We start from the raw sequence: 534,677 nt of genomic DNA on the forward strand, positions 1-534,677 counted from the left end.
AAGAGAACACTCCAAGAGAGTTTGCAATTGCTTGCAAGACAGAACCAAGGGATGAGAGGCTTTCAGGTCAATGTGCAGAATTGCAGCCCCTCTCTAATGTATTTCAATAATGACCATTTGAAGATGGGTGCATTACTTGGCTATACAGTGGTACCTCAGGTTAAGTACTTAATTCGTTCCGGAGGTCCGTTCTTAACCTGAAACTGTTCTTAACCTGAAGCACCACTTTAGCTAATAGGGCCTCCCGCTGCCGCCGCACCGCCAGAGTACGATTTCTGTTCTCATCCTGAAGCAAAGTTCTTAACCCGAGGTACTATTTCTGGGTTAGCGGAGTCTGTAACCTGAAGCGTCTGTAACCCGAGGTACCACTGTATTGCAAAACATGTAGGCTAGGGAACTGAATCCCAACCCATTTCAATTATTCTCCAATACTACTCCAATACTACTATTCTCTCAAGACTACCTTGTGTGTTTTCAGGTGAGGATAAGAAAAAGCATTGGGTCAGGCCTGTGGCCCATCTAGTCCAATATCCAGGTGCTTGTGGGAAAACTGTGATTTCCATTGACTGGTGTTCAGAAGCATACTGCCTCCACCACCGCTAGTAGACATTGTTAGACAGATTCATGGCGGTCTAATTGTATATGAAAGCCATTATAGCTCCATAGTTTAACTATGCACTGCATGAAATATTTTCTTTCAGCTGTCCTTAATCTCCCGACATTCAATTTCATTGGCTGTACACAATATTATGAAAGAGGAAGAAAAACCTTTCTGTATCCATGCCATGCATAAATTTCTATCATGTCACCTCTTCATTTTTTCTCTAAACTAAAAAGTCCCAAAGGCTGCAAACTTTCCTTATAGGGGAGTTCTTCCACCCCCTTGATAATTTTGGTTGCCCTTTTTTGAAACTTTTTGAACTCCAGAATATCCTTTCTGAGGACAGCTTTAGTTTTCATTAGTTGCATTTTGCTGGTTAACTAACCTGTGAAAATGATTATCACTAGTAACAATTCTGCTTCCCTACTTGTATATTTATTTATTGGTAAGTTTGTCAGATGTGTACTCCTAAGGGTTTCATCGGGTAGCATTAAGAGTGAAAGGGAAGCGATGTTTGCTTCCATACAATGATGCAAATATTATTTTGCAGCTGTTAAAGAAAAAGCAGATACGTCACATTAGAAAGGCAAGACTATGCTTACTAAAACAAGCAATGTGCTTCAATTTGTAGAATACCAAAAAAGTTTATTAAGTGCTTTGCTGAGACTCCCAGAAATATTAAGTAAGTCTGTTGGAATTCCAGTGTAGGGAAAGGTAACTTAGCTAGGCTGATGTGTACACAGTTAAATGGTGAGTATTAAGGAACCTTGTTGTTCCCTTTACTGTCTGGTTTGCATTTAGTACTTAAGATCTTGGACAGATATTAAAAAGGACAGAAAAATATGGTTACTTTTTACACAGCCACCTAAACATTACCATAAAAAACACCCACTGTGTTTTTTATCAGTCATGCAACAGTTTGCTTTAAAATATATTATTTTATTTATTAAACTCTTAAATATTCAACAAAATAAAAACTGGGGTTAGGAAGAGAACATAAGAGAAAATGCAAGGATCTTTCAACATGATTATGGAGTTATATCAGCATATCCACAACACTCAAAGAGGAGCAGTCATGCAAGGACTATTATATTTCCCCCCACCATAGCCTTGACAACAAACGCAAGCAAGCAAGCAAAAAGAAAATCCCACAGCAAGCTTGGACACTAGACACATTTCTTAACACATATCTAAACATCCATAGTGTCTAAAAATTAAAATGCACAGAGATGGTGGATGCTTTTCAAGCTAAACATGGACATAGTGTTTTGTTTTTAAAGGCAGGTGTTTAAGAGGTACAAAGGCACCAAAACTGGCAGTTATTTCTGTAGTATATATTATCACAGTTGAATCCTCCACACCCCAAGTTTGCACCTTGATCCTTGTGCTGTTTTAAACAGCAAAATAAAAATTATCATTCTGCATTATTTCAGGTTGGCAATGACATTCACACTTGTGCTTATATGTATACTGGCAGCCCATTCTAGTCACCTCAACACATCCCACCTTCATAATTAATCAGGGTGGATGTGTTTTACCTTTAGCTGGTAGCAGGGGAAATTTATTTCCAGAATCAGCCTGCTTTGTTACTTAATCCATTACCTTTATATCCATGTTTTGTAGGAAGATCCCTTACCAGCATAAGAAGAATATATAATTTTAAATGATTTTGACTAAGAGATCAATGATTAACGGGTTCCATAGAAACATCCTGGGACAGGTAACAATTTTGTATAAAATGAGGGTAATGACACTACTCCTTGTGGCAGCTATAGTTGCACCAGCTCTCAGTTTTGTAAATAAAAGATCACACATTGGTACAATTCATCTCTGCTCAGGAGTTCTTAATAGGCAGGTCTTTTAAAAAAACAGACCTATATTTTTCCTTACTTTATCTTCGTAAAAAGAAAATCCATTGGCTGTTCTCTATCTATGCAGTAAAGAGGTAGTTATGACCAGATGCTTATCACTACACACCTTCCAGATAAAAGGAGGAAATAAATACAATTACTAAAAATGTAAGCAGTGTGCTATCAACATTTCCAAGTTAAAATCACAAATCACTATATCTAGCGCAGGTGTGGTGCGATAGAGCTGCTCCCATCAGTGCCATTTAGCTGGAGAGCAATGCTTTCAGCTGTGAAAAGAAACACTCATGCAAATTGTAGGTGGCATCACCTGTGGTTCATAATACTGAAAGGAAAAAAGGAAGAAAGAAAGCTCCAGAGGCAATCAATTTGGAAATACACAGTTCTGTGCAAAAGCTGTAAAAGGACCAGCTACAAGGAACTGGGGAGGGGATTCCTGGATTCTCTTCCAAAGGTCTTTTCTAAGAATCCCCTGTAGCAACCAATGTTGTTGGACTACAACTCCCATCATCCCCTGCTCGCATGTCCAAAGCTTGGAGATAATGGGAACTGTAGTCCAACAACGTATGAACTACATTGGCTACTCCCTAAGAGTATGTAGCCAGAACATGGACCCAATTGAGGTGGACCACAAACTAAGGTGAGAAAATATCTGAACAGGTAGTGTACCTACTATAAACCCACTGAGCCCAGAACAGCTGGTTATCCAGAATACCTTGGGTGGCAATTCAAACAGAGGTTAGCCTGCATTCTCATAAGAGGACATCAATTTTGGCACAAGATTGTATCATTAAATGTGTTCAAGTTTGTACAAATAAAACAATTCTAGCTAGAATAATCAGCATTTCCTCCTTTAGAGGAGCATTCACATTATGAGGTCTTATATGTCATGGAAGGAAAGCTTGGTTCTGTTCCAGTTAGAAGATTAGTCAGAGGGTAGTGGCTTCTTCTCTGATTAAATGGAGAGCAAAACTGGGTTTCTCAAGCCTTGTTGACATAGGTTGCTTTAGTCTTCATCATTTGGTGCATAAGAAAATCCCAAAAAAGCATCTGTTGCACTGCAACTACTGGTAGCAAAGTCGGGGGTACGGATGATGGAGCTGGAGACCGCTTCCTGAGTAAATTCTGGGTCAAAATGCCGTAGATCAGCAGGACCAGCCTTGAAGAGGAACAGGAAATTATTTTTTCTCTATTCTGCAAGCCTCCGCTTATGACAGCAATACTAATACTGTTTTTTATTATTAATGAGAGAGGAGATGGTAACATAGGAAGATCCCTGCTGGATCTTCTGTCAAGTCCAGCATTGTATTTTCCACTTTGGCCAACCAGATACCTGCTGAAAGCCCACAGACAGGACACAAGGGCAATTGTTATGTAATGTTATGTCAAGCCTGAGCAAACTATGGCTCTTCTAAACCAGAACTGGATACCATTTCCAACCCTGGTTGAGAGGCAAATGATATTATGCAACCCCAATGACCAACACATTGCTATGATGCTTGGACTTGGCCAGCATATTGCAAGCTTAGCTCCGATTCCTTCATCACAAGCGGTTGGACTAGATGACTATCAGAATCCCCTCCAAATCTACAATCCTATGAAGTCAGGAAGCTCCGTGACCAGTTATATCAGGCATGAGGAACCTGTGGCATTCCAGATGTTGTTGCATGCCGGCTCCCCCTGGCTCCAATGAGCATGGCCAATGGACAAAGATGGTGGGATTTAGAGTCCAGCAACATCTGAAGGACCACAAGTTACCTTGACTTGGATTGTATGATCTTGCCCCAGAAATCCTAAAAGAAGATGGAGCAGGTGATCTCTTTAAGCATTTCTTAACGTTCCATCAGGATCCTTCCCCAACTGCGGAATTCCATTAGGCTCTAGGAAAGGGGAAGATGGGACTACAAGGGCTCTCCATTGGCTCCACTGAAAATACTAGCAACTCTTGGCTCATCCTATCCAAATTGATCCATTCCAGCTGGTTATTACAATAAGAAGCAGTGCCTGAACCTTGCTACCCCATCCATTTTCCTCTTGTGTCTTTTTAGACTGCAGGCTTGATGGCAGGGACTGTCTTACCCCTTGCTATCTGTAAGCTGCTCTAGAAGCATTTTCTCCTGAAAAGTGGGATAAAACAGTTCAAAATAAATAATGCCCAGTCTCTATTCATCGTTACGAAATAGAAAACTTTCCACTTACCACTTTAGGGTCAAATGGAGGTGTGATCCTCTTACTGTACAAGTCGTCCCAGTTTATTGGACTGAAGAACACGTGGTTCTTTATCTCAAGCTGTGAAGAAAATGAATGTCACTCCAGAGTAAGCCATAAATTCTTAGAACTTAAATGTTGGGCACATTCACTCACAAAAACCTGTACGTTTAAATTTCCATGCACCCCCCCCCACCTCAAATAAACAGCACCATCATGGCCATCTCTCAGCTCATCTGAGATCTCTTAAGCACTTCCCTCCTGCAGAGCGCAGGTGAACACAGCTTTCTGTAAACACAGTCAGCAATATGTATTTGCATGCATATAATTTCCAAAAACAGTACATTAATTAAAAGAAAGCAGCAGCACCAACGTACAAAATCAAGCTGCATGGTGGGCAAAGCAACTATGCCAAGAAATGAATACGAAAATGTCGACATATTTTCAAGTATCATAGTATGCAATGAAAGCGATCACTCGCAGCCAATTAAATACTGTACTGAAAGCCTCTGTACTGAATGTGTAAAGCCCTCTGTACTGAATGTGTTGCCTGTTCTGATCTTATCCCCATACTGCTTCTACTCGTCCTTGGGTTTCCCCAGACATCCTTTTTATGGTGCATTCATGATGATTTGTGCTCATGATGGTATCAGGGCAGTTATACGTGGTCCTGCTTTCAAAAGCTTTGGTGTGTACATACTGGGTGGTATTCAGCTATTTCAGATTTTACTCAGAGTAAACCCATTGAAATTACTGGGCATAACTTAGCCATGTTCACTCATTTCAGTGAGTCTGCTGTAAGTAAAACTCAGTTGAATACCACTCATTGCTTCATTTTCAATCAGTGCATATCTCATAAATACCTGCTGTGGTATAAAATGTCCCCATGTTTTTGGTCCCACTTTTGTTGCACCAAAGTGCAATAGTGCCCTTCCAGATAGCAATAATAGGATAACATTGGAGGAACACTGCGAAACAACTAATATAGCAGAATGATATGTGAACGAGTCTGTATAAATCCACCACTAAAGTACTGTTATTGTGCCCATGGCATGTTGCAGAATACATCCACATTTAAAAAAAAATACCAGTCTGGAAGAGTTATTATCCTTGGAGTTATTATCACCGCTGCTAACAGGAATGGGAAAAGGAATGGGAAAAGAATTTCAGTTCAGTTCACATTTAAAGGTGAACCTATTTCATTCACCCTTTCCAATGCACCCAAAGAATTCGCACTTCTACAAATTTTGCAGTGCAGTTCTCCAGTCAAAGAATGTGTGCAAAATATGCATATACTAGGGCAAAGCGTGCATAAAAATGCATATATTAAGGAAAACAAGATACAAAATGCATTTTGGTTTGCAAAAATATTAGGAGAAATTCCATACAAATGTGTTGGGAGAAATTCATGCTAAAATGCCAATTAATTTTCATGATGCCTTTTTTTTATGTAAACTGATGTGAAAGACTGAATTTAATGACGGAAAATGAGAAATTGAGAGAAACCAAGACTGACAGATTCACCCAGTGCTAGCTGCTAATATGAAACATTGATTACACAGCCGCAGCAGAGTCTCTAGTCCCCTACAACATAGAAATGACATGGTCACATCTTAGGGGTTTTGCAATCAATGCAAGGCAGAAGGATAAAAATGAAGGATGTGGAGACAACCTGACAAGAGAGCAGCAAAGATGACAGGGGACAGTGCAGATCAGCCAATAACTGACACAGAAAATGGGAGGCTGCAGGTGTTTCAACAGGTGTTAAAATATTGCTCTCTCGGGGAAGGATTAAATTCTTAGTGAAAACAAGGAATGAGTAATGGTGACTAGCGCTCTAAACGTACGAAGTCTGTCTTGGCTCCCAGCCTCTTCTTCTGATCTTTATGGAGAAGTCCTTGCAGGATATCGCAAGCTGCTATGGTCTTGGTTCCTTGAATCTGAAGTGGCTTGTGCAGAATATTATCATACATCTGAGACACATCCCGGCTGTAAAACGGAGGCTGATAGGAGAGAAGTGGGAGGGGAGAAGGAGAAGGAGAAAAGTCAAGTTGCAGAAGCATGCATTGCAATATTGCAGAGACATCAAATTCATGCTGGTTGTTTTTTTCTACAGTTCAACAGGAGAGCTAGGAAACGGAGGGGATAGTGCTTCTTAAAATTTTGCTTTATATACTACTGTGGAATGTTTCAGATAAATCATCAGTTGCTTAGCAATGACTAAGCATGCAGTGCACAGCTTGCTCTGTTTTATTAACGCAACCTCAGTCTAACCTACACTCAAGCAAAAGGTAGCCAACACAGCTGGGAATCAAATACTTATGGTTCATATATGGTGCACCAATTTGTGACACTGTTTGCAACAGGTTGCTACAAACACAAATCAACAGTCAGATCCAGTTACAGATAGGTAGCCGTGTTGGTCTGCCATAGTCAAAACAAAACAAATTCCTTCCAGTAGCACCTTAAAGACCAACTAAGTCAGTTCTTGGTATGAGCTTTCGTGTGCATGCACACTGTGTATCTGAAGAAGTGTGCATGCACACGAAAGCTCATACCAAGAACTGACTTAGTTGGTCTTTAAGGTGCTACTGGAAGGAATTAGTCAGATACAGGACAATGTTAGCAGCTGCTGAACGATCAACTTTTGTACCCAAAACATAGCTATGCCTGGGCTATGCTTGTACTAAGCTAATTCCACTGGCACAGAGGAGTAAGGAGGAGCCAGGCTCATGTCAATAGTGTAAGACTAGTGTGAGTTAGCATATGACAAACTTCTGCTGAATCAAAGTCCAGTGTTCTGTTCCCACAAGTGCCTAAGGGAAGCTTGCAAGGATGACATGATTGCAATAGCCCTCTCTCACGTGTGATTCACAGCAAATAGTATTTAGAGGCAGGCATATTGCACCTATGGGGTCATGAAGAGTCGGACATGACCAAAAAACAACATATTGCATCTGATACTGGAGGCAATGTAGCCACCATAACCAGTAGCCTTATTGCCTGTGAATTTGTCTAAGTCCCTTTTCAAGCTGTCCAAGTTGGTGACCATCGCCACACCTTGTGGTAGCAAATTCCATTTTCAAACTTTGTTGTTTCTGTGCTTCCTGTGTCTCCCCAACATTCAGCTTCATTGAATGCTTCTGGATTATATCACTATTAAAGTGGCTGGGGTGGGGTGGGGTGGGACTTCTTTCCAAGAGCTGAAAGTGGCTTGAATGAGGAATCATTGTAAATGGGTATAAACGCCTCTGCTTTTTGCATCTGGTTAAACAGGATGGCAGCTTTTTCTATTGCTCCAAACACCTGTAAAAACCATTTGTCCCACTGTTGCCTGTGGTCTAAATCAGCTTGCCCACAGTTTAGGATTCTCTTTCAAACCACTTTCAGCACTTGAACTGTTGCCTGCAAAAGCAACGTCAGTTTTTGAAAGCTCACCAAACCAAACAACATTTCGTAGAGAACAGCTCCAAGGCACCACCAGTCTACAGTTCTGTCATAGGGCTGTTTCTTCAGCACTTCTGGAGCCAAATACTGTGAAAGGACAAGAAGATTTAAAAACAGAGCACACCACCACGAAGTGTCCCTGTAACTTTGCAGAAGCCACATAGGTAAGGTGAAAAAGGTAGAGGACCCCTGGATGGTTAAGCTGAGTCAAAGGTGATTATGGGGTTGTGGCGCTCATCTCGCTTTCAGGCCAAGGGAGCCAGTGTTTATCCACAGACAGCTTTCCGGGTCATGTGGCCAGTAGGACTAAACTGCTTCTGGAGCAATGGAACACCGTGACAGAAGCCAGAGCACACAGAAATGCCATTTACCTTCCCGCCACAGCGGTACCTATTTATCAACTTGCACTGATGTGCTTTCAAACTGCTAGGTTGGCAGGAGCTGGGAGAGAGCAACGGGAGCTCACCCCATCACAGGGATTTGAACCGCCGACCTTCCGATCAGCAAGCCCAAGAGGCTCAGTGCTTTAGACCACAGCATCACATAGGTATCCTTGATTGGTAGTCCAGCAACATCTGGAGGATTCAAGCTTCTTTATGTGACAGACTGTTGCCCTGTGTTGTCGTATGAAAACATATGACTCCCACCATCCCTGTCCATTGGCCACGCTGGCTGGGGTTGATGGGAGTCCAATAACATTTGTAGGGCCACAAGTTCCCTACTCCTGTCATAAAGTATAATGCTTCTAAATTCTCACTGGAGTACGGGGTGGGGAGGAAAAAGGATAGGAGAAATTCAACCCATCCAGTTTCAAGTTAAGTTTAACAACCCTTTTTTGTTTTTACCGTGGCTTGTTAACAGATTACTCAGCATGTTTTAAATAGGAGCATAGCCTCACACCTCCAATTCAGGCCTAAATTCATAATTTTGACACTTTCAGCTCCTCGTAACAGAATTATAAGTTACTTCAGCTCATGATGTCCACTGTCCCTACAGAGTTCACACAACTGGCAGAGAAGAGAAGGGGACCAATTTGCAGCTTCAGATTCAGTAGAATCATAGAATCATAGAATCATAGAGTTGGAAGAGACCACAAGGGCCATCGAGTCCAACCCCCTGCCAAGCAGGAAACACCATCAGAGCACTCCTGACATATGGTTGTCAAGCCTCTGCTTCAAGACCTCCAAAGAAGGAGACTCCACCACACTCCTTGGCAGCAAATTCCACTGTCGAACAGCTCTTACTGTCAGGAAGTTCTTCCTAATGTTTAGGTGGAATATTTTTTCTTGTAGTTTGGAACCATTGCTCCGTGTCCGCTTCTCTGGAGCAGCAGAAAACAACCTTTCTCCCTCCTCTATGTGACATCCTTTTATATATTTGAACATGGCTATCATATCACCCCTTAACCTCCTCTTCTCCAGGCTAAACATGCCCAGCTCCCTTAGCCGTTCTTCATAAGGCATCGTTTCCAGGCCTTTGACCATTTTGGTTGCCAAAACAGTACTTTGACTATTGTTTGTTTTAGATTTAGAGCAGATGTCCTCAACTTTTGGGGGCCAGGTAGCACATTCAGAAATGTAAGTAAGTGTCATGGGCACCACAGAATACCCATTTCACATATGGAAAAAGGGCAAACAATAAGCAAAACATCCACCCACACTCCAAAACAAACACAGATTTAAAAACAACAACGAGGCAGCAACCCCCAAACAAAAAGCACCTTCCAACAAATAGCCAACCCCCAAAAACCAAAGCAGTCAAAACAGCCTGCAACACCCCCCACAAAAAAATCAGGCAAAACAAATGGGCAAGCAGAAAACAGGCAATGCATCTCCATATGGGTCCCATAAGAGCATGGGTATCTGGCTGTTACTTGCATTTCATTTTCCATCAATCCAACTGTCACTTATTCTAAAAAAGAAAAAAGAACGAACACCTAACCTGAATTAAAAATAAATAAATCACAACTTGAGAGGGGCAGAGGGCTTTGGCAGGCACCAAGGGGTGTCTGATAGTACCACAATGCCCATGACCACTAGTTTCATGATCCCAGATATAGAGAATGGCAATGTGTGCCATGGTACAACGACATTAGTAGGGACTACTCCGCGTAAGCCTACAGGACTAAAACGCCTACCCAGCTGGCACAGTCCATTTTCAGTGGTGGTGCTCAGTTCCTTGGAAAAGTCAAAGCAGAGACAAAATCACCTATTGAAACACATAGACGTGTTTTCATAATCATACCTCTGGGGTGCCGCAGAAAGTAGATGTTGTTTCCTCTGGCTCCATTCCTTCTTTGCAAAGTCCAAAATCAGTCAGTACAACATGGCCCTAAAAGAAAAAGGAGAAATACTGAGCTCCTTAGGACGCTGTATTCCATATTTTGCCACTTTTGCATTCCTATTTGACTTGGTTGTCCCAGTATGATTACAAAACTTTTCCTACCAACAAATAACAACTGAAGTAGATCACACAGTGATGTGCAAGAATCCATAAATACATACCTGACAATCCAAGAGAATATTTTCAGGTTTCAAGTCCCTAAAGAAAGGAGGAAAGAGAATAAGGGAGGTGGGAATATGGTGATTAAAATCTGGTGGGATTTCAGGGAATCCTCCTCTCCAGCTTCAAGTGCTTAGATGTATCTGTTAAAAGAATTACATCTTGCAGATTCCAAAAAGTCTCTAGAGTTACCTTTCACATACCAATGAAATCAGTTCTCTTATACACTTGCTTTATTTTCTAGCGTTTCTAGATCATCTGTTCATTGGCACAATGTTTGGTCATTATGCCACACTTTTTAGTGCAGACATCCTGCCACTTTTCTAACCTTGAAGGATCCGATAAAAAAAGTGATGGAAAATTGCACTGCTGGGTAAGACTCCAGCTCCCATCAGCCCATGCCAACATGGCCAGTTGCCAGGAATAATGGGAGCTGTAGTCCAACAACAGGAGGGGTATAGGTTTCCCACCCCCCTGTTAAGTGGCTCTGGGGTGGGAAAGAAACACATTAGGACAAACAGGGAATGGTTAGTGATATGGAGGATTGCCTCTTGACCGCTACTAATCTAGTTCATCAACTCTTTAGTGGCCGGGGTGGCGGGGGGAGGTTGACATTCCAAACTCTATTTTTTTTATAAAAAAAAGAAGAGTTACATTTTTATCTTCTTTAAAGGCAATACTATTCTGAAACAAAAACACTCCAAACTTAATGTATGACAGCATCAGCATCATTATTGAAACTGCTTCCTATGAAACATGTTTTACTAAAGCTACCTGCTGTTATTGCAAAAATACTGTACCGGTAGATGATGTTCAGTGAATGGAGGTAGCCCACCGCACTGGCCATTTCGGCTGCATAGAATCGGGCTCGAGGTTCACAGAAGCAACGTTCTCTTTGCAAATGGAAGAAGAGCTATGAACCAAGATGGGAGAATTTGAGGCTGGAGAAAACTTATTCTGTAAGTATTTCTATGCCTGAATCAAGAGACTTAACAGGTTGCTTATAACAGGGTCATCTGGATTTGACACACTTTCCTCAGAAAACAGCTTCATTATTCCACACTCATGGAATGCCGAGTATTCAGTATTCAACCCGATGCCCTATTCCTCGGCTATTTCAGGTACCTGGTGCCCTCCAGATGTTTTGAACCTCAACTCTTCCCATCAGAGATACAGTACAAGACATCTGGAAGCACTGGGCTGGGGGAATTATGTAGCTTATATAAATTATGTAATTAATTACGTACATTATGTTGTCATTATGTTGTTCTACACCATTCATTTCAATGCAAATAGGGGGGGGGAGAGAGAATGCAATCAGTGATGTATCATTTGCAAGAACAACAATAAATATTGATCACATTCAGTAGACCAATTTCCATTCCTGATACAGGATGAATAAGTGACCACAAGCAATTTCTTTACCTGTTTCCATTTTCGTTGGAATTCTCTAACATCCCTCACTGTCCCTTTTCCCTTGTCTGTCATGTTTTGTTAAGATTGTAAGCCTGCAGGCAGGGACTGCCTTGTTTTGATTGTTTGTAAGATGCTTTGGGAGTTTTTTTTTTTGCTGAAGAGTGGTGTACAAATGGTCTAAATGGATGAATAAATAAGTAGTCCTAAGTTTGAAAAAGTTGAAGACCACAGGGGTACAGCGTATTAAATATGATAACTAGAACTGAACATATGCCAAATCATTCAGAAGACTTTTAATATTGCACCTATTCACTTGGAAGGTAAAGCCCAGAATGATAGCACTGACAGAACCCAATGCTCTGCGTGATGCAAAAAACGGACACTCACTCACCTCTCCTCCGTTTACATAGTCCAGTACAAAGTATAGTTTCTCTTTGGTCTGGAAGGAATAGTGGAGCCCCACAAGGAAAGGATGTTTCACATTCTTCAGGAGCACATTGCGTTCTGCCATTATGTGATTTTGCTACGAAGAACCGAGACCGGGGGGGGGGGGGGTGAGGAGGAAGGGCTAAGTTCACAGATCAAGCTTTGTTTCGCTTTAAAATTAAATTCACTACAGTCACACACATATACATAAATGTTTTTAGCAAAGGTCAACAGCAACTTCAAGGGAAGGAGGAATTTTAAATGGATCTCTGGCATGGGAGGAATGGTTACACCCCCTCCCTCTCCTCGAGCGAGAGCTGGGGTCCTAATTGGAGCCATGGATGGGATTTTCTGAAAATCTTGATGTTTAGCTTCTATACACCAGTTTTAATTTTCTAATCCCCACCTTACTCTTTGATCTCAACAAGAAGAGAGGGGGTTGTTGTACTGGCTCCAACAAAAATGCAAAATATTCTCGTATATTATTTGCATTGTTATACATACATACAACAATGCATACAACTGTATGAAAATGCTTATTATTCTACAAGGGCTGACTCTCATGCATATTACAAGTATAATGTATGTATAATTTTACATATAATTACTCAGGCTTTAAAAAGAAAAATAAATGCATGGGTGCTCAGACATAAGCGGAAGCTCAATGAAGCACAGTCAGGTTGTGACTGCCAAATTTCTGTGTATAAACCCATTTGAAATGGATTCTTTTTTCCATCCCTGAGACCCCCACAAGTGCAATTTATAGAGTAAAAGAAAGAAAGAAGAACGATTCATTCATCTACAAGGGACACATTTAGCGTTGTGTGCAGTTTGGCCTTCAGACCAATGTGATGCAGTTCACCAATGGCATGTTTTTTTTTTTGGTTAGGACAGAGGCTGGATCTAGACACAAGCAAAAAACATTTCAGGAAAATGTGTTGTAAACCTCATACTGTAATGGGAAATAACGTTGCTGAAAGACAGAACTCCACAGCGCCATCTAGTGTCACAGTGTTATAATGCATTTTAAACACTTTTTTTTTAAAACTAATGTAGCTGACTCCAGGGAGATGGCAAGTACAAAATAGCTTTCAAAACTGAGAAATTATTCCCTTGAAGAGCTATTAAGAGTTGTGCTCCTGCAGATATAGACACAGATAGAATCTCTCACGCACACACAGAGAGGGGGGCACGTTATACAGAGCATGGGGAGAGAGTAATAAAACTCATTTGCTGAAAGTGAAACTAGATTCCTTTGAAATGATACCTCTTTTTTCTTGAGAATAGATTTCTTCTGCAGAACTTTCACAGCATAGAACCTCCCGTCAGATTTGCGTTTCGCCAAAAGGACCTGAAGCGGGATTGAAAGACAGAGGGGGTAAAAGAAGTGTCCAGCTTTCACGTCCTTAACTAATTGGTCAGTGTTTTATGTTCACATTACAGTGGCATGCCAAGTTGGCAGCTGCACAATGTACAGGGCAGGGAGACTTTGCTTCCTCCATTGTGCCAATCAGCAGGTCCCATTCCTAGGAACAATTTGGTGTTAGTGTTGGGGTGAATCAATGCATAACTGAACATATTTTGGATTTCCAATAATCAAGAGCAGCAGCAGCTTATCACTAATTAATCCATTGCACACAGTAACTGCTCCCTACCTTAGGCACAAAAGTAAAATTGAAAAGAGAATGGTATTTAAACTTCTTAATACGACTTTCATTATTAAAACGGGCCCTTTAAAGGTACCACTGAGATGCTGTGAGAGAGCATATCAGGCTAAGACGTAGGGAGTTCCAGTTCAAATGCCTGCTAAGCCATGATGGTCACTTAACAGGATGGTTGAGAAGATAAAAATGGGGACTAGGTTCAACACCCTGAGTCCCTTGAAGGAACCATTCTCCAGATTGCGTTCTAGCTCCTTACTTTAAGATGGCAAAAGGAAGCGGCAGACTAAAGAGCAGGAATAGCAATAACAAATGGGGAGCGGAAGAATCACATTGTGGGTACAAATGCTAGAATTTAGGGCACCATTTCAAAAGCACCAGAAGCCATGCGTATGAAAGCAAAGTGGGAAAAGAAATGGGATAATAGTTGCCAAGTGTCATTGACACAGTAATAAAAGTAAATAAATAGAATTCTTCCAAACTAGGCCACTTACTTTTCCAAAGCTACCTTTGCCAATTATCTTTAGGAAGTCAAAATCTGTTGGCTTGGCACTGTTAGAAAAAGGAAACAGAGTAAAACACACAAAGCTCTTTTCTTCAGTCAGCTAGATTCTCTCCACCACAACCAATGAAGAACATCAGAAGGACACACAGCTGTATTTTATTCTTTCCTCAATTCCATCATTCTGTCCTGGCAGATAAAGACACGGGATGGTAGTCAGCTAAGGTTTATTCAGAGTGGAGATTAATGGACCCAACTTAGTCATGATCATTAATTTCAATAGGTCTATTCTGAGTAAACATCAGCTGACTACCACTACCGTTCTTACAGACATTCAACTCTTCATAACCAGATAACCTGCTATTCTCTTGGGTGATTACTTGGCTAAGAGTTCAACTAGTGCATTGTTGTAGCTTAAGGTACATATTTTGGAAAACCAAGCAGAAAATAGGAGCTTCTCACATGGAAGCTCTCACATAGGACTTCTCACATGGAAGTGATAGAAAGGACATTTGGGTTAATGGCTATTGTATCAGGGATTATCTGTATACACAAACCTGAAGCCCTCTTTACTTCCAAACTTGAGTACCAGGGCTGAGGAATCTGTGACCCTCCAGATGTGGTTGGACTCCAACTCCCATCAACCCTGAAAATTTGCCAGGCTGGCTGGCAGCTGGTGGGAGCTGGGACCTAAACAACAGCTGAAGGGCTGCAGCTACCCTCCCCTGCTGGAAATGCTAATTATTAGGAGTAGATGAGCATGAGGGATTGTAACATGGACTCCAAAGCTGTCCTACTCCACACAAATCTGTTTCAGAGCTCCTAGAACTGTATCAACAACAACAACAACAACATTTCTATCTGGCTCTTCCTTCCAAACAAATCCAAAACAACACCAGGGATGGGCAGAATATAGATCTCTGGGTGATCCATAGTAGATCACCAAAGATTTTGGATTCCCAATTCTTTTAACAATAGGAGCTTTCCCCTAAATTAGTCCACGATAACAAAGAAATCTGAGGCTGGAGGGGATACCCAGAATGTGTGTGAAAGGCCCATCAGCTCAGCACTGCAAACAAATGTCTAGCCTAAAGTGCACCCAGATGTGCCCTCTTCCTCAATTCTATATGCATCTCTGTCCCTTGTCTCTAAGCCACTGTTTTGTATTTCGGTCCAGCTAGTGGATCTTTGGGTTCTAGGGGAAAAGCAAAGCAGATGTTCTCAAACTTGATGCCCACCCACCTTTGTAGGAGACAACTCGCAGCCAGAGAACGAAGGAGCGACTGGGGATTTCACAAACCCAGGTTTCCCAAAGTATTAAAGCTGATCCACAATCTCTGATCAAGAGTGTAGTTAGAGCTCTTCGTCTCTCCCCAGTAAAAGAAGATTGGCTTGTCTTGATACTAAGGCTTTATCTTTCATTGTTTGAGAGATGTATGTGCTGGGGTTACACAGCTTGTGGGGGTGGGCAACAGGAGGACAAATGCATTTTTAGGAGGATAAATAGATCACACAATTGTTGGGATAAGTGGGGATGTTTCCCTTGAGGCTGTGCTTTTGTTGCAGGAATGTCGTTGCAATAACCAATTGCATTTTCTTCACAGAAACACAGATTTTTTTCCTTCACAGTTAGTACATCCATTGCTGTTGTGTGACTGCAATATAGTATGTCCCAAGCACCTACTGAGATAAGGGTTGTGACAAGAATAGTGAGAACAAGCAACATAGCTATACCCCATTCGATGCTGTTATGCAACCTTTATGAACAATATTGATTTGTTGCACACAATACAAATGTCTTAATTTGAGGAAGCACTTTTGTTTTAGTGACATTGCATTTTCCCAGCTCTCAAACCGCAATATGTCATTGCTGGAAATACATGATTCCCCCCCCCCCACACACACACAGCTAACAGTGGCACAGCTACCTGGAGTGCTGGTAGGAGTGGGGTTGCATGTATTTTGACCATATACTGGCTAGTGTCTGTGACGTCACCAACAAGGTACGATAAAACTCCCACCTACCCTGCCTTGCCTACAATCCAACACTTCGCTTTTGCAAACAGAACATGTGTTCAGGAGCTCCAGACACCTCAGAAGAGCAAATTAAGGAAAGTGAAGTAGAGTTTCATTGCATTTCTTAACCTTGCAAAATGTGTTGACTTTTGCATGCACTCACTTGGGGTTAGCAGAAGGTCCAAGGTTGATGTTGTCCGTTGGTGATGAAGGCTAAAAAATGACAGAAGTACAGAGCTGACATTAGCTAAGACCGCCAGGGTTGAGCAACAGTGTGAGAGAAGGTGGAGCTTTCTGGTACAGTAAATGCATACCAGCAAAACCTACTGCAATGAATGAGGCTTTCCAGTCCCCCTCCCCACAGACACCCTTGGACGGGTAAGGAACTGAGCTTCTTAAAATTCTCCACCTTCATATTTGAACCCATCTAAATACATTTAAGAAAGAAGGTACCAGGACCTTACCTGGCTTTCATCGTGGCTTTTGGAACGGTCCATTAAGGTGGCAACCCTTTCAGCACTGTGAAAAACAAGACAACAGTCAGTTTCGGAGATGTGGAGAGCAGGGCAACTCTAGCCTCTGCCTCAACAGGGAGAGCCCTCAAGTCGCAGATGTTATTCTAACTTAGAGGGATAAGTTGTCAGCCATAGGTGGAAAAATAACACCTGAGGGAGCTGTTTATTAAGTGTGTATTCTATCAAGCCCAGAACTGAGATTTTATTATTAGTGAATACAGATGATGTAACCGGCCCATCTGACTGGCAAGACAGTGCGCAGGCAGGTAGGGTCTCAGCCGCATACCAGATGGGCACAGAATTAACCCCTCTCCTGTCTCCATGCAAGACAGTAAGAAACTAAACCCTCAGCAGCAAAATAGTTATATGTCCTCTTTCCTGCTTTTAGCACACAGTGGCTGGTACTAGAGATGCAATGTTTATGCATGCTTGCTATTTCTGATGCCATATCCCTATTCTAGGTGCCTTAATTAGGGGCCAAAGTCCACACAATGCCAGTGTCATTTTCAAAGTTTAAAAGCAGCCCCTGGGAGCTGGCAAAATTGAATCAAGGGAAAGGTCCAACCCTTCTCCATCCTGTAGCATTTTGCTGATCAAAGGCAACCTCCAAGTGGCAATTAGACCCCCTTATTAGTGGGTGGGAGACAGACATTCATATTGTACATTCCTTCCCCCTGCCCCCAAATAAGGAATATCAGCCAACAAAACCAGGTGACACAAACTGTAGCACATGAATATAAACAACGTGAATATTCATCCCCCTTACTGATATGCTGATAGGAAGAACACTCTTGCTCTTAAAGCCCCAGGGGAAATCCTGACCATCAAGCTTCCCCTTCTACCTAGCAGGAAAGTTACAAGACAAAACCTTTTGACATTTAATACTCTCCACCCCCTCTCCACAAGAGATTGCGAGGCAGCCCAAACCCCTTCCCTTATTTTGTAAGTCCTACAGTTCCACAGAAGCCCCTTATTTCAAAGCAAGCCGTGAATAGACACCACTGCTCAAAAGGATCTCATTTTGAAACGTCTCATTTAGCAGCGTTACCTACATCTGCATGAGTAAAAGCCTTCATCAGAAGCAGAGTTGAGCAACAAAGCCATACTGAGCAACAAGTCCCAGTTTGTGCAAGAGATGCTTCCCTCTGCAACACACCCCGTGCCAGCCAGCTCAATTCACTGCTTATTGCTTGTGGGAGATTATGATCAGGCTCAGCTTTAAAGCGACAGTGACCCCCTAATAGAAAGAGCATTATACTCACTAGGAACACAGTCTGGAACTGGAGGTCTTGACCGTCTGTTCTAACCTCTCTCGCCCGTGCTTTATGAGATCTACAGGAAAGGGAGGAGGAAAAAGTTAGCAAACTGTTCCACTGGCAGCAATCACAAGAAATACACACAGAGATACATTTGTTCTGAAGTGACCTTGCCCTTCTCATGCATCCACCCACAAAACAAAATAAGCAAACTTTATTGGAGCTAGGGAAGAAACTCGGTTGCTGCAAAAGGAAGCTTCTAACCTTATTCGGACAGGAGTGCAGAAGCAAAATTCGGAAACCAGCGAGTGATGTCCTGTAAACGACAGCCTCCCTTTCCAAGGATACTACCCGGGATTGTCCTGCCTTTCTGTGAGACACAGATCACAAGGCAGAGGAGCTGCCCCTTTGATACATCATACTTGGCACAAGCTCAGTCCCTCTCATTCAAAGCTTTCCAAGCATTTTACGAACATGCATTGCGCATCACAGCACAAGCACTATCCTCCTTTCTCAAAGGAGAATGCTGAAATGATTTGCCCAGGTCAGTGAGACATTCAGTAGACTTGTATAGATTTTGCTGCAATTGTTGTGGTTGTCTATTAAAGAGTGATGAACAGAACTGGGCTGGCTTGTTTCATTTTAGTGCATTAACACAACCTATTCACAGAAGCAAGGAAAATTCCTACGCACGTTAAATTTACCTTAAGAGTGAAATTGACTGGACCAGAAGTTTCTTCCAGTCCAATCAAGAAGCTTCACCATGATAACCTAAAGGAAGCCATATAGTTAAGAAAACTCGCCTTTCCTTCTACAATCACAGTTCCTCCTGCCCTGCCATGATAGCTGCAGTTATATTGACAATGCTGGATCAAGGCCAATGTCACAGAAGGAGGAAGAGAGAGAGAAACATAAAAGCAGGCTTTTAAAAATCCCTCCCCTCCTATGTGCAAATATGCAATGGACAATGAAGAACCTGAATGGTCACCAAACTGGAGGACTTTAAAAGTGAATTAGACAAATTCATGGAAAATAAGGCTACTATTACTGGCCACTAGCCATTTCTTCCAGTATCAAAGGAGCATGCCTCTGGATTCCAGCTGCTGAGAAAAATGAGTTAATGAGCGCTACTGCCCTTCTTTATTTTATAAAGTCCTCCCATGTGATATTTGCCTGGTCTTTTATTTTGTCTCTCCCAATAAAAGGACAGAACAGCACCTCCGAATATTTAACTAGTGAAACCTACTGTGGAATTTGTTTTGCCCACATTTTGTCATAATAAAGACAGCAATAAAATAAGACTGCTGGCCTGATGCCCTGAGAAAGGAGCATGAAAACAAACTTATTCAGAAGACAGTTTTGCTATGGGAAAAACACAAAGAAACCCATTGCACTTTGACTCAAGAGCTTGAAGAATTAAAAAAAGGGTTCTTCTACTCCAGCATTCTGCTTGTAGCAATAACCAGCAACATGCCCTGGAACTTCAGGCAAGGCATGATATAGTACCACACTATATTTGCTCTCAGCATACATACACTGCAGCTAACCATGGAGGCCCCATTTGTCATTGACCATATTCAATGACAGAACTACCTTGAACCTGAAGTGCGAGAACTTGAAGATATGTCTCCCAACAAATGGAGATAGGGAGATATGGCAGAGGGCCTTCTCAGTAGTGGCACCCGCCCTGTGGACATCCCACTAGATGTCAAAGAGAACAACAACTACCAGACTTTTAGAAGACATCTGAAGGCAGCCCTGTTTAGGGAAGCTTTTAATGTTTAATGCATTACTGTCTTTTAATATTTTGTTGGAAGCTGTCCAGAGTGGCTGGGGAAGCCCAGCCAGATGGGCAGGGTATCAATAATAAATAAAATTATTATTATTATTATTTAAAATTGTTTGTGCATCAATTCTCTGATCAATGAAAACTTATGGCACACAACGTATTCATGTTCTCTATCCATATATGCAGGTTGAGCATAACTGAAGACAGGGGTGCCAACTTGAATAAAATATGAGGGGGGGGGGGAGGTAAGCCCTGCTATCCATCGGCTGGGTGAGGACTGCAGGGCCTGCTCCCTTCCAGGGCCTTTTCCAGCTGGCCCAGGGGGCGTGGCCCAGGCCCTCTCTCCTGGCTATAAAGGGACTCCTGCTGCAGTGAGGCCTCGGACCATCGGCTGGGTGAGGACTGCAGGGCCTGCTCCCTTCCAGGGCCTTTTCCAGCTGGCCCAGGGGGCGTGGCCCAGGCCCTCTCTCCTGGCTATAAAGGGACTCCTGCTGCAGTGAGGCCTTGGACCATCGGCTGGGTGAGGACTACAGGGCCTGCTCCCTCCCAGGGCCTTTTCCAACTGGCCCAGGGGGCGTGGCCCAGGCCCTCTCTCCTGGCTATAAAGGGACTCCTGCTGCAGTGAGGCCTCGGACCATCGGCTGGGTGAGGACTGCAGGGCCTGCTCCCTTCCAGGGCCTTTTCCAGCTGGCCCAGGGGGCGTGGCCCAGGCCCTCTCTCCTGGCTATAAAGGGACTCCTGCTGCAGTGAGGCCTTGGACCATCGGCTGGGTGAGGACTACAGGGCCTGCTCCCTCCCAGGGCCTTTTCCAACTGGCCCAGGGGGCGTGGCCCAGGCCCTCTCTCCTGGCTATAAAGGGACTCCTGCTGCAGTGAGGCCTCGGACCATCGGCTGGGTGAGGACTGCAGGGCCTGCTCCCTTCCAGGGCCTTTTCCAACTGGCCCAGGGGGCGTGGCCCAGACCCTCTCTCCTGGCTATAAAGGGACTCCTGCTGCAGGGAAGCCTTGGACCATCGGCTGGGTGAGAACTGCAGGGCCTGCTCCCTTCCAGGGCCTTTTCCAGCTGGCCCAGGGGGCGTGGCCCAGGCCCTCTCTCCTGGCTATAAAGGGACTCCTGCTGCAGTGAGGCCTCGGACCATCGGCTGGGTGAGAACTGCAGGGCCTGCTCCCTTCCAGGGCCTTTTCCAGCTGGCCCAGGGGGCGTGGCCCAGACCCTCTCTCCTGGCTATAAAGGGACTCCTGCTGCAGGGAAGCCTTGGACCATCGGCTGGGTGAGAACTGCAGGGCCTGCTCCCTCCCAGGGCCTTTTCCAACTGGCCCAGGGGGCGTGGCCCAGGCCCTCTCTCCTGGCTATAAAGGGACTCCTGCTGCGGGGAAGCCTTGGACCATCGGCTGGGTGAGGACTGCAGGGCCTGCTCCCTCCCAGGGCCTTTTCCAACTGGCCCAGGGGGCGTGGCCCAGGCCCTCTCTCCTGGCTATAAAGGGACTCCTGCTGCGGGGAAGCCTTGGACCATCGGCTGGGTGAGGACTGCAGGGCCTGCTCCCTTCCAGGGCCTTTTCCAACTGGCCCAGGGGGCGTGGCCCAGGCCCTCTCTCCTGGCTATAAAGGGACTCCTGCTGCGGGGAAGCCTTGGACCATCGGCTGGGTGAGGACTGCAGGGCCTGCTCCCTTCCAGGGCCTTTTCCAACTGGCCCAGGGGGCGTGGCCCATGAACAAACTTTTGGAACAAACTCTTGGGAAGGGTGGGAAGTGTTTTGCCATTGCTTCCCTGTTCCAGGGGGTTAATGTGCTTTAAAATGTCCTCAAGCAGTCGGTGGCAATTTAAATTTTTATTTCTTTTTTTCCATTGCTGGGGGTGGGTGGGATGGATATTTGGTTGGGGATTAATTTTAGCATAATTGTTCTGTTCCTTTTTGTTGTTGTTGTTGTTGTTTTATTGGTTCTGTATAGTTTATGTTTTGTTTTGAAGGGGCTAGATCAGGGCTGCCTGGGAGTGGGGCCCCAGCCATCACGATGGCTGGGACAAGTTCCACAGGGGGGGAAGCACTGGGACATCCGATCTCGGTGATCATGGGCAGGAGGCGGAGTTACGCTAAGACCAGACCATGTCATTACCGAGGAGGCAGGTTTAGTCGTTGTTTGAAGACTATCCCTGCCTCCGGGTCTGGCCTTGACCGGATGGATACTGGAATCAATAGGGGAAACCTACATGACCTGAAGGTGTTGCTGTGTAATGCCAGGTCAATGATGAATAAAACCACTGCCATCCACGACCTGATTGTGGATGGAGGACTTGACCTGGCATGTGTGACAGAGACCTGGTTGGAGGAAGCAGATGGGCCTGTCCTTGCCGCTGCTTGCCCACCAGGTTTCTCTTACGCACAGCAACCCAGGTCATGTGGGCGGGGAGGGGGGGTTGCAGTGATTTTTAGGAAGTCACTAGCTTGCACCAGGCGTCCTACTGGGAAGATCCAGTTTTCTGAGTGCATGTTCTGGAAGTTGGGCAATAGGGGCAGTACAGGATTCCTTTTGGTGTACCGACCTCCCCGCTGCACCAAGGATTCCCTGTCTGAGCTGCTTCAGGTCGTGGCGGATTTTCTCCTGGAGACACCTAGTTTGGTTGTCCTAGGGGATTTTAACATCCATGCCGACACGACCTTACAAGGGGCTGCTCGGGACTTCGTGGAAAGCATGGCCTCCATGGGGCTGTCCCTGAATAAGTTTGGCCCAACTCATAGTCATGGACATGCCTTAGACCTGGTGTTCACCTCTAGTGACGTGGGTGATCTGACACTAAGTAAAAGTGAAACAAAAGAAGTGCCATGGTCAGATCACTTCCTGGTGCAACTGGACTTCTCCGCGACCCTTCCCCTCTGCAGGGAGGTGGGACCAATTCGGATGGTCCGCCCCCGCCACTTAATGGATCCAAATGGTTTCCAGAGAGTGGTAGGGGATGCCTTATCCCATGTTGATGGCCTTTCAGCTGATTCCCTGGTGGCCTGCTGGAATGCGGAGTTAACCAGGGCTATCGACTGTCTGGCTCCGAAGCACCCTCTCCGATTGCATGGAGCCCGGACAGCTCCGTGGTTTTCTTCGGAGCTGAGGGCGATGAAACAATCGCTGAGACGGCTAGAGCGTCGGTGGCAAAAAACTCACTCCGAATCTGACCGGACACAGGTTAGAGCTCAACGTCGAGCCTACCAAGTGGCGATAGCGACGGCGAAGAAGACTTTCTTCACCGCCTCTATTGCATCTGCAGAAAATAGTAGCAGGAGACTTTTTCAGGTGGTTCGTAATTTAACGGAACCACCTTTACCACCGGGGCTTTGTAAAGACCCCAAGATCTCCTGCAACGATTTTGCAAAGTTTTTTGCAGATAAAATCACTCATATTCGGAAGGAGCTAGACACCACCGTGGGAGCAGGGCTGGGGCAGGAGAGTGCTAGAGCTCTGTCTGGTCAAGTTGCATGGAATCAATTTCAATCCATTACCCCCGAGGATGTGGACAGGCTGCTTGGACGCGTGAAACCAACCACCTGTCTCCTGGATCCTTGCCCATCCTGGCTAATAAAAGCAAGCAGGGAAGGGCTGGGCGATGGGCTCTGCGGGGTGGTGAATGCTTCTCTCTGTGAGGGAGCATTCCCAGATCCGCTGAAAGAGGCGGTCATCAAACCGCTTCTTAAAAAACCATCTTTAGACCCGGCCAGTATGGCCAACTATCGCCCAGTCTCAAATCTTCCATTCTTGGGCAAGGTGATTGAGCGCGTGGTTGCTGAACAACTCCAGGCACGCCTGGAGGATGCGGACCATTTGGATCCCTTCCAATCGGGATTCAGGCCTCATCATGGGACTGAAACTGCCTTGGTCGCGCTGGTTGATGATCTCCGGCGAGCTAGGGACAAAGGTGAGAGCTGTTTCCTAGTTCTGCTGGATCTCTCAGCGGCCTTTGATACAATCGACCATAACATCCTTCTGGACCGTCTAGAGGGGCTGGGAGCTGGGGGCACTGTTATACAGTGGTTTCGCTCCTTCCTCCTGGGCCGTGTTCAGAAAGTGGTGGTGGGGGATGAGTGTTCAGACCCCTGGGCCCTCACTTGTGGGGTGCCTCAGGGTTCCGTCCTCTCCCCCATGCTTTTTAACATCTATATGAAGCCGCTGGGAGAGATCATCAGGGGGTTTGGGCTGGGTGTCCATCAGTATGCGGATGATACCCAGCTCTACCTCTCTTTCAAATCAGAACCAGTGAAGGCGGTGAAGGTCCTGTGTGAGTGCCTGGAGGCGGTTGGAGGATGGATGGCGGCTAATGGATTGAGGTTGAATCCTGACAAGACAGAAGTACTGTTTTTGGGGGACAGGGGGCGGGCGGGTGTGGAGGACTCCCTGGTCCTGAATGGGGTAACTGTGCCCCTGAAGGACCAGGTGCGCAGCCTGGGAGTCATTTTGGACTCACAGCTGTCCATGGAGGCGCAGGTCAATTCTGTATCCAGGGCAGCTGTCTACCAACTCCACCTGGTACGCAGGCTGAGACCCTACCTGCCCGCGGACTGTCTCGCCAGAGTGGTGCATGCTCTAGTTATCTCCCGCTTGGACTACTGCAATGCGCTCTACGTGGGGCTACCTTTGAAGGTGACTCGGAAACTACAACTAATCCAGAATGCGGCAGCTAGACTGGTGACTGGGGGCAGCCGCCGAGACCACATAACACCGGTCTTGAAAGACCTACATTGGCTCCCAGTACGTTTCCGAGCACAATTCAAAGTGCTGGTGTTGACCTTTAAAGCCCTAAACGGCCTCGGCCCAGTATACCTGAAGGAGCGTCTCCACCCCCATCGTTCTGCCCGGACGCTGAGGTCCAGCGCTGAGGGCCTTCTGGCGGTTCCCTCATTACGAGAAGCAAAGCTACAGGGAACCAGGCAGAGGGCCTTCTCGGTAGTGGCACCCGCCTTGTGGAACGCCCTCCCATCAGATGTCAAAGCGATAAATAACTACCTGACATTCAGAAGACATCTTAAGGCAGCCCTGTTCAGGGAAGTTTTTAATCTGTGATATTTTAATGTATTTCTGGTTTTTATGGAAGCCGCCCAGAGTGGCTGGGGAAACCCAGCCAGATGGGCGGGGTACAAATAATAAATTATTATTATTATTATTATTATGCTATCCATAATCAATCACAAGATGTGGTGCACACACAGCATTTGAATGGCAATGTCCATCAACTTGGGGGGATGGCCCCCTCAAATATTTTATTGGGGGCCTCAAAGGGACTTTGGCCCCTAGGAGTTGGCTCCTATGGGTTAAGATATAACTTAACTCCGAAAAAGGTCCCAAATGCATAGCTCCTCATCAGATTTCTAGGGGAACTGCCAACACTATCAAATTCCTTACAAAAAAGCCCCTCCCCCTTCTTTTTAATGCAGACTGACATGGAAATGTGAAAATCTGAATTTAAGATTGGAAATGAGAAGCTGAGAGAAAGAAAAACTGACATATCCATACATCCCTACTTATCTTCAAGAAAGTATTTCAGTAGGAACAGAACATAATCGAGACCGGTTACTTTCATAACTTTAGCTTTTCACTCTTCAGCTTAAAAATTCATGTTTTGGGCATGGAGCCTGGGATTGCCTCAACCACAACATATCTACTCTAGAATTTCTACCAGCAAAACTGAAGTTCTATCTAAATCTTAGGCACAGCTCATACATAAGAAAGCAGCTGATCCATCTTCGTTTATTCAAGGCCAGGCTAACTCTACCACCGAGTATGTGCTGTAAATAATAAGCCTCTTCCTCTGCAAGGAAGTGCTGGGTCAAGTGCAGAGAGATTGTTTAGAGAATCAGGATGAGATGTTTTGGAGGTGAAGAGGACAGCTTGACCCAAAGCTGCGTCGATCTCTTAAGTTTCACTCCAGCTGCAACTTTACGGTGAAAAATTTCACATGGAGTCCCCTAAAGCCTCACTTTCCCAGACTGCTCTGGTCCACATCCATCTTTATTAGGATTCCATCCTGACTTGGATAAACTTCACGTTCATCACCAACTGTCTTCCTACAATGTAGCTGGGATCTAGCCTAGGGACAGGCAAATAAGTCATTTTCAGTTTCTCTCAACATCTCGTTTCTCTAATCTTAAACTCAGTTATGTACAGTTTCCACAGAAATTTGCCACGGTTAAAAGAAAATCACAAGAATGTCAACTTTTTTTTTTTACTGTGAATCTCCCCTAATAAACACATTTTCACTAATATTACTGCATACTTTTCCATCTTGATCACTGAGATCCTTTCATGGGGCACTACTTGCATTTCCCCACTCTTAATATTGGTGGAAAGAACCTCAGGGGAGTAAGCGATAGGCAGGAATCATTCTTTCATTGTTTTAGACATCTCCAGAAAATTGCTGTCATTCAGACAGGACTCTTTCTTTTCGCCAACCAATATTTACTGATGTTTTTATTGTGCTTATTGCAATTTTGTAAGATGCACACCGCCTTGCTGTATCCTCTATCCAGGCAAGCTGGAGGCATTATCGGAGTTCAAGGATACATTCCAGTTAGGAAAAAAACCACTCAAGGAGGGTGCATCTCAGGGCCCGTGTGAGAGCTGTGATTTGGGGAGAGTGGGAGTGAGTGAGGAGTGAGAAAGAAGAGTAGCCAAGGGTGAGTCTCCAGGGCAAAAGTGCACTAGAGGGATGTATTTGGCCCCTGGGCTCAAATCTCCCCACCCCTGTTCCCCACTGACTCTCACCATGGTTTGAGAGTCCTACTTGGAGATTCTGGGAATCAAACCAAGAATCATTTGCAAGCAACACATGTGCTCTATCCTGAACCGCAGAGCCCAGCCTTAGTGATCACGTGGAGTCCCCCAAACATTTTCAATTGGAAAATCTTTCTATGCAAATCACAGTAATCTCCACTGGAAATTTTACATTAGAGTGGTCTAATGTTGCAGGTTCGTTTCACGTGCATTCAGTAAACCAAGCTGACAACTTTGAAATTGCCAAGCTTGCCTAATACAGTGGTACCTCGGGTTACAGACACTTCAGGTTACAGACGCTTCAGGTTACAGACTCCACTAACCCAGAAATAGTAGCTCAGGTTAAGAACTTTGTTTCAGGGTGAGAACAGAAATTGTGCTCCGGCGGCAGCAGGAGGCCCAATTAGCTAAAGTGGTGCTTCAGGTTAAGAACAGTTTCAGGTTAAGAACGGACCTCCAGAACGAATTAAGTTCTTAACCAGAGGTACCACTGTATTGCATTTGCAAATGGCATCTGTTCATTGTTCCTAAGAAGAGAAGAAGACTTTAGATTTGATATTCCGCTTTATCACTATCCAAAGGAGTCTCAAAGCGGCTAACATTATCCTTTCCCTTCCTCCCCCACAACAATAAAATTGTTAATAAATTAATGAAACACAAACTTCATAGAATCATATTAAATAAACACTGGGGGGGGGGTAGATTCCATTTGGGGAATTTTTTCTACCCCCAAATCCCTGAGCCTTCCTGTAAGTCAGCTAAAGTGCCCCAACATATTACCTTTTCATCATATGGAAAGTGCTCCCACCTCTTGATGTTGTTTGTCTTTTTCAATTCTACAGCCAAATGCAGCCACCAGATATTTTTCTGCAGACATTACAATACTGGCTGTTTAATTTTCATTCCCCTCCTTACTCATCCCTAGCATGGAATGTATCTTTCCTTTGCTGCCAAACACCTTCTTGACATTTCCTTACTAACCAACATGATGACCCCAACAGCAATTTCCCAAGCAGTTACAGTTCAGATCCTATCAGTGTATACCTAAAGTTGGAAACATTGGTCCCAATAAGCATCACTTTGCAGTTCAAACGCCCATGCCATTGTGCTGCCCTTTTCATTGACTAAAAAAAGGGAAGAAATCCCCCCAAGGATCAAGATACAGCTTAATTTTTGTCTATCAACATACACAGATCCCATTTTAACAGCTAGTGTTTTCTCAAACCACGCTTAAAAGCAGCCCATTGATTCCAAGCTTATAATAAATCAATTGAAAAAAGAATCAGTTTGCAATACAATTCCTACCTTACAAGAAAAAGGCAGCCTCAAAGTCTCATTCTGCAAGCTTCCCCGAACCCCCACCCCTCTCTTGCCCGATTATCATCCGCCTTACTGCATCATCTAACCTAGATTGTAAACTTCAAACACAGATCTCATCTGCAGCTTACCCAAGAAGCACTAACTTTCACTTCAAGATGACAAGCACTGAGCTATTTTCTACTGCTACTCCAGAGGGAGAGCCGTGCCTAGTCTGTTACAGCAGATGCAAAAGGGTCTCAAAAGTGTGGGCATTAATATATTTAAAAGTCAGAGTTAACGATTATGTCCAAAGCTCATGTTCTTGGAAAGGCATTTTTAAATATTAAGGGGTTGCCCACTGGCACCTAGATGCACACAACCAATGATCTTGCTAGTGCTGTTGCCCAGTTTTCAGTAGGAGGATTCACAGCAGATTTTCTTTTCTTTTTTTACACCAAGGTCACCTTCATAACTTCTAGGCACATATGTAGCCCAATTTCACCCTGGACTTTGTCTTCGCATAAACTAATACTGTACAAGCCTGCAGCTTAAGTGAGTCAGAACTGCTTGGTCCCTATATTTTTATTTATATTTTTTATACCCTGCCCATCTGGCTGGGTTTCCGCAGCCACTATGGGCGGCTCCCAACAGAATATTAAAAACATGATAAAACATTAAACATTAAAAACTTCCCTAAACAGGGATGCCTTCAGATGTCTTCTAAAAGTCAGATAGTTGTTTATTTCCTTGACATCTGATGGGAAGGCATTCCACAGGGTGGGCTCCACTACTGAGAAGGCTCTCTGTTGGAAAGAATTATTATTAAATTTGTATATCACCCTTCATCCAAAGATGAGTGGTTCACAACAGAAAAATACAAAACGAGAAGACAAGCAGACCAAGGCAAACCAGTACTAGAATTATCACACTTTTTTCCTAGCCATGGGCTCCCAAAGCACTTAATAGTTAAAATCTACTACAGCACAATGTAATGTGTTTGTGGGTGCCAGACACCCTAAATTCCTGGGTCCAGTAGTTGGTTAGAATTTAATCAAGCCAAAATTTAAAATAGAAGCCAAGACAGTTGGTGATGGGACATTAGGAAGACAAAGGTAATGAGCTGTTAGGAGAGCCAGATGGCAAGCAGGTGAGACCTTGGCTCAGATGTAGTGTTGAAGACAAAGCAGAGTTGGAAAGAGAGTTTTAGAGTTCGCTGTGATATGACCTGGAGGGAAAAGGTTACACTCTGGTAAAGGCAGCAAGCTGAAAAAAGGGTCAGAGCACAATGGCTGATGTTTTGAATCCATGGCTGCAGCTATGGGAAAAGAAAGACCTTCTTGGATTGTTGTTGCTGTGAACACCTCCATCGTAGGCTCAGGTTGTATATAAGTGTAAATAAACTATATATCATATATCACTGTGCCTCATTTCCAAAAGAAAACACAGACCCTAGGTAAGAAGAAGAGTTTGGATTTGATATCCCGCTTTATCACTACCCTAAGGAGTCTCAAAGCGGCTAACATTCTCCTTTCCCTTCCTCCCCCACAACAAACACTCTGTGAGGTGAGTGGGGCTGAGAGACTTCAGAGAAGTGTGACTAGCCCAAGGTCACCCAGCAGCTGCTTGTGGAGGAGCAGGGACGCGAACCCGGTTCACCAAATTATGAGTCCACCGCTCTTAACCACTACACCACGCTGGTAAGCGCCTGAAACCCCAGGGTCTTGTTTCTCCTATAGCCACAGTCCTAGATTCAACAGAAGTTAACCATTGTGCTTTGATCCTCTCTGCAGCTTGCTATCGTTACCAGCCTGCAACCTCTTCTACCTATAAGCCACATCACGGCCAACTCTTAACTCTGCAACCACACCAACCTGCTCAACCCCTGATGTCATATAGAATATGAGATCTGGGGCAGGTACAGTCAGCTGTAAAGAAACAATTGGAAGCTTAACGTATGCCCTAGATTGGTTTTTGAGGAGCAGGGTTTTCTGACAGAGCTGACAGTGAGCACCTTTGAAGTTGTCCCTTTGCAGATATGGTTCAAATTTAAACCACACTGGCAAATGCACAAAGTGGGGCTAAAGACAGTTCTACACCCCTGCAGAAAATCATGAACCGTCTGTTTCTACACTCCAACATTTGACTCACTATTCGCCTTATCTTGAGCAAACTGGGATACAGTTAGAAATCCAGCAGTGGCATATTTCCTATCACAATTTCAGTGCCATGCCTTGTTCCACTTGTCGAGGTTCCTTTGCCACTTGAAGTAGTTCATAAGCACTACTTATCCTCACCACAGAATTAAGCAAGCTTACTTAGCTTGCGTGTAAATCTTGCATGTAATATCTCCCACATCTCAATGCATCCTACATCACAGTCCTGTGGACCCTCCTGTCTGAATTATGGAAATAAATGGAATTAAATCTGTGCAGATGGCAACATTGCCAAATTGTAAATTAAATGTAAGAGTAAGGAACAGAGAAATAAGCACACACCTGTCAACCTGTCACAGCTTCTGTCAGGTGAGTGGACATCCTGGGTGAGTAAAGAAAACAAGCAAGTTGCTAGCTGCATTCAAGTAACCTACAAGCCATTCTCTGTCATGCTACCCAAAGCAGCTTTTCTAAAGCCACCAGTTGAGATTCCTGCATTGCAAGGGACTGGACTTGATGACCCTCAGGTGCTTTCCCAACACTGCAGTTCTATGAAATAGTAAACAAGGGGATTATTTCACTCCACTTTGATGTGTTTTATCCTCTGGAAGTTTTTCTTTCAAGCTTTTCTCCTTAGCCACAAGGGTGTGAGATATGTTGAATATTCGCTTTGATGAAGTAAAATCAATGCAAATATTAATTTCCATTTTGCCTCACTGGAATTCTGCCTGGGCCTCAGCATGCTCAGAGAAACTTGCAGCCTGTGTTGTTCTGCACAGCTCAAGGTCATGGCCTGGGGTGGGGTGAGTGGCAGAACCTGATTAACAACTGCTTCCTGTAGCCCCAGGTGTAGAACTCGGCACTCACATCCTCTCTAGTCCCACCACACTGTTCAGCACAGTTGTGTCCATGTTCTGCACAGTATGGGATATAAATCCAATACATGCTCCTTGAAACTACTGGGAGAGGGCAGAAAAGGATTTTCTCATTGCCAGATTTGCACACAAGCTAAGTAAGCTACGGCTTATTCGGATTATGAAGGGCCTCTAAATAATAATGGAAGGCGGCTAAATTTCAAGATTTCCACAAAAGAAAGTGTTTTCTGTTATGTGCAAAATACACACAGTGCTTGTTGCATTTCCTCTTCCGTTTAGTAGGCGCTAAACTGGGTATGTGTAACTGCTACTGCACGGTTGCACATTAAAATTTTAATATATGCAAGGTAAAATAAATAAATCACAGTGTCTTTTCTTTTAAAGGGGATTTGTATGCAAATAGGTAATTGGGGGGGGGGGGTGATGCTGTTGTGATGGTGCTGTGTTGAGGCAGAGGTGTATGCCAAACCATCTAACATGACAATGCCCAAATCCAGGACACCTTCTCCCGGGTTTGAAATCCTGCACAAGTCATGTGACCTGCATGAGATTGTGGACCTGGAAAAAGCACTTTTCCAAAATGGTCGCTGTGCTCTTGTGGGGAAAATGGGGTGTCCCAATTTTTCTGGGGCAGTTGATGGGTGTGGTATGTTAGAGGAAGGGATGGGTTTTTAAAATTTGTTTCTGTTCTTGTTTTTATTACATATTTTGTCTTCTCATTTTGTATTTTTATGTTATGAACCACCCTGTGATCTTCAGATGAAGGGCAGTATACAAATTTAATAAAAAAAATAATAATAATAAAATAAGTATTCCCACCATTGTGAAATCATTGGCTTCCTCCATGTGTGAGTGGTACATAAAACCAGTTAAAAAGCAACTGCACTGGTTGCCAGCTTGCTTCTGGGCCCAATTCAAGGTACTCACATTAGGAGTTGAAGCCCTAAACAACTTAGGTCCCAAATATCTGAAAGGCTACCTATGAACCCACACACATTATAATAATGACAAAGCTGAGCTGTGTCAGAAGTGGTAGAGTAGGAACTGATTTGTGACTTCTTCTGATAATAGACAAAATTAGTAAGGTATTTGGGGAAATGGGCACTCCTATACAATGCAAGAAATTCATGGGGGTGGGAAACAAGGCTCCACCACTAAGTAGCAGGAAGATGGGACACCTCAAACTAGGTCAATTATGCAATATTTTTGTGTAACAAACTGAGAAAGTTACAGAGTGAGGGATGCTGTGCAAATTGCTCCCTCTCTGCATGAATATGAGGAAAATTGCTTGTCTGGACCTACCTTATGTGCCTCCTTTCATATATTTTAAGAGCTGCTTGCCACTTAAAGAGGTATTACACATTATAGCACCAGTCACCCCCTCCCACTCAAGTCAAGAGTGGACACTGAGGTCCAGCCCCAAGGGCCTTCTGGTGGTTCCCTCCCTGCGAGATGTGAGATTAGGGAACCAGGCAGAGGGCCTTCTTGGTAGTGGCATCCGCCCTGTGGAACACCCTCTCATCAGATGTCAAGGAAATAAACAACTATCTGACTTTTAGAAGATATCTGAAGGCAGCCCTGTTTAGGGAAGTTTTTAATGTCTGATGTTTTATTCTGTTCTTAATCTGTTCGGAGCCACCCAGAGTGGTTGGGGAAACCCAGCCAGATGGGTGGGGTACAAATAAATTATTATTATTATTAACCTGTTATCTGAAATTACTGCACTCAGAGTGGCCTTGCATCAGACACAATAAAACAATTAAATTTGTTACATGAATCGTCAAAGCCAACAACCACAGATGAATACAATACTCAGTTCCTAACTATTATACCAGAACAACTAACACTACTATGATGACAGCATTCACTAGACAAAACAAAACAAATTCCTTCCAGTAGCACCTTAAAGACCAACTAAGTCAGTTCTTGGTATGAGCTTTCGTGTGCATGCACACTTCTTCAGATACACTGAAACAGAAGTTTCCAGACCCTTCTATATAAGGGTTTCCAGACCCTTCTTTAAAACCATGGAGAAACCTGGTCTGAACAAAGACCTTGGATTCTTATCTCATTATACATGACAAAGCCATTTTTCACCTTTTCACCCCTTGCTTTTTCCTGTAAGACCTATTGCAGTCGTTAAGAGTCGTCAACAGGCTCATCACAGCTATCTGCCAATCACCCATTCCCACCACCCTTCTGAGTAATACCCCTCCCCACCTTCTCACTATATAGAAGGGTCTGGAAACTTCTGTTTCAGTGTATCTGAAGAAGTGTGCATGCACACGAAAGCTCATACCAAGAACTGACTTAGTAATCTTTAAGGTGCTACTGGAAGGAATTTGTTTTGTTTTGACTATGGCAGACCAACACGGCTACCTATCTGTAACTAGCATTCACTAGAGTTACAGAGAGTTACCCAAGCAATTAAAAAAAAAACATTCAAGAGAATCCAGCAATAAAAATACAATTAAGCTGAGATAAAAACGTAACAGGTGCAATGAGGGTATTAAAATAGACTGCAAAAAAACCAAACAAGCCCTAAAAACGCACAGAGTAGACAGATATTTTTCAAATGAAAAGGGGTGTGGCAGAGAGGCTGGTTTAGGGCTGCTAACATTTTTAACAGCAGCACAATCTGAAAACATCAGCAGGTGATAATGCCCATCTCCATGCCATAAAAACCTTCTCCTACTGATTTCCTTAATGCTGCTAAAGGCAAAAGAGCTGGCCAGACTGGATTTCTTTTAGTCAGTTGGCAACCTTGCAGATGCCACACACAAACAACACAATTTGCATGCAATGATAATTACCACTCAAACCCCTAAATGTTTATTGTGGCTCCATTTCACCCATAAAAATGAGCTGGAATTGGTGGGAAGGAATCTATATATTTTTTTACCACTTTGAAACCATACTGGGCCAGGGCAATGTTATTTAAAGGATGTTAAAAGGCAAGCAATCCATGCTAGTTCTATTAAGAGTACATGCTGTAAGTCTTAGAGTCCAAGAGTTTACCTGACATTAGAGATCAGCTCCTTCGTCTTTTTTGACAGGTGTGCAATAAGCTGGACTTTACCTTTTGCCTTTCCCAGTGTTTCAAAGACGGTCTCTATCCCAGGTGGGTGCATCAAGTCAGCCTGGAAATGTATATGCTGTTTTGTTTTGTTTTTTGAGAAATTCTGGGTCAGCTTTCTTGTCCAATTGACCTTATCCAAGCAGTCTAGGCAGCAAGGAATACAGAGAGGTAATTTGAAGGTCTCTGATCTTATGTCCTTCTCCTGCAAACGTTAAGGTCAGCTCTCCTACAGGTAGGAAGTAAAAAGCAAGACGTGATTATGCATTGGCTGGACGCCAGCAATTGAGCCTGAACACAGGTGGAAACTCATTATCATGCTAAGGCCACATTCACACCATACATTTAAAGTGGTATGATACCATTTTAAATAGTCATAGCTTTCCCACAAAGAATTATGGGTGCTGTAGAAGAAGAAGAAGAAGAAGAAGAAGAAGAAGAAGAAGAAGAAGAGGAGGAGGAGGAGGAAGAAGGAGGAGGAAGAAGGAGGAGGAGGAGGGGGGGGTTGGATTTGATATCCTGCTTTATCACTACCCTAAGGAGTCTCAAAGCGGTTAACATTCTCCTTTCCCTTCCTCCCCCACAACAAACACTCTGTGAGGTAAGTGGGGCTGAGAGACTTCAGAGAAGTGTGACTAGCCCAAGGTCTCCCAGCAGCTGCATGTGGAGGAGCGGAGGCGCGAACCCGGTTCACCAGATTACGAGTCCACTGCTCTTAACCACTACACCACACTGGCTCTCTGTAGTTTGTTAAGGGTGCTAAGAGTTGTTAGGAAACTCCTATTCCCCTTGCATAGCTACAGTTTCCAGATTCACTTAAGAATCCATTCCTCTTCACAGGGAACTCTAGGCATTCGTGATTATTCCCATTTCACCTTCGGCAGCAGAACAGGATTCACAGCCCCTGTGGCAGAGGGACACTACTGAATCCAAGGCCTCCCCAGCCAAGAAGAAGGGGGGAGAGGTTGGGCTGCTCAGTTCTTCTCTTAATTTTTTTTCTGAAAGAGATCTCAAAGTCTCAGAACACAGCACCATTATGACCTCAGTAGGTGCTTCTCCCCCTTTGGCAGGGCAGCAGTGGTGATGGACCCAAAATTTTTGGCACTCCACCCACCTAACTTACTTAGGCACTACCATACAAATTCAGCAGTATTTTAAATGCTGAAAGATCAGAACCAGGGCAGCAAGGAACACAAAGTAAAATGAAATCAAATGAAATGTGACAAGAGTGCTGGTCTGGATGCACCATGGCTTGGAATAATTCCCAAGATGCTGTTGACCCTTAGGCTAGTTTCCTGTTGGTCTCTCAAGCTTTTGGGAACAGCTGTTCCAAGAAGACGGCTGAAAATGTCTTTGACAGCTCATTGGGGAATCTATAAAGCATCCTTTGAGACAACTAATTTTTTTAAATAAAAAAACAGAAAAATGGTACAGGTCAATATAATACACAAGAAATGCAACCCAATTGGAGCATGAGCTATTCAGAATTTCTCTTGACCCACAGTGCCTCTCTGCTAGTGCTGCCTGGGATGGTGAAGTCGTTTGAAATCCAAAGAGAGATGGGAGAGACAAATGCATTTCAGATAAGCCAAAGTCCTAGAGAGGTTCATAGTGATACTTGGTTGTGTCCAACACTACTGTTCTGCTTGTGCAGTGGATGTCTGCTTGCTCTCTTCTCCCCGGCAACTTCCCTATGCACCCTCAGAATCTGTTCCAGAAGATTGGGGGACTTTGCTTGCACAACATTAGACCCAACGCATTAATCCATCCCCCCAACCACCAATGCTTGAACATAAGTTTTGTGAAGGGTCCTGAACCCTGAGTGTATGTAGTCCAAAAAGGAAGCTTTTAAAAGGTACAAACTTAACCAAAACATTACATGGAATCTACCCCATCTTCTGCCAGCATAGGTCTCAAGTAGCTATGATATTATATACCAAAACCAATTTATTTTCTTTTTGCAATAGTTTAAGAACTGCAGTCATATGGTGCACTGTGGAAAGTTTTCCACGCTTGGAGGTGCTCGCATGTCAGGAGCAAAGTCCTGTACTCAAGTAAAGTGTTACTGTATTATTGTGCTGTGTTATTAACTCTGACTAAGCAAAGGAGCATATCCAATAGCAGAGCTTCTGCTTATCACATGTGGTTGCTGTTGTGCGTCACATGAAGTCACCATTCCCTGGATTTATTCCAGAAGGATACATACAAGCGGCTAAGCATAAACAGAACTGGTGCTGCTCTTCTTTGCCACCCATAGCATTTGGCCTTGAAACAATGAATGAATTGATTAACAGAGAATGGGAAACCTGTGGCCCTCCAGGTCTGTCTGGACTCCAGTTCCCATCAGCCTCAGCCAGCAGGACCAACGGTCAAGAATGATGGTAGTTGTGGTGCAGCAACATCTGTTCCCTATTCCTGCTTTTAAAGGATTGGTTGACAAGCATAGCAAGAACAGTATTTATGCATGCCTTGGATGTTCAACCTTGAAATCTTGTTGTGGTCTCGTTTTGTCCGAGTGTACAGTACTGTGGGCAATTCACAGCTAAGAGCTGCTGCTGCTGTGGGAACCGAAGCATCAGAAATCTTCAGCTAATTGCCGTCTTATGTTTGGACAAATGCCAGCCTTGTATGCACTGTTTTCTTCTTCTCCTTTTACTAAGAATCCCTGTGGTCCACTGATATGTCTTAAATGTGCAAAGTAAGGGTGCGCCTTCAGGATCCCTTAGCAGCTGAGGCGTAACTAAATGTGCTAAGTGACCTTAAGCATTCGCTCTTGTGTAAGAACACAAGATGTGTCTTGCTGAATTAGACTATGGTTGATCCTTCTAGTCCAACATTGTTTCCAGGAATCCTAGCAACTAGGAGGCTGTAGGAAGCTCAACAGAAATGGGTCACTGTTTCACCAGCCTACCTCCCCCCCCCCCCGAAATGGCAGAATGGAGGAGGAAAGAGGGGCAGGAGGGAACAGGAGGACAAACATGTGTCAACCAAAGGGAGCCGGTATGGTGTAGCACGGTGATTTTTCTTTCTTTTCCTTCCTTTGGCAGAGGGACACCAATGCCATGGCTATTGTTAGCGCAATAAAAGTTTATGAATGGTGAGTAACAACAGGCTTGAGGCAGTGGTGGTGGGAGAAAGACGTGTTCAAGTCCTAACTCAGCCATGAATCTGAAAGGTGACTTGGGTCAGTTTTTGTTTCTCTATTTAGCATGCTGTTTGGCAGTGGAATGGACTGCCTTAGAAGGTGGTGGACTCTCTTTCACTGGAGATTTTCAAATAGAGGTTGGGTGGCCATATGCCAGGGATTCTTTAGCTATGGTTCCAGCATTGCTGGGGGTTGGACTAGATGACCCTTAGGGTACTTTACAACTCTACAATCCTATGATTTTATGCTACAGGCATAGGGACCCAGCATGGCTATTGAGGTGTTCAACAAGTGTACAACCCACATACACAATAGCTGAGCTGTGCAAATCAGCAAATGCACATTATTTCATAAACACTTGGACACGTGCAGAGACAGCTTGTACCTGCATTCAGTGGAACTTGTGAACAAGCCTATTAAGCCCTGCTTTACCAAGGACAGTCATCTATTTGAAGCGCCATCTGTTCCCAGTTCAGTTCAGAGATAAAGAACCATAAGTAGAGCACACACACACTACATTATATTTCTAAAATAATTACAAGGATGGAGTCGGGGCAGTCGATGGAGACAGAGACTAGGTTTGGCACGCTCTCTGCCCAGACTGCTCCCATTTGTTATTCTGGTATCAAGACAGTTCTCAGGGTAGTAAAATGCTTAATCAACAGGCGCAAGCTGTAAATTATCCTACCTGCACATTTTGTCCTCTGTGCTGATAAACCACAGCGCATGAGACGTGGCAGCAACTGTGGGAGTCCCCATTTGCCATGCCTTCTTCTCTCTTGAGATCAACTTCAAGTCAAAAGAAGAACTAGGCTGCTTAATAATTAAACGCAGAAATTAAATATTAAGCAGCCAAGATTGTTTCAATGCTGATGGAACTCCAGAGACAAAAGGCCAAAATTACAGCTTTGTATGCCTAATATAATTTGGCCCACCCTCAAAATAATAATAATAATAATAATTTATTATTTATACCCCGCCCATCTGGCTGGGCCTCCCCAGCCACTCTGGGCGGCTTCCATAGAAACCAAAAATACAGTAAAATATCACACGTTAAAAACTTCCCTGAACAGGGCTGCCTTAAGATGTCTTCTGAATGTCAGGTAGTTGTTTGCTCGGGGGTCGCATAACTGATCTAAGGCCTGCTTGCACATTTTTATTTTATTGTTTTTAGATCCCACCTTTTCCTTTGAGGAGCTCAAGGTTCCTCATTTCATTCCCACAACAACCCTGTGAGGTAGGCTAGATTGAGAGGCAGTGACTGGCTCAAGGTCACCCAGAGAGCTTCTAAGTAAGGATTTGAACCCTGGTTTCCCAGGCCCTAGTCCAATGCTCTAGCCATTGTACCACATTAGCATTAGGGGTGAGAACCCTATGGGCGCCATGCTCTATCTATGTATCATTTACCAGCATTGAATATATTTTGACTGGACAACACCCCTAGATGTGTGTTGCTGAGAATGGATGAATAAATTTGGGCTGGGTCCAGTGGTTTGGAGAATGCCTCCTTTCAGTGCCCTTGGCTGCTGCCAGCACTGTTATCTATTATCATCATGTTTACTCTCTCTTTTTGTACATGAAAGGCGGGGAGATCAAATGGTGGCGTGCAATAAGCAACACAGGTCAGCAGCAGGGTAGGGGAACCTCATGCATCATCTGCACCATCAACTTACTTTGCAATCAGGGTCAGATGCTTAGCCTGGAGGTCCAAATCAGTCACATCGAAACAAGGCCCACGGCTTAAACCATGCACATAGGCCACTGGTGCATACTTCTACACAAAGGGTAACACATGGACTCTCACGGGCCCCTGAATCGAAATGCATGAGCTGTTAGCACTAAAAATGAATTGCCGTACATGGATTAATATATTTGGGTTCCTTGCAGTTTGGAGATACTGGATGCTGCCTCCTGTACCCGCCGCTGTTAAGGATGGGTAGATGTGTCAATGTCACTTTCTCTCAAGTTTCTTATTTGTCTGCTCTTAAAGTTCCATTCTCCTCATTTCCACCTCAGTTTGCAATTTAAAAACAAAACAAGTCATTGTGAAAATTCAGCAGCATTTCAGAGTGCATGTCTTTAAAAAAAACACCCACATCTCTGAAAGAAATTTTGCCTAGTATATGCATTTTTGCAACGTAATTTCCCCTTATATAATGGATTTCTGCATGCTATTTCCACTAATATATGCATTTTCATACAAATGACTTGGCTGGAGAACTGCGTTGCAAAATTCAGAGAATTTCAATGGACGGCTGTGTTTAAGTTGGTGTATTGTTTCAGAAAGTATGGATTAGGTAGGTTCCCCTTTAAATGCAAGCTAAATTGAATTTCACCTTCATCCCTAACCTCAATGCAACGATCTTCCTTGCAGTCGTCATGATTATCTATTGCCCTCATGTTTGCTTTTTTTGAACATGCAATGAGCAATAGGGGTCAGCATCAGGGAAGGATGTACAGAACACCATGCAGTTCTCCATCATCAGCTTACTTTGTTATCAGGTGTTGCTTCCAGACTGTCACGAATTTCAGGTAGGATTCAGTCACAAAGCAGAAAATTCAAGTTTGTGCAGTTAAAGCTGATTTGGAGCTCTTGTGCAACAAACCTGCTTCCTGCCCAAAACTGGACTTATGCAATAGGAAAAGGGGTGGGGAAATGCACTGAAAAGTGTGGGATAGCATTTGCTTGACCCAACATCATCAAAACTTCCCACAAACAAATCAGAATGAATGCTCACTGAACAGCTGACATCATCTAACCTAATGTTTGGGCAACAGAATGTACCTCAAATTAATGGAAGAATAACTGAAGGAGACTCTACAGAGGCTAAACATTTTTCATTTTCATTTTCTGAGTAATTAAAAAAATTATTATGAAATCAACAGTTTCCTCCTTTTTCTTACTGACAGTTTTACTATGTGGCCCACTCCAGAGAGGCAATCTCTTCCTTTCCACAGTCTAGTTCCCAGAGAAATAACAATAAGTGAAGAGAGATTTCCTCAGTTCTCATGCCCCAGATGTTCTCAAACATGCTACTAAGGAAGCCTTTGCCCACCTAGTGATGTTCAGGTGTTCTGGACTACATCAGCCCCAGTCAGCACAGCGATCATTGGTCTAAATTACAGTCTGGAAGCCCTGCTTTGCTCTTGCATGGTCTGCCTATATCACTGCCTACCTGAAACCATGGGGTCTGTTCTTCCTAATGATTCTGCAACTCCTCCTGTACACAACCACACAACCACACACAGAGAGAAGTTGCACCCTTCATCTGAAAGCAAGAGCTTTCAGGAGCATAAAATGGAGAAGCCTGTTCCCCACAAAACCTCAAACCCAGTGTGGAAGAATGCAATTGTCCTACTTCAACTGCCTTTTAAGGCATAGCACTCTTTTTGAGCCAGGATTTATGCTTGCACGATGGAACCTGTCTCCCCTCTCCTCCCCTCATTCCTCTTAAATCTCTTATGGGTCACCCCCCCCCCCCCCGCAATCCCCCTGAGCAGATCTGGGGAGGACACAGGACACGTACAAGTGGGGAGAAGAGGGGAGAGGCCTGTTCCAGAATTATAAATCCTTGCACTGATGGGACTGTTACTTAACACTCTGTTGGATACAAGCCCAAGTCTTTGGGGCAGAAGTTCAGGGCTTCAGTTCAACAGAATGAGCAGCAGAGCCCCAAACACAGCAGAGCTGTCTTACCATTGCAAATGAAATCACATACAGGTGACAAGCACCCCAGAAGACCATGACAGCTGGAGTTTAAAATTACCTAACTGTCCCACTGCCCAAGCAGATCCATCCACCTATATTCTGCATGGTTTTAGGATCAGTTTATTCCCGAAGCACTTCCTTGGTGAGTCTTCAGAAATACCTGAGTAAGTGTGCAGATCCAAAGTTTGCTTATTCGGGGATGGAATTCGAGAAGGCAGGGGTCTCAAGGCCTCTCAGGAAGCTGAAGAATGCCAACCCGTAACTACAGTAGTCCTGCTTGCAAGACTCCCTCTCCCCGGCTCTGACTGTTGTTTTCATTTTTATGAATTAGCATGAAGGTCACAAGTATATTTTCGAGGAGTGGCTTATGCCAGGAAGTAAATTATTACCCTGCTATTGGCTTGGAGGGGTGGAAATGCTGCTGGTGGTGTTGGTGGAGGAGAGCAGCTTTCCTCACCAGAAGATTAGAGGCCAGCTCAGCCCCTCAGATGAAAATGAAAACTGCTTAAACAAAGTGCACCGTTGTCTGGAAGCAAGTCACATGCTGGGGCCAAACGGAGGTAATTAAAGCTTGCAGTTGCTTTTTAAATGCCGGCAGCAGTGACAGTTTGGGAACTGTGAGTGCTACTTCACCCTGAATACCTTTGACTGTGCCAGCCATGTCTATGATCTCAGGAGTTCCACCATCAGCCACGCAGCATAACCCAACCAGATTTTTATGTAGTGTGGCTCCTCTTTGTGTTCCATGCACCGTACAGCTCTCTTTTTGGTCACCTCCTGTTGCTTCCATTTCCTCAGGCTTGTTTTTCACATTACACTGAACACAGGGACAAGCCATTTCTGCGCCATGTACAAGCGTTTTGGTGAAGGAATGAGCACTTGTTGATTTGTGCAGCTCAGCTATTGTATTTACTGACTGTGCACTTGTTGAACATCGAGCACGAATAACTGTATGAGTGTGCAGCTGAACTATTGTGTGTACAAGTATACAGACTGTGCATTTGTTGAACGTAATGTACGAGTACCACTCTTGCTAAATGTACATCCTCTGTGAGCATCATATAACGGGTATTCTGCAGAAACTGGGCTACCACAATCCTCACAGTTTAGCTGCTATTAATGCTCTTTGACTTCAACCTTCCCATATGTGTGTTTGGTTATCTGGCCTCCCCCAGACAGCCTCCTCATTGAGCATTCATCCTGATCTGCTTACACAAAGCTGACCCAGAGGTTATATTATTTCTGATCTTTATTTGACCATTCATTTTAATGTGTTTGCAGAGAGGTTATACAACAATGAACATTCCTCCTGATATGCCACGCTTTTTTCAGAGCACTTCCTTGTAACTTTCCTAACAACAAGAAGTTAATTTCTTTTTAAAAACTGCCATAGAGCACTTCCATCCACTGGTATATGCTTGAATCTTTCCTGCAAAATACTGACAGTTATAGATCAGATAAATCAACAAGCAATTTGATCAAACTGCTTGTTGATTTATCTGATCTATGACATCATGTGGATTTAGCAAAAAATAATTATTCCACAATGAACGCCCACCCGGAAATATCCTTAGAAGCTTGCTCAGTGTCTCATTCATCCCATTTAGCCAGTCCTGCCTTTCCAATGCCATTAAACTGTGCCTATTTACTTGGAAGTAAGCCCCACTGTCTTCACGTAAATCCCTTTGTAGCAAGGGTATTTAGAATTGCAGCCTAAGCGTCTCGGAATCTCAATCCTCCATTGCCTAATTTCCTTGATGCTTAAAAGAAGGAAGGATTGGTCTACCAAAAAAATATTATAAGCCTGTCACACAAACCCAGTCCCCGTATCATTTGGGAGCCTGAGCTGTGGATTATGGCAAGCCTCTTGTCCAGAAGGAATTGCCATTGTTTTTGTTTTCTGTAAGTGGCTAACTGTAAGCCTGCCTGTCTTACCAGACAAGTCTGAGTATGTTGACTCAGAAGAAATGCTGCAATCCTCACCACACTTTCCTAGGAGTATGTCCTAAATTGTGTTTTAATTTATAACTTTATTTCTTTAGAGCGGTGTTTAAAAAAGTGGCCAACATCAGCACCATTTACTTCCTCCTCCCCAGCCTTGTCTCCTAAACCGACCTTTCTTCAGTTTAATTGGACACTATGCATTTCCTATTTCAGGATGTAAAGAGCTCATTATCTCCTGATGTTCTTTTTTAAAAAATATTTTTCATAGGTACATTTATCCCCTCTTTTTATGTATGGCAGGACATCACATGACTGACACCAGATTGCCATCAATGCAATAATTGGACTAATTAACAAAGGCAGGGTTTTTTAAAAAAAAAAATGTCTGGAAAGGCCAGTTAAATAACAGCAGAGAACATTCACCACAAGAACACACATCTAGTCATCAAATCCAGCTCACTTTTCTCAATAAAAAAACAGCATACCTGGCCATTGCCTGTAGCCATGGGCACAAGCACTTCCAAAATGGCGGCTTGTGTCCTTGCATATATTGTTAAGCAACCCAGATCAGTCGCTAGCCACATATACAAGCAAGGGTTAACAAGTGGAATCTTTTATTATCTCGCTCTGTTGTCTCGCCTTAGTGAAAACAGAGACTGCCCTTTTTCTCATAGTTGCTACAAGTTCACATAAACAGTTCTTAATATCAGAAACAAAGAGAAGGGAGGTTTTCTCAAGACTAGCCAGAGCAGGCTATGTCTCACACAACTGGTGTGTGAAAACATGGTTTTGTGTTTAGGACAACAGCAGGGGTATCAGCTCTTATGAGCAAACCATCACCACTGCTTAATTACTATAATTACATCGGTATACCTACTTCCTTCCAAGAAGCTTGTGGTGGTGTCCATTTATCCCTCGGCACGTCCATTATCCTTGCAACCCCCCTGTGAGGTAGATTTGGCAGAGAGATGATGGGGGACCCAAGAGAAGTTTGTGTTTGAGCAAAGCTCTGAATCTGGTTGAAGACCAAGGTGTCATACTACATTGGCTCTAGTGACTAGAATTGTGGGTCAGTAAACTGAGTTCAGCATACTGATGCAGGCATTTCATGCTCTTTTTTTAACAGCTAGCTACAGATGACTGGAGGGACGCGGGTGGCGCTGTGGGTTAAACCACAGAGCCTAGGACTTGCCGATCAGAAGGTCAGCGGGTTCGAATCCCCGTGACGGGATGAGCTCCCGTTGCTCGGTCCCTGCTCCTGCCAACCTAGCAATTCCAAAGCACGTCAAAGTGCAAGTAGATAAATAGGTACCGCTCCGGCAGGAAGGTAAACAGCGTTTCCGTGTGCTGCTCTGGTTCACCAGAAGCTGCTTAATCATGCTGGCCAAAAATGAAGGGGAAATGCGTGTGCGTCCTATGGGGCGAATGCAGGCTTTCGCTGAAGCCTGGAGAGCGAGAGGGGTCGGTGCGCACCGACCCCTCTCGCTCTCCAGGCTTCAGGAGAGCCGCAGTGCCAGTCCCACAAGGTCGGGGGACAGCGGGGAGGCGGAACGCCACCATCCAGCTGTCTCCCGATGTGGTTTGGAGGCGGGCGGCGGGGAGAAGAGTGCTTCTCCCCACTGCCTGCCCCGCAAGCTCCGGGGACAGCTGGGAGGCGCAGCGTGTCCTCCCGCTGTCCCCGGACCTGATCTGCAGGCGGGCGGCGGGGAGAAGAGCGCTTCTCCCCGCTGCCTGCCCCGCAAGCTCCGGGGACAGTTGGGAGGCGCCGGCTCCCTCAGCCAATAAAGTGAGATGAGCGCCGCAACCCCAGAGTTGGCCACGACTGGACCTCATGGTCAGGGGTCCCTTTACCTTTACAGATGACCGGAGGAGGATGTGCAAGGAACTGGAAAGAGGGACAAAGGAGTCGTATTAACTTGGTAGAGATGTGAAGAAGTTAGGTACTTTTACAGAAGAAAATGATGAGTGCAAGGTGTGCACAGAGAAAATATCCAGGTTGTGTGCATCCACTATCTATTTCAGAGGGTATTTCTGCTTGTAAAAAGATTACACCAGGCATAGGCAAACTCTGCCCTCCAGATGTTTTGGGACTACAACTCTCATCATCCGTAGCCAACAGGACCAGTGGTCAAGGATGATGGGAATTGTAGTCCCAAAACATCTGGAGGGCCAAATTTGACTATGCCTGGATTACACTAACAGTAAGCAGCAATTGCCTCCTGGTTCTTGCTTACGTCTATTTATACTTAGAGGAAAGCATAGTAGTCACACTCTATAGCATAGAAATGAGTGGTGAAGTATAGTGCAATCATAAACTGACAGAATATATTGACACTTTGGGATTTCCATAGGCCTCCAAATGTTTCTAAGAGCAGGCGCAGAAGCATTTTCAAAGATTTTGTGTGTGTGTGGGTGGGGGTCCATTACAAAAGGAGACACAGAGAAGATTACCACAGCTGCTTTGGCAGTTAAAGTTCATCTCACAATATTTCCATCCCTAGGTGTAACCCATGCAATCTTCCAAGTGCCTCCATTGCAGATGTTACATTGCTCACACAAGGCCACTTGTGTGAATTATGGTGATTCGATGGTGTTTATGTTTGTAACTGTATGTTGAAAACATTCCCACCAACCAAACAGTACAAAGAATAATAAAGGATAAAAAAAACACAAGGGAGAAATATCAGACTGGGATGCCTCTCCCTTGCATTAGTTTTACTCATGGGAAAGCGCTTCAACTTGCAGTTAGCTAAAAAGAATGTTTATTGAGATGTCTCCTGAGACTCCGTAGGGAAACTGAGGGACTGCCAACGTATGACTGTTACCGCTTCTTTCCCTGCCAGCTGGAAGGTTGAGGGGCCCCCGAGGCTTCCCTTACCACCTCAACACTCAAGAGATTGGTACACTGGTTATGACCCTAGTGTGTCCTAAGAAGGTAGAAGTAGCAGAACCACTGGGCATGTTACTTTCCTAGCCCCATAGCCTTGAGAAAGGTCCCGTACCTATGGGACCGCCTCTCCTGGTATGTCCCACAGAGAAACTTACGGTCTTCAAATAAAAACATCTTGAAGGTCCCAGGCCACAGAGAGGTTAGGCTGGCCTCAACTAGAGCCAGGGCTTTTTCGGCTGTGGCTCCGATCTGGTGGAATGCTCTGTCACAAGAGACTAGGGCCCTGCGGGACTTGACATCTTTCCGCAGGGCCTGCAAGACAGAGCTGTTCCACCAGGCCTTTGGCCAGGGCACAGCCTGACTCCCTCCCTCGGCAATCTTCGCGGAGCTCTGGCCCAATGGTTGCCAGTGGCTTTATTTGAATTAATTTTATAATGAATGATTTTAGAGTGTTGTTTGTGTTGTACTTTTGTACAGTGGTGCCTCGCAAGACGAAATTAATCCGTTCCGCAAGTCTCTTCGTCTTGCGAGTTTTTCGTCTTGCGATGCACGGTTTTCCATAGGAATGCATTGAAAATCAATTAATGCATTCCTATGGAAACCGCCTTCCCCCGACCTCTTCTGGCGGGCGGCATTTTAAAATCGCCCGGGACAGCGGAGGACTTCTCCGCTGTCCGGGCGATTTAAAAGCCCCTGGGAAGGCAAGCAGGGGGGACAAAGACTTTTGCCCCCCCCCCGCCTTCAGAAGAGGTCCAGGACAGGCTTCGCTGACCTCTCCGCAAGCAGCGGGAGCGCTCCTTGCGGAGAGTTGCCAGCGCGCCCAGGCTTCGCGGCCCCGCCGCCCGGCTTCGGGACATCGTTCCGATGCCAGGCGGCGCGGGGAGGCTTTCTCGCCCCGCCGCCCGGCATCGGGACGATGCCCCGAAGCCGGGCGGCGGGGGGAGGCTTTCTCGCCCCGCCGCCCGGCATTGGGACGATGCCCCGAAGCCGGGCGGCGGGGGGAGGCGTTCCTGCCCCGCCGCCCGGCACCGGGACGATGCCCCGAAGCCGGGCGGCGGGGGGAGGCTTTCCCGCCCCGAAGCCGGGCGGCGGGGGGAGGCGTTCCTGCCCCGCCGCCCGGCACCGGGACGATGCCCCGAAGCCGGGCGGCGGGGGGAGGCTTTCCCGCCCCGAAGCTGGGCGGCGGGGGGAGGCTTTCTGTGATGGCCTGGGATTCCGAGTCTGAGAGTGATCCGGAGGAATCCCAGCCGGCGCAGGAGTCCCCGCCTCCAGGGCCGGCTGAACTGGGGCAAGGCCTAGTTGCTGAGGAAACTCAAGAGCAGGCACCAGGTGAAATCATTCAGGCCCCAGAGGTGCTGGAAGACTCAGTGGCTACAGGTGAGCCTCCCCCGGGGCCCAGTAACCCTTCGGCCTCTCCTGATCTGCAGAGGCTTAGGGCAGAGAGGCGAAGGGAACTGGTGTCTCCCAGGAGGAGTGCTCGCCTTAAGGCCAAGAGAGGCGGGGCTTCTGGGGGCCGGGACCGCCCCCGGCCTTAGAAGAAGATAAAGGTCAGGCAGCCCGGTCCCAGGTTGCGGGAGCAACGTCGTTGTGAAGTATCTGCTTTACCCAGTCCTTGTTCGGCACTCCCAGTGTGCCTGTTCCTCGCCCGGCTTCCTGCTTCTGCCTTACCAGTGTTCCTGTTCCCCGCCTGGACTCCTGCTTCTGCCTTACCAGTGTTTCTGTTCCCCGCCTGGACTCCTACTTCTGCCTTACCAGTGTTCCTGTTCCCCGCCTGGACTCCTGCTTCTACCCTACCAGTGTTCCGGTTCCTCGCCTGGCTTCCTGCTTCTGCCCTACCATCGTTCCTGCTACCCCGCCCGGCTCCCTGTTGATCTTGGCCTACGGTAATAGTACCTCATCCCCCCTGGGACCAGCACAGTTTGCTCCCGCCATACCCGCACTCCCCCTTCGTAGGGGTGCGTTCGGGAAGAGCCAGAGGCCATGGCTGACCAGGCGGCTGCACTGGTGGATGTGGCCCAGAGGAACCAGACCTTGACTCACACCGTGCAGCAGCTCAGTGACGCGGTTGTGGCACTTCAGCAACGCTTGGAAGCCCTACCGGCTCCTGGGGCCGACGCCCCGGCTCCTGGCAAGTACCCAGTGGCTTTGCCTGAGAAATTTGATGGAGCCCCGGCCAGCTTTCCCATGTTCCTGGCCCAGGCCAAGCTGTATATTCAGGGGCGAGCCCGGAACTTTCCTGACGACCGCACCAAGGTGCACTTTTTGATTAGTTTGTTAAAGGACCAGGCGGCCAAGTGGGCGTTGCCGCTACTCAGGCAAGACTCCCCCTTGCTGGCAGACTATACGGGGTTTTGCAATCAGTTGGAGGCCGCGTTCGGCAATCCCCACAAAGGGAGTCAAGCCAACCGGGCGATTCGGCGTTTGAAACAGGGCAAGTCCACGGTGGCCGCATATACCACGGAGTTTCGGCTGCTGGCACAGGACTTGACCTGGAATGATTCGGCACTGCGGGACCAGTATCTCGAGGGGCTTTCAGACGAGGTACTGGACCAGTTGGCCACAATGGAACGCCCCACCACGCTAGACACTCTCATTCAACGGTGTCTACAAATAGACGATCGGTTGGAGGATCGTCGTCAGGCCCGGGGTCGCCGACACTTCCAGTTCACGGCACCAGCTTTTTCCAGCAGCCCCACGGTCACAACTGATTTAACGGAGGAGCCTATGCAGCTCGGGGCAGTGCGGCCACGCCTTTCCCCTGCAGAGAAGGCGCGGCGTCGGGAGGGAAATCTCTGTCTTTACTGTGGCGGAAGTGGACACTTCGCTCGGTCTTGTCCAGAGAAAACGCCAGCCGCAGGGAAACCGCCAACCCCAGTAGCTGATGGCCCTAGCTACCGGGGGTCCCAAACAGCACAGAATGGGGCCGCACCAATTGAATTACAACACCTTATGGTTCCGGTACATCTATACCCTCCAGGAGGGCCATGGATTCTTACCCATGCTCTGGTGGATTCAGGGGCAACCCGCTCTTATATGGACGCTGCTTTTGCTGCCCAGCATCGGGTGCCACTTCAGAACAAGCCAGAACCGGTACAGGTGGAGGCTATCGACGGACGGCCACTGCGTTCGGGCGCCGTCACTCAAGAGACCCAGCCCCTGGTCCTGTGCCTCCAGCAGCACCGTGAGATGCGAACTCTGGATATTGCTTCCATGCCCCGGTTCCCCCTGGTGCTTGGGATGGACTGGCTAGAGGCTCACAATGTGCAGATTGACTGGGTCAAACGGACTGTACACTTCCCAGACCCCAATTCTCCTGCTGAGACTGAGATGCTAGCAGCTGCGCCCACTGAGGAGGCGGCTGCGACGCTCCCCGCTGAGTACCGGGACTATCACGACGTGTTCGAGGAACGGGGGGCAGACCAGCTGCCGCCGCATCGGTCCTTTGACTGCGGCATAGACCTCCAGCCCGGAGCGCCTCTACCGGTGAGTCACTTATACTCGTTAACAGAGCCAGAGCGCGAGGCTTTGCAGGACTTCTTGCGCAAGAACCTGGAGCGTGGGTTCATTAGACCCTCTACCTCGCCCACTGCTGCACCAGTGCTCTTTGTTAAAAAGAAATGTGGGGAGCTCCGCCTTTGCCATGATTACCGGGCCCTGAACAAAATTACCATCCCGGACCGGTACCCCTTGCCCCTTATTTCGGAGTTACTGGAGCGGGTGCAAGGGGCGCAGGTGTTCACCAAGCTAGACCTCCGGGGAGCCTACAATTTGATTCGGATCCGCGCCGGGGATGAGTGGAAGACAGCATTCGGGACCCGGTACGGACAGTTTGAATACCTGGTTATGCCCTTTGGTTTGTGCAACGCGCCTGCTGTGTTCCAGCGGTACATCAACCACGTGTTCCAGGACTTGCTAGACAAGTACGTGGTGGTGTACTTGGATGACATTCTGGTTTACTCCCGTGACCCGGCGTGCCACGAGGGCCATGTCCGGACCGTGCTGCAGCGCTTGCGCGAGCATCGTCTGTATGCAAAGTTCAGCAAGTGCGAGTTCCATCAGCAGTCAGTGGACTTCCTGGGTCATCGACTCTCACCAGGTGGGGTGCAAATGGATCCTGGGAAGGTGGCAGCGGTTCGAGAATGGGCGGCACCTCGGAACCGCAAGGACCTACAGCGTTTCCTGGGGTTCGCCAACTATTACCGGACCTTCATTGCGGATTATGCTCACCGCACCACCCCGTTGACCCGGCTTCTGCGCCCCAAGACGCCGTTTTCCTGGGACAAGGAGGCGGAGGAGGCATTTCAAGGGTTGAAGGCCTGTTTCCAGAGAGCGCCAATCTTGCAACATCCGGATCCTTCTCGACCCTTTGTGGTAGAGACTGACGCCTCCAGTACGGCTCTCGGTGCCGTCTTGTCTCAGCAGCACGGACCGGAAGCGCCACTCTTACCCTGCGCCTTCTATTCCCGCCAGCTCCTTCCAGCGGAGCGTAACTATACCGTGTGGGAGCGGGAACTGCTGGCCATCAAGGTGGCCTTTGAGGTTTGGCGCCACCATCTTGAAGGAGCAAGACACCCGGTGGAGGTGAGAACCGACCACCGGAACCTGGAATACCTCCAGACCCGGTTCCAGTTCCGGATCCGCTACATCCCTAGCTCCCAAAACCAGAAGGCGGATGCCCTGTCCCGGAAACCTGAAGACAACGCAGACACGGTTCAGCAAGCAGCACCCACCACGATCCTACCACCAGCTGCGTTCCTGGCCACCCAGGAGGTCGAGCCACTGCAGGCTCGGGTGCGGGAACAGCAGCGGGTCGACGCTTGGGCCCAGGAACGACTCCGGGAACTGGCCGAAGGATCATGCCCTCAGTATCCAGGGCTGGTCTCACATCAGGGTCTTCTGCTGCACGACGGGCGCCTGTACATCCCACCAGGGCCGCTGCGGGCTGAGGTTCTCCGGATGACCCATGACGCTCCAGCGGCGGGGCACTTTGGGCGGTATCGGACCACCCATCTGGTAAGCCGTGAGTTTTGGTGGCCCCGTTTGAAGGCTGACGTGGCTCGCTACGTCGCTGGTTGTGACGTCTGCAGGCGGGCCAAGGGGCCTACCGGGCGACCCCCCGGCCTCCTTCAGCCGTTGCCGGTTCCACCACGTCCTTGGCACACAGTTTCTCTAGACTTTGTAGTGGAGTTACCCCCGTCTCGTGGCTGCACCTGCCTTCTAGTTTTCTCCGACCACTTCACGAAGATGGTGCACTGTGCCCCCTGCCCATCCATACCCTCAGCTAAGGAAACCGCGCAGCTGTACCTTCAGCATGTCTTCCGCCTGCATGGCCTACCTGAGCGTGTAGTATCCGACCGCGGCGTTCAGTTCACGTCCCGGTTTTGGCGTGCTTTGCACCAGGCCCTCGGAACAGAGGTCTGTCTCTCATCTGCTTACCACCCACAGACTGATGGCCAGACGGAACGGGCGAACGCGGTACTGGAACAGTACCTCCGGTGTTACTGCAGCTACCAGCAGGACGACTGGGTCGACCACCTAGCATTGGCGGAGTTCGCTTATAACAACGCGGTGAATGCGTCCACCCAGCAGACCCCGTTCCAAGCCAGTTATGGCCTTCATCCACGGTTGTTTCCGGATGTGCTGCCGGCATCTACGGTCCCTGCGGTGACAGAGTGGCTTCAGGAGCTCCAGTCCCAGCAACAGCTGTTGATGGAGCAGCTGCACCAGGCCAAGGAGGCGTACAAGGTCCAGGCCGACCGCCACCGCCAGGTGGGGCCGGAACTTCACGTCGGTGACTTGGTATGGCTTTCCACTCGCCACCTCCACCCTTCTCGACCTTCGCGGAAGCTGGACGCCCGGTTCACCGGCCCGTTCCCTATCGTGGACCAGGTCTCGCCTGTGGCATTCCGTCTCTGGTTGCCAGCAAACCTGAAGGTTCACCCGGTATTCCACAGGTCCCTTCTGAGTCCGGTGGCCCCACCCGACGAGTTCCACCCGGACCGTCCCCGACCGCAGCCAGTCTTGGTGCAGGGAGAGCCTGAGTACGAGGTGGAACGCATTCTGGACTCCCGATACCGCAGGGGAAGGCTGCAGTATCTCATTGACTGGAAGGGGTATGGGCCAGAGGACCGTTCCTGGGAACCAGCGGTCAACGTCCACGCACCTGCCTGCATCCGGGAGTTTCATGCAGCGTACCCCAGCAAGCCGGGGCCGGGCCCTCAAGTGAGGGGGGGGCCTGGGAGGGGGGATGGTGTGATGGCCTGGGATTCCGAGTCTGAGAGTGATCCGGAGGAATCCCAGCCGGCGCAGGAGTCCCCGCCTCCAGGGCCGGCTGAACTGGGGCAAGGCCTAGTTGCTGAGGAAACTCAAGAGCAGGCACCAGGTGAAATCATTCAGGCCCCAGAGGTGCTGGAAGACTCAGTGGCTACAGGTGAGCCTCCCCCGGGGCCCAGTAACCCTTCGGCCTCTCCTGATCTGCAGAGGCTTAGGGCAGAGAGGCGAAGGGAACTGGTGTCTCCCAGGAGGAGTGCTCGCCTTAAGGCCAAGAGAGGCGGGGCTTCTGGGGGCCGGGACCGCCCCCGGCCTTAGAAGAAGATAAAGGTCAGGCAGCCCGGTCCCAGGTTGCGGGAGCAACGTCGTTATGAAGTATCTGCTTTACCCAGTCCTTTCCCACCCCGAAGCCGGGCGGCGGGGGGAGGCGTTCCCGCCCCGCTGCCCGGCTTCGGGACATCATTCCGATGCCGGGCGGCGGGGGGAGACTTTCCCGCCCCGCCGCCCGGCTTCGGGACATCGTTCCGATGCCGGGCGGCGGTGGGAGACTTTCCCGCCTCGCCGCCCGGCATCGAGGCATCGTTCCGATGCCGGGCGGCGGGGGGAGACTTTCCCGCCTCGCCGCCCGGCATCGGGGCATCGCTCCGATGCCGGGCGGCGGGGGGAGACTTTCCCGCCTCGCCGCTCGGCTTCGGGACATCGTTCCGATGCCGGGCGGCGGGGGGAGGCGTTCCCTCCTCGCCGCCCGGCATCGGGGCATCCTTCCAAAGCCCGGCGGCGGGAGGAGGTGTCCCCGCCCCGCCGCCAGGCTTCGGAGGAGGTCCGAGGACAGCAGGGAAGACGAGCTGCGCTTCCCCGCTGTCCCGGAGATTTCCCTATGGGCTGTCGTCTTGCAAAGCAAGCCCATAGGGAAATTCGTCTTGCGAAGCGCCTCCAAAACGGAAAACCCTTTCGTCTAGCGGGTTTTCCGTCTTGCGAGGTGTTCGTCTTGCGGGGCACCACTGTATTGTTTTATTGTTCCAGTTACAGATAGGTAGCCGTGTTGGTCTGCCATAGTCAAAACAAAATAAAAAAATTCCTTCCAGTAGCACCTTAAAGACCAACTAAGTTAGTTCTTGGTATGAGCTTAGGGTTATACCCCTCCCCACCTTCTCACTATATAGAAGGGTCTGGTGACTTCTGTTTCAGTGTATCTGAAGAAGTGTGCATGCACACGAAAGCTCATACCAAGAACTAACTTAGTTGGTCTTTAAGGTGCTACTGGAAGGATTTTTTTTATTTTGTTTTATTGTTGTTAGCCGCCCTGAGCCCAGCTTCGGCTGGGGATGGCGGGATATAAATAAAATTATTTATTATTATTATTATTATTATTATTATTATTATTATTATTATTATTACTGGGTTGCCATAGAAGCTGGGGAGACCCTGTTATCAACCAGCCCAGCACACTGGGATCAGACTGAATTGTAAGGCTTATGGCCAATGTAGCAACAAATACCGGTCCCACCAGTGCAGGGATTTACACTTGTGCAACAGGAATTTTCCCCCTTCTCCCTCTCCACGTGTGTGCCTGACACCCTCCCCCAAATCTTCTCTGGAGAGGTAAATCCCCAGAACAGATTTAGGGTTAAGAAAGGGGGGAAAGTTTTGTTGCATGAGGGTAAATCCTTGCACTGATGGGAGGGTTACTTATTGCTAAACTGGATATATGCCTCTGGTGAAGACCCCAACATGGAGAAAGGCATGGTGGACATCATTAAGGACAGGCTATTACGCTTGTATTTTGTTGAGGTTCTGGCCTGTATTACAGTGGTGCCTCGCAAGACGAAATTAATTCGTTCCGCAAGTTTTTTCGTCTTGCGAGTTTTTCGTCTTGCGAAGCACGGTTTCCCATAGGAATGCATTGAAAATCAATTAATGCGTTCCTAGGGAGACCGCCTTCAGACCAGGTCCGGGGACAGTCTTTCCCCGGACCTCTTCTGAAGGCTGGTGGGGGGGGGAGGACTTTTCTCCCCACCGCCAGGCTTCAGAACAGCCTTCTGAAGGCTGGCGGTGGGAAGAAAAGCCCTTCTCCCGCCGCCAGCCTTCAGAAGAGTTCCTGCAGGGCTGCCTAGGCTGCGAATAGCAGCCTGCTGCCGGGTGCGAGGGACGCTCTGAAGCAGAGCGCCCCTCGCCCGGGGCAGACATCTGCAGCTTGGGGAGCCCTGCCGGACTTCCCCACAGGACTCTCCAAGCTGCGGATAGCAGCCTGCTGCCCCGCACGAGGGGCGCTCTTAAGCAGAGCGCCCCTCGGGCGGGGCAGACATCTGCAGCTTGGGGAGCCCTGCCGGACTTCCCCACAGGGCTCTCCAAGCTGCAGATAGCAGCCTGCTGCCCCGCACGAGGGGCGCTCTTAAGCAGAGCGCCCCTCGCGCGCGGCAGACATTCACAGCTTGGGGAGCCCTGCGGGGAACTCTTCTGAAGGCTGGAGGCGGGAGAAGGGCTTTTCTTCCCACCGCCAGCCTTCAGAACAGCCTTCTGAATGTTGGCGGTGGGGAGGAAAAACCCTCCTCCCACCGCAAGCCCCGGGAAGAGAGGAGAAGCTGCACGCCTTCTCCTCTGTTCCCGGACCTCCCACCGCAAGCCTTCAGGACAGGTCCGGGAACAGAGGGGAAGGCGCGCAGCTTCTCCTCTCTTCCCGGGGCTTGCGGTGGGAGGAGGGTTCCCCGCTGTCCCCGGAGATTTCCCTATGGGCTTTCGTTTTGCGAAGCAAGCCCATAGGGAAATTCGTCTTGCGAAGCCGCTAAAAAATCGGAAAACCCTTTCGTCTTGCGGGTTTTTCGTTTAGCGAGGCATTCGTCTTGCGGGGCACCACTGTACTTGAAGGAAGTGAGTGTACTATGTGACAAAGTCTCAATAGAGTTACTACACTCAGGTGTATGTCGTCAGCAGTTTGGGCTCATGGTGGGCATACAGTGGTGCCCCACAAGACGAACGCCTCGCAAGACGGAAAACCCGCTAGACGAAAGGGTTTTACGTTTTGGAGGCGCTTCGCAAAACGAATTTCCCCATGGGCTTGCTTCGCAAGACGAAAATGTCTTGCGAGTTCCTGCGGGGGTTTTTCCCTCTCCCCCCTTTTCCTAAGCCCTAAGCCGCTTATCAGCTGATCCGCTGAAAGCCGCTTATCAGCTGATCCGCTGAAAGCCGCTAAACCGCTAATAGCGTTAATCCGCTAAGCTGTCAATGGGCTTGCTTCGCAAGACGAAAAACCGCTACTCACGGAACGGATTAATTTAGTCTTGCGAGGCACCACTGTATTCCCCCATTCAATGTGCCATTCCCCCATGATAAGCACTCTCACACACGCCTTTAAAAACGCAATGAATTCCAGGTTTTGTTTACTTTGAATATTCATTTCAACTTTATTTTACATACATCATCATAACCATTATTAAATGATTCATAATAAAATCCCTGAAAACAACAAAAACATCAACTCTATATCATTTGTATAATTCCATAATTCACATTTATTGTTATTGTAAAACACTGACGAAACATATCACATCTTGCTTTTTTTTTATATTAACCTTCTGTATACTCAGGACACAAAGTTCCAGAATAGCTGCACTGGATACAATTATAGTATTTCCATCATGAAAACACAAAGGTGCAAATATCAAAAGACAAATTAAACAAGTGCAAATGAATGAAAGTGCAAAAAAGCTTCGGTTCCATGAAAATGCTTCTTCTGAAAACTCCGCCTCTGCCCTCTGCGAAAGCTGGTCCCTAAAACAAAGGGCATTTGGGCAGGATTTGTCACACCTACCTGACTTTTCCCTCCCTCCCCATTTAGGGTGAACCCAGCAGTCCCAGGGACCATGGGGAAAGGAAGAAGAAAAGATGGAGATTGATCAAGGGTTTTTGAAGACTTCCTGTCTTCCATTGCACTCAAGCCCCAAATAAGCCCTAAACAGTAAACCTGCCTTATCATTTTGATTTGGACTTTTGCATTTCAAAAGTGCTTGAAGTTGATGTCGAAACTGGATTTCTAGGGTGGGAGTAATCAAGGGTAATCAAGGGTGCAGAGGAAGGAATGCACATTCCTGTTCTGGCTGCCACTCAGCAACAGGAACATCCATCTTTGAGCAACATTATGTCATTTCTGCAGCGTGAAAGGGATCCTTAGCTGGCCCACACATCTGCAATGAGTACCGGATCTCCTGATAAAAGATTTCCTAAAGGAGTATGAGTCTTGGGCTAGCAGTTAAGAAGGCCTTTTAAAGTGAAGAGTTTTCTAGGCAGTAAATTCACATTTGTCCCACGCAGCCTACCCAGATTTCAAGCTAACACAATGACATTTTCTGAGCAATCAAACCAAACTATTTTGTAGCGAAGAAGAAAATGCACCCCCCCCCCAGATAATACACTCACTGCTAGAGGTCCTGATCCATTTAGGGAGAAATTCATGTGCAGCTGCACAAGGAACTGTGCAAGCAAAAGTTCTCTTGCTTTTTTTTGCTTGCTAGCCTAATACTGCAGTGAGGGCTACTCATGAATAAACCCAATCAGTAACTGAACTATAGCACCAACCAGCTTGGGGTAGTAAACATAGCACCTGTCAAATCCTGACTACAACTCACATCATCCCTTATCATTGGGCAATGCTGTCTGGGGTGATGGGGGTTGTAGTCCAACAATAGGTAACTGTTTGCTGCATATATACATGACTGGATTGTGGCAATTGTGAGCAATGATACTGCTTGCGACTGGGGATAGCTTGCATCTTAATTACAGATGAGTAACAACTCTCACACACCCCTCCTGCCATACACACTAGCCTTCACCATATTGTGAACTGATTCTTTATAATGTAATGTGTTTTTAACAAAAATAAAAATGAAAAACCTTTAGAGGTTATGTGGTCCCTGCTCTATACCCCTCTACGGTACAATTCAGCCATGATTCAGTGTAAGATTAGGTGCGCTTCAACCCATGGATTTTCACGGGTTAAAAAGCTAGTGTCCTCAACACAAGAATCCCGCTGCAAACAAGTAATTCTAATGCCTTTCCCCCAGATTTTCTGGCTTGATCTTTTATGAAATCTGATGTTCCATATCACAGAGTGACTCCAGAATTAGGGTCAGGGTTTTACTGATTCCCATCAGTTCTTAACAAGAACAGGGATCTAAATCTCTTAATGGGCTACATAAATCATTCCAGCAACAGCAATGCAAAGAATAATTAGAAGAACTCTCTGTGCAGCACCCTTGTGAAGTCATTGTAACCTTTACTCTGTATAAGCATCACTCAGTATATTGCCATTAGCAAATCTTGGGGGGGGGGCTTGCTCCTCAGCCCCTGGGATTGGTGCCTGGCTGATTGTCTCGCTTGGTCTTAGAAGAAATGACCTCAAGCCTACTAAGGAGGAATTGACTAGGATACAAGTACAGAACCTGAGGACTGATGGGAGTATTCTGCTCAGGAGACATTTTAGCTGCCATTAGCTCCCCGCAAAAAGGAGCTATTATTTAGATGCTTGAGACAAAATAACTCCTATGGTGTTTCAGCTAATACATAATTCTACTGACAACAGTAGTGCCAGAGCGGGAAATGGCCTACTGAGGTGAGGTTCTGAGAACCAGTCTGGTGCTTCTCTTAGTTCTCCAGTATTCCTAAACATAAGGAAAACAAGAGCGGTAAATGGAACTGGACATACAAGCAGTATAAAATGGGCTGCCTTATATATTGCAAGATCTATCTAGGGTTCTGCCATCTGTTCAGATTGGCAGAAGCTCTCTAGGGCCTCTGGCCGAGGTCTTCATCAGCCCTGCCACTTGGAGGTGCCCAAGGTTTCAAGACAGAATCTGGTGAGGCCCAGGCTGCCTCCTCTCTGACACTCGCTGCCTTTCTGAGCAAATGTTTGGCAGCAACATGTGCAGAAATAGCAATGAGCAAACACAGGAAAGGTAGTTTCATTTTAACCCTCCCTCACATACATGCACACATGTAAGATTGGGGTTTAACTTTGGTTTCTTTATACCAGGGGAAGCCAATATGATGCCCTCCAGATGTTCTGGACTCCAGCTCCCATCTCCCCTGATGGTTGGCCATGCTGTCTAGGACTGATGGGAGTTTGAGTCCAAAACATCTGGAGGCCATCATATGGGCTACCCCTGCTTTACACCAAATATAAGGTTCCAACCATATTATAGCAGGAAATATCCCTTAGCCACCTGTGCAATTGCCTCAGAAGAACAAGAAGTATGAGGTTGCACACCTACGACAGTAGATGAATGGGAATGGGTGGTGAGGGCTGGAGTTACTTAAAAGTGTGCATATTCCTAACAACTAAAATAATTGTTTCTGTCTCCCACACATACATACATACACAAAAACACAAGCACACAATATTAGATCACGCATTTTACACACTTCCAATTGAGGATAATTTTCTTCTCTGAAGGAACTTGGGGTCAACTTGGAGTCAATCTAGACTCCATTCCTGGTGCAAATCGAGTTCAGCTTGCTCAGTAGCCAGCATGACAGAGTGGGGAAGAGGGATTTGGTGTGAAATCTAGGACAGATTATGTGCCCAAGTCCAAAAGCCTACATGAATAACCATTTGGCACCGAGGACCTCAAGGGGCCACCTGTTGCAGTTCAGCGTACAAGACCCATCAGAAAATTACATTTCACCTGAGCCAAACAACAGAGGCTCAAACCTTTGAAGAGGCAGAGAGGCGAACTGGCCCATCACTGTCTCAAAATGGCACAAAGGAAGCCATTTTCTTCATGGCTATAGTTCCAGTAGGACAATAGCAAAGATAGCCTCAACACCATTAAACACTTCCTGTTTCTTTCAAGTGGTCTTAACAGCACCCAAACACCTCTGCTTAGCAGAGTATGTCCCAAACCAGCCATATTCCTCATCTAGTTTCAAATTCAGAGACAAACGCCTTGCAACTCCCAGCAATCCATCCACTGAGTTGGCAAAGTCCCTGTCTCAAATACAAGAGGAATGTATACATAATTGGAAATTTAAAATTAATGTTAATAAGAAAATTCATAATAAGAATGTTAATGATACAAAATCTTGCTTTGTAGGGTTGGTTCCTACAAATATGCTGACTGATCTTTATATAAGCAGCTAAAACAGCAAACTGGACATTTTTTAAAAGAAAAGGGGGGAAGTTTTCCTTTTAAAACCCGCCAAGAATCACCTGGGCATGTCAAGTGGTTCTTTCCTTCTTCATCTTTCCTGGCTGACTAAAAAGAGCATCTCTTTGGATATGGGGATAGTTTGGCACCATCCAGCAGCATCTGTTAGAAGGATTTGATTCAAAAATGAAAAATGTCCTTCTTCCCAGTAATCTGCCTCCTAACAAATAAACAGAAGGGAGAGTCAAACGAAAGATATTTCACAATCAGCAGGAAACTTGCTAAAAAAAGAAATGCTTGCCATGACCATGAGAGAGAGAAATCAATATATAAATTTATCTTGGAACAGCAAGCAGCCAGCAGTTAAAAAAGAGACCTAAATAGTGACCAAGTATTCAGTAATATCAGAGTCAAATTGTTGCATTTCCATGGGAAGCTTAGCGTGAATTTGACCCAAACATTAGAAAGTAGACTTCACAGACCACACTGCTATGAGACAGGTTGCTGGTGTATGTATGGTTAAAAAACTTTAGACTTTCCTTCACAGACTTAAGGGGGACAAAAAACAACAACTTTAAGTTGGTTTTAAGGAGGCTCATACACTAAGAAATACACTTAGAATGCTTTGTAGCAAATGGGAAGAGGGTTGGATTTGGGTCTAAGAAACCTAGATCCAAATCAGTGCTTGCGTATGGAAGCCTTCAATCATAATTTATTACATGGGACCACCGTCAAGCGAGATGATTGATGGAGAATGGAGTGGAAAACGTCCAGAATTAAATCTAGGACTGCTGAAATTAGAAGGGATTCCCCAACTTCATAGGACCATTCCAAGATATTTTGGCACTGGAGGTGGAAAATTCATATGGCATTCCAACCTCCATCAAACAAACAATAATACATTAACAGGATAGTAGTTGTCCTTTAACGGCATTCAGAAATATGCTGCCTGAGGCCAGTTCCTCACTATCTAAGGGTAGAACTGATGTTGCAACCTGAGCCTTTTAGTCACATGGCTACACTATAGGGAAAGTAGCTCATCAGAACAGCCTCTGTCATTGCTTCATTAGTCAACATCAAGGGGGCACAGGAAAAAACCCCTTGTAGTCAACAGCAGAATTATTTTCAAAAGCTTGAAAGCTTAGGCTCACATTGTATCCATATGGTAAAAAACTTCTTTTTTTTTTTAAGCCAGCTTCTCCTTTTCAAGGGACACTGTCAAGCAGCTGAATGTAAACATTTGGCACACACTGAACTAAATATGGTTTGATGGGGCACAGCTGATGCGTCCAGAAAAAAAAAATTAAGAACTGCTGCATTGTACAGAATCTGTTTTCTTTTTCTCATACAATACAGCACCTGCCAGGCCAGAACGACGTTAGCTGGCTATCCCTAAGAGCAGTCACTCCTCCCATGGATCAGAAGAATGATTTTGCTTAAAGTACAAATGTTGCTAGTTTGCTTGTTTTCTGTGACACTCTGCTCCACACATTTTTTTTTTATATTAAAAAGAAAAATTGCTTGAAGTGTGATTTGCAGAAGGAACAGAAGTTAAACCAAGGAACATTATTACATGATCTTCTTTGTTTCTCTCATCCTCCACAAGTAGCATGGCAATATTACAAGTCTATAAATTCTGAGCACCAATTTTTTTTTTTTTTTTTGCAACAGCAGAAATGACTCCAGAATTGTTAGGATGGATTCCTTCATCAATAATGTACTTAGTCCTGTAGTCTGTCTTGGAAGGACCAACACTTACTTAGTGCTTCAGCCAGTCCCTGGATATATTGTAGATACTCTGCCCTTTGTGAAGTTCATGATCGAATCCCTGATTATTAGAGACTGACATTTGCCCTGAAACATCAGAGGTGCTTCCCAGTGCATGCTGCCATTTGGTGATCACGCCGGTGGTCTATTTGTAGATATTTTCCTCTTCTGCATCATGTGAATCCAGGCACGCTTTATAATGTAAGAACCTGGGCAGCTGAGTAAGTTAAATTCAAGGCAGGTTAAACCCGATAGCAAACCAAATCTCCAAATTCCTGTTGCGTGTGCCTTTAAAACCATCAGAATAGGGTCTGTGAGATTGGGCAGGTCAGTGCTGGAGCTCCACTGCTAGACAGGAATCAGGGCAGTATTTGGAAAGGCTGGCTGGAGGAAGACAGACAGGGAATGGATTTGGCATGTAAACAAAGACGAAGACTCAAAAGAGAGAGCAAGTTGGCAGGATTTTACAGCTGCAGCAGCCGGGAAGGTCTCTACTCTGCCGAGACAGAGAGTTTGGCAGCTCCCACATGGGAGAAAAGTCAAAGGGTGGTTCACTTCAAGGTATCATCAGCGTTCTTGAACATGAGGATGGCGTTGTAGATTTTAAGCGCTGGGCCAAGTTTGACGCTCATGATCTTCACGATGTCAGTCTGAGTCAGCAGAAGGAATGCCTCACCATCAATCATCTGGGGAGGAAAAGAGAGATGGTTGAAGGTGCCTGTTTCTCATGCAAGGGTACACAAAGCAAAAATGTTATACAACAGTGTTTTCATTGCTGGATTTTGCTGAGTGATTTTATTGTACTGAACCTTTCAGAATTCTGTCAATATGCCAATAAAATGTTTGAGATTGAGATTGCAAGCTATCTGCACTCAATGCTTCCTCTGGAATAAAATGCAGTTTTTGTAGCAGCGCATCACATCCCAACATCTGACCAGGAAGCTTTATCCCAATCTGATCCACCAGGCCATGTATATAGCTAATGACTCCAGGACATGCCTTGGTTGTTTGATAGTTATGGCTGGCATCCAAAACTTGAGAATGGAATATTGTGGGCAAAGTGTTATCTGTTTTTCCAAGAACTGGCCAGTCTATGTTTGCATGCTGGATTTCCCCAAAAAGAGCAGATGTGTGCCAGGAGTCAATGGATACTTTTGAAGCACCAACACTGAGCTAAATTCAATGGGTACATTTGAAAATATTGTCAATGACCTGGAATGGGGAAGAAATTTGATTCAGCTCACATTTAAAGCAGATGCACCTAATGTGCACTGCCAATACAATACACAAACTGAAACACAGATGCCCTTCAAAATCTACACCTCTCCAAATTTTGCAATGCAGTTCTCCAGCCACATAACTTGAACAGAAACACATATACTAGGGTAGAGTGTGCACAAAAATGCATATGTTCGTGAAAATAACATAAAAATGCATGATATTCGGGGAAAGCGCTTTGCAAAAATTCGTACATGAGGCTGGAACTGTGGACAGTGGATTTTCATGAAGCTGCCTTTTTTAAAAGAAAAATATTGTGAATTGATGTGGGAATGTGTAATGAAAGATTAGAAAAAATGAGAAAATGAAGCTGACAAATTCACCCATCCCTATTGATGGCCTTTCAGTATTTGAAAACAGGACTTTGCAGACCTATGCATAATGTGGCTAAGCAACTGCTGATCCCCGATAATGAGCCCCTCTTGCTGGGTTTTTGCCAGGTGTCAACCCAATGATGGTACCACTCTTTTTGAAAGCTGAGCCCCAATTCCATTGCCATTCAACCTCTTTTTCCCACTCAGCCAGTTGTACAATGTATAATGATACAGTGGAATCTTGGGCTGCAGACGTAATCCGTGATGGAGGCACGTCCGCAACCTGTAGCGTTCATAACCTGCAGCACCGCGTCTGTGCACACTTGTGATGTGGTTTGGTGCTTTTGCACATGCACAAGTGGTGAAACCCAGAAGTAACCCTTTCCAGTACTTCCGGGTTTCCCGTGGTACACAACCTGAAAACATGTAACCCGAAGCATCTGTAAACTGAGGTACCACTGTACTCTGGATCATGTAAAAATACTTTTATAAATAATTTAGCCCCTTGCAGTCAGAAATGAGGTGATCATGTGGCCACATTTTCTTGCATGCAGCATCTTTTGCTCTCTAGTTCTAAAAGGCCAGGGATACTGCAGTCATTCTGTTTAGTTTGTTGTAAATTTATGAAGATAAGTAAGATCAATAAGAATTAAATTCATAAAACTCATTGCTTTGTAGCTATACAGTTGTACCTTGTTTTGCGATTGGGATCCAGCCCCAGTTGTACCTTGTTTTGCGACTGGGATCTGTTCCGGAGCCCCAGTACGCAGAGCAAAACACCGCGTCTGCGCATGCATGGAGCGGTTTGTAAACCCAGAAGTAACCCGTTCCGGTACTTCTGGGTTTGCCGCAGACGTTTGACGGAATGGATGCTAAACGAGGCGGACATTCGCAGAAGTATTGCTGTATAGTAGAAGGAGCCACTGGGCCTCTGCTATCCTCTCTCTGGACCAGCTCTCCTCTCCTGCTTGCTGTGGGCCAAAACTAAATCATGTTTAATACAAAAGGTAGGGAAGCGGCCTTGTCTCCAGGAAGGTGGTTGCCATGTAACTCTCAGCCAGACCAACAGAAAAAGGCTCCTGGTGGTTTTGCCTTTTTGTACAACTCCTGAGTGTGATCTTCATGGTGCTATTATATATGTTTGCACATGAAAATATGGAATTCACTTCACAGACATCAAATTTTTAAAATGTTAGCCACACTGTATTAATCCCATCTCTTTCAGTTTTGTCTCTGAGAAAACGGAACAGAGGGGAAACTATATACCAAACAGGATGCGTTGTTGCCAAGATGGGCTTTTAGGACCAGCCTGCAATTGATGGTTCTACTACTGCATTGTTCTCCAAATACCAATGGAATTTCCACTCCAAGAGACTATGTCCCATATCTTTACCTCGTCCTTGAAGAGTTTCGCTTGGTCCTCACAACCTGTCAGTGTCTGTACGAAGCTGAAGACCTTTGCAGAAAAGACACAACAGGAAATAACTGAGGGAATGGAAACAAGCACTTCCCTTTCTCTCTCTCTCTCTCTCTCTCTCTCTCTCTCTCTCTCTCTGCCTCCTCTGCCTTTCAGAGAAAACCTATGTATTATTATTATTACCATCTATTGAATTTGTTAATCATTTTTTTTGCCCAGGGCAACCTAAAACAACCTAACCAACAGCAAACCCAAATGCCCAAATATTCCAGATGGTTTTATTTAATCTGGCCTTTGTATAAAATTCATGTTATTGTGTGTTCTGGTGTTGCTTAAAATTCCTGTTCCGTTTTGTTTATTTTTTTTGGGGGGGTGCACCTGCATGTTTTACTTTGCTTTGTACTATATACTGATGTGAACTAAGGCATCTTGTATGTGTTTTGTTTACAAAGTGGGGTCCAAATCAATCAACAGTAATGATAACAACAAGAGGAATGGCTCACCTCATCAATGGTCCACTTGGCTACAGTAGATGCTGTGATCCCAGCTACTCCAGGCAGGAGCTTACAGTGCTGTTCCCAGCAGAGGGAGAGGGAACGGTCTGGGTGCGCTGACAAGGCTGACATAAAGAGAGACTGGTGCATATTGTCTGAAGAAATAGCTGGCAATGACATTCAAAGCATCAAGTCAGGCTAACGTGCAAAGAAAGAGGCCCCTTTTCTTCTTCTCTTAGACCTTAAGGTCTGAATGATTTGTGAAGCCTGGAGAGATTCAGGGCCAAGCAGGACCTAACAGCACAGCAGCAAACCCATGTGTTAAAAGCTAGGCTTGCTGCAAAATAAATCCATGGAAGCGGTACATGAGTGAAGCTAAACTCTTCCAGTGCCTGTGCACACAGAATCACTGCACCCCAGCTGGGCTATCTTTCTTCTTTTCCTCCTGGTTCTGCTCCATCCATCCAGGCGATTTGCAACCCGTCAGGGATGTGCATAGGCACTTATTTAAACTGCAACCTAAATGTGCATGTGGCTGGCTAGAAATGGTTTAACTTTTGCTCCCATAATCCCCAGCCAGCTCTGCTAATGGGCAGGGATGAGGGAAGTCATCCACCATCACATCTGAAGGGCCACAAGTTCCCCAACCCCGGTATAGACAGTCGTAGGACTTAATGAACCTATCAGGAATCACCAGCTGGTTGTTGGGAGAAGCTTTCCTGGAAACTGCCTAGGCTGACAGCTGTTAGCGCTGAAAAGGATGCAGTGCAAAAGGCTAAGGGAGAGGTGACTTGCAGACATGTGGGTGCAAGCTTCTGGCTTACAGAAGTCCAAGAAGCATCTCAATAGTATCTTAACCCTTTTCACATTCCATTTTAGGAAGATTTTAGTCACTGGTGATACGCACAGTAATCTAAACAGCATAAACATGCATTTATGCGGGAAGCATCAGTCCGTATCTTAACAAACATACTGCTTAAAATATAAAATAAAAATCATATTTAAAATGCATGTCTTAGGTGTGTTGTTTCTAATTTAAACTGCAATTTTTATATATTTTTTACTAAAAAGTGCATTTTGTCCATTTGTTAAGGATCTAAAAAGAGTCCCTGTTGTATTGTCTGTCCACCTTTTAACACACTCTTATAGGAGGAGCTCTTACTTTGGAAGTCTTCCTGCTGGATTTTCCGGTATTTCGGAGGTCGTCCCCTAGAGAAATAAAACAAGCTTCATCTTCAAAATCCACAGTGCATGGATTGAAAGATGACAAGTTCTGGTAAATCCCATTTACTGAAGCCTGGTTCACACATCTTTTTAAGGTCAGGGGAGAATTGTCTGAACCAGGTCTCCGTATGTCCAGGCCAGGCATAGGCAAACTCAGCCCTCCAGATGTTTTGGGACTACAACTCCCATGATCCCTAGCTAACAGGACCAGTGATCAGGGATTATGGGAATTGTAGTGCCTGGTCTAGGCATTTGCTTAACGCATCTGGTTCACATTGAGGATTATCACTGTAACGGAGGGGAATAGGGGCAAACTTGCTCCTTCAACATGCAAGGACAGTGCGTCTCGCTGCAGAAATAGGGCTGGATTCAGTTCCATTAGCAGAAGCTATAGCAATGGGGCTCCACCCCATCTTTCCTCCCCAAGACCTCCCCCAAATCCACTCTGAAGGGTTGAAAGAACCCACAGAACAGCATGGGGGGGGCAGAAATCTTGTGTGGATGGGAACAAGCCTTTTAGCACTAGGTTGAGTTCCACCCTGAAGCAGGGCAGTAGGCTAGTTTTTACACACAATTGCACACCCATCTCTAGCCTCCCAGCAAGCAAGCAACAAGCGTTATAAGAGTTCAAGGACACATCCTACCTGGGGGGGGGGACGACACAAGGAGGGTGTAAAACAGGGCTAGTAGGGGGCATGGCCTGGGGAACAACATGGTCCAGACAGGGAAGTGTGGAGTGGGGGCTTGCCTTCGGTTTGTGCACCAGAGGTTCCCCAAACTTGCTATAGATATGGAGGGATAATATAAAATGGCTAAGCTCTATGGAGCATCCACAGAGCAAAGAAGAGAAAAACTGTAGGAATGATCGCTGGGTCCAGAGCACACTCCCCACCCGCAGGCAGCCTCAGCCTGCCTGCACGCGTGACCTTGGGGTGCGGGGCGCACTCCCCCTCACAGACAAAGCCACAGCTGTCTGAACATCGTGTCCTCTGTCTAACCTTTTGCTGTCTCAGTAGTCTGCGGTGCCCTGTCTGTAACCTTTGTCTCTCAAGACCTTTTATCTCCTTCATCATACACTGTGCAAGGGGAAAATGACGCGGTGGAAACAGGTGCCGAAATAACTTTGTACCACCCCACAATCTCGGGACTGGAAGATGTGTAAAGGTCACAGCCCAAAATGTATCTGCCTGGGTTTGCATATTTGTGTGAATAAAAGGAGGCTCCACAGAGCTGGCCGGCAGCTTGCTTGAAGCTCACCTGTGCGCAGCTCACCTGCATTATCAACTCCTTCCTCATGTCCTTCACTTCAAAAAACATTTCACTTGGGTGTGATAATATACTAATCTCAGTGTGGAAGTCCAAGTGTATCACCAGGGCCAGCTGCCTTCTTACCTTCCATGGTGCCGTGATTTCTTCCGCTGAGAGAAGCCAATCAAGTTCCTCTTTCGGACGGAGTTTTCTGTGTCTGAGAGATCTGCCTTCATTCTTCCCTGGTTCTTCTCTGCCAGGGGGCACCCTGAGATGCAGTAATGTGCTGTAAATCTCCCGGTCACATGACCTGAGCCATCGCAACCGGGGGTTGGACACTTCCTGGAGAACAGGGGAAGCAGAAAGGAGTGCTTAGTTCTGAGTATTACTGACAGCTGTCACATATAGGGGCAGTTGCCACATAAGGCACAACCGCGTCCAACCTCTGATCTATCAAGCCAAATGCAACCCAACCACCATGTACTGTATCTTGCCAGGGCTTGATAGCCCCACATGCTTTTCCAATCTGTGACAGCCCAACGACGACAGAAGCTTGTTGATCCATGTATGGCTGGTGGATACAGTCTTGGTGAGCCACAAGTTGTGCAGATACAGCACAATTAACTTACATTGACAACCCATATTCCAGGTAAGCTGCATGGGCCACCATAGTACTTGCTTCCTTGGCTATGGTTAGTGGGAACCTGGGGGGATGTAGCCTACAGCAGTAGACTCACCAACGAGTTCCCTCTGTACCTTATGGCAAGAGCTCACCTGTGAAAGCTGTATTTGGAACTCTTGGTGGTGGGGAGGGTCTTACAGGCCAAAGTTGGGCAGCTCCCATTGGCAGAAGAGACAGGTTCCTTTGGCCCTGCACAAGAAGGGGAGGAAAATTATCCAGATTAAGATTTCTAGGGGAAGGGCATGTGCTTTGCATTCAGAAAGGTCCCTGGTTCAATCCGCAGCACCTCCACATAGAATTAGGAATGTCCCCTGTCTGAAACCCTGGACAACCACCAAGATGGTCATAGGCATCCTTCAAACACCACTTTAAGCCACAGCTCAGTTGTGGCTTAAAGGTGAATGCATGCTATGGATTGCATGAAAGAGGAAATGTGCAGTTCGAAAATTACCTCCCACTTTCCCTGCTCCTTACCTACTGCTGGAGCTAAACCATTGGTTTAGCATTATGTTCAAAACTGGGTGCATGCTTTGCTTCTCTCCAAACCAAGAGCTATAACCATGGTCTGTTATCGGCTTACCACTCATAGCTTGTTGGGGAGAAACAAACCAAAAGTCTGCCTTTGGATGTAACGCTAAGCCAAACCATGGCTTAACTCCCAACAGTGCGGCAGCAGTGAGACCAGAGGAGAAGTGCCCACTATTTTTAACTGAAAAATACACACACTATAAAATGTGGTTAAAAACTGATGTGTGAACTAGGCCTTGGGGACCTGAGTTTGCTACTGCTGCTATATGCTAAAGAGAGCTGCAGCGAACGCTTGCACCATGCACAATATTTGTCCTTACTGAGAGGAGGCTGCAGTGGATGCCCCGTTTTTGAGCACCACCCCACTGGGTGAATGTCTGGGTGGTCCGAGTCTATCCAGAAATCGTAGATATGGCTCCAGCCATCAAAATGGATCTGTAGGGCACAAATCAACAGGTTGCCATTAGACTTAGAAATCCATCTCCTGAGCATTAAACCAGCATGGAGGAAGGCAACAAGCATGTTCTGAGACACACATGCATCCAGGGCTGCTTCTTCAATGTTTTATCAGAAGATTTGCTCTTGCTTCCAATGTAGGCCAACCACCCCTATTAACAACTGGCCTATATTTCAGTGATTCACCAATAAGGTATAAGTACTGAGCAAGGAAGAAACCCACCTTTACCCTGTAGTCTTCTACATCCTCCACACAGGCTGCTCGGATCAGGGAGGGAGTTCTTCGGTCCACTGCCTCCAACCTCATGTTGATCAGGAAGCCGTGGGGCTGCCTCTGAAGAGGGAAGAGAATGGGGTGGTTAGAACAGTTATCTATCCATCCATATCTGCAGAATGATGGACTTGGAGAGTTTACTAGTTTGGCAAGTGTGAAGCCTTGCAGATTGCTAAAATTCAACCTGAATTCAACCCAGCTGGATTAGACTCCCACACTAGCCAATCAAATGCTTATTGGAAACTCACAGGCAAGACATGAGCCCAATAGCACTCTCCTGCTTGGGATCCTTAGCAACTGATATTGAGAGGCATACTGCTTCCAATACGGGAGGTAACAGACCCATCATGAGTCATAGCCACTGATAACCCTATCCTTCATGTAAAGTTGCATTGTGAGCATTTGCACAGGACATGCATCAAGGTCATAGAATCATAGAATCATAGAGTTGGAAGAGACCACAAGGGCCATCGAGTCCAACCCCCTGCCAAGCAGGAAACACCATCAGAGCACTCCTGACACATGGTTGTCAAGCCTCTGCTTAAAGACCTCCAAAGAAGGAGACTCCACCACACTCCTTAGCAGCAAATTCCACTGTCGAACAGCTCTTACTGTCAGGAAGTTCTTCCTAATGTTTAGGTGGAATCTTCTTTCTTGTAGTTTGGAACCATTGCTCCGTGTCCGCTTCTCTGGAGCAGCAGAAAACAACCTTTCTCCCTCCTCTATGTGACATCCTTTTATATATTTGAACATGGCTATCATATCACCCCTTAACCTCCTCTTCTCCAGGCTAAACATGCCCAGCTCCCTTAGCCGTTCCTCATAAGGCATCGTTTCCAGGCCTTTGACCATTTTGGTTGCCCTCCTCTGGACACGTTCCAGTTTGTCAGTGTCCTTCTTGAACTGTGGTGCCCAGAACTGGACACAGTACTCCAGGTGAGGTCTGATTCCTCGCCTGTACCCAATTCACCACCATTGCCACAACCCTTCCTGGAAATGTTTGCTTATATATGGTAGAGACTACTCACCACCTTAAAGGCCCAGGTTGGCACCGCAGAAGCACCTGTTTCTGCCAAGTATTTTTCCCAGCTGAAGTTCTCAGGATCAGGGTAGTCTGGAAATGAAAGGGTCTGCCAGATGACAGGCTTTTGCTAGAGAGAATCCTTCACTAGTTGCAATAAGCTCTCAGGAACTCAAGATGGTCAGCAGCAGCTATGTGAAAATCACTGACCTATAAAGTGGATTCCCCCGCAATGTTTGTCCACCCTGTGACCGTCAACCCATGCTATACAAAGGTAGGCTTTACAATTGATTTATGGCTGTTCAGCTCTATTTCTAATTGAAATTTAAGAAATAAGCAATACACTGATGGGAATGCAGGCACCAGCTTTAAAATCTGCCATGAACTGAATAATCATAGGATTTTTGAGAGATTATTCTGACTCTGCTCCAGCAAATTCTGCACTGATATCCATTTCAACAAAGACTTTCAGCTGCTTCACTTTTTCTGATGTGGAGATCATGTCCACATGGATGTGTAGTTTGTGTGAATGCTACTGTGAGTTTCTAGGTGGTCAAAAACTAAAAACTTGCAATTGATAACAGTACCAAGCAATATGGCCCAATGGGCATGTCTTGTGTGGTGTGGAAGCAGCTGCAGTAAGAAGCAGAACAGACAACAATTGTATATTCACCTTGTGGAGGAGTGAGGGGCTTCCCATGTTCCTGACACCAACCAACCGGGTGGATGTAGGGACTGCTGGGGTCACACCTGCAATACAAATAGTGGCGGGGAGAAATTTGATTAAATCTGCATTTAAAGGCAAAGCTACCAAATGTACACTTTCCAAAAGTATATGCAGACTGAAACACAGTCATCCTTCAAAATGCACACTCTTCCAAATTTTGATATGCAGTTCTCAAGCCAAGTAGTGTGTACATAAATGTATCTACTAGGGTAAAGCGTGCATATTGGTGACAATAAGATACAAGAACACATTATACTAGGGAAATTGCTTTGCAAAATTACACGTGTTAGGCAAAACACAGAAAAGAGTCGATTCAGAGAAATCTTACTGAAATGGCAGGGAATTTTCATTGTCTTTTTTAAAAAATTGCAAATTGATACAGAAATACGGAGAAATGAACTTAAGGTGGGAAAAAGGAGAAAGCGAGAAAGCTGAGAATGACCGATCCATCCATCCAAAAATGCAAATTAGATTAGTTATGTAGCATGAGCACAACACACACTTGCTACCATGGCAATATATTTGGAAAGATGGCAGCTGTTAAAAAAGAGGCCCAAAATATTGACCCCAATGTGGAACATTTTAAAAGCCCACTCCCTCACCACCTGGAACAAAACAAGTATAAAGGGTATATGTTAAAGGAGGTTTATTTGCTGATGTTGATTTAACTTGCACTCTTCATAACCTTTAATATACATTTTATTATACTTTCTAGTCATTGGCTGTGTGGCGGGGTGGAATCACAGATCTGCCCTCCCAACTCTGGTACAGCACTCATTTCACTTCAGACCAAGGGAGCCGGTGTTTGTCCGCAGACAGCTTTCCAGGTCATGTGGCCAGCATGACTAAACTGCTTCTGGCGCAACGGGACACCGTGACGAGTGCCAGAGTACACAGAAACCCCATTTCCCTTCCTGTCGCAGCAGCACCTATTTATCTACCTGCACTGATATGCTTTTGAACTGCTAGGTTGGCAGAAGCTGGAACAGAGCAAAGGGAGCTCATCCCGCTGGGCAGATTCAAACCACCGACCTTCAAATTGGCAAACCCAAGAGGCTCAGTGGTTTAGACCACAGCACCACTCACTCCCTACCGGTGTTACTACACTTACCTGGATTGGGCTTAGGCAGGGTGGCAGTAGGTGACCTCACCTCCATGCCACCGTGACCTCACCTCCATCCACCAAATCTACAGTAAAGCTGGGGGCAGAGGGGCAGCTCCATGTCTCTGCCCCACAACCCAGATTGCATGAATTTGACCAAACTGCGGGAGGCAGTGGAAGACAGGAGTGCCTGGCGTGCTCTGGTCCATGGGGTCACGAAGAGTCGGACACGACTAAACGATTAAACAACAACAGACCACCTCTTTTAAAAGAGTTCATCAGATGCTTCCAAACCATCTTTAATGCCCCCCCCCTCCTTAATCAACTAACTAATGCCCAAATACCCTAACACAGGATCAATAATGTTTGGGACAGGGAAGTTGCACAGAAATTGAGTAGGTACAATAAGGCTTGCAAACAGTAACTTTGTACAAGTTACCATGTAACAGCTGAGTGGAAAAAAATGTGACTAATATTTGTAAATGATAATACTAATAAACTTGGTTCCATTTCTGAAGTGTTACAACCAAGAGTCCAGCAAAATACAAAATGATGCCCCAAGACAGTAGACTTGATGGAACAGAGAGCGTGGCTCAAGGAGAGGTTTGCAATTGTAATTCTCATGACAATTTCATGTTAACGTTCCTCGAAATTTTGAAAGGCTTTTCTCAAGCAAGATACACCTACAGCTCTGCCTAAGACTGCTTTTCCTATGCAATCTTTCTACTCCTCTCTCACCTACCAGTAGTCATATGTGTCATCCCAGTTGTCAAAGTGCACCAAAAAGCGATTGTCCACCACATCTGTCACTGTGGCAACGCATATCAAAGAAGGATTCATGCGGTCCACTGCTTCAAGCTTCATACCCACTTGGAACCCTGTAGGAGCAGCGTTCTGAGGAAACAGAAGAAAGAAAAAAAATGGGCCCTTTTCATACATGCACCCATGTGCTACAATCCTGAGGTTTTGCAGTGATGTGTGAATCGCAAGAACATGTAGGTGGAGCTGACGGTGCACCAACTACAAAAACAACAAACAGCTATAATGCAGTATCGGTAATTTATTTAAATTCCATCAAGTAATCAATCTGTGGAAGGCCACAGTATGAATCCAATTCAATTCTTTATTATGTTGACAGACTTATTTTTACGATGGGCTCCTCCAGATAACCTGTTTACTGAGCAGTTCTTCTGGTTTCCTTACACAAAACTTTTGTGGAGATCAGATGATATCTAGTGTTTATTGAGCATTTGCTCTGATTTGTTTGTGGGATGCTTATGACGATGATGAGAATTCATCCTCCATTCATCCTGATCTGCTTGAGGAGTGTTGACACGTCTTCCTGTTACTCATTCCTGCATTCCACACTTTTCAAGGCATATCCTCGTCACTTTCCAAGAGTTGTTGTTTTAAAAGGAGGGGGAACTTGCTGCAATAGGGCCTTAATCTACTTTAACTGCAGAAACCTTAATTTGCAGTATGCCGGAAATACTGACAGTCTGGTGGGGTTCTGCATGTGCATCAATACTAAACTTACTCCTCTGAACCTTTCCAATCCTGGGGCCACACAAATGGTGCAGGCTAGGTTCTTTTGTGTGTCGTCGCATGCAGAAATATTTCTATTGCCACAATTTCCAGAGCACAGAGAATGGGGCTAGTTTGTAGGCAAACAGGTCAGCTACTGTCATGGTATTGCCAGAGAATGCAGGGGAGGAGCAGGAACAGGCAGAGGGAGAGGGACAGGAAGTGGCGATTGAGGAAGGAGGGGAGAGCCAGGAGGCGGGATGGCTCTCAGATGTTGAACCAGAGCCTCAGCACCGCACAGGAAGTTCTGGCACAGACACTGAGACAATGCCTATTCTGTCTGCCAGGGAAAGGAGAGAGTTAAAGAGGAGGGGGGAGAGGCATCACGTGAAACTTCCCTGCTTTTTCTGTTGGAGAAGAAGCCGGTGTAAGCCACTCCCAGAATCTGAGCTGGAGGATTCAGATGCATGATTGTAATGCGCTGCTTGTACATATGTAAAATAAAGACTGTATACAGTGGTACCTCGGGTTAAGTACTTAATTCATTCTGGAGGTCCGTTCTTAACCTGAAACTGTTCTTAACCTGAAGCACCACTTTAGCTAATGGGGCTTCCTGCTGCTGCCACGCCGCTGGAACACAATTTCTGTTCTCATCCTGAAGCAAAGTTCTTAACCTGAAGCACTATTTCTGGGTTAGCGGAGTATGTAACCTGAAGCGTATGTAACCTGAGGTACCACTGTATATATATATATATATATCTCTGAGTGAGCAGAGGTACTTCTTGCGAAGAGCATTCACAAGCCATCACAGCTACTCACACTGTCTGGAGTGAAAAAGAGGTGCTTTGGAGCAGCCTGAGCTTTGGTTATCCTCAGATAGTTGGCCCAGTTGAAATCTTCTTCCTTGTAGCCTAGACACCCTAAAATTAAAAAAACGAGGGGAAAAGAAGCATTTCAGTGGGCGGCCACACCTCCCTCTCTGACCTACGGAAACAAGTGAACAGAGGTGGTGCTTCTCAGCTTCCTCAAATGCCAGCTTCTTTTGCGATGGCACTGAGATTCCTTTAAGGCCACATTCACACCATACATTTAAAGCGCTGTGGTACCACTTTAAGCAGTCATGATTCCCACCCCCCCCAAAAAAATTATGGGAGCTGTAGTTTATTGAGGGTGCCAAGGGTTGTGGGAAGACTCCACGTCACCTCCCAGAGCTACAATTCCCAGAGCAGTTTAACGATCAATCCCTTTTCATTCTGCGAATTGTAGCTCTGTGAGGGAAACAGCACCCTTAACAAACTATAGTTCCCAGGATTTTTTAGGGGGAGCCATGCCTGTTTAAATTGCTACCATGGTGCTTTAGATGGGGAACCTGTGCCCCATAAACATTAATGGACTCTAATCCGCATCAGGCCCAGCCATTAATGTTTAACTGGTTTTTTCCCCTCTATGTTTCCAGCTGTTCCTATTTTAGTTTTAAGCCACCTTGAGTCCCTATCAGGGAAAAAGGCTGGATAGAAAGAGCAACCACCACCTTGAAAGCTACTGAGACCCCTCTCTCAATCCAATTTACCTATGGTGCAATTTACACAACTCAGTTATGCAAACAGGGCTGTGATTCAGGTTCCCACATGCTGGCAGCCACTCTTGCTTGGCTATCTTCACACTTGGGGAGATGCTGAGATTTCTCCTGCAGCAAGGATGGAAGCTGTGCCTGCAAATGCACCACCCTAATTCACTCACCTTTTGGGGGCTGGAGTTTGTGTCCTGTTTTTTCAAACCAGCCAGCAGGATGAATGTTGGGGGAGTCAGCGTTCAGCCAGAAATCATGGCATTCAGAGTAGCCATCAAAATGAAGGCGCATCCTGTATCCACATACCTGCATGAAGGAAAAGCAACAGAAAGGGACATGCCATCTCAATGAATGGGTTTTCATTCTGCAACTCTTTCTGGATAGGATAAGCCAAACTTACTGGATGTTCCCATCTCTTACTGGGCTGGTGCATCAAAATTCTGACATGTGGTGTCCAGCAACCAGTTATTTTTCTACCTCCGGAGAGGTAGGAATCTGGCACAGGTAAATGATGCTTACATCATAGTTCATACATTTCCCAGTCTGCGTGTAAAATCTACAATAGTGTGAGCATTTACATTTGATTTCTAACTGGGTCATATCTGCTTTGTATCTCAAATTAACAATGTCTAATGAAATGGGTCCTGCAACACAGGGATGGATCCGAAGTTCAGTGGATCTAGTCTAACCCCTGGCAGACAGCAATGGGGCTTAACAAAGAAAAGCATTCAAATATATAACAGCGAGACTGTTATATGCACAAAGATGGAAAGATACAGCCTTACCTACTATGGTGGAATGGTTGATAGCATTATTGAACTTAGCTAAGATGGCAAAGTTAACATGTTTAATTAAAGACAAATCATTGCTAACATTTATTAAAGATTGGAAACTTTTCATGGACTTTTTGAGGAAAAGAGAAAATGAACTTGTAATATCTGAATTTGAGGATTGAAAAAATATTTTACTTTATTTTCCATTTTATTTTCTCTCTCTTTTTTCTTTTCTATTTTCCTTCTTTTTCCTCCTGTTTTCTTCTTCTTCTTTTTAAGATTAGATTTTAAACGTGGTTTTTTTTATTCTGGTGTATTATACAAAGATACTTTGTATTGGGCATGAACCTTTGTATAAGTATCAATAAAAATAGATATGTCAAAATAAAAAACAGAGCAGAAGAGCTATTGTCACATTCAGAGCCCTGCCAGCTACAGTTGGCAGGTGGGAATTAAACTCCAGTATTTTTTACTATATAGGCTCGCGGGTGGCACTGTGGGTAAAACCTCAGCGCCTAGGACTTGCATGGTCGGCAGTTCGAATCCCCGCAGCGGGGTGCGCTCCCGTCGTTTGGTCCCAGCGCCTGCCAACCTAGCAGTTTGAAAGCACCCCCGGGTGCAAGTAGATAAATAGGGACCATTTACTTGCAGGAAGATAAACAGCATTCCGTGTGCTGTGCTGGCTCGCCAGATGCAGCTTGTCACGCTGGCCACGTGACCCGGAAGTGTCTGCGGACAGCGCTGGCTCCCAGCCTATAGAGTGAGATAAGCGCACAACCCTAGAGTCTGGCAAGACTGGCCCGTATGGGCAGGGGTACCTTTACCTTTACCTTTTTATTTTTTGCTATGTCAGCTCCAGGCAGGTGCAGCAGAGGTCAGGATCAGACCTGTTGCATCAACCTTCTGGTAGCTGGACCAGCTCAGAATACAGTGGATCCTTGGCTAGCCCAGCTTGAGCCTGTTTCAAGGAAATATTCCAAACACCAGCAACCAGTTTACCACTGGCAGTAGCTTTTGCCTACCTGTGGTAGGTGCTCTTGGGAGATCCACAGTGGCCAAAGCCCCAACCAACAGATCCCAACCCAGCCCAGCAGAATTTGACGCAGGGCACCTCTGCCTCATCCTAACCCCCTACAATACAGCGGTTTGGGATTCTGGATTGCGCTGCAAGTTTAGCTTGAACCCAGAGCCTTGGAGTGCTCCATGAAGTGAGATTCTACAAAACCCTTAGCAAAGATCTGATAACTCCATTTCAGGGAATCTGTGACTTATTTAAGTCTTGTACTTCAGCAAACGCTCATAAAACAGATCTGATGGTGCTGTGCTCCAGAAAGAAACCCAGAGGGAGGCAATGTGTGGTATCCTACTAACACGTCCTGTCAGCACAAGGATTTCAGCATGTGCAATGCCCCCTGCCCCCCCCCATATGCAGGTCCTCTTAGAACAAATTTAGGGCATATGCAGGGGAAGGAGATGGGAGGGAAGTCCCATTACACAAGCGGAAATCCATGCGCTGGTGGGACGCATTACTCAGTGCTACTTTAGATCCAACCTATCATAGCCTTCAGCAGCTCAGAATCAAGAGAACGCAAATGGACAGACCCATCTCACCTCGGCCACAGTCAGAATGAAGTACATAGAAGGGTGCTGAGGATCGATCCCCTCCAGTTTCATCCCCACCTTGAAACCATTCTTGTGCTGGGGGGTTGACTGGTGCTAAAAGGAACGAACCACAGGAAAAGGTGAAAAATTTTTTATTGCCATTGCTGGGCTGCTTGTCTTTTACACCGTTCACCCAATTGAATTCTGCATTATATCGGGGGGGAAATGGTTTGCAAAAAAATGTGTGTATTGGGGAAAAAATGTGTATATTAGGAGAAATTATCATTAAAATGCTGTTGGTTTTCATGAGAACTTAAAAACAATAACTTGCAAACTGATGAAGACATGTGGAGAATTGAACTTAAGATTTAAAAAATGAGGAACTGAGAGAAACCAAGGCTGGCATATCCATAATAAAGAATTGGCTTGCCAATCATGGTTTGTTGGAGTGAAACAAAGCATGAACCCTGGGTTTGAACACAACACTAAGTCAAGGATCATAGTTAGTTTTCCCCCTGCAGGAATAAGAAGGCCCAAACCAAGCACACACTATTTGCCTAATGCTCCATGCTTTATGTATGAACACAGCCTTTATTAAAACATGTGCAAAGCAGCTCCAGAGAGGTGTATGCCTTGAGTGCTGTCACAGGTACTAGTCAATAGACCCCTGCAGCAGCCATACACACAGCTTTTGTTCTCCATCTGGGAAGAGGAATCAGATTCTCTCAGGCTTAGCATGAAATGTGCTACAAATGTGGAAAACTGGTTTATCTAGAACACCCAGCAGGATGGGGAAAGTGTGTATGAAAATGGGAAGTAAGTGATGCAGCCTCTTCACTAATCCAAAAATACTGCCTACACGGTCAAGTCGAGTTAATCTCAAACAGAGTGCTTCCAATGGATATGTTAAACTACTATGGATCACTTAAAAACATATAATACTTTCAAAAGAATACACTGTAGATTCATTTTATTCCCTCAACACCTTTTTAGAATTACTCTCCCATGTGATTTTCCACTGACAGAAAAGCAAAACACACACATACACACAAAAAAAACCACCAATTGTAAATAAATGGAAGTGAGAAGAATCACATAAAAGAATGATTAGACTTTTAAGGAAAATAAAGCAGAATCCATGATTAAATTGTTGAGTTGGAAACAAGGACACACGGGTGGAAGGCAGCAGAAGATAGAGACTGACTCCTAACGGAATAAGAGGTTTCCTCACACTTGGCAATATTTACATTCCTAATTTACCCAATTTTTATTTCAGTCTAACTGCTACAGATTCTCACATAGGGTCCTGCAAACTGTGGTCAGAAGATGGTGCTAAGAATTCTTTGACAGAGATCCCTCTCATGGAACTACAGTTCCTAGAATTTGCTGGGATTAGGTACATCCACAGATGACAGAAACAGGGACACTGTTAACTCACTTTCTGGAACAGATTTAGAGGGGCAGCAATGGCTTTCTGTTCTTCAAGGTAAGATGCCCAGGTCCAACCTTCTGTCTTCTCCTCGCTGGAAACTGAGAACAGCAAGACGCAGACCAAATTAATAATAATAACAATAATTTATTATTTATACCCCACCCATCTGGCTGGGCTTCCCCATCCACTCTGGGCGGCTTCTAAAAAAATATTAAAAATATTAAATGGTAAAAGCAATAATAGCTTCATTGGCATTTAGACATTTTGGGGTTCCCCTGTCTTGTACTCTCTTGGTGCTGCCCTTCTGCCACACATACAGTGGTACCTCGGGTTAAGAACTTAATTCATTCTGGAGATCCGTTCTTAACCTGAAACTGTTCTTAACCTGAGGTACCACTTTAGCTAATGGGGCCTCCCACCGCCGCCCCGCTGCTGCCGTGTGATTTCTGTTCTCATCCTGAAGCAAAGTTCTTAACCCGAGGTACTATTTCTGGGTTAGCGGAGTCTGTAACCTGAAGCATCTGTAACCCGAGGTACCACTGTACTGCCATTTATGACCCTCAACTACTTCCGCCTTTTGAAGACACAGTAATTGAGGGCAGGACAAGTGATGTATGTTACCCAAAAGCATGGTGTTCTGACTCTGATTCAGCAGTTGCCCTCTTGCTGGTCAGACACTGGGAATATAAGAAAAACAGCTGCTGGATTAGACCAAAGGCCCATCTAGTCCAGCATCTTTTTTTTACCATAGGAAGCCCACAAGCAGGGCAGGTGAACTGTAATGTTCTCCCCCTGCCCCATGTTTACCAACAGCTGTTATTCAGAGGCATACAAGTGGCCATTGATAGCCTTAACTTTCATGAATTTGTCTAGTCCCCTTTTAAAGCTGTCCAGCTTGGTGACCATCACTACATCTTGTGGTAGCAAATTTCATAATTAATAATCATAATCATAATTTTATTATTTGTACCCCACCTGCCCCAGCCACTCTGGGCAGCTTCCAGCATATACAGAAACATAATAAAACATCAAACATTATCTTAGTGCATAATTTAACCATGCACTGTGTGTAATAATAATAAAAAACCCTTCCTTTTCTCTGCCTTGAATATCCTAGCATCCATCTTCACTGGATGACACCAGGATTCTAGCATTAGGAGAGATTGGAGGGGGGAGACTTCTATCTAGTTTCCCTCCACATTATGCATAATGTTACTCCATCATGTGACAACTCAGTTAATGGGATGCTGGCCAACCCTTTATAATCATGAGTGGATTGCATTTCTGATGTAGTATATAAGGAAAGCACTTCCTATATTGAGCTTCCCCTTTTCCCCAAGGCGGCAGACAGAGGGCAGATGGGTGGACCCCTCCTAGAACGTTTAGTTTTCATTATGTTAATTAAGACTTTGGTCCTCTCTCTACTGAAGCATCCGCAAAAGCACGCAGGCCGTATTCTCCCCACTTGCGCAGTATGAAGTAAACCTCTTCCTGCCTCCCTGTGCGCTAACAATGTAACTGCATTACACTGTTGCTTTATTGAAACGATTCAATCGATTAAATAACTTTAAATGTAATAGACTTAAGTATTTCATTTTTGCTCTTTTACATTGACTTACAATAGCCTCCAACAGCATCACCACCATCTCTCCTCTGCACCCAAACTACTAATACTTTCTAGCTAAATGCCTCCCGCCTCCAGTTGTAAGCTAATGGCAGGGACTACCATACAAAAATATTATATGAAGCAAAAAATCCAAGTTGTGTAGACAGATACATGCACTTGCTTGAATGGTTTAACTGCTAGATATAAATGTAGGAAATAACAACGACTGCTTCTAATAATGTCTATTTTATGGTTTCAGGTGTTTCTCTGTGTTATGTAATCTCTGCAGAGTTCTGAAATGAACCACTGGATTATTAGACTCTAGAAGAACTCTTGATTGACTAGCCTAACAGGAACTTTTAAACCCACTCCATCCCAATACAGTTTAGCCTCCACCTTCCAGAGAACAGGAGTAAATAAGGAGTGCCACACTTTATTTACGCAAGGAATCATCTTAGTAAACAGAAAATCTGAATGGCTTGAGCAAGAGATCTATGCCATGAGCTTACCAGGCTGGCTTGTGTTCCATTCTTCATGCCCTATGCTGCCAGCAGGAAGTTCTCCTCCAGAGCCATTGGTCTCCTCTTGCTTCACTTCCTACATCATACAAACAAAAATCAAACCTTCCTACTCTGAATTAATTTACTGCTAACTTCAGGCTCCCCTATTTATCCACGTGAAAGGAAGTCCTAAGGTAGTTGCTGTAAGATCAGTTTCCCCATGATGAAACAATACTGAAATTCTGCATCATTATGCTATCTGTGGACTCCTCTAGACACCTTGTTTATTGACCATTCATCTTGATTCGCTTGCACTGAACTTATGCAGAGCTTAGACTAGGTCTGGTCTTTATTGAGCATTCCTCCTGTAGGGCATTTATATGCCTTCTATTCAGCATTCATTCTCCCCACACTTTTCAGTGAATTTCCCCATCACTTTCCAAACTGCAAAAAACCCAGCTATCGTCAAGAGTAGATTTGTTGCACTAGGACAGGAGAGAGCTCTAATCCACTTTAAAGGTGCACGTACATTTGAATCCCTCACACAAGTTTTGACAAAGTATTTATATATATAAAAAATCAGTTAGAAACAGGTCAGTCAGGTCAATGAAATGAGGAATAGTATATATGAAAACAAAATGTTGCTTAGGGACCTCTTGCACATATATGGAAGAACACCCCAACTGTACCATTTGCTCTGATTCTTCCTCTTCCTCCTCGGAGGGGCTTTGGTAATCTTTCCTCTTCCGCTTCTTCACTGGCTTGAGGATTTCAGTGGAGTTGGTGCTGCCAGCAGAATTCTCCACGATGACAGACCTACAAAGCAAAGCAAACCTTTGCAGACTCAGGACTTCTACCGCCAACCGTGTTTTCCAAGCAATGGGAACCGCTTGGCCTTGAGCACAAGAATCGGCTCCTGCAACAATATTGTGATCGCTGTAGAAACTGAACGGAGGAGGCAAAGCCTCACTTTGGAGGGGATTGACTTCTTAGGGAAGCAAGACCCATTTGTACCAACCAGATAATATTGTGTTGAGCTAAGAAGAAGAGAGGTTCAAGTCCCTGCACAGCTGTGAAGCTGACAGGGAAGCCCATAGTATGTCAGCATATGCTCCGGCCTACCTCACTGGCCTGTTTTAAGGATAAAATGTGATACCCCAGCCCTGTCCCAACAGGCAGCCCTGTTTAGGGAAGCTTTTAATGTTTAACAGGTTATTGTATTTTAGTGTTCTGTTGGAAGCCGCCCAGAGTGGCTGGGGAAACCCAGCCAGATGGGCGGGGTATAAATAATATATTATTATTATTATTATTATTATTATTATTATTATTATTATTATTACCACTCTGGTCTCCCTGGAATCAGAAGAATTAGGAATATGCAGAGCTGCAAAATTCCTCCCCTCCTTCTGCCTGTCATGCAAGGACAGCATCTCTCCCCCCCTTTTTTTTTACCTTTCTTTGAATTGCCGGTGGCAGTTCTCACTGCAAAACCCTCTTCCTTCCTGGGCTGACCCTGAAACGTTTCTTCGGCCACAGGTGCTGCAATGGCACAGGCTGTCCACGGTTGGCAGCTTGGGAGCCTCTGGGATATCAGAGTCTAGGGAAACCGAAAGAGAAGAAAAAACTCAAATGGGCCACATTGGTCACAAGCGAACTCAACAGTAGTAGGCTGGCCAGCCGGCTGAAATTCTGGCGTAGTTGTTTGAGCACTCGTGTCAGAAGCACAATGCTAAGAACCAGCTTTAGGTTGTCTGCACAGTGACACAAAAGCTCAAAATTTTGCCTTGTAACAAAGCACTCAGAGACTAGATAGAAAATAAACTGAGGTAACCCGAATAACTAAGATTGCATAGATTAGTGGGTCCCAAACTTTTCCACCCCCACACGGACCACCTGAACCTTGCTAGGGGTGAACAACTGAATGATTTTTCCGCCTCTTGCAGCTCCTGTAATGCTATCATTTATATTTATATTTTTATTGCTTGTGTTATTTCTTATGAATTGGATTTGTACTGTATTGGAGTCACAGGGCAGTCAGTCCAAAATGTGCATTTTTTCACATTGCCCCTGCCTTTCCCTCTGCCATGCGTGATCTGCCACATTTTATTTCAGACATCATGTGAAGGCATACATATTTGTCCAGGTTTTCCCCAACCCATAAGATTGGATCCTTTCACCTCAGTTTTTATGTTGCTGGCTTAGTGTTTGTGCCCTGCTGAGAGATTTTAACCATTAAGCAATTTAGAAATGTTTTAAAATCAATCAATCAATTATCTTTCATACACACACCGCCGATTGTGCTATCTGACACAGACACCCAGTGTTCTCGAACAACAGTTAGGCCAAATTCACACCATACCTTTAAAGCACTTTAAACCGTCATGGCTTACCCCAAAGAATTCTGGGAGCCGTAGTTTGCTTGCTAAGAGTTATTGAAAGACCCCCTGTTCCCCTTACAGAACTACAACATGCAGAGTAGTATAACAACAAATCTCTCTTCACAAGGAACTTGGAAAAGTAACTCTGTGAAGGGAATAGGGGTCTGCTAACAACTCCCTCCCAGGATTCCTTAGAGGAAGACACGCTGGTCATTATCACTATGGCCCAGCAGGGGCTTCTACAAGTGTAATTCCATGCAAAGTTTTGAACCCTTGCTGAGGAACAATCCTCACCTTGAGTCACGGTGGGATTATCCTTGCTGAGAGGTGCTGCTGCCTCATCCTCTCCCTCTCTTTCTGAGTGGCACTCCTTTAGGGGCTCTGTTGGCAAAAGCTTGTCAGCACTGACCACTTTCAGCGTCCCATATTCATTTATCCGAAACTACATCAATAAGAGAGGGAAGGTAACAAGTTACAGGAGGGGGAAAAACAAGAGAAATCTAGGCGCAATGGCTGTATTGTGCTGGAACGAAATCAAGGCAGTATCATCAATACACCTGTATCCTGCCTTTGTCCCAAGGAGATTAGGGAAAATGAACACGGGGCCACTCTGCTTCATCCTCACAACAATCCTGTAAGGTAGGGTAGATTGGAAAAATAGCTCAAGAGCAAGCAGTGAGTTTCGTGCTGTCACTGAAGATTCCAAAGGGGAAGTTTAAAGTGCCACATTCCAGGGGAAAAAAAAAGCTCAGAATGCAAGGACCTAGCCTTCCACTATGTATAAGCCTTTGTGTAATGTTAAGAAGCCTCTGGTGCTACCATTACTACTTTTAGGGTTGCAGCTTCATCCCTTTGGAATCAGTTACCAACTAAAATTAGACAAGCACCAAGTGCCTTACTATTTCAGCATCTGTTGAAGATATTTTTGTTCAAGAAGGCATTCCTGGAAGTGTGACCCAATGATTTTATGGAATAATAAATTGTACAATACTTTTATTGTTTTTAAAGAGTTTGTAGTGTCTTTTCTTATTTTTTCCTTTATTTTATTGTACACTGTTTGAGCAACGTTTGCTTCTAAAGCGATTAACAAATTTGAAACGAAGCAATAAATAAACCCAATGCTCCCTTAGAAAGCTGAGGAGAAAGGGATTTAGGAACAGCAAAGAGACTTTCATCCGCTTACCCTCAGGTTGCTTCCGGGGAGAGTGGCCACTCCATCCTTCCATTCCAGAACCCGGATGGTGTTGCAGGTCTGAACTCCGCTGATCTGGGGGATGACTGTCGCTGTGATCGGCTCGCTTCCCAGGCCCTCTCTTTGCCTCTCGGACCCCACGCTTTTCTGGGGTTCCCGAGGGAATCGCTGGATTTCTAAGGTGCTTGTTGGAAGGTTTACAGTGGTTGTATTTGCTTGTGAAGAGGGGGAGGAAAGCAGTGTGTCACCACCATCTCCTGGCGCATGCATGTGCAAAACATCTCCCACAGCAGAGACAGTCAGAAGATTTCGACACAAAGGAGGAACACAGCATTACAGTCTGGGCAGAGTAGAGGGCTGGAAGAGAACACGGGTAGGGAGGATATGCCCAAATCCTTTACTATAAGGCAGAGGTGGGTGGGGGACCTGTGGCCCTCCAGATGTTGCTGGAGTCCAACTCTAGTAAGCTGGGTCAGGGATGAAGGGAGTTGTAGTCCAGCAGCAACATCTGGGGACTGCAGAGTTCTCATCCCTGCTATACATGTAGGTGATGTAAGATTAATGACTTCCAGAGGGATAGCTCAGTTGGTAGAGAATCAGACTCTTAATCTCAGGGGCATGGGTTTGAGCCCCACGTCGGGCAAAAGACTCCTGCATTGGATTAGATTGCCCTTGGATTAGGTTGGATTAGATTGCCCTTGGGGTCCCTTCCAACCGTACCACCCTATGAGTCTATGAAGCTTGCCAAGGCTTCCCACTCACTTTGCATAGTTCCACATTACCATTATTTGGTGAGAACAGCTTTAGGTCCCAGCAAAACAAAGACAAACTTGATAGTTAAGCCCACAAGCTTAAATTGCTCTCCTTAGTCTCAACATGTTACAGTCTGGATGCATGAAGGGAAAGTTGTTTCTTCCTTTCCTACCCCAAGAACACCGAGATCAATAGATGCAGAGCAAATCCAAGTCCTAAAGGCACATGTCTACTGCAAGTTAGATCATTACATCTTGGTTCTTGTTGCTTCTCTACGCCATTAGGTTTTCTACAACTTTATCTGCTCTCATACCTGATCCGAGTTTTAAATGAATGGGCTGTATCCACAGCAGCACAGAGTAATGCTACTCGTCAGCGCAAGGATTTCTGCTTGCATAATGAGACTTCCCCCTGCTCCCGCCCTCTATTTGTTCTGGGGGTTCCCCCAACCCTCCAGAGATTTGATGGTGCAGGGTGTGTATGGCTGGAGGAGAGAGAGGGGGAAATCATGTTGCACAAATGGAAATCCATGCATACAGTGGTACCTTGGTTCTCAGACTTAATGCGTTCCAGAAGTCTGTTCCGAAACAAAAGTGTCCCAAAACCAAGGTGAGCTTTCCCATAGAAAATAATGCAAAACGAATTAATTTGTTCCAGACTTTTAAAAACAACCCCTAAAACAGCAATTTAACATGAATTTTACTATCTATAGAGACCACTGATCCATAAAATGAAAGCAATAATCAATGTACTGTACTAGAAAATAAATAAGACAGTATTGTAGATGATAAAAATTAAAATTATTTTTTTTCTTACCTGCACTGATGATAGTCATTGTTTGGATGGGGAGCTTTTATCCATTTCCGCAGTCACACAATCAATCAATCAATCAATCAATCAATGAGCAGCTGTACTGGGTTCCACACAGTCACAAAAACAAATTAACCGAAAAAGCCTCAAAAACAAAAATGCAAAGCAAATAGCAAAAACAAAAGCACCAAACTTAATTTGTTCTGGAAATCTATTTGACTTCCGAAATGTTCGAAAACCAAGGTGCAGCTTCTGATTGGTGCAGGGCCCCTGGAAACAATAGCAGACAGCTGCATCAGACGTTCGGCTTCCGAAAAACGTTCGAAAACCAGAACATTTACTTCTGGGTTTTAGGCGTTTGAGAACCAAGGGGTTTGAGAACCAAGGTACCACTGTAGATGGGATGTGTTAGCTGGATGCCGCCCTCTACTTTGCTCACAAGCTTCAGAGGTATGCCTGAGTACTCGGCAGGGGTCTGTGGGCGGGGGTGGGTCCTCATTCACCACTGCACACAGGCCAGCTTTGAATAACGTACCCTGAAAATACATTCAACTGCAAACTGAATGACCAAACACACAGAACCCAATGGACAGAGCAGGTGGGTATTAGCTTTGCCTTTTGGGCCATAAACATAAGTTGTTGCCTTTTGGACCAGAAAGAATGGAAGCAATGGCAGCAGGAGACTCTGAAAATACAGCAAGATGCTTCAAGTTCCAAGTACCTACCTGGTATGATGAAGGCGGTTGCTGGTAGGTGGGCATTTTGCACAGTATTCTCATTGGCAACCAAATGGACACTGACTTCCCCTGTCGCGTTGCCTTTTGTGCTTCTTATCACTTCCATCTCTGCTCGTCCATCCATCACCTTGCCTAAGCCACACAGAACAGAACTGGAACACAACCAGGAAGAAGAGATCCCATTTAGCATTTGGGAGGAAGTGTAAGTGAATCACAGGCAACAGAGGCTGAACTTAAGATGTATCACCATTATTTTTCTTTAAAGGGACAGATATAGACAGCAGAGTCCCCTCTCATGCAAGATTTTGCATGCACATCTCTCATTTGTTTTTGCACACATGGATGGAATATTGGATGATCAAATTAACTATCCATAATGGTTAATCAATGTCTGTTTTTAACCTTTTTATGGTTTTATTCTTGTAAACTGCTTTGCTATTTTTTATGATATAGCAATATGCAAATACTTTTATAAATAAATAAACTCCTGCGCCAAGGATAACTATGACCATGAAATAGATACTTGTCCTGTTCCTGATGGGGCTGTACTTTCCTAAAGGATCAGGTCCACAACTTGGAGATGCTATTCGATCTGGCTCAATGAATGGATGCATAAAACAATGACCTCGGTTGCAGAAAGTTCCTTCAATCATCTTGTCCGGTGCACCAGCTGCAATCTTCCTGGAAAAACCCTTCCATCTTCTGATAACATACAGATTACATTACTGGAATGCATTTTGTGTAGCACTGCCTTTAAAGACTGGTTGGAAACTTCAGCTGCCTGCTTCCTGGTGCAGCTAGAAATGAACTTTTCTGATCAGTGCTAACAGAGCTTAATTTGCTGCCAGTTCATTTCTAGGCATGAAAGTGTTATTTTTTTTATCTCCGAGGCCCGAATGCCGTGAGCCTTTGCATGTTTAAAGGTAAAGGTAAAGGTACCCCTGCCCGTACGGGCCAGTTGTGACCGACTCTGGGGTTGCGCGCCCATCTCGCTTAAGAGGCCGGGGGCCAGCGCTGTCCGGAGACACTTCCGGGTCACGTGGCCAGCGTGACGAAGCTGCTCTGGCGAGCCTGCACCAGCACAGCACACAGAAACGCTGTTTACCTTTCCGCTATAAAGCGGTACCTATTTATCTACTTGCACTTAAGAGTGCTTTCGAACTGCTAGGTGGGCAGGAGCTGGGACCGACCGACGGGAGCTCACCCCGCCGCGGGGATTTGAACCGCCGACCATACAATCGGCAAGTCCTAGGCGCTGAGGTTTTACCCACAGCGCCACCCGCGTCCCTGTTTACTCCAAAACAAATGATGCTATGTTCAACAGCGCTCGCTCTCAGGTAAGTGTGTACAGGATTGCACCTCAACTATGCAATCCTACACATGTCTACTTGGAAGTTAGTTCCACTGATATGAGTAAGGGAGCTGAGGTTTACTTCTAGGTACTGGGATGAACAGCTTTTTAGTCCTCAAAGGACGTTCATCCCCCATGCACTGTCCTTCCCTTATAAATCACACTGGCCCAGGGCAGGGAAGGCAGCAACATTCAGCAGCGGTTGGAAATTTTGCAGGTGTGGGTGTGTGCAGTTTGGGTAGCTGCACAGGCTTCAATGAAAACCCTTGAAGGCTGAACACGGTACATAGGATTGCAGTCTCCCAATCCTGTGGTAAAGAGGACTGCAGCCCAATCAGTCACCCACTTATCTATGTGGCCCTTGGGGGCTAAAATGTTCTCCATTCCTGTTAGGTAAAGGTAAAGGGACCCCTGACCATTAGGTCCAGTTGTGACCGACTCTGGGGTTGCAGCGCTCATCTCGCTTTATTGGCCGAGGGAGCCAGCATACAGCTTCCAGGTCATGTGGCCAGCATGACTAAGCCACTTCTGGTGAACCAGAGCAGCACACGGAAATGCTGTTTACCTTCCCGCTGGAGCGGTACCTATTTATCTACTTGCACTTTGACGTGCTTTCAACTGCTAGGTTGGCAGGAGCAGGGACCGAGCAACGGGAGCTCACCCCGTCGCGTGGATTTGAACCGCTGAGCTTCTGATCGGCAAGTCCTAGGCTCTGTGGTTTAACCCACAGCACCACCCACATCCCACCCATTCCTGTTACACACCCTCAGATCTCTTACTGAAATCAATGGAACTTACACCTGAGTAGACACGTATAGGAATGCACATATTTGAAGGACCACCTTCTCCCAATACGAACCAGTCTGGTTATTGAGCACCTTCCCAGAGACCCAACTCAGGGCACCTTTACTTCTGAGGTGAGCGGACATCAGAGACAAGAACACATGATGGCACCACACCTGTTGTATGGAGTTTCTTCTCCTTAGCACTTCACCTGACGCTGTCATTTCGGCAGCAGGTAAAAGTGACTGTGTTTTCCGCGGGGGGGGGGGGTGTAGATGAATTTTATTTATTCAGTAATTGATCTTGATGAGTTTATGGCTGCTGGAAAACTCTGCTGTTTTATTTAGTAATGGTTGATTCTAAACCTAAGTTGTGAGCTGCCTTGAAAGTATTCAAATATGGGATAAACATGTTTATATAAAACATAATGAAAGAGGAAAATACTCAAACACGAACTCTCCCAGGCTTCAGTAGCACAAGGGAGTGCTGCCATAATTATAACTTTTTTAAAGTCACAAATGGCATGACATTGGTATGGAGAGGGTTGTGTCACTCATCAATGCTGGCATCATAGCAGTGTCCAATAAGTGCTTGTTCATGCAATCATATTTCACGCAACACTGGTATGAGGGTGGAAAGCTGAGGAATCTCTGCAAGAAAAATGTAGCATGGAGCTCTGGATCCCCTGCAAAAAAAGGGGGAACAATGCTGCATTTATCATTGCTCTGGAAAGCCTCAAAATCCCTTTGGAAGCTTGGAGTCAAAAGCACGCTGATCCTCAGTGTTCTTATGGCCACTGGAGGGCAACAGAAGAATACAAATAGATGGTTATCAACTCTGTGGAGTTAAGAGTCCACATGTGTTATCAGTATGTTCTGATGAACATCCGAGCAGAACAGAAAAGAATACCAGAAACTGAGGTGAGAGGGATGTTGTCAGGGATACTGGACCAAAGTAGTATAGGGCAGTCTGGCCTGGTTATAACTTATCTTATGAAACATTTTAAAGAGTAAATTTGTCTGCATCTTTGCTCACATGTCACTGATACTTGAAATTGAGTATGAGGTTTTCCTTTCCACATGAATGGTGGGCTGTGTCCAAATTGAGAAAATTTGGACGTAGCCCACCATGTTCCTCCAGCAAGTAAATGTTGGCATTATAAGCCTGCACATAATGTTTCGTTTGTTTGTTTTTTAATTTAATGTCTGGTACTCCATAATGGAGTACCATAATGTCTGGTACTCCATGAGTCTGACCAAACTGCGGGAGGCAGTGGAAGACAGGAGTGCCTGGCATGCTCTGGTCCATGGGGTCACAAAGAGTCGGACATGACTAAACGACTAAACAACAACAACTCCATAATTCTAATCTTATGGGAGTACAGGAGATCAGAAGAGAAATCTTTGGGTCTGCCTGAGCTAGAGTGAACCTGGTTCTTGTGATAAAAAATTTGTCTGCAGCTAATGGCTGCTGTTATAGGAAGTACTTTTGACTCAGTACCATTGTCTCTACCTGCATGCCTCTCTTCTGAACTGAGTTTGCAAACTGACAGCTCTCACTGTATCAGATTTTAATGACACCCCTTTATAGATGCTGGCAGGAATTCCACTGAACAGGAATGACCCAGCACCTACTCAGAGGGCTTAGTACTCCTGGGAAACAGGTTTCGTCTCAAGGTCTCAAACCAATTACTTCTGGTAAAACAAAACAAAACAAAACTCACAACTCCTGAAATCTCTCCACAAATTTATTTGCAGCTAGCCTAATAAAAGCAGCTGTTTTCATATAAACAAGCTTGTGTTACGTTTAAAACCCATCTGTCAGCAGCACGCAGAGCGTCAGTCTTCAAACCTTGTTCCTACATCAAAATGCTTTGAAATCCACATACCAGCATTTGTCGGAAAGGCCTGAGAGACACCTCCAACAGCCACAGGCCTGGCTAGCCCCAAATATTATCTATTCAGACAGTCACAACGGGAGGCTACTTGGGGGGGTGGGGAGACTTAAGTTCAATTTAACAAGGAGTTAGGTCTGTCACATCCCCACCAAGCCCTTTCTGCTGTACCTTTACGTCTTCCAAGGCTGAAAGAAATCAATTCAGTATTTCTTTCCCTATGGAGAGGATGCAGAGATCAGAGCTCCTTCTCCTTCACCACATGTTATATGTGTTTGCCGATTCTGGATTACACTTCGCGTGCCAGATAAAGAGAACTGTGATCCACAATACATCTGCTCATCTCTGAGGTGCCACAAGACAACTCTTTGTTGGTTTTGCTACACTGGACCAACATGGCTACCCTTCTGGAAATTAACTCCTAATAATACAGTGAAAACTGCCTTGATGAAGCAGAGCAAGGTCCCATATATACCAGCATTATTGTGCCTCCAGCAGCAAGTCAGATGCATTGCAGGACAGTGATGGGCTAGCCTATCTCTTATTGTTTGTCCCTGCTATTGCACAGCACCATTCTATTTTGTGGTGCCGTTCTCAAGGCACCAGATATAAAAGAAGCACACAGGCAATCATCGCAGCCTTTCAGAAGAGAACGAAATAGTTATTCAGTTGCCCCAGTTACAGAAGACAATACTTTAAAAAAACAACCCTATCTGATACAGTAGTTCAATTGTTGCTAAAATTGTACAAGCACCAAGTTAGTAATTGTAGAATTATATTCCAATCCCTGTGTAATAGATTTGGTAGCTTGCTACTTGGAGACTATCTTTGCTACTCTAAGAATAAACGTGTTTGTGTTTGCGTTTTCTTTTAGTTATTCATCAGGGGAGATGCATAGTGATGGAAGGGGGAATGAGTGTAAAGAACTTTTTTGGGGGGGAGCAAAATGTGTGTGAGGTGTGGCAGAGCACTGTTATGCTGGGAAGGCTGGTGTCTGCCGTTTTTAAGACTTATATCAGCTTTGTAAATAAGCCCACAAGTGTTACTAGCCTGAAAAATGGTTTACCAGGCTACTGGGAAGTGGAACAGAGAGCTCCATCCCTCTTGCAGCTGCCCACTGGGCACAGAGGAGAAACTAAAGAAGTTGTGTTAAACTAGATGCCATGAAACGGGGGGGGGGGGGTCATATTACTGACTTCTTTATTTACATATATTTAGCAATATTTATATATAATCGAATTGGTTTACATGACATAGTATGTAATGTTCATTCAAAAATGGTAAAAAAGCACACTTTTAAAACAGTCAACATAATAGCATTATCAAACTATAGATAAAATCAACAACTTTAAAAACCAATACACATCACAAAATTTAAAATCTGAGCAGGCTTCCCTAAACAAACAAAAAACATGTTTGTCAGGCATCAAAAATAGTACAACAAAGGCATCTCCCTTACAGGCTGTTCCACAGAGTGGCTGCTGACTTGAAATGTATTGGGCCAAATAATTGACTTTCAGTGCCGCTTTGAGGTCTTGCTACCTTTGTCTTCTTCCTAGAGTTGGCCTAATCTGCACACAGCTCAGGTTGCAACCTCAAACATGCTAGCTGAGAAATAAATTTGAACAGAATCACTTTCTAGTGAGGACCAGGCTGTCAGTTTTGCTCCATGTCCAATTGCTTCTCTTCGCCAGAGCCTCAGATCTCTGTGATTTCAGTGACTAGGAGGAGGAAATGTTACACTTTTGGTTCTAAAGATGCTCTATACATATCCCAAATTGCAGAACTCTCAGATCTAGATTGTTTAGTTTTGCTTCTGACAGGAAATAAGCCTGTCTCCTGCTTCTGCTTTTTCTTCTTCAAAAAACGGAGCTGAACGCCATCCCTCCTCTGGCAAATAATTTGTTGTAATCAGTGCTTTTCTTCTAGAAAAAAGGTGCCGGGACTGTGTATCTTTCAGTAGCCCCAGGAAAAAAAACACTGATTGTAACACAAGGTACAAAGGAAGAAAAGTTGCCTTACACTCCACACGTACTGAGCTAAGCATTATGAGCATCGCCATTCTGCCATGGGGCACAGCACACAAAACACTTCAGTACCTTGGCGCAAACTGCCGTGTGCACCAAGCATGGAATATACACTGACCATGGAGCCTACACAAAAGCTTGGACATTATACACAAACGTGCACACACAATGCAGCAATTCTGCACGCACCCACCCGAAAAAAGGGAAAAGAAGCTGCAGGTTTGCATAAAATGTGCATAATGATTTGCTCTAATTTGTGTTGAAATTGTAGCAAGGAGGTCTGTGAGTGGTGACCTGCTAAGTCTCCTGCCTGTTTGCTAAGTGCTGGTGAGCAGCTTCTGAAGAAGCAAAGCAGTTTTTCAGCTGATATACGAACTAACAAATGAAAAGGGGGGGGGCATTCATTCAATGGGGTTGGAAAGAGCTAAAGCCCTAGGGAGAAGAAAAAAACATTTCCTGCATTCCCTTCCCCTCTGGACTTTTGCATCTGAACTTCCCAGTTGTTTTGCCTTCAGCTTCCTGAGATCCCACACATTTGTCTAGCCCTTTTAAGATCCTAAGAAAGCCCTGCTGAGTCAAGGCAGTGACCTATCCAGTCTACGTAGCATCCTGTTCTCACAGTGACAAGCAGACATGCCCCTATGGGAAGCCAGATGCAGGACCTGAATGCAACAGCATTCTCCCCAGCTGTGATTCCCAGCAATAGAGAGGCATACAGCCTCCAACAGGGAGGTAAAACAGAACCATGCTGGCTAGCGGCATTGAGAGCCTTGTCTTCCATAAATATTTTCAACAGATGGAAGTAGTGATGTGTGGAGCAAGGGAGATGGGTGGTGGTGATGGCAGCTCCTGCCTCCAATTTAAATCCATTCAAATCTAATAAAAAGACCCTACATGTGTGCCACTGTATGTCTGAAGTGTTCTTTCCCATGGCACAAGTATAAATTGTGGGTGGCTCTTGCAGCCACAATCCCAGTCCACAAACACATTTGCATGTTACACACTCAGTTTCTCAGCATTGGATGATTAGAAACAGCTTTCGTAGGAGGCTGAGCTCAGCTGTGGAAGCCTGCAATGGTTTTTGTTTTTGTTTTTGTTTTTCTTGAGGGTTTTAGAAAAATCCACACACTCCGATTCAGGTTGTACACGCACCACACAATGCGTTCACAGTAAAGCAATCTGCTGTCATGTGGAATTTAGCAATCCTTCAAAGCACTGCTCAAATATAACTACAGTGGCCGGTAATAAGGAGACCTCAGGAGACCCAGACTACTTGGTTGCTGAAAAAGTGAGTATTCACATTATCTGAAATGGAATTAACAGAACTCACTGTCAAGGCTCCAACACTTCCGATGAAAGATGGAGGTCTCAAACTTCCTATTCTTATTTGCAAAAGAGTGTGTGCCTGCTTTTTCCTTTTTTCCTTTCAGAGATATAATCTGAAACGACACTTCTCTCCTTTTTCATATCTATTGTTTCCAATGGCCTGCATATATCCTTTCTCCCAATACCAAAACCTGATGTCTTCTATCCATATCCATCCTGCTTAATTTCCAAAACAAGAGGTTTTTCAGTTCTCTTCTGATCATGAAAGCCCTCGTAATAATTCCAAATGTGTTGTTCTTGCTGATCAGTAGTAAGGCACAGGTATGCTACTCTGCACATGCTCAAACACTTTCTCATCTTGATTATCCCACTCCTCTCCCGGTATCCCAGTATACACAGGCAGGGGCATCTCTAGGTTTGAGGGGTTCCTGGACAACTTCACTCTTGTGGGTCCCTCACACACCTCTGGCGGGTTCAGGGGGACAGCAGCACTCCAACCAGTATGGGCACTTGGGCCTAACCACCACTTTAATTTCCCACAATACCTAAAAGGAACATCGGGGCATTGCTGGAAATTAAAATGGAGGCTAGCTGGCCCTAGCAGCCAGGGGCTTCTTGGAGTGCAAGGCAAGGAGTAATTTAAGAATGTAGGAATGAATGAATGAATGAATGAGGGGCAGATGCAGGGAGCAGGGGGTCCTGCTGAGGGGCTGGAGCCCTGACAACTGTCAACAATGTCAGCTGCTGACATCAGCTCTGTACAAAGAATTTCCTAATGGTCTCTCATCCAGTCAGTTTACAAAACCAGAACTGCAGCACAGTGGCATTGTACACCTGTTTCAGACCACTCCTGGGAATGATACCAAGCACCAAACTGTGGCTCTGCTGAAATTCTTGCAATAAATTGCCACGACAGTTACCTTCTTACTCCTACCCTCTCCAGCCACTGAACAGCTACCAGTGGTTCCCGCAAAGGATACAGTACTACTGTTTGCAGTCCGTATACAGATAACTTATAAAGCCCTGAATGACTTGGGACCTAAATGCCACTCACTATATAATCCTGCTCAGCAATTAAGCTCTAACAGGTAGGGCCTCCTGAGCACCCTACCATTAAGGAGTGATAAATCTGGTGACGGTGCACGGTCAAGCCTTCTTTGCATGGCATCCTGTCCCCCTAAAGAAGCTTTGGAACTCCCAGCCCCTTGAAATATGGCCAGTGCCCTCCCTTTTGATATTTAAGCACCAGATCAAGGCATGGGTTTTTAAGGGGGCTTTTGATGGGCTATTGTAAGATGGTACATACAGTGCAGTTTTTAAAAGCATTGTTGATCTTACTGAAATGATGAAATATATTTACAAAGTTGTCACGACTCAGCCTGTTATCTATGATACAAGCATGTGATGGAAAAACACTATTAACCCACCACTGGACGCCATGCTATTTTCCAATCTTCACCGCCCCATACAACTTGTGACCCATCAAAACAAAGGCAGCCCTCACAACAACAACAACAACAACAACAACAACACACCATGTACATAGGCTGGTTTGTCAATAGCACAATAAACAGAATGGTTTATGTTTGGTGCTTCCCACTCCCACCCCCCACTTTCTCCTGCAAAAGCCAGGGGGTGAGCGCATGGACATCTCAGAGGCCTCATTACAAGCTGGTCAGTTTTGTTCATTTTGATGGGTCGCAGGCCTGTTAAAGGGCAAAGGCTTCTTTTCTCCTTCCTTCACCCACTCTTGCTCCCAAACAGCATAAACACACAAGACAATACATTACTGGAAAATGAACTACAGTGGTACCTCGGGTTACATACGCTTCAGGTTACAGACTCCGCTAACCCAGAAATAGTGCTTCAGGTTAAGAACTTTGTTTCAGGATGAGAACAGAAATCGTGCTCCGGTGGTGCGGCGGCAGCAGGAGGCCCCATTAGCTAAAGTGGTGCTTCAGGTTAAGAACAGTTTCAGGTTAAGAACGGACCTCCGGAATGAATTAAGTATTTAACCCGAGGTACCACTGTAAAAGCAAAAATAAAAAATCATAAGCAAAAGATCTGACAGGGTGGAATTGTCAAGCTACCACCACTGGTTTTGTCAGAGAAAGTGGGAAAATGAGAAAAATGAACAGAAAGGGAAGAACAATCCTTTTCCCCACCTGCAAGGATGGAGCAGCTGGCATCCTCTAGACGTTGCTGGAATACAACTCCCATCATCCCTAAAAAGTGGCTGAGGCCCTACTGAAATGGAGTCGAAGTATGTGTTAAGTGGTATAAATGCATATTCATCTCCTGATTACCCCAGCTTCAGTTCCCTCCTCATCTTCTGTTGTCTTCCATGAGACAATTTTTAGACTGTAAACTCCAAATGGCAAAGTCCTGTCCTTTTCTACTTTGCACCATGCTAAGTACAGTATATTGATGGCACAACATCAGAAGGAAGGAAGGAAGGAAGGAAGGAAGGAAGGAAGGAAGGAAGGAGGGAGGGAACTCTGTAAGCATAAAGTTGCATACAAAGTTAGAACTGGAACTGCTGTGATAGATTAAAATGGAAAGTGGTTCCCAGATCTAAAATAGGGTGAGGGAAAACCCACTATTTTACTCCACATTTCTACCGGTAGTCTGTAAAAAATGGACAAGGTTTTAGGTTATCAATTTCATACCCAGGTTCTGGACCATAAACCTCTGTACAATGGAATTCTGTTTATATTGCACTACATGGTAATCCACCCTGAGCTGGTGGGCTATGATGGGCTATAAACTGAGATAAACAACCAGCAATTTAAAAGGAATTCAAACAAAAGGAATCAATAAGCGTAGCTCAGTCTTCAGACATCACTGACGTAAGCCACGTCAGTGATGCACTGGAACAGTGGAGCACTGAAATCTCCCTTTACGAACATTGCAAAAGTTGAGGGGGAATTATACATCCTTGCATGTTTATTCAATGAGCAGCAACTCTGAACATCACCAGCCGCATAGATACACATCAAAGCTCTCCACGTGGGGGGAAAGCAAACAAAAACAAATCCAGATACCTCAAGAATATGTAGTGCTTGGAAATACAGTAGTTGTGCAATGCCCATTAATACTTGATTTTCCAAAGACACACCCCACGTTCGAGAATTAGTAGTAAAATAAAAATCCAATAAACGGCAAGAAGGGCATTTACGCCATTTCCCAAGACTGCCTGTAGTGTGTTGTGGGCACATAAAATGCCATTAAATGTCATTGCAATAAAATGGTCCAATCAGGCACTTTATCCACTCTTGTGATTGATGATGGTTTTATTATATAATTTGAAAACACAATTCCCAGCTATTAAACAATCATCACGGCCATTTCCATTTCTAGCGCTCTCCTTAACAGGGGACTCATAAGGAAACAGAAGAGAAAATAACATGATTTTGGAGCGAAAGCGGGAAAATCTTGTTATTTCTAGGTAATGGTCTTTTGTAATACCTAAACTGTGGCAGATCATGTGTTGCATAAGCCATAAACTGACTGCTACAAACGCCTGGCTCCTTATCACATCTATGACATTGCCATCAGAATTATTTTCAGTGTTAAGCATTTTGAGTAAGTTTCAATAACAGGTGCTAATCTTACCTTATCATCTAGCTGCTCAATTCTACAGCCACTGTGGCTGTGATCTCTATTAATAATATAAAGTTCCAACGTTAAGGATTAGCAATTAGCACTACACTATCATTAGTAGCATTCTGCAAGCGTGAGTGGTTAATTAAAAGGAAGCCTCGTCCAAGACCATTCAAACAAGCAACCGAAATCACCGATTCTACACAAAAGCATGCTTCTCCCCCCGACTTTCGCAAACAGCAAGATGATCACACCTCATTGCTATTTAACAAGCAGTTCATAAAAAATTTTCCAGTGTGATGTACTTCACACAAAACCCCAAACCACTTCCTTCAAGATCAAACCAATGGGGAGTAAAACATTGCAGAAGGGGGCAGGATAGGGGTGGGAGAAAGGGACGCAGAAATTCCTGGGACCCTTTATTATTGTTAAGAGATGGATGATGGAGTCAGGTGTGTTAAAACCCACACGTTTAAACTGGCAGGACAAAATGGGCCCATGTGCTGGAGGGAATATGGTAATAGCCCATGCACACTTCCAGAATTAAAACCACAAATGAAACACAGACAAAAAAACCAAAAAACTTGGGCCAATACTTCCAAGGCAGCTCAGACCTCAAGGGAGATGCTATTGGTACTGCCTGTGCGCCCCCATAATAAAGTACCTGGGTTGCAGAAATTGTTCTCAGCAAATATTCACTTTCAGAATCCCAATCTTCCAAGAGGTGAAAATGAAAATGAAAAGGAGAAAGACCTCGCTGCACACACAGGCAAAGCTTGAGTTGGGTCCCTCTCTCTGGTCTCCAGCAAAGGGCGGCTACTACAAACCCGTCAAAGTCTTTACTTTTAAAAAAACATCAAAATGGCGGAATTCTCCCTCTTTTTATTCTGTTGCACAGACAGAGATCCCCTTTATTGGAAAGAGAGGCAAGGCATGAAATTACTCGAAGGAGAAAGTTTGTGAAAACGACCCCTTTTCTCTCCCTACCTTACAAAATCATTGCCCACATCTCATCTCCCCTCCCCTCGTCCCCCCCCCTTTCTGCATAGCTTCATCCCAACTCTTTTATGTCGTATTTATGGGAGAGGGGCTTCAAATTATCATTCCCCGCGTGTAAAACATGGAAACTGCAATATGGAAAAAGCGCCCCAGAATTTTGCACAGCCCAATTTTGCAACAAACCCGGCCACTAAGTCTTGGGGTGCTTTCCCCCCTCTGTTCCCCCTCCCGCCTTCTCTCTCTCTCTGTCTCTGCCAATCTTGCAGATTCCCCCCCCCCTTTAGTTTTAACTACATTGTTCCTTGCAAAAAGCAAATGCAACTGAAATGAATTCGCGGTCCCCACTCGAGTGGGGTGGTGGAAGGAGGAAGAAGGGGAGAAAATCAAAATGCTGGCATATCCACTTGCAAAAAAAAAAAAAAAAAAAAAAAAAGCAGGCAGGCACCACAATTTCGAATCGATGCATTGCATGCAAAGCGGAGCAAAAGGTCTGCAGAGCACGCGGCGGACCTTTACCGAGCTGCATTTTGATGATTTAAAGAGGTTTATAAATTACTTTCTTATCTGATTCCTTACCTACAATCATCAGCCTGTGGTCACTGAATGCTGAGCCTGCGGGAACCTCAGGCTGGCCGCGCCTGCGCGCACAGGGGGCGGGGCTGCCTTCCCTGCAGAAATGCACAGGGCGATGAAATTGACAAGCAAAGCATATTTAATATACAGAAAAAGAGAGACAGAGAGAGAGAGGGAGAGTGGAGGGGGCGGGAGAGAAGGAGCCGAGCATTATCCACGCTGCAATCCCCATTTTCATAGAAATATAATATTAACCCAACTAGTAACCCGTCTTTTCCCCACCCTGTACAGCAAGCAGGCTTTCTATGCTGATGCGACCGTGCTGGGGGGGGGGGGGGTTCCTCCGATGCACATCCACATCCCTCCCCCCTTCGCTATATCTCAAATAAAATGCAAACACCGTTTTTCCTTTTTGAGTGTGTTTACGTGCTTGGGTTTTTTGTTTTTGTTTTTTTAAGCATCCTGTCAACGCATCCAGATTTTAGTGTCATGCATGCACCAAATTATAGGTGTCTCTCTTTCTGCATTGGGGTCGGAGGGAGGCGAAGGGGTTTCTTTATTTATTTTAACTGTATCTAAATGATCCTGGCTTGTCTTCTCTCCCTCCTTCTCCCCCCCCCCTAACTAAGCTTCCCAATTCCACCCTCCCTGGGTTGAAGATGGCCAGCTCCTTACGCTGCGCAAACGTCGCCTGGTTCCTGGAGGATCCCGGTGCCTTGGAGGTGCGCAAGGCACCCCCTCCTCCCCCGTTTTCAGGGCTCAGTCCCTCCGCTTTTTACCGCATCCTGCCCCTGCCTGCCGCCGCCAGCCCACCAAAATCCGGCCCCCCGGATTGTGTTTTAAGGGCTCGTCCGCCCCGGTTGCATCGCAGGAGGAGGCGCATTCTGGAAACCTGTCGAGAGCGAGGGGGTGGGCGCGGAAGCAGCTAGATCCGTTTTCAAGGGCGCTGGTGTAAACGAGAGCGGAGCGAAACCCGTTCCATGGAGCCACGAGCCGGCTGCCCGCTCTGCGAGGAGGACCGTTTCCAGCACAGCAGAGAAACGCAGGGGCGTCTGGTTTTTGGGTCCGTCCGCTGCGTCGGGCAGAGGTGGATTTAAGGGAGCGCGGCCGCTGTGGCTGCACTACGCACGTCTCCGCCAACATGTATCGGATGAAAATAGGGACGTCCAACATTTCACTGATGAAAATAGGGACGCCTTATTTAACAACAACAATTTTGCTATTTACACCCCACCTATCTGACTGGGTTGCTCCAGTCACTCTGGGTGGCTTCCGATAGATATAATAAAACATTAAACGTGTATTATATATATAAACGCCTTTTACCTTCCCGCCAGAGTGGTACCTATATATCTACTTACACTTTGACGTGCTTTCGAACTGCTAGGTTGGCAGGAGATTGGATAAGTCCATACCCTCCAACATTTCTGCAATGAAAGCTGTGGGTTAAACCACAGAGCCTAGGACTTGCCGATAAGAAGGTTGGCGGTTCAAATCCCCGCGACGGGGTGAGCTCCCGTTGCTCGGTCCCTGCTCCTGCCAACCTAGCAGTTCGAAAGCACGTCAAAGTGTAAGTAGATATATAGGTACCACTCTGGCGGGAAGGTAAAAGGCGTTTCTGTGTGCTGCTCTGGTTCGCCAAAGGTGGCTTAGTCCTGCTGGCCCCATGACCCGGAAGCTGTACGCCGGCTCCCTCAGCCAGTAAAGCGAGATGAGCGCCGCAACCCCAGAGTCGGTCATGACTGGACTTAATTGTCAGGGGTCCCTTTATCTTTACTTTAAGGAAAAGCAGGAAATTCCAAGATCAAATCAGAAACCAGGACGGCTTCTCTCCCTGGAACATAGGGACACTTGGAGGGTCTGTGGGCACTACATCAGGGAACACCCCAACTATGGTTTAGAATGGAGTGTGAGAAACAATTGTTGCACCGATTTGGGGCGTCACACAGGCACCACTGAACCTTGAGAAACCCTTGTATATGTAACACGTGTACACGTGTTGGCTGTGAAGATGGAACTTGTATGGCGATCCTTTGTGAAAGTGTCCGGCCAGAAGCACCACTGTGCACACGCTATACCAGGGGTAGGCAACCTAAGTCCTGGGGGCCGGATCAGGCCCAATTACCTTCTCAATCTGGCCCACGGATGGTCCGGGAATCAGTGTGTTTTTACCTGAATAGAATGTGTCCTTTTATTTAAAATGCATCTCTGGGTTATTTGTGTGGCATAGGAATTTGTTCATCCCCCCCCCAAAAAAAATATAGTCTGGCCCACCACATGGTTTGAGGGACAGTGGACCAGCCTATGGCTGAAAAAGATTGCTGACCCCTGCGCTATACCTTTAAAGCCCATTCCTAGCCCATTTTCCCTGCTCAGAGAAGTCTGAGCCTTTTGGCTTGCTAAGGGTTGCTGGGATTCATAAATCTGTGAAGGGTAAACTACAGCACCCATAATTATTTGAGGGAAAGAACATGATTCGAATTGGCTTTAAGGGATTAGTAGTTTGTTTTTCAAGATTTATATACCACTTGATTTACAAAAGGAATAAAACAATATAATTGTCAATTAAAAAAGCAAAAAGAACAATTTAAAACATTCAAAAAATAATCGAAACCAACAATAAGCTAAAAATCAGGTTAAAATATGGCAACGTTCTACATGTCTGGTATAGGCTGCTTCCAGACAATCTCTGTTTTTGAGGTTAGGATTCAATTACATGCCTGCAAATTAGGTTGGGCAATTAAAGTTGGTTTTGGAGGTCTTGCGCAACAAATCCGCTTCTCCAAAAGATTGGACTTTTTGCAAGGAACAGCTGACGTCATCTAATCTCTTTGCAAACAAAGCTCAATATATGGGTTATTCAGAAGCAACCAACAAAATCCAATTTGGGGGAGGGGGGAACCAGGTTTGTTGCGTCAATGAACTGTAAATGTGCAGCCTGAATTTGCAGGTGTGTGACTGATTCCCACCCCAAAATAGTGACAGTCTAGAAGCACCTGCTCTGATACTTCAAAATGATGGAAAGAAGTGTGGGGGCACATTTGCAGGGTGCAACATTGTTTAACCTTATTGCATGCAAGTCAGAATGAATGCTCAACAACAGGGTTGCCATTATGTCCTTCTTTTTCCAGGACGCGAATGCCATATTACACTCGTGTAGGGATGGGGTGTCAATTTTTTTTTCCTCAGTTTCTCATTTTGGATTTAAATACTTTTTGGTAAATATTTTAAAACTATATTTAAATCCAATACAGTTGGATACATCAGCATTTTATTACAGATTTCTCCTATTATGCACATTTTGTATGCAATTCCCCCTGACATAATGCATTTTTGTATGTTATCCTCATATTTCACTCTAACATATAGAGCATGGGTAGGCAAACTAAGTCCCGGGGGGTGGATCTGGCCCAATTGCCTTCTAAATCCAGCCCACGGATGGTCTGGGAATCAGCGTGTTTTTAAATGAGTAGAATGTGTGCTTTTACAGTATTTAAAATGCATATCTGGGTTATTTGTGGGGCATAGGAATTCGTTCATTATTTTTTTCAAAATATAGTCCGGCCCCCCACAAGGTCTGAGGGACAGTGGACCGGCCCCCTAATGAAAAAGTTTGCTGACCCCTGATATAGAGAGCTGCATTGCAAAATTCAGAGAAATGTAAATTTGGAAGGATGTCTCTGTTCCAGTTCACGTATGGTTTCAGAAAGTGCAAATTAGAGAGGTTCACCTAAAATGCGAAATGAATCAAATCTCTCCCCCATCCCTATTAACCAGACACCAAATCTTAAAGCAGCAGGCTAGCTCTGTGGTTCACAAAGCAGACCATGGAAGGACACCAACACCTCGCCACCCTTCCAGCAATTGCTGCCTCAAGCAGTCACTTCATTCTGCCTAATGGTAGGGCCGGCATTGTGTAGCATCATCATCAGGCTGTTAACCTTGTGTGTTTTTTCCACACTTCTACTTTTTTCCAAACTGCAGATACTCCAATTGTTGTTGTTGATGAAAGTGTGGAACTGAAGTGCAAGCTCCCCTTAATAGCCTTCATACTATTCTTCCATTTTGATTATTTTATTTTTAAAGAGGTGTGATTTTTATGCGTGCAGTGACCTGTTTGGGGACAAGAGTGGTGACCCTGTTGTCATGAATCTGTTTCACTGCACCTTCACTATTATTTTTCCAAGTGGCATAATTTTATCAACATGGTTGTTTTCATTTGTGCTAACATATATCCTCACACAATATAGTCACACACAATAAAATATAGTCACACAATAGCACTAAAAGTATTTTAGCCCAAATTTAAAACTGATATAAATAAGCATGCTGCCTTTTCCAGTCTCATCAGTTAGCATAATTTTAGCACCATGTTTATCCCCATATTCTGATTCTGATGTTCCTTAAACCCTTTAAAAAGCTTTAAGTCATAATGTAAAAATGATTAAATCAAAAGGGCACTTTGGCCAAAATGTTGTTTTTTTAAAAAGGTGTATTCAGCAAAATTGTTTGTTCCCTGCCCACATACCAACACACATAAAAATGTGCATCTTGAGAGAAAATACTTTTGGAAATTCATATTTAAAATAAAAATAAAAAAATGATTTAAATACTTTTAAGTAACTATTTTAAAACTGCATTTAAATCAAAATTTTAAACCTATATATATATATCAGATTAATGTGGAATTATGAGTGAACATATGGGAAAGTGACAAGGGCTGAGAATACAGTGATTTATCCATCTCTTTCTAAAACACACTCACACACAGCAGCAACAGCAAATAACCTTCAGGGCGCCAAATTTTGGCCTCGCACAGGGCACCATATTATGAAAGATTACCAAAGTCCACCCCTGCCTAAAATTGTCTGTTATTCAGGATAAACAGATTAACCGGAAGACAGACAGTTTGCTAATCTTGAGTGATTTTTGTTGTTGTTACACCTTCAAAAGAACAGCAGTCCCTATTTCTGATTTTTTGAGAGTCTCTTCTCTCCTTCCCCACCCCTGGATTTTTCAGCTTTAAATGTATGTATGTGTGCATGTGGAGTTTTAGCTGTCCCAGTTTCCATAACGACACAATATACTTGTTCTTCAGGACTGCAGTGTCAATTTTTAATCATATCACATTATTTTGGAATTTGATTGCATTGGTGTGGAACTTGGGTTGCTATAACAACTGTGCAGTTAAATATATATATACAAAATTCTACGTTGTGGTAACATAGTCCTAACACCTAGATAGGTAACAGGTTTTGTGTTTATTTAAATTTGCAGTCTGCTTCATCCCCCAAGGCTTCAGGCAGGTGACTCTTCACAAACTCATAAATGCCTGTATTTTATTTTTAAACATATACGAAACTAATATGGGGCAGAGGAGGGAAGAGAGCAATCACAGTCATCACCCTTTTTAAAAAATAAATAAATTTTTATTCACTTTCTTTTCTATCATTACATACATCTCATATCAATAACATACATATTACACCTCTTCACCCCTTCCCTCCCAGGCTTCCCTCAGCTTCTTATTACATACTGCTGTTTTTAAAAATCCACTATATCATTTCTTCATGATTTTAAATGTTTTATGTTAATAAAGATGTGAGTGTTTATTTAAATCCTGCCATCAAGTCAATGTTCTTTCTTTGTTTCTGCAAATATATTATAAAAGGTTCCAACTCTTTTTCAAAGTCACTGTTGTGCTTTTCCCGTAGTCTATCCGTCTATCCATCAGTTTTGCTAGTTCTGCATAATTCGTCAATTTCTCTTGCCGTTGTTCTTTTGTTGGAATTTCTCCAGTCTTCCAGTTTTGTGCTATCAGAATTGTCACCACTGTAGTAACATACATAAAGAATGTCCTTTTCTCTTTCAGCAGATCTTGACCTAAAATACCTAACAGGAAGGCTTCTGGTTGTTTAACAAATGTCATTTTCAACATTTTCTTCAATTCATTGTGTATCATTTCCCAATATATTTTTACATTTTTACAATCCCACCACATTTGAGAAAAAGTACCTTCAGCCTCACACCTCCAACACTCCTTCTTTTCATTTTTATACATTTTTGCTAATTTGACTGGTGACATATACCATCTATAAATCATCTTCATGCGATTCTCTCTCAGCAATATACAGTCCTTAAATTTCAAATTTACTTTCCATAGTTTTGTCCAGTCTTCAAATTGTCTATTGTGGCCTATATCTTGTGCCCATTTTATCATCACCGACTTTACTTCTTTGTCTTTAGTTTCCCATTCCAAAAGGATATTGTATGCTTTTTTAATAATTTAGAATTTTCTTCTATCACTTCCTTTTGGAATTTGGAAACCGAATATGAAAAACCTTTCATATTATCCTCTTTGAAAATATCCTTTAGCTGTCTATGGTGCAACCAACTTTGAAGATGTTCTTTTATTTCTTCATATTCTTTCAGTTTTAGTTTTCCCTCCTGTTCTACCAATAATTCTCTATATGTTGGCCATTCTCCCTTTCCCCCCAATGTTTTAAGTGACAATGCCTTAATAGCTGATAGCCACCAAGGTGTCTTATATTCTAGTAATTCTTTATATTTTCCCCAAACTTTGAACAATGATCTCCTTATTATGTTATTGTGGAACCCTTTATGTATTTTTGCCTTTCCATACCATAGATAAGCATGCCATCCAAACCTGTTGTCACATCCTTCCAGTTCTGTTATTTCCTCCTTATCTAACCACAGGCATCACCCATGAGCAACTTGGAGGAAAAGCTATGGGAAAAGTGTTCCTCCATTTCCTCCTCTGTGCAGGCTCAGCCACTCAAAGTCAGCTCAAAAGCAAAGATGTCTTGAAATGCTTCTAGAAGGTGCAGATGGTTCAGCTTTGGTGAATCTTCAGGAAGAGGGAACCTAGGATTCCTGCCTTTTCAAGTGGCAAATTATGATGTAGAACAGCGGTAGGCAACCTAAGGCCCGGGAGGCGGATCTGGCCCAATCACCTTCTAAATCCGGCCCGCAGACAGTCCGGGAATCAGTGTGTTTTTACATGAGTAGAATGTGTCCTTTTATTTAAAATGCCTCTCTGGGTTATTTGTGGGGCATAGGAATTTGTTCATCCCCCCCCCTCAAATTACAGTGGTACCTCGGGTTACATACACTTCAAGTTACAAACGCTTCAGGTTACAGACTCTGCTAACCCAGAAATAGTACCTTGGGTTAAGAACTTTGCTTCAGGATGAGAACAGAAATCGCTCGGTGGCAGCAGTGGAAGGCCCCATTAGCTAAAATGGTATTTCAGGTTAAGAACAGTTTCAAGTTAAGAACGGACCTTCGGAACGAATTAAGTACATAACCAGAGGTACCACTGTATAGTTCACCCTACCACATGGTCTGAGGGACGGTGGACTGGCCCACGGCTGAAAAAGGTTGCTGACCCCTGGTGCAGAAGGACTCCAGTTCTATATCCAATACCTCAAAGATCGCCTCTCTCCATATGAACGCACCTGGACCGCTGGGGTGGGTCTCCACCCCCCACTGCTACATAACATGGAGGTTCCCCAGCCATAACCAACACTTGCTTATACAGCAATCATTACTCAGGGTTAGAATAATAGAATTATAGAGCTGGAAGGGACCACAACGGTCATCTATTCCAACCCCTGCAATGTGTGAATCTTTTGTCCTACTTGGGGCTGTAACCAATGTTAGTCCTACTCAGAGTAGACCGATTGAAATTCATTGACATGGACTAACTTAGGTTCATTCATTTCTTTTCTTTTTTAAAATTTTTTTGACAAAGTAATCATCATAAATAAATAAGAATCAAAATGTGCACCCCACCACCGAGACCATTCCATTATAACTATCCAACCTTCCAAAATTTCAATACCTCTTGCGATGGTTTGACCCCTTTCCATTTTAACAGTACAAATTCTACGAACACCCTCCATATCTCCTCAAAATAATTTCTCCTGCATGTTCCCTGTTTTACCTTAATGGTGCATATTGTTGTTGTTGTTTAGTTGTTTAGTTGTGTCTGACTCTTCATGACCCCATGGGCCAGAGCACGCCAGGCAATCCTGTCTTCCACTGCCTCCCACAGTTTGGTCAAACTCATGTTCGTAGCTTCGAGAACACTGTCCAACCATCTCGTCCTCTGTCATCCCCTTCTTGTGCCCTCAATCTTTCCCAACATCAGGGTCTTTTCCAGGGAGTCTTCTCTTCTCATGAGGTGACCAAAGTACTGGAGCCTCAGCTTCACGATCTGTCCTTCCAGTGAGCACTCAGGGCTGATTTCCTTAAGAATGGATAGGTTTGATCTTCTTGCAGTCCATGGGACTCTCAAGAGTCTCCTCCAGCACCATCCCGCACCTCTTTATACCATTCTTCCATTTTATATTCTGCTTGCCCCTTCCACTTCCTAGCTATAATAATTCATGCAGCTGTCAATAATTTTGTGAGCAAGTCCTTCATAGCCTGTGAACCTCCACCCCATCGTAAATTGATAATAATGCTACCTCTGGACTTTTGGTCAGCTTTAACCCAGTGATTTCTGTTATCTCCTTAAACACCCATTGCCATTTTATTTTTTTTACATATTTACACCCCTACTACATGTGAACATAATTCCATTTCCTGGCATCCCCTCCAACATAACACCGAATATTCCTTGTTAGGTTCATTCATTTCAAAGGGAATACACTACCCCCCCAAAATGTAGTTGGATACAACCCTCAGCACTTAAAGTTTGCTATCAATATCAGATGGCTTACTGCAGGAATGAGGCAGCTCAGGGGCCAAATGTGGCCCTCCAGGCCTCTCTACCTGGCCCATGGAACTCTTTATTTTTTATTTTATTGATTAAGTTCCTGTACCACCCTTTATCCACAAATTACAAGGTGGCTTATAGTATAAAAACGCAGAATACATAACAAAATAACAAAAACAAGCCAATAAAAATAATATTCCCTCAGGGACCACACCTCTCACTCACCATGTTTCACACCTTAAACATTTGTACTGGACTGGAATGAGCCCTTGAACTCTTACAATGCCTTTTCCTTGTCTGGATGGATGTAGAAAGGATTCTAGGTAGGTAGACTATAGTATGAAGGTAAAAACTACAATAATCACTCCACTCACCTTTGCTACCTGCCCTGTCTGTCACTGTGGCCTATGACCCTCAGAAAGTAGCCCACAAGGAAATGCAGCTCTCAGGCTCGGAAAGATTCCTCGGAAACATATACAGTGAGGGGGGAAAGTATTTGATCCCCTGCTAAATTTTTCCCGTTTGCCCTCTGACGAAGAAATGACCAGTCCATAATTTAAATGGTAGGTTTATCGTAGCTGTGAGAGACAGAATAACAACACCTCACATTATATTTCTATGCTATCAGTGACATCCTCTAGATGTCAGGCTAACCATCTTGCTCACTGAATTTTGTGGGAACGTGGATCTTTCTTGCTGTCACTGCTCATTGCTTTGTTTTAACTGCTGTTTTATATTGAATCTTGTCCACTGCTTCATTTTTTATTGTTGCCATTTGTTATCTAAGATTATCCACCTTCGTTTCTAGCAGTTTCCAGAGCAGTTAGGTCTGTTCATCAGTTGCAGCAGAAGAGCAAAGAAACTAGTGGTGCCTTAAAGACTAATACAGTTATTAGAAGACTAAAACAGTATACAGTACACTTCTTTGGATGTGGGAAGTATTATTCTGAGTCACAGAAGTGTGTGTTTCTCTCTCTCTCTCTCTCTCTCTCTCTCTCTCTCTCTCTCTCACACACACACACACACACACACACACACACACACAATCACTTACTTACCAGGGATTATGAACCAGTGAGGTCAGAGAGAAAGAAAATGTTTTCTCTCTGGCCTCACTGTTTATAATCCCTCTTTCAACAATTTGTGTGTGTGCATACTTACACCCAAGCACTTGTTATACAAAAATCAACTTATCCAAACACAAGAAATGAGTATCCAAATCTTGATATACACACCACAGATCATAGAATCATAGAATCATAGAGTTGGAAGAGACCACAAGGGCCATCGAGTCCAACCCCCTGCCAAGCAGGAAACACTATCAGAGCACTCCTGACATATGGTTGTCAAGCCTCTGCTTAAAGACCTCCAAAGAAGGAGACTCCACCACACTCCTTGGCAGCAAATTCCACTGTCGAACAGCTCTTACTGTCAGGAAGTTCATCCTAATGTTTAGGTGGAATCTTTTTTCTTGTAGTTTGGAACCATTGCTCCGTGTCCGCTTCTCTGGAGCAGCAGAAAACAACCTTTCTCCCTCCTCTATGTGACATCCTTTTATATATTTGAACATGGCTATCATATCACCCCTTAACCTCCTCTTCTCCAGGCTAAACATGCCCAGCTCCCTTAGCCGTTCTTTATAAGGCATCGTTTCCAGGCCTTTGACCATTTTGGTTGCCCTCCTCTGGACATGTTCCAGTTTGTCAGTGTCCTTCTTGAACTGTGGTGCCCAGAACTGGACACAGTACTCCAGGTGAGGTCTGACCAGAGCAGAATACAGTGGCACTATTACTTCCCTTGATCTAGATGCAATACTCCTATTGATGCAGCCCAGAATTGCATTGGCTTTTTTAGCTGCCGCGTCACACTGTTGGCTCATGTCAAGTTTGTGGTCAACCAAGACTCCTAGATCCTTTTCACATGTACTGCTCTCAAGCCAGGTGTCACCCATCTTGTATTTGTGCCTCTCATTTTTTTTGCCCAAGTGCAATACTTTGCATTTCTCCCTATTAAAATTCATCTTGTTTGTTTTGGCCCAGTTCTCTAATCTGTCAAGGTCGTTTTGAAGTGTGATCCTGTCCTCTGGGGTGTTAGCCACCCCTCCCAGTTTGGTGTCATCTGCAAATTTGATCAGGATGCCCTTGAGTCCATCATCCAAGTCGTTGATAAAGATGTTGAATAAGACCGGGCCCAAGACAGAACCCTGTGGCACCCCACCAGTCACTCTTCTCCAGGATGAAGAGGAACCATTGATGAGCACCCTTTGGGTTCGGTCAGTCAGCCAGTTACAAATCCACTGAGTGGTAGCATAGTCAAGACCGCATTTTACCAGCTTCTTTACAAGAATATCATGGGGCACCTTGTCAAATGCCTTGCTGAAATCAAGGTAGGCTACATCCACTGCGTTCCCTTCATCTACCAGGCTTGTAATTCTGTCAAAAAACGAGATCAGGTTAGTCTGACATGACTTATTTTTCAGAAATCCATGCTGACTATTGGTGATCACAGCATTCCTTTCTAGGTGCTCACAGACTGTTTGCTTAATGATCTGCTCCAGAATCTTCCCTGGTATTGATGTCAGACTGACTGGGCGGTAATTATTTGGGTCCTCTCTTTTCCCCTTTTTGAAAATAGGGACAACATTTGCCCCCCTCCAGTCTGCCGGGACTTCGCCTGTTCTCCAGGAATTCTCGAAGATGACTGCCAGTGGTTCTGAGATCACATCTGCCAGTTCTTTTAATACTCTTGGATGCAGCTCATCTGGCCCTGGAGACTTGAATACATCTAAACTAGCCAAGTATTCTTGTACTATCTCCTTAGTTATTCTGGGCTGTGTTTCCTCTGCTGAATCATTTGCTCCAAATTCTTCAGGTCGGGCATTGTTTTCTTTATCGGAGAAGACTGAGGCAAAGAAGGCATTGAGGAGTTCAGCCCTTTCTGTGTCCCCTGTTTGCATTACACCATCTTCTCCTCTGAGTGACCCCACTGTTTCTTTGTTCTTCCTTTTGCTACGAACATACCCATAAAAGCCTTTTTTGTTGCTTTTAACCTCTCTAGCAAGCCTGAGTTCATTCTGTGCTTTAGCTTTTCTGACTTTGTGTCTACACGTGCTGGCTATTTGTTTGAATTCCTCATTGGTGGTTTCCCCCCTTTTCCATTTTTTGTACACATCCTTTTTCAATCTTAACTCAGTTAAAAGTTCTTTAGATAGCCACCCTGGCTTCTTTAGGCACCTTCCATGTTTCCGTCTCATTGGTATTGCCTGAAGTTGTGCTTTTACTATCTCCCTCTTAACAAACTCCCAGCCATCATGAACTCCCTTTCCTTTTAATATTACTGTCCATGGGATCTCACCCAGCACTTCCCTAAGTTTTATAAAGTCGGCTTTCCTAAAGTCAAGAAATTGAGTCCTAGTATGCTTGGCTGCTCCTTTCCGCTGTATAGTAAACTTCAGAAGAGCATGATCACTCGCGCCTAATGATCCTTCCACTTCTACCCCACTAACCAGGTCATCAACATTGGTTAGGACCAGATCTAAAATGGCTGTTCCTCTTGTTGCTTCTCCCACTTTCTGGACAATGAAGTTGTCTGCAAGGCCAGTGAGGAATCTGTTTGACCTTATGCTCTTGGCCGAGTTTGACATCCAGCAAATATCCGGGTAATTGAAGTCCCCCATTACTACTATCTCCCTTCCTTTTGCATGCTTGGCCATCTGTTCCAGGAAGGCATCATCTATGTACTCCGTTTGGCTTGGGGATCTATAGTAAACTCCCACAATGAGGTCCCTGTTATTCTTTTCTCCCTTAATTTTGACCCAAATGCTCTCACTTTGGCTTTGAGGTTCTAAATCTTGGATCTCTTCACAGGTACACACATCCCTGACATATAACGCCACTCCTCCTCCTTTCTTGTCTGGTCTGCTTCTCTGAAATAGATTGTAACCCTCCATTATTACATTCCAGTTGTGGGACTTATCCCACCAGGTTTCAGTGATGCCTATTATGTCATATTTAGTTTGCTGTACCAAGAGCTCAAGCTCATCTTGTTTATTACCCATGCTTTGCGCATTAGTGTACAGACATTGAAGTCCATTAATCATTCCCCCGTGTCTCTTATTTAAGGATTTTTTCCTCCCACCACTAGGTCTGCGTGCTGTTTGCTCCATTTGGTCTATGACATTTGGATGATCATCTTCATCAATTGATAGACTCCTACCTTCAGGAGCACTGTCTTCCTCCCCCACATTAGTCAGTTTAAAGCCCTCCTGATGAGGTTTCTGAGATTTTTGGCAAAAACATTCCTCCCAACCGTTGTGAGGTGCAGCCCATCTCTTGCCAGAAGTCCATCTTCAAGAAACTGCAGTCCGTGATCTAAGAATCCAAACCGTTCCTGTTTACACCATTTGCGAAGCCAGCTGTTCACTTCCACTATTTTTCTCTCTCTCCCTGGGCCACGTCGTTCAACTGGGAGGACAGATGAGATGACAATTTGTGCATTTAATTGCTTCAATTTCCTGCCCAGAGCCTCATAGTCTCTTTTGATCTTCTGGAGGCTATTGCTTGCAGTGTCATTGGTTCCCACATGAACCAAGAGGAAGGGGTATTTGTCAGTGGGTTTTATGATTCCTTGCAGTCGTTCAGTTACATCTTGGATCTTAGCCCCGGGGAGACAGCACACTTCCCGAGACATCTTGTCAGGCCCACAGATCACTGCTTCTGTTCCCCTCAGTAGGGAATCCCCTATCACCACCACACGCCTCCTCTTAGGTTTGGTCGGGGTTCTTCCGTGATCTGCCCGTTCCAAGGTCGCCTGCACATTCCCTGAGATTCAGATATCCAAACAGCCAGACCTGCTTCTAGTACTGTAAGCAAATAAGCAGCCTAAAACAAGGTTTACTTTTTTGTGCTTTGCTGGTTTACGGTAGCCATTTTGCCAGAAACCATGGTGGGATGGAGGGGGAAAGAGGGAGAGGTCAGACAAATAATTGATTGCCTTTTGCCAGGTTTCAGAGGTTTTCCTGGATTTTCCCTGTGTTCTTTTGTCATTCTGGGGTCAAACTTCTATGGTCAGGAGTGCATTAGAAATTTCTCCATAGGAAAAAAAAAAGGAAATTGCCTCATTTTTATGCAAACGTTTGCCTAAAAGAAGATTTCCTGAAAACGCATTGTGTTTATATAGCAGGATTTGCACTTAATGTAGCTGATGAAGTGGACCATCACCCCCATTCTGAACCATAGTCATTAAGGTGCCATCAGACCCTTTGTTGTTTCTCCAACAACATGGCTGCCTCTGTGGAAATTTACACAGTTCTGATGTTCTGTAAGATTGTGGGTAAAAAAAACACACCTTGTAGTCCCCTGGGATGGGCCCCCTCAACCTTAAAGTCAATCCTGGCTGTGGGAGAGGATGCCTGGGAAATAGAGTGCTTCCACTTGGCAGCTTATTATGGACTCCATATTTCTTTCCAGGCACAATTCAAGGTGCTCATTTTGCTCTATGGGTGCTGCTTCCACATAACAGCTTATTGTGGACTCCTCGATGCTCATCCACACAAGTTTTGCATGACTTCACCCTCATCAAAATGCCATATCCCTGCTCCCCTTCTCACTTTAATCCAGATTTACTTTTCTTGTGAGCCTTTTCCCTCCACCCATACTGGATTTTCTGCAGAAATGGTAAAGCTGAATCAAATGGGAACATAATATAGGATGTCATTTTGATGAGGATGTTGTCACGTGAAATGATGCACAAAAGATGCATGCATGAGCAGCTCCAAGTCCACCACCGGCTGCCATGTGGAAGCAGCACTCACAGATCCAAAGTAGCCTAGAAGACAATAGAAAGCCCATGGAGACCCTGGTTAAATGCACTTTTGTTGGGACTGCTGCTTCCTTCACCATTTGGAGCTTTTATATCAAGCACGTTACAATAACTATGCCCAATGTTTTGAAGTGTAATCTTGTTGAAATACAATTGTTAGTCTGAATCCTACAACAAAATCACAGCTTTCCCCACAAATGGATTTGAAAAGAGCTTCAAGTTGATAACCAACCACTTCAGATATTGCAGCGAGTGCAAAGACAATAGTGCTTCACAATTCCTCTCTCTGCCTCTCATCGAAAGGGAAAAGAAATGCATCCACCCAGTTTCAGAAGAAAATATTCACCTCACAGTAGGGAGCAACTATGTTGTAATAATAATAATAATAATAATAATAATAATAATAATAATAATAATAATTTATTTGTACCCCGCCCATCTGGCTGGGTTTCCCCAGCCACTCTGGGCAGCTTCCAACAAAGATTAAAAATACATTAAAACATCACACATTAAAAACTTCCCTGTATCATTCTCCCCTACCGCCATTGGACTTCAGGAGATGGGAGAGAAACCATAAACCCACTCTCTTTCTCATGGTTTCTTTAGCACGTTCAAAGAGACTCTGATATATCTTGGAGTCTCAGGTATTATTGCAATGGATCCAGGAATATTTCAAATTTAAGAAGCCAGTACTCTGTCACTAACAGGAGTCACTATTTTTCCCAGTTCAAAAGGGCTTCCTTTATTATTGTCCATATTCAGCATTAACTGGATCATCTGTACCCAGTCATTGGGTAGCTGGGTCCAAGCCTTGTTTTGGATAAAAAGGTATAATGAAGTTTTTAGTGCTATCAGAAAACACTAACACTGGACTTCCCCCTTTTTTTGCAGTGTTATCCAACAGCCAGATAATATACAGCCATACCTTGGATCTCAAATGTCTTGGCTCCCAAACAAAATGACTCCCAAATGATCGAATCCTGGAAGTGAGTGTTCCCGTTTTTGAACGATTTTTGGAAGCTGAATGTCTGGTATGGCTTCCGCGGCTTCTGATTGGCTGCAGGAGTTTCTTACAGCCAACTGGAAGCTGCGCTTTGGTTTCTGAATGTTTTGGAAGTCGAATGGACTTCCAGAACAGATTTTGTTTGACTTCCAAGGTACGGCTGTACATTGAATTGTAGAGGGAAGAAGATGGGGTCTTGCAGCACTCCACACTGATCCCAATGTAAAGGAAGGCAGGAAGATAGCAATTGCTTGCTATCATCCTTTCCCTGCTAGGAATGGCTGTAATCATTTGAGTGGTCCTGAAAAACACCCGACCAGGTCTTCTCATCGTATATCCCCAGCCCTCATGATAGTATCAAATCATGCCCAAAAGATCTACTATTATTGATGACATTTATAAAACAAAGCAGGTATGGTTTCAAATTCGATGGGAGACCATGTGTTGAGATTCCTGCATTGCAGGGGGTTGGACTAGATGCCCCCAGAGTTCATTCCCAACTCTATAATTCTATGAGTCAATGATCTTTTGTCAACCAAAGTACATGACTCCTCCTCCCCGTCCTCCCTTTTAACACAATACATTTGTAATGTATTCTAGTGTTCCCTGCTTTGGAATGCATCATTTCAGAATGAAATGGGCTATACAAAGTGAAAGGCTTGTATTTAAATCAACTGCACTTTCTAATTCACAAATGTGAGAAATTAAATACATATATTTAGCATCACCTGTGAAACTCCCTAGCATTATATTTAATTTGAAAGCAGGATTAACACATTTGATAGGAGGCTACAGAGTTCTGAAGAAATGTTTACTGAAAATATATACACCACTCTCTGCTGCTTTGCAACGAGGTGACATGAGAATGAGGCAGAAAACTGGGTGCCTCTTTAGCAGAGGAAGAAAACGATTGAGAAATCAAAGAACAGATTTCAGCACAGCACTATTCTGTAGCAGCTACTTGCTCCCCTCCACACACATCAGTGTCCAGGTTCTTGATACTTGGGCCAGTTAGCACACATGGGAGGTGGAAAGTTGTCACTCTGGACAGCACCTTGAAGCATTAAAAGAGGAAGAGAGTGACTTTCTTTCTTTCAGTCTTCTAGGTAATGTCCAGAGTCACTTCCAGACACAGCATTGAGAGCCCCAAGTTCTCACGTCCTTGAGATTCCACAGCAAGCAGGAGATTGTGCAACTTTGTCTGCAAAATGGTGGACAAGCATAAACTTCAGCAGGTTGTTCATCATCCCCGGCACCTTGACTAGGTTGGCTCTTTACAGATTTAAGGGCAACTACAGCTGCCACAAGGGAAGCGGGTGGCGCCGTGGGTTAAACCACAGAGCCTAGGACTTGCCAATCAGAAGGTTGACGGTTCGAATCCCCGTGACGGGGTGAGCTCCTGTTGCTCGGTCCCTGCTCCTTCCAACCTAGCAGTTTGAAAGCATGTCAAAGTGCAAGTAGATAAATAGGTATTGCTCCTGCAGGAAGGTAAACGGCGTTTCCGTGTGCTGCTCTGGATCGCCAGAAGTAGCTTAGTCATGCTGGTCATGTGACCCGGAAGCTGTACACCGGCTCCCTTGGCCAATAAAGTGAGATGAGCGCCGCAACGCCAGAGTCGGTCACGGGGTCCCTTTACCTTTTTACAGCTGCCACAGCAGTCTATGTAAAGGTAACTCTGTGGCAAGTGGTTGAGCGCTGTGTGTAGTGGAATACAATGTGTGTTTTAATAACTTACCCTCCTGGCTCCATCTGTCTGAGAATGTCACTAAATCAGAAGTACTTGGACTGGAAAGCTGTGGGAGAACATACCTGAGAAAAGCACTGGCCATGGCCAACATATTGTTCCTCAGCTTTTGACATGGCAAGATTTTTAGATGCAAAGGGTGCAGGATGCCATCAATATCAGGGGGTGGGAACTCCTCAGGGAATTCTGGAATCCAATTGACTCAAGGGTCAGACTAAATCAACCAGATACAGTGGTACCTCGGGTTAAGTACTTAATTCGTTCCGGAGGTCCATTCTTAACCTGAAACTGTTCTTAACCTGAAGCGTCACTTTAGGTAATGGGGCCTCCTGCCGCTGCCACGCTGCTGGAGCATGATTTCTGTTCTCATCGTGAAGCAAAGTTCTTAACCTGAGGTGATATTTCTGGGTTAGCGGAGTCTGTAACCTGAAGCGTATGTAACCCAAGGTACCACTGTATAAAATACCGGGATAGCTGGCTCATTGGTTTGACCTTGAAATGCTGTTGTTGCATTATGGAGATGATGATAGCCATACATGATTGGTAAACAAAACTGCATACAATGGAACTCCCATCATCTAAAGTCTAAATATATTGCAGTGCTTTTTGTATTCCGTTCACTGTGTTTCCCTCATGCAGCTTTAGGGCAAAGTGAGGACCCTTCCCATTTATCTAAACCTCACTGGCAAATTACAGCAGATATTGCTGGATATGCATGCAAATAGCTTTAGATACAATAAAACTTAATTATTGCACTGTTGATAAAAACCATTAACATGCTATGTCACTGATAATTAGAGTAATAATGGTTAAACATCTCATCTTGTGCCTGCCATGCATTTACTGAAAAGCCAAATATGTGTAACACAGCCACAAAAGGAAAGGGGGCCGAGGGGAAAGATAACCAGAATGCAATCTCTTTGGGACAAAGGAACAGTTTTCAGGTGTCACAGCTCTTTGGAAACACACAGTGTGATCCACAGCGTTTTTGGGAGGAAAAAGCTATAATCTATACTTTTACAGGTTGCAGCACGACTGGATATTTATTTAATTAACTTGTATTAAAGAGCACATCAATTAGGATATGTGTGCCACCCTGGGCTCCTCTAAGAGAGTGAGATATAACATTTATTAATAAATAAAATGTGTGTGTGTGGGGGGGTGGGTGTATCTGTGCCTTGCCTAAATCAATTGCCTGAAATGCAACCACAGAATTAAAACAGCACCAGATGCAGTGTAGGCTGGCCCATTAGGGCAAATGGAGCAAACAGGGAGCTGCCCAACCCTCTGCCAGCCTTATCTGCTTGCCATCTTCCTTACAACTACTCAGGGTGTGGGTGTAACTGCCTATCATTGCACAGGGCACTGCTGAACTGCGACAACCCCAAGGTCTGCCAATGCTGGTGACACCAACCATAGGATGGAAACCAACATTGAGCAAACAAGACTTCCTTCCTTCCTTTCCTCCTTCTGCAGCTCCTGGCCTGCCGCCCCAATCTTCCAGAGCAGACTTTGGCAGATGTTACCGAGGGCTGCAAGGGGAAGGAGAGGAAGGGGACATTCAGTTGCATGAGCTCATGCACTGAATTCAGCCTGGCGGATTTCAGTTTGGTCGATGAATCAAAACATTTTAAGATTTGCTGCAGCCAAGGTTCAAATGTCTAAGCTTGGATGAATTCAAGATTTTGCTACTAGGCCAGGTTCAAGGTTCCTGCATGAACATTGCTGCAAAGCACCTTCAGGACCATCTGTCTTGATCACGGAGATCCTCTGACGACTTGTGGTTCCTCACACTCCTGAAGGTTTATTGGCCAGTTAGAAACTGATCCCTGTTGCAGGTCCCGTCCTGTGGAACTGCTTGTAGAGATTCCACAGGAACCATTCATGTCTTCTTTTAGACATTTCCTAAAAACTGTGTTACTCAGTTGACGTGCATTTATTCTTTGCAATGAGAATTCATTTTTAACAACCCAAATTTATTGATGTTTCTGTTGCTTTTATTGGAACGTTTATGCTGTGTGCTGTCTTGCTGTGTTTTTATGCGATTGTGGTCTATAGGTTTTTCATAAATTGTAAGAGCATTTTGTGTTGGATTTTGAAGAAAGAGGGGTGTGTGCCTCTTCCTCTTCGCCAGTCTTCAGAAATAGCCATTGCTGCCGCCGCATCTCCTGGGGCCAGTGTGCCATTGTGTCTCCCTGCGAGTACAGGAACAGGGAGGGGATGGCAGTCCTACACCAGCCCATTCCCTTCGCCAGCTGCAGCTATCTTGTTAATGCAGCAGTGCCTCATTTACGCTGGCAGCCGCTGACCTCCCACAATCAGGCAGAGCTCACTGCTGCCAGAGGAAAGGAAGGACAGCTGCTTATAAAGATAGCCGGGCGAGTATGGAGAGGAAGACTGAGTTGGTGTGGTGTGGAAAGCGCTGCTGAGAAGCATGGGGCAAGGAAATGCAATGCAATCCAGCTCTCTCCTCACTCCAGCACTGAACTTCTTTCACCACTGGAGGAAGACAGACTATTCCTCGGTTTTCCAAATAGGCGCACAGGACCCAAGCCTCATACTTCCTGGTTAGGACAGTTCGCGGACTGATCCTAAAGTTTACAAAGCTTGAAACAAAATCCCCTCCAATGCACTCTGAAGAGTTTTGAAGACTGCTAATTAAAAAGATTTCTAATTCTGAACCATAGTTCCGCTTGTCTCTCAAGACAGAGAGAGTAACACCATGGGTCGTAATGCAGAAATGTTGACTTTCTGCATTAGTCAATTTGTTATTTTAATTCTGAATACCATTTTATTAACTTTACATTGATATAACAATCCAGCCTCAAGGGCATCCTTATTAAGCGTTCCTGAATTCTGTTCTTAATGGCAAGCCAAACTGCTATGCTTTTATCCTTTCCTCTTTCATTTATAAAGCAAGCAGTAATTACATGTGCTGGATGCGATGCCAGCTCAATCACAACTGTTCTTCAGAGATGTGAAAGCATTTGATGGGGGGGGGGGAGAGTTTTTCCAACTATTAGTTTCCCATTTGTAGAGTGGGACCATTCATGCTGCATGTGGACATCCTGTGTGCCAGAAGGGACCAAGGAAGAGGAGAAAGACTGTGCACCCCCATGTTCTGCAGGGAAGTACTGAATTTTGAAAAAGACCCTCTAAACTATCAGAAGTGAGGAATGTACAGTGGTACCTCGGGTTACAGATGCTTCAGGTTACAGACTCCGCTAACCCAGAAATATTACCTTGGGTTAAGAACTTTGCTTCAGGATGAGAACAGAAATCGTGCAGCGGCGGCGCAACAGCAGCAGCCGGAGGCCCCATTAGCTAAAGTGGTGCTTCAGGTTAGTTTCAGGTTAAGAACAGACCTCCGGAACGAATTAAGTACTTAACCCGAGGTACCACTGTATATGCACACAGCCAATGTGACACAGTGATTAGATAAATCTTCTGCAACCTGGTGTCCTCCAGATGTTTTGGACTATAACTACTCCTTTAGATGAGTTGTCCAAAACATCTGGAAGAAACCAGGACTGGAAAACTGGGTTAGAAGACTAAGACCAGTAAGATCCAGTTTCTGATCAGCCTCCTTCCAACCTTGAAGCCATTGCGAGGGCTGGATGGATGCCAACCCTGCCTTTCTCCTCAGAAGAGGCACTTCCTAGGTGGAACAGCAAAGGCTGCAGCCATCTGCAGAACTAGTTCCAAACTTAGGGAGACCTTCAAACCTGTGAGCTGGGCAATTCTCAGTTCAAGAGATGCTGCAGCAGCTGAACAGCTTTGACCCAAGTAAACAGAACCAATGCAAAGGTGTGTTTGTATCACCCACTTGATGAGAAAATAGAAGCAAATTGATGTACACCCAAATAAGCAGGATGCTGTTCAGCTGCTTTGCATACTGAATGCTGTACTGAAATCAATGCAGGTCAAATAACCTACACTGAGACTTTGATGCAGATTTAGATGCAATCCACAGTACTGCCCGATCTTAACTAAGCATTAGCAAGCTTGCCCTGGTCAATTCTAAAGCCACCAGCAGCCACCTGACCAGGGTTTCCATGGGACTAGAAGGGTAAGAGGTAGAGTTGTGTGTCACCATCATCAAGTTCACACTTTATACCAAGCCTCTAGGAAATTGGTCTTCAACCTGGAGGACCCAATACCAGGTTAGAGATGGTATTACCATCTAAGATGGGTGGCAACAGCAACAATGTCACCATGATAAAAAAGAAATGGATCCCCAAATGAATGTTTGGCTTAAAGCTGGGCCTCAGGTGGGAAACTATTGAATACTGCTGATTTAGAAGACTTCCCCCAGTAGTTTCTTGTAGATGTTAAAAAGCATGAGGGACAACATGGAACCATGAGTCACTCCAAAGACCAGCAACTATGAGGTGGAATAGAAGACTACTGGAATTGATTACAGCAAGTTATCTGTGGGTTCCACCTTTTTATCTGCTGAGCTCCCATAGAGGCCCTTCACTACTCTAAAGCAATCCATTAGCTCACATTGTACAGGTGCAACATTGACAAAGTAGACAGATAAGGATCTGGTCCTCTGGTTGAGATTCCCCACCCTTGTTTAGCACGTTGTTCTTTTGTTGGTTTGAAACCAGCCAGGTCATGGGACAGCGGCATTAAGAAGTGGGTCTCCAAATGCATGTTTGGGTTAAAGGTTGCTCCCAGGTCTTGAAAAAGCTGAAGACTACTGGCAGTGTTGCATGCAAAGCAGGCCAGTGTGTCCACAATATGCAGCATTCACAAGAGGTGGTGATTGCCTGTTCTGGATTTTTAGACAGTCTGTACAAATTGTATGATCATTAGGCCAATCAATGGCTATTAGCCACAACAGCAAAATTCACACCCCCATATTCAGAGGTTTCCTGGTGTGGAGGAATGAGCCGAATCATGTCCTGCTTGTGATCTTCCAAGGTACTGGGAAATTATCTGAGGCAGCATAAGCAGTTTTATTCTGATATATAGTTCTAGTATAGCTCCCATAATATTAGAACCCTGGGCCACCAATAAAGCTGAATGTTAGAAGATTCAATCAAGACAAAAGGCAATCCTTCACATAACCAACTATGGCATTTGTCCCCCAAGTGGTGATGGCCACCTTGCACAGCTTTAAGAGAGGGTTAGACAAATTCACAAATGTGTCAGACTCAAGCCTATCAACAGAACATGGCCTTGTTTCCATTAACACATGCCCAGGTTGCATCAATACTAGACTGCTATAATGTGATCAGAATGGGTTTGCCTTTAAATAGCATTTAGAAAGGGAAGGGGTGGAACTAAGTCACCTGTAAGCCATCTTGGTTAATGAGTAGGGAAAAACATTTTAAGTAGGATGTAGTAGTACTGCCATTCACTTTTTCCTAAATGGAACAGGAACATGCAACTTGAAATACTGCATCTGCACCCACTTATGCCTTCAGGTTGTTGGCTTCCAAAGCCTGCCTCAAGATTCATCAGACTAGCACCCACTAATCACAGGGCCTTCTCAGTAGCAGTCACGTTCTTTGAAACTCTCTTAAAAGGAGCATGCAGGGCTGTTTTTGCTAGTTTTCAAGCAGCCCTTAAAAACTTATTTGCTTAAATCTGGATTGTATTCATAATATTGTAATCTGGATTTTAATCAACTGCAGATTTTTTTTAAAAAAAAAACTGTTTTGTTTGTATTTTAAAATTTGTTTCAATAGTCAGGAGAGCTTAGCCCTCAAACATGGCCCCTTAATTCCACCAATTACCTGACAGACTTTATGCTGAAAAGTCTGCAATTTCCTAGATTCTCTGTGAGAATGTGAGATAAAAGCTTAATGAAATGGTGAGTATTATACGAAATTCGAGTTTTAACTGTGAAATATTCAGATGTTGCCTGATTTGTTTAAAAGTGTATGAAGTCTTTCAGTGACAGCCATGCTTTGCTCCAACCCCAGGAGAGTAAAATTAGGATGAACACAGGTAGCAAGCTGTGGAGAAAAAAGTATTTTATATGGGGGGTTTTTTGCACTGGAGGTGAACAGATGAGAGCTTCGCCAATGCAAGCTTTTATTGCAACTCACATTTTAAGACTTCACAACTATGAATCTATGGCAGTTGTAAAGGTGTATCTGTAGCTATGATAAGGGTTATTTCCTTACAGGTGCTGATCAGAAAATAATTCCTCCGACTGAAAACATTCAGATGTCCTGGCAAAATACATATAAACTGCTTGAATCTATTCGCTTTTATGTACCCAGTTTTGCTTTTCAGCAAGTAAGGCTTCCTATGTGACAATCCTAACATAGTTGTTGAACAATGATCCACACTAGTTAAAAGTCTATGTATTCTGAACAATTTCAGTCATGGTCTGGAATTGGCACCTTAAACTGAACCTATAAAAACATTAATTACATTAATTCAAGAGAAGGGACAATTAAATTCTAGCTTATGGCCTAATTGGCCCCTTTTTTCCTGCTTGAAGCTTATGCTGAATACTGTATTTCAATAGGTATTTCGTTATGCCATCTAAATGGTATGCTGCATTGCTTCAGTTTCTAATTTTAGGGCTGCATTTTTAATGTATTGTATTCTTTGGCCATGTACACCACCTCTGAACATGCTTACTCCCCGCAAAATACAAAACAACTTCATAAACACAAAGAAAAACAACCTTATGGAGCTCTCATTATAGTGCTCTCATTATAGGTCAGAAAAATACAAATGATTCTAGAGCATAAGGTCCCTGAAAATGTATCAGCTTATCACTAGAGCTGAAGTAAAGAAGAGGGGCTGACCAATTTCTTGCATGATTGTTAAGCATCATCAGGGGAGCTGTGGGGCTACTGAAACTTGCACTAACCTGAACTATTTCAGTTTTCAGGGCTTGGATTTGCTACTAAATGGCAGCTAAAGAGTAGACATTGTTATGAGTTTACCAAAAAAAGCATAAAGTTTGATAAACAATCTAAGTAAAAAGAGGAATCTGTTTCCCATTTCAAATAGTATTAAATCATTTGTGATAACATTTGCAATAGACCAACATTACAGGCCATTTCCAATTTCCTTTACTTGCATACCAAAGCTAAGGTTAGACTACTCTATAACATCATCTAGCAAATAAAGCTATGCTACAAACACTGGAGTCAATGATTTAATTTTATACAAGTCAAACTACACATTGTATAAAGGTTACACGGCTGTGCTAATATTCTGTTATTGTTGCTAACTGGTTTGCTACAAACATTAGGGGAACTGATTTTATTTCTAATCCAGCTGCACAAATCATAATAGGAAATCTAGTTCTTGACTACCCATTAACACTAGAACTTAAGTTCAGTACAAGAAGTTTCATCAAGTGCCATCAATTTCATGGGAAGTTAGCAACCTCTTATAACGGAGATGCAGAATGTGGCAGCAGTTAAAACAACAAAACAACCAACCAAAGAACTTGGCAACTAAAAAGTAATGTGGTACCTTGAATTTCACTTGATGTTAGCTTTATTTTGTTAGGCAAAACTGCAGCATGCAAAGTTAGAGAGGATCATTTTTATTAGGTTGTCAATACTGCCTCAAGATGGTGACAAAGGAGCAAAGAAGTAACTTCTGGCAAGTTTGGGTACAACACAGAAGAAATGTTCCAATTCAAACTCATAGTTGGCTTATCAGCTTTATAAGCATCTCTGACCTGTTCACTAAGGCTCTCATGCACTTTTAGAAGCAAGCCATAGCCTATTAATTCCAGTAATTTTTAAATAACGGAAACATTTATGAATAGTTACCTTTCCAAAAACCTTCTGCACTCAAAAGATTTTATATAAAACTCATTTTCCACTGCCCAGATTTCTGATGGGGCACTATTAAAAAATAATAATCAAGGATTTGCCCTAATTTCTACAAAAAGATAATCTTTTCCTGCTCTTTACCACTTTCATAAAAAGTTTTAGATATTTCAAACTTTTGCGCCTCGTTTATGTGGTTTTCAGATTGCTTGTTTCTGCAACTAAGCAGGCCAACTTCGCCAAAACTAACATAAAAAAGACCTCTGGCCTGGAATACAAATGTTCCATAATCATGTGAAAAGGGAAATGAGTTCCAGTATTAATCTTGTGAACTGGATCGTGAACGTGAGCGGGATTTTGAATGTGATCGTGACCGGGATCGCGATTCATTCCTCTTGGGTGGGGATTCCGACCGTGCCTTTGCTGGTTCATCCTGCATTGGCGAATTGGAACGAGATCTGCTCCTTGACCTTGATTTAGACTTTGCTTCTCCTTTACCATTTTCTTTTGGCGATCCAGACACAGACCTGGATCTGCTGCGAGACTTCTCAGACTTCTCTTTGGATCTGCTGCGGGATTGTGAACCCCTGTCAGATTTCATCTTAGACTTGCTCTTTGATCTCGACTTTCTACTTTTAGATCTGGACCGTGAACGATCTTTGCTTCGAGACCTAGATTTAGAGCTTTTCAAAAGAACAAAAGTTATTTACTTATTGCAAGTCTACACACAGAAGCCCATTTGTTTGGACGCATAGTAATTTAAATACCAATGAACAGTGTGAGCACTTAAGCTAGGAGAATATTTCTATTGGACACACCTCCTAATGCATTGTTGGCAAGACAGACAGATAAATTCAAATTCTCACCGAGATCGGCTTTTTGAGGCACTACGGGATCTACTGCGGCTGCTCCTACGACTTCTACTACGTGATCTCCTTCTGGAACGGGACCTAAAAAAGAAACACAGCAGCTATTTGGGCACCATGCACCACTGGCACAACAGGACTTCTTTTTCTTCTCTCTCTCTCTCCCCCCCCCCCCACCCAATCTGCTGAGAAGGATGTGCTGGGGACAAAAGCGGAATTTAATTGCACATACAGAAGTCCCAATCCAGAGTTCAATATTAGTACAGCCAGCTAACTTTAGTAGTATAACATCTGAAGTGGGGACCCCTGTTACCCAGCACTGCAAGGTGTATTCTTCTCTATTCAGGGAAATAACTGCTGCATATCCCCATTTCCGGATTTAAGTCATACGCAGAAAATCTTACAAACCACATCAGCACCAAAGATACCTTGATCTACTGCCAGAATAAGATCGTCTATGGCTTGACCGTGGCTTGTCTTCAACCAGCCTGATCTTTCGTCCATTTATCTCTGTACCATCCAATTTGTCCAGAGCACGCTTCATGTCAGAGTAAGAACGGAATTCAATTACTCCTTCATTTGTGCGTTCTTTGTGAGCATCCGCATAGGTTACCTCACCAGCTTGCCTCATAAAATCCTGAAAGAGAAAATTGAAGTATTAAGTCTCTCCACAAACATAGGAAGGACACTACACTAGCTTCAGGAAAAAATCTCAGCAAGTTCAGCAAACTCAATACACATACTTTTCAAAGTGAACTGGCATTCTTCAAAGTTTATGGGATTCAAAGAGCTGTTTGATAACTTGCTTTTTTTAAAAAAAAAATTATTGTGTCAACGTACTTTCAAATCCTGCCAACTACAGCGACTGGAAAGGTTTTCAACAATTAATCTGTATTCTGTGCGAACAGGTGGTCCATATTTATCTCTTCCTGATGCTCTTCGACTGCTATATCCTCCTCCACCTTTATCATACAAAGATACAAAGTTAGCAACCTTGTACAAAAGCAATGAAAGTTAGTTTACTTTAGTTCACAAATTGCATTTACAGGAGTAGGACTTTATCTTTCTAATCCTGCAACAAAATTTTTAATTCGCCACATTTTATATATTAAGGGCAAATCAAAGACTAAAATCCTACAAGACTGTGCTCCTAAACTCTGTTAGAGAGTGACTGCTCCTTATTAGATTTACCTTGCTAAGTTTTATTTTACAGAACATTGTAAAATATAAAACTTAACTGATTACATGCATTTCTACATTTTACAAAAACGATTACTAGATTACACTAAGTACTTACATCACAGTATGAGGTATTTGGTGGTGGTTTGGCCACAACACACGCAAGGTAACAGTCACCTAGTTCAGTTTAACCAGTTTTGTCTAACCCTTGGAATCCTCACCATCACCCTGCGTCTAATGGCAAAAGGCTGCTGTCGTCATGGCTTCCGGTAAGGTCAGCCAAAGGGTCATAGGGCAAGGGTCACACAATGTATGGAAAAGCCATGGCCAATCAGGAAAGGCAGTCATCTTAGCCTCAGTGGACACAGCCTCAGCCCCACTGGTCACTTTTAAATTGAAACATCAAGGACTTGTTAAAAAGTTTGAATTGAACATGCAACAACTTTAAAAACAAACATACATATTTGCAAGAAATCCCACCCCCACCAGCAACAACCCATTAGAAAATATATTTGACTGCCTTACTGCTCTTAACCATTATATAAATAAGTCTGACGCGTCCCAGACCCTTTCCAGGAAAAGCTAAACAGAATGGGCTTTGCATCAGCATCTAGTCATTTTATTTCCAATTCGAAATAATCAGTTTCTGTGAAAGTCAGCTATCGCCACCCTCAAAAGTCCCAAGTTACTTATGCTCGGGAAAACGAAGCAAAGTGCTTCTGAAGACAATACTGCTTAAATAGGGCTGTGCCTGTTTTAGGTTAGCGCCTCCACAGCACAAACTTTCTCCGCAGAGTTGCAGTTTTTGCTATGCAATATCTGCACGGAATGCATTCTGATTAAGAGCAGTGAGTTCTTAATACAACCCCCCACACAAACGCCCCCCCCCCGAGAAACCCCAGCCTAATCAATAAGGACCCTAAACTTTTGGAGTGCAGCTTGGCACTGCGGGTGCCTAACCCCCACCAGAAAACTCCCTAGGCTATGTACCCAAAGGGGAAGAAGTGCAGTAAAGCCCCTCCTAATAACCCTGCCCAATCCACCCCCCCCCAACCAGGGGCCTACGATCCCTTCCTCCCCAAGCCCCGCCGTGTTCCCTCCCTCCGCTTTCCCCACATCCCGAGGGGCCAGTCCGACCAAACCCACCCACCCCCCTTCTCTCCCCGCCTAACCTCCCTCCCCGCCTGATCCCTCCCCCTCCGCGTCCCCCCTTCCCGCCTCCGCGCGCCGGCCCGAAGTAGGCCGCGGCGGAGCAACACTCACTGCGGCTGCTGTAGCTGTAGCCGTCCCTGTCCCGGCGGGGGCCGCGGGCGTGCTCCACGATCACCCGCTCCCCGCACAGGTCCTTGCCGTTCAGCTCGTAAACGGCGTCCTCCGCGTCCCGGGAATCCTCGAATTCCACAAACCCATACCTGGGGGGACGGGGGACGGGAAAGTTACCCTATAGGCGCGTCATATACGTCTATTCACAGGCATTCTTATAGGCATAATAAACACGAGCACGTCGGCGTCAGGCACGCGCGAACAACAACGGGCCCGGCCTGGTCGTGAGTCCCTGAGGCGCCGCCGTCAAAGGAGGGCCATTCCGTTCTCCCTCTCCGCCTCACTCGTTCCCTCCGCTGACGGGACAATGGGGGCTGCCGCCATTTTGAACGCGACGCCACGCGGCATGAGAGGAGGGGGAAGAAGCGGCGCCCCAAGCCCCCCCCCCCACCCGCTCCCGCCTCACTCGAGGAAGAAACCTTCCCCGCCCGCCGCCTCACCCGTTTTTCAAGTCGACTTCGAGCAAGCGGCCGTAGCCGCTGAAGAAGCGCTGCAGGTCCTTTTCCCGCACATGGTAGCTCAGGCGGCCGATATAGACGCGCGGCATCTCCCGCGACCTAGAAAGGGAGAAAAAAAAGGGGGAAAGAGAGGGAAGAAGGCGTGAGAGCCGAAAAGCAAGATCGGGCGCCGGCGGGACAAAAAAGGCCTCGGGACACTCGCGGCTGCGGCCTGCTCCGCAGCACAATGGCGCCCCACCCCCGCGCGGGCTTTTATAGGGGTGGGCGGGGCCTGGTCCGGGTCAATGGCGTGCGAAGGCGTCACAAAAGGGAGCCGGTGGAACGAGGGAGTGAGAAGAGCAAGAGGCGATGGGGAGTGCGCGTGCGCGCAGCTCTCCGGACGCTTCCGTCGTGCCGTATCTTAAGTTTGCGCTCCACCTGGAGGGCGGGGGGGGGGGGCAGTTGAAGATCATGTGAGGTGGTAGTAGACTCGCTAGTTTGCGCATGCGCGTTGGCCCACGAGCCTAGAGCCGTTCGATTTGTGCTACGTGCAGGCTTCGCTTTTAGAAAGCGATAGACAGGAAAGGGCGAAAACGCAGAGTGACGCCTAACCCCATTTACCCCGGAGTACGCCAACTGAATTGGACTTTTAGTATATTGTGTTTTCCGTGCCCGCTGAAGATCTTTATTTTATTATTTTTAAATAAATTTACTTTTAAGAATATTAGCTAGGTGCAGAATCGAAGAAATGGCTTCAGCGGTACAGTACAAGGCATTTGCCGTTTTTGAGCCAGTAACAGTTATTGCAAAGCAAGGTTGGTGAATGCAAGACACCAAGCAACAATGGATCCAATAACTGCTCCCCCGCAAGACCCCACCCCTCATAAAAGCCTAATTTGGTAGCAGTGCGCACGCAGCGCACCCTCCACAATAACGCTTCAGCAAAACTGAATTACAAACCGAATTACAAGTAGCAGACAAAGACGATAAGGCCATGAAAACTATTTTACATGGCAATATATAAAAGGATAAAATGATAATCTGTAAGAACAATGGACAAGACGGAAAAACAAAAATGCAGATGTTAGGCGGTCCATTTTTTTTACATAGGATGCTGTGGATTGTCTTGCTTATTGACATAACTGATAAAAGCCTTTTAAGTTGAGATCTTTCCCAGTCTGCACCTCTACTGGAATTATTTTTAATTTTTTTTAATCACTTCTTGTTGGTTTCCCTGGGCTCCATTGGTGGGATATAAATTTAATAAATAGCAAATGTATGTATGTTTGTTTGTTGTTAGAACCCAGTCTAATGCGGCTATCCAGAAAACCTAGCTCTGGACCTGCCCTTCAGCCCCATCATCTGCTGTCCTGTGGCCCTCAGCATCATTATTTTAAGGAAATGTGGCCCCCCAACAGAAGAATGGCTCCCCACCCCGTTCTAGAACATGGTTTGAGTAGCTTGTTGAAGGTCCAGAGCATTGGTAGTGCTGAAGGGCCTAGTGTGAGACATAGCATACAAAAGGGCAGTGATGGTTGAGAGTTCGGGGGCAGGAGAATGTGGAAGAGCCCTAACTTAAAAAAAAATAGTAATTCCAAAATCAAAACTAGTGATTTTGTAGTGAGGGCAGAAGCAACTAACCAGCAGAAGGGGGGCAGAGGGGGAAGGAATGAAGTTGGTGGAGAAGTTGGTGTGGGGCAAATACAATGGTGTAGCCAAACTGGTGTTCCTGCTTGTGTGTTTGCACTGCACCAACCTTCATGCCGCCTCTGGTAAGGAAAAGTGAACCACCTTCCAGGAAGCTTGCATAGCAACTCCATCCCACCTTGCTTCTGGGGGAGGGGATGAAAAAATTGTGGGTGTAGCCCCCTGGTGATTACTGGGTGGTGTGTTTGGCGCTACATAATTTTTGATTTTGATGCCCCTGTGCTAGATAGAGCTTAAAGCTTTTGGCAGATCTCTCAAAGGCCCCCCCTTTAAATATTTAAACTTCTCTAATATTCATTACCTCCTTAGTATTAAAATGCACTTGTCATTGCTGCTCTCAGACACGCTGCTTCATTTTGAAAATATACAGTTCCCTTGGGTTTCTCTGTTTGTGTTTGTGACATTCAACTCTTAAGGCCTTTCCCAGAAAACATTAAAAGATCCTACTTTTTAATACTCTTCAATTTGCAGGTTTCATCCTCATGTTTCATGGGCAAATCACCTATGTCTATTAACTTCACCAAGAAAACCCACCAGAGACTCCTACCTAAATCTCATAATGTGACTCCTGTCTCCTGGTTAATCAGTAAGAGTCTAATTGCTGAGCTTCCTTGGAGGAGGGGGAAAATGTGATTGGATTCTATGATGAAAAATATGCTCATTTTGTGCCACTCATTGTAGGAAATGAGCAATTTACTAGCCTCAGGAGGTTTTACCAATAATCTAGATTGGCTCTGTGTTGTGAATAAGCAACATTTTCATTTAAGAATTTGTATATTTGCTGTTTTACTGCTTTTACTCACCTTTCTTTTTTTAAATATACATTTTTATTAGTTTTTACATATATTTTCCAAACAGAACATATCTCATATCCTCTTATACAACATTTTGGCTATTTTAGCCTGAGACTTCCATCAACCACGTCTAATGATTTTCAAACCTCATCTTTTAATCTTATATTTGCTATCTTAACTATTACTTTTAATAATCCATAACTTAAAATCCATTCTCATAAATCTTTTCTGCAATATTTCATACAGTTCTCCTTACAAAACTTCTTGTAGTCCTACAAGCATAGTGGGTTGGTTACAATTGTCATTCAGATATATACGTATATTTACTCCAATCTTTCAAGAATTTCTGGTCCTGCTGGTTTTGAATTCTCCCCGTCATCTTATCCAATTCTGTGTAGGCCATCAATTTCATCTGCTATTCCTCTTTTGTCGGTAGTTCTTCCTGCTTCCATTTCTGTGCCAATAATACTCTTGCTGCAGTTGTCGCATATAAAAACAGTTTTTTATCTTGTCTTTTAATGTCAGTGCCTACAATACCAAGTAAAAATGTTTCTGGGTTTTTTTTTAAAATAAATGTATATTTCAACATCTTTTTCATCTCATTATAAATCATTTCCCAGAAGCCTTTCACTTTCTTACATTCCCACCACAGATGATAAAAAGTGCCTTCTTTTTCCTTACATTTCCAACATTTATTACTTATTTTATACATTTTAGCTAATTTCACTGGTGTAATATACCATCTATACATACTCACCATTTTATTTTTTTATACATAGCAGTTATCAGTGGCCGTATACAAATCATAAACACGGAAGCCTAGGCAGCGCACTCTGAGGAAGTTTTACAGGGGTTCATCAACCATTTTCCCCAAGTTCTGCCATTTCTATCAGCTTGATGAAGACCAACTTCCTGGGTCAAGATGTTGCCAGCAAGACATCAGCATTGGTGACCACATGCTTGAGGTGGTAGATGATTTTGTATACCTGGACTCCGCCATAGCCAGCAATCTCTCCATCAATGTTGAGCTGGTCAAGGCAGCTACAGCAATGGCTTATCTCTCCAAAACAGGATGGGAGAATGTGATGCGAACAACCAATACCAAGATGAAGGTCTCCTAGGCTTGCATGTGGAGCACACCGCTTTTATGGTAGTGAATTATAGGTATTTGCCTATATTCACCAGGAGCATTGCCTCAACACCTTCCACATGCACCGCGTCAGGAAGACTTTGGGATATCACATGGCAGGACAGAATCGCAAACGAAGATGTGCTCTGCCAAGCCTACGTTTCCAGCATGTTTGCACTTCTGTCTCATGCTGTCTTGGTCACGTCCACAGAATGGGAGTTGATAGGCTCCCCAAGGGAGCTGGCTTCAGGCACCAGGCCCATTGGCAGACCAACTCCACAAAGATGTCTGCAAACATGACATGAAGGATGCCAATATTAACCCCACTGTGTGGGAATCCTTTGTGGGTGACCACAGCACCTAAAGATAGTTCATATATCTTCAGGAGTGACCAGAGGAAGAATAACTACTGGGAGGAGCACCGACAGAAGATATACTTGCATCAGTACAACTGGATGCCTTCATCTGTCACAGCTGCAACAAAACATGTGTCTCCTGTATTGGTGTCCACAGCAGTCACTGTAACTCTCGGTCTGACTTTACCCCACAAGGCTCCCTGTTCCATTGTTCCATTTTGTAGCTGTTGAGATTTAAAATAAGAGATGTAAATAAGTATCTTTTGCATATTGGAGACAACAGGAGTTTGATTAACTGTGTCTAACTGTTTAATTGATTAAGTGTTTACTTCTATACTTCAGTGACACTGGCTTAAGTCTTTGTGGAAACCCTACTGTTATGTACTAAGCTTGGATCCTAGAACAATAGGCAAGTAGGATCCTAGAATGCAACAACTGATTGGCTTGCAGGAAAAGACCAATTAGGCTCTAGGAGGGAAGCAAAATCAGCCAATCAGATGGGACTCATTGTGTAAATAATGTATATAAAAGCCTGAGGTTTGGGGGGCAATTCAATCACTGTTTTACAAGCTGCAATAAAGAGCATGAAAAAACTACAGGACTCAGAGTATCGTATTTTTCGCTCTATAGGACGCACCCGAGCAAAGGACGCACCTAGTTGTTAGAGGAGGAAAACAAGTAAAAAATATTTTGAATCAAATCAGTGTCGGGGCTGAAGGGGGAAGCCCAGGGTTTCCCCATAAAGCCCCGGCATCCCTAAGCTAGAACAGCGAGACGCGGGTGCCTTCACCCCACTGCCCTGCGGAGGCTTTGTGCAGCTAACCCCGAAGCCTTCGGTGCGCAGCGCAAGGTACCGCTGCACTCTAAAGGCTTCAGGCGGCTATCCCTGAAGCCTGGAGAGCGAGAGGGGTTGGTGCGCACTGACCCCTCTCGCTCTCCAGGCTTCAGCGAAAGCAACGCATAGCCTCCGGAGCGCGGAGGCAGCGCTCCCTCTGCGCTTTGGAGGCTTCGCGTTGCTTTTACTGAAGCCAAGGAGCCTGCATTCACTCCATAGGACACACAAACATTTCCCCTTCATTTTTGGAGGGGGAAAAGTACGTCCTATAGAGCGAAAAATACGGTATATTTCACCTATCATGCTGGCAGAACATGAGATTAGCAGCTGGCATGAAAAAGACTCTAGGGTGGTATTGGCTGTGCCTACACAACTGTGCTAGTTTTGTAGCAGCCAAAGTGAAGTTGGACAGGGCAGAAGGCGATTTTGCACAAAATCCTTTACCCAGGGATGAGGAACCTCTGGTTCACAGACCAATCTTTGCCTCCAGGGTGGTCCAATTTGGCCGCTGGGGCTGAAAGTTTTTAGGAGACTCCTATTCCCCTCCTAGGGCTATCATTTCCAGAGTAGATTAACAATCAAACCCTCTTTCCGGGGAACTCTGGGAATTGTAGCTCTGTGAGAGGAATAGTGATCTCCTAACAACTCTGGGCACCCGTAACAAACTACAGCTCCTTTTGAGGGAAGCCATGACTACTTGAAGTGACTTGGCCCTGCTTTAAATGTACAGTGCAGATGGGGTCTGAGTTCTAGAGATCTGTCAGCCACTCAATAACAACTTCTCATCTGCATAATTATGAATTGCAGATCTGCAGTACGGTGTGTTACACTACCATGAGAGAGGAACTGAAAGCAGCAAGAATCTCACAGAATGGAAGCTGTGGCGGGAGGGAGGGGGGTGGCAGTGCAAGTGCCGTAAAAAGAAAATCCAATCATTCTCTCCTTTCCTCCTGAAGGTAGAAGCAAAGCTCTGTCTGATACTCAGATACAAGGCTGTGGAAGTCAGCGATAAATCATAATCTGCTAGGCAGAAATCAGTGGTCTGGTAACCTTTATTGGACTCTTTATTGTCAAACCAATAAAAGATATCTCTTTGCCTAATTTGTCTGTTCTGCCAAGAGCTAATGTTTGGCTATAGCTTATTGCTTATAATCTGTTGTCAAAGAAGGCTTCCTTGTAAAATTGATGGGATTTTTCCTCAGAACTGGCCAGCCGGGAAAATACCCATTCATATTAAGGAGATAGCATAAAATAACTGAATAGCCTTTATCTTCTAAACATCAGCTATTCAGCAACAGATTGCTTTGTCAAAGTATAGATTTTGAAATTCTTTCCACTTTGTGGTTAGAATCGTGAAATGGTATAAAATGTGGTGGCTAGATTTTTGACTGAAATGAGCCCCATGGAATAGCTTCATACTAATTTATTTTAAAAATGTACTGTCCTATTTGCCATTGTGAAACAATATCTGGGCAGACACAGAGAAAATGAACAGAAAATAAAATATAAAATTGCACAGCAAACGAATCACTAAATGAAATTCAGTTTGTACCACCCTCTCCCTCTGAGCTCTTTACGCAAAGGCTTGATGGAAAAGTATTGTTTTCCCTTGGTGATGGTAGTTAGTTAATGCTGGCACTAGTCTAACCTCCGAGGGGAGGGTATTCTGGAATATTCCAAAACTGAGGTATTGCACATCCACACATTATTTCTTTTTTTGTCATGTTGTTTTCCAAGCATGATAGATGTACTCATTTATGACAGAAGTGAACCAACTGACTATTTAAATATAGTCTTGCAGATGCATTAATTTGGCAGGTGTAAGAGGAAGAGATCTTTCTAGAAGGAAAGAATATCCAGGATCTAGGTGCTCAATGCTAAGAAAACTTGATGCTCTTCAAAGCATCTCAGCCTGGAATTGCACACGTGAAACAATAATCTGACTGATGGGTAAAACATTATGTATTTCTGTTAATGATTTGGGGAGTAATTGAAATTTTGAGGTAAAATGTTAATAGCAAAGAAAATATAAAAACAACTTCTTCTGCGAGCTATACAGTAGATTTAACCTTAAAAATGATAATGGTTGTCTCCATACAAATTCTGAGTTATGGCACAAGCATTTGTAACTTTTACACAAATTATCAATCACCTTTCCTTTGATCCCAGTAATTTCATACACATTTTGGATTTATTGGTAGATTAGGAGCTCACATTATTCTGCTGATTGATAAATTGCCAGCAGAGAGCGCTGCAGACAATACATTAAATCCCAAACACTATTTTTGGTTTTGTATTAGACTAATGCTTATTAGTAGGTCATTGATATTTTTCAGTTACGGTACTATGTGTGTTTTGGAGACATGGTAGATGTTGCTAAAACACCTCAGACGTCATTCAGAATACCAATATTTGCACAGAAGCATTCAGGCTTAGATGTGAAGTAGGGGTGTCTATATATGTATGTATGTATGTATGTATTTGCTATCCCACATTTCATCCAAGGAGTTCAACGTGACTTGCATGGTTTTCCCTCTCTCCATGTCATCACAATTCTTGGCTAAAGGCCACCCAGTGAGCTTCATGGCCAAGTGGGGATTTGAACCCTTGTCTCACAGGTCCTAGTCTGACACTCTAACCAATACAGCATACCTCATGGGTAGGCAAACTAAGGTCCAGAGGCTGGATGCGGCCCAATCGCCTTCTCAATCTGGCCCGTGGACGGTCCAGGAATCATCGTGTTTTCACATGAGTAGAATGTGTCCTTTTATTTAAAATGCATCTCTGGGTTATTTGTGGGACATAGGAATTCATTCTTTGTTCCCCCCCCCCAAAAAAAAATATAGTCCAGCCCCCCACAAGGTCTGAGGGACAGTCCCCTGCTGAAAAAGTTTGCTGACCCTTTGCATACTGTTTCCCTTGTTTAGCTTTATCAAACCATTTCTTTAGCAGCTGTGCAGCCCTGACTCCCAGAGAGGCTTACACATTTAAAAACTTTTAAAAGTTTGGCAGGCAGCTAGATGCCCTTAAAAATATTTTTACTGGGAGCTGAAAAGAGACCAGAGGCAGCACCAGACAGGAATGGCTTCCTGGGCTGGATTGGGAGGTCAGGAAATTAGATGGTCTGGTACTGACGCAATTTCAGGCTTTTGCCATCAGATGTCAGTATACTGAAATAAAAGTAGAATAAAATAAAAGCTCCTCTGCTCTTCAGATTTATTAAGGCAGTCGTCTTTTTCTAAGCAAAATTGCTTCCTAATCATTTTGTTTAGCAGCAGTCAGTGAGAACACCTTGCTCTGTCTCCCTTTCACTCTCGTTTCCCTTTTGTGCTGCCTACATAGTTTTCTCCCTTTTGCAGCATTCGTTCCCTTGATTCTTCTTGTCTGTTTCCCATCCACTGCTGCCCTCCCTTAGTAAAGCCAGATCTCTGTAGCCTGTAGATGCCCCTGACAGTCTCACATCCACATTCCACTGACTGTGTTCACACTGGGCAAGGTGGGCGACACACTTCCGTTGGCAACTAGTTTCTGCAGTTTTTTTTTGGGGGGGGGGAGGCTGTTAAAAAAAAAAAAGACACTATCCTCACAATACAAAAGTTCAGTTTTGAAGAAGGATCCCTGAATTATCTACAACCCAAGTTACAAATGAGCTGCACCCAGGTCCAGTAAATCCTGTTGGCATAAACCTGATAAAGTGGCCAACCAATTAGGGGTGAAGAATAAGGCTAAGCCTGTCTAATTTCCAACAATATGTGATCCAAAACACAGCTATCCTTTGAAATTTGCACTTATCCAAATATTGTGATGCAGTTCTCCGGCCTCAAAATGGGAATGAAAATGTGTACAACTCAGGGAAAGGGGCCATAATAATCCCACCTGCCGGCTGCTGGGGAAATGCTCCATAACGGATGCTGACAGGTAGGCAGGACAACCCAGCTGCCAATCACCTGATGTCAAAGTTGCGCTGAGAAAACCCTCCATGCATACATGTACACTAAGGGGTTCTTTCAGACTTTGTAATGACCCAAAGTTTAGTTTGGAGTGCACAATCTCAGCTCCTTATTCATTTACAGCTTTTTTGCTGTTTAATACTGAATATATCTAAGACTCCAAGATGATGCTGATGCTGATAATAATAATAATAATAATAATAATTTATTTATGCCCTGCCCATCTAGCAGGGTTTGCCCAGCCACTCTGGGCGACTCCCAAAAAAATATTAAAAACACTATAGAACATCAAGCATTATGCTGTGACTCTTGTTCCACACCAGGCATAGGCAAACTCAGCCCTCCAGATGTTTTGAGACTACAATTCCCATCATCCCTGGCCACTGGTCCTGTTAGCTAGGGATGGTCAGAGTTGTAGTCCCAAAACATCTGGAGGGCCGAGGTTGCCTGTTCCACACACACACACACACACACACACACACACACGTGGAGCTTGTAAGATCAATTCTGCCCACCTATTCCCAGAAGCTTGTTTTTTCCTTCCCAACCCGGGAAACAAAATACCTACCTTTGATCCAATGGATGGTTAGGCCAAGGCAGCTGCCCAATCGCAACATTTTGTTTGTGGAGCAAAAATTTCTTTCCCCCCAATATCTCAAAATCAGCCCATAGCAAGCCTGACTTTTATGAGGAAGTAAATAAGGCACAGGCCAATTTTGTGGCATCTGAAAGTATCATTAAGGACCAGGCAAACTTGCTGTGGCATGTAATAACTTGCTGTCTCAAAGCCAACCTCAAGATAAGATGACACCTGATACAGGCCTGGATCAGCAAAAGAGAAAAAGAAAAAAAGAGCAAATGTAATATCAGCCAGCAAAATATTAGCCTCGGTGAGATGAAAATGTAAATGTTTCTCCTCCTGCGTCGCTGGTGAGGCTGCAAAGTAACCTTTCTCAAGGCTGCGCTGTCGCTATCATTTATCATGGACCAAGTGTTAACAGCACCTTTCCCCCCTTCTCCTTTTAATAATGCTGGTGTCATCGGAGGAAGCAAATGGAAACCAGATAGTTCGAGACGATAAGGCGTTGTTTGTAAACAAGAAGCGTGCTCCCTGCTGAATCTTCCCGCGGGCATAGAAATGAAATTAGTTTGTCATGATTAAGATCTTTGTCGTCCCCTGTTGGAAGCAGAGTCGCTGTCGCCGTTGCTGCCTCTTGCACACTTTACAGTGTGAAACAGGGACATTACCAATATGGCGCTTGGAAAAGAGAGCCCTTTATATTCATGTATACTTAGAAGTAAGGCCTACTATGTTTAATTAGATTTACTTGTGGCGTAAATGTTGCAAGGGACAGGAGTCTTAGGCAGCATATATTTAACTGGGACGTGGATGGTGCTGTGGTCTAAACCACTGAGCTTCTTGGGCTTTGCTGATCAGAAGGTTGGCGGTTCGAATCCCCACAATGGAGTGAGCTCCCGTTGCTGTGTCCCAGCTCCTGCCAACTTAGCAGTTCAAAAGCACACCAGTGTAAGTAGATAAATAGATACCACTGCAGTGGGAAGGTAAACAATGTTTCTGTGTGCTGTGGTTTCCATCACGGAGTGCCGTTGCGCCAGAAGTGGTTTAGTCCTGCTGGCCACATGACCCGGAAAGCTGTCTGTGGACAAACGCTGGCTCCCTCGGCCTGAAAGCGAGATGAGTGCCGCAACCCCTTAGTTGCCTTTGACTGGACTTAACCGTCCAGGGGTCTTTTACCTTTACCTTATATTTAACTGGGAAGAAGCACCATATTGTCAGGAAAGCACTATTTAATGTCTGGATAAGGTATAAAGACTTATTGGAAAGCAAGACCCCAAGGTGGTTGTCACCCATGGAGGCAAAGGCCTTGAAAAGACTCAATATGGAGGCTAAATGGCCTAAATATTGGGAGATATTAGAACAAGAAGGAGATAAATTGAAATTGCAGAGTTTTGAGAAACTAAAAGACAAAGTGCAAGATTGGCTTCATTATTATCAAATAAGAGAGGCCTATAATGCGGATAGAAAGCTGCGCTTCCAGGTGGAAAAATCGAAATTGGAGACAGAATTGTTAGAACCTAAAGCTAAGATTCTTTCAAGAATGTACAACTTGCTGTTGAAATGGAATACTCAGGATGAAACAGTTAAATCAGCTATGATTAAATGGGCACAGGACATTGGTCATAACATTATGTTTGCTGACTGGGAAAAGTTGTGGACCACCGGCATGAAAGTTATGGCATGTAATGCCTTAAGAGAAAATATTAGGAAAATGATTTATAGGTGGTACATGACCCCAGTCAAGCTCGCTAAAATTTATCACCTGCCTGATAACAAGTGTTGGAAATGTAAAGAAACTGAGGGTACATTCTTTCACCTTTGGTGGACGTGCCCGAAGATTAAGGCTTTCTGGGAGATGATATATAATGAACTGAAAAAGGTATTTAAATATACCTTCCCTAAGAAACCAGAGGCCTTTCTCTTGGGCATAGTCGGCCAATTGGTGTTAAAGAAAGATAGAACGCTTTTTATGTATGCGACAACAGCAGCAAGAATTCTCATTGCAAAGCACTGGAAGACACAAGATTTGCCCACCCTGGAAGAATGGCAGATGCAAGTAATAGACTACATGGAATTGGCAGAAATGACTGGCAGAATCCGTGACCTGGGAGAAGAAGCGGTGGAAGAGGACTGGAAGAAGTTTAAGAACTATCTGCAGAAACACTGTAAAGTGTACGAATGTTAAATGATGCTGGATATGAATTAATGTGGCATCAGTGATACAATGTTAAAAAATATGCAAAAAATGTAATAGAAAAAGGGTGGAAAAATAAGGTTATATTATGTCAAAGTAAATAATATGTTAAAGGTGTTTAACTATTAGGAGGAAAGATTGGAGACATAATAGAAATGATTACAATAATTAGAAATGAGTTCCGAAGGAGGGTAAGGATTTGCTGTATCTGATTGGACAAAGAGGAACACAAAAAAGGGAGGTGTGAGGAGGTCAAGAAAGTAAGCTTTTGTAAGTGTGAGTTTTGAAAACTGGAGTTTTTGTTTTTTTCTAAATTTTCTTATTTTGTATCTGTTGTTTTTGTTGATATGTGTTACTTTGATGTTTTTTTGTTCTTTGGAAAATAAATAAATATATTTAAAATATATATATATATTTAACTGGGAAGAAGCATCCCTTACTTTTTAACTTTTTTGTGGCATGATAGACATAGGTTCAAATTGTTGGACACAATCCATTGGGTCTGTCCTCTACTGATAGCCCTGTTGAAATGAATGGCACTGGGACAAGAGTGGCTTGGGAAGTGGCCCCTTCCATTCCAGCAGTGTTTGCTCAGGAGATATTTCTGTTGGCCTGTGATAGCCACAGTGGTGTCCTTCAAATGTTGTTGGATAATGGCTTCCATGATTGGAGGTTACTACAATGGCTTCTGTTGTCTGTTCTTCTGGTATCGTGCAATAGTATTGTGGGGTTTGACCTTGTGGCACAAGGTACATGGGTTACATCTGTTCATTTCATACTTTGTGATTCTGTGCACTTTCAAAAGTATGTAGGCTCAGTGACTGGAGGAGGGAAAAGGACCATGCCTGCTGTCCCTGGTGTCTGTGGGCTCAGAGGAAGACATGAGTAGTGTCCATCACAACTGCAGTTGTACCCAAGCCCAATCTTCTTGGTGACCAGGAAGCTTAATGGAAGATATGAACAGAACCCTCTGTGGATATATGACCATAAATTCTTCTACATGATCAGAAATCCTGTTAAAGCCCAAGCAGACTAGCGCTTGCATTAGTACAGTTCTATGCAGGGCTCTGTTCGCACCTTCAGCTGAACGTATGGAACGACGGTATGGGATCTTCTTCAACCTAAGGGTTACATGCCTTCATGTGGAACCTTCTGGGATTCTGGGGTTGGTGGACCAGAGACAAAAGCAGGCAGAGCAATTTTGTATGTAGGCTACATTCTGGCCACACAACGTTTACACCCACCTGCACACCTCTCTATCCTGGCAAGAAGAGGCACTTTTATTGTTCAAGAAAATAGTCCATCCACACAAAAGCATATAAGGAGGGTGCAGAGCTGGGCCGGTGAGGGCTGTAGCCTGTGGAAAAGGTATGTACTCCGTGGAAAGGGTGGGTGATCTGTGGAAAGTTGGCTGAAGGACTCCAAGGGGTCAGATAAGGATGCCGCACCTGCTGTTGAGGTAAGATATGGGGACAGTGGGTGCAATCCCACTACTTCCCTCCATGCACTGAGTCTATATATTTTTGGAGAGTAAACAGGGCTAATGAGGACCTTCATGAGAAGGCAGCTTAAATGGAAATCCAGTGACTGGCCTCAGGTCTGCCAATGAGCTTCATTGCTGAGTATGGCTTTGAACCCTAGTGTAATCCTTGAAGTATTCTGTGAGTGATGTAAGATGAATGGCACATCCTTCTGCTCTGTGCAACAAATGCATTTCCTTCCTGACCATTGGCTGGAAGCTCAGTTAATAAAGGGCTTTTGAGCCTGGGAGTCCTCTGGGGAGCAGCATTGCCAGATGCTACATCCAAGGAGCTGTTTCCTCATGGTGTTATCAAGTTATTTATTTTAATAATGTCAGGAATGCCATATCTTTGAATGATCTTCAAGTGTTGGGAAGCTATAGCAACAAACCCCCAAACAAACAAAATGATAAGCTCAATAGCAGAAAGCAGAACAAAGCTGAGATGGAAAATGCGTCTCCCAAAAGGAAGTCCCATATGTTCTTAGAGATCTATTCCATGGGGATGCTTATTCCAGATTTTGCTTGCGACTCGTTTGGCCAGGCTATGCTTTGAATTGGGCAATCTCTCTTTTTATCATCTGTTATTTCACACACATTATTTTATTTTTTTCAGATCAAAGCTCTCGTTATTCTCTTTCTCTCTATGGGTGTTGAACTGTAAAATACCGCTTCTGGGATAAAAAAATTCCCCATGAAAACTTGGCACTGTTGTAAAAAACAGAAAACTCAAGATTGCTGGACTCTTTAGTTTTGGCAGGGAAGGGGGAATCAGACACTCTTTCATACTGAAAGCAAAATATTTTGTTCCCAAAGGTCATTCCATCCCAGCTGCATGAAATACTTTTTTTAAAAAGTTCATCAATTTCTACAAAGGACTTAGCAAACAGGCAACTATCCCTTTAGCCTTAAATAGTTTTAGTTTGAGCCTATTACAAAACAGCATCTGGTGTTCCTAGGGTCAGAATTGTGTAACACTCAACTGTTTTAATTCCAGTTCATAACATGGCCTTATGGTGTAGCGAAACAGATACAGTACTATAACATGGTTAAATGAATGGAAAGGAAGATGTTGACCTGTCAGTACAGTAGTTCTTTTTACCTTTTGGTGTTCTCCTGGGTATTCTGACACCTAAGAGAGACTTATTCATTTCATTTACAGATAGGTAGCCGTGTTGGTCTGCCATGGTCAAAACAAAATGCACACGAAAGCTCATACCTAGAACTAACTCAGTTGGTCTTTAAGGTGCTACTGGAAGGAATTTTTTTATTTTGTTTTATTCATTTCATGCCTTTTCCAGGGTGCACATAGTGTGTGCATCTAATTAAGATTCCTCCTCACAAAAAAGTGGTACTATCAAGATTCTCTGCAAACACAGCCATGAACCAAAGCAAAATACGTATTACTTAATTAATCATAATGAGGCTTTTCTTCTTCAAATACAGCTCAAGAGAGCTTTAACATTCAGACCCTCTTAGAGCCATATCAAATGCAACTTCTTAACATTTTGAATTGATAGTGGCAATCAGGACTTGACTTTTCAAACACCAATAGGGCAAGCAGGTTCCGTTTTAGATAAATTCAGGGATTTGAAGTTTCTGGACAAATTATGCAGGACTGGATTAATCCTCAGGCTAATAAGCCTCAGGAGATGCCACCCTTTTTTTAGGCTCTCAGTTTCCCAGCTCAGTCACAAAACTCGCTGGATGACCTTGGGCTGTTCAGTCTCTCTAGGCCTTGGGATGGGCAGGAAGGGGAATCTAAGTGCTTATGACTTTGCCACAGCTAAAGCCAGCAGAAAAACCCAAGCTAAACCAGAAACAGAATAAATCAGTGTAGTGAATGAATTAGGCTTGAAGATATTGTCAGTGGCGTAGGAAGGGGGGGTGCGGTGGGTGCAACTGCCCCAGGTATCATCATTGGGGGAAGCAGGGGGCAAAATGGCAAAAATATGTGTTATATGTGTTTTTAAAATAAAATATGTGTGTGTTTTTTTAAAAAAATGGGGGGGGGGGCTCATGATACTTTCTTTGAAAATATAATATTATTTAAAATGAGTTTAATAACTTCGTCTGACAATTAATTAACCTCAACAATTCAACATATTTGTAACTTTTAGATGGTTTGTTTAGTGATTTTAGGATTGTTATTATTGCTGTTTATTATAATTAATTGTACCTAGGCCCTTCATACAGGGACACGGATGGCGCTGTGGGTTAAACCACAAAGCCTAGGACTTGCCAATCAGAAGGTCAGCCGTTCGAATCCCTGCGACAGGGTGAGCTCTCATTGCTTGGGTCCCTGCTCCTGCCAACCTAGCAGTTCGAAAGCACATCAAAGTGCAAGTAGATAAATAGCTACCACTCCGATGGGAAGGTAAACGGCGTTTCCGTGCGCCGCTCTGGTTCGCCAGAAGCGTCTTCCTCGGCCAGCTCCCTCAGCCAATAAAGTGAGATTTGTGCCGCAACCCCAGAGTCAGTCACAACTGGACCTAATGGTCAGGGGTCCCTTTACCTTTACCATTACCTTTACGTTTACCTTTACCGGCTGTTCATACCCTTAACCCAGGCCTGAAAATAGGAAGCTGATAAAGGTAATGGAGACTAAACTATTTTTCTAAGGGAAAATATGTGTGCATTTGAGCTATGAAGCCACCAGAATTCAGAGAGCAGATTTTCAGACTTGGTGGATGTGGTGGGGTCCTGACTCAACACTGCCCTCTGGGCTGCAGTGTCACTGTTGCTCACTGGGACTGATAAAGGGCAGGGCATGGGGGCAATAAAGGCAAAAGAAGTACCAGGTGGGAGGTGATGAGCACAGGTGTGTGTGCCCACTTCTGCCACCAATATAGGGCTTTCTTCACTCACTGCTATCCTGCCACGCCCTACTCCAGTCCCAGTGAACGGCAGTGCAGACAGTTGTGCACTGCAGGGACGGTGCCCCTTGTCACATGCCGTGACTGCACATTTTATAACCAGAGCTACTTGTTAGCAGGGCGTTACTATTCAATCAGCTTATATCTTTAGTGTATATATATGGTCATTTTAAGCTCTGTCTCTCGTATCTGTCAGCATGAGCCTGGTGCAATAGTATAACCATACTACAGAAATTATTGGTGCCACAGAATTGAACATATTTTCAGCTGAAGATGCGGCTGAAAATTGAAGAATGTTCATTCATTCATTCATTCATTCGTTGTCCAATCTGGTATCAGCAGAACTGCAGTTTGCACCAAAAGTTACTGGAGATTGTTGGTTGTATTTCTAGGGTTTCATTGTAGGAGGCGAGAAATGAGCTCATACAATCACAATATTGCTATCATTCTCATGTCAGGTTATGGAATCTGAAGCGGGATCCCTGTAATAGAATCCTTGGAAGAAAAAGCCATTGTTTGGGTGAAGTCATAGGCAGCCGAGTTTGTGGAAGCTGCAGAGTAAGGTGAACAGAATACTGGATAAAAATGACAAGAGGCTCAATATGGGGGCAGATATTGCTGCAAGCCAGGGATTGATAATCAACCCAGCTCATTTCCACCAACATAAGAGTCCATAGATTTGGAGCCCCAGGATTGTAAGGAAGACTCCAGGCCCATTGTAGGCATCATAAAATACTCATTTCACAGAAGAAAAACTGGCAAAGCTTAGAACCCTCTCCCCAATAGCAAAATCCACCCCATAACAAACAGACAAAAATAGTAGATAGTCTCTCCCACAAACCAACAGTCCTTCTTTTTTAAAAAATGGGAGGGGCAATGGTGGACACAAAGTGGGATATCTGAGGGTGCCTGGGTGCCCATGGGCAGTCCATCGGGGACTCCAGTGCTTGGAGGACACAACTGCCTAGATCACATGGGGGCTGATGTCAGCATCATCCAGGCAGAAACTGTTAGTTCTTGAAGCAGACTTTACAGTTTCACCATTCCTGGCCCACCTTCAGTGGAGGAGGCCATGATTCCACAAACACTTTGGGTGGTTGTTTTCAACAATTGTACTTCCCAAGAAAAAAGGGAGCTCAAGGCAGCACCCATTAGATAAATGGAACTATTTTAATGTATCAGCAACAATAAACTGAAGCAAGTTTATTGACACCTTCTCCGCAAGAGCAGAATGGCTTATGAACTTCATGCCTTCTAATGGAAACTTCTCTCTGGGCTCACCACCACCTTTACTTCTGGGATATCTGAGGTGATCAGGCTGATAGTGGTCTTATGACATAGGAGGAACTCAAGAACAATACATTGGGCTGCATCTAAGGATCTGGCTTCAATGGGAGTCAAGGCTGGGGCATCCTTAATCCTGCTGGCCTTGAGTCCCCACTAGGGGGAATCTGCTCCTACTTAGTTCAGCGTATGAACTCCCCCCTGCCTGAAGAGGTTCCATTCAACTCAGGCTCCTGGAGCTGGCAGGTCCCAACAGGTACTAGGTAAGAAGTTCCATCTGGTTGACAGGCACAGAGAGAACCAGAGTCAAGGAGAGTCAAAGTCAAGAGTCCATCTAACAAGAAGATAGAAGGAAAGAGGAATTGGAAAGCCCAGGCTGAAAATGCAGAGTAGGCATTTGAGCTCAAGGCCTCGTGGACTGTTGTTCACGCAAAGATCCAGGCCTGGTGTGGAAGTATTTACAACTAAGCCAAGTGAGGGGAGGATTGTTGCGGTTGTAGCTGTGCTGGGAACACAATACCACCCCCTTCGTGGGTGAATTGACCTAAGGACTAGTAAGCCACTGGTTCAACTAGCAGTTAGCTGTCTTTTCTAGACCCCAAAGCCTCCTGAATCCATGCCCAATTGAATAGATAAATTTAAGCCATTTCCCCTTTCCTGCAAAATGTGTGTCATTAGCTTTTCGCACATCATGAGAACCTTGAAGATGCTCTGAGGCAAGACAAGGCAATTAATCATGTTGGAGTGTGCGTCAAAGCTTGATGGGTTGGTTGCGTCTTAGTCTTTCTTTTTTTAAGCACACACACGTGACTCACAGAAGGACTGGTGTTGGACTTTGTCAGAGCACCTATCAGGGTAAGTTTCTGAATACTACCTGAAAGAACACTTGCATACTTGCTACTGGGGATGGTTTAAAATAAGCCCACAGATTTGTCGAATTTTTGGAGGGTTGATAGTCTTTGCAATCCCTTCCACCCAAAGCCTGCCTGCCTGTCTATCTATCTATCTATCTATCTATCTATCTATCTATCTATCTATCTATCTAATCATCTACCTACCTACTGTGCATATATCCCACTCTTTAGCAGAATTCCCAAGATGGCTAACAAAATTTGAATAAGCAATTTACAATGCACAAAATGCAAAAGCATACCATACAACATTATACAGAATGCTCCTAGAATCAATTACCATCAAGGGCTGGCTGATCTGGTAACAAGGAAAGAACAAGGAAAGGATCCTCATCGCAGGATCCATTGCTTTTTGCGCTCCACCTCCCAGGTTCTTTTGCTTCATGCAGAACCTTGTGCCTTGTTAAATGGATCCAAAGCGTTGCATGAGCTGGACGGGTATTTTACAAAGGTCCTTTCCCCAAAATTATTCTGCTTTTGTTTAGGCTTAAAAAAATAAAAGCAATGTGAAAGAACTGCCAGCTTTGGATACAGTATCAGACAGACACAATTTTTTCAGTCTTTTTGGCCCATGTTAGAAGGCAGGTTGGAAAAGGAAAGCCCTCCAGGTGGATCTTTTTATCCTAGTTGGTATCTATAGGCCATGTTTTTTATATATGCAATTGTGTTGATTGTGTTATGTATACAATTGTTTTATAATAGTTTTGTAAAATCACTTTTTGAAATGCTTCATAGGAAGATAATCATAAACAAAACACTGTAGATAATATAACAACAACCGCATAATTGGAAAGGAATGCTAATGTTAAGTTTCCTTTTCATAAAGTATAATGACATATAGTGTGGCCTGCAAGGTAGTGTATCTTTCTGTTTGAGCCCTACTGATGATCAGGGAACTAATTCAAATCTTCAATTACAGCTTTTGTTGATTAATCTACTGATTAAATTAATTAAATCTTGCAACCCAGGTTTCAACAGAGTTGGTGTCACTGTGGTTATTAATCTAATTTGCATTTCATTTCATTACTGTGGAAACTGTCAAACCATGACTTACGGGCAACTTCATTCAGTGATATTCACATTATGAAAGCTGTTGGCTGAAAATGTGCCTCTCATTTGCCCACTTAAGTGTCATGAATCAGCACAGAAAACAGATTTGGGCTCCCCTCTATTTGCCTCCTTAGTTCTGGACCTTTGGCACCTATTGTCATTAGTACCAGCATCAGCATCCTTGGATTTGTCTCCTTCTCCTGTGCTGGGTAGGCTGGATGTATGAGTTGCGTGCCATTTTATTTTATTTTATTACATTTGATTTCCTGCTTTCCTCCAGTGAGCTCAAAGCAGTGTATTTGGTTCACCTTCTCCTCATTTTGTCCTTGCAATGACCTTGTGAGGTTGGTTAGGCTGAGAGATAGCGATAAGTATAATTGGTTTAATTGACACTGAAATGGGGAATGCCTGTGTATTGGTGAAAAGATTTAACATAGGGGTTTTTTCACAGTAGTTTTCTAAGGGACTGTAAGCTCCTAAATGGATTAATGATTCCCTGTTAATTGTTTTCTAATACAGTGGTACTTTGGTTCTCAAACTTAATCCGTTCCGGGAGTCTGTTCGACTCCTGAAACCGTTCAAATCGGAAAACCAAGGCTTCCGGAAGCTGCATCGGACGTTCAGCTTCCAAAAAATGTTCACAAACCGGAACACTTACTTCCAGGTTTGCGGCGTTCAAGATCCAATTTGTTCGGGAGCCAAGCCGTTTGAGAACCAAGGTACCACTGTACTCTAAACTGAATGTAACCTTTGATCATGTAATGAGGCTACTGAGTTGCAAATCTGCCATCTTGAAAGAGTGGTAACTGAGTCTTCTGTCTCAAGACTCTGTGGAGTAAAGATGTAAATGAAGCTCTTTAGGAAAATAACTTCAGGCAAAATGCATGCTGAAGGAGAGAGGCATTTTCTTATAGGTCTGTCTGGATTATTTCATATTTTCTAAGATGCTGAGCCTGTGCAGGACAGCACAAGATATTGTACGGATATTTCTGATATTTTAATTCTGCTTTCAAGAAAGTTCTGCAAGTAAAAATTTGAGTAATATTTTTATGGGTCTGGACAATGATATCTTCCAGAAAAAGTAAGTTCTTATGCTTCCAGTTGCTTCAAACTGCACAATATTAGTTTCTACAATAGATAGTAATTGGCCCAAGAAGACCCAGTGTTATTCATGGCTAAGTGATAATTCAAACTTTGGTCTCCCCAGTCCTAGCCCAGCACTCTAACATTGGGGATCATAAACAACTGAATGTCTCATAGCTGCCTGCCACAGCCACTGACAACAGGGGCAGAAAAGCTTGCTTGGAAGCACAGATGTAGAAAGGGAACACCACAGGCAATTTGTAATGTGGGAGTGGGGCGTGGCTGAAACTGGGAACTGGCTCTGACTGCCATTAAGGTTTCAATCATACCTGCAGTCATGAGGTCTAGAAACATATAAAAAGAAGTGAATGGGAAATCTCAGGATTCTCAGTGATGAGTGACCATACACATAAAAAGTACACAATTGGATATATCATTATGTCTTATCGATTAAACTATGAACTGCTTCTATTGTGTTTAAGACAATGTTATGAAGTTCTGCCTTAATGTTTGATCTGTGATGCCCTCATTAAATTCCTCAGGTGGCAGAAAAGAGGAAAGGACGAGAAGGCAGTGGATATAAACTGTATGTTACCCTTTTTGAAGGTGCTGTGCATTATACCACCAAACAACAAAGGACTATTCAATCATTCATAAATTCCCAGAGATGTTGGTATTGATTCTGCTAGTGGGTAGCCACCAAACTCCAAGCGTAACAAGGAGTAATAGAGGTGTTGCACTCATTATCTCAGGTAGTGTGATAAATTTGCACAGCTCGCTGGGAAGCAGGGGAGAAGCAAAAGAAAAGGCTTAGCCCAGCCACCTGACACATCCATCTCCCACAGCCACCCTCTTCCCCGCATTGTTTTATCAGCACATTATAATGCAGAAGGAGTCCAGATTGCTACCTGATGTCGCGAACAACTTTGCATGTTAATTCCTTTACTTCCTGCCTGATGGATCACTTGAGAATTCAACCTTGTTTGGAACTGAACCAGAAATAGGCTCCTTTCCCAGGGGACTTGGCTTTTTCAATCCAGGATGATTAGGAGGGTTTTCTGGTGCTGGTCGTGGCATGGACTGGATCTGAGTGTAGGTGATTATTTACAACTATACCGTTGTGCATGATCACCTGAAAACAGCTGACATTTTGGATTTAGCATGTGCCTGGACATATTGCTGTCAGTTGGGGATTACATCACTAGTGTCATTTTCCACAATCAGTCCTGAAAAAGGAGGCATGGGTGGGATGTTAATTTTAATTTTTTTAATTTTAGTCCCTCTTGTTACATCTTCGGATGTATATATGTGGCCATCTCTATCTCCCTCTCCCTCGAGAAGTGTGTGTATATGTGTATAAATGCATCAGTGTTGCAGCAGGTGTGATCTGAAAGGGACAAACCGAACTGTTCTTTGTTTGAGAAAGATCATGTCAATTCCCACATTTCTGAAACAGCAGGAGCAAAATGAAGACAGACTTGATGTTCTCAACAGGTGGCTCCTCATCTGTGCCATACATTTAAAGCACCATGATACTGCTTTAAGCATTCATGGCTTCCCCCAAGGCAGTGGTTTCCAACCTTTTTGAGTCCACGACTCCCGTGACGAACTACATTTTTTTCTGTGGCATCCCTGTGGGGAAACATGCTCCAAGCCTCAGAAGTCCAGTTATGTCACCCTTTGCCTGCAGAGCCAGCAGCCCCTCACCCCTTTTCGAACACCCTCCCTTGTGGAGTGTTCCCTCAGCCTCCCCTCCTCTCCTTTCTCCTGGCCAGCCCCAGAGGCACCATTCGCCTGGGGAGCTTGTAGCCAGGGCTGCTGCAACAAACAGCCATGCAAGCTTTAGGGAGGCAGAAACATGAGAGGGCATCAAAGGAGGGAGGGAAGAAAAGAGGGACAGAGGCCAGTGTTGCCTGCGGCACCCATGACCATCATTCAAAGCACCCCAGGGTGCCACAGCACACTGGTTGAAAACCACTGCCCCAAGAAATTATGGGAGCTGCAGGGTGCTGACAGTTGTTAGGAGAAGAAGAAGAAGAGTTTGGATTTGATATCCCGCTTTATCACTACCCGAAAGAGTCTCAAAGCGGCTAACATTCTCCTTTCCCTCCCTCCCCCACAACAAACACTCTGTGAGGTGAGTGGGGCTGAGAGACTTCAAAGAAGGGTGACTAGCCCAAGGTCACCCAGCAGCTGCATGTGGAGGAGCGAAGACGCAAACCCGGTTCACCAGATTATGAGTCTACCACTCTTAACCACTACGCCACACTGGCTCCTTCCTAGAGCTACAATTCCCCGAGCGTCTTAACAATCAATCCCTCTTCTCAGGAAATTGCAGATCTGTAAGGGAACAGTGGTCTCCTAACAACTCTCAGCATCCTGAACAAACTACAGCTCAAAACTACACTCAAAATTAGAAGTGGCATTGTATTGCTTTTAATGTATGGTGTGAATGTGACTTATGCCAGCTGTTGAATCAGCCCTGGGTCTGGCACCAGCACACACAATCATTGTACAGCAGTTGGAGCTCTGAGGGTGCCTGGTCTCACCAGGTCCCAGGCCCTGTTTGGCCAAATGGTTGGATCTGGAAGTAGTTCACAACTGACACTTTCCACAATGCCCTGATGTATCATTGCTCTGGAGCATTGTTGAAAACGGAACAGCAGCTCCAAACTGTTTGGTACTTAGGGAACTTATGGCACCACACTTGAAGCTTGGAATATTCCACACCGCTGACATCACTCCTGTACTTGTGGCTCCCCCCCCCCCGAGCATATTTAGACCCCTCTCACACACTTATATTTCATGGCTGTCTTCACCAGGGATGGGGAGCCAGTGACCCTCCAGAGGTGATTGGACTACAACTCCCATCATCCTTGACCACTGGACATGCTAGCTGGGCTGATGGGAGTTGGAATCCAACAACACCTGAAGAACACCATGTTGGCCACCCTTGTCTTTATCCTAAACTGGAGAATACAACAGTACATTCATTTCTTTTAAATAAAGTAAACACTTGTTCCTTGCTAACATTTGATCATACTGATGAAAGGGTCAAACTTCACATCAGAGTCTCTGACACCCATTCTTGACAATTTTTGAACAGAAATTGATCCCTCCTCCCCCTTAACTGGGAGATGGATTAGATCAGACATTATGCTTTGGGTAGAAACTATATTATTTTCACTACACAATTATTTGGTACTAGAGGTTTTGATTCCATTTAATAGATTGCATGTTATGCGATGAATTAACTAAGAGAAAGGTGCAATCTGCAAATGGACTTATTTGTGCCTTGGTGTATGTCACTAATAACGGTCTCCATGGCAACTAATGCATTTCATCAGGGGGGAATATGAAGACACAAATAATTTTAAAAGGCAGGACCCATAAGATTCAGAGCAAATAAACAAACTAATGTATGATACAGTGTGCTCTCTGTAGCAGATATACTATTTTCATTGCTCAGGGAAATGGATTCAAGGTTAATTCAGTAGGATGCCTATTGCATTTACAAGGCTAGAGGGACTGTGAAGAAGTGGTGTGTGAAAAGAAGCCTAACTGGTAGAGGCTCTGGGGGATAATTCAGAACAAATGTATACAAAAGTAGTGTATAGTGATAAAGAAATATGGAACTGCAGTGTTGGAAGAAATCTGAAAAATCATGCTGTCCACTAATGCAATCCCTATTTCCACCTATTCCCAACACATTATTCAATGAATAGATCAGCAATGGCAGAAATATTGCTTATAATTTTTTCAGTGCCTTTAAACAACATGCTGTATAGTGCATATAAGATTAATAATGAGAAACCCCCCTCGCCCTTCTCTCAGGTTTACAATCTGAGTAAATAGGTGTATGAGAGAAAAGCAAAGAAGAAAGAATAAGGAAAGACAATGAGGAAGGGAGACATTGTTAGCATTCAGAGAATGCTAAACTATGGTTTAGTAATATGTGACTGAGCCACAGGTTTCTCTGTCCCCCTTATTGCTCCTCCTCTGGCATGGCATTGACGAGATCAGAAACCTTTTCCTGCCGTTTTTATCTAACCACACTTCAGTAATGGGCCAAAACCCAGACAAACTGTGATTAGGCTTAACTACAGTTTGCTGGAGCAAGCTCACATCAAACCACGGTTTATGAAGTTGATTTGTTTGAATAAACCAAAGTTAAGATTGGGATTCAGATGTAATGTTAAACTGCTTAACAGAAAACTGAACTGAAAGCTTCTGATCTATCTTCTCTTCACAGCTGCACCAGAGGAGGAGAGAGGAGTAAATAAGCCCGTACACCTAGTGCTAACCATTGTTTACTGTTACATCCAAATCAGGCCACTTAGTTAAAGTCCTACCAACTTAGAGGAGGACTAGGAAAAGAGATAGCCAAGCTTCCATGGAAAGATAGCTTGCCCACCACCACCTAACATCCCCAGCAAGCAGTGGGTGCTTTATGGAATGCACTCTCAGCACATGGAGGGAACTGGTGCTGCTGAAAAGCCAGTGTTCCATGTGAACTGAGTAGAATATGTGCTCCTACAAGGAAAGGTTATGTGACTGAAACATGTTGGTTATGAAAAAGCCTATGCAAGAGATAGACATACTAGATGTTTATATAACAATGCATGCTGTGGAGAAAGTGGCTGCAGATCTTTTAAATAGAAATCCAACTTTACTGATACTGGAACTCAGCATCAACTTTCAAACAGGAGCCTCCAGCATTTCCTTTTCAGGCATGCCAGAATCATGAAATGCGATCACCCCTTGAAAAATATGATAGTAGAGTGCTCTACTCTTCAATTCAAGCAGTTGTGTTAGTCTAGACAGATCTTACCAAAGCAGTCTTGGGAACAAACAACAACCTTCCAACTCTGTCCTTCATATGGATGCAACAGATTGATTATGGAAAAAATAAGGATGGCCTGGAAGCAAAAGCACCAGTACCATCTGTCAGGGAACTGCCATCAGTGCCAGAGGGAGAGAGCAAAATCCAGAGGGATTCCAGAGAGCGTCCCGGGATTGGGAGAGGCAGCCCATCTTCTGGGGAAGAGAATCAGCATAGCACCAGTGGAGAAGGGGGGCAGATGGGGGAAGCGGCGAGGCCGTCCCATGACTCCTTGCCGGGGACCAGCGGGGAGAGTAGGGGTCCTCCGCTGCCTACGCCCTCCTTGCGCAGAAGGCTTTCGCGCAGAGAGAGTAGGAGGAGACTAGGCGTCAAAGAGCTTCTTTGCTGGAAGAAGTTTAAGAAACGCCCACTGACGGATTCTGCCAGCGATTGAGACATCCACGGGTGAGTGGCTGTCCGGACAGAAAAGGTTCACTCAGGCAACCCAGCCAGGTGTTTGCACCGGCTTACGCACGAGCAACCCCTAGAACCATTACACCATCACTAACAGATGTAGTGAGTAGCTGGATGATTTTGGTGGCACATGGAAATAAAAATACAGAATGGATACGGAAAATATGGAAAGAAAACATGCTACTCTGTATGGCCAAAATTCAGGCACTTTGCTTCTGGCTGAATTTGTGGCAAAAGGGTCTGCTGAGTTTTTCGTTTTTCAATGGTCCATCTAAGGAACCACTTTGCATGCTATACAATATATTAAAGGCAGTAATTATGTGTAGGAAAATGCAAGCAGCACACATGTCTATTGTATCCATGGGTATTTTATTGCATGCATGGTCAGCCTGGATAGCTCAGTTGGTTAGAGCATGGGACAGCTGCATATTCCTGCATTGCAGGAGGTTGAACCAGCTGATCCTCAGGGTTCCTTGCAGCTCTAAAATTATATGATTCCATGCAGGAACTACATTTGCATGCTTCTCACACACAACAACCTACATAGGCACCTGTCCACACAAAACTGGCTTCCATGTGGGACATGAATGAAGTACAGTAAGCCCTAGGAGATTCTATACTTTTCAAATTTCAGTTAAATACCTGAGTACAAAACCCTACTAATGAAACTATCCAGAAAACTGGTGCTGACTGTGACTTGAACTAAATCATGTGAGATGCATTGTATCAGGAAAGATGCCCCCTTGCTTGGAGGTCTCATTTGTATATAACGTCATTGCTCCTGACCTGCTTCCATTTTTGTGACTTCCATATTCTAAACAGCTCTGTTTAGGCTTTGACCTCTCTCTGGATTCAGACTCACATCTTATCGCTCTGCAGGTTTTCCACAGGATCGATAATCTTTGTCACAGAGATCCTGGACTTCATTCGTGTTTGTCTCCTGATTCTCCTCAGTGTCCCCTGCTAATTTTGGCCTCTCAGTCTATCCTGTTTCCTCCTTGCCAGTGTGCCCTCATAACCTTGAGTTTGCCCACCATGCCCTCAACTTTCCACTGTCTCAGTTTGTGTTTTGGAATGTGAATAAAAACTCACTGGGCCTTGAATTGGGGACATTATCTTTACTCCATAGGTGGCTTACTGTAGATTTAATAAGGGGGAAACAATATTATATCGGTTCACCCACAACCATTAAAGCACAGATTGCTGATGTGGGGGCTGGGGGGGGGGGCAGCACCTCCTATGGTGCCCATGAAAGGTCTCAGTAAATACTCCCTCAAAAATTCACAATACACAAAAGGCTATTTGCTCTTCCTTCTTAGCTTCTGTTTCCATTGACTCAGCCTCTCCTCCATTAAAGCCATTCCCCTGCAGCAGCCATTTTGTATTACGCCATGCCACAACAGCAGCCATTTTGTGACTGGTGCCCACAGCACTTTCCAAAAGCACTGGTCCCAAAAGGTTGATGGCTCCTGTATTAAAGGCTCCGGAGAAATCAACTGTTCTCCACAGATGTTTTGGAGCTTGTTTCTTCAAGTCAAAGCAATTGCTGGGTATCTACAAAGGCTGAACCAGAGCTCCCGTGTAGGGTGGGTGGTTTTCTTATATGGAAGAGAGGAAGATGTTGTCTCACTACCACATCCAGCTCTCAGCATAGGCAACCTTTTGCCATCACACAGAACCTTAATCCACCCTGAATATCCAGGTTAAAGTGGGATTAACAATCTGTCCAACCAGCAGGTTTGCTGTTTATAAGGCAAACCATGAAACTTTTGTTTACTTACTGTAGATCAGCAAAGGCTCTTGTTTGGTCCTTTCTGTGAAGTATGTTCACTTCCATTATGGACTGGAGGCAATAGATCTTGTTTTACAATCTGTGTTTTCTGTGACAACATGGTTAACATCCCACTAGTACATCAAGTTTACAAAGCTTCACAATCCCTCTCCAGGGTATTGACTTCTGAATATTTGCTGAGGAGCAGATAGTGTTTGGGCACCTATGGAGTGGGCTGGCGTCAGTCTGTAATTGCCATCAGACAATGTGCAACATCAGGGATTCATTCCCCTCTTTTGAAGGGCCTCGTCTTTTCCCCCCTGTGCCGCTTGAAGCTACATTTCCACTTAAGTGCCCAGAATGATAAAGAAGCATTTACAAAAACAGGTGCTGAAAGACCTTTGTTTGTTTCCTATCCTCTCTTTGACAGCTTCTTCAACACTTCCCCACCCCCAAAATGCAGCTGGGTTGTCATACTGATGACCCCCAGCGGATGTCACCAGATTGTCTCAGCTTTTTGTCATGAACGCATCTCATTACCATTTTCTTTAATTCATCCAGGGAGATGCTTTCTCCCTTCCCCCTGATAAACAAGAGAAATGAAATATTGATTTCCATAGCCTGTTTGTAACATTTCTTAGGGGATATTCTTCTCTCTCTCTCTCTCTCCTCCCTCCCTCACACTCCCCTCCGCCCCCCCCGTTCTTTTCAGTTAGCAGAAATAGTCAGCTTTAACTAGCATGGCATGAACATGGGTGGCGCTGTGGGTTAAACCACAGAGCCTAGGGCTTGCCGATCAGAAGGTCGGCGGTTCGAATCCCCGCGATGGGGTGAGCTCCCGTTGCTCGGTCCCTGCTCCTGCCAACCTAGCAGTTCGAAAGCATGTCAAAGTGCAAGTAAATAAATAGGTACCGCTCCGGCGGGAAGGTAAACGGTGTTTCTGTGCGCTGCTCTGGTTCACCAGAAACAGCATAGTCATGCTGGCCACATGACCCAGAAGCTGTACGCCAGCTCCCTCGGCCAATAAAGCGAGATGAGCGCCGCAACCCCAGAGTCGGTCATGACTCGACCTAATGATCAGGGGTCCCTTTACCTTAACTAGCATGGCAGACAACATGCATCTGGTTTAAGGTTTAGACTGAGCGAAACAGTAATTTAGACCATATTACACTTTTCCAAATCAAGTTTTCCAGAGAGAAACTTGTGGCTGGTGTTCTCAAAAGGCTTCTTGGCCATCTGGACCAAGAGTCTTCATGCTAAATTATTCCACCGGGCCTTGAGGAAAATGAACAGAAAGATGTCAAGGTCAGGTAATCTGTCAGAAGTCGCACAGGAAGCAATGTTAAATATTCTGATTCTACTGCAGGAGCCTAAATAATAAAAATATGCAATAGCATTGCCTGCTGGAATCTGAGCTTTCACTTACAAACCATATAATTAAAATAAACAACAGAAAGATGTATATTCACTGACTCTCATGTGCCTTAAGATTGGTGGAAGTCTAGGGTGTCAGGATGAGAGGTTGCAGCCTAAGCTTATCTCTGAAGGGCTAGCTTTCTACATGCAATGAGTTTTCTACTCAGTTATGCCTTGAGCAAGAGTTGGCCTAGATGAGCTCCAGGTTCCCTTCCAACAACTCTAAACTTCTACAATTCTATGTGACTGCCTGCCCACCTTGCTTTGTGCAGTGCTATAAAGTCATCCGAGAGCTGTACCATGTGATCTTTCTGAATGTACAGTTTGGCTCTTAGCCGGACAGAATCCAGACAAGCTTATTCATTATCTCCATCCTTTTGATTCCATCTTGTTGAGCTTTTATATTCAAGCATGCCCTCAGATCTCTGCCGGAAAGAGCCCCTGCTCTGCTTTTAATTTGCTGGTGTGATTATTTGTAATTCCTGCTAAATTCTCTTCATTCCTGCAGTGTAATTAGGCAGAGGAGCAGTCTTTGTTCTGCATTTGAAAAGCAATTAGTCATGCTTTTTGCTTCCTAGTTTGTTCCTCTTTTTTTTTTAATTAGAGCTTTGTTTTTTGGTTTTTTTGTCCTTAAAACAGACTAGAGAATATAATATGTATCACCTGCAGCCATGCCAGGCTTCTTAAGAAAGGAAGCAAAAACTCCACCCTGCCTCACCAACATGGGTGGAAATGGAGCACCCAAACCAAGCCTACAAATACTGCATGACGAATGCATGATGAACTCAAAGCAACAACTAGTTAGTGGATACAGCTTAGCAGAAGGCAGACTAGGCTTGGGGAAGGGCTGTGGCAGAGTTGTGTAGCACATGCTTCGAGTTGCACCCAACATAGTACAATGTGAAGGTTCCATCAGCACAAGGACTTCTGCTTACACAACAGGATGTTCCACCTCCCTGCCCCCACGCACCCCCTAAATCTGGTCAAGGGGTTCCCACAACCCTCTAGAGCAGATCTGGGCAAGGCACAAGGAGAAGAGATGGGGGCAGTTCTACAGTGCATGCAGAAAGCTTTGTTCTTACAGGACAGGGCAGTCCTATCAGCACAAAGATTTCTACTTTCCTCTTCTCCTCCCATCACAATCATCCCACACCTTCCCCAAATCTGCTCCAGAAGACTGGGGGAGAGCCCAGAACAGATGGGGGGCATGTAAGGGAGAAAAGAAGGAGGAATGTCCTATTGCTCAAGCAGAAATGCTTGCATCGATGGGATTGTTGCTTTGACAGGGCCTTTCCAGTGGTGGTTCCACATTTGTTGAATGTTGAATGACCTGCTTACTGAGGTGCATCTGTCTCCATCATTCTTAGCTTTCAGGAGGAATTTGAAAATATTCCTATTTACTCAGGTATTTGGTGGCTAAAGAACATTGCAGCTGGTAACACTGGGATCCCTGGATGAAATAATGTTTTTAACTGAAACTATTTTGAGCTTTTATTTTAATTGAAACTGTTTTTAAATTTCTTTTAACTGTAACTGTTTTTATAATGTTTCAACTGTTTTAGAATGTTGCTTTTTTAAAAAAATGTGGGGGTATTTGATGCCATGGGCTCCTCTGAAAAGGAAAATAGGATGTCTATATAGAGATATATGTTATTTTGTTTTTTTCTTTGTGGCTCTTGTTGGACACTGCTTTGATATTGGGGGAGGACATCTATAAATAATTTTAGAAATAGGTAAATGGCTGCGATGACAAAGCATAGTCCTATGTGCCTAGGCACTTTTTAAACACACTTTTACATGCACAGATATGATTTAAAAATAAGAATAAATAGATTGCATGCTAAAGTGTGTGTGTGTGTGTGTGTGAGAGAGAGAGAGAGAGAGAGAGAAAGAGAGAACGTCTCTTCTCTGATCCTCTCCTGAACTTCACCTGCCTTTTTTTAAAGTCAGATTTCACAGCCAATGTCATGCATCTGGGAAACAGTCATCAGAGGAATCAATTTGTGACATTTTCATCCTCTTCAAATCACTGGATTTTGTATGCATTAGCTGAAGCTCAAGCCCATCTCGCCCATACTTAGCAGGCGGATTCGCACCCCCACCACTAATGACAGTCCAGCCATCTTTTTTCAGAGTAAAAATGGGGGGAGATTGGTACAGATGGATTAGTGGTTCTACAGCCCTGCCCCCTCATCCATAAAATTAGGACAAATCCCATCTCCCCAAAGTGCCTCAAGATTAATTTACTAATGCTCAGAAAGCTTCTGGAAGATGAATATTATTGGTTTAATAGGTAAAATTGCGTCATTACATTCTACCTACCAAATAGGTAGATTATCACCTGCATTATGGTCAAAGACTTGGGTGCTGCATTAATGGAAACTTTGTGTTTAAGGAAGTAAGATTTCACCTTGGCTTTGAGCTGCAGATTTAAGAATCCCTCCCCCCCACCATGTGAATATATACTTGTAACCACAGCATGCAACAAGGCCTGTTGTGGATGAAAGATCGCAGATCACTGGAACTCACCTTGCCTGCGGCAGAGGCTTGAACTACACTTTTTGAGAGAGCAGTCTTGTGTCTCTCCAGTAATGTGATGTGATTCATCTAACTCAAAGGTTTCCTCACTCCCTCACAAGTGCCAAGTGACAGAAGGTGTGGACTAATGGTGACAATGAGTTCCTCAGAATGTATAGGATAGGCCTATCACCCCTTTTCATTACATCTGAATTTTCTTGGAAATGCTCCTATGTTAGATATCTTTCCTAGACAAAGGATTTTGCTATATGTTGAAATGCAGGGTAACAGGTCTTTCCAAAACCTGAAAATAACTGATAGTTGATTTTATACAATCCCAGAAATATGCTTCCCAAGGAAGGAAGGATGCTTTGGGAACTAAAAAGCAGCAAGGCTTTTCCCTGTTCTCCAATTTTCTCTAGCTATGATTCATCCAATATATACAAGGATCCAAAGCCATCCAGTTTGAAGACACTGTTTATAGATGCTTAAGGACCCCTATGGACTATGGGCTAGTGCTTATATAGGGCAGGGAGTATTCTGCAACATGCTATTGACACAATAATAGCGCATTAGTGGAAGACTAGAACATGGGGGAGCAGTGGGTTATTAACCATTTCCCATTGCTCTATTTTCCTGTGGAAAATTGCTCTCTCCAAAGCTGCTTTTTGTTGCACAACGTAAACAATCAGGCCTTTTACAGATATCTGCATCTCCTTTTCAGCTTCAGTATGGTAGAATTTAGACTAGGAAAATAGTTGAGCGGGGCAAGGGGAAGAGTTACCCACAAAATGAAGTTATATTTCCACCAGCCAGCTGGATAATTTTCCTGTCCTGCATAGAAGAAAGGTGTGTTTTAGAAAAGGAAGCTGTTTTTCCATGAACTCTGAAAAATGTTTTGCTTTATATTGATTTTTAAAAACACTGTTAGAGGCTTAGTGGTCCCCTACTGAACCACTCAAGCACAGAAGCACTCTTGCAGACCTTTACTTGTTTTTCTAAAGTGGCATACACCTGCAAGGCTTGGCTGGCTCCTCTTGGAGAAAGAGTGTGCCATTTCATGAATCTTTCACTTCATTTTTTAAAAAAGAAAAGACTGTTCTTTCTTTGCAGACTCCCTGCACTCTCCCTGTCCAGTGATGTCATGTATAGCTGCCCCCCTTTAAAAAAAGAAGTGGCAAAATACACATTTATCCAAGTGCTAGATATAAGATTTGCAGTGCAAAGATGGTCATGACCCCCAGACCAGAAACCCCATCTTCAGGAGATGAGGTTCAGAGTGGGAGCACACATTGCCCTCAAGAGACCTAGAAGCACCTAACCAACTGGAAGCAATTTCACATGAAGAGTCTGTGGTCAGGGGCAATGCAAGGGGTGTGTGGTCCACACCGGGTGTCATGCCTGGGTGTGTGTGTGTGTGTGACAAAACCCCCCCGGGCAGATCAGTGTGGCAGTGCTTGCCGTGAAAATACGCCCGCTGATTGCGCAAATATGCCCAGCAACCAGCCTGGCACGCCCTGGTGGGCAGTGTTCACACACCCTGGCAGGTGGCGCTCACATCTCGGATGCAAACACCTCAGAACAGAACTATACTGAGGTTTTAAACAGGAGCAAGATGGCGCCGAGGCAAGTCACATCTCCGGCAAGTGGTTTTATGCAATCAGCGGTCAGATTTTCACAGTCGGTGGGCAGCACTGGCACCCCTGGCAGGCAGTGCTCGCACTGACATGGTTTTTATGGGATCGTCAGTCAGATTTGCACAATCTGCAAGCGTATCTGTTTTGCAGCCAATCCTCCCTAAAAAAAAGTGCAACTCTGGGCAACGTTCCCAAAAATCGCAATGTGGGGGAGTGACAAAAATTTTACGCACCGGGTACCACCTGATCTTTCTACACCTCTTTCTGTGGTGTCAGTGCCTCTCTGAACCAAGGATGCCCCACCCTCCAGCTTAGAAGTCTGTCTGCCCCTTTGTCGTAGTCAACAACTGCTAAAGTGAGGACAACTTTAAAGGAAGAGGCTTCTCTCAGTGAAAGCAGAGCTAGCTACTCGGACAGTGCTGCAGCTCCTGTTGAAAGCTCAGTCTGAGGATGCCTGCTGCTGAAGCAACATCTGAGCTCTGCTCCCATTAAATCATCAGCCAGAACACTGCATGGAGCTGTCCAGAGTAGTCTCACCTCTGCTGAAGTCAGCGCTAGCAGCAGAACACAATGAGCTGGGGTCTACACATGCATCAGAATGAGGTGGTAGAATCTTTAGAGTGGATTATACCACTGCAGGCTGCAGGTGGGAAATGCAATTTTCGAATGCTCCTTCACAATAATAATAATTTTAAAAACTCATCAAAGGTAAAATGTGGCACATAAGGGAGAAAGCTTCTAGTGCACCCCACTTCCTCCTATTTTCTACCTATGAGGATGTGGTTATTGCTGGTGTTTCACACAAGGCTGCAAAACAAATTTTTGAATCCCCCCCCTGCAGCCTGAAGTGGCGCAGTCCATCCTGCCATTTCAGAAGTCTACCCCTTGGGCCAAATTCACATCATACATTCAAATCACGATGATACCATGGCTTCCCCCAAAGGATTATGGGAGTTGTAGTTTGTTAAGGGTATTGAGAGCTGTTAGGAGACCTCTATCCCCCATCCCCAAGAGCTAAATTCCCCAGGGCAGCTTAACAGTCAGTACCTCTTCCCAGGGAAGCTGGGAAACTGTAGTTCTGTAAGGGGAGCCATAACTGTTAAAAGTAGCATCATGGTGTTTTAAACGTATGGTGTGAATGTGGTCTTTGTATTGTTGCATGTATGCACCAGAAGCCTAAGTGCACATTCAGAGGCCAATCCTGGATGCTCCAGTCCATGAAAGCCCACTTGTCATTAAAGTATGTTGATCGTTAAAGAGCTATACGATACTTTGTTGCTTCTGCTGCAGCAGACTTAACATAGCTATCCCTCTGGAAATTCTTACATAGAAAGTGCATTTATCCTGGCTGAAACAGAGATTTTGCAATCTAATGCCTTCCTTTCCCCTTTCACCCAATCATTTTCATAGTGGTTGACAGTGCCTCTGGTTCCACAATCAAGTTGTCATGGGGAAGCTTGCACATTGGAAAGTAATGCATTTTAAAAAAAACAAAAAATCACCACATGGCATAATCAGCGATAACAAGGTGCAAGACCAGGGTTCTTTTCAGCGCCTCTGCAATTTCAGCAGATTTCTTTCTCTCTAGTCATCATAAGCCAGTGAGGTGATGATTATCTTGATGCTTGTCAGTCTGGTAGGGTCTGACTTGTGACATTCATGTCTTTTTATTCCATACCTAAATGGTATGAAATATTCATCGAGGGAGAGAGAGAGAGAAAGTTTTAGAAGCAAACGTATGGCTTAAAAGGTGTAAAGCCTTGTTGGTGGATTTCTTGTTTGCTTAACGACTTGGCCATTATTAGGCTCTGCTGGACATGGGAAGCTGAGTCCAACTATTAAGAGCGTGCCCCCCAGTTTAACTCTCCAAGTATTGATTACATTCTAACACTTACTAAACCTAGAAATTATGGGTGCCTGACACTCAAATACTCTGGTACCCAAAACTCATTACAGTATATTAGGGCTGCAAAGCAGCTCTACACTCTTCAGTCATTGGTGACTGAAGTGGGAAGACATGGTCTCTGGGAAATTTGTACAGTGGTACCTCAGGTTAAGAACTTAATTTGTTCTGGAGGTCCATTCTTAACCTGAAACTGTTCTTAACCTGAGGTACCACTTTAGCTAATGGGGCCTCCCACTTCCACCACTGCACAATTTCTGTTCTCATCCTGAAGCAAAGTTCTTAACCCGAGGTACTATTTCTGGGTTAGCGAAGTCTGTAACCTGAAGCATATGTAACCTGAAGCATCTGTAACCCGAGGTACCACTGTATATTAGGTCTAACAACCCATCTGTTGTTGTTTTCTCAGTGCCCAAATGATGTCTTTCCATCTGTAGCCTTCAATTCTTCCCTGGCTCCTGTCACCCACTCCAGCCCTTGATTAAAATTGTGCTGCTGTGACTTGACTTCACAGATTTCTCTCTCTCTCTCTCTCTCTCTCTCTCTCTCTCTCTCTCTCTCTCACACACACACACACACACACACACACACAGCATTTCCCTAAAGAACACTAATCAGGAAACTGGATAACAACAGCGGGCTACAATACAGGGTTGTCAGATCCTACTTTAATTTTCCCCTCCCGCATCCCAAATAAGTTTAACAACACTGTACTGCTTTTTAGGGCTGGTATAACTCACCCTATTTCAGCCACAGACATGCCCCCTGCAATATGGGCATAATAACGAGGGGCTATCTACACTAGCAGGATATCTTTTTTAACGTTGACAAACCTGGGGGGGGGTGGGATTTCTTGGCATGAAATAAGACTTGAATTTTAAAAATATTTATCATGAATCTCGGTCTTTGCTGCTACTTTTTGCATATGCACCATTTTATATAAACATCATGCACTTGTACACAATTGTGCTTTCTCTTGGATGATTTCCCTTTGTGCTTTTGTGTTGCTTTCACTAATCTAAGAGTCATTCAGATTTAAAGCCACCCCTCATCTGTGAAATTGTATCGTACTTTTATCCAGGTCCCATTCCCCCGCCCTGCCATGGTTTGCATCAAGAACAGAGGCTGTCATGTGTACCACAATCAATGAAATTGTCATACTAATTCAAATTCGCTTGTCTGAAAACTGGATTAGCCTATATATCTGCCTATAAGGGGAAAGTGTCAGAGCTGCTAGGCAGATCTAAAAATAGGAGATGTCACGGTCCGTATTGATCTGTTTGCAGAGAGCAGCGTTCCAAGTCAGGTGTTTCATAGGCTAGGTTATGTTTGGAGATGCAAAAATAATGACATGTTTACAATCCTTTATGGGAAAGAGCTTAAATATGAGACAGCTGTCAAGGTAGGTCAAAATACAGGGCAAACAATCATAGCTAGGGCCCTTTAATTGCTAGTTTGGGATGTGCAGCTGACAGCTTCAGAATATTAGTGTGGCAATTTAGAACTGCTCAAAACTGCTTTGTAGCTTTTCAAAGGTGTGTTTCTCTTGAAACAGCTGTCTTGGTTACATGGCATTTTAAAAAGCGCACCTTTTCACAGCTACATGAGATCAGATGTGAGTTTCAGGTCCACCACGGCAGAAATACTTAACACAATGCTGTGTTCTGATGGAGTAACCCACGAGCGTTGTTGCTGTGCTCTCTCCATTTGTTTTGGTAGAATCTTGCAACCTGTAATAGAAAAGAATGATGCCGACAGAAGACTGCACTGCAGAAATACTAGGTGAAATGTGCACTGTTGCTACTCAAGCATTGTGGGTAACATAGAAACCCTTGCAATTATAAAAATGTCAGCTAGAATAATAGGGGTTATTAGGGAAAGTGATGGGAAAATATTGGAAAACTCTAATAATATTCCCACATAAATCAATGTTCTTGGACACCTCATTTTGAAAGGAATATCACATAGCTGAAGTGGGTAGGAGGCAGCATGATTCTGAATTGTTGTTGGAAACTGCAGGAGAGAGTTGTTGTGTCCAGTTTCATGAAAATTGGCCTTCTATGCTCACTTGTATTTGAAGTAGTGGCTATCAAGGGGAAATCAAAGGTAACGTCAAACATTTTTCCTATGTGGAATCCACTTCCATCTATGGAAAATGATATGCTGTATGAGTGGAAGCAAAAAAATAAGCTCCCCTCCCCTATAATTAGGCTCCTCCATACCTATAACTGGCTACTGGAAAAGGAGATATGTAGCTGCCTGCTATGTATTATTACATAGGGGCACATTGAGTTTGACGCCCCTGTGTCTGAAGGCTTATTTTGAATTGAAGGAACACGGGTGGCGCTGTGGGTTAAACCACAGAGCCTAGGACTTGCCGATCAGAAGGTCGGTGGTTCGAATCCCCGCGACAGGGTGAACTCCCGTTGCTCGGTCCCTGCTCCTGCCAACCTAGCAGTTCGAAAGCACCTCAAAGTGCAAGTAGATAAATAGGTACCGCTCCGGCGGGAAGGTAAACAGCGTTTCCGTGCACTGCTCTGGTTCACCAGAAGCGGCTTAGTCATGCTGGCCACATGACTAGGAAGCTGTACGCCGGCTCCCTCGGCCAATAAAGCGAGATGAGCGCCGCAACCCCAGAGTCGTCCATGACTGGACCTAATGGTCAGGAGTCCCTTTACCTTTAGCTCACAGCTCAGGCTTTTAACCACTACATGAGTTTTTAAAAGACCACCAAAACCTAAATTCTGTCTTGGCCTAAGAAAAAACAGCAGCTTTGCATAAATCTCGGATGGAAATTATATTACTGCTGCCTCCTTTTCAGCAGCATTTAATCACAGTAAAAGTTTGATTAACTGAGAGGAGCTACTGAAAGGAAGTCTAACCCATCCTATTTATTTTGCTGCTGACTGATGCCAGCTGCAAGGCTGAGTGGGTTGGATATTTAAAAGGTATAATAATAATTTTAATAATTTTGAATGGTGGAGATGGAACCCTATCTGCGTCCCATTTGTAAGCAGTGAATCATGTCAAGGTAGCAAACCATTCCTCAGTCCCGAACAATGAGGAACAGAGGTAGTACGATTGAAAATGTCAGGTTGTGGGAGGGATCCTGGTAATTGCTCAGCTAGAGTACTGCTGTGTTGCTGAGAAGCTATTTGGAGACAGGCCAGCCAAAAACATAGCTTGGAAATAATATGCCAGAGATTTTTATTGTGCTGTAAGGATTTCGTTTGCTTTTTAAATTGTATCTGAATGCCAATGGCTCCCAGGGAGCAGTTACTTCACCAAGTACAAGAAAGGTAAAACTTTGACATGATGCATTGTATGTCAGTTTCACATTGCCATACATCAAGAATTTCAGCATGATAACAACCAACGAATTACAATGCAACAGGGGTGTCAATGCTATCAACTTGTGGACTGAACTGAGACAAAGGATGTTTAGCACATTATCTATGTTAATTGGCTTATCAATGTCAGGTTGTCTGTGTCATCAAAAGCTGTTTTTTGAATTACCACTGTTAAATGCGTAATTATCACTGCCTGTACTTTTCTGCATCTCATTTCCTTCTGACCTCAATTTCTACAACCCCACTCACCCAACACATGCCTGTGTGTGTTTGTGTGTTTGTGTGTGTGTGTGTTCGCACGTACATGCAGCTCTGCATAACACTTCATGCATCTGATGATGTAAAATCCAAGAAAGCCACAGTACATTTGTTAGTCTTTATGGTGCCTCAAGACTCTTAGTTGTTTTTCCTTCAAACAAATAAGAAGCCTGCTTCTTGGGAAATGATAAATTATCTGGTCTCTGTGGGTGCTTCCAGATGGGGACGTCATGCTATAAGTGAATCATTACGATATTTCAAAGGTAAAAAAGGTAAAGGACCCCTGGACGGTTAAGTCCAGTCAAAGGTGACTATGGGGTTATGGTGCTCATCTTGCTTTTCAGGTTGAGGGAGCGGGCGTTTGTCCACAGACAGCTTTCCGGGTCATGTGGCCAGCAGGACTAAACAGCTTCCTGCCACAGTGGTACTTGTTTATCTACATGCACTGGTGTGCTTTCGAACTGCTAGGTTGGCAGGAGCTGAGACAGAGCAATGGGAACTCATTCCATTGCGCAGATTTGAACTGCCAACCTTCTGATCAGCAAGCCCAAGAGGCTCAGTGGTTTAGGCAATGGGTTATTTTAAATGATAACATTTCCCTGAAAGAAGGAAATAGAGAGGCATCGTCTTGTGGAACAAAGAAGGGGTATTTTTTGTGCTGCTGCCATTAGGATCATAGAGTTGGAGGTGGATTGGGGAAGCTCTCTAGGTCTTCTGGTCTGGCTTGCTCGGTTTTGTACAATAAATCCCTAAGTTGAGTATTTTTGGAGAAAGGCTGTAGATGGTAGAGCATCTATCTTGTATGAAGAAGGTCCCAGGTTCAATTCTTGGAACCTCCAGGTAGGGCTGTGAATGTCCCCCATCTGAAACCCTGGTGACCAACTGGCAGTCAGAGTAGGCTAGCTGGACCAACTTAATGGCATCTCCAGTCAAGAGTGTGCCATCTAGTGGGCTTCAGCCTGTGCCTGGCCATGCCAGCCTGGGTGCATGCAAGTGTTCGCAATCAGATCCCAACCTTTCATGAAGACTTGGTTTTTCCTGGTTTTCCTGGAAAATTGTGTCTAACCTTTATAGACTTGGTTAATTACTGTTTGGTACTCAACTCCAGCAGCAGCCCTCCCCTTTCAATTAATTCCTTCATTAACTCCTTTCCGGTCTCTGATGAGGGTGGGGTGGGGTGGAATGGTGTTTTTCCTCTTGCTTTGAGACACGGGGGGGGGGGGTTGTAAAGTGTTTCGCTTTTGCATACAAAACGGTATTGAACTTGCTGTATGACAGGTGCAAAAAGACACAAGCTTGCTGTTCAATGGGGGGGGGGTGTAAGGTTCCCAACTGGGTTTTGGCAGCAGCGATGGTCACAGAACAGCTCTTCTCTTCTAAGCCTGATCGCAGGCAGCCAATGGAATTAAGCACCCCGAGCAAAGAGCCGTTTAAAATTCTATGAGCATCTTAGCAACAACACGGAGTCCTGAAACAGGGTCACGCCGATTGACAGGCACATGGACATTTGCCTGTTTCCCACAATGCTTTTTTCCACACTATTGTATACTTGTGCTACTGCTAGGGGGCAACTGAGGTGAATCACAGAATTCCTCCTCCTTCGTGTGCCTAAAACCATAAGTTCCCCCAAATCACGAACAATTACAGAGGCAAAAAGCTTCTCTCCCACACAAGGTGTTCTGCCAGGCATTTTACTACAGCAATAAGTCAGTTAGGAGAATACTGCCTGCTGTAATTTGTAAGTATCCTCACTTGAAACTCTGTGCTACTTCATCTGTTACAGAACACGATGTGCGTGTAACCATGTTAAATTAAAATGGAAGGTTTTGTCTGTTTAGATCAGAGCTCCCTGGCCTTCTTGAGGGCACCTTTGGAAGTTAAGAAACATGCATACCACAGAAATATGTATTTACACACAAAACAACCAACACCCCCCCAAAAAACCTTAATTTAAAAATAGGGAGGGGCAGGGAACCTTGGTGGATACCAAGGGGTGTGTCTTGGTAGCTACAGACACTATGTTGGAGACATGAGCTTTAGATTTTCACTACACACACTCACAGTCCATAAAGATGTGGGGGGAAATTACATGTAGTTTTGGGTCTAAGGAGGTGGCCGATGTTTGTTGCTCATGCAATGTTATTTGTTGGAAGTTCAAGTTGGAAGTTCCGCCGCACAACCAGAAGTCCTTGCACTGCTGGGAAGTTAGTTGTATATCACCCAAACAGATGCATTACATACAATGTGATGTTGCAATTAACATCACATATCATGCATAAAACATATTGTGGAGGAGAGGCCTATCAATGGCCACTGGACATTACGCCTATGCTCTGCTTCCACAGTTGGAGGCAGCAATGTTTATGAGTACCAGTTGCTGGAAGCCACAGACGGGGAGAGTGCTCTTGTGCTTGGGTGTTGCTTGAGGTTTCCCCACAGACACCTGGTTTTTATTTTATTTATTTATTTGTTGAATTTATATACCGCCTTATACCTGGAGGCCTCAGGGCAGTTCGCAGAACAAAATCAAAATACAGTGGTGCCTCGCAAGACGAAAAGAATCCATTCCTCGAGTCTCTTCATCTAGCGTTTTTTTCGTCTTGCGAAGCAACCCTATTAGCGGCTTAGCGGATTAGCGCTATTAGCGGCTTAGCGGCTTAGCGGCTATTAAAGGCTTAGCGGCTAAAAGGCTATTAGCGGCTTAGCGGCTTAGAAAAAGGGGGGGAAAGCGAAAAAAATCGCAAGACTCGCAAGACGTTTTCGTCTTGCGAAGCAAGCCCATAGGGAAATTCGTCTTGCGAAGCGCATCGAAAAACGGAAAACCCTTTCGTCTAGCGGGTTTTTCGTCTTGCGAGGCATTCGTCTTGCGGGGCACCACTGTATAAAACCACAATACAGTGGTACCTCGGGTTAAGAACTTAATTCGTTCTGGAGGTCTGTTCTTAACCTGAAACTGTTATTAACCTGAGGTACCACTTTAGCTAATGGGGCCTTCCACTGCCGCCGCACAAATTTTGTTCTCATCCTGAGGCAAAGTTCTTAACCCAAGGTACTATTTCTAGGTTAGCGGAGTCTGTAACCTGAAGCGTCTGTAACCCGAGGTGCCACTGTATATATAATCAAAATAAAAACAATAACACCCCCCCAAAAGAATCACATTTTAAAAGGGCATAGGACATAGGTCGTCTACTGTGGACATAGGATTCTGGACTAGATGGGGCATTAGCCCGATCCACCAGGTTGTTCTTATGTTCTATGGTTTGGCCTCACACATAAGGTAGCATGTATTCATCTTTTCCACAGGCAGCTGCTGGCTGAGCTCCAAAGAGAATATGGACTATCCAGAGATGTGGGTTGTCAGTTCTTTCTTGCCTCTTTTATTTTGTCTCTCCCTCTCATTAGTGATGTGGTAGCTTAAGTTAATCCCACCTCTGAGCGGAGCAGGCCAGGCATGGACCCTGACAAAGTGGAAGTTGTGAAATCCACATGCCTGCCACTAGAGAGATTTGGGCAGATGAGCTGAAAATTACTGTTAAGGTGACATGATGGCTGTTGACAACACAAGTGTACTGGAGGCAGTTGCTTCTGAACAGACTCCCGTTTAGTGGTAATACGCTTCTGCTGGGCAACAGGGACTCAGCGGAACACTTAGATTAATGGATGTTGCCTGAGAAAAGTGAATAAGCAAGGCAGCTGAGTCTTGCCAATGTAATAAGGCCTGTCGAGTTTCCCCAGTGCCTTCCAAAGTTTTCTTTCCCAGTCCACAGAAACAGTATTTGGAGAATGGAGGGCTGTCTCTCTCTTAGACTCCCAGGACTATTGTTAGCATGCAAAAAAAAAGGGGGGGGGTGCAATTTGTCTTCCTAAATTGCAAAGGCACGCTCTAAACAGCAGTTTGAGTGTTTCCAAAAGGCGAATAGGCTTACAGAATTCTTCCACCGAGTCTATGTAATCATGTTAAATTTCACATTAGTCCATGAGCTGGGATGCTGCTCCCTCTCCCTGACTCATGACTGCGGTGATAATTAGGAGTGGGTTTCAAAAGGGATTTTGCATCTAGGGGGTCCCATGCTTTGAATGCTTTATGCCCAGTATTGCAATGGGAGACATGTTAATCCTCCTGGTGGTTTCAGTGGAGTTTGGTTCCAGGCTAAATTAGTGAAGAGACCTGCTCAACTGCTGATAGGTGCCATTACTTGCCCCACTCCAAGGAAGCAGCAAAGGCAATGCTACCATTATTCATGTGTCAGGGCAGAAGCTGGCTTGGCTGCCTCCTTCCCCTCCTGATGAGGGCAGCAGCAGAGTGCCAGTTCAAGGCAGTGCAAAATTCTCATCACAGCATCTTCTGTTCTGGCACGTTCCCATCGTTATATATCAGGTGTCCATATGCCATTCACTTGCATGGATGGGGCCAGGATTGCCTAGATAAAACTGCCCTAGCACATTTATAGTGGGCTTGGATTAGTTGTGGACCTACCTTTGATCCTAAGTCTTTTGGGGCAGGTTTGAATCGCATTTAGCTAGTAGAGGGTGGGACTGCTTAAAGATTCACTGCTGCAAAAGAATAAAATACAATGAACTGTGGTGGACCAAATTTTATCTCATGAAGATTTCTTGGGAGACATTCATAGCGGGAGAAAAGCCTCATTCCTCTGTGCCAATCTGCAAAGATTTTTGGGGGGGGTGGGGGTGGGGGGGCAGCAGATTGTGGCTTCAACCTCCTCCTCCTTCACCATATTATTTTAGCATCACTGGTGTTGCTTCCTGGAGTGATGCAAAAAGGGAAAGAAGCAAGCGGAGTAGCCATTCCCTCTTTTGCCACACAGGCATTTTAGGTTGGAATCATAAACTTCAGCAAAATGGAGAATAGGATCGATGGAAGTTAGATCAAAGTTTGCCGAGACTGGAAGCTTGCTCTTTAAAACAATGGGAGATTTCAGAGGTTGTCCACCTATGATTGAGAAGTGGTTAAAGACATTATTCCACCCACACATGCATGGAGAAAAACAAGATGTGAGTCAGCTAAGGATTGTGAGTGATTGTTTACAGTCTGATATGTGCTGCTTGATGTGATGGAGCTAATAAATGTTGGAGGTGTAGGTGATTTTCATGTTATGGAAGCAGCTGTGGGCAATTTCTAGGGAATGAAGTGACTACAAAAGGGCAACAGGTGGCAATTAACTCTTAGACCACCCTCTGGAGTAGGGATGGGGGAAGAAATTCAATTCAGTTTGCATTTAAAGGCAACTCTATCAAATTTCTGAAACAACACGAGAATGAAAACAAGCCATTCTTCAAAATTCACACTTATCTGAATGTTTTGATGCAGTTCTCTAACCAACCAATGTTTACAAAAATGCACATATATTAAAGAAAAGTGTGCACAAATGAATATAATAGTGAACAAAACGTGTAAAAATGCATATTAGGGCAACTGTTGGCAAAAATGCATGCATTTATTTATTATTTTAATTAATTACCTGCCCTTCACCCTTACGTGCCAGGGTGGGTTGCAGCAAATAATGTACAAAGTTAAAAACAACATAAAGTGACTTTCGATTGCAAACATAGGGTGGGTCGTAAATATATGCACCTCAGGTGTCAAAAGCCAGGGTAAAGCAGTGTGTAGTTAAAACAACATACAGAAAAAAAAGTTTTTATTAGGGGAAATTCACACTGAAATGCTGTCAAATTTTCATGAGATTGTCTTTTTTTTTTAAAAAAAGCAAATTAATTGCTGCACAGGTGTGGAGAACTGAATTTAACTTTGGAAAAATGAGAAACTGAGAGACCTTCTATTGACAGATACTTCCATCCTTACTCTGAAGTGTAAACTCAACCCTGTCCATGACAATCTTCATGAAGTATGGTCCACTATAGCTTTGGTCAAGCTAGATGGAATCATTCTTGAGCAAAGTTTGAAATCCCTTCTTCTTATAGGTGACTTCATTAAATGTTTCACAGCCAAAGCAATCCAAAGTGGGAGGAGGAAGGAAAACCCAAAGTTGAGGCACCACAAAACCCAAATCCCTGCTGGGCTTGTGGTGGAAGCAGGGGGCATTTCACCATTTGTTTTCCCTTATTTATGCCTAAATATGACAGGAACTATTAATTTAGCCTTCCTGCGGGGACAGCCCTGATACACAGTGTTGTAATTCCACATTTCACAATAGTTCCTTGACACCTGGGTGGGATGCTGGATCGGACAATGTTGGCACTTCTGCAGCCCAGAAAACCCCAGGATGTCTTAAGCCCTTTTGAAGACTGCCTCTTCAAAATGGATGCTGTTGAGTCCCTGTATATATTGATTGAACTGTAGCTGGAGAAAATGGGGAAGTAGGGGAAGGCGCATTGCTGTTTTTTGAGTTTCCAAAGCTGATCTCTTTTTCTTTTCTTTTCTTTTCCCAGGCCATCTTTTCCATCTCCCCGCCACCCTTTTAATTTTTTTTGCCTGTTATTTCCTTGTAAGTAACAGCACCGCAATCTTCGCCTGCCTTTCCTTTCAGTGCAGTCAGTCCCAGGCAATTAGCTGCTACAATCCCACCAGAGGGCTTGCAGATATCAGCACTCTCAAAGGCGAGGCGGATGCTTTTCAAAGCCGCTGTCGTCGTCAGAGGGGAAGAAAACAGGAGTGAAATTTCTGGCCTACTTGCCTGACAAGTAGAAATATGAAACAAACCTGAATCTTAACAACCTCGTAACTTTTTTTCATCTCTCCTTCGATGTCGGGATGTCAAAGACGACCACGAGGGTCCTGTTAATTGGCGCAGGCTCCACCAGCCGAACCTCCTCCTCTTTCGTCCTAGTTATTAGTGCTGCAGAAAGAAAAATTGCAGTCTTCAATTGCCTCAGCCACATAATACAAACCTGGTTGTGAAATATGAGGCGTTCAAAATCTGTCTTGGTTGTAAGGGCACATGATTTCCATATTAAGATGCCCCCTGTATATTTTAACATCCCTCCTTAAGGCCATCCTGACAGACAGCTCTGCAAACAATCCCGGGGACATTGGCTAATTGTACTAATCCGATTCAAATGAGCTTCTTTCTTTCCCACTTACCTCAGTGTGTTTCATCTACTTTTTAATTGGGTCACTGTTAAGTAGGCAACTTCAGACAAATTCTTCTAACAGACTTGCAGTCCATGTGAGTTTTCACCATCACGTTGGATCAAAGACATCGTCCCTGGAAAAGGGCTGGGGTTTTCTAACCAAGAGGCACTCATTTTGCTTGCCTGCACTGCCCAGCTTCCTGATATATGCTCCGCCACTTAGACTGCAATCTCACATGGATTTACTTGGGAGTGAACTCAATGGGAACATTTCTGAGCAGGCAAGCATAGGGTTGCACTGTTGGTGGCAGAGATAGAGCGAAGCTGTTTTATTAATGCTTTAGGCTGCAGTGGCTCCTTGGCAGGGCTGGACAGGTGAGTCTGCTGCCTCATCCACAGCATGCAAAGTGGCCAGGGCAGAAGGTGGCGGCGGCACAGTGATCAGAGCCAGCTCTGCCAGTCTCTCACTTCCCCATTAAAACATCCCATTTCCATTGCCCCAGCCAGTGGTATAAAACATCTGGAGGGCACAGGGCTAGGGAAGACTGACCTAGCTGGATTCAAGCAATCTTAAGTTTTTCCTGTGCCCATTTGGTGTTTACATCTGAAATGCATAGGACCCCAAACTAATTTCCTATAGGAACTTACTGGCACCAAGCAGCAATATTAGCAAAGGGTAGCAGTGGAGCTATTACAAATTTGCTAGTTAGGCTTTTCCCTTCATTAGGGAGAGAGGCTTATTGAGGCTGCTGGCCTTTAGCAAAGATGCCTGGCATTTCCAGAAGGGGAGTGATCAGCTTTTGTGTGCAATTTGCATGAAACAATTGTTGTTGTTTAGTCATTTAGTCGTGTCCGACTCTTCGTGACCCCCTGGACCAGAGCACGCCAGGCACACCTGTCTTCCACTGCCTCCCACAGTTTGGTCAGACTCATGTTTGTAGCTTTGAGAACAGTGTCCAACCATCTCGTCCTCTGTCGTCCCCTTCTCCTTGTGCCCTCAATCTTTCCCAACATCAGGGTCTTTTCCAGGGAGTCTTCTCTTCTCATGAGGTGGCCAAAGTATTAGAGCCTCAGCTTCACGATCTGTCCTTCCAGTGGGCACTCAGGGCTGATTTCCTTAAGAATGGATACGTTTGATCTTCTTGCAGTCCACGGGACTCTCAAGAGTCTCCTCCAGCACCATAATTCAAAAGCATCAATTCTTCGGCGATCAGCCTTCTTTATGGTCCAGCTCTCACTTCCATATGTCACTACTGGGAAAACCATGGCTTTTACTATACGGACCTTTGTTGGCAAGGTGATGTCTCTGCTTTTTAAGATGTTGTCTAGGTTTGCCATCGCCTTTCTCCCAAGGAGCAGGCATCTTTTAATTTTGTGACTGCTGTCACCATATGCAGTGATCATGGAGCCCAAGAAAGTAAAATCTCTCACTGCCTCCATTTCTTCCCCTTCTATTTGCCAGGAGGTGATGGGACCAGTGGCCATGATCTTCGTTTTTTTGATGTTGAGCTTCAGACCATATTTTGCGCTCTCCTCTTTCACCCTCATTAAAAGGTTCTTTAATTCCTCCTCACTTTCTGCCATCAAGGTTGTATCATCTGCATATCTGAGGTTGTTGATATTTCTTCCGGCGATCTTAATTCCAGCTTGGGATTCATCCAGCCCAGCCTTTCGCATGATGAATTCTGCATATAAGTTAAATAAGCAGGGAGACAATATACAGCCTTGCCATACTCCTTTCCCAATTTTGAACCAATCAGTTGTTCCATATCCAGTTCTAACTGTAGCTTCTTGTCCCACATAGAGATTTCTCAGGAGACAGATGAGGTGATCAGGCACTCCCATTCCTTTAAGAACTTGCCATAGTTTGCTGTGGTCAACACAGTCAAAGGCTTTTGCATACTCAATGAAGCAGAAGTAGATGTCTTTCTGGAACTCTCTAGCTTTCTCCATAATCCAGCGCATGTTTGCAATTTGGTCTCTGGTTCCTCTGCCCCTTCGAAATCTAGCTTGCACTTCTGGGAGTTCTCGGTCCACATACTGCTTAAGCCTGCCTTGTAGAATTTTAAGCATAACCTTGCTAGCGTGTGAAATGAGTGCAATTGTGCGGTAGTTGGAGCATTCTTTGGCACTGCCCTTCTTTGGGATTGGGATGTAGACTGATCTTCTCCAATCCTCTGGCCACTGCTGAGTTTTCCAAATTTGCTGGCATATTGAGTGTAGCACCTTAACAGCATCATCTTTTAAAATTTTAAATAGTTCAGCTGGAATATCATCACTTCCACTGGCCTTGTTATTAGCAGTGCTTTCTAAGGCCCATTTGACTTCACTCTCCAGGATGTCTGGCTCAAGGTCAGCAACCACACTACCTAGGGTATACGAGATATCCATTTCTTTCTGGTATAGTTCCTCTGTGTATTCTTGCCACCTCTTCTTGATGTCTTCTGCTTCTGTTAGGTCCTTTCCACTTTTGTCTTTTATTATGGCAATCTTTGTACGAAAAGTTCCTTTCATATCTCCAATTTTCTTGAACAGATCTCTGGTTTTTCCCATTCTATTGTTTTCCTCTATTTCTTTGCATTGCTCGTTTAAGGCCTTCTTGTCTCTCCTTGCTATTTTTTGGAAATCTGCATTCAATTTCCTGTATCTTTCACTATCTCCCTCGCATTTTGCTTGCCTTCTCTCCCCCGCTATTTGTAAGGCCTCGTTGGACAGCCACTTTGCTTTCTTGCATTTACTTTTCATTGGGATGGTTTTAGTTGCTGCCTCCTGTATAATGTTACGAGCCTCCATCCATAGTTCTTCAGGCACTCTGTCCACCAAATCTAAATCCTTAAACCTGTTCCTCACTTCCACTGCGTATTCATAAGGGATTTGACTTAGATTGTATCTTACCGGCCCAGTGGTTTTTCCTACTTTCTTCAGTTTAAGCTTGAGTTTTGCTATAAGAGAGACTTCCGGAGGCGGCGCGAACGGCAATGGCTGCCCTCTTCTAACTGGGAGAGGGAGCTCCGTTGAGAACGGGTCGTCCGCTACGGCAAAGCGGAGACCCACATCGGAAAACCACAGGCAGCAGAAGCCTGTGGTCTCGGGACCCGGCGGGTGCCAGGAGCAACCCCCGAAACGTTGAAGGAACCCCGTAAGGGGCTCCAGATCGCGGAGGGGGGTAGCGGCGCTGTGGGTCGTTTCGCAATCAACGGAGCGAAGCCGCGCTGCTGCTGCCGGTGAGCGCTGACCTCTCTTCCTGATTTTTGATTCGGAAAGCAACAACCCGTGAGTAACAAGGATTTTACAAAATTTTGGGATCTAAAAACTCTGAATTTGGCTGAAAGCGGAGTGATGAAAAACAGGAAGTCCGTCTTCCGCTGCCATTGAACTTCAAAGTAAAGGGCTGGAGGAGTGGAGGCAAAGAGTGAACTTTTAACTTAACTGATCTGAGCACCCACTGACTTTCTCTTTAAGCAGAATAAGGACTTTAAGCATTGGATTTTATGACTTTTATCTGGACTGTGATACCCTTCTTCTATTGGGATTACAATTTAAGCAAGAAACCCAGGTGCTGGAACTGCCTGAGTAACTGAATAGTCAGCTTGCAGGTTTGGATACTTTGAACTTAAATTTTGAAACAATCTGAGGGAGTTTGGACTTGCTACTTTGAAGCATCATCTGGAATGCCAGTAAGCACTGTCTGAAACATTGTGGGTTTTAAATACTGACTCTGCTAAAACTTATTTTATTGAAGGTTCCTGGACATTAAATTTGATTTCATTAATTTTATTGGAATTGATCTCTTCCCTAAAGACATTTTAAGCTCCCCCTAGAGGATTTGGGATTTATAGCAGTGACATTGTTTTACTTTCCTTTTCCCGGCCTCCTGTTTGACTGCTACCATCTGGGCCATTGATTTCTCATGGGAACAACTCAGCTTGACCTTGACTTTTAGATAACTCTGGAATGAGTGGCGCAAGAAAAAAGGGACCAAAAACCAGACAAACAACTTTAACAACCTTAACCCGCAGCCTCTCAGGCACGTAGATCATCTGTGCCTACTTTGCCTTCTGAGGAAGAAGCTGCTTCTCTGCCAAGGGCAGGGGAGGGAGAAACAGAGGAATTACAATTGGAAGATATGGCCTCAGGAGCAACCGGCTCCATTTTAGAGAAAATCCTTGAAAAATTGGAATCTTTGGATAAAAAAGCTGACCAGCAAACAACCAAAATCGATCAAAACACAGAATGTCTAAATAGATTTAACTGGACAAGTAGCACAGAATGCACAAGCAATTGGAGAACTGAAGGAGGCTGCAGGTGAAAATCGGAAATTGGCTGAGGATACCAGCCAAAGACTTGGAAAGTTAGAAAAAGAGGTAAGACCACTCTGTAAACAAGTAGATGAACATCAGACCTATCTTTCTATGATAGAACTGCGGAACAGGGAGACTAACTTAAGGATAAGGTCGGTACCAGAAGCGGAAGAAGGCAACTTAGCTGAGTTTCTGACTAAAGAATTTTCCAAGTTTTGGAACTTAGAGGAAAAAGACTTTAAAATCGTATCAGCTTTTAGGCTTGGAAGACTTATAAAGAAAGAGAAGCCCAGAGACTGTCTGATAACATTGAGATCAAAGGAGGAAAGGGACAAGATTTTGGGCTTGCATTACGGAAAGTCACTGGACATTTCGGACAAAAGAATTGAAATTTACAAGGACATTCCTAAGCAACTGTTGGACCTTAGATCTGACTATTTGGAACTAGTAAGATTGTTGAGGAGCAATTCAATCATCTTCAGGTGGGATTTCCCCCAAGGATTATCTTTCACTTTTAGAGGGAAGAAGATTAAAATCAGAACACTGGAAGACAGAGACAAGTTTCTGACTGCATACGGAGAGGACCTTCAAAAAGGACTTGAACTACCCTCGGGGCCTGAACCACCAGGGGTACCTGCACCCTCGGACCCTGAAGTCCCGGAGAACAAAGTACCACCACAAGGAAAATAACCAGATTTATTCAGGATGTCTCTGCAACTTTTGAGCTGGAATATAAATGGCTGTAACAGCCCGGAAAAAAGGAGGAAAATTTTTCACATATTAAAAAAGGAACAACTGGACATTATTTGTTTACAAGAAACACATGTGATTAGGCTCCACAGAAAAGTGTTAATAAATAAAAGGCTTGGCCAGGAATTTATATCTTCGGACACAGTAAAGAAGAGAGGCGTGGTGATATATGCAAAAGAGAGCCTTTCACCTAAATTTTTATTCAAAGATGAACATGGAAGAATTTTGGCAATTGAAATACAACATCAAGGAGAGAAAATTCTGATATTAGGAATTTATGCCCCAAATGAAGAGAAATCGGAATTTTACAAGAAGTTGCATGAGATTATGCTGGACTATCTGGACTATAACAACATCATTATGATGGGAGATATGAATGGGGTTGTATCAACTAACAGGGATAAGTCACAAAGCCAAAATGTCACAAAAGACGGAAGACTACCAAAGACCTTTTTTGAAATGACAGACAATATGGATTGGATTGATATCTGGAGAATGAAGAACCCCTTGGGAAGAGAAGGAACATTTTTCTCTGAAGCCCAGCTGACTTGGACAAGAATCGACCAAATATGGATAACTAGAGGTCTGGCACCCAAGGTCAGAAAGGTGGAAATCTGCCCAAAGACCTGCTCCGACCATAATGCACTGAAAATGGACATGACACTATTACCAACCGGCTCCTTTAGATGGAAGATGAATGACAATTTGTTTAGAGATCAGGAGATCATTAAGAAGGCACAAAAAGCTTTGAAGGACTACTTTGAGATAAATATGAACACTACGGTGGAAAAAAGAACTATTTGGGATGCAAGCAAAGCCGTGATGAGGGGGTTCTTGATACAACAGAATGCTGTAAAGAAAAGAACACAAAATGAGAGGAGAGAGAAAAGATCTTGGAGAAAATTAAAGAATTAGAGAAGAAGTTAAGATTAAATCCGAAGTCGCAGCCGATTCTGAGAGAAATCAAACTTCATCAAGCACAATATTCTAAACTGATAAATCAGGAAATAGAGTGGAAGATTAAACTAATGAAACAAAAAACCTTTGAATCGGCAAACAAATGTGGGAAACGGCTAGCTTGGCAGTTGAAGAAGAGACAAAAATTAAATACAGTTACAAATCTGGAAATTGAAGGAAGAAACATTCAGAACCCCGCGGAGATTAGAAAATGTTTTCAGAAATATTTTAAAAAATTATATACTCAAGGGCCGCAGGATGAGGCTGAGATTAAACAATTTTTTGGAAAAAAATGGACTAAAAAAACTGTCACAAGAAAATAGATCACTCCTGAACAGCAAAATAACACGACAAGAGATTGAACAAGCCATTCAGAACATGCAACTGGGCAAATCTCCAGGGCCAGATGGACTGACCTCCAAGTATTATAAGACATTAAAAGACTACTTGATACAACCACTGATGGAGGTCAGCAATGAAATTATGGAGGGGAAGAGGGCGCCGGAATCGTGGAAGGAAGCTTTCATCACATTGATACCCAAATCGGAGTCTGAAAAGACACAACTTAAGAACTATCGTCCCATCTCCCTTTTAAATGTGGATTACAAAATATTTGCAGATGTTTTGGCAAGTAGATTTAAAAAAGTTCTAAATGAAGTAATTCATAAAGACCAGGCAGGCTTTCTCCCAGGTAGACATATGTTTGCTAATATAAGGAACATTACTGACATTTTGGAACTCTTGCAAACAGACATAAACACAAAAGCAGTGCTAATCTTTATAGACGCGGAGAAGGCCTTTGATAATATCTCTTGGAAATTTATGAAGGGAAATTTAAAAGAAATGGGAGTGGGACGGGGTTTTGAAAATGGGATTGAGGCAATATATTCAGAACAAAAGGCCAAATTGATAGTTAACAATGTGGTTACAGAAGAGTTCAAAATTGAAAAAGGAACACGACAAGGCTGCCTGATTATCCCTTTGTTATTTATCTCGGTTCTGGAAGTGCTCTTAAATATGATTAGAGGGGACCAGTTGGTGGAAGGGATTCAGGTCGGAGCGAAACAATACAAACTTAAAGCCTTTGCAGATGACCTAGTTCTGACCCTGCAGGAGCCAGAATCTAGTACAAAAAGAGTATTACAATTGATTCAAGACTTTGGTCGGGTGGCGGGATTTAAACTAAATAAACAGAAAACTAAGGTGTTGGGAAAAAACTTGACGGATACAGAGTCAGAACGGTTTCAGAGAGAAATAGAACTAACTGTGGTTAAAAAAGTAAAGTACCTAGGGGTAAATATAACAGCAAAAAATCTGAGTCTATTTAAGGATAACTATGAAAAATGTTGGTCTGAAATTAAGAGAGACTTGGACAGTTGGACAAAATTGAAGCTTTCTTTGCTAGGCCGAATTGCTGCTATTAAGATGAATGTATTGCCAAAAATGTTGTTTTTGTTTCAAACATTGCAGATTGTGGACAAGACAGAGTGCTTCCGGAAGTGGCAGAGAGATATCTCTAAATTTGTCTGGCAGGGCAAAAAGCCCAGAATTAAGTTTAAGATATTAACTGATGCGAAAGAAAGAGGGGGCTTTGCCCTGCCAGACCTAAAGCTGTACTATGAAGCCGCAGCTTTCTGCTGGCTAAAAGACTGGCTACTTCTGGAGGACACTGATGTACTGGACCTGGAAGGCTTTAACAATGCTTTTGGTTGGCGTGCATACTTATGGTATGACAAGGTTAAGATCAATAAGGCCTTTAAGAACCATATTGTCAGGAAAGCAGTATTTAATGTCTGGACAAAATACAAAGACTTATTGGAAAACAAAACTCCAAGGTGGCTTTCACCTCTGGAAGCTAAGGCCCGAAAAAGACCCAATATGGAGGCCAAATGGCCAAAATATTGGGAAATATTAGAAAAAGATGGAGACAATTGGAAATTGCAGAGTTTGGAGAAAATGAAGGATAAAGTGCGAGACTGGTTACATTATGCTCAGATTAAAGAAGTCTTTAAAAACGACAAAAAGTTAGGGTTCCAGGTGGAGAAATCGAAGTTGGAAACAGAATTGTTAGAACCAAAGAGTAAGGTACTATCAAGAATGTGTAACTTGCTGTTAAAATGGAATACACAAGACGAAATGGTTAAATCGGCTATGATAAAGTGGGCACAGGACATTGGGCATAACATTATGTTTGAGGACTGGGAAAGGTTGTGGACCACTGGGCTGAACTTCACTGCATGTAATGCTCTGAAGGAAAATGTAATGAAAATGATATATAGATGGTACATGACCCCAGTTAAACTTGCCAAAATATACCATTTGTCTGAAAATAAATATTGGAAATGTAAAGAAAATGAAGGAACATTCTTTCACCTCTGGTGGACTTGCCCTAAAGTGAAGGCCTTCTGGGAAATGATATATAATGAGTTGAAAAAGGTATTTAAGTATACCTTCACTAAGAAACCAGAGGCCTTCCTTCTGGGTATTGTCGGTCAGAAGGTGTTAAAGAAGGACCGAACATTTTTTATGTATGCAACAACGGCAGCAAGGATACTCATCGCTAAGAACTGGAAAACGCAAGATCTACCCACACTGGAAGAATGGCAGATGCAGCTGATGGACTATATGCAACTGGCCGAGATGACTGGCAGAATCCGAGACCTGGGAGAAGAGAGGGTTGAAGAAGACTGGAAGAAATTTAAGATTTATTTACAAAAATATTGTAATTTGGTTGAATGTTAAGAAGGATGCTAGATCATAAATAATTGTCCACCACTAAATTAGATTTGAATCCGATGATAAATGAGACTAAGGAAAATATAAACCTTTTGGAGAATTGCTAGATTATACTTAAATGAGCGGATATAAGATTGTAAACAAGATGATAATTTGCTTGAAAAAACTTTTTAACGATGCAAGTGGGAGCGGGAGACGTGAGGGAGTCCAAAGAAGTGATGAAATTATGTTATGATATAAGTAATGTTGTTTATTATTTATGCATTTGTATTCAAAAATTTTAATAAATATTTATAAAAAAAAAAAGAATTTTGCTATAAGAAGCTGATGATCTGAGCCACAGTCAGCTCCAGGTCTTGTTTTTGCTGACTGTCTAGAGCTTCTCCATCTTTGGCTGCAGAGAATATAATCAATCTGATTTTGATGCTGCCCATCTGGTGATGTCCATGTGTAGAGTCGTCTCTTGTGTTGTTGGAAAAGAGTGTTTGTGATGACCAGCTTGTTCTCTTGGCAGAACTCTATTAGACTTTGCCCTGCTTTGTTCTGAACTCGAAGGCCAAACTGAAACATGAAACAATACAGAATGCAATTTGTGTGAGACAAATCGGGGACAGAATAAAAACTAGAAATGAATCCAAGCAGCTTTCGGTTGCAGGTTTTTCTGGGCACATCCAATGTGTGTGCTAGCGAAGCAAGAGAAGCAACGAGCTTAGCTAACAGTCCCTAAGAAAAACTCCTGCGCTGTGCACTGTGCACTCAATGTTTAGATAGCAGAATGCAAATGAAAGCAATTCCAGAATTTGTCATGACCTGACAGCAGTCCTTACATCGAGCTGCAGCAGAGAAGGGCCATCACCCACTGCTAAGAAACTAGGCTCCTTTATCCACCTGCTCTAACCTGGCCAAGCATCCATTATTACGTCAGGCTGCAGAAATGAAGAGATGGAATGCAGGGCTGCTCCTCTGGCGCATCTCAAAGACTAGCAGTGTTTTGTGCCTTAGAACCATAGAATTGTAGAGTTGGAAGCCCCCTGGGGGTCATCTAGTCCAACCCCCTGCAATGCAGGAATCTCAGCTAAAGCATCCATGACAGATGGCCATCCAACCTCTCCAATAAAGGAGGTTTTGACCTTTCCCATCCCAGCTGCCAATGCCATTCAAATAACTTTTAACTAAGAAATTGAGCCTGTGTTTTCTTATTTCCTCCTTCCTCACAACTTATTTTCCTTTTATGTTGTGGCTTTTTATATTGTAATCCTGAGGACAAGGACTATCCTCGCTCTTTTTTTAGTGATTTGTAAGTTGCTCTGGGAGTCTCTTTTTGGCTAACAAGCAGGATACACACACACAATTTAGTTGGTAGCTTTTCAGTTCATAGAAATTAGCTTTTCTAGCAATTCAATTGCGTTCTTTCTCCCTTTCTACAGAAACATTAATGATGATAGAAGGGGCTTAGGATATATAAATCTAGGTTTAAAGAATATAGCTTTGTGGCTAAGTTATTAGTGATGGCTTCAAAAAAACTTCTTTTTCTCTCTCTCTCCCCTCCCCCCCCCCCCTTTTCAATTTTACCACAGGCTCTCAGAGTATTTTCACATGATTGAAGTTGTCCTCAAATTGACGCCACATAGAGACACTCTGGGATTGATTTTGTGCAGTGTATATTCAGTAAACATACCGCAAATGAACAGGAAAATATTGGTTGGATAGTGGGCAAGTGGCAAAGTCTGCTCCATAAAAATTGAATTTCAACCGTGCGCAAATACCCCCCTGTGACCACACACAAATTGCAGCTGCAGGCAGCATCTGTCGATGTAAGGAATGGACAAGCAAAAAAACCACAAAATAAAGCTGTTTCAGTCCACAAAACTTTCAATGTCTCATCATTTCCCCATTTCCTTTGAGAACTGTTTGAGTTTATGTCTGGTCTGATTAAAATTTTTTTAGTATGCTTTCTGCATGATCTGTTAGAGAAGGGTTGAGGAACCTGCAACCCTCCAGATGTTGCTAGATTAAAACTCCCACCATCCCTGAGCCTTGGCAATGCTGGCTGGGGCTGATGGGAGTTGGAATCTGAAAACTTCTGGAGGTCCACAGGTTCATCATTCCTGCGCTAAATGTGGATATCACACAGCAATACAGAGTTAACCAAATGCAATTCCCCTCCCCCATGTATAACTAACCATTGTTAGACCATTGTTAGACTAGAAACTATTTGTGACAATGGCTTAATACATGAACTCATCATAGAATCATAGAATTGTAGAGTTAGAAGGGACCCAGAGGGTCATTAGTCCAGCAGGAATCTCAACTAAAGCATTCATGGCAGATGGCCATCCAACCTCTAATTAAAAACCTCCAAGGAAGGAGAGCCCACCACCTCTTGTGGGAATCCGTTCCACTGTCTAACAGCTCTTACTGTCAGAAAGTTCTTACTGTTGTTTATTCGGAATCTCCTTTCTTGTAACTTGAATCCATTGAATCCATTGACAAACTGGAACGTGTCCAGAGGAGGGCAACCAAAATGGTCAAAGGCCTGGAAACGATGCCTTATGAGGAACGGCTAAGGGAGCTGGGCATGTTTAGCCTGGAGAAGAGGAGGTTAAGGGGTGATATGATAGCCATGTTCAAATATATAAAAGGATGTCACATAGAGGAGGGAGAAAGGTTGTTTTCTGCTGCTCCAGAGAAGCGGACATGGAGCAATGGTTCCAAACTACAAGAAAGAAGATTCCACCTAAACATTAGGAAGAATGTCCTGACAGTAAGAGCTGTTTGACAGTGGAATTTGCTGCCAAGGAGTGTGGTGGAGTCTCCTTCTTTGGAGGTCTTTAAGCAGAGGCTTGACAACCATATGTCAGAAGTGCTCTGATGGCGTTTCCTGCTTGGCAGGGGGTTGGACTCGATGGCACTTGTGGTCTCTTCCAACTCTATGATTCTATGATTCACATCGTACCCTCCAGAGCAGGAGAAATCAAGCTTGCTCTATCTTCCATGTGACAACCAGACCCATTTTCATTTTCCCACTTTTATGTAGTTATTGTTCCAGAACAGGGGTGGTAAACCCCCTAGATATTTGTTGGACGGCACCACTCATTAGGCCAAGCCACCATGAGCAAGGACGTTGGGATCTATGGTCCTGAAACACTGGAAAGTCTACAGTTTCCTCAACTAGAATCATTGATTTCAAGGGTTGTGCTCTGAGTAAAACTGGAATGCTACCTGTCATATTGGGGGGGGGGGGACGACTCTGTCAAATCATACAAAGGAAGGTCCCTTTTAATTCTACTGGATCTGACTTTTACCCAGACCCCACAAAAAGCAGAGTGTGTAAGTGAATACACATGTGTGTTTGTGAATGTGTGCTTTCTCTCTCCATGTGTCAGGCAGAGTGACCCAGGGGAGGGGAAGAGAGGCAGCCAAAGGTGTGGCCCCATTGCACTCTCTCAAATTTCTAAACATGCCCATGGGCCCATAAAGATTAGCAATGTAGATAGTCCCTTTTTTGGTCAAGGATCTTAGACAAATTTCTATCCCTGATTTGCCTTTGAGGTTACTGAAAGTTCATGTGTTGCCATCCCAAGTTAAATAGGCCCAGGCAAGGTTTCAACCTCTAAACCTGTCATATTGGTCAGGTGAACAGCTTTCTCTCCCTATCATACCCACAACCATTTAGTTTAAAGAGTAGATCCTGCTATTTTTGGAAGGGCATCATCCTGATCAGAATGTGCTCTCAGTTCTGTGTTCAGCTCACAGCTGTTATGCAAACCACACTCCCTCTCTGTTCTTGATTAGGATGACTAGATTAGGGGGCACTCGCATATTGCCAGATAAAGAAATGCATCGCCCCAGAGAAACAGGATGGGTGGGACGAAGGAGGATACATATTTGCATGAAATATGCACACGCTGAACAATATTTATAAATGGTCCCTGGGATTTATATAGAAATACAGCACATCTCATCATAGTGGGGAAGTCTGGGACCACATCATCTGTGTGCCTGCTCAGTCTGCTACCCAAGGGCTAATGATGGTTGGGCAACTTCCGCATCTTATGATTCTTCTTTAAACCAGACCTGGGCTGGACAGCCCTTCAAATGGAGGACTACTTCAAATAGAGGACTGCCCTCTGTAAAGGAGGATGCATGGCACCCTAGCTTAAATTTCTGTTGTCCCGTTTTGAAAAAGCCTCACCAAGAACAAATGCACCTAGAAAAAATTGCAGGAAATGGGTCTTTTTTTGCTCCACAAAACTTTTGACACAATTGTCATTCCTCATGTGCATGCAGGAAGTACCCGTGACGTTGATTGGTTGAGTGTGTCAAAACCGTTCCTAATAGGCGTAATTAGCAAGCAACTTGTGATCCTTAATTTAGATTGATGGGGTGCTGTCATGGAATATTAGGATTACAATTGACCTACCTTGACAAGCTGTCCCTTTAACACTGTGCTCACCTGAAAGATTTACTGAACATTTGATTAACAGTTGAATCTTGACATACTTGTTCAGGTAAGCACACCAGAGTCTTTATCTCATCCTCTGTGTAAGGTGGATTTGATTCACAAAAAGGTTCCTCCTATCATGGTGATTTCCCCCCACTATTATATCTCATGGTAGAGATCTTGCTTACTGGTTTTCATTACCCATGAGTCTTGTGCTCCCTGTACTTCTAGACTGAGCCCCTTATTGCTCTCAGCTCTCAACCAAACCCTCTTTGCTGAGTCAGCCCAAATTTACTCTCTAGTCTGAACTCCCTGTGGACTCACTAGCATCTACATGCAAAGCGGAGTGCAAAGCAGAGGTCTCGGTGCCTAACCTCTCTTGTAATTTAATGGCTTTTAGGAAACCGTGCAGTTGGGATGGAGAGACAAAATAAAAATAAAAAATCTGAGTCATCATCTTCTACTCTGCTGTTTTCCCCCTTATATGGTAGCTTCCCATGTCTCTGACTGGTGGACTGCAAGTCTAAGGACACAGAAAACTGCATTGCATTGAGTCAGATCACCGGGTTCATCTAGCTGAGTATTGTCTACACTGAGTGGTAGCACATTGTCCAGGATTACAGACAGAGGTCTCTCCCAGTCCTCCTTGGAGATGCCATGAATTGAACCTGAGACCTTCTACCTGCAAAGCAGATGTTTTACTATAGCCCTTCATCCATCACCTGAGAAGAACAAGTTACTTAAACCAAGGAAGCAGCCAAGAATAACCTATTGGCTTCATGCACCACATGGTCCCAGCTTTTCTTGTAGCTGCAACATTACCCTTGACCTTCTGCAATGTAAGTTCTGAAGCACAGCAGAGAGCAAACAAGTAGCTCTATTCTCTGGTCAAGCTATCATGGCAGTGCAGAGAATACAGCCCCTGAATCCTACTGTTTGAGTTCCTAGACCTAGACTGATCCGTGCAGCTTTACACAAAGAGCAGAAGCTCCTTTTTATCATCTCTTCCCAATATGGCAAAAGATAGCACTCCTCCTCCCATGGAGTGGGAAGGGAATACAACCTTGGAAGAACTTAGGTGTAAAGCCAGGAATAATTAAAAATCATAGCATGGAAGCTAAAATCACTGGAATCTTCCACTAAAATATCTGTGGACAACTTGGCTTATGTATCCTTATGCTAACTATCTACCCATATAGAGGCATTACTACTGTCCTGGCTCCTGCCAGATGCAGATCAACCCCTAAACAGGATGCACAAAGGTGGTCTGTAATTGATTCTGCCCCACTTTCTCACAGCTGCTTTGAAAGTGCCCTTAACCACAGCAGGATCTGGGGCTCTTCCCTTCCATTCTACAACCAACAACCAACAAACACACCTTTCATTCACTAGACCCAGCTGTAAAAGACCTCAAGCCCTGGCATGAGTGAATGAACTCCGAAAGAAGTGGGAAGCCTTCAGCTTGTGAGTACAAATTAGTTCAGTGTTTATTATTAAATAGCATGTTGTGTAGCTGAAGTCTGGGGGTCCCAGTTACTCTCTTATTCTCTTGCCACATGTCTTTTTAAACCGCACACTTTCCTTTCTAAGTGTCATCTTGAAAAACCATCAGGATGCAGCAGATGATGCCAGAAAAAGTCATGCTTTTGTAAATCCAGCAAAGCAAGAGGTGATTTTTTTAAAAAAAGTAAATACTGGCTTTATTGAGTACATTACACAAGCCCTAGCAAAAACTAGCCTCTCTTCTAATGGCTCCATCATTTGTATTCCTTACCCAGCTCCAAATCCTCGTCAGTGTTGCTACAGATTCTGGTAGGAGCCTATTTATTTCCTTGCAATAATCTTAAAACGGTTTAACCCCCTCACGACTATCCCAAAAGCAATCCCTGAAAGCATTTGCATAGGAAGAATGTATATCAGACTGACTTCTTTCAGAGATTCTTCTTACTGCAATTCCTTCGTAGCCTGATTGTCATCTTGACAGTTTTCCCTTTACCATCTGCATGCCTGTCTTTCACTCCCCTTGTCCCTCTGGTCACATAATTCCCCATCCCACCAGTGAATGATGGATGAGACAGGTTCGAGCTCAACTCCAAGCTGCCAGGGGCCTTGAAGTGAAGAAGGAAAAACTATGAAAATGCCTCCCTCAGTCAGAGCCAATGTGCACCTTACATGATAAACCCAAGTGATGTGCTGGCAAACACTGCCGAGTGTGAACAGGAGAGGTCTGTCTTTAGACATAGTAGTGGAACATTCAATGCTCATGTTCTGGGGAGCTGCAATTAGGGATGGGTAGATTTGACAGTTCATGTTTCTCCCCATTTTGTATTTTTCCATGCTTACATCCAGCTTTTCACATTTCCACATCAGTATGCGGAATTTTTGTTTTAAAGTAGCCATTATGAAAATTCAAATTTCTCCTAATATGCACAATTTTGTATGCAATTTTGCCTAACATGCATGGTTTTGTGAAGTATTTTTCTCTGATATATTTTCATGAATATATGCATTTTTATGCACGTTTTGCTGGGGTATATTTCTGTACACATTACTTCGCTGGAGTCCTGCACTACAGAATTCAGAGAATTGTGGATTTCAAAGGATATGTGTTTCAGTTTGCAAAGTGATTTTTTTTTAAAGTGCTCATTGGGTACTTTTGCATTTAAAAGCAAACTGGGGGCTTATCTACAATTACATTTTGCCCTGCTTTTTTCAGGCACAGATCTGGATCCAAGTGCCTCCCCTTTTTTGTCCCGAAGCTTACCCTGCAAAAACCCACTCTTTGAAGTGCAACAAACAACTCTGTTCCTTTGTCTGAATGATGAGTGTCACCTACAGGAAGCCAACTGTGCATTCCTGGTCTCCCGTTTTCTCCATGTTCAAACACCATGTTTTACTGATTTTCTTTTTCTTTTCTTTTCTTTTAAAAAACGTTTTAAAGGTTTTCCTCCATGGCAATGCCTGTGGATTTAAACCATTTATCCCTACGCATGCTCAGATGTTCTGTTGTACTCACACGACCAGCTAGCAAGTATCTTCCACCTTCCTGAAAAGCCGAAAAATGTTTGGGATAGGTATCTGATCATAATACCATGTTTGCACTTTTTTTTTAGTATTTTAAGCAAAATTGGCTGGACAGTACAGGAGGTTAATAAAAAACTATGCTTGAAACCCCCTAAATTCTGTGCCCCTGAAGGACCAGGTGTGCAGCCTGGGTGTCATTTTGGACTCACAGCTGTCCATGGAGGCACAGATCAATTCTGTATCCAGGGCAGCTGTCTACCAGCTCCATCTGGTACGCAGGCTGAGACCCTACCTGCCTGTGGACTGTCTCGCCAGAGTGGTGCATGTTCTGGTTATCTCTCGCTTGGACTACTGCAATGCGCTCTATGTGGGGCTACCTTTGAAGGTGACCCGGAAACTACAACATATCCAGAATGTGGCAGCTAGACTGGTGACTGGGGGCAGCCGCCGAGACTATATAACACCGGTCCTGAGAGACCTACATTGGCTCCCAGTACTTTCCCTTTTTTAAAAATATTTATTTATACAACAAGAAAAAAAAACACACACAAAAAACACAAATACAAATTTACACACAAATTACAAAAATAACCATAGACACATAATTTTCTTGGCAAACAATAAAACATCTATTGGTCTTAACACTAAAGACCCAACTTTTTTCCTCAAAGAAGACAGAGTGCAACCTGGAGGAAGAAGGAACAATTCAACCATGGGCACTTGGTGCTGAAATACAGATAACAAGGATGGGTGTCCGTTCCATGTCACTCCCTACTCCACAGGTTCAAACTCAGTTCCCCACAATCCAGCTACTGTACAGGCAATTAGTGTTGGAACTGGGCAAAAGGTTAGTAAAGCAGAGGCTGGGAAGGGCAAATGGGCAGAATAAATCAGCTCATTGCCCTCGAGGAAAGCTAAAGATCACTCTCATGCTGGATGCAGAATGTTGGCTGTTATTTATGTTGTAAATATATGGAAATGTGTGAAAATCTACTGTTTGATCTGAAAACATGCCCTTTTAACAAATGCATCCCTTGCAGGGAGAAAACAAGTAGTGCTGTTTTGGATAGCACTGTAATAACGACAACACATATACTAATAATACACCCACACATCTAAGCACACACATCCCAAAAATGTGCAGATGCTTTTATGACACTTACCAAGCTCTGACGCACTTGGTTCTCTAACGTTTGAAGATTTAGAATTCACAGATTTGCAGAAGTATTACACCATGGCCAGAAATGGGAGATGGTGCCATGTTAGGAAACATCATGGGATTGGACAAGACAGATGCAACCTTTGTATTTTGTAACTGTTTTAACCAGCCTCCTTGGTCAGAGGGGCATAATGTCTAAAGTGGTTCTTTTGATTTTAAATTTAAACCATCTGTTTATGTTAAGGGTGCTGTTGATCAGGGTCAATTCATATTTTTGTTGTAAATATTATCTATGAGTGAACCTCCAGTGAAAGACAAAAGAATGGTAGATTGTCACACATCTTTTCCCTTGAATGGTATTTGGGACAGAAGAAGGGTGTGGCTCCTGACAGGTCATGGATACAGGCTGTGATCACATTCTCAGTTTTCTGGTTGATACTTCAATTCCTTACCCAGTTCACACACACAAAAATCCAAAACTCAAAACATTGTAGTACAGTAATACCTCGTTAGGTTCATGTTGCGTCTTTTCGGCTTGCGAATGAGGCAAACCCGTAAATGTATACTTCAGGGTTTCACCACATGCGTGTGTGCAGAAGTGTTCTGCGCACTTCGCGCATGCACAGAAGTGTTCTGAGCGCTTTGCACATGAGCAGAACTGCTCTAACCCCTGTGCGCATGCGCAGAAGCAGTGCTCTAGTTACAGACTTTTTAGGGTGCAAATGGCACCCCAGAACGGACTGAGTCCGTAACCATAGGTAACACTGTACTGTCAAGGAGTTGTTCAAGGCAGCCCTGGTTCATCCTTGATTGCATTGGGTCCACAAGTTGGAGTGGTCCAAGGTTATCAAAAAAAAGAGCAGTCCAATGGTGAGGAGAGGAAGAATTAGGCTGCCTGCATCTCCTTCTTCCCCCACCATGTATAATCAGGGGTTGAACCCTAATTAAACATAGTACAAAGCCCCTGATTTGGATTAAGGCCTGGATCCAGGTCAGATTGAGTCAGTCTCAAATTATCTTAGGCTGAATTGGGGCTGTTCTGAAGAACTGGATTGGGCCCTGAATCAGACTGCAAGGGGCATGCAGAGCCCTTTTATTTAGTATTACAGTGGTACCTCAGGTTACAGACGCTTCAGGTTACATACGCTTCAGGTTACAGACTCTGCTAACCCAGAAATAGTACCTCGGGTTAAGAACTTTGCTTCAGGATGAGAACAGAAATTGTGCTCCGGCGGCGCGGCAGCTGCAGGAGGCCCCATTAGCTAAAGTGGTGCTTCAGGTTAAGAACAGTTTCAGGTTAAGAACGGACCTCCGGAACGAATTAAGTACTTAACCCGAATGCTTTAAACGTGCATTTTATATTTGACATCCTTTACATTTTCTTTTGAAAATTTTAATATTTCTTTAAACTTTGCTGTGTCAAACATGCATTCTGTAGTTGACCTCCTTCATAATGTTTTTATTTTGAAATCTTTAAGATAATAGTTTCCTGTTAATTATGTTGCTTTGAATGTATACTTTATATTTGACTTTATTCAGTAATGTTTTATTCTACATGGTTTTATCGGATGTTTTAATGTAGGTTGCTTTGAGATTTTTTTCTTAAAAATATATAGTGGTATAGAAATGAAATGAATAATAATAAAACTAGGAGTGGTGAGTGTTAAAAACAAGCATTTCCTTTCACCATTTCAGAAACCTTCTCTGCTGGCTAATTCAGGACCATTGAAGTCAAGCGAAAAGCAAAGAAATGAAAATCTGTCTCCCTTGAAAAGCAGCCCTGTGTCTGAATGGTGGTAATTGGTCCAAATGTCACCATTGCACAGGCCTAAGGTGACGTGACGTCTCCTGGTTCCATTGTGAGTATGAAAGGCAACACATTATTTCTAGGTAAATGAACAGCTGCATTTATCCATTCACAAAATGGCAGCTCCTCTCCTTTTACCTCCTACTGCTGCCATTTCTAGAGACCTATAGACCAGGGCAATCAGTTGCTGTCATGGACCAGCTGGATGCAGGGGAGAAGCACCAGCTGAGGAACCCCCAAGGGAACCCCAAGAGAAGAAGGCTCAGAGCCAGGAAAGTGGTGGTGGAATGATGATGGATAGTCAGAGGGAGAAGAGGAAGCAGACTGGGAGGAGGAGGTGTTGGAAGCTGAAGAGGTAACAGGGTTTAGTGAGCAGGAAGAGGCTGTGGCAGAGAGCAGTCCAGAATCAGAGACAGAAGTGGAGGCTGGAGAGGAGGGGGCCAAGAGGCAGCAATGAGTCAGGCTGGTGAGGAAACCAGGCATTCTCCCCCTTCTGCTGAGACCAGCTCCTCTCCCACTGGTCTCCCAGGACCAGAAGAGGGTGGAGCAAAAAGGAAGGCAAGAGGAAGGAGCCTCAGATTGCTTGGGAAGGAACCGGGGGAGGAGGAGACTTAGGGAGCCGTGGGAAGGCGGGGGGTCTTCAATCTTCACAGCTGCCTCATTGGGGCAAGAACTACGGGAACGAGTTGCTGTGCTCATTGGCCTGGTTTCCTGAGCTGTTTGTTTCTTTGAATAAAGACTTAACTTCATTTTTTAAAAAATAATATTTATTACTTTTAAACACTGCAAAAAGGGGGGAAAAAGAAAAAAGAAAAAAAGATAATACAATATAAAAAGATTACACAACACTAACGCAGTAAACAAAACAAAAACAAAACAAAACAAAAACAGTTTAACACACATCATACAATTTCAGTATCTTATCTTTCATTCACTTGTTTCAACGACCTCCTCACACCTCAGTTTTGGATTCCACTTCTATTGTTTCAGCAATTCCTTTCCATCTTCCTCTATTTTCTGACCTATAATTATCTTAACATATTCTAACCTTATTTTTCCTTTAATACTCTAATAATCTATTTATACCTAATTCTTTATAACATTTCTACTAAAGCCATATAACTTCATTCCAACATTTTTCTAACATTCATTAATTTTACAATATTTCTATAAATAGTCTTTAAACTTTTTTCCAATCTTCTTCCACCAACTCTTCTCCCTGGTCTCGGATTCTGCCAGTCATTTCCGCCAATTCCATATAGTCCATCAACCTGGTGATCTTCTGTCCGATGCTCTTAGCTCTTTTCCAAGTCCCTTCTGCAGATCTTCTTCGTATTTATACAAAAACTTTACTTTGTCTTCTACTGATCTTATTTTTATTTTCCTTCCTTTAAAGCTGAAGAATAGACCTTGGGGGAACTCCCACCTAAAGATGATTTTATTCCTTCTCAGCAGGGCAACCAAATCTCCGTAGTTAGACCTAAGATCCAAAAGGTATTTCGGGAGGTCTTTAAAAATTTCCACTCTTGGGTGTTGTACTTCTAGGTTCTTCTGGTAGTGCCAACAGTCTCTTATTCTGTTCTTCTCTTTTTTCCCTCCTCTTCCAAATCTGAAGGCCCTCACAGTTTTAAACTCTTCTTGACCCAGATCCAAGTCCCAAAAATCAGCAAATTCCTGTGTGAAGAAGTCTATCAAACTTTCCTTCTCCACTTCAGGTAGGGCTCTGATTCGTCTGTTTTTCTTTAAATTTAATCATAGCAAGCGTCGACTTATGGTCATCAAGTTGCCTCTGTAAGGCTGGGGCTCTCTCTCTCTCACCAATTGTGTTACTTTGCATTCAGCAGCAACAGCTTTCTCCCTAGCTTCCTCCGCAGTCTGCCATATCAAAGTAGATTCCTGTATCAATTTCTGGATTGTTTCTGTATTGATATTCACCTTTTGTCCCAGATTATTTATACTTTCTGTATTTAAGTCAATTTTAATAGTTGCAGCGTCCACTTTCGCCTTTGTCACATCTATTTTCTTGTTAAGCTGTTCCAGTGAATCACTTATCTTACTTAATGCAACCACTAAGGCCTCTTCTGTCGACATTCCTCTTGATTTTGAATACCGTATACTGTTACAAAAGCAATAGCGGAAGAAGCAGGGGGGCCTGATATTGAGGCTCTCCTAGATTGCTGCCAAGTCCTCCCAGACCTTAATGTTTTTTCAGGAATTGACTAGTCCGTTTTTTCCTTTCCATTTGCCATAACACTTAACCGATTCAAGGTCAGTCCCAGAGTCTCACAGCTTTTTATCTTGCAGCTGGAAATTCCCCAGCCCAGCTCTTGTAACAGTTTCAAAAGCTTCCTCTAGGGGGAAACAGTTTCTGTTTATATTAGTCAATAATGTCCTCTTTTAAACACAGCTCAAACAATGAAGTTAGTTTCAATTTTCAGTTACTTTTACTCCTTTTTAAAAGCAGACGGAGACAGTAGAAACAATGTATTTCTCTTATTAGCTAGCTGTCAAGGAGCGTTCTAATCGCTGTCAGTGAGCCTTCCAAAGAACGTCAGTCCTGCTAGCAGCCCGTTTCCAGGGTCTGAGCGGCGGTATTTTAACTCTCTTCGTTCTCTCCCGCAGGCATATTCAGTTCACAACTTCCCCCCTCTTCTCCTGCCTCCAAGGGGGGGGGGGTTTAATGTTCTTTACCGATGGAAATTTAGTCCTTTACAATAGGCTCTCCAAGGCTGCAGCTTGCAGCCTCAATGCTTCAGTCTATTTACAAAAGGGGAAGGCGGACTTCCTGTATTGAACCTCCGCGTTACGATACCAAATTAGACTTTTAGAAATCCAATTCTCCCGCTTCAGCTCTACTCACGGGTAATTACTTTAAAATCAAATTGTCCACAGGAAAAAGTCAGCGCTCTCCGGCAACAGCTATGCGGCTTCGCTCCGTGGAAGAAGCAGACGATTCGAAGCACCGCGCCACTCACCCCACGTTGCTCTGGACCCCCAAAACCGGGTTTCCCCGCGAGTAGGGGAGGCGCAAAGGATGCCCGCCGAATCCCACGCTCACAGGCTTCTCCCACCTGTGATTTTTTGCGGGTCTCTGCCTTTGCCATGACGGCCTGACCCAAATTCCCATGGGGCAAATTCCTCCCGATCAGAGGAATTCAGCCATTACCAGAGGCACCAACCCGGAAGTCCTGAATAAAGACTTAACTTCACTGAAGCCCTGTGAGTTATTGCTAACCTGCTCCTGGCACCTACTCCTAGCAGTTGGTGTTGTTGTTTTTTTTAATAAAAAAATGCATTCAAAATTGCATTTCAGTTGTATGCATTTCCCCCTAAAATACACCTTTTTGTACTCATTATCCCCAATAAATTCTCATTGCAGAACTGCAGAGATGGTCTTATTGCTTTTAGCTTACCGAGTCCATTATGTTTTGTATTTTATTTCATTTTTATCTCATTGTACGCTGCTTTGGTAGCTTATGGCTGTGAAGCAGTTTACAACTCTGCACAAGAAACACATACCTACAAAGACAGCCTCCAAAAAAAACTATAGAAGTGTGAAATCTGGTGGATAACTGCATTCTGGCCTAGGAATTAGTCTGGAAGTTGCAAATCAGGTCAGCTCCCTTGAAAGTGCGGACTGAACAAAAAATCCCAACCCTATGTCCAACAAAGGCATCATTTCTTTTCAGGCACCAGAGGCTGGTGCGAGTAGTAGCTGAGCAAAGTGCAAAGGATTCACAGACGAAGAGCTACTCCTCTGAATAAGCTGATGATCCATCACTGGGTTTGCAAAATAAATAGCTATCTCTTTGTAATTTCCTGTATAAATGCCAGCAGCTGTGGGAATGCTGAACTTTCCTGAGCCCTTTAATCACATTTCCTTTTTAGTCACTGGCGCTGATGTGTGTAGGTGCCATGAATATATTCCCCGCTGTCAGCATGGAGACAGAGCAGAAAGACCCCTTGTTTGTTTGTCCAGATATTCATATGCATCTGAGCCAATGTATGATCTAATTGATGGATTTTCGGTTGAGGGGGCCGGAGGTGGATCACCCCCAACGGCATCTGCACTACTCTTTCTTTCCGAGAAGGAGAGGCATCAAGAAGCTGTGTTGGGTTTGGTGGGTCACAGTTGCGCAGGCAGTGCTACCATCAAGGTTTAGTTACAGATAGGTAGCCGTGTTGGTCTGCCATAGTCAAAACAAAATAAAAAAATTCCTTCCAGTAGCACCTTAAAGACCAACTAAGTTAGTTCTTGGTATGAGCTTTCGTGTGCATGTTTCAGTGTATCTGAAGAAGTGTGCATGCACACAAAAGCTCATACCAAGAACTAACTTAGTTGGTCTTTAAGGTGCTACTGGAAGGAGTTTTTTTATTTTGTTTCATCAAGGTTTAAGCATCCCTGGATATTGTCCCAGTGCAGTAATTGTAGACAGCCTTTTTCTGTCCAAGAGCCACATTCCCTTTGGGCAACCATGGGGTGGGGGGTGGGGAGCCGAGCAATAGCCAGTGTGCAGGGACATCTCCCCCCTTTTGCTGAACATGGTAGGAGCTGGGGTGCTCCTCCAAGTGTTGCTACTCACTAGGCTTTTCTCCCTCTCAGTGGTGAAAGCAGTGCACTTCTGCAACCTGAGGTGGGTGCTTCACCTTGTGTCATGGGTATGCTGGCTCTGATGTCCTCTTCTTTTGCAAGCCAGTACTAATTTCTCCTTCCTTCCTTCCTTCCTTCCTTCCTTCCTTCCTTCCTTCCTTCCTTCCGCTTCCCCTTCCTTCCCTTTTATTCCAGATTTTTGTCCTTCTCCTTTCCAGTGGAACTGTCCACATCTACCCCATTTAATTGTTTCCTGGGGAATATCAGCAAATTCATTACACACACACCAGCAAGCACACACCACCACAGCAAAGTATCTATGCATTGTGTGCTGTTAATATTAGAGCTGTGTGATTTTATTCCTATATTTTCATTGTCTGGAAAGGCTGTAATTTGAAAATACAGATATGATTTTTTGTGGGCGTGGTCCCATGAATGCTTACTCATATACAAAAAAGAAGGTGGTTCAAGATATCAAAATATTTCCTTCTATAGCTATTCCTATGTTATATAATGGGTGTGTGTGTTGTTTTTTTCACTTGAGTATGAATTTCTCCATTGGGAATAACATTAGAATGAGGATGAGGATAAGCAGCCTGCTGCTCTGTGATCAGCTTTGAGCAAACAAAGGTGGGGGGGGGGAGAAAAGATGTTAGCATAATGTGTGTCTTGCCACATTTTTACAGAAAAGTGGTCTTTCATATCCCTTGGAATGAGGCAGCATAAAAACCTAAACAAAAACACATTTTCTCCTTTTGTTTCCTCTTGTTCCTTTCCTTTCTCCAGCCTCCTGACTACTGCCCATCTAGCATCTCTTTGATCATGCTCAGCTTCACTCATATTTCTCTATCTTGCCTCTTTTGCTATAGGGAGAGGCATCTATTCTGTTCATGCATTTTTCAGCTGCTTTATTACCATCAGTTCAGCGACAGGATCACCTTTCTCCTCCTCCTCCTCCTCCTTCCACCACTCTGCCCTCGCCCCCCAGTTCTGGGTTTGTTAGTCACATGAGTGGCACTGGCAATTACGACAAGCCCACTCAGTATTCCGCTGGCCACTTTGCTCCTTGCCTGCTCCCACTGGTCACCCCTTCTGTGCCTGCTTTGCGTTTGCGAAGCAATCGTTACATTAAAAAATGAAGCCCTGCCTGCCAGTTCCTATTCCTGGAAAGCAAGAGTGACAGCTCAAGTGCAGCTTGGTTTGGAGGCAGAGCGGTGAAACACGGTCCCTCTTTCCCCTTGGTGTTACAGCAGATGCGCCAGCTGTCATGTCAGAAATGTCCCGGGTCCTGAGCTGTAAGGTGCATGCTGGGATTCTACATTGCTGAGCATTTAGAAGCGCTGAAGAGGGTCGCTAGAGAACTTTGCTGAGTGGGCCCCCTCCGTTTCATTAAATCCCAAGCATTCTTGAAAATGTGCCGCTTTGACGTGTTCATAAATGCAGGATCCAAATGATAAGCTTCTGCTGCTGTGCCGTGCGTGCGAACACAGCCAGGTATTGTGGCTTGGTGAATGCAGTCCCAGGTCCCCGCTGTCAGTATTTTGTTGGAGGGATTCAGGAGCAAGCCATAACTTTAGCTTTGCACAATTAAAGTGGATTAGGGCTCTCTGTCACCCTGGTGCAACAAATTAAGGTTTGCTTGCTTGCTTGTTTTGTCACATCTTTTTTATTAAGTTTTACATTGCAAATTTAAATTTAATCATTAAACATCAACATCATCATTTAGGATTCCCTGAAACCTTCGACTCTGCTCTTCCATGGTTACCACTATCAATCTTTCTTCAACTGCTTCTCTTATTTTCTCTATTTTTCTTAAATAATCAATTTTTACCATAATTTTTAGTACATTGCAAGCGTTACTCAATGCTTGTAAGTTTATTTTGAAATGGCTTTTTGCAGTCAGGAAAGCGATGGGAGAAAGTACTGAAAAGTGTGAGGTAAATGAATAACGGGGCAGGGAAACTGTGTAAACAACATGGAAGCAAATTAGGATGAATGTTCATTATCATATAATCTCCCCACAAACAATGAACAGATATAGCCTAACCTCCCTGTAAACTTTGTCCAAGCAGATTATGTCAGGGAACTGCTATCAGTGCCGGAGGGAGAGAGCAAAAGCCAGAGGGATTTGAGAGAGCGACCAGGGATCGGGAGAAGCAGCCCATCTTCTGGGGAAGAGAATCAGCGTAGCACCAGTGGAGAAGGGGGACAGATGGGGGAAGCGGCGAGGCAGTCCCATGAATCCTTGCCTGGGACCAGCGGGGAGAGTAGGGGTCCTCTGTTGCCCACGCCCTCCTTGCGCAGAAGGATTTTGCGCAGAGAGGGTAGGCGGAGACTAGGCGTCAAAGAGCTTCTTTGCTGGAAGAAGTTTAAGAAACGCCCACTCACGGATTCTGCCAGCGACTGAGTCAGCCATTGGTGAGTGGCGTCCGGACAGATAAAGTTTACTTTGGCAGCCCAGCCAGGTGTTTGGACCCAGCCAGGGAGATAGTTGCCTGCTTGCGCACGAGCAACCCCTTAGAAACCATTACAGATTATGATGAATGTTCAGTTAAACAGGTTGTCTGGAGGAGCTAACAGGAAGAAGGCTAAGCCTATAGGTTTATCAAACCTTTAAATGTCCAGTCAAATCCTGAATAATGAGCTCTGCTCAGGTTAGTGGATCATGCTGTGGTCAGGCTTATGCTAAAAAAAAATGTATATCTATATTTAATTGGAATGTATGTATATCTATATTTAATTGGAATGTATTTCTAAGCTTTAAGCTGGTTTTGCATCTCACTAGCCTTTGAATTATAAATGAATAAATAAATAAATAACAGATTCAGGTAGGTAGCCGTGTTGGTCTCATGCAGTCGAAATAAATAAATAAAATTGTCCAGTAGCATCTTAGAGACCAACTAAGTTTGTTCTGAGTATTAGCTTTCGTATCTGAAGAGGTGTGCATGCACACGAAAGTTTATACCCAGAACAAACTTAGTTGGTCTCTAAGGTGCTACTGGAGAATTTTTTTTTATTTAAATAAATAACATTAACATTCAGCTACTGGAGACTTAATTCTGATCAAGCACATATTTCTTGGGACAATCATATTCACAGGTTATACCAGGGGATGGGGAGATGAGCCACCGCTATGCCGGCACAATGCTTCCTATACGCAATGCATACCATACCCAGGAGGGGAGCACATATAGCATAGAAATTCCACAACCAATGAAGAATGATACAACTCTGCCAGTGTATTTGGAAACACTGTCAGAAATCACCGAAGAGGGACCATGCTCCTTTTCTGAAAATCTTCCTATTACTTTGCATGCCAGAAACAGAAGATGTTGCAGAAAGCTGCTGCCCAAGTCTCCTATATCCACCACTGTCTCTTCCTCTTGCTCATTGGGATTCTCAGCTTCATGTGGTTCTCTGAATCTCACCCTTACAGTCTATTAGTCGTCCCACCCCCCGCCCCCTGGCCTAATTATGATTTATTACCTGCACTGTGCGACACAGGCAAGGAAAACAACTTCCAGGCTGACACGGCGCTCTGTTTTTTTCCACCCCATATCCCTGCGTTCAGTTATTAATTCTGAGTAATTTATTGTGATGAAACCAAGAGTGACTCCCCCCGCCTTTAACCTTTGGTATAAGTCACCTCCATGAGAACACAATTAGGGGGAAGTATAAGTGGGACCCTGCAAGAAACTAGCAAGTGGGTCCTCACCTCCTAGGAAGCGTGTTCCTATTCAGGGGTCCAGGCAGACAGTCCTGCCCTACTCCAGAACATTATGTGCTGAAAAGTGCTCACACCACTGGTGGAGGAATGGGGGGATGGGGGGAGCGCACCACCCCCAGCACCATTGGGGAGGGGGTACCATTGCATCCACCCCCCTGGACATGTGCCACGCACCCCCACTGCTCCAGGCACCATGCCCACGCAGGCAGCACGCCACGCCCCCACAACAGCGGACCACAGCACCAAGAATGCACACCACGCCCTGGGGCACGTGCCAGCCATGCTCCCGCCTGCTCTCCGCCCCCCAGTGCCGGAGCATGCAGCTTCGCCACTGGCTCACACAGACCATTTTACTCCCCCCACTCCCAGAATATGTTCACATTAGCAGTAAGGCGATTCCCCCCACTGTTTTGCCAAGTCACTTTCCGCTGTCACTGTTCACTCCAGAGCTGGGGCAGAGATGGCTTCACCTGAAGAGTTCTTTTCCTCAGAGCCGTAGCTAGGTGATCTTGCGCCCCCGACAGAACTGTCCAGATTGCAGCCCTTAGCCACAGACAAATTAATTTTCTTTCCGCCTCTCCTCCAACACCCGCCCTCCTCCAAATTCACCATCTATTAAAAACCATTTCTTATGAGGTAATAATTAATATTTATATTTATGGAAATATATTTTAGCCGATTTTGTGCCCCCCCCAATCGCCTGCACCCCTGGCAGGGGCCCACCTCATCACCCCCTAGCTACGACCCTGCTTTTCCTGTGCCAAACTTCAATTCAGTTAAGCTTTTGTTTGTGCATGTGCTGTCTGTGCATGTGCAAAAGCTGCCTGAACTCTTCACACCATAATGGGACAGTGGCTTCCATTTTTGGACAGCATGGAATCTTGCACATCAAAGAGGAAAAAACTACAGGATACAGACAAACCACTTCAGTCTTTTCACACCCTCTATTTCTCCACTCACTCTAATGATAGGACCGGCCCTGGATGCAGATAGATTGCAGCTAACATCATGCGAAGCCAGCTTTAAAAACCAACTGTGGAAGCACTCTGGAGCTGCAGTAAATGGCATGTGAACCTTTAGCATTTTCCAGTTTTAGTTTTCCAACAGATTCTCGTCAATTTATGGCTTTTGGAGAATATTGAGAATACTCAGTCTTCATTGCACTGTTTTTGGGGTGGGAATGCTCCTTTTAGTTATAACCCGCCCCCCAAATAATGTATTTCCTCAAACCTCAGGGTTCCCTTATGCATCTGGATCCTACCTCCCTGTTTCTCAGGGGTCCTGCTTTGGGTCCAGTTCTATCAACACAGGGACACTGAGTCCAGTATTAGAGAGAGTAATTATTACATGATTGTGGTGTTTGCCCGTTATTTTGAAATGTCTGTACAGAAGGAGAGAAAGAGTTAATAGGTAGACCAATAGAAAAGCCAGAGGCGGAGCCTACCTGTTTATAAAAGGGCTTAGCCTGAGGTTTAGTTAGTTGGTTGGTTGGTTGGTTGCGAAAAGGCAGTTGGGAAAGCAGTTGGCAGACAGATGGAAATAGAGAGACAGTTAGTGCAACTGGTTCTTGTGTGAGGGGAGGTAAAAGAGTTAGAGACAGAATAAAATAAGACTAAGAGGGTAAAGGGTAACAGCATTTTGAATGCATTTAAAGTTTATTTGTGCTTGCAATAAACTAAAATCTTCATTGTTAACTTAAGAACCTGACTGAGACTAAGTGATTTACTGGGGAGGACCTGGTTGGTGGCAGTGGATTAGTGGTGTATGGGTCAATAGTCTGTGAGATGACCAGGGGCTCCGTACGAGCGCCACAACAATGTACAGCCATGTGTCTATGCAGTCCAGTTAAGGGTGTCCCTACTGATTCGAGAGAGAAGCAGCAATTGGTCTTGCCAGTGGGGCAAGCTTGGGCCACATCCACACCAGACCTTTAAGGCATATTGCTTCCCTCTGCCACCCCCATCCTGGGAATGGTGGTTTGTGAAGGGTGCTGGGAATTGCAGCTCTCTGAGGGGCAAATTACACTTCCCAGGGGTGGATTTCAAAGTAAAAAAAGGTAAAAGACACCTCGGCGGTTAAGTCCAGTCAAAGGCGACTAAGGGGTTGCGGCGCTCATCTCGTTTTCAGGCCAAGGGAGCCGGCGTTTGTCCACAGAAAGCTTTCCAGGTCATGTGGCCAGCATGACGAAACTACTTCTGGTGCAACGGGACACCGTGATGGAAACCAGAGCGCACGGAAATGCTGTTTACCTTTCCACCGCAGTGGTACCTATTTATTTACTTGCACTGGCATGTTTTGAACTGCCAGGTTGGCAGGAGCAGGGACAGTGCAACGGGAGCTCACTCTGTTGCAGGGATTCAAATCACCAACCTTCTGATCAGCAAGCCCAAGAGGCTAAGTGGATTATTATTATTATTATTATTTAATTTTTTATTAATTTTCACAATTAAACATTATTGTCACGTAAGTATAAAAGAATAAACCACACAAAATAAAAAATAGAAAATAGAAAATAAAACATTTTCTCACCATAATAAATTCATATTTTGGGATTACTTAGATCCCTTGACTTCCTCCCACTCCCTCCTCTGGTTCTTTTGTATTATCTTCATTAATACATGTCAATAATTTCCTTATCTTTAATTGTTTCCGAATTTAAACATTCTCCTTAACATTTCAAGTAGTTTTTTAAAAACCTGCTGCTGTATTAACTTCCTCACAATGTTTTTGTAAATATACAATAACATTTCCCATTCTTCTTTATACAGTGGTACCTCGGGTTAAAGACGCTTCAGGTTACAGACTCCACTAACCCAGAAATAGTACCTCGGGTTAAGAACTTTGCTTCAGGATGAGAACAGAAATTACGTGGTGGCGGCGTGGCGCAGCAGGAGGCCCCATTAGCTAAAGTGGTACCTCAGGTTAAGAACAGTTTCAGGTTAAGAACAGACCTCCAGAACGAATTAAGTTCTTAACCAGAGGTACCACTGCATTTGTTGTCATCTTGATTTCTAAGTCTTCCAGTTAATTTGGCCATTTCGGCATATTCCATTAATTTAAGTACCGATCTTCTTTAGTAGGGACTTGTTCTTCTTTCCAGTGTTGGGCTAACAACATCCGTGCTGCCGTTGTTGCATACATAAGCAAGTTCTTGTATTTTTTCTTTCTTTTTCTTTTTAGAAAATCTTTATTGAACATATTTCACAGATTTATACATCAATATACTATATTACAATTGATATCCCATCCCATACACAAATAAAATAAAAATACGAGAAATTTAAAAAGTTATTGTATTCTTTCAGCACATCCATGTGGATTAGACCACAGCGCCACCCACACTAAGGTGATTGATCTTTCTTTGCCAGTATACCTGCTTGCCTGATGGAACAAGCTCCCCTCTACATGCAACCACACAAGCAAGGTTCATTGCACTGGCAAGCACAATCATTTAGTTTAATCCAGCCCAAGGATTCTTTGGGGGAAGCCATGTGCTTTAAATCTATGACGTGGGTGAGCCCACAGTAATTTGCAGGAGTAATTTGGTCCAAGGCTGAGATTTGAGTTTTCCCCTTGTTAATGATACGGCTGCTGAAATTTTATTTCTATAATAAGCTTAATAACTGTAGTTAATAATGCAGAGCACTGAGACTGTGAAGAGGGCTGTCTAATAAAGGGCACCCGAGTCATCGCACGCAGAGGTGGGAGCTCTGCATGGTGGGGAAACTGTGAGTGAAATTTACAATGGATTTGTCAAGCGAAATAGTGCATCCCCTCATATTAAGAAAGACACTAGGCTTGAGCTCTCAAGCTTTGCCAATGCTCGTCTTCTTTTAACCCTAAGCATAACTGAGGCCTCAGAAACAAGACTGTAGACATGGGTGGGAAATTAGCTGAATGTTGGCATTTCAGTGTTTGGAGCAATGCCTGGATTGTGGTTCACCACGTTCTCAAACAACAAGCGATCCAAGTTCAGTTGTCATGAGCTGTAATTAGGACACACACCAAAGCTTTCATAAAACCTTTTTAACACATTAAAAGCAGCTGAGAAGATGGTTTTGTGTAGCTTTCAAATTCAATATAGTTGTGTGGGAATGGTTGCATGTGAAGTTGTTGGAAGTGCAACAGCAGGGATCATTCAGTTTGTAACTTAAGTGTTAATTATGTTTGTATTAAAGTCAGCCAGCCAAGACCGGGGTGCTTAGCAAACAAGCAGAGTAGTATGATATTCACTGAGGTAGCACGTGCCCTGACTTGCTGTATAGTTTTGAGGGAGTTTATTCTGTGTGTTTTCTTGAATGTCTCCTGCATTGCACAAAGACATGAAGTAAGGAAGACAACTTTTCTGTTTGTTTCAACTCAAATTATACACTCTTTTTGTTCAGCTTGCCCAGCGGGCAAACTTCATTCCGATTAATGGTAGGTGGTCCCTGGGAAGGAGGGTAGAACGATGGGAGGCATAGCTGTCACACCTGAGAACCAGGAAGACATGCTGTTGAAAGAAGAGACAGTCACAGTCAGGGATGAAGGACCTCGAAGGATACAGTGATGCGGCTGGGCTGTCGTACTAGAAGGGAGAATGTCTTGCTGCTGCCTAAGGAACTGAAGTCTGGAGACAGAATATCTCAGCAATTGAAGGCAGCATAAGTTTCTGACTGCGGGTGCTGCTTCTCCCTATTGTTGTGTCAAAGTGGGGAACAAAGGACCTTTCACTTTCTCCTGATTGCCACAATGCTCTCCAACAGCTGCAGGGCACATTTGGAAGAATTCTGGCAGATTCAGGTGCAAAGTGATGGGAATCAAGGGCTTTAAGAAGGGTGAAAAGGAGAAAAGGAGCAGATGTATAAAAATAGACTCGAATCAACAGGTGGTCCTTAAAACCAGGAATAAGTGGGAGGCAGTCGGAGGGAGAATTGGTGGTGTTACCTATGCAAAAGGGAAGTTAGCAGTGTGTTACTCAATCTTATTAAAACATCTCTCTTGTACATTTAATGTACAGTGGTACCTCAGGTTAAGAACTTAATTCGTTCTGGAGGTCCGTTCTTAACCTGAAACTGTTCTGAGGTACCACTTTAGCTAATGGGGCCTCCCACTGCCGCTGCATCGCCGCCACGCGATTTCTGTTCTCATCCTGAAGCAAAGTTCTTAACCCGTGGTACTATTTCTGGGTTAGCGGAGTCTGCAGCCTGAAGCGTCTGTAACCTGAAGCGTCTGTAACCCAAGGTACCACTGTACTCCAGAACATGCTGGAGATTTAAATGTGTGTATTTAAGGGGAATAAAGGGCTCTGTCATCCTAACACTGTACTGGCACCTTCATCACATATCCTTAGGCACCTGGCAATTTCCCCCCCTCTATAAGCAGGCCTTTGGCTGATTAAACATTCTATGGCTTTTTAAATGTGTCTGTGGGAAGGGGGTTATTGGCTTGTTTGGTTTGTTTTTATTATATACGTTGTGTTTCCAGTTTGTATTTCATGTTGTGAACTGCCCTGTGGTTTTCAGATGAAGGGCAGTATACAAATTTAATAAACAAACTAAACATTTTTTCTCTCTTTTTGATAGCTCAGTTGCTTAGAGCATGGTGCTGGTAATGGCAAGGTTGCAGGTTTGATCCCCGTAAGTGAAAGCTGCATCTTCTGGCATTGCAGCAGATTGGACTAGATGATCCTGAAGGTTCCTTCCAACTCTATGATTCTATGTCTTTTTGCAGTTAGGAAAGTGACAGAGAAATGCACCGGATGAATGAATAATTAACAGAAAGATGTATAAACATCCCACAAGCATATCAGGTTGAACTCTCAATAAAGACATGGTGTAGGTCACATCCGCACTGTACATGTAAAGCACTATTGTTACATTTTAACAGCCATAGAGAATCCTGGGAACTCTAGTTCATTAAGGGTGCTGGAAACTTCACAATGCTCTGTTAGGTCAGCCCCCTTAACAAACTACAGTCCCCAGGATTCTCCATGACTGTTAAAGAGATAGAATAGTGCTTTAAATGGTGTGGATGTGACCATAGTCTAACCTCCGTGTGAGCTTTGTGCACGCAAATCAGGATGGATGCTCAATAATCCGGCTGCCTGTAAGGGTCCTCATTGTATCTTATGAAAACAGAGGAATGCCTTACAGTATAGCATTGGACCAGTGGAACTCTGGAGTCCAGTGTGGTTTTAAAGCACTGTCTCTCAAAAGCAGAAGCAACCCTAAATTGAGATTTACCAAGCAAATTAGCATGGCATTTGAAATGCTGAGATTGGCCAGATCGATGGGTTTTATGTACTGTGTTCAGTGGTGGCACAAATGTAGAAAGCAATGCCCAGTTTATTGCCAGGATGTGAATGTGGAGAATTATTACTTCCCCATTTCTCGGTAAGAAATAATGCTTGTCTAAACCCACAACGTCTCTTAGATGTGTTTCTCGAGGTTCTGTCATTTGTTATGTCATTTGCTTTTCTCTGCACATGCCCTTTGCATGCCACTAACATTTGTTGCTACTTGGGCTGCAGCTATAAAAGCCATTTCCCAGTTTGTTTAAAGCAGCCTTGCCAGAAAAATGAAAAAGGGTTGGGGGGCGGGGAGAGAATCTTCTCCATCCATTTGTCTGAAGTAAGTTTGGTGATTTCATTTGCCAAGTACGTTAAAATGTCACCATGGGGGAAATGATATAGCTGCTAAACACTGGTTGCAACCATTTGGGTGAGATTGGTTGACTATGGATTTCTGGCTAATGCCTGTTTCTCATGACTTGGAACAAGTCTGCAGGGTTAAGGACACAACTGGGGTAACTGGCATTCATTTGCTTTATTTGTGTTGCCAAGGCTAAATTAGAAAATGTTTCAGATGGGATCAGGGCTTTATAATAGCTCATCAATATTATCATCTTAATTGCCTTAACAATTTTCTGAGCTCCCCATGCCACCCCAATACAAGCCAATATTTAGTGTTTTTGCATAATACAGGAAGCCAGTTGCCCAGGCTGGCCATCATATTGCTGTCTTGCATGCCCTGAGAAAATACACATTTGTTGTTGCACTACTGGGTTTTCCCAGTTTGATGTGAAGTAGGATGAGACTCTCCCCAGCAGGCAGAGGAAGTGGTTCAGCAAAGTAATGGTGCATTAGGTGAAATCCTGCTTACCGTACATATCCAGTGCCTGCTTTGGTAGTGACCAGTGCCAACTGGAACACCAGCAGAACATATCACTGATACCAGATGAATCAGCTGGAGGTGCATTGTGTATAAGTTGAGAAGGGAACAGAGGGGTTTTGCCTTTCTTACTTTGGACTTGTACATAGCAAAGAGGCATTCAACCAAACATACAGAATAAAACTCCCTCAGAACTAGACAGCCTATCAGGTCACCCCATTCTTGGTTAGCTGACTTACTGGGGAGGAAATTAACTCATAAGTTACCAACTGAATGATCCCTCTTGTTGCACTTCAAACAAGCATTATAGGCCAGTTAGAGTCATATTCCCAGTGCAGGAATCTTTATGGCTAGTGACATCCCAAGAATTGAAATGCTGCCTGGAGGGTAAACATTTGGATCCCCTACCCTGAATTAGCCACAGCTGTGTTCATTGCTCTTATAATGAACATCTGAAAAAGGCCTTTAGGGTATATTGAAACTGCAAAGTTATACTTGCTTTACAGTTGCCTTAGCTTCATCCGAAGAATCCTGGGATCTGTAGTTTGGTGAAGGTGCTTTGTCTAGCCATCTCTAGCTCCACTCAAAGAACTAAAGTTGCCAGAGTTCTCAGGCGAGCGGTACTGGTTACAAAGCCAACTGAAGTCTGTAGTGCAGACACATTGGTTTTTTTGCAGGCTGTATAGCTCAGATAGATGAGCTTTTTAAAGACAGTCATGACAGAATATTTCTGCTTTGTGAAGGCCTGTATTTCCAACAAGGTAGTAGTGCTGCTGCCTTGCTGCTGCCCTTGGTAGGATTTTGCAGAGGCCACCACCAGCTCCACAGCAAGAGGCTTTCAGATCATTGTCTCGAGTGAGTTCAGCAGAGGCCCAGTGACCTCCATGTCAGAGTTTGTCCATTACATGCCACCGCTGGCGCCATTGTGTATACAGAGTAATTGCATGTGTGGTCACAAGTAATCACGTTAATGGTCAAAAAAAATAAAATAGAATTGCCAGGAATGGTCCATTGACAGAATAAATAACAATATTTGCATTTCAGATGGATGGCAAAAAGAACCTGATTGCTGGGGTGCAGCTCTCATCTGCATATCTGAAGTGAAGGGGGGGTGATGGGCTTTCCAGTCTGCCCTGGTATTTTGCAGATTGCAGCACACTGCTGACATCACTGCCCTTGACATTAACATGGCTTGCGGGCTTATTTTCTGCATCCCCAGCCATTAACCTTTCCCCTCTGCCCAAATAGATTAACACTGCCTGCTGGGCCTCAGAGAAGCAGAAAATATACCGTTGTTGGCTTGACCAGGAGGGGGGCTCGGTGGCACAGCCCCAAAGACTATTGTTCTGAATTATCTCCTCCTTCACCCCCTGCACCCCCCAGAAGATGCTAGCAATATGTTAGGCAAGAGGTTCACTCAGGGCTTGAATTTAGAGGCCTGTGTTCTGTCTCCAGGATAGCAAGCCTGTGTATTGTGCCCCTTTCAGAGAAGTGAAACCCAAGCTCTGTCTAAATAGCCTCTTTATTGCTGCAGAGAAAATGAAAGTCATGTGGAAAGCACAAGAACACTAATTGAGGCAATTTCACTGGCATTTGCCAGTGCGGACCTAACCTGCACAGTTCTGTTCCCTGATTCTCCAGCCTCCCTAAGGAAGTGTTGTCTTCCTGAAGGAAGGCACTGTCATATTTTGACAAAGATGAGTGGAGCTGAAGTTTCTGATACAAGCCGGCATGTTCTTTTTCCTTGGGTTTCTTGGAATACAGAACTTTTGGATTCCCAGGGGAGCAAGGTGGGGGGAGAGGATTATTTATTTATTTGCAAAATGTCTTGGGGCAAAGGCAGACATGGTGACACGTTCTCAGTCAATGCAGTAGGAAGCCGCTTGAACAGACTCCGCCCAGAAAGGCAGCTAAGGTGTCTTGAAATGCTCACTTCAGCCACACTGCAAAATGTATGCATAATAATAATAAAATTTTATTTGTACCCCACCCTCCTTGGCCGGAGCTGGGCTCAGAGCGGCTAACATCATATAAATAATACAATATGCATAAAACAAGCAATCAATCAATTAAAATGCATCCCAAAATTAATTCAAATAAAGTCAAATTCAAATTCAAACTGGACAAATGACAATCCTCAGGTTAAAATTGAAAGCGGTTAATATTTGCCATGTGTCTTTGCTCGTGCTTGCCTTTCCTAAAAATAGCCTAAGTTGATTTTAATTAGCCATTATGATGAAAAGTGTTGTTGTTGTTTTGATTTTAATTATGGATGGTGATTGCTATCAATCTCTATGCACGAAGAGATCTCCGGGGTGCCAGCGTATACCTTGGTTTGTGTCTTCTTGGACCGAAGGTCACTCTCAGCAGATGGTGTTTTCTGTAGTCTCGGGTTTACACTGATATACAGGCTGCACATAAGAGGGAAATTCACAGCATTAACAGTCCCACGGATCCTGCCCTCTGATGAGGTTTCTGACTCCCCCTTGTTCTTCTTTTAGCTTCACAACTTTGTGAAGGCGGTTAGGCCCAGAGATGACTAGCCCAAGGTCAACTGGTGAGCTCCATGGCTGAGTGGGGATTGGAACCAACCCCAGTCTCCCAAGTCCAGCACTCTAACCACTACACCACACCGGTCATGAATATGCAGCCGTCATACAGAAGGGATGGGACTGTAATCTGGGTTTGCCAATCCTGAAGTCTCTTGCCAGTGAGTTACCCACACAAATTCTTTATCGCTTTGGTAGCCAGTGCAATCATGCCAAGAATGGTGTGACTTTTTCAGACTGTCTTGCAATTCTGCTGAATTCTGCACCAGCATTTCTGTGACATTTCATGGGTCTTTACTTATTATGTGCCTTCTTCAAACTTGAGCGAGTTCAAGAAATGGCCAACAGAGGGGGACAGAGAACCATTCTGTGGGATAAGATTTCACATAGGCAACTAATTTTTTTATTCTGGAAACATCCCCTGAAAAGATGTATCTAACTGCAGCAGCTGCTGGCTTTCCTCAGCCTCAGGCTATAGCAATTGCCAAATATATGTGTCTTCCGATGAATGTTGTGACAACAGCCAAGTCCTGCAGTCCTAGAGCATTCCATAAGTTCCAGTTTTCATCTTTTCTCATTAGCTAGCGCCAGATTTAGAAAGTGAGCTCATTCAGGCCTGAATCCTCAAGCACACTTGGAGAAGATGAGTTAGTAATAATATTTAAATTAAAGGGAGGGCTGGAGCCAATGATTAAGTCATAGCAGCTTTGCCTCCAAGAAGAAAGTTAGTCAGTCACCTTAGTGATGAATGGAGCTGTGAAACACAGATGGGCTCGTTTCATGACCCCCTAACTCTAGTTCTGAAACTTGTGTTGTGTGTGGCTGAGGATTTCCTAGCTAGGCTTTCATAGCCAGGAAGGAGCTTTGAAACTATGAAAAGCAACATGGCCCAAATCTGCCAAATCATTTGACAAATTCGGGAATTGTTTTGCAGTTGGGTTTAACTTTAGTGTTGCAGCTTGAATTAAAACTACAGTGGTACCTCGGTTTTCGAATGTCTCCGTTTGACGAACATTTCAGTTTTCGAACACTGTAAACCCAGAAGTAAATGCTTTGGTTTTCGAACTCATCTCGGAAGTCGAACATGCCACGCAGCTTCCACATCAATTTTTCCATATTGAGTTTTCTGTTTTGAGGCTTCCGTACTGAATTTAGGAACTTGAACAGTTTTCTGAAACCGGTTATGTTCGAAAACCGAGCTACCACTGTAATTATATTATTTTGGACTACCTATTTCTCTGATTGGTCACACAGTCAAGAAGGCATTATGTATGTGTGTTGAACATTTCCCATATTTCTGAAGCTCCTGGAAGAAAATAGAAATAGTGCATGTATGGTTTGAAATAACGTTCAGAGACTTTATTCTCATGCTTCAACAGCCATCAATAAAATAAGCCATATTAACTAGACATTGGAGAGAAATACTTCCTTCCTCTTCTCAGGTTGCTGAAATCACTGAAAAGAAGGGAAACATTTCTGCCTAACAGGGCAGAATGATGACCTGCCACTACCCTTTCTCACAATGCAAAGTTTAATTATTTGTATTACATTTATATCCTGCTGTTCCTCCAAGGACCTCAGGGTGAAATAAATGGTTCTCCCTGCATTCTTATCTCACAACAACCCAGCAAGGTAGGATAGACTGATGGTTGAGTGGGGATTTGAAACCTTTACCTTCCAGGTCCTAATCTAATACTCTAACCACTACACCACAGTGGCTCTGTAAATGATGGCACTGGTATGGGCCAGGCGTACTGTTGAAAGTGAGAACCGTGCCAAACAGTCTTGTGCAATGTGGAGTGGACAAGGACTTGTGTTGAAAGCGATGAGGCTGCGTCGCAGCCCCCAAAGGTCAGTGCTGGGACAAGTCAGAAGGTGGATTTGAAATGAGTTGCTATGTCCTAACTCTTGGCAGAAGAAAGAAAAGCCTTGAAAGGAAGAAAACGATTGCCAGATCCTTTTAAGAAAAAACCAGAGAGAAGGCGCTGTAGCTCTGCAGGGTCTGTTTTAAGGAATTCAATTGGATGCATGCAGAAATGGGGGGAGGGAAATCCCCTTTGTATTTTTATGAGGTTCTAGTTGTGTGGCTACCTTAAAATTGCCAGAATAACAGAAAGCTCAGTAGTGTACCCTAACCGATGAGCCAAATACTTTGGGAGATGAAGGCATCTTCTTCCTCTATTCTTTGTTAGTAGGTAGAAAATACACATATTCTGTCTTGTGTCATTTGAAAATGGCAGGTGTACATTGCAATTGTCTGCTTTGACAGGAAAGCCCATAGAAACTGGGGCACAGTGCATTCCTGGTGACCATTTATACAGATCTCACCTCCAGACACAGGGATTCAAAAAGGCATATGCCATTCTCAGCTGATATGAGGAGCTGCTATTTTGCATGGCTATGGACCCCTGAACACAACATGTAAGGCAGGCATAGGCAAACTCCGGCCCTCCAGATGTTTGGGACTACAATTCCCATCACCCCTGACCACTGGTCCTGTTAGCTAGGGATGATGGGAATTGTAGTCCCAAACATCTGGAGGGCCGGAGTTTGCCTATGCCTGATATAAAGTGAGAAGTGATCTTAAGTTCCGCATGTCTCTGAGACCCAGGCTTGAAATGATGCTAAATAATACACATCTGCCACCATTGAGGAAGGGAGAGAATTTTGATTCCACTTTAATCAGAAGTCATCTCAGATGCACCCTCATGTAAACTGAAATCTTTCAAAATTCACACTTCTCTGAATTTTTCAATGCAGGTGTCCAACCAAATATACAAAAATACATATAGTTGCTGTCAGGGGTTCAGGGAGAGAGACGCAGAGTGAGGGGGAAGGATTCCAGACTGACGAGGAAGAGGATGACAATGACCCAAGATTGTCCATGAGTCCGTCCAGTGAATCGGAGGACTCCCAAAAGGGAGCCCCTCTGGTCAAGCCAAGGGGAGCTAGAGGGGGAAGCAGTCAGGAGCAGGGAAACGAAGGGGGAACCCCCAGTGGGAGTTGGAGAGCGAGACCGGCTGCTCCGCTGGAACGGAGTGAGGGGGGAGGAGTGACCAGTGTGTCAGAAGGAGCAGAACAGGAAGCAGAGAGGGGAAGGAGATCAGGGCAAGACGTCCTGCCGGAAGGGGAGGAAAGTAGTATCGAGGGCAGTGTAACTGTCGAAAGGAAGGTCAGGAGCAACGTACGCGCGCCAAGTTCAAAATGGGAGGCGCGCGGAAATGAAGAGAGTCCTGGGGAGGAGCCTGGTCCCAAAGCCCGAAGGAGGGGGGAGGAGGCGGTAGAGGATTCAGCCTCTGGAGAGTCCCGAAGGGAGAGAACACAGGGGGGCAGAAAGACCCTGCGGAAAAGGAAAGAGAGAAAGAGGTGGACCAGTACAAGCCTCTTAAACTGGTGTCGGGGCGGGAGTGACTCAGAGGGGACTTCGGCGGTCTAAGTGTAACAGACGTAGAGTCACGGACCTCGGATGTAAAGCTAATAATGTTCTTCAATAAAAGCTTTTGTACATAAGCTGCAGTGGACTTTGGTCTCTTGTGAGCTGGGACCACGGGTGACTCTGACAGTTGCATACCACCCCAATCTCCAAGTGGTGCAAGATTCCAGGATTCATGTTTCCTTTTGGAAGTGAGGCACAGTGAAGACTGTGGTGTCTTTATGATATATAGTTTATTTACCTATATATACAACATGAGCCTATGATGGAGGAGTTCACAGCATGAACAGCCCCGAAAGGTTTTGTTTCTCCCACAGCCACAGCCTTGGATTCAAACAGGCATCAAACATTGCTCTCTGACTCTCTCTCCAGCTTGCTGTTATAGCTCTAGGTCACATCCCTACTGACTCTCCACTCTAAACTCTCTAGTCTACACTCTGACTTTTGTTCTTCTCACTATCTGTGAGTTGAGAAAGGGGCCACACCCATTCGCCATCTCCCACAGAGGCCCTTAATCTCACTTAATGGCTTATCACCCAGGCTATCACCTCTCAGGAAGCTATCTTGGCTTGTTTAGATTTTTAAAAATTGATAGATCCAGTGATTAGAAGGGTCTGGCACCTGCAAACTCTTAATGATACATATGGGGAATCTCTCTTAAAAATAAAACTAACAAAAAAAAGGTGTAATTTAAAATGAATTCACTCTAAAATGCTGCTGAATTTTCATGAGGGTTTAAAAATTATTATTTCAACTAGCTTTGGAAATACGGAGAGCTAAATTTAAGACTGGGAAAATAATCTGAAATTGAAATGGACAGATTCATCTAGCCACCGCCACCGCCATCAAAAAAAGCAGCTAGATTTCTGCTTTTCATATCTACCAACATACTTACCTATGATGTGATGTCACATAGTTTACCTTTCCTTACCCCTCATTGGCTGCTGCTAGTGAGCAGCAATATAGAGGGCTGTGACATCACATCATGGCCAAGGATTATGAGATGTTATGGAGTGAGGGGAACAACATAGAGAGTAGCTGCTTTCATCAATAGGCACACAAGTGGTATCTTGTCTAGCAGAGTCTTGCAGTTTGAGGTTTGTTTAATGCCTGGCTGGATTTATTTTAGTCTTTTCTTTTCCAGATACTTTCTACTGCTCTGCGTGGGATGGAAATAATGATGTGGAATCCTCCTTCCCTAAGCTGCCAGGACTCCTGGGCTGAGCAAATTGGGAGAAGCATAATTTTTTATTTTCCTTTTCTGAAAGCATCTTGTACGAAGAGCAAGATTTCTGTCTCCGCGTTCTCTGCTGCCTTGGATGCTTGTCTTGCTGTGAGGTCATGTGAGCTGCTGCGGCTGATTCAGGGAGTATAATAAGCGCCAGGGGAGGGGGAAGAGAAGACAAAGTAGGATTTGTTTGCAAAACCCACTCCCTTCCCGCAATGTCTTCTAGTTAATTCTCTTGTGTTTATGCTTGGTCAGAGCCCTCCATTCCATTGCCAAGAACATCATAGCAGTTGTTGCCTCCCCTTTTATTTTTTCTTTAATGAGGGCAAGGATGCAAATCTGACCCACAATAAATGAGTGGTGCAGAAATGGAAAGAATGGACGGTGCATTTCTAAAATGCAACTTTCCTAACATCCCACTTCTGAGTGGGAAGAGATGTTTCAGGGGTGCAGTGCTCACCCAGGCTTTGCTTTCCTTTAGAACGAGCTGCTGAAGGCTTATGCAATTTTTTATGATATAATCATAGGTAGGTAAGCCAAGTCTCCAAAAGAAGTTTATTTAACTCATGAAGACCTGTGGGTATATTCTTTGGTTTGCAATATTCTCCAGCTGCAAGAGAGCATTCTCTCTGCTCATTTAGGAGCTAGGAGAAACTCCTGAGGTGGATTTTTGTGACTCTTTCAAATGGACTGCTGCTCAGCTCTCTTCCTGCCCCCCTGGAGATATTCCCCTCAGGCTTCAGCACTGTTCTAATTGCCAGTAAAGATGATAGTCCTGTCACTGGGGGTTTAATTCTAATCCCCCACTGGCCCAGCACTAGAGACAGCCATAATCTCATGGTATTGTCTAAGACTTTTCTTATTAACTTCTTCCTAGACTGCTGCTAGCAGATGTTAGCAACATGTTCAAAGCAAAAGGATAGATAGATCTTTGAAGAAAACTTCATATGAACTTGCACTTGGTTAACCTGAATTCTTGTTTGGGGAGGGAGCACTTGAGGAGAAGAATTTAGGTGAGGGTTTTGGTTTGTTTGGGAGCAGGGTTTTTAAAGGGTTTTTGGGTAGCACTTCCTGAGAAGGACTTTTTTGTGGAAGCCTGTCTTTCACTGCAAAGATTGGGGCCAACAGTGACATCCATAGGTGCAATGGCACCCTTGAAGTCTTCTCCTAGCACCCACAAAGCCTCTGAGCTCCCCATTCATTGCCTACTTCTTCATGAGGTGATGAGGGTGGTTACTTTTCTTCCTCCCTTGAAAAGTACATAGAGCGGAAGGAGGAAGCTGGAAGACTGACACCTGTAGCACTTGTTCAAAAATCCAAATTTGGCTACAGTCCTAAGAAGGTTAATAATAATAATAATAATAATAATAATAATAATACTACAGTGGTGCCCCGAAAGACAAATGCCTCGCAAGACGGAAAACCCGCTAGACGAAAGGGTTTTCCGTTTTGGAGGCGCTTCGCAAAACGAATTTCCTATGGGCTTGCTTTGCAAGACGAAAATGTCTTGCGAGTTCCTGTGGGTTTTTTTCCCCTCCCCCCCTTTTTCTAAGGGCTAAGCCGCTTATCAGCTGATCCGCTAAGCCGCTAAGCTGCTTATCAGCTGATCCGCTAAGCCGCTTATCAGCTGATCCGCTAAGCCGCTAAGCCGCTAATAGCGCTAATCCGCTAATGGGCTTGCTTCGCAAGACGAAAAAACCGCAAGATGAAGAGACTCGCGGAACGGATTCTTTTCGTCTTGTGAGGCACCACTGTAATAATTTATTATTTGTACCCCACCCATCTGGCTGGGTTTCCCCAGCCACTCTGGGCGGCTTCCAACAAAGATAAAAAATACACTAAAATGTCACATATTAAAAACTTCCCCGAACAGGGCTGCCTTCAGATATCTTCTGAATGTCAGGTAGTTGTTTATCTCTTTCACATCTGATGGGAGGGCATTCCACAGGGCGGGTGCTACTACCGAGAAGGCCCTCTGCCTGGTTCCCTGTAACTTGGCCTCTCGCAGTGAGGGAACCGCCAGAAGGCCCTCGGAGCTGGACCTCAGTGTCCAGGCAGAACGATGGGGGAGGAGACGCTTCTTCAGATATACTGGACTGAGGCCGTTTAGGGCTTTAAAGGTCAGCACCAACACTTTGAATTGTGCTTGGAAACGTACAGGGAGCCAATGTAGGTCTTTCAAGACTGGTGTTATATGGTCTCGGCGGCCGCTCCCAGTCACCAGTCTAGCTGCCGCATTCTGGATTAGTTGTAGTTTCCGGGTCACCTTCAAAGGTAGCCCCACGTAGAACGCACTGCAGTAGTCCAAGTGGGAGATAACCAGAGCATGCACCACTCTGGCGAGACAGTCTGCAGGCAGATAGGGTCTCAGCCTACATACCAGATGGAGCTGGTAAACAGCTGCCCTGGATACAGATTTGACCTGTGCCTCCATGGACAGCTGTGAGTCCAAAATGACTCCCAGGCTGCGCACCTGGTCCTTCAGGGGCACAGTTACCCCATTCAGGACCAGGGAATCCTCCACACCTGCCCGCCTCCTGTCCCCCCAAAACAGTACTTCTGTCTTGTCAGGATTCAACCTCAATCTGTTAGCCGCCATCCATCCTCCAACCGCCTCCAGACACTCACACAGGACCTTCACCGCCTTCACTGGTTCTGATTTAAAAGAGAGGTAGAGCTGGGTATCATCCGCATACTGATGAACACCCAGCCCAAACCTCCTGATGATCTCTCCCAGTGGCTGCATGTAAATGTTGAAAAGCATGGGGGAGAGGACAGAACCCTGAGGCACCCCACAAGTGAGAGCCCAGGGGTCTGAACACTCATCCCCCCCCACCACTTTCTGAACACGGCCCAGGAGGAAGGAGCGGAACCACTGTATGACAGTGCCCCCAGCTCCCAGCTCCTCAAGACAGTCCAGAAGGATGTTACGGTCGATGGTATCAAACGCCGCTGAGAGATCCAGCAGAACTAGGAAACAACTCTCACCTTTGTCCCTAGCTCGCCGGAGATCATCAACCAGCACGACCAAGGCAGTTTCAGTCCCATGATGAGGCCTGAATCCCGATTGGAAGGGATCCAAATGGTCCGCATCCTCCAGGCGTGCCTGGAGTTGTTCAGCAACCACGCGCTCAATCACCTTGCCCAAGAATGGAAGATTTGAGACTGGGCGATAATTGGCCATTGTGGCCGCATCTAAAGATGGTTTTTTAAGAAGCGGTTTAATAACCGCCTCTTTCAACGGGTCTGGGAAGGCTCCCTCACAGAGGGAAGCATTCACCACCCCACAAAGCCCATCGCCCAGTCCTTCCCGGCTAGCTTTTATAAGCCAGGATGGGCAAGGATCCAGGAGACAGGTGGTTGGCTTCACTCGTCCAAGCAGCCTGTCCACATCCTCGGAGGTAACAGATTGGAATTGATCCCACACAACTTGACTAGACAGGACTCTAGCACTCTCCCGCCCTGGACCTGCTCCCATGGTGGAGTCTACTTCTTCCCGAATCTGAGCGATTTTATCTGCAAAAAAACTTTGCAAAATCATTGCAGGAGATCATGTGGCCCGTACTGGGCCCCGATGTCGCAGGTGGTTCCGCTAAATTGTGAACCACCTGAAAAAGTCTCCTGCTGCTGTTTTCTGCAGATGCAATAGAGGCGGCGAAGAAAGTCTTCTTCACCGTCGCTATCGCCACTTGGTAGGCTCGACGTTGAGCTCTAACCTGTGTCCAGTCAGATTCAGAATGAGTTATCCGCCACCGGCGCTCTAGCCGTCTCAACGATTGTTTCATTGCCCTCAGATCTGTGGAAAACCACGGGGCTGTCCGGGCTCCATGCAATCGGAGAGGGCGCTTCAGAGCCAAACAGTCAATAGCCCTGGTTAACTCCACATTCCAGCGGGCCACCAGGGAATCGGCTGAAAGGCCATCAACATGGGATAAAGCATCCCCTACCACTATCTGGAAACCATTTGGATCCATTAAGTGGCAGGGGCGGACCATCCGAATCGGTCCCACCTCCCTGCAGAGGGGATGGGTCGCATAGAAGTCCAGTTGCACCAGGAAATGATCTGACCATGGCACTTCTTTCATTTCGCTTTTACTTAGTGTCAGATCACCAATATCCATAGAGGTAAACACCAGGTCCAAGGCATGTCCGCGGCTATGGGTTGGGCCAGACTTATTCAGGGACAGCCCCATGGAGGCCATGCTTTCCACGAAGTCCCGAGCGGCCCCTTGTAAGGTCATGTCGGCATCAATGTTAAAATCCCCTAGGACAACCAAGCTAGGTGTCTCCAGGAGAACATCCGCCACAACCTGAAGCAGCTCGGGCAGGGAATCCTTGGTGCAGCGGGGAGGTCGGTACACCAAAAGGAATCCTGTACTGCCCCTATTGCCCAACTTCCAGAACATGCACTCGGAAAACTGGGTCTTCCCAATAGGACGCCTGGTGCAAACTAATGACTTCCTAAAATTCACTGCAACACCCCCTCCCCGCCCACATGACCTGGGTTGCTGTGCGTAAGAGAAACCTGGTGGACAAGCGGCGGCAAGGACAGGCCCATCTGCTTCATCCAACCAAGTCTCTGTTACACATGCCAGGTCAAGTCCTCCATCCATGATCAAGTCATGGATGGCAGTGGTCTTATGAATCATTGACCTGGCATTGCACAGCAGCACCTTCAGGTCATGTGGGTATCCCTTGCTGATTCTAGTATCCATCCGGTCAGGACCAGACCCGGAGGCAGGGATAGTCCTCAGACAACGACTAAACCTGCCTCCTCTGTAATGACATGGTCTGGTCTTAGTACGCTCCTCCTCCTACCCGTGATCACTGAGATCGGTTGTCCCAGTGCATCCCCCCCTGTGGAACATGCCCCAGCCATTTTGTTGGCTGGGACCTACTCCCCGGCAGCCCTGACCCCTCCCCTTAAGAACAAAATAACACCTTAAAAAAAAACCAATAAAACAATATAAACAAAAAACAGTACAAATTACAAAAACATAAAATCAAACAAATTCCCAGGCCCAATAAACATCCATCCCACCCCCACCCACCCCACATACAAAAAACTCAAAAGAATTTTTAAAAAACATTTTAAAAGCATTCTGCACCCCTCCAGCAGTAACAGCAACTGTCCTAGTGAGGCCCGTCAGGCCCTGCCCTGGGCCAGGTGGTAAGTGGCAGGAAGGAGCAGGGCCCCCAGACACTCACACAGGAGAGTCCTCCTGGGCAGCAGAGCGCAGCAGTCCCTGTGAGGCTTCAGGCCCTGCCCTGGGCCAGATGGTGAGTGGCAGGAAGGAGCAGGGCCCCCAGACACTCACACAGGAGAGTCCTCCTGGGCAGCAGAGCACAGCAGTCCCTGTGAGGCTTCAGGCCCCGCCCTGGGCCAGGTAGATGGTAAGCGGCAAGAGCAGGGCCCTCAGACACTCACACAGGAGGACACTCACACAGCCCACCCCCCGCCCCCAAGAATTCCAGGTGCTTCCCAATTGGTGTCTATTGTGGGAGTGGTGATCCTCATGTGTACATATCAAAAAATAGCGTGCAAAATTGCAATTAAATTATATTTTGGCTCCTGGAGATTTGGAGCTCCTTGCTTGTGTCACAAAGGGCTAACCAATGTGCCTCTCCCTGGTTAGGTCACCACTCCTGTCCAGAATGCAGTAATAAACTCATTATTGTCTGAAATTGCTACAGCTACTACCTCATCTGCCTGGGTTCTCTGTTCCTAGTTAAGTCATCCCGTGTTCCTGTGGGGTGTTCCCTCTCATCAAGTCTATGGTAGTTGGACCCAAGGTCTACAAAAACAAGGTGTTTTCAAGGAATAATATCCAATGTTAGTCATACTCAGAGTAGACCTATTGAAATGAATGAACACAGCTAATTTAGACCCATTAATCTCAGTGAATGTGAGCAGTACTTATGCTGCATATACACTACACCTTTAAAGATCATACATAGCACATGATTTCCCTCAAAGAATTCTGGGGGCTGTAATGTGTTAGAAGGTTTGCTGGAAATTGTAACTCTGTGTGGGATAAACTGCAGTGTCCAGAATTCTTTGAGGGAAATAATGTGCTTTAAAGGTATTGCATGTGCACAGCTTTAGTTGGATACAACCCTTTGTGCCTAAAGAAGAAGGCACCACCCGGTATCATTTTTGAAATGATGCTGTCCATAGGCTAACAATCTAACAATAGATAAATCAAGAAGGAAGGAAGGAAGGAAGGAAGGAAGGAAGGAAGGAAGGAAGGAAGGAAGGAAGGGGGAAATGATGGAGGAGGAATGGTGGTGATTGTTGGCAGGCAGCAGCAGCAGGGGATGAAAAAATAACAATGAACCAAGGCAAAAGGAAGCAAAATGAAACATGCATCATTGATCAGAACAACAAAATCAATACTCAAATATAATACTACTTTGTTGTAATAACAAAAAAGAGCAATTCAGAGCAATGGAGTAACATGTCAAACCAGCCATAAAATATTCATCATGTTTCTATATGCACATGGCTGGGGTTTCTGATGTGCTTACTTTTGAATTAGTGTTGTGAGCATCCCAGACCCTGAGATTTCAGGGTCCAAACCTAAGACTGGGCCCCAGTGAAAACATTAAGCATGACACATTAGAAGATATCAACTGCAGCCACTGAGAGAACATCATTCATTCAAATAAAAAAATATGAAGCCTAACAAATGAGCTAATGTTTCACTTGTTGGATATTATGACAGAAACCTTAGCTAAAGGGGTTGTTCCTATATAGGCCTGTTGTCTACTGCTCCTGCCCACCTGGCGAGTCAAGCCCTCTGCCTGTTCTTTGGAGGGCAACAGGCAAACCTGGAAACTCCAAGTCAGGCCTGGAGATCTGGCAACCCTATGTGTGAGCATCCTTTCTTTCATTCTACACATCACCTCTCCATTGGTCTGCACACTGCTGCCCAGTCTTCAATGAAATCTCAGGGGGAGACATCAGGAGGTAACATTCCCCATACAGCTTTCTCAGATCAGGAAGTGGGGGCAACCAAGGAGGCTGCAGAGTGCTCAAGGAACATTTACTGGAAAGGAAACACACACAAACATATCCTCAACCACGTTGCAACAACAAGGTCAAAACCCCATCCCCACCAGTATTCAAAAGAAATGGCAAAATGTCCTGAGAAAGTGAAGCAGGACAACTGACCAAACACAGAAGACAGAGTGCCTTTAATACCTGTGGAGGAGAAGGGATTTTGGCAAACCAGCCTTGCTGAGAGTCCCTCCTCTACACTAGTATTAAAGGTACAAGAGCCCTGTCCTCTTTTTGCATCTGGCCACGTTACCAAAAAGTCCACTCCTTTTAATCACTAGCTGTCATCTCTTCATAGGTGAAAGCAATATTGCTCTTTTGTTTTACCTGTCTTGCCGCCTCGCGTTCATTTCCTTTTCTCAGTCTGCATCCTGTCTATGTCTACTCCCTTGCATTTTCACATGAAAAAGAGCTCTTGAAAACGAGGAGCCATTTTGCCTCTCCTAGGCCACATTCGCACCATACATTTGAAGCACTATGACACTGCTTTAAATAGATGTGGCTTTCCCCCAAAGAATTATGGGAGCTGTAGTTTGTTAAGGGTCCTGGCAGATGTTAGGAGAACCTCATTCCCTTCCCAGAGTTCCCTGTGAAGAGAGATTGATTGCTAAACCACTGAGAAATTTGCGTACACGCCCCTACATTTACACAGTGAAAATGTCTGGCTTTCTCTAATGTAATCCTATCATTCTAATCTCCCTATCCCTCATCCCTCTGACCTGCTCAACACACTAGTCCTAATCTTCTTATTTTTCTATCCTGTAAAAGACTGTGCTTTGTTGTAGCTGCACTACGGGGACCTGACGTTGGAAAAATCATGGAACTCATTGGGGCATTATTTGGCCATTTGAAACGCATTTTAGCTAGGTTCGTTAGTCAGCGAGGATGTGCTGTGGACTGATCCTCACACCATTCAGTGGGTAGGAGTGATGCTCACAACAAACCCCAAGCTTCTGTTCTACTCTCTAGTTTGCAGAGAGGTGATTGGAGTTGCAGCCCAGCAAAGATGCTTTGGTGCTGTTAATGACCGAGTAGCATTCTTCATCATCTTCTTCCACATTTGTTACCTGCCCTTCCCCCTAAAGTCCCAGGGTGGGTTAAAATTTAAAATACACCATTAAAAAACCCCAAATTAAAATAAAACAAAGAATACAGTCACAAAAAACAGGGTAGGTCCTAAAAACACAACATATCCAGGTGTCAAAGATCAGGGTTAAGTGGTGGATCTTCAGCATTCATCAAAAACTGTATAATGAAGGTGGCTAGATGGCCCTCTGTGGGGAGGGAGTTCCACAGCTTAGGGCAGAGCTTTCCAAACTTTTCATGCTGGTGACAACTTTTTAGACGTGCACCATTTCGCAACACAGTAATTCAGTTTTACTAGTAAACCAGGGGTTAAACTAATCCCTTTCCAGCTCTGGGAGGAGCGCGGGGAGCATTTGCATGACACACCTGCACATTGCAGCCAACACACTAATGTGTTGCCACACACAGTTCGGAAAGCTCTGGCTCAGGGGCTGCCGCAGAGAATGCCCTTTCCTGGACCACCAACTCCTGAGGTTCTGAGTGTGGCAGAACCACCAAGAAGGCCCTCTCTGTCAATCTCAGCACCCAAGGGGGTCTTGTAGAGGAGTTGATGGACTTTCAGATATTTGGAGCCTGAGTTGTTTAGGGCTTCAAACATGGACACAAAGGCCCTGCATTGGGCCCTGTAATGAGCTAGCAGGGAAGGCAGATAATTCCCACAGCTGTCATCCAAATGGTGTATCCTCTTAGTATGATGTTTGTATTTCACAGCTATAGACTTTTGATTTAATTTGGTCAGTTCTCTTTTTCAAGCAACTTCTGTTTTTATCATATTGATGTTAAAATTGTGTTGTAGTAGCAAACCATCAACCTCAAAGGAGATTTCCCCCCCAAGTTATATGAGGAGTTAAGAAGAGAAACGGAGTCTTAAAACGTTACAGGTTGTTTTTCCTTCAATACTTTTTTGTGCCAGCACAGATACATTGTTGGAGGTTCTGTAAGCAGTAGCTGGCCACTATCTCCTGTCCAAAATTATGTTTTGGGTGCTATTAAAAAGTCATTTAAAGTGGTACCTTGGTTCTCAAATGCCTCAGTACGCAAACGCCTTGGTTCCCAAATTCCGAAAACCCGGAAATAAGTGTTCCGGTTTTCAAATGCTTTTCGGAAGCCAAACGTTTGATGCGGTTGTTGGCTATTGTTTCCGAGGCGCCTGCACCAATCAGAAACTGCGCCTTCGTTTTCGAACATTCTGAAAGTCAAATGGACTTCCGGAACGGATTAAGTTTGGTGCTTTTGTTTTTGCTATTTATTTTGTGTGTTTGTTTTTGAGGCTTTTTTGGTTCATTTTTGTGACTGTGTGGGACCCAGTTCAGCTACAGAGTGATTGATTGATTGATTGATTGATTGATTGTGTGACTACAGAAATGGATAAAAGCACCCTCCCCACCCAAACAATGACTATCAGTGAGGGTAAGAAAAAGAATTAATGTTAATTTTTATCATCTACAATACTGTCTTATTTATTTTATAGTACAGTACATTGATTATTGCTTTCATTTTATGGATCAATGGTCTTGTTAGATAGTAAAATTCATGTTGAATTGCTGTTTTAGGGGTTGTTTTTTAAAGTTTGGAATGGATTAATCTGTTTTGCATTACTTTCTATGGGAAAGTGCACCTTGGTTTTGGAACGCTTTGGTTTTGGAATGGACTTCCAGAATGGATTAAGTTTGAGAACCAAGGTACCACTGTAATCCTACAAGGTGGTTTGGACTTCCTTAGTAAGAAATGTATGAGGCACAAAAGCAATCCTCTAAGACTGGATACAGAGAATGGGATACCCACTTTTTAGTTGAATCACCACTGCATTTTTCCGCAGTGGTCCCTTGTCAAATAAAATAAAAATAACAGGTTGATTGTTGCAGCATTGCTTTTATTTAGGCAGGGATTATCAATGACTCTCTTGTTAGTTTATTAAGGCAGGAGTAGTCAGGTGTTTGAACTGGGGCCACCTCAAAAATCATGTGTGATTGCCTGTGAAGACAAGTACTTTCCCCCTTCTTTGCTAGCAAAGTTAGGTGTTCATATGGTACAATCCTCTTGTGTGACTGTACCAGCTCAAAACAAACATGATTAATTTATAGAACTGCCTTATATTGGGTCAAACCATTCGTCCACTTTCTATGTGCCGAAACTAGAATGATCACTTACATGTTGCCCAAAAAGAAAACAAAAGGGAAACATGTTGCTTAGAAGTTGCCTATGTTAATTTATATGTATAGAGGCAACTTTAGGAATATTTTAATCTCAAAATGCTCTCCCCAGGGAAATTCAATGCACTGCCCGCCCCTCCTGCCGTTGCCTCTTCCTCATGACTTTTTAAGTGGGGATGCCAGGGATTCTCTTGGCAATTTGCAATTAGTTCTCCACTAATGTCAGAGCTGGCCCAATACATTTTGGCACCTGAGGTGAACCACAACATGGTGTCCTAACCACTGCCATTTAACTTGAGTAGTAAACTGATCACTTACCAGGCCTGAGAAAAGATGACAACAGGAAAAAGAAGAGTTGATGTTGAACAGTGATGTAGAAGCCGTAAAAAAATAATAATCCTAATTTGAGAGGCAAAAAAAAGGGGGGGACCTTTGTGGGAGAGTGGTTACACCAACACATCAGGTATAACACCTGTAAATTGGTGTGTTTTCACAAATAAAACAAACTCCCCCCCCCCAAAGCTTCACCTGCCAGGTATCCTCCTTTCATGGATGATAAGGCTATCAATGCCTACGTTCAGCCCCTACCGTTGGAGGTTGCATGCCTCTGAACAGAAGTTGCTGGGAAGCACAAGTAGGAAGCCTACTGTTGCACTCAGGTGTAGCTTGCTGGCATCCCATAGGCACCTGGGTGACCATTGTGAGAACAGGATGCTAGATGAGATGGGACATTAGCCCGATCCTGAGGGGCTCTTCTTATGTTCCCTGTTGGGTGGCACAGAATCAGGCAAGAGAAAATAATAATACAATGGTCAGGAGGACTCGGTCTTTAACACTACAGTGGTACCTCGGGTTAAGAACTTAATTCATTCTGGAGGTCCATTTTTAACCTGAAACTGTTCTTAACCTGAGGTACCACTTTAGCTAATGGGGCCTCCCGCTGCCACTGCGCCGCCACCACACAATTTCTGTTCTCATCCTGAAGCAAAGTTCTTAACTTGAGGTACTGTTTCTGGGTTAGCGGAGGAGTCTGTAACCTGAAGCGTCTGTAACCCGAGGTACCACTGTAAACTGTTAATTGCATGGAAACCAAAACAAGACAGGGGTCAAAGCTGATGTGAATTTTGGGAATAGTTAAAATACTAAGGGCATAATCCTGCACACACTTAACCTGCATAAGATCCTGCATAAGATTATTCTGTAGGGCTGCAAGCCTATCCACACACGTTTGAGTAAACATGCTTGAGATTATGCTGTAAGGTTGTTAGTACTCCGTACAGTTTACCTGAGGGTAACTCTAATTGAAGTCTGTGGGATTTGCTTCCAAGTCAAAATGCATCAGCGTCATGACAGTTGCATGAAGGCCAGAATAATTTTAAGTCTTGATATTACAGTAGATTCATATTCAGTGCCCCTGTTTACCAGAGATAATCCCTGTTTTACAGTTTCTGGCAAATCACTGTCTCTATTTTGTCCATATTTTTACCTCTAGGGATGCCTTGTTAAAATTTTGTCCGAGTTGCTAGATTTGCTATTCTTCAGGTTCCAGCTCCCTGCTCGAGGACTCAAGTAATTAAATCTCTGAGCTGGGAGATGGATGAATCTTGTGTTTTATGCACACACAGGAATGTTGAAGCTCTATATAGTCCACAACCTGTTGCCCTCCAGATATTTTGGACTGTATTAGCTCCTACCAGCACAGCTGTGCTCACCTGAGCTGCTAAGAGTGCTAACCCCAAACACCAGGAGGGCGCCAGGTTGAGCAAGGATGATGGAGTGCATTGCCTGCAATTTCATGCGCTGAATGAATTTGTTTTATTTAATAATTATTATTCATTTACAGTATTTATAGCCCACTCTTCAAAGAATGCTTTCAATCCCAGAGTAAGACAAATTAAACAGAGAAAAGCAATATACAAAGAATACAAATTCATATAAAAAGGTTCCAATAAACAACAGCTTAGCAATTCTGTCATGAGGTAAATGAGGAAAACTACAATAATAAATATTAATAATTCCAATTTAACCAAATGCCTAGGTAAAAACAAGCAAGGCATTCAAATGGATTGAAATGAATTAAACAAACAATGGTCTTAGCAACAGTTCCCGCTGGGCCTGTTCACATATAACAGCCCTGTTTCAATAACAGATGATGATTCCTTCTCATCCGCCACAGCAGCACATCTTTAACAGTCAAAAGCCTTGTTGTCTTTGAAATCTGTAGAAGATGGGCTGTTACAGAGGAAATGAGCACAGTCCACACCATATGGATTTCAGCCTTCAGCAGTGTATAATGGAGATTCAAGGTCTCAGACAGCCCTTTTTAGAAAGGGAGCAGGGATACTACAAGCGTATTCCCTGTTGTCAGCTGTGACAAGAGGATATGCAGATTCTAAGCATGAGGTTAGTGCAAGGGGGGCTCTCCAGATGTTGTGTGGCTTCAACACCCATCTCATCAACCACAGGCAGCCTGGCCAATGGTCAGGGATGAGGCAAGTTTTAATCCAGAAACACCTGGAGGGCCACAGGCTCCCCAACCCAACAAGGGCAGGGGGGTTTCTTCTGAATGACAGTGAGTATGCAGAAAGGAGAGGAGGTGATGATTTTGAGGAGGTCAAAGAAGTGAGAGGAAGTTCCGGAATATATGTACAGTACCATAAGGCCCTCCTAGCTCCTAACACTAGACACTGGCGCAGAAGCTAAAAACATAAGGCGCTTAGAAACATCATGGGGCTGTTCAAGCTATCAGTACCTGACACTGGTCATATCAAGACATGCAGTTCAAAAGCTTAGATTATTTTGCATATGGAAAGAAACACCATTATTTTAATTCAATAGGTTCCTGCAAAGAATACAACCTACATAGCAAGACTATTTATTGCATGGGACCCAAAGACTGGCAGACATCTCCTGCCTTCTTTGAAACCACCATGCCCTACAACTGTACTGGCAGCAGCTCACTGTGAAGATTATTAACAATTATACATCATCATCATCATCATCATTATTACAGCTACTAGTATTATGAGTTCTGTTTGTTTGCCTTACAGACCTGGCATTCCTTTTGGGGTAATTGCTCCCAATATCAAACTTTCTATGAAATCCTTATGTCTTCTGTTGTGTCCATTCCACACCCACTTGTGGAACGTAAGATGTTCCTGGTGGGTCAGGCAAGTGCTCATCTAGTCCAGCATCCTGTTCTCACAGTGGTCACCCTGATGTTCATAGGAAGCCCACAAGCAGGACCCAAGTATAAGAGCACTCTCCCCTCCTGTGGTTCCCAGCAACTGGTAATCAGAAGCATACCTCCGAGTCTAGATAGCTAGGTTGGTTTGAGCATGGTGCTGATGATGCCAAGGTTGCAAGTTCGATTCCAGTATGGGACAGCACATTTCTGCTTTGCAGGGGGTTGGCCTAGATGTTCCTCAGAGTCCCTTCCAACTCTACAATTCTGTAACTGTGGAAGCAGAACATAGTCATCATGGCGAGTAGCCGTGGATAACCTTCTCCTTGATGAATTTGTCCACTCCTCTTTTAAAGCTACCCAAGGTAGTCCCCACCCACCCCCGCACTGTAAATAAACAAATGAATGAAACAGACTCATTTAAATTGCAATGCATTGTTGCTGCCCCTCGCCCTAGTCATCCATATCTCATGGACACCAGATATGGTGCTACTGAAATGTTAAGAGGCTTGCCAGAAAACTGTACAAAAAAGGCTTGCAGAGGGCACATTTTTCAGGATCATGTAAATAAGCCTTAAGAACCAAAACTCTTCTAGGTCTCTGGGCCGGTCTTCACCAGTTCTGGCTCTCTGAGCAACTTCTGAGCCTAGAGCCCTGCTGCAAAGCACGGATAATACGTCCACACCAAGCGCCAGTGCAGTCATTCAGTGAGCGCCTCTCTTCTCCCTATTGGCAACCTACTGGAGAAGTGGAACAAAGGGTCTTTTCATACCCTGTGTAAACAACATGAAGCAATGAGAGGCTGTTATTGCATTGCATCATATCTTGAACTAGCAAAGCCAAGGGTTCTCAAAATAAGCCGCTGCCACAGACGGACATGAAATCACCCAATGTGGAGTTTTATTTTTTAGGTATCCCAGAAGTGAGGTGCAGCAAGGAAAGAGAGAGACTTTAGCAGGACTCTTTGTTGGACTCTTGTGACTGTGTCTCTGAATCGGGTAGGATTAAATCGTTCCACTCCTTTCAATGCAGAGACACAGCAGAGTGATCCACACACAGAGGAGTTTGTCCTCCAGACTAGGAAAAGATGAGCCTAGAACATCTCTGGGAACAGGCAACTCTGTCAAGTTAGAAGAAGTTGAATGAGTCAAGTACAACCACCGAAAGGCGGGAAAGAATGATCCATCCACAGCAGAGGGTGTTTGAAAGGTGGAAAGTACCCTGAGCAATGAGTCATGCAGAAATCCTAGGTATTTGGATGCTTTGAACTCACAATGTAACATTTCCTTCTGGGGGACCCACTTGTAAACCCCGAATTCAAAAACTGTGTGTCATGAAGGAACTGTAAGAATGTCATGGGAAATAAACAAATCAAATAACTAACAATCTAATAAAATAATTCAAGATTCCTGTACCGGTAACCCCGAGTGCTGCTGTTCATGTTTTTACCCAGTCTGGAAAATGAACTGTTTATGTTGCTGGTACTTGCAGATGAGTTTATTTATTTCTTCCCCACCCTCCTGAAATCTTCCCCCTGCCTGTAAAAGAAGGACTATCTAACCCTTTGGCCCTCTAAGCAAATTTTTTCTGCCCCTCTTGACCCCATATTGACAGTGGAAGCAGAACAAGTTGATACCCATCTGCCCACACCAGCATGGTAACAAACAAAAAACCCCACTCAGCCCAAATTGATGATGGGGATGCAAATTGGTCCTTCCCAGGTAATGAGATATAGTGGTACCTTGGTTCTCAAACTGAATCCATTCTGGAAGTCCATTCCAAAACCAAAGTGTTCCAAAAGCAAGGCATGCTTTCCCATAGAAAGTAATGCAAAATGGATTAATCTGTTCTAGACTTTTAAAAACAACCCCTAAAACAAAGAATGCAAGACATTACTTAATATGCCTTTAATCAATTTGTTTTTGCACATTTATAGGAATATATAACTGAAAAGTGTCTACTATTTCTTTTTTTAAAAAGACTGATTCTTTTTACAAGCAGCACACTGTTATTTTAGGTGTGTATGTGTGACTGCAGCAAGGATCTGCCTGGGAAGCTGAAACTTCCTCTAGTCCAGTGAGAAAGATACCAATCAAGTCTGGGTTCAATGGACTTGCAGCTAAATTCTAGCTTGCTGCTTTGTTGCTGGAGTCTCTCTTTGAAGCCTTCTTGCAAAGCATGGTGACTTTGAGGTTAACTGTAGAGTGTCCTGCGAGCCTGAAGTGTTCTCCCACTCATTTCTGAATGTTGTCCCTTTAATGTCAGATTTATGTCCATTTAGTCTCTTGAGTAGAGACTGACCTGTTTGTCCTAGATAAACAACAGAAGGGCATTGTTGACAGGTGGTGCTATATATATCACTTTGGAGGGTGTTCAGGTGAATGGTCCATTGGCAGCGGCATGGCTGATGTTATCCGGTCCTGTAGTAATGTTGCCTGAATAAATCTGTACGGCTTGCTATCTGGGCTTCCATAGAAGGGTTTCAATATGCATCTAGTAGGCATAGGCATAACATTGCACTTGAGTCCTAAATATCATGGATTGGCTGGATGCAGAGGATTGGTGGGAAGCAGCAGCTGGAGAACCCTCAAGGGAACCCCTAGGAGAAGAAGGCTCTGATTGGTGGTGGAATGATGATGTGTGGTCAGAGTGAGAAGAGGGGGCAGAAGTGTCGGAAGCTGAAGAGGCAACAGGGTTTAGTGAGCAGGAAGATGCTGCGGCAGAGGGCAATCCAGACTCAAAGGCAGGAGAGGAGAGGCAGGGCAGGAGAAAGAAGTGAGACAGGCTGCTGAAGAATCCAGGGAGTCTCTCCTTCCTGCTGCAACCAGCTCCCCTTCAACCCTGGTCTCCCAGAACATGCAGAAAAATGAAGAAAGTGGACCCATGAAAGACAAGAGAACAGAGCCTCAAGTTGCTGGGGAAAGAACCAGGGGACGAGCCTTAGAGAGTGGTGGGAAGACAGGGATCTTCAGTCCTTGAAACCTCCTGCTCCTCTTTTTTTCTACCTATTCTTTATGTGTTTTTTAAAATTAGTTTGGCTTTTATTGTATTCTATATTGAAAGCTTTCAATGAAAAAATTGATTAGAATAACACTTTTGTAAAGCTGAACTGCTGGCCGGGCGAGGTGGGGAGTATCTGTTGCATGCATGTGAATGGCTGTGGCATGTATGTGTGTGTGCTTACATGCTGTGCTCACAAGCTTATGCAGTTTGCAAATACACCCACAGGCCCCAAAGGTCTGTGGCCCCCTATTCTATATGAGAAGCATATGTTCTGTTTTCTTTCAACTCTGGAGGGTATGTAGACTTTCCACATGAAGGATCCATTGAAGTCTCCCTGGCTCAGCCAGTAGAGCATGAGACTCTTAATCTCAAGGTTGTGTGTTTGAGCCCAATGTTGGGCAAAATATTCCTGCATTGTAGGGGGTTGTACTAGATAAAAAACATGGTCTCTTTCAACTCTACAATTCTGTGATTCTATTACCATATTCTCTTGTTTGGATGAATGTTCTGTAAGCAGAAGGTGCCTAAAAAATCACCTCACCCCTAATATACCAGGTTCAGATACCTTCTTTTACGGAGGTCCATTCTGCACAATGTAGGAAGTGGCTGTTTAGTATGGTAAAGGCAAAGGGACCCCTGACCATTAGGTCCAGTCGTGACCGACTCTGGGGTTGCAGCGCTCATCTCGCTTTACTGGCTGACGGAGCCAGCGTACAGCTTCCGGGTCATGTGGCCAGCATGACTAAGCCGCTTCTGGCGAACCAGAGCAGTGCACAGAAACGCTGTTTACCTTCCCGCCGGAGCGGTACCTATTTATCTACTTGCACTTTGACGTGCTTTCAAACTGCTAGGTTGGCAGGAGCAGGGACCGAGCAACGGGAGCTCACCCCGTAGCGGGGATTCAAACCGCCGACCTTCCGATCGGCAAGTCCTAGGCTCTGTGGTTTAACCCACAGCGCCACCCGCGTCCCAACCGTTTAGTATGGTAGCACCACCCTTTTAGAATGTCCTCCCATAATACATCAGACAGGTGCCATCCCTATTGTCGTTTCCATGCCTGTTGAAGACTTTCCTTTTTCAACAAGGCTTTTAAATGTAGATCTCTATCCCAGATTGTGCCTGTATGGGATTTGAAATTGTTATTACATATGGAATTGTTTTTATTGCGGAATTGCTTCAAGATGTCTTATGGGAAGTGATTCATAAGTGGAATCACATAAGTACATTAAAAAAAAAACCTCAGTGAATGTGTGGCTCAGCCCTGCAGTAGTTTCTGTCCATATATGGTGGATCTTTGCGTATGTGAAAATGCACTGGTTTCAGTGCACGAATCCTTAGGGAGAAGCTGTGTGATAAATTTGTATTGCATTGAATCCTCTTTCTCTTTTTTTGGCTTAGGTCTCCTTGTACTAATAATACTTACACTTAGGTAAAAATGAGTGGAGATTGCTTTTTCAGATTTCTTTGAATTAACAGAGGAGTCAGACAACATTGATTTGTTAACTCACTTTTATGCATTCTCTGTATTGGAGCTAATGACTGTGGCTGTGATTCCAAATACAGCCATGCGTACTTAAGTCTTATTGATTTCAATGGGCGTGAAGTCTAGAAGAAATTGTGAACAGGGTTGTCGTGACTTGGTTTAAAAGAATGTCCAACTTTAAAGATGGCCCTGTCAGAAACACATTGGTACATTTCTCCACTTGAATTCCAATTGGGGTTGTCAGCCAGGAGGTGGTGTTCCTAGAAATTAATTTAACAACAAAACAAGAATTGATACAAATCCATTCATTAGAATTACTGGGGAGATGGCATGGGCAAAATGGATATGCTTTGGATAAAAAACTGATTCAGTATTTACTGTCAGCTGCCAGGCCAGTTATGGCAAGACAGTGGAACTATTTGGAGAGATTAAATAAGGATTTATGGCATAAGCAAATCTGGATCATAGCTACTGCTGAAAAATTAACTCAGAAATTGAGGTACTCTAGAGGACAGACAAGGAAAGAATGATTTTAAACAATGTGGCAAAAAAATATGTTACATATCAGTGATAACAATGTTCAAATGCCTCCTGTGAAATATGATACAATTTGAAATTCTTAGTGACCTTTCAGCTTTAAGCAAGAATATGATAAGGATACTAGGACAATATCCTGATGTTAATAAAGAAAACAAATCTCTCTTTTTAAAAAATGTTACTATATCCTAACGCCAATAATAATAATCCCCCTACAGGGAATGTGAATGAAACAACACACATCTACACTTTGTGTGTGCATAAATTTAATTCAGCTGTATTGCTATCCTTTGTATTCTGTGTTGTTGAAGTATATGTTCTTGTTTAAATAAATATTCTTTTAATATCTTTAGTTGGTTAATTGGTTGGAGCCAGTTCTAATTTTTGAACTATGCAGATGACCATTGAGCCTTCGTCCATGTTGTTGTTTTTATTGTGAAGCATTACTGTAAGAAATCACTTTTCTTCTAACGGTGAATGCTAGTTTTTCCTTAAATGACAAATTACCTTGCACTTCAATGTATGAAAAAAGGAGCCAATCTCGAGAGTTCGGCAACATACAAAATTGCAGTGCTTTTTTTCTGGGGGTATGCAGGGGTACGCATATCCCTAAACATTTTGTGAATCTAAGTTTGGCCTCATTGAGGGGCAGTATTTCAATATGAGTAGGAAAATGAGAGTACCCCTAAACTTTTTTTTTTTTAAGGAAAAAAGCACTGCAAAATTGTTTCTTTAAATCTGACTGGCAGGCAGACTTCACATAGGCAGTTTGGTAATACTTTAGCCAAGGTGCCCATCATATATGTTACATTCAGTGTGCAATAACGAACCCTTCATAAGGCTTTTTAAAAAATGGAATAGTCGCCTGTGAAATGCTTCCCCCTCCCTTTAAGGCTTATTGCCTTTGTAAATCTTTTCCTAGAGTGCTTGGCATGCCTGTCTGAGATTCATTTTATACCACTGGCAAAAAATATCTGGCCATCATTCTCAGGGGCCTAGGAAAGGCCCAAAGCATATATAATGTATGAGACTGTAATGGCTATACTCGGAAAGGCTGCACTTGTCGCTTAGGCCGAGAAACCTGGGGTGGGCGGGTGCGAAGGAAGGAGGCTGAAAATTGGAGAGAGCTTGGAATACAAAAGAGAGAGAAGGACAGAGAGTCAGTTGTTGGAGCTGGGAACAAGCAGAGAATCTTCTTCTTCCTCTTTGGAGATCACTTGTAGCCGAGTAAGATCGTCTTCTTCCACATTTGTTACCTGCCCTTCCCCCTAAGGTCCCAGGGTGGGTTATAATTTAATATACACCATTAAAAAAACAAAATTAAAATACTTACAAAGACTACTGTCATAAAAAACAAGGTGGGTCCTAAAAATACATCTGCTTCTTCTTTGATGATTGTCTTCCATAAACACGGTTTTAACAGTGAGTCCATAAGTGACTGTGGACGCCAGTTCTGGATCCCCATGTCCTTCCACAGTGGGGACATAGGTTTCTGGGCAGGAGTTGATCACAGTGAGGATTTGCCAAGCGTGTCTTCCTCTTAGCATGCATCTCCCTTTTGTCCTGAGTTTGAGTGTCTTCAAAGCCCATGACACCTTTGGTAAGGGCTGTTCTCCAACTGGAGTGCTCACAGATCAGTGTTTCCCAGTTGTCGGTGTTTATACTACATTTTAAAAGATTTGCCTTGAGAGAGTCTTTAAACCTCTTTTGTTGACCACCAGCATTACGCTTTCCATTTTAAAGTTCGGAATAGAGTAGTTGCTCTGGAAGACACACAATATGACCAACGAAGATAGTGTTGAAGAATCACTGCTTCCATACTGGTGATCTTTGCTTCTTCCAGTACACTGGCATTAGTTCACCTGTCTTCCCAAGAGATGTGTAATTTTTTTTGGACACCGTTGATGGAATCTTTCAAGGAGTTGGAGATGGCATTTATAAGTGGTCCATGTTTCACCACTTATGGACAAGCAGAGAATAGAAGAATCATGGAGCTGGAAGAGACTAGGTAGACCACCTAGTCCAAGCCCTGGAAACCCAGGGCCAGTGCATCCTCTTAAGATGAATGTCCAGTCTCTGCTTGAAGGCCTCAAGTGAACAAGAACAAGTATTAAAGCCTGGACCTCTTTCCCAAAGCCAGGAAAGCTTCTGCCCAGCTTAGGGAGGGAGGTACAACGCTCACATGCGGGACGCCAGGACATCACGTCTGCAACGTTCCCCCCCCATTGCACTTGCAAGCTGGTGCCTCTGGCCCTCACTGTTCCCCTATGAAAAAATTCACCACACACAACTGATTCAGTTACAGATAGGTAGCCGTGTTGGTCTGCCATGGTCAAAACAAAATAAAAAAATTCCTTCCAGTAGCACCTTAAAGACCAACTGAGTTAGTTCTAGGTATGAGCTTTCGTGTGCATGCACACTTCTTCAGATACACTGAAACAGAAGTCACCGGACTTTTCCTTCTGTTTCAGTGTATCTGAAGAAGTGTGCATGCACACGAAAGCTCATACCTAGAACTAACTCAGTTGGTCTTTAAGGTGCTACTGGAAGGAATTTTTTTATTTTGTTTTGACAACTGATTCAAAGAGTGTTGTCATGTCCCCAGCCTGCCCACCCCCGTTGCCTTTTCTCCAGGTTAAATACACTGGTCCTCATAGGACTCATTTTCTGTAACCCTGACCATCTTTTTTGCTTTCTCCTGAACACATTCCAATTTATCTACATCCTTATTAAAGTGCTGCGTCCAGAACTGGAGATAGAACTCCAGATAGTAAGAAGGATACAGGAACGGCAGGGCCATAACTCAGTGGCAGAGAACATGCTCCGCATGTGTAAGTTCCCAGCATAGCTTGTTGCAAGGATATGAGGTAGCTGCACTGAGGTTGGGATAGATTCTTTCTCTGAAACTCTGGAGAGTTTCTGCCATTCATTGTAGACAACACTGAGCTAGGCCAATGGTCTGACTCAGTATAAGGTGTATATTGAGTTGAAAGTCATTACAACCATAGGTTGATATAGTTAGCGAAGAAGCTGGTAGACACAGCGAGGAGTATATTTTGTGCAGAGACAGGCTGCAAGATCCCAGCATCTAGAGAATGCCACAGTTTTGGAGAAACATGCTTTGTGGTATCAAGAGCTGCTATTCTGATGGCCACTAATGCATTGCCCAAAGAGGAGCTATGAGCCAAGAAAAAAAGTGGACAAAAGAGGGTGTGGATCTGTGTGAAATTTAGAAGTGATGGGTTGTATTCAACTAACTTTTATTCTGAGCAGACCCATTGAAATTAATTACCATGACTGACCTAGGTCCATTTATTTCAGTGGGTCTAGTAAAAGTTAGTTGAATACAACCTGATTACTGCAATTTAAGTAGAAATACTGTATGATTTTAATTAGGATGTCCCTGCAGACTGTGGTCAATGGGCAGTCTAGAAATGGCGTCCATGAATTATGAATCACAGAATTGCATACATAGTGAAGCCTGACTATATGACCTATGTGCCTGCTGTCCAGGTTCTAACAGTTGATGTCCCTGCTCTCTTGTCATAGAATCATAGAATCATAGAGTTGGAAGAGACCACAAGGGCCATCGAGTCCAACCCCCTGCCAAGCAGGAAACACCATCAGAGCACTCCTGACATATGGTTGTCAAGCCTCTGCTTAAAGACCTCCAAAGAAGGAGACTCCACCACACTCCTTGGCAGCAAATTCCACTGTTGAACAGCTCTTACTGTCAGGAAGTTCTTCCTAATGTTTAGGTGGAATCTTCTTTCTTGTAGTTTGGAACCATTGCTCCGTGTCCGCTTCTCTGGAGCAGCAGAAAACAACCTTTCTCCCTCCTCTATGTGACATCTTTTTATATATTTGAACATGGCTATCATAGAGTTCTTAGAGTTCTTTATCACTAAATTGGACTTGGACCAGACAACTGTTCAAATAGGGGACACCTTCAAAAAGTCCTCTCTAAAGCAGGACACATGACTTCCATATTTGTGTTCTTCCATTTGTTTTGCTTTCATAGATCTTAATTGTTTGGATTCTTGACTTGTCTGGTTTAGGATTGCAAAATGCCAATGCTTAAGCTTTCCTTGCAATCCGGAACATGATTGATTCTCTGCCACTCTTCACATTCAGTACGATTTATGCTGCAATCCTGTACCTGTCTGCTCAGAGGTAAGCCCCCTCAAGTTCATTTTGACTTCTCCCAGATGCATCTCTACTGCTTTGCACCCTTGAAGACCTGAGTTAATTGCATGAGCTTCTGTATTTCAGGGCAGGATCGTGTGCACTTTCCCCCCTTGTGTACATTGTACAATAGTCTGTCTATAGATTAGCATGGCACAAGGAAAAGGCAAAACTGGGCATGGTATACTATGCAAAAATATTTATCAACATGTAAATCAAGTTACAAATTATAGTTCGGCAGCCTAAAATCTTGTCAACCTTTACATGAGTTAACTCAAGATTTGGATTCCCATTTGGAAACCTAATAAAACAATAGTAAACTCAACTTTCCAAGACTAAGTTTTTTTTAAATAAAAAAACCAAAAACAGATTTTGAGTTTGAGTTTGAACATTAGCTGCAGAATCTGTCATACCCTCTTGGGAGGCCCTTGGCAAAGCTTCAGCAGATATAAAGGGACTGACTTGTCAAAGGCAATCTGCTCACATTTTACAGAAGTAGAAAACATGTGTGATAATCTTATGCAATTTTATCAGAAATATTGGACTACGAAGATTGATCCTGCCCTGAATAGTACTGTACCTCACAACCACTGGATGGCATTGACCATTAAAAATAAAAATAGAAGATAATCCAGGCTATGGCTACACATGCCTGACTTGCAAATATGCAGAGATTATATATTATCAATTCTCAACATGTATGATCTAGTTGAGATACCTGCATTGCAGGGGAGTGGACTAGATGACTCTTGAAGTCCAGCTCTACAATTCTATAATTTAACATATTTTTCATTCAAGCTATTTTTATCCTAAATTTGTATACTATTCTTCTGCTTATGCTTTTCTGTGTTATCTTGAACTATGTGGCTGGTTGTTGCAGTGAAAAGCTAAGGGCTGTTGTAGCCAATGCTAGTTGTACGCAAAGTAGACTCACTGAGGTTAATCATAGAATTGTAGAGTTGGAAGGGGTCCCGAGAGTCATCTAGTCCAACCCCTGCGATGAAGGAATCTCAACTAAAGCATCTATAGCAGGTGACCACCCAACCTTTGCTCAAAAACCTCCAAGGAGACATAGTGCACAACCTCCCAAGAGAGTCTATTCCACTGCTGAATAGCTCTTGGACATGACTAAGGGGGTCTACTCTAAAACTTAGCTGGATACCATCCTAAGCTTCTGATATTCCAATCTTCTCTACTGCAGTGGTGAGGCTATGGCACTTAGGCTGTGTCATAACGGCCCTAATGTCACTGTTAAGAGACAACTCATCCATAGTGCAGAGCCAGAGCCATTATACCAGCTAAGGGGCAGAAACTATGCTTGCAGTCTAGTGTAGATGTGCTCCATCTCTTACTGTTGTATACTACTGTTGTGTTGCATAATGCCTCTTGCAATGGGGTAGTTTTCCTATATGCTATCTTTGCCATGCAATAATGGAGGCTGCTGCAAATGTACACGAGTCATAACTGGGGTGTACTATCCTATTAAGAAGAGTGCCAGGGAACTTGCCCTTCCTCGTCAGCCATAGAATCCACAGGTAAAGGTAAAGGTACCCCTGCCCGTCAGGGCCAGTCGTGACCGACTCTAGGGTTGCGTGTCATCTCGCTCAAGAGGCCGGGAGCCGGCGCTGTCTGAAGACACTTCCGGGTCACGTGGCCAGTGTGACGAAGCTGCTCTGGCGAGCCGGCACCAGCGCCGCACACGGAAACGCCATTTACCTTCCCGCTAGAAAGCGGTCCCTATTTATCTACTTGCACTTAAGGGTGCTTTCGAACTGCTAGGTGGGCAGGAGCTGGGACCAAACGACAGGAGCTCACCCCGCCGCGGGGATTCGAACCGCCGACCTTTCGATCAGCAAGTCCTAGGCTCTGTGGTTTAACCCACAGTGCCACCTGCATCCACAGGACCAGGCAGCAAATGTGGTTTTCTGTTAACTCGCTGCCATGTTTATACCTGTGTATATCCATCTCAGTGGGAACTGGCAGAGAAAAAAATCAACACCCACACTTTGCCCCATCTTCACACTAGGTCAGATCGTAGTCTTTGAAGAAACCAGTTTGTTAAAACCCCGTCTGGAAGAAGGCAAGTGCTAAGCTCAGCATTATGACAGCTTAATTGAAAGGTACACATAGATGACGAGAGGAGAAATTTTAAAAAAGCTCTGCAGATCTCAAGGAGACAAAAATTATCTTCTCATCTCTTCTAAATCACTAGTCTGAACAGCATTTGTAGGGTGGTTACATCTTGTAGGAGAGGAAGGAATAAACATTAACATACACCCTTCCCAAATGCATACTTTTCTTAATTGGCGGGTCCTTGGAGAGGGGAAAGGTCTTTTGACTATTATTAAATAATCAACAGCATGTGGCTGGGTGTAATTTCTAAATCATGTGCTAGCAGTGAGAGTTAGGAACACATTCTGTTCCCACATTTTAGGCAGATCCTGCACATGAGGGTGGGATATTTTTGCTTGTCCCTTCAGAAGCAGCTCATAATCTTCCTTCTCTTCTGCTAATGGCAACAAAATCTCCTGCAGATTCTTTCCTACGGGAGATTGGGCTAGCTCAGTAGATAGAGCATGAGACTCAGAGTCATGAATTTGAGCCTCACGTTGGACAAAAGATTCCTGCACTGCAGGGGTTGGACTGATGACCCTTGTGGCCTCTTCCAATTCTACATTGACAGGGTTGGGCCTGCACTGCCTACAACCTGTTTTTAGACATCGGATTACCCCATGTAAACGACATTGAACACATTTAAAATAGTGGGTTATGATTTTGTGCACAGTGCGAATGTGCTATTGAATTCCATTATAATAGGCACTCTGGTACATACTTAGCTTAATGTAGCTGACCCAGTCCTGGAACTGTGATTGATGTCATCTAAGAAGCAAAAACAACCTTTGTAAGTAACCATTGACATGGTCAGAATGAAGGAGATCATAGTCCTATGCTAATCAATGTTCTGAAACCTAGCTTATTTAGCCATTCCTAGAACCCTCATGCATACATTCATACTCATGCCATACAGGAAGTATAGTGTCCCGATCAAGGGAAGTAATATTCTCACTCTATTCTGCCATGGTCAGACCACCCCCAGAGTACTGTGTCCAGTTCTGGGCACCACAATTAAAAAATATATATATTGATAAGCTGGAATGTGTGACCAAGATGAACAAGTGTTTAGAAGCCTAATGAGGAACAGTTGAGGGAATTGAGTATTTTTAGCCTGGGAAAGGGGAGTCTGGAGGAAATAAGATGGCCATCTTCAAATATCTAATGGGCAGCCACATGGAAGATGGAGCAAACTTGTTTTCTCCTGCTCTGAAGCACAGGACCCAAATCTATGTATTCAAGTTACAAGAAAGCAGATTCCGACTAAATATCAGGAAGAACTTTCTTCCTGTTTGAGCTGTTTGACAGTGCAACAAACTCCTATGAGCAGTGGTGGACTCTTCTTCCTTGGAGGTTTTTAAGCAGAGGTTGGATGGTCGCCCATCATATAGTTGAGATTCCTGCATTGCATGGTGGTCCCTTCCAACTCTACAGTTCTATGATTCTATGTTTCTATGAATTGTGTTTACATCAGAGAATGTGGTCATTCTCCACTTGAGTCAGGCTACTAGCAAATTACATTTATCCACTGAGTACGAAGCAACTGTTATCCTCAGAGAGAAATGACCACCATTTTCTGATCTATGAGGAATGCTAGAGAGAGAGAGAGAGAGAGAGAGAGAGAGAGAGAGAGAGAGATGAAAGCTGTGTTAAATCAATTAATCAGAAGGAGGGCTATTATATTCTTTGACATACTCTATGTTTAATCCAGCCCCAAGTTGTGAGGACAGTTTAAGGGTAAGGACTTATGCTAAAACAGCCATATTGTGTATGTTGTGCAATAGAAATCTGCAGTATCCTTCATGAAGTCCTTTCCCAATTTAGCCAAGCACAACTTCATTCAGTGCTTTTGGATGGTGCATGCGGCATGTTTATAGCGCACAGCAATACTGTGCAAGGCTTTTTAGCTCAAAGAGAATAATAACTTATTGAAACTGCAGGGGGAGTTCATGATACTAGTTAACATCTATCGGTTTCCTCCTTAATGCTCTGCCCTAAAGCACAACTTGATTTTTATATGGTGATTCCTGTTATCTTTCCATTTTTGCCATTATGCTTTATTGCCTGTCATAGTAGCAAAGTGACTTGCAAGAGTTTATCCATGGAGCTGATGACTTAGTGAGGAAACTGAATCTCCTTAGCCACCCCATCTAGTCCAGATCTCTGACTTAAGGCTCATTACATGACACCAGAAAGCATCCATCACAGATGCCTTGCAGCCTACCCTTTTATTTCCAGGATTCTCCGTGTGTGCGTGAGCAGGGGCACAGATGAAACTTGGACCTCCCTTAGAGAGAGCCTGTCCACATGCATTTAATGGGTGGTACCGAACAAGGGACACGGGTGGCGCTGTGTGCTAAACCACAGAGCCTAGGACTTGCCGATCAGAAGGTCGGCGGTTCGAATCCCCGCAATGAGGTGAGCTCCCGTTGCTCGGTCCCTGGTCCTGCCAACCTAGCAATTCGAAAGCACATCAAAGTGCAAGCAGATAAATAGGTACCGCTCTGGCGGGAAGGTAAACGGAGTCTCTGTATGCTGCTCTGGTTCACCAGAAGCGGTTTAGTCATGCTGGCCACATGACCCGGAAGCTGTACGCTTAAAAACCCTAACCTTAACCCTAACCCTCCCACACCCATAACATAGTAAGCTTTCTAAAAATGCTTTCATCCTATTGCTAACACAATATGCCATCTAAGAAGTGGCATTGACTTAGCAACACCTGTTACCATCTTGGCAGTTAGTCAGGAGCCTGAGGCCAAAGGCAAAATAGAGACATCAAATTTGCATATCAATTGACAAACATATTACATTCAATTGATGCTGAATTTGCAGGACCATCTCCATTGTTAGCACTCATTCTCCATATGTAGGGAGCTCACAGTCCTGGAATGTTTGCCTGCGCACATTTAAAAATGCATGACTTTATGTTATTTAACTAATGCAAATTATTTCTGTGCAAATATACAGTGGAATTCTAGGCCACTGATGGGCTGTAACATGCACACACGCCACGCCAAGGATGGTTCACATTGAAGGCATTGTTCTTTCAGACATCAAAACATACCAGCAGGACAGCAAAATAAAATATGCCCCCAAAGGTCAGCAAACAAGGAGGTTGCGGGCAGAAACAAACCCATCTGGTAAAAGCACAAAAGAGCAAATAGCTTTCACTGTAACTTGGAAGCCTGAACAGTAACACCTGGTAGAAGTACCAAGAGGCTAATTGCCAAGCCTTTTATTTCTTTATGCAATTAATAACATTGTAGATAAGGAAACAACCAAAGGCCCATTTAGTCCAGCATCCTCTTTTCCAGAGTGGTCAATCAAATGCCTGTGGGAAGCCCACAAGCAGGCATGAGTGGAATACTCCTCTCCTGCTGTCCCCCCCCCCCAGACTAGTATTGTTTTTTAATATAATAATTTTTATTAATTTTAACATACTGATTATCAATCGTACAACAGAACTTCACTTCTTATACAATCTTTTTGGACTTCCATCAGCACCTCTGATGATCCTCCATTCTTATCACTTCTGCATTTCTTAAATTCATATTGCCTTTAATTATCTTAACTAACAGTTCTCCTCTTTACCTCTTTTGCAATATTTCAAATAGTTCGCCTTACAAAACTTCTTGCAAACCTACAAGTGTAATCTGATCGTCACAATTACTTTTCAAGTAGTTCGTAAATTTACACCAGTCTTCTGTGAATCTCTGGTCCCACAGATTTCGAATTCTTCCTGTTAATTTATCTAATTCTGCATAGTCCATCAGTTTCATCCTCCATTCTTCTTTTGACGGTATTTCTTCTTGCTTCCACTTTTGTGCCAATAATATTCTTGCATACAAAAATAATTTGCAATCCTTTCTATTTATATCATCTCCTACAATGCCAAGTAAAAATGCTTCTGGTTTCTTAATAAATGTATATATTTCAACATTTTTTTCATCTCATTATATATCATTTCCCAGAAGTTTTTCACTTTTTTACATTCCTACCACATATGATAAAATGTTCCATCTTTTTCTTTACATTTCCAACATTTATTACTCACTTTGTACATTTTAGCTAATTTAACAGGTGTAATATACCATCTATACATCATTTTCATCACATTTTAAGGCATTGCATGCAGTAAATTTTAAACCTTCTTTCCATAGTTTTCCCCAATCATTTAAATGTATATTATACCCAAAATCTTTAGCCCAATGTATCATAACCGACTTTACCTCCTCATCTTTCAGATGCCATTCAAGCAGCAATTTGTACATTTTAGACAAAAAATTATATTTATTGCTTAATATCTCTACTTCAAACTTTGATTTATTTTCATCAAATCCTTTTCCCTTAAAATCCTGTTTAAACATTTCATTGACTTGGCGATAGTGCAGCTTTAACTTCTTCATATGGCTTCATCTTCCATTTACTCCCTTCCTTTTGTATTAATTTTCCGTAAGTTGCCCAATTCCCACTCATATTTATCTTTTTCAACCCTAACCCTATCCCCCCCCCGACTAGTATTAGTATATAGTGATAACATCCCTAGGTGTAAATTTCTGGTTTAAAATTTGAGTTTTACATTTATTAGCTTTTTAGGATGCAAATCTGTACTGGAGCACTGCTGGCTGAGAGGTTCATCAGAAGTCCTGCTCTGTTGGCAAAATGCCAGTCTCACCATTGCCACAAGATGCGAGTTTCCTCCTTCCCCTCCTCTCTTGGGCTGAGGAACCTCCCACATTTTGATCTAAACAGGTCCACCATTTGGCCTGTGAACCCATTCTGGCCAGGCCCACCTGCCCTGCACCCACAGGCACACCTAGGAGTTGGTCAGTTTGGCTCCTGCCAAAGACACAGGCCCAGGAACACGTGAAAATCTAGCCTCTCTGCTCTGTCTCACCAGCATGCTCCACATGCTGCTGCTCTGGGCAGCCAAATATCCTTGCCGAGGGTGCAAAGGAGCACAGGTACGCCTCTGCCTACACCTGATGTCATATATGGACCAAGTATAGACATGCCTCAGCTGAAAGAAAGTTTACCTGCAAAGCTGTGTGCAAAAGCCCTGTGCTGCCTGGTTTTATACCTTTCCTCAATGTAGGTGGGTGGGGAGGAAGAAAACATCCCAAATGTGTCTACCATTGTTCTAACAGAGAGCACCACAGGGCTGCCTTGGCTGTACAGTTGGTGTTGTGGTCTAAACCACCGAGCCTCTTGGGCTTGCTGATCAGGTCGGTGGTTCAAATCCCTGTGATGGAGTGAGCTCCCGTTGCTCTGTCCTGGCTCCTGCCAACTTAGCAGTTCGAAAGCACACCAGTGCAAGTAGATAAATAGGTACCGCTGCAGCAGGAAGGTAAACAGTGTTTCCATGCACTCTGGTTTCCGTCATGGTGTCACGTTGTGCCAGAAGTGGTTTAGTCATGCTGGCCATGTGACCCAGAAAGCTGTCTGTGGACAAACGCCGGCTCCCTTGGCCTGACACAAGATGAGCAACCCCATAGTCACCTTTGACTGGACTTAACCGTGCAGGGGTCCTTTACCTTACCTTCACCTTACACTTGCTTTACCCCATGGTCCTTGAGTATTGGGGGCATGGCAGTGTGATGGACACACCCCTGGCTTGGCCTGCACAGGTTTGCTCTGGGTCTGGGCTTCTACGCTGACCACAATCCCTAAACAGTGGACTGTGGTGATATCCAGGGTTGCTTTGGGCATGTCTGCCATTTTTACATTGCTTCCGCATTCCCCAGGCTTTATGGTTGTGACCTCCCATACCAGGCAGAATATGCATTAGCTATGTTGCTGCTATACCTGTGGAATGGCGTTATATGAGTATAGGATTATGCAGCCCATCACAAAAGGTGGAATCACGTAGTAATTGATATTTTAGTGTCCCCAGTTTTGCAATTTGTCTTCATGTATGCCAGCTAGTATCGCCTGCACACAATACTGTACACATGGGTGTGGCTGGGCCATACAACCGCAGACACAATAGAAGAGGTGGAAAAGACTGCAGTTGAAAATCCACAAAGCTCACTGGGTGGCCCAGGATTGAGATTTATAAAAATGCATTTCAACTTGTTTTGATTTTGTTCTTATGAGCCACCTTGGAATGGCAGCATGGAAATCATTAGAAATATAACCACTGCTTTCGCCTTAACTTGCTGTAGGTTTCCACACTTAAAAGCTGCTTATTTGGAGGTAAATATTGATGCAAGCAGATGTTTCAAACTGGGATGCCAATTTTCATGCCGGCCAAGGTTTCAAACTGGGATGCAAATTGTTCAGACCCTGCAAGGTACTTAATGCACACAGAAGTACCGTGAAGGAAAATACAGTGTTTTAAAGATATAGTTATACCGCAGCACATCGCCACAGGTAAGGTAGCACATTACAAAACCCACAGATCCATGAGCTCTGGCCTCCTTCCCCGGATATACGACGGTGACCTTAACAGTAACTGAGCCGTGTGTGATTTTTGGGCGTGGTGTGCTTACCTAGGTTTACGGAACAATGAGAAGGGAGTTGCGAGGAGGTGGGGTTAGCTGATTTGCATCTCTCTGACTGGCAGAGAAGAGGGAGCCTGGGAGCAGACCGGGCGGAGCGCGTGCTTAGCCCGGAATTGGCTTGCAGCAACCCGATCAAACCTTGCATTTTTCACACTCGGGACGCGCCAAAGGACTGGAGTGGGTGGGCCGCCCCGGATGCATCCGCACAGGTGCGGAGGGCCACCTACCTGCTCCGAAATCCGATTGCATCTGCCGCGAGCGCCTCGCCGCCGCTTTGAAAGGCTGGGGAAACGCGAAAGGACTCCGGGCTGCAGGCAGCGCAGCCCGTGCAAAGGCTGTTTGGTTGCATAGATGATCTTTCGCCCCCCCCCCTTCCCTCGGAGGCTGGTTCAGTTGCTCATGACGTGCCTCTCTCGCTGAGCTGCCAGCCCTCCTGCTCACTCGCTCCTGCCTCCCGCTGCAGCTGCCTTGCATTATTAGCCCCCCCCCGCCTCCCTCGCCGCCGCTTTGCAAGCCAGCCTGATTCATTTTTCTTGCCGCTCTTGGAGGAAGAAAGCAGCAGGGAGGGGGAAGAGAGAGAGAGAGAAGCGGCTGCTTTTTAAAACCCCAACCCCCCGCATTACTCTTCGGAATCTGCATTTTTTGTCCCTTTAATTAATTGCAAGGAGGCTCGGGAGCCTGTGATTCTCCTCGCCAGATGAACGTTTCCTTGGATCCTTGGACGTCTTGACTCCGGATTACTCGGGGGAAAGGAAAAAAAGAAAAGAAAAAGGTTAGCCATGGCGACGATTCTCCACCCCCATCTTTCCCCTCGCCTTTACCCCGATGCCACCGCTTGAATTCGCCCCCTCGCCCCGCCTGCTGGAGCTACTCGGGGCAACAGGGGCGACCGACGCCCCGGCGGTGTGGCTGGAGCTCTGCGGAGCCAGGCGGGCAGCCGGATCACGTGGAGGTCTCCGGGGAGGCGGCGGTGGGAGTAGGAGTAGGAGGAGGGAGCGACCTGGTCACGCGTGTGCGTTTTCTCACGATACTACAAACTCGCTTCCTTCTTTCCCACCGCGTCTTCGGTAGCGACCGTGTCCAGGTGACATTCCTTCCCCTTCCTTCTCAACTCCCCCCCCCCCCCGCTCGTTTGCATCCCTCGGGATCATCTCCATTCCCCCCCCCATGCCTTTTCGCTTGTGCAGCGCCCCCATCTTCCTTTCCTCCGAGAGGGGCAGAGGGGTGTGTTCCTTTCTTTCCTCTCGACGGCGAATCAGCGCCTCCCCCGCCGCCCTTGGCTGCTTTGCCTGCTGGAAACGGAGGTGGCCGAGTTGGGGGGGGGGGCGCGGAGAGAGAGAAAAGCCTGGCCAGAGACGTTCAGGTGTGCTTGCGCCCTGTTGATCCTCTCTGTGTAAAGGGAAGCAATCCGTCTTTAACTGCCCCCGCCCCTTTGGAAATGTCTCCTTCATGGGACTGAGTGCCCTCCCTTCTTTTTTAATACATGCATGCCTTGCTCGCTTCCGAGGACGGGCAAGCGAAGTGGACATTTATGAAAGGGCGATATGGGGGGCGCGTGCGTGGGGGGGCCGCTGCTCGATTGCTCCCTTGCTCGGCTCCCCCACGCTCGCTCGCAAAGTCGAGCAAAGGGCGAATCTCGGATTCCTGTTACTCTGCAGGCGTGTGTGTGTGTGTATTCCCCCCCCTTTTTTATCTACGGAGAGGCGGAGCTGCGTACAGGTTGCTTTTTAAAAAAAATAAAAAATAAAATGCTGCCGTCTGTTGTGAAAGACAAGCCTGGTAACTAATCCGCGCGGCGAACTCGGAACTGGCAAAAATGTGTTGCCCAGCGTCGATATCAAAGAGTTCGCTTACTCCAGAGGCGCCTTCCTAGATCCAACTCTGGTTCCCTTTCAGTCGAAGGAAAAGGGGCGTTTGTGGGTAGCCTCGGCGGAGAGGGAGCGCTTTCTTGGAAGGGCGTTGCTCTTCCCTTTGCTTATATTTATTTTATTTCAGTCTTACCCCCTTAGGCAGGTGCTCTACCGCTAGGGCATCCCTCGCCCCCGCCAAGGTCAGATGGCACCGGGAACAAATTCCTCTTTTCAGGGGGGACTCGGCTTGGGGGCCACACCCAAATGCCAACTCCAGTCCTAGGTGCGGCCGGAGCCTTGAAGCCCATGCAGGCAGAGTTCCAAAAACACATTCCAGATTAACATCGTGTTTGGGGACACATTCCAGATTAACATCGTGTTTGGGGAAACAAATTTACTACTTTTTTACGTCCCCACCCCCCTTATATGTGTTTGGCTTGAAGGCTTAATAACTTCTCCTGATGAAGTCCTGAGAAATCTTAGGAACTCTTACGGCTTCGCTGATTCAGTAATGATGCTGTTCTAACAGTAGCACCTGTAGTAGATGTGTGTCTGAAACTGTCAACAGTCTTGAAGGAGTTGCTTGTGGTTTGTAAGGGTTTGGGAGAGAAACCGCTGGCCTGGGTAAATCGAGTGTCTGGTTTCAAAGTCCTTACTCGGTTGTAAGTCCCCACTGAGCACAGTGGAGCTTCCTGTCTAATTAATAGGCAACCTAGTTCTAGACATGCTGATATGTCAGTGAAAACGATTAAATACTGTGGGATTTAAATCTGAATTAATATGCATAGGATATGAGTACAAGTTGGCAATGCTTGGGAAGGCTCTAGTCATATTTATAATGAGATATTATCATTTTTGTTATGTTCTGCTTGTAGTTCAAGGTAAAGTTAGTGACTTTAAAACTTCTCGGTGGGGAGCAGGAAAAGTGGCAGTTTGTGCTATTCACCCTTCATTGAAGACGGAAATCGCTGACTCCTGTGCTTCAGATACCGTTCAGTGGTGATGAGACACTGTTTGAATTGTTGCCATATGCTGATCAATGCTCCATAGCTAACTGATAGCTAATCATGAATGCCAACATGTAACATGTCAAGGAATCCATAGCACTGTAGGAAGTTTGCCAGAGGAGACGTTGTAAGTTTACTTGGCAAATTGCAATTTGTGATCCCCGCTTCCTGTTGCATTTTGTCATTTGGAACACCAGGGCCTCCATCTTGTATCTCTGAGCTCATTGAACATTTTTGCTACGGACTTGGGAGGGATCTGCATTTATTTTCTTCAGCAGATTGAGGCTGCATGCCTCTTGTGCAGGAACTGGGTCTCTCTAATGTAGAGTTTCTCCCCTGTAAATGTTTAATTAGTTAGTTGCAGATGATCTGCAAAATAATCCTTAAGAGTATCTCTTCCTGCAATGCTCCTGATTCTCATACCTAGGGATACCTGAGAATTAAGGCTACATATCAGTGAAGGAGTTAAAGGCTGGCATTTGCTGTCTTGCTATATCATTCAAAGTGGCCGTGTGGAGAATGCCTGTGAATCTTGGATCCTGTGCTGCAGACACACTGAAGGAGTGGCCCAGTTAAATAATAGAGATTGGTGTAGAGACCAACCATTGATACTCACATAGAACTGTAGTTGTTCTCCTGCCCTTCATAAACAGTAATAGATCTGTTGATTTCAGGAAGGTAATTTACATTGAAACATGTAATGCTGAAACATGAAACAAGCATGTACAGGAGGATAAGGATGGGTCCTTGCATATTTCTATTTCTTGAATATAATAATATTCAGCATGAAATGCAATCATATGGCAAGAAGTGAACCAGTCATTTTCCTAATTGAGTCATTGGCAATTGATTGATGTGGGTAATAGACATTGAGGTATTTCACTTTTTGCTGTTTGTGCTGTAATCCATTCTGTGTATTGTGGCTTTCATTGTGGCATTATTTAAGGCAGGCACATCCAATCCCCCCCCCCATGATGACCATACCTTTAGTTTTCTGAGCCACACCCCCTCTTTTGTTCTAGACCTCTTACTGGCATGTTTTCCCAAAACTTGCATGATAGCAGGAGTATCTTTAGTCTTGCTGCCAAGAATGTTTGCTCAGTTGTATCTTGCTTTTTTCTTTCACTTTCTGCTGCAACAACCTAGTGGATTTAATTTTTGTTCTGTTAGAAGAGAGGCAAAATAAGTCAGCATTCCATCACTGGACCACTTTAAAAGCTAAGTCTAGCAAATTGGTTTCCCTGCCTCCCATTTTGTTGCAGCTGACTACCATAATATTGTCGGCTTTATGTAGGCTTCAAGCCTGCCATGGTTTCTGTGGCCACCATTCTTTCAGACAAGCAGATTTACCAAAACAGAGCCATGAAGTAGTTGGACCCAATGAAACAATGGGAGCTGTATGGTAGAACCCATGCTTTGCATGTAGAAAAGTCCCTGGCATCTCCTGGGAGAGCTGAGAATGACTCTTGCAGAAAATCTTGGAGAACTGTTGCCTTCAGTTTGCAATACTGAGCTAGATGGGCCAATGGCCTGATTCTGTATAAGGCAGTTTATTGTGTTCCACCATGTGTGGAAGCTTGCCTAGTTGAATTCATTCTGCATTGCATGTTCTGTGTTGTGCAGTCCTATATACGATCACTTGAATATGAGTCTCATTAAGTTCAGTGGGACTTTGTCATTGGTTAGCGTGCAGAGAATAGCAGCCTAAATGAGTTAAGATAGTATTCTGTATCCGTCATGCCTTGATTTTTCCTGTCATCTACTTGAGACATGCAGCAGTTTGAAGCTGCACAACTCCTCTTTGTGTTCATTATGATTGACTGAATCCATTGATGATATTTTGGGTGTGATATGATGTCTTTGTTTCTCATCCTCCCTTTGTGGCTGTTAACTAACTTTGAGTATCAGGAGGAGCTTTTGTAGAGGAAAGGAGAATTGAACAGAAGATGACTTGTTAATGACCATGTGCTCAATTTTAAATATGCAGGCACATTTTGAAGCTGAATAGGATACTGATAGTACTATAGAGATTTAGCACATGGCTTTTCCTCACCCCTCCTTTGTGTTTTGTTTCTCTAAAATCTGCTGAAACGCTCTTTGCCTGTCAAAGATTTTGCTATTTTTTCTCCTGCTGTGGGGGTGTGAGGTGCAATTCTGCAAGCAAGGATTTACTCTTAACAGGCTTTGTGACGTTCCTTTGTGTTGTATTCAGCAAGGTAAGTTTTAAGCAACTTGAGCAGAAGAGAAAAAGCTGGCTATTGAGTGTCTGTGTGGAATCTTCAAAAGTTGGCCTCTTGCAACCTTCCCCTCCTGCCATTGGTGGCCCAGAGCCAGTTTGTTTACACAGGTAATTATTTGATAGGAGCACCAGTTCTTAGATGGTTTATGCTTTGCAGGTTGAACAACACTCTGGACCCTTTGGTAATATGCTTCTGGATTTCAAAGGCAGGTGTAAGAAGGATTGATGGTGCTCCCTCCTTAAATTTGGACAGTCTGCATCCATCAATTTCTATTCTGAAGAAGAAGAAAAAAGGAACCCAGGATAGGTCTGTACAGCTGGCATGCAGTTTAATTTAGAATGACTTGGACCACTATGAGAGTGGAGCCTCGGATCCAATGGCATCCCTGAGTACACTGGTGCAGTGAGGACAAAACCTGCCTTCCTTCTTTGTGCTGGTGTGCTCTGCTGGAAGGGGTTATAATAACTTTTTTGCAAAGTGCAAGTGGGATGTACTGCAGGTATACACCCTCACTTCCCCACCCTGCCCATCAGCACGACAGGTGTTGTGGTAGTAAATATAAGTGTACACACGGAACAAATCTTTTGCCCGGTACAGTATAGCTTTTTTTCAGCCTCAGAGCAGAATGAGAAACGTGAGTTGGCGTGTTAAGCTTTACTGATACTTCTTCTCCTCTCTCCTGCCCATTTATCTTTGTGCCCAGTGTGTACCTCCCTTGTGCCCACCATTGATGGCAGTGAAAAATGTCCCCATTCTGTTTGCAATCACTGGGTTGCGTTTATTGCTTTAACAGCAACTTTGGATGGTAGCAGAGGCATTAAATCAGGCATTTTCCATAAATAGGGATGAAGCATTTGTGATCCCCGCTGCAATGGGAGCACATATACATCTTGAGGATGGTGCAGTTTGACTGCTCTGCTGTGCTGCAGAAATAGGTGGTTGATTAACTCTTAGCTCTGGGAGAGGAGAACCAGTGTGTTTTGTTTCCAAACAACAGTGATGTTTGTACATCTCTTCCTCCAAGTATTTCGATGAGGGGAGTTGCATTCCAAGGGGTTTCCCTAATGAAAGAGGTGGATCTTTGCAGCACTGATTTCATTGGGAATGAATTTGCACTCTTAAAACTAAAATTTGCAAACCATGTCCATTTTGATCCATTGGCAAGACACGTTTTGTTTTTCTTTTGAACTATGGAGATCAGTTGGAGACCTGAATCCCAGTTGCTGCCTTTGGAAAACTTCCCATGATGTCTTACATTTCTTGGGAAACTGGAAGTTCTGATGCCGAAGGTATTGGCTTAAGAGATTTCACTTTCTTTCTCATGGTGTTTGTGGAAACTCACTAGCAAGCTGCATGATTTTGCTTTGACGTTTTGCAAAAGGGGAGAAGTGGAATGCAATGTTAATATTTTGTTACCTGGGGAATCATGTCATTGCCTCATAGAGAAGTGTGTGTATGTGTTTGAATGAAAATACACTCCTTGGTGTGTTGTAATTTTTACAGGACAGGTTTGGCAGCTCTGTATCTGTTAGGCATCATTTCAGCATTTCTCACCCCTTTTTTGAGATTCCTTTCTAACACAGTAGTGTTGTCCTAAATCCAGAGCCCCTTATGTACTCTGAAGCACCCACGTGGACTTCTCCATTCACTTCAATAAAGGAGGCAAGTTTTTGTACACCCACTAGTGCCCCTTTCATTGAAGTGATTGGGTCATTCCCTGCAAGATGAAAAGCTGTGTTTTGGCACTAGAGGCCTTACACACAAATAAACACACACACACATGTCTCTGTTCCAGAGTGATGGTTTGCTGGGAATAGTGAACAGAATAAAGCAGAGAGAATTCCCCCCGCTATTGAATTACATTGTTCAAAACGTATGGCACACATGCACACCTACATACATGTGTAAATTTGCTGTCTCGAAAATTGTATGGAAGTTCCTGTGCACAGTGCATCTGACAGATGTAGCTGAGCAGGCCATTGTTCTCATTGGAGCAGTCAGATGCCTCTGAGTCAGCAGGTTCCCGCTGTATTTTGCAGAATGAAAGAAAATTGCCACCAAAAACATTGCAAGGATTAGTGCAACCATCTAAATAAATGCTTGCTTGCAGGAGCTGGCTGATAGCTATTGAAAGTTATGACAGTTGTGTCAGGGCACCCTGGCAATAAACATCAGGATGTTTATTATGTTAGCCATGCTCTTGTGTTGAAGGCAAAGTTGAAAGACGGCAGGTTCCATCCTTTGGTACAAACACTTCCACACTGGTGCTAACATGACTCCCTTGAGTTTTTTCTCGCTAAGAAGGCTCTGATGCCTCCTTATCCAACATGGTGCCCCCCAGCTGCTCTGGACTATAGTTCCCATTGTCCCTATCCATTGGCCATGCTGGCTGATGCTGATGGCACTTGCGGTTCCAAACACCTGGAGGGCACCAGTTGGGCAAGGCTGCTTTGCAGATTACGTAATCCAGACCTGGATTCCTAGGTGCAAAGGGTTGGTTCGCTTTTTCTTTGTGTATTTCCACCTGGCTTTGAGCAAGATCTCCGTTTGACCACCTGTAAATCTTTTTGCAGGCAACTTTCTATTTCCACAATAACTCAGGCAGTTGAAAATGTCTACCAGCTTGGATTAAGCACCACAGCAAGAGTGTTGCTAGTTTTGGTAATAGTAACAGCTGTGATGCACAGAATTAAATGTAGCGATAAGCTGCTATGCACGTCATTTGTTCTATTCCACCTAGGGTATTTATTTGACTTCTGCAACCCCAGTTCAGTTATTCCAAGAGGAACCTTGGGCTAAGCCTTCTTAGGTGGCCTTTGGGATTCCACCTAAGACATGCTGTATCCCCAGCCACACCCATAAATGGCCCTACTTCCACCCTTCTTGTGTGTTTTTTGCCTGACTGGAGTGTATCCTTGAATTCCGATTAATGCATTTTTGCTTACCTGGGTGGAGGTTAGAGATAGGGGTGTAGCTGCACGTAGACACTAGCCTGTTGTCTAGGTAAGGTTCACACAAGCTGTTCTGTCCACTTTTATCTCCGACCCCATCCGCCACCACTGGCATGTGGCCCCCAGAAGGTTGACAAGAGGAAAGTGTGGCCTTCGGAATGAATAAAAGGTTCCTCTCTCTTGAATTATTTGGAAAGCCTCTACTGTTGCCTCTCCTTGCAATTCATATTTGAAAAAAGAGACCCTTGTTTGTTAAACAGACCCCAAAGTGCTCTGCAGATTCAAATGGGCTCTTAACTCTTTAATCTCATCTCTTTATTGCTGAACATTTTCCTATTCCTCCATTGTATTCAAAGCTGGGGAGACCTGGGATGTATTCTGTAGTGGTATTTACCATGCATCAGATCTGAATGCAAATGCACAGGGTGGAGCAGTCTCCTTCTGCACAAAGGAAATGTTGTTTTCTTTCTGTCTGTCTTCTCTTCTCCCCCTTTCCCCCTAAAATTTGAATAAATGGGGGAGAGATCAAAGGCTGTTTGAAGCTGTGTTAGGGGCTCATAATAAATTCATGGCCCTCCCTATCCCTATGCCTGTCTCTGTAGTGTGGCACCTTTCAGTGGATATTTTTAGCTTTGATTTCTTCCTTGGTGCAGGATCTTGATGGGAGCTGCGTTTTGGTGGAGAGAGAGTCATTTCATTGCTTGTGTGTGTGTGTGTGTGGAGGGGGGGGGAGGGATGGAGACTTGTAAGAAGAAGGCCCAGCAAAACCCCACTGTGCTTTATAATGACACCTCTTTTTGTAATGGACTAATCTTGTTTGTTGCCATTAGTGCTGCTGGAAAGCATGATTGGCTGGGGGCAGCCAGGTATGAGTGCCTGTCAGGGCTGCTTTCTGTAGTGAGGCAGGTGAAGTTGGAGCAATGTCAAGCGTTTGAAGGCAGAGGAGGCAACAGACTGCTGGTTTCAACCGCCCCCCCCTCCACCATTTCTCCCATCAGAGGTCTGGAATCTGGAAAGTGGCTTTCTCGTATTAATGCAAATGTTGAAGAGGCAGAGAGGAGGAGGAGGAAAGAGGCGTTGTTGGATATTTCTGGAACTACAGTGTGGGGATGATGGATCCGAATGAACAATGGAAGCAATTAAAGTGCTCTAATTAGATGCACTATTGATCTGGCGCCGTTTCTGCTGGCAGGAGTTTCTGTCAATATTGGGTAACATGGCACACACTGCTGGGCAGTCCAGGTGTCTGCGGTTTCTCTCTCCTTCTCTGCCCACCTGGGCTTTGGTGCCTTGCAAAAAAAGGGGAGAGCTGATATCTCTTTATTAAAAAGGGGCTTGGCCATATTATATTGGCAGAAATACTGATATTTGCATGCAAAGCGCATGCTCTACCACTAAACTATATCCCTTCATCTGTGAAGTCCCTCTTTTTAGGAATATTAAAAAATAATCTTTCTTAGGTCAGAGCAGTGGTGGCTGTTGCCCACTGAGACTTGTAGCTTTCTCCACGTCCTCCTGAATTCTACAAGGGCAACACTGAGGCTGAGGAGGAAGAAGGTGACAGACTGCACTACTCCCTGGACTGAAGCCAGTCAGGTGCAGGATGGCTGAGGGCAGGATGAGGCTGGTTGGGCAGTGCTACATTTGTTCTAACACAGGGGTTCCCAAAGTGGGTGGTGCCACCCCCTGGGGGGGGATTACCTAGTGGGTGCTAAGAGGCAAGTGGGTGGCATGGGGGTGCTGGAAGTGTCAATGACTATGTGATTTTGAAATGCTGATATCACTGGCTCAAGTTCATCAGTTTTGTTGACTTAATTAAACTAAATCGTTTTAACTGGGTATTGAATAAATGTGCAATTAATTGTTATGGTTCTGAATTTTATTGTGTTATAAACTTTCTTTGTGGGTCATGTGAACCACTATCCTGAATATTACTCTTTATAGGGTAGAGGGCACTGGGGATGAGTTTATGGAACAAAGGCGGAGGAGGCCTACAAAAGTTTGGGAACCACTGGTGTAAGGGACTGGCATCTATTGGATTGGGCAACATTGGTTCTTTTTCCTGTGATGTTTTAATTATTCTTATTAATATCACTTAAATTTAAATACCTTCATCTGAGGACCACAGAACAGTTTACAGTACAGTGTTACCTCGGGTTACAGATGCTTCAGGTTACAGACTCTGTTAACCCAGAAATTGTACCTCGGGTTAAGAACTTTGCTTCAGGATGAGAACAGAAATTACGTGGTGGCGGCGTGGCACAGCGGGAGGCCCCATTAGCTAAAGTGGTACTTCAGGTTAAGAACAGTTTCAGGTTAAGAACGGACCTCCAGAATAAATTAAGTTCTTAACCTGAGGTACCACTGTATTAAAAAACCACAAAATACATAGCAAAACAACAAACAACAAATGCATGTGTGCACACCCAGCTTCTATTTATATATGCAGGCCAAATACATTTTGTTGCCTGAGGCAGACAAGATGGCATTCTCCACCCAATTCCATGTGGAGAACCTGAGCAGTTGCAGTGATGATGGAGCAACATCCCTCACTGTACCTGAGGGCAGAACAGGAGGCTAGTTTAAGAGACCCTGGGGAAATGATGAGGGCTGTTTCCTACAGCAGCCAACGCCTGAGGCACCTGCCTCTTTCTGCCTCATGATAGGGCAAGTCCTATCTATGAGCTACCTTAGTTAAATTCTGAACAAGACAGGAACAAGTCTTTTAAATAAATTATGGTCCGATAAATTATGGCTGCAAGGATGAAGTTGGGCAAGCCATGTCTAGAGGGCATATATTTATTTTATGCTCTACCTCCACGCCCCACCAGCACCACCCAGGAGCTGGTGGTGGCATACATGGTACTCCCTTACTGCATTGTACTCTTGTAACAATTCTCTGTCGTAGGTTAAGTTGAGAGACAGTGACTGGCTCAAGGTCACCAAGTGAGTTTCACCCCTTGTCTCCCAGGTCCCAGTCCAAGACTTTAACCACTACAACCCACTGGCTGTAATGAACATTCCTACCAATTAGGCTCCAAACACAGTTAAGGTATGAGGAACAGGGTATAGACTGGCCTACTTATTAAAAGGCCATATGCTAAAGTATTCCAAATGATCTCATATGTACCAGGGCTGGTCAGGAAATTAGTTTGGTGCTTTCCCCATGAGGGAGACAAAAAATAATAATGTTCTATCAGCATTTCCACTATGGGCAGGATTCACCTAATGAACTTTGTCAGCAGAAGCACTGCCCAAGGCCTTTGACTTGTGCAACGAAGCTTTCTCCCTGCTTCACACCCCACACCCCCAGAAATTGGCTTGAGGGGGGTCAGAAGAACAGCATGCAGGTGGAGGAGAGGGAGGCCATTCTGCCTGGCAAGCTAATACTCTTGCACAGAAGAAATGTTTGTAATAGTGCAATGTTGAATTCCACCTGTTGCCTGCAAGCCTCTCATTGTGGCTAAGGCATCAGTGCAGCAGAGCTAAATGCAGTCATTACTTTGACTGTCCAGACAAATAAAACCTCGGACTTTATGGAACTGCATTCCCCTTCTGATCAGAATGCTTTGATTTCCCACCCTGTCAGTTGATACCGTGGTCAAAATGGGCAACTGCTGTTGTGATGGTGAGTGAAGCAAAAACAGAAAGGGCAACTTGTCTTTGGTGACCTGTTCCTGATGTGGCTGTGTCTTCTTCTGCCTTTTAATCTTCTTGTTCACTTTCTCCATCTCCGTGCTCCAAAAGTTATTTGATCCTCTACTGTGTCCCTTCAGAAATTGCACGTGAGGGAAGGGAGATTCAAGCCGGACAATTAAATACCTGGTTAGCCCTTTGGTGTCTCCCAAGTGAGGTGATAACATTCCCCTCAAACAGTGTGAAGGAGCAGTCACTAAAGGGACATGCCTATTGAACACAGTAGTGTTGGAAGCTATCTGGTGTATTGTTAATTGCAGGTGGATATGTGCAGAAACTGTAGCAAATTCACCTACTCTAATGAGATGGCAAAGGGTGATAGGAAGAGCCTTTAATCTCCTTCACAAACTCCCATGAGCTTTTATAGGTGTTGGTATATTGTGGGAGTATGCCTGAAGGAAAGATGGAGGCCTCCTTTCCACTCAGAGCTATTTAACATATAACATTAAGCTTGCATAGAGTGGAACGATGCATAAATTTCCCCAACACACATTTATGGCAAAAAAACCCCCAAAACAGGTCTGTGTGCACTCTTTATTAGATATGTGCTTGCTTGCCCCCATACAAATATTATGTAGGTGTGGTCACATACCTAAGCTAGCCATAAGTGTAGATCAGAGAAAATGCTCACCCTTGCACATGTCTGGAGTTGGTATCTCATTACTGTAATCGGTTGCCAACCTTTTTGGGCCAGTGGGCACATTCTGTGTTTTGAAAGATTGCTTTGTGTGCCATTGTCACAAAAGGGCTGCCCTGGTGAATAGGCATAATGGCTGCCATATCTAAAAGCGCAGAAGAGAAGGGGCCACAAAACATGGGCATTCTCTCTCCCCTCAGCCCACCATTGGCTGGCAGGCATTCTGACACCACAGGGGCCTTGTTGGCAACACCAAAAGCATTGCTTGGTGATGTATATATTGTTTGAATGGCATATCAGGCAGGATATCCCATGTTCTCCTGTAGGGGAGAATTGGGATCCATCATGTGGGTTGTCTCCACCTCTCTTACCACTAGCAGGAAGTTAAGATTTTGAGGAATACATCAGGAGGCAGGACAACCCCCTAACTATTTCCTGCCTTCGCCACTTATAGGAGGTTTCTTGCCTGCTCTAGGCATGGCAAAAGAAAAAGGCAGGAACGCCATCTTGGAAGGGATTTTCCCTTTTGTTTCCTTCCTTTGTCTTTGTTTCTTGCATCCTCTTTCAGCTCTCTCCCACCGTCTGTACCAGGTTTTCATTCTCTCTCTCCCTCCTCTCAATCCATTTTTTTACCCCTAGGCCTTTTTGGGGGCCTACAGCCCTTTGGAGGCCTCTGGCCTTCTGTGCCTGGGAGGGGAAGCCTAGGAAAAGGCTGAAACACAGTGGAAGGGGCCCATTTCTCAGGAGGAGAGCCTTTTCTGGGACACCTGCACCTCAGTGGAGGCCTCCTTAGGTGCTCCAACAGGTGGTTCATAGTGAGGAGGTAGGGCCCACAGTGGCTCCCCACCTGATCTGGACACTGCTGAGATACATCACACATCATGAACCCCAATTCTCCCTTACGGGAGAAGCGAACATCGGTATTTACTGTGATAAGTTCCTTCTCTGTAGGGAGACTTGGGATCTGGCCCTCCTAGGTACCACTGTGTGCACAGGGGAGACTATTGGACACTGAATCTGGGAAGCTTGCCTGGAGGGGCGTGGGACATCTTCCCTCCAGAGGCCTCCTGTCTTCCTTCTCAGCCTTCTTGCTCTTCAGCCTATATCAGGGTTTTCCTTTCTCCTCTGTACCTGTGCTGGTTCCAGGGGCCAGTAGGGATTCTGCATTCAGTGAATAGAGGGGCATGTCCCATTGAAACAACAGTGTTCCTTTTCCTATCCTTTACTCGCTATGCTGTGATTATGCAGTTACTTGCTTAAGCATGAGTTGAACAGGAGTTAGGGGATTGTCTTGCCTCTTGGTGTATTCCTCAAAATCATAACTTCCTGCCAGTGGTGAGAAGGGCGGGGACAACCCACATAATGGATCCCAATTCTCCCCTACAGAGAATGAACTTATCACGGTAACTACAATGTTTGCATCCCACCTTTTGTTCAGGGATGGGGAATCCCCAGTCACCATTGGCCATGCTGTTGGATTGTTTTAAGTTGGATTGGACAAGATCTGTAGGGAGGCAGGTTCCCCAATCTTGCTTTCAGTTGTCTAGGAGCTCATTCCTACTCAGTTATTTCCTACTGCCCTAGCTCTTAACATATATTCATACATAATTTTATTTGTATGCTGCTTTTCCATAGTCCAAACCATCCTCTAGGCCGCTTACAACATGGAAAAAACACATAGACACAACATAACAAAAGTCGTCATAAATAAAACCTCAAAAATACACAACCAAACTGAATAATTTCCACATAAATCATAAGATCTAAAATGAAGATACAATATATATATATATCAATAGTGGCAACAGCCTCTCCCCGACAAAATCCCCAAAACAACACCTAAGAGTCTGATCAGCAGCCTCAGCTTTCGTAGCTGGAGTCAGTCAGGGCCCTGCCCTCCCAGGCCTGGTGGAAAATGCCTGCAAGACAAGGAGCAGGTCTTCCAGGACTCACAGGCAAGATGGTCTCCAACAATCTAACAGTCTGTTCATAGCCTTCCTTTGCTAGATCAGAACCATGGATCTTGCAGCAACATTTCCTTTGATGTGCCACCTGCCCTTCCTGAGAGGGAAGGCTGGCCTTTCTATTCCCCAACCCACATAGTCTTGAATATAATAGATGCCTCTGCAGATGTCTTGTGTGTCAAGGTCAGCTCCAGGGCTAATTCTAGCTTGTGGAGAAATTCCACCAAGAGAAACCATGTGATCTAGTGCATTTTCCTTCCCTAATAGAAAAGCATTTCAAGGTATTTTTCCAGCCAGGAATGGGGAAGCTGTGGCCCTCCATGGAAACTGCTGGCTGAGGTTGGTGGGAGACATACTTACAACATAGAGGGGGCTACAGGTTCTCCATCTCTGTCTAAACTTAACGCGCTCAAAAGTCTGTCTCCCACTGAGCTTTGTACTTTGCCCTATTACCAGTTAGGCAGGTGGATTCAAGAGTGCAAAAGCAGGAATAGCAGGATTTTGAAGCAGTTCAGTGCAATTTCTAGGAGATCACACCTGTGCAGCTGAGCTGCTTACCCATGTGGTTTCATGGAGACTTGTTTTATCTTTTCCTTAATTCTAAAATAGAATTGAACTGCAGAATCTTTTTTCTTCTTCACCTTTGAGGGGTGAATATATCTCATATAGCTTACACTGGATCAAGATTCTGTCTCCTCTACTAGCTACAAAAGCACTCCTCTACTAGCTACACTTTAAACACTGAGTCATGTTGGATAAGGTATCTCTTTCAACACAATTGCTTTCCAGTGGGATGCTTCATGTTTTATGGGTGCAAGATTGCAAGGCTTTGAACCCACTTGAGCACAGCAAATGCACCCACGAGGACTCGGTTCTCTTCGGTGAATTCACAAATAGGGCAGTGCTTTGGAAAAGGGCTTTCATTGCTCTTCCAAGTAAACTGCCAACTCTGGACAAAGCAGATTAATTAGTTTGGGATCATAAAAAGTCAGTAGAAACAGGTGATATTGAACTTGGGTCATGAATGCCAGTGTGGTGTAGTGGTTAAGAGCAGTAGACTCGTAATCTGGTGAACTGAGTTCGCTTCCCCGCTCCTCCACATGCAGCTGCTGGGTGACCTTGGGCTAGTCACCCTTCTCTGAAGTCTCTCAGACCCACTCACCTCACAGAGTGTTTGTTGTGGGGGAGGAAGGGAAAGGAGAATGTTAGCCACTTTGAGACTCCTTGGGGTAGTGATAAAGTGGGATATCAAATCCAAACTCCACTCCTCCTCCTCCTCCTCCCTGGAATGAAGCCAAAAATAGCACCAGGACTGTTTCTTTGGGGTGTCTCCTTTTCTTAATGGTGACATGGACCATTCATAATGTAACAATATTCTTCACAACTGTGAGCAGGGCAGTGGGGTGGGGTAAGTGAAGACAAGCTGTAACAGTTAGCTATAGCGTTGTTTGCCGCTCTTGCTCAGGTTGCTCACAAAAGCACTTTGCTAACTTAAATTCATTCTGATTGTGTTGATGAAATGCAACTGATAGAATTCAACAGGGTGTCATATTGGTGTGTGAATACAGTCCAGATCCAATGATCCCCAGGCATGCACCTCCAGATGGTGGAGATGTCGGGTGCAAAAGGCGCCTGGCTGATTTTGAACACTGAGTGTCTGTTCATTTATATCCCGCTTTTGTTTTATCAAAAGTGGTTAACATTAACATTTTTTTTTAAAAAAAACAACCCCACGAAAGTACAAACAGCAACAAACCACATTAAAACCAAAGCAGCAATCAAACACAACCCAGATTGAGTGCCACATCGCAATCAAAGCATACCCCATCACACAGTACAAAAACCCTGGCCTGAAGTTGCCTTGTACAGTGGTACCTCGGGTTAAGTACTTAATTCGTTCTGGAGGTCCGTTCTTAACCTGAAACTGTTCTTAACCTGAAGCACCACTTTAGCTAATGGGGCCTCCTGCTGCTGGAGCATGATTTTAACCCGAGGTACCACTGTATTGCTTCTTAGCCAATGACAAAACTTTAACAGTGCTGGGGCTAAGCAAGCCTCTCTCAGGAGGTTGTTCCAGAGCAGTGGTGCTGGAAATGACAAGGTCCTGTCATCATCAGGGCACCACATTGGCGACTCTTGAGCTAGGCTGTTGTATATGTAACACGAAGAATTACCTCGACGAGTGGTTTCATTAATATTACTGTGTATATTTGAGTTTCACTGTATGAGTGCTAGTACAACTTCGCTAGAGGCAGTGTTGTTCAAGGTCTTCATTAGCAGAATACCGTGATGTGATTTTGCCATGTGCCTTTCGCCCCATCCCCCTTTGTTGTTAAGAGGCTTGTTGAAACTGAGATGCTCATGAGGAATAAGGAGTCAAAAAGGGTCAGGTGGAAGGTGACATGCTGGCTGAATTGTAGTCGTTTGTATGGCAAGAGTTCTTGTTTTTGCCTGTGCGTAAAACTGCTGGCCACAATTACAACCAAGACTTGATCGTGTGGATTTCCACTTGGAAGCCATTTATTGCGAGTTAAATAAAAATGTCACAATAAACATATAAGAGGATTCAAGATGTCACAGTAAAATGAGAACAGCAACAAAGCAAAACCAAACCCCAGAAAGAGGTTTCACAAGAAGGAACGTGTTTTCTCCAAGATACTACCTGTTTAACTTGCCATTGCCACTTCCTGAACTTTTATTAAGGTCCTATAGATGGACTGCTGTGTCTGCGGCACTGCATTAATCATTCTTCTGCGGCTGCTGTTGTGTTAAAGAAATGTTGTTACAAGTGTGTTTTGAGGATTTGTCCTTGCAGTGTATGTTGCTATGTTTATTTAGAAAACAGTTGGCAGGCTTTGCTTCTAGAGGTGGAGAACTGGAATATCAAGAATGGCTGGCTTTGCCATTGATCAGATAATTATTTGCACTGCCCCTGCCCCTTTTGCTCTTGTCTGTTCTTGGCTTTGTTTGTTATTTCTTTCTCTGTTGCTTGCTGTTTTAACCGACTGGCATTTATAGGTGGGGTGGAGTTTTAAGAGTATGTGCACATGCAGAACTTGGTGCATTCTGAGAATTGTTTTAGTTTCAAGCATGGGAGTAGCCAGGGGGCTGGAGGGGGCAGGTACCCTCCTAAAACAGGTAAATAAATAAAAATATTTAACTGACCAATTGTGTTCTGCGCCCCCCCCAAGTGTAATGCTTCCCGCACCCAAAATAATGCCTGCCCTCCTCCAAATAAATCCTGGCTATGCCCATGTTTTAAAGCAAATTTCTAGCTATTATGGCAGGTGTAGGGAACCTTTGGCCCTCTGAAGGTTGCTGAACTTCAGTTCCTATAATCCTTGGTCATGCTTGCTGAGGGTGATGGGAGTTCTAGTTCAGCAACATCTGCCGGGCCACAGTTTGCCATACTTGCTCTATGGCTACAAAATAAACTTCAGTGTGTGCAGGCAAAGGCTAGTGCAATTTCAGAAGCCCAAGGTGAGACTGAATAAGATTTCCAGTGCCAAAGTGTTAGGAACATAAATATTTTGGGCCGTTTTTTTAAGATTAGCAAAAGTAGAATAAATTATGCAGAGCAAATATATGTGGAAAGATTGCAGAATGAATTTTGCAGATTTTTGTGTTACTATAGTGCAGGATTTTGACTTGTTTAGGGCTCAGACTACACTGCACTGCCTTTTGTAATTCAAAAGTGTCTCTAATTGACTGGAAAGATGTAGCCACTTGAATTAAATATCATGCTAATAAGGTATTGTGTAGTAGCCAGCAGATAATAAGGTTATTTATGTATTTATTCTCCTGCAGGCGTGTACGGTTTATAAAATAGGTGCAGATAAAGTATACTGGTACAGCTCCTGCGACAGAATTCTTGATTCATAGCTAACCTCAGATAGGGGACCTCATCCAGCCCCCAAGCAAATATTTCTGGTCTTCCAGAGATACACTGACTCTGGTAGCAGCAAACCTATCACTGCAGTAGATGGAGAGGAGTAAGAACGTCTGCCCTGCCCAGTACCCTGACAGGATGCAAATTGCCCCCACCCTGGTCATGAGCTCGATCATTTGATGAGTGAAGAAGGAATGATAGCTACCATTCTCAACATGGATCAGCTGAGGGGGGAGGAAGGCTGTGTGACTGTGCAGTGTAGTAGAGCGAGGGGTGGCCACACCCACTGCCGGCATGTGCCCACAGGAGTGTCGGCCAAGAGTGAATACAGCCCTCGGGCTGAAAGAGGTTAGTCATCCCTGACAGAGAAGATGCCACCCAAAGAACTGCAGTTCTGTCTTGTGGCATTTTGGAAGCAGTAGCCTGAGGTTTCACTCCCTCTGAAGGAGCAGGTACATAGCTTGGGGTATTTCTGGAACCTCAGTGGCACAGAGTGGCTTCCATCAATTTGGGTTGGTGGCCCAGCCACTATCTAGAGAGGGGTAGCCTAACTTCTTTTGTTTACGCTTTGGTAACCTCCAGACTAGCTTACTTCAATGCATTATATGCGACGCGGCCCAACTGCACCTGGTACCAGTTTGGTTACAGGCCCAATTCAAAGTCCTGGTTTTGAGCCAGTGTGGTGTAGTGGTTAAGAGCGGTACAGTCATACCTCATGTTACATCCGCTTCATGTTACGTTCTTTCAGGTTACGTCCCGCGGCGACCCAGAAGTACCGGAAAGGGTTACTTCTGGGTTTTGCAGCTCGCGCATGCACAGAAGCGTAAAATGATGTCACACACATGCGCAGAAGTGGCAAATCACAACCCGCGTGTGTGCAGACGCACCACTGCGGGTTGCGCTCTTTTCATGTTGTGAATGGGCCTGCAACCAGAGGTACCACTGTAGTCTTGTAATCTGGTGAACCGGGTTCGCATCTCCGCTCCTTCACATGCAGCTGCTGGGTGACCTTGGGCCAGTCACACTTCTTTGAAGTCTCTCAGCCCCACTCACCTCACAGAGTGTTTGTTGTGGAGGAGGAAGGGAAAGGAGAATGTTAGCCGCTTTGAGACTCCTTAGGGTAGTGATAAAGCAGGATATCAAATCCAGACTCTTCTTCTCTTCCTTGTGGCTCAGGACACAATACCCCAAAGACTTCCTCTCCCTAAATTAACTGACCCAGGATTTTGCGATGGTAATCTGAGGCCCTTTTTTGTGTGCCTCCCTCCAAGGGGGATCTGGTGGGTGAGAACACAAGAACAGACCTTTTCTGTGGTGGTTCCCTCATTCCTTTTTTTTATCAGGCCTTTGGCTTTTGAATATCTATAGCCTTTTTGCATGAGTGGGATGTTTTAATGTATGCTGTTCATTTTAAAATAGAATTGCCTTTTAGATTTTTTTAATGCTGATTTTAATGTAAGCTTGCTTAAAGCATTGTATGTCACTTTGAGTTGGTGTGGCAAATGAAGACTAATCTAATCAATCAATTAATAATTGTTCCTCTTAGTTTGGGTTGATACCAAAACCTCTCCCTCATTTGCGTAGTCCACAGAAATCCAGAGCTCAGTTTAAATAGCCTTGGATTCCACAGCTAGAACAAAAATACACTCTTTTGACCCAAATAGGGTTCTTATTAGCTTTGCATGAATTTGCACTGATTAAATGATTCTCTGTAAATGGGAGGAGATATGCAGGAAATGTGCAGAGAAAGGTGTACAGGTCATGGTTGCACTTGGGGAGGATGAAAAGATGAAAGCAAGCTTTTCTCCTTTAACAAAGCATTATATCCAAGAGGTCATATCAAATTAACCTTTAAGGCTGAAGACTTCTTGGTGGAAAATCTACACTGCCCTGGTTGTTTGTAAAAACAGTAAGCCACAATTTGCACACATTTAACTAGGGTGCATTCAGCTTGATGCACTTGACAAAATTAAAAAGGGAGCAGGTGTTCAGGAAAAAAAGGCTTTGGCAATCCCACCCGCCATTGCACCTGATGTGTTTTGACTAGACATGATATTGTCAATTCCTGGAATGTAAACCCCCCCCCCCACGTAAGTTGCAGGCTTAGAACAGTGGCTCTTTTAGAGCTGTATTTGCACAGACATTATGTCTGTGCAAAGACACATTGAGTCTTTGCACAGACAGAATGAAGATGTGCAGCCTGGCTAAAGGGGGCAGGTTTTCTTCCTTGCCCTTGTTCAAATGCTCTTCTTTCCTTCTGCAAGAAGCTCACTAATGTGAGAAGCAGGCCATTGTAGCATGCTATTTACACTGTTTCAATCAAGTTGTTGTTAAACTTACACAGGCTGCAGACGGAAGGGTTGACTTCTAAGCTATCCTTCAAGGTCCAAGACCAAACCTTTGTGGCTTTCACATCTGGGTCTGTAATGAACTCCGCAGGCCAAATGTTGCCTTCCAGAACTTTGGTGTCTCTGCTGGAGCAGCAGTGGTGAAGTTAATGTATATAATGAGAAGATAATGGCACGCAGAACAGATGGCTCTAAAATTAGAATGTGTTTAATAATTCCTTGTGCAGGCCAGAAAAAGTATCCATTTCATTTCCTGAGCGGTGGATTGTTTTCCCAAGATTGGATCTAGTAAATACATACTTCTATTATTTTCATAAATAAGTTTGAATGCACAGTGGTTGGCTGACTGAAGAAAATGCTGCTGTTTCATTCATTTTTGTCAGTGAAAAGATGCATATTTATACCCCACAAGGGAATTTTCTTGGTTGTAGTAAATACACAATTGTTCAGGACGTAGTTATAGCATTATTGTGGGTATACTGGTTTCATCAGCGTTTCATGTAACAAATGTCTGAAGGGTGAATGACAGGTGTACTTCCTTAAGTAATTATGTGCTTGGGAGATGAGATTGGCTCATGGCTTCCCAATGTATGTACCTGGATGTTTGATATATTTATTTTTCAGACTCTTCAGGTTTACTACCAGGAATTCAGGGTCTCTATGGTAAATACATAATTGCCACATATTGCACGGAGCTGCTTACAGTTTGAAGCAGGGGTAGGGAACTGGCTCTGGCCATTGGACCAGATCCTTGTCTCCCCTATCACATGTGAGTGAGACTGCCTTCCTGTCAATCACCTGATGCCAAAATGATGTCAGATGACTTCCTTCAAAGGCTGCACTTGGCTCCATGAAAACCCTGACCATCAGCTGATGGTCATTGTTTGCACAAAGTCCTGCTTGTTGCTCTGAAGTCCTGACGATGATGTCAGGTGTGACTTGGCCAAAATGATCTCATGGGTCAAATGGAGAGAAACCTAGAGGGGCTAATTAAGCCCACAGACCAGAGGTTTCCCATCACTGCTTTGCAATGTTCAGATAACATAGGTAATCCCAGATCTTATGAAGAAATGAGAGGCATATTAACAGTGACAACTTTTGCAGGAGACACAATTCTGTTCTTTGCAAAGGCAGCATTACATTTTCTCCTCCCATTTCTCACTCTCATTTTTCTCCTTCTAGTGTCTGAACAGTGCTTGAACGGAGATAAAATAGTCCAACAGCAGCTGGAGACTGGGTGAGTTTTCTATAACCATTTAATTGTCTTTCATCAAACCCTTCACATTTGTTTCTTTAAATGGAAGCTTGCCAGTAAAAAAAAGTGACTGTGGTCTTTCTATCATTTTTTTCAAATACTCTTTTAAAAGTACCATCTTGTAGTTTACTTGTTGCCTCCTCTGCTAGTGCTTAAAAGGTGTTTGCTTTCAAAAACCACAAAGAATCTACCCTGCTCACCTGTAAGCAGCTTCAAGCACTACTGGACCTCCAAACTGAGTTGCTTACAGTTTGGCATCTTAGATAAGTTAAGAGATACATGTGGGAAGAGGCCAAATGCAACCAGGGCGGATCGCAGCGGTACCTATTTACTTGCACTGACATACTTTCAAACTGTAGGGACGCGGGTGGCGCTGTGGTCTAAACCACTGAGCCTCTTGGGCTTGCTGATTGGAAGGTTGACAGTTCAAATCCCCGCTACGGGGTGAGCTCTGTTGCCCTGTCCCAGGTCCGGCCAACCTAGCAGTTCGAAAGCACGCCAGTGCAAGTAGATAAACAGGTACCGCTGCGGCGGGAAGGTAAATGGCGTTTCCATGTGCTCTGGCACTTGTCACGGTCCTCTGTGTGCCAGTAGCAGTTTAGTCATGCTGGCCACATGACCTGGAAAACTGTCTGTGGACAAACGCCAGCTCCCTTGGCCTGAAAGCGAGATGAGTGCCGCAACCCCATAGTCGCCTTTGACTGGACTTAACCATCCAGGGGTCCTTTTACCTTTCTGCCACAGTAGTGCATGTCTGTTGATGACACATCATAGTGGTCTTCCATTATAGTAGCTGCTGGAGCTGTTCTCTACAATTGATTGTAGTAAACAAATTTTTGACGCGTACAGAATAGAGTGAAGGTAGATCAGGATATATTGTAATAATTAAGAACAATGTTTTGAGGTGATAACAATCAAGCAAACAGATGTGTACAAGTTCATGCACTCAGACAGATGTGCACAGAAAGTATTTCCAAGATAAACTAGTTGAAAAAATGATTTCTCACCCCTTACCAGCACACATTTTCAGCCACCGGTGCTTTGAAGGGTTTTCTATGCTTTATATGTTTACTGTAAATAATTTGACACCACAATAACACTTGCTTACACACAGCAAATAGCTTTATAATGTGTGGGATCATGCTAGTGTGTTCTGTGACTAATGTGTATGAATGACGGGGGTTAGATTACTGCAATACGTTAAACATACGGTTGCTGGAGCAGAATTTGGCAGCCAGGATGCTCACCAGGGCAAAATAGTTTGAGCATATTACACTGATCCTGACTTGACTGCCCTGGCAGCCAATTAGTTTCCAGGCACAATTCAAAGCACTGGTTTTGACCTATAAAGCCTTAAATGGCTGAGGACCACAATACTTCAATAACCAACACTCCCTTTATGAACTGACCCAGAACCTGCAGTCATAATCTAAAGTCCTTCTTTGTGTGCCTCCCCCATGAGTAGTCAGGAGGGTGGCAGCACGAGAACGGACCTTTTCTGTAGTAGCTCCCTGCTTGTAGGGTGTTCTCCCTAGTGAGGTTCACCTTCATTACATATCTTTAAGTGCCAGGCGAAAAAAATTCTCTGTAACCGGGCCTTGGACTGATTAACATTCTGTGCCCTTTTAAATGTGTTTGTGAGTTGGTTTTTTATTGGTTTGTTTTTGTTTTTATTATGTATTTTGGGTTCTCATTTTGTATTTTTATGTTGTGAACTGCCCTGTGATCTTCAAATGAAGGGCAGTATACAATTATTTTAATAAATAACAAAGTAAAAATAAATGCACATATCCACCCGCTTGATGTGCATGTTGTAGAGAAGACGAGGACTGTGTAAAGTATGGAGCTTCTTACTGGTACAACTTTTCCTCCATGGATAAACTAGAGGATAGTCCTTAAACATGGGCACTTTCCATTTTTAAAGTGATCTGCAGATTCCTGTCAGATCTGCCTCGGTTCTGACACTTTGATCCTGTGTTGGGAATTCTCATCTGAGGATGCTGTTAGGCGTCCATAGTTACAGCTCAGATGAAATTTGACCTGGGAAAACACTCTTGTTTTTGAATGGGGTTTGTGCATCTATCCAGAGCAGGAGGCAGGTTCCTACTCTCTCTTTCTCTGTCTCTCTGTGTAGCAGTAACTGCAGTCTTGTCAGGGGAAATAAATATCACACTAGTAGCATAAGGGAAATCCATGTCTTTGAGGAGAGCTGTAAATGGGTCAGTGGCATGGATGAAGATAAAATGCATGCACATGCCTCAGGGGCGATAGATTTCTCTCTCTCGAGTGTGTGGCTTGTAAATTTTTATGGGCAATTTCTACTCTGTAATGCCAAGTGCCTTACATTTTATTATTGCAAGAGTTGGGTCAGGGGCATGCCTTAGTTCACATCTTTCCCTCCGCCCACCCCCAGCTCCCTGTTACGGATAATGATTGTGATCATTTTTTTTCCTGGAGGGAAAGGAATACATAACTAAGACAATACTGTAATCTTCCTCCTTTTTAAAAAACTTGTCTCTCTGGGTTGGAACATGATCACTGCAATTCCTAGTCAAACCTTTTCTTGAGATTACGTATTCAGATATTTGGTTGTGGATATTTAGCTCTAAATGCACTTGGAACAGGATATACTTCCAACTGAGCAAGAATAAGAAAGATGAAAGGTAAACCCTGAGATCCCTTCCCTTCATGAAAGAGAAAGAGAAAGAAAGAAAAGAATAGGTATTCTTTCTTAATATCTTCTACATCATTGGTGGCTTATTATTATTTTACCTAAGGGGAGAGGATGATTTGCATCCCTATCAGGGTGCTGGGTTGATGGAGAGGTTTAAATATCTCTGCTGAATCCAGTGCTACTGCCCACTTCACCTTTTATTGTCCCACTGCCAAAAGGGGTTTTGAGTGGAATTTAAATTAGTGCGGGGGGGGGGGCATTAACTGACCCCTGAGCCTAGGGGTTGGCCACCCCTATTCTCTGCTCTGTATTGCTTCAAACAGAAGCCTGCCTTTGCAAAGGGAGAGACTTTATCTCACTAGAGATGGGCCACAAACTCTTTCCCCTCTCTTTTATTACCTCTTTCCAACCTATGCTAGCCCACACTAATTTTTTACCTGTTCTGTTTTGTTTTTTAAGCATTTGGCACTTAGCAGTGTCTTACAAGGATAATCAACACACACACACACACACACACACACACGGAAAACAAACAAGGGAACAGAGACAGACCAGGTCTTAGACAGTCATAGCTCACAGTCAATCTCACATGTTTAAAACCCAGTAACTGCAATTTGTTTTGCTTCTGAACTGTTGTCAGACCTGTTCTACCAAAGGTTAAGAGGGAGATGCAGCACTCTGTGCATCAGTGGTCCTACTGAGACAATGATAAATACCAAACTATTATAGTGGAAGCCCATTTTAATTCATACTTCATATTTCACCTTCACCTCTTGGGTAGTTCAGCATTCCTTCTAGTGCCATGAACCTTATTTTCCTGCTGAACATCTGTTTGCAACATTTCTGGAAAAGGTGAAGGTCAAAATGCCTGTATAGTTTGAAATCTATTGTAGCCCAGTAGGCAAAACAGTACGCAAAGCATTGGCAATCTGAGGATTGCTCTGTGAAAATCTCCTTTTCTCTAAGCCCTGCCTTAATTTTCCCCACACCTGACACTAAATATAATGTCAAGTTGAGGACAGGTGGGTTTGACTTGGCCAAAAAAGCCAAAGAAATTCTCATGGGGACTTGATACACTGACTCTTAACAAGAGCGGTTATTTTCTATCCACCGTGGTGATTTCAAACTAGCCAGGCACAGTTCCCATATCAGAGAAAAATCACCTTGGGGAACAAGTTTCAGGAGGGTAAACCACACGTGGAGGAGAGTTCTGCTATCCTCGCCCGCATGCCCTCTGTTCCTCATAAAACTAGACCCACATAGCTTCTTTATCTGTGCTATCATGACCATTCTGTCCTCATAGAATTTCTGTTTGCTTGCTTATAATCTACCCTTTTGTAAAAGTACAAGGTGGTGTGCTCAAACAGAAATTGCAACAATAGAAACATCAATTTAAAAAAACCCTCCACAAATACTAGTTGGGTAAAAGAAAATGCACATTTCAAAGTACCTCTAAATAAGCGACGTTTCTAAGCGACGTCTAAAAGAAGGTACTGATGCTTGCTGCCCCATCACAGGATCTCAGTGATCCTGGTGGAACATTAGGGTTCAGGTGGTCCTTAGGGCGCTTTAAGTCCAAGTTGTTTAGGGCTTTGTGAATGAACTCATGAACCTTAAACCTTGCCCAATAGCAAATGGTGTAGACCATTGTATGCCATCCATGATGGTTCGGGAATAGTTGCTGTTGGTGTACCAGCCAGAGCTGGTGGAACCCACTCCTAGCTACAATGGTCGCTTGGTCCTCTAGAGATAGATTAATGATCACTCCTAGACTGTAGACCTGCTCCTTCAGAGAGAATGCAACCCCATCCAGAACAGATGACTGATCCATGGCTGAGACTTTGGGACCAACCACCCATAAGGCCTTTGTCTTCCCAGGATTCAAGCTCTGCTGGTCCTATACATGCCTATAGTATTGGCTTATTTGCAAGTTGAGTCCTGCTAGTGATAAAGGTATTTCAGTTATAATGTGCTTATTTAGAAAAAGCTCCTCTTTTGTTCAAAGTTTGATTCTGCAATAACTAATGTCCCTTCGAGTCTGGCTTTAATTTCTCTGTTTCCTGGATTCCAGCATCTTTTCTTCTTGGTACGGCAGAGAGTATCAATTTATTAACAGACCATGTGAAGTTGGTGGAAGAGAAGGGAGGGAGGAGGCCGCCTCTGTCTTCAGGATCTTTGAATAAACCAACAGTGCAGCAAGCCTGAAGAATAGAAACCGAGCCTGTCAGATCTCCTATAATTTGAGCCTGACTACAAGTCCTATGATTGAAGTCCTTTGTTGTTTTTTAGGTTTCCCAATTTGTACAGTACACTTAGTTTCACCTCCAAGGTGTTAGCGTGTCAGCAAGGGAAAGAAAAAGTGCAGCTACAAAGGAACTAATTTGACAGTCGCCCTGTCAGCCTGGGGGAACTCCCAGGAAGTCTGCACCGAATGTACAGCTGTTGCAGGAGAGATGAAGAAACCCAAGGAGCCTGAACTCTGATCTGAGAAGACAGATTTACTTGTGTGCTTGATTTCCATTGGGGTACCTTTGCCGTGGTGAGATGTGTGCATGCTCAAGCAGGCGTTTTGCTTTGGTACATCCTGCCATTGTGGAGTATGATGTCATGCCCCCTCATGCTTGTTTTTTTTTTCTTTTCTATTTTTTCATCTAGCCCATGGATTGCTTGGAAAGAATACCCTGGTTGAGGCATTCTTATCTTGCAACAAGGGAGAGAGGGAGAATACAGTAGCTGGATCTGTCCCCTGCATTACATCCCTGTTCCTCAGCCCCAGCGATCTTCCACATGTTGGAGGGCAAGCTCCTGAAACAGGGAACCTGATGTACTTGTGGAGGCTCCCCATGTGACTTAGAACCCTGCTTGATTGGGGATTTGAATTGCCTGGGGAACTTACATGGGTACAGCAAGTTCCCTACTGCAGATGCATGGATGCTGGTGGAGTGTGGTAATGGGGACATGTGAGGCTGCTAACGGAGACAAAGAGTGTGAATTGAACATTCCGTTCCACTATTTTAAGAAGAGATGGACAACACATTCTTATAGCTGCTGTGGAACTGCTATGCTGACAACAAAGGGTGTGTTATTCATTTAAGTACCTTGCTCAGATTCTATTTAGGGAGCAGGGTTGGGAGGACCATCAATACAGTAGTTGTCAGGACTGTAATGGTATTAGCTCACTATAGTCAGTAACAGAAACTCTATGGTTGAGCTTCATTTTCTTGTAGAGCCCCAGTAACCTCCTTTCCTGATGCAATACCATAGTTCCACCCCCCAGGATCTCATATCAAAGTCTTTCGTTGCTTATTTTTGTCCTTTATTTGCACACAAACTGAAATAGGTACCACATACTGGAGGTTTGCAGCCAAATGACACACTCAGAAATATTGCTGGATAGTTGAAGTGATATTGCGTTGCACCCCTTCAGGCTGCTGGGAGTAATAGCATTTTTAAAAAACCCCAAACCCACAATCCCTTACCTCAAAACTCCTTCTTAGTGGAAAATGGATCTGCCAGGTAGAAAGGTTTTGGCTTAGTTTTCTCTGATATGGTAGATTTCTACATGTCTCCCCCCACCTGCACTCCAAAATGATATACAGTCCAAGAAAGGCTTTAGTGCATTTTTCTGAACATGTATTTCCTTTGCTGTGATCTCATGGCCCACTACATAGTGGAGGACTCTAAGTATGAGGTTCAGATGGCTTCCTTGAATAGCAACCCATTAGTCGCTTATTTGGTGCCCTCCCTGTCAGAGTACAGTGCTGCCACCATCATCTAACTTAGAGGTACTGCAAGAATCTTATGCTCCATCTTCTCAGCCTTGCAGAAGTCAAAGACTACAAAGTGAAGTGAGGACTTTAAAACCATGCAGCCAGTTCCTTCATAGAGCTGGGGCTTATCATGGTTCAGTTCCTGCTGAGACAACATGCTCCCATAGCTGTCTTATGAGCAGAGAGCTTCAGGTAGCTGGGCCCCCTTGGAGCTATCCAAGGTCCTGTTCTTGTCTGCCCTCTATTCCAACCAGTCTTTCACCTGCTGACTTCCTGAACACTGCCTGCTTCCTTGGTAAGCCTCAGGAACACATGGAACTGGGCATTCTCAAGCAAGAGAACATGCAAGAGATAAAATTTGCACTGTCTTCATATTGTATTATTTCTACACTGCTCTTAAACATGTGCAGTTATAAAAATTTAGAGATCCTTTAATGTCAAAAAAGTATTACATGCTCACTGAGCTATTAGTTGCAACAAATATACATAATTGCTTGAATCTAAACCAGCCCTAACTTCAGTGTGAGAATATAGGGTGAAAAATCTCTGCTGTCTATATGACTGCATGTTTTCAGTCTTGATTTTGTTGCAGCTCCCTGATCTAAGGTACTACCTGGTTGATGATTATTCTAAGAAAGCATTTCAAGATCCGTGCAAGGAGTGGGGTGATACGCTTATCATTGTGCATATGAATCCGTTATCTCTCTCAGGCTTCATTCTACAGCTCAAGGACTGCTAGTATATTAATCTGTCTTATGACTATCATGTAGAGCTTGTGACTGTGTCTGTATATCAAACAGGAAAGAGATAAAGAAAAGGCCTGGTCTCTTTGGTGTACTTTTCCCTACGATTGTGTCTTTTTCATGCAAGCTGTTGCTAGTACACATACAGATTATGCATTTTTAATCTTGCAGAGAAACGATAGCTCTGGCCTGTCTGCAGGCCGTTGAATTTCCCAACAAGATAGTTGGTAAGATGGTTTGATACACAACAGTTGCAAGTCTGAAGTTGGTGATGTGTCAAGTTTGTTGGGTTGGTTAAGAAGTCTCCCTAGAAAAAAAGTCTTAAAGGGACTCTACTTTTCAAGCCGCTTTACATTTAAGTACAGATTCAACAGAGCTTCCTTGGTCTGTGGCCTCTAACCTTAAATACCAGAGTGAGATTGGAAAACCCTATTTGGATATGATTTTGATTTGGCCAGATGGAATTCCCATGTGACTTTAAGATGCCCAGTGAATAGCCTGACCTATTAAACTTCCAAGACACAACCAATGTCTTGTATTGAAATGTTCCATGTTTCCTGGAACTCTCATTCCCTTTCTCCCCAACTGACAGACAGACTTAAATATATACAAACTGGCACTAAATACATCTTATATAGGCCCTGTTTCCTGAGCTCTATTTGCAGGAACCATTAGCATTTTCCCAGCACTTCCATCCGGTCTATTACTGCAGTGTTTCCCAGCTGGGGGCCATATGGCCCCTTGTGGGCCCCCAAGATATTCCAAGGGGGCTACAGGATAAGGCTAGGGGGCCACAGAGGGAAGTGAGAAGTGAAGAAAAAAGTTTTTTTAAAAAATCCTGATTGGCTATCCGCTTGGCCAGTCACAAGGGGGCAAGGGCCTAGTGCTCCTTTTTGCCACGTGTGTTTTCTTGGAGCAGTCTTGGTTTGTTTCCAGTAGGAGAGGGTGATCTCTGAGGCTTCCATTTTGACCATTAGAGCCCACAATCCAGAACCCACAGGTTAAGTAAATGTGGTGTTCGGGTGACAATGGGTAGGGCTGGATGAGCTGGAGCTGCTTGTGGCTGCCACCAGTGTCTACTCAGTAGAAAATCTTACTGAGTTCAGTGGGTCTTACTCCCAGGTAAGGGTGTGGTCAAGGAAATAAGCAGCTATCTTATTTTTAAAAAACATCTGAAGGCAGCCCTGTTTAGGAAAGTTTTTAATATTTAATACTATATTGTTTTTAACACTTGATTGGGAGTCGCCCAGAGTGGCTGGGGAAACTCAGCCAGATGGGTGGGGTATAAATAATAAATAATAAATTATTATTAGTAATATTATTATTATTATTACTACTACTACTACCACCACCACCACCACTACTACTACTACTACTACTACTATATTTATCTTGACAGCAAGGGCTCCTCAAGATGACAATATCTTTCTGCATCGGGGGGCAGGGCACAGGAAGGAAACTAGGATGGGGGGAAAAGGTTGGGAAGCACTGTGTTACTGTACCAAACACTGGTTCAGGACAGCCACAAGACCATATGCCTGTCTCCCCCCCCCCCCCCAAGTATTGAATAAGAAGCCAACATCTCAGATTGTTGAGGAGCTATTATCTGTATTTCTGCACATGGCATTTTAATCTATACCTTTGCTTTGGGCTAATAAATGTCGCCAACTGGTTTGTCTGCCCTGCTAAACAAATGGTTTATGAAGCCATATGGTTTATGAACCCATGGAATTCAGGTTCTCTCATGGTAGACCCAAAGCAGGGTGAACTTCTTGTTCTGGTAGGGCAACACAAAGGTTTTAGGAAGACAAAGGAAAGTTTGTTTCAGTTAGTTAGTACCTTGGATAGTTCCACATGGACTTTGGCTGGAGACTCGTACAAGCAGGTTAAAATGTTGCCTCAGCAATGAACAACCCCAAACTTAGACCTAAATAGGATTTCAGCTCAGTGGTTGGTTAACCCGGTCACTACAGTTACAAGCCTCTTCTGGTTAAAATAAAGGAGCCTTGTCTTTTTAAAGGGACTCTGAGTCCAAAAGGTGCAGAGGAGACTCCTGTGATGGAGTCCTCAAACTTGGGTGGCATTATGTAATCTCAGGCTACAGAGGTGCTGGCAAAATGGGCATCACCTTATTTACATCACCTTAAGGAGTCCCCTGTTGTTTGTTTCTGATTCCTTTCTCTCCCTTTTCTTGAATTGTTTGCAGAGATTCCACTGCCTTCACTTTCGGTGTTTGACTTCTTGACTGTCTTGGGATATTTCATTTGTTCTGCATGTTGCCAAGTCAAATAAATCCCCCCCCCCAACCACTCTAGATCATCATATGTCCTGAATCCCACACTGTCTGGTCCCTTATCAGTGAATCTTCAATATCAGATATCTTCAATATCTCTAAAATTGCAACTGACTGATAGTGTCTTTAAGCTGATGCAGTTCTCAATCAATACTGTCTCCTGTTCCTTGATTTTTGGATGGAAAAAGTATTTATCGCCTCTCTTCCATTATTTTTGGGTTGCAGTGAACGTCAAACAGACCATTATCACAGTCAGGCTACACTGAATGTGTGGGATGTCTGTACACAATATTCTACTTATCCTTCTCCAGTTTAATTTTCACTGCTTCCTCTTTATCTGCTTTTTCAATCTCCACATACAAATTAAATTCCTCTTTCTAATTCTTCCATGCCAGGACTACATTCTTGGATTGCAGGTTTAACATCCCTGGCAGCTCCAACTGTACCATTTCCCCCCTGTTCTTCTGCGTCCTCTGCCTCTTCTACTGTAAAATCAGTTTTGTGGGTTTATCATTCTGTGGTGGACTTAGTCACTAGTGCCACTATATTTGAAAAATTGGTGGAATGGCCTGAAATTCTTAAAATGCCACATGTGCTTTGCATTTTTCAAAGCAACTTGTAAGCTTTGCAGGTTCTACAGAACTTCTTCCACCTGTTGCCCCTCTTAAGCCAGACAAACTTGTCACTCTTAGCTGGTTAATCCCAGAAATCCAGATGATTCGGTAGAACTGCCCAGATACCCAAACTTGGGACTATATTTTATTAGTTTCATCAATGCCGTACTTCCCTTCCTCAAATCCATGCACATGCACTTCCTCTCATACTATCCTCATAACAACCTTGAGATGTAGGTCAGGTTCAGAGATGGTGACAGCCCAATAAAAAATAAAGGGGGAAATGGAGCCCAAATGCAGGTGTGTTTTCTTCCCAGCTCCATTCCCATAATGATTCAACGGCCATTTTGTTTGTGTAGGCAAATGACACAAGAACCTGCACAGCATTCAGGTGCCGTTTTATGCTTTGCTTGGTTTAATATGATTCTCATATTTATAGATGCACTGTCTACATCCTGGGACTTTGAGCTTTTCTGAAAATGTTCAGATTTTCGAAAGTGAAATAAATGTGGACTCTCTTAAAGCCTACTAAGTTTGTAATACACATCATTGCTGCATTGATTGCTGTATGCAACCAACTGAGTCAAAAAGAGATCTTGCAGCCCTTACTGGAAATGCATCATGCCTATAAGTAATCTTTGCCTGCTGGCATGGCATTTGAAAAAAAATTGAATTTGTAGGCTTCCAGACCACATCTATTCCTCAGATGCTTCTACAAAGGAGCTGACTTCTCTGGAACTGACTGCTGAAGGACAGTGTCAAAAATACTAACTATTTGGGATGGCGAGAAGTTGCTGAGAAGTTGGCATTATTGCCTGGAGGGAAAGATGAATGGCAGTGTGTTCCTTGTTTAATGAGTTAAAGGTTTGCTTAATAATTTGAGGGTAGAGAGGTGTAGCGTAATGAAAGTTCTGGCTGCATACTCTGAACTTTTGTATGTAAAACATCCTGACTTCTTGGGCACAAAGCTATATTTTTTTATATTGAATTATGAAGAGAATGTAACTGTGAACTTGTCTGTTGCTAGTGGGCAAGCAAGAGAAATTCACTTGAAAAGCATGGTTACGGTTAATTAGAAAAAGGAAGAATGATCTTAGTTCTTGAAATCCCTCCATCACTGCTGATTCTTGTCCCCCGCCAAAGTCTCAGTTCTAGCACATTCTAGATGCTACTTTTTGTGGTGTTTGTCTTCTCCACAGTCGTTTCCTGATGAGAGCCCGCTCCTTACGATGCGGTTCCCTCCAGGACAAAATTAGATAAACTGGTGGTTAGGAGTAATACACACCTGTCAGGCAGGTATGTGTATATTAAATATTCATTTCTGAACTTCTCTGTTACTCACTTTGATGATATTTCTTTCAAAGGAGGTGTAGCACACAGTTGTCTTTTGAGTGCTGGGAAAAGGCTTCAACTTCTTGGTCCAATGGATTCCGACTATTAATTAATTAGTTTTTTTTAAAAAAGTCCCCTTATAGCTGCAGTTGATACGTATATATTTTTATTGATGAAGAACTGCTATATGCTGTTCCTCGGAGTTATATTTCCCTTTTCCTCTGAAGTGTGTAAAATCACTGATAAAGAGGTTTACGTAAAGGGTACTGTCAGTCATGTTCTCGGAGCCAAACTAGATGAGACATTGGAGAGCCTTAACCAGATATTCTGTCTGTCTTAATTTCTTTCAGAAGAGAGTGTGTGAACTGGATTGGAACCATGGTGTTGTGGGGAAAGCAGATTTAACTGTTTTCCTGATCTAATCTCCCACCTGCTATCTGCCTCTTCAATGAAAAAAATATAGATGCATGTTTTCCAAATGGACAAAAAGCGGTGGGCGGGTGGGGCTGCTAGATCAGGAGAGCAATGCAGGGGAAAACATTTTACTTTCCCCACTCATGGCTTTATGGCCCCAGTTCAATTCCCTTCCCTCTGCCCACAGCACCTTTAAAATAAATTTCCAACTCATCCTGTCAAATTTGATGTAGGAGTAGGAAAGGGCAGAGAGTTCCTGTTAACTACCAGCACCACTCTCTGCCTGCGCATAAGAAAATAATTGAGGTGGAGGCAAAATCCTTCACCTACCCTAGACTCTAGGCTCAATAGCTAGAACTCCCTGCTATCCTGTCTTCAATTCCAGATAACTTATTTTCTCCCTTGGAAAGTCTGTGGTCTCTCGTTGAGTTACAGTGGTACTCCGGTGGTGAACTTAATTCGTTCCAGAGGTCCGTTCATAACCTGAAACCGTTCTTAACCTGAGGTACCACTTTAGCTAATGGGGCCTCCCGCTGCTGCCGTGCCGCTGGCACGCGATTTCTGTTCTCATCCTGAGGTAAAGTTCTTAACCCGAGGTACTAATTCCGGGTTAGCGGAGTCTGTAACCCGAGGTGCTTGTAACCCTAGGTACCACTGTATATGGAGCAAATGGCAAAACCTTTGCAGTGTAGACAAAGTGTGTATCTTCCCTCTGTGGGAATGTTCAGGGAGGCAGGAGAGGATATATTGTTTAATAATATCCTTTCTAACTGGTGTTAGCAAGTCCCTTTACTTAGCAGAGTACATTCCCCTTTTAAACACACAGCGGTTAGTTTGTTGCAAGCTTGTTTAAGCTTCTCAATATAGGATTCCTGGTAATTCCCTTATCTCCCCCTTGAAAAGAATAGATACAACACAATCTTGTGTAAAATGTATAAAAGAAGTTTACTCACACATTCAGTTCACAGATGGATCCCTGAAGGCAGACTTAGGTTACAAAGTATATACATGTGGAACTACCCATAAGGGAGTTAGTCCCATTGACTGCAGACTGGCAGTCACTGCTGCTCACACGTCAAAAGCAAGATGGAGAAGCGAGTGTGTGTGCTGCCTGTCTCGCCCCTTTGTTACCTGGGCAGGTAAGGTCACGCCCACCTCTAGTCACATGCAGAGGAAGTTTGTTCTAGCTCAGGAGGAAACAGGAAGTTCCGACTGGCTGGAGCAAACATCCCCTTACATGTCCACTCTGGGAATATTGTATTTGACTGCTATCTATGTGTCACATCTCACACCCTCACCATCATCAGTATCTGGGGTGGTGGGGCAAGTATTGCTTCCTTCCCCCGGTTTCATTGTTTGATTGTTTGCAACCTCTTTTCTTGATTTCATAGAAGTCAGTGGAAGACGTTCACGTTTTGTTGTTTTTTTGACAAGCTACAAGGGGTTTGTGATGAGGAACTACCAATTCCTCCAGTGAGGACTGTGCTTTGACTCCATGGAAATCCAGGATTCTGTTGTGGCACTACAGATCCTCCACTGGGGGCTGCGTGATGACATTCCTACATTTTTATTATATTTAAGAAGAAGTATAGACAGTCATGCTGATGACCCTGTCCCTCATGAATGTGTAATTCTTTTCTTCTTAATTTCCTGTTTTGCTGGGTCCTTGATAAGGCAGAAGTGCTGGTAGACACCAACCTCATTATTACGAGAAATTCTAACCCTCCATTTAAGACTGTCTTAATCAGCTGAAAAGTTTCCTTAGTTCCGCTTCACACTGCTTTTCATTTAGACTGTGGGCATGGAAGGACATTCTCAAATACAGAGGGACTACATATCAAGACTTCACTGTAAAACTCTAGCAGCAGCCACTCTAACCACTTAAACTGTTTGAACAGCTAAATACAAAAGCATAGTGGTTTCCATAGTCCTTTTTATTCATTTCTTTTCAGACCCTACTTTGCTTAGCTCACACGTGTGGACATAACTCACACCTATTTTACAATTATGTGACATGTTAGTGATGAATATGACCCAAGTCATATTTAAATGGTATTTGGTGCTCTGTCTTCAGAATTTAAGCTCTTACTTTGTGCCTGCAGGATGCTAAAAACTGGTCCCCTGTTCTGCTTGAAGTTCCTAGTTGATAGTCTCTAAAGACATTTCTCTGTAGTTCTTTTTGTTAGGATCCCAACTTTGGGCTTATCCAGACTGCCTTTTGTGGCATATTTCTAGGCAAAGATCCAGGCTTTAAAACTCTGTGTCCAAGCAATGTTGGCACCTGTGGGTGCAATGATGACCTTGAAGTTTTCCATGGTGTCCAAGATGTTTCAAAGTCGCTCAGTGCTTTCTTGGTTATGAGGTGGTGGTGGTGATTACTCTTTTCTTCCTTGGATAATATAAAGAGCTGGAATAGGGAGTTAGAAATATAATAGTCTTTCCCACTTCCTCTGAAGGAGCTTCTCTACCCCCATCATTCTACCCGGACACTGAGGTCCAGTGCCGAGGGCCTTCTGATGGTTCCCTCGCTGTGAGAAGCCAAGTTACAGGGAACCAGGCAGAGGGCCTTCTCAGTAGTGGCATCCGCCCTGTGGAACGCTCTCCCACCAGATGTCAAAGAGAACAACTACTACCAGACTTTTAGAAGACATCTGAAGGCAGCCCTGTTTAGGGAAGCTTTTAATGTTTGATGCATTACTGTATTTTAATATTTTGTTGGAAGCTGCCCAGAGTGGCTGGGGAAGCCCAGTCAGATGGGCGGGGTATAAATTATTATTATTGTTGTTGTTGTTGTTGTTGTTGTTGTTTGATGCACTTTTCTAGACTCAGATTAATTCTGCTGCATCCAGCGTTTATCCGGGTACAAACCAAAATTTGTGTTCACACACTTTCTTTCCTGCTGTGTGTTGGAGGGTGGGTTGAACTGGGGGAGTAGAAAGAGAAGTGATCAAATGGTGCGTGAGCCCACAGCACTCACTCAAAAATGCAGGTGTGTTCATTGGCCTTCAAAGGCTGGTGATGCCAAGATTTAAGGCAATAAAATACCCTAAGAACTGAGGCTAAAAAAATAGCAGGGATGTAACCCAACCCCAAAATTAATTGTGTTGCCATGGTGAGCACACCCTATATTTATCTTATCTTGTGCTTCTCTGCTGAATTTTGCATAGAACCACAGAATCTGTGTACTCCAAATGCCTGGGGGGGGGGTCATACGAATTCACTCTTGGTGACTTTTTTTTATACCACTATCTGGAGTTACTTGAGGAATGAGGGGAAGATGTGTGATTTTCAATGTTGATAAGAGAGCTTTCTATAGGAAAGCTAGAGCTGCTTCTGCACAACATCTCTTCTCTGGCTGTGTGTCCTTTTTGGCTGAACAATTCTGGCTGAACAATTCTGGTGGCCAATCAACACTTCTGGCCCACATTGATCAAAGGAGCCAGAATACATCCAAGGCAATCACTTGAGCAACGGAGTCCTCCTTGGTTTTGATGCATGAGTTAACACTGCAGCTGTTTCTTCTGCTTCCTTCATATTGGAAAAATAAGTGAGAGTGCAGGTACATTTGATTGTGCAGAGAGGAGAATAACCCATTCAGTAGCAGTGTGGGGAATGAATAGGAATGTTGCAGAAATTGGAATCTAAAATGAAGAGCAGGGCTTTCGCTTTGCAGGCACACTTCTGTTCTTTTTGCCTGCTAACTACCTTGGACTTTTGCTATGTGTGTGTCCCCATGCCTGCCTCCTTCAGTTCTGTCTATGCATCTCATTCCTTATTTTTTTATCCTTTCCTGCTGCTTTTACTCTGCCTTGGGCTACTGCTCTGGTCATGTACTTCCAGCTTCCCTTAGAATAGAACCTGCTGTTTTTGTCCTCTCAAATAAGCAGCAGCAAACTGTGTGATGATGGTCTGAGATGCAAGGGCACGAAGGAGGATAAGGTGCTAATAAATTGCAGCCGTATTTGAGTACATGACTGCCTGGAGACAGGCTGCATGTTTGTCCTTCTAATCTGAATTTCATTCTCCCTGAGGCACTTTAATCTCTTCCTTGCCCTCTAGATATACCAGCCTGATGCCCATGGAGGCTGGCGCACTGAGGTTATTTTTTTTAGCTAATAGCAAAAATGTAACTCCTTAGCATTATAGATGTTCATTATCTGTCTTCCTCTGTGTGTAATGACTACAGACTTCATAGAAGGTGCAGATGTTTCTGCAGCTGGCCAAGTCCTGCAAGTAATGATCCCCACGTGGCCTACTTGTGTGACTGTTGAAAGCACAAAATTGCAGTTGTGGCTTTTCAAAATCCCTCCTCTTGTTCATAGAAGGGAAGGGGTAATCTTTGCATAGAAGGGAAGGGGTAATCTTTGCAATCTTTGATTGCTCATGCTCACTCTTCTGCCATTACACTGGTGATATAAACAGAACATACACGAGTAGTTACTCACTCTTGGCTGCAGTACCATTTCTTCCTGGTCTTATGGTGCACTTTCACATAGTACCAACATTACCATGCATACTCCATCGGAAAGGCACATCACTAAAAGCTGTAGAAAGCATGCATGTTGGGCTTTTTTTAATTTTTGCATCAAGCAAAATTCTGCACATGGCATGAAGGAATGTGCACAGACAGGCTACCTTATCTCTCCACAGCTGAAGCGCTGGTGCTTCTTTTCACTGTTGTACATGTTGGAGATAAGAGTTGGTAAGTCTCTTCACACTAAATGGATTTCTTGAGTTACAGTCAGAAGCAACCAGGGCTCCTACAGTTCCCAGAATTTTCTGAGGGGCTAGGAAAGAGAATGTGTTTTAAATGTAATATGTGCATGCAATCTGTTTCTCTTTTTTGTCTTTTTCCTCTTCTCTGTTTAGCACACCTTTAGCAGTTTTTTACAAACACTTACAAAAAAGAAAAGAAATTGTGTGTATCAGAGAGCAGAGATTTCTCCTCATCCTTCCCCATTAACTGAGAAACATTGCAGTGGCATCCTTTTTGTTAGCTGTGCCTCAAACTGAAGTTCTATACAGAGAAAGGGACACATGAAATTTAGATATTAGTAAAAGTAGCACTGTTTGGCTGTCCATTTTTATCGGGTCCCAGTGCTAAAGAAGTGCCACACCTCACAATCTTGAGTGAATTTTAACTGAACTCTGCACCCCTGTGAAGGAGGGGAAGTGCCATTTTGCTTCATAATCCAGGAACACAGCTGTAGAAAAATAACAATTTGTAGCAGAATATGTTTCAAGCCTGAGCCAGTGGGGCCACGCCCCTCATCCTTTTTAAATATCCTCAGCAAGTTTGCATTTTGGTCTGCAGATTGGAGGGCCAGTTCACCCAAACAGTTGTTGCTCCTGCATACCTAAAATATTTCAGCTCCTAGTAGCAATGAATGAATCTTTCCCCAAAATATCTAGCTATATATACATTATTTACACAATGGGCCCCATGTGATTGGCTAATTCCGGGCTGCTAGGCCAATCAGGTTGCTGGTTCACTTCCACCTGGAGCTGGATTGGGTGGCTCCTGTGGACCAATCAGACTGCTTCATTCTGGATCCTATTGTTCTAGGATTCAGCTCAGTACATAACAGTAGCCAACCTTCCTTGAGGATGTTCTTGCATGGTGTCCACCCAGTTCACTTTGGTTTTTTAAGAGATTACTAATATTACCCACTACTGGGAAAGCAGCTCAGAGCTAATTTGGTAGTTCATGTGAATTTTGGTAGTTCATGCGAATACTGAACCAAGATTTTCTACTCTATTCCCCTACTCTTTCCTTTCAGAATATTTAGAACTAGGTCAGGAAATGGGGAACTAGCTGGAAAAGCACAACTGAGGGAGGAAGCCACGACTGCTGCCTATGGAATGCACAAAGCCCATAGAAAAGTACTTGTGGAATCCCACCATCTTGCCTTAATTTGGTGGGTATTCGGGCCTCCTTTGTGTTCAGGCCCTTCCATAAATGGCTCGCCCCATACCTTTATAAAACTTCTTAGAACTTTTTTTTAAAAAAACAACAACACACACAACAGGTTGCTTTTGTGCATTCTGTATTTCCTCACCTCTTGTTAAAATGCTGTTTAATTGGGTTTGTAATGTGACTTCATTGCCTTTTGTTGTGTTACATAAGCAGTCACGATTGTCTGGAGTGCCAGTTTGTGAAGATGCTGTTTGCTTGAAATGGCAGTAAGCAGACTATAATTAATTCACTTGGTGATGTGTTTTTAAGAGACCTGTGCCAGGCCATGTGCCCTCTTTTAGAGGACTGTCTTCTGTTTGATGGGTTGTCGGAGCTATTTTAAGGCAAAATCGGCACTGCCAATGTAGGCTGCCATATGTACAGATTTCCCCAGACATTTGGCCAATTCCCACCCAGATGCTGCTGACAACTGAGCTTCTCCAGATATGTCCAGGAAATGGACGTATGGCAACCCTACCTTTACATTAAGGAGTCCTTTGCTTGAAGAGTTGTTGGGTCCAAGCCCAGTTTAAAGATAAAGAACCACCAGAATGGAGGGCAGGAGAGGCCTTGAAGTTGTCCATCAGCTGTTCATACCTGAACAGCTGACTTAGCAGGCAGGTAGGTCACCTGACCAACCTTCCCTGCTGTGAAGAAATGTATTTCTGTTGAAATTATCTATCTCCTTGCTAAATTTGCATAGATACATAACAATTAGAATGTGCAATTTTTATGCAGATTTGTGCCCTTGTCCTTTTTCTTTTTTTAGGAATGCTCTTCCTCTCTCTTTTTTTGATCATGAGTAAGTGGCTTCACTAGCCAGAAAAAAAACCCTGTGTAGGGCTGTTAGAATAAGATAGTGAAATAAGACTGTTTAAATAACCCTGGTAGTTCTTGTAGCTGGGCGCATACTCACTGGTTCTGTGATCTCACAGAAACAGGTTGTTGTTGTTGGTTTCCCAGACAAGTAGGAGTGAATAGAGAGGGTCAACTCAAAACTTAAGTGGTCTATTAAAATTGCCAAGGATTTGCATCAGATCTGCCAGGAAGTTTCATTTGCAAACAATCTCTTGGTCTAAAAAATATTAATTAATTTGTTTGTTTGTTTGGCAGGCTCTCATGTGGGCAAGACCACCATGGCATTAATAAGCTTCAAGACTAGTTCAGGAAAACCCAACACACAGTGGTACCTCGGGTTACATATGCTTCAGGTTACATACGCTTCAGGTTACAGACTCCGCTAACCCAGAAATAGTGCTTCGGCTTAAGAACTTTGCTTCAGGATGAGAACAGAAATCGTGCTCCGGTGGTGCAGCAGCAGCAGCGGGAGGCCCCTTTAGCTAAAGTGGTGCTTCAGGTTAAGAACAGTTTCAGGTTAAGAACGGACCTCCGGAAAGAATTAAGTACTTAACCCAAGGTACCACTGTAATTTCCCTCCCACCTTCAATTTGGGATGCGAAAAAGCCCCACCCCTCTGCAAAGGATTATATATTAATCATGGAATTCGGATGAAAAGGAGAAGGAGTAGTAGAGAAAGGAAGGGACTGCTGTAATCCTATTATGGATTCAGTGCTGCTTATTCTGCACAAGATCATTTTGCTGCTGCTAATAAGGGACCGTTGTGTGAGTTGCCAAGGTAACCAAGGCTTTGGGTCTATTAGGAATCACTACTGGCTTTGCCGTTTATCTCCCCCCTTCTCTCTCTCTCCCTCTCTCTTTCTCTCTCTCTCTTAAAATGAATTAACCCCCCTCTGCTCTGTTTTTGCCAGCATGTGGCGTTAAGTAATGGAATGATCCCAGTTATTGTCACCAGCAGACAATGCGAGTTTTGTAATGATGTGTCCATGACTTGCACATCCAAAGCATCTTTCAGCATGGACCTCTAAAGAGGACTAATGCATCCTTTTGTCACCCTGTTTAGCCGTAGCATATATTTCCATTACTTTCACACCAGTGCTCAACAGTCAGGAGTCACAAAAGTTGCTCAGGCAAGCAGTTGACGGGAGAGCAAACTGCAGCACTGGCTTTTTATTTGGGATTTTAGAAAGTGAGGCTATCATGCGCAACCCAAAAAGCATTTTTGAGGCCTTTGGTGCTTTTCCTTAGCCACTTATGAGTGGAGATTGTTTTTGAAAGTTGTGTGTACCATGTAGACCAGGCACCCCCAAATTTGGCCCTCCAGATGTTTTGGGACTACAATTCCCATCATCCCTGACCACTGGTCCTGTTAGCTAGGGATGATGGGAGTTGTAGTCCCAAAACATCTGGAGGGCTGAGTTTGCGGGTGCCTGATGTAGACATAGGTGACTAGCCTTTCGCTTGCCCCAAAATCATTTGTAGCCTTCCAGAGTTTAAAGTGAATGCTTGGAAAGCGGTGTGTGTGTGTGTGTGTGTGTATTCACTCTCCAGATGTTCAACTTCATGCTCAAGCATCACCTAGGGATAGAGAATCCTAGTAGGTTGCCCATCTGCTGGCAAGTGAGTAGACAGTGCCCTTTCCTGTTGCAGAATCATGATTCCCTGGCAGGAAATAAAAATGTTCAAGACCCTGCAGTCTTGATTGGGGCCCTCTGCTGGTTGCTACCGTAGCTGCCTTTCCCAATGTGATTTTCATTTGTCTTCAGGATAAGAGATCAGAGTAGCAGCGGGAGAAAGGCTAGGCATGTGAGCAGAATTGAGGCAAGGAGCTTACATCTTAAAAATATTGACCTAGTGTCTGGCAGGTGAGCAAAAAGCAAATTCCATGTTAGGGATCATTAGGAAAGGGATTGAAAATACAGCTGCCAGTATAATAATATCTGCCGTGGCCCCAGCGGTCAGCCAGGTTGGGTGCTGGCTAAGGGTTCAAGCCCTTACTGGCCTGACCGGCTGCCTATTTGCTCACAGAGTTGTTCTTTATTATCCAGCTGAAGCATCATCCAAACACTGTGCAAACATATCTGGAAACCTAAAATGAGCTATCAGTTCTGAGATAGCCTCTTCATGCTTAGAGCAATGGCAGTGTCCAAGAATGGCTTGTGAGTTTAACAAATGACAAGACAAATGCACGGTCTTCTGCTTTTTAAAGTATTACCTTCTGTACATGGTAGGTTATTCATTTGATGCTGGCATTTCCTCGTTGCTTTGGTGACAATACATACATAGTTAATTTTATTTGTCTACAGTGGTACCTCAGGATACATATGCTTCAGGTTACAGACTCTGCTAACCCAAAAATAGTGCTTCAGGTTAAGAACTTTGCTTCAGGATGAGAACAGAAATTGTGCTCCAGCGGCGCGGCAGCAGCTAAAGTGGTGCTTCAGAACAGTTTCAGGTTAAGAACGGACCTCCAGAACGAATTAAGTCCTTAATCCGAGGTACCACTGTACTTCCTTTCCATGGTTCAAACTATGCTCAAGACGGCTTACAGCATGAAAAGAATACATAACTAAAACATAGCAGAAGAAGTAATAAACAATAAATAAAACATTAAACCATACGTAACCAAACTGAACAGTTTCCATATACTGTACATCACAAGATACGTAATAAAGATACAAAAAAACCAACAGCAACAACCCCCACCAGGCACCACCAAAACCACCAGTATATTGCACTGTTTCTGTTTCACTTTGTGTGAAAGGCAAATCACCTGCTCACCTTTGTGAAAAACCTGCATATCCCAGTGACAATACGAGTCTTCTTCACATTCATTTCGGGGCCAAGAGATTACAAACGTATCAATCTGTAACTGGTTTTAAAATAGAGCCAAAGGAGGAAACAGGTCTAACTGTGGTTAAGAATGTCAAATATCTGGGGATTAATATGACGGCTAAAAATGTGAACTTATTTAAAGACAACTATGAGAAATGTTGGAATCAAGTGAAAAAAGATTTAGAAATTTGGGCTAACATGAAACTTTCTTTGTCTGGCCGAATAGCAGCAATTAAGATGAATGTATTGCCTAGAATGTTATTTCTGTTTCAAACATTGCAAATCGTTGACAAGACAGAGTGTTTTAAGAGATGGCAGCGAGACATTTCCAAATTTGTCTGGCAGGGCAAAAAGCCCAGAATAAAATTTAAGATCTTAACTGATGCAAAGGAAAGGGGGGGATTTGCCCTGCCAGACTTAAAGCTATATTATGAGTCAGCAGCTTTCTGCTGGCTGAAGGATTGGCTGCTTCTCACAAACACAGACATTTTAGATTTGGAAGGTTTTAACAACTTTTTTGGGTGGCATGCATATTTGTGGTATGACAAAGTTAAGGTTCATAAAGGTTTTAAAAGTCATATTGTCAGGAAAGCATTGTTTAATGTGTGGATCAGATATAAAGATCTATTGGAGAATAAAACTCCAAGATGGCTTTCGCCAATGGAGGCAAAAGCTTTGAAAAAACTTAATATGGAGTCCACATGGCCGAGGTACTGGGAAATTTTAGAACAGGAGGGTAGCAATGTTAAATTGAAGAGTTTTGAGAAATTAAAGGATAAAGTCAGAGATTGGCTTCATTATTTTCAAATAATGGAGGCTTATAAGATGGATAAGAAAATTGGCTTCCAGGTGGAGAAATCTAAATTGGAGACAGAACTGTTAGAATCCAATACTAAGAATTTATCTAAAATGTACAACTTGCTGTTGAAATGGAATACGGAAGATGAAATTGTTAAATCAGCTATGATCAAGTGGGCGCAAGATATAGGTCACAATATTATGTTTGCTGACTGGGAAAGGTTGTGGACCACAGGCATCAAATTTACGGCATGTAATGCCTTGAGAGAAAATATTATGAAAATGATATATAGGTGGTACATGACCCCAGTCAAGCTTGCAAAAATTAACCACTTGTCAGATAACAAATGTTGGAAATGTAAAGAGAATGAAGGTACTTTTTTTCACCTTTGGTGGACATGCCCAAGGATTAAGGCTTTCTGGGAAATGATATATAATGAAATGAAAAAGATGTTTAAATACACTTTCCTGAAGAAACCAGAGGCCTTCCTCCTGGGTATGGTAAGCCATGTGGTGTTAAAAAAGGACAGAACGTTGTTTTTGTATGCTACAACAGCAGCAAGAATCCTTATCGCAAAGTATTGGAAGACGCCAGATCTACCCACCCTGGAAGAATGGCAGATGAAGATGACGGACTACATGGGACTCGCAGAGATGACGGGCAGAATCCGAGACCAGGAGAAGGAGACAGTGGAAGAAGATTGGAAGAAATTCAAGGACTATTTAAATAAATACTATAAGATTGAAGAATGTTAGTTTGACAAGGATTTAAAAAATATATTGGTTTTCAGAGACATTAGCGTAAGAAAAGAAATGGAACTAGTAAAATTATATGGTGAAATAAGGGAAGGGACTTGCTGATGGAATAATGAAACTAGAATACAAAATGGTGAGGTATGAGGAAGTCGGGGAAATAAGGTTAAGAAATAAGGTTTTGAAATTATTCTTGTTGTTTTTTGTTGTTGTTTGTGTTTGTCTTTATTGTAGTTGTTTTGTATTTGTATGTTTTATTGGAAAATTTAATAAATATTATTATAAAAAAAATAATAAAATAGAGCCAAAGGTGAACTTTTAACTTGATCTTCAGCCCACGCTTCAGCTTATCAGCTAAACATTACAACCTGAGCCTGAAACTTTCACTGAATGCTAAGCCTGCAATAGTTGCGTTGAGGCTGACCTCTCCGCTTTCTCAATCTGCACTATTGTGAAATACTCTCTTTTTTGTGTTTTATTTACCCTCATTAAGTTTCTCTTATTTATTTGGGTAAAAAAATGTACCCTACTCTTCCTTAAAAAATACTATTCTTGGAGCAGGCTACAGTGTAAATATAAACACACAATACACAAAAAGTCTCATTAAACCAATAAAACATATAATGGGCATCAATTGGAACAGTTCAGATGTTAATGAGGGCCAGCTGCCTAGCTTCACAAATAATTTAGCCAATGGCCTGGGTAAGTAAATGTGTTTTTAACTGGTGCTGAAAAACCCATCAGGGCTGCCAGTAAAATTGCGAGAGTAAGGCACTCCACAGTTGGAGTGGAAGTGGATATTGAGAATGCTCCCTCATTTGTTGCTGCATAGTGCATATTCAGCAAATGCAGCATTATTAAGAAGGCATCCTCACCTGATTGTACACCCAGGCAGGTACATCTTATTATGCAAAATGCTTTGCAATTTTTATCTTGCTCATTCTTGTAGTAATCGCATGCAAGAAGTTGCTAAATGTCATCCAGAGGGTTTCATGACTGACTAGGGATCTTCTATGCCAGGGGTCAGCAAACTTTATCAGCAGGGGGCCAGTCCACTGTCTCTCAGACATTGTGGGGGGTTGGACTATGGGGGGGCGGAATGAACAAATTCCTATGCCCCACAAATAATCCAGAGATGCATTTTAAATAAAAGGACACATTCTACTCATGTAAAAACTCCCAGAAGGCGATTGGGCTGGATCTGGCCCCCAGGCCTTAGTTTGCCTACCCATGTTCTAGGCTGTAGTTGCAGCCTTTTAAAGTTCTGAGTCAGGCACTCCAGGCCCAAAAGTTGCCCTGAGAGGCCTGGTGTTCAGGTTGACCTCGGCTTCTGATTGGGTGGTTATTTTCACTCCCACAGCCTCTTGTTTTAACACAAATACCTTGTACATTTTAACAAGATTGACAGCCTTTCTGATGCTTTCTGAAAGTTTGCTTTGTAAATGGTAGTGTCCTTTCATACCCATCAACAATCATTCATTTATGAGAGGCGGCTGCCTGACCTGCTTTGCCAGCATTCTGTGTACCGTGAATTTTGGGGCTTTGAAGAAAAACATTTAAGCTCTCTTCCCCCTCTTCCACCTACTGGTGTTAAGTTGTGCAATGGCATCAAGCACTGTACAGATTTGTTAACCTCCCTGTCTCGAATCTTTTTCATTCCTCTGTCTTTGCCTGCAAGAGATTTCATTAACAGTGCAAGGTCATTTGGGCTGCGGCCACCTGCCCTATCCCTGATATTATCATATATGATGTCAGGTGTGGAAAAGGTAAAGACCTAGCTCGGCCAAAAGGTGATGATTTAAGACTGTGGAGGCAAAGGGCTGTTGGGGAGATAGCGACCTGGTCCACCAGCCATACTCCATTCTTCACATCTGCTTTAGCCTTAGGATCACGTAGGGACTAGAATGGTCCAGCCTTGCACTTTTTAAATCCAAAATGGGCAATCACAAAATCAGATAGATAAGGACAGAGATCAGAAGAATCAGGCAAGTCAAGGACACAGTAAGAATGAGACTTGGCAAGCTATGCGTGGAGCCTGTTAAGAGCCTGGGGGGTGATGTCTTTTAGTGGCTTTTCACACCTTGGTACTAGTCAGCTGGTAGGCGACAATTTTACTGGATAGTGCATTAAAATATGGGCTACTTTTTATTGCATCAGAAGCAGGGTTGCCAAAGTAGGATGGTCCATGCCTGCAGATAACCTGCATTGACAAATGAATATATTGGGTTTGGGTGCAAGGGCCACTTTGCTAATGCAGTGCAGCGTTACTTTGGCATTCAGTCAAGCCAGTGCTGGATGCCAAATGTTTTAGGCTGTCACTGTGGTGCAGTGCTGTTGCAACAGCTATTACAAAGCCCTGATGTGGCACAGAAGTAGGTAGAGGGTGTGTGAAGTGGGGGTGGAATTGGCGATGACTCATAAGCTGAGTATAGCCGTTGAACGGTGTGTGTGTGTGTGTGTGTGTGTGTATCTGCATTTCTAATTTCGGTCCCAGATATATGCATTGGATGAGATCCTCAGGGTATATATTCAAATGCACATTTAAAAATGCTAAATTGCTTGGATATGTATTTCTGTAGCCAAGTTTTGTACTGATTTATTTACCGTATTTTTCGCCCCATAGGACGCACTTTTTCCCCTCCAAAAATGAAGGGGAAATCTGGGTGCGTCCTATGGGGCGAATGCAGGCTTTCACTGACGCTTGGAGAGCGAGAGGGGTCGGTGCGCACCAACCCCTCTCGCTCTCCAGGCTTCAGGAAGACATCCGCAGCCTAGGCAGCCCTGCGGGAGTTCCCAAAGGGCTGTCTAGGCTGCGAATAGCAGCCTGCCGCCCGGCGCGCAGGGCGCCCTGAAGCAAAGCGCCTGCGCGCCGGACAAACATCCGCAGCATGGGGAGCCTTGCAGGAGTTCCCTGCAGGGCTCCCCACGCTGCGGATAGCAGCCTGTCGCCGGCGCGAGGGGCGCCCTGAAGCAGAGCGCCCCGTGCGCCGGACAGACATCCGCAGTGTGGGGAGCCTTGCAGGAGTTCCTGCAGGGCTCCCCATGCTGCGGATAGCAGCCTGCCACCCGGCGTGTGGGGCGCCCTGAAGCAGAGCGCCCCGTGCGCCGGACAGACATCCGCAGCGTGGGGAGCCTTGCAGGAGTTCCCTGCAGGGCTCCCCATGCTGTGGATAGCAGCCTGCCGCCCGGGGCGCCCTGAAGCAGAGTGCCCCTCGCGCTGGGCAGACATCGGCCAGCCCCACAAGCTCGGGGGACAGCAGGGAGGCGCAGCGCCGCCATCCCGCTGTTCCTCGACCTTGTTCAGTTTCCCCGACCTGGTTTTGGGGGGGAAATAAAGGGAAAAATTTATTCCTTTATTTCCCCCCCAAAAAACTAGGTGCGTCCTATGGGACGGAGCGTCCTATGGGACGAAAAATACGGTACTTCTGTGCTTTTGGCACACTATGGTTCCTTGCAGAAATTATTGGCCTTCCACCCCTTTCCACATGGAGCACTGGGAAGCTATTGCAGAGAAATAGGAGTCCCACCACAGCGAACAAACTGATATTAGTGTCCAAACCAACTTCCAAATGGTGGAATGGAAGCCGTGTGTGGCATCTTCCAGCATGAAGTTGAATGATTTCAGGTGACTCCAGATATTAGCAATAAACTCTGCAGACATAGGCACTGCTGTTCGCATGTAAACTGCACTATAAATTATTTCCCGACAAGGCTATGTATATTACCATTTTCTGTTTCTTTTTACCCAGCCTGCCTCATATTCTCTAGAAATATTAACACCCTCATCATCTTCCCTAGAATCATATGAAGCTATTCTTCAGAGTGCATTTATTGTGGCGATTCATTCAACGGTGATGATGGAAAGGAGATTGATGAGATATTTCTGGTTTCTATATCTGGTTCTTCTTTTCCTTTTATAAAATGCATTCCTTTAAAAAGGAACTCCAGGTTATTTCCAGTGATTTGGAAAGATGGGCATCACTTAAATTTAGTGTTTAGCGTAATGTTAATATACTGAAGAGGGATATTTTGCCATGGATAATCTATGTATTTCAAGATAATTCTTTATGTATTCCTCAAGTGTCTCTTCAAAAGATCTGTGGTATATTTCACAAGTTTATTTGGGATAATTCTCTGCTTCTCAAGAGAATACAACTACCAATACTGGGAGGATTTTATTTTTAAAAAATATTTGTTTACATCACAAGTCATAGATTTTAAGTAAAGGTAAAGGTACCCCTGCCCGTACGGGCCAGTCGTGTCCGACTCTAGGGTTGCGTGCTCATCTCGCTCTAGAGGCTGTGAGCCGGCGCAGTCAAAGACACCTCCGGGTCACGTAGCCAGCGTGACGAAGCTGCAGCTGGCGAGCCAGCACCAGCGCGGCACATGGAAACACCGTTTACCTTCCCGCTATAAAGCGGTACCTATTTATCTACTTGCACTTAAGAGTGCTTTCGAACTGCTAGGTGGGCAGGAGCTGGGACCGAACGACGGGAGCTCACCCCGCCACGGGGATTTGAACCGCCGACCATACGATCAGCAAGTCCTAGGCACTGAGGTTTTACCCACAGCACCACCCGCGTCCCTTCATAGATTTTAGTTCATGTAAATGATAGGCAAGTTTCTTTTTCTATAAATATTTCTATGGGTAATTTTAGAAATTATTTAGCAACCCTCCTAGGATGGGTTACTTTGGGGTCTCAGTATATATATAAACAGGAAAGGACCTATACCATCTATAATTTTCTATTCTGTGATTTAAATACTGAATGGCAGTATCTTCAGTTGCAGCACCTGTTGGTATCTATTTATGCGCCATCTGCTTTTGAGTGCTTTGGCATATCCTAAATTGTTGGAGGGAATTATTGGATCTTCTCAGAAACCTAAATTCATGGTTGTAGTTTATAAAACACTTGCTGGACCTTTGTAAAGGAGCTGTTCAGGAATTTAGCCTGCAACAGAGTGAGCTCCTGTTGCTTGGTCCCTGTTCCTGCCAACCTAGCAATTCGAAAGCACATCAAAGTGCAAGTAGATAAATAGGTACCACTCCGGCAGGAAGGTTCCTTTTAAACCAGGCCTTTGGTTGATCTGATTGAGATCCTATGCCCTTTTAAAATGTGGGGTTATTATTGGGGGGTGTTATTGGGCTGTTGTTTTTATTTTGATTATATCTTTTGTGGTTTTATATTTTGATTTTGTTCTGTGAATCACCCTGAGATCTCTGGGTATGGGATGGTATATAAATTCCAACAACAACAACAACAACAACAACAACAATTTATAAAATTGTGGCTTGCATACTGCTAGGTAACAGACCAGGGATTTCTGGCTGAGACTATTCTGCAACTATTCTGACAAGCTACAACTCTCAAGGTTCCTTAGAGGAGTATTGCTATAAAACCAATGCAGTGCGATTGTATCTCATGGGGGGAGGGTTCGGTTCCAAGAGTTCATGTATATGCAAAAACGTATATACTTGAACCCTTGGAACTGCCCCTACCTGAGCATCTCAGGTCTTCTGGAGCTGGTGTGCTGAAAGGGTCTTGCCTCTCCCCCACACCAATCTCTTTAAGAAAAATAATGACCGCTCTCCCTTTTTCTGTATAGAATAAGGTGCCTGCTATTGTTGAGGAGAGTGGTGGAAAGGTGGTCTTGCTCAGTTATCTAGTCAGCTAGTCTGTCTTACATTCCAGTAATACACCATTCATGTTACAATCTCTGGCTCTTTGCAGAAACTCAGTCTAATAAAACAAAGTTAAGCTTTGTGTGAATAGCCTCGAGGGGTACGGATTTCATTGTTTGTTAAAGGAAATCAATCTGCCAACATTTTATTTGCAATTTTGAAAAGCCCTGTTTGGTCCAGCTCTTACAAAACATGGAGCGGTAGAAGTCGGCGGTTCATCAAGAATGGAAGGCTGCAGAAAGCCTGAAACAAAGGCTGTTATTTTAAAAAAAGATGAAGAGGACAGATATCAGTTCATTGTTGGTATCATTTTAGTGCTTTTCTTAAAGGAATATGCAGCTGGTGAGCTGGATTATGTTATTTTATAACTGAAATATATCCTTCAAAATGGCACCTATATATATAAAAAAGGCCCTGATCCAGCGGTTCCAATTTACATTCGGGGGCAATGATGTGTGCTCAGATGGTAAGAAGGGACTATTTCATTCACTTGGATTTCATTCCCTCACTGCCTTGGGTTCAGGATACCTATAGGACAATCTGAGTGCTGTTATGCTCAGGTTCTGCTGTTGGGCTTCCCACAGACATCTGATTGGCCAATGCAAGAACAGAGTTCTGGATTTAATAGGTCTCTGGCTTGATCGAGTAGATTCTCTTGCACAGCCTGTCCACTGCCTAAGGACTAGTGAAGAGAGCCTTCTCTGTGACCCACCTGTGGTGGGAACATGGTTGACTGGCGAGAGTTACGCATTTCTCAATGCCTGCAGTACTCAGATTTTGGAATAGCTTCCCCATGAAACTTGGATGAAACCTCTCTTTAACTACCTTCTACTAACTAGTAGAGATTTTTGTATTTCAGTAGGCTTTTGTTCTGGGCAGGAGACTTTTTACCGGAAGTGTGTGTTTTTATTTGTTTTGGCCTGGCTCCACTGTATTTTGTTTGCTATTAAGGCTTTATGGTGATACTGTGATTTTAATTGTTGCAACTGCTCTAAGAGATACATTTAGAAAGTTGGCATTAGAAATGCTTACAGAAAAATAAGTATTTGCATATTGACATCCGTCTTGTTTCTTATATTGAAATGTGCAGCATACAAACCTTGGTCCGTGTGAACTGAGATCTGGGCATAAGTCAAGGAGACATACATGCTTGTGTGCAATTTGTAATCAGAATATTTTGGTGCAAAATGATCTCATTCACGCTTCCTGAACCAATGACTGAACAGAGAAACACAGCTTTTCTTTGAAATTTGCACTTTGTTGAATTTTGTGATGTAGTTCTGTGAGCAAAAACTGCACACAGAAAAGCTTATATTAGGGGAAAGTGCACATGAAAATTATTATATCAGTGCAAATACTGTACAAATCAGGATATTTTCCTGCAAAAATGGATATGCGTAAGTTTGTGTAGAAACTAGCCTACTGTACAAAGGTTTTGACTCTGGCTCTCCTGAAAGGTTGTCCAGAAGGGAATTGGACTCTCAGACTTTAAAACGTTTCCCCTTCCCAGTATACATATAAATTAGCATATGGATTTTTTCTGCCGTTCTGAGTCCTTGTTTATCTTCTTTTGGAGATGCATTTCCGCTTTTTAAGCAATAAGTAGCCAGGCTACTTAAAACACAGCAATTTATTCACAATTCCTGTAGTTGCATGTTTTTCTACAGGGCACTTATTAACATGGCGGTGATGATCTTGCCAGTTAAAGGTCAGATAATTTATTTTTATAGACTAGTGTAGTGGCAAAATCGTGTTGTACTCTCATTTTTTACTAGTTTTTTGTTCAAATGATATGTCAGCGCTCTCTTGTTTTTGTCTCTTGAATCAAACACAGCAGATTTTATTTTCCAGTTTTTGGCTTGCTGTGATTAGTGTACCACTTTTTAAAAACTCTCCCCAGCCAGTGAATTGGTAATCTTATTTCTGAGGTGAACTGAAATGATGCAGAAACCTAAATTGTGTTTTGAACACCTACACTGCTTCCTTTTGGATACTGGAAAGCCGGGAAAGGTGAGGAAGAAAAGAATCTAAATGAAATGGGTGCTGGAGCAATTTCCCTGTGAGGGAACTTTATTATATCTGGGGCTTTTTGGTTTAAGGAAAAAGTGAGTAAGGAAGGAGACATTACAGAGATGCATAAAACTATTCATGATACTGAAAAATTGGGTAGAGAACTTGCCTCCCTCAACTCCTCGAAATAGTAGGATTCTAGGATCATCCAATGAAGCTGAATGGTGAGAGGCAGACAAAATGAAGTTCTTCAGAAAGAACATAGTGAAGCTGTGGAATTCTCTACCACCAAATGCGGTGATGTCCATCAGATGGCTTGAAAAGGGGGTCTAGGCAAATTCATTGAGGTTAAGGCTATTGATGGCTACTAGGGATGATGCCTAGATGCTGCCTCCAAGATACCAGAGGGACTATACCTTTGACCAGGGATTGGCAAAGAAAAATTATCTGCGGGCCGGTCCACTGTCCCTCAGACCTTGTGGCGGGCCAGAGAAGCGGAACCGGGTGGGGGGCTGGAAGAAGAGGCAAGGGGGGCAAGTAGTCCTTCTCCCCAGCCCCAGCCACTGCACTTACCTTCCCTGGGGCTGCTGCTGTTGTTTCTCATGGGTAGGCAGAGCAAGCTCATCCGCTCTGCTCTCTGGCCCACAGGAGCACCAGGGCGGGGATGGCGGCAGAGGGAAGATGATCAGCGTGAAAGGGCTGGCTCCAGAGAGGGGCTGCTTAAAATGGTGCTCAGCCATCTCAGCCCAGCCCCCTTCCTCCTCTAGGCAGGGCGGGGTAAAGCCAGGAGGAGGGAGGGAGGAGGCGCTGCCACAGTGTGTGGGTGGGGCAGAGGAATGGAATGGTGCAGGGAAAAAATGGCGCAGCCCGAATGAACAGAATCCCCACGCCAATCCACCGACAGTCCGCGGGTCAGATCCTGAAGGCAATTGGGCCTGATCTGGCCTGTGGGCCTTAGTTTGCCAACCCCTGCCTTTGACTATCAGCTGCTGGGGAAACAACAGCAGGAGACAGCTGGTGAGCTCTTGGCTGGTTTGGATCAGCCTTGGATCCGCCATGGAAGAAAACAGGATGCTAGACTTAGGTAGGCCTTTGGTCTGTTCTGGCAGGGCTCTTCTTAGGTTCTTAATTTATTGATGAACCCCAACCTCCTATCCCATTACCACAGTATTTGCATTTGCATTTCCCTTCCTCTCTTTCCCTGGCAAGAGTGCCGCACTGGCTTGTGGAAAGAGAAGACAGCCTGAAGATATTTGGAGACTTGATGATGACTTTGGAGAGCTTTTGTGTTTTTAGTGGAAAAGCTCTTGGTGTTCTCTATTGAAAAGGCACACCAGGAAAATTGTCACTGAATGTGAAAATGGATTTTATTTTTTTGTACCACTGGGGGCCTTTGTAGTTGAAACCTGACTTGGGACTTTTGGGGGAGAGCCTGGGAGGGTGACCCTTTTTGTCACAGGAACATAGGAAGCTGCCTAATGCCAGACTAGATTCCTTGCCTGCCCATCTTAGTAGTACTGACTAACAGAGGTCTTTCCCATCACCTGCTGCATGGTGCTCCTTTATATTTAACAACAGGTACTGGAGGCTGATCCTAGACCTTCAGCAAGCAAAGCATATTCTCTGCTTTTGTTCTGCGTCCCCATGCTGAGCTTGTCGTGCTGCAGTGTAGGGTCGGTAGAAGCTGCATGGTGGATAGACTTGAAAACAATTGTTGTACAATGCGCATGTGAATGAAGACATACCCTCCAACAGTTCAAATAAAAATAAGAGACAGCTGAGCATTTGTAGCAGCCTCACACCAAAAATTGCCACCATTACATACTGTTAGCTTGTCTGCTGTGCGTTCTGTTTGTTTTACCGTGCAATAGCATGCCCTGGCTTCTGCAGCAGGATGTGTTAAATAAAATGACCATGATTCTTTCCGTTTTAAAAACCCAGAAACAGCATGTTTCCATATTCTGTTAATCTAGTTATATTTATTACAGAATGGGTATGGTTGTATCCATTATAGAACAGTAGTGATTTTTACTCACTCAGCTGCATTTATCATCTGCAAAGGCAGTTATGGGAGTTCTGGGGAGAGAGGAAGGAAAAGAATCAGTGCACTGTCACTTTGCATCCTTGGGTGTGCATTTATTATTTAAAACTCATAAAAAACATTTTCATTGGCGCTTTTCCAAGCTGTCCAGGTTGGATGCAAGTAAATAAAAATAACTTTCAGGTTAAAAATGCATATTTTAAAACAATAAAAAAGGAAAACAGCAGCACAGTAACTGCTAATGATATCCGTCATAATTAATTGGTCTAATAATCACACAACCCCAGCTATTAACTAAAAGCATTGTGGAACAAGCAGGCTTTGCATTCTTCTACCAGCAGAGAAGGGAAATGCACATCTTCTGGGAGATCATTAGATGACCTTGGGGCTTACTGTAGGGAGGGAACTGGAGCAGGGGCTTAGAAGTTATTGGTGGTTGGGGGCTCGTGGGGAGGGGAGAGAGAGAGAGAGAGAGAGAGAGAGAGAGAGAAAGGGAGAGAGAGGCTGTCTGGAGTATCTTGAACCTGGGGATATGAGTGGCATTAAATGTCAAAAACCACTACTTTAAATTTAGCCTGGAAGCTGGCAGCCAGTACTGTTGACTCAATATTGTTGGTTAAATGTTTGTTGTTATATGTCTTACACTAGACAGGATGTAGGTAGTGGTATTCTGCTGCAACCTACTTTTCTGGGAGAACTTATCAGAAATCATATTTTAAATGGGCAAGGCTCACACCTAGATCACAGGTTGACAGTACTCTGCAGATTATACCTAATCTCATCACTGATATCACCTTCAGTTTCAGTTTGTTAAGCATCAGTCTCCTCATCACATCCCTTAGTCATTGTTTCATGATGACACAGTTATGGTTCCCAGCTGTTTAGCTGAGCAAACCTAGAGCTGGCTGTCACCAGGATGTCACCCTGCTCCAAATGATTGCTCCAAAGAGCTTAATATTTTTATCTAAAACATTTACACCACCCAAGGAGATCAAAATAATAAATAAAAGCATAACTAAGATACTACAAGAAGACAGGAGTGCCCTGCGTGTTCTGGTGCATGGGGTCACAAAGAGTCGGACACGACTAAACGACTAAACAACAACAAGAAGATACTACAAACACTAAACATTTGAATTTTAAAATGAAAACAATGTTAAATAATAATGGTGACAAAATACTGAATATTAACCCTTCAAACCACACATCAGAGGAGGCATTATTGATGGCAAGCTTCTGGGACTGCACCATTTTAAAAAAGAAGAGTGCAGTTGCTGCCAGAAAGAAGCCTCATTCCTCCCCCTGATGTTAAGCATGCTGCAATAATACTCCACCTTCTATGCAGCCTAACCCAACCTGGTGCCCATTATTCATTGGTCCTACAGAGTCAAAGACTACAGAGAGCTAAGAGAATAATCAGAGATGGTAAATTTCCAAATGAAGCTCACCCACCAGAATCAGGAAAGTTGTCTGCCCCCTAAATAGGCAGTGGAAGCCTTATTTAGCAGTGAGGAAAGACACATTATCTATGTGCCTCTGTGACTGTTCTGCTGCCACATGTTTTAATTACTGTTATTTATATATAAAATGTATTTTGCTCATCTGGACTGAATGAAACTAGAAACCGACTGGATCTGTTTTTAAGGCATCCTAGGGAGAAGGACTGGGCGGTGTTCCAGTGAGCTAAGATGCAGCTTACTGTATGTCAGGGGAATGAAAGCTGGGGAAGGTACAAGGGTTGAGGTAAATATCCTGGGGGAAGGATGGTTGCTTAGCAACCAGTGAAGGTAGAGATTGCTTGTTGTCAGAGGCAGTAGCCTCTCAACTGCTGTTTGGATACCCAGAGTATTGTGTCTGTCTGGTTTGCAAATGACCTTAATTCAGCTGATTCACTACTAAGCTAGGTGTGGTTTTCCTTTTCTGGCCCTTGGGGTGTGATAATTGTGGCTGCCTGATATTGGCAAGTTAAAGGTTGAGTGCTATATTTCATTTCTAACTTGAGGAATACAGGGTATTTCCCAAATGCTTGTCATTCACGAGCATCACACAAAGCTGCCAGAATTGCATTGGGAAGTTGGTCAGGATGCGCAAATGCTGACAGTGTGAACATGGAATTTTCTGAACAGAGAATCCATCTGCAATATACATTTAATGCAGTATCATCCCACTTTAAACAGTCAGGACTTCCACCAAGCAATCCAAGGAACTGTAGTTTGTTAAAGGTGTTGAGAGTTGTTAGGTGACCGTGATTCCCCTCACAGCTATTTTTCTCAAGAGTTCCCTAGGAAGAGGCACTGACTGCTAAAACCATTCTGAGAAACGTAGCTATTTTTCACTATGTGTTAACTATTCTCTCTGTTTTCCCTCCGTCTCCCCACTTCTAAAATGGAAGTCCTTTTTACAAGCTCTGTGCTTGTAAAGTGTTAAGGTGCCCTTTGGGTGAGAGCACTGAAGTATTCCAGAAAATGAAATGCACAAAGTTAACTTTGCTGATGGTGATTTATGGCCAGATACTTCCAAGACTTGCAGGAGAGCTCTGAAGTTCACAGTTCTTCTAGAAATTATACAGTTCCTGAACTACTTCCTGCTACTAAAAGTAGAATTGTTGACAGGTCTTGGCAGTTCTGTGAACCTGGGGATTTATGCCAGGATATGATCAATACCGTTGGCATGGCCCCGGGGTACTTACTGAGAAAGAGCTGGGCACTGAAGCTTTCTCAGTTGTGTTGTGACACTCTTAAGGCTGCAAGCTGAATCTTAAGCAAACATTTGAGTGTTCCCAGGGTCGGCGGCAAAAACCTACTCTGTTCCCTGATACGTGCCCTGACTGTTGTTGGAGAGGCCGGGTGGTGTGATGCTAGGTGATGTGAGAGCCATGGATCAGAAACCCTTTAGACAATTTCATGCACTCTTCCACTGGTGAAATCATCCCTCTTCACAGGGCATGCATCCTGGTGTGCCTAATGTTGTTGTATAGTCATTTAGTCATGTCCGACTCTTTGTGACCCCATGGACCAGAGCACGCCAGGCACTCCTGTCTTCCACTGCCTCCTGCAGCTTGGTCAAACTCACGTTGGTAGCTTCGAGAACACTGTCCAACCATCTAGTCCTCTGTCGTCCCCTTCTCTTTGTGCCCTCCATCTTTCCCAACATCAGGGTCTTTTCCAGGGAGTCTTCTCTTCTCATGAGGTGGCCAAAGTATTGGAGCCTCAGCTTCAGGATCTGTCTTTCCAGTGAGCACTCAGGGCTGATTTCCTTCAGAATGGATAGGTTTGATCTTCTTGCAGTCCATGGGACTCTCAAGAGTCTCCTCCAGTACCAGTACTTGCTTTTTGTATGTGTGCAGTTCAGAAGTATGAGGAATGAAGGTCTTGAAAACTGAGAGAACAATGAGTGGTGGTGATAATTTTTGTATTATTTTAGGAATGGTGTTTCTAAAATAGAGATTGGAGGGAGGCAGCAGACTAAATTCTATTCTTAGCTCCTCTGGAAGTCCAGTGTATTACAGGCATACCATTTCTATTTTATATGCCTTGTATTTTGCATAGATTGTGTGTTTCAGAAAGACTTGACTCATTCCCTTACCAGTAGTGAGTAAGACATTCACTTCCTTGGGAATAAAAGCCTTGTTCCTCAGCATCATCAGAATGCAGGCTGTTATTTCAGCTAAGAAAACAGAAAAGTATTTGAGGCCCTTGCTTATATGTGTAATAAATCATAAGGTAAGGAGGATCCTGTTGATGCCCAAAGTCAGAATATGGTATTGTGGAGTTTAGACAGGCAGTAGATGCAGAGACAGGCAGAACACATTTATTAATTTAATGACTTCATCCTGCAGTAGTCTATTCCAGTGTTGCTGCACGAGCTATTACTTTCTAGTCCAGGGATAGGGAGCCTGTGGCCCTCCAAAGGTAACTGGACTACAACTCTCATTCCCCATGTCTATTGGTCATGCTCGTTGGGGCTCTTGAGAGTTGTAGTCCAAAAGTATATAGAGCAGGCATGGGAAACTCAGCCCTCCAGATGTTTTGGGACTACAACTTCCATCATCCCTAGCTAACAGGAATAGTGGTCAGGGATGATGGGAATTGTAGTCCCAAAGCATCTGGAGGGCTGAGTTTGCCTATGCCTGATCTAGAGAACCTATAAGGCTCCCCATACACTCTAGTCAGTGTGATTGTATGATTCTTATCTTTGTGAAATCTCTTGGCTATAACAGTACTGTATTATGATAAAGCTACTTATTTGTGGGGGCACCGGAATGTAGACACAGTAGTAACAGTACATTGCTGCACAATACACAGGCATGGGGAGCTCTAACCCAAGTTTAAACTGCTGTACCCAGTGCTCCACAAATTATTTCAGGCCTGCTGTAGTATTTCCACATTCAGGCTACCTCCATGCTCACCCTCCACAGACAAATGCCACTCAGAAATGTTATGCCAGAATGTGAAATACTGTAGGCGTGAATTCTGCAGGAAAGGAACACACGTGAGAAACTTGTCTCATGAGAATTCTAGATGGTATTATTATTATTTATTATTATTATTATTATTATTATTATTATTATTAAGCAAATGCTTCCCTCTAGATTCCTTTGTGGAAGAAGACTTACATGGCAATTGGCCTCTCAGTCCCATATGTGCATCTTTACACACTGTCTTGTTCATTCTGGAATTCACCAGTGAAATGATTTTTGAACAAATCTTTCTCATCCTGACACTGCTTAGGATTCTTACAGTGCAACCCTATAAGTAATGAGACTTACTTCTAAGTCTCATTAGGTTCAATGGTTTTTTTTAACCCCGGATAATTTTGTGCAAGTTTTAAGCCTCATTTTCTTTGTGCCCATATAAGGCAAGCTGTGGACCATCCTTTTTGCAGGAAGTGTTGCGGGTACATAGTGCATACTGCAGGGTCATATGTCTAACAGCCTCATTTGTGCATGATGAGAAGCAGATGTCCAGGCTGCAGGAAACTGCTGACATGTTACAAATGCATAGCTCTCCAAAAACGCATACAACACGTGTTAATGAACTGTTAGCTCATTAGTCTTTAACAGCTTTGCATGTCCATTCAAGCAAGTAAAGAGTCCTGTGGTTTCTGCATGTAGTTGCCTGTTCTGTCTTTGGCTCCAAGTTGTACATGATAGTAGAGTATTATTGTATTGTATTCTGGTATTTTTTCCACTGCCAAGTAGTAGGTTAGTTGATTCAGTAAGGTGGGGAGACCACATAGCTATAGCTTTGCTCCTGGTAATGATGGAACTTCGGCCACACACATGGATGTGACGTGGTATAACTGATTTTGACTTAGGTTAGCCTAACAAGGCTGCCAAGTTAATCTCAAGTGTTCTTAATATAATTAGTTTCCCCTCTCCCTCTTCTGTGTTTTGCTTCTGATGTTCCCCCGGTGCTCCCTGGTTTTTAACAGGTTTGAGTTTGTGATGTCATAGGTGAGCACCATTTTCTGATCCTACCTTTCTGTAAACTAAGACAAGACAATGCATTCTGCGTGATTGTCTTCTATCACTGCAGTCCCCAAGCAGACTAGAAAAGTGTTAAGTTGTGGGTGAACATATCAGATGACACAGCGATTCTTCAAACAGCTCTTGTTTATTCACAGGCCAGAACAGAACTGAACTGAAGGGTTTAGCCAGCCTGCTTATATAGAGCTCCACTAGAACGCAACAGTAACCATTTTCTGTAACTATCCAATCACTGAACATCACTTTCGATCCCTTATTTGCATATGTGGACCTGAACTATCTACAGTATCCCCCTGCTGGCCCAGGGTGAGAACTTCAGTACATAACAAAAAGTGTGTAGGGTGGTGGTAGGGAGACCCACTTGTAGGATCTCCCCCTTGCAGCCATTCCCCACCCCTCTGCAATTTCATCCTCCTAGTTAGTCAGATTAATGCATTGCCAATAAACGCAACACAAAAATAAATGAACACCAACCGCGGGACAGGGGAGTAGGACTTCATTTACTTAGTTATTTTCTGTTTATATGAATGTGTGGCATCTGGCCAGCAACCCATTAAATGAATTCTGGACCTCCATCAATGCCCAACTAACATTGCCAATGTGAGAGAGTGCTATTCTACTATAGCAAGTAGATAGTTATGCAGGATGCTGAGCAACTGAAGTAATTGAAACATGGGCATTTCCAAGTTGTAGCGCTTCCCACAGCAAACATAATTCAACTCCATTTCCTCACTGTAATGGTCTCTGCACCAATTCAGAGCGCTGCAGTTGTGATGGAGAGAAGAGTTGCGGGAGCTGTGGGAGCAATGGCTTTTGATTTCTTCCCTGGCTTTTATTTGCATCTGACTGCTCTGTCACAGCGCCTCATTAATTTTTTTTTTATACTTCTGTGCTGAGCATCATGTTGGTTCTTATACTAATCCAAAGGAAAAAAGGCAGATGCCCATGTAGGCTGTGGATTTTTGTCCAAGTAGAGGACAAAGGACCAAAGCCACAGTGGAAGAACCAAAATGTGTCCTGCAAAGTGGCTTTGAACTACACTTTGCTTGCCAATTCGTGACTGCAAATGCCTAGCTGCAATTTCGCTGATGAGATGTAATAGGCAGGAGGAGGGTTGTAAAGCAAAGATAGCCAACTTAGTGCCCTCCAAATGTGTTGGACTCCAGCTTCCATTGGACATGCTGGCTAGAGCTGATGTGAGTTGAGTCCAACAACATTTTGAGAGCTTTGTATTGGCTATTCCTGGTCTAATCTTTCCCCTACAATCCCTCTCCTGGGAGTTGTTGAGACCCTTGTTTCCATCTCACTCTGTGAGAAAACAGGCAATGAGAGAGGAGATTGTGTCTGGGCTGTTAATGTTCTGTGCCGAGCAAACTCAAATTCTGTGATTGGCTTTTTTGTGTGTTCGAAATAGGAGCTGCCTGCTTTAGGCTACAGTTGTGCACATAACCTATTTGGGAGTAAGGCCCACTGCTTTTGATTAGGCATATTGTGAATGTAACACTCAGTGTATAGGGTGGTTCTTTTGTTTTGCTTTTGCATAATTAGTGATTTGGGGGCAGGGCACATTTATGCGACAGCAGGACTGAGGAACAGCGTGGTGGTTTGTTTTATTTTAAAATATTTCTATACCACCCTTCATCATTAATGGGAATATGCAGCTATAAAATACGCAGGCACAATAAAACAGCAGATTAAAATAGCATAACCACAACAAAACCCCTCAGAGTTTCACTCACAGTTGGCAGGTGAATTGTGACTATAGCTCTGAATTAACAAGCATTGAATGTCTGGGTGAACAAATGAATCTTGAGCAAATGTGTTGCACGCAGACAGTCCCAGGTTCAATCCACAGCCTTTCATGGTAGGGCTGGGAATGCCCCCTGCCTGAAATAACACCACTCATTGCGGACAATACTGAGCTGCATAGGCCAAAGTAGCTTCCTATACCATAAAGGCCACCTCAGAGAGTCTCAATATGTGGGCAGGCCATTATAAACCTCCCACCACCTTTGTATTTTTAATTGATTTGAAATGTATAACAAGGCAATGGTGAGCTGCTTGGCTGTGAGATGGCACTTCCTCAGGCAATCGCCATTTGGTATGTTTACCCACTTAGGGCTAAAGCTAAGTGCTCTACCATTGGAGCATAAATGACCCATAAGCAGTTGACTTTAGTTCCTTTCCTGATGTAAATCCAGTTAATTAGGAACTTTCTGATGGTAAGAGCTGTGTGACAGTGGAACAGGCTTTCTCAGAAGGTGATGAGCTCTCCTTCATTGGAGGTTTTTAAACAGAGGTTGGATGGCCATCTGTCAGGCCAAGCTAGATATGACATTAAATATGTCTCTGCATTTAATGTGCACATTCTTAAAATGCAAGAATGTGCAGCTGTTGGGGAGTGTAATAATTACTGAGATCACAGCAGGCAGGGAGGGGAGTTTAAACATTTCCTCCTAGGCTTGCAGCCCTGATGAAAACCGCTTTTCTGAGGCTGCTATTTATATTGTTAGGAAAGCTTCCAAGTAGCAGCTATGAATGAGTGATTTTTTTTTTGTCAGAACTACGGCAGGAAATAGTTAAACATTAAAACTTTCCCCTGCTTGCCAGCTGTGATTCTGATAATTATCATCCCCTGGATTTTTTAAATGCATACACCAATGTCTAGTTTAGCCCTGCGCTAGGTGCAGAATAGATTCCAGATTGCATCAAGAGCTATTGGATTTCCCCCCGCCCCCTTTGAAAATATAAAAGCCGGCTCAGTATTACTGGTATAGAAAAAAGAAACTTTTATCTCTGTGCAGATGATACTTTACCCTGCTATTGTCAGAGGGCTTAAGCTGCAAAGAAGAGGGGAAACAGAGCTAACTTGACTAAACAGTCTCAAAATATTGGGCAATGACATTTTTGTTTCTAGGCTTGAAGTGATAGTATTTGCCTTGGTTCCCAGATTCTCTGTTCCTGGACTGCATGCAAATTTGGGTTTTGTTGCAAGGGGAGGGGAGCAGCAGCCAATTCAGACTTAATGAAAAGCAAGAGAAGTTCTGCTTTCAATCTGTAGGAGGTGGAACAGAACACATTTGCAGCAGTAGCCCAGTTTGGTCCATGACAGCTAGCTACATGGCAATTGCTTCTTCATCAGAGCCATGGAAAATGGTGGAGCCCTGCATTTCCTACTGTGTGTGTGTGTGAGAGAGAAACTGGCTTGGGTAGCTATGCTGTGTGTTCATATCTGTCAGGGGCTCAGGAGCAGAGGCACAGGGGAGAGAGGAAATGGAGAGCGAAGGGGAAGAATCTGAGGGCAGCGTAGGGGAGTATGACAGTGGCACGAGAGATTCCATGAGCTTCTCCAGCGAATCAGAAGATTCCCAGAGGGGGGCGCCGAGGGCCAGGGCAAGGGGGGTCCCAGGGGGGATGCACCAGAAGCAAGGGGCCAGCGGGGACTCCCAAAGCAGCAGCGGGAGATCAGGACCAGCTCCCCCACCAGAGCGTAGTGGGGGGGAAGAGTCCCATGTATCAGGGCCAGCGTCTCCTCCAGCAGGGAGAGAAGATGAGTCAGGGCTGACCACGCCTCTATCGGAGAGTGAGGGAACGGAGGGGAAGTCAGGTCCAGCTAGCCTCCCCGCAGGGGGAAGCAGTGACAGGAGCAGTGTAACGGTCAGGAGAAAGGTTGCCGGCTGGGCGCGCACACCAAGTTCGAATGTACAGGCGCGCGGGACAGCAGAAAACCCGGATTGGGAACCAGGCCCTAAAGCCCGCCGGAGACAGGGGGAAGACTCAGGGGACTCAGTGTCAGAAGAGTCTAGAAAGGGCAAGACCCCAGCGGACAGGCGGACCCAGAGGAGGAAAGAGCAAAGGAAGAGGTGGAGCAAGGCTAGAGTCTTAAACTGGTGTCTGGGGGGAGGAGATTCAGACGGAGCTTCAGCGGTCTAGAGTTTGAGACGTAGAGCTGCGCGCCGTGGCTTTGAAATCGAAACTGAACTTCAATAAAGACTTTTGTATATAACAACGAACTGGCGTTGGTCCTTTGTGAGCTGGGACCTCGGGCAGCTCTGACAATATCATTTTCTTACCATTTGTTGGGGCTTTTTGTTGTTTGATGCTTCTGCAGCAGGTGAGTACTGATAACCACAGAGACCCACGCTACGCATTCATCCATACACCCATGCACAGTCATAGACATATGCATGCAATGGGAAACAGCTAGAAGACAAATAACTTGGCAAAGCAGGGAGGGCCATTGGAATTTCAATAAGCTGAAGAATGCTGGGCTCTACACAGCTGAGATCAGGGAGGTTCTCCTATTTCTTCAGAAACAATGAACTATCCAAACAGTGGAAGAAAGCAAGCCCCCATGTTTTAGTCTTAACTTGGTACTGGGCAAGGGTTTCCTCCTTAATGGTGCTTTTTTTTAGCACTGAGGCAGTGCTTTTCAGCATTTAGCTGGAAGTGGAATTAAAACAGAGGTTCCACACCAGCTGGGTGGTGGAGCACAACACACTGCCATTTTCTGTTGCCCAGCCTCCTGCTATAAAGCTAGCTTGTCCTTCAGCAAAATGTACTTATTTACGCATTAGCACAGTGTATGTTTTGCCTTTCCACTGGAAAAAAAAAGCAGACATCAAAATGCCTAACGATAAATTCGTCATAGCCATTAAGCTGCAATAAAGCAACAATTTTATGATATAAAAAGAAGCTGCCCTGGAACATTAATTAAAATATCCTCCCTTCTAGATTTAGCCTGGATTATTGCTTCTTAATGAGTGTGGGCTGGGGATTAGTGATGGATAGCCTCTTCATTGCCCCGTCAGTAGCCTCTCTTCATTGCCCCATTGCCAATTTCTGCTACTGGAGGGGGCAAAAGGAGCATTTCCTTACTGATTGTCCCTCAATTTTGTCCCCGCCCCCCATATGTTAAAATAGAAAAGTGGTGTGTTTCCTATACAAAAATGAAAAGGGAAAAAGGATGAGAGTAAATCAGTAACAAAAATCTCTTCTTCCTGACATCAGGGTTGCTTAAGAGACAGAAATATTGCCACAAATTACCGTATTTTTTTGCTCTATAAGACTCATTTTCCCCCTCCTAAAACGTAAGGGGAAATGTGTGTGCGTCTTATGGAGCGAATGCAGGCTGCACAGCTATCCCAGAAGCCAGAACAGCAAGAGGGATTGCTGCTTTCACTGCATAGCGATCCCTCTTGCTGTTCTGGCTTCTGAGATTCAGAATATTTTTTTTCTTGTTTTCCTCCTCCAAAAACAGTCTTGTGGTCTGGTGCATCTATAGAGTGAAAAATACGGTAGTTGTTTCCATGCATACCCTTTTCTCTTAAACTGCCTTTTTACTTTCTTACTTTTTGACAGAAAATCTAGACTACAGATTGGTTTGCACATCACATTAAGCCAAACTATGGCTTGGTACAACCACATGAGAGTCCAGAGAGGAGTTTGAAGCTGCTTTGTTCTTCCCAGGCATTCTGCTGCTGTGCTGTGTTAAACCATGATTTTGACAAACCATGAGCTGTTGGCTACAGCTTATCATGGAGGAAGCAAATTCATGCTCCTGGCATCAGATTATATGCTAAGCGAAACCCTGCCTTAACTCAGCAGAGCAGCAGAATGACCAGGGAGGGACAAAGGAGCCGTTACCTCTTCCTGGAGCTACGGCAAGTCATACTTTGGTTTAGCATCACATGTGAACTAGGCCTACTTCACTGTCTGAAAGGCTGTTGTTTTGCATCACTTTTTAGTGTTTTTAAAAACTTTAAAGTGACCTCACAGTGGTTTAAATGTGTGGATATGGAATGGACCAGACCCAGGGCATACACTGACCAGTTTCAAAAAAAAAAAAAAAAATTGGGGAGGGGGCAGGAGAGGGAGGGTCAGAGCCTAAGATTTGGAAGAGGAAGGAGATTGTGATTTACGTTTCACTTCCCTGGCTTCTCTTTCTTTACCTTGCCGCATCTGCTCTTTTTTAGCACTGTGTTTTTAGCGTAAAGTGTACCAGCAGATGGATCCAAAGGCAGGCAGTATGACTGCTGCATCCCTGGTGATAGGAAGCACTGGGCTGCCTGCCAAACCAGAAGGGTGAGGTGCACACCTGTGAAATGTTTTGTTGGCCAGCTGTGCTCCTGGAAGCACAAAGCCTGGTGGGAGAGAGGGTCAAGATGCCTGGGGTAGGAAGGACCTGCATATCTGCAACAGGCATCCCACTCCTTCTCTCTCAGCTAAATATCAAATGATTATGGAATCAAAGTTCCAAAAACAGAGATGAATTTGAGACTTCGCATGCTATCATAATGGGCATAATTTTCTGCTTTAGGGGGGGAAAACCCAAACACGTCAATGTTCACTCTCTCTCTGTGTGTGTGTGTGTGTGTGTGTGTGTTTGTTTGTTTTCTTCCTAGTTGGTTTGTATAGCACTGTACGTTTGCTCAAGCGTTTTTGATCATTTTGCTCCAGGCAGCCCAAACAGAAGAATGCTGGGAAAAGCCACTGAATCATAGCTACCGTGGTTACATATTAAGTCTGGCTCCAGGCCAGACTTTAAAGCAACAGAGCTTTTTCCTCCCCCCCTCCCATTTTGGCAACACCCCCTCTGGTAGGATCTCAGTTTTGGATTCTTAGCACCCTCCTAGATGTAATACAGTTCCATCCACAGCAAACAGACTTAAACAGGGCAGTAGCAAAAGTAGCGCTAAGGAAACAAACACCCTTTCTCTCTTCTTTTTCCATTTGTAAAAACATTTTCTTAAAGCTCTGGCCCAATTTCTGCAGTCCCATTTAGGCCAAGCCCGCTGCAATCCTCACTTTAGTTTCTAAGTGGGGTCTCTCATTCAGCAAGGTCATGTCTAACTGCACACTTGACCTACACAATTTAGACCCAATGAAGCCAAATGCACCCCATTAGCAATCTAGTGTCCTGCCAGGTGCTTGATAACTCACTCTCTCTCTTTTTGCAATCCTGGACAGATTTGTCTTGCCCAGAGGCCACTGGTAAGGGATAGTGGGAGTTGCAGTCCAACGACATCTGTAGAACACTCCTGATTTAGCACTTTGGAGGTTGATATGCATAGCTTGTGGGTTGCATTTTGCTGGGCGAGTCCCAAGTTTATGCAGGTCAGCCATATGCAAAACACCCCAGAAATTTGGCAGAGCACTGATGAGGAGCCACATTAAGCATCTCAAGTGCTTCCTTATGACTGTAGCTCCCTTCATGCATTAATCAAACTCTGTGCATTGCAGGGCTTCAGTGCTGCTCCTGCCCCTACTCTTGCAGCTTTCCTGGCTGTGCTACCAGTGTCTGTGCATTGAGTGGGGAAGCCTGCCAATGCAAAGATCTACATACGTGGGCTTCCTTGCTGTAGACATCCATGCTCCAGTGTGTTGGCATCAAGGGAAGAGCTGGGGCAGGCCAGTTGCATCGCCCCACTGACCCTCAAAATCCCCAGAGGTCCCTTCACGGAATTAACATGTGGAAACGGCTTGTGATACTGTCCAATTCAATGAGTTAGGCTAGTGATTCTGAAAATGAATGCCACAGTGGTGTGCCATTAGAGGGCTAAATTGTACTTGAGAAATTAAGCCATTGTGCTGAGATGCATCCATGAATCTATCCTGTTGGTGCAGAGAAATCTCATGCAGCCTTGATTCCCCCCCCTTCCCCTACTTTCTGTGCTAGAAAGAAGAAATGTCATAATCATAAAGGAGGAGGTCAGGATGGATTGGGAGGTCCTGACGTTGCTAAGCACTACAGGTGACATGCACAGAGGAATCCCAGAAGCATCAGCAATGCCCAGAAATCTTGGCTATATTCCTGAGCTTAGGTTGGGGGGAAAGGAAGAACAGGACACCAGGATGTAATATTATCCAAAGTATCCCAAAGTTGGAAAGATTATGCTAGAACTGATTACATTTAGGTTTTCATGTACTTCGCATTGAAGAGTGGCAGAGTCCTTTAAATTGTCGGTTCAGGCCCGACAGCGATGTACTAGGTAGTCTGCAGTCGGTTGATTGAAGCCTGCCCCAGCTGGGGTCTCAGGAGCTCTGACTACAGGATTTTAAATGTAAACTGAAATTCTGTTTCAGCCAAGGCTTCTCCCAAGAATTTTGATATTGCGATGTGTTCCGATTAGGCCAGGAGGGAGCTGGCGCCTTTGCTACAGAGCTTCTGAGTCATCCAAAAGCGCTGCCGGTTGCCACAGAGAATACAAATGACGGGCTCCTGCATAGGTTACCGATTGCAAGGACACAGCAAAATTTATTTTGCCCTTCAACCATATCAGCATGGCCAGGGAAGCTTGCGTGTTCATTTCCAGCGGTGTGAAAAGAACGCTTCTTGTGTGGCCGTCGCCTCCCGTGGAGCTGCTCTTAGTGGAGGCAAGTTCTGAAGTCACTCCATTCCTTAACCCGCTAGTACATTCCATGTGGGGTCTCTCATTGGACAGCAGCACTAATTTGAGAGAGGGCCATTCAAGGATAAAATCAGAGAGATTTCATGGTTAGGAGCATTTCAATGCCTGCATTTAATATGATGGCTGAGGAGAGAGAATCCATGTATCCTTGCTCAAAGATCCCATGGAGATGAACCAATCCAGTTAAGTGTGACATTTGTTTGGAATGTGGGTGAGCGGAGCCCAACTGCTGGGCAATGTCAGAAGTACTTCTTGGTATACTAATATCTATACTAATACATACCGATCGCAAGGACCAACTGTGGCTGCCTCACTTTAATGGCATCTGAAGAACAGGCTTGATTTTCTGACAGCCTAGCATGGCACAAGGTTTTGCCAACCTGATCTGGGTGGTAGAACAGAGTCTGCTTACCAGGAGACCTTGCTAAGGCAACAGATTGCCTTTGTACGAAGCAAATCTGTAGGCCTTTTGGAAGGCAGATGATGTGCGTGGTTAGCATGATAATTGCTGCTACTGTTCTCTGTCCTTTTTTTATGGAGTGCTTTGAATCTGAATTTGCAAGATTCTTTGCCACCTATATTGTGTTCGCCCTCCAGACAGCTCCAGGAGGCAGGACGCTGCTATCTCTGTTTCACAGATGGGGAAGCCGGGAACGATTCTGTTCAAAGGCCAACAGAGCGCATGGCATCAGGGGCATGCTGGCGGGACTCTTCCCCCAGAGCTGTGGGCTGTAAGTAGCCCTAGGAATGGAGCCCACAGCAAATCATCTCAGTCTTGGTGGAACTTGAGCTCTGGAGAACCAAGCCAATACCAGACGATATTCCAGGCAACAATCAGATGGTAAGAGCAGCCTGGAAGCATTGAACCAGCAGCCACACCACCTGAGAGGCTGGGATTTCTGCTCTGAAACCTGTCTGGATTTCCCAGGAGACTTTGCAACCAATCAGGGTGCAAATGCCCACAAGCACCAGGTGTGGCTAAAGCCCTAAAGGAAACAGATCCAGAATTTTGGGCTTCTAGTCAAATATTCTGACAACTGAACCAGGCTAGCTTTAATTTCCCACCTCCTGTTTTCCATAATACATTTTGCTCTCTTGCTTCCCAGCTGCACAAACAACCACAGCCCACTGAGTCTGCTTTGGTACCTTTTGGTGTCTCGCAGGCATCAGCAACCAGCTACGTTGACACCCGGCCCAACTTGGCTCATCTCATCGGCACCCATTTGGGGACACAGGAGTTGACTCTGAGCAAGAAGGAGCCTGTAATGATCACTCCCAAGTTTGACAGAGGATAATGCACCAAATAACAGACAAGCATTTGCTTCTTTCTGTTTGGAAAATACCAATTCTCCCCTGAGCCTTCTGACTCTCAGCAGCCGTCAAGAGGTCAGACAGCTCTGGCCTGAGAAAGAAGGGAAAAAATTGCATCTGTCGGAATGTATTTCTTCCCAGACAGCTTGTTTGTGATGGGTCTAGTAGATTGCCTAGTCATTGGGAACAACCTGACTCAGCTACTGCTGCTATTATCCTCTTTGGATGCTGGTTTTGTAATTAGAGCCATTAGTAAACAAGCCTAGCCTTCCTACCCCCTAATGTGCTTCCGAGTGACCTTGACATCTCTCTTCTCCATTTGGCCTCTTTCCCCACATTCCCAGAGTACATCATTTCCTACATGCTTCCTCTTGCAGATTTTCTGGTTCTATTTTGCCCCATCAGTTCCGTGCAGGTTGCACTGCTTTCTCCTGCATCTGCTGATTTTCTTCCGTATTATTTTCTTCTTCTTCTTTTTATGTTATTATATATTTAGCTTCAGGTTATTTCCACACACGCCCATCTTGTTAGGCCTGCTATATCCTTTTCTCACAATCTACTGCCAATGTGAAGTTTCAAGGAGAAGGATTGATTTCCTTCAACCCCAAAGGCATGCTATCAAAGTTCAGATTTATCTGATTTGCTCCTGAGTAATATATTTGGGAGCTAACAGGGTCTCCTGGTGTTCTTTTATTAAATATATATATATATACACACACCGTATTTTTCGCTCTATAAGATGCACTTTTTCCCTCCTAAAAAGTAAGGGGAAATATGTGTGCATCTTATGGAGGAAATGCAGGCTGCGTGGCTATCCCAGAAGCCAGAACAGCGAGAGGGAGTGCTGCGCAGCCCTGTGGAGGCTTCGCGCGGAGGCTAAGCCAGATCCCGCTTGCTGTCCTGGCTTCTGGCTTAACTGTGCGCAGCCTCTTCTGGGCAGGGGGAGCCTTCATCCTGCTGCCCAGGAGAGGCTTCGCGCGGCTATCCCAGAAGCCAGATCCCTCTTGCTGTTCTAGCTTCTGGGATTCAGAATATTTTTTTTCTTGTTTTACTCCTCCAAAAACTAGGCGTGTTTTATGGTCTGGTGCGTCTTATAGAGTGAAAAATACTATCTATCTACCTACCTACCTACCTACCTATCTATATATATAGATATATGGTCTTGCAACCCAGCTGGTTTTAAAATGACCAGGTCTCTCTTTTTTTGGGGGGGGGGGTGTTGTGGTTCTGGGTTTTTTTAAGCACCCACCCACACCTTTATATAATTCACTTTTACAGTTTGCTCATGCCATGTTTGCATATGATAATTTAATAACATGCCTGTATATTTCAAGACACTTGTGGCTATTTACCATCCCTCCCCCCCCTCCCCTGCATGCTTACGTAGGTCACCCAACCTGTCTATGGGCAATTTTGATAGATTGGCAGAGCCACCCACCTGTCGGTCACCTAACATCACCATGTCAGGTGACACATTTTCCTTTGTCCTTATGGTTTGAAATAAAACCACCTGGGCAAAAGTACAGGGCTTTGCAAGTGCCAACAATCAGCCGATTGGTGATCCCTGCTAACCCCATTTTCAGTAGGGAGCCATCCATGGCTTTTTACCTGCTCCACATCTTCAGGTGTTTAGAGCAGGTGGGCATGGCTTGGGGGAAATGGCCTTGCAACTAAATTAGGACCCCTGTCAAGCTTAAATAGGCTTGTGTGGATTGGAGGTTCTCCAAAACTGCTGTGGAGAATCTCCCTTCTTCTGGTGTTCCTTTTTAGACAGGCACATACCATGCAGCAAGGGAAGCCAACTGCTTTGGGTGGTACCAAGAAGCAGGGTGAAACAGATGAAGGCAGGGCCTGGGGCAAGAGTTTATTATTATTATTGCCGTAGCTGGGTGTAGGGGTGGGGAGTGAGGGATTGGGGTTCTGCTTTAGGCAGCAAAATGTCTTGGGCTAGCACTGGAAGGACAGTGTCAGGGAACTGCCATGGGAGCCAGAGGGAGAGGGAGGGCTCCAGAGGGATTCCAGAGAGCGTCCTGGGAGGGAGAGAAGCAGCCCATCTTCTGGGGAAGGAAATCAGCGTAGCACCAGTGGAGGAGGGGGGCAGATGGGGGAATCGGCGAGGTGGCTCCATGACTCCTCGCCGGAGACCAGTGGGGAGAGCACGGGTCCTCCGCTGCCCACACCCTCCCTGCGCAGAAGGCTTCCGCGCAGGGAGAGTAGGCGGAGACTAGGCGTCAAAGAGCTTCTTTGCTGGAAGAAGTTCAAGAAACGCCCACTGACGGATTCTGCCAGTGATTGAGACAGCCACGGGTGAGTGGCTGTCCGGACAGAAAGGGTTCACTCAGGCAACCCAGCCAGGTGTGGTGCCAATTTACGCATGAGCAACCCCTAGAACCATTACAGACAGCTATCAATACCTGAATGCTCAGTTCAACAAGTAAAGGCATCTCTAGAAATTGCTTGGAGGCTGATTAAGGGAGGTGCCACAGCCATGGTATCTGGGCCCCATTGACTTTGTAATCTTATCTAACAGGACAGAAGGGACTTTTAAAAAAAGACTCTTAATTTACCATGCATTGTTAGAACTTACCTAGGTTTTTCCTTGCATTTAGAGTGCAAGAGTTTGAATTTTAATTGAAGTCCCCCCACCCCCTGTGACAGATGGCAGTGCTGTGAATAAACTACATGCCTCTGGGTCTCAGGCAGTGCTTTTAAAAAAGAAAAATTTCCAAGTACTAAATGCGTTCTGTCAGGGCTCACTTGAGAGAAAATATTAATATAATACATAATCAGAAGTATCACCAAAACCTCACTTGTAATTCGATAGTGTAATCTTTATTTTGACAATAAATTGACAAGCACTTGGATTTCGAAAACTGCTATGTGGTTTTGACAGCTCTGTAAAAAGGCCTTAAAGTGCAACAGGTTTTGCTTGCTGCATCTAGAGTATTTCTGCGCCACTTACAACCCGCTAAGCCAAATTCCACTTGCTAACCATATATGGTGGCACAGCATGTGCTCTGTGAATCTCCTGGTTTATGCCACTTTCCAGGGACTGCAGAATTAGGGGTGCAGGTGGTAGTATCATAGAACTGTAGAGTTGGAAGGGACCCTGAGGATCATCGAGTCCAACCCCCTGCAAAGCCGGTGAATGCAGTTGTCCCATGGGGAATGAGCCTGTGACTTTCATGTTATCAGCACCATGCGCTAACCAACTGAACTGTTTCACTGTGGAAGAACAACTGGTGGTTGTTGTCAGTAATTGGAAGAGAAGAAAATATGGATAGTGGGTTTTTTCCTGCTTGGAGGGGGTCACACATTGTGCAAGTCTGATTTAAAGAGTGTTAAAATGGATTGTGGTCCTCCAGATATCTCTGGGTGCCAGCTGCCATCATGCCTGACCACTGAACATGCTGGCTGGGGTTGGTGGGAGTCACAGTCTGACAGCACCTGGAGGGCCACAGGCCCTTCACTCCTGAAATAGAAGGTGCTTGTCTTGGCAACCACATTTTTAGCACTGTATTTTCTCTGCTTAATGAACAGAGTTGTTGCTTCTTAAAACTTTCCCCAGGGTGCCACTTACACTTCACCAAAATACAAGATATGCATCACCAAAAAATAGAACAAAAGAAGACACAAATTTGCATAAAGCTCATATATGCCAATTTATATGCGTGGATGCAAAATCAGAAATAGTTGCAAAGGTACTCAAGGAAGCTAACAACCCTGAACATTCTGCCTGCAAGTATTATAAAATTCCAGCAATGTATCAACATTCAAAGTAGATAGAAAATACAAAACGACTTCACCAAATTGGATATATTAAGAGCACCAGTAGAGTAAAAACAAACACAAAAATAGATTTACAGCCGGCTGCAAGTATGAGAGGGACCTAATATTTGGGGATATAAAATGCTGCAATTCACAATTTGCACACATGTCAAAGCTGAACTTTTCAATTAAGCCGACTGCCTGCGTGAAAAGCCTTACACAAACTCTAGTGCTGATGTATTAGATCACATGTAATAGGAACTTAGCACTGATTTGCATCAAAAGAGTGGATATCAGAGAAGGGGCACTGAGGCAGACCTAGCTTTTGTTATAGCGAAAGCCACCTTTCACCTAACTTCCAGGCATCTCCCTGCTTCTGCTGCCAGTCTCAATAGAGTTTTATGTGTTTAAGCTATTAGCAAAGGCATTAAGCACAGATGCACCTGTGTGGCATCACAAAGTGCATGCGTGACCTTAGAAGACTCAGTATTTGCCTGGTGCCTGCCTTTCTCCCAACTGGAGCTGGAGCTGTGCAGGGGATGAGGGATGGGTACCACTTTGCAGCTGAGGTGTGGAATGCGGAACAAGAAAGGTGGGGAGACACCAGCAGTGTTGCTGCCCTTCTCCCCAATGATCTGCTGCTTGAGTGATGAACAGGCTTGTTAAGTTAAAGACAAAACTACCACCTACTGGACACTTTCCAATATTGGACAAATCTCAAAAGATGATACCCAGGCAGACATTGCTGGAAGAAATGCTGGGCTTTCTGGGATAAGAAAGGACAGCTGTCCACATCACTTGCCCCTGTTGCCCTTTAATTTAAAGAAACCAGGGGCAAATTTAATAGCTAAATTATAGCTGAACTTCAGCAGTTCAGATTTCAGTACCTATAGAGGTGAGACAGATGGTTACTAAAGAGAGTCCCTTTTGGAGGTGTCACCCTGGTTAAGAAATGGTCACACCAATGAAGCTTACATTCAGATCCTATTGGCACCAAAGTCCTTTTAGGGCCACATTTATTTATTTATTGCTCTAGGGACAGATTATTTCTGCTGGCTTGTTTAGGCAGGAAATGGGATTGGTTGATTGATTTTTTGAGAAATATTTTTAGTTCAATTTCAGTCTTGTTGATTGGGTGGCCAACACGTGTTTTAAATGAATAAAGTTCAGAAACCAACGAAGATGGATTTTGGTGGCAGCCCTGTGGGCAGCACCCAGGAATTCCTTTCCATAATACCAGCAGCTCTCCTTTTCTAGATTGTGACTGACACTTTCTTGATTGCTAATGCGGTGAGTGAAGCAGCACCTGCCAGCATTGAGATGAATCATTCCCACAGTGCTCTTGGAGAGGAGGTAGAACTGTGCAAGTAAGGCAAAGAGGGAGATTTTCTTTGATTGAAGAAAGGGCAAAGTTAAAAAAAAAAAAAGCACCCTGGGAATGATTAATCTGACTTGCTCGCCTGGTCATGCCGCGCAGCTTGACTTGCATTGGGACAGCAGTTCCATGCTTCCTTGAGCTGTTCAGTGCTTAGTATGCTCCTGGGGTATAACAGCCCAGACTTGACTGACTGTGCAGTGGCTATTTGCCTCTTGAGTTAGGCATATTTAAGCCACGTTCATATCAATGGGACTTAAGTGTTTCTAACTGTGCAGTGGATTGTGGCCAGTATTTATATTGTCGACTGGGTAGCAGTGACCATTTCAGTCCACTTGCCATGTGACTTCCATATGTATAAATTAAGAATCACATCAATCTAGTACTTTAAAGAGTGCCAGATTTCTTATCTGTGTCATCAAAAGTTATGAAAGTACTGTAAATGGCTTCACATCCATTTAGCTGAGTTTCAGAAGTAGTTAGAACTGGACCGAATTAAGGTGATGCGTTCTTTTCTTTTTCACAGATCAGTATCTCCCTGAGACCTTTCATTTCATTGAACTAATTCAATAAAGCTAATAATCCCATTTCAAAGTATGCCAGTTGATTTCATCTAAACACGATTTGTGCTCCCACCATCCTTTCTCAATCCCACTTAGAACGTTTAAAGGATTTGCATCAATAATTCTCTGAGGAAGGGGCTGTAGCTCAGTAGCAGAGCATCTACTATGAATGCAGGAGATCCCAGTTTCCATCCCTGGCATCTCCAGGTAAAGAGAAACCACTTCTAGTCAATGTAGATGAAACTGAGCTAGATGGACCAATGATCAACTCAGTATATGGCAGCTTTCTATGTTCTGTGAATGTTCTGCTTGATGATCTCATAGAATAATAGAATCAAAGAGTTGGAAGAGTCATCTAGTCGTACCCCCTGCAATGCAGGAATCTCAAGTAAAGCGTTCATGGCAGATGGCCACCCAACCTCTGCCAGCGTGGTGTAGTGGTTAAGAGCAGTGGACTCGTAATCTGGTGAACCGGGTTTGCGTCCCCGCTCCTCCACATGCAGCTGCTGGGTGACCTTGGGCTAGTCACACTTCTCTGAAGTCTCTTAGCCTCACTCACCTCAAAGAGAGTTCGTTGTGGGGGAGGAAGGGAAAGGAGAATGTTAGCCGCTTTAAGACTCGTTAGGGTAGTGATAAAGTGGGATACCAAATCCAAACTACTACTACTACTACTATTCTTCTTCTTCTTCTTCTTCTTCTTCTTCTTCTTCTTCTTCTTCTTCTTCTTCTTCCTCCTCCTCCTCCTCCTCCTCCTCCTCCTCCTCCTCCTCCTCAAAACCTCCAAGGAAGACTCCAGAGGGAGTCTGTTTCACTGTCAGAAAGTTTTTCCTGATGTTTAGTTGAAATCTCATTTCTTGTAACTTGAAGCCATTGGTTCAGCTCCTACCCTCCGGAGCAAGAGAATACAAGCTTGCTCCATCTTCCATGCAACATCTCTATTGATCCCTATTGATCAGGCTATTGACCCCAAGGAACAGAAGACACAAAGTGTTTTATTCAAACAAAATTAAGTGTTGTTGTCTTATTGGAGAGATTTAAGCACAGCTTAAATTACCCATTTCAATAATTAAGATATAGAAGTACTTTTATATCTTTTGCTGGGTTGGGTTGGGGTTAGAAGCATGTAAACACATGTTTCATAGATATTTAGTGGTTCTGATGAAGAAGTCGTGAAACATAAAATTCTTCACTTACTCTTGACCAAATTCTATGCTTGTTTAGTAAAAGATAGCAGCCTGTATACTAATAGCCGTCTCATTCCCCAAGTGTTGACATTTATGTAGCCAAACTGACACAATCCATAAGCAAGAATGAAATATAAACAGGCTTGGATGAGCCCCAAGGTCTGCAGAAGTACAAAATATGTTTAGGAGAAAAAATCCACAAGGAGGTACAGTGTGTGTTTGTGGAATCCCTAAACCAGGCATAGGCAACCTAAGGCCTGTGGGCCGGATGCGGCCCAATTGCCTTCTCAATCCAGCCCATGGATGGTCCGGGAATCAGACTGTTTTTACATGAGTAGAATGTGTCCTTTTATTTAAAATGCATCTCTGGGTTACTTGTGGGGCATAGGAATTGGTTCATTTCCCTCACCCCCCTCCCCAAACATAGTCCGGCCCACCACATGGTCTGAGGGACGGTGGACCGGCCCACGGCTGAAAAAGGTTGCTGACCCCTGCCTTAAACAGACCAAGGAGTCTGGGCATGTTGTAGCCCCAGAATGGTGGCTGACTGATGGAAGGTGTGAGAATGAAATGGAGTACAGTGGTACCTCTGGTTACGTACTTAATTCGTTCCGGAGGTCCGTTCTTAACCTGAAACTGTTCTTAACCTGAAGCACCACTTTAGCTAATGGGACCTCCCGCTGCCGCTGCGCTGCTGGAGCACGATTTCTGTTCTCATCCTGAAGCAAAGTTCTTAACCTGAGGTACTATTTCTGGGTTAGCGGAGTCTGTAACCTGAAGCGTCTGTAACCTGAAGCGTCTGTAACACGAGGCACCACTGTATTCCTACAGAGAATATGGCAGGCTGGCTGGACCCCTGAACAGGAGCACTACAACATTTTACTGCAGAACTTGCTTGTTCTGACATTGCAGCATCTCGGTGAATTTAGCAGAATACATTACTCTTTGCTTTTCCTTGTTTGAGCAATGATAGCAGTGGCTTCATTTCAATACTCCGTGATGTTATTTCTGCTATGTATATGAATCTGTAGATCCTTTGGGATTAATGTCTTGATGTAAATATAAAGCTGTCAGACATAATCTCCTGGCAGCATCCCAAACTGCAACGTGCAGCATCTCATCTGCAAGAATGAAACTTGTCCACTGTCAGCATTATGCATGCGGTATAAATGAACAGTGTCTCTACTCAGCACAACGCTAGCCACAAGGCAATAATGAACACCAGAGCTTTACTAGCAACGCATTGAATGGCTCTCTTTGTGCCCAGGGAACACAGTCACTTCTGACCACAAAGCAAGCCTCGCAAAGGGATTGTTTCTGCCTTACCCTCTCTAGTTTGTTCTGCACTGAATTAGTGAGCGGAGCTCATAGAAACCTCATGTAGGAAAATCAATGCAAAATATGTAGCCATTTTGCTAAGCTGCTCTGGAAACATGGATGCAAAATTCTGCTGAGGAGAAAGAGAGAGATTCTGCTGATGGAAATTCATTTCCTTTTCCAGGGGGGTAGATTAATCATGCACTACATGTGGGTTACAGATTTTGTTTTATATAGTATGCATATATTTTTGTTGTTCTTATCGAACACTTAAACACACTAATAGATCGGTTTGTAGAAATTAATATGCTGTGCGTATTTGTATGGGTTCTCAAGTCCATGCAGGCAAGAAATGAGTAAATTTTTTTGCTTCCCTTCTATAATTTTAAATAATTTCCTCTGCCCACAAATCTGTCTGTCCAGGACTATTTTTAACTTCCATCCTCATGCTGTTAACATTTCCAAGAGTTGGTCAGTGATGTGTAGTTTCTGATGACTACACCATTCATTTTATTGTGTGTGTCTATATCTGTGCAGTATCTGTAGGCGATGGGTAATAGCTGTGAAATATTTATAGGCATTTTCAGTTTTGTATCTACAAACTTAGTTATGGACCCTGACTTAGACTTTATATAATGAATCATATAAACGGTTGCAACAAATCTCATGACAAAAGCACTGGAAGGAAGTTTTCATGGCTTGGTAGACTCTAGGTCAGGAGTGGAGGAGCTGTAGCCCTCCATATTTTGTTGGATTCCAACTCACATTGGTCATTGGCCATGCTACCAGCCAGTCCAACACCATCTAGAGGGCCAGAAGTCCCCCAGTGTATCGTAACTAGGTACATACACAAATGGTAAATTGTTTTAAGCAGGCCAGCTATCAGATCATGTGCCTAAAGATTTTCAAGGAGCTTTGGGGAAATCAAACAGAGTTTCAATGAGATTAGTGAACCCATAAGGAAGAGGGACGATGATGAAGACATCCTTTGTGGTAGCTTCTTCCATGGTTGCTTTAGCGATTCAGCTCTAATTGGTGGCAGGGACAGCATCCCACATAAACAAGCAAGATGGCCATCCATGCCCATTCTGTTGCCATTATTTCTGGTCTTTGGCCTTAGGGCTGTGAGATAAATCACCATACCAGTATTGAAATAACATAGTGATAAGTGTTTCAACAAGGCAATATACTGGTGAACAAATGTGGAGACTTAACAGTTTCCCAGGGGTTAGGTCCCCTGAACTGATACTTTACAGATACTTTGCAGGCACCTTGTCTCCTGCCGGGAGGTACATCAAGACCCTCTGCTGTCAGGAGAAGGCATGGCAAAGCCTTCTGCGGGGAGGTATGGTGGGACCCTCTGTCTCTGTGAGGAGGCCTAGCAAGGCCCTCTGCTGGCGCAGATATATATTGTGATATATTGTGGTATCTTGATATTTAGCTGGTAATGTATTGTGATGTTGTAAACCAGATATTGCCCAGCCCTATTCACCATAGCAGTTGGACTTGGTGCAGTCCCGTCTGGTTGATCAGAGTTCACATCAATACCCTACACTTAGAACATTCTTATACCACTTTTAACAGTCATGGCTTCCTCCAAAGAATTTTGGGATCAGTAGTTTGTTAAAGGTCCAGAGAGTTGTTCGGAAACCCTTAAAAAACCATAATTCCCAGGATTCTTTGGAAAAATCTATGACTTAGAATTGTGTTAGAATTCTTTACATGTGTGGTGTGGATGTGACTTTACTCATGTGGGATCTAAATCATAAAGACCCATGACTGCATCACTGATACAACCAAGGATGGATCAGATTTTCAGCTGGCTGAGTTTCTGGTGCTGTCCTGAGTGAATTTTTCAGGTGACTTGTTGCGCTCCCGGGTACTAAACTTCTGCAGTTTGGTATGGGCAACTTAAATAAACTCCTCTTGCTTAGATATGTCTGGGTGTCTCCTTGGTTGAAGAAACTGACCAAAACGTAGTCAGTAAAGCAGTGCATAGATCTGCACTTTCTCCTTTATTCTCAGAGGCTAAAAAGTGTGGTTTCCTACCCTTGGAAAAACCTCAAGGGTAATGAGCTTCTCACAGTATTCTTCAGGTAAAAGCTTTTAGTATCAACTTGCACAATCACGGTTGTTTTTCCCTGTGTCATATAGCCATATTGCCAAGTCCTTCACAAAGCAGCCATTCAAGTGACTGTGCAAAAATAAAAGGTTGATCAGTGTATAACTCTGCACTTTTTGTTGACCATTAGTACTATTACAATTAATCCTGGGGGAAGTTGACACTTTTAAATATTAAGAGATGTATCCATTAGATCAATGAATGGTGTATTTTATCTTACCTGCGGTAGGAACCCATACTCAGATCTCTTTGTGTGTGTGACATGGTTGAAGATAGCAGCTAACTCTAACTGGCAAGCTATTGGTGGAGGATCTGGGTTAAAAATTCTACAGGGAGCCTACACACTTGCGAGTTCCTCACTGCAAGTTGTTCTTGCAAGACATGAGAGGTGCATGGATCAGGTGATGAGGATGTGACAGAGGGGGCAGGACCAGGAAGCCCAGATGTGCCCCTCAGTTCCTTGCACAATCATAATTGTGTCAGGTGGGATGGGGGATGCCTCAAGTAGGACTAAACAAATGGGGAGCAAACCTCATTCCCATCCTGCTGTTCTTGAATGTTCTGTATTGCATTGAGTTCTCAGCACATTCTCATGCTTCCCCACTAAAGGAGTCGTTATTTATGTACTAATAACTACTTGATAATGGAAGAATAGCCTCATTGTCATGTTTATGGGGTTACTTACAAGCCACGGTGTTTGCAGCAATGTCACATGTGACTTATTTGAGGGGACTGCCTAATGGCCACTCGTATTCCTTGCTACTTCGTAACTGTCTAGCTAATTGAATGTTGAAAGAGCATCCAGGTAATATTTGGTGGGGCAGCAGAGGGAGAGGGCAGAGCCTCTTTCTTGTGTTTTGCCTGGTAACGAACAGATGGAAGGCACATCTGCTGGAAAGATCAGTTGACTGGCAGAAGTTGATTTCTACAATGGAAGCTTTTTTCTTTTTTCTTTACTTATTTACTGCAGTGTGTGTAACACATGCACACACACATCTCCCTGTCTTAATTATATATGATACATGCACATTCTGCCTGTTGCCTTCCCCCTGAAGCAGTGGCAGACAGCATTGTACAGTGGAGGTGTTTACCCAACCTCCCAATTGGTCATTCACTACTACTTACTTGCAGGGGCAGAGGAAGAGCAGCAGAGCGGGTGCCATGGTGCAAATACTCCAGCAGGAGCACTGGATTAGTTCAGCCGGTGAATTGACACTTTCCCACTGTCACCTCATCTCTCCCTCTCTTGATATGCAACAACAATTCATCTGGGAGGTCAGCTCCCATCAGTTGAAGTCTCAGAGTAATTTCCAAGGGCAGCACCTTGTCTAGTAGTCAAGTCTGCTTATTATTAGGGCAGAGGTAAAATTGGCAAAGCTACAAGACAGCACTATTTCCAAGCCTCCACTATTTTGAGCGCTCATGTTGACTACGAGGAATATAATATTTTGGGATTTCTTTATCTGTGAGCATAATTCTTCTTCAAAATCCCATGTGAACTAGATCTCTATTTTAGCAAGTGCTTTGAAATTCTCTGTCAGCTCCTATAGATGAACTAATGGTGCTTGCTGAGAATTACAGTTGATGTGCTCCTTTAACCACACCATTCCCCGTAATGACATTACTGCTGAACATTCTTGCCATTTATTGCTGCTGTTCTACTAGCAAAAATATGTTTTTCTTAAACCTTCAGTGTCTTGGAATTATGCAGCACATTGGAAGATCATGAAATAAAGACCACCAAACATGGTCAGAACAACTTTTAAGAGGCAGTGAAGCAAGATAGGATAGACCGCACAACTAAAATTCAGAACTGATGAATTACAAAAGATCAAGAGTTTCAGTACTGTCACTTGTGGACTGAACCAAGACAAATAATTTGTAGTACATTATATGTGTTAATTGGCTTACCAATGCCAGGATGTATGTGCCATTAAAAAAATTGTTTTGTGAATTGCCACTGTTAAGTACTTTTCTCCATTTCATTTTCCTCTAATTTCACTTTTTACAATTCCAACTCCCCATGCCCAAATCATCTCAGGATGGCAATTCATGTCCCCCAGGATAAAAAGGGTTCTTTTCGCTTAATTTATGGCATAATAGTCTGTTGCAGCAAAGGCCATTTTCAACAGCTGTCCCTCCATTGCATGTTGTCTCCCTTGCTTCCAAAATGTCCTCCCTTGCCTTGGTGCCATTCCATGGGTGGTAGCAATTGAATAGCCATTTTGTTTGGCTTCTAGTTCCAGTATATATCTGGGCAAAATGTAATGGCAGCATCTGAGATGTATGGCTCTGACATCCAAAAATTGTTTTATTAATTTGGTCAAGGTAATTTAATATGAGTGTGAAGACTTGAAACCAGTGGAGATATGTGGACCCATTTGAAGCCTAGAAAAGGAACACTGTGGCTCCTTTCCCCTCTTTGCTTTTTGCAGTAGCAAGGTGTGATACCAGGAGGATAGCAAGCAGCGATTTGTTCCCTGAAATCAGCCAGATGTTTACAGCTAAGGGAGACGGAAGGCAGTGGCGGGGGCGCAGAGGGAAGAGGCGGTGGCTCAGTGAACACCGCTGGGTGCCTAACAAGCATTTCTGTTATTAGTCTAAAGCCATCTGCTAGATTTGTGTTAAAAGAGGGAAATCCCAAGGGGGGGGAGGGGGGGAGAAACATGGAGAAAGGCAGCGCCGTCACTGAGGCTCTGGCCTGGCGATGTGGGAGGGGATCCCAGACTCTTCTCTTCCTCCCCACCCCCCAGCTGTGGACTGTGAGGTTTGCAGCGACTGCAGTATGCATCAATCAATGTGTGGGGGTGTTAAAGTTAGAAGAGGTTGCTCTGCGGAAAGGAGTGTGTTGTGCACACAGCAGCAGCCCAGTGGAGAGCAGCAGCGCAGCAGAGATGGGGAGCCTTTCAAAGGTAGGACCGGCTCAGCTGCGGGGGGGCGGGGGGGCGAGGTTTTAGGGAAGGGGACTACTAGAGTCTCCCTCTTTCTTTTTCTCATTTTTTTTGTAACGTAGGCTTTCTCCGGAGGCTTCTTAGCCCCGTTGTTTCTTTTCAGGCCAGCCTGCCTCCTCGACTAAACAGTTGTACACATCTGGGCTTGGAGTTCTTGAGTTGCCCCCCGCACCATGGTAACCTTGAGCCTGTGCAATGCAGCTCCTCAAGCCCTTACAGCAAAAAAGGGATGGAGAAAGCCTGGGTTGGTTTTCTGTTTCTTGCATCCAGGTTCTTTAGAAGGGTATGCTAGGGGCTGTCTCTGCTCCCAATGGCTCCTAGCATAATATGCTGTATTCTGGAAATGCTCTGAGAACTAGGAGTGTAGAAATCTGCCTTAGACTGCATCAGACCATTGCTCCATCTAGCTGAGTATTGTCTACACTGACTGATAAAGGTTCTCCAGGATTTCTGGCAGGAAGTCACTTCCAGCCCTACTTGGAGATGCTGGGGATCAAACCTGGGACCTTCTGCAGGGAAAACAGATTGCCTTCCATTGAGCTATGCCCTTTCCCCTTCTTTCCAGTTGCCCTCCCAAACTTGCAGGATGGGGGGGGGGAGGGTTTTGTTTCTCTCCCCTGCCCACTTTGCTACTGCTTTTAGGAGGCTAAAGGGGGTCATGATTTGGCTAAAAGCAGGAGTAGTCCAGGTGTGAGGTTTATGGGTTCTAGTAAAGAACTTCTCCATTTTCTTCCATAATTAGGGCACTGCTCTCCCCTTTATGAAATGTTCCCTTGAAAAGCCTAGATTAACTATGGTGCTACATGTAAAGCTGTAAAGTAGTGCTGGGGCCACCGCTGTGTTGTAAGCACCTGAAGGTGCATCCATGAGGAGATGGACTCTTCCAAGGCTGCACTCCTTTGAAGCCCCCAGGTTTCTGCTTTTGGCTACATCAAAAATATAGAATTCTGTCAGTGCCTAGTCTGGAAAGGAGCTCCTGTGCTTTTAATAGCTGCATGGCAGGAAGTGGGTGGGGGGCTGGATGATGGCTTTTGGTGGTTCCTCTCATTTTTGGAGCATTGTTGCAGGCATGATCTCGCACCTGCCATCCTTTCAGACACACAAAAAAGCCTCACTCGGGACTTGTTGGCCTTTGCAACCTGAGCAGGATGACCAAACACTATGTGAAAAACCACGGGATAAGTAAGGCAAGGCGAGAGTGGGAGAAAGTGGGCTGCACCTGCAATTTGCTGCTTTCCCCTCCCCTCTGTGGCAGCATAGTAATAAATGAGGTTGTGAGCAAGGAGCAGAGGCCTCAGTACCAAATGGGTGCCCTCTAAGGACTGCAACGGGCCATGGGCCAGAGATTCCCCATCCCTGATTTAAAGGGACAGCCCCTCAGCTATGACGGAGGATAGAGATGTGGCTTTTCCTAGCCTGCTTCTCCCTTAGTCCTTTCATTCATCTTCCTCTCTCTAGTTGCAAGAGTAAACAGAACTCCTTTGTCGCCCCACAGCTGGGGGGAATGGAGGGCAGGCAAAGAGTGGGGCAGGGAGCAGCAGATTACCATAGTCCTCCTCCTCTTTGTTAAGTTGTGGGTGACATCCCTGACACTGGTGAGACAGTGTTGATCCATAGTAGATTTTTCAAAGGAGAGTTTGCATGAGTTACAATATTTGCGACAGCTTCATCCCATACCACTTTGCACAACACATCATCTAACACTGAAACTCGCTCTCACAAGATGTAGTGATGGTCACCAACTTAAAGGAGAATTAGACAAATTCATGGAGGTTAAGGCAGTCACTGGCTACTAGCCAGAATGGCTATGTTCTACTGCCATTTGCAATCCCAGTTGCTGGGAACTGCAAGTGAGGAGTGTGCAGTTGCACTGAGATCCTACTTGAGCTTTCTAGAGGCCTCTGGCTGGCCACCATGTTTAACTAGATGAGCCGCTGACACGCTCCAGCAGGGCTCTTTTATGTTCTTACAAACAGAAGAAGTTATGTGATGATAGTTTCAAAGGGGATTAGTATTTATTGAGCTGGAAGAAAGCATCTTGAGTTGAAACATGAAAATATGCTCCTTTCACCAGTGACCCACATACTACAAGGAAGGGAGTCAGCCTGTGGTTAAAGGCTAAGGAACAGTTAAACAGGAGTCAATTTCAGCACATTAGGACCTCTGTAATGTTGTCTAAGAATTGTTCACTAAGATGTTTGGAGGAAGTCCTTTTTGTTGGGCTGCAACCTGCAGAACTCTGTATTGGACCAATGTAGAAGCAGGCTGTCAGAGTCACCCGTGGTCCCAGCTCACAAGAGACCAAAGTCCACTCCAGCTTATGTACAAAAGCTTTTATTGAAGAACATTATTAGCTTTACATCCGAGCTCCGTGACTCTACGTCTGTTACGCTTAGACCGCTGAAGTCCCCTCTGAGTCAGTCCCGCCTCTACACCAGTTTAAGAGGCTTGTACTGGTCCACCTCTTTCTCTCTTTCCTTTTCCGCAGGGTCTTTCTGCCCCCCTGTGTTCTCTCCCTTCGGGACTCTCCAGAGGCTGAATCCTCTGCCGCCTCCTCCCCCCTCCTTCGGGCTTTGGGACCAGGCTCCTCCCCAGGACTCTCTTCATTTCCGCGCGCCTCCCATTCTGAACTTGGCGCGCGTACGTTGCTCCTGACCTTCCCTTCGACAGTTACACTGCCCTCGATACTACTTTCCTCCCCTTCCGGCAGGACGTTTTGCCCTGATCTCCTTCCCCTCTCTGCTTCCTGTTCTGCTCCTTCTGACACACTGGTCACTCCTCCCCCCTCACTCCGTTCCAGCGGAGCAGCCGGTCTCGCTCTCCAACTCCCACTGGGGGTTCCCCCTTCGTTTCCCTGCTCCTGACTGCTTCCCCCTCTAGCTCCCCTTGGCTTGACCAGAGGGGCTCCCTTTTGGGAGTCCTCCGATTCACTGGATGGACTCATGGACAATCTTGGGTCATTGTCATCCTCTTCTACGTCACTCTGGAATCCTTCCCCCTCACTCTCTGTCTCCTCCCTCATCTGCGCCTCTCTCTCTGAACCCCTGACACAGGCCTTTTCAGAGGTGGCACCTACACTTTGGAATGAGCTCTTTGCTGTAAGTTAGTGGTGGTCTGCTTCTGTCATGCACTAAAGACCCACTGTTTTTGCACAGGGATTGCCAGACCATCAGTGCCAGTTTTTAGCCACTCTAGTTCTATAATTGTGCTGCTGTATTTGTATGCTTTACTAATTTTGTTATTGTTTTATGGTTGCTAATCACCTTGAGAATTGTTTTTTAAATGAAAAGTAGTAAAGAAATTATTCTAATCAGTCAATCAGTAAATAAATTAAATGCGGATGTTAGCCTACAAAAATTAAGCGCTCCCTTAACCTTCTGGGGGAAAGTGCAGTTTTCCTTCATTTCGAAACATTATTCATATCAGAGAGTCCAGTAAGTTTGCTTTCTGTTGAACAAAGTTCAAAACTGCTGCTTGGCTGATGCCATTCCTGAATTTGCAGATGGATGGGCCCATTATACTGTCAACCAAAAACAGAGTGGAGTGTGGTGCTTGGAATTTATGGGTGCAGTTCAGCATTGTGTTCTTCCCATTGTCCTGTCTGCATAGGCATTCCGGCTTGCCAGACGGAATGATGCTTTCTTCTTCCACAAACTGGTTGGAGGGTTCTCCTGACCCACTCCCAAACCAATTTTGCAGGAGGTGTGGTGGAAGCGAGGAAACCCTATTGTTCAGGGCTTCCAATGATGGGGCTGGTTAGGTGAATCCAGGGGCAAAACTAGGCTTTATTTCACCCGGGTCAAATACTCAGTTTGATACCTACCTCACACACATTTGCACACACACACAGGCTGGGAGCGTCAATGGAGGCTTTACCTGGGGCTAACCCCCCCCCCCCAGCTACAGCATTGGGTGAATGTTTCAGCAGGTGCACGTTTTACATTCATTCACAGCATCCAATTTGTGCCCTATTAATGGGATTAAAAGGAAGTTTTCTGGATCTTTGGAACTGGCTCAGTAACTAAACTGGATGAATATCCTGCAGTTACTATATCTGGACCTTTTCCTCCTCCCCCCCCCCCGTGTTCACGATGAAGAAATTTTATAAATGTCATAATATATTTGTGTCGTCTTCTTAAGGTGCCACAAGGCTGTCTGTTGTTTTTGCTGCAGTGCAAGCTAATGCTTCCCCTTGCCAATAATTGCTTGTTTTGTTTGTTTCACTGGGCTGTGCTGCAGGTTAGCTGTCTGTCTAAAGACATCCCTAAATGAAATGGTGTTCAGCCAGGATGTCTTCAGGCTTCCAGAAGACAAATTGGATGATGTGAAGGAAAATCTATGATTGGATCTCCATATATATATATATATGCATGCGCATGCTAAAGTGGCAGGTGACAGGATAATCTGTATGATGCCCATGAGAAGGGGATGGGATTAAGCCTTTCTTCCATTCACCCCTTCCCCAGTTGAAATCCCTGCCAGCTGTAATTTGCCCAACAGGGTAAAACATATAAGTACCTTTTTTCTCCCTTCCATTAAAAAATGTCAGGAGAGGGCAATCACAAATATTTTACTTGCCTTACCAAGTTTGGCCTTTATTCCGCAGTGGGAGACCCTTCACCTGACTTTCTTCATTGCAGCTGTGGAGTTGTATGGAAATGGAACATGGATCAGAGGATGGCCTTAGTCAGCTTCCAGTCCTTTGGAGTTGACCTGATTTCACACCTAACAATGGCAGAGGCCCAGTTGTGCGTGCTAAAAGTATCCAAGGCCAAACCTCTCACACCAACCTTGGGTGCTATATATAGCAGCATTCTGGTTCAGGACTTGATGGTACAGATTGCTTTGCAAACACCAGTTCTTCTCAAGAGCCCTACACAAACCCTAACACATCTCCTTATTTTTTTATAGTACGATTGTGCTTAGGTTCGGGGCTGGCACTTGCAGCAATCGCGTGTTAAATTCTCTCCATGCTCCAAACTCTTTAAGTTAAGGGAGCAGCCCACCTTCCACTCCTTCCTACCACCCTCCCTGTGGAACGCCCTCCCAACAGATGTCAAGGAGATAAAGAACTACCCAACTTCTAGAAGGCAGATGTGTTTCGGGAAGGTTTAATGTTTGACGTTTTATTATGTTTTTATATGCACTGTAAACTGCCCTGAGTGGCTGGGGAAACCCAGCCAGATGGGCAGGGTATAAATAAATTATTATTATTATTATTATTTATTTCCACCATGCCCAGTGATTTCAGAGGAGAATGAAGTGTGAACCCTACCCTACCAGCTGTCATGGTGATGTGAACCCAGCATAGTTGGCAAAACTGCTGTGAACATTCCCCAGTTAATAAAAATGGTGGCTTGTCTGCTAGGGAGAGTAAGCCTGAACCACAGAGATGGATTCCATAGGGCCTTTTGACCATCATTTTCTTTTTTTATAATATCTTATTCTTTTCCCCATATAGAAAGTTACATTTGTTACTCAACAGTTATATTCCAATTCAACAAAACTAGTAACTTCTCACTCAACCAATATCAATGTTTATAACCCAAATTACATACAATTGCATTTTAAGTTTCTGTCTTACCTAATTTCGTCCTCTCTTAACATGTTTTTTAGAATATATTCTGATGTTTTCTTACGTTTGACATATGGGTACATAGACCAGAAAGGGTTTCCAGTCTTTTTAAAAGGATTCTAGATTTGTATTTTTTATCAGTGCGGTCTGTTTTGCCGTCTCTGTATATTCCAAGATTTTCATCAGCCATTCTTCCTTTGAGGGCTTTCTCTCCTTCCATTTCTGTGCATAGGAAATCCTTGCCACTGTAGTCTCCCTGGCAGACAAGCCACCATTTTTATTAACTGGAGAATGTTCACAGCAGTTTTGCCAACAGACATCTCCATCTATGTAGGCCTGTCTAAAGTGATGCTGACATCTGAAGCAGGTTCTTTGTACTGAATGCTTTACCTCTTAGCCTTATATGGCACATGCCCTGGGCTGAGGCTGCAGCAGGAGAAAGGGACAGTGCCCCGTTGATTGCCTGCTGGTTCAGTTGGGCAGCCTCTGTCAGCCTGAATGCAACCTTTGTCAATGGGCATTGGTATATGCCTAGACTAGTGTTGGTCCTAAACAGTGTTTGCCACTACTCAGTGCTGTTTTGCAAAGCTGGCTAAGCCCAGTCTGCATCTGTCTGGCTCAGCTGGATGATGCAGGGAGAACGTGGACTTTGGGCTTCTTGTTAGCATGCATGGCTTACAGTTTGAGCCAGTCTCCCCACTCCTTTTGGCTTCTCTTTTCCTGCTGGCGCTGGCTGTCTCATTTATTTTTCCGAATCTGTTTAAGCCTGACCCGCCTCCAGAAAGCTCCTCTCTAAGAGACACAAGACAGCTGGTTGCATGTGCCTTGGAACTTCATAGCGCCTATGTGGGACGAGCCACAGGGCATACTGCCGTGAGAATAATCAGTTAGTGGCATGCTTGCTGTTGGTGAATTGGCAGCCCATGCTGTTCCCATGGCCCTTGCAATAATCAAGGAGGGGCATTTTGGGTCATCTCAGCATGTTGTCTTCCTGCATCTCACTGGGTTGGGGAAGGAGCAAGCATGTAATGGTTTAGATTGGAAGGCCAAGTGAATACTTTTGTGTTGGCCAGCTCTCCTAGGACCCAGTATTCCACTTGTTAATGCATGCTGGACAATGACTGTAGAGCTATAAATTTACTTAGTGCAGAAAACTCAAGGCAAATCGGCCAGCACATAGGCAAGGTGAGAATTTGAATGCAAGGTCTGAATTTTATGTCTGAAAGAACATGTGGCTGTGCTTCTGGTGGTGCGCTGAAATAACAGCAGGAATGGTCTGTGGCCCTCCTGAGATTAGCTACTGATTGTGCATCAATTTTAAAACTCCTTGCAAAGATCTGAGGCATATTATTATTATTATTATTATTATTAGTATTATTGTACAATCCTACATATATTGGTTTGGGAGTATCCCTCCTTGAAAATAAAATAATGGGACTTGCTTCAAGAAACATGCCTTTTCTTCTCAACTTCTTTCTCTCTCTCTCCTCCCCTGCTTGTTGAGCCAAGCTCAGAATTATTGTGTCTCTGAAATGATGATGCAGCAATTTACTGCTGCCTGAAAGCAACATGTGTATGTATGACCTGAATCCAAGTGCTGCAAACACTGCAGTAAAACTGCTGGAACATAATAACAGCACCGGTATGAGGCATGCTGCCATAAAGCAAGACTTACTGGTGAAAAGTGTAGTCATTTCATCTGCAGCAATAGGTGCACATTTGTACTGAAGTAGTGTGATAGATACTGAAGGGTATTGTGTAGTGACTAAAAAAAGTATGAGCTGTGATATTCTTAACTTTAGGACTCTGATACCCATAAAGAATCAGAGGTGCAAAGTGTGTAAGATTATACCTTTTTATTGGACTAGCTTCTTTGGAGGGGCAACATAAGTTCAGGAGGTACCAAGAATGCTTCCTAAACCGGAGTAGATAGGTAACTAGTCTCATTCATTCATTCATTCATTCATTCATTATTTTGTTGTTTGTCACTTGGTTGCTGCCTGAAGTGGACGCTGAACAGATTATAGAAGGAGTTGCTTTGCTCTTGCTGTCTTGAGGGTTGTGAACATATTTGACAGTATAATACCGTGTCCCACACTGTCCAGGTAAATGTATTTAGATCTTCAACCCAACTTTTTCTTACAGCTTTTTTATTCAGCACATGAATCATGAGTGATGGCCTTAGAGGTGCCACCTGGCTGGTTGCAATCTGGCCTGAACTAAATTCAGGCAATTAATCAGTGTGCTTGGCTTTAAAGTGAGGATGGGGAACTTGTGGCGCTTTGGATGCTGTTGGACTCCACCTCCCATTAGCTCCAGCCAGCATTGCCAATGGTCAGGGATGATGGGATTTGGAGTCAAACACCATTTGGAAGGCCGTAGGCTCACCACCCCTGATCCAACACTTTTTTTAAAAAAGTGTAAATTGTTTGAAACACAAGTACTTACAGAAACCGTGTGTGGCAAATGACACCTTAGAAGAGAAATTTCTCCTCTCGAAAACAAGAAGTCTTCCTTCTCCACAGTGGTGCCTGCTATATGTGCATCATCTAAATCAACTCCCATCATCCCTTGCTGCGGATTTTGCTGGTTTGGGGCTGATAGGAGTTGTAGTCTGCAATGACTAGAAAGCATCATCTAAATCTGGGGTCAGCAAACTTTTTCAGCAGGGGGCCGGTCCACTGTCCCTCAGACTTTGTGGGGGGCCGGATTATTATTATTATTATGAATGAATTCCTATGCCCCACAAATAACCCAGAGATGCATTTTAAATAAAAGCACACATTCTACTCATGTAAAAACACGCTGATTCCCAGACCGTCCACAGGCCAGATTGAGAAGGCGATTGGGCTGGATCCGGCCCCTGGGCCTCAGTTTGCCTAACCATGATCTAAATGGTACACATATCACCTAAAACCACAAAAACCTTTTTCCTCCTCCTCCTCCTCCTCCTCCTCCTCCTCCTCCAGAACTGTAGCTTTATTCATGTGCTATGTTATGCAAATTCAGTTGCGGAACCAATTAAAACTCATGACTGACTGAGTTCTTTAATCAGACCTATTAATAGTAATTGAAGAGAGAGGTGTAGGGATCTGCATTTGGATAGGGTTCTGCTTCAGCAGCAGCAGATCACACTTCTCCTGAGAGATTTCTGACTCACAGGTTTGGGCCATCTATCTCGTAGACATAAGCCACACAAATCCATAAATCCAGCCATGGTGATTTATTTTCACCAAGTTTACAGACTGATTTGGCTGTCCATCCAAGGAGAGCAACTATTTTGCTTCCTCTTTCTTGCCTGGCTAAAAGAACGTGAAAGTACCCTGATGACAGGTTCTCTGAAGCAGTATCTGCATCCTGCTTTATACTTGCTTACAGAGTCTTGTGCAATTGCATTGTGAGGTGGCCCAGAGAAGTGAAGAAGCATGAGAAGTGCTGCCACCACACACACACACACACAGAGAGAGAGAGAGAGAGAGAGAGAGAGAGAGAGAGAGAGGGAGGGAGAGGGAGAGACACATGCAATAGGATGCATTGGTATTAACTCCAGAAACAGCCACAGAAAAAAACTCTGGCATCAGATGTGTCTTTCACTCAGAATGAAGAGGAGAGGGGCATTTGATCCTGAGAGGCTCAGGACTGAATCAAAGTGACAAAGAATCTTGTGGCACCTTAAGTACGTTTCCAAGCACAATTCAAATTGTTGGTGCTGGCCTTTAAAGCCCTGAATGGCCTCAGCCCAGTATACCTGAAGGAGCATCTCCACCCCCATCATTCAGCCCAGACACTGAGGTCCAGCTGCGAGGGCCTTCTGGCAGTTCTCTCAGTGTGAGAAGTGAGGTTATAGGGGAACAGGCAGAGGGCCTTCTCAGTAGTGGTGCCCTCCCTGTGGAATGCCCTCCCGTCAGATGTCAAGGAAATAAGCAACTGTCTGACATCTGAAGGCAGCCATGTTTAGGGAAGTTTTTATTGTTTGATGTTTGATTGTGTTTTTAATATCCAGCTGGGCGGGGTAAAAATAATAAATTGCTGTTGTTATTGTTGTTTGTTTGTTGTAAGCCAACAAACTCTTTTTGGCATAACCTTCCATGGGCTAGAGCAGTGTTCTTCAATTTTGGGTGCCCAGGTGTTTGTCGGGACTAAAGCTTCTATCCACTTAATCAAAGTGGGCATATGAGGGCATATGTCTGTTTCAAGAGGCAATGGGTTGTGCCTCTGGGGGTGAAGTCAAACCACTGCATTAGCAGCACCAAAATGATATGCCTGGGATGCAAGCCTGGGCAGTGTGCATCACACACAAGTTTTTTCTGCCCAAGTTGTTTTTTGGGGGGCTAGCATGTGCATGTAACACTACGTGGCATGAGGAGGCCCAGTGTAGCCTGTCGCAGAAGGCCTGACGGGGTCCACTGCAGGCCATGGAATATTGAGGGGGGCCTGGCATGCGCCTCCTTGAAAATTTTTGGGAGGAATTCGGTCTTGGGCGACCAGAAGAAAGAAAGAAAAAACTCTCTCTGCCTCACTGATGTGGTCCAAAGGAAAGCAGACCAATACATTTGGCACCAGCTTGGCTGCAGGAGTTGCTAAAAGGAGGCGTACAAGGGACCATCCTTCGGGACTCTACTCCAGATTTGTGTAGAGTTTACTCCTCAGCCCTTTCTTCCCCCAAAGATATCCAACAAGGCAGTGGAGGTTTGGACCCTCCATTTTTCAGTTTTCAGTGTTGAGGATGGGCCCTGCTCATTTTAAACCTTCCAGGCAAGATCATGTGCAGCAGGCTGTGAGACAGCATAAAACTACCATAGATTCCGGCATATTAGGTGACTGGACATATAAGACGACCCCCCAAATTGTCAGCTGCCAATTTGGGGGGTCAACTTATACGCCCAGTCTTATACACGGCTTCCTCCCGGCGCGGAACCCGCTGCCCACTTCCGCTGCCCAGCGAACCCATACCCAGCATATAAGACGACCCCCAACTTTTTAGAGGATTTTCCAGGGTTAAAAAGTTGTCTTATACACCAGAATCTACGGTACTAAGCTCATGTGCCATGTTCAGCTGTTGCTATGACATGCTGTTTACTGATAGCACTGTTACTGTTGTTATGTGTGGCAATATGGCGTGCAAATGTGAACACAGTTTCTCAGGGATGTCAAATCTCGACAGAGATTTGAAAATGTTAAAGCCGCACTATTCTGCTTTGAAACACTGAATATGCAACAGTGTCATTTACGTTGGCTCCTCATTTTGCCATAGGGCTAGCCGAGAACATGATGCAGAAAGCATTTTTATACCACCCAGCCATTAATAAAGTTATCTGAGAAGTTTATTATTATTTTAACCCCAACATGGACAGTGTCAGAATGAAAACAGCAAAGGGCCAAAGATCTGTAAAACACTGAAGCATGTTCTTTAAGCTAGAAAGCCTGGAAAAATAAAAACCACTGCATATAGGTTTCAAATGAGTTTCTCTGGGGAGAGTATTTCACAACCAGGGTACCATCACAGAAAAGTCCCCCAAAAAGTGTTAAACGAATACAATAAGTCAAGGTACTATAGAAACATCATGTATTTCTGTGATATAGTATGACCAGATTTGAAAATTTTGTAAAGAATTCATTGATGCGATATTATAGACTGTCTGCATTTCAGTGTTGTGAAACCACCTTAGGCCGTTTGGTTATCATTGTATATTCTGTGAGCCAAAAGCCACAGACTTAATGTCTGTAAAGTTTTAAAACCTTTTCATATCTGTTTCTTTAGTACGTTGACTTTATTTATGATTTGATGTGTTGAGAGAGTACAAGATGACAGGTTTATAGCAAACTGTGCCTTTGGTATCTGAAGAAGTGTGCATGCACACGAAAGCTCATACCAAGAACTAACTTAGTTGGTCTTTAAGGTGCTACTGGAAGGATTTTTTTTATTTTGTTGTGCCTTTTAGAGCAAACCAGATCAAGAGAGGCATTGAAATCCTGGTCAATCCAAATAATGGCAATGTAACAATGATACCATGTTTTCCAAGTGGGCTATCCAGTAGCTGTGCTGACTTTGATTTGTAGCTTAAAAGACAGTGTATGGGTCATTCGGTATACTTTGCAGTCTGTACTGATTTCTCTGTTTGCCTGACGACAGTGTGGGTTAGTGGTAACATGGCAAAATGTTTGAGATGTCTGGAATTTCTGGAATTCTGTTAACTGGGTTGCACACTTAAATGGCAGATTGTGGATTCCTCTTCTTCATTGAGAAGGGTATCCATGTTAGTAACATAAGTAGAATTTTGTGACTCTGCAAAAAAAAGAGAGAGAAACTAACAAAAATTAAGAGCCTCTGAAAGCTCATGCCACAATAAATTTCTTGTTTAAGGATGGCTTGCTTATTGTGGCAGAAGCATCCATAGATGTCTCAAGACTCCTCTGGGTTTTTTGTTTTGTTTTTAATCTCCTGTTTATTTTGCATAGAGAGGTTTCATCTGCAAATTAGGCAGATGGTATCATTATAATAATGCACTTTTTAAAGAAAAGGACATAAAGAACCAACCAAGCTCTTCTTAGCTGGGACTGTAACCCTGCTCTGTGTGTGCAGAGAGCTGTGAGGAGAGTTGTTTGTCCGTGTTTTGCGGTTCCTTGTCTCGCCAGGACCTGCCAGCTGCCAATGCCTGGCTCCCTTTTAGTGTATTATGGGCTAAGCCTGGGGCGAGCGGAGCTGATAAAAACCAGACACTCATTATTAATGAAAGAAGTTGATCATGGGGATGGCTGGAGGGAGAAGGAGAGGGAGCCTAAGCACTGCAGGCTGGGCTCGGTATGTGGGGACTTGGGACCGATAGAGCTGAAAGCATCTTGGTGCTGCCTAGGCAGACCAGATGGGGTGAGCGGGAGAGACATAGGCTATTCTTTCTCATTCAAGGGAGGGGCACTTCATCTGGGAGGGAAATTAAACCCCTATTTGTTTACTGTTCTTGCTTTCCTTGAAAATAAATGCAAACCCCACTCCTACTACATTGTGTGGGGCAAATTCTTCCTGTCACTGGAATGAATCTCTCATCTTTGCTTTATCATTTTTTTTTCTAGGCTGAAGTTCAGTTCTCCACATTTCTGCATCGGGTTGTGATTTCTCTTTTCCCCTTTCTTTCTTTTAAAAAAGCCCTTGTGAAAATTCATCAGCCTTAAAGTATAATACTGATACTCGCATGTTTGTGTGCAGTTTGGTCTGATCTGCACATTTATTGCCAGAAATTGACCCTAAATATAATGCCTTTTTAATGTTACATTCACTAATATTTGAATTTTAATGCACACTTTTTCCTGATAACCCACATTTTGTACACGTTATGGCCAGAAAACTACATTGTGGCACGTGGAGAAGGGTGAATTTTAAAGGATAGCTGTGTTAGGTTCACATACTGTTTCGGAAAGCATGCCTTAGGTAGGTTTCAATTAACATCTGAACCAAATTCTTTATCATCTCTTCTCACTGTAATTCTCCCATTACACTGCAAGAAATGCAAGTTCTGTCTGGCTATAAGGCCTTGCTCCTCAGCAAGAAGCTTCAGGGCTTCATCAGATTGTCCAAGCACTGCCACCATCTTTTCCTGTCCTTGCTGTTTCCCTGATACCTTTCTCTACTGCTTGGAGCGGCAGCAAGTGCCTCCATTCTGAATGCTGCGTTTCTTTACGATACCTCCCTTGCAGGTTGTCATAAGCAGACATGTCAGCCAGGATAGAACAGAAATAATACAAAGCAATTGTATGGCATGCGGGCCTTACTGCTGCATGCTGTGTTTGGAGATGAATGTGCAATCTGGATCTTGTGGACTGATAGGTGCTTGATTGGTTTTTCCTTTTGGCCACAGGGCTGGGTCAGACCACTGGGGCTTCCTGTTGATTTCTGTGGATGTGGGCAGAGCTGCTTGAGGTGAGAGGCAGGGAGGGCAAGTGAAGGAATGCTCAGGAGATGAGGCAATGCAGAGCTGCCCTTTGATCATAGAATTGGAAGAGACCCCTGAGGATCATCCAGTGTTTCCCAAACTTGGGTCTCCAACTGATTTCAGACTACAATTCCCATCATCCCTGGCCACTGGTCTTGCTAGCTAAGGATGATTGGAGTTGTAGTCCAGCTGGAGACCCAAGTTTGGGAAACACTTAATCTAGTCCAACCCCTTGCAATGCAGGAATCTCAACTAAAGCATCTATGGCAGATGGCCATCCAACCTCTGCTTAAAAAGCTCCAGGGAAGCAGAGTCCACCATCTTCTGAGGGAGACGGTTCCACTGTCAAACAGCTTGTACTGTCAGAATGTTCATCCTGATGTTTAGTTGGAATCTCCTTTCTTGTAACTTAAAGCCATTGGTTCAGGTCCTACCCTCCAGAGCAGGAGAAAACAAGCTTGCTCCATCTTCCATGAGACAGTCCTTTAGAATGATATGTACGGCATTCTAACTGGGAAGCACCAGAAAAGTAGAACTCTTAGCCCAGAGAGTGAAGCTACAGCACCTCCCCAGATACGATGTCAATAATTTTTGTGCCCAAAATTATATGCCAGGGAAATAAGAACAGAGTAGTTTATGGAAATTCCTCTGTATTTGCTTAATGTGTATAAGCCTATTATCTGGAACATAATATTTGGGTTCCCAAAGAATTTAGAGTATTTTCCCAAGGGCTGCAGGAGCAGTTCATCTGTCATGGGTGGCAAGGTGTGTGGGTTTAGTAACTGGAAGGGCTCGCAACTGTGGGGAGGGGCTTTTCATGATGCACAGTGTGGAGTTGCTGGAACCGCTCCTGACCTTTTGCAGTTGTTTTCTCTGCCTGCAACCACGAGGGTTCGAAAAACGTAAATTCAAAGTCTCAAAACAGTCAAGTCCTGGGCACAAGCCCAGATTGAATTTAGAGGACTTGGAGCGGGATTGTCACAGCTCTGTGGTCGCATTTTATTTGCTACATTAAACAAGCAGCCCCAGATCATAGGGAGAATATCGTAACTGTCTTGCTCCCAGGATCCTGTTTGTGCTTCCTTGAGGGGTTTATGTGTGCAGTTGGATTGGAACAAGAGGGAAGGAATGAAACAGGGTAAAACTAGGCAGGTGGGTGAGTGAAAGGAGCGTGGGGGGGGGCATCTGTTTCGCTTTGCTCAGAAATAATTTTGCTTCTTGCTATTTCTGAACAGTCTTGCCAAGCCTCCCTTCTTTGGAATGAATAATTCCATTATCTGGACTCCTATAGGTCAGGGTGTATATATGAGAAGCACCAAGATTCCCTTTAGGGGCCGATCAGTCTCTGAAGAAAATGGTTTTTCTTTGTCATGGAAAATATGCAAATATTCTTTCAGCCCTGTAAATCAAAAGGTGTTGGCCAAATGTGTGTGTGTGTGTGTGTGTGTGTGTGTGTGAGAGAGAGAGAGAGAGAGAGAGAGAGAGAGAGAGATGGGGGGGGGGGAGAGAGAACTGACACTGAATTCAGTACCTGCTAATCCTAACAAAAAAAAACCTTGCTCACTAGCAGCTATCAGAATTAGAATCTACAATATAAACAGTGAGCTGGCTGTGTTTAAATTTGGAAGAAGACAGTTGCTCTCTGCACAAGTGCTTGTTGGAAATGGTGCTGGGCTGCTGTGGCTCAAGTTACTGCTACTGCAGGCTCACTCTTTCTGCCCTCTGTAGGGGTTACTGGACACATGTCCTTTCCTTCAGTGCCAGAACCAGAGACAGTGCTAAGAAGAGTTCAGGGGTTCTGGCTGTGGTTGGTTGGAATGTCCAGTGGCAAGACCCAAACTTCAGTAGTGGGGGCTTGGGGAGCTTCAAGGAATGGTTAGAATCAGCTGTTCCAAAACATATCATGATGGGGGACACTAAATAGAAGGTGACTTAGCATGGAGGAGCTTCCTATTGGCCTTATCCCATGTACTGGAAGAGATTACTCTCTCATCCTAATTACACTTGAGAATTGTGTCCCACACAGTCACATTGGGAGGCTGGTAGTACTCAAGTCTGTCAGGATTTCTTCTGATGTATCCCACCCAACTGTTTGGGAATCTGCAGTTAGGTGTGCAAATATGGGGGGGACTCCTGGTATTTCAGTCTTCTTGATAGGCAAGTGTTTTTATGGTGTGGGTACAGGACTGAGAGGTAGAATTAATTGTCGCAATATTAAAATGTCCCAATATTAATTGCAGCTAACCTTTGGCTAGACTGCATACACAAATGATTCCTGTGTGCCTGCATTTTGTGACGTCCAAGTAACACTCAACGCATGCGGAGCATCATTTATGTGTTGACGCATCTGTGTAAATTGTGGCTGTTGCCTGCAATAGGCTTGCAAGCTGTGATCATGGCCCCTCCCTCTCAAATTAGTGTACACAATAAAAAATTCCTTCCAGTAGCAACTTAGAGACCAACTAAGTTTGTTATTGGTATGATACAAATGGTATCATACCAATGGTATCTGAAGAAGTGTGCATGCACATGAAATCTCATACCAATAACAAACTTAGTTGGTCTCTAAGGTGCTACTGGAAGGAATTTTTTAATTTTGTTTTGACTATGGTGGACCAACATGGCTACCTACCTCTAACTAAAATTCGTGTGGTGAAGCTGTGATCCCACATGTCTTGGGCATTGTTACACGGGCATTGATCCTCATGAGCTAAATGTTAACACATGGAATAGCTCAGAACTCTTATTTACAAGGCCTATAGCCTGGGTTAGATTTTGTAGAGCCTCATACGAGGGAGACTGTTGGAAACCCAAGCTGAAAAAGCTGCTCTCTCTTCCGGAGAGGCTGCTTGTGCGTTTGTGATAGACAGATTGAAATGGACTGATGTCATTTGTGATGGCTGAAACCAAGTCACAGAGGTGTCAAGATGTGCTCCAGTCAGGAAATGGTCTTTCTCTTCTGCTGCCAGGGGGCTACAGTGTCCACATCGCAGAATATCAGCCATGACAACTCTATTAAATGAATTCTCTTTCTTTTGAACTTTTGTGATTAAAGCTCTCAAGCAGTTCCTGCCTTTGAGCTGTGAGTAACGGGATTGGGGAGATGGAAGTGAGAAACATGTGCAAGACAGAGAGTCAGGGATACAGACAGGAAGAGATGGAGGCAGGGACGACAGCATTGGGAAAACAGGGCAAAGGAGCAGGAGGGGAATGGAGGGGTGTCAGTGAGAGACAGGCTGATGCAGAGGAACAAAGGATAATGATAGGCTGAAGGGAACCAGGAGCTGTGAATTTGTGTAGCTGGGAGTTTTCCAGCATCCATGGACAATTTCAGGACACAGAGGAAAAACAAAGAACAAGGAAGAAGAGGAGAGGCAATACTGAAGCCACAGCCATCTAAAACACTATTACACCACTTTTAACAGTCATGGCTTCCTTCTCAAAATTGTGTGAACTGCAGTTTGCTTATGGGTGCTCTGAGGGTGGTAAACTGAAGTTCCCAGGATTCTTTGGGAAAAGCCGAAGTTTATACCTAATACAAAGTATCTTTTTTTATAGTATGCCAGAATAAAAGAAATATTTTTAACATCTAATCTAAAAAGAAACGGGCAAAGAGAAGGAAAAAGAAACAGAAGAAAGGGAAGGGGGGAAGAAAAATTGAAAAAGAAAAAGATGAAAAGACTTCTGATTCTCTTTCTGTCAGCCAAATATAGTAACTTGTTCAAAGTATTCACTCAAATTGGCATCCAACTATTTTGTTTTCTAGAAACCAGTATTTTTTGAATCTTTAAATCCAGATGTTAGAAGTTAATTTTCTCTTTCATGCAAAAAGTCCATAAGAAGTTTCCAGTCCTTAATAAATGTCAATAATTGTTTTTCTTAGAGTAAACACATTTCTTCCTTTGCCTCAGGAGGGCTCTTGGGCTCGCTTTGGCTTTTGTCACTTTCTGAAGTAGCCAGTGTCTCCCTTGGAGTACTCTTCCCCAATGCTGCTAACCTTCTGCATCTTCACATATAATATTCCCAACATCCTTTTATCCTTAACCACACGTTGGACTCCTGTAGCAGGTTTGCAGCTTCTGTGTACATGTGTGAATGGCCTTTTATGCTACAGCTTCCCAGCTGCCCTGATTCCTCTCAGTCCCCGGCATAAAAGGGGTAGACCAAGGCCACACAGTGTGTCCAGGGCTGAGCTGGGATTTGGAGCCCAGCTTCTCTTGGTCTGAGTCCAGTTTTCTATTCCCTGGAACCACACTGGTTCAAACAAGGTGGCTGTTGTTTTTGGACAGTGTTTTCCTGGTACTGGCAGTTAGTCTGAGAGCTTCTGGCGGCTGAGTGACATCGTCAAGAACTTGAAGGGACTGGATTTATATGTGAGTTCGCCCCTTCAGAATGGACCATTGAGACTGGGAGCCTCAAATTGCAAAGCTGACCATGTTTGCTTGGCAGGTTGGCCTTGGCCATTCTGGCAGCTTTGCCGGTAGGAGGTATGTAACCTGCCACTCTTCCTTGGCCAAAGGCTGGAAGTTCACAGGAGGATACTTCTGAAGTAATGTTTTCTTCCATGGGAGTGATTTTGAAGTGTGTGTGTGTGTGTGTGTGTAGGAATACATGTTGGAACCAGAAGTAATGGAACAAACTGAGTCCTCACCTTGATCCTCCCCCCCCCCGCCCGAAAAATCAGTTCACAGGAGTTGGCAAAAATATGTCATATCTTCCTCTGAGATCTTAGAATCCACTTGGATGACCACTTCTGCTTTAATCCCTTGAACGCAACAAAGCTTTAATCTGCTTTAATCCCTTAAAAAGCAACAAAGTGACCCAAACTAGGGAGATTGCAAGACTTCCTGCCTTAAATGAGAGATAATCTACATGTGGAACTACCTGGATCCCAAACTCTGGTTATCTTCCCTGTTACTGGTGTCTTGCTGATACCTGACTTCTTCTCTCTCTTTCAGCAAGCTTTGAACTCTGTTGTTGTTTGGGTATATTGACGGTCTTGAAATCATCGTCTGCTGCTTTTAGTTTCTCGTTGTGCTATATATTACAGTGGTACCTCGGGTTAAGAACTTAATTCGTTCTGGAGGTCTGTTCTTAACCTGAAACTGTTCTTAACCTGAGGTACCACTTTAGCTAATGGGGCCTCCCGCTGCCGCCGCACCATTGCTGCGTGATTTCTGTTCTCATCCTGAAGCAAAGTTCTTAACCCCAGGTACTATTTCTGGGTTAGTGGAGTCTGTAACCTGAAGCGTCTGTAACCCGAGGTACCACTGTACATGGTTTCAATGATGTGGATTCCTGTTGCTTTTTAATTCTGATGTTGATTCCAGGGTTTTGTGCCTCTGTCGGACAGGAAAAGTAGAAATTTCAGTTTTAAATAAGACATTATAAACACCTCATTGTGCCTTCCAAATCTATGATTCTACCTCTTTGGGGGTTCAGTGAAGTTGTGAATCTGATATGTGATACCATTGTTTTATCTTAGATGTAGTGAAAGCCACACTCTGTCATGGAGAAACTTGGGGGGGGGGGATGTCAGTGGTGGACCAAAGTGGGTAGAGTGACTCTTACCTTTGATACAGGAGACTCCATTCAAGCCCCACACAAATCAGAGGCTTACTCACATACACAACACCTTCCATCCAGTTCAAGGACCAATTTCAGCCAGGCAAAAGCACTTGAGAGTGAGGGGCGTGGCTTGTAGTGAGCAGGGGGTGGTCTATGCAGCGGGGCTAGGCATTAAGCCTCCAGACTGAGGTCCATCTGTTTTGTTGTTGTTGTTTAGTCGTTTAGTCGTGTCTGACGCTTCATGACCCCATGGACCAGAGCATGCTAGGCACTCCTGTCTTCCACTGCCTCCCGCAGTTTGTTCAAACTCATGCTGGTAGCTTCGAGAACACTGTCGAACCATCTCGTCCTCTGTCGTCCCCTTCTCCTTGTGCCCTCCATCTTTCCCAACATCAGGGTCTTTTCCAGGGAGTCTTCTCTTCTCATGAGGTGGCCAAAGTATTGGAGTCTCAGCTTTAGGATCTGTCCTTCCAGTGAGCACTCAGGGCTGATTTCCTTAAGAATGGATAGGTTTGATCTTCTATCCACCCCCAATTTATCTAGCTCTGCACTGATAGTGAGACTTTGGAGAGTTACTGCCAGGTAGATGTCTTTTCTGGCTCTGCTACCTGAGTTCCAAAACCTGGAGGCTGAACCTCAACCCCCTCTTTGTTTGCAAAGCACATACTCTGCCACTGAGCTCTGAGCTATTTTAGATCTTATGAATTGGGTGGCTCAGTTCAGTGTTAAGAGGATAGAAGTGCAGCTGTGCCAGTTCAGAATGTGGAGTTCCCTCTTTGTGTCACCAGATATTTTCAGAAGCTTGCCGTCTGACTTGAGCCAGCCTGTCCTCTTTCTCAGCAGCATCCTGTCCACCCAGCCCCAATATCTAGTGTGCTTCCTCATATTCCTATATACGACTTCCCCAACCATCAGCACCTTGCCCGCTAAATTTAAAAAAGCATCTTACAGCCATGTATCGCACACTTTCCACGGCAAGCTTTCTCTGTCACTGCCACCGACCAAAGACTCTCTTTGAAGTGAGGGGGTTAAAGGCATGAGTGTAGCTTTATTATGATTTTAAATTATTAAGAGGTTTTGGTTTCTTCCCTTTGGGGAATAGCCCTTCAAGGGCTGTCTTTGCAATTACTCCTTTAGAGTTCAGTGCTTGGCAGATCTGTGTGAACCACAGGTTGAGACATAGGCTATGCTCAAAGGGAGCAATCAGCTAAGAGGTTAAGGGTGCAAACTGGAAACCTGCCCAAGGCAGCAGATGCACAAACTCTTGGAGAACAGGGGCTAAATGGCATTGGTGACACATTTCTGATGGCTAGGTGACTGGGCAATAGGATAGCAGATGAGCATCTTTAGAAGCACATTGTAAGTGGGGGCGGAGTGGAGCTCTAATTCTTCACATTGCAGTTGGGGGCCTAAATCAGCTGAAAGCACTCAAGAAAGACTGCAACATCTCACTGGCGATTTCTGAGTTCTGGGTTTCTGGGAGTGGACTGAGGGGGACGAGACTGAGGAGGAATAGTCGAGACTGCCACCCCTCCTGAACTTCCCAAAGAAGAGGAAAGCAGTATTAAATTACAGCAGTGGTTTGAGGAAGGTCACAGCTCAGAGACAGGTGAACAGAGGCGCTGGGAGGTGTTGGGAGAAGAGAAGGGGGAGACAGAGACCGAACAACCAGCTGACACGTTATCACTGGAGAGCATTCCTGACCCCCCTTCTCCCAAAACTTGGCGTGCATTGAAAGTGGAAGAGCAAAGGACTCAGAGACAATTAGCCCCTGGTGGCCACTGTAAGGGAAAGTGCTGTTGCTAGTAAGGGAGGGGGGAGGAGCTCAGTTGGAGCAACGCCATTTTTAGGAAGGCTGCATTCTTTTGTCGTTCTCTGTGAATTATTGAATAAATGACTTGGTAAGAACTCTTACTGTTTCTCTGATTCTGGGCTGCCCCGTGGGAGGGAGCCGTTTTCCCCAAAGCCTGACACGGGGTTATGGAGGGGGGGGGGAGAGAGAGCAAATCCAGAGCTGGGAATAATTTGGTGATAGATGTCCATGCATCTTTGGCCCAACAACATACAGGGTGCTCTGTGCAGTTCTCCATGTTCTACCTCACAATATATATATTGTAGAGATGAAACAGGGACAGGAAAGAGTAGCCTTGGCTGCATGTATACTATGCATTTAAAGCATGTGGCTCCCTTAATATTCGATTGGATGCTGCTTAGAGTGGCTGGGGAAACCCAACCAGATGGGTGGGGTATAAATAATAAATTATTATTATTATTATTATTATTATTAAGAATCCTGGGAACCAGTTTAAGGTTGCTGGAAATTGTAGCTCTGTGAGAAGTCAACTATCGTTCCCAGGATTCTTCAAGAGAAGTCATGTGCTTTAAGTGTGTGGCATTTGCATAGCCTAAAGCTGGCTGGAGGCAGGGATGAGCTGGAGGATATTTCCTAGGAAGAAAGGCATCAGCTGTTGGAGTTCTGAGAGAAGGCAAGGACAGAAGATGTGTTTCCACTGTGTCCACCATGTGTTGTACTATGAGCTCCGCTTTGTTTGAAGGAGTCACACAGGAGACACAAAGCAGGGATGTATGATTTGATCTAGATCCCTGGCATGTGCTCATCACACACTTGATGATATTTCTCTCCCTTTCACTGTCACAGCACTCACCATTTACGCATGTGGCTTACACAGTAGAAGCATATCTACACCCCAAAACTTGAAGCGCTCCTAAGAGGAAAGATGCTAGAAGTTTATAAAGATCTGCACTCTTTAGGGAGAGAATAAACATAATCGAGAAATTATTCGTTGCCTCTCAAAACACTAGAACCTGAGGTCATCCAGTTAAATTAATTGGCAGTAGGTTCAGGACAGACAAAGAGAAGTGCCATTTTAAGCAATGCATAATTAACAGGAAGATTGTCGTGGGATGTTGGGAGGCATGGACGCAAGCATAAATGGCTTTTAAAAGGGGTTAAAAATTCATGAAGGGATAGGCTTGTTAATGGCTATTAGGCATAATAGCTAATTGGCAGCTCCATGTTCAGAATATCAGATACTGGAAGCAAACAACAGAGAATGGCTCCTTGCTATCCCATTTTGTGACTTTTCCGGGAGCGCCCTGTTGGCCACTGCTGCAGACAAGCCGAGCTACATGGACTTTTGTCCTGGTCTAGCAAGTCAGTTATTAAGTTACCAACTGATTGAAGATGATCTCCGTAATTGGATATTAATTCTTAAGCTTCACGTTTTGCACATGTACCCCTAAATATGCACCAAACAACATATCTAGCTTTCCTGCATTAAGGAAAGGGAAATCTCCCTTTAGCCAGTTCAGCTCTTGGAGAGAAAGGCTACTTAACTTTAAGCTGGTTAAGGATTCTAAGCTGGTAGCTGTGAGCCTGGACTATCTGTTGCAGTTGACCTCAAATAGCTAAAGTAGATTCTCAACCTCTCTCCCCATCAATGCAATAGGTTAAAGTGGCAGTCTTAGCCCTGATTGTTAGAGATTAAATCCCATTGTGCTCTCTGTGCTGAAATAAACATGCACGATGGAATATTTAGAAAACTTTTCTGCAGTAAGAGAAGAGCTGTCCTTTCAAAAGCTCCAGTTACAGATAGGTAGCCGTGTTGGTCTGCCATGGTCAAAACAAAATAAAAAAATTCTTTCCAGTAGCACCTTAAAGACCAACTGAGTTAGTTCTAGGTATGAGCTTTCGTGTGCATGCACACTTCTTCAGATACACTGAAACAGAAGTCACCGGACCTTTCTATATAGTGAGAAGGTGGGGAGGGGTATTACTCAGAAGGGTGGTGGGAATGGGTGATTGGCAGATAGCTGCGATGAGCCTGTTGACGACTCTTAACGACTGCAATAGGTCTAACAGGAAAAAGCAAGGGGTGAGAAGCACCTTCTCACCCCTTGCTTTTTCCTGTTAGACCTATTGCAGTCGTTAAGAGTCGTCAACAGGCTCATCGCAGCTATCTGCCAATCACCCATTCCCACCACCCTTCTGAGTAATACCCCTCCCCACCTTCTCACTATATAGAAAGGTCCGGTGACTTCTGTTTCAATCTTTCAAAAGCTGTAACTTTAGTTGCTTAACGCAGCGGCGTAGCGTGGGTTGTCAGCACCCGGGACAAGGCAAGTAATTTGCGCCCCCTAACCTGGGGCAAGGCAAGTAATTTGCGCCCCCTAACCTGGGGCAAGGCAAATAATTTGCGCCCCTAACCCCTAACCTGCTGCCGCTGCCAGCTTCTTCTTGCTGCTGCCTGGGCTGGTCGGGTGTGGTTCTCTCCAGCGCTCAGCGCTGCGCTGGGCGGCCGCTGCACTGTCCCTCCCCCAGATAGTCCCTCCCTCGCTCTCTCTCCGCTCCGCACCGCAACGCACGCCTGGCACCCTCCCCCTCCACAGTGGGCAGCGACTCGGCAGCTCGGATCGGATTCGCACAGCCAGCACTGCAGTGAGAGAGAGTGAGTGAGCCAGGTAGGGGCAGAGAGCTGCGAGCGTGAGCGCCCCCCCCCCAATGTTGCGCCCGGTGCGGCTGGCCCACCCTGCACCCCCCATGCTACGCCACTGGCTTAACGTGCCATTTATGGAAAAAAACAAGAAGCTGCTGCTGCTCCATATCCCTTTCTCCCTCTTCCTTATAACATTTAAGTAGGCACAATTTGTGGCATGGTGCCATTGTGCTGTGCATGGCTCCATTGGTTGGCAATATGACATCACAGCACACATTTTATTTACCTCGATTGGGTGGGGAAACCCTTTTCAGTCTGAGGGCCGCATTTCCTCCTGTGCAACCTCATGGGGGCAGCATATCAATAGGCAGAGCAAATCATGCAAATTTTACCTTAGTACATTAGGTTAGTTCATCCACACAGTCATGCATCCCTCTATCCTTTATCTAGGCAAGTAAATGGCACCATCAGAATTCAAGAACACCAGGCAAAAGCACTCAAGGGGTGCATGAAATTGGGCTGGGAAAGAAATATTGCCAGATAAAGAGACTTGGAGAGCTTCATCCCCCCCCACCCCCCAGCAACCAGACCCAGATGTTGCAAGCAAGAGGGGGCAACAGACACAGGGCAGCAGCAGCTCTGTGCCTCTCACAATGACTTTCAGCATTTACTTATTGCTCTCGAAGTTGGCTAGGGGACACTATACATAGAAGGAAAAAGAAACACAATAATTATATAAACATAAAGTGGTACTCTGCTGTCACTTGCCTGATACTCAAGGAGCATGTATATTCTGGCTGGCAGATCAAAACCTGCCTATCTTGCTTCTAGATAGGGATCATTGGGAGAGGGGTAATACCCCCTTCACTTCCACACAACTACTAACAGTGCACTTCTGCATGTGACAGCTGCATTGAGTTCAATGTGACTTACTCCTGGTTGAGTGTGTATAGTCTTCTCCTTAGTAGACACCCTGCTATATTTTCTCCAGGCATTGATGGCATATATGTGGTAGGTGTCAGCTGCTCTCCTTCATGTGTGGCAGAAATGCAGCATTCACTGGAGAAACCACAGTCGTCTGTACATGATACATTTATTAGAACTGTGTTATTTTAGATGGGTGCATTTATCACAGCAGACAGGAAGACAATGAGTTATGAACAATGGTTCCCAATGCTGATCTGTTCCGTTGTTTGCCATTTTCTTTGACTGTATACACCCAAATGCTGCCTCCTTGGTCTGACACGAGCAGTGTGTTGGAACCTGCCAAATAAGATACAAAACTTTTTTTTTTAAGTGTTCCCTGTAAAAACAAGGATTCTGTTGCAGTGGGTCAGATTTGTATGAACTATACAGAACTTAGAATTTTACCATGTAAGGTTTTTTCTAGCCACAGGTGTTTCAATGTGGGCTTTCTGTTGGCATATAATGATACATGTTCCCAAACTACCAGAATAAATTGTGTAGATGTGTGTGCCAGTTAGAAGAATCTCATCTATTAAAGGTATGTACAGATCCAGCCTTACTGTGACAACAGGATGTTTTGCATTTAGGGCACAACTGTACATGATTCCCCATCACTGCCCATCATTCCTAACATGGGATGCTTGAAAAGCCAGGGCAGAAGGCAAAATCAGCTTCACTTCCTACTTTACAGGTTTGTGTCGGCAACCTGTGTTTCGAAGATGTGGTCTTCTGCTGTCATGTGTAGTTCTGTCCTAAAATCTTCCACTTGTGCCTGTAAAAGCCTGCTTTGCATGTTTTGATTGTTATGAAAAGAAACTGTATTTTTAAATTAAATTTTTTGCAGCCAACACATAGGGTGGTATCGAATACTTTTACCGCTTAGAGTAGACCCACTGAAATTAATTGACATGACTAACAATTCCATCAATTTCAGTGGGCTTAAGTCTTGAGTAGGACTAGCACTGGGTATTACCTACTAAGTGTGGGTCTAATACATAGGAGTAACAGTTTTTTCAGGTGCCCTCGTCAAATCAGGGTTTCCGGGCACATGCTTTAGGATGTACATTACATATTCACTTTACATGCTTGCTGCAAAAAGAACCCCACCCAAAAACAAAACTCTTGGTATCTCGCCTGAGGGTTTTTTTAACAGTAACTGTAATATGTACATCTGCCAGAAGCCTATAATTTTCACTCCTTTGGGATGTTCATTCTTTGGCCCCTTAAACAACTCCTTCAAAATGAAGCAAGGCAGGTTTGTGTGCCTCTAATATGCGGAGGGAACCACTTGAGGCCCACGCCAGGGACTTTTCAAAGCAATAGTTACAAAGACCTGAATGCAGGTGCTTTCTCCTTCAACAGGCAGAAAGACTTTGCACAGAGTGTGAACTCACAATGGAATTATGTGCTGCAGGAGCTTTTTAAGGAAAAAAGTAAACTCTGGATTTTAAAATGAGGAGAGGGAAGGGCTGGGTAATATGAGCCTGGCTGACATGTGTAGTCACACAAGTAAAGATAAGTATTTGCTTAATCAAATGCCATGCCCCAGGGCACAGACTGATGGCGTGGGCAGGGTTTGTCAACACCGTGCATTGTGTTCAGTGCCGAACCAGGCGCATGTTCTGAGCAAAGTGAGGTTAGGTTGGAAGCGCTGGGCAAAGGTGGGGAAAACACAGAACTCACACCCTGTTCTCTTGAGGTGAATTCTAGGTTATTGGTATGCTGCCCATCCTCACTAGGAAGCTCAGCATGATTTAGTAAAATGGTATGGGTGGATAGTAGCGAAGGCTGCTGTTCTGTGGCATGAACAGTTTCTGGTACTTCGGCAGTTTACTCCCACGATAAATCTGCATTGCTACAGCATCATTTTACACATGCAGAATAGATGAACCTTTGGGGAAGGGCTGTTGCTCGGTAGTAGAGCGTGTGCTTTGTATGCAAAAGATTCCAGATTCAATCCCTGCCATCTCTGGGTTGGGGTGGGGAAAGGCTGTTTGAAACCCTCGAAAGCCACTGTCAGCCAATGTTGACGATACTTAGCTAGATGGATTAATGGCCTGGTGTGGTATAAAGCAGATTCCTATGCTGGCAGCTGATAGAGGAACCCCATAATTAGGACTCAGCATCTTTCCTTTGGGGATCTGAGTGGAAGACATCTTGTACTTCTTCACATGTTGGTAGTCTTCGGTGGAAGGTGGTGGTGGTTGTTTTTGCTCCAGCACTTCAAATCAACTTTAAGTGTGCAAACTGCATTTCCCGGTGTCAGGGTTTTAGGGAGAGAGGAGACAGAGAGCGAGGGCGAGGAGGAAGAGGACGACAACGAGCCGAGGTTGTCCCAAAGTCCGTCTAGCGAATCAGAGGATTCCCAGAAGGGAGCCCCCCTGGTCAGGCCAAGGGGCAATAGAGAGGGAAGCAGTCAGAAAGAGGGGAACGAAGAGGGAATCCCCAGTGGGAGTGGCAAAGCGGGACCAGCTCCCCCGTCGGAAAGGAGTGGAGGGGGGGGAGTTGCCAGTGTGTCAGAAAGAGCAGGACAGGAAGGAGGAAGGGGGAGGAGTTCGGAGCAAGACGTCCTGCCTGAAAGGGAGGAGTGTAGTACCGAGAGCAGCGTAACTGTAGAAAGGAAGGTCAGAGGCAACGTACGCGCGCCAAGTTCAAATATAGAGGCGCGCGGAAATGAGGAGAGCTCTGAGGAGGAGCCTGGTGCCAAAGCACGAAGGAGGGGGGAGCAGGCGGGAGAAGACTCAGCCTCTGGGGAGTCCCGGAAAGAGGGAAGACAGGGGGGCAGGAAGACCCTGCGGAAAAGGAAAGAGAGGAAAAGGTGGAGCAGTACAAGCCTCTTAAATTGGTGCAGGGGAGGGACGGACTCAGAGGGGACTTCTAACATCTAAGGGTAACAGATGCGGAGCCACGGAGTTGGGATGTAATGGCTACAATGATCTTCAATAAATCCTTTTGTACATAACTTGGACTGGACTTTGGTCTCTTGTGAGCTGGGACCTCGGGTGGCTCTGACACCCGGTATGTGGTTCAGTCCTATCAGAAAAGAGCTGCAGTCTGGAAGTGCCAGAAGCCTTGCATGTTATACCTGGATGTTGCTGCTGCACCATAAAATCTCTACTCCTAATCTACCTGCATGTTATTACAGCCAGAAAAGTGGGCACAGATTTATTTTTTATTTTTTAAAAGAGAATCTGGGGCAAAGAGAAACAAGCAAGAAACTCCATAGTCTCCCAGTTCAGTAGCAGATAGAGAATCTCCAGACTGCAGCCTTGCAAACCTAGCAGGTGGACAGGCTTTTTTCTTCAGAGAGCAGAAATTTTCACAGTGCCGCTTTGAAGTGTGAAGGCAAAACCTTATGTGGGATCATCCAAAAGCTCATTTTAGGTGAGCGTAGCACATGCTGTGTGTGAACCCTGCTGTGGTAAGAGGACACAGCATGGCAGTTTTAGTGTGTGAAAATCTCACTGCAAAAAAGGTATTTTGGGATAAGCAAGGGCACCTTCTTGTGTCTCGCCAGCCCAAATAGGGAAAAAACCAAAACAGAGTTCTCCTCCAGAAACTGACACTGTTGCTCTTCTTCTCCCTGTGTCTGTGATTTCCAGTGACTTGCTAATAGGCCAGCTACCTCTTAGCCTTTTCAGCCCAACCAGGTGGGATGAAAGGGAACTGGCCTCACCATGGATTCCCTTCCTCCTTTTCTTTGTGTACCCTTTGCAGGACATATAAAGCAAGGCTGAGGTGTTTTGTTTTTTTCTTTGGGTAAATGGACAACTTTTGTATTGGGCTTCATCCCATGTCCTGTCCAAAACGCTGAAGTCCACCCACAGGCTCAGTAAACCCCTGTGAGCTCCACCTTTGGCTCCATTCCTGGGGCTCTACACCCCATGTCCCATCTACCACACCCAAATGGTTCATTTCAAGAGTTAGTAACCAAACTACCTCTGCACCACAGATATCTGGATGGTTATCTCACATCCCATCCCAGTTGCTGTAGGTAAGAGTAGACAGCATCTCCTGTTCTTTCAGCTCAGCGATGGGGAGCCAGTGGCCCTTGAGAGATGTTAATGAACTACAACTCCTATCAGTATTGACCATGCTGTCTGAGGCTGATGGGAGATGGTAGTCTGAGATGGGAGTCCAACAACATTGGGAAGGCTAAAGGTGCTCCATCTTTGCTTTAACAGATGACTGTACCCTCTGGTTATATAGCAGTGGATTTGTTCAGCTTTTGCTTTCCTGCATTTTTAATAAGATGTGTGTATTCGTTGGTGTGGGGGGTGTATATGCATACAGTGTGAGTACACACACACAGGCATATATATTGAACAAGAGTAGAAATTCTGTGCAGAAACCCCACTGGCATGATTGACAGCTCAGTTCTAACCGTGTATATGCAAATGTTTTATTGGAATCAGTGGGGCTTCTGCCCAGGTAAGTGGGACTAGGATTGCAGCCTTGTACAAAATCTTGGTAGCTTTGCAGCTAAAACATCATTAGCTTTTTACCTGGAAAATGGGATTCGTCAATGTCAAAGGTGCACTTAAGGAAATATTGTCCTCTCTTTTTTATGGGTTGTCAGTAAGAGAAGTTAAAAGTATGTCGCTTCAAAGTGGCATTTTGAAATGGAAAAAAGTGTTATTTTGACATGTGCAAAAATGCCATTCCCTCAATAATACCAACTTTATTCATATCAACATTTCAGGCTTGGAAATGTATTGTTCCTTTTGACAACTCTCCCACCTCCCATGTAGTACTGAAAAGAATTTGGAAGTAGCCAAAGTTCCAGGGAGCTTGGATGCTTGTCTCCTGGTCATCTCAAAATATATTTTCCTTACTTTCTGCCTTGATAGTAATTACCCATAGATAAATTAGGATAGGAGGTGGTAACTCAACCAAGGCTTTCCAGTGAGCAACAGCAATTTGACATTTAAACCCAATGCTCTGCATAACAAGCACTCATCCTGATGGGTCAATTAGATAAGGTGCTGCCTTACATAGAGTCAAGTCTCTGATCTGTTTAACATCATTCTTCTTAGAGAACCACTTCCACATTTGCCTTTCTAGAGATAGGGGAAATCTCTTCACCCCTCCTCCCCAAAAAATCTGTTACACGGTTTGGCAAAGCAAGTTATTTTCCTAACAAATAGGGCAGGGCTTGCCAACGTTTGTGGTCTCATAGGTACATTTGCAAACTGGTAATTCTATCATGAGCAACAAGCACACACACCACAACCAATTCTACTGGTTACAACAGAATGCTTCTTTCAAACCTAATTTTGGCAGGGGAGGAGATGGGCATCACATTGGTGACCTTTGCTATATTAGATTACCCAAATGAACAGTAATCTAACAGTTTAGCAACAACCCTGTCGAGACTGGGGACTAGATCAATATTGGGAGTATTAATTATGGATTACCAAAATGAAGTGTTTAGCTTTATATAAAGGCTGTTGCTGTTGTTGTTGTTGTTGTTGTTGTTGTTGTTGTTGTTAATGAAATGTCTATACTGCCCTTCATTTGATGATCACAGGGAAGTCTACAAAAATACACACCATAACAACAAAAACAACAACACCCTGAAGATCACCTGTAGTTCTGAGAAACTATTTTTGGTTAGCACTCCATTGGTAGTGAAAGCAGAATTTGTTGTTCCAGCATGAAAGACAACATGGTGCAGTGAGGGATTTACACTATTTATGTCAAGCCTAGTAAGGACAACTACTACTGCTGTTATTTTTGTTGTCATTATTTCAAATTGTATGCTGCTTTTCCACAAAAACGTGCCCCAGAGCACTACAGCAGAAATCCACATGAATGGGCACTGGGCACCAATAAGTTTGCAGCAGGGTCAGATCCTTCCTCCACTTTCTCATGAGCTGTAATCACCACCACTCTATCCTTCCCATCCACTTATCTGGAGTCTGCTATGGTGACAGCTAGCAAGATGGAGATATTTATCCTCTACTCCTTCCTCTTGGGCTGTGTTAGGCCAACAGCTCTGGCAGTTGCAATTTTCTCCATCCCCTTCCAATATCAGCAGCCCTTGGAAAGCAGCATTTCACAGCGTGGCTGGCATATGGGTCACTGCTCTATCTGCACTCCAGGTGCGGGAATAGGGAATGAAGAAAAGAGCTCCTTCCTGCCCACCAGAGCAGCCAGTTAAAGAGATAAGGGGTCTGGAGGCTGGGTGTTTGGGAGGGGCAGGAGGAAAGAGTTGAGTTGTTATTTGTCTTGGATTAAATTCAATACGGAGAAGAACTCGGGGAGTTGCAATGTAACACTCACCTTCATTAATGCTCACCTTCTGTTTAAGGTGAGTGTTTCAGATCACCAGGGTTCATATTCTGAGCCAAGGAAATGTAAACTTCAGCACGATCTGTGTGTTTGTCTTCCAAGGAATCTCTGTATATATAACCCTCTGTGGTTCCAAGGCATGTTTTAGAGGGCACAACCTCAATTTATGTGGGGGCTGAGCAGGCCTTTGCCCCTCATTCTCACCTCATCTGGGCTGTCAGTGTGCTAAAAGGCATCCAACACTAGCTGCATGTTGGAGGGAAAGATGCATGGTGGTGAACAAGTTGTCTTTCGGGGAAGTGTGTCTATTGTTGTTGTCCTTCACATTGAAGAACAGTTTATGGTTCTATAAACCTCTTGCCATCTCTCTGACCTCCAATACCGTTTAGCAGGAGATACATAGAGACATAGAAGACTGCTTTATACTGAGACAGACCATTGGTCTGTCTAGTTCAGTACTGTCTACACTGACTGGCAGTGGCTTTCCAGGGTTCCAGGTATGGAGTCTTACCCAGTCCTACCTGGAGATGCTGTGGTTTTAAATGGGGACCTTCTGCTTGGAAAGCAGATTCTCTGCCCCTGATCTGCAGCTCTTCCCTGAAAGGCAGAGATTGCAAAGTATATCTTATGTTGAATATATTTCTGTGCTGTACTGTTGAATATCTGTGGCTGTCGCCTAGCTCTAATCTTATGACCTTTAGCTTGCTACATCCTAGTCCCATCAGATGAGAGCTTCATTCGCATCAGGTTTTCATGAAATCCCCCAAAGAGGTGTGTTGGTACCTTGATATATTTTTCTCACTCTCTCTGAAAAGACCAAGCCTTGCTTTCCTATACCAAGTCAGACCATTGGTGTATCTAGTTCAGTAGTAGTGGTACTGTTAATTCCCTTGATATGGACACTATACTTCTGTTGATGCAGCCTAGAATAGCATTAGCTTTTTTTGGTGATGCATCGCACTGTTAATTCCTGTTACAGATAGGTAGCCGTGTTGGTCTGCCATAGTCAAAACAAAACAAATTCCTTCCAGTAGCACCTTAAAGACCAACTAAGTCAGTTCTTGGTATGAGCTTTCGTGTGCATGCACACTTCTTCAGATACATCTGAAGAATACACTTCTTCAGTGTATCTGATACACTTCAGATACACTTCTTCAGTGTATCTGAAGAAGTGTGCATGCACACGAAAGCTCATACCAAGAACTGACTTAGTTGGTCTTTAAGGTGCTACTGGAAGGAATTTGTTTTGTTTTGACTGTTAATTCCTGTTCAGCATTTGGTCTACTAAAATCTTGTTTTTCAAGATCCTTTGTCAACTGTGAGACCTGCTGTGAGACCTGCTGTGCTGACTGTACTATCCCTGGGATGGAACCTTAGTGCTGGGCACTGATCAACGTTACTAGTCATTTGGAGAGATGTTGCTGGCTTGGCACAGACACCAGCGCATTAATCTATGGCCTTATGTGCAGCTACGTCTGCCATCTCGTTAAACCCAGATGACAATGTAAGGGATAGGGTCAGCCCAACGGCTATGAGTCAGGTCTTAGCAACCAGCAAGTCCTTGCTTTTGAATTCTAATATCCTTGAGGATTGCATTTCTCCCAAACAAGGGAGTGGAAAGATTTGATGCTATGAGCTTTGACACTGGCTAGATATAAGGCATCAAGTGAGGCTGCGATTCCTTAACCTTCAGAGAAAATGATCTGGCTTTGAGTTTTGCACTGAAATTTTGTTGATATCCTTCCTGCTGCGCTTGAGCTGGAAGTTATAAGCATTTGTGGCTGGGCAAGAATTCAGCAGTTCCAGATCAACCTAACCGCAGATGGGGTTAGCAAGCATCCAGGCACACCATGTCTAATTGTTCTAAATTTGTGTGTTGGTGGGCCATGCGCATCAGTATACAGGCACTGCAGAAGTAAGATTGCTGGTGATCTGAAGCATGGGCTGTGGAAGACTTGCTCTGTTTGGTCCTACCTGTAAACACCATCTCTGAAAATGCCACCTACTGTTACCCACTGAAATTTAGCATAGGTTGCGTGAAAAACATTCACCTGTTACCTACCAAAATGTAAGCTCAGTTTGACTTTCTATAGTATTGCATCTATAATATTGCCATAAATACATGTGATATTTTGCTAAGCTGTGTCCTTCAGGAGCATAAGCAAGAAGCCACACTTTTTAAATAAGTGTTCACGGGGAGAGAGCATCTTTGGCTTCCTCTTCATCTCTTGAGCTCTTCAAAATGCAACTTTGAATATGATTGTTGATTGCCTTCCTTTTTATAGAAGAGTTTTTCTGTGTAGCAGGGATGGCTAATCCCCAGTTTGGGAGCCTCACTGTCCCTCAAGCAATTTTTTTCTGGCCCTCCAAAATCCGATCCATTAAAGTAGACATGGTGATGGGGAGAAGGAAGCTCAGTGCTCTGGTAAATCACCTCTGTCCCTAGGCACCACATGGATAATGTTATGAGCAGAGAGGGGAAGATCACCCACCCACCTCAGCATGGGTCAACTGATGAAGGAAGGGGTCTGCTTCTGTGTGCACCCCCTCCCTCCATGTGAGAATGTGTGGGGTGGCCACACCCACTGCTGTCATTCTGCCCCCTGAAGGTGAATGCAACACCCCATGCTGTATAGAACAGGGGTCAGCAAACTTTTTCAGCAGGAGGCCGGTACACTGTCCCTCAGACCTTGTGGGGGGCAGCACTATATTTTTTTTGGGGGGGAAGAATGAACGAATTCCTATGCCCCCCAAATAACCCAGAGGTGCGTTTTAAATAAAAGGGCACATTCTACTCATGTAAAAACAGGCTGATTCCCGGACTGTCCACGGGCCAGATTTAGAAGGCGATTGGGCCGGATCTGGTCCCCGGGCCTTAGTTTGCCTACCCATGGTATAGAAGATAGTTTTGCAATCCTTAAGGTTGGTTATTTTTAGAGTATCTTTCCCAAGGTCACCCAGGGGGAGTTCCCTCACCTAGGAGTGCTAGATAAGCTTTGAAACGTAAGGGGCACCCTGGAGCTGACTTGCCTGTTCTCCGGATCTCCATGACGCTCGGTCATTTTGAAAGGAGTACTCACTGGGTTCTGTGGGGCCCTGATTTTCTGCATGGATGTCCAGGGTTGAGAAACTTTGAGCCTCCCGATGTTGTTGTCCTACAGTTCCCACTATCCCCGACTATTGGCCATGGTGGCTCAGGCCGATGGGTGTTGGAGTCTAATGACAACTTAGAGAGCTGGTGGTTCCTTAACCTTGGCTTAACCTGAAAGAATACCGATTTAGCAGCCCCGTCTTTGAGTTCCAAAGCAATAATAAGTGTAGATATAATCTCATTCCATCAGGAGGTCTTTACTGCAAAGATATCCCATCCTCCATTGCAGCATCTCAGCAGGGTGGGGTGTCTGAGATTGGCCTGCAGTGTCCAAGTGGCAGACTCGATGATTGTGCAGATTTGATTTGGAAGCCTCTTTTTCAGGGATGCTGCTGTGCAATTTCCTGGTTCTGAGACATCACCAGGAGGGCAAGTGCGTCCCTACAGATTCAGAAAGCAATTGTTTTGATAGCCAGGATTGCACATTTTAATCCCTTCCTTGTTCTTCTCATCTTACCTTTGCAAATGCAGAATAATTAGTAACCATGACGACAGAGACGGGACCAGATTCGGAGGTGAAGAATGCCCAAGAGGAAACTCCGCAGCAGCCTCCAGAGGAGGCAGCGAGTGGGCCGAATGCAGTGACCGGTGGCTCCACACCCACGGCAAACAGCCAGGAAGCCGAGGCGAATGAGAAACCCGGTGCCCACAGCGACTCGAAGCATGCAGAGCGGGTGAGTTGAGATGGCTGCTGAGAGTGCTGAGCCCGGGCCTAGACAGTGTTTTCAGTGCCTAGCTCAGCCCTTGTCCTTCTCAAGCAATAAAGAAGAGAGTGCCTTTGAGCAACAAGAAGACTCATTCATATGCAGAAATTTTGCACGTGCCAATTTGATAGGGACGTGGGTGGCGCTGTGGGTTAAACCACAGAGCCTAGGACTTGCCGATCAGAAGGTCGGCAGTTCAAATCCCTGTGATGGGGTGAGCTCCCGTTGCTTGGTCCCTGCTCCTGCCAACCTAGCAGTTCGAAAGCACGTCAAAGTTCAAGTAGATAAATAGGTACCGCTCCGGCGAGAAGGTAAACGGCGTTTCCGTGCGCTGCTCTGGTTCGCCAGAAACGGCTTAGTCATGCTGGCCACATGACCCGGAAGCTGTACGCTGGCTCCCTTGGCCAATAAAGCGAGATTAGCGCTGCAACCCCAGAGTCGGCCACGACTGGACCTAATGGTCACGGGTCCCTTTACCTTTAATTTGTATGTATAGATGCAACTTTAGAAGTCACTGCTGTAATTTAAATAGGTGACTTGTCTGCCTGCCCAATTTGCTGTCCAGGCACTATTAATGGTCAACGTAACGGCCCCTTCTTTCCCTTTTTATGGTTTTTCATCTTTAAACTAGACTTAGACTTGACAGTCCTTCAAGTCAAGGAGAATCCTCTGTAAAGTAGGACACCCTAGTTTGAGTCCATTGCAGCTGCAGCTTTGAGATGAGCCTGGATTGGCTTTCTTCACTCAGTTCCAACTTCAGCATGTCAAGCAGTTGCAGCTGAGTGTCAGAAGCCGATTTGGGTTTAAGCTCAGGGTGTGGAAGGCGGCAGATTTATGCCCAACCTGGTACATAGCAACACAGATGGAGGTCAGCACAGGACCAAAACCTGCCCTGGGCTCAAACTGCTGCAGGGGCCCTTGTTTTCACTCACTGCTGAATGCCAGTGGTCAGTCTGTGCTCTGCTGTGTAAGAGAGGAACTCCCATGTTGGAGAGAATAGATTCTAGGCAGGCTTAGATCTGGTATATTTTGTAAAGGGGGTTGGGGTGGGTTATGCATCCTCCCTGTCTAATAAAACGTTCCAGGCAGCTAATGGTATAAAAAAACTAAAATGCAATAAAGAGCAATAAATAACAGTATAAAATAGGAGGCATGAACTGCTGATAAAACAATTTAGAAGTTTGAATATTAAAGTGTCTGGGAAATTGATTATGATGATATATAGCTGTAGACAAGTCTCTCTCTCTCCCCACCTCCCCTAGCGATGCCAGAATTTAAGCCTGTCTAAAATCTATTCTTCACCTGGGAATGGTATATTGTGGGGGCGGGGAGGCGGGGGATGCACTATTCTTCCATCTTGGAGCATGGCAGGGGCTGTTGCCTAAGAGTTCTTTTATGACTTCCCCATCCAACATGACTTCTTGCTCCTTGTTTGCTGGTTGAACTACATGTGCAAAGACTTCTGCCCACGTTGTTCCTCTTACTCTGTGTTTAGCAGACCATTTTATTCTGGCAGGCTTTTGTTGTATGTGGCAGATAATTTTTTTCCCCTGCTTGGTTTTAACTGCTGTTCCTGTCTCTCATGGGTGGGTTGCTTTATATTGTTCCCCTTATTAAACTGCAGTTTTAAATGTTGTAATTCACCCTGAGTTGTGCATTTGTACCAGAAGGGCGGGGGATAAAAGTGTTTTAATAAACAAATTAAATGCCAGGGTGCCCTTTGCCACCTGGTTGATATTTCTTCCCTACTCTCAACCCCCCCCCCAGCCCCCATTTTTCCTCAGCCTGTTACTTCATGGAGAATGCAAGAAAACACCACCTATATCTATGGTTCCTTTTTAGTCACCATCCCTTTTCTTTACTCGATTTCCTATAAAGATGCCTTGCTCCTTAGTGGTGTCCCAGAGTTTCTCAACCCTGCAGGGGAGGAGCTGTAACTGAGTGGTAGAACACATGTTTTACATTTAAAATGGTCCCAGATTCAATTGTTGGCTTCTCCAGGTAGGGCTGGGGAAATATTCCTGTGTGAAAACCTAGAGTTTCCTTTTGTCTGTTGACACAGTACTGAGTTAGATGGACCAACTGTGTAAGATAAGCTCCTTGTTTTCCTGTTGGCTGCAGTTCATTAGTTGGATGAAAATTCCAGGTATGACTGCTCCCAGGTTTGCTTCAGAAAATACCTGTGAAGGAATTGCACCTGTCTCACCCAGAGACCAGAAGCTAAATGGCCTGATGGAGCAGTTGCTCTGACGTTTTCTGGACAGTGATGAAAGGGCCAATTGCATGTCCCAGAGTTGGCACTGAGTTGCCTGGAATGCCTTTTTTGAGGTATAAGAATGAAAAGTGCTATGGCCTTCATCCTCTGGTAAACCATGGACCTTTGTGAAAGCAAAAGAGGCACCTTATCATCTCCCAGATTAATCTCCAAACCAGGATTTTCCTCATCAGCGCAGTGGGAAGGTCGTGGTCTGTTTTCCATTACAGATGAGTGAGCAGCCTGTGGCACTGTCTTGTTGCTGCATACAAAGATACATGAGACGGCATGGAAGTCTTATAGTGATGGAGAATCCATATGGATTTTATTCTATCAAGGTCGTATGTTTGACCTTGCCCATCTGCCAGATAGATATTTAATTCTCCCTTAAACTTAATTTATATACAGGGGCCCTGTTTCGCCCCTGAAATATAATGAAGCAAGGAGTGTAGCTGAGTAGCATAATATTCAGATGTTGTTCCAACCCTAAAAGCCATTATAAATCCCTTTACGAAAATTTATTCTTGGTTGGGGAGGGCACACTTGCTGCTCATTCAGTATGCCATGCTTGGTGGAGGGGAAAGCCAGAAAGGAGAATCAAAGTGGACAGATCATATAAATGGATTGGCAAATAAACATTGGGTCCTTTTCTTCAGGGGTGAAAAATAATAATTTAAGCCCTTGGCAGTGGCTAGGATAATATTAACCTCCCCTCCCAATTTTTCAAAATACCCTCAAAGCCCTAATTTCTAAAATGTGAGGATTGAGTAGGGAAAAATCTGCCCCTCTCAGATGCTGCATCATCTTCCAAAAGTCCACTCCATCTGATATGCATGGAAATTATCTGGAATGATTCTGGGCCACCTGAGAGCACTTTGCATTTGATAAACACAGAGCAGCTACTTGCTTGGTTTGGAAAATGCACTCAAAGCTACTTGTAGTTGTCCAGAGCTGATTTGAACATCTGCTGTTGGTCAAAGGTTGTTTCTGTTTAAATCACCTTAAGCTACAGTTCTAAGCGTGCTTCCGTGGAAATCAGTTCCAATGAACTCAGCGAAATTTACTTCGAAGTAAACATTTCTTCAGCTACAAGTTAGGAAAGATCTGCTTGGGGGCAATCAAGTGCTCATGCGTTAGAAAACCACAAAAGGAGAGACAATAGTTCTTCTGTATATTGATTCAGAAGACTCTTTTTGCCAGGGGCATCAAATGAAGCTATGGATGAGTGAATGTTGCACTTCTTTTATAGAGGGCAGTGAGCACTGCCCAGCAAGAAGGCTGCATCTCCAGTGTGTAAGCTTCTCTCTCTAGGTATTTCTGTCCCAGGCTAGAGATTGTCAGCTAAAACTAACCTTCCGCCAGTCCCCTTTTCCCCCTGGGGTTCATCTTGGTCGAATGTGTCTCTGTCGTTGTGAAGGATTGGAATTGCAAGAGAACGCAGCTCTGATCTTACCACCAAGGGTTGGATTGATGTGCCACCAATGGGAAAGGCTTCTCCTTCATAACTGCTATGTGGGCTGAAGCTTATTTTTCAACAGAAAGTTGCCTTTTCCACCCAGAGATACCACAGCAATTAACTATGGGAGAGTGCTAAGCCAGTGGCAATTTGCAGTGTTCTGATTCTGAATCTTTTTTTAAAAAAATTAATTTAATTTTACATATATCTTCCAGAAATCATATAACATATATTTTTATCTTCTACAAGAAGCAATTTGCCCATCAGAGGTTATTTTGCCCACTTGGGACTTCACCTATTGCTTTTTGGTTTTCTTACTTCCCCCCCACTGTGGGAGCATTCAGATAAGACTTTGCTGGGCAGCAGCATAAAACCACTACCAGAAAGAAGTGAGATTACAGCACTTGTTGAAGGGGTGTGTTGAAGGGGAGAGCGTGTTATGCTGAAGAAAGCTAAAGGATGTGGCTTGTACATGTGATGCAAATCTTATACATTTGCTTGTATTGTTTTGCATTTCCCCCCTTTCTGCTAGCCGTGCTATATAGCTAGTGCTGCTGTATAGGGACAATGAAGTCCTGTGGCCCTGAATACCAGAATGATTGCATAGATCCCTCCATCACGTAATAGGTATTGCCAATATAACAACAAAGACAGGCCCTGCCACAGGCTTGCAAAAGGAAAGACAAGAGAATTGGGGGAACTGGGGATAGATGCAAAGGGAAGATGAGCAGAGAAGAGTAATCATCCTGGTTGCCCAGTTGAGGAAAGGAGCTATAGGCCACCTCCAGTTTCTGGGCATAGTGAAATTATTCTTTATTTCAGGAGTCTGGGCATGCTGTTTCAGTGGATTCAGTCACCTGCCCACACACCGGCTGAGTAATTGAGACCCACCTGGTTAGTCTACCACCACACATGGTTCACATAAACTAGCACAGACTACATGCCCTGTGTGACTTTTTGCAAGAAGAGAAGTCTCACAGGGATGGGTTTTCTCATAAGAAGAGTTGTGGTGTTCTGTGGGGAGTGGGAAGAATTGCTATTCAGGTGATTCTAAGTTTCACTCTTGGTGATGCTCAGCAGTGCAGTGGGGAGCTGCAGGTTGGGCACCCCCCGACCCCAGTGTTGTGAACCAACATCCTGGTTCCCCGTTAGAATGAGGATGCTTAGTTCATAATTCAAAGGGCCCAAACATGAGCAAAGAATAACAATACTGTACCTGCTTCGCATCTCTTCCCCCATCCCAGGCTGTGGACATGGATGAAAAAGACTACAGTGAAGCAGATGGAATATCTGAGAAAACCACTCCCAGCAAGACCCAGAAATCCCCTCAGAAAGTCACCAAGAAGCTCAAGAGTGCCATCTGCAGAGTGACCCTACTTGATGCCTCAGAGTATGAATGTGAAGTGGAGGTAAGCAAGGGGACCAGATTGCTTGACCTTTTAAGCTACTAGTGGGGAATCTACAGGCCAAAGGCCTGGTTAGATCCACCAAGCCTCCTCCTTTGGCAAATGCATGCCCTCCTACCCTCCACCTGATGTATTGTCAGGTGTGGGGCAAGTAAACCCCTGGCTAAACTAAATGGGGGAGTTGAAAGTACTGCAGATCAGCTGATTGGTGGTGCCTGCAAGGCGGTGCTTTCAAAGGGGTTTCTAAAAACCCAGCAATCATCTTTCAAAGCGATGCACAAGACAACACTTTGCAAGGGTCACCTGATGTCATTGTGATGTCAGGTGATTGACTGGTGGGTGGCATTGCTCACCTTCCAAACTTGGCCTGCAAGGGCTGGAGATAACAAACTGGCTGACTGCCGAGATCCAGTTCTCTCTTAAGTGTATCCTGCAAAGTTTATGTGGCCTGAGTTCCCTTCCTCTGGGAATGGTACCCAATAAAAAGCACCTTTTATAAAAGAATAAGTCTGTAATCAGTGTTTTGCAACAATTAATGCTTTCAACTCTGCCAAAGACACGTGTGCGTGCGCACTTAACTCCCCATAGAGATGCACATGGAAGACAGGTGTGAGTGACTCATCCATTTCTGAGCGTAGGCTACTTGCTATTTGTGTATTTTGGTGAAAATGAAGTGTAGGCAATGTGTGTGCATGAAAGAGAGAGAGCTTGTGTAACTGTTAACCTGACTGGGATCCCTCGAGAAGAAGGTTATTATTAATAGCATGCAAGGGAGAAGCTTAGGCATTATAAAAAGCCTATTGCACAACCTCATTTGTATGATATCCCTCGCTTCATTTCCACGGACATTTATTCCTCTGTGCAGGATGGAATGATATCCCAAATAGTGACTTGTATCGCTGTGGAGACAAAAATCCTTGCTCTGTATCAAGTGAATGGAGAGCAATCCATTCTTTACTTGATCGCTGAAGAAAAAGGGTTTCATTTTTGAACATCTTGGATGGGAGAGGAAACGACGTTTGCCCTTCACTGAAGAACATGAACACAAGAATGTCTGTAATGCAAAGTCTTTTTGCTCCTCATCAAAGCGATCAGGCCTTTGTTCTTCAACTTTGGGTTCCCAGATGTTGTTGGACTACAATTCTCATTATTCCTGACCATTGGCTAGGCGGGTGGGATGATGGAAGTTGTAGTCCAGCAGCATGTGGGGACCCAAAGTTGAAGAACCCTGGAATAAACGACACTTTGGGAAGCATTAATGGTGCGGGGAGTGGGGATCCTCTTGCTCCCTGCTGCACATTCTCTTGGCCCCAGAACCTACAGTAGAGAAGAAGAAGAGTTTGGATTTGATATCCTGCCTTTCACTCCCTTTAAGGAGTCTCAAAGCGGCTAACATTCTCCTTTCCCTTCCTCCCCCACAACAAACACTCTGTGGGGTGAGTGGGGCTGAGAGACTTGAAAGAAGGGTGACTGGCCCAAGATCACCCAGCAGCTGCATGTGGAGGAGCGGAGACGCGAACCCGGTTCCCCAGATTACGTGACTACTGCTCTTAACCACTACACCACACTGGCTCTGGATAGTATTCCCTATCAAGTGTTTACTAGATTTTCTTTCATCTCTTTGCACCTGCAAGTGAACACTGAACTTCTCTGTGGCATCCATGCATGTTTGCAGCTGGGTTCCTGGGATGTTGCTCCTATCATCACTTGTGGCTACTAGCCTCTCCATATTACTATTTAAAAAAATGGGTTTGTACTTCAGTGCAACAAGGAGATGCATTTTATTATAGAATCTGTATTTAACATATGTAGAACCCTTCATCACTTTTCACAGAAAATCTGTGGCTTCTGTATTTCTGTATCTTCTACAAGGACAACTCTTCTGGTGTTCCTGTCTTTCACCTGGGGTGCCCTGTGCAAAGCCAACATTTGGCACCCTCAAATGAATCTTCTCAATTATGGGTCTTCTCAATTTTGCACCCCCTCAGATCAGCGCCCTCTGTGGGGAGACCACCCAAACCGCCCTAAATCTGGTGCTGCTTTCACCATCAGCAAGTGCATACTATCAAAATGAAGGCTCAATACCCATGCAGTTTAGAGCAGGATAAGGCCAGTCTGTACCATGTGATTGCTGTTCCAGTGGGAACAAATAAATTTAAGACTTTTCTGTTGGCCCGGAGCAGCAACAGTGTGGTGTGATTGTTGTTCTCCCACAATCTATAGCAGGCATTCACACCTTATGAACCACAGATCTATAAGTAGGCACATGCAAGTGACGTATGCCTCCTCTTTGAACACCAGTAGCTGGGAATGACAAGTGGGGAGAGTGTTATGATTTCAGGAGCATCACAAATGGGATATTTTAAATACTTCCTAATTATGCAGTATTCATGGATGCTAGGATTGCCAGTGACTACTATCCATGATGGCTATGCGCTACCTCCAGTGACACTAGCAGTCTGCCTCCGGATTCCAGCTGCTGGGAGTCACAGGTGAGGTGAGCAGTGTTCTACTCTGGTCCTGCTCGAGGGCTTCCCATAGGCATCTGGTTGGCATCTGTGAGAAGAGGAAGCTGTATTAGGTGGGATCCAGCTGTGCTGTGGTTACGATGCGTTAAAATTGCCTCAAGTGGTTTTGCCTGCAGTGAACCAAGCGAGAGCATGTGCTTCTGAGATCATGCAGGAACCTCTGGGGGCACGTTCTCACTTCATCTCTGCCTTTGGCCAAATGCATCCAGACCCCAGTTGTCTATAATGTGATCACCGTAAAAATTAGGTTTGCCATACAGAGTTGGAAGTCCGAAGACATACTGGGTCAAAAACTGGTAGGAGGTGGAGCAGGAGGGAACAGCTGGTAAACAGTCAGCAAACAAGTCAAAGCTAAGGGTTCAGTTTCCTACTGGTATTGCTATAAAAAGGAAGAGTTGGGACAGTCCATGGAATCTGGAGAGCCTGGCTGGCTTTAGTTGGATGGAAGTGGCAGTGGAGAAGAGCATGCTCAGAAGGCAGAGGGGGAAATGTGTGTGCTAAAGAGAGAGGGAGGTGGAGGATGAAGGAACACAAGGGATGTAGAAGCTGGGCAGGTGTATCTAGTACAATTTCAAAACTTAGTGTTATGGAAGATCAGTCCCTTTGCATTTTTAAAGAGAAATTTGTAGACCCACTACTTTTCTATGGCTTTTAGTGCTGGAGGTAGATTGGGTTGTGATACGTCCATATTTTGAGTCCCCAGTGTGGTGCCCATGGGCACCATGGCATCCACAGGTATCTCCTTGGTACTCACTAAGGACCTCTGCCTCTCCCAATTTTGGGGGGTTGGTTGGGAAAGGTTGCCTCTCTTTTTGGAAGGTTCCTGGTTTTGTTTGTCTGCACTGTATTTGAGAGTGCAAGCACTTCTTGGGGCGTGGGGGGGGGGGACTCTGAACATAGGCAGTTACTCTTCTGTGAAATGGATATTTTATGTTGCTAATTAGTTTCTTAGATTTCCCAATGTACCCTGAGGTCCAAAAAGGTTGGTGACCCCTGGTTCATAGTATATTTGTGCTGAGTCTTTTTAGAGGGAATCAAGAACTGAATGTTTTTCTTTCCACTTTGTGTGCAGATGAGTTGGGTTTTTTCCTCCACAACAATGCAAACTGGGGAGTGTGTGCATATACAGACGAAATTAGCTATATGCATTGTGCATAGAAATGGGTTACTTAACAGCTGCCACATGGAGCTATTTAAGGCAGCCCTGTGCTGCTGCTATAATGTATGCAGGCTTCTACAAACGGGGGGGGGGGGGGGACCTCTAGCCAGCCAAAGTTGGCCAAGACCCTCCCAGATTGATGGGAGAGGACACCACACAGCTTTTACCTTGACTAGTTCCAGCCTTTGTGCCGTGCAAGACCATAAGAAGTGCCTGGTGGATCAGGCCAATGGGCCCATCTCGTCCAGCTTCCTGTTTTCACAGTGGCCAATCAGATGCCTGCAGGGAACCCATAATGAGGACCAAAGTGCATTAAATGCATGGGATTGTGGCATCTCTCTCTCTCTCTCTCTCTCTCTCTCTCGCAAGGGGACAGTTCTTGTTCCTTTCTTTTACAAAATCTTGGGAGATGCAATCTTCATTATAATCTAGCTAATAGGCAGGTGGCTTGCTGGAGACTAAATAAAGTAGACTTTGATTGGTGGTGGCATTTACTGAGTGGCTAGTAAACTTGGGATTAAGTCTTGTTTCTAGTTCCATACCCTATTTTTTGTGCTAGCTATGACTTTTAAATCTCTAAGCAGGCTGGGCACTGTATGTATTGGCAGACTCTCTTCCTGAGTTGCAATGGGCTACTGTGACTGCATAACCCTGACCAGTTGCCCTCTCCCATAGTCTGATGGATTCATTTTTTTTTTTAAAAAATAATTTTTATTGATTTTACAACATAAACAAAAAACAAATAAACATAACACGACTTCCCCAAACCTCCCCTTCACTGCATCCATATTTTAAAATTTTTAGCAATTCTTCATCCCATTTTTATATTTAATTCTCTTTAAAGAAAAAATTCTATTTTATAAATTTCAATTTATAGCTGTAATTCTTTATATCCAATCCCTTGACATCTTAACATTCCGAAATTTTACAACAATTTTTAAGATAGATTTTAAATTTTTTCCAGTCCTCCTCCACTGTCTCTTTCCTCTGGTCACGGATTCTGCCGGTCATCTCTGCCAGTCCCATAAATTCAGTCACCTTGGTCTGCCATTCTTCCAGAGTAGGTAATTCTTTAGTCTTCCAATACTTCGCCAAAAGGATTCTTGCTGCTGTTGTTGCATACATAAAAAAGGTCCTATCTTTCTTTGGTACCAATTGGCCGACCATGCCCAGGAGAAAAGCCTCCGGTTTCTTTACAAATGTCCACTTAAGGATTTTCTTAATTTCATTATAGATCATTTCCCAGTAGGCCTTAATCTTTGGGCAGGTCCACCAAAGGTGATAAAAAATTCCTTCACATTCATTACACTTCCAACAATTGTTATTGGGCAAATGATATATCTTTGCAAGCTTGACTGGGGTCATGTACCACCTATAGATCATTTTCATTATGTTCTCTTTCAGGGCACTGCATGCCGTAAATTTAATACCTGTGGTCCATAACTGCTCCCAGTCAGCAAACATAATATCATGACCAATATCCTGTGCCCACTTAATCATGGCTGATTTAACCGTTTCATCCTGTGTATTCCATTTTAGCAGCAGATTATACATTCTAGACAAATTCTTAGTATTGGGTTCTAGCAATTCTGTTTCTAACTTTGACCTCTCCTTCTGAAATCCTAGTTTTCTGTCCTGCTTAAAAGTTTCATTGATCTGGAAATAATGTAACCAATCTCGGACTTTAGGTTTCAATTTCTCAAAACTCTGTAGTTTCAACTTTTCACCATCATATTCTATAATTTCACAATATTTTGGCCAATCTGTATCCATGTTCAATCTTTTTACCGCCTTGGCTTCCATTGGTGACAACCACCTGGGGGTTTTACTTTCAAGCAAATCTTTATATCGATTCCATACATTATACAATGCTTTCCTGACAATATGGTTTTTAAAGTTTCTATGTACCTTTACCTTATCATACCATAAATATGCATGCCAACCAAAACTATTATCATAACCTTCCAGGTCCAGAATGTCTGTATTCTCAAGAAGTAGCCATGGTTTCAGCCAGCAAAAAGCTGCTGCTTCATAATAAAGTTTTAAGTCCGGCAGGGCAAAGCCCCCTCTATCCTTTGCATCAGTCAAAATCTTAAATTTTATTCTGGGTTTTTTGCCCTGCCAGACAAATTTAGATATGTCTTTCTGCCACTTCTTGAAACAGTCCATCTTATCTAGAATTTGCAATGTCTGGAACAGAAACAACAATCTCGGCAATACATTCATCTTGATAACAGCAATTCGGCCTAACAAGGAAAGTCTCAATCTTGACCATATATCGAAATCTTTCTTCACTTCAGCCCAGCATTTCTCATAATTGTCTTTAAATAGGTTCACATTCTTAGATGTTAAATTCACCCCCAGATATTTTACCTTTTTAGTAATTTCCAAACCAGTTTCTCTTTGAAAACTATCTTTTTCCCCCACCGTAAGATTTTTTTCCAGCACCTTTGTCTTATGTTTATTTAATTTAAATCCTGCTACCTGACCAAATATTTCAATAAGTTCCAGAACTCTTTTTGTACTGGTTTCTGGCTGTTGTAATGTCAAGACTAGATCATCTGCAAATGCTCTTAGCTTATAATGTTTAGTTCCGACCTGTATACCTTTAACCAGCTGGTCTCTTCTAATCATATTTAGGAAAACCTCCAGTACCGATATAAACAATAGAGGGGAAATTGGGCATCCCTGTCGTGTCCCTTTCTCTATTGGAATTTCGTCCATAACCATACCATTTACAATTAGTTTGGCCTTTTGTTCAGAGTAAATTGCACTTATACCATTTTCAAAGTTCTTGCCTACCCCCATCCCTTGGAGATTCCTCTTCATAAAACTCCAACAAATGTTGTCAAAGGCTTTCTCTGCATCCACAAAAATCAAAACAGCTTTTCTATTTATGTCAGTTTCCAGAAGTTCTAAAATGTCTATAATATTCCTCACATTGTCTGACAATTGCCTGCCTGGTAGAAAGCCAGTTTGGTCCCTGTGAATCTCCTCTAACAAAACTTTTTTGAATCTTTTTGCTAAAATGTCTGCAAAGATTTTATAATCCACATTCAAGAGTGATATAGGGCGGTAATTCTTAACTTGATGTTTCTCAGTTTCTGTCTTCGGTATAAGTGAGATGAATGCTTCCTTCCACGATTCGGGAGCCTTTTTCCCTTCCAAAATTTGATTGCAAACTTCTTTCAATGGTTGTATTAACCAATCCTTCAGTACTTTATAGTATCTCGCGGTTAGTCCATCTGGTCCTGGTGATTTTCCCAGCTGCATATCCTGAATGGCGCTCTCTATTTCTTGATCTGTAATTTTCTCATTCAAACTCCTTCTATTATTTTCAGAGATTTTTGGTAAGCCGTATTTTCCAATAAATTCTTCTATCTCCTGTTCGTTTTTTGGCCCTTGTTTGTATAATTTCTTGAAGAAACTTTGAAAACAATTACTTATCTCATTTGGTTTATTAATAGACTTCCCATCTACTTCGAGTGATGTCACTGTATTCAATTTTTGCCTCTTTTTCAATTGCCAAGACAGTAGCTTCCCACATTTATCTGCGGACTCAAAAGTCTTTTGTCTCATTTGTTTAATTTTCCATTCTATTTCCTGATTCATCAATTCCATATATTGTGTTTGATAGAATTTTATTTCTCTTAATATCTCTTGAGATTTAGGCTTAGATCTCAATTTCTTCTCCCCTTCTTTTATTAGATTCCAAATTTTCTCTTTCTTCTCATTCTGTTTTTTCCTCTTTATTGAATTCTGTTGTATTAGGAAGCCACGCATCACGGCTTTACTTGCATCCCAAATAACTCTTTTTTCGGTGTCTGATCTCATGTTAATCTCGAAGTAGTCTTTAAGTGTTTTTTGGGCCTTTTTGCAGATTTCCTCATCTCCAAAGAGGGTGTCATTCATTCTCCATCTAAAGGTTCCAGCTGTTGTCAGTTTCATTTCCATCTTGACAGCATTGTGGTCAGAACAGGTCTTTGGGCAGATTTCTATTTTTTTAACTTTTGATGCCAGATTACTAGAAGTCCATATTTGATCAATTCTAGTCCATGTCATTTTTGCTTCAGAGAAGAAGGTCCCCTCCCTTTCCAGAGGGTTCCTAGTTCTCCAAATGTCAATCAGATCCATAGTGTCAGTCAGTTCAAAGAATGTCTTTGGTAGTCTTCCATCATTAGATATTGTTTGTCTTTGGGCCTTGTCCATGTTTGTGGAGACGACTCCATTCATATCACCCATCATTATAATTTTAAAGTCCAAAAAGTCCATTAAAGTCTCGTGCAACTTCTTGAAGAATTCAGCCTTCCCCTCATTTGGTGCATAAACTCCAACAATCAAAATCTTTTCTCCATAAATTTGAATTTCCACTGCCAGGTATCTTCCTTGGTCATCCTTAAAGATCAGTTTTGGTTCAAATTTTTCCTTAACATAGATCACAACTCCTCTTTTCTTAACTCTATCTGATGAAATAAATTCTTGTCCTAATCTCTTATTTGTTAAAAGTTTTCTATGTATCCTGGCAATGTGAGTTTCTTGTAGACAGATTACATCTAGATGTTCCTTCTTTAATAGATGAAATACTTGGCCCCTTTTTCGAGGGTGGTTCAAACCATTACAGTTCCAGCTGAAGAGTTGCAGAGACATTTTTGCTACTGGGTAGCTCTTCCACCGACTGCACCAAGTTGTTGTTCCTCCTCGGTCGGTGCTCGGTTCAGTCCAAATGATAGATTTGAAATATCCGGTACTTCCCCCTCACTAACAGTTCCTTTCTGAAGATCCTCTTGATTTCTTTCCAAAAAGAGTTCTTTATCCTGGTTTGTTTTTATTTTAATTTTCTTCCCTTTAAAGTTAAAGGACAGCCCTTGTGGAAATTCCCACCTGAATGGGATATTATTCTGTTTAAGTAGATCAACTAATTCTTTAAATTGAGATCTAACCTCCAAAAAATATTTAGGAATATCCTTGAAAATCTGGATCTGAGAATTTTTAATGACCAAGGCCTTCTGGAAGTGTAGGTTCAGTATTTTATCTCTTTGTTCCTTTGATCCCAGGGTAATTAAACAGTCTCTTGGCTTCTTCCCTTGCTTTCTGCCAATCCGAAAGGCTGAGGTTATCACAAATTCATCTTCTTCTCCATCTAACTCATCATTCCAAAAGTCTTGAAATTTATCTGTGAGGAATTCCCCAAGCTTGTCCTCTTCCTCTTCTGGAACCAGTCTTAATTTCAGGTTCTTGCTTTTCCTTTCCAGTTCTAGTAAGGCTAATGCTGTATCATGTTCATGTACTTTTTTTGCAATAGGCGCAAATTTTCCTTTGGTTTCTTCGGCTGTAGACCTAGCACTCTCAGCTATTCTCCTTGTTTCCGTAGAGTCTTGAACCAAACGGTTTATAGAATCTGTATTAGATGAGATTGTTGTTGTGTTCAGGTCTAGTCTTGTTGTCAACTCCGTCAGTTTCTTAGAGTTCTCTGTAGACTGTTTAGTAAGTTCTGCAGATTGCTTGGTGAGTACTTCTAATGACTGATTTATTTTGAGCAGAGCCTGTGTCATTGACTCCATTGATGCTGCTGTTATTTTTTCTTGTGCAGCTGCTGCTCCTGATAAAGAGCCTCTTTTTTGAGCTTGTTTTTGAGCCTGCTTTGTTTTACTTCTTGTTGAAATCTCTTCTGGCGGGTTGCTCATAACTCAAGGTCATTCACACAGGAAAGTTGCAAGTGGAAAATCCCGCTGGATACACCGTAATACAGCTAAAGCCCTCTAGAGGAGGAAATTGTAACCATCCAAAGGCACCCACAACAAAGAAACAGAAAGTCCAAAGGCAAAAGTCCCACTAAGAGTCTTTAATTTGTAGCACTTTACTGTTAAAATTGTAATCCACCAAAGTCCCGTTAATATGTTTCAAATAAGTCTTATTTTGTAGCCACTGTCTTTTGACAGCTCACTTGACAGTTCCTTTTTCAGGCGTTCGCTGCTCCGGCAGCCTGACCAGAAGTGTCAGCAGCAGAGGTTTTTTATTCCTTATCCCTTTCTTTTGCAGGTTAAATTAATTCTGTTTCCTCCCCCCCTTCTCCTGCACTACAGGGGGGAGATCCTTTCGATGTCTGGTTTAATAAGAGTTAAAAGGAAAGTCCGTTTAAGCACAGCTCAGTCTTTTCATTGCTCCGTTAATCATGCAGATCCGGGAGGCTGACTTCCTTAATTTTTGCCTTCCCGTTTTCAGCCAAATCTTCTAAATTTTTAAGTCCCGTTTTAATTTTGCGTTCTTACTCACGGGTATTGTTGTTGCCAATCTTTAGTTTCAGAAAGGAATCGGCGCTCTCCGTTAATGGCGACGCGGCTTCACTCCGTAAGCTGGGTAGCGATCCTCAGCACCGCGCTCACCCCGATGCCGCTCCGGAGCCTTTAAAAAGGCTCTTTTACGATGCCGGGGGGGCGCAAAGGTGCCCACCGAATCTCCTTGCTCACAGGCTTCAGCGCCTGTGATTTTAGGGGTCCCCCGCTTGCCGTAGCGGGTAAGACCCGAACTTACGGAGCAGTCCTGCCTCGGAGCTCGAGGCTAGGACCGCCATCAAACGCTGGCGCCGACCGGAAGTCCTCATAGTCTGATGGATTCAAGTGTGTGTGTGTGTGTGTGTGTGTGTACGTGAAGTTGGGTGCCTGGGACAGAACAGGGATTCTGTTGGCTTTACTGCCCATCACACTCCTTGACAGTCTCCCTGAGCTAGGTGGGGTGGTCTTGGGTTTGGTGCAGGAGTCCCCCGGCTTGTTTTGCTGGTGGGGGAATTTAGCATTCACTCTGAGGATCCCCTATCACAGATGTGGCTCAGAAGTTCATGTCCACCATGACAATCATGGGTCTGTCTCAGGATACCTGGCCCTTCCCATGCTGCAGGGCACACTCTGGATGGTAGTGATATTAGAGTGGAAGAATAGTTCATTTGTCATGGTTGGGTCACTGGGTCTTCCCAGGAGTAGGATGGAGCTGGGTGGTTTCCTGATGGCTCTTGGGGAGTTTCCTGTCACCTTGGCAAGTGATTCTGTCGAAATCCTGGAAGATCTCTGGAATAGAGACAACTGACAGGGACATACTAAGGGCATTTTCAGTAATGGGCCCTGCGTTCTAAAACTTCCCCCCTGATGAGACTCACCAGAATTCATCGTTACCTGGTGTTCAGAAGATGGTGTTAAATCCTTTTGCCCACATTTGGCTTTGACCCTGGATGCTGCTCCCTGACATGTTACCCCCGAGTGTACAGTATAAGGCCCTCAACCAGTGGGGCCTGGAAAGTTTCATACCCCTGGTTTAAACAGACCAATATAATGATGAAACTGGTTTTGTTCCTAGACGTTATGATCTATTGATTGTTTTCATCAATCATTTCTCTAATGCACCTTGGAAGCTGGTCTGAATAATTTGGGAGTGTGGGGAAGCAGAGTAAGGGATGGGCTAAATAAATAAAGTGAAATAAAGGACTGAGAGGAGGTGAAAAGGATCAGAGACGGTCTGTTGCTTTGATCTCTGGCACTCCTGCAGCCCAGCTATTTAGCTGACAACTCCCAACAGTGAGATTCAAGAGTGAGTTTTTACTGAGTGCAAAGCGACTGATTGTTACAGAGATGAAAGTTCTCCTAAGCAGCCAAAAATGGGGAGGGGGAGGGGGTGGTAGATTATCCTAAGAACTTTCAAAGCTAAAAAGGTGGGCTTTTTCAAAGGCATAAAAGGGCTCATGGAATTAGTCATCCTGTGAAGACTGTGGCTGTTATTTGTCCATGGAAGAACATGCAGAAATCTCTGTCATTCTGTTTTTCCTAGTTTACTAACTCAGGACCCCAAATAAATGCACACCCTTGACATTCCTTAGGAATTAGCAAAGCAAAAGTTTTGCAAACCGGAGGTTCCAGGTTCAGTCCTTGGCTAGGGATGAGCAAATCTGTCAATTTTGGTGCTCTCAGTTTTTCATTTTTTCCCTATCTTACATTCAGTACTCCACATTTCTGCAGTGATTTGTGAATTTTGTAGTATTAATAAAATCCTCATGAAAGACTTGCTCACATTTTTTAATTTTTTTATTGTTTTACTTGCTCACATTTTAGTGTGAATTTCTTCCAATAAATATATATATATTGTATGCAGAATTGACAAATGCACACATTTTCCCAAGCAGTTTTCTCTAAAAGAATTCATCTTTGTACACATTATTTGGGTCAAAGCACTGCATTGTGAAATTTGGATGTGTGAATTTCAAAGAATAGCTGTGTTTCTGTTCATGTATTGGTTAGAGGCGTGTGAATTAGGTAGTTTCTCATTAAAATGTAAACAAAAGTGCAGTTCTTGCCCATCCCTATCCCTGCCATCTCCAGGTAAATATGGGGAAGGCCCCAGTTAGATGGGCCATTAATAACAGGCAGCTTGCTCTATTCCCATACAGTTTATTGTCTATGTTAGGTGAGTGTGATTTTTATTAGGGTTAGAGTTAGGCATCGGGAATGTGTCATCTGATGAGAGTTTCAAAAGACAATGGAGAATCAGGCAAGGTGAGGCTCAGATGGTTTAGATTTAGAAGAAGCTTTGTTGGGGAAATTAACATGGAAATTAATAGAAATGTGGGTAGTGGTGGGTATTCTAGCATAGGGTGCATACAAACAGAGACTGAAAGGAGAAGAAATGAACAACAGCAGGAAGGAATATAAGCAGCAGTGAGGAAGTTATATGGTATGCGGTTGACTGGCAGAGAGCTTTTAATCTAAGGACTAGAATCTTGAGATGGATCCGAAGCATGATGGAAGGACCAGTTCTGGGGCTGAAGGAAACGGCGGACATAATCATAGCAACAGGAGAGAAAGATTAGTTTAGTAGAGAGGCTTTCTGATCTGACAGCAAATAAGTATGAAAAATCTGGCAGTTTCTTGATCAATGTTCTTCCTCCTGCAAGCAGCTTAGAAATCAGCATTTCTACCAAACACATTATTGGTGCCTCCCCCATTCATTGTTGTTTAGTTGTACAGTGCAGGCTGTCACTCAGGAAAGCTGATCTCCTGAACCTGCTTTCAATTAAAATAAGAAGAGTGGAAAAAGCCCATGTTAAATGCCTATATTGATTCACTGCCTTTTGCTGTGCCAGGTTAATGAGGAGTCTCTCCATACAATGAAGTGATTTTGTGGGGAAGAAAGTTAATTGCTTAATTTAAAAAGGTTTCTGTTGGCATTTATTGCCTCTTGCTTGTGTAGCTGTTGCTCCTCATTTTACAAATCTAAGTGCTGGCATATCAAGTCTTAGGATCTGGCTCTTAAGTTGTGATGCTATTGTCACTATTATCAAGAGTATTTTCATCTCCAGGTCATTAGGAAGACTCTGGAGAAATCTTCGTCAGGATAACAGGCCTATCATTTATTATTCTTTATTTTTGAAAGCAGAGGGCTGTATCCAAAGTTCTGTGTCCTCTGGTATGAGGACTCTTGCACTAACAGATAGGTGAGTTTAAATACAGTGATACCTCGGGTTAAGTACTTAATTCGTTCCAGAGGTCCGTTCTTAACCTGAAGCACCACTTTAGCTAATGGGGCCTCCTGCTGCCACCACGCCGCCAGAGCACAATTTCTGTTCTCATCCTGAAGCAAAGTTCCTAACCTGAAGCACTATTTCTGGGCTAGTGGAGTCTGTAACCTGAAGCGTATGTAACCTGAGGTACCACTGTATTGTGCAACTGAAGAATCCAATGCAACAATTGAAAAAACTTGTTGCAAAACCGATCACACATCCTACTGTGCAACAAAATTACCAGCACCTGCTTATTTTGGATACGACTCAGATGAGAGTGTGAAAACACACACACACACACACACACACACGAGTGGCCATGCAATTGGAGGAAGAAGGGAGGCACACTGAGAGAGGGTAAGTGGGTGGTTAAAACTATGGCAAAAGTTTGAGTAAAGTTGGGATGAAAGGAACTGAGAAGGAAATGGCAATTTTAAACAACAGCAGAAGTTCTGAGTAAAGGATGGATGGATACTAAGAGGGGGAAAGTGGCCATTTTAAACAACGACAAAAGTTTGAATATCCTTGTAATATTTTTTGTTTGGTGCATCCCAAAGGTTTAGCAAAGCCAGGGTGTAAATAGACACAAGATAGTTCGCAAGAGTATTCATATTAATTGTTTAGTAGTAGTGTTAATTTCACCTAGAAATTTGCTGCACAAGCGCATTCCCACATGTTCCCTGGCGTGCTCTGCAATGTCAGCAAATTGGAGACAGGTTCTTACTGATGCAAGAGTATAATGTCAACAAGATACTGTTTTTAACTCAATTTCCTTTACTTGGGCAGAGGTCATTGTTAACTGCTTCCTCCCCCAAACTTCATTCCACTCTGAGTCTTTGATCTTCTGGATGTCTTTTTCCCAAATTTTCCTCAAAACTTGCAACTCTCCGATATCTTTTCCCAATAACGTTTGCTCTACCGGGACCTTTATGTCCACTTGTTGCATCAGGACCAGCTGTTTGAATGTTGCAAGCCCCATAGTAACTCTTTTCAACTTGATAAGAAGTTACCTTGGCGTATTATTAACCGCTACCCCTCCCAGTTATAAGGGCTAGAAAATAACAGTATTTTGCTCTGACAACTGCATGTGCTCTCTTTTTCCGTTTGTGCAGTTGCCATGTTGCTGCTTGGGTCTTTCCCTTGGTCAGGAAGTATATTGTGTTGTTTTCTTTCATTTTTGTAACCTAGGGAAAATGCTGCATCTAACTACTTACCTGTAACAAATGTTGCATACTCACTCACCCACACCCATGCACACACCCCAGTGAGTAAATGGCCCCTTTCAGTTCAGTGTAACTTACTCCCTAGCAACTGTATTTAGGGTTGCAGCTTAAATATAATTCTGGCCTTCCTTAAATCATTTCCTTGCATCAGTGGTGGTGGTGGGGAGCTTGTTGGCCTCCAGTTTTTGGATTCCAACTCCTTTCAGCCCTAGCCAGCATTGCTGATGATCAAGGATCATGGGAGTTGTAGTCCAACAGCACCTGAAGATGCCTAACATTCTACCCTGCCGCTCATAGTTTTGTGGGTTTAGCAGCATCCACAAGATCAGAAAGTGCTTCTTACATATCCACGAAGAAGGAATGATTGTGTTTGACTGCATGAACAAGGAAAGAAGCCACAATTTTCCTTCTGTCCTACCTAGCAGGCATTGGAAAGAAGACAATAGCTTCTAGGTGTGCTCTTAGTTCTTACTCTTTCTATATTTATTTGTCTTGCAGAAACATGCCCGGGGGCAGGTGCTCTTTGACCTAGTCTGTGAGCACCTCAACCTCCTGGAGAAGGATTATTTTGGACTTACATTCTGCGACTCGGATAGTCAGAAGGTATGTTTTGGGTGGCCCTGATAGAGGCCTGCGCTGTGTCTATTCAAGAAGCTGTGATTAAATAAGACTTCCTCTTATGTGCTCTCTCTTTCCATTTCAGAACTGGTTGGATCCTTCCAAGGAAATAAAGAAACAGATTCGCAGTGAGTAATGTAGCTGGAAGCCCATGTACTCAAAGGCTTCCCACGTTTTCTAACTGGGCCTCTATGGTAGATGCGTGGGAATTCTCCCCTTGTCCATAAGATGCCATTAGTAAGCAACTTAATTGTTGTATTCAAAATATTTTCCAAGCGTGAAAAGGAACGGACTTGAGAAGAATAGAAGCTTGAGGGAGAATAAGGCCTTAAGGATCTAACATTCTCCAGCGTTCCAGTTGCCACTGACACCTGTATGAAGTGTTATACAGTGGTGCCCTGCAAGATGAATGCCTCGCAAGACGGAAAACCCGCTAGATGAAAGGGTTTTCCGTTTTGGAGGCACTTCGCAAAACGAATTTCCCTATGGGCTTGCTTCGCAAGACGAAAATGTCTTGCGAGTTCCTGCAGGGTTCCCCCCCCCTTTCTAAGCCGCTAAGCCGCTTATCAGCTGATCCGCTAAGCTGCTAAGCCGCTAAAAGCCGCTAAGCCGCTAATAGCGCTAATCCGCTAAGCCGTCAATGGGCTTGCTTCGCAAGACGAAAAAACCGCTAGACGAAGAGACTCGTGGAATGAATTAATTTCGTCTTGCGAGGCACCACTGTACTATGCCTAGAGTGTTGTGTGCCTATACCAATACAGTAGTATTGTTACCGACCATGACACCCTCTTTTGGTCACTCTTTGCAGAGTGGAAATAATAGTAACTGTAAACTATCATTGAAAGAAAGGAGTGCAGTGAAGAACCTCATGATTTTATGAAACACATTATATGATAAGAGCACCAAGCAGTGGGGGACATTCACTTTTGTAACCTGGTTCCTTTTGGACTGCAACTCGCACCAGCCCCAGCCATCATGGCCATGGCTGGGGGTTGGGGGTAGGCTGAGGTAAAGCAAGCGGCACACTCTGCCCTGATGTAGAAAGGCAGGAGAGCGTGGTGATTGGACATAGGCCCTTGGTCATATTGGCTCCCATGCTCCTTTCATTTTACGGGGAGGAGAAAGCCCTCCGTTGGGAGTTGGCTTCTTGAGTAGCAAGCTATTGGGTAGTCTTGCTGCACAAGCGGTTTGCACGGATACCGCAGGAGGTCTTTCCCAAACAGCAGGCCCTCTGGGAGACAGGAGCCTGTTTCCATGGCAACAGCAAGTTGTAGCCTCTCTTGTGTGGCGAAGGCTGTTCTGCTGGGTCGCAGGTCTTAGCAGGCAAGCGCACCCTGCCATGTGCCTCAGCCGTGTACATCCAGTCAAGCAGAGATCCCTGCTGATTCTGAGGAGTTTGTCTTTTTTGAGGCACATTAATAGTTTCCTTGCATAGCAGGCGGGAGGCAGTGTGAGGCGGTCGGATTCACGGAAGCGGGAATCGGAGATGAGTGCAAGTGTGAGAGACAAAGGAAAGGATACCTCACCTGAGTATGTCTACTCCATCATATTTTCCCCTTTCTCCATCTCTCCATTACATAGGTGGCCCCTGGAACTTTGCCTTCACTGTCAAGTTTTACCCACCAGACCCTGCCCAGCTCACAGAGGACATCACGAGGTGAGTCAAAGCTATATATTTCCCTCTTAAGCAATGGAATGTGTTGAGCTGAACACACACACACCCCAAGCCTCAACCACCCACCGCTGCCACTCATTTTGACATCAAGCTGACTTCCGCTGGTGATGACTGAGAAAGGTGATCACTACTGGAGAATGGTCCTATATTATAACAACAACAACAACAACAAAAATAAATAAATAAATAAATAAATAAATAAATAAATAAATAAATAAACCCCCACCCATCTGGCTGGGTTTCTCCAGCCACTCTGGGTGGCTCCCAACAGAATATTAAAAGCACAATAAAACACCAAACATTAAAAACCTCCCTAAACAGGGCTGCCTTCAGATGTCTTCTAAAAGTCAGACAGTTGTTTATTTCCTTGACATCTGATGACATCTACAGGGCGGGTGCCACTACCGAGAAAGCCCTCTGCCTGGTTCCCTGTAGCTTCACTTCTCACAGTGAGGGAACTGCCAGAAGGCCCTCATAGCTGGACCTCAGTGTCCAGGCTGAATGGTGGGGGTAGAGACGCCCCTTCAGGTATACTGGACCAAAGCTGTTTAGGGCTTTAAAGGTCCTAGGACTTGCCTCCAAAATCAAAAGCAACAGAATAGCACAACCGTTCCTCAGCTTCCATCCCCACTGCTTATACTGGCCACTGGAAGGATGCAACCTAATATCTTCTTCCGGAAGGAAGGAATTGATTTTAGGCAGCCTTCCACAAGCTGATGCCCTCCAGATGTTTTGGACTACTAATAAACTGGATGTTCATTAAGCTGTGCCTGGCTTGGTGGGCCAGATACCCCTTTTGCACCTAGAAGTTTTCCACGTATTAAATGCCTTCAGATTAAAAATTATGACTGCAATCCCAGACAGCAACCAAATTATGAGGTCTGAAAACCCTCTAGTGCAGGGGCAGCTAACTCTCAGGATTCCTTGCTGTTGCCAGTGTTGGCAGGGGGCCGATGGGAGTTGTAGCTCAGTGATACCTGGAGGGCTTCAAGTTAGCCACCCTTGCCCCAATGGCGGGCTGTGTTTGGCTTGGTGACTAACAAATGGCTTGCTGTATTAAGAAGTAAACACGGCCCACCCCTTATTAAATGACTGCAAGGAAGTTCCTGATTTCCTGCTTGCTTTTCTCACGGCTGTCCCAACTGCTTGACTCCCTCCCCACCCTAGATACTACCTGTGCCTGCAGCTCCGAGCAGACATCATCAGTGGGCGTCTCCCATGTTCCTTCGTTACGCATGCATTACTGGGCTCCTATGCTGTACAAGCTGAACTGGGAGATTATGACGTCGAGGAGCACGTGGGCAATTACGTTGGTGAGCTTCGTTTTGCTCCAAACCAAACTAGGGAGCTGGAAGAGCGTATCATGGAGCTGCATAAGACTTACCGGTGAGTATGTTTCTGTCCTTCTGTCCTGAGAACAAGCAAGACCTGGGAAACGGGTTCTCTGACAGTTGTTTGAGAGCAGATAGCACTGTGCAATCTATTTCTTTCTGCCCCTGTCTTGTAAAAGCCCAGTGAAGGAAATACCAGCATTTTGCCCAGCTGTCAGGAGCTGATGGTTTACACTTCTGCCGTTTCTCCCTTTCCTTTCAAAGGGGCATGACACCTGGAGAGGCAGAAATTCACTTCCTGGAGAATGCCAAGAAGCTTTCCATGTATGGAGTTGACCTGCATCATGCCAAGGTACGGCAGACCTGTAGTGTGTGAAGAAGCCCTCAGAATGGGTTGGGTTGCATGCCCTGAAGAAATTGCCGCATCATCTCTTCACCCCTGGCCAAACTCTGCACCAGTGCACAGGATGCATCAGTTTAGTGGTGCGAATTTTCCTAGGACTCATCTAATAAGATGAGGCACTGCCATCATTTTTTTTCCCTATCAGAAAACATCTTGGTGACGCAGATTAATACAAACTGTCAAATGTTTAAGATTGGAGCTGTCTTTAAAAACAAAAACCAAAACCAAAACCCAAAACTTTAAGGTACCATGCGGCCATATCGTGGGACCTTTTCTGTAACAAGTGGAAGGTGGAGATTTTATTCCATGGAAGCTGATTACTCCATAGTTTTTGCAGGTTGTGTGTGTGTGTGTGTTTAAGGAAAAGCACACAACAAGATTCTTGGTACACACACACACACACACACACACACACACACACACACACACACACGCCTATTCAGTGGTCCACACACACGCCTATTTAGTAGTCATCTACCTGTAGTTTCCTACATGTTTTCTCCTTTCTCCTAACACAGTTAAAATTCCATCCATTTTTTCTGTTCTCCTGTCTCTGTTTCCCGTATTTCTTACCATTTTTTCTGTTCTCCTGTCTCTGTTTCCTGTATTTCTTACCTTCACAACTTTTCACTTCTTCCATATCCATGCATGATCTGGCTGCTAGGACAGCAAGTTTTGGCCTCTCCAGCTAGAACAGTTTCATGCTTTACAAGCAGCAACCCATTTGATGCGGTGAAGTTAATCCCTTAAAAGCCAGAGCTAATTGAATGCAGAAAAATCTCACCTGCCTGCTCTCTAGCAAACTTCCTGGTGTGCTCAAAGAGGCGGAGGAGCCTCAAGAAGACAGAGGGCACTGAAATTCAAGCCACATATCTGATCCCTCTGATTACAACAGCTCTCTAAATCATGACCCACAACTCTGGGAGCCTGCTGGTTTCCAGATAGCAGTCTGAACAGCACTCTGCTGTCCCCTAGCGTCAAAATTGTCTATGGGTTAGAGCACATGGGAGGATGCTTCCAACACCCCCACCCCCTTTGTAATAAATAGATGTTGCAAGCAAATGCTGTTGGCAGGCTTGTGCTGCTGGTCAGGACTTTTCCCAAGATCAGGAAGCTCATTTTATGAGATTAGTGCAATATGCTCCCCACAAGAATCCCCTAATGGGGAATACACCTTTAAACCTTGGCTGTGGTGCCTCAGTCACTGCAGTCCTTTTTCACCAGTGAAGCATCCTCTGCTGTTGTGTCTTAAATACTTAGGCAGACAACTTTTGCCTGCTTAGGAAACATTAGCTTGGGGAAAAGAAGTATCCACGCTATGCTGCAGCCTGTTTTTGCAAGCATAGAGAATCACAGAAGGCGTGCAGTGCCGTGCACTCTTAGTGTGCCTGCTTTCCTAAAGCAAAATTCCTGATGGTCTTTCCAATAAGAACGGCATTCCATGATGCTCCCCCTAGTAACGCCCTGTTCTCAGGCCTAAACCAGGAAGATCTCCTTTATCTGGAGTTGGAATTGGAGGTGTGGCTCACCAGTAGGGACCATATTCCTAAAGTTGTGGCTGGTCAGATGATCTCTTTCAAGTTCTGAAATTGTTTTTATATGAGTTAAAGGTAAAGGGACCCCTGACCATTAGGTCCCGTCGCTGACAACTCTGGGATTGCGGCGCTCATCTTGCTTTATTGGCCGAGGGAGCTGGTGTATAGCTTCCGGGTCATGTGGCCAGCATGACTAAGCCTCTTCTGGCGGACCAGAGCAGCGCACGGAAATACCGTTTACCATCCCGCTGGAGCGGTACCTATTTATCTACTTGCACTTTGACATGCTTTTGAACTACTAGGTTGGCAGGAGCAGGGACCGAGCAACGGGAGCTCACCCCGTTGCAGGGATTCGAACCGCCGACCTTTTGATTGGCAAGCCCTAGGCTCTGTGGTTTAGACCACAGTGCCACCAATGTCCCGTCTATATGAGTTAGATGGGGATGAAGGCAGACAAGTGACCCACTTGGAATTTAGGAGGGTGGTGTGTTAACCTGCTCTTGCTCCTTCCCTGCTTTCACATCCTTGACCAGTTTAAAATAATATCTTGGCACTTACCAGCAGGGTTTGAGGATTTGCTCTGAATACCTGACTTTGCACTGATGGGTTTTCGTATGTGCTAATACCTCTCTTTCTTTCTGTCTCTTGTTTTCTGCTTTGGCTCTTGCGCAGGATTCAGAAGGCATTGACATCATGCTAGGTGTTTGTGCCAACGGCCTTCTCATTTATAGGGACAGGCTGAGGATAAACCGTTTTGCCTGGCCCAAGATCCTCAAGATTTCATACAAGAGGAGTAATTTCTACATCAAAATTCGACCTGGTGAGGTAAGTGTCCCAAGTGTCCCCTGTCCAAAAGAAAGAAAAAAGTTCACTCTTTAGCAGACAGTCAATTCCTGGGGAGAAGCTGAACATTAGAAACACGAGTTTCCTCATCTGGGTAATGAGTGTTCAGCAGGTCCATAGACTTGGCATTGACATAATGGCCAACAATTATTTCTGGTTGCCACTGATTTGTCCCCTCTCTTGAGTCCTCTACCAAAGAAGGGATATATATTTCACTTTGAAACAAACTTTGGAGAAGCAGGAGAATGAGAAGGATGCTCACCATTTCTGTTTTATTTGAAGCCAAGTGCCAGATGGGAAGATTCTGTCTCTCAGTTTCTTTGCTCACATTTGCCCGAACATGTGAACACTGGGTCTGTAGATGGGAAGCAGAGTTGGCCATGCAAAGTGTGCCCCAGAACCCATTTCCACATGCACTCTATGTCTCCAGTCTTAGCCCATGTTGAATAGGAAAAGTTCGCTAGGCATTTTTAAACACATGCCCTTGAGTGCCCCATCCTTTGAGTTTTCTGCAGTTTGCAGAGAACCCAGAGAAAGGAAAGGGATCTTTTTGCTGGGTGTCCATAACAGGAGCAACCAGGGGGTAGGATGGGAAGGGCAGTCACACTCACAACTGAGTTTGTGGATTCTGGAGTTGGAAAGATCTGTTTTAAGAACATGAGAAAAGTCCTATTGGATCAGACCAAAGGCCCAGCATCCTGTTCTTAGAGTGGCCAAAATACACCAAGAACCACATGTTCAAAAACTGATCCCAACCACCAGCCTCACTGGAGCAGAAGCTGATGGTTGATGTAACTTGACCCTGGTGGGAAAACAGGAGACTGACTGTTCTACTGGAGCAGACCTTCATTTCATCTTTGCTGGCACCTACCTTCCTCCCTCTCTCTCTCTCCATCATTCCCTCAGGGGGGTTGGTAAGGGCTGACTTGATTCTTGGTCATAATGTCTGTTCTTTGTTCCCTGCAATTTCAGTATGAGCAGTTTGAGAGTACTATTGGCTTCAAGCTGCCCAACCACCGCTCGGCCAAGAGACTCTGGAAAGTTTGCATTGAGCACCACACGTTCTTCAGGTGAGACCGGGGCGGGGGGTGGGGATCATGAAGGCTTTGTCCTCTATAAGGAGGTGCTACAGATAAGATTGAAAGGCTTAGGGATCCTTTCTCGCTCAGTCTAGCCTGTTTCACAAGGTTGTTGTGAAAATAAATTCAGATAAAGATATATTGCCACCCACCCGGAAATCTAAATATGTTTTTGAGCAGGAAGCAACCTGTAGAACAGAGTCCCTGCCAGATCTTTACTGTGGAGTGGTAATTTGAGGATTCCCAGATATGAATCTCTGGTTTCTTAAAAAAGAAAACCTCAGCCTTGCAGCTTACAGCATGGTTGGTGTTGCCTTATTACAGTGATCTTGTTTCCAGCTGTAGAATATGAAGCATAGTGGTAGCTGAGACAGTTTACAGGGTAGGGCAAGATAGAGGGAGAAATGAGCTTTGTGTGTTCTGTGTTCTGTAAGACTTCAACTAGGTTTAGAATTCTCTTGAAGGCAAAAATCGTTTTCTTGACTTGGTGTTGCTAGTTCCCAGATTATAGTTCCACCCAGGCCCTCTGAGTTTGCATGCATTTTTATTCTAGCCCTAGCTATGAATCAAGAAGGGAGAGGTCATGAATTTTACCTGTCCAATGAGCCGCTGTTCATCTGTATCTTTTCAGTAAATATTCAAAGAGTCAATTCATATGTCACGTTCTGCTGTTGCTATGAGCTTTTAACAGCTCATAGGAGTGCATTGTGCTTCATTTGTGTGTGAAGGAGAGATGCATGCAGTATCTCCGGTCATAAATTCCCACTCACGGGAATGGGTTTCATGTGCTGCTTGTGGAAATTGATATATAGCATGGTTTGCATTCCTTTCTCCAGTATTAACGCAGCTCAGATAAATAGATCACTACAATCTGAGCTGTTGAATGTTCAAATCATGGGCAGAATTGGGTATCTGGTGCTCAATTCAGCATCTTGATAATCTCAACACCCACGGTTAAAGGAAGACTTTCAGAGTTCTGCTCAGTAGGATGATCTGGGAAACGAGTAAGCTGTGCCAGGCATGGGCCAACCAGGATATTTAGTAGGCAGGAGTGTGTTTCAGGGCCCTGACAGTTACTTATCGAGAGCCAGTGTGGTGTAGTGGTTAAGAGCAGTAGTCTCGTAATCTGGGGAATGGGGTTCGTGTCTCCACTCCTCCACATGCAGTTGCTGGGTGACCTTGGGCCAGTCACCCTTCTTTGAAGTCTCTCAGCCCCACTCACCTCACAGAGTGTTTGTTGTGGGGGAGGAAGGGAAAGGAGAATGTTAGCCGCTTTGAGACTCCTTAAAGGGAGTGAAAGGCGGGATATCAAATCCAAACTCTTCTTCTTCTTATCGTTGGCAAAAGAAAATGTATGCAGATCTGCCTTTACTGTTTGAGACTAACAGAACTGGTTATGACTCTGTAAGCTACTGCTTCTTAGGCAGCTGTCCATACACATCCTTTACTCCATCTCCAATGGATGGAACATTTGCCAGGGGCATCTGAGCTCTATTAAAGGAGCAAAGGCTTTGAGGCAACCTTTCCCTGCTCCTGGTCACACACTTTGCAGGTTTTCTACTTGTCTGCCTCTGAAACATTTCCTATCCTGACAGGCCAATGTTTTATACATCAAGACATAGTCCCAGATCGTTTACCCTGCACATTTCCTGTGACATCCTTTTCCCCTTTAACATTCACTGCAGAGCAGCTGGCAGAACATCCCTAGATGCATTTAGAAGGTTTGTTTGTTCAGATGACAACAAAAAGCAAGTAGGGCCGACTGTGGGTTTCTTTGTCACATTGTGTGGCTTCCACGTAACGCAAGGAATCCGTAAATTGCATACGGTGCTCCTCACAATCTTCCGAAATTGGGCACATCCACAAAGCCAAAACTTCCTCTTCTTTCAAGGTGGGGTGGGAGAGCACATGAGAAAGAGCACTAGAGAGCTTCAGGGGATAAACCGTCCGTGCATCTAGCTGATAACAAAGCAATACAGGGAAGTGACACCATGTCAGAATTCAGCTTACACGAGGATTTGGCAAAGATGCAAGTGCAGGGCTTCAGTCTGCAGCTGGCAAGAGCCATTAATCCAAGCCACAATCAAAAGGCAGAGTCATAAAGTCAACTAGAATCAATAAGACCATTGGGCAAAACTCGAGACAGGAGAAATGGGAACTGGGGACATGATAAGGGATCAGGACTGTGACTGGGGGAAAACCTTGAGCATTAGTGAAGAGCAGTCTAATAACACCCTGACTTGAGACGTCACTGTATGCAGATGGCTTTCTGTTCCCAGTCTTATGAAATGGATTCTATTGGAGGGGGAGTTAAGTGAACCCAGTTGGGTGTGCCTTCCAGGCCTTGAACACGATAGGTTTGTTTCTCCTCTTCTAGGCAAGGGCTGGGGCAAGTGGACAAAAGTTTGAAGTGGAGAACCATCACACACACAAAATACACACTTAAGTTTTTCTGTGTTTGCAGAGCAGGGGTAGGCGTGTTCTTTTCTTCCTGGTTTAGCCCAACTGCATTGCACGCACTGATGTTGTCTCTGTATCCCCTTCTCTGCTGCACGTGGGCCTGCCATTGTCACAGTCATAGAATCGAGGTGGAAGGGATCCAAGGGTCAACTTGTCCAACCCCCTGCAGTGCAGGATGGTTTTAAAGTTCTTAAAACTACCCCCAAATAAATAAATAAATAAATAAATAATCATTGAGGTCTTCCTACCAATCATTTATTCACACTAATAGAATAACAGATGTTTGGAAGCAGATGTTGTCATAATAACATAGCCTAGTAACTGGATATATTTACCGCAGTGTAAATACATCTTTCCCCAAAGAGCTGCGTCAGCAGATGGCTGCACACTAAACCAACACATGTTCCAGCATAAGACCTGTGGCCTTTGCTCCTTGCCTGCTTAGTTATGACTTTGCTCTCCCTGCCCCTCCTCTGGCACTCCAGCCATTAACATCCCAGGGAAGCCCTCGGGGAACGCATAGAAGAGAGAGTTGGCTCGGAAGCTCTTCTTCGTCACGGGTTAACTTTCTACAGATTGCACTGATTTAGTTAATCCTAAATGATGGGAACATCTTAGGCATTGGCAGGCAGAATGTTTTAAAAATTTAGTTAAGGTTAGAAAAACCAAGTGCCCCAGAGAGCTGCATGTAGTGCTCTTCAACTGGCTCGTTCACCAAAGCAGAAGAATTGTGACATTCAGGTAGGCTAGAAAGGTGATAATGGATGATTTGATTTATATGCCATAAAACATAACCATTTTATATAAAAAAGCCAGTATGGTGTTGGATTGAGTGCTGGGCTTGGATTGAAAGTTCCAAGTAGGATTCAAAGAAGAAGAAGAAGAAGAAGATGATTATTATTATTATTAATAATACTTTGCCCATCCGGTTGGGTTTTCCCAGCCACCTTGGGCAGCTCCCAACAGATTAAAAATTGAATAAAACATCAAACATCAAAAACTTCACTAAACAGGGCTGCCTTCAGATGTCTTCTAAAAGTCAGATAGTTGTTTATTTCCTTGACATCTGATGGGAGGGTGTTTCACAGGGTGGGCGCCACTACCAAGAAGGCCCTCTGCCTGGTTCCCTGTAACCTCACTTCTCACAGTGAGGAAACCGCCAGAAGACCCTTGGAGGAAGACCTCAGTACCCAGGCTGAACGATGGGGGTGGAGATGCTCCTTCAGTTATACTGGGCCAAGGCCGTTCATGGCTTTAAAGGCACCAACACTTTGAATTGTGCTTGGAAACGTTCTGGGAGCCAACGTAGGTCTTTCAGGACCAGTGTTACAGGGTCTTGGCGGCCACTCCTAGTCTAGCTGCCTCATTCTGGATTAGTTGTAGTTTCCAGGTCCCCTTCAAAGGTAGCCCCATGTAGAGCTACCTGGTTACAAAGCTCTCTGGTTTGCAGAGGTTGGATGCCCATCTATCATGGATGCTTTAACTGAGTTTTCTGTGTTGCATGGAGTTGGATTGGATATCCCTTGAGGTACCTTCCAGCCCTATAAGTCTATGATTGACCTTCAGACCAGTTAACAACACCCCAGCCAACCTACCTCACAGAGTTGTTGTGGGGAGGAAATGGGATATTCCTCAGTATTGTGAACTCCTTGAAGGAGGGGTGAGATTCAGATGCAATTACTAAATGAGACATCATATTAAGATAAGACCTGGATGTTTGGCCTGCTACAGGCACATTTTGCAGGAATATGTCAGCATTCGTTAAAAAATGTAGTCGCTGTGCTTGCCATATTTTCTTTTTCAATAGGCCTTCTTTATTGGTTTTTTAAATGTTACTTTCCCCAAAAACACATTTGTACGCATATCAAGAGTGATCCCATTGCAGGGTGATGGAGATGCCCAACATTGGTGTTTTGTAGTGCCATGAAAAGGTTGCAAATCCAAACAACTCTTTTATGTATAGGGTGTGTGTGTGTGTGTGTGTGTGTGTGTGTCAGCAAGTGAACATTGAAAACAGTTTCTTTGGGGTGAAAGGTACAAGAGATGCTTCAGGCGGGGAAGCACATAGTTTCAAATGAGTAGTGGAGATCTAGGAAACTGAGAGCGCATAGCTGCCTTGCCTTGAAACATAAGAGCCATTCTACACTTTACACAGAAGGACTTGTCAATCTAATGGGGTAGAATTCTGGACTGTAGTAGTTGCAACTGCAGGAAAGGAGACTCATAAAACTTGCACATCCAAGAGAAACGTTTAATGTTGCATACTCTCGAATATGTAGGTTTATTATAAAATAGGGAGCATTTGACATGCAGGGACATTAAATAAATGCAACCTTTCCCTGTATTGTGGAGCACAGTCCAGAAATCTATCACTCGACTCTGCTTAATGTGTAGAATAAATCAAAATGTTTAGCAAGGCAGCACAGAACACAGATACATCAAAGTTTCAGATTGTCACAGTCAAGGGACCTTCAGATCAATCTCACTTGCTACATCACCAGGGCAAGTAAAATGTTCTTTCTTCAAAATTAGGGCATCAAAGTCCGATTAAACCATGGTTTGAAGGAGCACATAGCTACATTAATAACTTGCAGAAGGTTGTTCTGGCAAGTAAGAATCACTGTTTATTGATGAATGGTAATCTGTTGGCTAGGGACACGGGTGGTGCTGTGGGTTAAACCACAGAGCCTAGGACTTGCCGATCAGAAGGTTGGCGGTTCAAATCCCGCAACGGGGTGAGCTCCCATTGCTCGGTCCCTGCTCCTGCCAACCTAGCGGTTCAAAAGCACATTAAAGTGCAAGTAGATAAAGTAGATACCTTCCCAGCGGGAAGGTAAACAGCGTTTCTGTGTGCTGCTCTGGTTTGCCAGAAGCGGCTTAGTCATGCTGGCCACATGACCCGGAAGCTGTATGCCAGCTCCCTCGGCCAATAAAGCGAGATGAGCGCTGCAACCCCAGAGTCAGCCATAACTGGACCTAATGGTCAGGGGTCCGTTTACCTTTACCTTTTAATCTGTTGACTGGATGAGCACCTTGAAAATTTTTGGTGGGGGGATGCATGCATGATGTCTGCACATGAAGCCACAAATTTCATCTAATGGTACTTGTCCTGGAAAGAGTAATTAAGTAAACAATTACTTGACATTAGATTTCCATGTTTAGAACCCTGTATGACAGACAGTGCAACTCACAACCTTGAGGCTGATTGTAAGCTACCTCTGGCTAAACATATTTGATCATAATATCATAATGAAACATAATATAAATATATAAATATGAATATATTTCATTTATATTTCTTGAATTTGTATACCTCCCTTCATCCAAAGATCTCGGAGCAGTTCACAGCATAAAATCTGCAAACTTTGAGATGTTGCCACTGCTGCCTGCTTTCCTTTGTCTCAGAGCTGGTACTTTGCATCCTATTGCTGAGCGGGCTACTAATCCATTACAATGTTTTCCCTCCTCCTCCTCCCCTTCTGCAGGTTAGTGTCCCCGGAGCCTCCCCCAAAGGGCTTCCTAGTCATGGGCTCTAAGTTCCGCTACAGTGGGCGAACACAGGCTCAAACGCGACAGGCCAGCGCCCTGATCGATCGTCCTGCCCCCTACTTCGAGCGCTCCTCCAGCAAACGGTACACCATGTCTCGCAGCCTCGATGGAGGTATGCCCCAAATTGGGGAGGGGGAGGGAGATTGGTTCACTGGTGGGCATGGGAAGGCTAATGTTCAAAGGATGGGGGCATCGACTGGGGTGATGGGTGGTTGTGGGCTAGCGGAGCAAGTTTACTATTCCTTGCTGTGTTGGGCTCAAGAGCAGTTTTTTCCAGCAATGGTTCATAGGAGTCCCTTGGGTGGGTTGCCAGGCTTCCCAAAATGGGGCAAGGATTTTGGCTCCCATGGAGAAGATTATGCTTATCAGTGGCACCCAAACAAGGAGAAAAGTATTGGTGGCCCTTAGTCTGGGGACCATTGCTTTTAAGGAAATTTTTCTTTCAAATGTGCAAAAAGCTGTTGGTTATAGCAGAAAAAAATACTCATATGTACATACAGATGCACACACATGCACAACAGCATCACTCATAGGGGTGTATCACGTTATGAACTTAAGAAGGTAGGTAAAGGGAGTTGGTGGCTCTGTGGTCTAAACCACCAAGCTCATTTGCTCTGGGAGGATGAATTTCCCTACTTTAGGACTTGTTTAAAATAGGGACTCAGCAATGAAGAAGCAGATGATTCCATTAGCCCTTTCACTTCACCTGAGCTGCCGCCTGCAACTTCTGGACATGAGATATTGTTGTTGGAAATATTATGTTCCCCAAGGCAACTCAGCTTCTCTTCTTGAAGAAACAGAGAAGCAGAGAGCAGAAGTGAAAAACTGCCCTAGAAAGGGAATTCTGTGCCATAGAGGATGAGGAACTACAACAATGGAGTGGTCTTGTTCACCACATTTCTGCCATGTTGCATTGTCCCCCTGCATTATTGTAAACCTAGAAGCTACTAAAAAAAGTGGGTGACAGGAGCTCCATTTATGATTTTGGGAGGTTGGTAGCAAGATTCTCAGCAAGATTTGAACAGCTCTTGGATGTTTTAAGATCAGAATGCAAAAAGCAGCACTTTTCGACTGCGCTTACTGCACTTGCTTTATATATATTTTATAGTAACTATAGCAAAGTGATCAACATTGGTTAAGCAGTTGCCCCATTAATTTTAAGCAAAGGGGTTAGCAATGCATTCTTACTTCATGGGGCTAATATATAATAAGTCACTATGTAGAAACAGTGAGCTGACCAGAGATAGACGCATTCCTGAGGAATAGATCCACAATATGGGAGAGCAGGTGATATGCCTCCTCTTCTGCCTTCCTTATATAGCACCCTCTGTTTTTAATTGCTCTATTAGTTTTAAAAAAGAAAGAAAAAAGTCAGCAAACGAAAAACCAAAGGATATACAAATTGCAAAGAGTAAATAAATTTCTTACAACACAACTTCTATTATGACTTCCAGTCACACCATCGGGGGTCCCAGGTTTCTTTTATGTAACACACTTCGTTATCATTCCAATCCTTTCCCATATCTCTGTTTTTATAAGATTTTCTATGTTTCTGCAGGGGTCATTCTAAACCTGTCAGAGAATTCACATTTTTACAATGCTGTTTAAGATATTTTATGTAAATACCCCACTCTCTAATAAACATTTGGTCTGTATTATCTCTGATTCTTCCTGTCATCTTTGATAATTCTGTAAATTCTAATAATTTTGTCTGCCAATCCACTTTGGTCGGGATGGAATCTCCTTTCCAATTTCTGGCTACTAAAATTCTTGCTGCCACAGTTGCATATAGGAAGATCTTCCTCATATTTTTGGGAATGTCCATACCTGTTATACCCAGTAGAAAGGCTTCAGGGTTTTTCCCCAAAAGAGATTTTAAACATCTTTTTTAGCTCATTATATATTATGTCCCCAAATTCCCTTATTTTCCTACAATTCCACCACATGTGTATCATCGTACCCTCTGCCTCTCTACATCTCCAACAAATGCTTGACCTTGTTCTGTACATTTTTGCCAACTTTGATGGAGTTAGATACCAACAGTAAAGCATTTTCATGAAGTTCTCTTTCAGGGTGTAACATGCTGTAAACTTTAGGTGGATAATTCCTCTATAGATGTAGCATAAAGTAAGCCACTTATTATACAGTGTGCTAAGCAAGAGATGATCAGCCCCAATGCAGATGAGTGGTGATGTTTTTGGGTTGTCAAGGACTTGACCCAAGGAATCTCAGGAAAACAAAGATCAAAATAAGACTTGAATCCCAGAGCTGATTTTATAGCAGTGTTGGATCACGAGCCTGTGGGGTGTCCCCACCAAGGGAAAGGGGAGCTCTGCACCTTTTTTAAATATTGAGATTACATTGTTTCTAGTATTAAAAAGCAGGTACAGTAGCCTGTGCAGAACTAATCTGCTCTTGCTTTTGGCTGGACTCAATGGGACAAAATAGGGCTCCTCCGTTCCTCTCTCTTTTCTGCGCAGAATTCTCTCGCCCAGCTTCAGTCAGCGAGAATCACGATGGAGGAACAGAGTCAGACAGGAGAGACGAAGACAGCAGGTATGGAGGAAGAACGCGGTCCGAGACCGAGGATGAAGAGGTGACCACCCCAACAAAAATCAAGGAGCTAAAGGTACAAAATCTACATCCAGGCTTTGGGAGATCTGCCCCTGAAGGGAGGTTTCTGCCCTATCTGCCCCCTGGCCCCTACTCTTTGAATTAAGGGATGAATTAAGTGAGGAGCAAACTCCCTTCATCTCAATTCAGAATCGGGCTTTTCAAATCAAGCTGTTCCCCACCCCATGAATGGATGGAGCTTATAGGTCCTTTTCTATTTCTAGTGAGCCCTCCCAGCTCCATACCCCTTTCACAAGGGTAGCTTTGCTTGGCATAAATAGTGGAAGCAAGGAAGGCTGGCTAACGGCAACAGCCGACATATTTTTAACCTTGAATTCTCAGGGATTTGGGGCTCAGCTCATAATATATGAAATGGGATTTAATTCATTATTTAACAAATAATAATCTGCCCTTGTGATTTCCTCTGACCTTCTCCATTTCCCAAATTTTCATCAGTAGATTTTTATGGCACAAACCATTCCTGGTTTCCTCATTTGCAGAGAAAAAGGCTACACCATAGAGAGCCCTTTCCAATGCTGACAACTCCATGCTGAAACCACATGGCATTACAGATGATATTTTTCTTGGCTCCTGAGTTATAACCTCAGTATAATGTGTGTTCTATGAGTTCCCTTGACTGACTCTGCTAGTTCCTTCCCTCCCCCTTCTTTTTGCTGCCAGCCGGAACAAGAAACCACCCCAAGGCACAAGCAGGAGGTATTCTCTTTCTGGAATGTCTTAACGCCTCATCAGTGCATCCTAGTGCTCATCCTCTTTTAAACATGCCAACCACACTGATTGTGCCCCTGTTTACTGGGATACAAGATGTATTCAGACTGGAAGCATCTTTTATTCCACAAGTAGCCCTCCTTGCAAGCAGTAGCCAGGTCACTTCAGCTACTTGCTTCCTAGGAAATCATCCATATTTTAATACCCAACTGACACTTTCCTGTGTTTTCTTAGTATCCCATTGTCTCTCTTTCCATTTTCCGGCCCTGATGTCCTCAGGTAGGAAACAGGTATTTCAGAGGCAGAAATAGTTATGACAAGAATGTACACCACTCAGTGGCAGGTCAGAAGATCTGCACCATTGAAGTTTGTGCAGGTTAGGATAGAACTGAAATTGGAGCTTTCACCTGGTCACCTTGCTAAGCTGCCAGTCAGTAGAAAGCAATGTAACCAAGTTGCCCTCAGTTTTTTTCTTTGGATGATGAACTTGAGTGACATTTGATAGGTGAATTAAAAATAAACAGCCAGGCTGTTAAAGTATCTTGCACAGGCTGTGAAGAAGAAGGTTAAGGCTCTTTCTTTCCACACAGCTTATTATTTGCAGATTTCTCCAACTATGCAGAGTTGTTCCTCAACCTTTTCCCCCTTCAGAGAAGAACTATAGGGTTTCCATTCAAATTAGCCTGAATCCCATGATGATGGTTTTGGCTGATTTATTTTTAGCAGGCTTGAATCAGGCTCTAGAATCAAAACTGGAAAGCAAACCACAGTCAGAATGAAATGCTGTCACTGCATACTAATGTTGTCATCATGCTACAGTTTTAGTTTCCCAAGACAGCCAAGGTGTATCAGCTACTGATTTCCTGCCTGGCTGTTCATCCATCCACACAGACACACAAATTCTCCAAGCACCTGATCTTCAGTGCCGGCTATTGTTCCCTTTGTGTTGTTTTACCATCCATTACTTCTGCATGCTCCATATTGCAACCCTTTTATGGTCCTTATTTACAACCTCACCGGTACATGAATGGGGCAAGGGGCAAACTGATTCAGAGATGCTCACACTTCCAGTTCTTAGTTTCTCAGCCTCTGGGGCAGTCATTCCCCAAATATGTTCTTTAGCATGGCAGAAGAGGACTGCTAGTCTGGCGCAGGATACCAATTAAAGGGTCCTTTTAATTGCCCACTCACAAAGGAGACTGCATGCCTAGCTATTATTGCCTTGCCTTTTTAAAAACACAAGATGAGCCCTGCTGGATCAGGTCTAAGGGCCTTCTGGTCCACTATCCTGTTCTCACAGTGGTCAGATGCCTATAGAAAGCCCCAAAGCACTCAGTCTCCACAGCAGGCAAAATACTTCTGCCGAATTTCAGCATTGGAGATGGTTTAATCATTCAATCTCTCCTAGTTCATAGACAGCAGAATTACTCATCCTCAAAAGTTGCATATCTTCAGCTGCAACTCTTTGCACGCTTATCTGGGAGCAAGTGCCACTGAAATCATTAGGGCTTCCTTCTGAGTAGAAATGCATAGGATTTCACTGAATATAAATAACTGTTCTTGGCGTGCTTCTTTGTAGTTGGGAGTGACACCCAGAACAGTGACTCAAACAGAAGCACAAGAAGTGCACTCCCAGTTATTTTTAGTCTTAAGACAGAACAGAAAACTTTCAGTGTGACTCCAATTTTATTTCTGAAGAAAAATGTCCTTTGATTGTAAAAAGTTTGGGAAATGCTGCTCTGCTTTGAAGGGACTTAGAGCTGATGACTGGTTTTTGTGGCATCTCTGTGGAATCTGGAAATACAGGGAGGGGAGACTTTCATCAGAGAAGAATATCACAGGTACGGAACAGGACCTAAATTCTTATTTGAGTTGGGCACACATATTTATGGTCTTCCTCTCTTTGAAACAGTTTGCACAATCCAACAGGGTGGAACTCAACTTAACCACAGTAAAAACTTTATAAAAAGGGGATGACTTAGTCGTATAATTCTGGCCCTGAACCCACTTGATTTTATACCAAACCTAGAGCCCTGTTTTCATCTTTTTTTACTATTTGAAATAGCCTATATCTGGCTCCTAGTTCAGATTTTAAATCTTCAGCTTTTTCAGTTGCAGACTTGATGTTCCTAAGGATATCGAGTGGAAATTGCCATACAAGATTGGAAACACTGGACAGAAACAGATCTGTCTCTTGGCTCCTTAAGCTGTTGACCCTAGAATGACTAACATTCCAATAAAATAAAATCTAGGCCTGTGGGAGTCAAGAAAGAGAATTCTGCTATAGATTACCATAAAGTTTACACAAAAGGGTTGGAAAATGGAATCTCTTTGACCAGGGTGACTTTTCTTCAAGGAAAACAGGACCATGCTTGATTAAGTTCAGTGGCAGGGCCAGTCTTTTAGCCCTAACTGTCATCCTAAGCTGTGGTTTCATGAAAATTAAAAGTCTCCATTGCAGTGGAGATTTCACTTTACAGAGGATACAGCCTCTGAGGTTCTAAACTCAGTGAAGCTTCCACCTCGGAAAAGATCACTCGTCCCACTCATGTTCCTTCCTCTAATCCTCACCTCAGTAGTTACCTTCCCCTCTCCCTCCAAAAGTTTTTAGACAAACCGGAAGATGTTTTGCTAAAGCACCAGGCCAGCATCAATGAGTTGAAGAGGACCCTGAAGGAACCTAACAGCAAACTCGTGCACAGGGACCGGGATAGGAGGCTGCCTTCCTCGCCTGCCTCTTCCTCGCCCAAACATGAGGATGAGACACCAAGGGGAACCCCAGAGAAGGCCAACGAGGTTTGTTTTGCTCTAATTTTATGAAGGTTTTGTCTGTTGCATATCAGGGCTATGCATCTGTTCTGTGTGGCTTCATACTTGATACTTTATCTGCTCACAGCATAACAGAATCAGTCTGATCAGGGGCTATGTGGCATCTACTGCATTTGAATTCTCTCCAGCCTTTATGGTTGGGACATGGATCACCCACCACTATGTGGTTTGAGTGTTAGTGTGGTGTGCATTCTGCTTCTTGGTACTTTAAAACAGTGGTTTCTGGGCAAAGGTACAAGCAAATGGAGGCTGAAAGCGGTAGGACCAAATTGATGGAGGCAGCCAGGTTTGTCATTATACGTCTGTCCTGTTTGCACATAAGGTGGGATGGAGGTCTTGCTTCTACATCAAAACAGAGGCGTAGATGAGGAGAACTGAGTCCTTCCCCACTTACTTCTCCACACACACTCCATTGCTGAGAACAATTTTGCTCACAACTCAGCTCCAATAAAAGGAATGTAAAGCAGCCTAGGCACAAAGGTGTCTGAAGCAAAGGCATATGAGGAGGAGGAAGGCTGAACTCTTCTTACTGCATGCCACTTTTGATAGTAAAATTGGACACCCCATCTGTTCTGTCTGTGAATGTAGTAGACATGGAATAAACAACCATGAGTGCACCCATCACATCTAGTTAGGCTCATAGTTTGCCGAATATTCCTAGATCAAAGGTTGTGCATTGAGCAAGATCTGTCTGGAACTGAGCTGAAACCTTTATGATGGAAGCAAGGTGGATCTCTTTGTCTTCCGGTGTTATAGGAGATAGAAGTAGCGTTCATTAGCTCGTTGTTATTGTCATTGACACGGAAATGATGGAAGCTGAAGGATAGGGTGTTTTCATGCTGGAAAAGTTGTCAGGTAAAAGTGGAAGATGAAAGTGAAAGCTCTAGGAATGGAGTGTATTCTCCATACTTTATTTACTGTCTCTCTGTCTCTCATTGTCTCTTCTTCTACTACTTATTTCTCTCTTTCTCACTCTTTCTCTTTGTCTCTCTCTTTCTTTCTCTGCCTCTTTCTCTGCCTTGGGGTCTTGGGTTTCCCCTGCTGAAATAGATGTCAGAAGAGGATTCTCCAGAGGATCTGTCATCTGAGCATGGAGCTGCCTTAATCATGGAGTCTTTTACACAGAAAAGCCTTGTTTCTTCTCCTGAGGTTATCACCACCCTTCCTTTTTCTCTCTTTCTGTATCTGCTTCTCTTTTTTGTTTCCATTTGCAGTAAGAAAGGTTTAGGCTGCAATCTTTTATACATGCTCACCTACTGTATTCAGTGGTATATGCTTCTGAATAGGCATGTATAAGATCACACTGTTAATTACAGTTGATCAGCCATATTTAGCAATGGTCAGTGAATTGGGGATTCATTTGAAATTTATTCAAAACAATGTTATAAAGTTATTCCATCCAAGCTAGTAATTCTTGGTGTGTTAAGGGCAGCTAGTAATTCTTGGTGTGTTAAGGGTTGATTTTGAATATTGTCCTGACAGTGGTATATGTAGACTCTTCAACTGACTATTGGGGTAAAGTTTGTTGAAAGCGTGTCTGAACCTAGCTGGTACTTGAATAGGATAACTCTATGAAAATCAGCTGCAGTGGAAAGTAATATTGATATTGTATTCAGTTTGCAGTTAATGGAGGTGCATGCATATGCAGCTTGTAACTTGAGCAATGGTTGTGACATTTCACAACCAATAATAAACAACCCAATAGTTGTTCGCACAGGCACCATAGTTGTCAAACCCATGCACTCTGAAAGCTAGTTCCTATCTTAGGATGGATAGCATGCACAGTTCGTGCCAGTTCTGAATGTGGTTTCTGGCATAGCTCTCAAGATTATGAAAGTTAGTTTGGGCCTTAACTGTATCAGCATGGCCCAGGACCAAGTTACAGAGAAGTGCCTTCTAGTGGACAGTGGGAGAGAAGATAGTTAGAGAAACTGTATTATGGAGAGACAATCAAACTTGAGTGTGGGTGCTTAGTTGTCCTCAGGGCATGGCAATAAAGGCAGATGCCATGCAGCATAACAGTTGGTTTCCAAGAGGGGGGGGAAACCTCTTCAGCCCAAGGGGCTGCATTTTCTTTTTGGCAACCTTCCTGAGTGGTGAGGCCAGAAACAAAGGCAGGCAGAACAATGAATGTGAGTTTTCCCTTTGTAAAGCAGAGTACAGTAGATTGTATGATTGAAGTGTCTGAAGCACTGTGCATATAATGTATGTCATCAGATTCACTACAAGATCTCTAATTGGTTAGGGTCACCCATGTGACCACTCCAGGAAATATTGCCTTCACTCTGAATCCATTTTTGTTTCTCCATTTTAACATAAGCGCATAGGCAAATTTAATAGTTCACAAGGTGTTGGTTTGATCCCTGATTTGCTAGGATCACTCTAGGAAAGAAAAGGAAGCCCTAAGTTGCAATGTTCCTAAAAAGGATAGAGGAAACAATGCCAGCTTCAAAAAAAGATGACCACGTGCACATTTAAGACTTTTTAAGGATATGCTTCTGATTGCTTTGAAAATACTACTTCAATGTTGAAATGAGTGAACATTTGTCACAGCACTAGTTATTAGGAGACTCAGCAATGATAGAAATGGAAATTATGTTTTGCGGATTCTTACATTTGAGTTTTCTTGAAGATATATTTAATGGGACAAGGCAAATAGAGTTACATGTTGTGTTTATTCCCATCAGTGCAGTTGACACAAATTTTTCTATAGCAAGGTTTGAGCATGCAGCTGTAAATGATTGGTACTTCATTCTGTGCATACATTCAGACCTGCACAATTGTTTGCTCCATAGTTGCCTTCCAGTATTGAAGAGTACTGTGGTGTAATTAGCCCCTCAGACTGACTCGTGGCACTGTACCACAATGTAGCGCATGGCACTAGAGCAAATCACAGCTGCCTCCACCAGATCAGAAGCCATTGTGAGGCTGCAGGAAAAATCTCTCTGTTGCAATGCATTCTTTCAATCTTTGGGGAAATCACCAGTAACATCTCCAACCACAATTAAGATATTTAACTAGCCAATTATGGGCTGCTGTATGTCTAGGGCTTAACATTATTATTATTATTAGTAGTAGTAGTAGTAGTAGTAGTAGTAGTAGTATTTATAAATGACCCCAGCACATAATTCCAGGGACTCAACCCAACTCTTTGTCCCACCCCTCCTGCCACCATTTCATCAATACGTGCTCTGTCTTCCTGCTTTCTTCTACAGTGATGACTGAACGCTCAGTGGGTGATGGGCTTGGATAAAACACACGACATGAAAAGCAAATCACTACATATTAATACACAGCTAAATAGTTTGGTACTGCTGTGCTACGTGATGCACTAAATACTAGGTTTTCTTTTCCCTGCCTCCTACACTTTGCTGTACTGCCTTTTAAAGCAGTTTGCATTACAGTTTCTGCCATTTACTTTCTTAGCAATGCCTTCCTAGTTCTAGCCCTCTGATCTGCCTTTTTAAAAATGGAATTGGTCTTGGGTTCGTATTAACTGGGGCACTGGACCAAAATTGTTGCCTCTACGCAAGTTTGTCCAGAGCAGTGTAATACCATGTGAAGGAACGAAAGTGTCTCAACCATTTCACTTGTTTTCTCAGTGTGGAGAACCTGTGGATGCTGCTGGAGCCTAGAAAAACAGGGTGCAACAGGATCTTCAGTCTGTAGTCTTGCTCTTGACTATAGGCTAAAAGGGATTCCTCCCATTCCCATCATGAAAGATGTTTATCATTCTTGCACACAGACATACTGAGATATGAAAGATCTGGATAAATTTCATTGTGAAAATTTAGGCACCAAAGAGAAAGTCTCATTACAGTAACTTGACTTGCCAGCTTACAAAGTGATTTAGTTAGATGTGAATATAACTATGCACTATGCATGAGTTCGTTGCTTAGGTATACAGATAATTAACATGTAGTTAATTTAAATCAATGTTTGAATATTGTTTTAAAGCTTACATTAGAATTCTGATTTGATCACGAGACCTTGAATTTCCAAATCATCAATCCAACAGTCAGAATCACACATAGCTGATTATGTAGCTCATGATTTGTATAAACTTTTGGCACCAGACTTTTGCAAACGGGAAGGGAGAAATACTGTCTGTTAAAATCCAGCTCTCAGCCCCAGTCTCAGAACTGTGCTTCTGAGATTTCAGCATGCATTCAAGTCAATAACAAACACCTCCTTAAAGGCATCTACCTCCAGGTTGTTTCTTTAGTAGTAATACAGTTTAGTGATTACAAGGATGTTGGCAAGACTCTTGCTGCATGTTAATAATGAGGTGTTCAGGAAAATTATGTTTAATGCTAACTCTTCTTGCTCCAATTGCAATGCAGGGTTCAGAGCATTGGGTATTTATAGAAAGAGAAACTTCTGGGCTGGAAGAGCTAGCACTAAAACAAATAATTGAGACCCAGAAAGAAGAGGCGCATGCAGGTCCTTCCGAGAAGCATTCAGATTTGGATTTAACAAAAGTGACCACTGCAGTGAGGGAACTCAAAGCAGCAGCAGCAAAGCAAGAAGAGAAAGCAAGCGAGGAAGGCAGAGCAAATATTCGGAAAAAAGCCAAGATGATAGCCAGCCCAGAAGATTTTGAATCGTTATGGGATGATGATGTGTACGAGAGAGATAGCAGGAAACACTCTTCTGAGACAGATGGACAGTCTGCTGAGGAGAGAGACGAGCAGAAAGATAAAATGGAGACAGTCATGGTAGCCTCCACTCATCCTGAGGAGGCAGAACAGAAAGGCCAAAGAGAGGCAGTGATGGTAGCTTCCACTAAACTTGAGGAGAAAGGGGAACAGAAAGACAAAATGGAAGCAGCAGTGGTGGCTTCTACCACTCTTGAGCAACCAGCTCACCACCCCGAAGGACCAACAGAAAAGAGTACCATACCTGAAGGTTTCCAAGTTGAAGAAGGGCAAATACATGCCTCAGAATCTCCAAACAAACAAAGCAAAACTATAATACAAGAACACAGCACTACTTTGACTCTGTCAGACAAAGAAGTGTTCAAAACTACCTCAGATTCTGAGACTGTTAGAACTAAGGTGAAGATGGTATCTTCTGCTGCAGAAAGGATAATCTATTTGGGGTCTGAAGAAACTGATGAAAAAGATGGTGATAAGATCAATACAATACCTGCCAGAGAAAAGCCCGGCTCATCTGAAGGCAGGCAGGAAAACCAAACAGAGTCATTAGATGAAGAAGAGAAGAGCCCTAGTTTTGCACCAGCTTCCGGTGCAACAGAGATCAAGGAAGATGATGAGTTCCAATCCAGGTCGTCCACTTACGGGGGAGGACAATTGGAGCTCAGTAAACCAATTATAATATCAGATTTGCCTGAAAAAGTTACAGAGGATGGTAAAAAGATACATCCCGCAGAGTCATGTGCTTATGAGAAAGAAGAGCATTCATCAACTCCAGAGAAAAAAACTTCAGTGGAACCAACTGATTATGGAACAAAAGTTTACAGCGAATCCAATGCACATCATTCTACAGAAGAATTCAGCCAAAGAGTTTTCCATTTATCGATGCCACAGATTTTACAGGGAGCAGATGAAACTCACAATATTCTCCAAGAAGGTGGAGAAGACTCTGACAAGAAGGAAGTTGATACTGCCATAGAAAAAGTAGGTTTGACATTCAGAACTTCAGAAACTCAAAGAGAAATTAATAAATTAGAAGAAACTGAAACTTCTCAAATATTCCTTCAAATGGAAGCCATAGAGATTACGAAATCCACCCTGGGTTTCTCACTACAGCAGCTTTCCTGTACTACAGAAATTTCAGATGAAGAGCAGGGTAAACCACAGAATGCAAAACCAGGAGAATTGCCCCAGGATGAAACCCTTGATTCAAGCCAGCCTCCCCATGACAAATTCTCTGAAGTTCAAAGTAAATGTACCACATCAGAAATCTCTTCCAAGGACAAACACCCTGAATTGGAAGAGTTGGCTAAAGAGGATAACCATGAATTGGAAGTTGTAGATAAACAGAGACTCCAAGAACTGGAAGATGCAGCCAGTGCCAACCATACTGAAGTGGAGCAGATGATGAAAGATAAGCTTACTCTGTCTGAAGAGTCAACTAAAGATGAACCATCAACTTTGGATATTCTCTCAGAGTTGAAAGAGACAACTCAGGGTGCTCCCTCTGAGGCTGAAGAGTTAGACAGAGATGTATTGGATAAGTTGGCTAAAGATAAAGAATTGGATAGGCACATAAAAGCAGAAGGGGTGAGTAAGGATAAAATTGAAGACTTGAAAGGCTCAGCTTTGGATGGACACTATGAAATGGAAGAGGTAGCCAAAGATCATCTCAAAGAAACAGAGGGTGCAACTCTAGACTTAGAAGAGCTGACTGGAGATAAATTCTCCAACTTGAAACAGCCATCCAGGGGTGACATTTTATCCCAGGCTGGCCCTCCTGATACTAAACCTCCAGAATCAAGAGAGATATTCCAGGATAAATCTTCTTTGGAAGATGGAACTGAGGCCACCCATACTCTCTCTCCTAAGATTGAACCAGCAAAAAGGAGCAAAGAATGTCCGCATCCTTATCATGCCATAGCACAGGAAAGGGAAGAACTGCACACTGTTATCAAGGAAGGAAAACCAGGTCTAGAGCCACTGAATCACATGGCATTTAGCACAGATACAACTACTTCACTTCAAAAACATCAGGATATAGCAGCACCTGTAGAGAACCACGGGGGTTTATTTGAGTATAGAAATGAGATGGACCAAGAAGTCTCCGTAGCTTCTAAAATCCGGATGTTTGAACAAGGTGAAACATATAGCCCACTTTTTGGTGAGCAACATGCAACTCCAAAGGGGTTGTACGAGAGTTGCACTGGCAATGAGACACCAAAGGATCTATCAAGGATGCAGATAGAGCTACAAACAGGTATATTTTTAGAGAACAGCTGTGCAGATGTTGAGTTGGCCTCGGGCACTTTGGATGGCAAAGCCCTGGATGTGAACTACCTAGCTGTTGTACAAGGAACAAGTGAGGGAGAACCATCCCAGTCTTCATCTTGGAAGGAAGATATTTCTGTCGGATCAGAGCAAGAACCGGAAGGGGATGTTGAGCTGGCTTCTCCTGATTCTGGCTGTGAAATCACTTTGGCAGAAGCTGTGGTAACCTCTCAAATGAACTGTCCCACTGGAAAGTTCATAAAGCATGTTGTGTGACTTGCCTTTATGCACCATGTGCCATGGCTTCAAACATGGCCGTTGACCGAGAGCCGCTGCTTGCATCCCCTGTCCTTTGTGTGTGTGTGTGACCTGGCTCGGTTGCTGAATGCAAACTTGCAGGCCCAGGCAGTTCATCAGCTTTTGGATTGTTCTCTCTCTCTGTGTGTGTGTATGTGCGTGAGAGAGAGAACTCCTGGAGGTTTGGCTAACTTGGAGAGTGCCAGCTGCTAACTCAAATCCAAGCAAAATGAGTTTTGTGAATGGAATCGTGCAGTGGCAGGGTGGGAAAGGATGACGCGCTGAGAGCTTTGTATCTCTCCCATACCTCCATGCACACACCTAGCAGCAACATTCTCACGCTTCCAGCTTCTTCCTTCTTGCATCTCTTAATTTTGATATCCCTTCTTTTGCTTGGCTTGTGAGCCCCTCCTCTCCTCCCCTCCTGCCTTTGGCAAGCTAGTGGCTGGCTGACAAAAATAGCTTCCCACTGCTCCAACCAAGGCACTAGCTGAGTTCCTTTCTGCTCTTTTAAGACTAACCCCTTTTCTCTAATCTAGAGCAAATTTCAAGAACCAGCTTGGGAAGAAAAGGATTTGTCAGGCCCATCAGTAAAAGCCTCCCCGAAAGAAGAGAGTTTAATGGCTGCTCCTCCAGTGGCCCCTCAGGTCTCAATGATGTTTTACTAACTGCTTGCTTTTGTGGTGTAAAACCTCACCCTAGAGAGCCGTGTGCCACCACCTCCTTCCCCAGCTTACTGAGCTACTATATATCTTTATATATGTATATACACACACATATATATGCTCCTTTTCTGTTTGTTTTAATTATCTTTTCTCATACCTCTCAACATACCAGAAACCTGGACAAAACCAGGCATTAAGAAGTAGGACATCATAGCATCTAAATTAAAGAATAGCATTTACTTCCTGGGGGATGGTCCAAACCCCACTGGTGCCATGAGGAGAATCTCCATTGACCATAGTAACTTTTGGCTCAATCCCTAACAAGTAGCAATTCTTTGTGAATGCATAATACAAGGTGTTTCGATACGGTGCAGGAATATAGGCCAGTTTGGGGGTGGAATTTCCACATTGATGCAGTTGAGAGGTATGTGTAGCTTTTGGGGGAGCTAGGAGAACGATGTCCTTTTGTTCTGATTTTTTTCTTGTCAATTACACTGATTAAAAATCTACCCTGGAAAAGTTCATACTTTTAACAGGTTTCCTCTGGTGGCATACTCAATCCAGAGATGCGAGTTCTCACAACACACACCCTTTCACAAACACTGTGATATTTCAGGATACCACCGAATCGTTCCTTGCACGCTTTTTAAAAGGAGCCTTACAAAGCGAAGTGAGGTATATACAGTGGCAGAAAATAACAAATGACCTTATCTCGGTGAAATTGACAAATGTTCTTGCTTCTCCTGCAATATGTGCAGCTGATTTGCCTTAACCTTTTGTCTTTTTCCCCACACCCAACCTTTTCTACTCTCTGCCTCCACTTTTCTGTCCTCCTGCTTCCCCAATGGTCAGTGAGAGTCCGAACTTCTTTATTAATGTCTTAACAACATCTCCTCTTTTTGCACACACCTGCTTTTGCCACAAGTACCACTCATCTATTTGGGATTAATATTTCCAAGGTCATTGTTTTATTTCCTCCTTGCAGTTTTGCAGGTAAAATCAGAAACCCTTCTCCCTGCAGAGCTTTTGCTGTGAGAAGTTTTGGTTTTCATGCTTGGGATGTGCTTGATACCCTTTCGATGATGCTTCCTCTCTCCCTCTCCACCCCAAACCAACGGGGCCTGATGGCTGTAACCTTTCATTCGGCACTTACAGCCATAGCGTCTTTCCTCCCTTTTGTCTCATTCAGAGAGCGGGATTGAGGGAGGGCACAGAGGAGAAATCTAAGCCACCTCGGCACAGGGCCCCCGAAAGTGACACTGGGGACGAGGAGCAAGACCAGGAGAGAGACTCTGTCTTCCTTAAAGACAACCACCTGGCCATCGAGCGCAAGTGCTCAAGCATCACGGTCAGCTCAACTTCCAGCCTTGAGGCTGAGGTGGACTTCACAGTCATTGGCGACTACCACAGCGCCGCCTTCGAAGACTTCTCCCGGAGTTTGCCTGAGCTTGACAAGGAAAAGAGCGAGGGAGAAGCAGAGGGCATGATTGCTTCTGAGGAATCGGACAAGCCAGCTCCCGTGCAGGAAGATGTTGCCAAGGAAGGGGATAAGGTTCCCCAAGTAATCCCAGAAGAGGTACAAAAGGAAGCCATGGTGCACGGCTGTATCTTAGTGTCCTCATTTGCAGTGTTGTCTGTTTTTGGCATTTGCATTGCTCGATGGACTGTCTGTCTCACACCTGTTTGGAGAAGCATGTCTATTTCCAAACAGCGTCTTTTTGTTTTTGTTTTTTTAAAAAAACTAGAATATTTTATCTACCTTCATGAATGTTGCTGTCATGTTTGCATGTCTTTGACACCCAAGTGCATGTGTGTTTTGTTAAGTGTGTCCTTTTGTATCTCCTAACCCGTGAAGTTACCATCATACCTTTAACCCCCACTGTATTTGCTGTTCCACCATAGCAAGTTTCTATGTTGCATGAATCAACAAATAACATTTGTATTGAAGACATTTAATTTATGTATAATGATGTGACTATTGATGAGATGAATAGTTTCTAGGATGGGAGCTGAGGTAAATGACTATAGTTTATTCTGCTTCTATTTAAGTCAGATTTCGTGCAGTGGGGAAATGGTTATAGCAAGAATAGTTAAAGTAACTTTCTCCAGACTGACTGAAAAAAATAGAAGTGAAAACAAAACAGAGCAAATGCTGGGGAAAGCAATACTGTCTGTGGGAATATACAGTTAATCCAAATGTCCTATAAATTTGCTTCACCAAATGTCCTATATTTGCAAGACAGTTTGTATTTATGTACATCTACTCCTTCCAATGGAATTGTTTGTTTGTTCTGCAGAGATTTGCATTAAAATGCAAAGTTCTAAATTCATCTCCCCACCCCTTTTACTGTAAGTTACTGCAGTTATCATCTTACTTTGCCAGTTTGAATTTTAATTCCATTCTCTTACCTTTACTGGAGTCCTCTACAACGTCCTTGAGTTTCATATTTTCAGTCAGTTCTCTCTGCTGTTTGAAAACTGCACTTGCTCTTTTCAATAGAAGAACGCTTGAACTCAAGCTAAACAAGTTCTGTGCAATTAAAATAACTTAATCCATGACAGCCTACAAAGTGCAAGGTGGAGCGAGGGAATTGTGCACAAACCAGAAATTTTGTTCAGTTAAATGCAGGTTGGATTGTTGCTAAATTCTTTTGTTCCTTTGGTAGTCCTCCATGAAAATGGAAACTGTGAAAAAAGCAGAATCGGAAACCTCTGTGCAGCATAGAATCACTGCAACAGAAATTACGCAGGTAACATATTTTATTTTGTTTTATTGCAGTTGTTTATCTTGCAGCACAGCACCTTGGTCAAAGCACAAGAAACATGGGCCCACTGCATATCTCTAGTGGCAACACATCATATGAAGATCACATCTGCACTGCATTTGTTTAAATGTAGGGGTTGCTGTGCTGTTCAGATGAGTTGCACTGGAAGGTTATCAAACGAGAATGGTTCATTTATATGCCTGTAGATGGCTGCATTTTCAGAAGAGTGCCATCTTTTCTGATACTTCCAGTGCAGTAGTACCCAAGTTATTAGTCCAATTAGGTGGGATGAGTCTAGACCAGGCATAGGCAACCTCGGCCCACCAGATCTTCTGGGACTACAACTCCCATGATCCCTAGCTAACAGGACTAGTGGTCAGGGATGATGGGAATTGTAGTCCCAAAACATTTGGCGGGCTGAGGTTGCCTATGCCTGGTCTAGACGGATGTAAATTCATGTATTTTACTTTAACTGGGTGAAGAATTTCACTAAAGCTCTTCATTGGCATGTGAATCAGGGCAAGTGTTTTCTTTTTAATCTTCTTAGACACTGCCGCTTGTGCTTAGTCTGTAAACTTTATTGACTTACCGTATTTCCCTTTTCATGTTTAGGTTGATGGTACCACCACAGGCGGAAAGGAGACAATAACCACTTCCCACATAGTCAGCACAGAAACCATATCAACAACCTCAGTAAGTACCCCTTACTGGGGTTGAAGTTTCTATTGCATCCCTCAAAACCACATCTGGCAACAATGTAAGCCTTATTTCACACATTGCTTGTGTGTAGGGCATAATTGTGTTGACTCTAGAGTGAGGTGCAGCTTTAGTCATGCCCTCAGTGTCATGTTGTCTGCTTCCAACAACTGCGTGTGGCCCAAGATCATAAAGAAACCCCAATGTGCAAACTTTTGTTCGTGTGTAGGGGGATCTGTGTGAATAGGACACCTCACTTCTCTCTTTAGTTATATCCGTACCCACCTTGTGTTTTTCAGGATCACAGCACCAAGGCTGGGAAGGGAACAACAGAACTTCGCTCCATCTCTCCAGTGAGTGATTTTACATTCCTGGGCCTTTGAGGTATAGCTATGTTAGAGCGCGGTAGACCAGCGGTGCCAAATCTGTAGCTCTACAGATGTTCTTTGATTCCAGCTTCCATCTGCCCCAGCCATGCTTACTGGTCAGAGACAATTGATGTTTTAGTCCAGAACACATTCCCCATCCCTCCTGTAGCCATATAATGACCCCCAAATCCTGCATAACCATACACACATATCTACTATTTCTTAAGGCTACCTCTCCCATCAGTAGCGGAAGAATAAGGTTCAGGGCGATTTTGTAAAACAGAAGCAATAGGAATAGTAGACCATCTTCAGCATGCCTAATGTAAGCCCGCTGAGGTGAACTGTGAGGTCATTGGTACTGCACAAAATGATTAAAACACATATGGCAGACCAATAAACCCACTATTCTATCATTCTTGGCAGCCATCAACCTCCAGAGACACATACAGTGACTGCAAGCAAGCAAACTACTGTGTCTCTGCCCTTATAATCTGATTCATGCACTTGTTTCTTAGCAGCTACTCATATGAGAATATAATGGCATGTGTCTGACAGTGCTGATAGGTGCTCTGATCCTCCTGTGACACTTGTGAGTGAATATCCTGCCAGTCAGAAAGTTTAGGGGTTGGGTTTTACTAGTATGGTTTCTTCCGTGTTTTACTTCCTTTTTCAGAAAACAATGATGAAGTAGAAAGCCAACATAATATGTAAAGGTTATCTGATACTTCTGTAGTTGTACAAGTAAATTATAGTGTGTTTCCTACTCATTAAGGCCCGCTGCGGGCCCCTTTTATTTTCAAGTGTTGAAACCTGTTAGGAGATAATACAGAGCTTTCTCTGTTGCAATTCCACTTTACCTGGAAATGTCTGCTAGAGGCTGTCCTTGTGAGCCTGTTAGAATGCTGCTGAGATGTTCTTCAGATAGTCTACTCGATGTATCTGAATTCTGACTGTGTCTAGCTTGGCATTATTGTTTCAGGCTGCAGTCCTGTATACATTTAACCTGAGTGTGAACCCCACTTGAACGCAATGGGACTTTCTTCTAAGCACGCATGCCTAAGATTGCACTGTTAACAAAATAGGCACTAGTAGACAACAGTTAGCTGATTTATTTAAATAAGCAATGACCAAATGAATGCAATACTAGAATACAATGAAGATATCAGGGTTGCTGTATACAATGTCATAGCAGCTTATTTAGCACCCAGTAGTACTGTGTGATTTTGACTGGTATAGTGGTTTGCAAAGAGAACTTTTCAAAAGCGACGCCCAAGAGTGAACCTGAGACTTTCTGTGTGCAAAACATCTTCTCTCTCTGAACTATGACCTTCGTTAATAACAAACAGATCCCACCACTCCCCCCTAAAAATAGAAAATCAGAGCCCAGACACTTTTACATGATAAACCTTCGCCCCAGTATGCATGTTTAATAAAAAAAGGCAGTCTGCTGACGTGGATGGTGCTTTGCATGTTTTTGCAGATCACCAGCAGTGCTGTTGGGAAAGAAGCCTTCTCCAGTCTTTTTGGTGCCACAGCAGAAACCCTCTCCACCTCCACAACCACTCATGTTACCAAGGTAAGACTGGAGCAGGAGTACCAGAATACTAGCATGTGTGCCAAGTAAGACCACTCAACTTGAGACACTGCAAAATTAAGAGCCATGTGGAAGCTATTCAAGAAGACATTAGAAGACATTATTATTATTATTATTATTATTATTATTTCTTATTCCCAACTCTGTATCTATAAAATAGGAAATAATGCGATAGCCTTCATAGAATTGCAGTGGCTGAGTGAGAGAAAAGGTAACTTACAAAACATTTTAAATATTGGAAGTGCTGTATAAACACTCAATGTGTTGTTTTCCTTATTTCAGACTGTGAAAGGAGGATTTTCTGAAACCAGAATAGAAAAGCGAATCATCATAACAGGAGATGAAGATGTGGACCAAGACCAGGTGTGAAGGAAATCTGAATGAGGCTGTCAGTAATGTTAGAAATAAGCTTTCCATAAATACAAGGATGGGAAGCTTAAGGAGGCCAGAATCCCCAGATCCATCCTTCCCTATACATAGAAAGCTAGTGGTAGAAATAAGAGTCTCACATATTTTTACTGGTATATAGCAAATCGCAGTACTGATCACCCTGTGACAGGTAGACTTACTGTCACAATAACACAAAAGAAATCCAGAGGTATGCCTTTTATTTACTTACTAGCATTTAAATACCACTTGATTGTACTAAAACCTAATTATGAACTAAATAAAATCAACAATAAGCTAAGTAAAACCATTGTAGGCTTCCTTCATAGTAAATAATTATAAAACAGCAACAACTAAAAAGCCAGGATAAATTGAAATGAGTGCCACCACAAGCCTCTGGAAGATGTAGTAGTAAGAATAATAATCAAATGCATTCTTCTAAAGTTTCATATTATTATTACTTTTAATTATATTTACTCAAAATTTGTAAATTATAAGAGATGGAAACAAAAGAAAAATAAAAAAGCACTAAAATCACATACATCATAATATCCGGCAAGAAAAGATAAAACAATTGCAATATTTCATATTAGAACAGGGATGCTCCAGCCTACACTAGAACTTCTATACTTCTGGTAGCCACATAGAAGAGGAAATTTCAACTTTCTAAACTCCTGCAGCACTGTTCTGTAACATGTTGACCATTTAGAGTAATCACTGTTACAAGGGAAGCAGATCTGTAAGTGTAGGTTAGGGGGTGCAACTGCATTTTCAGTCCAGTCATACTGCAATACGCTAGAGGTAAGTTGGGATTGCAACATACAGTAACAGAGGGCTACAACTGCAGATGAATTTTCTTAAGGACATAGTTTCCCTCCAAACTGTGAACGGAAGGCCGGTGATTGCCCACTCCTTCCTCTCTGTGATGCCTCTTTTGAAAAGCATGAAACGGGGCTTTGGGCTGACAGAGGAAATAATAATGGTCCAAAATTGGGCACCAGTGAAGTTAAGTGTATGCGAAATTCCTCTGCTGGATTTTGGCTGGTGACCCCCTTCCTCCACCAGCGTCCATCCTAAGCTACTCAAGAGAGTCTCCCCGCAGCCCTCTGCGGGGAATTCAGGGGGAGAGGAGGGAACGCTAAAGCCACCTCCTAGGAACTTATTTTCATTTGTGGTTCCAAAGATCCAAGCCACAGGTTTGAATGGGAAATCTACAACAAGAATGTTAAGATTTCTTGAACCATGAATAGAGTTCTATGCGTCCTCGGTAACATACCTTTTCCTCGTTTCCACATGATCTTCAGTTGCTACCTCCTCACAGCAAGTCACGTGAGCCGCCATTTAACATTCAGCATTTTGTTTCCATAGGCTTTGGCTTTGGCAATCAAGGAGGCAAAACTGCAGCATCCTGACATGCTGGTAACCAAAGCCGTAGTATATAGAGAAACAGAACCATCTCCAGAGGAAAGGGACAAGAAGCCTCAGGTATGAAAAGATGTGGGAAGATGGCCCTATAAGATGTAACATCTAGCTGACTATAGAGGCCAGGCAACATAGGAGAATAAAAGAATGATACACGAATTGGATATGTTGCAGTTGTCAAAACAGGCAGACCTCTACTGAGAAACAGTAAAAAGTAAAGGTAAAGGTACCCCTGCCCGTACGGGCCAGTCGTGTCCGACTCTAGGGTTGTGCGCTCATCTCACTTAAGAGGCCGGGGGCCAGCGCTGTCCGGAGACACTTCCGGGTCACGTGGCCAGCGTGACGAAGCTGCTCTGGTGAGCCAGCACCAGCGCAGTGCATGGAAACACCGTTTACCTTCCCGCTATAAAGCGGTACCCATTTATCTACTTGCACTTAGGGATGCTTTCGAACTGCTAGGTGGGCAGGAGCTGGGACCGAAAGACGGGAGCTCACCCCGACACGGGGATTCGAACCGCCGACCATACGATCTGCAAGTCCTAGGTGCTGAGGTTTTACCCACAGCGCCACCCGCGTCCCTCTGAGAAACAGTGCCTCCCCTCAAAAGACATCAGCCCTCCAAACTTCAGCTACACCAATATGTGCTTGGCTAGATGGTTATCATGGCCATGGCAAAGTGGTGAGCTTGCAGCATAAAGCTTTATCTTTTATTTAGCTTTGTTACTAAAGGGCAAACCTTTGCAACTGGATGACCAGTAATTTTCAGTGGGAACCCTGAGGTTCCTTGAATGGTTAGAAGAGGTGCCTCCTTGGGAAGTTAGCTCCCAGAACCAAGCTTCCCAGCAGACAGCTTGCTCATCATTATTGCACTTTCTCTGTGATGTGCAGCTGCAGAAAAATGTTGGGCCTTTTCTACAGCATGTCACACAGCGCAACTGCTAGGCCCGGCTGAAAGTCTGTGCTGACTGAGGATACACCCCAGAACATACTCTAGAATCCTCTGCAACATGCAGAAATTCCACAGCTGATGTGCAACAAGTTCCCTGTTGAGTGAATTTACATGCAAAGAGTTTTCTTGCAGGTGGGAAGTCTAAAGATTCAGTGCCCTAGATTTTACCTCTCTACAACAGGTTCCCAAATGACAGCGCCCCATTGCATCATTATAGCAAAAGGTGTCCCAGAAAACCAAACTGCTAGAGACAGTCTTGCTTATTGTCTTGATAAAATGCTTACATTGTGCTTACTATTGCTTCCACCTTCCTTTCATTCTGGTACAGGAATCTTGACCTTCGTGTTTCTAAAAGTTGGCATCTCTATTTTAACTTTGGAGAAAAAGAAGGGGCCTTTATGCTGGATTCCTCAATGAGACATAGAACGTCCTGGCTGCAAGAATAATGTTGAGAGACAAAAAATAAAAATAAAAAAGGAATAGCAAATATATTATATATTATATATACAGGAAACAAAATGCATCCTTGCACTGCTGCTATATGCTGGAGATGAATTACAGACAACAACATCAGCAACAAACAAAAACCAACCACCTCTTCAAATAAATTGAAGAATTGACTGGACTGATCTAAAAGAAAGAAAAAAAAGTCACGATGGTAATAATATTATTATTAACAATACAATAAACCACCATTCTGCATGTCACATTTAAAGGATACATAACTCATTTGTTGCACACTGAATGGAAAAGCAAAGAATGCTTTGCAACAAAGCAAGAAATCAACAAGCAAAACAAGCAGAAATACAAAATGATTCCCTGCATAGGAATGAATCAAAAACCATTCACTTGTATAATTCTTGTTTAATTATTTTCTGATTTGGGATGTGTGGTGATCACCCTCTCTCTCCACTTCCATGCCACTTCTGTTGCTTCATCTTTGGTTCTGTTATTTCCCCAAACTGCCCTTCCTTTCTCAACCTTTCGTCCCCCCACATCCGGTTCTTTGTTCTTCTGAAGATCATTAAGACTGGATTTCACTTAAAACAAATCAAAATATGTATATGATTTCTATATTTGATCAAAATGCAGCCTGTAGAGGTTTCATATGGATGTGCTTTTAAGTTATGTATATTATATATAACTGGGGAGGGTGGGGAACGATATTAAAACAAATTAAACAGTGCTGATAAGTATGACAATGGCATTTTTACATTATAATTATTTGATTGACCGTGGTTGATGTATTATAAGACTCTTAGATCATGCCAATATCCCATGAAAACAGAGTAGGAAGAAAACAAACACTAATGATCTCTGCTGGCCATATTTGTCTGTCACTCACCTGCTCTGTGCTCTTGCTCAAGGGACTGACATAGTGACACAGTAGTGTTTGTAATTGGTTGGTTGGTGATAAGGCACCATTCAGCAACCTGGAGAGGGAGTCGAGGAAGACAGAATGGATCAGTGTTACTGCAGCCCAGTTAGTCACTTAAGCGTGCCAAGGTCTCCCTCCTCCCCTGGGCCCAGGAGACTGAGGTCACCTTGGGGACATGAGGTCAGGTTGCTTCATTCACAGCCTTTCAGTATCTAGTAGGCTTTGATCTCTTGGACCTAAATATTTACCTGTAGCAAAGATGCCCTGTGTGTCAGTTTAAGTGGTTCCTCCAGACCGATATCTGCAATGGATCTTGATAGCCCTCCAAAGGGAGTGTCCAGGTCAAACAAGGAGGCATCCCCATCCTGCTTGCTGTATGCTGCATGACTGTGTTTGGCCAGGGGGACACTAGCTTCTGCAGGTGGGGAACCAGTGTGAAACATCATGGCTTCCTTCTAAGCACTGTCAACCTAGAACCAGAGGACAAGTGAAGCACTGGCTCTTTGAAAGTACATCCATTCAGTTACAGTAAGGGGACAACCAGTGCACAACATAAGGGCAGGCGCTGCTCGTGGATGAGGAAGGCATCAAATGTAACTTGCTCTGCTACAAATGGAACCTGGTACTTGGAAGGTTTCCTTCTCTGCTTTCCACAAATTGCCTTCATCCATTGTTTGAGGGGGGAAAGACAGCAGATGCATAATGTTAAGGGGGACAAACCAAAATGAACCAGTTTCCAAGTGAAGCAGCCGGTGGCTCCAGACATTAGAGAAAGACCAACAGATAGTGCACCATGCTTGCCTTTTTACATCTTCCCTCCTCAACACACATGATAGCTAGAGAAGGACATTTAATTAGTGTCTGTGATTGGGATCTAGAGATCTTAGGGTAAAGGGGCTCCTTGAATATAGTCAAGTGGATGTTTCCCATACAGTAAACTGCTACAATAGAAAGCATTGGGTCGTTGGTCTTTACAGTTCCCTAAAACTGGATCTGCTTCTGGCATGCAGACATGTCCTACATAAAGCACTGAGAACATAATCGGACTTCTTTCTTTGATGTAGAAGTCATTGCCACTTCTGTATCCAACTATATGCTTCTCTCCCTGAGTTTTATTTCAGGACTGTTATTAATTTGTTCACTTCCTGTTGCTGATAGGGATCATGTAATACCCCAGAACTGAAAAGCAAAGAAATAGCACATATGGATGTGAAATACATAGAACTCTAAATTGATCTTAACAGAACACAAAAAAGCTTGTGCTCTTAATTTTAAAAATAACCAAGACACAGGGGGATCCTGGTGACATTGTTACAGGGAATTTGGGGGTAGAGGTAACCCTCCCTTCTCAAACTTTGCATTTTGATTTTGACTTTCAAAAAAAGAAAATAACGTCAGCTCAAAAGTCACTGTTGAGTAGCTAGATGGGAAGCACAATCCCACTTACACTGGTATACATTGGGATAAGTGAGTCAGCCACTCAAATCTGTGGAGGTAAACAGCATCAAGCCCAACATGCTCCAGATCAAAATCCAACTGGGCAATCAGAGGAAAGCTAAAATAGACTTGTTCCTTCGGATTCTTCCCGCAGCTTGTCCGATGGGTAGCCATTAACAAAAAAATAGGTTTTTTTTGTTCACCTAGCAGGATGTGGCTTATATATAGACATCTATATAAATATATATAAATATATATAATATTTATTATCTGTGGTAGTGTTGAAGCCATGCATAATTTTTAAAGTTATGGCTTCCTCTTACCTTAATCTTCACTACTGCTTCCATCAGACGCAGCTGACCACTCTTTTTTCTTTTCTTTGGGCATTTCCCTCTGAAGGGCATGGGAGACGAAACTGATTGTTTGCGCCAAATCCCTTAAGTTGATTCTGAAACTGCCCTGCAATTGCATGAATAATATTACTAATTATATTCTTTCTTTCTTTTTAATTTGAGAAGCACTTTACCAACCAACTGCAACACTCTGTCATTCCTTCCTCACTAATTCCTCTGGCCATCTTGCACCCCATTCCTCTTTTTGTCCCCCCCCCCCTTTCAATCATATCCTCTTTCAGTGCTTGGTGGTGTATGCGTGTGTGCTCACTGTTCTTGTATTCAATAAAAGTGAAATAAATGTGTTTGATGCTCAACCACTTTGTGGCTTGCACTTTACTCCTAAGTAGAAGGGCAGTGGAGAGACTCAAGGGGGTTAGCTTGGGAATTCAGGACCCTATGTTCTGGCACGAACTGTTGTCCCAGTGATTTTGAGAGATTGTTCGGACATTCTTCAGAAGGGTGCAGACTTAAATGGGAAGAGCTGCTTGGACGACGACGACGGCAGAGCACCAGATTGTGAGGACACCGTAAGATAGTCTTGCCCTATATGTCTGCACTCTTGCACTAAGTCTCCAGTTTTCCAGCTCCCATTTCTGAGCTCACCTCTTCCCCATGCCTATTCTTTGTCCTCAGTTGCTCATGCTCAATTCTGCTGCTATTATTCCCATTTGTCTGTCGTATTTCTAAGGGATACGTTATTCCAGTTTTCCTGCCATTCCAATTATTACATTTTTTAAAAAGATCTCTGTGGTGGGAAGGTTATGCTATATGTATTGTATGGGCTTTTCAGTATGAACTATTTCATCAGGCCTGCATCTGAAACCAACAACAAAATCAAGGGTGCATACATAGCTACATAAAAACAAGACAGTATGGGGGGGGGCGAGGGGTTGTTTCACCCTGTATATTGATCCTGACTTCGCTCTTCAAATAACACATGCCTGTACAGCAAATGCCAATTTCAGGCTGGCAGAGGTGGTCTATTTTTTTAAAAAAGCATGGGTGGGGGATCTGTTGGTCAGGGATGATGGGGCTTGTAATTTAGCAAAATCTAAAAGGTTACATGTTCCCCATCCTTCGCTTAAAGCACTGTTTGTTCAATGACACATCTGAACAAGAATGCACCCCTAATCTCCTTTTGTTTAAGAAAATTTGCTGTAAGATGAAAAACTGCTCTGGGGAGAGTACTTTGTGACATCACAGGTACCCAGCCAATCATTGCTCAGCACAGTCTTCTGCTTCAAACTCTCACAACTGGTTCTCCTTGAGTTTGTTCCATGAGTGAAGCTTCTATGAGTGACACAACAAAGTGTACTGTCCAACAAGGGGTGACTCCTGTTTTCTGCCCCCCACCCCGGGGGGGGGGGTAGCTGTGTTAAATCTATTGCAGCAAGAGCAACAGAGTCTTGTGACACCTTTAGCTTAAAACTTCGCCGTCACTAGCCAAGGTTAGGAAGGATCAAATATGAACAATTTAAATTAAATAATTAACAGGATAAGAGATTACTGTTGCCACAACAACAAACGTATACAGAGTGCTTTTTGGGGGGAGGGGGCACAGGGGTACGCATACCCCTAAACATTTTGTGAATCAAAGTTTGGCCTCGTTGAGGGGCAGTATTTCAATATGAGTAGGAAAATGAAAGTACCCCTCAACATTTTTTTTTAGAAAAAAAGCACTGTTTATACGCAACATATACATGTTATTTCATCTTGCTTCATATAAGGAAGTAACAGGGCACATCTGTTAGAAACATTTCCTTCAGTCTGTCGATTTATTCTTTTCATGCTATTGCTGGATGTGTGTATATGCACCTAGGCTTTGATCCCAAATGCATTTACTTTGCCATAAGGTCTACTGCAACAAGAGAGATATGCAATCCATGTTTAGGAGAGTGGTGTTAGACAAAGAAACCCTCCCTAACCTGATGACTATGGTATCCTGCGCATGGTTTTTTTCTTCAAATAATCTAACCTACTTCACAGAGTTGCTGCGAGAAAAAAATGGAGGGAAATGTTTACCCTTCTTCCTGAGCTCATTGGAGGAAGTACAGAATAAAAAGACAATAAGTAACTCAAGAAAATACTTCCCCCTACCTCCTTGAAATTTATCCAAGCCAGAGATAGCCAGTGTAGTGTCTCCAGGTGTGAGGCTTCAACTCGCAATATCCCCATCCAGGATGGCCAGAGGGCAGAGCTCACGGGAGCTGTAGTTCCGGAGGACCACATGGGCTACCCCTGAATTAAGCACTATCTCTAGGTTCCCCAGTGGCTGCACTGAGCAAGACCGGAAGCAGTAGACAAATTTACTTGTCATCATTTATCTCATCAATTAATCCCACATGAGCTTAACCCCCATAAACTGGAAAACAGCCATCTGTGGTAAAGAGGATAGAGCAAGAATTCGGTATGTGAGGATGGAAACAACCAGGCGTCTCACAGGCATCAAATATTCTCACACTGGATGAATTAATCCATAATAGGACCTTCCAAATCCTAGTTGCAGTTACAGCCATTAAAACAGAATGGGATTGGAATTTCAATTCAGTCAGTAAGCAGGCACTGAAAGTGAAATAACAACCACACCCTTTTTAGACCCCTTGATAGTAGATTATAAAAGTGCAGCAAGTGTTAATTAAGCATAAGTACTCTAAAATACATGTTCTACAGGGACAGTTTACTATTCTGGAAGCTCAGTTGCCACAGGACATATACTTGATTTTCTTGTGTGAGATGAAAACAACTGGGCAAGGACTAAGTATTTAATTCTACTCGAGTAAAATCCTACCTGACGACTTCTTTTAAGGCCATCTTGTAAAGCGATGCGTTTGACTTTCCTGCTGCTCAGGCATGCCCAGTAAGGGCCACAAATTTACCCAGGCTGAGCCTACACATCCAGCTTTAAAACCTAAATGTCATTCCACATCAAATCAATGCAAAAGACAAGGGTTTTGCCACACACTGTCTCAGATTTTGATGAAAGTTGGTGTACACCCTTCCCTTATGGTTGAAAGAAACCCCCTTTAATTTTTCCCTCTATCACAGTTTTGATTTTATAGCACTTCAGAGTTTCATGAAATCTGTGTTTCTGTCCCTCTTGAGATCTTCGGCCTTGTGTACGTTTTTTTTCTCTCCATAATCAATTATCAGATCTCTTTGAAATTTTACACAAAGCTCAATAACGTGATGAGGATTTCAGGAAAAAATACACCAGCACTCAAAAGATTTCATAAATGCCTTAAAAAATGTATAAATGTAGTTTTTTGGTGGAAAACTAGAAAACCTTAATTTTCAGCATGTGGGCACGATGGAATCTAAAGTTTTGGATGGTGAAAATTATTGCAAAGACATGCTCTTTCTCAACAAAGAATAAAATTTAATGGTCTCTTATGTCTTGTAACAAAATTTTACATTTTTTGGACATCATGGGGGGGGGGAATGGCTACTGGGTACAACTTTCCTACAATCCATAGCTGTAATAGAAAAAATTAATGAAACAAAGTTGTTCCTCTTAAAATCTAAAAGAATATTGGTTATTACAGGTCCCCCCCCAAAAAAGTATATTTCAACCATAAGGGAAGGGTGTACACCAAGTTTCATCAAAATCCAAGACAGTGGGTGGCATAACCGCGTTGAAATGACGTGGAATGACCCCTAAGATACCACCATGGGATTAGGGATTCAAACTGTACAGAGTTCTATTCATGTAGGGGAACCTGCACCTGTATAGCCGTACACATGTAGGGTCCCTTGTCCAGACTCTGCACCAACCACATGGTGGTGAGATAAGTGGGTACACTCATGCTGGGGACAGGACCAGCAGGCATGGCTCCACTCCTCTTCCATGTATTAATTAATGAATGAATGCATGAATGGGAAAGCTTGTGGAAAGGGCTTTAGCTAAAAGTGAGATGAAATGAAAAATTAGTTTAATTTGCACACCACCTTTCTATATTACTATACACAAGGCAGCTTACAAGCCAAAGAAACAACAAAATATACAGCAAAGATCACACACCAAATAACAATTTGAATCAATACAGAAAAGTCACAATAAAAACATAACTTCAAAATAAACAACTTATATCAAATAAAGAATTATCCAATAATGCATTAGAATAGTAAAAAGTAAAATTAAATACAGTGGTACCTCAGGTTACATACACTTCAGGTTACAGACTCCACTAACCCAGAAATAATGCTTCAGGTTAAGAACTTTGCTTAGGATAAGAACAAAAATCGGGCTCCGGTGGCGCGGTGGCAGCGGGAGGCCCCATTAGCTAAAGTGGTGCTTTAGGTTAAGAACAGTTTCAAGTTAAGAACGGACCTCCGGAACTAATTAAGTACTTAACCCGAGGTACCACTGTATAACCCACACCTTTAAAATTTGGGAGGGGGGGGGGAGAAAAACACACACACAAAAACCCGAATATAAACCACTCCATTCCTCGCTGCTCCTGGCTGCATTGGGGGGGGGGGCGCTGCATTGTTGGTGGCCTTTCCCCTTCCCAGCCTTGGGGAAGAGGACACCACTTTGCTGTGCTCCTAGAGCTGTTTGCCCCATGCTCCTGGCTACATACCGCAAGGTTGCGAATATAAGCCACACTTGTAACTTTTCACGGTCAGAATTGGGGGGGGGGGGAATGAGGCTTATATTCAGGCTGATACGGTAAATACAGTAAAGAATTACTAAACTATAATCAATAAAAGTATCAGCAAGACACAATGCATAAAATACCACAAAAACATACAAATACCACAAAACATGAAAAACGATGAAAAAGGATTAAACTGAGAAACAAGGACTCACAACTTACGAAATTATTTTTTAAAAAATATCCCTGAACTCCTCTCTTCCCAGATGCTTCTGCTGTTCTCCCAGTCATGGTCTGGGAAAGGCTTCTAGGCCTGGAGGGTGGGGCAAGGCAGGTGGTAAAAGCCATTGCCTGATGGCCAGCAGTGTCTCTCCCTTAACTTTAATTAAAAGAAGCTTGCATATCAGGGCTGGGAAACAACCTTGCCCAAGTCCTTGGAAGGAAAACTTCTGAGCAGTCAACTGAGCTTTTATGAAGGGGTAGAGGACCTTGCTTGGAGCCTAAAGTAAGAGTTCTCTATTACTTTAAAAGACTTCATGTTTTTATTGTTTTGGTGTTTGCTACGCAGATGTATCTGACCCTCTTAAAAACCTATAACTTCAAGACCTTATAGCAGGAGCAGGAAACCTGTGGCCCTTGAGAAAATTACAACATCCACCATCGCACAACAGTACTCTTCCTTCCTACTGTTTCCAGCTGCTGGTATTTTACTTTTTTATTATTATTCAGAAGCACACTGCTTGCAACAGTGGAGGCAGAACGTAGCCATTAGGGTTAGTAGTCACCAACAGCCTTCATGAATTCTTGTTTAAAATAAGTTTACCAGATTTTTTTTAATGAATCTGGGGACACTATTCAACTTCAGCAGGAATGATAGAATTTTGTACGGGGACTGCTTTGTAAATCCAGGGACATCTGGTAACCTTAGTTTAAAACCTTCAAACTGGTGTCAGATAGATATGGTTTCACACTAGAAAAACCCTAAGATCTTCCAACCAGAGCCAGGTGCAAAAAACAATAGTTTGAATTAAACAAGGCGCCTCTGACCGAGCACAATCTGGACCTAGGAAAGGGGTTCCAGGACCAGAACTGAACAAGGCGCAAAGCCATTTCACACAAGAGACCATACCTGGTTATCCCATGCTTTCTAAACCCCAGCTGCCTAAACTGATGGGAGGACGTTGCTATTCTAAAACCACCGGGGAGTCAGAAAGGCTTTGTTGCTCTAGTCCATGGCGAATAACCCAGAGATCGGCCAGTAGATCCCTTATGCTCTGTTTGACTGATTATCTTCTCTCGCGGAAACCTTCCTCTCCGCCCGCAGGTGTGCAGGGACACCTCATCGCAGCGCCGGAGAAACCTGCACAGGAGTCACCGCGTTTTCTTTGGTGCAGCTGCTGGCACAGTGCCGAGCCTCTCGGTACGGAGAAAGGACGGAGGATTAAACATCCGCAATCCCGCCAACTTTCCAAGCAAGCAAGCAAACACGTCGCGCCGCCGCCTCTTACCCAACTTGTCTCTCAACCGGCAAAGGCTACTTCTCAGCATCCAGAGCGGAACGCCTTGAGGCGCTGCCGCGGGACCTACCCGGACTGCTTTTTGAGAGGGACCGGACGTCGTTCGCTTTCCCCTGTCTCTAGGGTCGCCGGATATCCAACGCCGTTGCCGGAAGTTGCCGACAAGTGTTTCCAGGGGCTTGCTGGGGCGAGAGTTCCTCGAGTTTGGCGGCTGCGCTTCCCTTCCTCGGGGCGCGGGAGGGAGGTGAGAAGTGGGCGAAGGCTGCGTCGGGCGGGCGTGGCATCCCCTGCCCTTCGCCTTTCCCTCTTCGCGGCCACACGGTGGGCCCGGGCTAAACTTCCCCAGTATCTTCCCTTGAGGCTGCCCTTCTCTATTCCCTCCCACCCGGGCAGGGCCTCTGCTCTCACTTTCACAGAGCTGCGCGAGGAGTCTAGAAGCCCGCGGGTGCAGCAATAAAGGCAATAAAGCGTCACCTGTGGAACTTGTGCTCCTTGGCCAGCCGGAGTTCAAGGTACAGGAGTTGCGGTCGGAGAGAAGGGTCATAGAAGTCAATTGAGAGACATGATCTGGAAAGGACCACGAGGGCCATCTAGTCCAACCCTTTGTAATGCAGGGATCTTTTCCCCAAGGTGGGGCGTGAGCCCACGACTCTGAGATGGAGAGTCTCATGCGACTAAATTCCTGTTGCCAGAAACTCTTCTACCACTATTCCTTTGCATTCCTCTTTTGTTCCCCCCCCCCCCCTTGTTGGCCACAGAGGCAAGTACAGTGGTACCTCGGGTTACAGACGCTTCAGGTTACAGACTCTGCTAACCCAGAAATAGTACCTCGGGTTAAGAACTTTGCTTCAGGATGAGAACAGAAATTGGGCTGCAGCAGCAGCTGGAGGCCCCATTAGCTAAAGTGGTACCTCAGGTTAAGAACAGTTTCAGGTTAAGAACGGACCTCCAGAACAAATTAAGTTCTTAACCCAAGGTAGCACTGTATGTAGTTCTGGAGCACGTGCTTTGCATGTGGAAGGTCCCATGTTCAACTCATAGCATCTCCCCACGTAGAGCTGGGAGAGGCTCCTCCTGCCTCTGTGAATGTCATGGACTGGCTGGATGCATAGGAGTGGTGGGAGGCACTAGCTGAGGAATCCTCCAAGGAACCCTAGGGGAAGAAGACTCAGAGTTAGGGTGGTGGCAGAGTGGTCAGAGGTAGATGCCTGGGAGGTGGTGGTGTCAGAAGCAGAAGAGGTAACGGTTTAGTGAGCAGGAAGAGGCTGTGGCAGAGACTGAAGCATATGCTAGAGAGGAGGTTGGCTAAGAGGCAGAGTTGAGGCAGGCTACTGAAGATTCCAGGGAGTAGCCCCCTCCCGCTGTGACCACCCCAGCCCCCACCTCCAGACTCGTAAAAAAACACACAGGAGAAAAGGAAAAGAGCAAAGAGCAGAGCAGAGATTGATTGTGGGCTGATGCCGTTTTCAACTGCTTGGGAAAGACCCTGGAGAGAAGGAGCTTTAGAGAGCAGGGGGAAAGTGAGGACCTCCAGTCCTTGCAGTTGCCTCATTGGAGCAAGACCTACTGGGAAGAGTTGCTGGGATCACTAGGCCTGTGCTGTTTTGGTTTCTTGAATACAGTGGTACTTCAGGTTAAGTACTTAATTCGTTCCAGAGGTCCGTACTTAACCTGAAACTGTTCTTAACCAGAAGCACCACTTTAGGTAATGGGGCCTCCTGCTGCCACTGCGCCGCCAGAACACGATTTCTGTTCTCATCTTGAAGCAAAGTTCTTAACCTGAAGCACTATTTCTGGGTTAGCGGAGTCTGTAACCTGAAGTGTATTTAACCTGAAGCATATGTAACCTGAGGTACCACTGTAATGAGTTAACTTCACTGTGTTTTTTATTGGTGACCTATGCCTGACACAGTCTCCTTGCAGCACTGAGCTAGCTGGGCCAATGGTCTGACTCATTATAATGCAGCTTCCTAGTTTCTCTTCAAGCCTACATTAGTCAGAAAGCCTGTACACATAAGTTGTTTAAATCCTATTTACTTTGGGACTTGAATCTTGTTTCCTGATGGAGGTAGTTGTAACTTCTGTCCCATGGACAGTGAAGATAAATTCAGTTGGAAAATTATTTTGCCTGGCTTCTATAGAATGAGTCAGGAATGTGGCCCATCAAGCTTGGCACTGACTAGTTTGGAAGAGCCTAGTCATATATGTATCATGCTTGTAAAGTGTATTCAGATGAGATTTGTTTGCTCTCTTCTAGATTTCTCATAAGGTTGTAGTGTGACCAAGGGAGAAGCAGAAATGCAGATAGATCAAAACCTGGCAAAGCGGCTCTTTTTTGAGGGCGCTACAGTCATCATTTTGAATGTGCCAGAAGGAACAGAGTTTGGCATTGACTACAACACTTGGCAAGTGGGCCCCAAGTTCCGTGGAGTCAAGATGATACCCCCTGGAATTCATTTCCTTCACTACAGCTCTGTTGATAAGAACAATCGCAAAGAGAGTGGCCCTCGCACCGGCTTCTTCATGAACTTGCAGCCGCGTGATCTGCGAGTGCTACACTGGGACCCCGTCAGGGAAGAAGTAGATCTTACCCCAGCTTCTGAAAATGAGACTGAAGCAATGAGGACTAACCTCCAGGAGATGGACCAATTTCTGGGTCCTTACCCATATGACACTCTTAAAAAATGGATTTCCCTCACTAATTTCATTAATGAATTTGTGATGCAAAAACTACAGCCAGAAAGTGGACAGATATGTGCCTTTTCAGAAGTGCTTCCTATTTTGCCTGGGAGGTTTACTAAAGATCGAGTTGAACAGAACCTGCCCCGGTATGACACAGAGTGCAAAAGCTATGCAGAGGGGTTGGCCCGGCTGCCCAAAATGCAGCTGAAAGCTGGCACTGAGATCAGGTTTACAGAAATACCTAAGCAAATGTACCCTGAAGGTGCTACCCCTGAAGAAGTTACTAGGCATAGCATGGACCTTAGCTATGCCCTGGAGACGGTGATCAGTAAACAGTATGCCAGCAATTCCCAGGATGTGCTTGGTGAGTTAACCTGTTTTTACAGAAATTACTTTTCTTGTTGCTATCAAAGTATCTCTCAGGTGCCATTTGCATGCCAAAATGTGTCTGGAAACAAAATTTCTGAACCGTAATGCATACTTCTGTTTTGAAGAGGTATGTAGGGCTTTTTTCAGTGCTTGCATCTGTCATCAATATAACAGTTCAGTTCCACTCATGAATGCTTCTATGCTGTTCAGAAGTAACCCGAAAAGTAGCCTTTTGTGATAACAAATCTGACTTCACTTATAACATTTATATCTGGTTAAGTGATAAATTTGGGTAGGGTGCAGTCTCCCTCACCCCCTTCTCACTAAACAACCATGTTTGCATAGAAAAGACAGTAGGTTAATTGAGAAACCAAAAACTTCATGTGTGATATTGGTGACCTCTAGTGGTAAAGCTAGGGTTCTGCTTTGACAGATTTCAGAAGTAAGGCATTTGTTATTTAATTACTTATTAGAAACAATTGGCTGCTGTCTCTCAGTAGTGGCACCTTAATTATCAGCTCTCACCCTTGGAACAAAGGAAAGCTGTGGACGTGTGCTACCCTAGGGAGTGTGTTCTTGAATAAATCCTATAGATATCATGGGGAGAGAACCATGAAATCAAGCTGGGATGACAGTAGCCTTCTCAAGATTAGTTTAGTAATTGTAATAAAATCCTCTGTTTAGATCTAATTTTCACAGAATATAACATTTGGTATTGAAACTATCCACAGGAACGCAATTTAACCACTTCTGCAAATAATTAAGATTTTCATGCATTGCAAGGTTTAAGTTTTTCCTTCATTACTGATTTATCTGCATTACATGTTGGCATCTACAAATCCACTTGCAGAGCTTAAGTGGCCCTGACCCTTTAGTGAAAAAGTGACCACAGTTCCTGACATCTCAAAGCTAAGAAGCCTCTTCTGCTCTTTCTTACCTTCTCCATTCATCTCAGCAGCAGTGGGAGAAATCCCTGTCCCTCAAGCATTCTGCACATGCTGGAGGCCTTAGAGAGGGAAGGGGTTGGGTACAAACAGCAGCTAAGCAATATTTGTGGACCTATGTTTAAATGCTGGAACTCATTCTGAGCCCTGGATCAGTAATTGTCAATAATAGAAATTATGCAGAGCATTGGAGTATAAGTATGCAAGCCATTAAGCCGTATAGAAACTTAATCAGGCAATGCCGTTACATGAGGAAGGGTAGGTAAACAGTGATGGCTAATCTTTTTGCCAAATGTGGCTCATGTCAAATCCAAACCATGAGAGAACTCTGCTCTAGTGCCTAGTTCAGTAGCTATATAGCCCCCTGTACCTTAACGTGGTTTTATCACAAGCTTTCTCTGCCAGGGAGGAATACCACTGTGGAGCTTACTTGTGGGCATGCCAAATATATAGCCCTCTTTTTCTTTGAAGTTCTAGGCATGCACCGAAAGCAGGTTTATGGAGGCCTTAGTGGGCCACCTTACATTGCTGTTGGGCTGTGTTCACAAGTTATGCAGATCTGCTTTATATTATAGCCAAGGCTTTCATGTAAAGATCTTAATTAGAGAGGCTCTAATGCCCTTGCTGTTGGGTGGCTGGCTGTAGAGAGAGGAACTTCATAGTGGTGGTATCCCAGTTGTGAAATGCTCTTTTCAGAGATATTCGCTGGCACCTACCTTATTGTCCTTTTGATGCCTGAAAAAAAAAAGTATTTCCTGGTATTTTTAGACACCATTTCAATCCTGCTGACTCCTTCATGGTGCTTTTACGATATTGTAGCTTTTAGTTTATTATGGGGTTTTTTTGTATTTACTTTTTAACTGTATTATTGTGTTTGTAAATTTTCCTTGAAGTATGAATGGTGTTATAAAAATAGTTAAATAAATAATAAAAGCAGTGTACGCTTTTGTTATGCTACCAGAATTGAAGCTAAACAAACACCTTCTTGTTTTTTTCTTGTGTGTGTGTGACCTTTTCAGGGGAACTGCAGTTTGCCTTCATCTGCTTCTTGATTGGGAATGTATATGATGCCTTTGAGCACTGGAAGAAACTCCTGAATCTCTTATGCAGGTCAGAGGATGCCATAGTGAAGCATCAGGCCCTGTTCGTTAACCTCATTTCGGTCCTGTACCATCAGCTCAGTGAAATCCCAGCAGACTTCTTTGTGGACATTGTTTCCCAGGACAACTTTTTAACCAACACCTTGCAGGTAAGGGAGCTGGTTTTGGTACTGTAGAGGTTGGGAAGCAGTAGTGGGGAGAATTTCCCCAAGAACTGCATGCATGTGCATAATGCAGCGTCATAATGAGAGGCAGTTCTCACAATGTGAAATTGAATGGTTTTTGCTTGAATGTTGATACCATTAAAAATTTTAAAAAGTAAGAAAGCTCCCCACTCCCCAGCCAATCAAACTAAAATCCAGTTTTTGTCTTGAGACGAAACTACTATGGCAAGCTATCATGAGGTTTGCCTCCCCATATTGAAAACCTATGTTACAATCCTTTCTCTTCCCATAATGTGCTGTTAAAATGTCCAATGTAACATTGTTACATGTAATTTTCTGACCCTGTTCCTTTTCTTTAAATAATGAAAATTTTATTTTATTTTGAAATGGAGTTAAAAATACTGGCCACAGAACATGCATACACTCTCACATACAACTCAGTTTTTATTGTTGTATTTATATACTACTTTATATGTGAATCTTACAAAAAGTTTCACGAAAAACATTGCAGCAGTAAGCATAATTTAGGGAGGGAACAAGGCAGAGGGCCTTCTCGGTAGTGGCGCCCGCCCTGTGGAACGCCCTCCCGTCAGATGTCAAGGAAATAAACAACTATCTGGCTTTTAGAAGACATCTGAAGGCAGCCCTGTTTAGGAAAGCTTTTAATGTTTGAACTTTTATTCTGTTTTAAATGTTCCATTGAAAGCCGCCCAGAGTGTCTGAGGAAACCCAGCCAGATGGGCGGGATAGAAATAATAATAAATTGTCATCATCATCACGTTTTAAAAAGAGTTAAAACAAAAGAGAGAAAACTGCTTGTTTAGAGTGAATTATAATTTTCCCCACTTCCATCAGGGCAAGATGGTTTTTCCAAAAGCTGTATGGTAGCAGTTGGGAGAGAGAGGGGCCACCCCTGAGAGCTGGGTGGTGGCAGGTCACCAGGCTGTTTCTCTGGTGTTATCTGAGAAGTTTGGAGGACTTCCACATAGGAAATACAGTGGTGCCTCCCAAGACGAAATTAATCCGTTCCGCGAGTCTCTTCGTCTTGCGGTTTTCTCGTCTTGTGAAGCACGGCTATTAGCGGCTTAGCGGCTATTAACGGCTTAGCGGCTATTAGCGGCTTAGCGGCTTTAAGAAAAAGGAAACAAACTTGCAAGAACTCGCAAGACATTTCGTCTTGCGAAGCAAGCCCATAGGGAAATTCATCTTGCGGAATGACTCAAAAAACGGAAAACTTTTTCGTCTTGTGCGTTTTTCGTCTTGCAAGGCATTCATCTTGTGAGGCACCACTGTAAACAGAAACCATGATATCATAATACCTTTTTGAAGGATTTTGCTGAGCAAGTTTGTATATAAGCATAGTCTCTAGATTTTAATTACCCCAGAGTGGCTTGGGCACAATTGTTGTTGTTATCCCAGCTGTATACAATTGCTTAAGAAAGTCTTTGTGCTGGAATCTATGGTAGTTCATTCAAAATGATGATGGAGGATAGATATCGGAGATAGCTGTGGTTTAGTGTGCGGTAAACAGCAACCATGTCCCAAAACTCCTGCACTATTGGGCGTTCCCACTAAAGGTGAAAGCATTAAGCAATGCGAGTTCATCCCTTCCAACAATGCTGATATGTTTGAATAGAAAGCCTTACAGGGATAATATACCACTTACTGAGAACTTTTTCTTTATCTTTCTTTGGTATTAATTGCTAAATTTGCAAAAGGGCTGCAGAAGAGGTTGGGGGGGGAGAGAGTCTTGTTGCTTAAGTAGACCCTGTTCTGCTCATGCATACCCCACTCTGTGTTGAATTCTACCCACTCTGTCAATCCCTTTCTTCCAAAGAAAGTGTTTCTCCCATGGCCATGCATAGGATAGATTGGGCTTTGGAGGATGTTATAAGTAGATGAAGTCATCTCTCTAGCCAAAGATGTAGTAGCTTCTGTGATTGATTCAAACAAAGTGAGTGGGTACTTGTTTGGTGAATCTGACCGAGAAAGTGATGTAATTGTACGGATACAGAAACTGTATGGTTGATTCAGGGTTCCTTTTCGAGATATTTACATAAGAGAGAGATTTTCCTTTTTTTCAATAGATCAAACTAAACTTTTGAGGCTATCCCAGAATTAAAGCCACAGGTTATGAATGATACAATACTGAAATTAGTGGAGACCTAGAATCATAGTATTGTAGAGTTGGAAGGGACTCTGAGGGTTATCTAGTCAACCCCCCTGCAATGCAGGAACAGCAGCTAAATTCCTGACAGATGGACATCGAACCTCTGCTTATAAAGCTCCAAGGAAGGAGAGTCCACCACCTCTTGTGTGAGTCTGTTCCACTGTCAAACAACTCTTAATGTTGGAAAGTTCTGACTGATGTTAGTCAGAATCTCCTTTCTTGTAACTTGAATCGGTTGGTTTGGGTCCTTGCCTCTGGAGCAGGAGAAAAGAAGCTTGTTCCAACCTCCAAGTATATTTGAAGATGCTACTGCTCCTCCCTGTTTGAACTGTTCCTTCTTTAGTAGGTTGTACCCCACAATTTCTACCTTCCAGTCAAGAGTCACATCTCACCAGGTTTCAGTAACGCATATTAGGTTATATTTGCCATCCTTCATTAAGAGCTCAAGTTCTTCTTGCTTTCCCATACTCTATGCATTCGTGTTGCTCACCTAGTGGTGATTTTGCCAGCCACTTTGAATATAATGCAAAGGAAGGATCTAACCCTAAGAAAGAAAGAAAACTCCATGCCTAAGGCATCCATTTCAGCCTTTGCCTGAGCATCTCCTGTGAAGGAGATACCACAGCTTTCTCTGATTTCTGCCTTTCGCCTTTCCGGCTTTGTCCTGGCAGACTCCTTTTAGACTTTGTTCTGGCAAATTTACCCAGAACAGCAATAAAATAAAGCAAGATGGGCTATGCGAGTGAGTGCTGCATTTGTTCCAGAGGACCAGGATGCCAAAGTACATGCACAATTCCTCTCTATGTGATCACAGAAGGGTGGCAGTCACCCTTCCCATCTATCAGCATCCCTCCATGTCTCAACCATTGCTACTGCAGAAGGCTTGTAGGCATTTGGGATCAGCTTTTTGTGCAGGGGAGGAGGCGCTGCTGTAGCAAAGAGAGCTGAAAGCCTGCATCTGTGCATGAAAGATTGAGCATGGCCTCTTGGATCCCGGCCATAGAATTTAGCTGTTGTGTGTCATTCATTCTGGAGGACTGACAACACTCTTGTCAACAAATTGAAATTCAATCAGGCTGTATAATAATGATAATTGTTTCTTTCCAGCTTTGAAGCCGAACAGAAGCAGTACATTTTTTAAAAAACACACACGAGGCAGCTGGAGGAAGCATCTCCTACTTGCTTTATGATAGTTGTAAACAAGAGTTGTTGACAGCAGGTGGCAGTTCCCGATATTCAAGTAACCCATTAGCTAATTTGTGTATATGTTTGTCTGCAAGGCCTAAGAAAATTACATTGTGCTGCTGTTTCCTGATGAAAGCTTGCTTTGAGGGCCTTCAGGGAAGCTAACCTTGCAGAAGACTGTTTGAGTTTTCATGTCATCATTTTTCTATCTATGTCTAGAACAGTATGCTGCATTGGACATCAGAGGTGCTATTCAACTAAGCTGACTCATTATCATGAATGAGCATGGCTAAGTTAAGTCAATTTATTCAATGAGTCTTCTGTGAGTAAAACTTAGCTCAATACCACCCTAAGGCTTCAGATCCTTGCTCAGCCATAAAGCTCCCTGGGTCACCCTGGTCATTCACCGTTTCTTGGCCTAACTTATGTTGCAGGAGTATTGTCTGAATATGATGGATAACTCTGAAATCACCAGGGAAAGGTATATAGGCAATAAAATTCCAAGGTGGAAAGGATTTCTGTGTGCTTATTTGCAAGCAAGAAGTGTGACGCTGTTCTTGTACTGTTTTGTATGCACATTGTTCCCATACAACTAGCGAGGCTTTAATTTACTTCCTCCTCCTTATGGGGACATATGTACAATTTTACTTTGACTGCAATGTCAGATACAGGAATTATTTGTAGAGCATTCCCATGACTTAGAACGCAGCTGTGCAATATGCATTTACTCATTTATCTCAGGCTTTCAGTGCTCACTGATGGTTGGGAGGTGTTACATTCATAAATGTTAATAGCAAATTTTTCTCAAACTGAATTCTGGCAGAACCATTTCCTTATTTTAGTGGCATGTATGCTGTGCTTCCCTCTTATCACTTTTATGGCTGGCCCAAACATAGAGCTTTCTGGATGTCAGAGAACTTGTTGAAAGCATGAATGTCAAGTAACAATGTCAGGTTTTGTGTCTTTTCACCTTGTTAGGCAAGCCTTTTCCACCCTTGTTATTATAACTGGGAAATAGATCATCTTGTACCTCTGAGCTTTAGGTGCAGCATTCTTCTTAATAATAGTGCTTTAGTTTGGGCTGAAATTAGAAATTCTGGCCAAAGAAGGTAATGCCAGTTGAGACTGAATACTGTGTTACTAAACTGGAAATGCATTAACATTGGCTTTAAAAAAAATGGAAATGCATTAACATTGGCTTTTTTAAAAAAAGAAATTCTTACACGAACGACAGATAAAGAAAATAAAGACTATGTCTTGTGTGAGGCCATATAAATTAGAATGGCAAGAGAGGGGAAGATAAGCACTTGAGGCACTGTGGGGTTCTTTGTGCGGGACAGAATCTGTTTAGTTTGTGGAAGAGAAGCATGTCAAATAGGGCCTTTGAACATTGGAATCTGGAACCGTCTTAAGTGTTTTTAAACATGTCTCCACAGTCATGTGGGCTAGAAATTTTGATTTATTTTAGATAGATAGATAGATAGATAGATAGATAGATAGATAGATAAGTAGATAGATTCTGTGTCACAAGCCAAACCCTTCTTCACATGCAAAAAATAACCTGTTCGCGCTGCCTAGTAGACAGAAAGATTATTGCTTAATCATTAAATGAGCTGAACTGAGTAGCAGCAGGTTGCTTTGTTTCTCCTTCTCAAGAGGCCACAAGGCAACTTGATTCCTGCCCAGCATAGCGCATAAAAAGGGGGGGGGGCTCATTTAAATACCTGCTACCTCACGAAGTGCAAGTAGATAAATAGGTACCGCTCCGGCGAGAAGGTAAACAGCGTTTCTGTGCGCTGCTCTGGTTCGCCAGAAGCCACTTAGTCATGGTGGCCACATGACCCGGAAGCTGTACGCTGGCTCCCTCGGCCAGTAAAGTGAGATGAGTGCCATAATCCCAGAGTTGTCCGCGACGGGATCTAACGGTCAGGGGTCCCCTTACCTTTACCTCCCAAACCAGGTGCAGCTGTGTGGATGGCTTGAACACTGGCCCAAAGCTCTCTCGCCTCTGCTCTCCAACTCCCTTTTTCTTGCCATCTAGCCTGATGAAGACTTCTGGGGAACTCAAAACTATTTTGTAACATTTTGGTTGGCCTTGCAACGGCATTGCTTTAAGGTAGATTTTTTTTAATTACCTTTTTTCTTACAGGACCACCTTTTAATATTTGCTAAGCTTTTGGTATCCCCAGCAGTACCTGGCTGATTTTTTTCAAAATGCAGTGACTGGACACTTCACTTTTCATGTGGATGTTACTGTGCTGGTGAAGGGAGTAAAACAAAACAAAAATAAGGGTTTTCGTTTTCTAATGCCTGGATTACTTTGTAATTAGTTTAGCAGGAGAAGGCACTTCACACTATGACAAACAAGGTGCGAAATGACACAAAGCAATGAACCACACCTTGATCTTTTTGTGCTTTTCCCTGCTGTCTGTAGGTCTTTTTTAATTTTAAAAAGCAGCAACAACAGCACAAGCTTTCCTCCTGCATTACAAAGTTTCTCCTTTGCGTGTTCCTGCAATGGAAATGTCTTTGCTTTTGGCTATCAGTCGGTTGCCTTGGAAATGAATTATGTGTAACAAATTTAGCACAGAGGCAGAAGAGATGAGCTTAGAGATGAGATTTCTAATCGAACACACATGTGATGGGTCAAAAGTAACAGGAAATATCCCCTTGTGTGTGAAAAGTTAAGAGATTTAAATTTGAGAGAGCGTGGCCCTTTCAAAATTATGGTTAATTCTAAGGCTCAAGTTATTCATAAATAGAATGAATCATATTACCTGATTATAAAACCTTTTGAATACTTTTATTTTAAAAGAAAATGGTCTCACCCAGATAATTTGGAAGTAACGGTTACTTTCTTAAAAATCGTGGGCAGCAGGTGTTAGAGGCATTCCTCCTCCTGTTTTCCACAACAGGGAAGCTCAGTTGGAGGCTCTTAATCTCAGGGTTGTGGCATCCAGCCCCATTCTGGGCAAAAGATTCCTGCATTGCAGGGGGTTGGACTAGATGACCCTCGTCCCATCCAACTGTACAATTCCATGATTCTATGAATGTGGCTTTTAAGATTGTGCCTGTTGTGGCATATGGGCAACCTCATAGTTGCCTACTAGGCATAAGTGACACAAGGGAGATGGATCAGGGTGGCAGAGGAGGGATGGATTGCTCTATCACATTTCCAGCCTACTTGATTTCCTTTCCGTGGAGGAAGAGTCTAGCTTGGACTCACCTGCACATTCACACCCTGTTTGATAGAAAGTAGAGTTTGCTTTTGCTTTTTAAAAAACTAATCTGCACTTCTATGCTGGCCATGGAGAGGGCCAATATGAAATAACATTACTTACCTTGTAGCAGCCTAACGACGTTTGTGGGCTTCTTTACAAGGCTGCATGTCTGCATGATCTAAAGCATTTCCCCCTTCAGAAATGTTTTCATATACAGATTTTTGGAGGCTTAATTGATCACCAGTAAATTGGGTAAATCTGAAATGATTAATGGACTAAGGTGTCTTGTATCCTGTAACAGTTCCCATTTATCCAGGAATTGCTATAATTGACATGGTTTGAGATCTTTTTTTTCTGTACAAGAATGTCAGAATTCTGTTTCTTCTCAACATCCAAAACAGAGTATTATGGATAACTGAGCATGGCTTGACTTCATTGCTTCTTTAAGTCACAACTCTAAACCTTTCAAGTGAATTGTGCTTAGGTTTGTATCAGGTTTATGTGTGTGCCTCTGTGATGCAGGAGCATATTAGGTTGGGATTTGACCTTTGACATTTTTTCCTTAAAATTATTATTATATTATTAGTGTTATATGTATGCAGTCCAGTCACGTTTCTCCTCTCTCTGTGCCCAATGCTGTTTTACTCAGAGTAGGCCCATTGAAATTGATGTACCCTAGTCAGTCATGTTCATTAACTTTGGTGAGTCTACTCTGGGTAGGGCTAGCATTGGATACAACCCAGTATGTCTTCTATACTATTCTACTAACGGACTGTACTGCATTTTTTCTAGGTCTTCTTCTCCTATACCTGCAGCCCAACTGTTGACAGGACTCTGAGAAAGAAGGCAGAGAGGTTTAAAGTCCACCTAACCAAGAAGTTCAAGTGGGACTTTGAGGCTGAGCCTGAAGACGATGCCCCCGTAGTAGTTGAGCTTCCAGAAGGGGCACTTGTGGACTGAATGGCAATTTCCCTTTTCCTGTTTTGTTTTTAAAGCAGTATTTTGAACTGTTGTACCATACTTGATTCTGTGTTCTACACTTCTATTTTCTCCTCCCTTCACGGAGACAGAACTGTGAAATCCAGAAAGTCTACCAACTTCCTTCCTGCTGGAAATAAAAGTTCTGGGAGATACAGACTAGATTATGTCTAGATTCTATGCCGGATTGAATCATTTTGACCTCCAACGCTTGCTGTGACTCAGTTCTTTTGTCACTAACTATCTCGTACCCTTACCTGGAAGTAAGCTCCATTGAATACAATAGAGTGTACTTCCTTGTTAACATGTGCAGGATTGCACTGTTTGATTGTTGATTAACACACTTTCCTTTGTTGAAGAACCACATGTGACATAGTGGTATTTAAGTCTTGACTTGTTTATTCTTTAGTTCCATGCTGCTTTAGTTCCATAACTGGTAAGCCAGATGGCTGTGTTCAGGAGACTTTGTGCATCATCTTCTAATACATGCCAGAACTGAACAATGCTGTGTAGAGATATTTCATAAACACTTCAAAAGGAGTTAGCCTACACAACTTGGGTTGTCATTCATTGTAAATCTTCAAGCTTTTGCTTTTACTGTGGTGTTACTAGAATTATTCCTATCGTTCTTCTTCATTCCATCACTTTTATACTCTGTCCCTACCTTTCTTTAGCCTGGCGGAGGATTTCCTTACCACTTTCCAGAGCAATAGAAGTGTCCAGGGGGAGCAAATGTGAAATGAAAGAGAAATTTCATATTTAATCAATGGCACTTTCCTGTCTGAGCCTTTACTAAAAAGCTCCATGGAATGTTCTTATTTCTTTTTACTTATGTCCTCTCTCAGGACAGACAAGCACTTCCTGTTGTTACTTCAGAGCAATGAAAATGCTATAAAACAGCCTGCAGCAAGCATGCTGCCTGTTATCTTTTAATGCTTTCTCTGAGGTGCAGGGATGTTGGTACATTTTTCAAATAAGAATCCCTACTGTGTCAGGCTCCGTCAAGAGTTGGTGTGTGTATCTGACAAGATAACCTGTGTGTTAGCGTTCAGCACACAATGAATGTTCCTGCGTTAGGTATTCCTACAAAACGTCCCTAAAGTCTTCTCTGTGTGAAATATTTTAGCAAAGGTGTGCTCTGGGTGGTTGCTGACATGGCTGTGATGGCAATGAAATGTTCTTTATCTTGCTTACCACCTTGTCTGTTTCATACCCAAGTGTAGCTAGTTTTCAAGTGCTATGTTTTAGTATTAATATAAGTTAACATTCATGGTCTGCAAAGCCCTGAGTTTCTGTCCCTTCATATGTATAAAAGTAGTCACAGAAATTGGCTATAAGAAGGCAAGTCTAACTTAATCCAGGATGACTCACCTCTATAATTACACATAACAGCCTTGTTCAGATGTAAACCTGAGGCTTAGATTTTAAGCCATAATTTCTCATTAAATACCCATGACTGCTCACCTACTCTCCTGCACGGCTGGGCGGAAAAGCTTTACCTAACTCCACCACTGTTGGGTGGCTTTTGTCATCTGGATTCGCATGTAGCACCCCAACTATAATTTGTTTTTGTGTCTGACCCAGGGCAAACTGTCGCTATCAGTAACTAAGGTTTGTGTGAACAAGTCAACGTCAAACCAGTTTAAAATCCCGCCTTGTTTGGATAAACCATAGTTAAGGCACATGTCACAGTTCCGCCATGGTGACAATATGTGCTTAGCAGAAAGTAGGACTAAATATTTCCATTTTAGACCCTGGGCTTGATGGTTATATGAGGGGGTCCTCTGGCTCACTCAGCTGAGTGGGCCCATGTGTTAGCATTCTGATCTGATGGCACCACTGCCACCAATATACGGCAAAGGCTTGGCTGCATGCATGTGTTTGTTTGCATGCTCTTGCTGCACACCCTTCAGTGGCTCAGCAGTTCCTGCTTGTGTAGTATTTCCAGTCCTAATTCTTGCAGGCACTGAACAACCAAGAAGTCAGAAGGAGGATCCAGCCATTCCCAGTGTCCTATAGCCAGTGAGCAGGGGCTTGACAAAGTAAAACGCTAAGCCTTAAGACCTGCTATCACTATGAAAAAGGGCTTTTCCCATAATGTGTGATCACAGTTGGGACTTCTTGTAGAAAAATTATTCTGAGACCCCTTGACTTAAAAAAAAAAAAAAAAAAAAGTTTAACAGAAAGTGGAGAAGATGATGTTTGTATGGACCAAAGGTTTTTAATAAACTTTTTTTAATGTAACTGGCAGATGGAAAATAGGAAGTTCTTTTGTATCTTTTGCTAATTGGTTTTTTTATTATTCTTTCTCTTTCCTTTATTTCTATCGCCCTTTTCTTCCTTTCTTCAGTTCGTATCTTTGGTAGTTGTAATCTTATTGTATTATGGGAAACATTTAATAATAAAAGATCTTAAAGCCCAAAGAAAAAGGGATTTTTCAATAGTTTAGGGGCTAGAGAACCTTTTGGATATGAGTAACTCTTTGTCTTGTCTTACAGATATGATTCATGAAGCCTCTTATGGACACTTTTATTATCAGTCTCATTTGTATTCTTCCTTCTGCCAAAATAACAACAATTATAATCACCACAATCATAATATAAAACATCAGGGTGGCGCACAAACCTGCCTTCTCCTGAGTGACAGGACTCAAAAAGGCGTGCGTGTAGAGTTCAATCAGTGGTGGGATTGAAGCTGTTTCAGGTGCTTGAAGTGGTCTGCTGAATGACCAGGGCTGAACTTGGAGATCCATATTGAAAAGGGGAGCTCAAGGACCGCAGTGTCTGAGTGTGGGCAGGTAATGCAGCAGCCCTATACATGCCTGTGAGTAAGCATCAGCTGTGGTCCAAAACTGAAGGCAGCAGCCTGGGGAAGATTGATATAGCCAGTGCCTAGATGGAATTATTTTATTTTATTATAAATAAATAAATACCCTGCCCATCTGGGTAGCTCCCAACACAACACTAAAAACAGTATAAAACTTCAAACATCACAAACTTCCCTAAACAGGGCTGCCTAGAAACTGTACACAGCACGTAGAGTTCTAGGATGCAAGCTAAGTGGCGAACACAGATGGCGTAAAGGGACCCTAATATGGGACAATTTTCTTCATACATTTTTGTTGCTGCAGGAGTAGAAATACGTTATTTCTGTCAATTTACCAAAATGGTTTGACATGTTAATCTTGCATTTTTTATTAAAAAGGAAAACTGCTTTTCACCTCACGATCCTGCCAATGTGAAAATAAAAGTCAGGTGGGTTTAGCGTCCCCCCCCCTAATGAAAATGCCTCTCTGTCACAGTGATGTGATGACATCTCACAGTTAGGGAAGTGTGAAGAAGCGGAGAACCGGGGGGGTGGGGGTGGCATTCATTTCTATTTTCCCTGTCAGATTTTGAATCAATCAACTTTTGTCAGACATGCAATTGGACAGAAATGTAAATTGCTAATTTTGCTGCCTCTTGCATGAAGCCTTCCGAGTGATTTACAGCTTCAACCACCAGACAAAGTCTTATTTCTCCATCTGGCTTTTCCTTAACAATTTATTCCTGTTTTGCTCTGAGAGCATAAGAAGAGTCTACTGGATCAGGCCGAGTCCACCATCCTGTTCTCACAGTGGCCAACCAGAGATAAATGTGGGAAACCCACAAACAGAATCTGAACACTAGAGTGTTTTCCCCTTTGAGCCATAGCGTGCCATTTGAATTATGCTAACTAGATGAGTTGGCAGAACTCTGATCAAATATTCTATTTTTTTAAATAATATAATTTTATTGAGTACAAATTAGAAAAAAAATACAAATATACAAAAAAGGAAAGTACATGTAACCAAGAGAAAATTAGAAAACATTTTACCTCTTCTCATTTTTACAATTATTTACACCTCTACAAAACAATATTCACAATAAAGAAACGAAACGAAAGGTATAATATAAAACAAGAGAACAAGAAGAAGATAAAGAAAAGGAAGAAATAAGATCAAGAATGAGAATTTTAAAAGTAGATAAGTATTCACTATACACAGCCATTTCCAATCTATATTTATGTTCAATTATGTATTTTCATCATATCCTTATCTAAATTAAAATATTTTTAAAAGACTTCCACCGTTTGCCTCACGCATTTTTGGTAGTCCATTCGTCAAAACCTCTGTTCTTCATATTTTTCCTTTGAGTCTCAAATATTCTATTTTTTAATGCAGTTGTTTTATTTGCTTGCTTGCCAAAACAGCTGCTACGGATTTTTTTTAATGAACATTTTCAAGTGGTGGTTGTGGCAAGGAGGTGTAATTTAGGTTTCGGCTGTTCTCTCGATTTTTTTTTTTTAATTGCCCCTTCCTATCAAAACTGCTATTAGGCCCATTAGAAGATACTTATATGTACACAATGTCTATCTCTCTTGGCTTGATGTGACAGCTAGAAATGGGGTGAGGGTGATCAGGAAAATAGCCCAAGAGGAAAGAGTTAAGCACCTATTCCCCCAGAGCCATGAGATTCCTGCTTTGCATGGGGTTAGACGAGATGACCCTTGGGATCCCTTCCAATTTTACAATTCTATGATGCTATGATTCTGTTATCTTGTGCAGACAGCCCCCCACCCTTCAACACACACACAACCAGAGATGGAAGATGGGATTACGGGTCTCCTTTGTCTCATCTGGTAAGGTCCTGAGTCCATCTATTCAGCACTTAGGTATGCTTTACTTGGAACTATATTCCACTGAATTCTAACAGTAGGGCTACGAGAGCTGGACCATAAAGAAGGCTGATCGCCGAAGAATTGATGCTTTTGAATTATGGTGCTGGAGGAGACTCTTGAGAGTCCCATGGACTGCAAGAAGATCAAACCTATCCATTCTGAAGGAAATCAGCCCTGAGTGCTCACTGGAAGGACAGATCGTGAAGCTGAGGCTCCAATACTTTGGCCACCTCATGAGAAGAGAAGACTCCCTGGAAAAGACCCTGGTGCAGGGAAAGATTGAGGGCACAAGGAGAAGGGGATGACAGAGGATGAGATGTTTGGACAGTGTTCTCAAAGCTACCAACATGAGTTTGACCAAACTGCGGGAGGCAGTGGAAGACAGGAGTGCCTGGCGTGCTCTGGTCCATGGGGTCATGAAGAGCTGGACACGACTAAACAACAACAACAACAACAAACCATTTTCCTGTCCATTGTTACCATTTCCAGGTACATTCTCTGACGTCTTATTTTCTCACTGTATTCAGTAACAGCCAATCCAAATGTACTATTCAAATCCTGAAAAATTGTACAATCCTAAAAAGAAGCAGTTGTGGAGTAGCAAATACAGTGGTACCTCAGGTTAAGAACTTAATTCGTTCTGGAGGTCCGTTCTTAACCTGAACCTGTTCTTAACCTGAGGTGCCACTTTAGCTAATGGGGCCTCCTGCTGCCGCCACCACACAATTTCTGTTCTCATTTCATCCTGAAGCAAAGTTCTTAACCCGAGGTACTATTTCTGAGTTAGCGGAGTCTGTAACCCGAAGCATCTGTAACCCGAGGTACCACTGTACTAATCCTGAAACCGTCAAAATATGCATTTAAAAGCTCATTTAAAATAGGCCCTTTGCATTAAAAGCACTATGCATTTTAGCCTTCTCTAATTTTAATTTCGGGTGTAAGCATTTTACCTTGGCTCTTGTTGATCCTTGTTCTTTTTCTCTTTTATTGATAATTAACATTAGCCCTTTGCAGCCTTTAGGACGATTAAAGCTAGCCTTTGCTCTTTCCTACAGATATGGGTTTTGTTTTGTTTTTTTACTAGGAAATTAGTTAACAGAGGATGCCTGGGGGATCTTCCACCCAAGCTCATCCTATGACATAATTAGCATGTTGTTGACCACAGAGACCTCATTAAGAATTGGTAAAGGAGTCACGCGGCAGTTACCTAGAGTATTTCTAAACGGGATAGCTTGGTCAATATGGGAAGCTGATATATGTTCAAATTCCCAAAACGATAGTTTTGGATTTCTCTGCTGCGTGCTCCTTCTCCTTGTCCCTGCAGGGGGACTGACTGATTAATTTGCATGGACGGTTTTGCATAAATATGAGCTGCAAAGACTGGCAGTGGGGCTCAGGAGCTTGCAGAAATAGGTCGACCCACCGAGGCATTGCTATTCAGGTGCCAGGGCTGAGCATGCTGGCTTCCCAGTGGAGCTTATCTCCAGCTTCCAGTGGCGTTCATCAACTTCAGCTTGAAGGGCTTTGTGGCCCCCTGGGGCTTGGGAACAAAGAGCCTGCACTCGCTTGTGTCACCGAATCCTCCCAAGTTGAATGGGCGACTGACATCTCTGAAATTTCTCTAGGCAAGGAGGAAAGAAGGAACAGAGGTGCCTCGAATGGAGGGTTAATTTATAGCAGCCGAGGACGCTCATCTGAATGTGACAGCTGTTTCAATAGGCCAATTTAAGCACACAAAAATTAAAAGGTACTTTCCCAGCAATTATTTTAAAGGCTGAATGAGCTGGCAGTCCCTGTCTCAAATGTGGGGAAAGCTTTTTGTGTTGTTTTTTTTTATGAAACCAGCCTTCCAGATACCTTAACATCCTTGGAGATTTGTTTAAACATTTAATATTTCCACACAATAAAGTGTGCTCAAGTCTTCAAAGCGCCCGCATGCTGCATAATACGGAGAAGAGGTCAGGCATCGAAACAGCTAATGACCACTAGAGCCAATTTATTTTGGTTTTGTCCCCTCTCAAGTTCTGGGAGGGCAGGACTGAGATGAAGCTGACAGTGCCACCCCTTGGAGTGGCTTTAAATAAGAAGGTAGAAACATGGGGGCTGGCTAAGGACCAGTTGAGATTGGTGGCCCAGTGGCCCATTTGCCTTAATAGACCAGCTTCCACTCACTCTAACACAGTCTAAAGGCAAACACTTGGGGGGGGCAGGAGTAAAACGTGTCCTCAGTTTGAATTCAGTGTACCAAGTTCACACCCCGTTCATAGTAGACCTCACCTCCCACCTATGTGTGTTCCTGATTTGAAGGTCAGAACAGAACCTATGGGTTAGGGATCACCAATCCAATGCTTACAGGTTCTTGGTGCTCATTGGTGCCCAGATTGGGGGCACTGCCTCTAGCCCAGGCATAGGCAAACTCCGGCCCTTCAGATGTTTTGAGACAATTCGCATCATCCCTGATCACTGGTCCTGTAAGCTAGGGATGATGGGAATTGTAGTTCCAAAACATCTGGAGGGCCGGAGTTTGCCTATGCCTGCTCTAGCCTTTTGGTGCTGCTTCCTCCACTCTGTAGATACTCTCCTCCAGCACTGCCCCACTATGATCTGGAGGGCTCTCCAACCCATATTTAGGGGGAGGGGAGAAGAACCACCTGCTCTGGGAGTGTCCTCAGCCTTCCAGAGCAGGTTTAGGGGCATGCGGGGAGCATCCAGGAAAGGAGAACGGGAGGTCCCATTGTATGAGATGACCTTGTTTGTTGCTCACAACCACTTAGCCGAATCCTGCACAAAATGTCTCGATAGGCTAGCTGAGATAGATGATAGATAGATAGATGATATAATTATCATTGATTTACCACAGCAATTCATCACAGAAGCTGTTCTGCCAGAGGGAATGGAGTGATTTGGTGATGGGCTCCCCTATTGCTCATTGCAGTGTCGTCCCCTATTGCTCATTGCAGTGTCGGTCTTTTCAGCCACCTTCCTTCTAAGCATTAATTGCAAGAAGTCTGTCTTTTCAACAATTGTTTCCTCGCTGGTGCCAGAATGGCCTTATGAAGGATCCAGCAATGGCCTTATGAAGGATCCAGCAACAGGAAATTGCTTGTTACCATGGTGACAGGCACAAATTGGGGTGTGTGTGTGTGTGGTCAAAGTCATGGACACAATAATAGCTAAAGTAGTACCTCTTCCACTTTCTGTGTCTGAAAGGTTGAAAGTCTGTATTTATTGGAATATGTGTGTCTCTTTCAGATGCAAGTTAAGGAGGCAGATGACAGCTAAGCCCATTTGTTTTTGCTCCCCCCCCCCCCTTTAAAAGCAAAAGCTTGCGGTAGGTAGGGATGTAGATGGAAACAAATTTGATTAAATGGGGAGGAAGAAAAGGGAATGAAGCTATTTATCTCATGTTGGACATTTTGAAGACAACGGGCGGGTCAAGGGCAAGGTGCTGTTTTCATCGAAAGAGCAAAATATGACAATATGTTTTGCGGAATAGTTGTGAACAGCTTTTCCCTGATTGAGTGACACCTTTTCCCATCCATATGCCCTTAAGGGGGTTTAACCCAACTCTGAAGTAACATTTTGTCATTTTGTGTTCTTCATAAAGAATCATAGAATCATAGAGTTGGAAGAGACCACAAGGGCCATCGAGTCCAACCCCCTGCCAAGTGGGAAACACCATCAGAGCACTCCTGACATATGGTTGTCAAGCCTCTGCTTAAAGACCTCCAAAGAAGGAGACTCCACCACACTCCTTGGCAGCAAATTCCACTGTCGAACAGCTCTTACTGTCAGGAAGTTCTTCCTAATGTTTAGGTGGAATCTTCTTTCTTGTAGTTTTGATCCATTGCTCCGTGTCCGCTTCTCTGGAGTAGCAGAAAACAACCTTTCTCCCTGCTCTATGTTACATCCTTTTATATATTTGAACATGGCTATCATATCACCCCTTAACCTCCTCTTCTCCAGGCTAAACATGCCCAGCTCCCTTAGCCGTTCCTCATAAGGCATCGTTTCCAGGCCTTTGACCATTTTGGTTGCCCTCCTCTGGACACGTTCCAGTTTGTCAGTGTCCTTCTTGAACTGTGGTGCCCAGAACTGGACACAGTACTCCAGGTGAGGTCTGACCAGAGCAGAATACAGTGGCACTATTACTTCCCTTGATCTAGATGCTATACTCCTATTGATGCAGCCCAGAATTGCATTGGCTTTTTTAGCTGCCGCATCACACTGTTGGCTCATGTCAAGTTTGTGGTCAACCAAGACTCCTAGATCCTTTTCACATGTACTGCTCTCAAGCCAGGTGTTACCCATCTTGTATTTGTGCCTCTCATTTTTTTTGCCCAAGTGCAATACTTTACATTTCTCCCTGTTAAAATTCATCTTGTTTGTTTTGGCCCAGTTCTCTAATCTGTCAAGGTCGTTTTGAAGTGTGATCCTGTTAGTCTGACATGACTTATTTTTCAGAAATCCATGCTGACTATTGGTGATCACAGCATTCCTTTCTAGATGTTCACAGACTGTTTGCTTAATGATCTGCTCCAGAATCTTCCCTGGTATTGATGTCAGACTGACTGGGCGGTAATTATTTGGGTCCTCTCTTTTCCCCTTTTTGAAAATAGGGACAACATTTGCCCTCCTTCAGTCTGCCGCGACTTCGCCTGTTCTCCAGGAATTCTCAAAGATGACTGCCAGTGGTTCTGAGATCACATCTGCCAGTTCTTTTAATGCAGTTCATCTGGCCCTGGAGACTTGAATACATCTAAACTAGCCAATTATTCTTGTACTATCTCCTTAGTTATTCTGGGCTGTGTTTCCTCTGCTGAATCATTTGCTCCAAATTCTTCAGGTCGGGCATTGTTTTCTTTATCGGAGAAGACTGAGGCAAAGAAGGCATTGAGGAGTTCAGCCCTTTCTGTGTCCCCTGTTTGCATTTCACCATCTTCTCCTCTGAGTGACCCCACTGTTTCTTTGTTCTTCCTTTTGCTACAAACATACCCATAAAAGCCTTTTTTGTTGCTTTTAACCTCTCTAGCAAGCCTGAGTTCATTCTGTGCTTTAGCTTTTCTGACTTTGTGTCTACACGTGCTGGCTATTTGTTTGAATTCCTCCTTGGTGGTTTCCCCCCTTTTCCATTTTTTGTACACATCCTTTTTTAATCTTAACTCAGTTAAAAGTTCTTTAGATAGCCACCCTGGCTTCTTTAGGCACCTTCCATGTTTCCGTCTCACTGGTATTGCCTGAAGTTGTGCTTTTACTATCTCCCTCTTAACAAACTCCCAGCCATCATGAACTCCCTTTCCTTTTAGTATTACTGCCCATGGGATCTCACCCAGTACTTCCCTAACTTAGGAAAGCCCTAAGTCGGCTTTCTTAAAGTCAAGAAATTGAGTCCTAGTATGCTTGGCTGCTCCTTTCCGCTGTATAGTAAACTTCAGAAGAGCATGATCACTCGCACCTAATGATCCTTCCACTTCTACCCCACTAACCAGGTCATCAACATTGGTTAGGACCAGATCTAAAATGGCTGTTCCTCTTGTTGCTTCTCCCACTTTCTGGACAACGAAGTTTTCTGCAAGGCCAGTGAGGAATCTGTTTGACCTTATGCTCTTGGCTGAGTTTGACATCCAGCAAATATCCGGGTAATTGAAGTCCCCCATTACTACTATCTCCCTTCCTTTTGCATGTTTGGCCATCTGTTCCAGGAAGGCATCATCTATGTCCTCTGTTTGGCTTGGGGATCTATAGTAAACTCCCACAATGAGCTCACTGTTATTCTTCTCTCCCTTAATTTTGACCCAAATGCTCTCACTTTGGCTTTGAGGTTCTAAATCTTGGCTCTGAAGCACTAATGAACAAAAGGTACATTTGGTTTTGAAACGACTGTCTCCGGTAATGTGTAAGTGCTTGTGAATTGGGCGTTGCTACAGCATACATTTCTAAAACAGATGTGCTGATAAAACATTGTTTTTTTGAATCGCTGCTCCTGAGATTATTTTTAACCAGTCCATGGCAAATGAGCTGGCCTGTTCCTTGGCTGAGTTAAAAGGCATAATTCTTTTTCCTTCCCTTTTTGCATTTCTGATATATTGGTACCTTGGGATGCGAACGGGATCTGTTCCGGAGCCCTGTTCGCATCCTGAACAGAACGTAAGACATGACTGCACGTCTGCATGTGCGTGGGTCACATTTTGCCGCTTCTGCGCATGCGCCTGATGTCATTTTGACCGTCTGCTCATGTGTGAGCGGCGAAACCCGGAAGTAACGCACTCCGTTACTTCCGAGTTGCCGCGGAGTGCAACCCAAAAATACTTATCCTGAAGCGTATTTATCCCGAGGTATGACTGTACATTTCAACACAACAAAAACAAAAACAAAAACCCCCTGAAAGTAATAGGAAATAGGAAAATAGGAAATAGGAAAAAGAAAATTACAAAATTATTTTCCTTCTCTGGAATTGCCACCAGACAGGTTTTTAACTAACTTACTCAAGGAGAAAGTCCTGGGTTAAATCTCTAAATTGGACTGGTAAAACACACCCGTCTGAAACCCTAGAGGACTGCAGCCAGTCAGAAACAGACCCTCCAAGTGTCCCTATTTTCCAGGGGAAAGTCCCAGATTTACAGAATCCATCCCGGTTTCTGCTTTGATCCTGGAATGCCCCGCTTTTCCTTAGGATGTCTCGATATTTTCATCAGAGCAATGTTGGAGGGGATGAGACAATACTGAGCTAGATAGACCAATGGCTTGACTTTGTGTAAGGGAGCCTCCTATGATCCAATTTTTCTCCTTCTCCTCTTTCTCATTGCTAGCCAAATCAGCATTTCAAATCTGCATATATTTAAAGGAGGACATAAGGCTAATGGGGAGTCACCTTTTTCTTTCCTCTAGGACAGGTGGTAAGGCAACTCTCTTTCCCTCTAGCAGCAAACAGAGCAGTTTTGGACATTAATGAGAGTCTGGCTTAGCCTCGCTTCTCACTTCTCGGTGGGAATTGATGTGACTAGCAAAGACCCAGTATGCGCCCATACAGGGAGAAACTGAGCTTGGCTCTGAAAAATGGGTTCTAAATTCAGACTATATTAATTTGCTGCAGTGAACATATTGATAGTGATTAAAGAGCCAGAACCACAACAAAAAAGAGTACATTTAAAATGTATTTAAAAAATAACAACTGACAAATGATGAAAAATCATAAATATTCATTTATGCAACAAACAGTAAATGATGCAGAAGTGCTAAAACAGTAAATTTTATAAGAAATGATTATACGAATAAATGAAGCAGTTACAATGAGGCTACTACAAGCACCATGTGGAAGAAATATAGAGCTATTTGCATTAGCTGCTAAAAGGTATAACAAGAAATTATAAGTGAAAAATGAAGTCTAAGAAAGCAATTATTTTCCTAGCGCCCTCCTTCCAATCCAGCTAATGTAAAAAGCAAAGAAGGTTTTTGCTGTATTAGGAAGGCATCGTAAAACAATATAGGAAAAATAAGATTTTAAAGTATGAGATAGAACTGGGGCTTTGTGAGTCAAAGGGTCCATATTGTTGCACTTTGCCCCAGTCCTCAAGCCATGTGACATTCCAGGGATTCCAAGCGTTTACCCAGGATTCATGTTTCGGAATGAGGTACAACAGACTGAAGGTGTAAATATGTGAATAAATCATATTTCTTAAAGCTACGACAGTCTCCACCGCATCTTCAATTCTCCAAAGTAGCCCAACGCCTGGGTTAGTGCCTGGAGTCTTGCTTCTGCTTGGCAGAGTGGGGGTGGCGCTCAACTTTTGTAACCGTATAAAGCAGCTTTCTGCATTCCAGATCTGAAAAAATATTGAGCTACTATCCTCTGCATAGTTTCTTGGTTGGTTCACAAAGTGATTTATTTTTTAATTTTACTTTTTGCACAAAATGTTGTAGTCCCCATTTTAAATTTGAACCAGCACTTTAAAAATTATAGATGGATTGTGAAAGCTGCTCAGTGTCCATGTTACTGACATTTAAAACACTTTCTATTTGCAATCCAACGGGGACCTCTTAAACACAAATCCCCCTTTGGTGTACTCTCAGCTCTGACTTTTAATAGCTTTATTTCATTCCTGCGTGGCCCAACGTGCATCACATTAACGGGAAGATGCTCTTGCTAAACAGATTTATTCATTTATCCAGTTCATTTTCTAAAGTTTAGTTACTATTATGGCATGTTTCCCAAGAGGCTTTAATTCACTTTACCTAACAAGGAGGCTGTGTGTGTGTGTGTGTGTGTGTGTGTGTAAGTAAATGTAATGAGGAGTCTGCTGTATTGCGGCAATTGTCCAAGAGGCTGTGCCAGTTTTTCTCTTCCCTTTCTAAGATATTCTCTATGTGGTGGATCATGTAAACAGCAAGACACTGAGAGAAGTCCCCATGTAAACAAAAATACTTCCAACGAGAGCTGAAGTTACAGGAAGAGGACGTGAATGAAATAGCAAACGCAGAGATAGCTTTATGAAATGGCCATAAATGTTTTCATCTCCTCAAAGTAGGGGTGGGGAACTTGTTGACCTCCTGATATTGGTATCCTAGAACTCCTGTCATTCTTGGTCATTGGCCGTGCTGGCTGGGACTGATGGGAGAGTTGGAACGCAACAACTTCTGGAAGTCCCTTTTGCCACTGTCGTGATATTATAAGCCGTGGAGGCTGTTGCTCACTGGGGCTGTTAGAAGGGAAGGCAAGGAGGCCAGAAGCAGTGAGACCAGAGCCAGGACTGGCCCACCCATGAGGTGGGATGAAGCGGCAGCCTTGGGTGCCAGAATCCCACAAAGTGGTGCCCTCATGGGTGCACCCTGCCCACCCCTGCCAGGGTTGTGCAGCAGCTTCTTCCAGTGAGATCTTGTGAGCTCTTGTGGAGCTTGTGGGAGTTCTGCAAGATCTTGCGAGAGTTATATGAAGCTGAGCTTACCACTGCTGCACAGCCCCTGTAAGCAAGGCTTCCGCCAGTGCAGGGGCACTGGTGTAGTGGTTAAGAGTAGTGGACTCGTGGGGGGCCACTAGGTGGCGCATCGGAAGATGGCTGACAATAACATCTCTCCGACCCACACAAGGTAATTTGGAGGCTATGATGGGGGTAATTAGTCTCCTTAACCCCCCCAGGATTGTGGGGGGGGGACGGCCCTTGCCTGCTGTGCCCTATACCACCCCCGAATTTGTGGGTGTGGGGGCACTAGGCACAAAGCCCTCCTGTGGGATTCCGGCACTCCTCGATGCTGTCTCTGATCCGCGCCTCTAGTTGCAACAATCTTCAAAAGAAACAATTTGGACGAGATAAATTGCACATACTTCAAGGAAAAAGGGGGAGTAAAGACTGCTGACAGAAGAGATCTCTGATAACAAGACAAGAATAAAATATGAGAAGATACGTCAAGATACGGTACGACAAATGACTGAGGGGGGAGGGGGGGAAAACCTGCCTTTCCTTTTTTTTATGTGATTAAACAAGAATCCCCTCCCCTAATGAGTCAGAAATTAAGGACTTAAACTGTGGATTTAAGACTGTGTGGAGATAAACTTTCGAACCAAAGCAATGTTTCAAGACGAAGCTGGAAAGCTAAGAGTTTTGGAATGACGCAGTTAAAAATGCCGTCGCCATTTTGGGAGGCATTGATGGAGCTCTTGGGTCTGGGAGGAGAAAGAGAGAAATCAACTTCTCGGTGGGATTTAAGAGTGACAATGCCTAATTTATGATGGAAAGAGTGATGTTATCTACGAAGGAGATATATGGAAACCATCTGGACTTAGTTTGGAGGAACGGGAAATCCACACAGGATCATTATACTTGCTTACCGGCTTAAGGAGACTAACAGAAGAGATCGTAAAGGAAAAAGAGAAATATATGAACAAGATATGATGTGGAAACACCAAGATAAGACTGGATAGAATTATGAACTTTGTTTGGACTGATTGGGACTAATTTGGACATTAACGCAGTAATAAGAAGATGATCTGAATCCCCCTTTGGATCTTGAAGTATGGGTTCCCCCAACAAAATTTAAAAATTTGGCTTTGTAATTTGGAATTTATGCGATGTGATTTAATTTGATGTGATTGGCCAGTTAATAAAAACTATTTTTTAAAAAAGAGAGTAGTGGACTCGTAATCTGGTGAACTGGGTTCGCGTCCCCGCTCCTCCACATGCAGCTGCTGGGTGACCTTGGGCTAGTCACCCTTCTTTGAAGTCTCTCAGCCTCACTCACCTCACAGAGTGTTTGTTGTGGGGGAGGAAGGGAAAGGAGATTGTTAGCCGCTTTGAGACTCTTTAGGGTAGTGATAAAGGGGGATATCAAATCCAAACTCCTCTTCTTCTTCTTCTCTTCTTTCACCTCAGGTGATGAAACAGCCCATGGAGCCAATGATAAGTAGAGCCAACTAATTCTGCTTTTGTCCCTGTCCTCCTCCCTGCTGAATCAAAAGCAACACTAAGGAGAAGGCAGGCAGGAAGCTGGCAGCCAGTAGCACCTATTAGTCTGTTTGTAAGTAACGAAAGAAGCAGGTGGGGGCTGGCTGAGGGCACACGGAGCTTGGTGGGCAGTGCCCCATTTGCCCCAATGGACCACTAATTATATGTGAGGTTCTGCTGCCCTGGTAAATAAATAAACCTGATCTACATTATTTAAGTGTAAATGCAGGCTGAGCCAATTACAGGATGGAATTTCAAAGGATGACCTATAAAATATCTTCCAGCCTGATCCGTCAAACTGAAAGGCTATTAACTGACTCTGTGAAAAAATGTGTTTCACAGACATCCTGTGGGAAACAGTGGCTGTATATAAGATTTCTAGATATCCAGACAAGAGAGAAGTACTTCCATATCCCTGGGAAAGGGAAGTCGTCCGTTTCAAATAGGGTTGCAACAGGTTCAACAGGAAATGCATTTCAAAGTATAAGGAAAGGTTGTAGCATTTGGGACTTTTAAAGAAGAGTAAGAGGCAACATGATAGACGTTTCTATAAAGCCATTTCCGAACTTGAGAGGAGAGGGGGTTGCGGGCCACCCCCTCCTACACACGCGGGGGCTGGCCTTCTGCCCCTGCAAGAACAAGGGAATCCCTGGGCGTGCCTGCGACCCTGCCCGCCAATCGGGTGGGGGAGGCGTGGCCTAGCCCATTTAAGGCCAGGCGCGCCCGGGGACCGCCCTCTTTGCTCCACTGTCACTTGGTACAGGTCAAACCAAATGGTCTTCACCTCCTCAATCTTACTTGTGCCACTCTCAGCATCTGATCCCTGAGTCAGTTGCCACACTCTGCCTAATAGTGTGGCCAGGCCTAGAGAAGTTCTCAAGCTACAGTACTTTGTCCTGCTTTTGAACTATCCTGCAATCTAGGAAGGATTCTAATCCACAGGCTGCCCGGACTGCTCATATTTCTGGAATCTCACCCAGGGCCATAGTTAGGGGGTGGTGAGGTGGGCCCCCACCAGGGTTGCAGGCAATTGGGGAGTGCAAAATCGGCTAAAAATATGTCCATAATTATAAGGGAGGGCCTTCTCGGTAGTGGCGCCCTCCCTGCGGAACGCCCTCCCACCAGATGTCCAAGAGAACAACAACTACCAGACTTTTAGAAGACATCTGAAGGCAGCCCTGTTCAGGGAAGCTTTTAATGTTTGATGTATTAGAGTATTTTAATATTTTTTTTGGAAGCCGCCCAGAGTGGCTGGGGAAGCCCAGCCAGATGGGCGGGGTACAAATAATATTATTATTATTATTATTATTATTATTATTATTATTATTATTATTATTATCATTATTATTACTACTACTATTATTATTAAATATCGATTATTGCCTCATAAGAAATAGAAGGTGAATTGAATGGGTGGAGGGGGGGAGTTGGAGGAGATGCGGAAAGAAGAGCTAATTTGTCCGTGGCTAGGGGGTGCAATCTGGACGGTTCTGCGAGGGGTGCAAGATCACCTAGCTATGACTCTGATCTCACCCACCTTGAAATATGGGGACAGCTCTACTGCCATCTCAAGGTACCAGCTGCAGCATTCGGAAGTGTGAGGAACCCAGCAGAAGGCATGGGATGAGCTTCTCGATGATTACACAGCAACTGCTCCCCACCACACATTTTCCTGGAGCTCCACACTGTTTCATAAACTAATATCGCCCTCTCTAAAAAGGCACGCACAGCTTTTCATTCCTAGCCCTGTATTCAATGATACAAGGCCACATTCTCCTTCATGGGCAGGGGAGGGACACAAAGAAAAAGACTGTTGTTGATTCTATCTCTTCAAGTCTGAATCATTCTGATTTATTGATCCAATAAGGAGGAAGCTGGGAGATCTTTGCTGCTGTTGTGTACCTCTCTGCCCTCCCCCTGTGTCTTAATCTGCTCCATAAATGAATGAGATAGTGAATGAATCTAGGAGTAGATGGATGATGGCCTGGGGTGCCTTCAATTTATCAAGGCAGTGCAGCACCTTCACGCCTTACCCATGAATTGGCTGGGGCTAGTTATCAATAAGTGCTTATTGTCAATTATTTCTTCCGTTGTAGCCCTTACACATCGCCAATAAAGAGCAAATGGAGGCCCTAGAAAGGACAAAGGACCTACATTTGTATAGATGCACATTTAGAAATAAGTACTGTGGACAGAATTCAACTAAGCTGCTGTGTAAGGGGAATGAGGTTCACTCATGCAATGGAGGGTGGGTGGAGGGCCCAGAACAGGTTTTGGGGGATTGCAGGGGGCACACAGGGTGCAGAGTACGGCCATGCTGGTGGACCTTGCTCCACTCCTGCATGCCCCCCCTTTGGGCTATATAATTTAAATATAAAATTATTTAAATAAAAAGCTTTTATGTATCACTGAATATTTTCAAAATATCTAAGAAATGCAAGACGTCTCACTACAACAGTAAAGGCCATGACTACAGAAGATGTCTGCTCAGTCTGCTGCCAGGTGCTAAGTGTAGATGGCACTGGTGGCTGGTATCCACAGTCAAGATGAAGGGTGTAAGGCAAGGGAGACCCACTGTCAGTGGAGTCAGAACCAATGACAGAATGCACTGAATACTTGTATGTAGGAAGGCGAGCAAGTGGTGGATGGTTGAGCTCAGACTAGTGGGGCACTGCTGCATTTGCTTTAATGCTGGCTTGGGGAGCATTTGGCCCTCCAGATATTGCTGTACTACAACTCCTGCCATCCCTCCAGCCATGCTTGTCAGGGCTGGTGAGAGTTGTAGCAACTTCTGGAGGGCTAAAGGTTCCCCACCCCTCTCTTAATCGATCAGCTTCCACTGACTGATGGGTACAGAATCATAGATTTGGAAGGGACTCCAGGAATCATCTAGTCCAGGGATGTCCAACAGGTTGATCACAATCTACTGGTAGATCCCTGTGAGGTTTTGGTAGATCGCAGTCAATCTCTGGCTCCCTTTCCTTAGCGTCCTGCCCCACCCCCTCGCTCTGCCCTCCATTGTTGTTTGATCTCTGGAAGGGAAGAGGGAGCTTTCTCTGTGCTGCTGTTTTCATCCATAGCAATCTTTTTGTGAGTGACTTTACCCCTTTGTCCCTTGCCTTTAACCCCTCCAAAAATGGCAGTCCCCCCCAAAACAGCTCAACAACTTTGAGCTGAACCCCCCCCCAAAATGGGGGTAGATCACTGCCAGCTTTTAATAAGCAGATCACAGTCTCTTGAGAGTTGGCCACCACTGATCTAGTCCAAGCCCCTGCAATGCAGGAATCACAGCTAAAGAACAGGTAGCCATCCAACCTGTTGTTTGAAAACTTCCAGTGAAGGAGAGACCATAACCTGAACAGCTCTTACCATCAGAATTACTTCCTAAAATTTAGCCAGGCTCTCCTTTCTTATAACTGGCTTCCTTTGGTCAGTGTCTTACCTTCTGGAGCAACAGAAAACAAGCTAGCTCCATCTTCCATGTGGCAGCCCTTCAGATATTTGAAGAGGCCTAGCATGTCACCTCTTAGTCTCCTCTTCTCCAGGCCGAGCATACCCAGATCCCTCCACCATTCCTCATAATAAGGCTTGGTTTCCAGGCCCTTTGTCAAGCCCCCCACTCTCTCTTCTGATGGTTCTTTATTTTTACACCAGACCTAGATCAGGCGAACCTTCAAACAGTGTGCATACCTTCAAGCACACACCGTCTCCTCTGAAAAGTAGCCCACAATCCACCCTACCTTTGCTCTCTGACTTTTGTGGAGAATCTCAAGCTGCCATCCTCCATCAGATTTCTGCCTTTGCTCTCTTCCATGCATTGACAAAGAAATGTAAGCAGGTGGCAGCACATCCCTCTGCTTCCGCTGTTCTCTGATGCCCACTTGGAAGCCTGTGGGCTTGACTTAATATGCTTTTCTGGAAAACCCATCACCCCTCTCCGCGCAGTGTTGTTATCACACCAAGGGTGGCGAGTTTTACCTTCCATCGATGTGACACCCTTCATTATTTAATGTCATTAATAGTAGGCCCTTGCTAAAACACCCTTCCTGGGCAGAGGGAGTGGAAGGGTAACTGTTTATCGGAAATTCAGATGTGCGAAATAAATACAAAATGAGTTTGCTGGAAGTGATTTTACTCCTGTCAGTTTCCATTTTCATGCTGCATGTCCCAGCTTGGATCCAGCCGCACTCAGCTGAAGTGGGCTGTAAATTCACTTGGGAAGGAACTAACTCGTAATAACAAATAAATATAGAAGGCAGAACACTGAAAGTGATTGGGTAATACCCTTGCTGTTGCAAGGCTGAGGAGGGAAACATATGCCAAACTCCAGCAAAAGGTCTATTTATAGCCAGGGTCTCCAGCCCAGGTTCTCTTCTTGCACCTGGGAGAGTTTCTGAGAAATGAAAAAAAAATTCCTAATGCATTAACCTGATATATCAGATAGAGCTGTCCTAAATAAGTGCTTGTGTTGTTAGCGAGCACAGTAAACTGTATACCAGAAAAGGGGAATCTACAGCTAATTACACTAGGCACTGCCCCAAATTTGGCACTTGATGCCGTTTTCCTGTGCTGCTTCACACCTGATGTCATATCGGTTGTCAGGTGTAGGACAGGTAAGGATGTGCTTACAGTAGAGGCTTAAAGTGAGCTCCTGGTTTTTTGGAGGCTTAAAGTGAGCTCCTGGTTTTTCACTGGCAAGCCCTGATATAGTGCACCTTGCTGTCAGTGCCAGTCATTTGTCAAAAGCGAGCCTTGTTTTGCCCTTTGGCAGGCACAGTTTGAATCCAAGCTGCATTTTAAAAAATGGACTTTGGAGGGACTTGCTGTAATGAATGTCTTTGAATTTTGACAGGTGGGTGGGGCTGTCCAGCAGATGGGGAAATTAAGGATCAGGCCCTCTACTCAGATCCAGTTCCTCACCCCTGCTGTATTCTCTGCTAATACTAAGGATCACTAATACCATCTGTTTTAGACCCAAACTTTTGCCACAGTAAACCATAACAAGGATCAGAAGCATGGGTGTGGAAGATATTGCAGATCTTAATATTGTGCAGCTTGAAGCAACTGGATGCATAAAAACGGACTCCTTTTGGAATACAACATTGTCCAGGTCCATAAGTTTGATTCAAGGCTTTACTTGCAGAACTTTCTTTAAAACAGAGCGAAAAAACAGTAAATGATGCATCCAAACAGTTCCATAAGATCATGTGCGTGTTTAGCACAGGCTCAGCTTCTTAGAAATAAAATAACTTATAATCACGGCTGACAAACATAGCTCTCTCTTTCATAGGTTCCATTAGCCTGCATTTCAGCCCCAAGAATGTCGAATCAATGTATAAGGGCTTATGAATGCAGAGAAAAAGGAGAAGAAAGGTTTAAGTTGGTTCTGCTGTTTATTTTGGGTGTGTTTTGTCCTGCACCTGCAGCTAGTTAACCATGTGTGAATGAGTCAGCAAGCATGTGAAAGTGATTCAGCACAATCTGCAGTATAAATACTGTTGTGTTTAAGGCAAGTTTGCTACTTGCCCCTGCCCTTGGCAGGAGCATAATCTGTATGACGTAAGGAGACTGTATCTACAACTGGGTATAACTGAAACTGCATTATTGTCAGTAAAGCAACTGACTCCTCCTATAACTAGTGTTCCTTTTGGCACACTCTGCTGGCATTAGGATGGGTGCATGCCCCAACAATTTACACATCCTTCCATTGGTGGAGGAAGAGGCATGCAGGGGGAGTGGCACACCACACCCCCAGGCCGCTCTAGGCCTTGTGGGGTTTCTGGGGGCCACCAGGCCTGGCACAGCCTTCCAGAGATCTTGCACTGCCTCTGTCTGGAGAAGCAGCATCTCGTGAGCAGGAGGCTGAAGACAGCAAAGGTAAGAGGGAGGAAAGAAGGAGGACACAAGGAAGAGGTCAGCGGCAGGGAGGGGTGAACAACAGAGATTATTATTTTATTATGTTTTGAATTCATATACTGCCCTATACCTGGAGGTCTCAGGGCGGTTCACAGATGTGGGCATAGCTGTCAACTTCCAGATTCGAAAATCAGGGATCAGCAGCCTCACCTGTTCCGGGGACAGTCTACGGGATATCTAACAATCAGGGATAGCAGGGGGAAGCAGCGGGAAAGGGTGCTGGAATAAGGGAATTTCCTGCAAAAAAAGGGAAGGTTGACAGCTATGGATGCGGGACGAACTCACAATATGTTAAGAGGGTATGGCATTTTCTTTTTTAATTACAGTGGTATCTCGGGTTACATACGCTTCAGGTTACATACGCTTCAGGTTAAGAACTTTGCTTCAGAATGAGAACAGAAATCGTGCTCCTGCGGCGCGGCGGCAACAGGAGGCCCCATTAGCTAAAGTGGTGCTTCAGGTTAAGAACAGTTTCAGGTTAAGAACGGACCTCCGGAACAAATTAAGTACTTAACCCGAGGTACCACTGTACCATTATTCATTATTTTGCACTATTACTAACATTTTTCTCCCTCTCTGCCCCTGCCCCCCCTACAAATGTGTCCTCTTTTTTTTGCCTTTTGGAATATGGCAACCCTAAAAGAAGGCGATCTGTGTCTGAGGATGCTACAACTTTATTCCCTTGTCCTGGTGAGATAACTTCCTGCTGGGATTTAATTTTCCAGTGGCTTCTCCCCCCCCCCTTCTCTAAGGGTAGGGGATCCATCAAGAGGGTCTACCTGATGGACTGCATTGAATTTAAAGAAAACCACCGTGGTAAAAGCCTTCTTGTATGTGTCACACATGTGACACAGCCTATGAAGGTCTCAGATGCGCAGTGATGTCTGATGAGCTTCATTGCCCTCTGTGATGGTAACGAAAACATCACCTCTCTGTAAATGAGTGACGGGATGCCTGTGAGAGGTTAGCTCAAGTCAGGTAGCTGTCTATATGTGCTCTAAATGTCACTTCCTCTGGGAACAATGGAAAGTTTATTGTGATGAGTGACTGCTTTATATAGTGATTCACTGACGGAGATAATTGTGTGACTTATTGGAGAACAGGGAGGGGAGAGCTTTCCGGGGAAGCTCAGGAAATATGCAAGGAACGGAAGGAATGAGAGTCAGGTGAGTTTCCTTCTGATTCTAAAGTAACAAAGAAATTGATGCTGCTGCTGCTGCTGAAAACAGAGTAGGAAATATGGATGTGTTGAGATGCAGCGGTTCCATCAGCCCTAAGCAAGCCAACAAGCAAACAAATGGGTTCAGATTTGGTGGTGTGCATTATTTACAATGCAATTCTGTGCATATATACCCCAAAGCGATTCTTGCTCTGTTCAAAGGGTCTTACTCCATAGTAAGTATATTTAGGACTGCATTCTTAATTGATCTGAATCATAGTCCTGGGGCTCCCTATTAACTTTTCGTCTATATCCAAATAATGGCTGGATGTCTGCACAATGGCAGTTGCTCCTTGCTGATACTGTATCTTGCTCTGTAACATGCCTTGAGGGCATGGGCTATAGCCTACACCAGCCACCCACAGATTCTTTGGACCACATCTTCTCAAGCCAGGGAATGGTCAAGGATGATGGGAGCTGCAGTCCAAGACATTTGAAGGTTACAAGATTGGGCAATGCTGGGCAGTGAGAGTGAGGGGAGGTAACCAAATCAAGCCCCCCCACCCCGTTAATTTCACTGCTGTCTCCACATGCCTATCTTTATTTTTCTTGGGTTGCCTAGACTAAACAGCCCAATCCACTTGCAATGATGGGTTGAGTATGGGACACAGGCAAGTGGTTAATTGCAATGACCCAGAACCCCCCTCCAACCCCCCCATGCTCTTACTTAAGGCTTTGTAAGGCAACAAGTTAAACAGTTTCTGACAAAAAGATTTTAAGAAAAAGTGAACAATTTGAATAATTAATAACCCCTAGCAGCAGAGGGCCAGGTAGAGAGGTCTGGAGGGCCACATTCATCACCTTAGGCCTGAGGTTCCTTATCAGTGTTGTATTCCTATCAAGTAATGTGTTTTCAAGTCATGCTTTTCTCATTTTATGTCAGAGTAACACTGACCTTGTGTTATCCTTGTGGGAATTCCTGTGTTTCCTGTAATCACTGATAGGAATGTTTTATTTATTTCCATCATGGAACAAAAGGCAGTGTATATGTGGTTCTTAGGCAGTCACCCATCCAAGCACTGACCTGCTTAGCTTAAGCAAGTTGGTAGCCTCACATACCCTCAGGCCACACCCTGAGACCTTTATGTTTAACTTTATGTTGAAAAAATAAGGTTGTATAAGCCACCCTGGATCTGTGGGAGAAAAGAAATTACATAAATAAGTCAAGGTGCTCTTCAAATCCAAACATTCTAGCCTTTTTGCACCTCGCTGTCCTATCGATCTTCCCGTTTGCTCTATAAATGTTACCTGCACCACAATTTTATGCATTCGTTGAAAAACTGGGGATAGGTTTCCAAAGGCAGAAATAGCTCTTGGGCAGCTGGTGCCAACTGAAAAAACAAACGAGACTCTGAATGTCATCTCTGTCTCTGCATAACTGTCCTTCTCCTGCTCCCCATCCACTGGAGGTCTCAAAGCAAGCCTTAAATACAGCTGTCTTGAGCGGTCCTGGCCCACCTCGGGGAGAACGTGGTTACATTTTGCACTCGGCCTACAGATGATGGATGATCCTCCCTGAGAAGGTGAACTTCAGGTTGAGGTCAAGCCTCTGACAATTGACAAGTCTGCCGAGTGTCAGCTCTCTCAATTGCAATATAATGATCTGTCTTCCTTGGTGCAGGCAGGACTTCAATAGCAAAGTAGCATCTGAAGTGCTGGAGTTTAGCAGCATCTATGAAGTAGTATAGTGGGTAAAACCTCTTAGTCTAGTATTACGCACTTCTCTGAAAATCAGCCTGACCTTTAAACATGGGGCAACTGGACAAAGGAGTCAGCTTGGCAACGATGAGACATGTGATTTTCTTAGGCTGTCCAACCTACTGTGTGGGTGTTTCTCCTAGCTATGCTCACACTCTGGGAGAATAGAAAACCAAATTATTAGTTCTAATAAATCCAAACACAACAGATAAAAATACACATTTTTCTCTGATGGCAGAGTATGCTCCAGGAGTTCATTGATCATTTTAAGTGTTGTGGCTCTTTCTATCCCTTTCATTGCCTCTCTTGCTGCTTGTTGTGCTTGTTTTACTGTAGTCTTAGTTTTATGTTGACTGTAATATGCCTTAAGGGTCTCCTTTGGATGGGAAAGACAAAGTATAAATATTAAGGTTGCAGCCTTTAATTAGGGATGCCTTTTTAGTAGACTAATGGCACAATCACACACAAGTATACTCAAAAGTTTCATCGAGTTCAATGGGACTTACTCCAAGATAAGCATGTAAAACACTGTTTTCAGAGTCATTTGTGTAGAACCTGTGGCCCTGATGGTGTTGTTGAACTACAGCTCCCATCATCCCTGATCGTTGGCCAAGTTGTCTGGAGCTGATGGGAATCATAGTCCAACAGCATTGGGAGGGCCACAGGTTCCTCATCTCAGGTGCAGCGAGCATATTTGTGTTAGGAAGAGAGGGAAAGTTGCATATATATGATCTAAACAGTGTTGCATTCAGTTAGCATCTGCAATCTGCATCCTAGCATGAGCCTGTCACTTACTGCTCCCTCCCACACAATACATGTAAATAAGTGACTGACATAACTGAAGTGGGCTTCAGATGATGAAATTCAACAAAGCCAAATGTTAAGTCCTACTTTTTGGTACAAAGAATCAACAGCACAAGTTTAGAATGGGGGAGACCTATCTTGGCAGTAGTACTTGAGAACAGGACCCCACTCTTAGCTGGTCTGAAGAAGAATATGAGCCAGCAATGTGCTGCAGCTGCTAAGAAAGCTAAAGCAATCTTCAGCTGCATAAATAGAAGCATTGTGCCCAGATTGCAAGTAACAAATTCACTCTATTCCAGGCATAGGCAAACTCGGCCCTCCAGATGTTTTGAGACTAGAATTTCCATCATCCCTGACCACTGATCCTGTTAGCTGGGGATGATGGGAGTTGTAGTCCCAAAACATCTGGAGGGCCGAGTTTGCCTATGCCTGCTCTATTCTGTGCTCAGCAGACTGTGGATCTGAGCAGCACATTTCAAGAGGAACTCTTGACAAACTGGAGCACCAGTCCAGACTCCAGAGGTGGGTGATCAGGATGCTGAGGAGTTACCCTATGGTTCAAAGAGCTGGGCATATTAACTTGGGAGCAGCAGTGTAGTGGTAAATTCTGAAGTGTAGGCCCTCATCATGACAATCACCATAGCCTCACATGGTTCTAAGCAGCCTATACAACCACTGCCAAAGTCTTGACCAGTGCAGACATTATAGCTTCAATACCAAGACAGTTTTTCCCCCCTTAACCTTCTACTTTGCTGAGCATCTAACCTGATGAGCTCTGGTGGACTCATATGTTTGCTCACAGTTTTGTGACACTTTGCCTGGTAATCACAGAAGGGCTTTGGTATTGTAAAGAATAACCATTCATGCTAAGGTAACCTGCCTTATTATTTGGTATGCAAAGTATTTGCAACTAGTGTGTCAGGAGATGGCATTGTTGTTGTCCTTGCTGAGAAATGTAGCAGCACTTAATCCCTGCCTCTCCCTGCTCCGCTACACAACTTGTTGGGAGAAATGAAGATTCAGGAGAGACAGGATAGTAGTCCTGAAATACAGTATTTGAAGAACTGTCATGCAAAAGATGGAACAAATGGAGCAGATTTGTTCTATGTGACTTAAGAGGACAGGAGTAGAACCTACATATGGGAATTGGAGGGTAGCTGTTTTTGAATGACCATTAGGAGGGACTTCTGAATGGTAAAAGCTATTCGACAGTGGAGCACACTGATTTGGGAGGCGGTAGGCTTTTCTTACTGGAAGTATTTAAGTAGAGGCTGGTCATCTGACAAGGCTGCTGTGGCTGCATCCTGCCAACACAACTTTGGACAAGATGACCTCCAAAGTCTCTTCCAACTGTCTGATTACTCAGTTAAATTTTTCAGCTTCCAGCTTTGTCAGAAACGCTGTTGGATTTCCAACCCGAGATCTACCACCATTTGGGAGTGAACATCATTTGAAAGCAAGATTTGGCCTATTATTGAAGGAATTGACTCCTGCACTTTATTTAGCCCTGATTCATATGCTGCTGATGCAGTATGTGTTAGGGGGAGGATTTCTGTTTCAAAAATAGTTTCTCCTATTGCTCTAAGTCCTATTTTTTTCTGATAGTAAATGCATCAAAGCCGCCCACTGCCTCCTTATTCTTAAAATGTGCATAGCAAGTTAATTTCAGAAGGTTATCTTGCAAAAAGCGAAGACACACATGGCATTTTCCAGCTGGCCTGACTTCATAAGCAAGGTGAGGCAGCAGGTTCAGGCAGCAGGGGGTGGGGGAAAGGATTCTGATGGGATTTTTTTTGTACATACACATTTACCAGCAACTTAACTGAAATGGCTGGCAGAAGTGGGAGAGAGGACTGTGTTCTTCCTATATGCAGTTGATAACCTTGCATGCTGCTCATTTTGTAACATTGCAAACGATAGCCAGAAAATGTCAGAAGGAACATCTGGCCATGGCTCAGTGGTAGAGCATGCAGAAGGTCTTGGGTTCAATCCCCGACATCTCCAGGTGTGACAGGAAGAAAATCCTACCTGGAACTCCTGGAGTCTCACTACCAGGCAGTTTAAACAATACTGAGCTGGATGGACCAATAGTCTCACTCCACATAAGGCAGTTTCCTATGCTCCTATGTCAATTGGACCAGGAGAAGCCAGTGCCATTGGAGAGAGAGGGGTTGGGCAGCAATATTGGATGGCTGGACTCTGCTTCCATGGTCAGATGCAGTTCAGACATAATTTAATATCATGGTTTACAGCCTCACTCCTTGTTGTTGTGTGCTTACCCTCAGACATTGGTGAAGACCTTGATGACTCATTTACAGGCCATGATGCCAGGTGGATGCTGGCTCTTTCTCAGTGACCAGTGAGGCCTCAGGAGCATCCTGCCCCAGATCTTCCCAGCCAATATCTGGGCGAAGGGTTTGTGAAATGCAGGGAGAGTCATCATGGTGCCCTCAAGGGCTACAAATCCAACCATGCCCAACCAACATGGTAAATGACTGGCGCTGTATTCCAGCAGCAGCTGGAGGACACCATATTGGCTGCCATGGTGGAATGCATTTTTATCTTGCGGTATTTGAACCAGTGGCCCTGGGAGCATATATGCATTTGTACATGTGTCTCCATAATTGTACAGACCACTTGTTTCTCAGCAAGCAGTGGCTCCCAGGAAAGAGTGGGGGGGAGAAATTTATTTTATTCATTAACTGTAATAAAGCCTCAAAGCAGTTTACAAAAAAAGCAACAAAAAAGCAACGGAACTGTCAGTGAAAACAGTTTAAAACAACTATTAAAAAGATCCAGAAAATACTTAAAATCAATGATCATCTTAAACCCAGATTAAAACACATGTCAACATTCTGCGTGTCTGAATATGCTTGCCTAAACAAGATGTTTTTAGCAGGCACCAAAAAGAGGACAGTGAATGTGCTTGTCTGATGTCAATAGTCAGGGAGTTCCAAAGTTTGTGTGCTGCCACACTAAAGGATCCATCTCTTACAAATGCAGAACAAGTATTATGTGGCACCTCTAGCAGTGGCAGTTCTGTAGATTGAAATGGTCAAGTGGGAAATTCTGAGGTAAGGCGATCTTGAAAGTAAACTGGTCCCAAGCTGTTAAGGGCTTTATATTCTGCTACCTTGAACCTGGCTCAGAAACAAACTGGAACCAGTACAGGGACTCGGCTAGACTGGTAAAGAGCAATCTTTACCACGATTGTTGTATATGCGATATAACACTGTGACACCAGATGGTGCTGTGGACTCCCATCTTTCCCTACCAGATTTCCCTGTATGAGTTTACAACGCCTTTAACTGAATCGCTTCTTTGACGTGTCTAGATCCAGCCTGGGTCTCTTAGGGGAGGTGTTATATGCTCATTCCTGTGAGCAATTGTGCCACCACACTCTGCACTAACTGGATCAAGTGCAAAGAAAACCCCACACTGAGAGCCAGAAATTGGTGCTTTGTGGGCGCACCTGGATACATAATGCAGTGTGGCTCAAATAACATGCCACTGAAAAGCAGGTACGAGGCTCTAGTGTATTATGTGTAAAGCTAAGCATGCTGGTAGAAATAACTGCTTTGAACATGCATGTGAATTGTGGGGAGTATCATGCCTGTGGACTTCACTGTAGAAAGCACAGCTGGAACACTGCCCTGTCACTTGGACCTTATATCCACTGATGCATCTGATTAGGGCTTCTGCTGGGGAGACAAGCCCATTTTCCTCATCTGAGACAACGGCAGGGGTGAGGGAAAAGAGGGATTACAGAGGCATTAATTCTCACACTTTAAAAAGGAAGAAATACTTCTGTAAAGAACAGACTCTCCTGTAGAAGAAAAAAACCCCTGCTGTATTGTTCCACCTACGCATCCTACATAAATAGCTTTCTTCCCGGCATACTCATTCTCCTTCCCTTCCATGGGCCATGGAAAAGGACCATCTCCAGTTCAGTTTTGGTGAAAGGAAATGAGCAATTAGATGTGGAATGACATTATCCTGCTCAGAGCTGCTTAAGAGGGCAGCAGTTGTCATCTTCATTTCTCTCCCTGCACCCCATTCCCCCCACCAGCCTGACACTCTTGCTTGCCGCCTGAAGAACAGCCATAACTGGCGTTCTCCATCATTGCTTGTCTCTCATCTTCTTGCTACATCGCTATGCGCTACATCTTCATTTCGCCTCCTCTTGGCATTTCAGATCCCTCCACTGGCAGATCAGCTCCGTTACTTAATATGTGACTAAAACGGGTTTTGTGTATCATCCTAGATTCTGCTCTTGGATTCACATGCTCAACTCCAGCAGAAGGAACAGCAGCTGGTACACGATGAGCAGGTTTTGGCCCATTGACAGTTATTAACAAAACATTTTAATTGTTCATTTTTTGGGGGGATAGGGGACAGTTTTGAAAGAGAGTAATTGCTAGGAGACCACATAGGTAAAATAATGTCCTTCCATACTTTGATGACCCTATGCCATCCTCAGCTGTAATTAACCTTAAGACCATGGAACTTGTAAAAAAGATTCAAACAGCTGAACTATCAGCATTAAAAAGTCTTGAAGAGATGCTTTAAAGTTAGCAGTGAGGATGCCAACTGAATCTCAGAGTATTCCACACCATGGGACGGGCAGCACTAAATGTCCAGCTTCTTGCTGAAACCTGGTGGGCATCTGAGACATGGACAGCTCACATCACTTCTCTGGATGATCTTAGTGACTGAGCTGGGATATAAGGGCCCAGGTGGTCCTTAAGGTATCCTGAACCCAAGTTGTTCAGGGCTTTGTATATGATTATGAGTAGCTTGAACCTGGCCTGGTAACACATGGGCAGATGTTTTGGCACATACAGCCAGCCATCTGCCCACACCAGCAGTCTTCCCTGTGTCCCTAGGAAAGAGATGGGAAATCTGAGGACCTCCAGATCCATTGGGCTCCAAAGCCCATTATTCCTGATCATTTGCCATCATTTTGGGTTGTGCTGTGTTGTGGTCCTCCTCCCCTTTCGCAAGGAAGCAGTCAACCACCAATTCATCACCTGTGATTAAGTCCAGGAGCAGATTCACTTGTTCATTGACTATTTAAGAACATAAGAATGTTCTGAATGTTCCAAGATTCAGCTTCAATGGATGTCTGTGAGATCTAGTTATGAAAGAGGGAGAAAAAATATTCTTTCTCCATCCTATGCGTGATTTTATAGACTTCTATTGTGTTCATTTTGGTTGCCTTTTTCTGAACCTTTTCCAACTCTACAATATACTTTTTGGAGAGGCGAGGCAACCATAACCAGACACAGAAGTCCAAATACAGTAGCACCATATATTTGTCTTTGCATTATGATAACAGCAATTTTAAGTTCTTTTCCTAATGATCCCTGGCGTGAAATTTGCCTTTTTCACAGCAGCCACACTCTGCCTCTGAATTTTCTTTTGCTATACTACTGGTAAATGGCTACTTTGATACAATACGAAAAGCTGAGGCATGTCCAAATGCCTGACGGTCAAACAAAAAATATATGAGAGTGTTCATTTGGAATGGTGGCAATCAATTACTACAATTTTGGTGTCTCTCCCCCCCCCCCATTTTAAATATATTGTGGGATATGTGGCTAGTACTTTGGTAGAAACATCTATTAGACTGAGTCTAAGGCCCCATCTGGATTTGTATGCCTAAATGAACAGATTTCATTTGTCTACAAGTGTCATTTTGAGCCTTACAGAAGAAAGCTGAGGAACTCCGAGAAGGTTAAAAGATATGCATAATGGTCTGGAACTAATGTGAACAAAATGTAGATGTTTTTAACATGAATGCAAGAAGACTACAAAATAAGATGGGTATAATTATAGATAGTTCAGAAATTTCATGAAATGATAGGTTTCATAGGGACTACTGTAATATATAGCGGAAATGATTGGCGTAGTTCTGGACACTGAGGATGCGTACACACTAAACCTTTAAAGCACATTTGAAACACGTCCTCTCCCTCAAAGAATTCTGGGCACTGTGGCTTGTTAAGGGTTGCTGGGAATTCTCACTGTGGAGGTAAATTAAAGTGCGCAGAATTATTTGAGGGAAAGAACTATTTCCAAATGTGCTTTAAAGGTATAGTGTATATACCACCTGAGATACAAGCAGGTTACATAGTACTAGATTGAACATAACATGATTTATTTCTGAACGATTAGAGTGTGAGAGAGACACAAAGGCCTTATTTACACAAATGCAAGAGGCAACGTGATAGAAGTTTATAAAATCATTCATGGCACGGAGAAAGTGGCCAGAGAAAATTTCTTCTTTTACTCTCATAACACTGAAACTTGTGGACATCCAGGAAACCTGAATGTTAGAAGATTCGGGACAGATAAAAAGAAATCACTTCTACTCACTTCTTCACTCAGTGTGGTGTAGTGGTTAAGAGCGGTGGACTCGCAATCTGGGGAACCGGGTTCGCGTCTCCGCTCCTCCACATGCAGCTGCTGGGTGACCTTGGGCTAGTCACACTTCTTTGAAGTCTCCCAGCCCCACTCACCTCACAGAGTGTTTGTTGTGGGAGAGGAAGGGAAAGGAGAATGTTAGCCGCTTTGAGACTCCTTAGGGTAGTGATAAAGCGGGATATCAAATCCAGACTACTACTACTACTACTACTACTACTACTACTACTACTCTTCTTCTTCTTCTTCTTCTTCTTCTTCTTCTTCTTCTTCTTCTTCTCAGTGCATTGTTACGTTATGGAACTCTCTCCCACAGGAGGCAGCAATGGCCACCAAGCTAGATGGATTTTAAAAAAAGATTGGACAAGCTCATGGAGGAGAGGGCAATTGATGGTATTAGCAAGGATGGCTCTGCTCTGCTGCCACAGTTGGAGGCAACATTGCTTGTGAACACCAGTTGCTGGAATTCATATGAAGGGACAGTGCTTCTGTGCTTGGATCCTGCTTGCAGGTTTCCCATAGGCATCTGTTTGGCCACTGTGAGATGCTAGACCAGATGGGCCATTGACAGGCTCTCCATATGTTCTTGTGAGAAAGGGTTGATTAAAAATAGGCTTATTCTTAAGGAATCAGATGGCTTGGAATTCAAAGACAAAAGTAATTCTAATCTGCCCCCTCCCAAAAAAGTGAGGGGCACTTGTAGGCTTGATTCAGATGTCACCTTCCAGTGCTTCAGACTATGAGTTGGAAGGTTGGGAAAGTGATGCAAGCCGGAGAGTGGAGGAAGGAGGGAGGGAGAGGGAAAGAAAGAGAGAGAATAGACTGTCAATCACAAAGCTGAAAGCAATACCTAAGCAGGCAGCTGTGCATTTGTGAGCCCACCTCAGATGATGGATAGAACGATTACATTATGCTGCTCACTGTAATAAAATTTCTCTGAGTTCCAACAAACCAAGTGCTGAGCTACCTCTTGATGAGGACACAGTGTTCCAGAAAATCAGGTGCAGGTTTGATAATCATCTGATGATACATCTTTATCAAGGAGGGAGCATGGGCTATGTGATGCAAGGGCATAAGGGAGGTGTTGCTCTTTAAGCTAGCAAGACCAAGAGAACATGATTAAATATTGCCTCAGTGAAGCAGTAAGGTGGATTAGGGGCAACAACTGGTCTCCTATGGGACTGAGGTGGAAAGCAAATATGATGCATTTGGGATTTTGATCGACCTGACATTTATTTTTGCTTTCTTTGGTGCTTCCTTAGTGAATTTTCTGTCACCAAAATGGGTTGACATTTTCATACATGTGAATGAGATATAGGGGGGAAAGAGCAGGCTTTTTTCTTCTTGGAGAAGTGGGAGCCACAAAAAGAAAATGAACAGGAGAGGCCTTTATCACCTTGGTGAGATGGGGGTAATGTGGGGTTTTGGCACAATAATGGTGTGGAGATGACTTGTCTTGAAGGAATGGGTTTCCCAAACCCAAAACTAACTGTGAAGGCAGTTTGAAACTGCACCAAAATCCCTATTTTTCCTTGGCTAAAATCCATTAACTTGAGCTCTGAGACAATGTATAAACAAAAACCCGGCTGTGCTCAGAGCCTTCTCCTTTATCAGTTTGTGACCGCAGGGATGACCCTGACTGCACCAGCAGAACAGAGAAGACACGTCCGTGCCTTATCTTATGTGCTGACCACAAAAGACGCACAGACCTAAGTCCGGAACAACGCCAAGAGCGTGTTCTTGGAGATGACTACCTCTTCATCCAAGAAGAGTGAAGAGAGGAAGATCCTTTTATGGTCAGAAGTACAGGAAGGAATTCCCTTTTATGGTTAAGAATACCAGAGCAAGAACGTATGTGATGTCAACCTGTGTACATAGGCTGACGTGGTTGGAAGGAGGGAGAGAGTGCTTGGAGGATATATATATACTGCATGAAACTTGTCATTTCTTTGGACTTGCTGTGGACTTGATCACGCAAGTGCCTTCTGCTATCCGGAGAGTAGAATAAACTCTTTCTTTGAATCAACCTCAGTGTCACTTGACTTCCTTCCTCCTGTCCCGGAGCAACGCAGACCCAATCGGTGAACTCCAATAAGGCTACAGTCTTTAATTTATGAGTTGGAAGAAAATGAGATTATTATTTAATACTGAATAGGAGCAAGTGATTTATGATACAGTGTAAATTCAATAACACCACACTCTTGAGGACTATCAGCATGCACCTTTGGAGAGGTGCAGATTGTTCCTGAAGCATTTGATCCTCCCTCTTCTCCATAAACAATGTAGTGACCTGGAGTTCCAACCCTGATGACTTACTTTGTCCCACCCACTGGTCAAATAGGCATGTCGGCGGTGGGGAAAGATCTGGCCTGCCAAGTCAAAAATGTTCCCCATCCCTTCTATGGAGCAGCAACCGGGATATCCACCTCAAGGTTCAGATGCTCCCCACCACAATGTTTCCCTTTCCTACCCAAAAATATGAACAGAGGGCCCCCAAATTATAGCTCTTGCCATACCTGCGGAGAAGGTTGACGATACCGAATTCCAATTGTACATTTTTTTTCGGTGATCCAGAAAGCACCATGCTTTCCTTTTCTTCTTGCTACACAGCATTTCACTCTCAAGATATTAGAGAGCCTAAGGTCTTGTAATGTGGCACTACAGTATTATTCCTTTGTTAGGCAGGTTTCTGTATGGTTGGCTGATAAGAGTTAATGGCTAGATATGATAGCTCTGAATCTCTGTGTTTGAATGAGATGTCCATCAGAGCTTAGAGAAAGTGACACCCTCCAGCTAAGGGGAGGAAGCAAATAGAGCCCCCCCCCCCGTGTGTGTGTGTGTGTGTGTGTGTGTGTGTGTGTAGAAATAGCAGTTTAGGAGAGAGATACACCTGACAACTGTCTGAAGGCATCCTGGGCTGTTGAGTGTCTCTCTCTCTGTGATTCTGATGTAGTGCCACTTCCAGGTTTTAAGCAGCCTGGTCTTTGAATATCCTCCCTCCTACATCAGTGGACCTCTCTGCTAGTGGAGGTGAGGCTGGGCAGTACAGCAGCAGCACTGCAGTTTGTGGTCAGCAGCTGTGACAAACCTGCTAGGTTAATTACCCACAATGCCTCTGATATAGTTCTGGGGCATTGTTGGAAATTAAAACAGTGGGCAGCTTGCAGACTCAGACACTTGATGCAAAGGTCCCAGGACCAGTAGTAGCTCCTGCTGAACCTTTGCAGATGCCTGAGGATGCTGGCCGCTGCTGCTGACCATGGTATGATGTGAAGTAGCGGATCTACCACTGTGCAGGAGTATCTGCAGCTTGCTTTGGCTTATGCTGTCCTTGTACATTTGCAAGTAAAGCTTTATTTTTATTTTTTAAAGACTCTCTCATCTAATGGAAACCAAACCCATGTAGCACACCCCTTGAAACTTCTCATCATGTATTGAAATGGGAAATCTGCAACACTGGAGGTATAAAATTGCACAGTGCACATTTTAGAAATTAAATTGAAGGGAGAATTTATTTTCTGTTTGAGGGTAAAATGGTGGCTTGATGAGGGAACTGGATTTCAGTTTTAGCTGAAACAGGGAGGCAATGTATACCTTATCACCTTCAACCAGGACACTTTTCCTTCCTCTTGCTGCAAAGTACTGTATATACTCAAGTAAAAGCCAACCCGAATATAAGCCGAGGCACCTAATTTTACCACAAAAAACTGGGAAAACGTATTGACTCGAGTATAAGTCGAGGGGGGCTTTTTCAGCATAAAAAATGTGCTGAAAAAGTCAGCTTATAAACGAGTATATACGGTATCTCTCACCAGCTGCAGAGACAAATCTACCAGCAGTATGATCTGCTTTGGTGGCTGAACTCCAGAACTGCCCGCTGCTGATATGTGGAATGCAATGCCTAAATCCTGCCTTCATTCCCCACTCTCCAGCTCCTGCGTTGTTCACATTCATGGGGGGGGGGGGGAGAGAGAGAGAGAGAGAGAGAGAGAGAGAGAGAGAGGACCCACTCTCCCACCCGCAAGATGTTTGTATTTTGGCTTTGGGTTTGTTTTCTTAACAAGATGGAACATTTAGACATATGGCCATCGATGGTGTGAGAAAGGGAGAAGACGGATGAGAGTAACAATACTGCGCACTGCTCTCCTGCGTGCACAAGCTTTGCGGTGCTGAGGAAAGCAGACTTCATCACTCACAGGGCATTTATATTAATGGCTAACCCAGCCTAACCCTTTGCAAAAGAATGAGGAATGAAACCACTTCACTGAGCATTGTCAAAGCCTTTTGTTAGTCCAAAGACAAAAGCAGGTTGGAATATTCCTGGTGTTGCATGCTCTTACTACATTTACTGTTGCAAACTCAGCAAATGAAACCTCGTGCTGGGAGATTTTGCTTGCTGTGATTTCTGCAATGGTAGAGCCCCACCACAACAACCTCCCAGAAGCCACTGGAGCTGGAACTTGCGCTGTGAACAGCTCCCCTGTGTGGTGAGCAGCAAGGCTGACCGTATGGACTGTCCTCCTGGGCAGTAAGATGTTTTCAGGCTGCATGAACGCCATACATTGAAAGCATACAACTTCTCTAAAAGAATCCTGGGAACTGTAGCTGAAGGGTACTAGGAATTGTAGCTGTGTTGGGGGCAAACTGCAATTCCCAAGATTGGGGGGAGGGAGTCATGTGCTTTAAATGTATGTTGTGTCTGCAGCTTCAGGCTCTGGACTGATCACGTCAACCTGTACCAGCCATTGGGCCTTCTTAGGCAAAGAGAGATACAAAAGGCTTCCTATTTGGGCTGGGTCCTTTGTTGTATTTTTAATATTTTGTTGGAACCCACCCAGAGTGGCTGGGGAAACCCAGCCAGATGGGCGGGGTACAAATAAATTATTATTATTATTATTATTATTATTATTATTATTATTATTATTATTATTATTATTATTTTCAAGGCATCAGTGGTCCTCCTGGTTCTCCTGCATCTACATTTTGCATGAAAGCATGCAAACCTTTCTTTAGAATTGGTCCTTCATACATGTAACTCTTATGGTCTGGAGCTGATCCTATGGTCTGGAACTGTCCTGCATCAACTCATGGAATTGTCAAGTTATGGGACGGACCAAACCCAAATGTAAGCATTGCACACAGATGCTCTTGCTCTTGTAATTCCAAATGCCAGTTTTATTTAACCTCTCATTTCTCAAAACCCCGAAGTCTTTCAAAGGAAGATATCAGAGGTGATGTGAAGCTTTGGCCTGGCACATTACAGACAGATGTAGCCAATCTGGTTTTCCTCTGAGATTGTAAAATGGCCAGTCTGACCTTTCCAACAAAAGAGTGAGCAAATGGCCAGCTCAAAATATGATTCTGTGTACGAATGCATGAATGAAGCAATCAATTCATGTTCATTCATCTATGTCGCCTTTGGACAAGATACCTTCTTGCATTCCTCTGTACCCAGCTTGCTCTTTACCAAGTAAAGAGCTGAAAGCAACACAGAGCCATTTGTTCAATGTACTGTGGGTGTGGTGCTTGCATGGTTATGCATGGGGGAGAGGTTTGAATAAAGGAGGTGTGGGCAACGGGGCTGCTGCTTATTGCATTTGCTTTCACTATTCAGTTTCTTTCAACAAATATTCTGATGGAATGTAAACCTCAGAATGCCTTAGCAGATGTTGACATGACTTCTCATAATTGCTGACTTTGTAATCTGCAATTAAAAACTCATTGGTGACTGGGAATCTAATTCTGCTGTGGCAAAATGTGCTGATGCAGCATGTAGGATCTAGCTAAGCTGTCTGGGTGAGATTTGTACAAACATGCCAGATAAACTGATCCCACACCACTAAAGGGCACCAAGTAGGAAAGGATGTTTGTGAGGTTAGAGGCTGAGAAGGAGATATTGCCTCACTGGATTTTTCAACTGCTCTGTAGCAATGTCATTAAGACTGTTTAAGGGACTGTAGATGTAAAAAGCTCCAATCTTGTAGTTTTCTTGTGTCTTATTCTTTATATCATGAAATGCTGGGAAGATCATGAAACATACTCCTCACTTTTGCATGATATCTCTTGGGTGAGAACCAAGCTATTGCTTTCTGTTTATTCTTGTGCTGCTGTGATTTGTTAAATTATCAGGTTGTTGTTGTTGTTAGATAACATTTTATTGATTTTTCAAAAAATAACAAAAATAAAAACAACAATAATACCATAACAAAACAAAACAAAACAAAACAAAACAAAACAAAACAAAACAAAACAAAACAAAACAAAACACAACAAAATGACTTCCCTCTAGTCCCTTCTTTGGTTCTATTATTTATCAACTTGCTGCATGTCCATTATTAAATTTAAAACCTATTTAAATTGCCTATTATCCATTCATAACAAAATTACAAGTAATCTTAAACCCTGCTAATGTATTAACCTGTGTACAATGCTTCTGTATATAGGCAATAAACATCTTCCATTCTTCCTTAAATTTGTTGTCATCTCTTCCTCTTAATTTCATTGTCAATTTTGCCATTTCAGCATATTCCATTAATTTGACTTGCCAATCTTCTTTAGCTGGGACACCTTCTTTCCAGTGTTGTGCTAGTAAAGTCCGTGTGGCTGTAGTTGCATACATAAATAAATTATTTTGTAGTTTTGATAAGTCCACTCCTGTGATGCCTAGTAGGAAAGCTTCTGGTTTTTTGACAAAGGTTATTTTAAACATTTTCTTCATTTCATTTTAATCATTTCCCAATATTCCTTTATAATTTTACACTCCCACCACATATGGAAAAATGTCCCTTCTGTTATTTTACATTTCCAACACTTGCTTTCCTTAGTTTTATACATTTTTGCTAATTTAACTGGTGTTAGATACCATCTATGCATCATTTTCATATAATTTTCTTTAATCGCAGCACATGTCAGATTATTATTTTTAATTGGTATTGGCAGTTTTTGGAGGGAGGGAATTGTATTTTATTGTTTTTATTCCTGTTTTTAAGCCACCTGGAATCTTTTTTGGAAAATATGTGTGTGGGGAATAGAACATTTAAAAATAAATAAAAAGGAGCAGAAGACCACCCACTTGTGGTGTTCTTCATGACCTAAGACAGGGTTTAAATGCTTTCTTCGTAGACAATAAATATGCCCACAAACATGTTCTTGTAAATTCAATTGTCTGCTGAGTCACTAGGGCTTATTCCTAGGGCTGTGGTTATATCCTTCAGTCCTTCTTATTATAAGAAAAAAATAGCATTCCTATATCGACTGATTCATTCACACCTCAACCCTTGAGTAGCTATTTCCAGATTGCCACAGGCTTAATAGGAATGTTAAACACAAATGTCAGACTGAAAAGTGTCACACTTTTCCCAGGGTAAAAAAAATCAGATTAGATAAAGTTATTATTAAGGACATGCAAGCCTGAGATTTACCTGAGCCTTTCTGTGGATCACCTCTGACATTGACTGCCAAGTTCCATAGCTATTAAAATCATGCTTTTTCAGTTTTCAGAGCCTCTATTGTTTTGTGACTTGTCGGAGAGCCAAATCTCCATTCCAGAATAAAATGGAATGTGAAAAATAACATTTTTTGGGAAAAGTCCAGGCTTTGCTGTCATCTTCTAAAAAGAAAAATAACAATGATGTCAATGGCCATTACAATACAAAATGTGTTGTGCTGACAATATTGATGCAATGAGAGCAAGTGTGGTACAGTGGCTTGGGTTCAAATTCCCATGCAACCGTGAAGCAGGCTAGGTAGTCTCGAGCGATTCACTAACTTCCCTCCCAAAGTTATTGTCCAGCTAAAAGGAGGAGAAAGAACTCTCCTGAATGGCTTGCAAGCAGGTTGGGTTATACATGCAATTGATAGGTAAATGTCATACAGAAAAGGAAACTTTGACAAATCCTCAAGTTTATGTTAAGGGCCTTCATTTTGTAGACCCAGAGCCTGATTCCAGGCTCATCTCTGAAACACAGAAAGTAATTACAATGGAAACTGTGCCTTTACTTAAGACTGTAAGAAGAGCCTTGCCGGTTCAGACCAAAGGCTCATCTGTTGTAGCATTCCTTTGCTCAGAATTTAGTTTTGACTTGAAATGTGTCATTGACTGGGACTTTGAAAACACAGAGTCTCCTTCCTTCCCTCAGAATATCAGAAGAGACTGTAAGATCAGGCCAGTGGCTCATTTAGCAAGAGGGGAAAGATTGTTGTCTCCTTATCAAAGAGAAAACCGAGTTAAGGATAAAATGCTCAAAGGGACATTGCAAACATACAAATAGATACTTAATATTCCACAAAATAAATCATTTCAACCCATTTTAACAAAGCATTCCTATACTCATTTGGCCAAGCCAGTGTGAGAGAGCCTGTGCCTATGAAAGGGTCCCACCACCCTCGCACGCATGCTTGGTAGGGATGTAGGAGTTGACCCACTTATTGCTTGATCCCAGACTTTGGAACTTTCTCCCTAGAGAAGCTAGACTGGCTTCCTCCTTGTTGTCCTTCCACTGGCAGGTGAAGACCTTCCTTTTGGAAAGTGACTGCTTTTAATCAGGAGGCTAGTGCCATGCTGTTTTTGTTGTGGTAGTATGTTTTCAATAGATTTTGAAGCATTAATTCTATAAATGCTTAACTATTTTTAAATTATTGTCCTCCACCAATGTTTTCAGTGGTTATTATTTTATCTGCAAGCCACATTTAGTCCCTGTCAGGGAAAAAGACAGGATATAAATATAACAACAGCAGCTAAAGGTGTACAGATTTAGGTTTGATGAGGCCCTAAGCTACTGAAGGTAATGGGGCCCTTTATATAGCAGGCGTGGCCCATTACTTACATCATAGGAGTCTACACAACACAAAACACTGTTGCTGTATGTAGGTTTTATTTTATCTGTTTTTTATCTTATATTTTGGAAATGTACATTCAGTTTTATTTTTCTTTTAATTTTTTGGGGGGGCCCCTGAGAGAGTGGGGCCCTAAGCTAAGCTTGTTTAGCTTATATGTAAATCTGGCACTGCATGTGTAGGATCTGTATAAACAATTTTACCTGCTCTGAACATAACTTGTGAAGAGACCTACTATGTTTTAAAAATCAAATAATTTTTCGGGGGGGGGGGCATTTTGGTTTTACTTTTTAACTGAAAATGTAGCAGATTTGTTTTACAGTTTAAAAAGTTCACACTAACAATCCCAGTTTAGTTTATTATAAAAAAGTCTCCCCCAGTTGGAAGCATTTTGACCACCATACAATCGAAATCCTTTGTTTCAGCTGCCAACATGTTAACTGCAGGTTCTGTATTGTTTCTTACAGCTTTGTGCCACAGGAGAGTAAATGCAGGCAGATGAATCACAAATCATTCTCTGAAAATCGCAGTGGTAGATGGTGCAATGGCATAAGTTTAAATGGAGTTCTACCACTGATGACTTTGTCATCCCATGGAATCAAAGCACATGCTGGCTAATCATCATTTCAGAAAATGTTGTCTAAGCTTCAAGCACACCACCAGGTGCCAGTAAGTGATATTTAATAAGCATTTGTGGCCAAGAAAGCAATGTGTGGTTTTGGAGATGAGGATCAAACCCTGCACATTCCCCTAAGATTGGGTAGGAGATGAACAAACGAACTCCAGCACTGTACAAGCTAACTTCTCATTTGCATATGCAAAACAATTAGCTGGCTAAAGAGGAACTCAATTGGCTTATGTGACAATGAATTGCTACATTTTCATGCGGCTGCTCTCCCGCTGCAGAGGGTGGTGTTGCCATCTCTCCTGAATAAATAGAGCCCTGTCAGGCCTAAATGTGAAGCATCCACAAGTTCAAATGGTCCCTGGACAAGAAACCTTCAATGATCCTCTTTGATCCATAAGGCAAAGAGCAGGTGTCCAACATGCACACTGAAGAGCCATTCCAGCACCTTCTACCAAGATGCATGCAAGCAAGTCAAGCCACGTTCTGATGTGATATTCTTTTCTTGGTGCTTATCATACCATGGCATGTTCTGAAGGCACGTGATTCAGTAACCACTGAAGCTAAGCAGGTTTGGATCTGGATGGGAGACTGCCTGGGAACTCTTAGGGATGCTGTTTTGAGTTCCATGGAAGAAAGATCATCAATGTGAGTGCTTGAGGACCTGGACATTTGCAGGGAAACCAAAATTCTTGTTTACAAAGCTATTGTACTACCAACTTTACTGTATGCTTGTGAAACATGGACCACTTATAAACGCCATCTCCAACTCCTTGAAAGATTCCATCAACAGTGTCTCCAAAAAATGTTACACATCACTTGGGAAGACAGGTGAACTAATACCAGTGTACTGGTAAAAGCAAAGATCACCAGTGTTGAAGCAATGATTCTTCAATATCAACTTCACTGGACTGGTCATGTTGTGCAGATGCCTGATCGTCTTCCAAAGTAACTACTCTATTCCAAACTTTAAAATGGAAAGCGTAATGCTGGTGGTCAACAAAAGAGGTTGAAAGACTGTCTCAAGGCTAATCTTAAAAAAATGTAGTATAAACACCAGCAATTGGGAAACACTTGCCTGCAAGCACTCCTAAAAACGTGTTTATGGAAGACAATCTTACTCGGCTACAAGTGATCGCCAAAGAAAGAAGAAGATATAAAATATGCAGGATTTCAACATATGTTCTTTTAACTCAGGGTTGAGGAAATTCAGGCCTGGGGTGGAGGGATTGGGTACAGGCCTCCAAGTCTCTCCCTTACCTGAGCACAAGGTCTTCATAGTTTTGACATGTTTATTGGCTCTGTCTCCTGGCTTTGACTTTGTCTTGGCGCCTGCCATGTTTCTGAGAGTAGCCTTGATACAAAGTCACGCTCTTCTTGAATAATATGTAGTGAAGCTTCCTCAGACCTCCTCAGTATGTCAACTGATGACAACAAGGACCTGTGAACAACCTCTGAAGCTGGTCGCACAGGCAGCTCCTTTATTAAGCTTACCGAATGGAATTGGGTATCTTGACTGTAAAAGGCAGCAAATCCCAAGAGATGATACTTTTCTATCAGACTCCTTGTATGCCTTGTTCCTACCATTTCATGACTGCAGGTCTCCACCAGGCCACCTGTTTGGTTGTTCAAATGCATCTTTTTCAGGCCATGCTTTGTCTAGCTACACTCAATACACTTGAAATAAATTACTAAACCTCTCAGCATGTTGTTAGATGAGACTGAACCTTGCAAGTGCAATGAACGAATACAACTCTTTTCAAAGGAACCCCTAAGATTCTGGTATAAGGTATTAAATTAACATAGATGGATTCTTCAGGGCTCTTCTCTACAATCCAAATATAAAAAGCAAGAAGACATTCTAGAAACTTCGTCCTTTTCTCCAGTCAGCCCATTCATTTCTACAGAGACATTGTGATACACTAAGCCTTTTGCTCTGGGGTTGCTCTCCAGTCTTCTATTCTTTCAGGGCCAATGACTCAGGTTGTGAGATTTATAGGTTCATTTGTTGCATTTTTTTGTGACTTGTGTAATTATCCCAAGCTGTGCCAGGAACCCAGCCACCTTTCCCTCTGCAGAGATAAGTCTGTTCAATTGTGTTTTCATGATTAAAGGATCCATTCATTCCCTTGACAACACATAGAGGCGGACCTCGTTAATTCCCATCCCTTAGGAATCAGCAATGTTACCAGTCCTCTTGATCTTTGGGTTAGTCCCAGACAGGGCAAGTATCCCAGTTGTGAAGGCATGGGGAATTATGTGGCTGAAATGGTTTTTCTTTCCTGCTTTGTAGCTTGGTCATTTCAGATAGTGACATCTTTGGCTTTCATCATTTCCCTTGAAGTAACAATTACTTTTCCTGGGTTACCCAGTCACATCTGTAGCCATAAGTTCATGCTATTGGCTGACATTTGTAGAAAGACTTGTGTAATGAGAGCATAATAACTGCTTTCAAACCAAAGTCCAGTTCCAACTTCTGTTCTACCAAAGCTGTCAAGTTTTACTAGTGCTCAGGCCTGGGACCTGATTCTCAAGTTCGTCTATGCTCTGGTTCCCAACTTGATCTATCTAAAATGTCTTAAGAAGACAATTTATTTTAATATATAGTCTGTATAAACAAGAGGAACAAAAGAAACAGCAAAGGCAAACAAAAAGGAGGTGAATGTTACTATGGAAATTTCCAGCACAGATAGGAACCCCAAGGAGTCGTCACCCACTTCCCAGCTAGACCCCACCCTCCCAAAACTGACCCCAGCTCTGAGCCCTCCTTCATTATCTCAGGAGTATCAGAAACAATAGGCCCACATCAAAACTCAAATCTGGTGCAGCAAGTTCTTTTTTGAAGCTTAATATTCCCTCTTCATCTAGCCTATTTGGAGGGGGAGGCAACCCTCATTTGTGTACTAAATCAGAGCCCTGAAAGTAACAGAGCCACCAGGTTCACAATAAAACCAACTTCTAGATGCTAAGTGCTGGTGCAATAGCTCTGTTGGGAAATGATTTGCACAGTTTTGCAGGCTTAGCTCCACCTGTTTTGATTCTGCTGGAATCATGCTGGACCAGGCTTCCTAAGTAACATTATGCTCTTGCTGGACAGTTTCCTGGCTGGTTCAAGCTCCCTGCTTAGTACTTCCTCCTGCAGCTTGTGATCTCCTGTATCACTCTCTGAGGACTGGGATGTTGATACCAGCCTGAGGTGAGCCCAGTAGTCAGGAATCAGGAGACAGTAGTCAGGGCCAATGAGCAAGGCAAGGCCAAAGGACAAAACAGGAGAGAAGGTTGAGGACCAAGCCAGGAGTCAGATGAAGAACCAGACAGCAAGTCAGGGCCAAACCAGGAAAGAAGACTGAATAGCAAATCAGAACTGGTGATGAAACCAGGATGCAGGACTGAAGTCAGGAGTTGGGACCAATGAACAACCAAAAACACAGGAACACACCAGAGCCTAGGAAGACGTCGTTGTTCAAGCAAGGCTTGGCTGGAAAAGGAAACCCTTTGCACTCTTTCCTACCCAAACAAATCTAGAAGTGAGCCTGGACGAGTAGAGCCAGTCCAGAAGGTTCTTTGCCATCACTAAGACGAATGCAACCTACAGTTCAGTACTTTGCAACACAAGACAGCCACATGCATATTCCAGAGCTCTGGTGGAAAGGGGCACACATGTTAATGATGATTATTCTCTGTTTGTCTCCAACATCTAATAAAGGCATGTCCCTGACTATGGTGATCTCATTTAGCAATCTTTGCTATTCTGCCTTGTGCCTGTTAGTTACTGTATTTGCAGGGACACGGGTAGTGCTGTGGTCTAAACCACGGAGCCTCTTGGGCTTGCTGATCGGAAGGCCAGTGGTTCAAATCCCTGCAACGGAGTGAGCTCCTGTTGCTCTGTCCCAGCTCCTGCCAAGTTAGCAGTTTGAAAGCAGGCCAGTGCAAGTACATAAATAGGTACTGCTGGAAATAAATGCGTACATTAAATGTTCACCGAAGCACAGGAGACCCCATCAGAGCTCCACTGAGCTGCAGTGAGGCACTACCCAACGGACAAATGCTGCAGGGGTTAGAATAGTTTAAGACCCAAGACTTTGTTTGATCTCTGTGAAACCAAGTAGGCCTAGATCTGGTAAGTGCCTATATGGGAGATTGCCTGAGAGCTCCATGCATGCCTTCATGATGGAAGAAGTGTGAGGTGTCATCAACAGAAAGCAAAACAAACATCTTCTGAAGCAACTGAGTGACTGGGGTTGAGAATCCTTTGTTCAGATGGTTCCTGCTGATTTTGGGTTTTGTTGTTGTAATGTTCCTGTAGGAGTGGGTTGCTTGGCAAGTAAGCAAGCAAGGAAAGAAGAGCTGAGCAGCTCTGGCCTGCTTTCCAGGCATTGAAAATGCCTTTTTGCTCCAGCAGCTCAAAGCACTATTAACTCTGCTGCAACTAAAGCTCTCAGATGCTTATGAATCCTCAGCTCATCAGTTGTTGACAATGGCTTCCCTAGCAGGCAATTTTTGGGACTTCTGAATGGATGTGAAATGTTCCTTTTCTCAAAGAAGCACGTGGCAGCTTTAATTCTGACAAGTGACAAACCTACATTGGAAATTGTAGCACTGTAAGAGCTAATTGAAGCAGGCTGCTTGGAGAGGTGATGGGCTCTCCACCACTGATAGCATTGAATCAGAGGTTGGGTGGCCATCTTTTGAGGATGCTGTAGCTGCATCCTGCCTTGCAGGTCCTGCACTGAGCAGGGTGCTACACTAAGTCGCCTCCAAGATTATTTCCATCTCAAAAATTCTATTATTTTGATACAGCGTTCATTTTAATAGTAGTCCACTGGCTGATAAATGGCCAAATCCATAAAGCATGTGCAGACTGGCAGAAGAACAAAAGAGCCCTGCTGGTGCTGGGTCAGACCAAAAGCCCACCTGGTTTAGCATTTTGGTCCCACAATGGCTAGCCAGTTACCTATGGAAAACTCATAAGCAGGACATGAGTGCAACAGCACTTTCCCCTCCTACAATTTCCAGCAACTGGTGTTCAGGAGCATTACTTTCTCCAACATGGGGCATAGAACACAGCTATCATGGTTAACAGCCATTGATAGCCTTATTCTTCATACATTTGTCTAACCTCCTTTTAAAGCAATTTAGATTGGTGGACATTACTGCATCTTGCTATAGCAAGTGATGTAGACCAGAGCTATTGTATGAAGAAGTGCTGTCTTTTCTTTGTTCTGAATCTCCCACCATTTAGCTTCATTGGATGATCCCAGGTTCTGGTATTCAAGATAGGGATAGAAAGCATCTCCATATCTGCTTTCTCTGCAGCTGTGTATGATTTTCAAAACTGCACAGATTTTAACCAATGGTTTCAAAAGGACACTTTTCTTGGGGGTGAGGTATTATTAGAATTCCCAAAGAAGGCTGGGTGTAAGGCTGCTGTACTACTATATTTTAAGAAATTCATCCTGAACTTTATCTTACAGCCTAGGTGTGAGTGAAAATCACTCTGAGGTTAGAGCAGTGAATAGACTTATAAGATGATAAAGAAGCAATAACTCTAGTAAAAAAAAGAGAGGGGCAGTACTCCTGAGTGTTTCTCCAGTCAGCAAAGGTGTTGATTGAGAAAGGAATTGCTAAGTAGAGATAAATGGAAATGAGCCAGAAAGGATTTCTCAAAATAGAGAAGACAGCAGGCAGTACTCCTGCTAAATTGTCTTGGTCTTCTTTTGCTTCCCCTGGTAGTAATGAGCTCCCAGGGAAAAAAAACGCAATTAACATATTTCAGTTTCCCCCTTTGCAAACATGCACTTAAGAGAAAGAATAGGTTGTTAAAAATATCAGGTGTTGTGACACTTCAGAGATACTACTATGTCTCTTGAGGAAATGCAAAGTGATGGTAGTAGGAATGGTTGGTGCAATGGGTTAATATTTGAAATGTGAAAATTTGGCATCAAGTTAACAAATGTTTGCACTCAGCTCTGATTCCCAAGGTCCACCAGATGATGGTCATTAGGTTCTCCCCCACCCCCTTGTATTAGGATAAACTGAGATACGTTTGCATGGAAAAAGGGAAAAAACATGAACAGAGCAGATACGGACAGATAAAATGCAGATGGAATGCATCCAGGCACATATACATCTGCCAACATATACACTCATGCACATGGGTGGCACTGTGGTCTAAACCACTGAGCCTAGGACTTGCTGATCCAAAGGCTGGCGGTTCGAATCCCCGCGACGGGGTGAGCTCCCGTTGCTCGGTCCCAGCTCCTGCCCACCTAGCAGTTCTAAAGCACGTCAAAGTGTAAGTAGATAAATAGGTACCGCTCTGGTGGGAAGGTCAACAGTGTTTTCGTGCGCTGCTCTGGTTCGCCAGAAGTGGCTTAGTCATGCTGGCCACATGACCCGGAAGCTGTATGCCAGCCCCCTCAGCCAGTAAAGCGAGATGAGTGCCACAACCCTAGAGTCGTCCACGACTGGACCTAACGGTCGGGGGTCCCCTTTACCCTTTACCTTTACACATATACACCTGCAAACATATACATAGGAGCTTTCTGCACCTACCATTTCTAATTGTACAGTTGCTAGGTTTGGGGTGTTGGGAGGGTATGCCGCTATTATTCAGCCATGATTCTGGAATAATGTACTCAAAAGCCTGCTTTTTCTTCTACAGCAAAAAACAACAACAACCAACTTCAATTTTTTCATTTGTGTTGCATGCGAACAAGCATTGTTCCAGTTTCTGTGAGGAGGGGTGGTTCGGGGGTGGTTGGGTTTGGGAGGCTATTTCACCCACTTCCCTCTGAGCAGTCAGTCTGCAAACTCAGTTCGTAGGAGAGATATGGCAGAGAGGAACAATGGTACTGAGTCAAAGTACTGCCCATGAGAGCCACCATCAGGTGCAGACGAAATCTTGATCACAATAACCAGGTTTGCCATGGATCAGATAATAGTATAGTTCCTCTTCTAATCTCCTACCCTTCTAAAAGATTAGAATCCCAGAACATGAGGCATTAAGATCTGGTGTAATGTAGTGGTTAGAATGTTGGACTAGGACTGGGAGACCAGCTTTCCAATCTCCACTTGGCCATGAAGCTCACCGGGTGACCTTGGGCTAATCTTGCCTCTCAGCCTAATGTAGGATTGTTGTGGGAATTGCAGAGGGGAAGAGCCATGTGCTCCATCTTGAGCTCCTTGGAGAAAAAGGTGGTATATACATGCAATAATAAATAAATCCCTACCACCATTCCAAAGCCACGAAAAGGCTATCCATGTTTATGAGGATATTCAAGGGGCGTGGTGGCTACAGCCAAGGCACATTTCTCAATGTGGGCTCAACTCGCAGATTCAGGAGAGTGAAAAGAAAGTACTTCACACAGTGCATAGTTAAACTATCACACTTGCTCCCACAGGTGAACCATCAACTTGGATGTCTTTAAAAGAGGATTAGACAAATTCATGGAAGATAAGTCTGTCAATGGCTATTAGTGTTATGTACTGAGGTTCTCACCCTGGGCCAGCAGGGGGATACTGTAGATAGTTTTCACTTAGGTCCACATATGCAAATAAGAGATCGGAAGTGACGTTCAGTGATTGGATAGTTACAGAAAATGGTTACTGTTGCGTTCTAGTGGAGCTCTATATAAGCAGGCTGGCTGAACCCTTCAGTTCAGTTCTGTTTTGGCCTGTGAATAAACAAGAGCTGTTTGAAGAATCGCTGTGTCGTCTGATATGTTCACCCACAACTTAACAATTAGCCACTACTAGCTTCTGGTTGGCCTCTGTGAGTACAGGTCGCTGGACTAGATGGGCCAGTCCTGATCCACCAGGCTCTTATGTTCTTATGTGTATGATACTGCATTTTAATACAATGTGAGGTCATTTGGGAATAGTGCACCATGGAAAAGTGGCACCTAACATATTATTTTAAAAAATTATTTGGTTTTTTTTTGCCATCATTTCTTTTTTTTCTTTTTTTATAATGATATTTATTAAAATTTTGTTTAAGCAATAAAAGACATACATAATAACATAGCATTTTCCAATATCCACATTTCATTCTCATCTTTGGACTTCCTCACATCTCTTGTTCCTGCATTCTAAACTCATAGATTTTGCTAGCAAATTATTAACTTGTTTCAATTCCTATAATGTAATTTTCCAGTGTTAAATCTCAAATTTTAGAATTTAAATCACTCTTTTAAAAACTTAATTTTAACATACTATTTATCCAAAATTTGTCTTTTCTTTCAATTGCATTTAGATTTATATTCCTTATAACTAATTTATTGGAGCCATGTTATTACTAATCTTACATCTTTCTTAACATTCATACAATTTACAATGTTTTTGTAAATAGTCCTTAAATTTCTTCCAGTCCTCCTCCACCAGTTCTTCTCCCAGGTCTCGGATTCTGCCAGTCATCTCCGCCAGTTCCATATAGTCCATCAGTTGCATCTGCCATTCTTCCAGTGTGGGCAAATCTTGAGTTTTCCAGCATTTGGCGATGAGTATCCTTGCTGCTAGGGACGCAGGTGGCGCTGTGGGTTAAAGCCTCAGCGCCTAGGACTTGCTGATCGAAAGGTCGGCGGTTCGAATCCCTGCAGCGGGGTGCGCTCCCGCTGCTCGGTCCCAGCGCCTGCCAACCTAGCAGTTCGAAAGCACCTCCGGGTGCAAGTAGATAAATAGGGACCGCTTACCAGCGGGAAGGTAAACGGCGTTTCCGTGTGCGGCTCTGGCTCTGGCTCTGGCTCTGGCTCTGGCTCTGGCCAGAGCAGCGATGTCACGCTGGCCACGTGACCCGGAAGTGTCTCCGGACAGCGCTGGCCCCTGGCCTCTTAAGTGAGATGGGCGCACAACCCCAGAGTCTGTCAAGACTGGCCCGTACGGGCAGGGGTACCTTTACCTTTTTATCCTTGCTGCTGTTGTGGCATACATAAAAAAAGTTCGATCCTTCTTTTGCACACTCTGGCCGACAATGCCTAAAAGAAAGGCCTCTGGTTTCTTTGGGAAGGTATACTTAAATACCTTTTTCAGCTCATTATATATCATTTCCCAGAAAGCCTTCACTCTAGGGCAAGTCCACCAGAGGTGGAAGAATGTTCCTTCAGCTTCTTTACACTTCCAACATTTATTATCAGACACATGGTATATCTTTGCAAGCTTGACTGGAGTCATGTACCACCTGTATATCATTTTCATAATGTTTTCTTTCAAGGCATTACATGCCGTAAATCTCAAACCTGTGGTCCATAACTTTTCCCAGTCAGCAAACATGATGTTGTACCCAATGTCCTGTGCCCATTTTATCATAGCTGATTTGACCGTTTCATCCTGTGTATTCCATTTTAACAGCAAGTTATACATTCGTGAAAGTATCTTAGAGCTGGGTTCTAACAGTTCTGTTTCTAACTTTGATTTTTCCACCTGGAATCCTATCTTTTTGTCCAACTTAAAAACTTCTTTAATCTGAGCATAATGTAACCAATCTCACACTTTATCTTTTATTTTCTCCATACTCTGCAACCTCCAGTTATCTCCATCTTTTTCTATTATTTCCCAATATTTCGGTATTTAAAAAAATTATTTGAACCTGCCCTGGTCAGACAGCAAATGTTCAGGGTCACAGACAACTTACTGTGGGGCTGGATTGAAGATGAGACCATCTTGTCATTTAAAGTGACTGCTGCATTTTTGGGAAATGCCATAAGCTACAGTAGGAAGGGAGTGGAGAGATAGGTGGGTGGATCTTTCATGTTGACATATAAATCTAGGCATTTTTTCCCTTCCAGGGCACTCCACAGTGATTTAGGGGAGGAATGTTGTAGTGATGCTTGTTTTCCATTAGGTTCATCATCTTCTGTGAGGTCTGCCTAGGAAAGGCAGTGGACAATTGGTATCCTCCCCAATCATTTTCTGTTTCCTAACAAATTAAAAATCAATATTTCAACTAATTTGTTCTCTCTCTGCTTGCTTGCATGTTTTTCTTTGTCCTCACTTTGTGCTGGTTTGGTTGTTTTATTTTGCAAACTTTTAGGAGATCCTGGTACAGATTCCTTCCTTCTACTTTCCCTGTCCCTCACTTCAGTTTGTAGTGCTTCTTGTAGGATTTATCTCTTTATTTCATTTATGCTCACTCATTTTGATGTTCTCCTTTTTGCTTTGCTAACTGACCAACTTAATATGCTTAATACTGCTTAATGAATGTTTCTGTCTCTGTGGAATCAGAGAAACAGAATCTGTGGATCATGTTCTTTTATATTGTAGTTGGTAGGAACCTTGAGGGAGGCTGATTTTTAAGAACGCTACTTGGAAAACCCTCTGAACTTCTGATACTCTTTAAGTGATTACTCTTCTTACATTAGCAAGCAGGTAACTTTTTGTCCTCAATACAAATTAGGAAGCAGATGGTAAAGTATGAAATTCCCTTTGGCTCCTCTGTGAAATGTATCTGTTATTTTACTACACTATTTAAGTTTCCTGTGTGTATCTGCTTTTATTAGTCTATGGCCAGAATAAAATCTATCTTGGTTTAGATTTATTATACATCACTTTGATAATTTTGTCAAGATGGGATTAACAAATATAATAAAGACCACTTACTGTTTTTGTGGCATGGAAAGGAGTTTTTAACCACTACCACCTGGATCAAAGTAGGATACCCTGGTAAAGGGGTCCAAGGGAAAGGATTATGTCTGTATGCCCAGATGGGGGCTGATGGGCCATAGAATCCCCAAATTGCATCCTGGGCGGGTGACTCGTATTTATGTGTGTCATATGGTATCCTTAACCCAAGATTGACCCTGATGAAGTAATCAGCCAGCAATTGTGTTGGTGGTTTCGAGTTACATACCCTATGCCAAAGCCTACTGACATCTATGATCAACAAAGTTGTGGCCATTTCAATCCCAAAATGTTGTCATGTCATTTATTACTTCCTGTCCCCATCCCCCGACAACCTCAGATTCACTGTGACTGCATCCACAAATATTGCATGATTGCATGAACAAGGTTGCAGACAGCAGATTTGAGTCTCGAGTAGGGTGGACATAAGTTGTTTCCATATTCTACATTTATTATTCAACAACCGCTGCCCACTATAAACATTTCATCTAGATTATCATTTGTTGGGTATTATCCAGCACTCCTGTTCCACTAGCGGAAGAGATTTGCTCTAGCAGAATGGAACTTTCCCCTCCTTCTTCCTGACGTCCACAGTACACACTCAAAATCAGTTGTGGGGAGGGTGGGAGACCCTCCTGAGAAAATTTTTAGGGGCTGGGGGAAAGAGAGGTAGCATAAGTGCTGGTACACCAGTGGAACTCCGCTGACACTGCTTTGGATACAACCCAAAAGTTACTTGTTGCTTTTCTTCCAGGATTTCAATCATATGATGATCCCTTTGCCCATTTTATTCACACAACAACCTTTCTTCCCCTCTCCTCAAATATAGAGTCTGAATATCCATACAAAAACAGCACTGAAGTGCCAGTGGTTTTGTGAAACAAAATACAGTAGTTATATCTGTTGTCCTTTATAGGGTTGCCACCGTTTTCCTGGCTCCTGCTTCCCATACTTTTTATTTTTATTTTTTTATTATTAAAGATTTTCTTGTTTTACAGAAGTATGTGTAATGTCTCTCGTATTTTTCCCATGTAACATTTTTACAAATCAGTTTCATTTGTTGAGACATTAGTGGGGGGGAAAGGGGTGGAGGGGGGAAGATGGATGGGGGTGGGGTGGGGTGGCAATGTTTCTGTTTTGCTTAATGTATGTAGGGTTTCATGTCAGCGTTGCTTGTGACGGTTCTCTGCTGTTCATTTGTGTTTCTTTGGTGGTGAGAGAGGTTGGGGTTGGCCTAGGGTGTGGTTGTTTGTTTGTGATTGGCTGTGGTGATCTTTGTTTTCGTGTAGAACTCATAACCCACCTACTTTCAGCAGCCAGAAACACCATAACCAGACACTGGAGAGACCTGTCAGGAGTAAGCGTGGACCAATGGTACCAAACAGTATGGGAGACAGCCTTACCAGAAAAATTAACCAATAAACTGAATTTGACACGGGGACAAACAGAAGAAGATGCCTTTACCCCGGTATGGCTCCCCTTTATCACATACACAGCCCAACAAGACAATTACAATAACCCACCAACAGCATACAAATCAATATGGCTAACCTGATCCAAAACACCCACCCACCCCTCTTCCTATACTTTTTAAATAGCCACTTAGTTTGCTGTTTCATGGCATGGGGATTCCACCTGCAACTGACTGCAGATCATACTGTTCTTCGATGCACAAGATAAGGCCTAATAAAAATGTTGGCCATCCTACCCACCACAATCCAGCAAATAATTGTGGCACCCGGAAGATACATTTTTGGAGAATCACTTTGCACTTTTGATCCCAACCTGTAGGTGGGGATTTTTTCCTTTCAAGTTGTGTGAGTATGATCTGAATCTCTTCATAGTTCATCTAACAATATGCTCCTGGCATATCTCCCATGTGAATAAATAATACAGGGTAGAAATAAAAACTGTTAGACTAACGGTGTTGATGTGTTGATAAAGTACAGCTAGGAACAAATGTATATAAAGAAACCACATTTCCTACAACATTAAAAAAAACTTCAGTAAAGAGAAGCTAGAACCTCTGTCCTACCACATCTGATCTCAGTCCTTGCGGGTGTATTCAACAAATATCAGACTTTGGTCACAGTTGTAAAAATCTGGGCTCCAAAACATCATGAGTAGAGGTTTTTCTTCTGAATAAATTTGTCCTTGCCTCAACACAAGATCATATTTCCTTTGCTCATTATAACCTTTTTCATACTATTAGATCTTCAATATATCTGTTATCTCAAAGGCGTTTGCCATCTCTTTAAAAAAATTAAAAGATAGTGTTTCCATAGAAACCTTACTGAGATCTAAGATCCAGTGTTCCTCATCATTCCTTCTACGGAAGGAACTTTATTTTAGTGTGGTGTACACTGTTAGGTTTGTCTAAACCTAGCTGTCTCTGTACTGTGTGTTCTTAATTCCTTGTTCTCTTATGCATTAAACCTGCAGCTTAATTTTACCATCACTGTACTGTAATCATATTTAGCTGAAAGCAATCTGCTTTGCCGCTTTTGAATATTTATTAGAGGTCTCGTTCATTCATTGAATCCATTTCCTGCTTAAAACTGGTGGCTATCCAAAGTGAAATTCTCATTAGTGATGGCTGCATGCGTGAAGATTCTACACACGCTGGGGGTGCTGATTCACGAGTAAACCTACTTGGTTGGAGGAGAGGGAGAGGGAGATTTAGACCTTACTTGTAGTCAGCAATGAAGGAGTGAAGCCAATTCCTTGTCCACTGATGATTTGTTAATTATTCTATATTATTCTATAATATTATGTTCTATCATGTTATTTGTTATTTGTAAGCTGCTTTGGGATTCATCTGAATGAAAAGCAGCATAGAATAATAGTAGGGTCTACTCTAAGTATGACTCAGGTTGCATTTCTAACCCCCACCCCCTCTCCAGGGAGTACACTCTACTGACTTCAATGGGACATACTTCTGATAATTTGATTCATTCTTAAGGAAATGTTGAAGTAGTGAGGTCTTGTGTAGGAGCTGAGCTATCTGGAATGAATTGAAAAAAAAAAACCCCAAATATTAATAAATAATTTTAATCAATCTGAACTCATGGCTTGGATGAAGAAATAGCTAGATGATGCAAAACATGTAGTTTGGCAAGCACAATTTTTCAAAAATGGTTTTCTGTCTCTCCAAATTTTATATGCTGGTGCTCAGCATAAGCTTGTGCAAATACTTGGTGAATAACTAAGATAAACATTCAAATCAAATATTTATTGCATTTTTGGATTCTTATTTGCTAATTCAGGTCCAGAATCTACATTCAGCTTCTAGGCTTGGGAGATGATGTTAGCAAAGGGATTGTTTTCATTAATGAATTAATGAATATTGAATGAATAAACTGATAATTTGACATTTTATATTTGTTCTTCTGATGAACACATACTGGTTAATGTGAGATTAGCTTATCCAATAGTTGTTGTAACTCACCTTTGGTAGTTGCATAGCGCAGTGTATGGATGAGTGAACATTAATGATTTAAGTTAGAGTACCTGTGGTTAGTTTATTTCTAGCAGTAATTAAAACTAATGAATACTTGCTTTGTATCTGTCACGGAAATTTAGTTCATTTGAGACAATATTACTCTTAGAATCTGAGCAAACAAGCTGTTGGCAAAGAAAACTCTATACAACAAACTTCTTGCTTTATTTTCGGCCTTTCCTAAATAGATTATTCAAATTGAGAATAAACAGTCGCAGCTGAGATTCAACCTGCTTGTGCTGCTTTATTCCAATCTATTAGTATATGCAGATAGCTACAAAGCAATATTCATCAACAAATATGCAGCAAATCTGCTAAGGCTATAAAAACGTAGACACGCACCTGCATTCATATTTTTGTTCTGATGCTAGGCGGGGATTGTTGCAATCAAATTAGAAAAGGGAAATGTTTGACCTTGATAGCCTCTTGGTGGGATTAGAGGCAGGATTCCAATAGAGAAAGAGATGAAATAGTTTAGCAAACTTAGTTTATGCCATGCATATAAAATTACCCTGCTTTGCTTCTGCAAAGGTGTCAGAATGAGAAAGCCTCAGCATGTTGAAAACGTGACACACTGGCTTTTCTTTCTTTCTTTCTTTTTTTAAATAGCCTTTTCTTACAAAGAAGACATTTGTCTATATTAACATGGTGACAATCTGAATAAAACCTTTTAAAGCAGGACTTTAATTATGAACACACATGAGTTTACAGGAAAACCTGAACTGTTTAGATCATTTGTCTGTAATGAGCTTACAGCCATCGACTAAAAAACCAATCTTAGAATACATTGGTCCAGCAAATCATTACTGAGGATGGGGCATAAAAGAGATGAATTGTTGCATCTTCACAAAATCTGATGATTCTTTGGTTTGGTAGCAGGGCTGTTTCAGTCTGTTTCTAAGAGGTAATGCTCTGCTTAAAATACAAGGTTTGCAGATTGACAATCCTCTTGGACCTGGCCTTGCTGTTGGAAGCTCAGAAAAATGCATTGGGCATGGGCATGGGCTGGTACACCAACTGCACCTATTTTGGGGGAGGCTGAACCCAGCCACCATGGGCATAGCCAAATCAATAAAAATGCATAGCTAACTAAGGTTCTCCCCCACCCAACAAGAGACCTGCCCCACAACAAAAATCCTGGCTATGCCCATGCTATGCCCACAGTTACAAATACCTCTGTTACATCAGTTGGTCCAGAATGAATCAACAAAGATGTTCACAGAAACATGGTTGAATGAATAAGCCTACTAGACCTATTTCATGTGTACTGGTTACCAAAATGATTCTGGGCCCAGTGTTTGGTTATTACCCATAAAGCCCTCAATGACTTGAGTACAGGGTACCTGCAAGACTGCATCATCTCATATCACCTACCTACACCTTAAGATCTGAACCCTGACCTGGTGGATGTAAGTTTAGTGGGGCTATGGAACTGTCTTCCACAGGAAGTACCTCGACACCCCCTCTTTTTAAAAGCTTTTTTCTGCCAAGTGAAAATAATTTTGTTTAGGTGGCTTTTTATTATTAATGTTTGTTATTTCAGCCAACTCCACTGCTTCAATGCTATGCTCTTTCTGTTTTGTTTTTTTAAAAGTTTTAATGATAGAAATAGAAATACTTTGTCACTGTACCACTTGTTTACAGTGAGATTAAACGAGCTCCCCCCCCCCCCAAATCTCTCAGTCCTTGTTACATTCTGTGGTCTGTCGTACGACCACCAACCCCAAACGTCAGCTGCAATGTTGCTGTCTTCCATTCAGCATTCAACTTTAGCTGCCTCTAGCACTACTCAGGTAAGTGGAAAGATGGGGTATACTTATTTCTAACAAATTTTCGGTTGGGAAATTGATAGTACTCTTACAGTAAAAATTACTATGAAATGCAACACCTTTAAATAAATATAATATACAGTGGTACCTCAGGTTAAGAACTTAATTCGTTCTGGAGGTTCGTTCTTAACCTGAAACTGTTCTTAACCTGAAGCACCACTTTAGCTAATGGGGCCTCCCGCTGCCACTACGCTGCCAGAGCACGATTTCTGTTCTCATCCTGAAGCAAAGTTCTTAACCCGAGGTACTATTTCTGGGTTAGCGGAGTCTGTAACCTGAAGCATCTGTAACCTGAAGCGTCTGTAACCCGAGGTACCACTGTAGTTCTTTTTTATTTATTGCCTTGTAACAAACCATAATATACTTGTATTTCACAGAATATGTATCAGAGGTGATGTGATTGAAGATTTGTCTATTTCTTTATAGATGAAGGGCTACTTTGGGTTCCATCTTCTATATTATCATTCTATGGATTCTTTGTGTTGTATTTTGGGGGGAACTCTGCAAAAAGAGGCTGGGTTGCCCTCTAAAAATAGCCTTGATCACAGAACTCCTGTATTAATCTCTGAGGTTTTGAGTTCAAAGAGATATTAGTTCAAAGGCCCAACATTTAGAAGGTATTTGTCCTTCAGAGTATTTTGCTTTTAGCTTATTCAGTTCTGAGTCACTTCAACATCCCCAGGGTATCTTTATATTATTGCAGCATTCAGTATTGCACTACCCTAAAAAGTTGTGGTCTTTGGGGCATAATTGAGCGAGGTGAGTAATAGAAATTCATTCACCCCCATATAGCTGTAGGTGGGTTTTTATAGGGTTGCTCCAAAACATTTTGCTGAAGGAAAAGATGGTGCTTCCTCACCATTCCACACGCATAATCTGAGTGGGCTGGTGGTTGAATTTTCTTTGAATTCTGTCCGTGGGATTGCATCACCTGCACCTCAGTTCCACAACAGAGAGGAATGGCCAGCAATGCTATTTTTCTAGAAAAAGAGGTGCCAGAACTCACCACGAACACCTCCCTTGTTCTCTTATAATGACAATGGCACTCACGTGAGAGGTGCTGGAACTGAGTTCCAGCAAGTTCTGGCTAACTAAAAGCCCCAATGGCTAGGCAGCTCAAAAAGAACAGCCCAGAGCTTCTGCCACTGCCTTCAAACATCTGCCACCTGAGCTTAAAGGTAAGGCTGGCGTTAGGCTTCTAGATGGCACCCTTACTGTTATCTCTTGATTGATCTTTTTTACCTTAGCAAGGAACGGGGTAGAACAGAGAACCACAAATCCTATCTGAAAACTATTTTGGTAAACAGAAACTGCTGCTTCCTCGCTTTACAAAATCACTTTTGGCCTATGATACTTCTTTAAAAGCATCTTCATCGTCATGTGATGAAAATCTTGCGCTTTCCACATGTGGAAGATCTCCCTACCACCATCAAATTAAACACTACATCACTAGATTGCATTGTAAGAATCTCAGATCTGATGCTTTCCAGCACAAGAAACACATGAATCCCTGCCTCCCTCTGGTCTCTGTTTTCATCTTGATCACTCAGCTTTCTGCTCAGCTGGCCAGTGTGTGCCTTGCAAGGCACATAGAGCTGAAAGAGGAAGTGGGAAACAATGCCATTCTTCCAACTTCCTTCTTCTGCTCCAAGTGCTTCCCCACCCCAGGAAAAAGCAGGCATGAGTGTGTGAGTGCTCACAGGCATCAGAGGCACCAGGTAAAGTCTCAAGAGCATATTGCACATGCAGGTGCCATGCTGGTGATTCCAGAGTTAAGAATTCATTGTATGAGGAAGTATTTCCTTTTCTCAGTCCTGCACAAATTCATAAGGTGACCTTGAGTAACAGTATTATAAGAGAGAGGGGGAAGGTTCCCTCTCCCCTCTCTCTTGACACCATTCAAGATTCACTAGCACATGCAAATGACGGCTCATCCTTGCAGTTCCAATTTCCCTATGCACAATAAGTCTGCTCAGCCCCTATTACTGTACCTTATTCTGCCGCACAAAGCTATTATGTGTATTTTCTCCTATGCCAGAAGTCAGTTTGGCTTCGGTACCCAGGTGGTGCTCCCTGGGCTGAATCACTAGGCTGGTTTGTATCAATTCTTCTCTGTAGCTGTCACTGGTCCCTTCATATCCCAAGCTACTATGCAAAGCAAGTACAAATTGCCTTTTAGAAGCAAATGTGGGGTCAGAGACTAAGCTCTATAAATACAGTTTTTGGTACAAAAGATTTTGGAGATGGGTTAAAGGTTGCTTTGCTCATCAAGGAATTTAGTTTAGTCAGGTGTTGCTGATCACGATAATTGTCGGAGGGTTTTAATACTTCGAGGATGATCCATCTTCTGTAGCCCTTAACTGTGCAAACTCCTCTTCCCTGATCCCATCCAGAACACACACACCCCAATTCCTAGCATGAGACACAAGGGGCTTCTCTCTAATGAAGGAGTTCAAGACAGACAAGAATAGCTCGCTGAGCTCCATGTGGCAATTACAGCCTCAGTGTCAAGATCAATAATTTAAAAGGAGGTGGAATGAGATGACACTTTGCATAGAGGTAAATGAGTTTTGAGAGAGAGCGAGAGAGAGAGAGAGAACAGTTTGCAGAGTGAATGGATGCACTGAACTGGAAGTGCTGCATCCTAGATTTTGTTGGAACAGGCAACAGTCTTTAATTAATACCCATTGTACTGAGAAGAAAAATGCACTAACGTGTTAATGTATTGGGGCGAGGAGAGATTTTCCTAAACTGTGCATTTCAATATTGCCTTTCTTCCTTATTTCTGTTTCTATCATTTAATTGCTGATCAACTTCAGTAAAACAAAGCTAGTTAAACCTTATAGCTGTGTTTGTCTTCCTTGGAATAAGACAAACAGCTCACTCTGCAACAGATTCACCCCAGATTTGTTTTCTATCCATTCACCCTTCTCCCTTATATGTAAAGTTGACATGTATTTTAATAGGCAATTTTCTATATATCTATATATATCTTCTGATTTTATGTATACTTGGAATTCCTCTCCTCTGTCAACTTGTTTTTAACTTTTGACTTTTATTGATAATTTTAATGTATATTTAAAGTTCAATGTAAACCACTTAGAGGCTTTGATAATTAAGTGGTATACATTTTTTTAAAAAAAGTAAATGAAATTATTTTCAAAAATGGCAGGGCAGGAGATAGTCTTTGCATTTTGCTTTGTTGCTGTTGAAACCATTCAGGGGTGCAGGTTTTCTTTCCCGTTCATGGACGCAACTCCTAGTAAAACACAACATTCCATCTTGGGAGATGTGGACCTGAGAATGACCTTTGGGGTGGACATGCCATAAAATATGATTTGGGCTGGTTTATTAACAATTTTTAAAGATACTCAGCTTAAATCATTGCACAAGGAACTTATCCCCTTTCTTCTTGTAGCAGCACAATTGCTCATAGCAAAAAAAAAAAAAAAAAAAAAGGGAAAGGACTTGATCATCAACATATCACACAATAGAAACAGGAAGTATGGACAATTGCGTTATCTGATACAACGGATATGGACAATTTTGCTAAAATATAGTATCCCTTTATAAAGTATTCAAATGAACACCCCGATGACTGACACCCACCAACTACACCTATAGATCTATGGGAAAATTTGCTGTATTAGTCTTCTGTTCTGGGGGAGGGGTGGAAGGGAGGAAACCAATTGTTTGGATAATGTTATGCTTATGCTTATATCTGGCTTCTTGAAAAATGATTTTAAAAAATGATTTGGGCCATGGAAGGAAAAAGGTGTAAGTCCAGATAGGACAAGTAGCTAACCAAGAAACGGCTGCTGTTGCCAGTTTTGCCCTGTGGCTATGCAATTTCTGTTCTGTTTTTAAAAGTGGAAATTAAACTTATGTTTCTCTTCAGAGCTACATTTCTGTGGCATTTGCTTTCATTCACACCTACCCATCCATGGTGTCTTTAAAAAAACACATACATTTAAATGTCTCGTAAATGCACACATCTGAGACTGTGGGTTCTTTCTGGTGGGGAATTTGTATCGTAAACAGGTCATGTAGATCCTATTTTCTTTTCTTTTCTCTTTCTTTTTTTTTGCATGTTCACAATAAATCTCATTCTTTTGTCATGGATATTAATCGCTGTCCATGCCACTGGGTGGAATATGCTGGAATGATTTTGAAGGTGGGTTTTTTGGTGTGGTCCCTCTCCTGAGTCATTTCCTGCCAGTGCATCACTGCCTTTTTCCATTCTGGGCATATATACACAGGTGTTTCTGCACCTTCATTCTAAAACTTCAATGAACAATTCCCAGATTTAAAACAACAATAAGTAAACAGGACACACCGATATGGCCATCATTCTTGGAGCAAGAGCTTTCCCCCTGCCCCCATTATTTGTTAAAGCTACATTGCATTGCTGGTGCTGAATTGAGCAACCAAGAGTATGACAATAACAATAAAATCTGCTTTTAAAAAATAATCAGGACAAAATCTGGAAAGGCCCTAAGGAAATGTTTCATGATATGGAGACCAGCTTTCCTGCAGTCAGATCAACATGAACCTACATTTTCTAGTTATTCCCTTATTAGTCCCTGTAAGCATATATTATTTTCCTCGTGGCTTCCTTTTAAAATATATGAAGCCTACAGAGCAATCGATCATGTCCTTCCTTAATCTTCTGTTCCTTAAGGTAAACATGCTCTTTTCTGTCTTTACTGTACTCATATTCTGTTTGTAATGCTATCTCTAAGTGTGTGTGGCTTTTACAGAGGAAAATACACATTCTCCCTGATACAGAGAAAACCAGAGGTGATGCTAGGCACTACTTATAGGGGAAGAAACACAATAAATGGAAGCACCGTTTGATAATTAAGGTATAATTAAGTTTGTGCTGAAGACCGGAGACACTGTTATAATTAAAACACTAGCTGCAGCAAAAACAGTGATTACTTGTTCAAATGCTGTATGGTTTTCAGAGACCCATTCTCCAAATTCTCCAAATTTTTGGACATTCTCATTTCGGCATTTGGGTGTACTAATCTGTGCATAATTCTCAGGTCAATTGGCCCAGTGTACATTAATTCCAATTCCGGATAAGACCAGCACATTGCCTTATTTGACATTTGATTGTAGTGGCACAGAGAGATGTGCAGCTTTTCAAGACATCCTTTTTATTGTGCTTTCATAATTTTTTGCAATTTTTTGCACATACTATCCCGCTTTCAGTATTGCTTGTGCCTGCAACAGTTTTGGGATGGTCGTCCAGCTTCATTTCCAATCAGTGCACATCTCATAACTTCCTGCTGTAATTCTTATACCACAAATGTTTTTGTTTATTTATTGTTCCACTTTCGTTGTGCTATAGTCCCCCAGGGCAGCAATAATGTGACAGTATTGGGGAAGCATTGCAGAACTAACTAAAGCAAAACAAATCTACCACTGAGCATTATTGTGTCAAGAACATGCTGCAGAATATGTCCGCAATAAAAAGCGAGTCTGGAGGGGCCCCCAGTCAGAATTCCCTATACCTTTCCACATTCAAAATAAAAGAGTAAATGTGTGAAGATACCACTCTGAGTTAGGCACTGTTTGGTCTAACAATTTTAATCAGCTGAAGTGCACCAAATTCAGCACTGAGTTGTGGATGAAAACGCTTAAAAATGCCCATGGCAGGAGAGCTAGAGAACAGAGTTGACTGCCTTGGTTCAGAGAAAATCAGCTGAAATCAGTCACCCATTGAAATCAAACACATTAGTTGTATTGCAGAGTTGGGTTTTGAAAGTTTCCTGCAAAAGTTATTGGAAACAAACTAGGAAAATGGGAAGCAGCCTACAAGGAAGAGAAGAGATGTCCAAACTAATGACATATCTGAACAGGCTTCAGCATGCTTACTTGCAAGTAATCCCTATCAAACTTGGTGGGACTTACATTTGCATAAATAAATTCAGCATTGGACTCTAAAAGATCAAAGATGAAGAATGCTTCCTTTTTCTGCAATATCATGTGAACCATAGGTTTTGGAATGAGGGGAGCGGGGAAGGGTAAAAAATCATGTTGATCTCCTATGCTTAATTCTCCTATAATTAAAGGCTTTGCTGGAAAAAAACAGTTTTGAAAACTGAAATGCTTCAGTTTGATATATAATCCTGAAACTGTTGTTTAGCCACTTTTGAGCTTTGTGATAGATATATAAACTTAATCCACACCAAACAAAACCCATAGTAACTTTGCAAAATAATAATATTAGAAGCAACTATGAGAAGCAGCCAATTTTTTATACATGAGTTTTCATCACCTATTCAAGGCCAAATACTCTCAGTGTTTCCCATTAGGTCTGTTGCTGCTGCTGAGTTAGTAGCAATATGCCGTGTTTTATGGGGCCGCTCACTTTGCATTATTCCTGCTTGAGCTGTGTGTTGAATTGCCAGGCTTCAAAGAACAGGCTAGGTTTGCCCTGTGGCTCTTTGCCTGTCTCTAAGCTTCCCTGAATGAGGCTGGCTGTTCAATTAATGAACTAGAGGGACTGCATAGACATGTTCCTTGAGCTAACTGTGTGTGAGGTTTCCTTTGGCCATCTGTTGGCCTTGTTTTGCTTGAATTAGTCAAATGCTAAGTTTATACGATCAGACAGAACTGTAGATGGTGGGCGGTGAAGACAGAAAGTTTGGGTGGCTTAAAGAATCTCTAGCTTTTCTAACACTTTGCCATCCCTGTCTGAGACACAAGCTTTAACTGGCAGATTTAGTACCAAGTAAAAATGCCCTTTTTGGAATACTCCCCCATCATTAGATTGCGAGTATCTCCAGAGTTGTCTTTGTCCATGGAGTTTTCTTGGCAGGGATACTGGAGTGGCTTGCCTGTTCCTGCTCCAGGTGGATCACGTTTGGTCAAAACTCTCCACTATGACCTGTCCATCTTGGGTGGCCCTGCGTGGCATAGCTCATAGCTTCTCTGAGTTATTCAAGCCCCTTCGCCATGGCAAGGCAGTGATCCATGAAGGGCATCTTAAAAAGCAGAGACATCACCTTGCCAACAAAGGTCTGTATAGTTAAAGCTATGGTTTTCACAGTAGTGATGTATGGAAGTGAGAGCTAGACCACAAAGAAGGCTAATCGCCGAAGAATTGATGCTTTTGAATTATGATGCTGGAGGAGACTCTTGAGAGTCCCATGGACTGCAAGAAGATCAAACTTCTCCATTCTTAAGGAAATCAGCCCTGAGTGCTCACTGGAAGGACAGATCCTGAAGCTGAGGCTCCAATACTTCAGCCACCTCATGAGAAGAGAAGACTCCCTGGAAAAGACCCTGATGCTGGGAAAGATGAAGGGCACAAGGAGAAGGGGATGACAGAGGATGAGATGGTTGGACTGTGTTCTCAAAGCTACCAGCATGAGTTTGACCAAACTGTGGGAGGCAGTGGAAGACAGGAGTGCCTGGCATGCTCTGGTCCATGGGGTCACGAAGAGTCGGACTAAACGACTAAACAACAACATCATCTCCAGAGTTAGGGTCCACTTTGTTGATAGTTTGTCAGCTTGCTAAGACGGATCAGAAGTTAGATTGGTGTATACAAAACGTGGATAGGTAGTGGAAGTAATTTGATGGTTTGCATTTCTTTTTAAATAATTTATGCATCCCACACTTTGAGTGTTACTGCTTCTGGAATACCATCCAATGGTATTAAAACAAAGGAAACACACAATGAAAATCTACATTTTAGAGCAACAAATGAAAACATTAGCACAGGCACTGGCGGAGGAAGAGGAGTTTGGGGGGAGTATACCGCCCCCGGCAGTGCGATCCCGGTGGGGTGCCATTGTGGTTGTCCCCCCACCTGTGCTGAGTGCCACACCCCCACAGGTGGCGCACCACACCCCCAAGATGCGTGCCAGCCCCGCCCCCACCTGCACTCCCCCCCTCCCCGGTGCCGGAGCATGAAGCTCCGCCACTGAGCACAGGAGAACAGAGGGGATAGTAATTAACCAAGCAATCCTAGAGATGGGAGACCTCTGACTCTGAGCTTCTCCCCTGGCTCTGAGCTCCCAACCCCTGGCCTGTCACTGGTAGCTCCTCAACATTCAAGCATCCCCAGCTTGGGTGGGGTAGAGGGAAACAGGAATTGTGTGATGGGAGGAAAGAGCTATGTTTTACCTTGTTAGTGCCTGTTGGAGTAAATGAGAGGGGAACTACTTACACTACGTCTTGTCCTGGAATAGGTGCCTGTTGTATTCAAGTGTGTGGGGGAGGTAAGAATGTAGACATGTTCTTCCTCCATGCTGCCATTTACAGGAATAGGATTGCCCCCTAAGTAAGCCTAGTGACCCCCTTCCCCAAAGATGATGATATTTTTATTATTAAGTTTATTATTTTTATTTCTTGTACCCCACCCATCTGACCGGGTTGCCTCAGCCACTCTGGGTAGCTTGCAACAAACTATAAAAGAATTCAACCAAACATAAAACATTAAAGATTTGGTGCGTTTACATTCTATCTTGGAATACTGCAAGTGATTTGAGTTGTTTTGTGGAATGAAATTGCATCGGTCACTAGATACAGTGGTACCTCTGGATGCGAACTTAATTCGTTCCGGGGGTCTGTTCTTACCCCGAAACATTCGTATCCAGAGGCACGCTGTTCTGGGTAGGTGCGGGTGGCAGAAACCTTTCCTTTGCTTCCGGATTTGCTGCGTGCGTAGCCCGAAGCATTTGCAAAGGGGGCGGTTCATATCCAGAGGTACCACTGTATAAGAATGGGATACCTCCATCAGCTAAGGCTACCATGATGCTAAATTAATCCTTTGATTTCTAACATCACAAATAGTGTATGGGAGAATGGTTTCTACTCTGTAATATACTTTATATGATACTACATCAAAGGCTTGCAATAATCTTGATGTGATAGGCCTATGACTTGCCCTGGTGCATACAAAGTAGATGTATGAATTACTTCATAGGTAAGTAGCAAGACCATTGAAGAAACCATTCCAACATATTTTTTTTTAACCCTGGAACTGGCAGGTTCCCATAAATACAAAATATTTCCGTTATTGAAAGCATTCAGGTAATACTCTAACCAGCTTAGCATCTCTAATATTAGCATCATTATTTCAATTCCAAATGAATATAGCCAAACTAATGGCTATAGATCTCTTAGTGTAATTTTATTTATATTGTACCAAATATTTTACTAGCAGATTTGAGAATTGCCCTATGACAAATACTGTTTTTATGAGCAGGCAAGTCAGGTTTTTCTACTGCAGATCACGTATTCACTCTCCTGTATTTGATAAGTAAATCCTTCAACATTCATAGTCATTCTTTCAGTATACCATTCAGTATTTGACGTTCCAGAAGCTGATGCCCACATGGGCAGCAGGACCTAGGAACTAAATCTTTCACATTCATCCAAAGTTTTCAGCTGCAGTTTCCTTTGAGTCTTTCCCATTCTCTGCAAATAAGCTATCAAACTCTCCTTAAAGCGTTCAGGCTCTCGCTATTCCGTTCTGCCTTGGGATGCTATGCAGAAATAAAGTAATATTCCTTTAATTGCTTGAAACCCTTGTGTCAAGCAACCTACATTTCAAAACGGATGTGAATGTGTAAAGGAAGGCACTGGAAGCTGTTAAGCAAACATTGTAATTGGCTCCCACTGTGTCTGGGCAGTCTGCTCAATATTATCCATTTATGTAAACAGAAAAATATAGCAGCATCCATCTACTGCTACCTGACCTACACATCACTCCCTCCTTTCCAAGTTTTATTCAAGTGTGCAGGTTTCCCTGAGCAATTATTTTCATCGCATGTTGTGAAATAGCTCTTTTGATACTGACAAACATTTATTGTTTGGAATGGCTTCATTTCCTCAAATTCATTTCACTTCTCTGACCTCATGTCATATAGGCCTGCATCCTGCCCTGCAGGGAGGAAGGAAACAAGAGCTATTAAGCTGTTATATCACCAAGTTCTAGAAACATTTTGCTGAAGGGGGCCTCTAAAATCTGTTTTGAGCCAAACACCAGAGTAAGTGCATGGCATAAAAAAGTATGTCCACTTTGTCTGTCTTTTGGTCCAGCACTTCCCATTTGATACAAGTGGGTTGTTTTCTTAAAACTTCATTGTGTTAAAATTTATGTTAAATGCTCCCTTCAGCAAATAGAAAGGCAGGATGCCAAAATTTTAAAAGAAACAATATTAGAATTTTCACTCAGGGAAGATAATTTAATACCTCAATCGCAGATCCTCCAAGTGTCCCTATTTTCCAGGGACAGTCCCAGATTTAAAGAAGCCATCCTGGTTTCAGATTTGATCCCAGAATGACCCACTTTTCTTTAGGACATCACTATTTTCATCAGATAAATGTTGGAGGGTATGGTAGTATTTCCCTATTTTCATTGGAGAATTGTTGGAGGGTATGGAGTTTTGCGACCCCCGAGAAAAGGAGATAAGTAACCATACAACCTTTAGAAGAAGGCATTTGAGGGCAGCCCTGTATATCGAGGTTTTAAAATGTTTACTGGGTGACATCATCATCATCATCATCATCATCATCATCATCATTATTTAGGACATCCCTATTCTCATTGGAGAAATGCTGTATGGTATGAAATCAGATTCTTGGCACACTTCCCTTCATGAGCATTTCACTAAGGGGAGGCTTTGTATACATTTCTCAGCTAAAAAGGGGAACTTTTCCAAGTCATCCTTGGATTTCTGGCACGTAGAGGGTTGCATCACCACAATGCAGTGGTTAAACCCCTAACAGCAAAATGCAGCAATTTAGACATGGTCAAGTTTGGAGATCTAGTGCAGATGTACAGTTGAGTATTTTTACGTTTTTCTCCCAGTGGTAAAAATTGCAGGTTGGGGGAGCAGTTTTAAGTTTGGAAAACATGGAAGTACAATATTATACTATTTAAATTTTTAACATCCCTTCCCCAGTGTTGCAGTCCCAATCCAAGTCAGAATGCTTCCCTCCTGCTCTCCAGTTCTAGGGATATTTATGAACTACAGTACATCCAGGGGTCCCTCAAAGTCCATTTTAGAGAGACACAGCTAAGTCATATAGAAAGACAAGAAACCGTTAAGATCTGGCTATACAGAAGGAGGAAGAAACAGTAAGATGAAAACGTGGTGTTCATCAGTAACCTAATGGCAACATAGATATGATCCTGCAGGTCTCCTGAATCGCAACCTAATGCTGGCTAATACGTCTCTCCCTGTGTTTGTATGTTTTTGTTTTAGTAGATCATTGGCATATGCTGTTGTAGGTGGCAATCAATAATGTGGGAATTAGGAGCTATAATAATATATATATATTAAAAAAGATTAGTAATGGCAGGTCAGTAAAACATTTCTATGGAAAGGAAATCACTTAACATCTTCATTTACCAGATCGACCTCTGATCTGTGAACAGTGGAGAGATGTTAAGAGCAGTAACAACGAAGTCACAATCAGATATTTGACTGCAAAATTGGTACTGTACATGCCTTTTTCTGTTCTTGACGTGTTACCTTTATTCCAGTGTACTGATGGCAAAGCTTATTTATGGCTGTCATTACTGTGTGAGGAAGAACTACACTCTGTTCTATTATGCCTTGCACATCCCCCTCAAGCTGCCAGAATATTTGCAGTGGGTGGTACTGTTTGGAGCGGGGCGGGGGGGGGGAAGCATGCGTTCCTTGTCAGGTCTCAGGGAGAAATGCAGGTCAGGCAGTGAAGAAGGCCATGCCCTGTCTGAGATGATCATTTCGCTGCACATTAAAGGCACAGTTTTTACTCAGTTGTTGCAGATCATGCACTTATTTTCCCTCCAAGGTAGTGCTGTTTGTTTCCCATAGTGACTGCCGCCACGGCAGCAACAACAACAATTATTGCTTGGGAGAATGTAGATTTTCTTGTCAACTAACACATCAGTTGCAATAATGGTTGCTTCCAGACTTTTGGTATTTTGCAGGTGTGATCGGATCACATTTAAGCTCGGATCACATTCAGGTTGCACCGTTAAAGTGACCATGGCACTCTTAGACTCCTGCAAAACAAATTGCTCAGACTTGAGGAATGCAATGGGAAAATGCACTGGGATGTATGGGGTAACAATTGCTTGATGAATGTTGCAATTTAATCAGAATGAATGATCAATAAACAGCCAATGTTGTTTCATCACCCTTCAAAGGTTGTGGAAACAAATCAGGGTGAATACTTGGCTTCTGATTTGATAACAGAATGTCCCTATTTCCCCTACAAGTGCAACTGATGCTGAGTCCAGGGAGGATGAGCTGGTGCTAGTCCTGAATGACCAGAAGCACCCTACCGCCTCTCCACCGCCATCGCTGCCAGCCTCCTCCTTTGGGACTCGCCCTTCTTCTGAAACAAAATGCTTTGGAGGGCAGGGCAGGGGGGCAGACAAAAAATACCCCACCCATTTGGTGGTGGGGAGTTATGAATGTCCCTATTTTCAGCTGAGGATGGTTGGAGGGTATGTACACCTCCTGGTGTAGCTTAGGAACACAGGAGGCTGCCTTATTCTGAGACAGAGCACTAGTCCATTATTGTCTGCATTGACTAGCAATGGCTGTCTAGGGCGGGCATAGGCAAACTCGGCCCTCCAGATGTTTTGGGACTACAACTCCCATCATCCCTAGCTAACAGGACCAGTGGTCAGGGATGATGGGAGTTGTAGTCCCAAAACATCTGGAGGGCTGAGTTTGCCTATGCCTGGTCTAGGGTTTCAGACCAGAGTTTTTGCCACCCTTACCTGGAGATGTGAGGAATTGAACCCGGGGCCTTCTGCACGCACAGCAGCTGCTCTACTACAGAGCTACATGCAGCCCTTCGAAAAGAGATTACAAGGTTAACATCAAAGGGATCCGTCCCCCCACAAAGCAATAATTTGTCATTTCATGACCTTTCTTTGTCTCCTTGAATCCTGAGTGATTTCTCACATTCTGAGTGGGATTTACCAGCCAAATCTTAGGCTGCCAGCCTCTGGTTATGTTTTTATGTGTGCACCTACAAATGTAAGATGTTCATGTGAAGTCTTTGGAAATGCCTTTCCTGTGCTGGCATTCATGATAAAGAAGCAGGTGAAGAAGACACTTCCTCCATCTGCATGGCAATCTATGGCCAACTGTCCTGCAGGAAAGAAGTGAGAAAAGCTCCCTTATCCAGGAGGTATTTTGTCAAGTGAAGCTTACAAGTACAAGTACAATGGGTATAATTCCCTTGGTCCCAAGACCATGCTGTAGTTACTTAATTTTAAACTGTGTGGAGGCTGATTGAGACAATGAGATTTAAGAGCGTTCCAAAAGCTTTATTGGCTTGAGCGATAGCAAATCCAACATGCGTGAAATGAAACGCTGAAGTATTAAAGCAGAAACAGCATAAAATGAGATTACGCTCAGAGATAAAGCACAAAGTGAAACTACGCATTTAACATAAATGGCAGTGAATGCTGAGAACTATGAACATTACATGCGAGTACAACGTAAATGTGCTGGAAAACCAAATAGAAGCAGAGACTCAGAATGTGAAATACAAGGTACTAGCGTATTGCAATGCAGAATTAAAGGTGTTATGGATGTCAGTTTAATTTGGTCACAGGGCAACAAAACAGTGGAAACAAAATGTAACAAAGTTCCATGCTCTTCAGATCAGATAGCAAGAAGGGATTCTGGGTTTGAGTTCATATAGTCATTCATTTTCTATAGCAAATTATCAGCAATGTGTAGGAGATCAGCCCACGTATGGGTAATCTTCAACCCAAAGAACATCCCTTTTATTTATTTAGCATTCAATTGTACAATTTTATAGAAAACTATTCAAAAGTTACTCCCATTTAATCCCAAGGGGCTTCCTAACAGGAAATTTGGCATAGAATTGCAGTCTTAGTCTACTCCAAGGATTTAGCACTGATAGCAGTACTGAATAAATTGTTTAAAATATTTTTCTCTTTTAAGATTTTTAGCTCAAAATCTGTTAGACATGTTGGGGTGTTTGATACCCTAATATATATATATATATATATATATATATATATATATATATATATATGCTTTCGTAGATTTTCACGGGTACAGGAATGCAGGTTTTGGTGTCCTCGGGTGTCTTCCCGTGTAAAAGTTGGGGTGTCTAGGCGACGTTTCGACGAGGTCTCACTCGTCATCTTCAGGCTGGTGCTTTCGGCTTCTTGTTACTGGAACAGAGCAGGATCTCAGTGTTTGAGTTCCTATAAATACTGTAGAGGGGGTGTGGTGTATAGCCTCCAATGTTCTGGGCAGAGAGGAAGTTCCCAGGCTAGTGTGCCTTTTCTTCTTTTGTTCCTTAATTACTTGAGAGATATCTTGAGTGATTTCTTGAGTGATATCCTGAGTACCACTTAGGTGGGTCATTAGGTGTGGATTAGTTGCTAAAGTCTTTGTGTCTTGACCTCTTGAACTTTGTGAAGAGTTTTCATGAGAAGATGGCTGTACTGTACTTAGTTGTGCTCTGGCTTGGCTTCGTGTATAAAAACTGACACCAGATCCAGAGGCACACAGAACGCCAACACCAATCAACCACACCAGACCCAAACCCAGACCCTCTCCACAGATGAATTACAGACACCATCCAGTAGCCAATCCATGGTGACACCTCCGGATGCTGCACCCCCCTGCAATCCCTACACAGATCTGGCTGACACAAGCCACAAAACCACAGCTCGCCCCTATACACGAAGCCAAGCCAGAGCACAACTAAGTACAGTACAGCCATCTTCTCATGAAAACTCTTCACAAAGTTCAAGAGGTCAAGACACAAAGACTTTAGCAACTAATCCACACCTAATGACCCACCTAAGTGGTACTCAGGATATCACTCAAGAAATCACTCAAGATATCTCTCAAGTAATTAAGGAACAAAAGAAGAAAAGGCACACTAGCCTGGGAACTTCCTCTCTGCCCAGAACATTGGAGGCTATACACCACACCCCCTCTACAGTATTTATAGGAACTCAAACACTGAGATCCTGCTCTGTTCCAGTAACAAGAAGCCGAAAGCACCAGCCTGAAGATGACGAGTGAGACCTCGTCGAAACGTCGCCTAGACACCCCAACTTTTACACGGGAAGACACCCGAGGACACCAAAACCTGCATATATATATATATATATATATATATATGAATGATACCTGATCTTTTAATTTTGAAGATGAAGGAAAACTGCTCTAATTGTAGAAATTTCAGTTTGTCCTAGGCAGTGTAGATGCAGTGTCATTACTAGCCGTTGTGTCTTGGATACCACAATGTGGATAAAAAGCAAATGACTTCCTTGTGGAAGCACCACCATGCCTATGCTTATTTCCCATCTGTTTCTCCCCTACTACTTCCTGCTAACGAGATACTGCTAGCTAGATTCTGTTAGTTCCTGTGTTTTGAGTTCTATATATTAATTTGATTTAGTTCCTGGGGAAATTCATCCTATGACGCATCTGAATTGGATCAACATTGGTTCAGAAAACTGAATGTTTTGTGAAGTACCCAACTTCTCATAAGCATGAACAGCCTTTGAAGGCTGCATGAGAGAGATTAGCTAAGTGGAAGGAGGGATGCTGGTAGAAACTGTCCTAGGAATTTATGTATCTTTTGCTTATTGCTCAAGGAATGGATTTATAAGTAATCTTGGAAGCATCAGCTATATAACCCTTGCAGCTAAGATTACCATCTGGGTGAGTTAAGAATGGGGAGCTAATGTAAATATGGTTTTTCATCATTTCCTCCCTTTTATGCTACAATTAAGTTTGCTAGAAACTCTGAGCATATCTGTTGTTAAACTAATATGGGTTTCTGAAAGTAGCACTGTGCACAAATGACCTCTTGGGCATCGCCACGAAAGAAGAAATTTTCCAATAGTTTCTCGCGTGTAGGGCTCACGCATAGGTACAGACATGTAAGTTGATTGACATTTTAGTGCGATACAGTGAGAAAGAGATCACAAAGAGATTAAAGAGTTGAGAGAGTAAGGAAAAGGAAAATGAATTCCACAGCATAATTAAAAACTCCTGAAGTTGAGTTTCAGTTAAAAATAAGAAGTGCCTCATTTCCATAAGGTATGCGGGCTTATGTCCAGCATGCATTAATCTAGAGGAAGACTAATATGGGTAGAACCTACCTTAGGCTGAACTAGATTGAATTTCAGCTCAACAATGCATTTTTATTATATGGGCACCCATAGACCCTTTTCAGGTCTATGACTTGGCAAATAAGTAGTCTGGTTGGCCCATCCTTAGATCTTCATATATCCCTTTCCATTCTTGGTGCTACTGAATAGTATGGCCTACCCATGCAGCAGATTTTAGCTGTTGCTGACTCATTTGTCTGGAAGGCACGGAAGGTGTTACACTTGCAGAATATAGTAAGCTTGGCTTTGAGTGGCATTTGCTGCTTTGACTTTTCACTAGGACTTCAGCAAAATGACCTTTCCCCCCACCAGGTTCGTTCTTATGTCTCTGCACATGCAATGTGCATTGCCTATCTTCCAGATCCTCATGCTATTTGGGTACATCCCTTCTGCCCCCCTTGAGGTTTGAATCCAAGCAGCACAGGCCTGGATTGTACAGCAGCTGTTTGGACAAAATGCCTCCAAATGGATCCAAATTAGACAATGCATCATGGGAGGCAACAAATTAGGATAGAGCACAGAATTGCTCCCTGACTGTTCCCAGTGCTTAACTGCTAGATATTTCTACATACCGTCCATTTCTACATAAGCTTGATAGCAAGCCAAGGAAGTGATGAATAATGGAACAGTGTGTTTTTAGCCCTTAGTACAGTTTCTCTCCCACTCAATCTCCTACATACATTAGAGAAACCACATGTTAGCTGATGGGCAAGTGGCAATAACACAAATGTCTGGGTAAATTGACAGAAAGTCATATCATTACTTAGGTAGATATAGTGCCAGTACTGACAGGCACCTGATACAGAGCTACAAGCTCTGCTAGGATTGATCAGTATAAAAGCTAAAAGGTAGGCGGAAAAAACACCAGGGATCTTTTCATGTCTCATCTGCAGCTAAAGCAAAAGTGGATTTCACCAAGAGGGAAATGAGTTTCTCCCTTTGTTGGCTCTGGAACATGAATGATGGATCTTTGGAAGAGTGCACTCCGAGTGCAACCCTTCATTAATAAAGCCACTACATTTTATCTCTTGATCTTGGCGATTATAAATGGAGATAGTATCACAGGCACAGAAAGAAAGGAAGCTCCATGGAGCTGAGGGTATAGTTGTCATGAGCTTGTAAACATCTCTTTCCAACCATTTTGCCCAGCCTTTTGAATGTTTGAAATTCTGACTTTATCATGACATTTAGCAGAGAGCAAATTGTCATATGGCAAGTAATTGCATAGCTTTTTTGTGCATATCCTGGAATTTTACTGAACATCTGTTGAACTTCCATAGTCCTACTTTTCCTGTGTCTTCTGTTACCAGGCTGTTTGACATTCCCATTTAATTCTTTATGGGACTTAATGTTGGAGGCGTTAGAAAAAAATGGCTGGATCAACCTCCTGGATCATGGCAAAGGAAAACGATGCTATTGTGAGAAAATAGTCCATCCCAAACCATACATCACCTACAATATTTCTCCCTACAAACAATCAAGCTATTGGGACAGTAAAATGTACATACTGATATATATATATGAAGCAGTAGGCTAAGACCTGAAAGGGCTACCATTCCTAACCAACATGGGTAGCCAGTGGGGTACCCTGCAGATGTTACTGGAGTCCAATTCCCAGTAGCCTCAGTCAGCATGAGCAGTGGTCATGGATTATTAGAGTTGTAGTCCACTATTGGCTATAACCTTGTCCATAAACACCAGTGGAGCTGTTTCTCCTCAGACACATGAATTTACTGGCACTTATTTCTGAGTAGATTGTGCTGCTAATGAGTTTGTGATACTTGTGACCTCCCAAGTCCAATGCTTCTATATCTAACACAGATTCTGAACATCCTCTTCAAAATTCAGAGTCTGCATCCCACTTAAGTGCTCTTGGCCATAATTTCCATAGGTTTTTGTCCCAACAAAGCTTTCCAGTGCCACAGTCTGTTTCCTTACAATGTAAAGAATATTCACAATCAGAACAAGTCAAGTGAGAGCTATAGAAATGCAAGCCAGCCTAGGTGTACCAGGGGAGATTTGTAGATGCCAAATCTGATCATATGAATTTGTAAATTATACTGTCATTTGTCAAGGGCATTTGCCTCTACAAATCAAAAGCCGCTGGAAAAAAGCCATGACTACCTTGGGTTATGTTTGCTGAGCGACTCTCCTAGGATGCTCAAGGATTGTTAGATTCAAGGAATTGGATTTTATGGCTTACTTTCCAACCAAAAAGTGTTTATAATAGTGAGGCGATGTGGAAGAAATCTTTGATTCTCAGTACAGGTGTACTCCAGTAAAGGTGAAGAGGTTTTGTGACAGCTTCAGATGCTGAACATTTTCGATATAAATAAATTATGGAATGAATGATCAGATCACTGCACACACTAGATTTGTTTATTACCATGAAGAAAAATGGTAGGTTCTAAAATTATATTAATATAACATGCTGAAAACCATCCCTGTGGCCTGTGGGGAATATAGTTATTAAAAGAAATAGATACTGATGATGGAAAAAGTGCCCAGATGTCATGCCTAAGCCTCACTCTGCTTGAAATCCTCTCATGCTCCTGAGAACATCTAAACACTTGAAGTAGAATGCAATAGCTGAAGTCTGAAGCTTTACCAAGGATAGGGGACTGATGGCATTCCAGGTGTTGTTGGATTCCCAACTCTCATCAGCCCAAGCCAGCATGGTCAGTGCTCAGGGATGCTGGGAGTTGTAGTCCAACAAGATCTGGAGGACCTCAGATTCACCACCCTTGCTTTGGAGACATGTTCTCAGTAACTTTAGCTCTGTTCTTCTTTAGCATACATATAGGAGGATTCCACTGGCACAGAATCTATTAGCTTCTTTGTACTTAACCTAACATGGCTAATAATAGGCACTTACTGTTCTCCCTAAGCTTCCAAGCACAGCAGGGTGTTGAAGATAATGTTGAAGTCATCTCTCCAAGCATGTGTTCCATGTGTTTCTGCCCTGGATGCACGAGGCCTCCTTCATGTGTGAGCAGCTGGAAGACTGGCAGGGGTTTGGGCATGGCATTGTCTTTGTCATTTGTCTAGCAAAGTAGGTAACAACACACACATGCTGCTGTGAGTTGTCAGCATCATGTACTTGCTCCCAGGCCTTTTGTCCCACTGCCAAGTGGCATTTGGCCTTCAGTACTGTATTGTTTCATCAACAGCGTTTACAGACATTGGACCATTCCAAAGCACTTTACTTTTGCAGCTGCCCATAATGTTCCCCGACTGCTAGATGTCACTGTGCCAGATTGTCGTGCTGGTAGGGACCCAAAATCACATTGGTTTTATAGCTCGCTCTTTTTAAAATTCTTGTTCACATCATCTTGCACACAGATTTGTTATGACCACAGCTGCCTCCACACAGGAGAAATAGTGATCTAGGATTTCTGCGACTGGGAGCATATTCATAGTCATTGTTGGCCTCTAGAAATTGAAGGATCTGTCCATTTCAGTTCTCTCACTTCCTCATTTTTCCAGTCTTAAATTTAATTCTCCACATTTTGCTGCAATTCATAGTTTGCTTGTTTTTTAAATCGCCATAAAACTTTCTTGGCATTTTAGTGTGTCTTTCTCCAACTAAACCCATTTTTACATGCAGTTTTGACTAATGCATGCATTCTTGCAAGCAGTTTCCCTAATATATGCATTTTTGTAAACATAATTTGATTGGGAAAGTGCATTGCAAAACTTGGATAAGTGTAAATTTCAAAGGTGAGCTGTGTTTCGCTTTGCATATTGGTTTGGAAAGTGCAGATTTGATAGTTCTGGCTTCAAATGCATCCTGAATTGAATTTCTCCCAATCCCTACTTGCCACAGATACGCTGTCCCAACTAAAACTTGCCCAAGCCTGTGTAATAATTTTTAGGTGCTGTATTGGTTTGGATTTTGTTTGAGCTGATAGGTCTTGGGTGAAATAGTAAAGGCAGATAAAGTTTATATCCACATGTTTGTCGTCCTCAGTTGGAGGCAGTACGCCTCTGAATGCCAGAGGGGATAGTGCCCTTGTGCCCATGGCTTTCTTTAAGTCTTCCCATAGGCATTTGGTTGCCACCTGGATAGGGCAGTTTACTGAACAAAAGAAGCAGTTGACCATTCTAGCAGTCCTCTTTTTCAGCTTCAGTCCTAAGTACATAAATGTTGTTTGGTCTACATGTTTTTAATTTCTTATTTTCATTGGTAATTTTAATATATAGATATTATATTATATAAACTGCTTAAGGGAAGTGGGTGGCACTGTGGGTTAAACCACAGAGCCTAGGACTTGCCGATCAGAAGGTCAGCGGTTCGAATCCCCACGACGGGGTGAGCTCCCGTTGCTCGGTCCCTGCTCCTGCCAACCTAGCAGTTCAAAAGCACATCAAAGTGCAAGTAGATAAATAGGTACCACTCCAGCGGGAAGGTAAACGGTGTTTCTGTGCACTGCTCTGGTTCGCCAGAAGTGGCTTAGTCATGCTGGCCACATGACCCGGAAGCTGTACGCCGGCTCCCTCGGCCAATAAAGCGAGATGAGCGCCGCAACCCCAAAGTCAGTCACGACTGGACCTAATGGTCAGGGGTCCCTTTACCTTTATAAGCTGCTTAGTGGTGCGTTTTTGTTACAATTAACTGGTATGGAAATTATTGGGAATACGTTCTTAACCTGAAACTGTTCTTAACTAGAGGCATGCTTTCGCTAATGGGGCCCCTTGCTGCAGCTGCGCCGCCGGCAAACGATCCTGGGGCAAAGTTTTCAACTCGAGGCAAAGTTTTCAACATCCTGGGGCAAAGTTTTCAACTCGAGGTAAATCTTCCAGGTTAGCAGAGTTTGTAACCTGAAGCGTTTGTAACTTGAGGCGTTTGTAACTCGAGGTACTACTGTATATTTCTTTAAACAATAAAACTGGACCTGTTCCTTGGTACTGATATGCTTGTTGTAAAATAATTCAGCTTAATGTGTGCTGTGAACGTGTGTGGGGAGGAGTAATGCAAGAACGAACATGGTTCATGAGGAACCGTGTTCCTCAACTCAGCTTTATTCAGAGCTTAGAAAAAATGAACTGATGCATAGACATGCATCTTCTACAATGCAGTCTGTAGATAATCTAATATCTTGTTAAACTCATGTCTTCATGCTTAATGTGCCAGCTTAATAGTATTGGTTTTCTCATTATGTGTACTGTATCTGCCTTATTTACCAAAGCAGGCTGGTGTGATGCTTTATTATTTGGGAACTCTGGGAACTGAGATCTATTTAAAACATATTTTGCAAGCAGCTTTTTTTGATGGAGTGATTTAAAGCTCCCCCCCTTTTTTTTTAAGAAGAAGAAGAAAACAAAAAGAAAGTGTGTTTTAGCAACCAGGACTGACTCTCAATGGTTAAAAAGTGTATATGAGAATCATGGGCTGTAGAGTTGGAAGGGACCCTGAGGGATCATCTAGTACAGTGTTTCCCAACCTTGTGCCTCCAGCTGTTTTTGAACTACAACTCCCATCATCCCTGAAGTGGCAAGGGATGATGGGAATTGTAGTCCAAAAACAGCTGGAGGCACAAGGTTGGGAAACACTGATCTAGTAGTCCAACCGCTTGCAATGCAGGAATATGCAGCTGTCCCATATGAGGACCAAACCTTGACATTATCAGCACCACACTCTAACCAACTGAGTTATCCTTTTTTTTTTTTTGAATTTGCATTTTTTTTATTTGTTAACATTCTTAGATTACATCGGTAAACGTTGTCATATTACATTACAGCACTTACTATAATATAATTTCCAACATGTATGCAAAAATTATATACAAATTTTATATACCTAGAAAGAAAATGAAACAAAAGAAAGAAAGAACAAAGAGAAAAAACAAAAACAACCCCCCCAAATCATATACATACCAACACACTAGACTTCCTGTCTATCCCGTTGTCTATTCCTTTTTTACAAATGAATGTACTCTGATTATTGTATATTTCTTTATATTTTATCTAATACATTTCTATATCAATATGTGCTCTTAGTCTTATTTCTCAACTTAGCCTCACTCCAACGTCAACCAAATGCTAGCATAGATAGCGAACCTTTACTGTATTTTTGAACATATGTTTTATATCTATCCCACTTTTCCATAAATTTTTGTTTTGAATTGCCTCTCAGGGTATTTGTTAACTGCGCCATTTCAGCAAATTCTTGTAGCTTGTAGTGCCAACTGACTTATCCAAGCCTTTGCTTAAATAGAGAATTGTATTCATTATACTATTTAATATAGTATTAAAAGAAATTGTTCTTGATGATGAAAAATAGCTACCGGGGTGGGGTGGGGAGTTTGCTCCTGGTGAAGCCTCCAGAGGGGCACCACTGAGGCTCCCAGCCTGTGTGTGTGTGTGTGTGTGTGTGTGTGTACGTACGCAAATGCGTGTAGCGGTGGTGCCAAACTGGGTCTTCGACCCGGATGAAATAAAGCCTAGTTTTGCCCCCGTCCTAGACTTCACTATAAGGAAGTGAAGGCAGCAATTTCCATGTCAACCAGCCACGGTCACAATCACTGCTGTTTCCATACTGCTGCAGTCCAGTTCCCACCAAATGTTACATTATTTGTTTTGCTATCTGCTATCTAACATAATTTACATCATAGGTTACATAATTTACATAAGTTATGAATTAAAAGTAATTAAAGGTGTGATTATTTCCAGACCGTTCATTTTAATTTACAAGAAATGTCAAAACAATGTTAAAAACACCCATAATTAATTACGTATCAGTTTAGGCCTTCAAAACAAAAAACCAAGAATGGTTTGAGTGAATCCTGATAATATTTGCTGGATGGATTTACAGTGATGAAAATGTGAATTGAGGCAATTTCTGCTTTGTTTCCAAAGGAATTGGAAGTCCCAGCTACTTACAGTATTCCTAAATCCCTTTCTAGCATGTTGATTGAGGCTATATTTTTCTTCATATCTCATCTTCAACAGCTGAAGTCTCACATGGTACCTCTAGGCAAAGTTTTTCTGGTATGGAAGGGCCTTCAAAGAGCTATGGGGAACTTCTAAGTACATAAAGGATTCAGAGGGGGGCCATGTTACTCCATTTCAGCAAAAACAAAACAAAACATACAACAGCAACAACATCAAAATAAGCAAAAAGCCTTGAGCACCGTAAAGATTAACAAATCTATCTGTCTGTCTATCTATCTATCTATCTATCTATCTATCTATCTATCTATCTGCATAGCTGGACCAGCCATATTCTAGCATGTAATCCAGGTGTATGTGAATAAAAGAAAAATCTTTGTAGAGCTAAAATACCCAACACAGAAAGGGCATATTCTTTCCACATCCTAGCAATGATTCTTAAACTGTGGGAGGAGGCCGTGTGAGGTTTTCAGAGATGATAACATGGTGGAACAGGTGGCAACTCCCTGGCTCAGTCAATATTCGGACAGAGTGAAAATCCCCTGATGGTGGTCCCTCTCTGATCCACCTTGTGAAGCAACTGCATCCTTAAGGTCCCATTATCCCAATGGGATTTGGGAAGAATGGGATTTGGCATGGGCTGCTACTTTATTGCGTGGACAGGCGGAGTCCCCAGATCCTACGTGGTCCCCCCCGTCATGTGGAATAACGACTCAAGACAATGTGCTATGGGATTAAATTGGCCACAACTTTATTAAATTTCAAATGTGGGTAGACTTTGGCTCAGGCATTGGGCATTCTCCCTCCCCAGTCCCCAGCCGGGGACCTAGGGAGCATCAGGGTTATCCAGTGTGTGTGTGGGGGGGGGCCTGCTCTGGAGAACATATGTTCAAGCAGAGATAGCAGCCTCCGTTACGCCGCCGCCGCAGGGGAGAGCAATGACGACCTTTTGGCGTACGGTCAAAGCCTCCCTTCAGAAACCCCTTTAACGGGGAACTCTGGTATCGCCGCCGCAAAGAGGAAGATGGACTAAAGGATTCCGCCCAAGGCCTGATACCGCCAAAGTTGTCACGTTTTGCTACGGGAAAGGCAAAACCTGCCAATGCAGGGAAATTCCTTTCCGGCCCTTTAACAGCGACCTTAACGTAGCAGCACCCGCATACCTGTTAAGAAAAGTTAACCTGCAAAACCTGTGAAGAAAAGTTAACCTGCAAAATAAGACATTAACTGAGGGTGGGTAGGGTGGGAGAAGCTCTGGAGCCAAGTGAGGATTCCCAGGTAAGATCCTCCCTCTATTGTGTGGGCAGGTAATCCCTCCCCTACCTGGCCTGGTCTCCTTGGCAACGCTTCCCCCAGGTGGGATTGGACAACTGACTTTGGTAGGCGGAGACCTCCAGGTATCCCACCTGAGGGAAGGCAAAGCCAAGCCTATGCTGTTGAAGCCGCTCCAGATCTAGGGGCTGCACGCGTACACGCAAAGGGCGCCCCCCGTTTTAGGCGGGGAGCGGTCATTCTGATGCTTCCTTTTTGGTGGCTTTAGGTGGTGATTAGAGTGATTCCTTTTTTCTAATGGAGCAGATTGTCAAAGAAAACATTCAGCTTTGGAACACATGATTGGTATCTGGTTGTGTCGACTCAGTAAGTTCAGGGGTTGGGGACAAATTCAAAAAAGTTTGGAAAAACACTGCCATAAAAGGGGGGATACATGGGCTGCTGTATGCTGTGGGATATTGATAATCATGTCTTTATTTTCCAAGGCACTGTGAAGAATTTTGGTAGGTGTCCTTCCCTCACCTCCTCCACATTACTATGTTGCAGATACCCCTTATTTCCTACAGCAAAGGTTCTGTACTATCCATTTCTCTCCTTACTGAGTGATGCCCAGACAGCTGAGCTGCCACCTAGATGAAGATCTTGCTAGAGGGTTACATGCCTGGCTCCCTATAGAGCACTCTGCAGCGTAGATACAAGAACCTTCACTTCATGACAAGGATGGAGGCTGGAGGGAAGTGTGCCATTTCCTGTTCAGCTGGCTTTCTCATATATATGCTAAGCAGACAATGCCTGGCTGAAATGCATAGGCCATTCATCTTACCTCGTGGCTGGATAGCAATCTATCCCCTTCTATTGTTCGCATGTGACGGTGCCAATGCTTTTAGTCTATGCCTGGAACTATGAAGTGCTGATATGCTAAAATCCATCAGAACTGCACTATAAATACGTGTAGCAATTAAAACATGGACGCACAACAAATAGACCTCTGTTTCATAAATAGTCTCCTGCCAATCCAGCATAATGTATAGTAGCCATCAGGCATATCACACATCTACACTGTAACAGCATACAGTGTCATCCTACAGGTTTCATAAAGGTTAATACGTGTAAGTATATGAATGCTGGAGGGACGCGGGTAGCGCTGTGGGTTAAACCACAGAGCCTAGGACTTGCCAATCAGAAGGTCAGCGGTTCAAATCCCCGCGATGGGGTGAGGTCCCATTGTTCGGTCCCTGCTCCTGCCAACCTAGCAATTCGAAAGCACATCAAAGTGCAAGTAGACAAATAGGTACTGCTCCAGCAGGAAGGTAAACGGCATTTTGCCAGAAGCGGCTCTGGTTCGCCAGAAGCGGCTTAGTCCTGCTGGCCACATGACCCGGAAGCTGTACGCCGGCTCCCTCAACCAATAAAGCGAGATGAGCGCTGCAACCCCAGCATCGGTCACGACTGGACCTAATGGTCAGGGGTCTCTTTACCTTTACCTTTATAAGAATGCTGCATTATCAGCAGCGGCGTAGCGTGGGTTGTCAGCACCCAGGGCAAGGCAAGTAATTTGCGCCCCCTAACCCAGGGCAAGGCAAGTAATTTGCGCCCCTAACCACTAACCTGCCGCCGCTGCCAGCTTCTTCTTGCTGCTGCCTGGGCTGGGGTATTTACGGTAAGGTAGCCATGGCGGCAGTGGCGGGTCCGTGTGAGGTGATCTGAGGCGAGTTGCCGCTGGTGCTGCCGCCCAATCGACGCCGCTTGCCCGGAGGAGGAGGGCAGAGAGGCGAGGAAAATGCAACATGGCCCAGCAGCTGCAGCAGCAGCAGCGGCAGGGCTGTGAGGAGGGGCTGCCTGGCGCGCCCTCCGCGGCCCTGACGCGTGGGGACCACGGTGAGCACTGAGAGCCGCTGCCTGCCGGACGCCTTCAGCTTGTCGGTTCCGTGAGACATGGGGCTCTGCTACAGCCTGCACCCGAGGCTCTTTGGCGACTCCGGAGGCGGTGAGCGCCCCCCCCCCCCAGATATTGCACCCGGTGCGGCCGGCCCCCCCTGCACCCCCCACGCTACGCCACTGATTATCAGTACCCATGTTAAAGATACATCTGTAACTATATAACACAGTAATACTTCTTTTTGACTTGTGTGAATCAGAAATGACCACTAATTGACCTTGCAGAGCTGCTGTGAGTGTAAATGCAAAAAGAATCAACAAGTACTCTATATAATTAAAAAACACACAGAGAGAGAGAACAGGGTGTGTGAAGTTCACCTTTATCAATCCCTGCTTAAGGCGAGACTACCAAAGCACCTGCTTACATTTATACCTTAAAACTCTCCACCATACTGTGCATTGTACTGTGCAAGAAATAAGTTGGTCGTGCCAACTCTTAGACTTTGGCCATGCCCACTTTGACAAGCACTCGCTGGAGGGTGGAATATGTGTCATTGTGACTCCTGCCCCCCAAAAAGGTTAGCTGCCCTGATTATAAACAGTCCCTTTTTTACAAATTAAGCTTTACAGGTGTCCAAAACAAAACAAAGCATCTCAACCTGTTTGCCTGGAAGTTAGCTTTCTCCAATCAAGAGATACTACTAAGTCTGCTAATTTCGTCCATTTTTGTAAAAAAAATATAAATCTGTTTGTTTGTTTTTAACAAACAAAAAAGTTTTCTGTTTGTTTGTTTTTTAAAATCTCCATAATACTGAATGGGGATCAAACTAGGCTCTTTTACAAAGCAACAAATTGGGGTACAAATCTGGTTATGTGGTTTGTGCCACTAGACCTTGTATGGTTCAAGGAATTATTTAGTAACAGAATTCAGATTGTTGAAACAGCATAGAGCAAAACTTCATTTACTGGGTTTTGTGAACAGAAACATTTCCTGGCTGCCAAGCCTGTATTTGCTTCAATCTCTCATGTACCTGAGGAAGGGGAAACACCATAACGACTTTATGGGGAGCATAGGTGTCACCTCCCTGGGGCCCGGGGTGCCACAAAATTCCCCATGAAGGAGCCGGGCACCCACAAATTCTGGTGCCAGGTCCATGTACACTGCATGCACCCACAGCCCTGGGCACTCATGGTCATGGGGCCAAGTTGGTACTCCTGATGGGGAGAATATTTTTCACCCCTCTTCTCTTTGCTCTTGCATGATTAGAAGAAAAGAGGGAATACAGCTTAAGCACTGCTGAAGTCCCTAAGCTCCATTAGTTTTATAGTTTGGGCCCAAATATGCTGGTACTGTGATACTTATAGAAAGGAGTAAATGGGATACTGGTATGCTAAATTATGGCAGACTGCCTTAAATGAATATATTTCCTTATTAAAAAGAAAGAAACACACAAGCAGTTTCATTGCGGACTGTGATAACTTTATTATATGCTAGGGTTGACATTTTTAAAATATATTTTTTTGCCCACGTCCAAAAAAAAGCTATTTTGAGCTATTTTTTTGGAAAATCTGCAAACGGATGTATGGCAACCCTATTGTATGCACAAACAAGTCAAGTAGCAACAAGAAGGTTCAGGGAGCAGATAAAAGGATTTGGACTTCATTACGGCAAAAGGACAATTTTGACAGAATTCAGTATTGTAATATCCCAATCTCTGGTATACTTCTCTGGAAGACTGAAAAAAGAAGATATACAATGCATCAACAAGGCCACAATTCTGTATGTGACTATGCTTTCGTTTTTGAAGTTCTGAAAATTTTAATAAAGAATAAATACAAAAAAGAAAAAGATGGGTGAGATGTGTTTCAATACAGACATTTTATGGGTATTTTTTTATATTCTTTAGAGTTGCCATTATGGATACCATAAAAAAGAAGATTTTATAGATATGTACTGGAGCTGTACAACCTCACTGTTGCCTTGGCTACACTATAGATATAACATCTTCTTGCTGAACCTTGATTTGATACAGCATTTCTTGAAGTCAATTTGATTTCCCCAATTTTGCTGTTAGTACGGCTCTTAAATTTGATATTATGTCCGCTAAATGCAATCATAAGCACACTTTGCAATTTGGTCCATTGATGTGAGACTTTATCTAAATAAATGTATTTGTGATCGGTATAGCCCTTAGCTGGCTACCATTAAATCCAGTTAATTCAATTAACTGGCCAGGTCTCTCACACTATCCCAGAGGTGGTTTTCACCTGAGGCAACATGTGAATTAGAATTAATGTCATCTTGCTCTGTTATTTAAATACCAAGGCTGGCCTTGCTAAAAAGGTTTTGATGGAACTGAAGGCTAATGACTGGTGTTCTGCCAGAGCCTAGGAGGCGGAAAACACACCTGTGAGGCGGTACTCCTTTTTGACATATGTCACATAGAGAAAAGCTTAAACTCTAATCAAGTGAAAGCTCACTAGCAGGCTATAAATATCAGTTTGGGACAACAATGTATACCTCCCAGTTCAATTTTTCTGAGAATGTCATTCTCTAGTTCTCACACTTTCATTTCACTGCAACCTGGAAACTCTTTCTCTCTGTAGCCTTGAAGCAAAGATTTCCGACAACATAAATCAGTCACTTTGGGTGGCAAATTGTGGAAGAGGTATTATTTTTGCAACCCACAACCTCTTTTGGAATCTGCTACTTAACAAATATGAATGGGGCATTTGCACTGACATGTGTTTCATTCTGACTCTTTTGCTTCAGGTGTAAAAATGTTTAAGGCCTGTATTGCCACATCTCATTCCTGGCTGTGGTCATGTTCATTTAAAATAAGAGCACCTCATCTTCTGGAAACTTGGCATCTTTGGGTAATTTGATATGATTGCAGTTTGATTGCTTTGTGATATTTATTTCTTCAGATATTTCCTGAACCAGCCTTCATAAATTTGATTGCAGGGTGCAATATAGTAGTTTTTAAAAATACAATTTATAAAACAACACAATAGTCTTCACATAAGCAATCAAACAAAATAAAATTACAGCACTTTATAGGCTTTATAGGTCAAAACCAGCACTTTGAATTGGGTCTGGTAACTAATTGACAGCCTGTGTAGTCGGACCAGGATTGGTGTGACATGCTCAAACTGCCTTTCTCTGGTGAGCAATCTGGCTACTGGATTCTAAACCTGGTCATTTTTGTCCTACATAGAAGTTGGTTCTGCATAAAAAAGAAAGAGTGTCACATAAAAAAATGCCCAGCACAATCTGAACAATGTGCTAACCTACCTGATCTAATGATGGATGTATTGATTTTTTCCATCTTGCCTGCCTTACCATCTGTTTTCAACAGTGTCAAATATTTCCTTATGATAGACCCTTAGATCAGGGTGGGGAACCTCAGTCTGGAGGGCAAATGTGGCTCTCCAGGTCTCTTTGTAGCCTTTGGGGCTCTCCCCAACCTGACCTCCTTTCCTGTAGACTTCACCCTTCATTGGCTCTGCTCTGCATCCTCCTTGAGTGGTTTGGCCTGGCTGGAATATGCCCTTGAACTTTGACCATGCCTGGATGGAGGATATGCATGTGGGTATGGGTATTCAGACACCTCTGGATTTTGCAGCCATACCTGGCGGCTCCTTTGTTAAAGCAGCACATGACAGCAGGGATTTAAACTGCTGTTTTGAAAAATAAGCAACATTTCAGATCTAGTTCAAACTGACATTGGTGCTGTCCTTTCGCTGCATGCCATGTTCTCCAGAATCCACCCTGGCAGCAGACTCTAATTAATTTATGGCTCTCAAGGCACCCTTCTCTGAGACCATTTACCAAAATAGCTTCTAATGTTTCCTGAGTTTCCTCCACACTGATGTTAAGCTAATTGCTCTGTGATGGCTCAGTGATCCCAGGCACGGTTGTGTTTACTGCATTGCCATTCTGAGGAAGCCCACCTCATTTGGGATCTTGTAAAAAATAATGCTTGCTTCCTCTATTTCATACTTTTCTTGTCTAACTGTCACAGGATGAAGGAAACAACCGTGTGTCTTATTTTGCAGCCCCATGATGAAAGGTTTGTGGCCCCTTTTCCTGGAAATTGGCAACACAGCCTAATTGGTAGTCAAGACTCTGGCATTTTTAAGACATAAGACCAAAAGATTAACCTGCTGGATCAGGCCAGTGGCCCAAATAGCACAGCTTCACAGTGGCCAACCAATGCTTGTGGAAAGCCTGTAATAATAATAATAATTTATTATTTATACCCCGCCCATCTGGCTGGGCTTCCCCAGCCACTCTGGGTGGCTTCCAACAAAATATTAAAATACAGTAATACATCAAACATTAAAAGCTTCCCTAAACAGGGCTGCCTTCAGATGTCTTCTAAAAGTCTGGTGGTTGTTGTTCTCTTTGACATCTGGTGGGAGGGCATTCCACAGGGCGGGCGCCACTACCGAAAAGGCCCTCTGTCTGGTTCCCTGTAACTTGGCTTCTTGCAGGGAGGGAACCGCCAGAAGGCCCTTGGCGCTGGACCTCAGTGTCCGGGTAGAACAATGGGGGTGGGGATGCTCCTTCAGATATACTGGACCGAGGCCATTTAGGGCTTTAAAGGTCAGCACCAACACTTTGAATTGTGCTCGGAAACGTACTGGGAGCCAATGTAGGTCTTTCAATGTGGTCTTGGCGGCTGCTCCCACGTCACCAGTCTAGCTTCTGCATTCTGGATTAGTTGTAGTTTCTGGGTCACCCGGAAGCAGGACATGAATGCAACAGCACTCTACCCACCTGCGATTCCCAGCAGTTGCTATTGTTGCATGCCCCCCCCCATCTCCAAGAGGTGTTCCACACGCTAACCCAGGGTTCAGTTTCCTTGGAATGAGACAACAACAGAGACCGTGGTGGGTCATTATCTCACCAAGATGCTGGGCTGGATACTCCAACAATTGATTCCTTCCTTGGATTTTAACCCTTCTTGGATCCAGAAATTAGACGGGGCTCAGGCATACATCCTACCCCCCCACCCTACCCTCAATGCACAACAGTATTTAGAGGCATAGTCCCTTAAAAGGAAAGAAAATCCAGAGAGAAAAAGAAGGGATTAATAGCTGCCATATTCTTCATTTGTTGAAGTACAAAATGAGGTTCAATCCTGGAGACCTCTTCCTGTATTGTTCAGAGAATTCTTTAATTGTCTACAAGTGCTGCAGTGGCTGGAAAAATGGAGTGTGGTTCACATAACAGCCTCTGATGATTATTACTCAGTGGCCTTGACTTGTATATGTTCGTATTTATGTAATTCTTAATAGGGTTCCCATGAATTCTTGTTACTTCTATTGAAGACCGCCCTTGCCTCTGTTTTCTGCATTATCTGATAACTTCTAGCAATCAGTATTGGTAATTGTGATGTAGTCTGCTTGCAGGTTGCCTTTGTTACTCTCAGACAACAAAGCAAATGTTATCCTTGAGTTGAGTTACATTATTGTCCCAGTTTCTTTATAAAAGTTTTTTTTAAAAAATTAATAAACAGCAAGATGGTGTGAGGAGAGGCTGCTTGACCCATCTTCTGTGCATAGCTGTCAGTGTTTCCCTTTTTTAAAGGGAAATCCCCTTATTCCAAATAGGATTCCTCGCAAGAAAAGGGAAAAGTTGACAGCTATGCTTCTGTGGCTACTTTTCAGCCAAAAATCCACCTCCTATTGTGTTTTCACTTGTGGGGGGAAAAATGCTGGTCAACGTAGAGTTACCAAACAGAACCAAAACTTCCCTACAGATCATCATAGCTTAATCTTATAATCGGAAGTTATAACAGGAAGTTGTTGGCTTACCAATGCATTCAAGTTACAAGAAAGGAAATTCTGACTAAACATCAGGAAGAACTTTCTGACAGTAAGGGCTGTTTGACTGTGGAACGGACTCCTTCAGAAAGTGGTGGTCTCTCCTTCCGTGGAGGCTTTTAAGCAGAGGTGGATGGCCATCTGCTTTAGTGTTTTATTCTGTTTTTAATCTGTTAGGAGCCACCCAGAGTGGCTGGGAAACTCAGCCGGATAGGCGGGGTATAAATAACAAATTATAGAGCCAGTGTGGTGTAGTGGTTAAGAGCAATAAACCCGTAATCTGGGGGACCGAGTTCGTGTCTTCGCTCCTCCGCATGCAGCTGCTGGGTGACTTTGGGCTAGTCACACTTCTTTGAAGTCTCTCAGCCCCACTCACCTCACAGAGTGTTTGTTGTGGGGGAGGAAGGGAAAGGAGAATGTTAGCCACTTTGAGACTCCTTTGGGTAGTGATAAAGCGGGATATCAAATCCAAACTCCTCCTCCTCCTCCTCCTCCTCTTCTTCTTCTTCTAATTATTAGTTGAGATTCCTGTATTGTAGTGGGTTGGCCCTCAGAGTCCTTGCTAATTCTACGTTTCTATGATTCTATGAAGTATATGTAACTAGTACTAGTACTTCCTCTGATGTTGATTTTGTGCTGTTTCAGCAGTTTGAGGTGTTATAGACCACAGGTGGTATTCAGTTCAAGAGTCTCATCAGCATATGCTCACTTAAGGATTTCCACTTGCAAAATTGGGCTTTCCTCCTTTCCTGCACCACATGCCCCCATCCCCCCAGATTGACTTGTGAGGAGGGGTCAAGAGAACCCACACAACAGCATGTGGAGGGGGGAGAAGAAATGCTTGCCCATATGCAACCATCAACATGGTACAATGTTGAATTCCTCCCAGGGGTCCTCATTTTTTTGGTCCTGGGGCACATTTGGAAAATGAAGAAACTGATGGAACCACCAAGTGCCAATTTCACAGCAGAAAAACTAGTGGTGCCCAGAAGTGCCCCACCCCCAAAACAGCAGTCAACATTTCGAGGAGGTGGTTTGGTCTTGGGAGACAGAGGGCCAGACAGAGGGCCAGACAGAGACCCCTGGAACTGAGGTTCCCCACCCTTACTTCCTTAATGAAAATGGCCTATGCTCCTTGCCCTGAGAGAGATGTTTGTTATAGCCATTTCTTTTATAGCACATTCTGTATGATCAGTTTCTTATCTACTCTTTTACATTTTATTCTTAATCAGAACCCCTTCAGGAGGCGGGGAAAGCAGCTGCTGGGAAACCTCACTTTTCCTGAAGCAACAGAGAACTCTAATTCAAAATAAAAAGGCTTTTAAAAGTACCAATTGATATTCCTAAGCCCCTTATTGACTGTCAAAGCTTGATATTTCTAGAAAGTGACATCATTTGGGGCCATTAGCTACTGTTCTCCATCCTGTTTTATTACTGATTTTAAAGGCAGCCAGAAGGAGGATTTTACTGTTTATTATAGTAAGGCTCTTCTGGATGATGGGATGTCATTAAAATGGGATTTGAACTCATCTACATAGTCTCTGAATCTTTGCTTTGCCTCAAAGAAGCAGGAGACAAACCAGGAAAGGAAATTCACAAGGGAAAACAGCAGTGACATAGCAGTAAATTCCAAAATGCTGCAGCTGTCCATGACAACCATCTCAGGTGGGCCCTCAAGATGCTATGTTGATCCATGGAGTTTGGCTGGAGGGACCTGAGTTCACATTCCTGATTAGCTAGAAAGTTCACTGGACCAGTTCGCTGGACCAATCACAGGCTGCATTCAGACAGCACCTTTTTCTGTAATCCTAACATTCCCTTACCTGTTAGTTTTCCTGTTTTATGCATTTTTTCATATAATGTAAAAGCTGCTTTTGGAAATCTAGTGGAATCTAGCAGATGTTTAGCACTCATTTTAATTAATTCTTAATTTGAAATATTTGTACCCTACTCTTCAGACCCTGTATTCTAACCCCCATCCCCACCTGGCACTGGTAAGTATAGCTCCTGAAGATTATCCTATCCCTCCTACTGTGAAAAAAGTGCCGGAAATGCACACTCCCAATAAGACACTGGAAAACAACACTCCAAATTATATCTGGTGACTGGAGTGCTCAATTTGCAAATTCCCACTAAAAGAGGGCAGATTTGCATAAACTTTGTGTGTGCTAATTTACATGTGTAGATACATATTTAGGAATAATCACCCTGATTTAAATAATATAAATACATCTCACTTTGGTGGAGAACACTGTGATCAGGTGACCTTTGTGTCTACTCAGCCCTGGTGCTAACTGTTGACGGACAGCTTCAAGGCCCCTGATGACCCTTCCAACGGATTCTTTACCATTAAATCAGACTTGAACCAGACAACCCTTCAAATAGAGGACTATCTGCTGTAAACAGGACACATGGGCATGCTACTAGAGAAGGGCCATAACACAATGGCAGAGCATCTGCATTGCAGATAGAAGATCCCAGGCTAGGAAAGATTCCCATCTCAGACCCTGCAGATCTGTGACATCAGTGGAATAATGGTCTGACATGTTCCTATGTGCTAATGACAGTGTTGGCTGCCATATTATTAGCATCTGTTTTCTGTGGATGCTAAAAAAGGAGGGGGGACCTAGTAAGCTAGTGATTCCTCTTGGACTGTGGTCTATGAGTGCACTGATTAGAGAGGCATAATGCCTTGCCCTATCAGTTTACTTCATTTCCTTTTTGTATGTGTGTTACTTTATCTCATGTTTGTTTTCTTTTTCTTTTTTTCAAGATTTTAACAATTTCAGCATAAAAAAATATCAAGACATATCATATTCATTATTTTCCCCTCCCCCCACCCCACCCCACAGACTTCCCTCAGCTTCTATCTCTCAATTCTCAGCACATATTATTCTCTGCATGTTATAAAATTATACATATCCTTACATTATCTGTCTACCATGTTATCAACCAATAAATTTGTGTATGTTTATTCAAAACCTGCTACGGAGAAAAATGGGAGCTTTTTACAAATTATCTAAAAAGACAACAAAATGAACTGGACTCTATCTCATGTTTGCTTTCAGGGACTGTATGGGGGGAAACAGAAGAAAGGGATACCTTGGAAACAAAGCAATCAGGAAAACACACACGCAAGATTCACACTGGGTAAAGCAACAAAAGAACTTAAGAGCCCCCAGTGGATAATACCAGAACACTATCTAGTTCAGGGGTCGGCCAATTTTTTTAGCCGCAGGCCAATCCATTGTTCCTCAGACCTTGTGGCGGCCCGGAGAAGCAGCACTGGGGAGGGGGAGCTGGAAGAAGAGGCAAGGGGGGCAAATAGTCCTTCTCCCCAGCCCTAGCTGCTGTGCTTACCTTCCCAGAGGCTGCTGCTGCCACTGCCACTGCCACTGCCGTTGCTTCTCGTGGGTAGGTAGAGTGAGTTCGTCCACTCCGCTCTCTGACCCACAGGAGCACCGGGGGGGGGGGCAGTGGCAGCAGAGGGAAGGTGAGCGGAGGGGAAAGGGCTGGCTCTGGAAATGGGCTGCTTAAAATGGTGCTCAGCCAGCTCAGTGCAGCCCCCTTCCTCCTCTAGGCAGGGCGGGGAGAAGCCAGGAGGAAGGAGGGAGGAGGCGCCGCCATGGTGTGTGTGAGGGAGGGGGGGGAATGGAATGGTGCAGAAAAATATGGCAGCCGGAAAGAACAGAATCCCCACGCTGATCCAGGGACAGTCTGCAGTCCAGATCCTGAAGGCCATTGGGCCTGATCCGGCCTGTGGACCTTAGTTTGCCGACCCCTGATCTAGTTCAACATACTTTTCCAGCAATGGCAAGCTCAGTGTTTCACAGAAACCTACAAGCCGTGTATGAGAACAATCGCTCTGCACCATTATTTGCCCCCCTCTCTGGCAACCTTGTTCTCTTATAATGGCAATGGTGCCCACCTGAGAGGTGCCAGAACTGAGTTCTGTT

The 534,677-nt window shown here is 43.8% G+C and overlaps 5 protein-coding genes and 7 long non-coding RNA genes across 37 annotated transcripts; 4 read left to right on the plus strand and 8 right to left on the minus strand.

The window, feature by feature from the left end:
- Window positions 1-1,225: 1,225 nt before the first annotated feature.
- SGK2 (serum/glucocorticoid regulated kinase 2) lies at window positions 1,226-41,523 on the minus strand. 10 transcript variants are annotated; one of them, XM_081867956.1, is made up of 16 exons: window positions 41,378-41,517; window positions 34,367-34,592; window positions 30,755-30,794; window positions 18,425-18,494; window positions 17,112-17,166; window positions 16,811-16,860; window positions 14,624-14,681; window positions 13,736-13,819; window positions 12,434-12,565; window positions 11,427-11,539; window positions 10,629-10,665; window positions 10,369-10,455; window positions 8,116-8,211; window positions 6,525-6,680; window positions 4,669-4,758; window positions 1,226-3,628 (listed from the first exon to the last, which is right to left on the minus strand). In XM_081867956.1, exons 5-16 carry the CDS (start codon window positions 17,142-17,144, stop codon window positions 3,476-3,478), a joined length of 1,089 nt encoding a protein of 362 aa, XP_081724082.1. In that variant the 5' UTR covers window positions 17,145-17,166; window positions 18,425-18,494; window positions 30,755-30,794; window positions 34,367-34,592; window positions 41,378-41,517; the 3' UTR covers window positions 1,226-3,475. The 10 variants fall into 10 exon arrangements, with proteins under 10 accessions (XP_081724082.1, XP_081724074.1, XP_081724076.1 ...); XM_081867948.1 differs by lacking the exon at window positions 30,755-30,794 and having other exon boundaries at window positions 34,367-34,510; window positions 41,378-41,523; XM_081867950.1 differs by lacking the exon at window positions 30,755-30,794.
- Window positions 41,524-41,607: 84 nt separating this feature from the next.
- On the plus strand, window positions 41,608-56,321 carry LOC309345193. Its single transcript, XR_014158079.1, has 2 exons — window positions 41,608-41,777; window positions 56,157-56,321. It is a non-coding gene; the product is annotated as an uncharacterized lncRNA (long non-coding RNA).
- Window positions 56,322-59,480: 3,159 nt separating this feature from the next.
- On the minus strand, window positions 59,481-100,523 carry L3MBTL1 (L3MBTL histone methyl-lysine binding protein 1). Of its 5 annotated transcripts, none has more exons than XM_081867636.1 (24): window positions 100,101-100,523; window positions 99,429-99,520; window positions 97,866-97,911; window positions 86,858-87,021; window positions 84,561-84,784; window positions 83,672-83,819; window positions 82,452-82,596; window positions 81,689-81,815; window positions 81,009-81,096; window positions 78,900-78,991; window positions 77,471-77,575; window positions 75,257-75,392; window positions 74,336-74,436; window positions 72,735-72,886; window positions 70,837-70,913; window positions 70,171-70,256; window positions 69,092-69,202; window positions 68,733-68,847; window positions 67,977-68,073; window positions 67,347-67,544; window positions 65,893-65,939; window positions 64,740-64,897; window positions 64,213-64,275; window positions 59,481-61,913 (listed from the first exon to the last, which is right to left on the minus strand). In XM_081867636.1, exons 3-24 carry the CDS (start codon window positions 97,871-97,873, stop codon window positions 61,779-61,781), a joined length of 2,577 nt encoding a protein of 858 aa, XP_081723762.1. In that variant the 5' UTR covers window positions 97,874-97,911; window positions 99,429-99,520; window positions 100,101-100,523; the 3' UTR covers window positions 59,481-61,778. The 5 variants fall into 5 exon arrangements, with proteins under 5 accessions (XP_081723762.1, XP_081723766.1, XP_081723763.1 ...); XM_081867640.1 differs by having other exon boundaries at window positions 64,740-64,855; window positions 100,101-100,512; XM_081867637.1 differs by lacking the exon at window positions 97,866-97,911 and having other exon boundaries at window positions 100,101-100,509.
- Window positions 100,524-118,425: 17,902 nt separating this feature from the next.
- Window positions 118,426-397,074, minus strand: LOC309345236. Its single transcript, XR_014158128.1, has 3 exons — window positions 397,024-397,074; window positions 120,151-121,966; window positions 118,426-119,925 (listed from the first exon to the last, which is right to left on the minus strand). It is a non-coding gene; the product is annotated as an uncharacterized lncRNA (long non-coding RNA).
- SRSF6 (serine and arginine rich splicing factor 6) lies at window positions 122,767-128,569 on the minus strand. The gene is made up of 6 exons (XM_081868140.1): window positions 128,304-128,569; window positions 127,804-127,952; window positions 126,202-126,323; window positions 125,790-125,998; window positions 125,362-125,445; window positions 122,767-125,178 (listed from the first exon to the last, which is right to left on the minus strand). Exons 1-6 carry the CDS (start codon window positions 128,408-128,410, stop codon window positions 124,815-124,817), a joined length of 1,035 nt encoding a protein of 344 aa, XP_081724266.1. The 5' UTR covers window positions 128,411-128,569; the 3' UTR covers window positions 122,767-124,814.
- On the minus strand, window positions 170,708-203,070 carry LOC309345196. The gene is made up of 3 exons (XR_014158082.1): window positions 202,707-203,070; window positions 173,396-173,531; window positions 170,708-171,270 (listed from the first exon to the last, which is right to left on the minus strand). It is a non-coding gene; the product is annotated as an uncharacterized lncRNA (long non-coding RNA).
- LOC309344108 lies at window positions 236,765-240,903 on the plus strand. The gene is made up of 3 exons (XR_014157622.1): window positions 236,765-237,671; window positions 238,015-239,849; window positions 240,217-240,903. It is a non-coding gene; the product is annotated as an uncharacterized lncRNA (long non-coding RNA).
- LOC309345245 lies at window positions 241,876-247,260 on the minus strand. The gene is made up of 2 exons (XR_014158138.1): window positions 247,157-247,260; window positions 241,876-242,019 (listed from the first exon to the last, which is right to left on the minus strand). It is a non-coding gene; the product is annotated as an uncharacterized lncRNA (long non-coding RNA).
- On the plus strand, window positions 243,842-423,497 carry EPB41L1 (erythrocyte membrane protein band 4.1 like 1). Of its 10 annotated transcripts, none has more exons than XM_081867441.1 (26): window positions 243,842-247,701; window positions 268,694-268,748; window positions 364,441-364,643; window positions 369,628-369,792; window positions 384,739-384,843; window positions 384,944-384,986; window positions 386,440-386,515; window positions 387,701-387,919; window positions 388,129-388,216; window positions 390,475-390,627; window positions 391,618-391,715; window positions 397,670-397,845; window positions 400,214-400,362; window positions 401,028-401,063; window positions 403,713-403,871; window positions 404,955-405,053; window positions 408,248-411,052; window positions 411,667-411,774; window positions 412,982-413,368; window positions 414,459-414,542; window positions 415,170-415,250; window positions 415,553-415,606; window positions 417,102-417,197; window positions 417,498-417,578; window positions 418,971-419,087; window positions 420,302-423,497. In XM_081867441.1, exons 3-26 carry the CDS (start codon window positions 364,455-364,457, stop codon window positions 420,308-420,310), a joined length of 5,577 nt encoding a protein of 1,858 aa, XP_081723567.1. In that variant the 5' UTR covers window positions 243,842-247,701; window positions 268,694-268,748; window positions 364,441-364,454; the 3' UTR covers window positions 420,311-423,497. The 10 variants fall into 10 exon arrangements, with proteins under 10 accessions (XP_081723567.1, XP_081723563.1, XP_081723568.1 ...); XM_081867437.1 differs by having other exon boundaries at window positions 243,846-247,701; window positions 403,680-403,871; XM_081867439.1 differs by lacking the exon at window positions 243,842-247,701 and adding an exon at window positions 247,804-248,013 and having other exon boundaries at window positions 403,680-403,871.
- LOC309345197 lies at window positions 397,184-441,916 on the minus strand. 2 transcript variants are annotated; one of them, XR_014158083.1, is made up of 3 exons: window positions 441,270-441,916; window positions 439,852-441,174; window positions 397,184-397,287 (listed from the first exon to the last, which is right to left on the minus strand). It is a non-coding gene; the product is annotated as an uncharacterized lncRNA (long non-coding RNA). The 2 variants fall into 2 exon arrangements; XR_014158084.1 differs by lacking the exon at window positions 397,184-397,287 and having other exon boundaries at window positions 439,387-441,174.
- On the minus strand, window positions 417,807-420,389 carry LOC309345155. The gene is made up of 2 exons (XR_014158020.1): window positions 420,258-420,389; window positions 417,807-419,113 (listed from the first exon to the last, which is right to left on the minus strand). It is a non-coding gene; the product is annotated as an uncharacterized lncRNA (long non-coding RNA).
- Window positions 429,408-443,199, plus strand: AAR2 (AAR2 splicing factor). Of its 3 annotated transcripts, none has more exons than XM_081867997.1 (4): window positions 429,408-429,539; window positions 431,553-432,341; window positions 434,310-434,539; window positions 441,923-443,199. In XM_081867997.1, the coding sequence occupies exons 2-4, from the start codon at window positions 431,594-431,596 to the stop codon at window positions 442,088-442,090; spliced, it is 1,146 nt and encodes a 381-aa protein (XP_081724123.1). In that variant the 5' UTR covers window positions 429,408-429,539; window positions 431,553-431,593; the 3' UTR covers window positions 442,091-443,199. The 3 variants fall into 3 exon arrangements, with proteins under 3 accessions (XP_081724123.1, XP_081724125.1, XP_081724124.1); XM_081867999.1 differs by having other exon boundaries at window positions 429,435-429,546; window positions 431,565-432,341; XM_081867998.1 differs by lacking the exon at window positions 429,408-429,539 and adding an exon at window positions 429,564-429,807.
- The last annotated feature ends 91,478 nt before the right edge of the window (window positions 443,200-534,677 follow it).

The sequence above is a fragment of the Podarcis erhardii genome (assembly GCF_964252035.2).
Source record: "Podarcis erhardii genome assembly, chromosome: 6".
NCBI classification, from domain to species: Eukaryota; Metazoa; Chordata; class Lepidosauria; order Squamata; family Lacertidae; genus Podarcis; species Podarcis erhardii.

What these genes read in the sequence shown, in the direction of transcription:
- L3MBTL1 (XM_081867636.1), bottom strand. An exon ending in AAATCACGGCACCATGGAAG is followed by an intron (nt 65,940 to 67,346) that starts GTAAGAAGGCAG and finishes TTATTTCTCTAG; the next exon opens with GGGACGACCTCCGAAATACC. An exon ending in CGAAACTCTTCAAGGACGAG is followed by an intron (nt 61,914 to 64,212) that starts GTAAAGATATGG and finishes TTTCCTCCCCAG; the next exon opens with ATGATTGATGGTGAGGCATT.
- AAR2 (XM_081867997.1), top strand. Translation starts at nt 431,594, where the DNA reads ATGCAGATAGATCAAAACCTGGCAAAGCGGCTCTTTTTTGAGGGCGCT. An exon ending in CAATTCCCAGGATGTGCTTG is followed by an intron (nt 432,342 to 434,309) that starts GTGAGTTAACCT and finishes TGACCTTTTCAG; the next exon opens with GGGAACTGCAGTTTGCCTTC. An exon ending in TTTTAACCAACACCTTGCAG is followed by an intron (nt 434,540 to 441,922) that starts GTAAGGGAGCTG and finishes CATTTTTTCTAG; the next exon opens with GTCTTCTTCTCCTATACCTG.
- SGK2 (XM_081867948.1), bottom strand. Translation starts at nt 34,418, where the DNA reads ATGCACCCACCTGGGATAGAGACCGTCTTTGAAACACTGGGAAAGGCA. An exon ending in GCAAAGGTAGCTTTGGAAAA is followed by an intron (nt 13,820 to 14,623) that starts GTAAGTGGCCTA and finishes ATCCCGCTTCAG; the next exon opens with GTCCTTTTGGCGAAACGCAA. An exon ending in CTATTCTCAAGAAAAAAGAG is followed by an intron (nt 12,566 to 13,735) that starts GTATCATTTCAA and finishes GGTTCTTCGTAG; the next exon opens with CAAAATCACATAATGGCAGA.
- SRSF6 (XM_081868140.1), bottom strand. Translation starts at nt 128,410, where the DNA reads ATGCCGCGCGTCTATATCGGCCGCCTGAGCTACCATGTGCGGGAAAAG. An exon ending in CTACAGCTACAGCAGCCGCA is followed by an intron (nt 126,324 to 127,803) that starts GTGAGTGTTGCT and finishes TGTATGATAAAG; the next exon opens with GTGGAGGAGGATATAGCAGT. An exon ending in GCCTCAAAAAGCCGATCTCG is followed by an intron (nt 125,179 to 125,361) that starts GTGAGAATTTGA and finishes TCTTTTGAAAAG; the next exon opens with CTCTAAATCTAGGTCTCGAA.
- EPB41L1 (XM_081867437.1), top strand. Translation starts at nt 364,455, where the DNA reads ATGACGACAGAGACGGGACCAGATTCGGAGGTGAAGAATGCCCAAGAG. An exon ending in CAAAAATCAAGGAGCTAAAG is followed by an intron (nt 400,363 to 401,027) that starts GTACAAAATCTA and finishes TTTTGCTGCCAG; the next exon opens with CCGGAACAAGAAACCACCCC. An exon ending in CCCCAAGGCACAAGCAGGAG is followed by an intron (nt 401,064 to 403,679) that starts GTATTCTCTTTC and finishes TCCCTCCAAAAG; the next exon opens with TTTTTAGACAAACCGGAAGA.